This window comes from Tenrec ecaudatus, chromosome 17 (genome assembly GCF_050624435.1).
Source record: "Tenrec ecaudatus isolate mTenEca1 chromosome 17, mTenEca1.hap1, whole genome shotgun sequence".
NCBI lineage: Eukaryota > Metazoa > Chordata > Mammalia > Afrosoricida > Tenrecidae > Tenrec > Tenrec ecaudatus.
The window spans coordinates 63,948,441-64,377,224 of record NC_134546.1 but is presented as its reverse complement, the minus strand read 5'-3'; the positions used below and the strand labels follow the sequence as shown (position 1 = coordinate 64,377,224).

Genomic DNA, 428,784 nt, shown 5'->3' with positions numbered 1-428,784 from the left:
AAATTATTTTCCATTACACTTAGAGTTCCATTCTTGGAAACATTTTTCAAACCCATCTGTTTGGATGGTTGACAGCACCTCGCTTATCTTAGACTCTTCTACATCCATCAAATCACTGTCTTTTCATGTCCCTCTTGATTTTTGGAAACATGTCCCACTTGATTTTCATGTCCCTCACAGAGCAAGGTCAGGTAATAAGGTGAGTGGGGCATGCTGGTTTGGGACAAAAACTGGCACATTGAGATGGTTCCATGAGCAGGTGCACTGCGTGGTGGCAAAACCAGTTCCCCATCTGCCACAAATCAGGTTTTTTTTGTCACTCACTGTTATGCAATCTTTTCAGAACCTCTAAATAGATAGCTTGATTAACAGTCTGACCTGGTGGAACAAACTCCAAGTGCATTATCCCCCTCACACCAACAAAACAAATGAGCATTGTCTTGATCTTTTATTTCACTTGACAAGCTTTTTAAAAAAATTTTTTTGGCGAGGTGATGATGGCGTCTTTGATTGATGTTTGGTTTCGGGTCACAAGAACAGCACCTTGTCTTGTCACCAGTAATGACCTTGGGGAAAAGTCTGGTTGCTTCAGAGCCGTTCTTTCAAAACATCACATGTTTCCACTGGAAGTTCTTTTTACTGGTCAGTCAGAACCCAGGGCACAAATCTCTCAGCAACCCTTCCCATTCCCAAATCTTTTGCTAAAATTCGCTGGCCAAACTCCAAGCGATAACTGGGTCAAGTCCAGACAACTTCCCCATCTCTTCGACGGTCGGTCGTTGGTCTTTGAGCAGAAGTGCATGAATTTTGTCGACATTTTGTCCATTCAGGAAGTTGATGGACGGAATCCAGAATGAGGTTTATCATCAATCGACATTTCACCTTTCTTGAAACAAGAAAACCGCTCGTACACGAGTTTTTCCCATAGCACTGACCTTGTAAGCTGTGTTCAATATCACGACAGTTTATGCAGCATTTTTCCCAAGCAGGAAACAAAATTTCATAGCCGCATGCTGTTCTCTTAAATTGCCATCACAAAAAATGAGGTGTGAGCAAAACTGTTTTTATGAAAAAATTAGCTATGGCCACAGAGAAACTTCCCATGTGACGCCACTGGGTACATTAACTCAGAGCAAGTTGCTCAATGCTTGGCCTAGTGGGTAAAATGCACACTATGAAAGCTCCACCCAGCGGAGCTTTTTTCTGTGTTTTTCTGGGGTGTACCCCCTCTTATAGTCCCCCAAGAAACTGGACTATTTGTAGAAGAATGTATCATCAGGATCGGAGGAAGACTCATTACCAAACATGCAATACGCAGATGGTACGACCTCGCTTGCTGAAGTGGGGAGGGCTTGAAGCACTTACAGATGAAACGAGAGACTGCGTTCTTTGATATGGACTACAGTTCCACATTAAAAAAAAAACACCCAAATCCTCACAACTGGACCAATAAGCAACATCATGATAAAGAGAGAAGAGATTAAAATTGTCAAGGATATAATTTTACTTTGATTCACTATTAATCCCTATGAAAGCAATAGTTAACAAATTAAATGATACATTGCATTGGGCAATTTTCTGTAAAATTCTTTTAAGTATTAAAAAGCACCCTCGCAGTTCAAGGCATTTATTTCTGAGAAATTCCAAGTTTTTAATATTAAATTTTTAAAATGACAATGTTTTGTAATAAATCATTTTATTGGGGGCTCGTACTACTCATCACAATTCATACATCCATCCATTGGGCCAAGCACACTTGTACATTTGTTGCCATCATCATTTTCAAACCATTTTTTTTCTACTTGAGCCCTTGGTATCATCAGCTCACTTTTCTCCTCCTTCCACCACCCTTCCTCCCTCATGAACCCTTGATAAAAATTTATAAATTATTATTTTTTCATGTCTTACACTGACCAATATCTCCCTTCACCAACTTTTTTGTTGTCCATTCCCCCGGAAGGGGCTTATATGAAGATCATTGTGATCGGTTTCCCCTTTCTCCCCACCTCCACTTTCCCCTTCCCCTCCTGGTATGGCTACTCTCAATATTGGTCCCTAGGGGTTTATCTCTCCTGGATTCCCTGTGTTTGCAGTTCTTATCTGTACCTGTGTACATCCTCTGGTCTAGCCAGATTTGTAAGGTAGAATTGGGATCATGATAGTGTCGGGGAGGAAGCATTAAAGAACTAGAGGAAAGTTGTATGTTTCATCAGTGCTATGCTGCACCCTGACTGGTTCGTCTCCTCCGCGTGACCTTTCTGTAAGGGATGTCCAGTTGCCTATAGATGGGCTTTGGGTCTCCACATCACACTCCCCCCTATTCACAAAAAAATGACAATATTTAATATAAAAATAATTAAAGTATTTTACTGTTATTTTCTCAAACTTGCCAATAAAAATGGCAGAGCAAACAGTTTGCTCTCTTTGAAGATCCTAGTTCATCCATGAACATAAAGAGGTGCCCTTCATGGAAAGGACCCCTTCTAAATGTTCCATTGTAATTTCTTTGGATCTTCCCCATTCTTCTTCTTAATTAGTCCTTTTCTTGCCCCTTTGCTCCCAATGTGAAGGCTAACTTGTTAACTTCCTTCTCCACTTGCCACGTCTTGGCTCTTCCTTGATTTCTTGGGTTTTTATTTTAAATCTTCTTTGCTTTCATTTTTGGACACGTTGGGTTGATGCCTTGGCACAGCACTGCCATTAATCATCTGCATTCATTCGATTTACTTTGCTGTGAGTCCTTTCTTAGGTAAGACAGGGAAGGATTTCTGTTTTAGAAGATATTTGGATTTCGTTGGGCTTTGGCTGATGCTCACTAAGCTGCAGATGGTTGTATAAATTTGAATATGTCCTACAAATGGATCCACAACCTCACTTCTTTTTGACTTCTTCCAAAACTGCAGTGAAAGTTTCCCTTCCTCAGACTTACTGAGATAATTCATTCGCAGACGATAGTTTTCAAAGGATTCAAGGCTACTCAATTTTGGTCTTCATTGTAGTCATTAAAATTTTCCTGTAATTAATTGCTGTCTATTTGAATTCAAAAAGTAAATCAAACTTACTTCCAGTGGGTTGATGCTAACTCATAGCAACCTTATAGGACAGAGTAGAACTGCCCCGGTGAGTTTCCAAGACTGTAACTCTTTACAGGAGTAGAAACCCCTGTCTTTCTCCCACGGAACAGCCAATGGTTTTGAACTGCGGACCTTGCAGGTAGCAGTTCACCAAGTAACCCCTACACCTCCAGGGCTCCTGTCTATTTGAATGGAACCTTCTAATTCAGCGTTATCAAGGGCTCCAAGTGCATCTTCATCACATTGCTCATAGAACTTCTCAAAACTCTCATGGTGCCAGGCCAGCTGTTCTTTTCTTCTCATGAATGAGGAAGTCATCAAATATTCTTTTACTCGACTTTTGTTTCCTCTTCCCAGAACAAGTGGATTTCTGTAGCTCCATGAAGTTTTCTAGGGCAGGCATATTATCTTCATCTGATAGCGGCCTTTTGAGAGCTCGTCACCCCTGTCACATCTACTTCTCATCGTCCACATGTTCCCATTCACTGCCATCTTTAGCCTTAGACTTATGTGTGATGGTGTTTTCAAAATATACCAAATGATAAAACTTGTATGAAAAGGAATCAAAATTTGAGGCTATTATTTCTCAGCATCCCTCCAACTAGGTCTATACACTTCTAAAGGAGATGTTACCATGTCTCAAACCCAGTCCTGAAGTGTCCTGTGCTATTCCACATCCAATGTTTTGACACCTTTGAGGGACCCAAAGTATGTTCCTTTGAGTTTGGGGAACAAAGAGAAATCTGAAGAGGTTATAGAGTGTATGGGGTAAAGTTTTCCAACAAAATTCTCATGGGACAGCCTTTCTGTTCTTGAGGAATGAGCAGATGCGATGGGGAAAAATTCCATGACCTTTTTCTCACCAATGCAGATTTCCGTTTTCTTAAAACTCCCTCACAATAAGCCCTATAATGGTGGTCCTGTACCTTGGAGAAAATCTCTCAAGATTATCCCTTTTGGGGTCCCCCCAAAGGGCCACCATAACCTTCTGAGCTGACCTAGGTGCCTTGAATTTAACTGGCTTTAGCAGATCCCTTTGAAGCCACTGTTCGATAAGACTTTTGTTTCAAAGACACCTTAACAAGAATACGTATGACTGAGAGAATGTGTCTTCAGCCATCCACTGACCACAGATACATCTTTAAACATGTTTTAGTTGGAATAAATGCATGCATGTATGAAACCATAGTAGCAGTCATTTTTAACATACACCTCCTCTATCCACCCCCCATGCCCCTCCCTTTCCTTCCCGTTTGGGGTATCAGCCTGAAGAATGAAACCATCTTCATGCAGAAGCTGTCATGGTCAAAATCACGATCAAGAGCTGCAACATTATCAGGATGAAAATCCATCCTAGGAACTGAAACCGGCACCGTGCAATCTACCAACCCAACTTCTTCCTTAATGTCAGATACAAACCCTGAAGAGAGCAGTGTGGATTCTAGGGCTTTGAATTACTAGAGTCTCTTCTTTTTTCTCTCTCAGATTGGGTCCACTGACGCTACATGAGGAAATCGGCTCTGGGGGCCCCAACGGTTCACTCGTGTTCTGCAGTTAGTCATCCCCAAAGATCACGCTGTACTTCCTCTGTTCTGTTTGCTTTTCTTCGTCATAAACTTTCTGTGTGGGCAACAGAACTCCCTGAGAGCCCAATCTCTTCTGCTGCTTTGGCTCTGACGGACCAAGTGAAATGGCAGTTTTCTTCCCTATAAAGGAGTTTTCTTCTTGCAAGGCATACTGTGACCCTCCAGAGTTCAATCCAAGAGCCCCAGTGATGCTCTCCATGTCCCAGGCATGGACAAAGCCCTGGTTTGCAGCATTTTGTAATCCAGCCACAGGTGAAATTCCAAGTCAGGTTACATTACCTGGACTTATTTGTAAATGTAAGTATACCTCAGAGATTGAGTTCGCTTCCAGACCACCACAGTGAAGGGAATATTGCAACCAAACAGATTACCCAAGTTTTTTTTTTGGTTTCCAAGTACATATCAAAGTTTCATTTACACTGTACTGTAAATGTATCGGAGCCCTGGGATCTCTGGTGGGGTAGTGTGTTATAAGTTGAGCTGCTAACTCAGCAGCTCAAACCCGCCAGGCGTCCTGTGGGAGGAAAATCAAGCTTTCTGCTCCTGTAGAGAGTTATAGCCTTAAAAACCATTGAGTCACTATGAGTTGGAATCAACTCAATGGCAGTGAGTTTTTGTTTGCCTGCTTGCTTGATTACTTTTGGTGGTATGTGCTGTCAAGTAAAGGTTGGACTGCTAACAGCAGAGCCGGTGTTTCAAATCTCACCACTGGCTCCATGGCAGGAGGACGAGGCTGTCTGCTCCTGTAAAGATTTACAGCCCTGGAAACCCTATATAACGTTGCTATGGGTCAAAAGCAACTCAGTGGCAGTGGATGGGTTTGAGATATTAAGTGTGCAATTTCAATATGAAAATGTTTAAAATATTGGGAGAATGACCAAAATATGACACAGACATGAAGTCAGCTCATGATTTGGGGGAAATGAGTCGATAGACTTGCTGGACACAGGTTACCACAAACTTTCCATTTGTTAAAAATACAGTATCCACTAAATGAAATAAAATTAGGTATGCCTGTATATATTGTCCCAGTTCTTAATTACACAACTTATTACTACTGATGCATTTGGACAGAATGATTGCTCATTTTCATTATTATAAAAAAAAACCCAATTAGGTGTCTGTATAGAAGTATCAGCTAAGTAGATACTTCTGAAGAAAACTCCACAGACACATTTCTTTACAGATTCCCAATACTAACCTTTACACAGGATTACTATGTTATATGATACATTTCCCATCTCCCATTTTCATTCCTAAAACCCCATCTAAAACCCTGGAACACCCAAAGGAAGCTCACAGGACAACATACCTGGCAGACACTGTGTAAGTGCCGATCTGCTGATGTTAATTCATTGGCCTCCATAATCTTCCTACTGTAAGGATGGCGGTCATCGATTTAGATGATTAGTTCTCTTGATCCAGGAGTGCCTTTCACTTGAGAGTTTCTTCAGGAAACACACTAATCTATAGTAAAAACGGGAGCCATTCAGGGTAGACGCTTGGTGAACTTAATTTTTAAAAACATCAGCTTTCTGCTGTAAGATCACCATTTGAAAAGCGATGTACAGAACTCAGTCCTCAATCTCTTCTTCAAAATAAAATTGCTATCTTTTCTGGTTTATAACAGACACAACTGTGTTACAACCAACAGCAAAGTTTTGCAACAGAATGGCCTTGAAATAGGGTTACTGCTCAGTTGAAAATTTAGGCAATCAAACTGCCTGCTAGGCTTCGTGTGTTACTTCCTATAGGGAAAGCTATTGCGTTTTTAAACACTGCTGTTCTCTGCATGGTCTTGCCCTCGATCGGGTCCTGCATTGCTTTAACATTGAATCATTGCGCCGAGACGAAGAAGACACATCCCTATTATGTGTAAGTCTTGCTCTGTGCAGTAAAAAGCACCTTCTGAAAGTAAGGAAATGTTTTCACTTGGAAACTACCACAAGAAGCCCTGGTGGCACAGCGGTTAAGCACTAACCAAAGATTGGCAGTTTGAACCCCTAGAGCTTCACATGTGAAAGGTGATAGTCCTGGGAACCTTTATGGGGCGGCGCTGTTGTCCAATAAGGTGGCTGTGCATAGGAACCCGCTCGATGACAGTGGGCAGCTCTTGGGTAACTACCATAAAACCCCAGTGCTGTCAAGTCAATTCTGACCTTAGAGGACAGAGCAGAACGGCACCTTCAGCGTTTCTGAGACTATAAATATTTCTGGGAGCAAATCACTCCTAAGGAGCTGCTGGTGGGTTTGAAAGTCAGCCTTGTGATGCGCAGTCCATTGCTTAACCCACTGTGCCACAAGGTTCCTTGTGTCTACCATCGTGTTTCCCATTTCCCTTAAAAATGGCTTACAACAGGGTAGAACTTTCTGGAAGCACAGAAATCCCTTAACGGTTGACTGTACACTTCTCCATACTCAACCTCATCAGCACGTGAGTTAAACAACTGCAACAGTTCTCTGAAACCATAGCCTGGTTCTCAAAAATGTGTTAATCTCTGGTTTTTGCAAGAGGCCACCTTGCTTAGGCCACAGAGGACTTGCTTCAGTTTCAAAGTTGGTTGGGTTTTCACATTTCTTTTCCTCCGCTTTTGATTCTGATACAAACCAGAAATGATAAATAGCAACATGTGGGCGCTGCTGATAGACTGAACACTCTCCGCCGGGGACACATGGCTGATGATAAGTGGGCAACACGCTGCTTTGAGAACTGCTTATCTGGACATCTCAAAAACTTGGTAAACATGGTGTTTCCACTTGAAGCTTGCTTACTGAAAGTAGCTCTCCCCAATCTTAATCACATAGACCATTTTTTATTTGTATTTTTCAGTAGTTGCGGCTAGATTGCTGGAGTTCTTAGAAATGTCACAAGCCCGGGGCTTGCTCAGTAATATGGTTGTCCTAACCACACAAAACATGCTCAGCCGATCCTCAGACTCATGATTGAGCAAGCCGCTGCGTGACTGGGGACGAATTGGTGGTGGATATGAAGTCAGCGAAGACTGTGCCTCCAGAGCTGTACAGGATAGCAGTTCTTTTTGTCTTTTTCTTCTTTCCCTCTAAAAATTTCTGGAGTCGTGGCTGGTTGGAATGACTTCCTTTACCCAATTCTCTGGTTGGTTGAGTTTTCCCCATTAATCAGGATGGGGGTGGGCGGCACAGCTTTATTGAAATATAGTTGACATACCACTCATCTATTTAAAGTTCTCATATATTCACTAGTATTTCATGCATTCACAGAGAAAAACCCAAACCAAAGTCAATTCTAGAGCATTTTCATCCACCTCCCACAGCCCCGCCCAAAGAAACCCAAAATCCAGTCACACCCCATTCTCCTCTCTCCTCAGTCTCTGGCAACTACAAGTGTGATTATGTTTATTTTCCATTGCATTCCAATGGTTTGTGTGTTCTTGTCATTATATTTTGTAGCTTCTTTCACTTAACATAATGTTTTCAAGATTCATCAATTCTCGATCAGAACTCTTTCCATGTGGTTAAGTAATATCCTATTGTGTGAAGACATATTTTGCTTATCTGTATGTCAGCTGATGAACATTTGAGTTGCTTCCACCTTTCGACTCTCATTAATAATGCTGTTACAAACATTTGTGTTGTAAGTTTTATTTCAAAATTAAAACTTTTACTCCATAGCTCAATGGCAACTGAAGAAGCTGCTAGCAATGCAGTTAACTCGTTTCTAGCATAGCACTTGAACCTGCCGGAAGTTGCATAAAAGGGTTTTCATACATTTTGTTTCCTACTTGGTGTAAAGTCACTGCTCACTTGTGGAACAGGATGAAAAGAAGGGTCCGATTTTGGCCTCCATCAAGGCAGTGTCTACATGGCACAAAGAAAAGTAGACATTTTGGGTTCCAGTTATTTTGAGAAAAGAAAAAAACTAGGCCGGTCTTTGTGGTCTACATTTCTGGTTTGGGTTAGTTGCTTTGGTTTGATTCCTCACATTAAAAAAAGAAAAAGTGCCACAGCTCAACAAATGTTGTGGCATTACGTTCCACGTTGCTGACGGTTCCCACCAGAAAGCAGAGAGCAAGCGTAAGGGCCGCTCGCAGACTCCAGCTGTGGTAGCCAAGGGCGGTCTGCTTCAAAGCACTGCAAGGCACATACAATCATGCAGTTTGCAGGGAGGACACATCACACGCTCCTCAGGGTCTCCAGACTGTTTTGAATGGATTGAGGGAAAACTTAATTTTCAATTTAAAATCCATGGATAAAAAGAAAATGGGGTTCTGAATTTCAACTCCTGAAGAAAGTTAGCGATGGTTCTTTAGGTCAAAGTTGTTCAGTTTAGATGTATGGTTTTTATTATTCTCAGGCTACTGGTTTTGTTCAGAAAAGGAAACGCCCTGAGCAACACTGAACTAGAAGTCTGAAGAGAACAAACAAACAAAATACAGCATCCTACTTTTCTTAACTCCACTGCACTGTATAAGATGACGCTTTCTAGAATTCGCTCTGCTATAGCAACACAGCTGGGTAAAAAGAGAAAAATTCAGTAACTCTTGCTGTTGGTGACATACAATTTCAACCAACTCTTTGATTCTTAATCTCCATATGAGTTACAGTTGTATGAGATACACAGGATTGTTATAGCTCGAAAATCTCCTGATACAAGGTAGCAATCCAAACCTGGAAGTGCTGTTCACTTTTAACTGACCAGTTGGGGAGCATCATTGTATAGTACTTCTCAGAATGAATGCGGTATCTGTGCCCAATCTGACCATCAGTCAAATTAGTTTGGGTCATGCACAGAGGTGTGACATGATCCGTCTAGTCATGACACACAATCGTCCATGGCCCCACAAATCCCCTGTTCTACTTACTCCCTTATAATCCAAACCTCTCTCTGCATTTTAACTCTTGGAAACAACTGTTCTCTGTCCCCATAGTTTTCTTTGCTAAAATGTTATGTAAATAGAATCATACACTATCTAATCTTTTGGGTCTGACTTCTTTCCCTTAGCATGATTCATCCAAAAGCTCATTTCTTGGCCTTGCCGAGCATACCATTGTACGAGTTCACTGCGGTTCACCGGTCCATTCTTTCATTGTCAGACGTACTGGTCATTTATAACTTTTTGTTATTACAGGTAAATCTGTAATAGCCATGTGTGTACAGGCTTTTTTGAGTGAACATGGTTTTAATCTGACCTGTACAAAGTGTGACATGGGGGTGACATCTGCCCTCCTAACTTCACAAAGTTGGGGGAGGAAAATCGGCCCCCCAAAGCTGCCCCATGGAGATAAGGTCAGACATACCTTCACCCTCCAACCTTCTTCCCAATCCTGACCCAAAGTGTCTCTCCCACAACACTATTTCTCAGCCAGCCTACACAGCATTTATGGAACATATAGTAATGGGGTTTACTAGGGAAGTGAACAGGTCAAAAATTCTTAGGATACCTTTATTCCAATAGGACAGCTTCTTCTTCACTATGCCTCTTACTGGTCTTTGGCCCCTCAGCCAAATCGCCCCTTGGCCTCAGCCTTCCTCAGGCAATGTTACAAAGTTTTTAGAGCTGCCAATAAATGTCCAAAGTGCATACCACTCTGCCATAAGCCTCAGCCCGAAGACCCTCAGCTCTAGTTCCATGGGTCAGCAAATTGCGTAGTTCCCCCAATTGAATGGCTGGGGGCACCCCACTTCACAGCCAACCTCCTTCCTGAAAGCTCTCAAAACTGCATTTGTTCTGTGTGCTGGGAAGTGTGCCGCTCTGTCTCATGCTGTGGCTCTTGTGGTGACATCTCCGTTGTTCCTCTGATATCACAGCTGTCTCCTGGATCAAGAAGTTCCGTTTCAAGGATCCTAGGGCTACTGCTCCACTCCTGGCTCTTCTCTCTTGCTGGTAATGGGGTTCCCCGCCCCCCTCCACTTTGTGTTTCTGAAATGGCTCATTTTATAGCCAGTAGAATGGCAATTATAACTAGCCCTGTTCACAGACGAATCTCAATCATCCACAGGTGGATGGTTTTGGGGGTACCCCCCAAAAAGGGAAAAAGCTCCGCTAGGTGGAGCTTTCATGGTACGCATTTTTCCTGCTAGGTGAGCATCCAGCAATTCTCTTTGAGTTATGGTACTCAATGGTGTCACGTGGGAAGGGTTTCTCTTGTCACAGTGAATTTTTTTGTAAAAGCGTTTGGTTTGAACCTCATTTTTTGTGATGGACGATTTAAAAGAACAGTGTGTGGCTATGAAATTTTGTTTCCTGCTCGGGAAAAATGCTGCAGAAACTGTTGGGATTTTGAATACAGCTTACAAGGACAGCGCTATGGGAAAAACTCAAGTGTATGAGTGGTTTTCTCATTTCAAAAAAAGGTGAAATGTCGATTGATGGCAAACCTCATTTTAGAAGTCCATCTGTCAACTTCCTGAATGGATGAAAATGTCAACAAAATTCATGTCCGTGTGCTCCAAGACGGACAATGGACCAGTGAAGAGACGGGGAAGTTGACTGGACTATGTTGGAACTCGGTGCAGTGACTTTTCACAGAAGAGTTGGGAAGGAGAAGGGTTGATGTGAAATTTGTGTCTTCGGTTCCGACTGACCAGGAAAAAGAGCTTCGAGTGGCAACAGGCTGCGCTTTGAAAGAACGGCTCTGAAGCAACCAGACTTCTTTTCCCAAGGTCATTACTGGTGACAAGACAAGGTGCTATTCTTACAACCCCGAAACCAAACACCACTCAAACCAGTGGAGGACGCTATTGTCACCTCACCCAAAAGAAGCTCGTCAAGTGAAATCAAAGATCAAGATGATGATCATTTGTTTTTGTTTTTTTATGTGGCGGGGATAGTGCATTTGGAGTTCGTTCCACCAGGTCAGACTGTTAATCAAGCTTTCTAATAGAGATTCTGAAAAGATTGTGTAACAGTATGCAACAACAACAAGAGCCTGATTTGTGGCAGATGGAGGACTGGTTTTGCCACCACGACAATGTACCTGTTCATGCAGCTATCTCAGTGTGCCAGTTTGGGGGCAAAAGCAGCATGTCTCTCTTGCCCCACACCCCTTACTCACCTGACCTCGCTCCTTGAGACTTCTTTTTGTTTTTGCAAATGAAGAGGGGCATGAAAGGATAGTGATTTGATGAAGTAGAAGAGGTGAAAAAACCCCAAAACACGAGGGAGGTGCTGTCAGCCATCCAAACAGATGAGTTTGAAAAATGTTTCAAAAAATGGAATTGCAAATTTGACAAATGTATGAAATGTAATGTAGAGTACTTTGATAAGGTTGTTTTGTAAAGAAATTTTAAATACATAGCTTTTGGGGGAGGGAAATCTGGTTTTGTTTGGGTACCCTCTTGTATAATCCTATCAGTACCCCCCACCTGTGCTTACTTAGAACCATCAGGGGAAAATCTGATGGGATTTACAATGACCATGACTAAAGAGCCGTATTAAACAAGTCACTGCACTGCGATGCCTATCAGTGAGATCAGTGGGTTTCTTGGTACATGTGTATTGAACTGTTTTAGAAAATGCGAAGCTACTTTCCACAGTGGCTATACCTTCATGCATTTCCACCAGCAATGTACACAAATTGCAGTTGTTTGCTATCCTCGCTAGCACTGGGTATTTCCAGCTTGTTTTAATGTTAGCTATTTCAACAGATAATGCCTTACGGTAGTTTTAATTTGTATTCTCCTAGTGATTAACGAAGGAACCCCGGGTTACATATTGGGTTGCCGACCTATCTGCAGGAGAAAGACGGGGCTTTCTGGTCCTACAAAGATGGACAGCCGGGAAACCGCAAAGGAGCAGCCCTGTAGGGTATGATGAGTCAGAATCCCTGGATGGCCCAGGAAAGACGAACGATGTTATGAACTTTGCATGTGCCTATTTGCCATTCTTTGATGACACGTCTCTTCAGATCTTTTGCCCATTATTTTATTGGAGTTTTGAGACTACCTTATAAATTCCATATAAATATATACTATAAATATATTTTGTGAAGTCATTTGTCAGTTATGTGATTTGCAAATATTTTCTCCCTACCCGTGGCCTGCTTTTTTAATTGTTTTCCATGGGTGGGGCATTCTGAAGGCCTAGCCTGCCATACACTGGGTCTTTAAAGTGCATGTGGGAAAATTCCACAGTCTTTTAAATCCATTTTCTACAAACTTTTTGAAGCCCCTCATATTCCTGGAAACAGAATTCTCAAGATTCAACTTTATATGTGCTACAATTTAAAAAAATATCTCATAGCCTATTTATTTAAAATGTGTTTTGCTTTTTGCTGATACCAAAAAATTTAGGAAGAGTTAATGATGTTGGAAAGAATACATATGTTAGACTTATAATGAATTGCCAAAGGAGACAAAAAGTCCAGTAGTGACCACAGTTTTTTTTAAGATTTCTCAGAAAATGAATACATTAAGCCAGAATTATGTGTGCCTGTTGCCTAGAATATTATGTGTCTCCATAGTTACACTAAACATAACAAGTACAAAAGGGAAGTGTCTTTCGGTGGTTGATAAGCTAAAAGGAAGTGAGTCTTGTTGTACTAGAATATTAGGAATGTTTTTTAAATGAAGGCTTCAGGTCCTCTTACAGCACCCCATGGTCAAACATAAGTAAAAGTCATTAGAGAAGAAACATGGGTGTCATCAAAACTAAGGGGCAGCATATTGACGTCAAGGAGAAAAATAGGATGTAGAGAACTTTCTGTGGCATGTTTAATTCTCTCTGTTCTTTGTGATATTTGTTCTGAAGTTTAACTCCAAAGTTCTAGCTACTGGACCTGAAAAAGGAAATCTGTTTTAGGCCAACTCCCCACCTGGAAATAATTGTGTTATAGAACATACCAAGTTATATTTGGAGACTGAAGTGTTCGATTGTGCCCAGAGTATCTTAGATATTCACGAAATGTTTGTGGAATCCATTTGTTCGGGGACAATATATACTAAACTATTGTAAAATAAAATAAAAGTGACTACGAGCTCCAAAGGAAGATGTCAGGGAGCCAGTCTCCATTCAAGGGTTCCCTAACCCACATTCACCCTGAGCCCCAGTTTCTTCATTCTCTGCCTTAGTCTTAGGTCAAACTGCATTGCTGCTCCCTGAACACACTGGGATACCTAGCCTTCACCTCCTACTTCTTACAGTGCTCCTAGTACAAATGCTTCCTCTTTCTTCCCAACTTCCACATCCCAATTGCCAATAATTGTCAATGCATCTTGATGGCATGTTTGATATATTTCCAACTGAAATTGTTGGTAGAATTTTTCAGTCTCCTTATTACTAGCTTTTGTGGTTGGTGCATAAATTTGAATGATAATATTGATTGGCTTTCCTTGAAGGCAGATAAATATAATCCTATCATAGACCAATTTGTACTTCACGATTGATTTTGAAAATCCTTTTTGACAATGAATGTCATGCCATTCCTCTTGATTGTGTTATTCCCAGCATAGTCAATCATATGATTTTCTGATTCAAAATGGCCAGTTCCAGTTCATTTCAGCACACGAATACCTAGGATATGGATCTTTATGCATTCCATTTCATTTTTGACAACTTCCAGTTTTCCTAGATTCATACTTCCACACATTCCAAGTTCTGATCATTAGCAGATTTTTGCAGTTGTTTTTCCTCCCCGTGTGTCATGGCCCATCAGCCAATGAAGACCCGACAGTTGTGCTCTGTTCACGCCACGATAGTTGACTCTACTCTGAAAAAGCAGATCCTCCTCAGTCATATTTCGAGGTATCTAACAGTGTTTTGAAGCTATGCATAAGATTTTCTGTCTTTCCCCCCCAATTGTTTTATTGCAATGAAATTCATGATTCACACAGTTCCATGGTTCAGTTGTATTTAAAAATAGTTATATATACATCACCACAGTCAGTTCCACTGCATCTTCCATTCTCCACTATTCATCATTTGCTCTCCAATTCCCCTTAACCTCCCCTCACTCCCATTATCCCCAGCAACCTTTACATCAATTATCGTCTCTACATCTGCCCCGTAGCGCTTTATATACTGTAAAACATACCAAAGACAAAAAAAAAAAGGAAAGAAGACTCCTGGCAATATTAAAGTAAGCCAGAATGAAAACCTCTGTAGGGAAACAAACAAGAAATATTTAAACCTAAAACAAATCCAGAATGGGTCAAGAGGGAGATCAACTGACCAGGTATCCTATTATCCCATAGTTCCACCCACCATAATCAAATTTACTCTAATCTCTGTCTTATAGTAGGGCTATGTACCTGTCTGCCAGAGGCATAATCTGAATAGGTACTCTGCGGATGGATTTGGGGCTCCCATGTCCATAGCCTTCTAAAAGTTGGCTGTTCACACAGTTTGAGCTCTTGACACCTTTCCCTCCATCACACTGACTTTATCAGGGCATTCTCCTGTATGGGTCATAACCACCTATGGGTAACCTTGAGAAGAGTGGGACTTCCAGAACACTTCATTGTGCTCATGAGGAACACTAACGTGAATCAAGAGGCAGTTGTGTGAACAGAACAAGGACATACTGCATGATTTAAAGTCAGGAACCGTGTTTGTCAGGGTTGGATCCTCTCACCATACTTATTCAATCTGTATGCTGTGCAAATCATCAGAGAAGCAGGGTTACTTGCCGAAAGTAAGGAGGACCTGCAGCATTTGTTGATGAAGATCAAGGACTATAGGTTTCAGCGTGGAAGACCCCAATCCTCACAAGTGGACCAATGGGCAACAACATGATGCGTGGAGAAAAGGTTGTAATTGTCAAGGATTTTGTCTTGCGTGGTTTCATAATCAGTGCTCACGGAAGCAGCAATAACGAGATCAAAAGATGAGTTGCATTGGGTAAATCAGCTGCACAAGACCTCTTTAGAGTCTTGAAAAGCAAGGCTGTGACTGAGGACTGTGGTGCGCCTGAGCCAACCCAAGGTGTTTTGAAGCTCATGTGCATGTGAAAATGACTCTGAATTGATGCACTTGGATTGTGGTGCCGCAGAAAGTACTGCGGGCTGCTGAAAGGACAAACCACTCTGTTTTGGAAGAAGGAAGGTCAGAGTGCTCCTTAGAGGTCAGGGTGACAAGGCTTTGTCTGATGTACTTTGGACACATTGTCAGGAGAGACCAGAGCCCCTTGTCCGCCTGGAAAAAGACCTCATGTTTGGTAAAGTAGAGGGTCAGAAAAAGAGAGGCAGGCCTCCAGTGAAATGGATTGACATAGTGGCTACAACTATAGGCTTACACATAGAAACAATTGTGAGGATGGTGCAGGGCTGTGCAGTGTTTTGTTCTATTGTGCCTTGAGTTGCCATGCATCAGAACTGACTTAATAGTGCCTAACAACAACAGTATAAAAACACCACCACCAAGCCCCCTTGATGCCATTCCAGCTAGAAATTGCGCCTCCCTCTGAGCTCACACGGCATCTTTCATCTTGTAACTTAGTGTTATCGCTTCACGCTTCATAGCTGATTGTGAGTTTTTATACATTAAAGAGAATCCCTGGCAGCTCATCTTGAAGAATGAACAGGTACATAATTGTGACGTGAAAAAATTCCCAGTAACACTTTTCTTGGCATTTTTCTCACCAGTGCCGTTTTCCATTTTCTTAGAACTTTATCCTAATAAGCCTCCATGATCATCCCGTGTCCATTGAGAAAATCTATCAGATTACCTTTTTGGAATTCCCCAAACCAGTCACCATAACCTTCTGAGCTAACCTCTCTGCTTTGAATTTAACTAGCCCATCAAATTCCCTCCGAAGCTACAGTTTTGATGGGACTTGTTTTTATAAGTCATCCTAATAAGACAACGGTGTTACTGAGAGAATTTGTTTGCAGCCGTCCATTGATCACAGAGACAGGTTTTGTTTGGAATAAACCATGTATGTATGAACTAGCACCCTAGTAGCAAGACTCTTTGACTTAATCTGGCATTTGTAGCCTATCTCCTGCCTTCCCTCTACCCTGAAACTAGAATCACACACTATAAATGTACAAATACATTTATACTCAGTAAACATTTGTGGACTCTGAATAAAATGCATGAATAAGTTTTATTATTCAAAAACCTGATGGTTTTAGAGGGCTGCGCCAGGCCATTTCCAACTTTCAGGTCGGTGATTATGGAGCACAATTCACTGTTCAGGAACATTGTGTCTAATAGGGAAGGGATAAAAGAAGACATTGTATAAGCTATGTATCCAATAGAGGAAAAGGAGAATGCCCGCGTGCATCTGAAAGCAGGACGAGGGGGCTGATGAGGCACGAGTGGAAAGGAGCTAGAACTGCGCAGCTTGTTCTATTTCAGTCATTCTCTAAGTTAGGTTTTCAACTGCACTCTTTAAACAGATTATACAAACCTCAGTACAGCTGGCATATTATATATCCGATTTTGAGAGAGTCCCTGAGGACTTGAGCCAGAAGGTGAGTTTCATTTTTAGAATGCAGGTAAACGGTCTCAAAAACATGATGTTGAGTGACCGAAAAGAATGCATACGGCATGATTCCATAAACATGAAGTTCAAAAAGAGACAAAACAAGTTTCGGGTCAAAGAAGTCAAATTAATCATTCTTTTGGAGAGAGGTGCTGAAAATGTTCTATATATTGACCTAGGTTCTGGTTACATGGTGTATTCAAAGATAGAAAATTATTGTGTTGTGCATATAAGATATGCACACTTTACTGTAAGTTATATCTAAGAACATTTTAAATTGAATTAACAAAATGCATTTCTCCTATGTAACTGATAAGCAAGTTACATGGTATGTCTCCTGGAAGAGATGGAGCATACTTTTTAAAATTCCAGGGTTTTCTCCAGGAATCTGTGACCAGATGGCTCTCATAAATAATGCATCAAAATATGGTAAGAACCAAGGGAACTTGAGATGTGTGATAAAAAAGAAAACACCCAATGTGCACGGGGCTTAGTCTTTTTTTGTTATTATTAAATACTTTTATTGGGGGCTCTTACATCTCCCATCACAATCCATACACTCATCTATTGTGTCAAGCACATTTGTACATATGCTGCCACCATCATTTTCAAAGCATTTTCTTTCTACTTGAGTCCTTGATATCAGCTCCTCATTTTCCCCCTCCCTCCCCTCCCCTCCCTCCCTCCCTCTGAACCCTTAATAAGTTATGGATTATTATTTTCATATCTTACATCATCCTCTATCGCCCTTCACCCACTTTTCTATTGTTTGTCCCCCTGGGAGGGGGTTATATGTTGATCCTTGTGATCAATTCCCCCTTTCTTCCCCCACCTTCCCCTTATCCTCCTGGTATCCCTATTCTCATTGTTGGACCTGAGGGGTTTATATATCTTGGATTTCCTGTGTTTCCGGCTCTTATCTGTAGCAGTGTGCATATTCTGGTCTAATCCGATTTGTAAGCTAGAATTGAGGTCATGATAGTGGCAGGGGCGGGGGGTGGGGAGGAAGCATTAAAGAACTAGAGGAAAATTGTGTGTTTCATTGGTGCTATACTGCACCCTGACTGGCTCCTCTCTTCCTGTGACCCTTCTGTGAGGGGATGTCCAATTGTCTACAGATGGGCTTTGGGTCTCCATTCCATGGCCCCCACTCACCCACCCAATATACACATTGGGTATGACTTTGTTCTGGGTCTTAGATGCCTGATACCTGATCCCATCCACACCTCATGATCACACAGGCTGATGTGCTTCTTCCATGTGGGCTTTGTTGCTTCTCAGCTAGATAGCTGCTTGTTTATCTTCAAACCTTTAAGACCCCAGACGCTATATCTTCACCACATTTGTTTATGCACCCATTTTGTCTTCAGCGATCATGTCGGTAAGGTGAACATCACAGAATGCTGGATTATTAGAACAAAATGTTCTTGTGTTGAGGGAGTACTTGAATTGAGGCCCAATGTCCATCTTCTACCTTAATACTAAACCTATAAATATATGCACATAGATCTATTCCCTTCTCGTTATATATAAATATATTTACATATGTACATGTCTGTATTTAGACCTCTATAAATGTTCTTTGACTCCTGATTCTTTCCTCTATTTCCTTTTACTTCCCTCTTGTCCCACCTTCATGTTCGGCCTTCATTCAGGTTTAGTAAATCCTTGCTGTTACATTGCCCTTGATTGAGCCCCACTAGACAGCCTAAGTGAACTAAAATCAATGCAGAGAAGGGCATTGATTTTAGTTCACTTGGTATTCCCTTGTCCCTGGGTTGGTTTCCCCCCACCTTCCTTTCTCCCACCTCCTCTTCTCCCATATCTCCCCGGAACCATCGGTCTTGTTTTTTTCATCTCCTAATTGTTTATCGCGCCTGTCTTATCTAGATAGACATTAGGAAACATTAATAGGCTCAAAAATCAGGCAAAGCCAAACAAAACAACAACGGAAGTCAAAACCAACAAAATAATAACAAGAACAACAAAATAACAACAACAAAAAGAAAGTCACTGACAAAATTGGAAAAGCCTATAAATAGTTTAAGTTCTGTTTGTTGGCCTTTACGAGTGTTTTCCAGTCTAGTCTGATGAGGTGCCACACTCGGTCTCCCAAGTCTATTTTTGGTACTCCCTGGGGATTTCTTCACTTTACTCCCCTTGCTGCTCTGTTGCATGTCCTTTGTGTTTTACCCCAGTGTGATGGGGTCAGATTTTGCACAATTCCCACACTGTGGCTCCAATGTTGTCCCCTGTAGTGCTATGGGTCAGTGAGGGATGTCGTGTCTCACGGTGGGGCCGGCCCTATGGGTCCTCTCTGTGCATTGTCTGCTCTGAGCAGGAATATCATCCTCAGGGCTTGGTGGGCCAGGATATATTCCCTTCCCTCTCCATCCCTCTTCATTTCTCCCAGCTTATTCTTTTTTACTTGCATTTTACTTTGTGTTAACTTTAAGTATTATTAGGGAACCCCCTCACTGGCAGATGGAGAAATCCCCAAACAACATTAGCAAATCGTTTCAGCTCGCTCACGGTGTCTGAAAAGATGTTTTCTGCCTGCATCTCTTACTCTTTGACACGACCCCCAGTGCCATCCACATTGTTGCCAATTATTAAAGTGAACAAACAAACTTACTTTCCCATCTTGCTTCAATAGTATGAGAGTTCACATCAGGTTGCACTTTATAGCTTCCAAAGAGTACAGATTTTAAGAGCTGGAAAAAGTCTTAGGAGATCACTCAATCTTCTCCTCACTTTTGAACAAAGTATCTTTGCATTCACCAGGTGAAGTCTGAGAAACTCAATGTCCAAAAACTCCTAAGCAAATTTTCACAGCTACCAAGGCTCCTTTATGTCATACTCACTCTATTGTAATGCCAGCGATGTTTGGTCATCCTAACACTGCCCTTTACTTGACAGGCAACTGAGACGCTGAGAAGCAAACAGAATGGAGAGAGTCGGAAGATTTGAGTGCTTCCCCTTGTAACTTAGTGAAAATTTACAGAGCAGATCATGAGCTTTGCATTCAACCATTTACACACATTTTGTTTCGCTTAATCCATGTCAATCCTCTCATTATAAGATTGCTTAGCCTACTTCCTCCTAATGTTTCCTGTTTCGTTTCCACTCCTTTCTTTCCTCACTCTCCATCCTTGGGCAAATGCTGCCTTTCTGAACCGAAAAGAGATCAGAACCAAACACACTGCCATGGAGTCAGTGCTGACTCATAGGGACCTGTGTGGGTGGCAGATGTTGACTGGTTAAGCAAGTTGAAAGTCCAATCTTTCCCCTCCCCCCTCGAGATGCTCGCGGTGTCAAACTGGGCATCATGCCCAACTTATAACCATGCACCACCCGGACCCCTTCAGATCTTTTTTTTTTAATCAAAAAAAGCTATTTATCATTTTACTGGCCGCTCTTACAAATCGATGACAATCCGTCATTTAATTGGACTAAGCACACTTGTACATATGTTGCCATCAACAGTTTGAAAACATTTTCTTTCTACGCAAGCCCTTGGTATCGGCTTCCCCTTCCCCCAGCCTCTCACCCTCCGGAATCCTTGATCAATTCTAGATGATTGTTGTTATTTCACCCCTTCTGATCTTAAGTAGTTGATTATTCTAACATGAGGATGGATTGCATTACAAATCATGCGGGTGGCTAATGGCCATATTCTAGTACTCCCACCAATCTCTGTGTGACCAATGAGCCTGGTCTTTCAAACATAGTGTGATCACTCTTAATAGAATAATAGAGAATATTCGGAAGAACACCCCCTAATGGGTAGATGCTGCCTGTAGAAATAACCTATATGTGAGTACCCCTTTCTCTAGTCCCTGTTCACACTTTGTACTATCAGTATTAAAGTGTGTGCCCTAACATGGGGTTTTGTTGTGATTTTATTGTTATTATTAGTGAAGTTGGGCATTTTTTAGTAGGAGTGTAAATGGATGAAGCTTAGTGGAGAGTTGTTGGCCAAGATTAAGTAAAAGTTTAAGTGTATACCTTTCAAGCCCAAACTTCTATTTTTTGATTGCTCCCTTGGAGAAACATCCACACAGATGTACACAGAGCCATGTACAAGGGTTGTTATTGTAATGTTTTCTAAACAGTAGACAACTAGAATCAACCTGAATAGCCATCAGTAAAAGGAGTGGTCAGATAAATATCCAAACCATAGGAAAATGTGTAATTGCTGAAAAAGTGGAACTTGGGATGGGAGGGTACACAAAACACAGGTTCTAGAACAATATGTACCACACAGCATCATTCACTTAACACAAAGCTATAGATTTCAATATTCAAGTCATGACTAATGGTAGTCCTGAGGGGTACCTGGTATTGTCAGGCACCGGGGTCAGCCACACTGTCACACAGCACAGCACACTTCCAGATCCTGCGCCATCTCTCTCCCAGTTGTGCAGTTTGAGTGCATTGCTGCAGCTGCGGTGTCAGGTCATCTCATTGAGGGGTTCCTCTTTCCCACCGACCTTCAACTTCACCAAGCATGATGCTTTTCTTCCAGGGACTGGTCTTCCTGATAATATATTCAAAGTATGTGGGACAAAGTCTCCCCACTCTCACTTCTAAGGAGCATGCTGGCTGTACATTTTTTATTGTTTTCATCTCAGTGCAGTTTCCTTAAAATGTTGCTTTCATTACACAGAAGTCATTTAAAAAGTAAATGCTAATTGGGAAAAAGGGCAAATTCCTTATATGCAAAGAGAAAAACACCAAGAAATATTTACAGTATTTCTTTTTGATGATGGGATGATCTCTCTCTCTCTCTCTCTCTCTCTCTCTCTCTCTCTCTCTCTCTCTCTCTTTCTCTCTCTCTCTCGCTCTCTCTCTCTCGGGAGGGGCAGGTGAGGGGGGATAGAATCTTGAAGCACGTAGGATTAAATTGTATAACTTAAAACATATTGATAATTTAGGTAAATAGTATTGCAGAAAGGCCATCGCTGTTTATGCCCTCGTTTGTGGATTATGGACGCCTGATGAGCTGGGCTCTGGAAGTTGCCCTGGATTTGGAAAGGCACGCAGTCTCTTGTTTCTTACCTTTCACTCATGGGCAAGGGGTCTCTGCCTCAGCCCATCTAAAAAAACAACAACAAACCTCCTCGATGACAAGAGTGAAAAATACTGAGCTAGTATTTTACAAACCTAGAATGTTCACTGCCAAAGAGACCCTGGGTTGTATTCTGAAAACAGTCCCTTTGGTTGACACTTTTGAATTAGGAAGAACCTTTAGCAGGGGTTCACAGGCAGCATGGGATGGTTTGGGCGTGTTGGCTTAACTGTTGACCACAGTAGCTGCCACGCTGCTGCACTTGGTCCTAGTCTCCCTCTGTGGGAGAATCCCTACTTCGTCTTCATCGCCATGGTTTCTTGAGGGTGGTTTGGAAACAACTGGAGACAGGAGAAAGACTGCCCAAAGACATCATCCCTAGCTTTTTCTCACATGAGAAAAAAGGGATTAAGAGTGTAGCTAAGCGGGTGGGATGTTTACACCACTGCTAAATAATGCCACAAATGGAAATGTTCATTTCCTTTTCTTTCAAAATAAGGAGACACCTAGTGGGCACAATCTGAAAGTATCCTTAAAAATAATAATATAATAATAATTACACTAATAACAAGGAAGAATACAACATTTTAAAATTGACCCAAAAAAGTATCTTTATGGGAGGCAATGGCGAGTTAAGTCAATAACCAGGTAAATTATTTTCAATCATTTCAATAACTGCCTCCCTGCCAGGAGCCCTGGTGGTGTAGGAGTTACACACTGGGCTGCTAATTGCATGGTCAGCAGTTTGAAGTCTCCAGCTGGGACTTGCTACTGCTGTAAAGAGTTAAGTCATGGAAATCCATGGGGACATGTCGCTATGAGTTGGGCTCATCTCAATGGCAGTGAGTTTTTTGGGCTTCCATGCCTAATTCTACAAAAAAAATTTTTATTAGGGAAATATTGAAACCAAGTGTCAGATACGTTATTGAGTAATTGTGGGTAATTAAAATACATTACTATATAGTTTCTAGCTCTCAGTAGTTTTCAATGTCCTTTCAGTATGAAACTTCTTGCCATACAAATACATATTCTATACAGTAGTCTCCCCTAAGTTTTGAACGCCCTGAGATCAGGAGCCACACTGGTTTTCTCAAGAGTACTTAGCTAAGTGAAAGCTAAGCCAAACTCACTGCCTTCAAGTCAATTCATACTGATAGTGACCTCCTAGCACAGAGTAGAACTGTCCCTGTAATTTTCTGAGACTGTTAACTCTTTATGGAGTAGAAAGTTTAATTTTTCTCCCAAGGAGTGACTGATTTTGTTATCAGCAACCTAGTCCCATGAGGGCTCCCTTACTTATCTCAGAATCTGGTACATATAGAATACATGCTTGATGAACTGATCTGATAAGAGCAACCACTCCATGGGTTGGGGTAGTTTTTGTGTCCCCCACCCCACCCAGGAGAAGAAATGAAAAGTCAAGAGTAAAGAGAGTTGCCCTCCAGCTGAATAGGTAGAAGAGATCGCTTCAAACCTTTCCCTGTTCTCCTGGACCTTGGCCTACGCACCTCGGAATTATGTGGGAAAGACCTTTTGCCCACAGGAGTTCCCACTGGCCAGGCGCTGCCCTCCTTTGAGTAATGGTGTTCATGTTGATTGCACTGCTAGGGACCATTGGAAGGTCAGAGTGCTTAAATCAGGGTACCCATGACACAAGTGGTGCCTTAGCCGAAGATAGGCCTCTGACTCCATGCTAGATTTCCTGGTATCGTAATCAAGTTTCAGGATGTCGATTTTGTAATGTAGCCTCATCGATCATATGCTTACTCAACTGCCTGCTGCATAGATGTAGTCATTTACTTATGCCACCATGGGCTGGTCAAGGGCCATATAAATCCTAAGGTATCTCTGGCCAGTCGATGTCTTTGGAAAGCCCCCATTGCCTAGCATGTCAAAGGGTAACAAATGCCGGGAGATTTATCTGAATCGTTATTTCACAAACTAGAGTTTGTAGACATGTGGAGATTAGACTGGCGAGTTCTCAATGTATACGAGTTGTTTGTGACTATTTGTAACTTTAGATTTCCATTTCCATGATCCTCTAGAGTTAACACAAACACCTGCTGGAGTGCCTGACATAAGGTTTCACTACCCCATACAAATTATTTAATCAGTTCCTATACATAATACCATGTGACATTTTTATTGCCTATAGTTCATGTGCCATAAAACTTATCATTTTAAAGAGTATATTTCAATCACTTTTAGTACATTCATAAAGATTTTCAGGCACCCAACCCCCCCTCCCATTGCCATCTAGTCAATTCTGACTTACAGCAACCCCACACAGTTTCTGAGACAGTAAATCTGTATAGGAACAGCCAGCCTTGTCTTTCTGGGAGCAGCTGGTAGGTAGGTTCGAACCAATGACCTTACAGTTAGCCATCCTATACTTACCACCAGGGTTCCTGGTGCAACCACCACCGCTATAAATCCCAGCACATATTCATCACCACCCTCAAAAACAACCCCACGCCCATTAGCAGCTGGACCCTGCCCTCACCCCAGGCACTGGCAACGATGGGTCTCCTTTCTATCTCTATGGAACGTGTCTGTGCAGATAAACGACATCATATGATATGTAACCTTGGACGACTGTTTCTTTCACTTAGTACAGTGTTTCCAGAGTCCACCCGTGTCGCAGCAGATGCCAGTGCTTCCCATGTTTTTATGACTGAACATGTCCCCATTGTATTCCACTGTTTATCTAGCCATCCATAGGAGCACATTTGCTTTGCTTCCGCTCTTTGGCTATCATGAATAATGCTGCTATGAATTGTGAAAGCCGGCTATCCACAGGCCTTCGGGTATGTTCTTGGGGATCTGTCACTACTGAGATATGAGAACTATTAGCCCAAGGGACTTCAGTGCTAAGTTAACAGGTCGGACTCGTAGAATTCATGGCAGCCTCTCTGACTAGATCCTCAGCTCAAGCTTGTCGACTTTCCCATTAATAGAGAGTGGCCAGCATGGTTCAGAGCCCTTCCAAGTCCTCTGCTGGTTCCACAATGGAGCGAGCCCCCATTGGTGGGGTGCTTAACACCCAACTGGTACATTGGGGACGGTGGGTGCAGCCCAGAGGCTGAGCAGCTTTTCAATCCTCTGGGCCTGAATACTGGTAATAATTTATACTGGCCAAAAGCCAGCCAAAAAGAATCACCTGGCCAAACATCCCCATTCACTCTGCTTTCCTTAGAGTGTTTTCCCAGAGGAGCTCTCTGGACAAACAAAGCATGTTGACCCAGTTTGAAGGCCTGGAAAAATATCGTGTGAGTCACTGGGACAACAGAGCAAAGTGCCAAGCCCCTGGGAAACCCTACACTCAGATCCCCAGTGTCATTTGTCTCCGGTTGAGTAGGACCCAGAGTCCCAGGGAGGCCTGCCACTCCTCACGCAGCTGCTCCTGCACGTGTTTCAAAGCCCCTTGGCCCTGCTCCTGGTGCCACAGAGCCCCATCTGTCCGCCTCGCAGCAGGCCCTATGCACAGCAGTTCAGAGCCACAGCTGAGTTGTAGGAAACCAAACAAGTGCAGCTACTCAGAGGAGGATGCACAGCGTCCTTTGGAGCCAGGCCACAGGCTCTCCCTGGGACGGATATGCTGAAGCAGTGGCAAAGAAGAACGCCAAACTGAACACCAGGAACCCAACGCTGTATTTTCACAGTGCTGTTTGTACTTATGAGAGAGGTAGGTCCTTGTAAAAAGAGTCCCTGCACCTAGGGCTCCTAGCCCGAAGGTCAGTATTCAAACCCACCAGCCATTCTGTAGGAGAAAGACGAGGCTTGGGGCTCCCATAAAGACTTAGCACCTTGGCAATCCCTAGAGAGCAGTTCGCCTTTGTCCTATGATGTTACTGAGGCAGGCTCAATGACAATGGGTTTTGTTTTGTTGTTGTTGTTGAGCATAAAGGGTCTCTGAAGAAGATCGAATAACAAAGGGGGGGGGGTGGTTTGGGTGCTTCTAAATATCCAGGACAGCGGAGGACAAAGGAATAGGGCTGAAGGTGCTGCCTCCACTAGGGGAGCAGGACAGTCTCCCAGAGCAAATGTGTCCACTTGCTTGGTTAGAAGCACCAGATCCCAACACTCACTCTCTGGTCCTCTAAGGGAGGAGTCAATCTGAAGACATAACAGGATCCAGGCTTATATCAATTCATATTTGGTGGGTGATTATTAAATTCCTCCCACTGCAGTAGTAGCAAAGGAAGTTTCTCTGCCTCATGGTTTTTGGGGATACATTTTTTAATCACTTTATTGTGGGCGCTTACAGCTCTTTTCACATCACATACATCCATTGTGTCAAGCACATGTGTGCGTTTGTTGACATCATCATTTGAAAAATATTTTCTTTCTACTTGAGCTCTTGATATCAGCTCAATTCCCCCCTGCCCCAACCTCCCTCCCTCATGAATCCTTTATCATTTATAAATTACTCCCCCATGTCTTACACCAACTGCTGTCTCCCTTCTCCCCGTTTTCTGTTGTCCATTCCTCTAGGAAGGGGTTATATGAAGATCGTTATAATTGGTTCTCCCTTTCTCCCCCACCTTCCCTTCCCCTCCTGGTATCTCTACTCTCATTATTGGTCCTGAGGGGTTTATCTCTCCTGGATTCCCTGTGTTGTGAGCTCTTTTCTGTAGCAGTGTACATGCTCTGGTCTAGCCAGGTTTGTAGGTAGAATGGGGTCGTGATAGTGGGGGGACGGGGGATGGGAAGAAGTATGAAAGAACTAGAGGAACATTGTGTGTTTCATCAGTGCTCTACTGCACCCTGACTGGCTGGTCAGGATAAACTTTTGTGCCCTAAAAAATATTAGCATGGCTACTTACAGGAAGACAGTAGTGTTGCATATTTTCCTTGGCATACTTAAGTTTTTGGTGTCTCTAGCGGCTAGCCCCATTTCTCCCTCCCTCCCCATTGTGCTTTCTCCCTCATCCTTTTCCGTCTCTACTTCTCATAGATCTCGGAGAGAAACAACCTCCTGAAGATTTGCAGTCACAGGCCATTCCCACCTAACCCTGGTACTGTGACGGCAGATCGTGTCAGACCTACTGCTGTCCCCTGGGTTCTGTCTTCATCCTCAAAAGCCTGCCGTGTGCTCAGGGTGCTGGGGGCTTTGCCAGAGCCAGGGGTCAGCCAGAGCCTGCCCTCTGGGCACTCGGGTGGAAAGAATACTCAGAAATACAAGATGAAAATAAAAGAAGGTGAAGAACACAGCTTTCCCCCGGATCCTGGATGCTTCCTCCCCCCAACTGCCATGATCCGAATTCTACCTTGCAGGGCTGGATAGGGCAGAGGCTGTACACTGGTGCATATGAGGGCTGGAGGCACAGGGAATCCAGGGTGGATGATACCTTCAGGACCAAGGGTGTGAGGGGCGATGCTGGGAGAGTGGAGGGTGAGTGGGTTGGAAAGGGGGAACTGATTACAGAGACCCACATGTGACCTCTTCCCTGGGAGAGGGACAGCAGAGAAGGGGGGAAGGGAGACTCCGGATAGGGCAAGATATGACAAAATAACGATGTATAAATTACCAAGGGCACATGAGGGAGGGGGGAAAGGGGAGGGAGGGGAAAAAAAAAAGAGGACCTGATGCAAGGGGCTTAAGTGGAGAGCAAATGCCTTGAGAATGATTGGGGCAGGGAATGTATGGATGTGCTTTATACAATTGATGTATGTATATGTATGGATGGTGATAAGAGTTGTATGGGTCCCTAATAAAATGTAAAAAAAGAAAAGAGGAGAAAAAAATGATTAGGGCAAAGACCGTACAGATGTGCTTTATACAATTGATGTATGTATATGTATGGACTGTGATAAGAATTGTATGAGCCCCTAATAAATTGTTTAAATTTAAAAAAAAATAAATAAAAGAAGGACAGCATCAAGTAAGGGTAAAGAGCCCACCTCTCTCATTGTATCTTCCTGGAACGTGATAGCAACGCACCGGCAACCCTGTCCATTTGAACTCTCTACGGTGGCGGAAATGTTTCAATCTGCGCTGTCCAGTCCAGTATCAATTCGCAACAAGCACCGTGGAACACTTGAACTGTGGCTAGTGCAAACCGCAGAGCTGACATGTCTGTTTTGCTTCACTGATTCACATAGCTACATGTGACTCGTGGCCGTGGATGGCACTGGACACTAGTGTTTTAAAGGAAAGTAGGAGGCCAGACTGTTGATCACACTGAAGCTCCTCTATTTCACTGGCCGGTAACCCCGACTAGGGAAGACACAACGCACAGACCATTGTAAGACGGAGTCAATGCCGTCGGTGATGGTGGTGGGCTAAGTCAGGTGGGTGGAACTTGAGGTAGGAGGAAGGAGTCCTTGGCCGGTGTGCTCAGTCAACAAAACTGACCACAGCGTCCGCAAGAGGCGGCCAATCAGGGTGAGCCCGCTGTGCTGCCAAATGACCGCAGTCTCGCCAAGGCCTCCCTCTCACTGCTCCATCTACTTCGCACGGTTTTCATAGGGGTCTTCATTTTATTCTGTGAAGCAGTGAGAAAACAGTGGTGGGGGTGGGGGGCAGATGAGAGAATTGGCAGGCACAGCCTTCCTGCAAATCCTCCTCCAGGGAGCCTCTCTCAGTCCCTGTCCTCTCACGGCTCCTCTTGTGATGCTGGGCCTCTCACCGGCTGAGTCACAAAAATGCTTGGCGGAACCCTTTTCTCTGGAAGATGGCAGCTGCGATTTGCCCAGATGTGGCTCCCACCTCGGTGAAGAAACGATTTCTCTCTATATATCTCACCCTGTCTCTCTCTCACTGGCTGAGTCTCTCAGTTAATGCTTGCTACTCAGATATGTCAGCAACTCTGTTTTAATCTAGATCTGTGTACATCCATTTGCCTGTATTTTCCTGCCTATACTTATTTAATTGTTTTCTTTTAATGCCCACAAATGAGAACCCTGTGTGCTGAAAAGAGTTCTGGGAAAACAGAATGACTTGATTTAAAACTCAAGCAGGAAAACCAAATCCTTATCTTATGGGGCACAACAACTCCCCCTGTTGATCAAGGTGAGTAAATTTACAAGGGAATTAAAAAAAAAAACACAAAAAAACAGCTCTATTGAGGTATGACGCACGTCGTTAAAGTGTATAATCTGCTGTGCGTTACCTGTGAAGCCTCCACAGTCGGACAGGGGTCGTTTCTATCGCAGTCAGCTTTTCCGTTTCAGGGTTAAACAGAGCAGCGGTTCCGTACTGTTTGGTAGCAGAAGTGCTGCTGTCAGTTGCCATGGAATTGGTGCTGACTCAGGGTCACCTAATGGATGCGTAGAGAGTGAACCACTAGCTAGTCCTGCGTCATCCTCATGATTGAGTCACGTGTTGCAGCCTGTCCATCACTGAGAGCTTCCCCCATCTTTATTGACCCTTCCACTTTATCAATGGTGATGTTTTTCTCTAGCAATCAGTCTGTCCTGGTGACATGTCAAAGTGAATACCGGTAGGTTGAAGTCTTTCACAATATTCTGTGCTCCATATAATTTTCATTGACTAGATTTGGCCACAACAATGGTGCTGTGGGACAAGTATTGGGTTACTAACCCCAAGGTCAGTGACTCAAACCCACCAACTGCTTCTTGGAAGGAGGATGAGGCTTCCTACTCCCGTAAAGATTTATAGTTTCAGAAACCTTATATTGAATGGTAAGATGTTGAATTGACTCAATGGCTGAGGGTAAGAGTTATTTTGCAAGTACATATGCCTTTCTCATAGTCTGTTGCAGTCAGGAAAGTCCCCTAAAGCCTGCCCATGATGTATGACTCTTCTGATACGTGACATACAAGGACATACGGTGACTTCCCACATCCTAGCAATACACAAGTTACCATGGCATCCTTGTAAATATGCACCCCCAACCCTGGAGGGCCATCTTTATTCCAATCTCTGGGCTCATTGGAGAGGCAGTTGTCTACTTGGCCCTGGTGGCATAGTGGACTACCCATTGAACTGCTAACCGTTAAGGTCAGTGATTCAAATTCACCAGCTGCTCCTCTGGAGAGAGATGAGGCTCTCTGTCCTCATGAAGATCAAAAGCCTCAAAAACCCAAAGGGAAAGTTCAGCGCTGTCCTACAGGATCACTGTGAGTCGGAATCGACTGGACAGTGGGTTTGGCTTTTTCACCTACCCTCCCGTGACAATATTACTCATTCTGTTTAGTGCTAACTCCTTCCATGGAATTTTGGTCCCTATTCCATTCTTTCTTTCCAGAAACTTCCCTTGATGATCATCCCCTCTCTCTGCTGAAATGTTCTCATCTACTGATTCCTTTTCAACCTTAAAAACCGACAATTACAACCAAGTGAAAAACAAAATACTTCTTTTTTTTAAATCATTTTATTAGGGGCTCATACAACTCTTATCACAATCCATACATACATCAATTGTATAAAGCACATCTGTACATTCATTGCCCTCATCATTTTCAAAACATTTGCTTTCCATCTAAGCCTCTGGCATCAGCTCCTCATTTTTCCTCCTCCCTCCTCGCTCCCCCTTTTTCATGAACCCTTGATAATTTATAAATTATTATTTTGTCATATCTTGCCCTGTCCGACGTCTCCCTTCACCCACTTTTTTGTTGTCCGCCCCCCAGGGAGGAGGTCACATGTAGATCTTTGTAATCACTTCCCCCCGTTCGAACCCACCCTCCCTCTACCCTCCCAGTATTGCCACTCTCACCACTGGTCCATAGGGGTTTATCTTTCCTGGATTCCCTGTGTTTCCAGTTCCTATCTGTACCAGTGTACATCTTCTGGTCTAGCCAGATTTGTAAGGTAGAATTGGTATCATGATAGTGGGGGAGGAGGAAGCGTTTAGGAACTAGAGGAAAGTTGTATGTTTCATCGTTGCTACATCACACCAGATGACTGGCTCATCTCCTCCCTGAGACCATTCTGTACGGGGATGTCCGGTGGCCTACAAATGGGCTTTGGGTCTCTACTCCGCACTCCCCCCTCATTCACTATGGTAAGATTTTTTGTTCTGATGAGGCCTCATACCTGATCCCTTTGACACCTCATGATCGCACAGGCTGGTGTGCTTCTTCCATGTGGGCTTTGTTGCTTCTGAGCTAGATGGCCACTTGTTTACCTTCAAGCCTTTAAGACCCCAGACACTATATCTTTTGATAGCTGGGCACCATCAGCTTTCTTCACCACATTTGCTTGTTCATCCACTTTGTCTTTCTCAGTTGTTTCCGGAAGGTGAGCATCATAGAATGCCAATTAAATAGAAGAAAGTATTCTTGCATTGAGGGAGTACTTGAGTGGAGGCCCAATGTCCATCTGCTACCTTAATACTAAACCTATAAATATATGCACATAGATCTACTTCCACATCTTCATATATAAATATATTTACATATGTACATACCTTTATTTAGACCTCTATAAATGCCCTTTGCCTCATAGCTCTTTCCTCCTTCTCCTTGGTCTTTTCTCTTGTCCCACTATCATGCTCAGTCTTCATTTTGGTTTCAGTAATTCCTCTTGGTTACATTACCCTTGATCCCGCCCTACCAGGCCTCCCACATCCTCCTCACCACTGATTTGGAACACTTGTTGTTCCCTTGTCCCTGGGTTTGTTAACACCACTACCTTTCCCCCGCTTCCCCCTCTCCCATGTCCCTGCGGGATTGTTGGTCCCATTGTTTTCTCCTCCAGATTGTTCATCCAGCCTATCTTATTTAGACAGACCTGTGGAGATAATAACATGCACAAAACCAAAACAGAGCAAAACCAAGCAACAATATGCAACAAAACAACAATAACCCAATGACAAAAACAAAAAACCCACAACAAGAAAGAAAAGCTTGTAGTTAGTTCAGGGACTGTTTCTTTGGCCTTTAGAGGTGTTTTCCAGTCCAGTCTGTTGGGGCACCACACCCTGGCCCCAAAATTCATTTTCAGCATTCCCTAGGGACCTCACCGCTCCATTCCCTTGCTGTTCTGTGGCACCCCCTTAGTGTTTTGCCTCGGTGTGGTGGGATCAGATTGGTGCAATTCCCACACTGTGTCTCTGGTTTTGTCCCCTGTAGGGCTATGGGTCAGTGAGGGACGTCATGTCTCATAGTGGACCAGCCATGTGGTCTTCTCTGTGGATACTCTGTTCTAATTGGGAACATCGTCCTCAAGGCCTGGTGGGCCAGGATGTGCTCCACTCTCTCCTCCTCCCCCTTCATCTGCTCCTGTGAGCTCCGATCAGATATGTCCCTCTCCCGGAGCTGCAGATTCAATGCCGTCCTTTGAAATAAATTCTTCCGGGGGGAGGGGCAAGTATCCATGTATTAGTTGGGATTGGGACTGGCCCCCAAAATACTTCTTCTGTCTCCCTATTTCCCCTCTGAGTCACTCACTGCTCTATCTCATGTCTTCTCTTCATTGCTAAATTCCCCAAAATAGATATCCAAACTCACCCTCCCATTCCCCCACTTCCCCTTGTCTCAGAAAGCCGCTACCCGCATCGTCAGCCACTGACACTGTTCTTGACTGTGTCACTCATTACCTCCCTGTAGCCACACTCAATGGGCCCTTATCATACCCAGACACTCCCAACTGCTCCATCCTTTGAAAAAGAGCTTTGTTGTTTTTGAAAAAAATAATTGTTGCCATATTGGAAAAAAAGCAACAACAGTCAAATAAGATAAAAGTATCAGGAGACTCCTCCTAGGCTGTCACCCTGTCACCGGTCTGCCCACTGCTACAAAGCCACTGCTGCGAAGAAATAGTGCTGTCAGGCAGCCATCTGTGCAGTTCCAGTTCCAGAAATTAGACACGATTCTCGCTTTGGGAAAATCCCATACTTTCTCTATTACAGACTTCATACCCCAAGCCAAACTCATGACTAGCAAGTTGATTCCAACTCTGAACCCCCCCATCCCGGGTTTTTATGAATGTCAACCTTTGCTGGAGCAGAGACTCATCTTCACCCTGTAAAGTGACTGGTGGGTTTGAATAGCTGACCTTGAGGTTGGCAGGTCAACACTTCTCCCACAGAAACTATAAAAACAAAACAAAAACAACTCACTGCCATCGAGTCAGTTCACCTCAGAGGGACAAAGTAGAGCTGCCGTGTGAGTTTCTGAGGCTGTACGTCTGTACAGAAGCTGGAAGTTTCGTCTTTCTCCTAGGGAGTGACCGGGAGTTATGTCTGCTGACCAGAGCTCCTGCCCAGCAACTATCCTCACAAACTCCAGACTCATATCTGAGTCATAGCAAGTGGACAGTGCCGGGTAGAAAGCCTCCTTTTTCTCCTACGGAGTGGGTGGTGGTTGTGAACTGACAACCATATGGTTTCCAGGCCTACGTGTAAACTGTAATACGTGCTGACAGCAATCATAGAAGCCAAGGAGAAACGCAACAGCAACAACATGCATTGGCCTGCATTGATCAACTCTTGCTTTAAAGCCTCCCCTTGAGAGGAACTGCTGGCCGTGTCTACAAATAGGTCCCTGGCTGGTCTCTCTAAGCAGGAAGCCAGTCTGGGCTTGACTTTCCTGATAGCCACCAGTTGTTTTCCCATTCCCAAAGCTTATCTTTGGGTGACTGATAAGAATGAAATACGCAGGCATCTAGGATCTCCTGAGGCTGACCATGTGACTTTAAAGGGGTCTGGGTTTCCAGACACATATACAAAAGGAGATTTTGTAAAACTAATATTTTACTCAAGGTAAAGTACAAAGGAGGAAATAAAAATCACCCCCAAATCCTATCATCACCCAGAGTAACAGCCATAATAATTTGGGTGACATCCTTCAGACCTCATTCTATATAGCAGTGGTGGGATTCAGGTAATTGAACAACCAGTTGGTTGCCCAAATGATCAAGGTAAGTCTAGAAAAAAGAGCTACCAAAAGATAGTTTACTAGTTTAGATGGTTCAGACTTAAATAAGAACAATGAAAGAAGAACATAAAACTAGATTATAGGAGTTTTAAAATATTAATAATACCTGACATAAGCAGTAACATTGTTATTTCCGATATTTCCACATCGCCTCTTGGTTGGAGTCCTCACTTGCAATATCCTGGGCTTTTGTCCGAGCAGCATCGACTGTGCGATTTCTACTTCACCATCGTTTCACTGGAGGAGGAGAATCCCACTCCTTTAGAGGAAGGCCAAGTAGACAATAGTCATTGGGGTGGAGAGGTTAAAACAGTGAGTCAACTTCACTTCTACGAACATCTGATGTTCACCTTTGAAAAGCCCCTTTCCGCTTCTGCTGGACGCATGGCAATTGTCCTGACAGAAATTGCACAATTCACGCAAAACAGCTCATGGGAATTCTGGGAATACACAAAGCTGAAATGAGGACAGCACACCCGCCTCTGGTTGTCTGGCACTTCCCTCCTGGTATTAGGTGCTTGTTTACTGCATTCACACATGCAAGGGAATACAAATGTAGTATTTCATCAAAAGTATAATGAATTTTATGAAAATAAGAAATCAATATTACAAACATAGTTCCATATAATTGTACCGATGGGTGAATGAAGTATGGGGCACTTAGAATACACTGTTGCACAGGTTAAAAAGGGAAGGTACATTTGGGATTTCCACATTGGTGGCTGCCCCGCTTTTGAGAGAACTCTGATGGCAAGTGCCACGTGAACTACGGGTTTGCTGTACGTGAACTACGGGTTTGCTGTGCTTGCCGGTTCTGGTGAACCGCTGTGAATTGGCGGCACCCCACCACTGCTTTACAGAAGTTACAGAATTTTACATTCACGGGATCACAATTTACGTGCCATTCTGCAATGCTGATGTAATTATATAGTTATAACTGCATAATAGAGTTATTTCAAGTCCGTAAGGATAGACTAGAACTACCTCCCCACACTCTGGAAAAGTTACCGTGACTCCATTGTATTTATGAATCACCACCAGTTTCCTACGGTTGAGATTGTGGGTTGTTTGCATCTTTTGACGCCATAAAAAGCACGATGGGCAACATCAACTGTGCAGATTTCTGTATTTGCTCAGCCTCTCTTTAGGGCACATACATTGTACAGTTGGATGCAATGAGCCTGCTCCCCTTGCAGGAAAGTTTAACCACCACCGGGTTTCAGGACATTATTTCTACCCTCTGATTAGCACTGAGTTTCATCAGATCATGGTTTTAGATTTGGCTTTGTAGATGGATTTAAATCTTTGATAAAATTAAGTACTTTTTCTCCAATTAGTTAGCATTGCTGTTCACGCTTATTGTTTAATTACTCAGGGTAAGCTAAGCTTTGCCATCGTACTTCCTTTCAATTTTTGTGCTTCTGTGGTTTATCATTGTTTTCCATCATCTCGTAAGTTCTCTGCTTTCTTTGGAACTTTTTTCCCTTGATGGTAAGTTGGAACGTATTTCCCTGTTTTCGTTGTATAAGTAGTTATTTTTGCCTTTTTGTCATATACTTTAGATGTGTCTTCCTCAAACCAAACCGTAGTGACCTCTCTGGTAATAATAATAGCTAGCATTTATTATCTAGTTACTTTGCCTTCAAACAGCCCTGGAAGGTCAGTCCTGGTGTGTTCTTTCCTATCACTTTCGCTGATCTCCAGACCCAGCACATCTAATCTGCGTTGTAGACTCTTCAAATTCCTATGGAAAGTCACATCAGACCTGGTTTTGATTAGGTTCAGATAACAACCCTGTGTCCCACTAATGGAGCAGCCGTGATGATTTCTGTTTAGTCTTTCTGAATGTCTTCCACCCTACAAATCAATAGCAGTCCAGGGAAAGTACTCTAGTACAAGCTGCCCTTCCAAAACCACACCCAACTCACTGCCATCGAGTCCGTGCCGACTCCATGCCACCCTATAGGACAGGGGAGAAGTGCCCGTGGGTTTGTGAGACCGCACCTCTACAGGAGTAGAAAGCCTTTCTCTTGCAGGGCAGCTGTTGTTTTCGAGCTGCTGACCTTGCGATTAGCAGCCCGACATGTAACCCCTTGGCCACTAGGGCTCCTTCCACATAGGTAATTTCATCCAATCTTCACAGCAAAACCATATGGATGTCTCTATCTCCCACATAAGGAGTCCTGGGAGTACTGTGGCTTAGGGATTAGGCTGCAGACTTCGAGGTTGGCAGTTGAAACCCACCAGTTGATTCTTGGGGGAAAGGATGAGGTTGTTCACTCCTTTATTTACAGTCTCAGAAACCCTACATAGGGTTGCTATGAGTCAGAACCGTTTCAATGGCTGTGTTTAACCTCCCACATCAAACACACACACACACACACACACACACACACACTTCACTGTCATCCAGTCTGTACAACTCACAGTTACCCTGTAGGAAAGGTAGAACTTCTCCTGTAAGCTTCTGAGACTCTAACTCTTAACAGGAGTAGAAATCCCTGTCTTGCTCCACAGAGTGGCTGGTGGTTTTGAACTGCCAACCTTGCAGTTTGCAGCCCAACTCATAACCGCTATGCCAACAGGAAACTGTACTTTGAAGAGAAAGCCTGAATATAGAGCAAAGTTAAAAAGCATTTAAAAAAAAAGACGAGACTTACTGGTCTTATAGAGAATGATGGACAACCCCTCTGCCCACTGAGATAATCGGCCCTAATCACACCAAAACCAAGCTAAACCTGGGACTGATCCCCTCCTCAGGATCACATTTCAGCCAAACATTAGTAAAGTGAAAACGAATGTGCACCCTAGATCAATCAACAGTAAGACCAAAAGAGGAGCATGCGCCCCAAAGCAAAGTCGAGAAGGCAGGGAGGGGCAGAAAAGAAGGTCAAATGGAAACCAGGAACTCAGAGAGTTCTGTCACACCGAGGGGCCTGCAACTAGTGTCATAAAACACTGTGTGTCTAAAGGCTTGACTGGGCAATTCGCCCTGAGAGCTGTCACCTGCACCACAATTACATGTTCGAAAAAGAAAGCCCGTGTGATTTGTTCTTGTGCTCAGTGCTCAGTGGGTGTTGTTTGGCTAATGCTATTGGACTGGTCACTACATTTTAAAATAAGAAATGCAATAATGAGAACAAGACAATCCAAGGCATGAAATTAAAATGATTCAGGCCCTTCTCAAAAAGCAGCCTTCTAATTGGAAGCTATTTAACGCTTTTCAAAATAGCTATTTTTAAAAAGTCGTAATAGTGGGGAATTACTTGAAATGCTTAACATTTATCTATTTCTCTAGAAGGTTGTTGATGGAGATCATGGATTTGGTTCTGACACCAACAGTGACAGTATGAACGACAGAATGAAACTACCCAGCTCTGCACCACCCTCACCGTGATTGCCGTGCTTAAGCCAGTTGGGAGAAAGAAGAGGCTTTCTTCTCCCAGAAAGAACGCGTCTCAGAACCCCCCAGGGGCAGTTCTACCCTGTCCTATAGTGTCACCGTGACTCAGAACTGACTCAATGGCAGTGAGTTTGTTTTTTGGGTTGCTTTTGTTTCTGTTTTGAGCCTAATGTATCCACTATCTTATTGGGGGACTTCACATTTTCACCAAACTTCTCCTTGCGGCATCAGAATTGGGCAGCCAATCACAAGGTCAGCAGTTTAAAACCACCACCACCTGCTCCATTGGAGAAAGATGAGACGTTCTACTCCCGTAATGAGTTACAGTCTTGCTAACAGGTGTGCCCTCTGAAGGCCTCCAGCAAGCACCCGCCCCATAGCCATGATGCCCCAGAGGAAGGTCACCTTGGCCACAGGGCGGTGAAAGAGGCGCCCACAAGGAGCTAAACCTGTGCTTGCGAAAGTGGAGACCACACCAGAAAAGGCAGCAGGAAAGGACAAATCTTCAGACAAAAATGTGCAAGCAAACAGAAAACAGGCTGAAGTAACTAACCAAGAAACTAAAGAAGATTTGCCTGCCAAAAATAGAGAAATGAAAAACAAAGCCAGTCCAGCCTCTGATGAAATGGGGAAAAAAGCCAAGTCTGATTAATGTTTATCTACCACGTCTTATCAGTGGGTCCTGTTATCTCCCCTCTTGTACAACCCAGGACAATATTTTCATCAACTATTTTGCAAATGCAAGTTATTTAGTAGTTCTAGAAACATTTTTATAAAGGAGGAAATCCCACTTCATCTCATTTTTACCTGAATGTAAATGCTTTATTTTTTGAGATGTGAAATAATTTACTGGTTGTGTATTTTTGGGGAAAAACAGAAAATAGTAGGATGTTGAACTGTGGGAAGATTTAACTGTGTAGGGTGTCAAGGTAAAATTCCATGTTACATGGGGGGTGGGGGGTGGGGGACGGAGTTTTTGTGTCCCTAATACAAAATATACTTAATGGCAGTTGGAGGCACTGTCATGCAGTTGTATGGCTTGAACATTTAATATTTTATTTCCATGTGTTGCTTTCAGTGGAATTGTGTCTGAAAACCATTCCGTCACCATAGCTTTCTTGTCAGAACCGTGTGTTTTCAGTAACACCTTTAGTCATGGTAGTCCAATTTTTCTGATAACTTTGTTATGTGCTGTGAAGGGTTGAACATTTGAGTGTAGTGTGTGTGACGTTAAATTGTGAATTAGTGAGACTTAAAATGTAGCGGCTTATCAACATTTGAAGATAATGGTACTCAATAAATCTCTTTTTAAAAATGTTGCTTCCAAATATAAAGCTGGAAAGTCACTGGAATTTAGAAACAAATTATATCTACATGCCATTGTAGGATTTTGATATGTTCATTAAGAATTGTGTACAAATTGCTCATAATCTCTGTACTGATCTCAAAACAACCAACGGGGAGAGGCGGGGAGGAAGGAGGAACCGATCAGGATGATCGACACATAACTACCCCCCCACCACCCATGGAGACGAACAACAGAAACCATGGGGGAAGGGAGACAGCAGTCGGTGTAAGGTATGGAAATAATAATAATGTATAATTTATCAAGGGGCCATGAGGGAGTGGGTGGGAGGGAGGGGTTGGAAAACAGAGACGCTGACACCAAGGGCTCAACAGAAAAGAAATGTCTAGAAAACTGATGGCAACAAATGTACAAATGTGCTTGATACAAGTGATGTGTGGATTGTTACAAGACCTGTAGGAGCCCTTAATAAAATGTTATAAATAAATGAATAAAATGCCAGTTACCCCCCAAACAAATCATCATTCAATGGAGGCTTAGTAATTTATTTGGGGGCCCAGCAAATGGATTTTGGGTTGCCATTGGCCTTTTGAAAATCAGGGTGCTCAGACAGTGGTCAGTGTAAGACAGGGAAAAAAATAATAGTTTATAAATTAGCCAGGGTTCATGAGGGAGGGTGGGGAAGGGGGGAAATAAGCTGATACCAAGGTCTCAAATAGAAAGAAAATGGTTTGAAAATGATGATGGCAATATAAGTATAAATGTGCTTGACACAATAGATGTATGTATGGATTGTCCTAAGTGCTATAAGCGCCCACAATAAAATGATTAAAAATAATCATTTAAGCTCTAATGCATTGTTAAAAACAAACAAACAAAAAAAGAGTTACAGTCTTGGAAATGCACAAGGGCAGTTCTCCCCCGTCCTATAGGGTCACTATGTGTCAGAGTAGACTCAGTGGCAATGAGTGTGGTTTTATATGACAAAATAATAACTTAAAAATTATCAAGGGATCATGAGGGAGGGGGGAACGGGGAGGGAGGGGAAAAGAAGAGGACCTGATGCAGAGGGCTTAAGTGGAGAGCAAATGCTTTGGAAATGATGAAGGCAAAGAATGTACGGATGTGCTTTATACAATTGATGTATGTATATGTATGAATTGTGATAAGAGTTGTATGAGCCCCTAATAAAATGTTTAAAAATTGAGTTTGGTTTTAATAACATGTGCAAAGTATGTGAGACAAAGTCTTGCCTTCTTTCTTTTTAAAAAATTTTTGTAATCATTTTATTAGGGGTTCACACAACTCTTATCACAATCATACATACATCAATTGTGTAAAGCACATCTGTACATTCATTGCCCTCATCAGTCTCAAAACATTTGCTCTTCACTTAAGCCCCTGGCATCAGCTCATTTTCCCCTCCCTCCCTCTGTGCTCCCCTCTCCCTCATGAGCCCTTAATAATTTATAAATTATTATTTTATCATATCTTACCCTGTCCGACGTCTCCCTTCACCCACTTTTCTGTTGTCCATCCCCCAGGGAGGAGGTCACCTGTAGATCCTTGTAATCAGTTCCCTCTTTCCAACCCACCCTCCCTCTACATTCCCAGTATCGCCACTCACACCACTGGTCCTGAAGGGATCATCCACCCTGGATTCCTGTGTTTCCAGTTCCTATCTGTACCAGTGTACATCCTCTGGTCTAGCCAGACTTTCAAGGGAGAATTCGGATCATGATAATGGAAGGGTGGGGGGGAGGAAGCATTTAGGAGCTAGAGGAAAGTTGCATTTTTCATCGTTGCTACATCACACCTTGACTGGCTTGTCTCCTCCCCTAGACCCCTCTGCAAGGGGATCTCCAGTGGCCAACAAATGGGTTTGGGGTCTCCATTCTGCACTCTCCCCCTCATTCCTATGGTAAGATTTTTTTGTTCTGATGATGCCTTATACCTGATCCCTTCAACACCTGGTGATCTCACAGGCTGGTGTGTGCTTCTTCCATGTGGGCTTTGTTGCTTCTGAGCTAGATGGCCGTTTGTTTACCTTCAAACTTTTAAGACCCCAGACGTTATGCCTTTTGATAGCCTGGCACCATCAGCTTTCTTCACCACATTTGCTTGTTCACCCCTTTGTCTTCAGCAATCGTATCATGGAGGAGTGCACCCAATGGTATGATTTTTTGTTCCTTGATGCCTGATAACTGATCACTTCCACACCTCGTGATCACACAAGCTGGAGTGTTTTTCCATGTGGGCTTTGTTGCTTCTGAGCTAGATGGTCACTTGTTTACCCTCAAGCTTTTAAGACCCCAGACACTATATCTTTTGATAGCTGGGCACCATCAGCTTTCTTCACCACATTTGCTTGTTCACCCCTTTGTCTTCAGTGGTTGTGTCAGGAATGTGAGCATCATAGAATGCCATTTTAATAGAAGTATTCTTGCATTGATGGAGTACTTAGGTGGAGGCCCAATGTCCTGCTGCCTTAACACTAAACCTATAAATATAGGCACATAGATCTATTTTCCCATCCTCATATATAAATATATTTGCATATGTACATGTCTTTATCTAGCCCTTTATAAATGCCCTTTGCCTTCCAGCTCTTTCCTCTCTTTCCCTTGGCTTTCCTCCTGTCCCACTATCATGCTCAGTCCCCATTTGGGTTTCAGCAGTTCCTCTTGGTTACATTACCCTTGATCATGCCCTACCAGGCCTTCCACACCCACCTCACCACCAATTTGGATCACTTGTTGTTCCCTTGTCCCTTCCTTGTGTCTAAGTGGTATGCTGACTCTATTTCTACTAAGACCGATGTGTTAGGCTGGGCTTTCTTAAGAAACCAAATCAGTGACGTTCATATGTATATCAATAAATTTACATAAAGAGATACTGAAGAGTGGGCAAGCCCCAGTCCAGCTCAAGTCCAAGGGTCAGATGCTAGCTAATATTGGAGACCCTTCCTGACTCATGAAGCTGCTGGCCTACAAAGCAGGAGCCAAGCTGATGGAGACTAGGTCAAGCAGATCCAAGGTCAGCAAGCTACCAACAGCTCCCAGGGTCCCCAGGCCACATAGCAAGCCACTGGCCCATGTCTCAGATGCAGAATCCAAGCCAGCAGGAATATGAGAAGCCATCTCTCCACAGTGTCTCCCTTATAGATAGGAGCTAATCCACACGGAATAGTGTACATTATGTTAGATTCAAACTATTGAGGATTCTGGCTCAGCTATGTGGACACAAAATCTAACTATCACAATAGATAGTTCTTCAGGCAGTCTATGGCATATTCAATATTCTTCATAAAAATCATAATTCAAAGATACCACATTTTCTCTGATTTTCCTTATTCATTGTCCAGCTTCGCACCCACATGAGGTGAGGGTAACAATACCCTGGTTTCGGCCAGGCATACCTTTCGGCAAAGCAATATCTTTGAACACTGTAAAGAGTTTGTTTGCAGCAGGTTGTCTAATATAATACACTGTTTGATTTCTTCACTGTTGTTTCCATGGGCTTTCATTGTGGATCCAAGCAAAATAAAATTCTTGACAATGTCAATATTTTCTCTGATGATCATGATGTTGGTTCTTGGTCCAGTGGTGTGTGTTTTGCTTTCGTTATGTTGATGTGTGATTCAGACCAAAGGCTGTCATCTTTGACCTTCATCTGATGCTTCCAGCCCTCCTCCTTTCAGGAAGCCAGGTGGGGTCATTTGCATGCTGCAGGTTGTTACTGACTCACATTTTCCAAAGAGGGTTGCTTGTGTGGGGGCTCTGCATATTTAGGGGTACCAAGAAAAATGAGTACCATGGGCAACTAATGATGGTGAACACTGGGTGTGTTAGTCTGGGTACTTTAGAGAAACAAATCCACAGAAACTCATGTATAAGAGAGAGTTTTACATAAAGGGTAAGTGTGCATCAAGAAAACATTCCCCCCCCCCAAAAAAAAAGAAAGAAAACATCCCGACCCAGTGCTGCCCAACCCCACAAATCCAACATTAACCCATATGTCCGACACCAATCCACAAAGTCCTCCTCCATCTCACAAAACACACAACCATGCTGACTACAGGAGGAAAGCTGAATCAGTGAATGTGTAAACCTCTCAGTGCTGGCAGGGGTCTCCACATAGCTGCTCCAGCACCCAGGGTAGGTCCATGTGGCTTCTCCTCAGGGATGTCTTGCAGGAAGTGAGCCTTGCTAGCTGAAGCAGGGAACTGGCTAAGGCAGCTCCACCCTGGTCCGACCATCAGAAAGCAAGAGACCCGAGAACTAGAAAGGCGAGACTCACTGAGCCATTTAGTCCTCTGCCCTTCAATTAACGCCACATGTGTTTATCGGCCAGGTTGGCACAATCAACTAACTACCTCACTGGGTTTTTAAAAACGTATCCAGGGATATTGCTGGAGGAGTTGTCCAACACTTTGATAGACAAGAAGATAATGTCACAGCATTACCAAGCGTATTTGACTTCCATCATTTTGTTCATAGGACGCCTATCAATATCTAGAAGATACCAGTGTTCTGTGGCTCAAAATGTGGAAAACATTGATAGGAGTGAAATGAATTCCTGTCAAAGAACCCACTAATTCTAGAGGGAAATTTTCAGGCCTGCTAACTGGAAAGATATATACAGAATCATTTTATTGGGAGCTCTTACAGATTGAATATTCCATAGTTCAATCAGTTTCAAAACATTTTCTTTTTTGTTGTTAATTTTAAAAAATCATTTTATTGGGGGCTCTTACAAAAATTTACAAAAATTCATACATCCATTATATCAATCACATTTGTCCATATGTTGCCATCATCATTTTATTTTTTCTTTTTAATCGTTTTATTAGGGCTCATACAACTCTTATCACAATCCGTACATGCATCAATTGTGCAAAGCACCTTTGTACACTCATTTCCCTCAGTTTCAAAACATTTTCTTTCTTCTCAAACGCCTTGATATCAGCTCCCCTTTGTCCTCTCCTTCCCTCACCCCACCCTCCAGGACCTCTTCTTCTTCTTTTCTATAATAGGTTTTTTTTGGGGGGGGTGCCTCTTACATAATCGAATATATCCATTCACATACAGTTTGTTGTTTGATCCCATCCAGTGAGGTTATACATTCATCAATGCTATCAGTTCCCCATTCGACCCACCTTTCTCTGCCCCACCCTCCTCCCATACCCGCAGGGAACCATTACTCCTGTTACTGTTTCTGAAGGGTTACCTATCTTGACTTTTATGTACCGAATGATCTTAATATACAAATGAACATACATAAATCTGACATGATTAATGAGGTAAAACAAATAAAAACCGTAACAGTAAGGGGCGGAAATATTAAAGAACTAGAGGATAGTTATGTAACTCATCAATGCCATTCCACACCCTGGATTCATCATCCCGTCCATGTGGGACTGTCCAATTACCTTACAGGTGGCTTTTGGGTCTCCAATACATCCATACCCCTTCACATTGATTTGGTTGTTTGTTATTGATCTTCTAATACCTCTTTTCATTGACATATTAATGATCACACAGGTTGGTGTGCTTCTTCCATGTGGGCTTTGTTGCTTCCCTGCTAGATGGCTACTTGTTTAACTATAAGCCTTTAAGACCCCAGATGCCAGCTCTTTGATTAGCCTGGCATCATCCGTTTCCTTCACCATATTTGCTTAGGCACCCATTTTGTTCTCAGTGATCATGTCAGGAAGGTGAGTGTTATACAATGGCACATTGTTAGAACAAACCCTTCTTGTACTGAGGTAAGATTTAAGTAGAGACCCAAAGTCCATCTACGTCCTCGCTGCATTTGCATATGTATACGCATATAAACACACGCACACACATATATATTATTTCCTTTTTTTCCTACCCCTATGACATCGTTCACCTTGGAAAGCAATATTTTAAGAGAAATAGATGGTATTTCCCCCTTTTTGCTTTTCTAATTAAGAGCAAACTCATGGCACTCAGCTCAAGTGAACCAGAACGTCTTGGGTTCTCACACTGTGCTGCGTATTCCACATACTTTATCTCAAGGGATGCGGACAGCCGAGCTGGCGTAGCCAGCCTTTCTTCACTTCACAGAGGGGCGCGCTGAAGCTGAGAGGGGTCCCTACTGCCTGTGAGGAACTCAGACTTAATACCTGTCTATCTGATCTGAACACTGTGGTCTTCCAGCTATCTCACTTCCCAAACAAATGCTTTTAAAATATTGTTCAATATGTGTCAGTGAAAGGAAAGAAAGGAGTCCCTGCGGGGGTGTAAATGGTAACTGGTGTTTGATGCTAAATGAGACTATGGAGGTTGACCCCACCCAGAGGCCCCTCAGAAGAAAGGCCTGGCAATCAACTTTCCAAAAACTCAGCCCCTGTCAACACCCGGCACAGTTTATTGTGACACACTCGCTGGAGCCAAAAGACAGAGAGAAAAAGGAGAAGAAAAAATAAGAAATCAAAACACAATTCCTGGAGTTTGGGACACAGAAACAGAAGCTCAAAGTCAATATTCACACAAAGATAAAGTTCCTTTTGAAAATGCAGCTCTTTATGTTAGTACTGTAGCTGGCTTCATCAGTGAAAGATATTTTTATTCCTACTTTGAGTTTGGAGGTATAGTTCTTTTGTAAAGCGTATTTTCCTGAAATTTGGTGAATAATTCCTGCTGTTGTTCATGAAACACCAAGAATGCCACATTCCGTAGGAGAAAATGGTCCTAGAAAAATCATTCCCATGGGGAGTGCAGAGTGGGCACCCAAAGCCAATCTGTAGGCAACTGGACATCCCCTCACGGAAGGATCTCGGGGAGGAGCCGAGTCAGGCAGGGTGCGATGTAGCACCGATGAAACATACAGCTTTCCTCGAGTTCCTAAATGCTTCCCACCCCCACCACTATCACGATCCCAATTCTACCTTACAAGCCCAGCTAGACCAAAGGATGTACACTGGTACAGATAGGAACTGGACACACAGGGAGTCCAGGACAGATGAACACCTCAGGACCAGTGGTGAGAGTGGTGATACCGGGAGGGTGGAGGCGAGGTGGGGTAGAAACGGGCAAGGGATCACAGTGATCTACATAACTCCCTCCCTGAGGGATGGACAACAGAAAAGTGGGTGAAGGGAGATGTTGGACAGTGCAAGACATGACTAAATAATAGTAATTTATCAATTATCAAGGGTTCATGAGGGAGGAGAGGGCGGGGAGGGAGGGGGAAAAATGAGGATCTGATACCAAGGGCTCAGGTAGAAAGCAAATGTTTGAGAATGATGATGGCAACAAATGTACAAATGTGCTTGACACAATGGATGGATGGATGGCTTGTGAGAAGAGTGGTACGAGCCCTCAATAAAATGACTTTTTTAGAAAGAAAAATCATTCCGCCTTGAGGATGTCACGTGGCCAGTAAAGTTCCCTGAAAGCAGATGGTGTGTCTTTGAGGTCATTAGCAGTGCTAGCCGATCTGCTACTGGCCTGAGAGTAAGGCAAGGTTCTTTTCCCTTTTCCCAAAATGCTGGGCTGCGTCGAGAATTTGCTTTGCACGGCACCCGGAATCATGCTTAAAAGTTAAGCCTTTGTGGTAGGATTACAGATTCTGATGCTGCTTTATAATTAAAAGTCATTGGAGAGAAAGGTGAAGAAAGGCTAGCTAGTGAGTTGACTAAAGACAATGTGTTAAAAAACAACAACATTAAGTGGAGAGCAAATGCCTTGAGAATGATTGGGGCAGGGAATGTGTGGATGTGCTTTTTACAATTGATGTATGTATATGTATGGATAGTGATAAGAGTTGTATGACTCCCTAATAAAATGTAAAAAAAGAAAAGAGGAGAAAAAAATGATTAGGGCAAAGACTGTACAGATGTGCTTTATACAATTGATGTATGTATATGTATGAACTGTGATAAGAATTGTTGAGCCCCTAATAAATTGTTAAAATTAAAAAAAAACAACAATTTGGTAGAAAGTAATTTTATTAAAATGAAATAATGAAAAAAATTTAAGTATTAAAAATATTTTAGGTATTTGACACTTTCTGCATTATAGGGTTTGTGTTATATAACCTGCGTGCAGTTGTCAGGCCATTTGTCAGAACATGGATGTGCATTTTATTCGTCATAAAGTGTACGCCCGGTGCCATAATGTGTTAGTCTTCATGTGATAGTCTGGTACTTTAGAGAAACAAATCCACAGAACTCATGGATAAGAGAGAGTTTTATATGAAGGTTAAGTGCTCATCCAGAAAACATCCCAACCCAGTGCTGCCCAAGCCCACAAGTCCAACATTAATCCATATGTCCAACACCAATCCACAAAGTCCTCCTCCATCTCTCAAAACAGATGCAATGATGCTGACTGCAGGAAGAAAGCCGAGTCAGTGAATGTGTAAGCATCTCAGCGCTGGCAGGGGTCTCCACACACTGCCCCAGCACCCAGGCTGCATCGGGGTAGATCCATGTGGCTTCTCCTTGGGGATGTCTTGCAGGAAGTAAGCCTTGCAAGATGAAGCAGGGAACTGGCTAAGGCAGCTGCACCCTGGTCTGACCATCAGAAAGCAAGAGACCCAAGAACTAGAAAGGTGAGGCTCACCGAGCCATTTATCCCTCTGCCCTTCAATTAATCCCACATGTGTTTATCAGTCAGGTTGGCACAATAAACTAATTAACTCATGAAGTATGCGTGCATTTTATTTCCTAGATTATCAGCTAGTTAGTCTACCTGGGTGGCACAAAGGGTTCAGCACTTGCCTACTAGCTGAAAGATTGGCAGTTCAAGCCCAGTCCGACCAGCAGTTACCCCAAGGTCATAGCCAGGAAACGCCAGCCAGCAGTGTTCACTCTGCCTGTGTGGGTTGCCATGAGTTGGATGCAACTCCACAGCAACTGGGGGTGTTCGTGCTTGAAGCTAGTGGGGTGCACATCTATACACTTATTAGCACCTTTACCCAAAATGGCTTTTGGCATCCTTCTCCTGCTTCAAAGTTCCGTTTCTTTCTTCCCAAGTGTATCCTAATGTGTAGTAGATCTTTCAGCAAGACCTGCAGCCAAGTGAACTCTCAGCTTTGTATCACTGGAAAGGGCTTGAAGGAGAGTCCTAGGTGGGTTAGCACTTAGAAAGTAAAAACACTGCAATAGACATTTCTTTCTAAGGTAAACTTTATTATCTAATAGTTGGGTTTGGTTTGTTTTGCTGTTTTCCATCATTGGCATTCCGGGTCTACAGTTTCACTCCAGTGTGTCCAGGTGAGAGTTTGCTTTCGTTTATCCCTGCTTGATGGATGGACAGCTTCCATTTGAAAAGTCCAAACTCTAAACTCATGCCTTAATATATTGCCTCTTCCCCATTTTCCTTATTCTCGCTTTTTATAAATCCTGAGAGTATTTTTTCTTCATATTTTAAAATCTTTCTCTTTTTGCGTGCTTCAGTTTGATTTCTCTTTATTTAGCTTCCAGTTTACTAATTTAGTTTCAGCTGTGTCCAATCCACTGTAGAATCTCTCATTAAGCTTCCCCAGCCCCATGATTGTTGCTTATTTCTACTTGGTTCTTATATTATATTATATAATATATCATATCATATTATATTTATAAATAATTATAATCACTGTTATTGAGTCAATGCTGACTCATAGCAACCCTATAGGGCAGGGTAGAAGGGCCCCTGGGAGTTTTCGAAGTCAGTTAACTCTTTATGGGGGTAGAAAGTGCCAGTTTTCTCCCTCAGAGAAGCTGGTGGTTTCGAATTGCTTACCTTTCAGTTAGCAGCCCAATCAATAACCACAAATCCACCAGGGCTCCTTTTTCATCAACGATCCTGTTTTTGTGTTACAGCAAACATTTCTCATGATGTTTTAAATAAATTCGTTTTAAGATATTTTTCAGATTGATCTATCATCTTGAATGTGGTAAGTACACACTGTCTGTTGTTTCTGCCTTTGGTGCTTTGAATTGATCTGATGCAGAGATGATTCCCATGGACTTCTGTGTGGGATGGATTTTGATAGTGTTTCTGGTTAGCAGCCAAACGCGTAACCCACTATGCTACCAGGGCTCCTATTGATAGTGTTTCTAACGGGGCACCTCCACAATCTGCCGCAAGGCCCTGGAGGGTTCGCTAATTGTAGAATAGCTTTATGTTTAATTCTTAGGCCAACATTTCTGCATCAGGTAAAAGTGTGTGTCTTCATACAGGTATCTGAATGAATTCGTTCTTTATTTCATTTGTTATTATGTAGGCACCAAACTAGTTGAATGGAGTTCATGATTTTAAAATCTGTCTTATTTTCCTCAACAGTATTTTCAGCTTCATCTTTCAATTTTGTTTCAAAGTAGTAAAATTTGAGCTCTCCTTTACATTCTTTATGTTGCTGTAAACAGCAAGGTTTGTTGTTAGGGTCTCGTCCAGCGAGACCCTCACACGGTGACCCGGAGGGGCAACGAACCTGGATGGGAAAAAGAAAGAGAGATATGGGGCAAGACAAGTGCTGATCAAGCCCGTTTATTTTGCCAAAACTCTGGGTCTATATTCACAACAGAGAAGGAAGTGGGAGGCACATATTCCAAAGAAGCACACTGTGTAACAACCGCACACTGTACAACAACCAATCAGCCACATGTTCCCAATAAGGTACAAAGGGTGCGCAACAGTACTCAAAGAGGTCGTGGTGACGTACGGGTGAACTTATCACTATGTTCCTAATATGGTATATCTGCAGTTCAATGGGTGCTCAGTACTTTGACTAATGGCAACAAGGTCAGTTATCGGAACTGCCCATGCTACAGTAGCTTGGAATGTGGGGGCGAAGTTGGGCAGGAAACAAAGCCTTGCTGTTACAAAGCTGCCAAGTTTCTGCTACGTGTCTGAAGCCAGGGTCTTAATGGCTATCGGCTCCCAACAGTTTGTTGTTTTAAATTGAATCAACAGTTCAATACTGTGGCACTCCCCACCCCCCACAACGCCTTCTCTATTAGCTCTTGCTGACTTTTCCTCCGGGATGGAAGGCAGTGAGGCTCGAAGAATAGACTTCTTGTCTATAATTTACAGACTTGATTGTAATGCACTGTGAATTATCCTTGTGAAACCATAATGATTCACTGCTTGTTTGGGGAATTGGAAACTATTGATTCGCGTTCCGCCCCAGGAGATAGATGTAGCTTCTCTTGGGTGCAGTCTAGGGTTGGTTTGGGTTTCCGCTCCCTGCCAACAGGCAAACTATTGCTCACTTTTTCATCTGGGACACATGGGCGTCTTCCTTTACTCTGGCAGAGTTTGATAGAGAGCTACCTGCACTTGCATATTCTTCATTCTGTGTTACCTATGACACCAGACTTTTCAGAATAGTGACATGAGATTCCTCTGCCACTGGAAAGGATGCTGAAGACCTGAGTTGTCCCATTAGAAAGTCATATGCGGCCCTTGAGCACGTGAAGTGGAAGCGAAGCACTTGAAGAAAGCACTTGAACTCTAAGCTAAGTGGTATCTTAAGTGAAAACCCAAAGTAAAATCTGTCATTCATTTTTTAAATGTGGGTTACATGGTGAAATGATCATGTTTTGCATATATGGTGTGGTAAATGAAATGTAATGTTAATGTTGTTTTTTAAAGTTTGAATAGAAATGTTTAAATTGTATTCCTATGTGGTTTGCTTTCTATTTCTACTGCACAGCCTTGTGTATATATCCCTACAAAGAGGAAACCCGACAAATACCTCACAAGAATTTATTTCTTTCAGCCTGCTGCTCTCTGCATGGTTTGGTTGGTTTGTTTTGAAGGTGTTGTGATTTGGGTATGAGTTAATGTTTTGCTCCTAGAATACAGGCAAATGCAAAGGGGATACAACACACCACCTTTAAGTTAGTTTCCCATTTAACATTCAAACACAATTTGCTCCAAGACTTTGGTGGCTAGGCCTGCAGTGTGTCAGCACTCTCCCCATTTCAGCCTGCTTCCCCTCCCCTCCATCCCTTCTCATCTCTGCTTGTGGACAAATGTCGCCCCTCTGTTCTCAGAGGGTCAGTTGCTCTTAGACTTAGGAGCACGTTCCTCACGGGGAGTAATTGTTGATTTTATAGGCCAGTCTATTATCGTACTGAAAGGTTACCTCTGGTTCCTTCAGTCTTTATCAGACTCGTAAGTGGTTTTCTTTTAGAAATTTGATTTTTGTTCTACATTTACTTCTGTTCTATTGCACCAGTGCCTGGAGTGTTCTGAAGTGGTAGCCACGTACAATCGAGCTCTTCCCGGTACTAGCGAGGAGCCTGGGGTTCCTGGAGGCCATTCATCCTGCGGGATAACCGCTTCCTCAAGTCCTTACTCTCCTTTGCTCCAGACGGGAGACTCCAGCGGTTGTAACTTGGACGGCTGCTTGCAAGCTTGCTGCTAGAGCACGTTTCCAACTGCTCGGGAAGCATGATGAAGCAGGAAACTAAACTTACCTCAAAGCCAAAGAGATTTCTTAGACAGAAAAGCACCTGGCAAGGGGAGACATGAAAATGCTGCCCTTGGATAGAGAAGCATTTTGCCGCGGGAGACATGGAGGGGCCGAAGGCAACACAGACCCCATCTTTCTGAACCGGGGACAAGGAGAGGTTGTTAAGGGAGATTGGGCAGGGAGGACATTGCGTTTATTCATCAAAGGAGATGGAACCCCCCCCCCCATGGGTGGGGTCATGGAAACTGAGTGTGCAGGCAACAGGTGTGCTCAAATGGGGAAAGCAGCAAAGACGTTGGGGTGTAGTATCATAACTTATTATGGGATGGTGTGCCTGTCCCAGGTTCTTCAGATTCCAGTGCTCTGCTCACGTGTTCTTTGCTTTGGGGGTTCAGCATGAGGTTACCGGTGGCTGGTCTACTCCTGCTCCTGTGTCTGAGTGGCCAGCTACTGAATGCTATCGATCAGGGACGGGGACTGAAACACATTGTTCTTACAGGAAAGCAAAACACATTATCTGTACAGGGGGATGGAAAACGCTACAGGCTACTGCAGTATACCACAAGTTTAAAGTCAGCTGGTTGTGGGGTATGGTTGGGCCCAGATATGTGTGGGCCTATGGAAGTTCCCCATATTATCACAACGTGAAATATGGGGTGCTTTGAACTCGTTCCTAACCTGTCTCAAGCTTTTAAGACCCTAGGCACTACTCACCAAGCTAGGATGTGTAACATTATCTTTACGAGCTGTTTTGCCAATTGACCAAAATGGCGCCCAAGACTATGGTCCTTAGCCTTCATTCCCATCTAGTTATTCAGCTCCGTAAGGAGTTCAGGTATATAACAGACCGTATTTTACTAAGTGCCACTCCAGTTAGTCCCTAGTGTTAGAGTGCATCATTGTTACGTCATCAAGACCAGGTGAAATAGTAGGTTTGCATTTGGTGTTGTGTTACAACACATGTGTTACAACAAATCCAAATCCTTGACTCACAGTCCCGAGATAGCCCCACTATGTGAAAAGTAGAAGGGAACTGGATCCTGGCAGGGAGATTTGTAGCCCTTGTTCGCTCAGAGGGGTTTACCCACCTCGTGCTATACGAGGTAGACTTGCCTGCACTGCTTGTTTCTCTTCCTCTTTCTATTTGTTAAGATCTAGTAGTTGGATTTGCATACTTTAGCATGAAGACATGTCTGTTCTCCAACTTGAATACTTTGTGAATCTATTATTCTAAAGGGGTTATAAAAACTCGTAAGGAGCCCTGGTAGCCCTGTGGGTTAGGTGTTGGGCCCACCTAACCATAAGGTTTGCAGTTCAAATCCACCAACTATCCCTAAGAAGAAAGATGAGGCTGTCTGCTCTTGTAAACATTAACAGTCTCAGAAACCTTATATAGGACTGCTATGAGTAGGAATTGACTCAATAGCATTTAAAAAAATAATGATGAGGCATCATCACATTTTTTAGGAGATATAAAGCTTATTAATAATAATATAGCATAAAATATAAAGTGTGGTTTGTTGAAGTGTTATAGAACTGTGTCCCACCAAAACTGTGTTTCCCCTAGCCTCTAGCCCTGTGGGAAGGGAGTCTTGGTGGTACTGTATGTTAGGCATTTCAGTGCTAAATGAGAGGTCAATGGTTCAACCCTCCCAGCCAGCCACTCAGCCACTCCTCGGGAGAAAGATGAGATTCTCTGCTCCATAAAGAGCTACAATCTCAGAAACCCTGAGTAGGATCCCTATGAATCAAAATGGACTTGATGGCAGTGAGTCTGGGTTGCATCAGTGGTAAACACTCTGGTGGTGCAGTGGGTTAAGCGGCTAACTTAAAAGTTGTCGGTTCAAATTCACAAGCTGCTCCAAGGGGGAAAGATGAGGCTGCCTGCTTTGATAACAGACATACAGTCTCTCAACCCCACGGGGCAGTTCTCCTCTGTTCTACAGGTTAATGCGTGAGAATTTACTCCACGGCAGTAGCAGTGTGTTTTACTGCTGTAATCTCATTTAGGAATAAGGTTTTCTTCATGTTAATGAGGTCATGTCAATGTAGGGTGTGTCTTCAACCAATTACTCTGAGATACAAAAAGAGCAGATACAGCCCCCAAGCAAGGAAGCACAAAGTGGGGGATAGATGCCACCTGAGACCTCCAAGTTGCCGAGAGGAATTCCCACCTGAGCAGCGAGAGTTTTCCCTTAGAGCCAGCACCTCGAACCCAGGCCTCCAACCTCCTAACCCGTGAGAAAATAAATGTCTGTCCATTAAAGTCACCCACCTGCGTTACTTTCTGTTACAGCAGCGCTAGAAACTACAAGAGGCAGCACAGGGTAGCAGAATGATCAAAGACTTGGGAGTAGTAATTGGTAAGTGGAAATACCAAGAGTTGGGTTCTCCAAGAAGCAGATTCTGAAATTGAATTTAGCATTCAGGATGGTAATTTAAAAATGCCCCTAGGATAACCATCTATGGAAGGCAGAATTAGGGAGGAGTGAGAGGAACATGCTCAGCTGTGTCACAGGCTCAGCATAGTGGTGTTCAACTCGCAGAGAACTCTGGGGCTAAAATGGCCCTTCAGAGGTGTCCTGGCACTGAGCTGAAACAGCCAGGTCTTTATTGCTCACTTCAGTGAATCTTGGGTACGGGCTGCCTCTGTCACCAGCATCCAGTCACCCTTTCAAAATCGAATTCCTTTGAGGAATTACCTCCTCCGCAGCATGAGGGTTCTTCACAGGAGGGTTACATGCCAAATATCCATAAGGATCTATTTCCATGAGCTTTCAATCTTGAGCAACATGACAGAAGGATGAGAGGGGGAAAGTTGATAGCCATTCTTTCTAGAGTAAAGGATTGAGTTGCAGGGGCAGTGAATTATTTAACGTGGCTCATCTAGCCAGAGTCTCTACATCCCACCAAAGTCCTTTTCCTGCTTGAGTCTGGTAAGAATGTGGGGGGATATACTGATAGGATTCGCCTGTGAATAATTGTGAACAGGAATCCCTGAGGTGCTATCCTGCTGCCTATAAAATGAGCCCTCTGAGAAGCCAGAGGAAGGCTCTCATTACCAACAAGAGTCAGGAGTGGAGCTGGAGTCATCTGGATTTGAGATCCTTGAATAGTGAAGCTCTTGGATCCAGATGGTGAGCAGAACCAGGAGCCAGAGCATGGAACAACCTGCCGAGCAAGTAGAGCAGAGTGCTTGCTGGCACTCAGGTTATGCAGGCAGTTGGTTTGCAGAGTGGGGTGCCTCTGGGCACTTAATTGGGAAAGTTGAGCTTGCTGATTCATGGAAGTGGAGTTGAGTGTCTTCAGGCTGAAGCTTATTGGAGTGGGTTGTCTCTGGACACTTAATTCAGGGAGCTGGGTTTGCTGACCTGAGAAGTTTGAGCTGAATGCTGAATGGGTTGAGGTTTAGAGTTGAGTGGTATGCCCCTATGGGCACTTACTAGCAGACTGGAAAGAACTTTGTATTGTGTTTGGTAAACAATTCAACCTTGAGCATTTCTCACCGGCACTACAACCTGTTAACCTCCTTATATAACCTGCTTATAAAACCATGAATGTTATGTGCGAGTTCTGTGTAGCCATTATAAGGTATATTCGAACCCAGCATTCAAGTAAAGAATATTCATTGAGACAACACATGGATCATCCTGGATGCTCCGATTCTAGCATCATCTCCTGCCGCTTCCCGTTGATTCTGTGAACTGTAACTAGCCCTTCACATAATGCCCCCACTGTTTGGCTGAAGTTAGCTTGTATCCGTTGCTTGCAACCAAATAAATCTAATTGATACACTAGGGTTGAGATCCTGGCGCCACTACATTTAAAGGTTTGGTCTTGAGTAAGTCTCCCTGACCCTGCTTTCTTAAAAGGAAATAAAGTTTAATTTGCAAGGTACTGCCAGGGTAAGAGTTAGTGTATGTAAACTCGCTCACCGCTATCAAGTTGATCTCGACTCATAGTGACCATTGTACAAAGTAGAACTGACCCCTGGGGGTTTCTGAGACCTGACGGGAGTAGAAAGCCTCATCCTTCTCTCACAGTGCAGCTTGCAGCTTCGAACTGTTGGCCTTATGGTTATCAGCTGAAGTGTAAGCCACTACCACCAAGGTTCAATAATTGCAACTCAAAGTTCAATGGTGTTGCAAGCTGAATACATCCTCGGCTCTCTAGCTTACACTGAGTCACACCATTAGAATATCAAATGCTGTGTGCATACGTGATAAATGTGGGATAATAACTGTTTCCTGTGCAGCATATGGTGTCGAGGCCTCCCCGACTCCTGGGTTCTCTTGCTACGAGGTCAGATATGCCCCCGTGTTCCGTGTTCCATCCTTCGTTACTTATTCTGACCCTCTACCATTCCCCCCATGTCATTCTACATCTCTGCTGGTCAATAACACAGAACTCACAGACAATTCTCAGGGTTAAGGGGTTTCTTAGGGGAGTTACCAGGTTACCAAAAGTCAGGATCAGTAACACAGACTTTGATTCGCAGCAACATCGCTCCTCAACCAGCAGCCAAGTCTCTCTGTGATCTGCAGTTTCTCAGCCACATGGTCCCTCAGCCTCTGCCTGTGACTCTGTCTCACAGGCACATGATCTGGATGCTGCTCCTCTTGCCCTGCCCCATAGTCCCTGCGCCTCTGGTCTCAGCTGCGGCCACTTCAGACAGTCCTGCTTTTCTGATGGCCCTCGGCTTTCCTCCGTTACTCCTACTCCAAAGATGGCTCACCCTTAGAGCCAGGGAGGCGGGGTGGAGCAGGGTGGTAACTAAAATTGGCCAATATGCTACAGTAGAGTCACACACACCCTATTTAAGCAGGAGAAGTCAGCTTGTTTGCACTGGTTTGGCATAACGGTAACACGGTTTTTGTTGAGTTCAGCAAACTGGTTGTTAAAACGGCCCTTGCAATTGGGGCAATGCGGAAACCACAAGTTCATATCCCTGACTCTTTCATGCTCACCTGTGCAGCAGCATATTCTGAGTGCTCCTAATAATGTTCCTTGTACCCAAAGGTATAGAAAATGAGACCGAAGTCTGTTTATAATACGTATTTACTCATTTCATAAAACTTGTTATACTTCTGATGAAATACTACATTTTTATTCCCTTCCATGTGTTACTTCAGTAAAAATATATATTTAACATAAAGAGTGCCGAACAGTCAGAGGGCAACATGCTGTCATTCATTTCAGCTTTGTCTTATGCTCCAAATTCATTGAGCTATTATGACTGAGTCATGCAATTCCTGAAAGGGTTCAAGAGCTAAAAATATTGTCAGAAGAATTGTATAAGCTCAGCAGAAGTGGAAAGGGGTTTTTCCAAGATGAATATAATATGATCATAGAAGAGAAGTTGCCTAGCTGATAATATATATCAAACCCAATGACTATTGTCTAATTGGCCTAGCTCTAAAAGAATGGGATCCTAAAAAAAAAGAAGAAGGAATCCTACTCCTACAGTGAAAAAAAATGGTTAAGGAGAAATCACACAGCCAATGTCGTTCAGATAAAAGTGAAGAATATTGCAAGTGAGTACTCCAATCAATCAATCAATCAATAACTATATGTTAAGTACTAAGGTAGCAGACAGACATTGGATTTCTACTCAAGTCCTCCCTCAATGCAAGAACACTTTGTTCTAATAACCCAGCATTCTGTGATGCTCACCCCTCCAACAAGATCTTTGAAGACAAAATGGGTACATAAGCAAATGTGGTGAAGAAAGCTGATGGGTGCACGGCTATCTTGGGTCTTAAAGACTTGAAGATAAACAAGCAGTCATCTAGCTGAGAAGCAACAAAGCTGATATGGAAGAAGTACATCAGCCTGTGTGAGATATCAATGGGATCAGGTATCAGGCATCAAAGACCCAGGATAAAAAAATCCTATCAATGTGAATGAGGGGGAGCAGAGAGTAGAGATCCAAAGCCCAGCTGTAGACAATTGGATATCCCCTTACGGAAGGGTCACAAGGAAGAGATGAGCCAGTCAGGGTACAGTAATAGCACCGATTAAACATACAACTTTACTTTAGTTCTTTTAAAAAAATCATTTTATTGGGGGTTCACAATCCATACAGACATCAATTGTGTAAAGCATATTTGTACATTCATTGCCCTCATCATTCTCAAAACATTTGCTCTCATCATTCTCAAAACATTTGTTTTTCACTTAAGCCCTTGGCTCCTTAATTTTCCCCCTCCTCCCCACTCCCTACTCCATGAACCCTTAATAATTTATAAATTATTATTTTATCATATCATATCTTACACTGTCTCTAGTTCTTTAAGGCTTCTTCCTCCCCACTATCATGACCCCAATTCTACCTTACAAATCTGGCCAGACCAGAGCATGTACACTGGTACAGGTAAGAGCTGGAAACACAGGGAATCCAGGACAGATAAACCTCTCAGGACCAATATTGAGAGTAGTCATACCAGGAGAGGAAAGGGAAGGTGGGAGAAGATAGAGGGAACCAATCACAATGATCTACATATAACCCCTTCCCTGGGGTATGGACAACAAAAAAGTGGGTGAAGGGAGACATTTATCAGTGTAAGACACGAAAAAATAATTTATAAATCATCAAGGGCTCTCGAGGGAGGAAGGGTGGGAAAGGTGGGAAAAATGAACTGATACCAAGGACTCCAGTAGAAAGAAATGTTTTGAGAATGATGATGGCAACATATGTTCAAATGTGCTTGACACAATGGATGTATGGATGGATTGTGATAAGAGCTGTATGACTTTTAAATGACAATACAATGACTTTAAAAAAAACCAATATAGGAATATCAACAGTTTTATTGGCTTTTGTCAGGTATCATTCAATAGTTTCATTAATATTTAAGACTTATAGTTTGTGTACCTCTTTTATTGTTCTTATTTAAGTATTGACTATTTGAAATAATAAACTGCCTTTTGTTATATCTTTTCCTTTTCATTAAAACAGTCATTAGGCCAGTGAGCCAACTATTAAATTATTTGAATCCCACCACTGCCCTATTTGCATAATGCCATCCAATCATTCGGTGGGCGTTCCAGAGACATGGGTGGAAGACCCGTTTTGAGAAATTTCCCTCCACCATGCCCATTTGCCAAATTCTGTTTGGGGACTGGGTTTCAATGACTCCTCTATGTTGATCCCTCTCAAGGGGCAGCACCTAAATGACGCTGCAAAGTAAAGCCATGGAGTGACGGAAGAGAAAAGAACCTGTCTCCCAAGACAGGCCTGCCTCGTAGATACTCAGAGAGTTTAAAACAGAATACGTCCAAGGGGTTTATCGTGAAACCTTTGAAAATTGCTGACATTGGAGAAGATGACTAGTAACTGCCTTGTAATTCAGTTGTAGTATATAAATTTTGTCCAGGTGTCTGTCACGATGACTTAGTCGCTGTTAGCATGGTGCACAGGGAACCTGGCGAGGCAGTGGGTAGCGGCTGGCTGCTAACAGAGAGGGATTCAAAGGCACCGCTGTTCTGAGGTGACAGCTGTGGAAACCCTCTGCGGCGGTTCTTCCCGTCCTACAGGCTTGATCTGAACCAGAACTGACTCGATAACGCTCAACAAAAACATGCTGCTGGTGTCTAAGGCCCATCAAACGGATTTTAATTACGTTCCCACTGAACGTCACCACACAGAGGAGGGTGGAAAAGTGAAAATCCTCCGTCTAAGGCCCTTTAGATGCTGTAGCTTTAGACACTCCTCTCAAATCGCCCCCAATCCACCCTCACAGCAAACACCAGAACACTTAGATCTTTTCGTGAGTTGAATTATTTATGTCGTTGTCTTCCTGAGATCGTAAGTGAAAAGGGCTGAATGAAAAGTGGAATGATTGCTACTGAAATATTTACATGTGGGATATGGCGTCTGAGATTTGTTTCAAAAAAACATGTTCAGGTGGGAGTGATTACATATGAATGGGCCTGCATTGGCCACAGGTAATGTTTTGTGGGGACTGGGTAATTCATTAACTGTATGCTTTTTATGTGTTTAAACATTACCATAATAAGACATTTGTAAAAATCGAATGTCAACTAGTTAAAATAAGCATGCATGAAAAAAGACGGGAAAGAAACACAGAAAACCAACCAGTGGCCATTGAGCCAGTGCTGAGTGATGGCAGCTCGTGTGTCGGAGTAGGACTGCTCCTCGGAGGCTTTTCAAAGGCTGCTGACTGCCCTCAAATCTTTAATGAGATCCTGCTGGAGGCAGGAGGCAGGAGGCAGGGCTAGGCCCTGCGGGGAAACACAGAATTATTTAAAGAAGGATGGACCTCTGGAGTTTTGTGAGGCTATCTGCGTAAAGGAAAGACTGGGAGCCCTGAAAGTGCTGTGGGGTAAGTCTTAGATTGCTAACCAGAAGGTTAAAAGTTCAAGCCCATAAGCTGCTCTGTGGGAGCAAGTTGAGGTTATCTGCTTCCTTAAAGATCTACGGCCTTGGAAACCCTAGCCAGGCTGGTTATGGATCAGAATCAATCTTGGTTTGGTAAATAATGGGTTATAATATAAACATGCAACCCTGGAGGTACATTGTTCAAATCTGCCATATTTTTTTAAAGCTCAACATGCAGTGGCAAGGAGAGCGGTTAGCTGACAGCTTCTGGCTCTTGGTGTTTCAGGATCCACTTTAGCTACTGATCCCAGCCACAGTCTTCCCAGATAGCCCACCGCTGAGCCTGAATGCGAGACAAGGGCTTGGCTGGGTCTGCTCAAAGGAAGACTCTTATAATGGGCAGTCTTTGCTCCAGAGGTCCCTGTAGGGGAGGATGGAGATTCCACTTGGTCAAATCTGCATCCTAGTTGGTTCTGCTTTTATCTCTTCACAGGTGTGACCCCTTGACAAACCCATTGTACTTCTAATTCCTTAGAGGATCCAACAGACACCACAAAGCAGTATGTTCACATCCGTCAAAGCAGTTGCTGCCAAGTGCATCCTAACTCGTGCTGACCTGTGTATAGCCCAGTAGAACTGGGTCCCGTCGGGTTCTCTTGGCTGTGATCTTTATAGAAACAGCTTTCTAGGCCTTTCTTGGAGTTGCTGGGAGGGTTTAAAACCCCAACCTTTCAGTCAGCAGCCAATCACAAACTGCTTGCATCACACCAGTGCCTACATTAAACAATAAACGCAATTGGTTATTTGCTGTTTGATTAGGAGTACAGTGTGCTAAGAGTACACAGAACAGAGGACTTGGCCCAGGATGTCACAGAGAAGGTAACCTTTCCCAGTAGGATTGGACAGAGAAGACCAAATGAAGGAGGTGAGCAAGATTGTATGTTAGTCTTGAGATTTGGGTGGGTTGTATCTTTTTCTCTGAAGTTATTATTTTTCATTTTTTTCTAATTGAAAATGTAATACTATTAATTATAGAACTTTGTGGGGAAATTATAAGACATTTTATATGTGTTCTAGGATACACATTCAAAGAATAGACGCACCACACCACACCCCCCTTTTTTTTGGTAACAGTCTTGTCGTTGGGTTGGCCTCTCATCACTTCCAACCCTCAATGACCCTATGTTCAACAGCCTGACCTGGAGCCATTCTCCTAATGGTTGTTGAGTCCCTGGTCATGGCCACTGGGTCGAGTCATCTCATTGAGGGTCTTTCTCTTTCCCCTGGTCTTTATGAAACATGCTGTTTTTCACAGAGAGGGATCCCTTCTGATAGCATGTTCAAAGTACATGAAACACAATTTTGCTACATTGTAGCTACACTTCTTCTAAGACGGGTGTGTTTGTTCTTCTGGGAGCCCATGGTCCATTCAGCATTCTTCTCAACATAATGATTTAAAGATGTTGCGGATGAGCTTTCACAGATATGGGAGGTAAGGGAAAGTACACAGTTTCTATCAGGCATATCTTAATCCTCAAAGCGACACCATTGCTTGTTAACACTTCCAAGAGGTATTTTGGAGCCGCTTTGGCCAGTGCAGCACATCATTTGATTTCCTGACTGCTGCTGCTGTGGGTATTGATTGTTGATCTAAGTAAAATGAAATTCTCGACAACTTTGATCGTTTTTCCATTTATAAGGATGTTATTTATGGGCCCAGTTATGGCAATTTTTATTTTCTTTATGTTGATATATAATCCATACTGAAAGCTGTAGTCCTTGATCTTCATAAGTAAATGCTTTATGTCCTCTTCATTGTGAGCCAGTAAGGTTGTGTGTGTCATCTGCATACTGCATATCGTTAGTGAGTCTTCCTCCGATCTTGATGCTGAGCTCTTCTTCATATTAATTCTTCTTCACATTCTTCATATAAACCCAGCTTCTTGGATTATTTGGTTAGCACATAAGTATGGTAAAGGACATAACCTTGACACGTCCTTCTTGATGTTAAAGCACTCAGTACTCTCTTATTCTGTTCAAATGACTGCTTCGTTGTCTATGTACAGGTTCCACACGAGCACAGTTAAGTGTTTTGACATTCCTATTTTTCACAATGTTATGATCTGTACAGTCCAATGCCTTTTCAGAGTCAACAAATCTCAAGTAAACAGTTGTCTGTCTGTTTTGTTGTTGTGCCGTGGTGGCTTGTGTGTTGTGATGCTGGAAGCTAGGTCACAGGTATTTTTAATACCAGCAGCGTCACCTAAATTGAACAGGTGTCAGCAGAGCTTCCAGACTAACAACAGTCTACAAAGAAGGAATAGCCTGCCCGCTTCAGAGGGATTAGCCACTGAAAACCTTATGGACAGCAGGGGAAATGATTAGATAAGGAAAGCTTTATGAATAGCAGCAAATCATTGTCAAAGATAGTGCCAGAGGTGAGCCTTTGAGGTCAGAAGGCGCTCAGCATAGGGCTGAGGGAGAGCTGCCTTATGAAGAGGGAATTGACCAGAAGGATGTGGGTGGAGCAAAGCCTTTGAGACCTTCATTTGCTGATGGAGCATGACTCGAAATGAGGAGGAACAGATGTAAATATCTATTAATTGGAACTTGGAAGGTGTGAAGTATTAACCTAGAAAAATTGGAAGTCGTCAACAATGAAATGGAACACCTAAAAACCATTATCCTAGGCACTAGGGAGCTGAAAGAGATGGGTGTTGGCTATTTGGAATCATATGGTTTACTATGCTGGGAATGACAGATTTAAGAAAAAGAACTTTGCATTCTTCATCCGAAAGCACATTTCAAGATCGATCTTGAAGTCCATTGTTGTTTGTGATAGGATAACAACTATCTGCCTACAAGGAAAGTCAGTATAACTATTACTCAAATTTATGCTCCAACCATGAAAGCTAGTCATGCAGAAATTGAAGAACTTTACCAATATCTGAAATTGATCAAACATGTAATCAAGATACATTGATAATTATTGGCAATTGGAATGCAAAAGTTGGAAACAAGGAGGAAAGAACAGTAGTTGTAAAATATGACTTTGGTGATAGAAAGGAAGCTGAAAATCATACACTAGAATTCTGGAAGACCAATGACTTCTCATCACAAATACCTTTTTCCCACAACATAAAAGGTGGCTCTACATGTGGACATCTCCAGGTGGAATACACAGAAATAAAATCGACTGCATCTGTGGGAAGAGATGCTGTAGAAGTTCACTACCAGCTAAACCAAGGCCAGTGGCTGACTGTGGAACAGACTCTCAATGGTCCATATGGTAAATTCAGTATGAACCTGAAGAAGGTTTAATCGAGTCAATGAGAAACAAAATAAAACTTGGGTGTATCTTACCTGAATTTTGAAAACATCTCAAGAACAGGTTTGGCGCATTGAACACTAATGACAGAAGACCTGATGAGCTGTAGGATGACATCAGAGCATGTTACATGAAGAAAACAAAAGGCCATTCAAAAGACGGGGGGGGGGGGGGGCGGGCAGAAAGGAAGAGATGATCAAAGGTGATTTCAGAGAGACTCTTACACTTACACTTACTCTTAATCCTAGAATAGCTAAGGCACATGGAAGAAATGATGAAGTCAAAGAAATGAACAGAACATTTCAAAAGGCAGCTTGAGAAGATAATGAAATACGCAAAGACCTAGAGTTAGAAAACCAAAGAGAATATGCTCAACTTATCTCAAATGGAGAGATAATAAGAGAAAATTTAATAAGAGAAAATTCAAGCTTCAAGTTGCATTATGGAGAGATTCTATGGAGAAAATATTGAATGATGCAGGCACCATCAAAAGATGTGAAGAATACAAGGAGTCACTATACCAAACAGAACTAATTGACATTCAACCATTGCAAGAGGCACATATGATGGAGAACCAGTGGTACTGAAGGAAGAAGACCAGCTGCAATGAAGGCATTAGGCCAAAGCAAGGCTCCGGGTACTGATGGAATACCAATCACAATGTCTCAACAACCTGTTAAAGCACTGGAAGCACTCCTCTATGCTAAGAAACTTGGAAGACAGCTACTTAATCAATTGACTGGAAGAATCTGTATCCATTGTAAAGAAAGGTGATCCAATAGAATGTGCAAATCATAGAATAGAATCGTTGATATCACATGCAAGTAAAATTTTGCTGAAGCTCAACCGTGGTTGCAGCAGTACATTGATAGGGAGCTGCCAGAAATTCAGGCTGCATTCAGGCCATGGGATAAGGACATCATTGTTGATGTCAGAAGGACCTTGTCCGAAAGAGAATACCAGAAAGCTGTTTCCTTGTGTTTTGTTGACTGTGCAGAGGCATTAGACTGTGTGGACCATAACAAACGATAGATAGTCTTGAGAATTCCAGAACACTGTACTATGCTCATGTGCAATCTGTACCTGATTAAGAGGCAGTGTGCAAACAGATCAAGGGAATACTGCATTGTTTAAAATAAAGAAAGGTATGTGTTATGGATTTATCATCTAGTTCATCTGCTCGGACCATAGACCAGGGATGTGAACAGCATTGTTATCATGCAGAGTGCACTGGGAAATGGACTACTGCAGATGCAGTTAGGTTAAAATTTAACGCCTTATTATTTGACCTCCTTTGGATCCACTTTTAATTTGTTTTTGTTTTTAATATTTTATTTAAGTTCTTTTTAAAAAAACATTTTAGTAGGGGCTCTTTAAGTTCTTATCTGTTTTACTTTATTACTGTTGTTCTTGTTTTTTTGTTTGTTTTTTGGTATCCTATTCTGTATAGGAAATCCAAGATTGGTACATCTATAGATAGTAACTGAATTAAGGGTTTCTTAAGGGCATGGCAGGGGAGGTTGGGGGAAAATTGGAAGATAAAAATGAGTGCAAGAAGGAAATGTTCTAAAATTGATTGTGGTGGTAATCATACAACTTTTTAATATGATTAAGTATGAATTGTATATGTAATTATATGCCAATAAAACTTTTTTTTAAAGGTGTGTGTCAGAAAACCAACCCAGGGACAAGGGGACAAGTGAACAAGTGAACTAAAATCAATGGAGAGAAGGGCGTAGGATCCCTAGTGGGGCTTAATCAAGGAAATGTAGCAGCAAGAAATTATTAAACCCAAATGAAGGCCGAACATGGTGGTGTGACAAGAGGAAACTAAAAGGAAATAGAGGAAAGAACCAGGAGACAAAGGTCATTTATAGAGGTCTAATTACAGCATATATATATATATTCCCCAGAGGGGAATAGAACTATGCACTCATATCTACATGTTAAGAAGTAAGGTTACAGATGGACATTGGGCCTTGACTCAAGAACTCCCTCAACACAAGAACACTTTGTTCTTATAATCTGGTATTCTGTGATGCTCACCTTTCCGACAAGATCACTGAAGACAAAATGGGTGCATAAGCAAATGTGGTGAAGAAAGCTGATGGTGCCCGGCTATCAAAAGATACAGCATTTGGGGTCTTAAAGGCTTGAAGATAAACAAGCAGACATCTAGCTGAGAAGCAACAAAGCCTATATGGAAGAGACACACCAGCCTGTGTAATAATGAGGTGTCAATGGGATCAGGTATCAGGCATGCCCATCTGTAGACAATTGGACATCCCCCTACAGAGGGGTCACAGGGAAGAGATGAGCTAGTCAGGGTGTAGTATAGCACCAATGAAACACACAACTTTCCTCTAGTTCTTTGGTGCTTCCTTCCCCCGTTATGACCTCAATTCTACTCTACAAATCAGATTAGACCAGAACATGTACACTGCTACAGATAAGAGCCCCTCAACACAGGGAATCCAGGATAGATAATCCCCTCAGGGCCAGTAAGGAGAGTAGAGATATTAGGAGGATTAGGGAAGAGTAGAGGGAGGAAGGGGAAATCAATCACAAGGATAAACCTGTAACACCCCCCCATGGGAATGAACAACAGAAAAGTGAGGGGCAACTGAGGAGGATGTAAGATATATAAGTTAATTATAACTTATCAAAAGTTCATGATGGAGGGTGGAAGGGGGAGGGAGGGGAAAATGGGGAGCTGAAATCAGGGGCTCAAATGGGAAGAGAATGCTTTGAAAATGATGATGGCAGCATATGTGCAAATGTGTTTGACACACTGGACGAATGTATGGATTGTGATAAGAATTATATGAGCCCCCAATAAAATGATTTCAAAACAAAAAAGAGAATGATGATGGCAACAAATGTACACATGTGCTTGACACATGGATGTATGTATGGATTGTGATAAGAGCTGTATGAGCCCCCAATAAAATGATGAAAAATTAAAACAAACAAAAAGTATTTAATTAAAAAATGTGTGTGTCAGGGTTGTATCCTTTCACTATATTAATTTAATCTGTATGCTGAGCAATTAGAGAAGCTAGGTTATATGAAAAAGAATGTGGTATTAGAATTTGTGGAAAGCTTATTAACAGTGTGTGATATGCAGATGACACAGCCTTGCTTGCTGAAAGTGAGGAAGACTTGAAGCACTTGCAGATGAAGGGTGGTAGCTTTCAGGATGTATTACACTGAAGAAAACGAAAATCCTCACAACTGGATCAAGAGGTAACATCATGATAAATCGAGAAACAATTGAAGTTGTCAAAGATTTCATCTTGCTTGAATCCACAATTAATGCTCATGGAAGCATCGGTCAAGAGAGCAAATGACACATTGCATTGGATAAATCTGCTGCACAAGTCCTCTTTAATGTGTTGAAAAACACGGATGTTACTTTGAGGACTAAGGTGCATTTGAGCTTAGCCATATTATTTTCAATTGCCTCACAGGCATGTGAAAGTTGGACATCGACTAAGGAAGACCTAAGAAGCATTGATGCGTTTGAATGGTGGTGCCAATGAGAAATATTGAAGGCGCCATGGACTGCCAAAAGAACAAACACATCTGTTTGGGAAGAAGTACAACCAGAATGCTTCTTAGAAGCAAGGATGTTGAGACACCTCACATACTTTGGCTATGTTATCAGGAGAGACCAGTCTCTGGAGTAGGACATCGTGCTTGGTAAAGTAGATGGGGAGTGAAGAAGAGGAAGGTTCTCGACAAGATGGATTGGAACACTGACTGCAACCATAGGCTCAAACATAAGAACGTTTGTGAGGAAGGCACAGGACCGCGCAGTGTTTTGTTCTGTTGTACATAGGGTCCCTCTGAGTAACAACAGCCTTAATAACACCTAACAACACCAACAACAAACATCTCCCTAGTATTCTTTGCTTTCTGCCAAGATCCATCTGACATCTCTCATTCCACATCCCTTTTTCAATTTGGCTTGAGTTTCTGAAGCTCCCTGTCAATGCACTGCTGTTAACTGTTTTTTTTTTTAATTGCCTTATACAAAAGTTTGCATGTGGTATTATGTGATATGTTAAATTCTGCATTCTGTTGGATTGCCTTTCTTTGGAATGGGCACAGATATACAAGGGGGTACGCCCCCAAAAAACCCAGAAAAAAGTTCTGCTGGGCAGAGCTTTTGTAGTACCAATTTTTCTCAAGAGGTGAGCATCCAGCAACTTTCTCTGAGTTAGTGCACCCAGTGGCATTGCCTGGGAATGTTTGTTCTCTCTGCTCACAGTGATTTTTTTCATAAAAGCAGTCTCACTCAAACCTCGTTTTTTGGGATGGCCAATTTAAGAGAACAGTGTGTGGCTGTGAAATGCTTGGGAAAATGCTGCAGAAGCTGTTGTGATGTTGAACACAGTTTACAAGGACAGTACTATGGGAAAAACTCAAGTGTATGAGTGGTTTTCATGGTTTCAAAAAAGGTGAAATGTCAATTGATGACAAACCTAGTTCTGGATGTCCATCAACTTCCCCAACATATGAAAATGCAAACTCATAGTGCATTTGGATTATGTTCCACCAGGTCAAAATGCTAATCAAGCTTTCAATTTGGAAAGGTTCTGAAGGGGTAGCATAACAGTGTGCGACAAAAAAAAAACGAAGGACTTATTTGGGGCATATGGGAGACTGCTTTTGTCACCTCAACCATGCATCTGCTCACGCAGCCATCTCAGTGCACCAGTTTTTGGCAAAAAACAGCATGCCTTTCTTGCCCCACACACCTTATCACTTGACCTCGCTCCATGTGATTTCTTTTTGTTTCCATGAATAAAGAGGGACATGAAAGGACAGCAATTTGATGACATAGAAGAGGTGAAGAAAAAAATGAGGGAGGTGATGTTAACCATTCAAACAGAAGAGTTTGAAAAATGTTTCTAAGAATGAATCACAGATTTGACAAATTTATGAAGCGTAATGGAGAGTACTTTGAGGTGATAAGGTTGTTTAGTTAAAAAAATTAAATACATAGCTTTGAAAACAATTTTGGTTTTTTGGGTGTATCCCCTCCTACATCTCTTCTGGTTGGTTGGTCACATAGCTGTCTTCCAAAAAAAATTGTTTTACATAGTTGAGTCAGCATTTCAGTGTTATATCCATTTGTTGAATCATTTCAATGTGGTGCCATCAATTCTTGGGATCTTGTTTTTATCCAATGCCTTCAGTGAAGTTTGTACTTATTCCTTCAAAACATTGGTTCTTGATTATATGTTCCCTCCTGAATCGGTTGAACCAGTTCTTTCGGTCGTGTCAATCTGTGTAGTCATTATTTTTTGATACTTCCTACATAGTTCCAACATTTTTTGCATCGCGGCCACACAAGCCCCCACAGCACAACAAACGATCCAGTAACTGATGAGTGATAGCCTTATTGGGCTATACTTCACATACTGTAGAGTTCACCTATTTAAAGCATCCAACTCAATGGGTTTTAATGTATTGGGATTTGTACCCATCCTCACAAGAATTTTTAGGACATTTTAATCACCCGAAAAAGAAACCCTTTAGTAGTAAGCGCCTTCTCACCTCCTCGCCACCATTCTCCCAGCCACCTCCCAGCCCTAGACCACCCATTCTCCCAGCCCTAGACCACTGTCAACCCACTTTCTGTCTCTATAAGGTCACCAAGTGTGGACATATGCTAAAACCACTCAATTGGACACTGTAAAAGGGTAAAGTTTATGGGATGTGATTGTTTTTCTCCCTTTTGAATTTTTCTCAAACAGAAAATTTTTAACTCCAAATAATGATTTTAGAAAATCCTTCAAAAGTCATAGTGTTCATTTCTTTCCCTTGTCCTATTGCATTAGCTAGGCTGTCTGGGAAAGCATTTCACAAGAGAGCCGGAGTTGACAGCTTCGTCTTGTTTCTTTTCTTTTTAATAGGCGTATTGAGATGTAATTCGGTCTGTATGAGAAAAATAATGCTAAGTTAAATCTCACTATGGAAAAGTTCCCTAAAATATTTCATTAAAAGTTAAAACACAAATAAAAATCTTGGGAAAAGATCTGCAACATAGGTTATTGTCAAAGGATTAATAGTCTTAATTCTATGAAGAACTTTAATCAATGATTAAGCAAATGATAAATTCCTGGTAAAAAAATGGTTAAGGATTTGAAAGAATATGTATAAGAAATAAAAAGAGGCAATAGACATTTAAAAAATTTTAATTCCACTTGCAAAGGAGCTATAACTTTTATTTAATAAATATAAATGATCGAAGGTGAAATGATACATCCTTAGGAAGGCATTTTATTTTCTTTATATTTTATCTTGTTGAGGATAAAACAGCAACAGGAAAGCATTTTGTCTAAAAAATGTATCTAAAGGAAATAATTTTGCTACTGTATGCTTATAGTATCAGAACATTGGGAAGATCCTAAATTGCTGAGTCCTCTATTTGTTAATATAGAAAGTTACTAGTGGAAAGTTGGGTTGCTCAACAATTTGTCTAAAATTTCACTTACGCAAAATGAACTAACATCTTTATTTTACAAGTTTTTTACTTAAACAGTGAAAAAATGTGTCTCAAAGTATTAGTACTATTTGAAGAAAGAGGGAGAGACTATTAGTATATTTCAATTTCTAGTAATAGAAAGTGGTAGTTACATAATCTGTTGTCGATTTGAGACTTTTGAGTGAAGGGGTGGGGTTTAACCTGTCAATCAGGTCGCAGCTTGATGACCTCATTTGGAGGCGCTAAGGAGATAAATAGCTCGCTGTAGACGGAACACACAGCTCTCTCCCTGAGAGACATTACTGACAATGAGCCCGATTGAGCTATGCTGATGCAGCCAGAGTTCTGGAGCCAAAGGAGCCACGGAGAGACCGCTGCCAGAGCTGAGATGCTTATACCGCTACTGGATCCACAAGACTTCCCACCCACAGACCTGTGATTTTCCTGAATTTGGCAGCATTGCATGGGTTTCGAGTCTGAAGAGGAATTTAGAGGCTGGTATCAGATATACAGGCTAATATCAGACTTACAGACTTGATCTGGACTGGTCTGGGATGTTTTCTGATTATACAATTGCTCTTGTATATAAAGCTCTTTCTTATACACATATGAGGTGCCTATGAATTTGTTTCTCTAGTCAACCCGGACTAACACAGAAAATTAGGAATAGTTTATTATTCACAATAAGTAAAATATATTAGCCAACTAACCAAAATATTCAAAGGTAGAATGTCCTTGGTAGGGGCCAATTCAGGAGTTCACTAGTATCATTCAACTACCAGTTATTTTGTCTTGCCTCCTGCCTCCCAATGGAAAGGCCCCATTCCCAGGCTGGCTCCCCTTGGTGGTTGGAGGACTGCTATTGCAGTCAGGGTCTGGGGTTTTTCATTCAGGCTCCAAAGAGTAAGAAGTTTATATTCACATTCATTGTATAGCAGTGTGGGGAGTTCCTATGATTGGACCATATTAGGTTATGTGCCTATTCCAGAATCATGAGTAATGTTGACAGAATCATGTACTATGTTGACATCCAAAGAAAACAGCAAAAGTATAAAGAAAATACAATATGGAAGCAACTTTGTCATAATGGCTGAGCATTTAGAGAACATGGGCAAGGGTATTATATTTATGGTAATATATGGGCCATAACCTCCTCACAACTTGCAAAACTTTTCATTGTCCAGTTGATTTTAATGTAGATTAAAACAAAAAAACCCTGTTCGTAATAACTGGAACCTAGTCTCTAACTTCATTTTATATACGAACTATTTCACATGGATTTAGTGTAAACTGTATTTCCAGATAGGCGATTAATGAGTAAGTACAGATAACACTTTGTTTCACTTGGGACTTTACTGAGAGTTGCTCACTCCATATTTCAGAAAGGTCATGTTTTCAGCAGTTGGTGCTACTTGTGGTGCTTGACTCACCAATTCAGCCCCGAATCTTGCAATTCACACTGCATATTTTAACATCTCAGAAAATCAGGATGTCTCCTACAACCAATGGCATCTTAGAGTCTTTGAAATGTGGTACTGAGTGCTAGTATGCATTTGTAGCTGTTTGGGTATGTGTGACCGCCTCCCTACTGGTCTCCCTATTCCCAACCTTGTTGTTGGGCGCTCTCCAGTTGGGGAAAGCACTGGCTTGCTAACTGCAATGTTGGCTGTTGAAACCCAGCAGCCACTCCGTGGGAGAAAGATAAATCTATCTCCTCTGGTAAATATTTGCAGCTTCAGAAACCCTCTAGAGGACAGCTATCGGTATAGATTTGATGGCAATGGTGGGGTCTTGTCACTGACTCACAAGCCCATGTGACAAGAGTTACAATTGTTCCAAGGGGGGTTCTTGGCTATAATCTTCACAGAAGCAGATTGGTGGGTGTTTCCCCTCAAACTCCATCCCAAGTCTGGGCAGGTTCAAACTACCAACTTTTCAGTTAGCAGCTGAACTCTGCTGGCCTGTTTGTGCCACCTAGGTTCCTTGCTTCCCCCTCCGTTAATGCCCTAGAATCTAAATAAGGGAGCCTGGCTTTTCCTTTTAAAGTGTATGCCAGATCATGTTATTCCTCTGAGCACAACCATCTAAAGACTTCCCGGTATGCTGATTCCTCACTTAAGAACACAGTTAGGTTCCCAAGACCAGGTCATTATGGGAAAATTGAAATTATGCAAAATGGAGGATGACCATATCATTACATAACATCCAAATAACATATCTAACTGTTAAACCACTGAGAAGGATGGCTCAGCACGGTGACACCTAACTTCAACCATCACATCCGATGTTAATACTGTTGCCTAGCAAGTTGGTGATCGTTAATGCCAGATGTGTAGATTTTTCACTACTGTAAACGACTGCCTACGGAAAATAGTTGGCCAATAAGTTCTAAGTGTATAAACCAGTTTCCTTGTACCATGACCCAGAAGGTCATCTATGACCCCCCCCCCCTTTGTGTGTCATTTCTGCTTCTACTTATACTACCCTCTACTTCACTGGCCCCATTGAAGTCAACACACTAGACAGACCAGGTTCTACCTCAGGGCCTTTGTGCTAGCTGTTTGTGCTGCCTGGGCTCTGTCCCCCGAGATAGAGGCCTGATTCATTCTCTCACCTCCTTCCAATCTTTGCTCAAATGTTACTTTCTCAGTGAGGCCTGTCTTGACCACTGTGTTTTAAACTGCCACCTGCTGCCCACTTTCTTAGCCCCTGCAATTCGGTTTCCCTCTAGCCAAGCACCACATTTCTTTTTATGCCATAATGCTTACCACATTCCAATGTAATATACAGATTACCTATGTATGATGTGGATTGTTGTCTATCGCACACCAGCCTACTAGAATATAGGCTCCACGAGGCAAGGATTCCTGTCTATATTCCCAGTACACTTTGAGCAGTGTTCAACACAGAGTAGGTGCCCAATATTTTTTTTAATTTGAATTTTTGCAAGCATCTCATGACTTCATTACATATTCTAGTATACTTGTGCCTAAGTGTTTATATGTGAAATATATATATTTTAAAATGAATTACTTTCCTAACATTTCTCCTTTATGCCAGTTACAGCCTTATATCAATGTTTAAAAATAATTTGCCTAAGAAATTATATCGCACTGGTTCCACCCATAGCCATCTTACTTTCCCTAAGGCTCCTCCTGTGACACAAATACTATTCAGTCACCCTCTGTTCACGTTTGTGACTTCAGGCCAGAGCATCCCAGGTGTCACCTGGGAAAGAAGTTCTGTGGCGTGGTGAAGCTGTGAAAGGCTATGTTCAATACTATTTTTTAAAAAAAGATCTCTCAAATGTGCTTGATATAATTAGTGTATGGATTGTTATAAGAGCTGTAGGAGCCCCCAATAAAATGACTTATTAATTTAAAAAAAATCTCACTACAGCAGAATTTCTAGAGACTGTAAATTGCACTGTGCTAAGGGAGTTGCTAAGGGGAGTGACAATGGGTGGTGTTTCTCGATGCATCTGACAGGGACTCTTCAACCTCAGGACACACACCCACCACAATGACCTACAGGGACAGTCTCCTGGCAGCAATGACCTTGCTCAATCAGGATGCCCTTATCCTTACCATCTAACTTCCCTTACTTCCCCAAATGGGGTCCCTTCCTTTTCCTCCTCCAGGGAGTTCTTCCTGATTACACCAGTCTTTCTCAACTGTGGCACTAATCACCAGAATTCTCATTAGTTACTCCTACTGAATGGTCTAGTTATTAATATTCCCCCTCTAATAGGCCTATCTTGTTAGGCCAACCCAAGTAGTGACTTAAAAATAATCTCCAGTAGCATATAATTAGGTACCCTATAAATACTTGACTGCTGGTATAGTATCTTGCCTCTCCCTAAATAAGAATGCTTACTCTGCATAAAGCAGTATCTAGGGCCTTTGAGAAAACTTTTTTTTTTAAATCACTTTATACTTTCAGAGAAAGCATTGAAAATGGGACTGCCACAAGTCATCACAAAGTAGGTGAATTAAAACAACACATTCTAAAATCTAGTTCTTTAGGTCAGGAGTTTGACACAGGTCTCCCTGGGCTAAAATCAGGGTGTCAAAAGAGATGTGTTTCTGATGGGGCTTTTAGTAGAGGGTTTCTTTTCCAGCTTTTGAGGCTTCCTCATTCCTAGACGCCTGGTCCCCTTCCTCCATATCAGAGCCAGCCAAGACTGAGGCCAGTCTTCCTTGGATAGCATCACTCTGCCTTCTCTTCTGCCTCTTTCTCCCATTTTAAAGGGCTGTTTAAGGTCATTGGAGCCCTGATGGTATAGTGGTTACAGGTTGGGTGCTAACTGCAGTTTGAAACCACCCTTGGGGAGAAAGAAGAGCTTCCTAGTCCCGTGAGGAGGCAGAGTCTCGGAAATGCACAGCGACAGTTCAGCCCTGTCCTATAGGGTCACTGTGAGTTGGCATCAGCTCGGTGGCATTGAGTTTGGTTTTTGGTTTAAAGGCTACATTGGAAAGAAAAAAAAAAAAGGCTACATTGGACCCATCTAGGGAAACCTGAATCATCCATCTGTTTTAGGTCAGTTCATTAGTAAACCTGAATTCCTCTTTACCAGGTAACCGATCATATTCGTTTCTGAGGATCAGGACATGGATATCTTTGGAGGGGCAACTTTGCCCAAAAGTCTAAATTGAGAGTTTGCAATCGGCAGTAAGGGGTGTGATAATAAAGGGGAAACACGTCTTTGAAATGACAAAACTCTCTTCAAATATGGGGAGGGAAATCACTTGATTCTAAGTACCCTCGAAAATGGAAAGTAAGACAATAAAATGAAAATGACCATCTTTCGTTCCTCATGGTGAGTAATTACGTAAACGTTTTAGTGTAGAAGCTGACAAAAAGTAACAGGCCCAGGGAAGTTCTTGATGAAGCCTGATGAGGAGGGTGGTGAAGTTCTCTGAATGACATCTGGAGATGGTTTGAGATTTCCCGGAGAAAGTGAATGAGAAGAACCTGTTCTTTAATGGAGCTGGAGATAGAAAATTCCAGAAAAAGGAATCAAGTTTCATTAAAGAAGCTTTTAAATTCAGGTTTGAGGCAACAGCACCTAACTGAAGATGCTCCTTGTGAGATACTGAGTTGAGGGTATAACACACAGTAGGAAACTTGGGAGGTTTTTGAAGTCACAAATTTCGAGATGCACTCAAACGCCTGGCGTCCCATGGTTCTACAACCATCACTTCATGAATAAATGAATTATAAAAGGGAGCAGGAAAACAGGTTCCACCGAGATTTGAACTCGGATCGCTGGATTCAGAGTCCAGAGTGCTAACCATTACACCATGGAACCGGCACGCTCACGTCTCCGACTTCAGCCTTGTAAACCTCAGGAAGCCCCGCCCCCGCCCCCAACCAACCACACAGAGGACCTGGCGGCCTCGAGGGCCGGGTCCCGGGATTGAGCGAGGCCTTGAAGAGCGTAACCAACTGGGAAGCCGAGATTCATTGTCCCACTAGATCCTCCTTAAGCCCCGACTGCTACTCCGTGCGAGCACGGACTCCTCTCCCGAGCGCGGAGGCCGGGCGCCGCCTCCCCGGAAGTACTTCCCCTTCGGGGCTGGGCCTGCCGGAAGTGGCGCAGCGGCAGGGAGGGGCCCTTCACCGCTCGGGCAGCTGAGGCTCGGCGCTCGGGTTACCCCTGCAGCGACGCCCCCTGGTCCCACCGACACCACAGCTGCTCCCGCCCCTTCGCTCCCCGGCCGCGCCATGGGCACCCGCGACGACGAGTACGACTACCTCTTCAAAGGTGAGGCTGCGGGCTGCCCCACTCGCCCCTCGGTCGCCTTTCGGGGGGCCCGGGACACCCCCGGGGGACTCGCGCGCGGGCCGCCCTGCACCGAAATGGGCCTGCCTCAGCCCTTCCTTCGAGGGGGGGCTTTCTCCCGGTGTCCCCGCGCTGCCGCTTCTGCCCGGTTGACGAGGCGCCCCCGCGTAGGCCCTCGCTGGCCTCCGCACGGCGGCCGCCCTCTCCCGCATCGCCTTCCTCCGCCTTTTCCGGGGCTCCGAGGCCCCTCAGGGGCGCTCCCGCCGTCGACCTTCCCTGTCAGCCCTCTCTCCCTCCGTAGACGCGCATCCCTTCGGCGAGCCCGTCCCGCCCGCGTCCCCTCCGCGTCCCCTTCCGCCGGGGCCCCTCTGCTCGGGCGCCGGGTCCCTGTGCTCCCCGCTCCTGACAGCCCCTCTCCTCGGGCGGGCGCCCCGCCCCACCCGCCGGCCTCCTTGCACCGGGGCCCGGCCTCGCAAAATCTGGGCGGCCCGGTGGCCCCCACCCGCACCCACACCCCGCTGCCCCCGCGGCTCCCGCGGCCGGGGACCTAGGGCCACCCCGCCGACTGGCAGCCTTCGCCCTCCCTGCCCAAATCGTATTTCTAGCTTCCGCGTCGCCCGTGCGACCCCGGAGCGGGGGGAGGGGGCGGCCGGAGGATGCCTGTCACCCACGCGCGCCCGACGCCCTGCCTGCTAGACTTCCCGCTCGGGCCGCGACCCCCGGCGAGGAGGCTGCGGATGGGTGGCGGCTGCCGCGCTCGCCGGACCCGCGGGCCCGGTTCCTGAGCAGGAAAGGCGGTGCGCTGCACAAATACCCGGCTTGCTTTATCACCTCGCTCGGCTGGCTTCCTGCTGCTCCACTGGGAGGATCCAGGGGGCCGGTGTTTCCCGAACAGGAAGGGAAGAGACCGCGTTGGCCTCCACACCTTTCCCAAAAGGTCGGGGTGGTGGGGGTGGTGGGGGTGCTGGCGATGTTCCTTTGGCCCTGTGAAACAGGCAGACGAGCTAGAGCAGCGCGCCGTGCCCTGGAAGCAGTTTGGAGGGTACGACGGAGGGAGTGCATGGAAGGACTTGCTCGTGAGTTAGCCCGGCACAGTCGAAACAGGTTGTGTGTGTGTGTGTGTGTGTGTGTGTGTGTTTAATCCACAAAGACACAGGGTACCGTTTTCGATGAGAAGAGTACAGGAAATGCTCTGTTGTTGTTCAGTGAGTGCTCTCGCATGCTGATGAGCTTTCTCCGCTTCTGAATGAGGAGGGCAGCCATCAGAAATGTGCGGAACAAAGATCCTTAGCAGGGAGGAAGAAGCCATTGCTGTTGGAGCTGTACAGAGGAGGGTGGAGTTTAGAAAGAGTGTTAGGCACGGGCACGGTGCCTGCTTCAAACTTTGCCATTGGGTGCTGGGAGTGATTGACTGCACCAGGCAGGACGCCGTCCTCTGCTCTGCCAGTACCTTGAAAATCTTGTTTGACTAGCTCATCATCACTTAGTCCTCTGAGCCCAAATTAGCTATTATAGGTGTGAGACTAACCATCAGTATCCACCCTTGCCCCACACTGGACAGGCATTCCCAGAGACCAGGGTACTTAATGCGTTTGTCAGAGATAAAGGGGAAACTGAGATTAGTTTTGTACTGTAGACTGAAGGCATCTGAGATGATGTAAGATTACTTTTGAGTCCTTGGAGACTTTGGGGCTTAGTCATTCAAGGGAGGTTTGTTGGTGTGTTTTTTAAAGAAGACACTAAATTACCTTGAAGTAATTTGGGACGAGATAGACTGGCCAGAGTATTTCTCCTGTTTGGCTTGTAACTTGAATGTTGGTTTCAGAAATCCATCTCTTTTAAATTAGTAATAATAATTATACTGAGTTGGTTTAAGGCATTTAAACTTATACCAAAAAAATTAGACCACTTGTCAGTGATTGAGGTGTTTGGAATCACACAGACGTTGATCCAAATCGTCACTCAGGCCTTGTATTTGCTCTGTGACCTTGGGAAAATTCACCCATGAAAAGGAAATCAGACCCCGGACCTGCTGTCAGGATCAAAGGAGATCGGAATTTTAGCTTCTCTAAAGACTCAGTAAATATTAGTAATACGTTACTGGGGTTCTTGTCGCTTTTCTAAACCTGAAGTTATAAATACTTGAGTGTTTAAATGATTTAAGAAAAACCCTAAAAACTAGGAACTTGTAAATTATTTAATGTTTCATGGCTAAGTTTCATTTTGTTGTACATTTTGCTGTTTAAAGTTAGGATGGTTAAGGAAATCTGCTGATACAGCCTTTTCTTTTTAAAAGCTCTTACAGGATATGAACTTAAAAAAAACTTTTGTGCTTATTTAGCCAGTTATTTATGCCCTACTCATATCTTGACGTGAGGAAGAAAAATGTCACTTTTAAGTGGTTTCATTCTACAGAGACAAACTATCTTGGTAAGAAGGTTTATGTAGCAAACTAAATAGTTGAATTGGAAGCTGGTTTGTAAATTTAATCAGTTGGCAATGAAAAGGTATTTCCATTAAGATAGAGTGCAGTGGTTGCGATGGGAATTTAATGTGAGAATAGGACAATTTTAAATTATGAATTTGTTTTTGAACTTCAATTTTAGTTAATATCATCAGGAGACTTTTTGGTGGCGGGGGCGTTTTATTTATTTATTTATAAGTCATTTTATTGGGGCTCATATAACTCTTATCACAATCCATACATATGTCAATATGTATGTAAAGCACACTTACACATTCGTTGCCCTCATCATTCTCAGAATTCGCTTTCCGCTTGGGTTCCTGGAATCAGCTCCTCATTTTCCTTTTTTCCCACTCTCCTTCCCCAAATGTTTTATTTTTTTTAAACTTGATTTTTAAAATTTAAAAACATTCACTCTACAAGTGGTTACACACCCTGTGTTTAGGCCATGTGGGCAACGTAAGTGAAGTCCAGCAAGTGAAGTCCAGCGGCCTCAGTTAAGAGTTCCTGTTTACAAATAAACGTGGGAGATACCAGGCTAATTGATGCCACATTTGGATATTATGTAAGCTATTGCTTCCAGCATTTTGTTTTCAGTTTTATTGAAGGTCAGTAGAAAGGATCATAGAAACTTGACTGTCTTGCATCTGGGTAGCATTTCTTTCACAACTTATGATTGAGCAACTGGAATTCTGCTGGATCTGAAAAAAACCTGTCTAGACTTTAGCCTTATTGAATACATTTTATTTTAAAGACTTGTTGAAGCTGGACTAATGGATAACATATGTATATTTTGCTTTTGTGGCATGATAGGATGTTTCACATATTAATGAATGAAATTGAGTATTCAGTATTAGAAGTGATACTTAAAATCCATCAGATGAAGTGAATCAAGTGATGATAATACTGGCAAGTTATTTTAGAAATGCTATTTGATTTAGTTTGGATTATAGAGGTTTAATATCCAGATACCATGATTTAGTTTGGTTATATTATTTAGTGTTTGCTATTGGATGTAGGTATGAACTATTTAAAATATAAATTCTTTTAACTGAAGATATTAGTTATGTAAAACATTAGACCCAGCCAGTTGCCATGGAGTTGACTGACTCACGGTGACCTCGAGAGTTGTCCTAGTAGAACTGTGCTCCGTGGGGTTTTCATTGGCCTCCTTCTGAGCTCTGCCTCCAACCCTGAGGTTGTCCAGGGTGCCCAGGGACTGACTTCTAAGGAGGAAAGCCCCTGCACATTCCTCGCATTTTAAACCCTTTGGATATCATGTAAATCAGATAAACTACTTTGATTAGAAATTTTTCAAATAGACAAAAGTCCTTGAAGTTTTGGGTTGTTTTCATGATCCTGAGTACAACTCTGCATGTTTTGATTTCTCACTTGGTAACCTGATGTGTGCCTCTTTTTGGCAACATGGCTCTTAGAAAACTACTATATTTTGTTTGTCTTTTAATTCATAACCCTTTCATGAGTTGCTACATTTAATTTTGTAAATATTGTTCATGTCTAGTTAACTATTTTGTGTTGTAAAGCATTCTGTGCTAGTATAAATTATGAGTTTTGAGTTATTTTTAGGTAAGGTTTAATAATGATATGCTAAGGGGAAAATTCTATTACTATTTGGTGACAAAGACTTGAGGATGTCTATAACGAACAGAATCGTTTGAAACTCCTGGAGCTTGTGTGTGGGCATGTGTGTGGAGGTCATCTTTGAGTTTGTTCATTTATAATTTTCCAAAGGCATTGTCGTTTTTTATACGTTAGGCACTTTTTTGTTTAAACTAAGTGGTTGTCCCCTGAATCACTACTTGATATCAAAGTGCTCCCTGCCTTTCGTCAGTTTGGCTCACTCTGGGTGCCTTGTGTGTCACTGTGATCCTGGAAGCGGTGCCGGTGGTATTTCAAATGCCAGCGGAGAAGACAGGTTTTCGAGGAGCTTCTGGAACAGCGATTCTCAACTTGTGGGTCGCTCCCCTTGCGGGGAGGGGGTTGTCGAACAGCCCTTTCACAGGGGTCCCCTAAGACCATGGGAAAACTCATGTTTCCGATGGTCTTAGAAACCAAGACACCGCTCCTCTATCCGTCTCCAGGCAGGTCCGCCCACATGTAGATAAGCCCACATACCAGTACCCAGTGTGAAGACTGTTACCCGTGCCACACCATGCTGCAAAACAAAATTTCATTTGTCATTAGAAATAAATAGTTCAGTATATATAATTACATATTGTTTTTGTGATTGATCACTATGCTTCATGTTCACTTTCTAACAATGAAAATACATCCTGCATATCAGATATTTGCATGACGATTCATAACAGTAGCGAAATTAAGGTGATGAAGTAGCAACGAAAATAATGTTATGGTTGGGAATCACCACAACATGAGGAGCTGTATTAAAGGGTCGCCGCATTGGGAAGGTTGAGAACCACTGCTCTAGAATAAGACAGACTAACTAGCCAGTGAGAACTCGAGCGATTGCAATAGAATGGTGCCTGCTGGATGTAGTGTTGGAATTCACTATCCTCAGATGTTCATGCAGATGTTCTCAGTCCTGCTGTATCAGGAGATTGCTGTGAATTGGAGCGGACTCAGTAGCAACTAACAACATTTGACGTGAAGTAGAAGTGTGACTTCTGGTTCTACCTTTCCCTGTGCATCCTTCTCAATTCAAAGTTGGTTTCCTAAACACAGCATCCATCCTCTTCCTGTCTTAAGAAACACAATCAGTAGACTATTAAAAAATAAAATAAAGTAAGACTATTACTGAAATTAGAATTTGACCTTGAAAACCTATTTGAAAGTGCCGCATTGTCTTTGTCTACTAGTCCCTGATTTTGACATCTCCGGGATCCCCCCAAAAGCATTTAATATTATATATGCCACAAGACCTTTGCTAACCATCTAGTCGACTGGATAGTTAGAAATAACTATCCGTGCTGCATGGAGTCACTGCGGCCTTGTGCTTTCTTGCTGAATCAGTTGACAGAGGGAACCAGGAAGATAGGCATTTGATAGCACACTCTGCAAGACTGTTCAGAGGCCACCTTCCATCTGATCCTGTGGCAAGGAAGTAAGGCTTAGTGGACTCTCTGTGCCCTCTGGCCGGAGGGAGTACTTTGAGCTCTCAATTTTTACCTCCCTCTCCAGCCTTCCCACTAAATTTCTGGTCTTTTCACGAAAGTAAACTTGGTGTTACTGCATACTGGATTTTTCTGTTCCTGGTGGCTAAATCAATTTCACGTGTTAAGATAGGTTTAGGAATCATGTCTTCCCAGTAATGCTGGTAAAATTTGTACAAAGGGAAAGCTGTTGCTTGCCTTAAATTCTATAAGCCTATGAATTTATTTACTTCTTTAAATTCAGGTGGAAAAGGCTTTAAAGCAACTTGTCTTACCTATTTCCCTATTGTTTTTGAAATGCTAAGAATAATAATGCTTTGGGTAAAAAACAATCTGTTTTAGTTAGTAATTAAGCTTTCTGTGGTAACTATAAGAAATGATTTAATCTAATTAAAGCTTATTTTTAAAAAGATTCCTTAAAAATTAAGTGAAAGTATATGTATGCCTTGCTTGAACATTGACTGAGAATACACAGAATTAGTAGCTTTCCAGGCTCAGTGTTTATTGTTAGTGTCTTTTGACTGTTTGATTTTTGTCTCTAGTCTCCTGTGCCAGTCTGATAAATGCAATTATTAAAGGGTCATAGTCGATTCTGTGATCTGGGTGCTTCATGCTTCATGTGTTTTATTTTGCCTGAGGTCACGCCCATGTCCTTTATGTGACGAGGAAGGAAACACTCATTCCCTTCTGACACATAGGAATGTCATATATTGCCCACTTGCTTGAGAGTTTTTTAAAGTTACTTTAAGATAATAAAGTTGGTATAGCACCAATGGTAATTAAAACTTTAAACCCTGTCATCAGATTCTGTGGGACCTTACGGATTGATACCGGGTCAAGAACGGGCCACTGAACTTCCTCTCTCTCTTGGCCCTTTCTCTTTTTCCTTATGTACTCTGAAGCCAAACTTCATTCTGTTGAAAGCATCTCAGTATCCTGAATATGTTTGCTTTCTTCATTTTACATTAAGTTCTTTGTCTTTTCAGTTGTCCTTATTGGAGATTCTGGTGTTGGAAAGAGTAATCTCCTGTCTCGATTCACTCGAAATGAGTTTAATCTGGAGAGCAAGAGCACCATTGGAGTAGAGTTTGCAACAAGAAGCATTCAGGTTGATGGAAAAACAATAAAGGCACAGATATGGGACACAGCAGGGCAAGAGCGATACCGAGCTATAACATCAGCGTAAGTCTCATGAGTCAATGTGTTTCAAGTTCTGCAAAGTAGGTTGCCATCAAGTGATTTAGCCCATTAATTCTGGCAACTGCAAAGCTTGGTGCTTCATGTTTTGTGCGTGGGGTGGTAGTGGTGGTGGTGGTGGTAGGGAGGAGGAAATTCCTTTGAATTCTAGGATTTAAGACTTTGACATTTACTTATAAATATATTTTTTAAATCACTGATCCATATTCTGAGTTTTCCTTGGTGTGTGTTCATGTCTATCTTGTGATGGTTAACGGTTTTCTTTTTCTGTTTCCAGATACTATCGTGGAGCTGTAGGCGCCTTATTGGTTTATGACATTGCTAAACATCTCACGTATGAAAATGTAGAACGGTGGCTGAAAGAGCTGAGGGATCACGCTGACAGTAACATTGTGATCATGCTTGTGGGCAATAAGAGTGATTTACGCCATCTCAGGGCTGTCCCTACAGATGAAGCAAGAGCTTTTGCAGGTTAGTGATACATATCCCTAACATAACCCAAGACATTAAGGGGATTTTGTATTTTCAAAATATTTAGTCTTGCAATTTGATATAACCCCTTTAGCTAGGGTAGTAAGTTACAATACTTTCAGGAAAAAAAATGGATATTAAAAACTTAGCAAGAATTATGTGTTTCTTTTTTTTTAAAGAATTGTTTTGAAAATTTGATATGACTCTGATTCTTTGCTTATTGCTGACTCATTAAAGCATTGAACACTTGTTGCCAGGAAGTTGAATGTAAATGGTAGATGCACATCTGTCATTTTAGTCTAATACTGCCAGTCTATTTTTGCAATATGCCTGTTTTTTTTCATACATGGCACTCTGTGTGAGTTGAAAAAGCAATGGCTATAGAGGATTAGCCAGTCCCTGGCCCAGTCCTGTGCCAGAACGCAACATTATGCATTCTTGGCGAGTAAAATTTGTGACTTTGCTCTAGTGATGGTGTTATGAGTAAAGTTTTCTATAAGTTTTTCAGTATCTCGTAAAAGAAGCAGTTTTATTTCAAATAATATAATGATAGAATTTATCATACCATAGCTATGTTGTTAACAAGGAAGATAGTAAATAATAGGGGATAATCAATACATTTTGAATTTTTAGAAGTATCTCACTGCCATAGAGTCAATTCTGAATCATAGTGATCCTGAAGGACATGGCAGAACCACCCCTGGAGGTCTCTGAGACAGAAACTTGATGTGACTGGAGTTTTTGTGTCTCCTTACAGAAAAGAATGGTTTGTCATTCATTGAGACTTCTGCCCTAGACTCAACAAATGTAGAAGCTGCTTTTCAAACAATCCTGACAGGTAAGATTTGCATTTGCGATTACATTGCTGGGACTTAAAAGTTTTAGGGGGAAAAAAAGTTTTAGGAAGGTAATTTAAACAAATCATCAGAAAATGGGAACTATATATGAAACCATTTGACTATAACTGTCACTTACCAACTACTATAGCAAGGCCTGTTGAGAATACAGGTTAATTACAATCCTGGTTTGCCGAGTTTCAGTCATTCTAGTTCAACTGGTTTTCATAGGGAAAAAAACTTTGAAAATTTGTGATTTGCTTACTTCAGTGAATGCGTCCCATATTTATGGTCAAAAGCACCGAGTTATGCCCAAGTGTACTTTCAGTGGAGAAACACTAAGATCAAGGCTATGAGAAGATATAAATGTCGTTTTGAAATTCAGTCAGGAAAGGCATTGCTTAGGTCTGAAGTGTTGCAGAAAAGGCTTCGGGGAAATGTACACCTAAAAGTTTAAATTAAAAAGTGAAATGCTCTTGTTATGGACCCTGGTGTCATCTGTTCAATAAGACAAGTCAATGATTTCACTTAGAATGGTTCACAAAAATAGTGGGGAAGGAGCAATGTACCTGCTGTCTTGGAATGTGGTTGTGCAGACCAGGCCAAGTTCAGGGATAAGAAAAATTTTTTTCATGTGTTGACCCTCCTTAATCTGACATCTTATTAGAATGATCAGGTTATCAGTAAATGTAATCTTAATCTTATTACTGAATACTTTTATGGTTTTTTTAAGTACTTTAAAATTGTATATTATTTTTAAAACTCGATTTGGGATGCAATGTTAACATATAGTAGTCATGTGTTGGCTTGTTTTAAAAAGTCTGTATAGACAAGTGGCTGAAAAAAGTCTCCCATGATAATGTAGCAAGACATTGAATTTACTCTTTGCATACTGTACTTGAAGGAAACAGGCTGTTAGCGGTAAATATCATCATACTTTACTGTCGAAGATGTAAGGGCTGAAGCTTAGAGTGTAGATGAGTGAGCAAGATTTGGGTTATAGCCTGGCTTCTCCACTTGATAATCTTGAGCACATTAGTAACCTTTCTAGACCTTAAAAATAAGTCCAGGGGAGTAGTGGGGGAGGGAAGGGAAAAAAAGAGGAGCTGATCCCAAGGGCTGAAAGGAAAGTAAATGTCTAGAAAAGAACGATGGAATAGATGTACGAATATGTTGGACCACACTTGATGTGTGGTTTGTAACAAGGGTTGTAAGAGCCCCCAATAAAATTATTTTAAAAAATAATAAGTCCTTCACCGGTGGAATTAATTGTTTGAGTAGGCATTCTAGTCTTTGTTTTTATAAATACCTTGTGATATGCTTTCACTTGACTGCTCTATTGTAACTTAAGGATTTTTTTTCTTTTGGTGTCTGTAATCTATAGGAAAATAAGTTTGTAATAAAAACCATATTTGAGGACCAACAGCCAACCTCATGCTCAGTGGGGAAAAGCTAGAACCATTCCCACTGAAGACAGGGAGCAGACAAGGATGTCCCCTGTCACCACTCTTACTCAGCATCGTGCTGGAAGTCTTAGCTAGAGCCCTCAGACAACAAAGAGAAATCCAGGGAATCCAAATAGGCAAAGAAGACGTGGACTTCTTTCTATTTGTAGATGTTACGATACTATATCTAGAAAACCCAAAAGTCTCCACAAAAAGGCTGCTGTTGGCAATTACATCTTACTCTGATTTCTCTTTGGTAGCTATCATTTGTATCAACGATTGAATCCACAATCACATTTTAAAGTAAAAAAAATCAGCAGTTTCCCAGCAGACGTCAAAATGAGTACATGAGGTGTAGTGCATGTGTAACAGTTGGCTAGTTCCTGGTAAACAGTGAATGAGCAACTTCAGGAGCGGAATGACGAGTTAAGGCATGCAGAAAACAACCCCCAAACTCCTTACAAAGAAAATACTTTAAGAAAAAAAGAAAGTAATTATTAGTGATTTACATACCTATTTATTTTATGAGATTTCTATTATCAGGAGAAAGGCAAGTAGAACTAGTTCTGGGGTTGAATTAACTCGTCTTGGAACTCTATAGCTTTTCTGTAGAATCGTCTCTGTGTTAAGTTTCATTGCAGGTTATTTAAAGCAGGTAAATTTGATTTAATGTGCAGTGCCTTTGCAAATCCTACTTTTTCCCTTTTCTCATTTGGACTCTCTTGAGTTAACATGTACAGTACTCAATTGAAATCCTGGAGTTTCAGGCTTTTCCTATTGCCACTTTGTCCCTAATCCCTGTGTAGCTAAAGTCATTGAGAACCTTCACAGCTTTTAGCTTCTTTTGCGTTTATGATGAATAAACAGCTTGGATGGCTGTGAGTCTTTTAAACCTCTGAAAAATCTTATTTGAAAAAAATTTACTAGTCATTCTTCATTGTTGATAACTTTTTTATGTCCTGTCAGATCTCTGTCTAGCTCATTTTTGTTTAAATCTAGTTTAACTGTTATACATATCATTTTGTAACAGTAAATATCCAATACATTCAAATGTAAACTAATTAATAGTGATATATGTATTTAGAATCAAGTTGTTTTGTCCCTAAAGATTATGACACAGCTGATTATTTTCCTTAAAATTCATTCTAGTTAGAACTAATTTTGCTTAATAAATGTCACTATAAAGCAAAGATGATTTTCATGTAATTTACTACCACTTGTCTGTATTCACTACTGCCTCAGCTTCTTGAGTCAATCTCAGTATTGATCTCGGGTTAGAGACCACTGCGTGCATTAGGCAGGGTTGACTAGAGAATCAAACCAGTGACATTCATATGTGTAAGAATGAGCTTTATATCAAGAAGTAAATATATATTGAGAAAAGGCCCCAGCCCAGTCCAACTCAAGTCCATAAGTCCGGTACAAGCCCTTAAGTCCCTCTTCAGACTCACGCAGCCACCTGCAATAATGCAAAATGCAGAAATCTCAAAGGCCGGTGGGTGTGGGTGCACAGTTTTGTGGATCCAAGGGTGGTGGACACATCGTCAGGGCCCTGGCAGGTCCCACAGTGGCTCGCCAAGAGGAAGGTGAAGGTAGAGAGTGAGGGGGAGGGAGGTTTCTAGGCCCTTCTTAGGAGCAGGCCATGCCCTAAGGAGAGGCACCCTCAGTGACCTGATTGGTTGCAATGATGTAACTACCACACTCGATGTAGCATGAGACACCTGTATTGTTTTACAAGTGTTATCTTGTTCTTAACTTCTGTAGACCAGTGGAAGTATTAATATGTAGCATAGACTCACTCACTCACTCACTCTCCCACTAACTTACTCACTCTCACTCACTCACTCTCCCACTAACTTACTCACTCACTCACTCTCCCACTAACTTACTCACTCACTCACTCTCCCACTAACTTACTCACTCTCACTCACTCACTCACTCACTCACTCTCCCACTTAAAAAAATATGTAGCATAAAAAATGTATTTCATTAGAGTTTAATTTTGTTTTAATGCTAAAATAATATTAAGGAAACATTTATATTTTGATGTTGGAAGGAAAATTGGTGTTAATTTTTAAGATGCGAATTGGAAGATGCAGTTATGAGTCCAAAGTTAATGTGATTTTAATTTAAAATATAGATTTAAGGCATTCGTGATATTACATTTGACACAACTTCATGACATAATTTTTCAGAAGATACCTTGTAGAGACCTTAGTTTTATTGCAGTAATATCTTTTAATTGGCGTGGCTGTTTTGTTCTAAGTGTATGAAAACTCTTTAAATATGTGCCAGCATATCAAATTTCAGCTTTTTTTTTTACTTTCAAAATTTATATGCTGAGCAGTGGGATTGAAGATCTATCAAAAGCTTCTGACTCAAGTAATACTGGAAATTGTTTTATGTTATTCTCTGTTGCCATGTGAATCTAGATATTTTTGCTGTAAATTTCTACATGTCACACTAAGCTCTCTTTTCCTGTGCCATATATAACTTGATACAACTCTTAGAGTTGTGCTTATTTGTGAATCACTTTTGACTCAAAATTACATTGCAGCTAAGCAATACTATATGTATAATATTGATAAAAGTTTCCATTTTGCCTTTATAATTGAACCTGATGCACCTAAAGAAATAACCCATTAATAAGAGTTTGAGACTAAAAATTTTACATAGGTAGGTAAACTTCTTAGTCATTGTCATTCACTATGGGATTGATTTGCAGTTGCAAACTACAGATTTACCATTAGATTTGAGATGGATCATTTAGATATATACTAACTTCTAAACCTCAACTCTGAGATTTTGTTACTTCTCAGCAGCATAGTCTCTTCCTAGTCCTTTGATACCTTGTTAAACATAGAGAGTAAGTATTTTAGCGGGATACTACCCAGAATTCCTGATTACAATGGGAAGTGTAGGCTGGAGGAATACCTCAAGCCTTTGCTGTTATTTTTAGAGCAATTGAAGAATTTTAACTCTGCTTGTTCACCAATTTGAAACAGATTCATTTGAATTATTTTGCAACTAAGTCTGCTATTAAGAGTACAAATAGGTATATGCTCTTTATTTTGCCTTAACTATTATGTAGTAATATCTTAATTGATATTTAGATCTTGTCTGTAACAGATCCTGCTATAATAATAAGGTAGAATTTCTTTTTCTTCCCCACCCCCCCCCCACCCTTACCTACCCTTTAGACAGGTATTGGTTTATCACATTCCTTTAGTTCTGAAGGAGAAGGTGCCCTTGGGAGAAAGTTTCTCAGATCTAATTTAGCAAGTAACTAGCCCCGCCCCTTCCCCCGCCTAAATAACCTGCTCTAATCTGATAATAGCTAGAAGGTAACCTGCTTCCTACTTTCTTATCAAAGGTCTCGCGCTCTCTCAAATAACACACTCAGCCATAAGTGACGTTAAATAGATAATTTATGAAGCCTTGTAGTGCTCCCTGGTTAATAAAATAATAGAGTCCAGGTAAGAAGAGTCTACCTGGAAAAAGATTTTCTCCATCATAATTTTTTGACCAACACTTTCCTTTTTATTTATGGTGTTGTGGGTATTTTTATGAACAGCATCATTGTGGTGACCAGAGAAAGTGCTACAACAATTCATTTCTAAACAATAGTATGCAGCATTTGCAAGCAGTTATACAACACTGCTCAAATTTCTTGCTTTGTAAGGAGATCGCTTTAATTATTTACCTCCTTATGGTTTCTGAGAAGTCTGCCCTTGCCTCTCTTCCAGTATTACGCATTCTTGCTTTTTATGTAAGAACCTACAATTGGGGGTGAGAGAGGGAGGAGTCTCTCTGAACAATTTGTAAAGAAGTTAACACTTGTGTTCCTGACATTTAATTATTTGACTGAAAAGGAAAAGCAACTCTATTCAGTGTTGGAATATATAAAGAATGGATAGTCCAGTTAAGCAGTCAAGTTGATGATTATCTTCTTCCCTTACCCACTAGCCTGATTGAATTACTCTCCTCCTCTTCACCCTGACACTCTCTTCTCCTATCACTTTAAAAAAATAAGATTTTTTATCATTTGCATTAGAAAATGCAAACTCACAATGGAAAATTTGAGTGTAACTTGACTTCCCCCCAATTTAACTACTAATCTACTCTTGATAACACATTTTACATGTTATATGTATACTATATTCACATAAAAGCTGCATTTTTAATACAAGATAAAATGTGGTTCATAAAAATCCACTACCCCCCTTGTCCCATCACCCATTGTCCCTCCCCCTGAAAAAAACACACTGCCATCAAGTCAATTTTGACTCATCACGACCCTATATAGGACAGAGTACAATTGCTCCTAAGGGTCCCTGGTGGATTCAGTGTTAAGTCAGCAGTTCAAACCCACCAGCTGCTCCTTGAAAGAAAGGTAAGGCTCTTTTTCCCCATAAAGATTTACAGCTACAAATGTGGTGAAGAAAGCTGATGGCGCCCGGCTATTAAAAGATATAGCGTCTGGGGTCTTAAAGGCTTGAAGGTAAACAAGCGGCCATCTAGCTCAGAAGCAACAAAGCCCACATGGAAGAAGTACACCAGCCTGTGCGATCATGAGGTGTCGAAGGGATCCAGGTATAAGGCATCATCAGAGCAAAAAAAAAATAAAAATCTTACCATTGTGAATGAAGCAGGGAAGTGCAGAGTGGAGATCCAAAGGCCATTTGTCGGCCACTGGAGATCCCCTTGCAGAGGGCTCTAGGGGAGGAGAGGAGCCAGTCAAGGTGTGATGTTGCACCGATGAAAAATACAACTTTCCTCTAGTTTCTAAATGCCTCCTCTCCCCCGACCTCCCACACTATCACGATTCGAATTCTACCTTGCAAGTCTGGCTAGATCAGAGGAGGTACACTGGTGCAGATAGGAACTGGAAACACAGGGAATCCAGGGTGGATGATCCCTTCAGGACCAGCAGTGTGAGTGGCGATACTGGGAGGGCAGAGGGAGAGTGGGTTGGAAAGAGGGAACTGATTACAAGGATCTACATGTGACCTCCTCCCTGGGGGACGGACAACAGAAAAGTGGGTGAAGGGAGACATTGGGCAGGGCAAGATAAGACAAAATAATAAATTATCAAGGGCTCATGAGGGAGAGGGGAGCGGGGAGGGAGGGGAAAAAATGAGGACCTGATGCCAAGGGCTTAAGTGGAGAGCAAATGTTTTGAGAATGATGAGGGTAATTAATGTACAAATGTGCTTGACACAATTGATGTATGTATAGATTGTGATAAGAGTTGTATGAGCCACTAATAAAACGATTGAAACAAAACAAAGATGACTGTCTAGAAAAGAATGATGGCATCATATGTACAAATATGCCTGATACAATTGATGTATGGATTGTAATAAGCATGGTAAGAGCCCTCAAAATGATTTTTAAAAAAAGATTTACAGCTTCACAAACCCAATATGTTGTTGCAGTGGGTGTGAATCAACTCAGCAGACATGGTTTGGTTTGGGGTTCGAGCTAGTTTCTAAGACTCAGTCTTCATGGGAACCGAGTCTGGCTGGTCAGTTTAAACTGCTGGCACTGTGGTTGGTTAGTGTAGTTGCCTGATGTTTCATCTGCTGTGCCACCAGGGCTCCTCTCGTGTCCGGTATGGCTCCAGGTTTTTGATCCTGCTGACATACTTCAATAGTGAACCTTCCCTGAGACTCATTTATCCTGGAATGGCGGATAGCTGCAGCAGCGGGTCTCAACCTACAGTACTCACCAAGCAGTTCAACTTTTTTTGGTATTAGAACTTTTCTCTGCTGTGGGGGAATGGTTCCACCATCACTAATGTATGGATCACCTTGTGTTATTCAAGGGTTATGGCATTATTACTAAACATGATGGAAGATACATGAGAACAAGGAGTGATCACTTTTTACTGTAATACCCTATTTACTGGAGAGATGAACTGCTTAAGTGGAGATGATTACTGTCATGCGTTTAAAAAAATTCATGTGTACGTTGACCTGTGCAGTTTAAACCCTGTGCTGTTCAAGGGTCAACTGTAGTTAGTAATAACCTAGCTTTTTATCCTCGAGGTTTCTACACATTTGAACCATTACCAACCTTTTCAAACAGATACTCTAAAGTTACTCCTCTCAAAAAACACTTAAGAAAAGATTACATTCACTGTTACGTGTTTTTGTTAGTTTATATATTTGACTTCAACTGGAGGGGTATTGTTTCCTAGAGATATGTGTTAATGACATTTTCCCTTTTACTTTTGTTATGAAAACTACCATATCAAAAGTAGAACAGTGCCATGAACTCCCACATCGCCATCAGCAGCCATTAATCAACTTATAGCCTATCTTCTTACTCCCTCACTCATTATTTTGAAGCAAATTGCAGATAGTTCATTATTTTACTTGTAAACATTTCAGTATGCATACCTGATTAGCACTTAAGGCAAAAATAACAAAACACCTTTGAAAAGGGCAGTGAAGAGGGAAAAAAGTCAGTGACTCTTTTTTTATCATCCGTTATCCAAGTAATATTGATATTTCCTGCACAACTCTTACCACAATCCATCCATCTATTGTGTCAATTTGCTGTACATTGGTTGCCATCATCATTCTCAAAATAATTGCTTTCTATTTGAGCCTTTGGAATCAGCTCCTCATTTTTCCCCTCCCTTCCCCCTTCCTCCCTTCCCCATGAACACTTGATAATTTCTAAATTATTTTTTGTCATATCTTACACTGTCTGATGTCTGCCTTCACCAACTTCTTTGCTGTCCGTCCCGTAGGGAGGGGGTTATATGTAGATCCTTGTAATCTGTTCCACATTTCTACCTCACCTTCCCTCCACCTCCCAGTATTGCCACTCTCATCACTGGTCCTGAGGGGTTCATCCGTCCTGAATTCCCTGTGTTTCCAGTTCCTATCTGTACCAGTGTACATCCTGTGGTCCAGCTGGATTTGTAAGGTAGAATTGGGATCATGGTAGTGGGGGAAAGAAGCATTCAAGAACTGGAGGAAAATTGTATGTTTCATCATTGCTACACTGCACCCTGAATGGCTCCTCTCCTCCCCGTAGCCCTTCTGTAGGGGATGTCCAATTTCCTACAGATGGGCCCTGGGTCCCCATTCCACACTCCCCCTCATTCACAATGCTATGATTTTTTTTTTTTGGTCTTTGATGCCTGATACTTGATCCCTTTGACGCCTTGTGATCTCACAGGCTTGTGTACTTCCTCCATGTGGGCTTTGTTGTTTCTTAGTTAGATGGCCACTTGGTTATCTTCCAGCCTATAGGACCCCAGACTATATCTTTTGATAGCCAGGCACCATCAGCTTTCTTCACCACATTTGCTTATGCACCCGCTTTGTCTTCAGCGATCGTGACTGGGTAGGCTGGTGTGCTTCCATGTGGGCTTTGTTGTTTCTCAACTGTTTTAAACAGTATAAAGATGTTGTTTACCCATCAAGTTGATTCCCACTCATGGCAAAGAAATCCCTGGGTGGTACAAAGGGCAAAGTGCTCAATGACTAGCTGAAAAGCTGGTAGTTCAAGCCCATCCAGAGGCGCCTCAGAAGACAGGCCTACTGATCTGCTGCACAAATGTCACCGCCTCCAAAGCCCTTTGGAGCAGGTCTACTTTGTGCACGGGAGGTTGCCAGTGCCGTTTAGAGTAAGCTCCAAATAATGTCCGTGTACTGCAGAACATTTTGAAGACACTATTCTGTTTTCTCCTTTTATCCTTATAACTTTAAAAAGGTTTTGTTTTATTTTCACAGAAAGAATACAACAGATATTCATATACTCTTGATCTAGAAGTATTAACATTTTGCTGCATTTGGTTTATTTCTCCTTGTATGTATGTGTGTGTATTTTTAATACTGTTTGCTGAATATTGGAAAGCAGATCATAGATGTATTTTATTGCTAAGTACTTGAGCCTGTCTTCTGTGAGCAAGGCATTCTCCAGATGACCTCACAGTGCTGTACCGCATCCCAGAAATCGCATGTTCGTGCAGTGTGACCTGATATATAATCCATATTCAGATTTACCTAACTTTACTGATACCCTTCAGTTTAAAATGTTGTAAATGCATGATTTAGTCAAAGATAGCACATTGGTTTGATGGAACTGTTTTATATCTACACTATCATTACAGAAGCCAGTAGCCATTTGTAATGCGTCTAGTAGAATGGGAAGCTTAATTTGTTTTTTGTTAATTTAAATAGGTAGCTACATCTAGAATACTTACTTATCTCGATATTTTAAATAGATTTAATGCTAATAACATTTTTGAAGCATCTATGCTAATTAGCTTACAGAATGTCCTTTAATCTGCGTTTATCTATTTCTTCAATAATAAATTCAGTATAAATATGTTTGATGAGAATGCATATATTATTGACAAGAGTATATAGAAATGATATTGTGTCCATAATGTCCCACATGAAATGTAGATTGTGTTAATGTCTCTTAAGAGAATTTCCTTATCGAGTTTGTTGTTGTTGTTGTTGTTTTGGTTTGAGGGGAATGGTAGGAGCGAAGGTGGCAAAGGTACACTCTTTGCTTTTTAAAGGAATTTGTAATGCAATCAGAGGGAACTGTTTTTAAGCCGTACATTAAGAGAACAAATAAAGGATTAAATAAATATACTTTCTGTGGAGAAATTTAGTAAGGTTTTTGTAAACAAAACAGTTATGCTTGACTAGTAGCCAAAAGTTTGATTGCTCAAACCACCCAGCGGCATCTTGGAAGAAGCTTGGCAATCTGCTTCTGAAAGTTCACAGTCTTGAAAACCCAGTGCAAGCAAGTCTGTATACATATGGGGTGCCGCCATGACTCAGAAACAGTGCCATCGCAATGAAAGACAGTAGCACTCATGACATCCTTGATCTTTTCAAAACAAAAACAAGTGGAACCTACTGAATCATAATGACCCTACAAATATTTATAGGAACCGACAGCCTCAGTTTTCTCCTTTGGAATAGCTGGCGGGTTTGAACTGTTGCCTTTAAGGTTAACAGCCCCAGTGCCTAACCCAGAGCACCACCAGGGATCCTTATTAAACCTCTACTGTGTGCATGCTGTGTGTTAGAGACACTTCAGTGAGCAAGGCAGCTGTAGTGTTCCGTGTATGAGGGAGAGGCCTATACTAAGCAATTCATCTTGATTGTAATGAAAGAAAAAAGAGAGTATACGTACAAAATCTTAAGTTGCTCGTTTGGGTAATTAATTTTTAGTTCAGAAGAGTCGTTGATGATCACATTGTTTATCCTTCCCTTCTAAGAGTTCTCTATGGTCTGAGCATGCTTATGAAGCTGTGCTCAGTACTTCATATCCTTGAACAATACTTTATCTTAGAACAAAATCTGATCTGGTTGATGTCCCTTTTCTTTTTGCTTGAACAGTTTGATATACGTGTGTGCATGTGTATATATAGTGGTGGTGGTGAGATCTGCTTTTTAACAATTTTTTAAAATTTTATTAAAAAAAAATTTTTATTAGGGGCTCATACAACTCTTATCACAGTCCATACATACATCAATTGTGTCAAGCATATTTGTGCATTCATTGCCCTCATCATTCTCAAAACATTTGCTGTCCACTTAAGCCCCTGGCATCAGGTCCTTGTTTTTTCCCCCTCCCTCTACACTCTCCCCTCCCTCATGAACCCTTGATAATTTATAAATTATTATTTTGTCATATCTTGCCCTGTCCAGCATCTCCCTTTACCCACTTTTCTGTTGTCCGTCTCCCAGGGAGGAGGTCACATGTAGATCCATGCAATCGGTTCCCCCGAGATCTGATTCTGTAAGCTATGTAAGACCCTTACACCAAGATATATTTAATTGCCTTTGGTGGTGAACTTTTCCTCCTAAAATGGAAAAAAGCCTTCCTACTCCTGCTGCCGCTGCTGGGTGCTGTGTATTGGTGCCTACTCGTAGAGACCATAAATGTTGCTTGGTCCTCTAATTAGTAGCTGTTTGAAAGTAAAACTTAAAAATTGATAGGTCGTCCAGATGGTTTTATGTTCTCAAAATCAGTCATTATTGCAAATGTACTTACATGTTTCTGTTTACCACTTATTGATGGGTTTATTCACGCTCAACATCGCTGCTTCTTTTCTTCATTCAGAGATATACCGCATTGTTTCTCAGAAGCAAATGTCAGACCGACGCGAAAATGACATGTCTCCAAGCAACAATGTGGTCCCCATTCATGTTCCACCAACCACTGACAACAAGCCAAAGGTGCAGTGCTGCCAGAGCATATAAGGCATTCTCTTCTCCCTAGAAGGCTGTGTACAGTCCATGTCCCAGGTCTGAGATTTAAATATATTTGTAATTCTTGTGGTCACTTTGTGTTTTATTACTTCCTCACACTTATGAATTTTCCCATGTCTTAAGTCTTTGATTTTAGCTTTATAAAATCATTTGTCCAAATGACTGCAGCTCTTTTTCATGCTATGGCCTCACTAGCCTTAGTTTAATAAACTGAATGTTTGGATTCCTCAGTTATTGTTTACTTCTCATCATGGTAGCCTGTCACTGTAGGACAAAGTAGAACTTGATCACTTGAAGGGCAGACCTATTGATCTTGCTCACATCAAACTATGAAGACATTAAAAATGGGTTGTTATTTTGCCACCGAGCGACTTATAATTAATACACATCTCTCTCAGTGCAGTATGTATTCCCCAAATCCAAGATTTGCCCTATAAGCATGGCAGGATTGTGAGAACTGGAAATGTTGCCTGTACTCTAGAAGTTACTTTCTAAAATGCCTTAATAGGTTTGTGCAAATTCATAAAACTTGTTTTTTGATTGTTCTAAGCATAGAAGTTGGCTGGAGAGAGGGGCACTTTTTTTCTGGAACAAGAATGATACTCATAAACATCCAAGAATGATGGCTTGGGTAGTAGAATGGTGACGGGCTGCCTGGCAGGTTGGGAACTAAAGAGACTGGTGGCATTCCGTCTGAGGTACCACTGTGAACCAATGGTCAGGCAGTCCTTTAACTCAATCTAATCTCCCAGCAGCAGATCATGCAGCATATTATTGCTCAGGCAATAACTGGTTTAATGCTGATAGTATTAAACTTTTAAATGTACATTGTTTCTTAAAAAACCTTCAAGTAAATAAAGTGCAATTTAGTTTTATCCCATATCCATCACAGGCATGGATGATAATTTTGACAATGCTGATACTTGAGTTTTGCAGTCTGTTCTAGAATATAGTCCAGATAAGTTCTTGGGTTCAGTTTGTCCAAGGAATACAGTGAGAAGTTAATTTCTACTCAAGTGGTGTCACTTAAAGGCATGTACTTTTTTAGTATGGAAGATGAAATAATACCTTGAGTTTAAATAGAATGCATTTAGGCATTATAAAAACTTAAAACTAGCTTTCTTCCACTATATTATTGAAACCAATGGAGCAACTAGTTTCTCATTCTGAAATGTGCACACTAATATTTAGTTTTACTTCTTGTGGGTAATAGTAAGCACTTTACTCTGCAGTGATCTGCAAAGTGTGTCAAGTGCACAGATCCTATTCGGGATGGTGGGGCACCCCAAACCGTGTGTGTATGGGCTTGCACAGACGACGATGCTGGGCAGTTCGTCTGTCTCTCGCGGTGCTCATGACGTGTGGAGTGCACGGAAGGCATTGCTGTAGTCAGTCAGTTTGGTTTGCTTCTCTAGTCATAGGACCATTTTCCTGTATTGGTTATGAAGAGACTATTATCTGTTTGTAAATGGCTACTTTGTATTTTATGCATGCTCTGTAACTTTTTTTTTAGTTGTTGATTTGGAATATATCTACCTTCTAATAAACATTTACAGGGGGACTCCTTCTTTATGTTGTCATATTACATTTTTCCTTTGAGTGCTCTGGATGCAGCTATGGAATATTTCATTCCGATGAGTAAGAGTATAAGGCCTTGGTCATCAGTAGAGTAACTTGAAGCATTAGTGTATGAATTCAGCTTTAATTTTAGACATGCAATTCAGTTATACTTTTATAGACAAAAGTATTACCAAAAATATCAGGGATCTTATCTTTGTGCTTTTATGTATAACAGTGTCTTCTAGTCCAGGAAAAAGCTTCATTTCATGTTTATTTTACTCAAAGTTGGTAGTGATTTTTGTTTCACAAAATTATTTAAGAAACGTGGACGAGTCTAGTAGTAAATCAAATGTGAATAAGATAACGCTGGCTTTTTACTAACTGTTGCTGAGTGCTGTCTTGGGGAGAAAGCCAAGGAACATGAGGTCTGAGGGACATTGCTTTGGTTGCATTTGTAACGCGTGTCTTATTCTGAGCAGTACCTTGGAAGACAAACTGTCTTAACTAAGGAGACATTGGGTTTTTAAATCTTAGGAGAATTCAAGACTCAATGCCGTTTGGAAGTATTTTGCTGTTTTACTCTGCTTTATTTAACTTGAATGACTACTTCTTGTAGTCTCCTGAAAATCCTTAGCCATGTGTCTTGGTTTAAATTTTTATGTCACTATTTTCTAGTGCTGTCAGTGATTCCTTCTAATAGTAGTTGTCAATGTGTAAGGGTAAGCTTTATTTAGCCATTACATTGATTATGCTAAATAGAAATTCTTATAGCTCATAAGAGGTGCCAGCCCGTGAGTTATGTCAGGTCTTTTAAGTTCCAAAGGGTTCTGCAGCAAAGCTAGATTTCCTACGTGCTTGCAATGCTTGTCAGAGCCAGCCACACTGACCATTGGGCCAATGAGTGCCACCATTTTTGTTCTCCGTGGGTTACCACAAAGAGATGAAACGTTGGCCTATACATGAAGTACTTAGTAAGGGAGAGTAGGTGATTAAGAACTACTCCAACTTGTTAGATTTCAGTTGATGGACATTTTAAGGTACAAAAAATAGATATTGGTCATTTGACTTCTTACAAACATCATAACCCCCCCCACACAAAAAATAATAATATTGGGAAAATAAGAACTTCACATGGACTGTGCATGGCATTCATTTCCTGTGTTAAGAAAAGTGAAAACTGGAAGTTGCTCTTTGTTCCACACCGTTTATGGGCAGCATAAACTTAGAGTAGGCATTCTGACACCAAAGCCTAGAAGGGCCTGCTTTTCTTCTGGTTGAGGCGGGGCCGCTCCCCCCTGTGCGACTTGACAGGGTTCTTTCCCACCCACCTAGACTGTAGAAGACTGGTGGTAGCAATAAAATAATATAAAAGGCTAATTACCTTACAGCTTAGGTAAGAGACCATTAATTAGGCTGAGGTAATTTTAATGGAGGACACTTTGAGTAAAACCATTTATTTTCCTGAAAATGGAATTGGAGGATGGAAAAAGAATGTTTGGAAAGACACTTTATACTGGGCATATATTAGAAAGTAAACAAAGTAATTTATGTAATCATGCGAGTTACAAGATTAGAAACTGCTCGCTGGCATTCTAGGGCACTGGACTGGGTAGGAAGATGTGGGTTCTGTCCATAGCTCTCTCCCAGCCCTTTCATCTCCGAGCCCCAACTTTCAGTTAATGAGAGGTATGGATTAGATCATTTCTGGGGTTCATGCCAGCTTTAACTCTTGTCATTCTGTGAATGAACTCTTTCTGCAGCTACTGGTAGCCAAACATTTGAACTTGAATTTAAAGTTCAGGTGCACACTTTGAAGGATGTCTTTGGTCTGATCACATTAACTTGATTGAAATGCCATCTTTATTTCCATGTGAATGCCATTAAAGAGGCTGAAAGCTTTCAGAACGTTTGCAAAATGGCTGTCAATTTCCATAATGATGCATCAAAGTGCCATATGGGCTAAGTGGGGAAAGTGTTTGACAGGTTGCTATGTCAACTGTAAATTGGGAACTACTGATTTTTTTTCAACTTTTGCTGTTTAAAAAAAAAACCACGGGATATTAATGTATACACCACACTTTAAAATATATACAGTATGTTAGAACTGAAATTTTAAAATCATTTGAGCTTATTTTTTTCATTGCCTCTTCTAGGAATTAACAAGGCAGATCAATGCACAGAACCAGCTCTCCAGTAGAAAGATAAAATTAAATCCAAGTGTGTAGGTTTATATATACATTCACATGATAAGAATGGTATTTAGCTGTTACTAATAGAATAAACATTATTTGGATTCAGTTCTTTAACATTTATTAAGCATAGAATTGAGCACAAGATGACACAGATTGGCCATCTGTGTAACCAATGATGGTAGTGAAAATTAGCAGCCAACAGGATTCCTTTCTTCCTATGGGTCATTGGGAACATAAACCTTTTCCTAAAACCCAAAAAATCTCAGATCCTGTTATCCCCATCGCCTTGAATAAGAACATGGCTTTTAGGCCTCCTTCCCTTATTGACAACCTCCAGTCGTATCACAATTTCTCTACCTGGTTTCCAGATGTCTCTGGGAAAGTGGCACAGCTTGCTGACTGTTGTCTAGGGGGTCCACCAAAACCTTTCATTAATTTCATGGGCCCAAGAATATTACGGAAGGTCACACCTTAAAGAGACAATCTGGGAAGTCCAGGGCCTACTCTTCTTGTAGGTTTTCTTTATTGTGGACCCAAGTGGGAGTGGGGGCCGGTTCTTAGGGTCTTTAGTGCTTGACTGTGAATTGCAAGCTGGCTTCCCAGCATCTCCTAGGGAAAAAGCTCGGGCGATCTGGTCCCATAAAAGTTACAGCTTAGAAACCCCACGGACAGTTCTGTTCTGCCCTATAGGGTCACTGGGAGTTGGAATTGACTCAGCAACTGGCGTTGGTGTGTAGGTCCTTAACATTTTCTCTCACCAAAGGATCTGGTGGGTCATGCAGTACTAGATTTGGACTCCAGAGGCAGAAATTGGAAGGAGAAGGAACTTTGCAAATCAAGAAAATAAATACGTATACACGTATTAGACTTCCACTGATAGATAACTAGCACCTTGTTTATCCCTGCCCTTTGGTGATTACTAGGTACTAAGATTCAAAAGACCAGCAAATATACTTTTTTATATTCCTAATATCTAGTCTCTCCATCTCCATATCAGAGCTTTGTACTGTACTCTAGTTAAATATATTCTTTATTGCCCATGATGTTCATTTAGTGTAAAGAAGGACCGTCTTCAAAAAAACTTTTTTATTAAAAGATCGTTTCATTGGGAGCTCTTACAACTTTTACCACAATCCATACATTAATTGTATCTGGCATATTTGTACATATGTTGCCATCATTCTTTTCTAGACATTTACTTTCTATTTGGCCCTTTGTATCAGCTCCTTTTATCCCTCCTCCCACACCCTCTTGACCCTTTGATTATAAATCATTATTTTCATATCTCACACTGACCGCTGTCTCCCTTCCCCCATGGTTTCTGTTCTTCCCCCTGGAGGTGTGTGTGTGTGTGGTTATTTGTCAATCATTGTGATCAGTTTCCCTTCCTCCAGTCCTCTCCCCACCTTACCTCTACCCTTCTGGTATCGCTATTCCTGTACCTGTTTCTGGATTCCGTGTATCGTAAGCTCATATCTCTTATCTGTATCTGTGTACATGCTCCAGTCTAGTCCAAAGTCAGAGGCAGCACTGGGGATATGATAGTGGGGTGTGAGGAAACCTCAAGGAACCAAAGGAATATAGTGTGTTTAATCAGTGCTTTACTGCGCCCTGATTGACTAATCCCTTCCCTGAGACCCCTCTGTGGAGGGATGTCCCATTGTCTACAGATAGGCTTTGGGCCTCTGCCCTGATCCCCTTTTGTTCGCAACAATATGGTTTTGTTTGTTTCTTTGTTATGGGTCTTCTGATGCCTATTACCCGGTCCCAGTGACACCTCATGATCACAGCAGTTGGTGTGCTTCTTCCATGTGGGCTCCTTGCTTCACTGCTGACCAGCGGCTTGTGTCACGGCAAGTCTTTAAGACCCCCGATGCTGTATCTTTTGATAGCCAGGCACCATCTGCTTTCTTCACCACATTTGCTTATGCACTCATTTTGTCTTCAGCAATTGTGCCAGGAGGGTGAGCATCCCAGAATGCCAGTATATTAGTACTAAGTGTGCTTGCATAGAGGGAGGGTATGAGTAGAGGCCCGAAGTCCATCCACTACCTCAGTGTATTGCCATATAAATATATGTACATAGGCCAATACCTCTATTTTTTAAGGATTAATGTACTTACCTATATATACACACCTATGTTTATACCTCTGTCCATAGCTTTATTTCCTAGATCATTCCTCTGTTTCCTTTTACCTTCCTCCTGCCCCACCATCATGCTCGCCCTACTTCCACCTCTTAGTACTTCCTCTCAGCTAGATTGCTGTTGTTACACAACCCCACAATCTCTACATCCTAAAGAAGGGCCATCTTAAAGTAAGGGGCTAAACCTAGGATTTATCTAGTTCATCTGGGGTAGTGATAGTCAAGGAATTACCATTCTATTTTTTTTTATTATAGGAAATGTGAAAGATTAAGAGTTTAAAGCATAGGTTCCCAAATCTGTTTGCCTTCCTACCCCCTTTTAAGGGAATAACAAACAAACAAAAAACCAAACTCAGTGCCCCTTGGCAATTAAAAACTTCTGTACTGTATAGCCCACAATCTATGATAAAGGGTTACAAAGCAAACTCGCTGCCACTGAATCAATTCTGACTCCTAGCAGCGATGAGTCAGAGTATGCTCTGTCGATTCTGACACAGCAAGTAGGTATCTGCTTTTGCAATCTCCTCACTCCCAACCCCTCCCGGATTGTTCCAGCAGAGGGTATTGCCTACTTTGGGAAACACTGGTATAAACCGTAGTATAACAAAGCTCTATGTATTCATCACCATTTACTTTTAAGTGGAGAGATTCTCTTTTCTAAGATTTTTTTTTTTTTTTTGCTGTGACATACTGATTCAATGGGCCTCTTCTTTGCACTGGTCGGATGAATGGCTAATACAATGCACTGTTTTCTGTTGAGTGCATAGCCTGAAGTGATTGGTCTATGATTATCATTTATAATACACCTACTTCTCACTTATTACCTAACATCTATATGTCTTAGATCTGACATTTTACATTTATAATATTTTAAAAATCAGATTATTTTGTGCAAAGACGATGTGTGCATGGCAGTAATGTACACCAAGACGAGAGGCTGTGGGAGTGAAGATCTTATGTGTCAGCTTGATTTTCAGTGGGTTGGCAGCTATGTAATGATACAGACATCTAGTTTGTGATTTGATGTGATCATCCTCCATTTTCACAAAATACAGAGTTTTGCATAATGAGCTGGTCTTTGGAACTTAACTATGGGTGAGGAGTGGGTATATAGGGTAATAGTCTCAGTCTTATACCTCAAAAATCATATTCAATACTGTTATTCTCAGTAACTCTTGTTTTCGGCCTCAAAGCTCTTTTAATTATACATGTTTGTCTTTTACTGAGTTGTTAAACCCCAGCCCTTGAGAATGATCTAACACTGTTAGTAAGATTTGTCTTTTCTGCATGAGTCTTAATCTTTAACCATCAAAGGCAATTTAGGTTAAACATTTTACTAAATTGGAAGAAGTTTGAAGTATTACATAAACCCTTGAAGTATTACATAAAGTTGAAAGTTTTACTTATAAGGATTATGTACAAACCTTTGAACATATAGAAGATAAACTTGAACTTTGTACCATTGAATGCACTTTTAAGCCCCTTTGCAACATCTACGTTTCATTGCAGAATGAATCTTGCTGGTGCTTTACCAGTTAGGTCATAAGATGATGTGCCCAGAGTAACCACCCTTACTTACTACAGGAGAACTTCTACGAATGGGAAGCCATTCATTGCGTTTACGCAAACGAGGTGGCCACCACACTTGCCTTTATTTCTACCCCATAGAAGTTCCTTTGTGCCTCTGGAGCTGAGCACAAGCCGCCATCTTTGTCTTTGAGGCCAAATCTTGTGGAGACAGAGAAACCCTCTCACTTTCATACCCTGATGTGTTCGAGGGTGGTTTTTTCCCAGGACTCTTTGTGGATGTGCATAGAAGCACATCGATTCCTATAATGATAGGAAGAGGCTTCCTTATTATACATTTATTATAGCCTTTTAACCTTATTTTCAAGCATTGATTGGTAGAATTTTTATTCTCCTAGCCAGTGACCACACGAAATATAGTTCTACCTTTAAGCTTAAATAAGGTACAGATTACAGATAAATTTTCACTTTGTAAGATGACAGTAGGCAATTTTGTTAGTTTGAGAAACTCATTTTATTGTTGTCAAGGTACAATACCTCTGCACGGTGAACAAATAAATTACAAATCTGTATTGTTTAAAAAAGTATTGCCATTTTCATAGTTTCCATATACTACTGTACAAGAATCGTGTTTTCCTTTACTTATGTGAACTGTAATCATATCCATTTATTTCATTGAAAACTTTAGCTTTTGTGAAATAATTGAGCAGAACTTCCCGAGTCACCAGTAAAATGAACTCGAAACCCAGTGGTGCTTAGGCTGACCACGAACCTACTCGTGCCACTGTGAATGCGCAGTTCCCAACAGGTGCTCTGTAGGATTGACACCTTGCTTCTAGGTGACTCTTCGGTGTGTGAAAGCAGCTGTTGTCTCACACCCTCTACCTCTCCCAAATCCTCCGTGTTTGCCTGATTTGATTGCTACTATAGTTCTTTAGAAATCACAGAATGCTAGAGCTGAAGACTGGTTAGCACAACCCCCTCCTGTGTGGTTCTCCCTTTTACACGTGGGGGGCGGGGCACGGGGCGGGGGTGGGGGGGAGAACCAAGAGGGCCAGTAACTTGCCCAGGGTAACACCTACATCTCTTGACCCAGTGCTCTAGCCATTCCATCACAGGACAGTCGACAAGAGAGGTGAGTGATGCTGCCTGTTTGTAGGCTGCCAGGTGGCACTTACTGTACATACAGAATAAGGGGAGAAGATAAACCCTGGGGTGGAAGTGAAGTTTCTCCTTGCTGTTCTCTGAGAGCACTGGCAGCCCTGAAGTACGAAGGTAAGTCCTCCTTTAACTATATTTCTTCCTACACACGTATGCAAAACATTGACTTGCATCTACAAAGTAATTGGCTAGTATTTGTACTTTGAAAGTAAAGTGTGCTATTGCTGATCATTTGCTCCCATGCAGCATGCAGCATTCGTGTATCATATTTTCTCCTAACAGTAAAACTTGCTCAAGCCTTAGGTAAAGTGGGCCGGAGGGAGGGTTCCTTCATGTATTTACAACCCAAACTACAAGGAGCCCTGGTGGTTACAGCACTTAGCTGCAAACCACGAGGCTGGCATTTCCAACCCACCAAATGTGCTGTGTGAGAAAGATGTGGTGGGCCCTGGCTGTCTGCTATAAGGACCTAGCACCTTGGGAACCCAGTGGGGGCAATTCTACTCTGTCTACAGGTTCATTATGAGTCAGATTCGACCTGATGGCTGGAGATTTAGTTTCACCCACATTAATAGGTTTCATGCCCATTAGGAAAAGAGTTGGGTTGCTAACAACACGGTCAGCAGTTCAAATCCACTAACTGCTCTGGAGGAGAAAAACAAAGATGTCTGCTCCCATTAAGATTTACCATCTCAGAAACCATATACAGGGTCACTGTGAGTCAAAAGTGGACCCAGTGGCAATGGGAACAGGTTTCACAGGAAATTCCAGTTTGTCTCAAGGGCTGCAGAACGCCTAGACCAGGTCTGCAGTTGTTCAGTTCCTCTTCTGTACACCTTGTCTGAAGTGCTCTCTCCTGGCTGAACGGGTAGCAGGATGGAGCTGTATAGGGGATCCAGTAGCTTCCTTGTCTTGGCGTTGTTTTGGTCTTTAGTGTTTGGTAGAGGTTCAGGGCTCGCTCCTTTTCAGCCCATTTGAGCCTCAGTTTACCAATTACGTTTATCAGTAGCGGCAGGTATAAGCAAATCTAAATTCTGGGATCTGGAGCATTAACTCATTTTAATACATTGTTTTATCATAGTAGACGGTAGAAGCACTTGATTTCCTTCACCGCTGTTCACTAGTCAGAGCTTTTACCTCGTCTCACCACACTCTTTGATACTGTCATTTCATTCTACGGGAAAGCATAACTTACTTTAAACAACTTAAACTCCCCTCCACACTTCTAAGTTCCATACAACATCAAGCTCCAGATGTTTGAAAAACTGCTTGAAATCAAGCAAGTACTCTCCTAAGTTGGGAAATGCAAACCAAATAAATCGGGGTGGCCAAGTAGCTGTCTGCTATTTAATTCTTCTCAATCTGAGACTGCTTCCTTTAAAGCATCATCTCAGAGCTTTATTTCACATGGAATGACCCAGGAGTTGGATAGACTAAAGAGATCTGACAAGACCAGCACGGATTTAGGATGTTGTCGATCTTTGAATTGGCAAGATTTAGTAAAGCTGGCCTAGAAAGTATTATTGTAGATGGAAAGAGGCTGCCGCTGTGGAAACTCCCATCCCACCCCCCAGCCTAGTACTAAATTGGGAAAGGGGAGGAAAATGTTCATGTATGAACGTATTTATTCTTTAAAATCGAAATTGTCAGTGTCAGACTACATACCGAACACTGATATTGGCCATTATAATTTGATGGCCTGAACATGTATGTAAAGGCTCTTTAAGTATTGGTCTGTGTAGTAATTATTTTAGGTGATTAAATAGGTGTTGATGGTAACAGCGACCAGAAGTACATACACATTTCAGATGCTTTAAAGCAATTCTCCCCCCCCACCCCCCCGTGTGGATGGATGGATGTATAGTTCACTGCTGTGGCTGAGTAGCTGCATCGTCAACGTTTTAGAGATCGTATAATCCTGGGCATCTGGAGTTTGGGGTTTGCCTTTGCAAACAGACTTCGCTGAGCAGTCACCCCAGTCCGTCCCACTCGGGAATTCGTCTGTAGTTCCAGGTGAAAGTAATGCCCAACATGCTGCTGGAGCCTCCCGTTACTCATCGCAAAGGAGTGTCTTCTTTCAGAGTCGGAATCATCCGCAGAGTACATTGCAAACGGAAGGTTTCTCTCTCTTAAGACTGCTTGTCCTGGGAAGGCCCATTGTCAGGGCTCTGTCTTACTGGGAGAAGGTCATAATGACCAGGAATATGGCTGTTCTTAGGTAGGCTGTATGGAGTCTGGATATAGCTGGAGTTACGACCACGGCTTTCCTGGACCACATTGACTGTGGGCTCTAAGGAATATAGTGAAAAATGAGTTCAAAGAACAGATTAGCTTTGGTTGCCTCATTGAGGGGAAGGAAGCTTTAGTTAAACTAGCTGGGGAGATAAGTTAGGGGTTGACAAATGTATGACAAATACTGAGGTTGAGACTGAGGGTCAGTAGATCACACAGCTAAGTGACTGTGCTGGTTAAATCCCAACCTCTTGCCACTACCATGAGATTCAGAAATCCTGTGCTTGGGGTCTATTCAGTGAGCCCAGTAACAGAAGATAAACCAGGAAGAGATGGAAGGGGGTGAGTTAGAAACTTGCACATGTCTGTTCTGATTGTGTTCCTGGCTAACCTGGGATTTGTGCCAACAATCAGTTGAAATTGTGTGTGTGTGTGTGTGTGTGTGTGTGTGTGTACTAACCACCCCCCCCCGCCACCCCCAGGGTTTCTGGGCATCTGAGTTTTGAAAGAAGAGCTGCTCTCAGAATCTGATGTCCTGCATGAGAGGAGAGGGCAGTCTTGGGAAAGACCATTCACCTTGCATTGTTTGGAGGACAGCAAAAGAAGGGAGAGTGTGTTTTCCAGACAGGGTGATTGGAAAGGGTCAGGTTTTACTTCAGACGCTGCACTACTGCCCTGATTGTCACTAAGGTACTTATTTGAGACACCTACCAACTTCATATATATTTTTATTAGCTGGCGACAAGGATGGCACATCTGTGTATGGAGACACCCTGTGCACAGGCGACTTCATTTCTACATAGCTGCTTTCTGGAAGCTTGCAGGTGAGGATGGGCGGGTCCTTAATTGTAGCGTAAGGATTTTCGCTGCTATTCAAGGAACAAGTGCTAGAACTGCACACGGATTCTTTCATGTAATCTGCAAAGCAAGAAAGATTTCTTAGGACTAGCAAGGGCATAGGTCTTCATTTAAGCACTAACGTGGGAGACTGCTCTCAGGGTCTTGGAGCAGTAAAAGCCTACGATCATCCCAAGAAGTACTAGATAAATGCATTCACAATTGTTTTCCAAATAGGCAGGGTTTTGGTTTTGGTTTTCCCCCAAAGAAACATCTTTTGGACAGAGTTGGGGGTTGGGGTTGGAAATGGGAATATTTTTGTTTGAGTAGTCAGGTCTAGCACCAGTAAGGCACTAATTCAGGATATTCATAACATGTTTTCATCCCTATTCTTTAATTTGTACAAAATGCCATAAGGATAGTTGATTGCATCCGTGTTATGGGATGAGACCGGACAGATGAAGTGACTTGACTAAGGTCACGCAGCTAGGAAGCGGCAGTGTCAAGACTTGAATCCATGACTGGGGACACCTTTTTCTGTAAGTCTTTTTCAGAGTTATTTTTGATGACCAGACTTCTCTCAGGCTTAGAAACAGGCTGGTGTGTTTTTGTGTAGATGTCAGCAATGTGACTGCCTTTAAGTGGCAAATGCAGGGGGTACCCCTGCCCTCCAGGAGCTAGTGATTGGGGTGGTGCAGCAGGAAGTGCCCGAGGCTCGCACAAAGCCTTGGGAAAGCCCATTTCCTAGTTGTGAGCCTGTGGTGCATCCCCTGGTGTGGCTTACCTCGGTTAGACCTGTAACAGCTGTGTACTCTGTTTAAACCATGAAAACCGTGAAATGTGAATGAGTGGAAGTGATGATGTAACTCGGGCTGTGAGCGGAACATTCAGTGTGGCTGGAGTGGCTGCCACCCCAGAGAGCCCCCTCCCCTACAGTAGGTTGCTGATTGGAAGGACATTTACTCTTCTGGTAATGTAGGCCATTGATGGTTGCTTTAGGTTATTAAGGTAATAGCTCCTCAATCTTAAACCAAAGTATGTTTACCTCATAGTTCCTTTGAATGTTTACAACGCCTGTGATGTAGGGTTCACTTTTCCTCACCTCTTTTAGCCCCACCCCTCGCCCTATATTGCTTATTAGGAAATTGAGCCATAGAGTAAGGAAAAAACTTCCCAGAGCAAGTTCTACAACTTACATGTCCCACTGCTCCCCTTTCAAATAACAGAACATTACTCAGAGTTATCCCCTGACATAAAGTGTAGGTATCTGCTTTTAGAGCCCCCCCCCATTGGTCCAGTACCCCCTGGGGGCAGTATCATCCACTTTTGGAAACACTGATTTTAGAATCAGGCACAGAGCACTTTCTATCACGGTTTTGCCCACAAATAGGTAGAGATGTTGGCCTTTGTCTCAATATGGCTTCTTCAAAGTATATGGCCTTAGTTGGGAGGGAAGAAAAGTCATGCTAGTGAATGAACAGTCCCGACCAGCCCCGGCAAGAGCTAAAGGGAGGCTAGATTGGCCGAGCCGCTCACTGAGGCTCACAGGGGGACAGCGCTGGACCATGACCTGCCCCATACCACAGAAAGTGGCCTCAGTGGGTAGGCTGTTTCTTAGTACAAAAGAGTGGTGGGTAAGCCAAGGAACCCCCAACATGGCCCACCTGCCCCACTTTGTACTGCTTGGAGCTTCTTGTCTGGAAGCGAAGGGCTGGCATTGCTTACATGGGGAGAAACCCTCCTCACACTCCTGCCCTCTGCTTCCAGACACAGCCTTTTCTTGTCGCACTTGGCTTGCTTTGTGTTCGGACTTTTCAGCATCTGGGGAGCGGGCTGGGCAGGAAGGACTGCTACTACTTTAGAAATGAGGAAACCGACACTCTGAAAATTCATGTCAACTCTGCGTTCTCTGATACCCTATTAGACTGCCCAACTCTGCTGCCCAGGGGTCCCTCCTCCCGAGTACCTCTAAATGCAGCTACAGCAGCTACAGCAGCTACAGCAGCAACCCCTTTCCCTCACTTTCCACAGGGAGTACCTTTGAGCTATGGGGCCAAGCCCTCCTGAGAGTGAGAGGGGACAGGCTAAGGCCAGTCAGGGGAGCCTCTCTTCTCCTTTTTATCAGAAATGGCAGGGATACTTTCTTGGGAATATTTTGACTATTTTGCTCTATAGCAGGGGAGAAGTTGAGGGTGGGTGGGATTAGGCAAATGGATGAGGGGGTTGAATTATGGTATCATATGGTGGTTCCTTTCAGTGCTGGGAACTGAAGGGTGGGGAATGGCAACGAGAACCACCACCTTAGGAAGCCCCACTTTCCACCCCCACCCCCCACTCGCTCATGGCCTATACTGAGGGAGCACGGGGCGGGGCAAGAATAACCAGCTGCTCAGACACTTCCTCATCCTTCACTGCCCCACCCTCACCCAGTCCCTGCCCTTGAGAGCATTCTGCCGAGAAAGGGGAAGCAAAAAACCGATACCTAAGCTCTCCAGCAAGTCACTCTTCCAGGAGCCCAGCCCTGTCATTAGCATTAGGGCTGAGTCTAGCTTTTGCTTGGACTGGGTCTTACGTACCAAAGAGCACACACAGCCATGGCTGTCAGAGACTGCCCCATCGCCATGAGGCCAGTTCCAGTTCACTGACTCTGTAGGACAGACGTAACAGGCCTGCCCCCTTTCCCCAGGGAAAAACAGTTGGTGAGTTCAGACGGCAGACCTGTCATTTAGTATCCAAGTGCTTAACCACTGGTCACCAGGGCCCCACTTCAGAGATGGAGGAGACCTCTCTAATCGAAACATTTTCATTTTCTAAAAGAAGCAGTGAGTTCAGAGAAGGGAATTGACTTTCCAAGGCACTCGGAGAGCTGCACCCACTCAGACCTGTAGGCTCACTCGAGCATCTTGTTAGAACCAGCTATTCACTGCTCGGAAAGCCCGCCCATCCAGCCACCAGAACATTCACCTCTTGCTTCCCAGCCATCTCGCTGTTCTCTCTCAGAGACACATGGTAACCTTCTCTTGACAGGGATCAAGGATATGAGGAGGGGGAAGGTTAGAGCTCAGGCTCAGACAGAGCATTTCAGGATGCCAGTGGGCTCTGAACTGCCAGAGAACCCAAGGTTGACAGGAAGGAGAGACTTCGGATATCAAGTATACTGGTGGCAGCAGCAGTGGAATCATTCCAGGCTTCCAGGGGATGGGGATGGTGGGAGACTCCTGTAGCACTTTGAACTGCTTAACACGGAACTGGTAGGGCTTTGTGTTGCAGAATCAATGCGGGAAAGGGGACTGGGGGTGGTAGGTGCCATGGGGGAAACAGTGGTTGTTGCCAGGCAGAGTGGAGTTGGCAAAGCCTAGTAAATGGTTCATTCACCTCCAGCATGACAGTGTAGGGGGAACTGGGTAGGAAGGGACAGTCACTCAATTAAGACTTTTCGAGTGTCAGAGTTGGAAAAGGTCTTAGAGATGTGCGGATGCAGCTGTCTTTTTAGAGGAAGAAACCACGACCCAGCCAGGTTTCTTTCCCACCGAGGTCAGAGCACACGGAGACTCTCAAATCATCTTCTGATTTGGTTTTGGCCCAGAAGGCTAAGGAATTAGTTTCCTTCTTGGTACTAACTAGTTTATAAAATGTATCTTTGGTGGGGTAATTCCATGCCTTGGATTGGTAATTTTGGACTGTGACATAACCATTTTCCTCTCTTGTTCTGATATATTGGTCCCCAACCCCTGCTGGGACATTGCCTGCACATCTTCTCCTTGCTCCCAGATTTAAAGGGTGCTTACAGACACAGTGGAGAGAGAAGCTGGCTGCAGCCTGCAAAGGCGCTCCCTGTGCTCAGGGATCCCACCCAACAGGAAGTAAACGACACTGAAGCCAAGACGCTGCTTCCCTTAGCTCTGCCTTAACACCGAAGGTTGCAAGTCTGAAAGTAGCTTCCCTAATCGTGGTGCACAGGACAACAAAGTACATAGGAAAGTGATGTGCTCATTTATTGAGGTGTCTGGGCCTGTCTCAGTCTCTTCACACTGAGTCATGCACATTTGCAGCTGACAGGGCCCTTGAAGAACTTCCTGTCCAGTCGCCTCACATCTTCAATAAGGAAACTGATGTCTCAGGTCACAGTGATGATGTAACAGCCATCCTTCCTGGTTTTAGCTTTACCCACTGTACCAATTTTTGCTTGTACCCCATTGTTCATGTGGATGGTTCATGAGAAAACTCACAACAAATCAGAATGGTGCTCCCGAGAGAGCCGAGAACTTAGAGGTGGCATCTCTTGTCTTCACAGACAGCTCTCCTGGACCTCGCACAGCCTAACACCTGCTGGTGGAGACTTCTCGTTCCTGCTTTCTGGTATTGAACACCACACTTAACAACCACCCCACCCCTCACTCACCCACTTCCCCAAGGATGGCAGACAGCTAGCTCATGTGGAAACGCTGTGTCAGTGACCTGGTGCACTCATCACAAATGCAGACACCAGGACCCGGCTCTAGGTCTGCTGCAGAGTCCCGGGAAGATGGGATCTGAAGCCTCTCTATTTGTACTAAGCTTCCCAGCTGATTCTGGTGCACGGCCAAGTTTAGGATATCCATTTGGGACCTTTGCTTTTGGTCATATTTCTTTCAGCTTGCCTGAGACTGTTTTAAATAGACCCTAGAGACAAAAAGACAACCCCATTACATTTGTACAACCCTTTACAATACGTAAAACACACCCCCTATGTGGTTTAGTGGACAAGCAAAAGAAACTTGGGCTAGCCACCAGTATGCCATTTACAGATGAGGAAGATCGAGCCCTGGAGAGCTCACAGTCTTGGGTCCAGTAAGTGATGGAGTTGGAATATAAACCCAGGTTTGTGTGGTTCCAAAGCTGTCTATGTAGTCTGTCATTGAGTCTCAGGGCCTAAGCCCAAGGATAAGGCCTGACCTTCACCTGTCGACTCATTAGAGGGATGCCGGTGGGCACCCTCCATATACATGGCTTCCTTGAGACAGTATCAACACTATACATAATCTCGTTTTTTTGGCCTCAGAAAGCCAGCAGGTGGCACAAAGACACCCCAGCACAATGACAGGAGGCCTCGGGGCCGGGTAGACTAACTTTATTTCAGATTTTATAATCAATTTAACTTGTGCTAATTGGTTGGGTAATAATGTTCTACATTTCCAAAGACATTTAGTTGGCATCTATTAAAAAAAAAAGCCCCATAAGCTACAACTTCATCACTGTTACGATGTGCCCAGCTCTTGGGGATAGCTCCCAACAGCTCCAGGTGATCTTTCATCCTTTTTATTTTCATTTTGGGGGTGGGGAAGACTATGGAGGGAGATGGCAGGATCCCACTCTGTACCTTAATAAACCCTCTCTAATGGGATTTCAGGATCGGATACTCTACCTTTGAATCCTTTGTCCATAATGTATGTGTTCTGACGTCTGTCCATTCCACAAGCCCCTGCAGAGAAACGATACAAGGAAAGAATAATAGGGGCTGAACGAAGTTCACATAGACAGCCTGTGTCCTTGATTTTCTTTTTCCACTACCCTGAAAGGAACGTTATTTATTGCTACAGTGTTGTGCTGATTCTAGTCTACTCTAGATCTAGAGTCAGCTTGAAGAGGGATTCTTAAAGGGCCCCTAAACATTCACAGCGAACCCAGCACCATGGCAGATTTGACTCCTGCTATTCACCTGGAAGTCCTGAGGGCAGTGTCTTCCAGGAGGATGCATATGACACATCTGATGCCACCTGCAGTCACTGTAGGAGAAGTTCTAGGCTCCAAAGGCATAGACTGAGAAGTCAGAACTAGTCTGTAGCTTGGGGCAGGGGGAGGGATTGAGGAGGGGCGTGGAGACACGGATTTGCTCACTTCTCAAAGCTCCGGCCTTGCCTCGCCTCTCCTCTCCTCTCCCCGGTCGGGCTCAGCTGAAGGAGGGCAGCCTGCTATGGCTGTCAGTCATTTCTATAGGGTGTAGACTCACTCCCATCCACAGGCTGCTTTCAGTCTCCCCACTGTATGAATGAACCATTTGCACATACTTGAGACTTAATTGTTGACAAGTGTTCTTAATGTCCTTTAGCCCCCAGTTTTATTCTCCCTTTGGCTGTCAGTTTATGCTATGATCCTCTGTGCATAGCTAGAGGCGGGTCACAAAGCTTCGAGAAGCAAACTCGGGCTCTGCTGCTGGTGATCCTGCGAAAGACATCGCCTGGCATTTCTAGAATGGGGCAGGACTCAAGAGTCAGAGCCATTGTGATTCAGCTTTTCAGAGGGGACACATTCCAGGATAGGTGTGCAGAGTGCTCATGAAAATACAGTGGGTTCCACTGACTTGCCCCAAGGTTTCTGACACTGAAGGCCAAAGCCAGTGCTGTTGAAGTACCCCGCACACCCCAGCGCATTGGGCCCAAGTTGAAGTCTGGCAAATTGAATTAGTCTGGCCTTTCCTCCGCATGTCACTGAGGGATATAGCTGAATCAGGTCCAAGTTCCCAGCTCTGACATTTTTAAAGGCCTGTGGGTACCTGTGGCCTTCAGAAACCATAGCTGCAACAAACCATACCCCTGGTACCTGTTCAGCACTTTCTACCAGACAGGGCTCCCTGAGGGAGGGAGGGAGGGAGGGAGGCAGGCAACATGGTTAACTTCTCTCCATTTTTACAGAACAGGAAACGGAGGCCCAAAGAGGGTCCCAGACCACATTAGCTAATGAGAAGTTGAACTGTGACCAGAGCCCAGAGCTCTCCAAGTATTCACACTGGTCACTAGCCTACCTGCATGTAAGCCAAAAAATGACAGTATGTGGTGACTCCAGCTACCAAGGTTGAAGAATTAGAGGATCGTCCATGTGGGAAGAGATACAGAGTAGTGTTCCTGTGGTTGGGGGTGGGGGTGGGGGGCTGTTAATCGATTCTGCCCAGGGGATCCAGAGCCAACAAGATAGCTTCCTGGGCAGAGGATCCGAATCCTTATAGCCTCTGCCTGCTCAAAGGGCAGATGAGTTCAGAACCTTACCTTTCCTAGTGCTCCTGGACCCAGGAACCTGCAAGGGCCGACAGAACTGCATTTCCCTTGAGCCCTGGAGACCAACTAGAGGCTGAGCTTAGGCCAAGAGCTACCCAGTTACGCTAAGGCTCTACCCCACAGTGCCCTAGGGACCACCTACAGGGATGCCACAACCCTGTTCATTGCTTGTAGTCACTCTGGCACCACCTCTGTAGCTGCTACCCACATCCTCCACTGACTGCCAGTCTTCCAGTCGCCAGGTTGGAGTCGGACACAGGAGCAGGGGATGCTGACCAGGAAGCCACATGTGGAGCTCTAGCCTCTCCACATCCCTGCTGGACAGCCCCCACTCCATCCCCAAGCTGGAAGAGCTGGACCTGGGCCCTGGGGGATCTGGAGTCTCTCTTTAGTCAAAGAGCCAACTCACCAAAGGGGCCAAAGTCCAGAGAACCCCCCAAGTGTTCCCATCCCCAGGTGGTTTCTCAGTGGTTTGGGGTAGTGGCCTGGGAAGAGTGTGACTTAAGCGTCCCTTCTCTCTCATCCGGACACAGTGTGTCTGTGCACACTAACCACAGGGCAGCAGGAGTATTGGGAGGACCCAGGCCATCTTCCTTCAGGGAGGTGACTGGGCTTAGAGACTAAGCATGTGGGGAGGGGCTCAAGAGGAAGAGCTCTGGAAACCCACGCCCGGTGCTGAATGGTTCAGTGTGAGCCTCAGGGCCCCGGGGGGGAAGGGTAGGACTGGGGGTCTGACCTGGTGAGTGTGGCTCAGCGGGACGACTGAGGTGTCTAAGTTCAATGTAGAAGTCCTCGGGCGGGTACCTGGCCTCCAGGGCACTGATCTGGAAATGGGAGTCTAGTGAGAGGAATGACAGGAGGAGCCATTATTCCCAGGGCCCTGATGTGGCAGGGAAGGGGGTGGGCAGGACACAAGGAAATGAGGGTCAAGGCGGGATCACAGCACCCGAAGAGCCGAGGGGATCTGCTAGAACAGAGGGGCCTTTTGCCTGGTTTCTCCACCTCCCGCCCAGAGAGCCTTGGTCAGGAAGGAAGAGGTCCCTTTCCCAGATGGCCAGTGCCTCTTTACCTACACCCAGAATCCCCAGACCCACTCCAGCTACCTCCTTGGGTCATAGCCACCCTTCCCTAATGTAGGATGAAGGGGGCCTTGGGCTGTACTATTAAGAGTTGAAATGGGGAGATACTGCTATGAACCCGAAGCCCTCTCATTATGGGAGAAGGGGCCCGGGGTGGGGCATGAGATCACTACTGACCTAACACGTTCACAAAGCTGTAGGGGGTCCAGCCTGCTGTGTCTCTGTCAAGGGACTTGTTACTGAGCTGTTTGGAAAGCAGGAGAGGGTTAATACTTGGTGCCCCTGGCTACCCCTCCCCAGCTTCGGTGTCCCCTCCCCATAATGATCCTTGCTCACCTAGATGCTAGACCACTGAGGGAAAGGCCAGGTGCTTCGTGATAAGCCACCATGGTATGGCTGAAGCCAGTGGGAACAGAGGATCCCCCCTCCAAGCTGACTGGCTGTAGTTGTAGGGTTCTCAGGGCTTGGTAAGGGGTGGAGGTGGGACAGGCCTCCCAAGAGCCATTAAGTGCCCTGAGCCCAGCTGAGGGACTGAGCAGCAGGAGTGGGGCTCTGGCATCTCAGCTGCAGCCTGTCACCTCTGCAACCTGACCTATGTGGAATGTGCATGTGATCCTGGGAGAGCGATAGGTCTGGGTGTGCCTTTGGGCCTAAGGTGAAGTCCTCTTCCTCAATCCTCACAGCTGCCCTTCATCAGAGGCGAGGCTGGCTCTCATTTCACAGATGGGGATGGGTCCTGCCTTCTAGGTTTTGCTCGTTGTCACACAAGGAGTCAGTGGCAGAGCTGGGTCTTGAACTCATCTTGGCTCCCAGACCTGTCTTTATCTGTCCTAACAGCTGCCTCTGCCTGCCTTTGCTAAATGCCCTGACCGCCAGACTGAGCGGCCCCCACTACACTACACTACACCGCAGTCGCTCAGACCCCCACTGAAAGAGGCCCTGGGCAGCGGAGCATGGACTCTTTGCCTCCTCTCTGGCACCCGGGCCTCTGGCCTGCTGCAGCTCCGAGAATGGGACGCCAGTGCAAGAGCCACCTGCTGGGGAACTCCAGACTTCCTGGCTTCTGCTTCCACTGCCACTCTTTGGATGAGCGGGAATGGGCCTACACTGGAAAGCTAGCCTCAAGGGGCCTTGCAGAAAACGTGCCCCGTTAGACAGGGAGGCTGCAGGAGTGACCTGACGGGACCCATGCCGTTGTGGGGCTCAGGCTGCCGTGTCACCGTGTGTGGCTGACTGCATGGCCTGCGGGCTGGTGGACAGCTGGAGTCCCAGAGCTCTGGAACAGAGGCGTATGCTACAGGAAGCTGGGAGCCCTGGGTGGCCCGTCCAGTGTGTGGACCGGTGCACAGATGGCTGCGGAGGGGTGTGGCAGGAGCCCACATGGGCGTGGCTTCCTGGAGGCTTCTCTTCATTTCTGCGTCTCCCACTGTGCCCAGCAGGAGTTCTGGCACATAGAGGTGGCCTACACGTGTGCCGAGCCATCCTTGTGTGAGGGCATGTCCTACGACGATGTCTTGGCCATCAGTCAGGGTTGCGCTGGGGGCTGTCGGGGGACACCCTCCTGCCATAGAACTTGCGTGCCTTGCTGCCAATGAGAGCATTGTGACAGCTGGTGTTTGGGTTTTGTGTCCCTTGTATTGGATTATAACACATGGTGATGGGCGTGTACGAGTCTATAAGTGGTGTCCTTGGGTAGTTACTCTGTCATGTGACTGTTGCCGTGACTAGGGACAGGTGGGACAGCACTTTGAATACATATGATGTGTTTGCAGTTCATGGCCAGAGTGGCTATTTGGTGTACATGGTTAAATGCAACAAAAAAACCTACGTGTGACTATTACATGACTCAGTGACCAGTTGGATATATACAGGCTGCGGGCGGGGCGTGGGGGCCAGGGGGAGGAGGGCATAGATTATACTGAGCAACATTACAGGCTGTCTCTGGGATGCTGACTGGTTCCATGACACACGGGGTCTCTATGTGATGGTCTGACCTCCCAGCATGTCTTCATGGCCGTGGACCGCAGGACTGTTTCATCTATTGGCATTTAGTTCTACGTCAATCTTCCTTGTTCGTTCCCAGGCAGAGGTGGGGGCTGAATAGGGGGACAGTGAGCGGGGCTGAAGAGTCAGGGGCCCGGTACCTTGGTGGGGCTGTTCCTGTCCAGAGTGCTGGCCTGGCTGGTGGCAGGCCCCCCGCACGCCAGTGCGTGGTAGCTGGAATTGGAAAAGCACTGGGCGTGGCTGCTACTTTGAGACAAATCTGGGAAGAGAACAAGGTGCCACATACCATCACCCCCTGCCCCTGGCATGAAATAACCCAGTGCTAACGCTTGGGCTGGGCAGCTGTAGTGTGCCCTGACCCTAAGCCCCTGGTCCCTATGCTCCACAGACCCCTGTGGAGCTGACCTGTTCCTTCCGTCAGGATGTCGTCCTGCAGCATGCAGAGTGCAGATGAGACATGCCCATGTGGAGGTCGGGCCCGGCAGCTGGAGCATGCCCAGGAAGTGTTGCCTAGACTGGCCCTCACCAGTTCCCCAGGTTCAGATCCCAGCTGTGAGTCCATAAAGAGAACCCCCACTCCTCTTGGCCCTGGGACACAGAGCCTGTCCTCTCCCAGGATTTCAGTCTCCCCACAGAGCCGGGAAATTCTGGAGGACTGGCATGGGAAACGCTCGCCACCTTGGCATTATGTGTTGCCCAGTCAGAAGATAACCCCCAAATCTGTGTGGGCTGGGGATCTCCTCAGAGGATCTCTGCTTCCACTGTAGCCCCAAGGGGCTCTCTGAAGGCAGGGGCTTCAGCAGGTTACCCCTTGATCCTGCAGGAGTCCACACTGAGCAGGGCTGGGCCAAATTGACCTGGGATTTCTAAGCACAACGTGCAGGAGCCAGCTAGAGAGGCGCCATCCCTCAGCTTCACCCAGCCAGGCCCAACTGTCCAGGAAGGGTCTCAGCTCGGAGGGGCTGGAAGGGAGTCACTCTGCAGGCACCTTCAGAGTGCGTGGGTCCTCCTAGTCAGGTAATAGTCAAGCAAAAATCCTTACTTACATCCAAGGCAGTAGTCCAGTTGCAGGGGAAGGGGGTTTCCAGCCCAGCAGCCCCACCCCAACTCTACTCAGATTTGCAGGTACAATGCCCACTACAGTTGTTACCACACCTATGGACAGACAGGGCATCAGTGGGCCTAGCCAGAGGGGCAGGGACCACACTTTCAAGTCCCACCACTCCCTGGCACTGTGCAAACGTGTCCGGAAATGGGGGCAGAGAAAGCTTCCCTGAGACCTTCAGCAGGAAGACAGAGTTGGAACAGGGCTTGGACACTGGTCCCCAAGGCCTGGCTTATCCCTGAATGAAGGTGCCACTGTGGCCAAAACCCGGTGGGAAATGGAAGGGGGCTCCCAACCAGAGCTGCCCAGAGCTGGGGAACCAGGGGCCCAGGCGATGACCCTCATGGATTCTGTCTGTCTCTACAAGCCGACCTCTACTCTTCATACCATTGGCGTCCAGGGCAATCTGGGCACCAGCCCCACGGGCATGACCACCCACAGGTCAGCCACAAACCCGTGTCCCCAGGGATGTTGTGTGGCCCTTCCTAGGCTGTGGGGTCAGGGAGAGGATCGTGCTGGGGCACCAGCCCTTACCTGAGAGGGAGTAGTCGGTGGTGGTCATCCTCATGGCTGGGGTGTAGGAGACACGTGGGGCCAGGTCTCGGCCCTTCTCCTTCTGCCGCTGCCGGCGCCAAGCAAAGAGGCCCAGCAGCACCATGATGAGGAAGAGCAGGAGGAGGATGCCTGTGACAGCACCCACTGAGTGCCGCTCGGCCCCCAGCGCTGGGCTGATCTTGGTGTAGGGATTCAGCTCCTCCATCATGAGTGCAGCTGTGGGCAGAGGGAGGGGGCTGAGCTTGCGCCAGAGCCCCTCCAGCCCAGCACACGTGAAGGGGCCTAATCCCATCCCTTTGCACCCCTGGGCACTACTGTGCCTTGGCTTCCTCAACTGCCTAGAGGGGAGGGAGCCCCAGCCTCACAGGGAGGGGGAAATGCAATTGTGGGTACCAAGCAAAGGAATGCCTAATGTTGATGGAGTGTTCTATACTAGGGAGCCCTGGTGGCACAGTGTTTATACATTTGGCTGCTAACCATAAGGTCGGTGGTTCAAACCCACCAGTGGCTCTATAGGAGAAAGATGAGACTTTCTAGTCCCATAAACAGTTAACCGTCTCAGAGACCCACAGGGGCAGTTTCTGTCCTGGGTTATAGATGAGAATAGATTTAATAGCAAAGAGGCTTTTTTGTTTTGTTTCTTCTAGGATTGAGTTACAGGTAATAAATAACTCATTTAATCTGCCCCGAAACCCTCTGAAGTCGAGACGGTTTCATTATTTTCCCATTCACAGGTGAAGCAACAGTCGACGAAAGGTTAGATACCTTGCCTGACATCGCACAACCAGTTGGGTCTCTGGAGAGTTAGGAAAACGCTGACTCAGCCGCTCCCCTTGTTTACCAGCTGTGTGACTCAGAGGCCGGGACATGAGGACAGTAAGTCTACCGGGCCTGGGCGTTATTAAAGGGCGATGGCAGCCCTGAAAGCTGAGCACTGTGCCAGTGCAGCCCCCTCAACCCCTCTCCGTTACAGGCAAGGGAACCCATCTCCGGGCAGGTGCCATGCCCAGGAGCGCTTGGCCTCTCCTGGGCTGTGGCTCTGGCTGCCGGGTAAACAACCCTGCCGTATCACCAGAAGCTGGAAGTGCTGCCTCATTGCTGACCATGCAGCCACGGGAATGTCTCGGCTCCTGCTCTGTAAGGAGGGTCATTGAGAAGCCATGTTCATCCTGTATCTCCGAGAACGTGATCCCTCACACATTTGCGGCTCTGTCAGGGCTTTTATGGACACAAAACTACCATTGACTGCCAAGTCCTCTCCTCACCTCATTGTCCGACTGCAAAGCTGGAGCCAAACTTGGCCCCAGAGGGGCCCCGTTACATGTGAAAGTGCCCATCTCCTCTGCCCATTCTGCATGGGGAACGACAGACCCAGCACAGGAAATGGCCTGTCCAAGGATGACCTTGGCAGGTGATGGCTGAACCGGAAGCTGCCAGATCCATGCACTTGGTCAGCTGCTTGCTGCGTGGCTCTGCTGACCCCTGCAAACCACCCAGATGTTTCCAACTGGAATCTTCTCTGGTGTCTTCATTGGGGTCCCTCCCTTCTTCCAGGCAGCCCATCCATAACCTGGGGATGCTGCCACCTGGGCCGTACCTTGGTCACACCTGATGCCTTTGAATCCAGGGCTGCAATAACAGGTGCCCGTGACGTGGTCGCAGGTGGCATTGTTCATACACTCGCATAGTTGCTGACACCCATAGCCAAAGGTTCCGGGGGCACATCCTGTGGAGCGCCAAAGGGAAGGGAGACAGTGGGGCCCCCCTAGCCATGACAGGGGACCCACCACCCCTCCATTCCTTCTGGGCAGAGCGGAGGGACCATTAGCCAGCTCTCCTGCACTCTGAGGGAAGCCTGTTTCCTGTAGTTGCCCCTGTGCTTGGGTCCCATGTTGGGGGCAGGACAGAGGGGTCCAGAGGGGAAGGGCCAGGACCCACCCACTACTGCTTCCTCAAAGCACAGCCCTCTACCCAGTCCTTTGTGCTGGGCCGAGTTGGGGGCCACTGGACCTTCGAAGAAACAGCAAGCACAGCCCCACCCCTCCCTGCCCCTCAGCCCTCGACTCACCCTCCCCCACCTCACCCCAAAGGAGGAAGAAAGAAACTTTGCAACCCCAAGGTAGACATCCTCCCCTGCCCACAGGGGTGAAGCCCAGCCCAAGCCGCCAGCAGGCTTGGGCAACTCACTCTGCTCGCAATGGCGCCCGGTGAAGCCCGTGCGGCAGGTGCACTTGCCGCTGATGTGGTCGCAGCTGGCGCCGTTCTGGCAGTGGCACACGTGCCCACAGTCCTTCCCATAGAACGCTGCTGGGCAGCCTGCGGGCAGAATGCGAGTGGGGACAGTGCAGGGTGGAGGCGGCCGCGGAGGGGCAGCCAGGACTCAATCTGCCTGGGCACCATCCAGGGCACGGGGCGTTCTGCAGGCAAAGGGGGTCTGGGGACCAGAGGCCCCGGCTGTACGGCCACACGCTGCTCCTCCCCACTCAGGGCCCACTGTCCAGGGAGGGTCTGCGCTCGGCCATCACCGGGGTACTCTGAGGCCCTGAGATTCCAGGACTCGGCCCCTCAGCGCCCTGAGACCAGGCAGGCCCCCCGGGCTGCCCTGGAGGTGGGGCTCACTGTCCTACCCTCCCTCGGTTGCAGCCGGGTCGATGCCCGCGGCGGCCAGCAGGCCGCAGCACGGGACTGAGTCGCGTGCGGCCGGAGGCGGGCTTACGCTGCGTGCAGAAGAGTCCGGTCCAGCCAGGGGTGCAGTGGCAGGCCCCGTCCTCTGCGCCGCAGCGCGCCCCGTTGTGGCAGCCGCAGGTGTGGAAGCAGGCGGGGCCCCAGAACCCGGTGGGACAGGCTAGGGGAGAGGGAGTGCCCATCAGACCCAGGATGCCAGAGGCCCCGCGGGGTCTTTCCTAACTTTCAGGGCTTTGCCACACTGTTCCCCGACTTTTTTGGGCCACCCCTTTTCCCAGGTCACCGGGGTTGCATTAAGGCCCAGATACTGACTGCCCTCCACATCTTTGGTGACCAACTACCCTGCCTGGGTGACTGGTTCTGGGCCGTGGTGTGCATGTGATGTGTGTGTGTGTACATGAGGATGGGGATTGGTGTGTGTGTGTACATGAGGATGGGGACTGGGGTGTGTGTGTGTACATGAAGATGGGGATTGGTGTGTGTGTACATGAGGATGGGGACAGGGGTGTGTGTACATGAGGATGGGGATTGGTGTGTGTGTGTGTGTACATGAGGATGGGGATTGGTGTGTGTGTGTGTGTACATGAGGATGGGGATTGGTGTGTGTGTGTGTACATGAGGATGGGGATTGGTGTGTGTGTGTGCATGAGGATGGGGATTGGGGTGTGTGTGTGCATGCATACATGAGGATGGGGACTGGGGTGTGTGTGTGTGTGTGTATGTATGTATACGTGTGCACTGACTGCCGGTGAGGATGGGGATTGGCCCAAGGCTGGGGCTATCCTTGTTCAGCTAGTGAGCTCCTTGGAGATTCGTCAGCCCAGGCCACTGAACTGGGACCATGCTTGGGGTATGACTGGGTCTCACCCAATAGACAAGGTGTTCCACAGGGCAGAGGCTGGTCCCTCTCCCTCAGGTTGGGTGCGTCTTACCTGAACGCTCACTGCCACGCCCTGTCCAAGCTCAGAGTGCCCAGGTCATTCACACGAGCGACTCAGGTGGTGCCCACGCCCTTCCTGAGGCCACTGCCCTGGCCTCACTCAGCTTATACCCCAAACTGCAGCAGGCTAGTCCCCAGTCCTCTCCTCACCCGCACTGAGGGATTGCTCCTCAGTCATCCTACCCGACTATTAATTCCCGGTATTAATAACATTAATGATACAATCAACGATGTCAATATCTTTAATACCAGCAGTTAATAATGCTAATGGTCAACCCTAATAATAATATTAGTCAAAGAGCTAAGTGGGACTCCTACAGACACCCCACCTATAGAGGATTTCAGTCCTAAAGTTTGGGGGCACCAGGGATAGAGGGTTCTGGGCAAGAAAGGGGGTATTTCCAGTGGGTAGCAGCTTACTCTGTGAGCAGTCCATGCCGATCCATCCTGGGAGGCACTGGCAGGAGCCGTCAATGGGGCTGCAGGTCCCGTTGTTGGCACAGGAGCAGAGCTGGGCACAGTCCTGCCCAAAGTGCCCTCCAGCACACACTGTGGACACAGGGAGCCTGGCACTTGCCCTCCCACCTGTGCTCCCCAGGTCCCCCCCCCGTGTACTCCAGCCACAGCCATGCCCACCCTGAGAACCCCATCACCCTTCTCAATTGTCCATCTTGTGCCCACGCTTGGTGGGAGTTCTAGAATGATCCCTTTGGGCAGAGGTGCAGACTGAGACCATCGAGGTAGGCTGACTGGACTTGGGTCTCAGGGACCAGATGTGGTGCAGCAGGAAAGCACACCTCTGGGCTCTCCATCCAGTGCTTCCCGTACCACTTTGCAGCCCTGCCTTGGCTAGCATCTCTGATTGTACGGTGTTTGCGCAACCAGAGGAGAGCGGCAGCCACAGCGTGCTGCTTCTGGGGCTAGACAGAGGATCGGCAATGAACGTCTGCCCCGGCCACCTCTCTCTTCTGTCTCTTCAAATACTGCCTGTTCCTACTTTCCTGGTCCATGTGACCCTCTCCTCTACAGCTTCCCTGGGTCACTGGGATTCCAGTTACGGCCTCTTCTGGAGAAATCCCTCCTTGGTCCCAGGGAGGAATGGTTTTGCACCCATGCTGGGAGCTCCTTCAGGACTAGAGCTGAATGTTAACACCATTCAGAACTGCTCCAGGACTGTCGTGTGCCATTGAGTTGATGCCAAGTCGTGCATCCCTGCCCCCATTGCAGTTCCTAGGCTGTGGCATTAGCCAGAGCAGACTACGGGCCCTTTTGCCTGGGGAGTGTGTGTCATCAGCCTTTCGGTTAGCAGCCAGCCCCTAACCACTGCACCACAAGGGCGCCTTTCTTGAGGACCACACTGAGTCATAGCTGGGCGCCTCCCTCTCACGTGGCCCTAGATTTCATCCTTCACCTGCTTCCCACGGCTAAGCCTCTAGAGCCCAGCTTCTTCCTGCCACGCTTGTGCCCTCTCAGGCCACGCCAGGGGCTCCCCGTTGGCCCAGAATAAAGTCTGGAGCTTTCTTCCCCGGCTTTTTCTCCACTGCCCTTGTCCGGCAGACCACTCGCCACCTTCCACACATAGTGGGGGTCCCATTGCTTTTCCTCATCTCTGGAATTGTTCCAGCTGTCCCCTTCCAGAATTTCTCTCACACTCATGTGCCCCCGAGGAAGTCCTGTCCAGCCCAAAACTCATCTTCAAAGCCGCCTCCCCTGTGAGCCTTCTGTAGAAGACTCCGAGTGGTTTGTTAATACCAAGGCTCTTCTTTCTTTGACACAGTCTCCCTTGTTAGGATCCACACTGGCTGCTAACTACAAGGTCAGCAGTTTGAAACCACCTGCCGCCATTCTGTGGGAGAATGGGCCCTTTTACTCCCGTAAAGAGTTACAGTCTCAGAAACTCACCGGGGGCAGTTCCACCCTGTCCTATAGGTCAGCACTGACTTGATGGCATTGCGTTTGGTTGGCTATGGCTGCTTAGGATACAGGCTTAATGTTCTGGCTGTAGCACACCTGGCTACGGCTCACCTCTGATCCATGGAAAGTGAAAAAAAGTCTGCTCCTTTCTCCTTGCTGGCTGAACTGTGGGTAAGGGGGCCATCGTTCACCAGAGGTCAAAGCCATGTGCCTCAGAGCCCAGCGCAGTGCCTGATGTTCTGTACACACTCAGGAATTATCCCAAAGAGGCCAAAATAGGTCGTAGGAGCTGTGACCTTCCAAAGTGATGCCGATCCGTTTGAGGTGCTCCTAGTGCGACACACTTCCCTCAAAGGCATCCCGGTTCCAGCCAGCCCAAGAAAGGCCTTCCTGCAGGCCTGCTACGGGGAGAGCCCCTGGGATCTCTGAGGCCCTTGGTGGAAGCCCTTGAGAGATCGCGGGAAGGTGTTAATTCTTAAAAAGCATCCAGTTGCCCAGGGCGCTCACGCTTGGGCTGGCACCCTGCCCTTTATGGCGCACTGCCATATCATATCTCTACCCAGAGGATGGGCACTCTTAGGCTCTGCCATGGTCAGGGGTTGGGCAAATAAGAACGACAGGCCCTGCAGTCCAAAGCCTTCCGTTTAGGTCTTAGTTTTGTGTGCTCCATACCTCATATGACACTTACATGTACAGGTACTGCTCAAGCTGCTTCACAAGTGTTAGTTCTTAACCATCTATCTCTCTCTCCGCAATATTGCTCCGTTATTAGCGCTAGAGATGAGAAACGGAGGCACTGAGAGATGCAGTCATTTGCCCAAGGCCACACAGCTTGGAGAGCCTGCCACTTCCCAGCCAAGTCCTTCTGAGTCAACACCCCCCATGGGGCTCAGTCTGTCCTGCTTCCACTTTGAACCCAGATTGATAGCCGGCTTCCCCAACCCCTCCCCCCCACCCCCCTGGCTCCTGACTGCAGGCTGATGAGAAGCAGGAGCAAAACTTTAGCCCCTTCCCTGTTGCTGTCAGGAGGGCCACACAGATCTTGCAGCCTGGGTGTCAGCAGGTGGGCCAGGTGGGGAGCTAGGTTTGGGGACTCATTGCTGGCCCTCTGTGGGATGCCTGGTCTGCTCCACTTACCCACCGCCCTATAGTCAACCCTGCCTTGCTCTACCCATCTTGCCTTTAAAGCCTTTCACACAGGAGCCAAGGCCTTGGCCTTTAAAGCCAAGCCAGATGCACCTACGGAGCTGATAGGATCTACCTCACACATCCCTTGATTGACTTCCAGGCTGAATCAAGCTTGAGGCAAAGAAAAGGGGTGGTGGAGCAGTAGGAGGGTGGGGGAATGGGTGGGGAGTGGTGAAAAGAAAATATCTGGCTATATTTCATCTATGTTTAATGATTCTGCATAAGCAGTGCCTGTGATTTGTAACTCGCTAGAAAGCCGGTCATTAGAAAGTGTCAGTTTAATTTTTTACAAGGTTTGAGACTTAACCAGGGCAGTTGCCATTAATAGCAAACTGTATTAGATCTATCTGTGGAAAATACTCATTAGGCCCGCAGGCAATAAATCCAACCTCACAGACTCAGAGAGGCCCCCCTCGGCCGCGGAGGTCCTAATTTCGGCCTGGCCTATCTGTGTTGATGGCTGGGTCTCCGGTGTTTAATAAGTAAACCTCGGCGAGTCAGGTTATGATTAAACGGTCCTGGGAGGGCTGCCAGCAACCGAACTGTCACATGCTTCCCTTGGGCCCAAACTTCTCATGACCTCAAAGCATCTCAGAAGCAAACTTTCCACTCATTCATATTAACAGACCACATGTGGGGGAAATGGCCTGGCTCCGGGGTGATTATTCATTAACAGGATGGGGTCCCCAGGGAAGGGGGGAGCACTCAATGGAAGTATTTAAGCAGAGGCCAGGTCATTCTGGCGGAGATGACCTTGGAGCCACTTCCACCGTGTCTCTACAGAGCTGCGGGGAGGGGGCTTAGCACAGCCATTCTCCACCTTCCTCCTGCTGCGACCCTTTCATACACGTCCTCATGTGGTGGGGACTCCACCCATAACATTGTTTTCATTGCTACTTCATCACTGTCATGTTACTACTGTTATGAATCGGGCAACCCCTGTGAAAGAGTCGTGACCCACAGGGTGAGAACCGCTGCCTTAGATTCTGGGTGGCACTGTGCCCTGTAGGGTTTCAGTGGCTGATTATTTAGAAACAAATTGCCAGGCTCTTTCTCCCCAGGTCCTTCTGGCTCCACTCATTGGCCCCAGCCCCGCCCCTGCCACCTGACCCGGAGCTCCTCTTTGGGACAATAGGACCGCTCCTGTGTTTTCCAAGACCGGGGATCCTGCTGGGAGCGGACAGCCTCATCCTGGTCACAGCTGCTGCCTCGCCCTTCGCTTAACCCACGGCACCACTAGGGCCCTTCTCTTCTGAGACCCTATAGCCTTTGCTCCTTACAGGATGTGAAGGCTCTGGGACACTGTTGGAGCTCCTTTCCCATGCCCAGCTGCCCCACTCCTTCAGCATGCCCATCTCCGGGCCTCTGCTCCCCACCCCAGTGCCTTGCTCCTCCTCCTCTTCCTCTCAGAGGAAGGCCCAGCTGGGGACCTGCACCATCCGCTGAGCCTCGCCCTCACTCAACATTGTCTTGGCTTAAGAAGTCGAGGACGGCAAACTGGCCGGTGGCATGCCAGAGCCAGCTCCCACCGTCGCGATGAGTCACTGATGGTTGACTTGTCTGGAATTTGGCCCAGGGTTAAACCACTGGTTAGTTGAGGTCGGCCAGGCTGGCGATCTTTATGCCGGGGAATCCGCAGATGCCACCAGTCGGCAGGTTCAGGCGGAGGAATTTGATGTCTCTTTTCCACTCCCACTGAGCGCTGGGTGGCAGCAGCGCCTGGGGCTGGCTTTGAGAAGGATTCTGAGGCTGAGAGCGGAAAGGGGGCTGGGAGGGCAGTGAGGTTGGCCTGAACTTCAGGGCAGAAGGAAGTTGCCATTGCCAGCCCCAACCAGAAGAGTCTCCTCTCAACTCACACGGTGTGGTGTCTTTTGTCTGCACCACCCGGCACTCGGCACAAACCACTTTGGGGCTGTCCCTTACACAGGTCTCTTCTCTGTGTCTCACATTGCGGCCACTTGGCAAGGACTTTGGGGCCAGGAGCTGTTTCCCAGCTCTGCACTGGCTTAGCGGTGAGACCATGGACAAGCCATGTAGCTTCTATGAGCTGGTGTTTCAGCTCCGCAGTAGCTGTGTCTCACCGCACAGGATTCCCATTTCCCGGAAAAGCAGACAGGAGCCCAAAGCAGCGAGGGACTCCTCCGCAAACAGTGGGCTGGGAGCCCCAAGCTTTTCCCTCCAGGGAGACCTGGCCCTTGCCCTCGCACCTTACCTTGGTTGCAGAGGGCTCCGAAGAATCCGGGGAGGCACTCACAGACGCCGCTGACGTGGTGGCAGGGCCCGCTGCTGTGCACGCAGAGGGGGCAAGGCTGGGCACAGGCCTGGCCGTAGGACCCAGGGGGACAGACTGGGGGGAGGAAGGGGAGATGTGGTCAGTGGCCTCAGGGCTCCCAAAAAGGTGTGGTGGAGACATTTGGCCCTTTCTCCAGAGCAGAGCTGTGGTCTGGGTGTCTTGGTGCTGGGCGCTGACCTGGGCCTTCCCTTTGAAGACAGGACAGGGAGGGGCAGAGAGGGCACTGAAGATCGGGAAGAACTGGGGCTGCCAGGGAGTCTCTTGGGGGCCCTCAGGGCTAGTTCCAAAGAGGCTGGGGTGGGTTGGGGTCTGTAGGGTGGGGCTACAGCCTTACTTCTCTGACAGAGGGGTCCCCGGAAGCCAGGGGCGCACTCGCAGCTCCCATCCTCTGGGGCGCAGGAACCGCCGTTCTCACAGCTGCAGGCGATGGAGCAGTTGGGGCCCCAGAGGCCTGGTGGACATGTGCTGTCACAGCGGATGCCTGGGGCCAGAGACAGGGTTCAGTGAGTGGGCTGGGAGATGAGGGTGGAGGGAAGGCGGATGGGAAGGGGTCACCATGCGGGGTGATGAGGCGGAGGCAAGCACAGAGCAGATGGAGTGCAGAGGAGAAACCTTTCACGGCCCGGCAGCTCCGGGAGGCTTCCAGGAAGCGGTGCGGTCCAAAGAACCAAAGATGTGGTGCCCGCGGACGATGAGGGCCTGACCAGGCAAAGAGCAGGAGGCAGGAGAGAGAACCATGCCTTGGAAGAGGGTTTTGTAAGTTCCCAGTGGTTGAACCATGAAGTTCAGAGTAAGGAGTGGGAAAGAGATGAGCCTGTGGGGCTAAGAAGGGGTCACATCATGAAGGCCTTCCTTCACCCACAACATCATACCTGAGAGTCCCTAACTACAGGGTACCTCGGTGCCTTCGTGGAGGGGGATGCAAGCTGGGGGTGACCTCTGCCCGCCCTTGATAGCCAAGGAGCCCCAGGTCTCAGCTGGGTGCCAGCCAACCAGAGCAGGGCAGGGAAGAACATTTTCAGGGGCAGAAGAGTGGGTGAGACTCCCACCCTGGTGCATTTCAGGCGGCCCAGATGTCTCGCAAAGCAGGCCTCTGTCCGACGCACACACGGGGTCACAGGAGCCAGCATGCTGCAAAATGACTTGTGACTTGCGTGTGTGTGAGGCACCCAGACATTTCCCATGGACCGATAGTCTGTCTTGGTGTTTTTTAAAAATGCTGGTTGTAACCCAACAAATTGATTTCATGACCCTCAGTTTGACCAAGAGGCCTTTGGGGAAATGAGTGGACTCTCGTCTTTTTGCGCTGTGTAGAGGAACTATCGTTGGGAGGATGACAGCTCAAAGGCTAAGTGGGAGTTTAAAGAGGCTAAGGCTGGAGGCGCAGCTCTGGGGTTGGGTTTGCTCCCTGCCAGAAAGGCTTCTGGTCTGATCTGCACTTGGTGGATGGGCCCCGTGAGCCCCGGAGACCAGCTCAGCTTTGCAGCTCAGAGAGGGGCTGCCATCATTTAGGAATTGTGCCCGCCTTGTTCTAAGGACAGCGACTGAGAAACAGAAAGACAGGGGAGGAAGACCCTCGGAGCCAGGGACAAGGACCAGCCCCACCAGCAGAAGGGGTGCAGTGGGACCAATTTAGAAGCAGGCTAGAATCTTACAAGCCCACCTGGTCATAGAGAGGGGGAGGGGTGCAGCAGGTGGAGGGAAGCAGAGAGAATGAGGGGGCAACAGGCTTACCATCCCCCAATCCTGCGAGGCAGGTTCCATCTCTCCCCGCCCGTTCCCCCCACCCCAGGGGGCATCTCAAATGTGCTACAGGGTGGGGGCTTCAGTGCTGCTCTCTGGGAGACCCTACTCCCGGTGTGGAAAAGGGGGGTTGCCAAGCATGTGGGATCCTTCCCCACGAGAACCGGCCCCCACACTTTACCCCCGGACAGAGAGCTCTCCCAGCGGATTTCTGGCCTTGGATGCTGGAAGTGGCCCCGGGGACAGGCAGGCCATGTGACAATCCTTAGTCTGACGACAGGCTCAGGGGTCTTTTGCCGTGGTTGTTGATGACTTCAGGCTGCAGCCCCTTAGCAGAGCTCCGCTGACTGAGGGGGGGGCTCCAAGCGCCCCTGCGCAGCAAGCACGCCATGTCCCACGTCACCCAGCACATTGCTCTTTTCTACTAACTGTGCTCAATCACATACCCATAAATGCCAGGCCCAAGTGGCACTGCTCCCTGGGGTCTCTAGAGCTGCGTGTCTTTACCAGAGCCTCGTCTTTCTCCTGCGGCATGACGCTGCGTTTGAACCGCTGCCTTTTGATCAGTTCAGCTCTTAGCCCCTGTACCAGCAGGACTCCTCATGGACAGGGAAACTTACTGCCGTCAAGTGGACTCTGACTCATAGGGGCCTAGAGGACAGGGCAGAACTGTCCCTGTGGGTTTCTGAGACTGGAACTCTTTACGGGAGTAGAAAGTCTCATCTTTCTCCATTGGAGGAGCCTGGCAGCTTCAAACTGCTGACCTTGTGGTTAGCAGCCCAATGTGCAACCCCCTACACCACCAGGGCTGCCCCTATGCATGGGGAAGCATGTGCGTGTTCATGGCAGTGTGTTGCAGCTGCAGGGAGCTGGCTTAGCCAGCCCCAGACCTCCCTCTTGTTGGTGAACGCAGCATTTTGGCCACCAGTGGCTCATGTTCCCCAGGGATCCTGGCGTCACTGGCCAAAATGGGTGGGGGCTCCCTCGGATCCAGGTTGTCTTATGTCTGAGTCCCTAAGTACAGCTCCGGCCATGAATGGCACACTGTCAATGGAGCGTGAGAACCTTGGAGTGAGGCCCAGAGCGTGGTGCCTGCTGGGCAATTATCAACTGCAGGAGGAGGCTCCCGTCTGGGGTTCTGACATGCCCTCAGAGCTCCCAGGAAGGACAGACCCTCAGACTGTGAGGAGAAGGAATGGGGCTTGTGCTGGGCTAGAGGGTCTCTGTTTTCCAGGGGCCTGGGGACAGGCTCTTCCAGAAGCAGCACAGTTCCGTCAGCTGACTTTTCTGAGCCCCGGTTTCCCCCTTTGTCAAACGGGGGCAAAAGGTCCCTCCTCTGTTTTATTTTTAGGGCCACCCTCCTCCCCCACAACTCTCCTGGAAGACAGGGGGGCTAGGAGTTCATATACTGTGACCAAGTTCACACCTTTTCTGCAAGACCCGATCCAGCTGGAGGTGGGAGTGGGGGCGGGAACGAAGGAAGGCCCGGAGGGAGACAGGAGGGGAAGATGACAAGGAGAGGCAGAAGGGGGAAATCAACAGGAACAGGGGCAGATGTAAGGCTATAGGAAGGTTTTCTGTAAAGCTCACTTTAAAGTTAGACACCATGATTTCCTCGCACTGGACCTGATTGACCTTGACTGATGCTGTTAGGGCCTGAGCTTTGAGTGAATGAAGCTGTGGGAAACCGCATCCTGACAGTCCGAATGTGCTGGAAGCCTGCCATAGGACCCATCTAGGACCCATCCCTTGATCACGACGGGGGCGGGGCGGGGCTGGAGGGAGGCCTGTTTTGAGAAAAGGCCTCTGCTGGAGGTCTGGAAGGAGGAAGTGGTGGAGTGCAAATAGATCCCAACTGGCGGGTCCTGTGAGTGCAAAGTAGAACCCAGCTCTACGGGCTCCTTAGGACTGTGAGCTCTCAGGGCCAGGGAGCCAGGTCTTTCTTCTGCGGAGCCTCTGGGTGGGCTCAAACCACCAACCTTTCGGTCCAAAGCTGAGAACTTAACTGTTTGCATGACCCAGAGCAAGGGGCCTCCCACATCAGCCCCCAGCCCCAAGTTTCCCCTCCACGCAGCTGAACCACATCCCCAAGTCCTGGCTTCCGTGCTCCTGCTGGACAAGGGGCCAGCAGGATCTCAGCACAGCTTCCAGGCCTTTTGGGACCCTCCTCCTACAGGTAGCTTTCCTGGGTGTCTGCCCAGGGATTCACACATCTAACTGATAGGCAGTGGCCTACAGCCTTGCCCCCACCAGTGTCGGGCAGATAAGTGCTCTCAGCAATGAAATGGTTTGAACACAAGGACCATGCCTCGTGGACACTTGCTTTCCGGGGTGCTCCTTAGGACAAGGGTGCTATCTTGGTCACCCATGCATCTCCAGGACCCAGCATTGTGCTTGGCACACCAGAGGTGCTCAGAAGCTGTGACTCTTGTTGAATTTTGCCATTCACTTCTGGGCCCAGTACACCCCTGGCTGTCAAGCCGATTCTTACTCATAGAGACTGCACTGCAGGGTTTCCCAGGATACAAATCTTTTTTGTTGTTGTCAAGTATTTATTTAAATCTAGTTTTCAATACAAATCTTTATGGAAGCAGACGGCCTTGTCATTCCCCTGTGCAGAGGCTGGGAGGTTTGAACCGCTGACCTTTAAGGTTAGCAGCTCAGCACCTAACCACCGTGGCACCCAAGCTCCTTGGCTCAGTATCTGCCAAATAAAGATCTGGTGATTGCTTGAGTCAATAGCCCTCACACTCAAGACTCACTGTCACTACATCAGTGCCGACTCATAGCGACCTCACAGGACAGGGCAGAACTGCCCCTGTGGGTTTCCCAGACTGTAACTCTTCAGGGGAGTAGAAAGCCTTGTCTTTCTCCCTTCGAGCAGCTTGTGGTTTCAAACTGCTGACCTTGTGGTGAACAGGCTATTTGGGTGTATATATGTCACCCCCTTAAAACACACTCCTGCCTCTTCTATCATTTTAGTGAGCACCGACTATGCGCAGGGCAAGATGAGTGAGCTATGAGCTGTAGTCTGGACAAGGGGTGATAATAGAGGCCCACAGTTTAGGGCAGAGCAAACCCCGTGATGAAGCCAGGCCTGAGCAACTCATCAGTGACCAGGGAATCGGGTCAGTGGGGAGACCTGGCTCAGTCCTGTACCCGGTTCTCCTTCCTCGCCCCTCCTTGGTCCCCTTCTGTAGGACAAACGTCAGGGCATCAATCACTTCTTTGAAATGACTTCAGAACCACGTTTGGGGAAATTAGCTTTAGAACAGCAGAGACCTGGCTGAAAGGTTGTCGATCAAAGACAGAATTGTTAAGCACCAGGATGTCATTAAAATCTTACCGGTTTGCTCGAAATCAAGGCAATAAAAAATTAAAGTGGATTTCCATTTGGGCTCCAGCTGGGACTCCAGAGGACAGGTGACCAGGGCAGAGCCTTGGTTGGCACCGAAGGTCAGGACCAAGCGGGCAGGGGAAATGGGTCAGAGATGCTGCAGGGAATCTGTGCCCCTGGCTCAGCCACTAAAAATGTCCTGCTTGTGGAGAACAGGGACTGGATACCAACCTGCTGTGAATTGTTTATCCTGGAGCCTGCACTGCTGATGCCCGTGCTGCTGAAACGGCTGCATGCCCTGCTCCTGGCTGTCTCCCGCCTTGTGGCTGGCCAGTAGGCCCGTTCACGCATAAAATTACTCAGCACTTGCTGTCTTCATAGGAAGGAGCCTGGTAGTACATTGGTTAAGCATTCAGTAGTTACCTGAAAGGTCAGTTGTTCAAGCCCACCAGCTGCTCAGTGAGAGAGAGATGTACAGCTTTGCAGCCTTGGCAATTCGGCGGGGGCATTTCTCCTCTGCCCTCGCTGGTCGTTATGGGTTGGGGCTTACCTTTAGTGAGCGCTTCCCCCTGCCACTGAGTTGATCACGACTCACACCAAAGCCACGGAGGGTTTCCAGGGCTGGAAATCTTTACAGGAATAGAAAGCCATATCTGGGTCTTTGGGAGAAGCAAGTGGGTTCAAACTGCTGACCTTGCGGTCAGTAACCCAATACATAACCCTCTGTGCCCAGGGCTCCTTAATGAGTGCTTCCCCTGTGCTAAAAGAGCTCTGGTGGCACTGAGGGATAACGCTTGGGCTGTGAACCTCAAGATCGGCACTTCAAACCCACCAGCTGCTCTGTGGGAGAGACCCGGCTTCCTGCTCTTGTAAAGATTGTTGTTGTTGTTTTGTTGCTTTGTTTTGCTCTGTCTTGTTTTTTGTGTGCATATTGTTATCTCTGCAGGTCTATCTAGATAAGATAGGCGGGATAATCAATCTGGAGAAGAAAACAATGGGACCAACCGTTCTGAGGGGACATGGGTAAAGGCAGTGGGTGGTGACAAACTCAGGGACAAGGGAACAACAAGTGATCCAAAATCGATAGTGAGGAGGGTGTAGGAGGCCTGGTATGGCTTGATCAAGGGCAATGTAACCGAGAGAAATTACTGAAACCCAACTGAAGACTGAGCATGATAGTGGGACAAGAGGAAAGTAAATGGAAATAGAGGAAGGAACTAGGAGGCAAAGGGAATTTATAGAGGTCTACATACAGGTATGTACATATGTAAATATATTTACATATGATGATGTGGAAATAGATCTATGTGCATATATTTATAGGTTTAGTATTAAGGTTGCAGAAGGATATTGGGCCTTCATTTAAGTACTCCCTCAGTGCAAGAACACTTTGTTCTATTAAACTGGCACTCCATGATGCTCACCTTCTTGACACGATCGCTGAAGACAAAGTGGGTGAATAAGCAAATGTGGTGAAGAAAGCTGATGGAGCCCAGCTATCAAAGATATAGCATCTAGGGTCTTCAAGGATTGAAGACAAATAAGCAGCCATCTAGCTCAGAAGCAACAAAGCCCACATGGAAGAAGCACATCAGCCTGTGTGATCACGAGGTGTCGACGGGATCAGGGATCAGGCATCAAAGAACAAAAAATCAAGTCATTGTGAATGATGGGAAGTGTGGAGTGGGGACCCAAAGCCCATCTGTAGGCAACTGGACATCCCCTTATAGAAGGGTTGCGGGGAGGAGATGAGCCAGTCAGGGTGCAGAATGGCACCCATGAAACATACAACTTTCCTCTAGTTCTTTAATGCTTCCTCCCTCCCACTATCATGATCCCAACTCTACCTTACAAATCTGGCTAGACCAGAGCATGTACACTGGTACAGATCAGAGGTGGAAACACAGGGAATCCAGAACAGATAAACCCCTCAGGACCAATAATGAGAGTAGTGATAACAGGAGGGGAAGGGGAAGGTGGAGGAGAAAGGGGGAACCAATCACAAGGATCTACGCATAGATCCTCCCTGGGGTACAGACAACAGAAAAGTGGGTGAAGGGGGACATCGAACAGTGTAAGACATGAAAACGTAATACTAATTTATAAATTATCAAGGGTTTGTGAGGGAGGGAAGGTAGGGGAAGGAGGGAGGGGGGAAATGAGCTGATACCAAGGGCTTAAGTAGAAAAAAAATGTTTGAGAACAATGATGGCAACAAATCTATATATACAAATGTGCAAGTGTGCTTGACACAATGGATTATCATAAGAGTTGCATGAGCCCCCAATAAAATGAAGAAATAAAAAAATAAAAAGATTTATAGTCTCCACCACCCTATGTGGGGCCACTGTGCACTGGAATCGACTGGAGGTCCCTGACTTGGCGGGGTGTTTCTGGTGCCTTGTGCCAGGCACTGCCAGTCTGTCATAGGCATGAACTCATTTAAACTTTAAATGACCCTGCAGTTGTGAGGCTTTTAATTCTCCACTGAGCCCTGAAAAGGTAAGGGGTTTGCCCAAAGCCATAAGCCTAGACAGCCTGGCTCCGTTCCTGGCCTCCTAACCACTGTGCTGTCCCCATCACAGTACATCGGGGCAGTGAACTCCGCAGATGAGCCTGCCTGCAGGGAGCAGATGGTGACGTTGGAAGTCAGAATGCAGTGACAGTTGTGGCAAGGGCTACAGCGGGAGGAGTGCAGGGGGCCTGGGGACTCCATCAAAGGGAGCTAGCTCTCACTGGTGTCCTGGTGGAGTGTGGAGGGAGGGGCAGTGGAAGGGAGAAGAGCCAGGCCCAAAGGATGCCCCAGTCAAGCTGAGAGCTGCAGGCCGGGAAGGAGAAACCAGGTGACAGAGGTCCCAGTGTCCCAGGCAGAGGGATGGTGCACGCAAAGGCTGGAAGCTGGTCACTCCCAGAAGAAGGATTGGCCGAGATGTAGGGAGCAGCAGGGAGGGGTTCTGGGTGAGGAGGCAGAGTTGAACGGTCAGGGCGACTCGCTGGCAGTGAGCCTGTTTTGTTCTGTTTCCACTGGCGGTGTTTCTGAGCAGCGGCACTGAGGACTGAGGTTTGCTTGGTTGAATGGAGTGAAGAAACCAAGCTCAGAGGGCATGAAGGGAAAAGTTTGGGGAGAAAAGCCGGAGAAGGAGGAAGAGAAAGAGAAGTTGAGAGAGAGGGGAGGCCCACCGGGCACCCAGTTTCACAGCGGCCTGGGTGGGGGGTGTGGGAGAGCTGAGGGGGTTGGTACCTGTCCATCCGGCCAGGCAGCAGCAGTGGCCAGTGATGGGGTCACAGCCATCGGCGTGGCTGCAGTCACAGTGCTCACTGCAGTTCAGCCCAAAGGTGCCGTCCTGTGGAGAAGAAGACAAGAGGACTCCTCAGACCTGGACGCCCGAGATGCACACACCCCTGTGACCTGGGTGCCCACGCTGAGGCCCAGCCCCGCTGAGGCCCAGCCCCGCAGCACAGGTGGAGGCCAGGACTAGCGCGGAGAGGGGATCAACACTGTTGTGGATCCTTTGGTTGCATCACCAGGAGTATGAACCTCGAAGGAAGGAGGTGATGGTTTTGCTCTACTTCTGGGCGGTCAAGATCGGAGGGCTCCAGTGACTTTCAGCTAAAATTGCAAATGAGAAACTTGGCAAGTTGTCACATGTCATTTGTATGCACAGAATGACTATGTTTTCTTTTATTTACTGGGGAGGAGGACGTGGTGTCCACCAACAAGTGGTACACGCCAGTAGGTGTCAAGAGCCATCGTGTGACATCACAACACAGCCACATGCTGTTCTCACGTGACTGGTGAGAACCGAGGGGAGAGAGGTGAAGGGCCATGCCCAAGCCACCACGGTTAGGCTGTAGCAAAGATTGGATTTGAACTCAGGACGGTGGGACTCCAATGCTCAGACTATTCAAAGACTATCAGCTGCTCTGCCTATGAAGTCTGGGTGGTCACTGCCCCACTGTGGGAACCCATAGGAGATGCAGCCATTATCTGTGGAAGAATGGCTGGGGCAAGCTGCCCGGGAGCACTGTGCACAGCCAAGGGCCAGATGCAATGAGTTAGGGGGACGATACTGCCCCCCCAAGGGTTTTAGAAAGGAGGAGGCCGAGGCCCAAAGGAGGAAGGTGCCCTCTGAGTGATTAGAGCTGCCGTGAGGCCTGAATTCCACCATGTAGTCTTCTCTGCCCACCACCAGGGACCAAATCACCACAATTCAGGACAGGTGAAAAGGTGCCAGACCCACCCGGTGCCTCCCATTCTGCCACGGTTTGCCCTGGCACTCACCGGGCAGGAAAGCTCACAGGTGGCCCCCAGCCAGCCGGGGGTGCAGGAGCAGGAGCCGTCCGTGGGGCTGCAGGATGCCCCGTTGGCACAGGTGCAGCTCTCATTGCAGTTGAGCCCCCACGTCCCACTGGGACATGGCAGGGTGCAGTCCAGGCCCTGCCACCCTGGGGAGTGGGAAGGGCATCGTCAGCTCGCCGTCTGGGAGCAGGGCAGCTTTCTGTCTACTCCCCCAGCGCCTCTGCCTGAGCAGCGCCTCGTGGGCAGGGACTCCAGCACAGCCACAGGCAGGCAGTCTCCCTCCCTGGGCAGCTTGGACCCCAGCCCCCGGGAGCTCCCTCCTCCCTTTACCCTCCTGCCCTAGGAGTAGCAGGGGCGTCTCCACTCTGTGAGCTCATCTCCCTATGAGCTCCCTCATCTCTTGATACCACTGTACCCAGCCCTCCTCATTCCAGGCTGGCCTTTGGGTGGGCCCTGATGAATACAGCCGGGATGCTCTGTGGGTGGGAAGCAGCAGAGGGAGGCTGGGGCAGTGGGCACACCTGTGGAGCACGGGGAGCGGGCAGAGGGCTCGTTACCTTCCTTGCAGGTGCAGGAGCCATCCACGGGGGAGCAGGTGCCACCGTTGCTGCAGCTGCAGACGGAGGAGCAGTTGGGGCCGTAGGTCCCTGCCGCACAGGACACCTCGCAGACCTCTCCCTGGAAGGGGGGGGGGTGCGCACTGAGTCAGAGCTTGTCCCGTGGCGAGTGGCCGGGGTAGGTGCAATCATGATCCCCAAAGATGCCCTGTGGAGGCCCTGTTGCCTTACGTGGCAAAGGGCCTTGGGGACATGACCGAGGCCTCTGGGATGGGAGACTCTGGACCTTCTCAGAGAGACGCAGAAGGCAGGCCAGACAGCTGCGCTGCAGACTCCACATACTGGCTGACACTGAGGGGCCACCGGCCACAAAATGCACGAGCTTCTAGACGCTTGCCCACCGCCCGAAAACAGGACGGGCCTTGGCCTACAACCACGGGAACGGAATTCTGCCCAAACGCAAACGTGCCAGGCAAAGATCCGCCCTGCCCCGAACTTGCCAGATTTAAGACCACAGTGACCAAACCTCACTGCCATCCAGCCCATGTCCCACTCACAGCGACTGTAGGACAAGGTGGGACGGCCCCTGTGGTGAATGCTATGGGAGCAGAAAGCCTCTTCGTTCTCCTGGGAATGACCGGCCTTCTGGCTCGCAGCCCCACATGCAACCCCCGGCAGCACCAAGGCCCTAGTGTCGAAGGCTCAGACAGACATCTGATGTGCCGCCTGCCCAGAGCCCGGTCACACTTCTAAGCCACAGAACTGCACCATCATCGATTTCGGTTGCTGTAAGTCACCACACTCATGGGCATTTGTTAAGCCAAATGACTAATACAGCGGCCCTCACCAGGTGAGACAAATGGATGCATGGGGAAGTTAGGTGACCCACCCAAGGTCACAGAGCTGAAAATGATTCCTCTCTACCTGAACCCAGGCTGGCTACTGAATCATTATGTCACCAGGCGCCATAAACCTGCTCTCCTGCACAGCTGAGAGGGCGATTAGCGAGGTGGGTGAGAATCCCTGGGAGGGGTGAGGGAAGCAAGGCAGGACAGGGGGAGGTGCAGACCTGAGGTACAGTTATGGCCAGTCCTCCGCAGATGTACCAGGAGCCCTCGGAGCTGGACTGGCCCTTACAGCAGTCCACTTGGAGTGAAGGGAGTACCGGGCCTTCAGACGCCCCACCAATCCCGTCCGGCCAAAGCGTGGCCGTCTCTCTCAGAAGGGGACCTTTCTGATGAGGCTCTCAGCCGGGAGCCACCAACCTTCCCGCAGCTGGAGCGATGGAGACTCGGTGCTGGGTGAGCTAGCACACCGTCTGCTACACCAGGCCAGGCTGGCTGTGGCTACTGGCTGCAGTAGGACTTGAAGGAGGTCCTTAGGAGGGCATGGGGTGGGGACTTCAGAAGTCTTGGGGGTGGGAGCGTTCAGTTAATCCGAGAAGGCAGGGATGGGTCCAGGGTGGCAAGAGTGGCATGGAGGAAGGCGGAGGCAAGCGTGGGAACGTGCCGGGGTGGGAGGGAGGAATTTGTGTGGGGAAAGGCTGAAGGAGGTGTTTAAAGGGGAGCTCAGGTGTTCTTCCCTAAGCCCCCCAGGAGCCCGTGGTGGGGCGTCTGCTCTGCTGCATGCGGTCGCTGGCTGCGAACTCCTACCACGTGGTCTGCAGGGTCCCCAGCAGCTCCTGGCTCTTACTGCGGGTGGGGATTCTGAGACTGAGGAGGGCTTGGTATGCGCTGGGCCTGTCTAGACTCCGCATGGTAGCTCACCCTGGATAAATACCTCAAGGGCAAAGGGCTCACAAAGGGGCCTAAAGCTGCTGTGGTTGAGCCCAGCTTCCTCTTCCTCGTGGCCCCCCGCTGGGCTGACCCCCAGCCCACCTGTTGGGCTCACCCTCCTCAGAAAGCACATAGCCTGTCGGATCCAGCGCTCTCACTTCTGGACCATCAGGCCTGGTCCAGTGACGAGCCAGTCAGGGTGCAGAATGGCACCCATGAAACATACAACCTTCCTCTAGTTCTTTAATGCTTCCTCCCCACCACGATCATGATCCCAACTCTACCTTACAAATCTGGCCAGACCAGAGCATGTACACTGGTACAGATCAGAGGTGGGAACACAGGGAATCCAGGACAGATAAACCAGGACCAATAATGAGAGTAGTGATACCAGGAGGGGAAGGGGAAGGTGGAGGAGAAAGGGGGAACCCATCACAAGGATCTACACATAGATCCTCCCTGGGGTACAGACAACAGAAAAGTGGGTGAAGGGAGACATTGGATGGTGTAAGACATGAAAAAATAATAATTTGTAAATTATCAAGAGGGAGGAAGGGGGAAAATGAGGAGCTGATACCAAGGGCTCAAGGAGAAAAAAATGTTTGGAGAACAATGATGGCAACAAATGTACAGATGTGCTTGACACAGTGGATGGATGGATGGATTGTGATGAGAGTTGTAGGAGCCCCAATAAAATGATTCAAAACAAAGACAAAGACCCGCTGCATTGAGCGGAGGCTGCCTTGAGAACCCGCCTGTGTCCACATAGAACGGCGCTCCTGTGGGGTAGGGACTCCTGTTCACCAGGCCTTTCTTCTGAGGGGCCTCTGGGTGGACTGGAACCCCCAGCCTTTGGGTTATCAACTGGATGTGGTCACTGTCTGCACTACCTAGATCAGTGCCAATGTTAGGTAACACACAAGTCCTGGTTTCCCGCTGAAATCAATTCACCCCAACTTTCCGTCACAAGGACCTCTGGATTTGAAAGACACTGCTGCCACCCCAGTCACGTACTGAACAGGGGCAGTTTGGTGAGTGGCCACCTGCCACGTGACTCTGGTGGCATCTCTCAGGGCCAACAACCGTGACGTGGCAATTCCTGTGATGTCACCTACAGCCAATTGGAGCCTCTGATCGGCGCCTGTTGACCTGGGTTACCACCTGGAGTTAATTTAAATCTAATTAAAAGCAAAAGAAAAACCTTGATGTTTTAGTTAACCTCAGCTGAGGCAATGCAAAGATTTGCTGCAGGTTTTGGAAATGTCAGAACGGCTCTTGGGAACCTACTGCAGCCTCGATGTGGTGAAACCCCGGGTTAGCTGGGACTACCCCTCCTGCCCCCCACCACCCCCAACTCATCACCTAGGCATATATGAGAGGGCGTGGCCTCTGACCCGGAGGGCCACTGCCTTAGGCCTCCTCCTGCAGCCTCCTCAGTCCCTGCAAGTTGCTGCCTGGGTGTTTTTAAATCCTGATCTGTCCCCATCTCGGAGTCCTCAGATGGTACCAATGATTCATGAGCTCAGCTGCTAACTGAAAGGCTGGGGATCTCCCGGGGCACCTAGGAAGAAAGGCCTGGGAAACGTGCTGGTGAGAACCTTGCGCTCCCTGGGCACAGTGCTCCTCTGACACACATGGGGTCGCCACGACACGATGAGAACCAGCTCCCTTCTCATCTCCCTAACCGACACCCCCAACCTTCCACCTCCTACATGGGCAGGCCCCAAGCTTCCCCTGGGAGAGCCTGCCAGTCACCGTAGCATCTTTATTCTGGGTGAGGAGAGCGGAGGTGAGCTCTTTCTCCCGTCCGAAGGTCTGCTCATTCATTATAGATGCAGCAATGGCTATTAACATCTTGAACTTGATTTGAAAGAGCTACTGGCCTGATGGAACCCCCCGGAGCTGGTCCCGCTAAAGAGATGCAAATCTCTGCGCCACCCTGCACCTGCCTCCCTGAACAGTGCGGCTGTGTGGGCCGAACCCCAGTGGGTGATGAGTTATATGTTCTATTAAATTTTTTCAAATGCTGTTTATTGAATTTTTCTTTCCTTGCAATATGCTGCTTTGTAGTCTGGCCCTGTTTGGGAAAATTAATCAACAGCTGGGCTTCTCATGTTGATCATCTGTTTTCCGGGTGATGGGCAGGAGGTTAATGAGCATTTTGGGAGTGGAGCAGGCAGAGGCAGGAAGGGGCCGACTTTGCCTTACGTAATATTTCAAGTTGGTCTTGGGTCCCCTTCGATGTGCTCCGTGGGCAGAGGGAAGCATGCTGGGTTCTCTGGCGTCTGTGGGTGGCATCAAAGGGTGAGCTTAGGTTCGGACCCACCCAGAGGAACCTCAGAAGAAAGGTCTGGAGAGCTACACCCACAAGGTCACAGCTCTGGGAGCCTCTATGAAGCAGTTCTACTCCGCACGCGTGGGGGTGCCTGAATCAAAACAGACTCCATAGCAACTCACAGCACCAACAGATCTAGACCTGGGTGTCGAGTGCCTGCCAGCGTGTGGCCGGTCAGTGGAGGATGCTGAGACGGGTAGCAGGGAGAAGTGCTCCAGCCACAGGTGGAGAGGATGGTTTAGGCAAGAAAGGACTCTGAACCTGGGAAGCATGGGTCTAAGCGAGGCGGAGGCACTGGCACGAGGTGGCTTGGCCTCATTCATTCACCCAATCATTCCACAACGTTTGCTGAGCAGCGACCATAACCAGGACCTGGGAGAGGCCCTGGGCCTCCGTCACTAGGGAATGGGATGCCTCCTGAAGGTCCTTCCCTCAGAGGCGCACTTCCGGAGCAGGTCCCCTGTTAATAGTCTCCCCCTCCAACCTTGGCACTGTGCCTAGCCCACAGCAGACATTCACTGCACGGGGTGGAATGGCTTCAGCTATTTAGGAAATAAGCTTTTTAAAAAAGCACTCTTATCTGTTAGCAAAAGGATCATTGGTGGCCTAATGGGTTACAAGTTGGGCTGCGTTAACCACAAGGTCTGAAGTTCAAAACCACCAGCTGTCCCACAGGAAATAGATGAGGCGTTCTACTCCTGCAAAGAGGCACTGCCTCGAAGCCACAGGGCAGTTCTGCCCTGTCCTGCAGAGTAGCCACGAGTCCCAATCACCTTAAGGGCAGTGAGTTTCTGCGTTAGCAGAGGAGCCCTGGTGGCCCAGTGGGTTACGTGTGGGCTGCTAATTGCAAGGCCGCTGCTTCAAGCCCACCAGCTGCTCCACAGGAGAAAGACAGTCTGTTCCCATGAAGATGACAGGTTGGGAACTACAAGAGCAGTTAGTTCTACGCTGTCCTCTAGGGGCGCTGTGAGTGGCAGTGGGCTTAATGGCAGGCAGCACAGGGCTATGCCAGGGCACCCTGGACTGGAGCAGAGCTTGTCCCCACCCTTCTGGAGCACGCCCTCTAGGGGCTGCAGGGGGCAGTCCCTCCCACTTCCAGATGCCCTGTGGCAGCCAGTGGTGGCCTTCCATATCCCTTGGTTGGTCCTGTTCCCCTCTCCCCCTGGAGTCTGTTAGCAACCAGTAGAGGTTGCTTTGGGTGCCCACCGGGTGCCCAAGGCCACTACCCAGTCAACAGGCCCTGTGCAGAGTGGAGCAGCTCCAGGCTGCTGCCCTCTGCCTGCCCACCCATCTCAGCCACCTCCCACTCCCAGCTCTGAGGCTTGGGCGATGGGACTCCCAGTGGGGAGCCTCATTTGTGATTTTCTGGGGAGAAAAGGATTGTGGTCCGCAGGGCAAAGAGAGAACAGCTCGGACTGATGCCAGACATAGCAGCCTCTCCAGTGTGGAGCAAACCTCCGAGGACCCAATTAGCATGGCACTGATAGAGCAGCGAGGGCCAGAGAGGGGAAAGGACCAGGCACCAAGTGGGATGGGAGGGAGAAGGGGATAGAGGCTGTGTGCCATGCCCATCTCCATCCCTGTCTCCCTCTGCCAACTGGGGAATGCCCAGGGCCTCATGAATGAGTCATTCTGTTTGGCTCCCATGGCGATGGGCTGTGGTAGGGTTTGAAGGTTAGGCCTGGAAAGTCCTGGAACATTTCCTCTCATGTATGACTTCCCAAAATGAAATCAGCTGCTAATGACGTTTAGCTCTTCAGGCTGCACCCTGCACACTTCCAGGTGTGCCACGCCCATGAGAATCATGGTAGGTTTGTGCACCCATCATATCCATTTTCTGGCAGGTGTCAGTAGTATGTCTTGAGACAGGGGTACCTGGGTGCAAAGTTCTTGACATGAGGTGCTGTGTGACTTGGCCTCCCTAGCGCGCCTTCTAACAGATCCCAACTAGGGGCTAAAAGAGGCAGACCTTGAGTTTGGCCAACCGAGCAGCTAATTTGGAAGAAGAACCAAACCCCAAACCCAAATTCATTGCCATCCAATCTATTCCAACTCAGAGCGACCCTACAGGAGAGGCTAGCACGGCCCCAGTATGTTCCTGAGACTGTAACTCTTATGGGAGTAGAGAGTGGGAGAATTGGGGTGAAGTTCAGGATGAGTCACTTACTGACTCTGTTACCCGAGTCCTTAGAGACTCCACCACTGGCCTGGTAAAGCCAGGGTGACTTTTCTGCATCCATGCTCTTGTCCACCGCAGTCCATGCCCTTCCCAAGAATCTCTCCTCACTCTGGAGAAGGCACTGCTGGCTGATGAGTGCTTATTGAGCAAACCCTTGGGAGGGATGTGTTACTTTATCAGGAGCTTCCCAAAGTCTAGAACCCCTGGAGACACTGTGCGGGGTTCATGCAGTTGGTTGGTGGGGGGGGGCACAGGATGTTGGCCGTTATTACTAGTCACAACCCCTCCAAACAGAGCTGATTCCTTGGGTTGGCTTGTCCTGTCCCTACCACTGGGGCAGGAGGAAGGACACTCAGACGTTTCCCCCTCCTCGCTCATTCTGTTGGACATGGGTGCGGAAGACCAAGGCGGGATCCATGCATTGGAATCAGGGAGCTGGTGAAGAATATTAGCTGCTACAAGGCTCAACGGATGCGTCTTGGAGAAGTGCAGCCGGAACGCTTCTCAGAGGCAAGGACGGCGAGACCTCGCTGCCACGCTTTGGACATGTTGTCAGTCCCTGGAGAAGGGCATCATGCTTGGGAAGCAGAGGGGCAGGGAGAAAGAGCAAGACCTCGACCAGATGGATTGACGCAGTGGCCGCAGCACCGGCTCGGACAGCAGAACTGGTGTGAGCCCGTCACTCTGGGGTACAAAAGGCCGCGGTGAGTCCGAACTGACCCGATGGAACCCAGCAACACCTCCTCCTATGCCAGTCCCGTGCCAGGCACTTTTTGTCCTGTCTGCAGAGCCGCTCTTTAGGGAAGGCACTACTTTCCCTTTCCTAGGGCGGGGTCAAAGGAAGCTAGGGGAGTGAATGGGCCCCAAGCCACTTGGGAAAGGAGCCAGCTTTCTCCACTGCCCACGTTCCCTCCCCTAGACCAGGCTGCCTTGGCTGCAGACAGGTCAGAAGCAGGAGGATCCTGGTGTTGTGAGCACCTGCGCGTGGTGCTCTTCACACCCCTCCTTACTGCGTGTAGATTGGCAGTGAGGTGGGCAGGGTCAATGGAAACGCACAGGAGGAAGCACTCTGGGATGTGCACATTGTCTGCGAGGAACTCTGGAAGTCCACGTGGCTTCAAGACCTGCAGGAGGAAGGCTAAGCTGGGGGGTAGCGAGTGGGCAGGGAGAGGGCGGTTCGAACAGGGGGATGAAGACGGTGATGATGGTGCGATTGGCATCAGCAGTCAGGCAGGCCCTGGAAGGCACGTCCTTGTCACTGCGGCCTTGGTGCCCCCCCGGACTCCTTGCCCGCTCCTGCTCCTAGGGCTGAGCCCCATGCACATGGCTTTTGTTCCCCGTGTGGGCTGGAGGGGAATGATCCCAGGCCAGAGAAGCAGGGTCTCTCTCACAGGGGCCTGGTCTGCTCCCACTGAGGTCAGATTGGGGTCCCGGCAAAGGCTGGGCCTGCCTCTTGCGGGGTTTCTGGATGGACCCAACAGCAGCTGGTGCCGTCACGCAGCTGTAGGCTTAGAGATCTCCTTTGTGGGGTCTGTAAGTGCCCCAGACATTGCCTCTGAACTGCTGGGGGAATTGGTGTGGAGTATGGGGGAAGGTTTTCTGAGCCTTTGAGAGTCCTGGTGGCATAGTGGTTAGGCGTTGGGCTGCTAGCTTCAAAGTCAGCAGTTCTAAACCCCCAGCCACTCCAAGAAGATTGATGAGGTACTCTACCCCCATGAAGAGCATGGTCTTGGAAACCCACGCAAACAGTTCTACCTTGTTCCCCAGCAGCGGTTCTCGACCTTCCTCACGCTGCGACCCTTTCATACAGTTCCTCACGTGGTAGGGACCCCTTAGCCATAACCTTAGTTTTGTTGCTACGGCTTAGCTGTCATTTTGCTACTGTTCAGAATCGGACGGCCCCTGTGTTCTCCATGGTCGTGGGGAGTTGGCATCGACTCAATAGCAGTGAGTCTGGGCTTTCTTGGTTCTGAACCTTCTGGGGAGTCGGAAATGAGTGGCAAGGGGCACGGGATGAGCTGGAGGCGGGCAGTGGGGGCTGCTTCCAGATGCCCCATCATTTGTTTGGGTGAGCCTGTGTGTGCGCCCGGGTGCGTACTTGAGCGTGCCCACAGTGTCACACGTCCACATACAGGGCACATGTGTGTTGCGTTTGGGGCATAGCAGCCCAGGCTCGGGCGGGGGTCTGTGCTCCGCAGTGTCGGGGCACAGTAGGCAGCAGAAGCCTGTCCCGGCCCATCCCGGGCCTGGCTCGCGCAGTGTGGGCGTGGGAGTGTGGGAGCGTGTTTGGCCATGGCCGTGGGGGGTAGGGGGGGCTGCTCTGTATGGGTTTCACAATTACGAGGGAAGCTTTGCCTCTTCGTGTTGGACATCTGAGCCCATCCTAGTCGTAAACCCCAGGAGGAGTCTGCTCATGTGGCTTTGCGTGTGGTGTGGTGTGGTGTGGAGGACAGGCACTGTGGGCTCATGGTGTGGGGGCAGTGCTCCAAGGTGTGTATAAGCTTCCTGCCCCTGAGTCCCGCTCCCTGGGGCAGGGACCGGGCAGTGGCATCAGGGCAACGCCAACAAGGCTAGGGTTGCACTAGATCAACAGTGACAGTGTCTGGGCGGGAAACAGAGCATGGGGAGACAGATGGGCCAGTGGAAGCTGAGTGGGAGCTTTCTGTCGGGCCCAGCCAATTGTGGCACATTGGGGATTTAGGAGGTTGTGATGAATTCAACTGCATCCTTCCAAAAAGACTCGGTGCCACCCTAACCCCTGGACCGAAGTGAGTGTGACCTTGTTTGGGACCAGCTGCGGCTCTGGAGGAAAGACCTGGAGATCTGGCACCCTGGAGAGGCCACCCAGGAGACCCTATGGCACAGTCCGCCTCCGTCAGCAGAGCTAAGGCCAGCGCCACCAGGCAGGGCTCACAACAACAAGAAGACGCGATTAGCGACCCGGTGGTCACAACAGCGTGAAGTGGTGCCATCGAGCACGTTCCAGCTGGTATTGATCCCGCCTGAGCACAGCAGGACAAAACACCTGCGAGTCCCCTGACCTTCTCCCAGTTGTTACCCACTGTTTGAGGGAGCCGGCCTCTCACGCGCTGCCCTCTCCTTTACCAAGCATGACGTCCACAGTACGTGAGACCCATCCTTGTCTCTAAGGGGCATTCCATTGTACTTTGGCCCAGACTGCGGTGTGTGTTCTTTTGGCAGCCCACGGTACTTTCAGTATTCCTCCCCAGCACCATCATTCAGCACATTGACTGTCTTCACTCTTCCTTATTCAGTGTCCACCTTTCACACGTGTAGGAGGTGGTTGAGGATACCATGGCTTGGGCCACGCACACCTCAGTCCTCAAAGGAACCTCCTTGCCTCTCTACACTTTATTGAGGTCTGTCCGGCAGATTTACCAAGTGTAATACATATACCAGTGTATAGTGGGCCCTAGTCCGATCTGAGCGGTGTGCTTATACACAACGAGAAGAAACACAAAGCAGGGGCCAAGGAGAGCCCATGGCCTTGTGAAGATGCAGCTGCAGGACTCAGAGAAGCCAGAAGACAGGGGGGACTTTCCCCGAGGGCTCTCAGGGAAAGCGTGGCCCTGCGGGTCCCCTGAATTTGGAGTTCTAGCTTCCAGAACGATAAGACTGTGAATTTCTGATTTTAGAAGCCACCTACTTAAAGCCATTTGTTACGACCGCCCTGGGAGAGCCATATAGAGATGTTTCTCAACTGTTGGCGCATTCACCCAATGCACATCCACTGAACACTGCAGAGACTGTGCCAGGTGTGGGAGGAGGCTGGGGGGTTGGCAGGGGAGGCAGGGTTGGGAAAAGTGTAGAGAGAGAGATTTGCCAGGAAGACCTGCCTCCCAGAGACTGTTGTCTAGCAGAAGGGGCAGCGGAAGTGGCAGAGAACTATGGATGGGGCTGGACTCTATGTCCCCATGGGAAGGAGGCAGGCAGCCGTTCTGAGTTAAGTCTGGGAAGGGTGTAGACAAGGTTTAGCAGGGGGATGGTGGGCAAGGGCATTCCAGGGGAAGGGGCAGATTGAGCAAAGATGGGCCGAGGGGGACAGCATGTGGGTAGATAAAGCCATCTGAATTCTCAGGAGACCAAGGTTCAGTTCCTGGCCGATGCATCTGTGATGCCCTGTCACTAGCCCTCTCTTAGTGGAGGCTTGTGCGTGGCTATGATGCTGAATGGTCTCAGTGGTATTTCTATACTGAGAGAGGAGCCTGGGGGCATAGTGGTCACACAGTGTGCTGTGATCTTCAAGGTCGGCAGTTCGAAATCACCAGTTGCTCCTCAGGAGAAAAATGGGACTTTCAATAGTTACTCCCATCAATAGTTACAGTCTTAGAAACTCATAAAGGACAGTTCTCCCCTGGACTAGAGGGTCACTATGAGTTGCATGGACTCGATGGCAGTGTCTTTGTTTTTTGTTTGTTTTCTAGACTAAGATGGACTAAGAAGAAAGGCCTGGTGATCTACTTCCAACAATTAGCCATTGACAGTCCTGGTGGCCACAATGACCTAGACCCATGCTCAACACTCTGTTCAGCTGTACAGGGGTCACTGTGAGTCAGGGGCCAACTGGAGAGTAGCTAACAGCAACAATACGAAGACAAAGGAGTCTGGAGGTCAGGCCAGGCCCAGCCAAGAAGGCCTTCGATGCCAGGTCTCTAGTTCTGCCCGAGGACAAGGGCAGGTCCCAGAGAGCAGACTAGGGAATCAGGATTCCAGCCCTCCCTAAAGGTCAGGGACATTCTTTCCTGGCTGAGAGACCAAGCTCATGCAAATCTGATTGTCTAACAGGAGACGAGCCAGTCAGGGTGCAGTGTAGCAACGATGAAGCATACAACTTTCCTTTAATTCCTAAATGCTTCTCCCCACCCCACCCCACCCCGAATCACGATCCCAATTCTACCTTACAAATCTGGCTAGACCAGAGGATGTACACTGGTACAGATCAGAGGTGGAAACACAGGGAATCCAGGACAGATAAACCAGGACCAATAATGAGAGCAGTGATACCAGGAGGAGAAGGGGAAGGTGGAGGAGAAAGGGGGAACCGATTACAGGGATCTAGATATAACCTCCTCCCTGGGTGATAGACAACAGAAAATTAAGTGAAGGGAGACATTGGACAGTGTAAGATATGAAAAAATAATTTATAAATGATCAAGGGTTCAAGAGGGAGCCGGGAGCGGGGTGGGGAAAAATGAGAAGTTGATACCAAGGGCTCAAGTAGCAAGCAAATGTTTTGAGAATGATGAGGGAAACAAATGTACAAACGTGTTTGACACAATGGATGTATATATGGATTATGATAAGAGATGTATGAAGCCTGAATAAAATGATTAAATTAAAAAAATTTTTACAAAGAGTGTCTAAAAGTCAAAACCAGGGAAGCTTATACATCTGAGAAACAAAAGGAAAGAGGGCGGGAAGGCAGTCTGTCTGCCGTCCCCCGCTCCCCCCAACAGACACACACCTGTAAATTATCCAAGTCTTGACAAGCTGGTTACCTTGGGGTTTTCTGGCTTCCTGAGGTTTCTCAGCTAGATTCTCATGGCGTGCTTCACCAGGTGTAATCTGGGCCTGGAGCAAGTCCTAGGGCCTATGTTGGGTGGGTGCCATGGGAGGGGCTGCCTACAGATCAGGTGCAGAGCCAGTCTTGAGCAGCAGGTCTGCAGGAAGGGAGGGGGCAGAGTCTCTGAGAGCGGAGGGTCGAAAGGGTGCAACACGGCCATGAGGCTGGTGGGTGAGCTCGGCCCTGGCCAAGCGGGTCTGAGGAGACTGGGGAGGGCTCCTTACTTGTAAAGTGGAGACAGCGACACTTTGCCTCAGAGACAGGTGGGAAAGATGTGCGGTGACAGACAGGAGAGCACTTGGTAGAGGAAGGGCCGGGCTGCAGTGGGCGTCACGGTGGTGTCTGGCTGCCGTAGCCACGCTCCCCCCGGGGCTGTTAAACTGACAGCTCCCCTGAGCTCCCTGAGGGATGCCCAATCTCAGCTCCCCTGGCCGAAGCAGAGCACCCCCGTGACCTTGGATTGAGACTGTTGGGAGTAGGCATGGGGGTTACTATGGGTCTGCTCACAGGGACAGGAGCCCAGGGACACGGGGCTGCAAGCCTCCATCCGAAAGATCAACCGACCTTCTATCCTGTAAAGAGTTACAGTCTTGGAAACTCACGGGGTTCGCACTGACTCAATGGCAGCCTGTTTGGTTAGGATTGGTTCACAGGAGAGGGGTGGTGTCCACTCTTAAAAGCTAGAGCCTGACTGCTGGGTTCAAGTGCTGGCTGCAGCACTGACGGGAACCGTGGGCCAGGTCTTGAAGCTCTGCCTCAGTTTTCCCCATCCGGGACATGGGCGCATACAAGCACCATCCTCCAAGAGAGGCGGTCAAAATGAAGTCAGTTCATATATGTACAGTGACCGGAGCAGTGCCTTGCCCCGGGTAATCAGGCAGTTTGATTATTGCATGTGACAGAGCAAGAGCCTCCATCTGTTGCCGGTTATGTAGGAAAAAGGCTGAGGTTTGCCCGGGCACTTCTATAACGCCTGCCTTGGTGCACTCACGAGGGCCAAAGTGAGTCGCAGGGGCATCCTTGCCTCAAGTCACTGGGATTTCTCTGGCTCCCAGTCCAAGCTCCCCACTCGGGCAGGCAGCGTCCACTGAAGACTGCGTGGCCCTGCACTTGTTGCGTGCCTGCTGTGTGCAGGGTTCTCTGATGGCCTCCAGCAAATGTCCTTGCCCCAGTCTGCAAGGCTCCCCCTGCGGGCCGCAGCCCAGGCTCCCATCCTGGAGTCAGGCCTTGGCCGGTCGGTGTTACTTGTAAGTGGGATTTTGGGGTGGGGGGTGGTTTACTTTACTTCTCACACTTAGCTCATTGTTCATTTTCTTCCTGGACCCGCGGGAAGTCAGTCGTTGATTCACGGCCTGTGCCTGCACCGTCTTTCATTCTCGAGACAGAATCACACGCGCTGCAGAATTTCCTTCCCCGTCTGGGGTCAGTCATTCATCATGCTGGGGATGATGGTGCTAATGGCGAGTGGGAAAGGCCAGCTGGGAGGCAGGTGGTGGGCGGCGCAGAGGGGAGAGGGTTGGGGATGGAGGGTGGGGGTGTCTTAGAGCTGGGAGGCAGGGGTTGCAGGATGTGGCCTTGGTTCGGGCCCAGTGCTCCGCCTCACACCTCTGGGTGCGCATGCCCTAGTACTTCTCCCAGTCCTTCACAAGCAACCTGCTTCAGCAGCGTTTCAGGTCGGCCCCGAGTCATGGCGGGGGGGGGAGGGGGGTGGCTGGGTTTGCAGAGGATGAAGTGAAGGACCTGGTGGTGCAGTGATTGGGATAAAGCCAGACAGACAGCTAGGAGGTTGGGGCTGTGGGTGGCTTCCTCAGGGACACCGCTCCCTGCCTGGATCTGGAACCATCTGCTCTAACTTTTAGTCGTGTCCGCTTGGGCCAAACGCTGAACCGTTTCTTTTTCTGGGAAATAATACCCACTCTGCCTACCTCACTGGAGCGTCGTGGGAACTGATGGGCTCAGGGCGGGGAGGGCAGGGAAACTGTGGAGGGCTGCCCCCAAGCAAGAACCTCAAAGACAACCAGCAAAGACGTTGCCCCTGTTCCCAGGAAGGTTGGAGGGGATCTCACACCACAGGGTTCCATGACTCAGATCTTTAGGGGGCGGACCATAGGGTTAATGAGCCTGGCCAGGAGGAGGCCCGGTGACTGCCGCCATGAGAACACGGATCAACGGAGGACAGTGAGCAGGAGCAGCTGGTCCTCTGCCCTGGGGCTCCTCATCCTCAGAATCAATAGTATGGACATGCAGCACGCACATCCCTGGGGTGGCACCTGGCTGTAATGCCCAGCCTTGCCTCCTCTGGCCACACAGCGGCCCTCGCTGTCCACTCCCAGCATCAGGGACATGCCAGGGTCGACCCGCCCTTTGTCCAGCTAGCGGGGAGCCGGGGAGGACGAGGCCTCTACTGGGAACCGTACCCTCCTGGTGGGCCGGGGGTTTCAGAATGCCGCTCACCCCCTCCCCGGCCGAGGCTGGGCACAGGACGGGCGGGGAGAAAAGTGGGGTAAGGAGTTTGTTCCTGGGTGATGGAGTGCCCGCTCCCCGAGTCCGCATGCAGGACTCAATAAGGCAGACAGGCCTTCAAAAAACCGCAGCATAAATAGATGAGCCCTTTAAGGTAATAGACAAGCTGTCATCCTGGGGAGAAATACAGGCTCTGACCCCTCGGGAGTTGACCCTGGCCCCATTCCTCTGCCTCCCCCACACGCGACTCCCATCACATCCCATCACAGTGGGAATAGGGAGGAAGCATCTGGACTGAGGGATGGCCAGAGGGCCCTTATCTCTCTGCCACAGGGCTCCTGGCGGGGCGAGGGGGGCTGAGAAACCACAGCCTGGCAGCCCTGCCCGTTCCTGGCAGGCATGACGGTGGCAGCAAGTAGTCTCAGAAGGCCACCATCGAGGTAAGGCCTTGATGAAGGAATGGCAAGTGAGGTGAGGCGAGAAACTGGTTTCTCTGCCCTCCTGCCCATTACGAGGCTGCCCTTGGGCACACAGGTGTCTCTGTCCTCAGAGAGGAGACCTTGCTCCCCTAGCTGCACAGCTTCTTTGGAAATGGACCCCCGAGGACCCCGCCGCACGTCCATCTGTCCCCAGAGAAGGCACACACAACCAAGAGTAGGCAAGGCCGGGGCCACTGGTCCCATCGTACAGGTGAGAAAACAGAGGCAAGGGGTCCCACATGCCCAAGGTGATCACGTCTGGGGTCAAGGGCTCCAGACACCAGGAAAGGCCTTTAACTCACTGCCCAAGCTTTACTAAAAGCGGGGCATGGGGGATGGGGGCCAGGGGACAAGGCAGATACAGGAATCCACAAACCCACTTCGTCATTACCAACTCCAGCACATTCGGCAGTGGTCTGAGCTGAGTCTGCTCTGCCAACTGCCCCGTCTCGACCCCGGCTGGCGGAGACGCTCATTGCAGACCGTGCATGGCTTTGGACGCTGTGGTGAAGACAATTCCCTGGGCCGCCATCATCTCAAGCACCCCACCGGGTCCCAGAAGAGTCTTTCTAGGGTTAATGAGCCTGGCCAGGAGGAGATGGATGGGAATCCGAAGGGTGTCACCAGGGCAGCCTGGCTCCAGTCTGTCTTAGGCCTGAGCGCCAGGTGAGTGGGAATTATGAGATAACTTCAACAAGCACCAAGTCACCCAGAGTTCAAGGACAGGGGGTAGTTTGCATTCCGGATGGAAGGAAGAGAGGTAGTGGCCGGGCCTCCAGACTGCTGGAGCTCTGACCTGGGGCAGTGTGCACGCCGCCCCCTCCCAGGGCCCCGGTTCCCCTTCCTCTGGGGAGCAGTGACTGGGTGAGGCAGCCGAGGGTGAAGGAGGTGAGACCGTGCTTGGTGATGAAAGAACCCATGGACACATGTAGATGACCAGGTCAGAACAGCCTCTGCCCCCCTTGGGCAGAGTCCTCTTAGCTCCCGCCTCCCTTCATTCCCCTCAATCCCTCCAAAGGGTGTGTTTGCTGAGGACAAACCAAAAAAACAACCAAGAAACCCACCACCAAACTCAGCACCACGGAGTCGGTTCCGACTCCCAGCCATCCTACCGCGCGGGGTACAGCTGCCCCTGTGAGCTTCCCAGGCTGTAACTTTATTGGAGTTGACAGCCCAGCCTTTCATCCTGCCTAAGGCCCCTTCACCCAGCCTTGTCTGCATGGGGAAGGTGGACAGGGCTTTGCTTGTGACCTTCACTGCAGGCCAAGGGCAACCTGCCCTCTAAGTACATGGCTCTTTAGAAGACCTCTTTTCCACACGCATGCCCAGGGCTTCCCGTAGGTGAGTTCTCCCCGACTTCAGCAGCACGTTGGCCACCGTGAGATCACACCCCTGACAACACGCTGGCAGCTCAGCGGCAGGGCCCAGACCCCCAGGTTGGCAAGCTCTGCAGGAATTCCAATTCCTCCTCCTGGAGGCCTGCGCGGCTGGTTAACCGGCCGACCTAGAAGACTCTTGGAAGCAAGGCCTGAAGGCTGCCATCTGGACACCAGCGCTGGACTCGCCGGAGTGGGAATGGGCTTGATGACAGCGAACAACAGCAGCCTCGACTGCCTCTCAACGTGGGGCATCACCTGGGGCCTTCTCAGAGACGCAGAGTCCCAGGCCCACCCCAGGGGTTTGAACGTTGACTTACGTCAGAAACACGTGGCTACAGGATGCTTTCCGTAGCCCCTACCTCACACCCTTGCAAGGCAGGCACTCTGCTCACAGAGGACCACAGGGAGGGCATGCCTCTGGCCCAAGGTCACACAGTGGGCAGGACGGTCAGGATGGGGCCCCAGGTCTGTCTGGGTCCAAAGGTCATGCTTTTTCGGCATAACCCCGACTTTGGTAAAGTCACAAATGTGGCCATGGCTGACCTCTGACTCCTGACCCTTGAGTGTGTAGGCCCTTGGGCCCACTTGGCATGACCGGCCTTTGAGCAGGAGTCCACTGCCAGTGTCAAGTCCCCCAGAGTCACACTTCATCAAGACCAGCATGATTCATGAGGAAATACAAATAGTACACAAGCACATGGGGGTAGGGGCGGAGATTCGCTCTCCTTAGTAATCAGAGGAATGCAAATTAAAGCAACACCCAGGAGCCATTTTCTACCTATATAATTAGCCAAACTTGAAAAAATAATCACGTTGGCCAAGTTGTTCTGAAATAGGTACCTTCCCACACGGTTGCTGGCAGTACGGATTTAGCTAACCTGGGGGAAAGGAATAGGGCAACAGGCATCAAGAGCCATCAACACCTCCTGCACACCGACCCTGAGAATTCAACCGTAAGGAACGAAGTCCACAGGAGGGCTGGCAGTGCGGTGGGCTGTACGGAGATGCCCGTTGGCTCCTGGCTGGGGAACCACGGCCAAAGCTTACTCTCAGGGGTGGTGGTGATGGTGGTGGTGGTGGTGGTGGTGGTGGTGGTGGTGGTGGTGGTGGTGGTGTGTGTGTGACTGAACACAGTGGGGGTGGGCGGGCAGCATTCCAAATGGAATTTCGGAAGCCCAAGCAGCAGGTGCGTGGAAGAAGTCCAAATGCAGAGGTGCGGGTGTGCGCTGGTTAGGAGGCTGTGGGAATGCCGTGTGCAGAAGGGGGCAGACAGGCGCTGGCCACACACAGCAAAGACAGTGGGCATCTCCGGGTGGAGAGGCAGTGATGCAGAGACCCCTCCTTCTGTTGCCTTTCCAATCCCATGTCCCAGCAGAACAGCCTTAGGGGCTCTCTGAGGGGCACACAAGGAGACACACTCATTCTTTTACCCCTGGGTGCAGAGCCACACCCCTCCCCTCCAAGCCGGGCAGTGGTCCCCCTGCCTCTCTGGTGGTGGGGCCGGGGAGGCGTCCGAGAAAATGGCCCTCCTGTCTTACCATGAAGCCTGGGGCACAAATGCAGCCCCCGGTGATGCTGTGGCAGTCGGCGCCATTCTGACAGGTACAGGGCAGCTGGCAGCCGTCACCATAGAAGCCAGCAGGGCAGGTCTCATTGCAGTGGTGACCAGCCCAGCCAGGCTGGCAGGTGCAAGCTCCCGAGACCGGGTGGCAGCTGAGCAGGAGAGAGATGGGCGAAGGGAGAGTCAGTCAGGGATGTAGGCAGGCCTTCCCCATCTCTCTGCCCCCACCAAGTCAGGTGCCCATGGGGCAGAATCAAAGAAACCCCGAGGGTCCTTTGCTCAATGGCTTGTTTGTTACCAGAAGATGCCAGGGCCACATGGTCCTGCTGATGCTCAGGACATCTGTATAACTGCCTTAAAGTCACACAGCAAAACTAAAACAAAACTCACTGCCATCAAGTCGATTCTGACTCATAGTGACCCCGTGGGACAGGGCAGAGCTGTCCTTGTGGGTTTCTGAGACTAACCCGATGGGAGCAGACAGCTCAACGTCTCCTCTCAGAATGGCAGGTAGTCTCGAACTGCTGACCTTGAGGTTAACAGCCCAACACTTAAACCAGAAAGCTACTCTCCTGAGTCCTTAACAAATGCTCGTTGTGATACAAGTACACAAAGACCCAAGGTCCAGGGCTTCCCCCTTTTCCTTCACCCAAGGCGGACCCTGGTGCGGGGCCCCGCACGAGACCACACCAGGGGTTCAGTACACCTCTGCAGAGTTAGATGGAGACCTTGGGGCACATGTGGCTTCCCCTTCCCAGGCAATGCGATGCTGGGAACACAGTCCACCCACGCTTCCCAGGCACTCTGACAAAGACAGATTCCCTCTCCGTCCCAGGTCCATCTGGGCCAGAGAAAGGACCACTTGGCTGGAGCCAGGGGCATGACCTCTAGGTAGCGGGAGCAACTCCTGGCTGGCAGAGGACTGCACAAGCACCCATTGTCCGTTCATGCCCACAGGGGAAGCCAGGCGATGTGGTCATCAACATCTCCTATGGGAAGTGGGCTTCTTGGTGACCCCAGGTGCTGGGTTCTCATCCAACACTCCATTCACCCAACCACACTTGTGACTGCTCCCAGGCACCCGCTGAGCACAGAGAAGGTGCTCACGGAGGCGATCCCGTGCAGACACAGACTCGCCATCAGTCTTGTGGACGTTCCTGATGTGCACTGTGAGCTAGCATATGTCCACCCAACCACCTGTCCGTCCCTCTTTCCTTCCTATGGACCTGGCCTTCATTGAGCTCTGGCAGCTCTCCCAGGCTCCCCTGCTCCCTCCCCGTGCTTTCCCCGTAAATCACATGCCCTTGGAGGCTGCTTCTACACAAGGGAAGCTACTGGATGGTGGAGACAAGCAGGAGGACAGGGGCGGGTTTGCTCCGGTTTCCCTGTGCCAGGCTCGGAATCAGGGTCCGGGGGCATGGCAAATACCTTCAGTGTGTACAATTCGTCTGAGCGGCTGTCGGTTGTTGCAGCTCTGTGAGGGGAGCCCGTTGCTCACCTCTGTGCTGGACCCTAGGGCCCACCAGAGTCCCGGCCACTGTGGACGTGTGCAGCACATAGTGCAGGATGGAGGGCTAACTGTGTGCAGCCCCGTCACGTCGTTTCTCCCATGGGGGGACGGGGGCTGGCTTTCTCATGGAAAAACAAGGGGCTGGGCAGAGCTGACAATTCCCAAAGATGACGTGCGAATTGCTAATCACCATTTGGGAAACTATTTCGCCTCATTACTCATCACACCAAGCAGCAACTGGGCGTCACTGTCCCTCGGCCCCAAACAGTAAGATTTCAAAGAGGGGCGCGGACTGCATGCTGGGAGCGGTGTCCCCAAGGTGACAGGGATTATGATGTATCAGGAGTCTGGAGAGCACGCAGGCCCTTTGGCCTTGTTATTCCACTTCTAAGAATGTGTCCGAGGGAAATGATCGTTGTCCTGGGGAAAGATTTATGCTCAGAGATGCTCCAGAAGCATTATTTATGACACTGGAAAATGAAAGCAATTTAACTAATAATAAACACTATGAGGCCGGGCTATGAAAGCACCAGGCATTTCGCACATAGATTTCGAGTCTTCAAGTAAGTCTGGGCTTTAGGCATTGAACTCTTTATTTTCCAGACGGACCCTGGAGGGTCTATTACTTGCCCAAGGTCACACCGTGCAGCCAGTGGTGGGGGCTGGACTGCAAATCCAGGTGCGCCTGGTACTGTGTCTAACAACAAAATGCTTCCTGATTAGATGAATTATGGAAATCCGCATGAAGGAACATTAGAAGTACATAGATGCTTTCCAAAATCCTCAATGACGTGCTATGAAGTTGAGTGAAGACAATTGTATTTATAATGCTAACTATGATAACAAGTGATACAGATCAATAGATACAGACTCCGCTGGACAAGAATGAACACACAGCAAAACCGTGTTTGTGTTTCTCCCTGGCTTGAGCTTTCCCTTTCCTCTGCTGTCTCTAATGTTCCGGAATGGAGCATCTATTACACTTTCCGACAGAGTGAAACAGGAAAGCGGGGAACTGTACCCCAGAGAGCTTGAATGGATGAGTGCTAGACGCCTGACTGCGAGAACACAGGCTTGTTTCTTCCCTGAGACCCCAGCCCTGTGAGGGGTAGTGACCAGTCTGGGCATCATAGAACAGGGGCCTCCTTGGTGGTCCTGGTTTTGGGGGCACTAATCTCCTCCCCAATACTCTGAGCAAAGCCCTTAGCCTCTGCAGTACTCCGTTTCCCAGAGGCCTCCTCTGACATTCTGGGTTAGGGTTGAGAGGAGAAGGCAGACCTGGCTCGGCCCAGCCCTGGAGATTCTAAAGGGTCTCAGGCACCTGTCTGCCCTTCCCATAAAGAGATCCTTCTGCTGTTTCTGTCCTTCAAGGACCCACCACCTGAAGGTCACACTTTGTCCACAGAACAACCCTGTGATGAGGATGCTAGGCCCAGGGTAACATGTTCACTGCTTGGCCTTGAGCCCACTCCCCCAGGTCCCACATTTGGTCTCTGCTCAGGAATTGCTTCGGCTTCTTTTCAGCCCGTGTGGGATGTCTCAGGTCTAAACAGATCTTTTTTTGGGGTACTGGGAACCAGGAAACTTAAAACCAAATCTAAAGCCCTTCCTTTCTTAAAGACATTTCTCCTTTTCATGCTCTCAAAATGCTTTTTGAAATGGGGTTATCTATTTTCTTAACTTGATTATTTGTCTTTTATTATATGAACACCAAAAATGCCTTTGAAAGAGGATGGGGAGTAGGCAGGGACTGAGTGCACAGTGACCAGCAGGCTTGGGGCTGGGATCTGCCAGCACAGGCCTTACAGAACCCCTCTCCCACTGCCCCCATGGTCCCCACTCCTGGTCCCCTCCTCCAGGCACTGGCATGAGTCATTCCCCGGGGTCACATGGTGACCAGTGATTACTGGTTAGACTCGGGCAAAATTCACAGTCCCTGGTCTTTCCCTCGGGTTGCATTCTCTTTGTATTTCTTTCATCTCGCTCTTCCTTTGTTCCATTTTCCCCAGACATAGATTAATCACAAGCTAATAGGAGCGGAAAGCTGAACATTACAGGAATCTTTTCAGGGTGGATTTGTCTGCCTTTCTTTCGGCTTCTATGAGATTTCTATCGATGCTGCATCTGCTGGCCAAATCAAATCCTTCAAAGGTAATGCATGATCGTGGCTGCTGGAATTCGTCTATGGCAATCCAATTGTGCAGGCCTGGCGCACCGGCCCTTTCTGTCTCAGGGCTGTGCCTTTCTGAAGGAGGATGGCCCCTTTGTGTGCGTGCTACGAAGACTTTTATAAAGTGAGAGGTGCGCGGGGATCTCACCAGCCACCACTTCTGTCCTGGGCCATGTGAACGCTACCTCTGGGAGGCATCTGCCCAGAGGGGCACACAGCTGGGAGGCAGTGCACTGAGGCTCTCGGGGACCACCTCAGCCGTCTCAGGCAGGAGGCCTGGCTTGGTGGAAGCTTCCCTTTCAAAGACCCCAAGAGAACTCTGGCCCACTGGGCTCAGGAAAGGTGATGGACAGATTGAGAAATGGAGGCACAGAGAAAAGAAGTGCATGACGGCAAGTCAAATAGCATTGCTACAGAGTCACAGACATCTTTATGGACTATTGTTTCTCCACCCTCCATCTGGGTCTGTACACCCGTGAGGGGGCGTCTCCATCTCTAACCCTGCGCTGAAACATCCTGTGACCTTCAATTACACCACGTCCATAGGGTTCTTTGGGTGACATCAAGAGACCCAATTGTGTTTCAGTATTTTTTGAGCGTTGTGAACAAGACGTCTCAAGGAGTCAGATCATGGCTGTAGGGTGGATGGGGTAAGATTTCCCAATCAAACGTGTATTCGGACAATCCTTGCTGCCTTTGAAGAAGAAGCACGTGGACTGTTGTGATGGGGGAAAATCAAGAGCAAAGCACCTTGGCTCAACTGTCCTGATCTTTTTCTCCCCAGTGCTGTGTCCCATCTTCTTGAAGCTTCTTCATAATAAGCTCCCTTGACCATCCTGTGTCCTTTGGAAAAATACGTCAAGATGACCCCTCTGGGATCCCAACAATCAACATAGCCTTCTGAGTTGACCCTAATGAGATAAGAGCTATATTATTGAGAGAACTTGCCTGCAGTTGTCCAGCGTGGCAGAGATGTGTGCAAACACATTTCCTTGGAAATGAACCTGTCCGCGAGTGAACTGGACCCTACTGAAAACACTTCTGGACTTGCCCTCGTATACTGGGACGTTCACTCAGAAAGGTAAATTCTGAGGCCAAGACTTGGGGGGGGGGGACGGTGTCTAAGCCCTCAGTACCTGAGAGGAGAAGTAAGGTCATTCCTCTGCGTTCCTCGAGTCCCCAGAGGAGCCGGCCTGTACAGAGGGGAGAGCTGGTTTCCGTGTCCAGTGAGCTAAGTGCAGCACAGAGCGTTCAATCAGCAGAGCCATTTGGGGGCAACTGAGCACGTCTGGAGACATTTGTGGTCGCCACAACTGCACACCGGGTAGCGGTCAGGCCTGCACTGCGCAGGGCACTCCGACCACCAAGACCTACTGGGCCTGCATGACACAGTAACACTGCCGAGCAATCCCGAGTCCAACTACACAAAGATCTCCGTGAGAGCGGGGCTCTGCACACACTGGGGCTAGTGGGCCAAGAGAATGGGAGCAAGTGTTCAGTTCAGAAACAGAACAGGCTAGCCAGATGGGCTATATAAGATTAATTCAGTGATTCTGTTCACCAAAGGCCAGGCACCGAGTGATGGGAGGCGACAGAGATGGGCCAGCCAGCCAGAACTGGGCCTGGAGGGGCCCAGCCTTGTAGGGAATCCCCCCTGAAGAAATGGTGATGCAGACCCGGAGAGGCCAGCTGGGGGTGGGCTGGCAAGCAGGCTCCCAGCCCTCACTAAGCCTAAGAACTGAGACTGCCTGCCTCCAAGTCCCTGAAACCTGACACGCGTTAGAGACAGTAAAGCAAATAATCATTAATATTGAATGGGCTGAGATTAGTGTCGGGGAAGAGGGAGTCCTTCCCGATTAATAATGCATTGAGGACTCCTTCAGAGGCAGGAAAAATTATGCGGGGCACAGTTGCCCGGGCAAACAATAGCTCTTTAATTTGGGGGCTGCTGAGAGCTCTGTGGCGGGACCTCTCCCTGGCTTGGGCTCCAGCAGCAGCCTTGCTTCCTGTCTCTGAAAGGCCCCACCCCACGCTCCCACAGGGTGCGCGATCCTGGTGCTGCCCTCGCCAGCGGCAAAGTGCAGCGCACCCCTGAGTTTAGAGCCTTAGAACTTCTTCCATCCTGACCTCTAGAACAAGCTGTGATGCCACCCCCTCCCCGCCCCCAGGAAGCCAGCTGATGCCCTTTGCTGGGGTGTTTTCTGCATGCAGCCCTGGGTCACAGTGACCTGGGCACCCCGTGGCACCCAGCAGGCCAGCCACATACCATATTCCGGGACTTCTCAGATGCACTAGGAGCCCAGTCTGACTGCATCATGCCGCTACAGTGCGGTTCCCCTGTGATCGAGGGTGGAACCCAGGGCCAGGTCTCCCTGCAGTCTGGCAGGAGGAGCCAGGAAAAGCCCACAAACCCACTGAAGCCCCTCCGACTTGAAGCAGCAGTGTGGAAGGGGCTCAGTGGCCAGGCCTGAGTTCCAGTTCGCCTGAGCTGACCCGGAGCCCAGGGCGCCTCTGCTCTCTTCTCCTGGAAAGCCCTGCACGCATCCAAGTGTGTTGAGTGACTGTGCTCAGGTCCTCTACCGGCCAGGCCTGGTGTCTCCAGGGCACCCTCCACCCAGCAAGAGGTCTGCTTACTCTCTGCCTGCAGGGGCCAGAGGCACGTTGCAATTCAAAGGCCGGATAATCACAAGCTGGAGGTGCCGTGGGGCCGGGCTAAGTCCCAGCTGTGTTAGCACCAGGGCTGCAGACCGTGAGTGGTGGCTGCGCCCACTGCCCCAAGAGCCACTCTGCCCGGAACGGTGCTGCAGGCCGGATGACAGCGGTGGCACCCCTTCCCTCCGCTGATAAAGGCTGCTGCGACAGGGGCAGTGGAGGCATTTCTCCGGGGCCGACAGGCTCATTATGACCAGCTGGTGCGTGTGGCAGGGAGAGGGGGCTGTGAGGCAGGCCTCAGGCAGCGCCGTTTCTGGAAGCAGAAGCGGGAGGCAGTTTTTGTTCCCAACCCTCAAAGCACTGCTGAGTACTGGAGAACGGGCCCTCAGCTGAGGCCTGAGGAAGGGCCTGTCCTGTGTCCCTCCTGCTCCTCCGCCTTGGCCACCATCACCTCCTCCTAACAAACAGAATTGTGTTCACACTCTGTCAGCCGCAGGGGCAAAACCACCTGAGATTGCAAACCGCATGTCTAACCCGACTTTCTTGTCTCAGCGATAAACATACTGTCCCTTCCAGTAATTTCTACCCGTGACTCCACTCCCTGCTTCTGTATCTCTGGACCCCTTGGAATCGGGGGGGCAGCTGGGTTAGATGCAGGATTTTTCTCCAAGACGATACCCTCCAGAGTCTGTGTATATCACGCCCACCCTCCCAGGCACCTCAGCTCCGCTTGGAGGCCCTGGGCTCCCCCTGGAGTAGTGGGCAGAAGCAGGTCTGGCCCTAGTCCCAGCTCTGGCTGTGTGGCCTCAGCTTCCCCATTCTGTTGATCCAAGTGGTTCGCTGAGCTGATGGCCTCTCCTCTCTGCCTGGGTGGCCATGCTGCTGGGCTGGCTGGAGGTGGGGGAAGTGGCCTGAGAAGGCCCCTCTCCGTCAGTCAGTGCCCACTCTGTGCTGTCCGCATCTCCTACCTGATGGTGTTGTCAGCATCGCAGAGGCAAGGCAGGGTGCAGCCTGTGCCGTGCAGGCCTTCCGGGCACAGCCGCTCTTGGCAGCGGGGGCCCTTGTAGCCAGCCTCACACTCGCAGGCCCCCGAGGTGGGGGCGCACTGCCCGCCGTTGTGGCAGTCACAGTGCTGTGAGCACTGGAAGCCGAAGGTCCCGAAGGGGCATTCCTCTTGGCACCTGCAGGGACAGCAGAGAGGGACAGAGCCTGTGGTGGGGCTGCCACCTGCCCTTGTACACCCAACCAGCATGGCCCCGACCTTGCTTCCAGGCTTGGGCCTTATCCACTCCCCCCAACCCTCCTCTGCTCCTCCAGGAAGTATTCCATGATTGGGCTCATCCCTCCCACTCCTCCTTCATACCAGTCTCCTCAGCTTTTCAACAATGCGTGCGTACAATCAGAGTTCATTGACTCTAAGCCTTGTGTATTAGGAAGGCGTGCTGGCCTCTCTGAAATCAGCGAAGTCTTACGGCTGACAGCCTGTGCCTGTCTGTCCTTCCTAACCTGTTGGACTCCAGTCGATTCCGACTCTGAGTGACCTTGTAGGTTCCCCAGGCTGTCACCTTTGTGGAAGTGGACTGCCACATCCTGCTCCCTCGCAGTGGCTGCTGGGTTCCCTTAGCAGTTGAGCACTTTAACCACCGCACCACCAGCACTCCTTTGCTTCTCCTTGATCCGTGGTGTGATGTGGTGTCGCGTTGGAGCCGACTCGCAGTGATTTGAAGCACAGCGGAACGAAGCCCGGCCCGGCCCGCACCACCCTCACACCTGTGCGTATGGGGGAGACCGCTGTCACAGCCAGTCATCTCGCCAATGGCAACCGCTTTTCCTCTCGGGGGTATATAAAGCGATGCATCTTACAGTTGGTGGCAGCGTGGATTTGATGGAATGGAGCACGTTCATTTCTACTCGAGAGCTGGTCTTCGGTCTCTGGGCAGTCTCCCATGTCACTGGGAACCATGTCCCTTCTGTCAGTGTGGAATGTCCCCCAAGCAGAAGGCTGGGCAATCCCCCATTTCAGGGGCCATTCCCTGGACCTTGGATTAGAAGTCCCCTCCGGGCACGGGCTGAGTGTATCCCCCAGTCTACAAGTCCCCAAGGATAAGAGCTCCTGCCTCCTGGGGCCCCACGCACAATGGCCACCTTCCGCCGTTGTGCTAACCACTCTGGACCATTGGTTGTGGGGGCACTAGCCCTCTGAGTGCCCCAGCTGCCTCTCCCCAGCCTGGTCTAACCCCCACCAGTCTGTAGCTGTTTCTACAAAATCGCCCGAACCAAACCCACTGAGCTGCTTCATTGGGTTCCCAAGGCTCAATCGGTTTTCCTTCTCCTTCTTCACGTGTGCTGGCTTAAATGGAAGTTGGGTACGAGTCTCACTCTTGCATCTTCTCAAGGGAATCTTCCTTCTGTTTGACCTTGTCCTTTCCGTTCGAGGATCTGTCTGCGGTCTCTGTCCAGTTGGAGCCTCGCAGACCACCTTGCAGGGGTGAAGGCCCACACGGGCAGTCGTGCCGTTAGCTTGAGCTTGCTGCACCATTCAAGGTAGGGGATGGATTTCTTCATGTAAACCCGCACCCCTTTGCCAATTGGCTGGCCTTTGCAGGGTCCTCGCACAAGCTGGACTTGGGCATCCCCCCGAACACGATTTCTGTCTCAGTTCCCTCGAAAGACAGGAAGAAGTAATCTTCCTGCGGACGTGGGAAGGTGCTTTCAACTGCCTTTTCCGGTTTCTCCTCTGCTCCGAAGCCACCAAAGGAGGAAAGTTCCTTTTGGCTGCTGCTCCTTCTGCAAAGGCCCCCAGAGGGAAAAGGAGTTATAAGCTGCTTCCGGTTCTGCATATTTTATCGGCCAAACATCTCTTTTTTTTCCCTTTCATGTTTTATTGTGCATTCGGTGAAGGATGACGGCACAGACAAGCAGTTTCATGAGCAGCAAACCAGACACGGTTTGCTCCAGCTCACCCACGGCAGCCCCTTAGGGTGCCGTCGCTCACCCTGCTTCTCCTCTAAGCTCTGCACTTGGGGAAAAGGGGCCTACCTGGTTGATCATTCTAACACAGGGTGAGTTCGGGGCCAGACCTGAAGGGTGACTAAGAACCACAGTTTGGCTGTCTTGGGGTGGGAAGGGGTGTCTCACCAGTCTCTCCCCAGCCAGCTGGTCTCCTTCATGATTTGGAGTTTTGTGGCACATTTTCTCTCACTCTTTCCAGGACCTGCCAATAGGAACCTATCCAGAGACACTGACCACCTGGCTCTGGTCTTCGCGTGGTGGAGACTATTGTCCAGGGGACTCGATGTTTCTGTGTCTGCGATGTTCCTTGGTCTTTATCCCCCAGATGGAGAGATGGATCAATGTACCTTCCAAGACTCTTCTCCAGCGTTTCTGGCTCCAGGTGCTGCTCACGAACGTAGACATGCAACATTGTCTTTGTGAACATGCTGTGCCAGTTGACCTTGCTGTTCGCTGGGAAGCTTTCATTTTTCACTGATGATAAAAACGAGCTTTTATCGATTTTGTGTGAGGTGCCCAGTCTGGTGCCAAGTCATCAGATCTCCCACTTAATCTTTTTTTTATTGCAACTCAGGTGAGAATGTACATTTCAGACCACCAACGCTATGCTCTGCAGCCTAAACTACCGATTCACCACCCACACAGCTCACTCCTCCCCGGCTCCTGGACTTCCCCTCTCTCCAAACTGTCCGGGAGCACACAGCCTCCTCTTTCTTCTGTAGAGCGGCTGGTGGGTTCAAACTGCTGGCCTTTTGGTTAGCGATCCGGCACCACCAGGACCCCTCAGAGTTGTTCCAGGAGATGTAGATCCATGCCACACCATCATGAAGGTGTTCAACATGGTGAAGCGGTTCTCCAGAGCCAGAGCCAGGCAGCTCCTGCGTCCTGAGGACAGTAAACACTGCCTCTGACTGCCGCTCTGTGTGGCCTGTGTCTTGGCACTGCTTCCATGATGCAGGGAATCGAGACCTTACCTCACAACTCTCTAACATCCCTTTTTCTGGTGCAAAGTGGGATGATAACGAAACCTCATTAACGTCTCTGAGGATTAAATGCATAACACCTTCATAAAGCGTCTGGCACTTAGGATGAGGTCACGCCCAAACTCTCTGAGACTGCCCACCATATGGGAGCAGGCAGCCTTGTCTTCCTCCTGGGGCGTGACTGGTGGCTTCGACTGTTGACCTGGAATTAGCCGCCAAGGCTTTCCCCACAGCCCCACCAGCGCCCCTTTCAATAAGCAATGCTCGTTATTTAAATGACTATTGTTAATCCCATCTTTACAGTTCTTCGAACAGAACTCATCTGATCTTCAGAATCTACACTCTGGCAAAAATGAACCCCGAAGGGAAACGCTGCAGTATGTGATCATCAGAATCCGTAACCCGAGGGTTATAGTGCCTTTGTTTTTGTGTTTTCCCACTTTCTAGGTTTTCTGTGTCTTCTAGAATAATCAGAGGGAAAAGGCAAAGGAAAGCTGCTTCAAACACATATGACCCTGGCTTTTTGTTAAGTCTTGGAGGGTCCTGGGTTCTCTACAGAGGCGGCAGGGAGACCTGGTGTGAGGTCACTGTGAGTCGGCATCGATGCGAGGGCAGTGGGTCTGAGGGTCTGTGATGCGGTTGAAGGGCCAGGCTCCAGAAGTCAACAGGGGCAGTTAGGGAGTAGGCTGAGGGTAGGGGCGGGAATCAGAGCTGCATGGCACCAACCTTGACCATTTTGGATTAGAATGTCCCTCTCTCCTTGTCCCTGTCTTTGCTGCCCTTTGCCCACAATGGCAGGGAGAGGAGGCAGACCTGGCAGCCCTTCATGGAAAGCACTGCCAGCTTGCTTCTTAGAGCCACTGTGGCAAAGAGATGAAGCTGACAGGAAGGAGACCCAGCAGGATAATGGTCGCCACACCTCAAGTACCATCAGGCATCGGGGCTCCCTGCTGCTCAGACCCAGACAGCTGCCCCCTGAACCCCCCCCCAGCCCCCCACCAACAGCGGGTATTCTCAGTGCCCTAATGTAGAAGCTGAGGAGGCTGAGTAGGAAGGCAAAGTGACTGTTCCAAGTGCACACAGCCCATGAGTGCGGAGATGACCCACCCCAGCTATCTGCTACAAAACGTGCTACATCTTAACCACTGCAGAGAGAGGAGGGAGGGAGGAGAGGGAAGAAGAGGGGGGGGGGATATCTGGAGGATGGGGAAGGAGGGCCACAGGAAGGAGGAGGAACAGGAGAAGGGGGACAAGGAGTGAAACTGAGTCCAAGAGCAGTAGAAGACCTAGGTCAACAGGAACTGAATTACCCATCTCCGTAGCAAGGTCAGCAGCTTGAAACCACCAGCCACTCTGCGGGGGAAAGATGAGGCTTTCTACTCACATAAAGAGTTACAGTCCTGGCAACCCACAGGGGAGTTCCACCCTGTCCTCCAGGGTCATTATGAGTTAGAATGGGCTCGACGGCAGTCTGTGTGGAGAGTTTCTTGGGGTGGGGTGGGGGGCACGGCATGCTCAACAGCAATGGGTTATTTATGTAGCTTATCCTGTCTCAGAATGGATTTCCCAGAAGCCACTGGGTTAACTGGCTTCTGATGTCCCAGATGTTGGGGAGAAACCCAGACTAGGTATGGTACCTCAGGAGACCCTTTCCCGCTTTCCCGGGGGACGTGCCTGCACCCTCTCACCCCCCTGAGTCAGAGCTGGGACTGCTCGCTCACACCCTGCAGCACGGAGGGGGACTGACACCGTCACCACAGAGAAAGAATCTGGAGATGGAATATTGACAGCCCAATCCATTTACATAATCAGCCCTCCCTCCTTTTTTTTTGCCTCCTCACAATTTAAACAACTTATTTATTTAGAGATCAAGCAATGACTGCTAATGAATTTTACACAAAGCAAGCTAATAACGGGCCTCGGGAACAGAGGGGTGATCACAGCAGGAATTAGCTTCCTGCTTAAACATCCTGCCTTTGCAGCCCATCCATCTAATGTGTCCGATCTCGCCATTAACAACCCCATACACTGCTCAATTAAGTCACAAAACGAGCTGCAGAGCCCTCGTTACGTGTTTCCTTTACACTGCCTATCGGGGGAGGCCGCATTATCACACCGCTCAACTTTCATGTTTGGCGAGGATTTGGGGCGGATGACTGCAGCTGTCACCTTTGAGATTAATGGAGGCTGTTTGACAAAAAATTCATCGCCAGGCCGCCCGTCAGGTGTGAACCCAAACCAGGCCACCCGCCTGCCTTTTGTCCTCTCCTGGGGTTGATGGCTCAAGCTTCCTGTGGGGCCCGAGGCTTTGGGGGTCTCTCTTCTGCCATGGCCTCATGGCAGGACTCCAGCCCAAAGCACTCAGGGCCACTTGGCGGTGAGAACCACGAGCCGATGGGCGAGTCTGGTTGAGCCCAGGGCCTGCTCCCCACCCCTCCCCCCCAATAGCTGTGCTCTGCCGCTTCTGTGAGAGGGAGCCAAACATCACTGTCCCATCTGCCTCGGAGGCCATCCAGGGCCCTGCCTCTAAAAGAAGGGGTTCCCACTTTAGGGGGACTCTTGAGGATGTTGTTGTTCAGTGCCACTGAGTCAGCTCCCACCCATCGGGACCCTGTGCAGAACGAAACCCTGCCCAGACCTGTGCCATCCTCACAATCGTTCTTATGTCTGAGCCCTTGCTGTAGCCGCCGTGTCAGTCCATCTCACAGAGGGCCGGCCTCTTTGGCACACTCCTTCCCCTTTACCAAGTGTGAGAGTCAAGGTTTATTGTGCCAACCTGGCCAATGAACACGTGGGATTAACTGAAGGGTAGTTTAGATGAAGGGCAGAGAGATCAATGGCTCAGAGAGCCTCGCCTGTCTTGTCTCTTGCTCTCTGATGGTCGGACCAGTCACGGCTGCCTTAGCCAGTTCTCTGCCTCAGCTGGCAAGGCTCACTTCCTGTGAGACATCCCTGAGGAGAAGTCACATGGATCTAGCCCGATGCAGCCCTGGGTGCTGGAGCAGTCGCGTGGAAACCCCTGCCAGTGCTGAGATGCTTACATATTCACTGATTCAGCTTTCCTCCTGTAGTCGACATCATTGCCTGTGTTTTGTGAGTCTGAGAAGGACTCTATAGATAGATGTCGGACATATGGACCAATGTCGGACTTATGGGCTTGGACTGGACTGGGTTAGGATACTTAATGTATCCATTACATAAAACTCTCTCTTATAAAACATGAGTGTTTATGAATTTTGTTTCTCTAGTCTACCCAGACTAACACACCAAGCATGATGTCCTTCTCCAGGGACTGGCTTCTCCAAAGTAGTAGGATGAAGTCTTACCATCTTTGCTTCTAAGGAGCACTCTGACCTTACTTCTATGTGGAGGGTGGTTAGGTGACATATTTCAGGACTCCATCAGACGTCAGGGACGGGTGGAGTCTACGGGTCACCACATGCTCTGTGCCTGGGCAGCTTTTGACCGCCCCCCTAGGGGGGCTGCCCTCTCTGGAACTAAGCCCCAGGATAAATGTGGAGAATCTCTCTCTGGACATCACTAAGGATTGGGAGCAGATTCCCAGGGGAGTCGTGGTGATGTTGGTCAGAGCTGGAAGGCCTCATCGGTTGGCTGAATCTCTATCCCGGCTTCTGGCCAGGACTAACAGCATACAGGGGCGGAGCGGAAACCTAGACCGAAAGGAACCAGGTGCTCAGGGTGCGAAAGCCCCTTCTCACTGCCTTCTCCCCGTGCAAGACGTCTGTAGGGAGGATGAGAGGGGAGGGGCTTGAGCTGGGTCCTGTGGGCACCTGTCCTCCTCCCACTCTGAACTCACTCACTGCCGGACCACTGCTTGCTGTGCCCTGCTCCTCCAGGGCACCCGCCCCACCCACCTGCCATATGTCTTCCAGGTGTGAATGTGCCCCTACACACATTGCACAGTGTTCTGTTGGGTGGGTTATCCACTCTGCTGGGCGCCTCACGGCGTCTGCTCTCAGACGGCAGGCCTTCAGAGATGCAAGCTGCTGTCAGGCGCCTCGGGGCAGAACTCACATCAGGAACGAAAGCCCTCGGCCTGAAGGAATGGCGCACACCGCAGGAACTGGTTTGGTACTCTCAGCCGCTCAGGGTGATGCGCGCCAAGGTCTCCCTGCCTTGAAAGTCCTCTGGAGGGGGAATGTTCACCCCCACCCCACCCCATAAGTCCAGGCATATCCAGAGCTGGGTACCTGGCCTGAGCTGCAGACTGAGGGCCAGGATGTACACCCCCTGCCGGTTCCCTCTCACAGCAGCCTCAGGGCAGGGGAGAGCTGCCTGCTCCCAAGGGTTCCCAGCACCGCCAGGCTTCCCAGAAGCAGACAGACTCATCGGTCTTCATAGGGTTGAGCCACCAACCTGTGCTTATCCCAACATTTAACCCACTGCACCATCAGGGCTCCTGAGCTCCAGGAAGGAGGGGTGGGCAAGGCGCCCTGGCAGGAGGCCTCAGAGGGCCTTCTGAGGAAGGAGCTGGGAAGCGTGCCAGAGAGACTGCTGTGAGCTGTCCCATGCAGGGCTGTGGCGAGCGTCGCAAAGTGAACAGCAAGGACAGTAGTTGGCCCTCACCCTTACCTGTCTCCCATGTATCCAGCGGTGCAGTGGCACTGCCCTGTCACGTGATCACATTGCCCTCCATGGTGGCAAGGACAGTCCTGGCTGCAGTTCTGGCCAAACGTGCCTGGTGGGCAGGGCTGGGCACACACTGCCCCCTGAAACAGAGGAGGGACACACATGCATGGGCAATGCTGCTGAGGCCTCTCTCTTAGGAGGGCATGGAGGCCACAGCCCCAGGAACCACCCTACCCCCCCCAGTGGACTCATACGAGGCAGGACACCGTGGCATGCTGGTCCACGTCCCCCATTTACAGATGGAATGACTGAGGCAGTACACACTTAGTGAGGGCCTACCACAGACCAGGCCCTGTATTAGATACTAAAGATAGATATTAGACTTGACTCCTGTCCTCTCAGCCTGCGGGGAAATAAACAAGGAAACAATAAAGTCTCAGCCACCACGTACTCTCCCATGGCTATAAAATAAAGCATAAGGAGAAACAGAGAAGAAGATTCTGATTAAATATGTGCGAACTTAATGAACTTAAATCTATCCCACAACTTTCTGCCTCACCCCGCTCCCCTGGCCCTATAAATTGATCTCCACTTCTTTCCCAAACATGGCTACAAAGAGCGAGGGTGACAAGAGCCACTAAGGGCGGAAAGAAAAGCAGATGAGACCGTAGCAGAGAGGGGCCGTCAGCGTGTGGCAGATGGAAAAGCAGAGAGCACAGTCATCCTTCAGGGCGGTTTCCGCTTTCTCAGCACTGCCAGGGGCCCGCAACTTGACCGTGGGAAGGCATCCAGCTTCAGGCTGATTTGCAACCTCAGAAAAGCCCAGAGATGTGAGGAACCTCTAACAGGCAGGGTGCAGGTGGGGTGAGAACCAGAGGGCTCTTGGAATGCATATGAAAGAGGCAATTAGCTCCTTCCCCACTCCACAGGCTGGCCTTCAAATCGCCCTCCCCAAGCCTGGCAGGAGACTGGCAGTTGACGTTTGAAGAAGCTGACCCTCTGAGGCTTTGGATGATATAGGGGCACCAGGCAAAGCTCAGAGTTGGGGTGCTGTGCTGAAAATAGAGGTCATAACAGCGGAAGGATCAGAGATCTTTGCTTTCTTCCCCGGCTCAGCTCCCAGAGTGCTGCCTGCTGGGCAGATGTCCCTCTGCCAAGGGTCCTTTCTGGGGAGCCGTGATGCGCTCAGGCGAACAGATCTACTGACACGCAAGGGCTCCATCCGCAGACCCGCCTGGTCTGGAATCCCGACCCCCATTAGTTTCTGAGTCTCATCCCGCTGATTGCCACTGACTAACCCCTTGAGCTTCTGAGGCTGTACGTGGCTATGAGAGCTGAAAGGGGCGTCTTCCTCCCGTGGAGTGTCTAGTGGATTCGAAGTGCTGATCTTGAGGCCAGCAGTCTAACGAGCAACCAGAATGCCACACAGGCTCCAACGAGGCTCATCAGACACGCGGAATAAAGCTCCGGCCTGAGAGATGAACAGAGAGGGAAACAAATAGAGAAAGGGATGCAGTGGCAACAGGAAACCAAGGAAAGTGAAAAAGAAAAACGAACCCCCACTCAAATGTGTGTCTGCAGGTGGTTATAAGAAAGATAGTCGGTGAACCTCCACCTGCAGGCGAGATGCCCATGAAGACCATCAGCTCTGCCAAAGGGGTGGGGAAGGAGGAATCCAAAGATTTCAGCGAGGTTGTCAGCGGAATTGGCTCCTGCAAAAGTGGAAACGAAGCCAAAAAAATAGAAAAGAAAGGCAGCAGGAAAGGATAAATCTTCAGAGAAAAAAGTGCAAGCCAAGGGGAAAAGAGGCACAAAGGGAAAACAGATTGAAGTGGTGAACCAGGACACTAAAATAAAAATGTACCTGCCGAAAACGGAGAAGCTACAGAGGAGGGGCGTCCAGCCTCCAATGATGCAGACCAGAAAGAAGCCCAGTCTGATGATGTTTGTCCATGCGTCTGATCAGTGGGCCCTGCATCTTCCTTCTCTGAGAATCCAGAGGAGTATTTTTTTATCAGCTATTTTATAAATGCGAGTTTTTTTAGGAGCACTAGAGATATTTCTAAGAAGGCAGTCTTATTTCATCCCATGTTTAAAAAGTGTAAATACATTTTTAAAATACATGCAACCAAAAAATAGTGGACATTGAATTGTGGGAAAGTTTGCCTATCTTGGGTGTCAATGTAACTTTTTGTTGGATGTGTGTGGTGTCTGTATCCCATAACACAAAACATACTTTACGGCAATTGGGTGCCACTGACATTTAAAATTGTTTCCATGTTATTTTCCAGTAGAATTATTTCTTAAAGGCCCTCCCATGGCTCTCTTTGTCAGAACCGTGTGCATTCCCTAACATGTTGGTCCTGGTGGCCCAGTTTTCCTGATAACTTTGGGTGTGTAGTGTGTGTGGCATTAAACTGTGGATTGGTGGAACTTCTGATGTAACAGCTTATCGACATTTGAAGATACTGGTACTGGCTGTCCTTCTAAGGAAAATATGCCTCCACATATAAAGCTGGAAAGTCACTGACATTTAGGGGAAAAAATAGTAACCACGTCTTTTTAGACGGTTGGTATGTGTATTAAAAAAAAGTACAAATTGTTTATGATATCTCTGTTCTCATCCTCAAACTAATAAATGAAATACCAATTACAAAAGAAAAAACAGAGAATATATTCAAGAAAAAATGGAATGTGATAAAAGGGAATATCCAGACCATCCTGAAAACTAAATGAAAAAATATTTGAAAAATAAAATAGAAGGGCTGAGAGATAAAGTCGAAGAAACCTCTCACAAAACAGTAAAACAGAGAGTGAACATGAAACCAGTGGAGAAACACAAGGGAATTAAGAAGATGATCTCTCCTGGCGGTCCGACATTAATTAGCAAGCGTTCCAGATAGTGGAATGAAGAAAATTGAGGAGCATGAATTAACCAAAAAACATAATACAAGAAAACTTCCAAAGTGAAAGGAAGAAACATTTGTATTTCCAAATGGAAAGGATCTACCAAGCCTAGAAATGAAGATGGTGAAACATCAATGCACATGCTTTGGACAGTTTACCAGGAAGGGCCAGTCGCTAGAGCGCAACCTCACAATGGGAAATGCAGGGCCGTGAAGGAGAGGATGGGCTCATGGCTGTAGCAATGGCTGTGCGCCTGGTGCAGGTCTGGGCAATCTTTATGGTACTCAGAGTCTTGATGCTCACTACCAAGCACCTAACAGCAACAACACCCAGCACAAGTGAAAAGATCCCAGTAAAGGTGTATCATGGTAAATTTATGTATCTGTATGAGTAAGTAAATAGTCCTCAAGGCCTTTAGAAGGAGGGTAATGGTCACATATAAAAGAAGGGGTGGGGTGTGTGAGAATTAGGCCTCTTAGCCAGAAGTTAAAGGACACTAGAATAATTCCTTTAAAGTCGGAAGAAACGGCCTTTCCTCAGCTATAATTCTATACCCAGCTAAACTAATACTCAAATGGGGTATCAACAAATATAGTTTTAGGCTTTACTAGCTTCAAAAAGTCAACCTTCTGAGAATACATTCTCAGGAAATGCCAGAACATTTATTCCATCAAAAAGGAAGAGTCAATCAATGTCGCTGAACATTATGTGTAGAAATTGTTGAACCGGAGTGGGTTTTGTTGTACACATCATCACCAAAAATACAATACAATATTTTTTAAAGAGCAATTGTCCTACAAAGACACAAATGCCGGAAAGCAGGGAAACTCTCAGAGGAGAGAGGTGAATGGGTGCCCCAGGTTGGCAGCTGCGTGGCAGGCCTAGCGCAGAACTCACATGGGAACAGAAGAGTAGACTGGCCCCACTCAACAGAAAGCGGCTTGTTCCCATGGAAGAAAAACATAAATCCAAATCGAGAGATTTCCTGATGTAGCTGAACTTATTCTGAACATGTTAAAAGTTGTGCCAGAATTTTGCAATAACTTCTGACAGAGCTAAGAATGCATGTGAGAACATATTAACATAAAGACCGATTTAATAAAAATTTGTAACGTAGCTGTATTGGGAGGATGTGGAACAGCATAGTGCGCGTGCGTGGGTGCGCGGGCGTGGGTGCGCGGGCGTGGGTGCGCGGGCGTGGGTGCGCGGGCGTGGGTGCGCGGGCGTGGGTGCGCGGGCGTGGGTGCGCGGGCGCGGGCGTGAGCAAGCTGATTCCTTTACTTCTACAGTGAGAAGGCAGCAAGAGCTGCAGGTTTAAGATGGAAAAGCCGGGAGACGGTGGTAAGTCGTGCTGTGTGCAGGTACGAAGGAACACTTAAAAGACGGGAAAGTGGCTGCCTTCTGAGAGTGGGGCTGAGTTTCAACTACCTGCCTACTTTAGATTATATGTGCTACTATATAACTTAAAGTGATATACAAACCGGATCCATTCCCCTGGTGTCTTTCAGAATTCGTAGGTAAGTGGAACCAGGTTGTACACGGTGACTTTCACTTTATTTTAGAGCAAGAAAAAGCCCAAGCTTTTCCGATGATTTAAAAGCTGCATGTTCAGCAAATGCAAGCGATTGTGATGAAGAATGGGTTTGAAGTACGGGCAGGTGAGTGAGGGTTGGTCCAGCCATTTCAAACGAGGGGAAGTTTACAGCACATTAAAGGGGCAAATAGAAATTGCTTATCACTCGGGGGATTGCCTGGAAACACATGAATCTCTCACCAAACAGACATCGGAGCATGTTCTTGTGGCCCTTGCACCCACTCACACTAGAGCGAATCACTTCTCTTAAGGAGGCTGAAGATAATTCCATCATGAATCAATCCATTAGCGCAACACACAGTTATTAGGCACCAATAATTGCCAACCTTGAAGAAGCTAATTCAGTCAGGAAAATACAGCCAGACCAGAGTCATCTTTTAAGATCATCAAAGTTACTTGTAATTAATGAATTCAGCCCAGGCTTCCCCTCTCAGCCAGGGTCTGAGCAAAGAGGATTAAAGGGGGTCATAGAAGCAAGGATTGAGGGGGACAGAGCCAGGAGACGGATGGTAAGATGAGAGTACACGTGAGGGCCAAGTTCACTGCCACTGAAGCCGTACGACTCATAATGACCTTAGTGTCTCTGAGGCTGAAAGTCTTCATGGGAACAGGGAGCTGCATCTTACCCTCTCGAAGCAGCTGGTGCCAGTTGAACCGCCCATCTTGTGGTTGGCAGCCTGACACCAAGCTCGCCGCATCACCAGGGCTCCTTTGATCTGTACAAGGGGACAGTAAGCCCCTGTCTCCTAGGTGTTTGGGAACGTTAGCAATGTGAAGGAACTCGGGTGGTACCTTAAAGAGCGAGGACTTAATAGTCATGACATCCAAGCTGACACAGCCCAGCATAACGCAGGACTGCGGCACTCTGGGGAGAAGCACACGGCTAATGCTGGCTGGAAGAGCAGGGAGGGGAGGATCAGAGCGGCCCGTGGGGGGGGGGGGGACAGGCAGGGAAGTGTCAGCTTCCGAGAGGCCATGGCCTGATGGTTTCTCCCTGGCCCTCTGGTCAATTGAGTCCACATCTCCAAGAGTAATGAGATATTGGCTTTGTGACATGTGGACCGTTGGAGAGGAAGATGAGGAGATAGTCCTTGTTCCAGAATTAGTGAAACCCAATGATTTTGTCAAAATCTGGACATCAGCCACCCTTCAGAGGACCATGGCCAATTGGAGGACAAAAAAGGAGAAAGCCAAGTAGTGGAAGGCCCTGGAGTCAGGTGGATTTGCCTGGAGAAGAGCCTGCTCAACCTTCCCAAAGGCGTTTCTAACTGGCGTGTCCCATGACAGCCTTCCGCACAACAACGTGAACCCACCCGGCTCCTAGGGAAGCTGCCGAGGTAGCAGGCCACAGGCTGAGGATCCTAGCGGGTCACCTGGTTGGACACAATGCTCGTCCTGCGCTGTCCTGATAATGAGGCCTCCTCCCCACCCCATCAGCCCCTTCTCACTTCTGTCCTGGGGCTCCTCTTTGGTGTGCGTGCGTGCATGCACGCACACACACACACACACACACACACACACACACACACACAGTCTCCAACCTCCGCCACCAGCCTGGGAACTTCTAAGGGGATGGGCCATCATATCCCCTACCTCCCTACCTGACAGTACCCACTGTCATCCAACAACTCACATCAGATTTCTCTCTTCTGAAAGGTCTCCGTGGGAACAAAAAAAGGAATTAAGTCCCCAGGCGCTTTGTAAAGGCCCCTCCTGGAAGAGCTCACCCGTGCTGGGCAAGAATGGTGTCCTGTGGGCATATTGGGGGCCTTACACTCAAGGATCCCTGAGGAAGGACTTTGGGTGGGTGGGTGTGGGGAGCAGAGGTCCTGCTGGCTCCTCTCCAGCTCTGCACAGCCAGCCAGCCCGTCAGGAGCTGAGAGGTGTGTATCCAGCAGATGCTTTGGATCTGAGAGGGGAAATGCCCGCGGAAACCACATGGAGTCACATGAGAGTGAGGCCATTGAGGACCATAACGGAGTGACCTTGCTCCCAAGCATCCTCTCCTTGGCCTCAGTGGGCCTTGGGAGGAGCCTCAGGCTTGAATGGCAGCTTCATTCTACGGCGGCTGTGTGTGCACGAGGGGTATTAATAATTCATATAAATCTGCAAGTTAAATGCTGTGTCAAAAATAGAAATGCAATTGTCTGCAGTAAAATTAAAAACATAAAGTCTCCACATCCAAAGGCATCTATAGACACAATTTCCCGTCATTGGAAGAACGAACCTTTCACCAGGTGGGGGGAGAAGAAACGGGTGCTTCCCTGTGCTGGCTTGGCCCTTCCCTCCCATGGACCACCAGCCTCCCGCAGTCTCTCCAGAGAGTCCTTCATGCTCACAGCCTTCCTCTTCCCTCACCCCCCTACCCCTTGCCCCATTTCTCTTCCTGACTGCTTGGGTGGATCTGGAAGCTGGCTCCAGAAGTCAGGGCTTTCCCCCGAGCAGTTCAGGTAGGAAGTTGTGGCAGTAGTCAGTCTGTCTTCCTCTGAGAAGTCAGACACCAAGCTGGGGTCCCGGGTCAGGAGACCTGGCGTCTAATTCTGCCTCTGCCTGACCTTGGGCAGTATGGCCTTGGGCAGATCACTCCCCCTCCCTGGGTCTCAGTTCCTCTCTGAGAGAGAAAGACTGAGACCTCTTGAAGATGGGGGGCCCTGTTTTTATGGGGAATCTTATTAGACTCCCAATAAACCCCAAACCCTATAGGACAAGGTAGCGCTGCCCTTGTGGGTTTCTGAGGCTCTAACTCTTTCTGAGTGGAAGAAAGCCTCCTCTTTCGTCCATAGGGTGGCTGGTCCAGTGCATAGCCCAACAGGGTTCCCAGAACTCTCAGCAGAGAGAATAAACTCAACCAGAGAGACAGCATGGGGCGGGGACCCCGATCCCGAAGCTCCTGAGGCCTTGATCCATTACACTCAAATGGAGACATACAGTCCATGTTATCCAGGAGCTATTGCAAACAGAGATCCCCGGGCCCCAGACGGGCTCAGGGCCAGGAGCCTGGGAGTCTGTATTGAGCTGATCCACGCTGGCATGCAGCCAGGCTTGGGAACTGCAGGGCTACCACGTCCCAAGGCCCTGTCCTGTTCCATAGAGTGGGTGCTGCTCCTACCTAGCCCCTGTGACCCAGCACTCACAGCCTCCTGAAACACTCTGTCCTGCTTAGCAGCCTGTTCCTGCTGGCTTTGTGCAGCCTCAGGCCTCGGGCCAGTGGTGTCCCTGGGCTTCCTGACAGGGTGTGTCGCTGGAGAGTCAGCGGCAGGGATGTGCCTGGAAAGCCAGCCTCAGCCTCCACGCTGTGCTTGGGGAGCATGGCTCTGCAGAAGTGCTGGCCGGCAGAGCAGGGGCGCCGGGAGCAGACGCAAGCACTGCCCGGCACTTCTGAAGTTGCAATAGGTGCTGCACCAGGGAGCGGCACCGGGCAGAAGAGTAGATGCCCAGAGTGGCTGAGGGCCTGCAGCAGGGTCGGCAGCGATGGAAGACTTGGGTAGGTCTGTGAGGTTATAAATCCTACCCCTGGACCAAACAAGACCCAGGCTGAGTGAGGCTACATCCGAACCACTCGGGACACTTATAAAGTCTGCACCTGCCCCCACCCTGCTGCCCCAGTAGGAGCCCTGGGACACCAAGGTCAGCACTTTAAAACCACCAGCTAGTCCATGGGAGAAGAGGAGGCACTCTGCTTCCGGCAAGAGCTACCAGTTCAGAAACCCACTGGGGCAGTTCTGCTCGCTCCTAGATGCTGGCTAGGAATGTGGATTGATTTGATGGCTTTTTTTTTTTTTCAACTTTCTATTCCCCATCAGCCCCCTACCCCGGCCTCAGACCCACAGAAACAAGCGGGCGTGTATGTGTGAGAATTTGAAGTTCTATCTATCAGGGTCCCACCTCTGCCATCTCCCCTCCTCCAATCACACCAGGCCCAGAGTCCACAGCATCCCACACGGGTACCCATGCCCAAGGATAGAGCCCGTCTTATGAGAGGGACAGACCGCAAGCTCAGAGAGGTTAAGTAACTTGCCTCAGGCAACACAGCATTTAGCTGGCAGACCTGGGATGCTAAGGGGTTCCCATGGTACCATTCACAGTGTCTAAGACCATAGAGAGGGGAGATAGTATTCAAGATGGGAGAGGAGATTTGCCCTCCAAGAGCCTTGTGAGTGAGGGACGTGCAGACGTTCCACTGGCCGTCCCCAGCGTCTTTGGGGTCCACCTACCGTCCAGCCTGGGTGGCAGGCACATTCACCGGTGATGTGGTGGCAGGTACCCCCATTCTGGCAGGGGCAGCGCAGCTCACAGTGAGCCCCATGGCTCCCAGGCGGACATAGCTCCTCGCAGCTGGATGGGGAAACAAAGGTATAAGATACAGCAGGATGCAGACAAGGCAGACGTCAGGTCCTGGGAGGCCAATCCCACCACTGCAAGGCTCCTGGAAATTCTGCTTGCAGACAGGAGGGTTTCACTGGGCGGGTACTGGTGGAAGGACTTTCATGATCTCAGGATGTTCTTCTGGGGTGCGGGATGTGCAGTGGGGGTCTGAGGAAGGACTGCCTAGTGGCCCTGGCAGGTGAAGTCAGTGTTAAAATGAAAGGGCATGTCATGCAGAGGGGGCAGTGGGAACACGATTCTGCCTGGATTCAGAGATGGGGACAATCTGCAGTACACTCTCTGGGCTCTGGATTCAGAGATGGGGACAATCTGCAGTGCACTCTCTGGGCTCTGGATTCAGAGATGGGGACAATTTGAAGTGCACTCTATCTATCTGGAAGGCTCCCAGAACCCATGCTAGGCTGGAGCTAGGGAAGGGTTCCCATGGGGTTTGGGACAGAGACCTTAACCTGTCTACGGCTTTGGTCTCTGGCTCACTGGGGGCTGGGAGCCGGCCGGGCATCAGGGGAGGGAATGTCCAATCAAGGATGTCTCTGGGTCCTGTCCTCGGGCCCCCACAGGACTGGGAGGAGACATCCCTCCCAAGTGTTGCCTCTGAGGGGTCTCACTAAGCAGCCATGGAGGCCCAGTCAAGTGGACTCTCCAAGGAAACGGAGTGAAAGTCTGGGCTCTGCTGGGAGAAGGCTGAGGAGAAGAAAACACTGTGTATCACCAAGTTCTGCTTGGGAGGCCTGCCAGGCCCCTGCTGGGAAGGGAAGCTCCCTGTGAGGATGTACATTTGAGTTACAGCCAGAGGAGACTTCTATGCTAAGAAACAGCTTTCCAAGTAGTGGGCGTGGAGTTCTTCTCGGGAAGGCATGGTTTCCTGTGGGGGGTTTGACTGCTGCCTGGCCCTGTGGCATCTCAGGTTGGCCCTGGGGCCGCTGGCCTGGATGGTGAATGTCTGAGGGCCCTGAACTAGGGGTCAGAGTGGGCGAGGCTCTGCAACTCGGTTTGTCCGGGCTCGCCTTCCCTTCCCACCTGTCCTATTTACAAGGAGCTTTGGGCCAGGCCGCTTTGCAGGGAGCAGGCGCACCCTCCGGGCCCTGCCCCTCCTCTCGGGCACCCCACCCCTTTCTTCCCCCTCTTGCCCTGGCCAGCCTGGCCAGCCCATGGCTGCTTTACTCACTAGACGCCGCTGTAGCCGGGCGCGCAGAGACACTCGCCGGTGCGGGGGTCGCAGCTGGCACCGTGGTGGCACTGGCACGGCAGCTGGCAGCCCTTGCCATGGGTGCCAGGCGCGCAGAGCTCCTCGCAGCGCCAGCCACGGAAGCCGGCAGCGCAGACGCAGGCTCCAGTGATGGGATTACACAGGGCGCCGTTCCGGCACTGGCACCGGTTGCTGCAGTGGGGGCCCCAGTGGTCGCTGTCGCAGCCTGCAACAAAGGGGACAGTCACGCCTGAAGGGCCTCTGCTGGCACTCCTTAGGACGGGAATCAAAACCAGTGCCAGCAGGCCTTCCCGCCTTCGCACTGCTCTTAACCTGGATTGGAGGGAAAGCTCTGGATCTCGGAGCCTCCATCAGTCTTCCGCCGAACATGTGCAAGCCAAGGCATGGGGGTGAGACATTGGGTCCCCAGTGCAGATTCAAGTCCTAGATAGAAAATTCTGGCGCCCCAGCTGTCTATCTCCCTTTATCTTTGCTAAAAAAAAAAAATCTCTTCTCAGATGATCGGGTTTGTTCAACCTGGCCATACCTTCTCTGTCCAAGCCTGCCACCCTTCTTGGTGCCTCTCAGCACAGCCCACCTCCCAGCCTCGCTTCTCTCTGCAGCTTGCTACTCCACATGCAATGGCTTGCTCACAACGCTGGTGCTCTAGCTCCCTGTCATTCATTCTCTCTCTCTCTCTCTCTCTCTCTCTCTCTCTCTCTCTCTCTCTCTCTCTCTCTCTCTCTCTCTCTCTCTCTCTCTCTCTCTCTCTCTCTCTCTCCCTCTCTCCGGCCTCCTCTGCCAGGTGGCTTCCTTTCCAAGCAGGCAGCTTCAGAAGGAGCAGAAGAAATGGTTCTCTAGGAGGCGACAGACAGCCTTCAGTCTTTACATGGGATGAAGTGCTTCAATGAGTGACAGCTGAGCCTGACGTGCAGCACATCACATTCTACAGCTGCAGAAAGGGGCTGCATGGCCCACCCAGAGCGCCAGGAAGGTCACCCAGCCCTTCCACCACCCACTCTGGCCCTACCTGCCCAGTGCCTACACGACACACAAGAAGAGCCTAGCCTGGCCTACAGCAGCCTCACTCACGTATTTGGGGTAGGGAGGGATGGTCAGGCACGGACAGGCACAGCCGATGTGCAGGCAAAGGAAGTGTGTTCCCAGCTAATCAGGCAAGCACTGCTAGACGAGAAGGCATCTGCATTGGGCTTTGAGAGAGATTTTACTTGTCTATGTGGCAGGGTGGGTTGGTGGAGAGCTCACCCCTACAGGGCCACGAGGTGCCCCGAGGGCCGGCCAGGGTCAGGAGCTCCGTGGAGGCGGCTCAGTACCCTTCAGTACACACAACAGCCCTGGAACGGGAATCCCAGCCCCTCTGTCTTCATCATCTCCTCGGTACCTCAAAGGGTCACACACAGAACTTGAGCTGCCAAGCAATCCATGATGCTCCACTCTGCCCCCTCACTCAGAATCTCCATCCTGCCACCGCTCCGAAGACACCCACAGGACTGAGACTGACTCCGGACCCAACAGCCAGCTTCTCCCACCCCATTCTGTGCAGGGGTGTTGTGAGGGGAAAGGCAAGCACAACCACCTCCAATGCTGTCTCTCTCACAGCAGTTTACAGTGTGCGTGTGCAGCCTCAGGGTAACAATAACAAAAGTCACATTTAAATGTTTACTATGTGCCAGGCACCCTCCTGGATGTTTCATATACATTGTTAAAACTGAATCCTCTTAACAACACTGCCAGCTAAGCTGATAGGATTTCCCCATTTTACAGATGGGGAAGTAAAGGATAGGAAAGGGTACGTGATGGCCCAAGGTCAAAGTCAAGGGCAAACCCAGACCTACTGACTCCAGCTTGTTCCTGCCCATACTGGGCTGGTTGTAAGGAGAGAAATGGAAAGCTGTGGAGACTGGGCACTTCTGCTCGACAACCTCAAGGGCCTACAGTTACTGCCCTGACACCTTGCACCCAGACTGAACTCTGGGAGTCCACATGCGCTTTGCCCCTGGCTCATGCTAAGGCTGTAGCGACACTTCCCTCATCAGCAGTGACTTCTATCCCATGCTTCTGACGAGGAAGCTGACCACCACCCTGATTCTCAGGCACTCGCGCTTTATGACCAGCGACCTGGCTGCTGTCCCTGCCCCACCATTCACGCAACAAACCTCTGAACATGCTCAGTGTGCTCGGCTGCTCATGGAGGGCCGGGGTCTGCTCAGAGGGGCATGGAAGAAAGGTCTGGTGATCTGACTTTAAAGCAAAAACACGGCGGCTGAAAATCCCATGGGGTCGAGTTCTCCTCTGACACCCACAGAGTGGTGGGTGCCACAGGCTGAAATTGACCCGGAGGGTCCTGCCCTCCTGGAGTGTCCAGCTGGATGGGAACAGAGGTCGGAGCAGCATTTACGGTGGAATGGGGGTTGTTCAGGGCGTCATGAGAACACGCTAGTGGTTCTGCACCAGACTTAGCAGACGTCACCCAAGGGCGACGGCGGGCACTCGGGATGTGCTGGAAGCGAGACCTGATGAAAGTGGTCTGGCAGGCGGGGTGGGGTGGGGGGAGTGCAGTCAGAGTGGAAAGGAGGTGGGGGTGGCAGGTCAAACAGAGGAGGGCAGGGTCCGGCTATAATAGAGAAGCGATGGTAATGGCCCTGGCTAAGGGAGTGGCATGGAGGGCAGAGAAGCAGGCAGGTTCCCGCTGTGCGATGAGTCAGCAAGGACTTGGCGTGTGATGGGTGCAGGGAGCAGAGAGGAGAGCGCTGTGCCCTGGTTTGGGCAGGCAGGTGGGCACTGTGCCACACTCTTTACCAGAAACACAGGGGAAGACGAGCAGAGTTTGGGGAGAAGAGAATGAGGTTAGTTTCGAATGGTGAGCCTAGGTGTCTAAGGAGCCCGGTGGGGCTGATGAATAAGCGTTGTACTGCTAACTACAAGGTCAGTGGTTCAAACCCTCTAGACATTCAGTGGGAGCAAAAAGAAGCTGTCTACTCCCATAAACAGTGGCAGCCTTTCAAATGGTATAGACGGTCTGAGGTAGTTACACAAGTTCATGTCAACTCGATAAATAAGAATAAAGGGTGGAGTCTTGTCTGTCAATTAGCTGATGCCTCCTTGTGGGCGTGGCCTTCTCATGAGGATTCTGAGACTTCTTCTCTTCCTCCCTGGAGACGGGACACACTCTCTCTCTGCTACACCTTCCTGTTGACAAGTCACATGGAGCCATGCTGATGGCAGCCAGAGCCCTGGAGATGCCTCCACCGCCACCAGATCCACAAGATTCCCCACCCACTGGCCTGTGATCTTCCTGTATTCAGCATTGTTGCGTGTGCTAAGGGAGTCTGAAGAGGAATTTATGGACTAGTATTGGACATAGGGGCTAATATTGGATTTATGGACTTAATTTGGACTGGGCTGGGCTGGTTTCTTAACACAATTGCCCTTTGATAAAAAGCTCTCTCTCACACACATGTGAGTGTCTCTGGATTTGTTTCTCTGGTCCACCTGGACTAACACAGGGTCCATATGAGTCCGAATCGACTCGATGACAACTGTTTTTTTTTTAATGATTTGAGGAACATCTAGAAAGCCATTCAAAACCCACTCACTCAATGTAACTATCGTTCTAGTCAGCCCGACCATCTGACTTCTCAGACCACTGCTCAGTTATGTGCACGCATCCAACACGTGTACATTGTGTCTGCATGTGCTTGGGGGAAGGCTACTAAAATATGAAGCAAAAGTTCTATGCCGCAGTAAGAAAGTACGGAAATAAACATTAAATAAATGCGTAAAGCAAACACCAAAGCAGTGTGCAGTCATTAATTTAGGGGCCACTAGCCCCTCATCCCCAGACTGAATGGAAGAGTTTATATTCAATTTAGGATGTTCTGATTAACTAGGGAAGTGTGTAACCCCCCCCCCCATTGTGATTAAATGGGAAAAAAAGTGAAGGTTCTCAGGGATGAGCTTCAGTTATTTAGAAAATCCACTTAAAACCCCTCATTCCCCAGCAGTGACAGAGAAATGAGGCAGAGCTGCCGTGTGTCAATTATCCACTCTGCTGAAGGTGAACAAAACCCATCATTATGATCATTATAACAGGACCCCACATTCTTCCATGGATAGTCTTAAACATGCTCCAATTTAGTCTTGGAATGTCTCTCCTCCCACCCCCACCTCCCAACCCAAAGATGCTCCTTCCTAATTACTTTGGTCTTTGGTGAGTTTTTCGAGGAGGCTATCTCTGCTGGACAGCTAGTGAGGGCTGAAGGGCCCCCAGAATCATGTGGCTTGGCTGGGTTTGATCTTGGAAGGCGGGCTACTCACTTTTGCCTCCTCTCTGCTGACCTCATCTGACTTCGGACCCACGAGGAGCGTGTTTCTGGCCCCCCTATTGGCCCCACCTTAGCCTGGGAGCCAGCCGTGGCTGGTCTTCAGCCCTTGCCCAACATGCTTCTGGTTGTAACTCTGGGTGACTGAGCAGTTACTGTGGACCCGGCACCGCGGTCCAGCTACAGAGCTTCTCATTTCAGTCTCAAAAGAGCCCATGTGCGAGGAGAGCTATTCCTATCCCATTTCGCAGATGAAGAAGCAGAGGTCTGAGCGGTTGAGGAACTCGAACAAGCTCACACGGCTGGGCCACAGTTGGGTATCTACACTCCTGCATCCTGGTGGATCTGTGAGGTGTGGCCTAGAATCAAAAACCCCAAACCAGCCTCCCTGCCACAGAGGCCATTCCAACTCACAGCGACCCTAAAGAGCAGGGGACCGCCGCCCCTGGGGGTCCCGAGAGCGTGACTCTTTACAGGAGCTGGTGGTTTCCAACCACTGATGCCTTTAGGTCAGCAGTCCCACAATGCCGCGAGAACCGAAGGATGAGGGAAATATGGGATACTGGCAGCCAGCCTTGGCTTTAGAAGCCACTCTGGAGAACCCACAAGGAGAGGAGAGAGCAGAGGCTCTTTTCCCACCAACACCTTTGTGTTAGGTCGGTTGACTAGAGAAACAAATCCAGAGACACTCACATATGTGGAAGAAAGAACTTTCTCTCAAGAAGTGAGGTAGTTAGTTTATTGTGCCAACCTGGCTAATAAACACATGCGGGGTTAATTGAAGGGCAGAGGGATAAATGGCTCAGGGAGCCTCACCTTTCTAGTTCTCGGGTCTCTTGCTTTCTGATGGTCGAACCAGGGTGCAGCTGCCTTAGCTAGTTCCCTGCTTCAGCTGGCAAGGCTCACTTCCTGCAAGACATCCCTGAGGAGAAGCCAAATGGACCTACCCCGATGCAGCCTGGGTGCTGGAGCACCCGTGTGGAGACCCCTGCCAGTGCTGAGATGTTTACACATTCACTGACTTGGCTTTCCTCCTGCAGTCGGCATCATTGCGTGTATTTTGTGAGATGGAGGAGGACTTTGTGGATTGGTGTCGGACATATGGGTTAATGTTGGACTTGTGGGCTTGGGCAGCGCTGGGTTGGGATATCTTCTTGATGCACACTTAACCTTTATATAAAGCTCTCTCTTATACATGAGTTTCTGTGGATTTGTTTCTCTAAAGTACCCAGACTAACACAAGAAGTAATTGTATATCAGGAAAACATCCCAGTCCAGTCCAACTCAAGTCCATCAGTCTGATACTAGCCCATCAGTCCCTCTTCAGAGCCATGAAGCCACATGCAATGATGCAGAATCCAGGACGATCAGGCTGGTGGGTGCACAGTCATGTGGATCCCCTAGTAGTGGATCTATCTCCAGCTCTCTGGCAGCAACCAGGGTCAGCCAGCAAGAAGAAGAAGGCAGAGAGAGGCGGGGAGGTTCCCAGGGTTTCCTCATGAAAAGGCCACGCCCACAAAGAGTCAGGCTGTGACCCGATTGACAGGCTAACCTCCACTCCTGCACTTTTATGCATCTTCAAGTTGACATGAAAGTTTGCAGCTACCCCGGCCCTTTTCAAGGATTACTTTTCGTGTGTCTGGTGGTCTTGGTCCCAGGTTTTCTACCACTGGCCCTATTTCCATCATGATACTCTTTCCCTTAAGATAATTTATTAAAGGCACAACTGACCATGCTTGCGGACTTTCTCCTCTATTGGAAGAATAATTCAGCCAACTGCTGGCTTTTGGAGTCCCCACTGCTGTACAAGCAGGCACGGGTCCCTTGTTTGCAGTCCGCTCCGTTAATGCTGCAGCTGCCCCAGCTTGGAGGAGGTGCCGATGGAGCGTGTCCTGTCCCCCACGGACACAGTGGCACCCAGCCCCCCAGCCAGGAGCTGACAAGAGCAGTTCCCACAAGTGCCAGGAAGACCTCCTCCCAGCTCGCCAGAGCCCCTCCCGGCTGCACGTGAAGATTCCTTTCCTGGTGGCCCTGAACAGACCCTGGGAGCTACTTAAACAACTCCGACTTAAAACGTACCAGCCTGGGGCTTCCGCTCAGGGTGTTCTGGCCTGGAGCGCAGGGCCTTTTAGAAAGCTCCTCTCCTACCAGGAAACAGGAGCAGGGAAGAGGGTGCTAGGCCAGAGTGGGATGGAAGAGCTGGGCAGATCTTCCCGCTCCTCAGAGATGAGCCTTCAGGCTCAGAGAAGCGAGAGTGACCCACTGAAGGGAGTCGAGAGGGGCCTGAAAGTCACTGACCTTGAGCCATTCCGGCCAGTACCATGGGCCAAGACAGCCTCCCCACCCCCACCGGTTCTCAGCAATCGAAAAGTTGGGCACAGCCTCGGCATTTCCCCCCAAAAGAATCCCTGGCTCCCGACACCCCCTGCCCCACCCCCTGAAGAAGCAGAGGTGCCCTGGGTCAGGGATTACTCTTGGGCACGGAGGCAGAAGCAGTTGCCGAGACCCTCCCTCTGACAAACAGAGTGAGTTCACAGCGAGCAGGGTCATTTGTCAAGGGACTTGCTCTAGGAAAGCACAGGCGGTGCTGGAGCCAGGGCCCTCCCTGGGCGGAGGAGGAGCCTCAACGGGCAACTCGGAGCCGGGCTGTGCAATCGCGGGCAGCCCCTGCCCTCGCTGGCCTCCGCTCTCACCTCTGTAGAAGCAGGCTGGCGCCCGCTGTTCTTCCCAAGAGCATGGGGACATGGGGCCAGGCTGAGGGTGGGCCGAGCTTGTCACAGCGACCCAAGGCAGCTCTGCACGGGAAGACGCATGCCGTCCAAGTGCCAATGGCGCCCCCGCTTCTGAATCAGGAGCGGGGACGGGCTGGGGTCACCCCAGCTCTGCTGTTGGCTGACTCTGTGTCCTGTGGCTAAAAGTCCCAGATGAAAAACAGGCCAGAGGGGACAGGAGTGGGGGGTGGGGGTGGGGGATGCTTCTTTGTCCCACGTGGACAAGAACAATTTGAGGTGGTTAGTCAGCTCAGAGCGCATCCATCCCTCAACCCCTATCTCCCCACCACTGAGATTGCTGGAATTAATTATTAATAGAGCAAGGTGCCGTCGCTTAAACCCAAGTCTCCTGATACAGTCCCTAAGCGCCTGCAGGATGCTGACAGCAGCGGATTATAATGATGTATCATTAGCTCGTAGTGATCTATTTATTACACTTGTTACTTACTCTGTGTTATTTAACCACACGATCTAGATCGCCCTCAAACCGCGGAAGGGAGGCTGGGCTTCACTGCAGCCCTCTCTCCTGTCTCGGAAGTCACCAAACCAAAACACCAAATGCGGGTTCCAGCTCAGACAGGCCCGACAGGACAGAGAGAACGTCCCCGGAGTCTCTGACACTGCCAGCCTCCGTGCAAGCAGACCGCCACGCCTGGCTTCTTGGGGGCCCTTCATGGGTTCCGACCACTGCCCTGCCTGCCTGTTGGCAGCTGAGTGGTTACCCGCTGGGCACCACTGGGGCTCCCCTAGGGTGGCAGAGTGCAGGAAACGCACACCCTGCGTGCCCGAGGGGACCGCCTGCTTTCATCCAGGCACTTGGCTTAATCACCTTAGTCACTTGTTGCAACGCCCTTGCATTTGGTCACATACTGCCTGGTTCCAAAGCAAGCCGAGGCAAACCTTGGGAGCTGGGGCTGTTCCCCAGCCCTTCCCCCCCCCCCCCCTGTTACTCAGGTGAGGAAACCGAGATTTAGAGACATTAAATAACCAGATTAGGGGTTTCCAATCTCAACACTGCTGACACTTTGAGGCAGAGAAGTCTTTGTTAGGGGGCTGTGTCTTGGGGAGTTTCACAGCACCCTTGGCCTCTGTCCACCAGATCCCAGAGCAGACCCCCCCACCCCCAGCTGTGACCTTCAAAAACACCTTACCCATTGAATGTCCCTGATTACAAAAGGGCGTTGAGAGTCCAATATTAGCTCTCTTAATCCTAGCCCTTCAAGGTCATCTTGTGTCGCCCCTACTCCTGACCCCCAAAGTTCACCGTCAGGAAACCCAGGCCTAGAGAAGCGGAATGGCTTCTCCTGTGGCCACACGGCTCATGACCACCAGAGCAGGATTCGGAGCTAGATGGCCACCTTTGTCTGGGTGGGGTCCTCCAGGTGCCATTTGTTCGTTTGACAAACAACCACTGAGCACCGATGTGCCTGGTGGTGCTGTGGGTTGGCAGTTCAAATCCATCAACCACTCCGAGGGAGGAAGACGAGGCTGTCCTCTGGGACACCCCAGGAGCAGTTTTGCTCCATCTTGTAGGGTTGCCGTGAGTCAGAATCGGCGTGCCGGTGGTGGGTTTGTTTCTATTGTTTTGTATTGTGTGCCAGGGACTGCGAAGCCCACCGTCACTTGACACTTAGGCAAGCGCATGGGAATGCTGAGCCGTCAGAAGGTGGGGAAGCTGGAGGAGTCTGGGTAAGCTGCTGCCAGGGCAGCTGTGACTGAATGGCTGAGCGAGCAGGATCTCAGAGCCGCAGGGTGGGAAGGGGCAGCTAAGCCAGTGGCGTGTCTGCGGCCGGGTGGATGTCCCGGGCTTCCCCATGATGGGCGGCCCAGCGCTGTGGCTCTGCCACTTTACAGTGCACATCAAGTGCACGTGCCCCTGGCCACCTGAAAACCTCTGTCCAGGACTGCACCCCTTTCTGGGTAAATGCACCTCAATGGCCTTGGCGCTTTTGACTTGAGCCCTCCATCAATGGGGTCAGTGAGAAGCAAGCAGGGGTGGGGGGCACTCCAGTAGACCCCAGAGCCAGCTGGTCCTAGCCTGTCCTTAGCTCTACTGGACCCACTCCCCCAAGCCCTGCCGCCCCACACAGGCCTTTGATGAGGACCCAGCTCCGGCTGATCCGCCTGCATCACCGCCCCAGCCCCAAAGACCATTTATCTCCACAATTTGCTTAGAGAGCCTCATAAATCATGTCTGTGCACAAAGGAATTACCTCTTTAGAAGAGTCCTTCAAAGGCGGCAGGCAAAGGCACCCGCGCCCTCAGCTTCCTCACACCTCACCGGGGTGGGCTGTGCCGGGTGGGATCGAGGGGGATTTGGTGAGGCTTCCCAGTGTGAAGTGAGACCCCCCAGTTGTGGGCTCTGAGTGAAAGGAACCCACAGTTGGAGTGGGAATGGACGTGAGAGAGTCGCTGGGCCCACGCTGGCTCCCTGGGACGAGTCAGCATGTGTGACTCGGTCTCCCAGCTTTGCAGACACTGGTCTCCCCCAGCTCCCATTCCAGGGCCTGAGGGCTCCCCGGGGCAGGTGCTCCCTGCCCTCTGCCTCTCTCGTCAGCCTTGTGCCTTAAACCACCCTGCAGGCCCGCTTCTCCCCTGCCAAGAGACAGCATTAGACCGGCTCGGCGCTGTGACCTGACCCATGGAGGTCCTGTGCCTACTGTAGGGGCTAGGCCATGACGAGTCTCTGGCTTAGGGGTTACATGTCCAGCTGCCATCTGCAAGGTCTGAAGGTCGAAACCACCAGTCACTCCAGTAGACAGACGGGGCTACCTAACTCCTGGAGAGTTACCGTCTCGGAAACTCACAGGGGCCGTTCTGCTCTGTCCTGTGTAGCTGCTGTCATCGCCTTGGAGGCAGTGAGTTTTTGAGTGAGATGATAGTGTGTTCACTGAGTTTCTGTTCATAGGTGCCAGTCACCATATAGGCATACGGTTGGGTTTCCGAAAGTTCACGGGTGTGTTGGAGGAAGACCATCAGTGCAGCCCAAAGGATTTATAGAAAATGGGATGAGAAGGTCATGCATTTTCTCCGTGAACTTTTGGAAGCCTCCTCTTACACGTTGCTGCTGCTGGGTACCATTGAGTCAGTTCTGACTCACGATGACCTGCGTACAACAGCACGGAACACCGCCCAGGCGTCCGTGTGCCACCGTCACAAGTGTCCCTCTGTCTGAGCCCATGGCTGCAGCAACTGTGTCAGGCCGTCGTGGGGAGGCCATCCTCCTTGTCGCTGCCCTTCGACTTTATCAAGCAGGATGCCTCCTCCAGGGATGGGTGTCTCCCGAAAATACGTCAAAAGTACATGAGATGACGTCTAGTCATTTTTTAAATTAAAAAATTGCAAATACAACGAGAAGCATTCAGAATGGCAACAAAAAGTTGCAACTTTTGCGTTTCCAATGACAGAGTGGTCTGCAGTTAACCGAATGGCCATTACTTTGTATAAGTTGCATCAGAAACAACTACAGAGCAGAAAGAAAACGACCATCCCATATATACCTCGCTTGTGCTGTGTACCAACCAGGGCCTGCTTTACTTTTCCACATCGATTTACACACACACACACACACACACACACACACACACACACACACACACACACACACCCCGGCACCAGGCAGGCTCCGTGGCTATCGGGAAGGCCGCCAGGAGAGGGCTCTCTAAGAACACACTCAGTAGTGTGTTATCTAGGCCAGAAAAGTCGCTGTGCAAACAAAGCCAGAAGCTCAAGGACCCCAACTTCTCCTTCTACGTCGCTTTTCTCAGCCTTGACGGTTCCCTTTTTGCCGGCACCGACTCTCCAGCAGCCCGGTGCTCTGCGATAGCCTTGTCGCGGTTCTCCCTCACCCGGGCAGCCTTCTTCTCTTGTCAGGGGCCATGGTGTGAGTCCATGTTCCTCTCACCTTCTTCGCAGCGTCCCCGATGGACAGACTGGGGTGCTCAGAACCAAACAAGGAAAACAACAGAACAAGGACATCTCTTGGGTGCGCTGGGGTCCTTGAGCTTCTTCTCTGGCCCCCCTTCAGGAGAGACACACGTCTTCGAGCTCTTTCATAACGGGTCTTGTCTGCCTCAGCCATGTCTTCAAGTTCCCTTTCTCTTGAGCACACATGGTCTTCTGAGAACACGCGGGGACATTGGCAGAAGCATCGGGTGCTGCCGCTTGTGCTGCTCCCGGCAAGTTTGCACAAACAGTGCGCACGACGAGGTTCTGCCCCTCGGCTTCTCCGGCTCAGCCTTGTCCAGGTGGAGTGATGCTTCATTTTGTGCACGAAGCACAGAGTCCACCAGGACTGTCCAGCTCTGCCTGGCCCGGTGCTGTCTCTATGGCGCTCAATGGACCGCGGGCTCAGGTCTCACCATTCTTGCCTCTAAGGACCATTCTGACTCTCCTTCTGCCAAGGCGGAGTTTTCTTCGCTCTTTCGGCAGTCCCTGGTGATTTCCATATTCCTCCCCAGACCGTCATTCAAACACATCGATTCTTCCGCACTCTTCCTGATTCGGTGTCCAGCTTTCACAGGCATATGAGGCAAAGGCAAATGCCATGGCGTGGGTTCTCATCTATACAACTTTCCATAACAAATAGTAGGGGTTTGCCTCGCTTTATGCAACTACTCTCCCAGTCCTTATGCAAGTAACTACAGGAAACTTACTATTTGGAATACACTGTTTATACTCATACACAGAGCACTTTAGACCTTTATGCTTATAGGCCACGAGAGCAAAGCTTGGCATTCCCATTGCTCAGGTGGAGAGACTGAGGCTCAGGAAAGCAAAGCAGCCTGTTCAAGGTCCCTGGTCTGCTGAATAGGAGAGCTGAGGCTGTCTTCTGGCTTGACCGCACCCACCACTACTCAGGGCTCATCTATCTGCCATTTGACCGAGAGATCACCAGAGCCTCTCACTCAGCTGTCTTCTCATTTATGTCATGGTCTGTTTGTCCCAGAGCCAGGGAGGGTCACTCTTGAGAGCAGCTCCTAGCGGGGCCTGCCAGTCAGAGGATACTCTATCCATCACTGCTGGACCAGGACCTTTGGTTTCTCCAGAGACAGGAGGCCGCAAGGCAAGCGACACATGGCCCTTCCGTCTTTTGAGAGTTATTATCAAAAGATGGGGACTGGCTGCTCCTGGGATCTGTCAGGAAGATGCTTCTGCTGCTGAAGCTGGAGGTCTTTTTGCTTTTTGTTTGCTCATTCACTCAATAAAACTTTATCAACTACCTACTCTGTTCCATACCCTGGGCACCCAAAGAGAACATGGCACCTTTCTGGAGTTATCAGCATAGGGAGATAAGAACTCAACAAACAGCCAGTTGATGTCAAATGGACTGATTCAGGGCAACGCGTGTGTGTTAGGGACTTTAATGGCTGATCTTCCAGTAGGAGATCACCAGGCTTTCCTACCAAGGCATCTCTGGGTGGACTGGCAGCTTCAAGCTTCCGGTTGGCAACTGAGCGTGTTACTGTTTGCACCACCCGCGGGCCCTTGCATGCAAATAAAGGCCTTTACGCTGACCTTGGCTTAAAAATGCCAGTTTCTCCTTGGACCACTCTTTCCAAAATCTAGCCCCTAGCCCCTGGTTTTAGGTGTTTCTTTATAGCACGTACTCTATCCACTATGATGTAATACCAGACCCACCCTGCATTGTGTATTTATTCTCATCTGGGTGAGGCTCCCCCTGGAAGGGCAGCTCCATGAGGGCAGGGGCTTCATTTGACTCACAGACTTATTCCCAGCACTGAGAACGGGACCTGTCATAGAGCAGAGGCTCAAGGGAAAAAATAGCTGATGAACCAACGAATAAACACATGAGTGCACAAAGAATTATGGTGCCTCCAAACGAGTGCAGAGAAGATGGAAGGACCACACAGAGGCACTGTGCCCAAAAGAACTGGCTGACACGGAACCTTTCAAGAGGTACCAGATGAACAAGAACCAGGATACTAAAGGATGAATTCCAAGTTGCACTGAAAGCATTAGCAAAAAACCGAGAGATCGATGGGATACCAATCGAAATGTTTCAGCAAACCACTGCAGGGTTGGAAGTGCTCACGCTTCAATGCCAAGAAACTTGGAAGACCAACTGCCTGGACAACCAGTTGGAAGATTTCCATATTTGTGCCCATTCCAAAGATAAGTAACCCAACAAAAAGTGGAAATTATCACACAATATCATTATTATCACATGCAAGTTAACATTTTGCTGGTAAATCAGAAGTGGTTTCAGCAAAACATCGATAGGGAGCTGCCAGAGGTGCAGGCTGGATTCAGAAGAGGATGTGGAACGAAAGACAACCTTGCTGATGTCAGATGGTTCTTGGCTGCAAGCAGAGAAGGCCAGAAACATGTTTACTTGTGTTTTATTGGCTATGCAAAGGCATGGGACTGTGTGGACCAGAAAAAGCTACAGATAACATTTCGAAGAATGGGAATTCCAAAACTGTGCTCATGCAGAGCCTGACCACGGGCCCGAAGGGGGTTCTTTTAGTCGGATAAGGGGATACTGCGTGGTTTCCAATCAGGAGGAGTGTGTGGGAGCGGTATCCTTTCACAGTACTTACTCAATCTGTATACTGGGCAACTTACGGTGAGGGGCTAGGCTATCGGAGGAAAAGCCTGGCATCAATATTGGACAAAGGCCTGTCAACAAACTGCGATATGCAAATGATACAATTTTACTTGCTGAGAGTAAGAAGGACTTTAGGCACTTCCTGATGAAGATCAAAGGCTACAGCATTCAGAGTAGGTCACAACTCAAGGTCAAGAAAACCCAAATCCTCACAACTGGACCAATAGACAACTTCATGAGAAAGGAAGAAAAGTTCTAACTTGTCAAGATTTAATTTTACTTGGATCCACAATTCAATGATCACGGAAGTAGCTACCAAGAAATCAAATGATGCACTGCGTTGGTTGGACAAATCGGCTACACATTCACTGCCATTGAGTCAATTCTGACTCATACACACACCCACTTTAAAGCATTGAATGGGAAAGATGTCACTTTGCGGACGAAGGTGCCTCTGACCCAAGCCAGTGTATTTTCAATTGCTTCGTGTACACGTGGAAGCTGGACAATGAATAAGGAAGACCAGAGAGGAATGGGGACATTTGAATTTTGGTCTTGATAAAGGATATCGCAAGCACCGTGGACTGTCAGAAGAACAACGCATCTGGCTTGGAAGAAGCACAGCCAGATGCTCCTTAGATGTGAGAATGCCCATCAGAACAAGGGAATGAGGGGGAGTGCAGAGTGGGGACCCAAAGCCCATGTGTAGGCCACTGGACATTCCCTTACAGAAGGGTCTCGGGGAGGAGACGAGCCAGTCAGGGTGTGATGTAGCAACGATGAAACATGCCACTTTCCTCTAGTTCCTAAATGCTTCCTCCTCCCCCACTATCATGATCCCAATTCTACCTTGTAAGTCTGGGTGGACCAGAGGATGTACACTGGTACAGATAGGAACTGGAAACACAGGGAATCCAGGGTGGATGATCCCTTCAGGACCAGTGGTGTGAGTGGCGGGCGATACTGGGAGGGTGGATTGGAAAGGGGGAACCGATTACAAGGATGTACATGTGACCTCCTCCCTGGGGGGTGGACAACAGAGAAGTGGGTGAAGGGAGACGCCGGACAGGGCAAGATATGACAAAATAATAATTTATAAATTATCAAGGGTTCATGAGAGAGGGGGGAGCAGGGGGGGGGAGGGAATGAGGCGCTGATGCCAGGGGCTTAGGTGGAAAGCAAACGTTTTGAGAATGATGAGGCAATGAATGTACAAAGGTGCTTTACACAATTGATGTATGTATGGATCGTGGTAAGAGTTGTATGAGCCCCTAATAAAACGATTAAATAAAAGAAAAAAGAAGTGTGGATGCCGAGGCTTTGTCTCACGTACTTTGGACCAGTTGTCAGACCAGTCTCTGGCCAGGGACGCTATCCTGGTAAATTAGAGGGTCCATGAAAAAGAGGAAGACCCGCAAGGAGATGAACTGATCCCGTGATTGCAGCACTGGGCTCAAACAGCAATTGGGAGGACGGCCCAGGACGGGCCCCGTTTCGTTCTGCTGTAGTTGGACCCGCTAAGAAGCGGAGTCAGCTCTAGAAGACCTACCAAGATGAAAGTGCACATAAGCGTGTGACAGAGGGGAGCGTGGGGGTGTGTACTACATCAGGTGACACCGTAGGAGGGGATGACATCAAATGATGGCCTGTACAAGGTGTACACGCTTCAGCAGAAATTCCTTATTTTTAATGGACATCGTGCAGTTAGGTATGTCTCAACAACAAAGCACTTTCCAGAAGCCCAGTTTACAAGCATCAATATGCCTACAAGGCTAACCCTCTATCGCCATGTACTTTTTGGACCTTCCAATAGCGGCCAGAGCTGCCGTGATTGCGCAATGGCAGTGATGCTTCCAGTCCCTCGGCTTCGTTCGCAAGCTCGCCGACCACTGTTCCCATCGCTGCCGCTACTTCCCAGTCGCTGGTTTTGTCAAGGTTTGGGTGCATCTGGTAAGAAGTATGTGTGAACGTGTATCAATCTTGTTTTTGAGATTGCAGTAGTAATTAAAGGACAAGGAGAAGAATTTAATAAAGCTTCTGCTCAGAGACCAATAATGCTGTAACTAATCATGCAATTCAATGCAGAAAGACTTCACCAAACAATGTTGTTGCTGCTATTCACATAGTGTAAGAAACTGCACGTGTAAGCAATTTACAATTATATTGATCACATGTATTCTTTTCTTAAAATGGACAGCAAGCATACATGTACAACAGTTTATTACATGTCTCTTTAATAATTCCACAGAGAAGCTAACAGTTTAAAGATGTGGGAATGGGGAGCGAGCAACAATGAGTATAACTAAACTGTATGACATGTGACGTGTATGCCAATCAAACCATTAAAAAATAAGCAAGGCAACAGAAAAGTGGGTGAAGGGAGACATCAGACAGGGAAAGATATGTCAAAATAATAATTTATAAATTATCAAGGGTTAATGAGGGAGGGGGGAGCAGAGGGGAGGGGGGAAATGAGGAGCTGATGCCAGGGGCTTAAGCGGAGAACAAATGTTTTGAGAATGATGAGGGCAATGAATGTACAGATGTGCTTTACACAATTGATATATGTATGGATTGTGATAAGAGTTATATGAGCCCCTAATAAAATGATTATAAATAAATAAAAAAATAAGTGAGGAACTCTCTTTCTTGGCATATATTCAGAGATATAACAAATTTTAAATTAGCTTTAAAAAAGTTTAGTCTTCAAAATCACTGCTTTGTGTACACTCGATTTTAATGAAAATGTCACCATTTAAGTTTAAATTATAGTCTAAAAAGAGTGACACATTAACTTACCCGTGACAGAACTAACATGTAACTAACATGTAATAGATTGATGGATTACATTTTTTCTTTGTCAAATATTGCTAATTGATCTGTGTCTGTGTGTTCAGGGAAATTCTAGCATGCCATGTGGAGTGCATCAATCAGAGAGACCAAATGGGTACCAGCAAAGGTAAACAAAAGAGATCCGAGTGAAATCCCTCAGAGAACTTGCTGGATCCACGCTGCATTGTGTCTAGAGACTCGGTCAAGACCAAGGTTCATCACAAGACACTGCTCATGAGGAAAAGACGTTAAGGAGAAACACTTGAAGACTCTTTATGATGTTTCTGAGGCACGCTAAGCTCCAGGTCACTTGGGGTCAAAATCATCGGAAGGGAAGTGCTTCTTTCTAGAACAAAGCTGAGTGAGCTTTCCTTGCCCCAAGCCAAGAACCAAAGCAAAGGGAGGTGTGCACCAGCTTTCGAAGGAGCGGCGTGACCAGCTGAAGCCCAATGGTGAGGCAATTGTGTGGTCAGAGGATTTACTTCACACTGTGTTCTGCTGCCGGTTGTTTGCTATTTGTGCTGCAGACACGACATCCGTATTTGTGCCAGTGCTTCCGGAGTGGTGGACGCTGATCCTGAAGGGACCCAGCCACGGGGCGCCTGGAGAGCGCCTGCTTCATCCCGGGAAGGCGGCAGCTCGCAGACAGAAAGCACTGCCTTGGTGGGCACGGAGGACCACGTGCGGGGCATGGGCATGGATTGCTTGATGTCACACTGTCCCTTGTCAAGCAGAATCGGGTCTTCTGGGGCCAGCAGGAAGACACCTCTTCCTCGAATAAAAGGAATTCCCTTGAGATGCTTTGAACATGTGATCTAGTGCTCCGAGAGCACCCAAGGAGATCAAAGCGGAGCGCATGTAATCCTGACGCACCTGCCTCTTCTCTTGGTCCCAAACCCCTGAATGCGTTTACCAACGCCCCAGCAAACCCTGCGAAGGAAGTGTGTCTCGGACACGAAGTCTGTGGAGTTCTTGGGGACTCTGCTCAATAGCACTCCTAACATCTGATATGCTGATCCGCCGTCTGAAGTGATCCGAGAGCTAAGCATCCATAGCAGGAACACTGGCGTGAAAGACGGCTGTTTGAGTATTGTCCGCTCAGTGAAGGGAAGTAGCAGGAAGGTATTTTAAATATGTGTGGACCATTCAGTTAACCTGTGTGGTCGGTACTCTTTTGCTGGAAATGCACCGTGGGTGACAATTTGGGGAACTCTGGAGACAATGTTTTCTTCCTGGACTGCTTTGACCCACGGATGAGCTCTGCTAATTGACCACATGGGTACATCTGCGAACAGGCCATCAACTCCATGCCGCAGTGCTGCCCCTCACGCCCCTCATGTTACAGGGCAACAAGTTTGGGGTAGCCATTGGAGCTCTTTGTAACCCACACGAAATGTAGACAGTCATTTCACTTTGCTCTGCTTGCTGCACTTCTGCTGTGCTGTCCTGCAGGGAGGTGACTGCGGTGAAACTCCTGACCAGGCGGCCCCAAAGCTCGAGATGCTACGACTTTTTCTGCAGGAGGAGCGCAGTCGCTTAGTGGGGCGTGCACATGGACAGGGGCTTTTAAAATCAGGTGCGTGTGGAATGGCCGTGGAGAGACGAGCCAGGTTCAGGGAGAGGACGGCAAGAGATGGAAATTGGCAAGCACAGCTGGACTCGCTTGAGAAGAGGAAACTAAGGTGGTGCTGGAGTGCACTTGAACTCCACCTCAGACCAAGAGCCAGGAGCATCGCTGTTATTGGTGTACCCTGCTTTCCTCCCCGACGTGGATCCCCTCCCAGACGAGACCACATCGAATCCTTGCGGTTGTTCTTGTCAGGGGTCGTCCAGTCCGTGCTGCCTCACAGTGGCCCGGTCCTGTGTCATCCTCACAATTGCTGAGCCCATTGTTGCAGCCACCGTGTCAATGCATCTCATTCAGGATCTTCCTCTTTTTCACCGCCCTTCCTCCTTAGCAAGCATGAAGCTCCTTTCCAGGGGCTGGCCTCTCCGGATAACACATCTAGAGAATGTGAGATGAAGTCTTGCCATCCTTGCTTCTAAGGATCATTCTGGCATCCTGCTCTCAAGACTTGTTTATCCTTTAGCAGTCGTGGTATTTGCCATCTTCTTCGCCAGCACCATAATCCAAATGCACCGATTCTCCTTTGGTCTTCCTTATTCACTGTCCGACTCACACACGGTCGTGGCTTAGGATCTCAAAGCAGCATCCTTGGTTCTTCGGCGCCTGAAAGAGGACTCGGGCAGATTTACCCAATGCAATGCGTTGTTCAATCTCTTGATTGTTGCTTCCCTAAGTATTGACTGTGGCCCCAAGCAAGATGGAATCCTTGACAACGTCACTTTTCTCCATTTATCATGATGTCAGTCATTGGTCCAATTGTGGGGATTTTGGTTTTCTTTACATTAAGTTGTAATCCATGTTGAAGGCTACAGTCCTTGATCTTTTTTTAATTTAAATTTTTTATTTAGTCATTTTCTTGGGTGCTCTTACAGCTCTTATAACAATCCATGCATGCATCCATCCATCCATCCATCCAGCCCTTGATCTTCATCAGCAAGTGTTTTAAGTCCTCCACTTCAGCAAGCAAGGTTGCATCATTTGCACATTGCAGGTTGTTAATAAACCCTCCTCCAATCCTGCTGCCTCATTCTTCTTCATCAAGCCCAGCTTCTCTGTTGCTCAGCACACAGAATGATTGACTGGAGGGAGAGAACACAAGCCGGATGCAAATCCTTCTTGATTTTAAACTAAGCAGCATTCCCTTGTTCCATTTGCACAACGGCCTCTTGCTCCAGGTTCAAGTTCTGCACAAGCATTATGAAGTGTTCTGGAATTCCCATTCTTCTGAAGGCCTTGTGCTTACTTATGCCTTCTGTGAAGCTTAAGACTTCTTCCTTGAGTACCATCGGCTCTTGGTCATATGCTACCTCTTAAAATGGTTGAATTTCTATTAGTTCTTTTTGGCATAGTGAGTCTGTGTATTCCTTCTATCCTATTTTGATACTTCCTGAATCATTAGGTATTTTGCCCGTGGAGTCTTTCAGTATTGCAACCTAAGGCTTGAATTTTTCTTCAGTTCATTCACCTTAAGATCTGCAGAGTGTGATTCCTTCTTGGTGTCCTTAGGTCTTTGCATTTTTCATGGTAATATTTTGCTTTGTCTTCTTGATCTGACCTTTGGAGATCTTTGTTCAGATCTTTGCCCCCATCGTTTCTTCCATGTGCCTTAGCTACTCCATGATTAAGAGTATGTGTGAGTCTCTTTAGACATCCACTTTAATCTTTCTCTCTTTTTGAATGGCCTCTTGCTTTCTTCACATTGGATGTTCTTAATGCCATTCCGTAGCTCACCAGGTCATCATGGCTCAGTGGGTCACATTTGTTCTTAGTGATGTTCTCAAAATTCAAGTGGGATACATGCAAAGCTGTATCTTGGCACTGAATCCTTAGTGATGTTTATCAATTTCAATCACAGAAGAATGTGTCCTTTATATAGCTATAAGTTTCTTAAATTGTTTTGTAAAATCTTTCTACATTGAATTACATCATTATTAGTTACAACATTTTTATGTTCTAATTTTATTTTTTTAAATAAATCATCTTATTGGGGGCTCTTATAGCTCTTATAGTAATCCATACATCTATTGTATCAAGCGCATTTGAACATATGTTGTCATTCTCATTTTCAAAATATTTTCTTTCTACTTAAGCCCAGTTACAACATCTTAACAACTGATCAGAAGTATTAAAATATTTTTCTCTCCTTCTGTTCCTTTACTGTGTCATTCTTGTAAGAGTTATGGATATAGGTTTATAAATACTATTTCCCACAATAGTGTAGCTAAAACGCCAGAAAATTTGACAAAATCAGCAGCTGAGCACCAAGCAGCTAAAGCAATCGTACTTGCTTGAAGTGCCTGCCGATGAAGTGCGGTGACTTGATGTACCATTGTGCTTGATAATAATAACATCCACGACTGCGTTAGACATTTCAAAAAGGTGTATTGATACATGGAAACTAGGCTTACGGAAAATGTTTCTGATGTTAGAAGTAACTACAAGATTCTTTATTTGATAAAAAAAATTGCTGGTGAAACGCTGCCTAAGAATTTCACAGACCGTGGCTGCCACGTGGGAGGCTGTGGCCGAAAAGGGAAAGGTGCTCATTCCAGGGCAGACCACTGTCAAGAGGAGGCGTCCCGAGAGGAGGCACTTCCGAGAAATACAAGGCTGAGAAGGCACCTGAAAGCAGCAGAGGCTGAGCTACAAGCAGCAAAGACTGGGCAACATTAGACTGGTCAGCCTTTAGAGCTGAGTGGGATTTGGTAGAATCTCTGCTAACCCTTTCATTAAGCTTAAAATGATACCTGACGATCCCTGTGTGTGTGGCTTCATGTGAGAGGCGCTTTTCAAAGTGGGAATTTATCCAGAGTTATTTGTGGTCTATCACGGGGCAGTCCAAGTTTTCTGACCTCGAGATATTATCAATGGAAAGTGAGTTGGCAAACGGCATTGATTTCGGAGAAGTGAGCCACAAGTTCACCGCTTCGAAGGCCAGGAAAGGACCATTCTGATTCAGTCAGGATGGATACTAGGTGCTGGGATGCTTGCGCAAACTGGTTAGTGGTTATTTTTATGGTATAGTTGCATTTACGAATATAGTTTCCCTGTGCCTTTGTTTGTAAGTTCTACATTATGTGACTGTGTAAACCTAACTCGTAAATGGATCTAGTTTGCAGGGAGATGGCCAAATGCACCAAGAAGATGGGGATCGGGAACAGGGGACCCGTTACGGTGCCGCCGTCAGGAAAAAAGTGAAAAGATTGTAAGCAGCCAGTGTGCCATGTCCACTTGCTCCTTCTTCGGCAAAACCAAAATGCAGAGCGCGCGTGGGGACCTGACCCTGTGGTTCCTGCGGGAAACAGCAGCTGGTGGCCTGGCCCCACACCCCCACCTCTGCTGCCGCCATGCAGCTGCCAGCGGAGGCCCACGGGACTGAAATGTCTCTTTGAAATGTCTCTGGCCTATAACAAATGAGTTAATCGATATTTTAAAAGTGATGTTGTTCTTAGATGTTTCTACCTCGAGTTCTATTTTTTTCTCAACAAGTTTTCACTTTAAGCGAAACTATGCAAGTGTAAGTACATTTTGGGCTGCGCCTATGACGTTCTCATTCAAAGGTGCCATCCAGATTCTGGCTAGTTGCTCTTGCCACTGCTACTTGCATTACATGGCATTCAGGAACATCCAGGAACTGTGATTCACGAGTAGCATTAGTACCCAAAACCTTATTAACGGTTCGTTCTGCGTGCTCTGCCGCGGAGGAGGAGGGGGCGGCACTGCGAATGACTGCGCTGGGCGACATCACCCTTAGGGTTGTCGCCAGGTGACTTGGTCTGGATTGGGAGGCGAGGGAGAGGTGATGTTTTCACAGAGAAGCAAAGGACGAGAAGGAGGCAGCTGCAGAAAGCGCAGGGGGTTAAGAAGCAGCTTCCAGTTGGAAAGAAACGGCTGGGCAAATGCCTGGTGGAGGGAAGAGGCTTGGCAGAGCCAAGGGCCCTCGGGGGACGGTACAGGAGGGATGGGACCATGCGACAGAAACAGGAGAAGGAAACGGGGCTCTCGCTGAGGTAGCTAGACCAGATGGCAAGACTCTGATTCACGCACGCTGGGCATGTTCTCAGAAGAGACTGGTCCCTGGGAAAGGCATTCAGCTTGGTAAAGAAGAGGGACAGAGCGAAAGAGGGGGCTCTCAATGAGCTGGACCAGCATGGCGACTGTGTCCACGCACTAAAGCCTACTGCTGATTGTGAGGCTGGCGCCGGACTGGCAATACTTGGTTCTGCTGGACCTGGGGTCGCCAGGAGTCAGCGCCATCTCCTGGCACTAGCCACCGCAACATGACCGGGAACGGGGACTGCAGCTGGTGACGGAATGAACACAGCAGGACTTTCCTGTGGGCAAGAGTTTGGGGCCTGGACCAGGATGGAGAGGTCACCTCTCTGCAGCCCACCATCAACCATGGGAAACCAGGGCCTCCCAGTCTGGAGGCAGGTGGGCACGGGAGCCCTTTCAGCCCTGAGACTGGCTCACACCACTGCCTGTGCCAGGGAGACACTTCCTTTTTCTGCAGTGCTGGGCAGGAGAAGTTGGGCGTGGGGAGGCACTTCCAGGGGAGGGCTCAGCACGTGTCAGCAGCCAGGTGACACAGGCTTCAGATACACAACCTCAGGTACAAAACCTGAGGTCTTGTCAATTACTCCCACCCCGGGAGAGGCGGAGACTTCAGTCAGCACAATTCCTCTTGCTGTGCTTTATATCTTGGGGTGCCAGGTGACGACTCCTGAAACTTGTCTCCCCCCACCCGCCCCCTGCCTGAGGGTGCTGCTTTGCCCGAGGTGGAGAGGGTGGGCTCCCTTGTGCAGCTGAGAGCTGTGAAGGGGAGGCCGAGCAGTGGCAGAAAGACCAGGGCCACTCCGGGGTAATTGCCCAGCCACTGAGCCAGAGAGGAATGGGAGCAAATGGGATGTCATTCATGACCCCTGGGGTTCCCCGTGGGATGGCACTCATGACCCCTGGGGTCCCCCATGGGATGGCATTCATGACCCCTGGGGTTCCCCGTGGGATGGCACTCATGACCCCTGGGATTCCCCGTGGGATGACTTCTTGACCCCTGGGATTCCCTGTGAAATGGCATTCATGACCCCTGGGGTTCCCCGTGGGATGGCACTCATGACCCCTGGGATTCCCCGTGGGATGACTTCTTGACCCCTGGGATTTTCTGTGAAATGGCATTCATGACCCCTGGGATTCCCTGTGAAATGGCATTCATGACCCCTGGGGTTCCCTGTGGTCTGCAGCAGCAGGCGGCTTCCATAAGGGAAATCGTTTGCATGCTCAGGGGCCTTGGGTGCAGAGGGGAATTAATGATCTCTGTTAGCATACGCAGTTCTGTCTGAGGAAGTCTGGGCCCCTCCAAAGTGCCTATCTGATCTTCAGTGGGAGTCCCTCCTTCAAGCCCCACACAACGGCCTTCTCATCTCCTGAAGACCCCTCCCTTCTGACCCAGGAGGGTTCCGATTTCATTCCTTCTTAAGCTTCCAGGTCCCTTCCACCTCATTATCAATAAGTCGTGACTGCAGCTTTCTGGCTTGTATTGAGGCGTCTACTTCTCCATCGGGCGCCAAGCTTTGGAATTACACACACCTGGCTTCAAATTCCTTCTCTGCCTTTTACCACCTGCATAAGCTTGACCCTCAGCCTCTGCATCTCACCTAGTAATTCAATGCCTTATAGGTGTTTTCGACCCCTGGTTTGTCAGTGGGTCCTACTCGCATGCTGCCGTGATGCTGGAAACCAGTATTTCCAATAGCAGCAGGGCCACCCCTGGTGCACGGGTGTTGGCAGAGCTTCAGGACAAAGACAGACCGGGGAAAGGAAGAGGCAGTCCATGTCTGAAAAGAATTACCAGTGCCAGCTTTATGCAGAGCAGGGGGACATTGTCTGGTGCAGTGTTGCAAGAGGAGCCCTGCAATGAACCCCTCAAAATAGGACTGCGAGAGAGCTGGTTCGGGACTTTCAGCTGCTGGCTGGGCACCACTCAACCGAGAACAAAGAGCTGCAAACATCCCGAATAATCCGAACGTGGAATACAGGAAATGGGAGCCCAGGAAAATGGGACGCATCAAAACAAGATGGAATGCATAAAGAGCACTACTTAAACATGGCTGAGCTGAACGGGACTGGCATTGCCGCTCCGAGTGGGCCAGTCCTGTGGGGCACTATGTCAGCACCGAAAACCGGCACGGAGAGCGCTTCAAGACCTACGCAGGACAGTGTGGCCGTGACACACCCACGGGCCTACAAGGAAAGCCCGTTCCTATGACTGTGATTCAAATGTATGCACAGCTGCCAGTTAACTCCAATGATGAGTTAACTGGAGAATGAAACCACCTTCTCAAACGCGCACACGATGCACCGAGAGCTGCTGGACAGCGGACGCCAAACGCTGGGAAATGAAAGAGCAGCTGTCGGAAGGCATGGCTTTGAGGCTAGAAACCGGGACGGAGAGAACATGGTGGGATTTTGTAAGACCTACGACTTCGTTGCAAATATAGATTTTTAATTTAATTTTAAAAATCATTTTATTGGGGGCTCGTACAACTCTTATCACAATCCACACAATCCATCCATTGTGTCAAGCACAGCAAATGTGTGTGTATGTGTGTGTGTATATAACAACATAATTGATGACTGACTTCCTTAGTGGAAGACCCAGGACTCCTACGCAGTACCATAATGTCGTCAGCCTAGACAGGCCCGGGCCGTCTGTAAAACAGACATCAATTGCTCATCTGAAAGTTCAGGTTGAAGCTGAAGCAAATGAAAACAAGTCCACAAGTAAGATAGGATCCTGAGTATATCCCACCGGGACTTAGAGGCCATTTCAAGATCAAGTTTTAGGTGTCGCACATCAGTGATTGAAGACGAGGCCCGATATGAGATGACATTAAGAACATCATACGTGAAGAAATCAAAGGTCACTAAAAAGACAAGAAATACAAGACCAAAGTGGATGTCAGAAGAGACTCTGAACACACCTGAACACAGAGAAGCCAAAGAAAGGGGGAAATGAACGGAAAATTTCAAAGGGCAGCGCATGGAGCCATATTACAATGAAATTATAATTTATAAATTATAACGAAATGTGCAAAGACCTGGAGTTATGAAATCAAAAAGTAAGAACTGGCTCACCCTTCCTGAAGCTGAGAGGACTGAAGACAGAAATTCAAGCTTTGATTTACAATACAGAAGGAGCCTCTGGGCAAAATGCTGAATGTCACAGGAAGCATTAAAAAAATGATAATGGGATGCACAGAATCACTGTCCTAAAAAGAACTGATCGACATTCAGCCATTTCAAGAGGTAGCATATGGCCAATAATTGATGGTATTGAAGGAAGAAGTCCAAGCTGTACTAAAAGTATTGACAAAACACAAGGCCCCAGATACTGACAGAAGACCAAGCAAGCTTTCGACAGACTGGTGCGGCGCTGGCAGTGCCACTCCCCCCTCTGCCAAGAGGATGCAAGAGTTCCTAAACACGTGGCCACTGACGCCACATGCAGGTCGACGTCTGCCGAACACAGGTCATAAACTGGTGTGGCAGTGCAGCGCCAGGAAGCTGCCTGGTAGTCAAATTAGGCTCAGAAGGGATGTGGAATGACGGATGTCATTGCTGGCATTAGCTAGATCTTGGCTGAAAGAGGAGAATGCCAGAAAGATGTTGATTGTGTTTTACTGACGATGTGAAGGCTTTGGACGGCGTGGCATTGGGCAACACTGCAAAGAATGAGAATTCTAGAACACGTACGTGTGCTCATGCGGCACCTGTGCTAGACAGCAAGGGAGTCACTTCAACAGAAGAAGGGGACACTGCCTGGTTTAACGTCAGAAAGGTGTGCCTCCGCGGTGCATGTGTCTGTCATACCTAATCAAGCTGGATGCTGGGCAAATCATCAGAGAAACTGGAGTGAATAAAGCGGAACGTGGCATCAGATTGGAGGAAGGCTCTTTAGCAATTACAATATGCAGATGGTACAACCTTATTTGCTGAACGTGAATAGGACTAGAAACACTTAGTGACGGAGATAAAAGATCTTTCTGGATGGATTACAACTTAATGTAATGAAAACAAAACTCCTCACAACCAGCTCAATTGGCAACACCACGACAAAGGGAGATCAGATGGAAGTTGTCAGCAGTTCATTTTACAGTACTTGTATCCACAACAAATGCTCAAGGAAGCAGTAGTCAAGACATTAAGCAACGAATGGCATTGGGCACACCGGCTCCACAAGGTCGCTTTTAAGTTTGAGCAGGAACACCACTCTGAGGACACAGAGCATCGTGGTGTTTTCAATGGCTCATGTGCCGGACCGGCTGGACAGTGGGAAGGAAGCCTTACATGGGGTGCTGGTGGAGGGTACTGAGCGCACCGCAGGACTTCCTGAGGGACAAATCGATGTGGCAAATTATCTGATGTGTCATCCTCTGACTTCCCGTTCTTGGGACATGAGCCGGTAGTAGCCTGCCGTCTCACCTGCCAATTTGGGGTTTATTCAATACTACACTCAGGTGAGTCAGAAGAACCCTCCAGTGTGGTACCTGATCCATACATTTAGGACTTGCCCGTCTCCATAGCCTCAGGAGCCATTTCCTTGTTTTGTTTGGGATACACAGGGGCTTTGAAAAGTTGGTGGGAAAATTGAATTAAAAGACAATGGAATTGTCCACACATTTTGGGGGAAACTTCTGGCATGCGTGTGTGTGCGTGCGTGCGTGTGTGTGAGATTGGGTTTGCTCTCCTACAGAATCCAGTGGAAGACATAGAGAGATTAGGCATGCTTGGAAATTGCGGAAATTTCCCCAGGCTGCAATGTTTAGGGCGCCCCCAGTGCTCATGAACCCATCGCACATGCTGTTACTACCAAGGGCCAGAGTCCCTGGAAGCTGAGGTCCAGCAAGGGTGTCCTCATTCTGTTGCTCAGCCTCGGTCTGGGAGGAGAGGCGGCTCAGAAGCTGCTTCTTTCCTTGTCTCTCTCTACTCATCTCCATCTTGGCTGCCTCCCCCACCCCCCCCCTCCTCCCACCCCTCTCCTTCCCCCTTCTTTCTTTCTCTCTCATCTCTCTCCTATCAGTGGCTGGGTCTCAGAAGGGTTAGGGTGGGAGGAGTAGGCCAGGCTGTCGCTGGGAATGTGGAGGAGGAGGCTGGGAGGCTGTCTGAAGTGGATGTTTGAACCAGAGGGGGTCCCAGTGGACCTCCCCAACATGTGGGGTTTTCTTTTAAAGCCTTTCACTTTCAAAGGCAGCCAGGCCCTCGTGGAGGGAGTGAGGTAAACTCAGGCGTACAATCAAACGCCTTTGAACCTCAGCTAAGGGCTCTGGGTCCTCCACGGTTGGGGTGGGGGGGGCTGGGGACCCTGGATTTCTAATTGGCAGCTAATGCGATATGGAGTGGGGGCTGGTGAACGCAGCTTACAGGCAGTTGTTCCTGATTGGGTTCCTGCAGCTCTTTTCAACTCAATGCAAAGTGGGGTTTCCCTGCCTGCACAGTGTGGTGGGGAGGCAGGCTTCTGTGGCTTAATAAGCCATGGCTCAAATTGTCTCCAGCTGGGGATCTCGGGGAGGATTTCAAGGCAAAGTTAACATTGTAGTTAGTGCCTAGCTGGCTACCTGTCCTCAGACAGGCCGCAGAGAGAGAATGATCTTATTAAAAGGAGCAAACTGGAGGTTTCTGCCTGGCTGGCTGCTCGGGGGTGGGGGTGGGGGTGATGTCTGGTCACTCACCAAGCCCAGGAGAGCCACAAAAAAATTGTTCCTTCATAAATTTGTGGCAGATCAGGGAGACGTTTGGAAGGTCTTTCAAGGTCCTGTCCCGGACCTCGGGATCATAAGGGACAGATTTAGCACATGGGCTGGGGACACTCACAGGCGTGGGCTTGATTGAGTCCTAGTCCAGACCTGGGACAGATGATCAAAACTGTCTGTGCCTCAGGTGCTCCCGTGGGTAAGTGAGAACAATAAAAGCACCTTAGTAAGGAGCCCTGGTAGCGTGCTGGATTACCTGTTGAGCTTCTAGTCTCAAGGTCACCAGTTCAAACCCATGAACTACTCCACAGGAGGAAGATGAGGCTCTCGTGGAGAGAATCTTTATGCTCTCATCAAGATCCACCCTCTCTGAATCCACAGAGACTGTTCTACTCTGTCTTAGAGGGTCACCAAGAGTCAGCCTCGATGCCATGGCAGTGAGCTTGGTTTGGATTTTGGACCTTGTAATCGTCTCATGACATCACACAGTGCCAAGCTCATGAGAAGTGCACATGGGTCAGAGCCATTACGATCGTGAAGGGCCGGGGCTGAGGAGCTAATGTGCAGTCCTCAAACTTCAGACTCTCACAGGGAGATCAGGAGGACCCAGACTCCAACGATCACACAGGTTGGCATCCAGTAAGCCCAGTTCTCGTGCAGAGGAAACATAACTTCTGCACAAGGAACTAGGCACGAGGCACGTCTCTGAGGCTGCGGGCTGTGTCTCTCTCAGCATCTGAGTTGAGTCACAGATGCAAGGTTGGGAGTTGAAGCATGGCTTTTCCTGGCCATGTGAGAGGAGTTATGGTGATTGGCCTTCTCTGCCATGTTCTTCTGATGTCCCCTCCAACAAAATCTCCCTTCCTGGGAGTGACTGAGGACCCCTGGTGGCACGGTACTTAAAATGCTCCACTGCTCAACTTGAATGTATGAAGTTAAGTTCACAAATATTTAGTCATTTTTGTGTGCCTTTTCTTAGCAGTAACCATCTCCCTGGCCCCCTCTAGCACCGGCCCCAAGAGCGAACCACCCATCAGTGAAGAGGACTGACGTTTGGGGTAGTAAGCTCCCCATTGCAGGAGGTATTCAAGGTCATTGAGATGGACTACTGTGGGGGAAGGCTGGACTCCGGCCTCGAAGGACCCTTCTAATTCTCGAGTCTCTGAATCAAGGCTGCCACTCTGTGGAGGCGCTGCAGCCGGAAGCGCTGTCCGTGGTGGGGAACTTTACACCAATGGCTTGCCAAGCCACAGACAACCCCTTTCGTTCTTGTCCACAATACAAATTAACACAAAGATGCCACAAGGCACAAATTAATGGCAATCAAAATGACAGGAAGAGGTCCTTCTCAGAGGGCGTTCTGATATTTGCTCTCCTGACATCTATCCTCTTCTCAACCTCATGTGGAAAAACCACAGAAATGTGACTGAGGGGGAGTGTGGCGTGGAGACCCATCTGTTGGCAACTGGACATCCCTTCACAGGAGGGTCGTGGGGAGGAGACGAGCCAGTCAGGGTGCAGTGTAGCAACGATGACACATACAACTTTCCTCTAGTTCCTAAATGCTTCCTCCCCACCCACTATCATGATCCCAATTCTACCTTACAAATCCAGCTAGACCAGAGCATGTACACGGGTATAGATAAGAGCTGGAAACAAAGGGAATCCAGGACAGATAAACTCCTCAGGATCAATAATGAGAGTAGCGATACCAGGAGGGGAAGGGGAAGATGGAGGCAGAAAAGGGGAAACTATCATGATGATCTACATATAACCCCCTCCCTGGGGGATGGACAACAGAAAAGTGGATGAAGGGAGACAGCAGTGTAAGACATGAAAAAAATAATAATTCATAAATTATCAAGGGTTCATGAGGGAGGGGTAAAATGAGGAACTGATACCAAGGGCTCAAGTAGAAAGAAAATGTGTTGAGCATGATGATGGCAACAAATGTATAAATATGCTTGACACAATGGATGGATGAATGGATTGTGATAAGAGCTGTATGAGTCCCAAATAAAATGATTTAAAAAAAAAGAACAAAGAAAAATACAGAAATGGAAACTGACAAACCTTGCGCCTGAGCCCCACCTTTTTATTGTTTTATTAGGGGCTCATACAACTCATATCACAGTCCATATATACATTAATTGTGTAAAGCACATCTGTACATTCATTGCCCTCATCATTCTCATAATATTTGCTCTCCATCTAAGCCCCTGGCATTAGCTCCTCATTTCCCCCCTCCCCCTTCCCACATGAACCCTTGATAATTTATAAATTATTATTCTGTCATGTCTTGCCCTGACCGACATCTCCCTTCACCCACTTTTCTGTTGTCCGTCCCCCAGGGAGGAGGTCACATGTAGATCCTTGTAATCAGTTCCCCCTTTCCAACCCACCCTTCCTCCATCCTCCCAGTATCGCCCATCTCACCACTGCGATCATCCGTCCTGGATTCCCTGTGTTTCCAGTTCCTATCTGTACCAGCGTACATCCTCCGGTCCAGCCGGATTTGTCAGGTAGAGTTGGGATCATGATAGTGGGGGAGAGGAAGCATTTGAGAACTGGAGGAAAGTTGTATGTTTCATCATTGCTACATTGCACCCTGACTGTGAGCCCCACCTTATCTACGGACAGGCTCCCTGGCCCAGAGGGAACCCCGTCACTATGGGGAGCCTCTGACTCTTGCTCTGCCAAGTGGAGATAATTACACCAGGTGATAGAATGCTTGAAAACATGACTGGGAAAACCCTTAAGGGCAGTATCATTAGTCATTGTTCGTGCCAATAAGTATGAAGTGGAACTCTCTCTCAGGGTGAGAGCAAAGAGAGAAGGCGATGAGCGTGTGTGTGTGTGTGTGTGTGTGTGTGTGTGTGTGTGTGTGTGTTGTGCCGATAAGTATGAAGTGGAACTCTCTCTCAGGGTGAGAGCAAAGAGAGAAGGTGATGAGTGTGTGTGTGTGTGTGTGTGTGTGTGTGTGTGTGTGTAAGTTGAGTTAAGCTAAAAGAACTCTTGAGAAAGTTTTAAGAAAAATTGTCCAGTTGGCTTCCCTGAGGGTAAACGAAAGCCTTTCCAGATGGTGCCCAGTGACATTTGCAAGCATTACCGAGTTTCCAGGAGGAGGAGGAGGAGGAGGAGGGCGCCAAGGCATTCCTGAGTGGAACGAACGACGGGACAGTGCCACTCAGATTCCCTCAGCTGGGGGCCAGCCTCATCAACTCAGGGGCTGGCGTTCTCAGTGGAGCACGGGTTCAGGCCCTGGCTTTGCCAAGGCTCTTTCGGGGGGCAGAGGGGCTGGGCTAACGTCCAACTCACCCACTGCTTAGCTGTGAGACCGTGGGAACCTCACTTCCCTTCCCCAACCGCCCATTTTCCCTGGTGTGAAATGGGTATATGAAGATCATAGGCGAATGAAAGCCCCCCTGTGGTGCTGTGTGCTGGCTAGTTTGTCGCCCCAGAGCTCATTACCGGGCAGTAGAGGCCGGCAGGCCTGGCCTCATAGGGATGGAGTAAGGTGTAGATGCGCATCACTGTGAGGGATGAAAGGAAGCAGGCTAGGGCAGCGGAGAGGCTGGACCAGGAGTCAGGAAATGATGCTTCCAGCCTCTGCTCTTGCACCGCCCAACCTCGGTTTACACCGGTTCCACATTTCCAACATGGAGGAGGAGGTGTGGTCCCTGCTGGCTCAAGGACCTGTACACTCACGCACCGGGCTTCTCCCTGAGGTCTCCGAGCCTTGGCTCCCCTTGGCCCCTTTTGGGGAGGGCCTAGAGCTCCCTGAGAGAGTCCCACAACTCACTGCTACGGAGTCAATGCTGATACACAGCTGCCCTACGGGACAGGGCACAACTGCCTGTGAGTTTCAGAGACTATAACTGTTTGTGGGAGCACACTGCCCCTCCGTCTCTCATGGAGCAATTGGTGGGAAGAACCACCTGCCTTGCTCATAACCACCAAGGTACCAGGGCTCCTCTACGGAGAGGCTAGGAGGGACCAAACGGATGCCACTCATTGCTACTTCATCCCTGATTGGAAGGACCATCAGGGCCCAGAGAGTAGACAGGCCTCGCTCCTCCTCTCCCCTCCATGCGTGGCTGAGTGCCAAAGTGGGCATGATCTATGGTGGGCCCCAGGGACCTCAGACAGAGACTCCAGGCCTGGGAATTCAAAGCCCTTGGTGCTCCACAGAGCTGTCGGGCTCTCTCTGTTGCTGGCACCCTCGACAGGAAAATTAATTGCTGTTGTCACTCTGCTTTTTGTTCCAGTCTACATCCTAGGAATAAGATATCCGAACGGCATTAAATAACCCGGATAGGAAAGCCCTTTCTAGAGGCCAAAGCAGCGAGGGCAGAGAGGTGGGTTCTCGGGCTGGGAGAGAGCCAAGGCCAGCACCGCTGGTCACCTCTCCATCCCTCCAGGAAAGGGGGGCCCTGCAGAGGTGGACACTCAGCAAGAGAGCCCTCCCCAGGAGGGAGAGGGATGGAGCCTGCTGGGCCAGGCTTGAAGGCAAACAGAAGCTCGCTCACTCTCTCTCTCTCACCTGCCCACACGCCTTGAGATACAAGAGGCAATGGCTATCAGCAAGTTCACCCAGGCTCTGACCAGCAGCTGCACACTGACCAGTCTGGGGATGAGGGCTGCATGGTGCTAGCCTAAGGTGGCCAGACGTCCCGCTGTTGGTGGGACAGTCCTGATTTTTAACATTTTTTCCTGTGTCCCGCAGGGCATTTTACAAGAGTCCCAAATTTTGGAAAGAAAGCACGACAAGCTAGGGTATACGGTTTTCGGCTGCCATGTGGCTATTTACCAGGATCTGGGTTTTATCAATGGTGGTCCGCTGGTGTCCCGCTTTACCAATGTTAAAATCTGGTCACCTTATGCTAGCCATGAGTGTGTTGACTTAGGAAGGCTTGTGGGTCGGCGCAGGGCAGGTAGGGAAGTGCTGGAGGGCTTGCAAGCCAAGCTCCCAGGGCAGGAAGTACATCTTTGCGACACCTTCAACCGCATCAGCTGCTATTTCTGGAGCACCTACAAGATGCTCGGGGCTTGGTCCAGGCACTGAGGGAGCTGGCAAAGCGGGAGGACAGAGGCTGCGTGTTTGGGAGGGGCACCCCTGCAACATAAATCAGGGGGCCCTGGCCGCAGGAGGCGTGGGATGTGCCTGTCAAGGTCTCCAGCCCTTTCAGTGGCACTTCTTCCTACCACTTCTCGAGGCTGTGTGGAGAGGGACCGGTTCATCACGCAGAGCAAGACCCAGGGGACACCTCGGGTCATCACCTCAGAAGCCACTGAGGTGTCAGGGGACACACACCTAGCGGAAGACAGTGGCTTTCACGGATTATTAACTTGAAATCAGAGGACTCTCTTTTTCCCAAATGAAATGCTATGCAGAAGCCCAGCAGGGAGATGTTCTGGCTGCGGCAGAGGTAAGGAGCAGAGAGGGACCCCGAGTCCTGCCTGCCTGGCCCTTCCTCTCAAACCTGCACATGCACACACACACGGTCCCTCTCCTGTAGGGCTGAGAGATTAGTCTTACCTCCTTCTACTGATGCGAGTCTGAGAGGGGACAGTGATGTGGCTGAGATAAAAGAGTTACAGGGGCTAGAAACTAGATCACTGGGCACCCATTTCAACGCTCTCCCCAGTTCCTATATCACCCCACCGCTAACTAACAATATCCCCTGTTCTAGAATCCATGAAATTGTGAGACCTGGACTTCGGGCCCAACCTGGTCCGGCGGGTGAGCTGGGCAGCTGGTGGCAAGGACAGCAGCTTACCCTGAAGTCCATGAGAGCTTGCTCGGCTCTGACGTTCGGGGGGAAAACGCCTGGTTCTTGGGAGTCTGTCTACTTATGGTCTTAATTACTTGCATGTATGAGATCTTGCAATCTGTGCCTGGGGACTCTTTGAATTGCAGATTAATATCCAACTAGCTAGAACGATCTTCAGAAGGAGGCTCGTGGTAATTAAGTTGGTTAGAGAACACTTCAAACTAACTTTTCTTACGGCACACAGTGCCGTAAATTACGCGTGGACAGAAGACCGGTCCCTTAACGGTGCTTACTGGGAGCTGTGCGGGGCTCTGCACCTTGTTCTGAGAAGAGAAAGGAGAGAGAAAGAGTGAGGGGGAGGATGAAGCAGTCAGACTGGGCCTGTGATTCAAGACTCAAGACTACTTCTTCCAAGACCCAGGGACCCTTTCCTGGGAAGAGGCGTGCCTTGCCGAGGAGTGGGAGCCAGGGAGGCATTCCAAAAGCAGAGGCCGGGGTAACTGGAGTCAGTGGATGGACACGTTGGGCTGTACTTGGCCTGCCCAGCAGAGGAGGAGTGGTGTAAGCACTGAGGCCCTCAGCTACTATTGGCCAAGGCCAGAGGTTCGCGTCAACCCAGAGGTACCTCGAAAGAAAGGCCTGGTGAGCTGCTTCCCCACATGAGCCCCCGGAACCCCTATGGAGCCCACGTCTACACGGACCCCCACGGGGAAACCAGGACCCCATCAGGACTGACTCACCTGCAAGGGGTTTTAAAACGAAGCACAGGAAAACACAGTCACAATTGAGGAGCCCTTAGTGATGCAGCCCTACTCAGTAGACAGGGCAGAGGCGCAGGGTTGAGAGCAGTGTGGGACAAACAGCCGGCGCTGTTCAGTGGGCCACGCTTCCTGCCGGGGTGGCTCGTGCACGACAAACTCCACCGGCTCAAGGGTGCAGTTCGTCCTAATGGATGTGCTGCTCCCGTAGTGCAAAGCTGGCATGTGACTCACTTTTCTTACTCCACAGGGAAGTGGCAAGGCTACAGGCACACAGCTTCCCTCTCCATTGCTAGCAATCCTGGTGGTTTGCTAAGGTCGGGAAGAAAAGGTGGGATGCTGCCAACCTGGTGTCACCGAGGTGGCCCAGAGCACACAGCCAACTTATCGGACCACAGGTCACACGGACAGCCCATGTCCCTGTCTCAGTGGATAAAGATCGAGAGCCCACCCGCAAGGCCATGGTCATATGCCCCCTATTTAACAGAGGGAGAGGTCTTAGGGGTGGCATGGAAGTGGGGGAAGCAGAGTCCCGATGGCAGCCACCCTCACAGCCAGAGGTGGAGGTCTGCTTAAGGGGCTAGAGGGACAGGGAGCCGAATTAACAGCCTGGAATATGATCGACACAACCGTGCAGGCTGAGCCTAAGGGAATCTGAAGCAGCTGATGAGGCTCAAAGCCTACAGTCTTCAGAACGGGTCCCACCCAACGAGAAGAAACCCTAATCCTCACAACTAGACCAGGAGGACACATCCTGGCCCTCGAAGAACAGGCTGGCGTCGTCAAGGGTTGAATTTGCCTCAGATTCACAATCAACACTCATGGAAGAAAATGAGACAATGTATTGCATTGGGCAGATCAGCCACACAAGACTCTATATAGTGTTAAAAAAAAAAATCAATGCTATCACTTTGAGGTTGAAAGTGTGCCCGACCCAACCCGTGATCTTTTCAACCACCTCCTGTGCATGTGAGGTGGAAGCAAATCACACGCAAAGACCAACGAAGCATCGGCCCCTTTGAATTAACCGCTGGTGAGGATTACTGATTGTCCCACAATCTGCCAGAAGAACAAGAAGCTCTGCTCAGAAGAAAGCCGGCTAGACTGCTCCATGGTAGCAGATGGGCCTTTCCCCGCCGTGTCGGAGCCCATGGAGGCCTGCTGGGAACAGGACTTCCAAACGGCAAATATGTCCCGAAGGCTGTGGGCCCCGGCCCTTTTGCTGGCTATCAACGGGGTATGGGAACCAGAGGGAGCGCACGGGTCTTCTTAAAACTGAAGGTGTTTACGCCCGAGATGAAACGGAATTTTATTTAGGCAAGAGATGTGCTTATGTGCACAAAGCAGGGAACAACACAGTGACTCCTGGCGGCGGAGCTAACAAAAGCAGAGTCACCTGGGGAAAGGTACCTCGTGCCCATGGAAACAGTGGCGGGGTTCGGGCCACGTTCCGGAGCAATCTGCCCACTAAGGCTATTGGACACAGAATTTGTGTGATGCTGTACCCCTCAGGATTTAAGCTTAAAAGTAAATAAATAAAATTGTGCATTTGTAAAAAAAACAAAAACATTAAAAAAGAAGACGCAAGGGTGGTGAGACTTCGTCTCCTGCATGGTGGACACATTCCCAGGAGGGGCCAGTCCAGGAATAGGACATCATGCTTGGCAGCGTCGAAGGGCAGCGACAAATAGGAAGCTCCTTCAGGAGATGAACTGACAAAGTGGCTGCACGATGGGTTCAGACACCGAGATAATTGCGAGGTGAGGTAGCATTCTGGGTCTGCTGTACGCAAGGTCGCTCTGAGTGGCAAGACTCAGAATCAACCCAATAGCATCCAACAACCACAACAGAGAGGGCAGTCTCAGGGAGGATCGGCCCATTGGTATGGAAATGCCCAGGGGAGGCCACAGCTCCGGGGGCTCCTGTCTCAGCCCTCAATGGGCCATGACTGCTCTTAGGGTCTGCTCTGTTCAGATATGGCACCGAGAGAATCCAGAGGACCCCCGCGCTTCATTAGGAGGGAGGGGACAAAGGAGGAGGATGGCATGGTGGGGGTGGGTGGGTACAAAGAGGCTTGAGCTGGCAGGAGGGGGAGGGGAGGCAGTGTCGGAAGCCCCATTTCTCTTCCTGGATAGGCCATCCCTCGGGTGTAGAACTTGGCCCAAATCACTGCAGATTTTGGTTTCCTTATCTATAACATAGCTTTCGGTGAATTACAAGACCCAGGTGAAATATAAGAAGTTGTTCATGACCACCCTCTCAATAAAGAAACCAGGGACAGAACAGTATTGGTCTTATAAGCTCCACCTTCTACAAGCCTCATGTGACCACAGACTTGGGCGAGTGAGTCGTTGAGCTTCATTTTCCCATCTGGGAAATGGGAAGAAGGATGTCACTCGCTTGGTAGGATGGTTGTGAGCAGGAGACAAACCACTGCACAGAGAGCCTCTTGTCTGAACGCACCGTATTGGCCGTTGGCACCCGGTGGATTTAGCTGGCATGGTTACTACACAACCTACTTGGCCAACAATGGGAACTGGGCAGGGAAATCACAGGATGTCCATGGAATAAGATGCAGTCATTTAAAATGGTCATTATTGGCAACACCAAGGGGTGGTTATTCCTGGTGTGGACCAGGAAGATGAGAAAAGGGTGCGTGTGTGCAAACAGAGTAGTGGGATCCTGGTTTCTCTCCCTAAAGTCTGGTGTTTTTCCCATCTTAAAAACTAGGGGCATGGAAAGAGGTGCTCCTGGGCTCTCCTCCTGCTCCCCTGTGAGCAGGGAGGCTGGAGGTTGGAGACCCCGGTCGGCAGGGTCTGGGTCTCCCAGGGTGCTGACTCTAAAGCTGAGTTGAGCAGGAGGAGGAATTCTCCAGTGTCTGCACAAGCAATGCCAACGCAGCCCTGCTGACTCTTCCTCTGCTTAATTTGTGTCAATCGATTTCCTATTTTTAATTAATAATTCTAATTATGATGCAGCAAATTTACCCAATGGCCACGACTGAATTAATCAGAGTCTATTGATTGGATCTGCAGTGTTAGGCCACAGTTTCTGACACCATCGATTTCCTGTTGGGAACAAAAAAGAAAACACACGCCAGGCAGACACAGCTGTCATCCGGGTTGAGCCCTAACCTGGGTCCAGAAGCACCTGGTCAGCTCACTCCACCCCTGCCCAGCAGTCACAGCCACTCCGGCTCCTCCAGTCACTGGGTGGCAGTCCCTGCAGCCCTTGGCTTTCCTAAGAAGGCAGATAAGGGGGCTGATACTGGGCCAGCCTATGGCAGGGGGCTCTGGGGCAGATGCTTCACTCACTAGCAGCTGACACAAAGGTTGGTGACAGGAGCTCACCAGAATGATCTCCAATGAGAAGCCTCACAAACCACTTCTTTAAAAAAGGCCGCCACTGAGGAGACCACCAAAGTCAATCGGCACACAGAGATCCTGTTCTGACACCCTACTTTGAAGAGTAGCAGTTGGGGTCTTAAAAGTTGATGAGAAACAATGATCTTTCTCATCCAAGTTCACAGCAATGAAGAATGAAGAAAATCAGACATAAGAGGAAAGTTAGGCCAGAGGAATAATGAACCATGAGAACCTCAGCCTCTGTGACTCTCAAGACCAGAAGAACTAGATAGTACTTGGCTACCACCAACAACTACTTACAAGGGATCACAATAGAAAGTCCTAGGTAGAGTAAGAGGAAAATGCAGAACAAAACACAAAAATAGTAATGCAGGCTCATAGCAACCCTATGGGACAGGGTAGAACTGCCCCCATTGGATCAGCTGGTGGTTTCAAACTGCTGACCTTGCAGTTAGCAGCCCAACACATAACCACTATGCCACCAGGGCTCCTGACTTGCTAGATAAAAAAATAGCAAATTAAGATTTAAGAGTAGATGCACAACCCTTTTGAACATATTTCAACTATTGAACTGTATGATATGTAAATTGTACGTCAATAAAAGTGTTAGAATTTAAACAAATAAACTAATTTAGGGGCCAACATGCAGGAAGGGTCTAGCTCCTGTGGCACTGTTGACGGCGTTTCTGCCCTGCCTCCCTCCTGAAGTCTTGTATCTTGAGAATGTCTTTATTAAGTGCGTTTATTGCTCCGGCCACTGTGAATTGGCATTACAGCTGAAAGTTATGCCTGACACAGAGAAAGCATTCTAGGTATGGCAGATGGCAGGTGTCAAGTTGCTATGTCTACGTCACTACTAAGAGGAACTGTGGAATGTGGATGGGGGACCTTATTTCTAAAAGCCCAGCAAGATAATCAGAGGGAACCCGGCACGGAGCTGGGTCAGAGGGTCAGGCTGGCTCACCGAGACCACACTGGTCACTCCCACGGTTTCCTGCAAGCTGCAGGCCCCCGGGAGGGAGATCAGCATAGGATGGAGTCAGACTTGACTTGCTGGCATGAGTTTGGGTTGGTTTGACAGAAGTGATCAGGCCACTAGTGTGAGCTCAGAAGTTGTCAAGTTGTTGCTTGAGGAGGCTGAGTGACCTTGGGCAGTGGTGTTGGGAAGGGCGCTCTGGGATGGAGTCTAATCTAGTTCTGGACACGCCATGTGGCATCTTGTTGGATGGCAATCGTTCATTCATCAGCTGTTGATTACTCATTGTTATACAGTGATGGGACAATTAAAATGACAGACAAAACACAGTCCCACAATCTGGTGAGGAAGAATCATAAAAATGATCATCTAATGGAGTAGAGCTGATCCTTCATAAGATGGGAACAAGGATTCCGCCCTAGGAGAGCACACACAGGACGCTCCTCACAGAGGGCAAGCAGTGCCCAGGTTGCCAACAAGATCAGCGCCGTGTGTGTCATTAGATGGCATTTGTAGATAAGTCGGAACGGAGCATAAAGTGCTCAGCCTGACTTTCTTGCAAGAGATGGCTCAAGGCCTTTCCCACTTCCTGTGCAGCAAGTGAAACTGATTTTGATTCGGAATCTGTTTCCAGCAGGGGTAGGTTCAATTCTTTGAAAGTGAAGGCACTGTCCGTCAGTCCCTGGAACAGGGCAGGGGCTCAGCAAATGCTGGTTCAATCGAGGGAAGCAATGAGGTCTTCATCAAGAGGGAAGCAGACACCTGCTCTCGGAGGGGTTGGGGGCCCTGGGGACTGCTGGGATGGAGGGAAGATCCTGCTTTCCCCTGGGCCTGGATCTCTGCCCATCAGGACCGTCTTCTTCCCCTCTTCTGTTGTGCATGTGGGGCTGTAGGTTTGTGGGAACTGGCCCACAGGTGGTGGGGGGGGGGTGGAGCTGGGCAGGAGACCCTTTTCCTTTGGTAGGAGGCAGTTACTGGGATGTGGACCTTCAAGGTGGACCTTTTCCTGGCTTCACAGAATAGAAAAAAAGCATTTACTATTTACTTATAGACGTATCTTCTCCTTTTTAACAACAAACCCCAAACCAATTTTACTCAGCTTCAACAATAAAGCAGCACGGGGCCAATCTTGACACTGCCGCACATTTTCCCCCCACCCCCACCTTGTTCTTGTCATCTTCATAATCGGTGGGGTTGTTTGCTGCTAACCCTCATCCTGTTGAGTGTTTTCCCTGCAAAATCTGTTCACTGCCAGCAGACAGCAGTCAATGCCTCATTTACCTGGTTCAAAAGTATTTTATCTGAGATCTGAATCCCAACCCTGAATTTTCCAATAGAAAAACAAACAACAAAAAAACTCCTACCCAACTTCTGGGAAGATGGTGACAGAGTGACAAATACCAGAGGGACTCCACAGAATTCAGCCCAGGAGAGTTGCTTAGAGGGAAATTCCACACTGCTAGAATGCAGGAGGAGCATCATAAAGATAAGTAGGCACAGACCCACCGGGTTTTGAGGGGCTGGGGGCTTTTGGCTTACCTCAGTGGAGGCCAGTTGGGGCTTGACCTTGGCTCCACTACTGTCTCTGCTGGAGCCAGGACCATTTGGAGCCTGAAGGGCGGCTTGGTCTCAACACAGCCAGTTTGCCACCACCCTCCTCAGGGCAGGGACTGGGCCCGACCAGCTCCACAGGCAGGGATCGGGGTTCAGCTACATTGTTGCTCTTGTTTCCATCTCTTCTCTCTGTCCCGCCCCCCCCCCCTCCCCACCCCTCAGTCTTGGAGGGCTACAGAGGAGCTTTTTCTCAACACAGCCACAGCTTGCCACTGCTGCCTCAGGGCAGGGACTAAACCTTTCAGCTCCACTGGCAGTGATCAAGACTCAGCTACATTGTTGCGTTTGTTTCCATCTCTACACTGTATCCCCTCCGGCCTTTCTCCCCGCCATGCCACAGGCTCAGCAGGCTTGCTTTCTAATATTTTTCCCTCCTCTTTGTCTCTTTCTGGGTTTCTCACACACTACTGCTCATCTCCAGACCACTCCCCTTAACCTAGGGCATTTAGGTCTGCACTACACCCAGCTAGATGAGCCCTAGCCTGTATAGCTAGCCCAAGGCTGAGAAAGCCCTGCTGACCTCCACCAGGGGATACTCTGCTCAATTTCTTACAGAGGAATTTCTACCTGTGTGCCTGGGGTCCTAAGGTAGCTTGGCCAATACTTCTCAACCTTCCAAGTTGCTGCAGGAACCTCTACCCAACCTCCGCAACACCAAAGCAGGCAACCAACTAGCCTTTTGGGTCACTCCCCTGAGAGGGAAGCCACAGGAGGAGAAAGTGGTAGGTTAGTTTCATAGTGAAGTTAGCTGTAGGCAGTTCGAAGAAGCATTCCTACAAATCTCCCAGAGAGAGCCAGTGCTCTTTGACTATCTGGAAAATGGCACCTGGATCCACTAAAACATCGCAAGGCAAACAGCCATCAGCCCCAATGACCTCAACAAAAAACCGGGAGAAACAAAAGGCAATGGCAGAAGATGTCCTGAATATAGCGACATGCATAGAAGAAGCAGATATTGAGCTGCCACAGAAAGAAATTTTCAGAATGCTATTTGGAGTCATACAGGATATGAGGGAACAATACAGAAAAAAGATGAAATGATAGAGGAGATAAAAGCCATAAACAAAAGGGAAATACAGGAGCTTAGGGAGGAGATAACAAAAACCAGTAGCAGAAACATGGACCTCGAGAATCAGCTGGAGGAAGCAGAGAACCACATTAATGACTTGGAGGACAGCCAAGCAGACTTTAACAAACGCAAACAAAAATCTAATAAGATCATCAGCGAAGCTGAAGAAAACTTAAGAGCTATGTCTGATGCTATGAAGCAGAACAGCATTAAAATTATTGGCTTACTGGAGGAAGACACAACAAAGAAGTTATCTGCAACAATAGTGAGAGAATTTTTGGAGGAAAACTTCCCCAACTTAATGAGTGAAAATCAGGCAACTATTCAGGAGGCTGAAAGAACACGAACTAGACTGAATCCCAAGAAGTCACCAAGGCACATAATAGTTAAATTATCCAACTTTGAGGAAAAGGAGAAAGTCATGAGAGCAGCTAGGGAAAAACAACCATTCACATATAAAGGTTCCCAAATAAGAATATGCTCAGACCTATCAGCAGAAACTATGAAGAAGAGGAGAGAGTGGAGTGACATATTTCAAAAATTGAAGGAAAATAATGCAAACACAAGAACACTTTACCTAGCCATATTATCGATCAAGATAGATGGAGAAGTAAGAGTCTTCCCAGACAAGGGAAAACTCAAAGAATACGTTAGAAGAAACCCAGCCCTACAAAAAATCCTTGCCGACCCAATATGGGCAGGATAACAACCCTCACCAAGCATAAATAAGAGACCGCCACATAGAACAACCTCACCCAGAGGGCAAAAAAGAGAAAACAGACCTCAAGATACCATTGGCTTAAAGTTGGAAAGAATTCAAAGTCTGCTGAGGTAAGCTTTAAAAAAAATGCAAAAGGGGCACAGGGAAAAAAACTATGGTATACAAACATTCTTGGGGTGAGGACCAGGTAATATGGCAGGGACCAGACCAAATACAGGGATACACATGGAGGTGGGGAAAGGAAAAAAATAATAATAAAGAAATGGGTAGCAGGGGTACAGGGCACTAACCCACCCAAGGGGAGGGTACTGTTTATATCTCCACAGGGAAAGAGGGACCAGACTTCAACCCAGTGCTCCAAGATGTGCATGCAACATGCCAGCGTGGAGTAGGGAACCAGTGGAGAGGACTGGGGGGCCGGTCCCAACCCCCAACTACTAAGTGGACACCTGCACCTCCCTCAGAAGAATTTATTTCAAAGGATGGCACTGAATCTGCAGCTCCAGGAGAGGGACATATCTGATCAGAGCACATGGGAGCAGATGAAGGGGGAGGAGGAGAGAGTGGAGCACATCATGGCCCACCAGGCCATGAGGACGATGTTCCCAATTACAGCAGCCAGTCGACAGAGAGGACCACATGGTTGGCCCCACTATGAGACATGGCGCCCCTCACTGATCCATAGCCCTATAGGGGACAACACCAGAGACACAGTGTGGGAATTGCACCCGATCTGATCCCGCCACACCGAGGCAAAACATTAAGGGGGTGCAACAGAACAGCAAGGGAATGGAGTGGCACGGTCCCCAGGGAATGCTGAAGGTAGACTTTGGGGCCAGGGCGTGGTGCCCCAACAGACTGGACCGGAAAAACTCCTAAAGGCCAACAAACAATCCTTGAACTAACTACAAGCTTCTCTTTCTTGTGGGTTGTTTTTTGTTTTTTTTTGTCATTGGTTTGTTGCTGTTGTTTTGTTGTATATTGTTGCTTGGTTTTGCTGTCCTGTTTTTGTGCATGTTATTATCTCCGCAGGTCTGTCTAAATAAGATAGGCTGGATGAACAATTGGAAGAGAAAACAACAGGACCGACAGTTCCATGGGGACAGGGGAGAGGGGGAGGTGGGGGGAAAGGTAGTGGTTTTAATAAACCCAGGGACAAGGGAACAACAAGTGATCCAAATCGGTGATAAGGAGGGTGTAGGAGGCCTGGTTGGACATGATCAAGGGTAACGTAACCAAGAGGAATTGCTGAAACCCTGGTGGGGACTGAGCATGATAGTGGGACATAAGGAAAGTCAAAGGAAATGGAGGAAAGAGCTCAGAGGCAAAGGGCATTTATAGAGGTCTAGATAAAGACATGTACATATGCAAATATATTTATATATGAGGATGGGGAAATACATTTATGTGCATATATTTATAAGGTTAGTATTAAGGTAGCGGAAGGACATTGGGCCGCCATCCAAGCACTCCCTCAATGCAAGAATACTTTATTCTACTAAATTGGCATTCTATGATGCTCACCTTCCTGACACAACTGCTGAAGACAAAGAGGATGAACAACCAAAGGTGGTGAAGAAAGCTGATGGTGCCTGGCTATCAAAAGATAGAGCATCTGGGGTCTTAAAGCTTGAAGGTAAATAAGCGGCCATCTGGCTCAGAAGCAATAAAGCCCACATAGAAGAAGCACACCATCCTGTATGAACACGAGGTCCCTAAGGGATCAGTTATCAGGCATCAAAGAACAAAAAACCATACCATTGTGTGCTCACCTCCCTGATACAACCGCTGAAGACAAATGGGTGCATAAGCAAATGTGGCCAAAAAAGCTGATGGTGTCCAGCTATCAAAAGATATAGCAGCTGGAGTCTTAAAGGCTTGAAGGTAAACAAGCAGCCATCTAGCTGAGAAGCAATAAAGCCCACATGGAAGAAGCACACCAGCCTGTGCAATCACAAGGTATTGAAGGGATCAGGTATCAGGCATCATCAGAACAAAAAATCTTACCATAGTGAATGTCGGGGGGAATGCAGAGTGGAGACCCAAAGCCCATTTGTAGGCCACTGGAGATCCCCTTGCAGAAGGGTCTTGGGGAGGAGACGAGCCAGTCAGGGTACAATGTAGCAATGATGAAAAACACAACTTTCCTCTAGTTCCTAAATGCTTCCTCCCTGCCTCCCCCCCCCCCCACTATCATGATTCAAATTCTACCTGGCAAATCTGGCTAGACCAGAGGATGTACACTGGTACAGATAGGAACTGGAAACCATCCAGGGCGGATGGTGTGAGTGGCGATACTGGGAGGGCATAGGGAGGGTGGGTTTGAAAGGGGGAACCGATTTTATGGATCTACATGTTACCACCTCCCTGGAGGGCAGACAACAGAAAAGTGGGTGAAGGGAGACGTCAGACAGGGCAAGATATGACAAAATAATAATTTATAAATTATCAAGGGTTCATGAGGGAGGGGGTGAGGGGAGGGAGGGGGAAATGAGGACCTGATGCCAGGGGCTTAAGTGGACAGCAAATGTTTTGAGAATGATGAGGGCAATGAATGTACAAATGTGCTTTACACAATTGATGTATGTATGGATTATGATAAGAGTTGTAAGAGCCCCTAATAAAATGATTAAAAAATAAAGCTCCTACCCACCCATGCCGGGAGCCCTGCTGGCACTGCGGGTTGGGTGTTGGTCTGCTAACTGCAAGGTTGGCAGTTCAAACCTACCACCCGCTCTGCAAGAGAAAGATGAGGCTGTCTGCTCCCTGATAGATGAACAGCCTCAGAAACTCTGGAGACAGGGGCTATGAGTCGGAATCAACTCAATGCGGTGGGTGAGGCTTTTCGGTTTCCCAGCCATCTCATTTCCCCCTGAAAGCACAGAGTTCGGCAAAATTTACACACAGTGACTCCTCTCGGCAACCCCCTGACAACCCGTAACCTTGACAAATTGTCTCTGATCCAAACTGCCTTCTTTCACAAAGCTTCCAGCTACAAATTCAAGCTGACAGCGAGGTATCACCTTCAAAATGACAAGTTTTAAATGAGTTATTATTTGTAAAGGGCTGACAAGCATGTCCAGGACATAGTAGGTGCTGCACAAGTATTTGAAGTTTATTTACTTTTAAGCCTTTTTATTTTTTTAATCCCTCACTCCTTTGTGAGGGAGTGTAGAGTCATTTCAACACCTTGGGCAGTGAATGAGCCCTGTATACCCTGGTTCAATTATCTGCTCCCTCTGACCGGGGCAGGCTTGCCCGTGGAGAGAGAAGTTTCCCCAAAGGTGTCTCACTGGGGCCGGGGCTGATCTCGCTCCTCCCCGGGCACTTCCAGTCGCCTCTCTCTGCCTCATTCCTGGTCACTGACGCTGGCCTGAGTCAAACTCCCCGTGATCAGGTTGCTGGTCAGTGCTGCTTTTCCTTTCCACGTGAAGCCGGGGAGAGCTTCGGGGTGCTGGGAGCCCCATCCACTGAGTGACCAGCAGCAGCAGGGGGCTGGCCTGGGAGGGCTCGCCAGCCAGGCCTGTTATTACTGAGATGAAGCTGTCCTCATCATCATCATCGTCATCGTTGGCTGACAGCCCCATGTCAGGCCTGGCAGCGGTGCCTGGAGTGACGGTGGCCTCAGTGCCCAAGAACCCTGAAGATGCAGCTGCTCCTAATGCTGCATCATCAGAACAAAAAATCTTACCATAGTGAATGTCGGGGGGAAATGCAGAGTGGAGACCCAAAGCCCATTTGTAGGCCACTGGAGATCCCCTTGCAGAAGGGTCTTGGGGAGGAGACGAGCCAGTCAGGGTGCAATGTAGCAACGATGAAAAACACAACTTTCCTCTAGTTCCTAAATGCTTCCTCCCTGCCTCCCCCCCCCCACCCCCACTATCATGCTTCAAATTCTACCTGGCAAATCTGGCTAGACCAGAGGATGTACACTGGTACAGATAGGAACTGGAAACCATCCAGGGCGGATGGTTTCATAGGTTAGCATGGCTCTTGTTGGCGTTACCTGCTGTCGAGTCAGCAGACCCCAGGCACGGTGACCCCATGTGGAGAGAGAGGATACAAAGCACAAGCCTGACTAGGGGTTGCTCGGCCCAATGTCTCTAGGAGAGAGATGAGGAGTCACTGGACAGAAGATCAGAGAGGGTTGGGGAAAGGAGAAGCGGTCTGGGCGGACAAAAGAGCCGGACGTTCAAACTTCTCTGGGTGAGGAGCTGGGAGCGGGGAGACAAGCAGTCAGGCTGGGGAAGGTGGGAGGAAGGGGGGCCGGGCTGGGTGTGCTGAGATGAGAAAGCAAGCATCCACAGAGCCTCAGAAGATGCAGCCCCCATGTCAACAGGCCAATAGGCTTGACTGGGCTCTCCGAGGCCTCAGGGAAGCAAGGTGGCCCGAGGGGGCAGCTGGCCAGGAGGGGGAATGCCTCCGCGGGCGCGCATGGCTGCACAGGACTCTCTGCCCCCTCAGGTGCTTGGCAGTCTCAGGGGTCCCACAAGTCCCCAGCACAATTCATGGGCCACCCCTTCCATCTCATCAGGGACTATCCAGGGGGCACTGCCCAGTCTAGAGGGTCAGTTCCATGTCTTTGGTTCAACGCTGGTCCCACCTAAAACTAGAGGGTGGGCACCAGGCAGCCCTGGCCCAGGTGGCCACAGGCTGGCCCATGGTGTGGGTGGGGTGGGCACAGGGTGGTGGGGGAGCCCAGGGGCAGGACGCACACAGGGTGCCCAGTCTCCATCTGCGGAGGCAGACGGTGTGAGAGATGGAGGAGTACGCGAGTGTTCGTCAGACAGTGCGAGCAGAATCTGTGTGCGCGTGCAGCGTGTGTGGGTACATGTGTGTCAGAATGTGTGTGAGTGCGGCTGGGGGTAAAGAGCACGGGAGGGCTTCAAAAAGTTCATGGAAAACTCAGAATGAAAAGAGAGTGGCATTTTCCCACACCTTTTTTGAAGGCCCCTGGTGTGTGTGAAAGTAGTGTGTCCGTGTGGGTGCAGTCAAGCATTCCTGACTGTCGGCGAGAGAGGAAAAGGGGCATTTCACACAGAGCCAGGAAAAAGCACACGCTGAAGGGATAAGCAGTACAAGAGAAGCGTCCAGAAGGTTGGGGATCTGCTAGAGGCCTCTGAGGGTGATCAAGAGATGGAGATGTGTGAAGAGGGAGAGAGGAGAGGCAGACCGAGGGAGAAGGACAAGGATGTTATGGGGTCCATAGCAGACCCAAAGGGCAGCCAGTCAGAGGCCTGAGGGGCCCCAGATGGAGCCCCACCAGCTGAGGGCAGAGGATGGGCACACAGGAGCCTCCTTGGTCTGAGGGTATCTAGATGTGGCCACCTAGTGAACCAGGAGAAGGGAGGGGGAGGAGGGAGAGGGGGCAGCTCTGTGTATATGAAGGTGTGAATGGCCTGAGGGGGGCAGGGCACATGAGTGTGAACTGAGGAGGGGCACTCACCACTTTCTCCCTGTGCCCCTCACCTCCCCAGCCCACCACGGCACAGCCCTGGGCCGCATCAATCCGGACATGACATCCTCATTCTGCTGAGCGCAGTCTAATTTCCGTGGGGGGGAAACTTCCCTGGCTTCCAAATCAAATCACTCAGGGAGGGAAGGGGTGTGTGTGAAAGGAACCAGGGGAAATAAATGTATTCAGCAAGTGTATTTTTATTCCAATAAAACTTGATTCAATCACCACCATGAATATTTCATTTACGGGAGGTAGCCCCCCGACCCCCTCCTGAGTGAGCTGGTCTCAGGCCAATTTGGCCCTCCCCCTAGGGGGAAGCACGGCACCTGTCCAAGTCCTCGTGCAGTGCTGAGAGGGGGGGACTGCCAGCCCCCCAGCCTCAGAGCTTCCCCCAAACGGTGTGAGTTGAGAGCCACTGGCTGACTGGGTGACCTCGGTTGGGCTTGCTACCTCTCCCTCCCTCATGAGAAGGACTGAGGATAAGGCGGATGTGGACAAACCCTTTCTATACATCGGTTCTTATCCTTGTGGGGGTTGAGACACCAGGCATGAGCCACCCCGACACCTTGATCCCCCAAAAAATGACCTCTCTGGCCTCATGGCTTTGAGACATTTCCTCTGCTGTCCTAATCTCTTACCTGCCCGCTGTGTCCCGGGAGGCAGAGTTGTGAGGACATACAATAGGGAGGAGACGGCAGACGGCTGTGGTCTGGTCGGCACCTGGCTTCGCTGAGGGGTCCTTCCAGGTGGAATGGGTGAGATTGATGGCGTCTCTGGTTTCATAAGGGAGAGTGCATGGCCAAAGCCTGGCCAATGAGGAAAGCCCTATCCCCTGGTCACAGTGACTGGTTCTGGGATGAGCATGTGACCCACCACGCCAATGAGACACGATTCCAGGGTTGGGGTTGGAATAATTATCTAGAATGGTGCACTTTCCCCCACGGGGGCTGCCAGACTGCAGGACTGTGATCCTGAAGTTGCCCGTGCCCAGTTCTGCTCTGACCTGGGAAGAGAACACTCCCAAATGAGCCAGAACAAACCAATGTGGTGGTGCCCCAAACAATACCCCCCCCCCGTTCCTCTTTGTTAGAAGAGCCACTAAGTCCCCCTGTGAACTCAGACCACCTTAGGTGGGGTTTCTGCCTGTTGCAATCAAACATGAGATTCAAAGCCTGGGAACTGGAGCATGTCTACCTGATGCCTTCTTCCTCCCTAAGACATGTCTAGGGCAGCGTGGCATCTGGTTAGAAGGCTCCCTCACTTCTGGGTCACCTCTGAATTCAAGAACTGTCAGAAGACCCTGGAGGGCTGGGAACTTCGCAGCAGCCCACAGGAAGCTGGTGCAGGATCCTTGCGCTCCCCTCCCCTACCTCTCCTGCCACTCTCTGCATTATTGTCACCAGTCCACCAAGCAATGCCCAGGGGGCAGTGGAAAGATGGACCTGGGAAGCCGGGCGGTGCAGCTGTCCCTGTTTCCCTCTGTGAGATGAGGGGATTTGGACAAGATGGAACTTGTATCCAAGACAAACGACATTCACGAGCCTTTTTAATGTACCCCGCTCGGGACATTTAGAGTAGGGACAACAGGTCACAGCTCCTCATCCGAATAGGCCTGGTGGCAGAATGGTTAGGACCTGGATGCTAACGAGACACGGCCGTTCCGTGGGAGCAAGAGGCTTCAAGAGTTTCCAAGACCGCAGCCTTGGGAACCCTGCGGGACACACCTGGCAGGCCTTACAGGATCATTAAAAGTCAGAATCGATGCCAGGTCAGAGGGCTTCATTTTGTTTTCCGCTCACAACCTCTTTGGGAATAGATCACACGCATGGAAAGTAAGCGCATGCACGCACGCAAGATGCCGCCCTTAAGGCAAAATTGAAAGTAGGGCCGATGGGCCTGCAGGCTCCTTCCTGGCCTGGAGTGGGCAGAGGGTGAGAAGGGCAGAGGCCGCAACCCAGGGAGACACTGCCTGGCCTGGAGCACACAGTGGTTCTCTTGGAGAGATTCAGGGTCTCTGGTTTGCGGGGGCTCCCTCCCCCCAGAGCTGGCACGCGAGGAGAAGTGTGGAACTAAGACCCGGGTGAGCTGGTACCTGGAGGGAGCAGAGAGGGTGGGGGGACAGGGCCTGTGAGGCCCTCCTTTCTGCTCTCCATTCACCACTTCTTTCACTTGGGAGACTGCACAGTTCAACGTGGCTTCTGGGACGTCTCTCCAGAGTCAGGGGAGGCCATGAGGCTGGAGTACGGAAGGGGACCATCCAGGAAAGGGCAGAGATCTGGGGCCAATGAGGAGGCTGGGTGTGGTGAGGCAGGCAGGCAGGTTTGGAGGCCTGGGCAGGTTTAGGGTCAGGAACAAGTGTGGAATCAGATATAAAGAGTCCTGAACTAGAACAGAGTGCTACAACCCTGGCCCTGGGTCACGGCTAGTTGAACTCAAGACTCCTTCCTACAAGCCAGGTGTGGACACACTGGAGTAGCCTGGACGGTGCAGGACCTTCAGGCCCATTGACTCGCCTCTCTAGGGCCACCAAGCAAGGCACTGCGAGATATTCATTGCACAAGGGGGTCCATCGGGTGTCGGGAGTTGTAGCAGCAGATCCCAGCCTGTACCTTAGTCACCGTGCCCTGCCCTGGGCTTGGCCCACCTCGGGGAAGAGTTGCCGCAGCAGGGTTTGCAGTGATTGGAGCGTGCTTTCTCAAGGCCCAGGGGCTCCGAGGGGAAGTGCGGGAAGGGGGGTCGACAGTTATATCATCTGATGCCAACTTGAGACTATTAAGAGTGAAGGGGGGAGTTTAGCCTGTCAATCAGGTTGTTGCTTGATGACCTCATTTGGATGCGCTACGGAGATAAATAGCTCACTGGAGATGGGACATATATATTCTCTGCTTGGTCTTCCTGATGACAAGACACATGGAGCTATGCTAGAGTCCTGGAGCTAGAAGGAGCCATGTGGAGACCCATGCCAATGCTGAGATGCTTACACTGCCACTAGATCCACAAGACTTCCCACCCACTGACCTGTGATCTTCCTGCAGTCAGCGTCATTGCATGTGATTCATGAGTCTGAAGAGAAATTTATAGATTCCTCTTGGTATGGTATTAGACATATGGGCTAATATCAGACTTGTCGGACTTATGGACTTGATCTGGACTGGGCTGGGATGTTTTCTCAATATTCAATTGCTCTTGTAAATAAATCTCTTTCTTATACACATATTGAGTGTCTATGCATTTGTTTCTCTAGTCTACCTGACTAACTGGGACACAGAGGCTCTGCCCTGCCGTGGGTGTAGGTTCTGGCAGGGTCCTCCCCTATGACTCTGTCCAGGGCTGGGCTGGGCTGGGCTGTGGTCCCTTTCCCAACCACGCCTCCTGAGGAGCATCCTGCCTGTCCAGATTTAGGGATCCGCTTTTCTGGAAGCAGGCTAGGAGCCAGTTCTCCTGGCTTTCACTATTCCCATAAATACTTTCCCTCCTGGACTCAATGCAGCACTGGCCGCACCTACAGGATGAGAAAGGCCTGTGGCCCCGTTTCCATCCCCCAGGGGCTGAGGCCCATTGTCCATGCTGCTAACTCCAACTTGCCCTTGCTCCTGGTGCAGGCAAGATTCAAAAGAATGAACCAAAGGGCCAAGCTGACTGAGGAGACTTGGGATGTGTATTTGCTTTGGCTGTGATTTTACTCATGATGTGGTAGAGCTTAGGGGAAAGTGAGGAAAATGTCTTCAACATAAACAAACACCTTGAGGCAATGAGTTGCTGGGGCTGGGGATTCGGGCCACGGCCTCGGGGGACGCCAAGGTCAACTGGCCCCACACCGTTCACAGAGACAACGAACGTTCTCCATCCTCCTTTGGGGAGTGGTGGCTGAAGTTTAAAAGCTGCTATAGTGCCACTGGTACCCTCTCCTCACCCAGAGGAAAGAAGAAAACAACAAGGAAAACAGAAATAGACAGCTGGAACCATTCAGACACACGGACTACTAGACTATACAGACATCCATCTCCACAGTCCCAAGTCCAGACGAGATCAGTGTCTCTCCAAGTGGGCAGTATCGCCCCCTAGGGGTGCTGGAAGGATCTAGGGGGCTGCAAAAACAGGAAGGCTGTGTCCTAGACTATGGGATCCAGTACAAAGTTTTCATTGTCAGGGAGGCACCGGGTAATTTTCTGTTTTGAGCCAGACAGTGCCCAGCTACCGCTCCCGGCTGCTCTGGAAGGATCGCCTCAGAAGGTCCCCGACGGAGCAGGCGAAAAATGTGGAACAAAATTCACAATCCTAGAAGAGACTCCACGGCCACGGTCCTTAGTCTTCCCTCAGATCTGGAATTGAACAGCACTCCCCACCCCCGCCCCTTGATAGACTAGTCAACCACTGAAGGTCAAAGAGCAGCATTTCCTCAAGGTCAAAGCCAGAGGGCTCGGGAAGAGGAAGGATGGACACGGGAAACACAGGGCGGATGGGGGAGAAGGGATGGGAAAGGCCAAGTTGAAACCAAATGTTTGTGAACTGTTGAATGCAAAACGGATGATCTACTCTGTAAACGTCTACCTACCTCACAGTAAAAAGTTGTTTTCTTTTGTGTCTCCTCCTTATTCTCCCTCCCCTCTCCTCTATCCCTCCCTCCCTCCTTCCTCCCCACTTCTGTCTTCCTCTTCCTTCACCTCCTCCTATACTGCCCTTACCCCAGTACCATGGTGGCTCAAGGGTAGCCCCTAACCTTCCCTTTGGGTGACCTGATTCCAAGCCCAGCCAAGGCACCGCCCACACCCACCACTGCCCACCTACCGGTGGAGGCTTTCGTGTTGCTGTGATGCTGACCAGGTTTCAGGGGCGCTCCCAGACTAATTTAGAACAGGAAGCAAGGCCTGGCAACCTACTTCCCCAAACCAGTCCATACCAACACTATGGGCCACAACAGTCTGACCCACCACTGGCCATGGGGTGGACACAGGACCAGGCACTAGGGGTCACCATGCGCTGGGGATGGATAGGGCAGCAGCTAATGTCCACAGCCATCTCAGTAGCTCTGGGGTAGCCCCTAGATACCCAAATCCCGGTTAGAAATGGAAACCATTCTAGAGGCCTGCTTCTTCTGCACCCTCTCTAACGAATCGGTCACCCAACTCCATCGAGCCCACTTTTCACACTCCTTAGTTTCCCCGCACTCACCTTTGTTCAGGCCTCATCATTGCACAACTAGATCCTTACCCCCGCCCCTCTCAGTGTTCCCTGACTTGACCCCCACCCACTTGGCTAACCTGTAAAGTGAGACTGCTCACCTGGGTGGGTCACTGGATGGTACATGCCTAACTAACCTAACAGATGAACCTGCTGAGATGGATCTACGAAGACACCCCCCCACACACATGCACACCCATCCTCAGAGTCTTGCTGCTCTCTAATGAAGGGGGTTGAGCTGGGGCCCACTGGGTGGCAGAGGGTGTGGGTGTGACCTGGGTGACTGCTGCTGCTTAGGGCCATGAGCCACAGGTACCCAAGCTGTGACCAGAGTGTTAGGTCTCAGACTCTCCTCAAACCCGAAGGCTGCTGAGCACCCTCTCACCAAGATGCTCGTGCACACGTGCATGCAAGCTCACGCCTTGACAAGAGGACAGTTTTGCCTGCACTTTGAAGGAGCTCCTGGTCTCAGGCCCAGGGACGCAAGGTTAGGAAGTTTGTTTGCCCTTCCAGGTCTGGAGTGAGGGGAGGTAGCTGTGCCCGGGCCCGTGCCCGTGCCGGTGCCCGTGCCGGTGCCTGAAGAAGGAGGTCTACATCCAGGACTCGTGGCCCCACAGGGTGACCCATTTGCAGGAGGCCCAGCTGGGGCTGGAGACTGTGGCCGCGTGGCCCCGCCACATGCAGGCACACTTAAAAGGCAGATGAATGGGTGGTCAGGTGTGAGGAAGCCGGCCAAGGCACCATGTTGGGCAAACACAAGGCATTTGTTCGAATTTGTAAGGCGCTTTATGAATCCCTCGAGCTGGTTTTTCTGGGCAGAGAAGCTTCCCAGAGACGCACAGCTCCAGCTCCAAAAGGCTCCTCTGTCTGCGCTTGCTGTAGACTTGACACAAACCCAAGGGGGGTCGGTGTGCCCGAGCGTGTGGTGTTCGCAAGAAGAATGGGGGCCGGATCAATGGGCTGGATTAGGAGCCTGCCACCAGGGGAGATAACAGCAGTGGTGCAGCCAGAGGCTCCCACCAAATGCCCTTACTCTGCACAGGGCCAGCGTGTCAATCACAGGGGATTAAAACCAGCTGGGGGCACAGGCCTGAAGAGAAAGGCCTGAGGCTGGGTGAGCAGCCAAGAAGGGGGCTGGGGTGGGTGGGGTCCAGACTGCAGGCCTGGGGGTACCTAGAGTGCTGCCAGGGCTGGGGGGAGGCTGGGCTGGAGCCAGGGCAGGAAAGGGCTGGGTCAGAGGGGATGCCTTCACCTGCAAGTAGAGTCGGGAGACAGTGAGGTTCAGGTGGGGCTGGGCAGTGGGGTGGGAGCCAACTTGGAATCTCACTGACTCAGTGGTGTTGGCACTCCTGATGCCCACGCCAAATGCTGGATGGATTTTCAAAGCCAGTCTCTGGAAGCCACACACCTCCATTGATAGGCCAGGTGCTGGGGGCACTTCTGAGGCTGCTCAGAAGAAGCCCCAGTGGAGTGGTGGGTTAGGAGCTGGGTTGCTAACTGCAAGGTCAGTGGTTCAAATCCACCAGCAGCTCCTCAGGACAATGATGGGAAAGCCTTGGGAACCCCATGTGAGGTCATTACATCAGTCTGAATGGACTCGATGCCAGTGGGTTTGGGGTCTGTCCAGAAGAAGCCCACCTTGCTGCCAGCTCCAGAGGTCTGTACATGAGGTCACCCCCTGTGGCTAATGGGGAAGGTACTTTTCCTAAGTCACAAAGCAGGTCAGGGCCACCTGCAGCTGTGAAACAAATGTCTTCATGCCTGCCTCAGAGGGGAGGGGTCTCTGGGGGTTACACTGTGCTAGGCCCCGCCTCCCCCCTCCTGGGCCTTACATCATAGGCTCCTTTTAGGATGCTGCTCAGCTACTGATGGTGGGGTCAGAGGAGGGAACTGTGGCCAAGGCAGGATTTGAACCTGGCTTTGGAGTAGGTGGTATAGTGGGTTACTCATTGGGCTGCTCACTCAAGGTCAGTAGTTCAAAACCACCCGCTGCTTCCTGCGAAACAGATGAGGCTTTCTACTCCCATAGAGTTACAGTTTCATAAGCCCACAGACACAGCTCCACCCTGCCCTAGGGGGGTCTCTAGAAGGCCACTTGCTGGCAGTGAGTTTTGAGTCTGGGGAGTTTATAAGAGTCGCCTGTGCAGGGTTTAGCCTGTCTAGGCTGAATGGAATGTGTGTGGTGGGGGACGGGTTGGGGGGGCGGGTTGTTGCAGGCCCCTCCTGGGAATCCAGCCTCCCACTGCCACGTTAATGGCCTGAAGGGAAATCATCTGCTGGAAGGGATTTTCCCCGCAGCTCCGAGATCAAAGCCTGGCCGGGAGAGAGCCCCTCACTGGATAATGAAGATGAATCCCAGCCAGGTCTGCCCAGAAAGAACGTTAGCTAAATGAAGATGGCCGTTCAGTGACTGTGGAGTTTGTATCAGGGCCAAATTGAACTCTCGCTTCCAGCGAGTAGATGCAGAACTTGGGCTAGTGCCCAAGAAAGAAGGAAATGCGCGCTCTCTCTCTCTTTCCCCCCACTTGACAGCTCAGGGAGGGGCTGGTTTCAGGGGCTGATGGGTGGCCAAGTTTGTTGAACCTCCCACTGAGCAGACCCAGAGCCCTGTACCTCTAAGTCAGGACTCTGGGCAGAAGATTGAGGAGGGGAGAGGTGGAGAAAGCTCAAATGGGAGGAGCTTGATGGGATGGGGGTCCCCAGGGTCGCTGGTCTTTGAGCTTCTATGTGATCTTGAGTAAAACTTAACCCTCTCCAGACCCCAACTCTTAGTGAGAAAATGGGAACAGTAATTAAACACCCAGGATCCTACACCCAGGCAGTGCCGTGGGAGCGGTTAAGGGCTGAATCTCAGTGTATCAGCCTTTCATGGCTTCCCCTACCCCCTCTTCCCCGAGGTGCCCAGAGACACAGTCTCGTGAGCTTCCAACCCAAGCCCACCACCTCTCCAAACCCCAGAGTAGTGGAACATCCCCAAGCCACCTCGTAACCTGGAACCCTAATAATAGCACCACCTCCCAACTGCATGGCACTGAGCGCCTGGCCAAATGGATGGCCAGTCAGCAGATAGGCCTGGCGCCATGGTTAGGACGTCTGGACGGCCAGTCAGCGATAGGCCTGGCGCCATGGTTAGGACGTCTGTACGGCCAGTCAGCAGATAGGCCTGGTGCCATGGTTAGGACGTCAGGACGGCCAGTCAGCAGATAGGCCTGGCGCCATGGTTAGGAGGTCCAGAAGCATAGAACTTTGGTTGTCAGTTAGTCTGCTATGCCGGCCCCATCCAGCCAACAGCTCTCTAGTTCAGGGGTCCTCAAACTTTTTAAACAGGGGGCCAGTTCACTGTCCCTCAGACCTGTTGGAGGGCCGGACTATAGTTAAAAATCAAAACAAAAACAAACTATGACCAAATTCCTATGCACATATCTTATTTTGAAGTAAAAAAACAAATGCGGCAAAAACACCTTGGGGGCAGATAAATGTCCTTGGCGGGTGGCATGTGGCCCGTGGCCCGCGGGCTGTAGTTTGAGGACCCCTGCTCTAGCTGAATCTATCCCCCCCCTCTACCAAGCCCCCTACCCCAGGCGATCTGCTGTATGGCCAGGGCAGAACATCCGCATCTGAAGATGTTCCTTTGCCCCTGCTATGCAAGAGAATCCCCTGGTGGGGGTGGGGGTGGGGCAGGAGCTCCAGGGCAGAGGTCTGGGTGGAGCCTGAAAGTCTGCATTACTAGAGAGCTCCAATGCTGCTGCTGCTGCTGCTGCCGCTCAGGCCAGTGGCTTTGTCAGTGCCGCCCTCTGGAATCACCTGTGGACCCCAACTCAGGGCGACAGGGAACTTGGCTCCATTGGGTTTTCATGGCCGTGGCCTCTTGGGAGCAGATCAACAGGCCTTTCTCCTGAGGTGCCTCTGGGTGGGTTCAAGTTGTCTATCTCTCAACTAGCCAGGGATGCAGCTTAACGGCTGCCTGTGCCACCTAGGTACTTAACAGGGGGCCTGCCATGGCATCAAGGACAAGACAGGGCAAGTGGGCCTCTGATAGACCGGGCCGGGTGGAACCCATCCTCCTCTGCCACTGTGGACAGGAACGCTTTACCAACACTCCAGGGTGCACTCACTCTATCCCACTCACCGCTGAGGGCCCTGCCTCCACCCACTATTCCACAGGGGAGGCGGGCACTTCCCATTCCATTCCACCCCATCACAGTGGGTCACAACCTCAGACCCCGCTTCAGAACCACAGGGGGTGGGTGCGCCTTGGGGGGGGTTCACACGCCTGGGTCCCTCTCTGAAGATTCAGCGCAAACAGGCGGAGGGAGGGAGAGGGCAAGAAGCTCATTGGTGATGCCCCGGACGCTGCTCTGCAGGAGAAAGATGTGGCAGGCTGCTTGTGGAAAGGCTACAGCCTTGGAAACCCCGAGGGGCAGTTCTACGCTGTTCTGTGGGGTTGCCCTGAGTGAGGATCCACTCAATGGGCACAGGTTTGGTTGGTGTGATGGTTAGGGATGGATTGTGTCAACTGGACACTCCTGGGTAAGGGTAAGGGCAGAGCTCCATCTATCAGTTGCATTGCAGCCTTGGCGTCATACTGCCTTTTATATAAGAGTGAGAGGCGGTGCAGAATCTAATCCTCTTTGGCGTTCGAATTGCCTGCCAATCCCAGGAGCCGTCAGCAGACTACTGACAGTGAGTTCATTCAGCCAACTTCAGACTTCTGTATCCACCAGCCTGTGCCCCCTGCTGTCTCTGCTTCAACATCCTGCGTCTGTGAGTCAGGGGAAGCCTGACTTGAACGGAGTTGGACTTATCTATTTCTACAACTGTGTAAGCCATTTCTTTATATATAGAGAAGCCAACCTAACAAAGTTGCCTACCCTAACTGTGAGCTCCCTTGGCAGAGGGACCTCGTCTTCTTCATCTCTGTAGCCCCCAATGCACTGAGCACAGACACTGCACATTGTAAGTGCCCAACGAATGTCTCTTGTAACTCAGAAAATGTTTGTCCCTGCTAGCAAGCCAAGAAATACAAATTAATATAACCCAGAGGCCCAATTTTACATCCTAAATTAGCAATTTAGGGGCAGAAATGGTAACAAGCACCATTGACGATGTTGTGTTAACACGGGTACACACATTACTGATAATACTGAACATTGGAATGGCCATTTTGGAAACCAATATGGCAATATATATCAAGGGTTATAAAAATGCTCATTCACGCTGACCCAGTAAGCCCGCTCTTAATGCTGCATCCAAAGGAAATCTTTCAATGGAATAATAGGTATTATATATGCAGGAAGGAAGATATTCATCGCAGCACAATCTGTAAGAGCCCCAAATGGAAAACCACCTAAATGTTGAGCACTAGGGGAATTGTTAAGCAAATTATGGTATATAAACCAAACAAACTATTATGCAGCCAGTTAAAATATTTAGAACGATGTAACATGGAAAAATGCTTATGATAAAATGTGAGACGTAAAAAATCAGAATGCAAAATTACAGGCGCATTATAACGAGGTAGTAAGAACGTAGGCGGGCTGATAAGGATCAGAAGGGACTATGCAGAAAGGAAATTAATTACTGTGTCAAAAGTGGCAAGACCAGAGGTGATTTATTTTTATTTTTAAACATTTCCTTTAATATTGTTCCAATGCCATTTTCACAATGTAAACGTTAAGCAGCCAAATAAGAAATGCTTGCCAAATGAATCCAAGGAGAGAGAAAGAGGAAGAAGGGAGTGTTATTTGGAGCTCCAGGATCCAGAGGGTGGGGGGGCAAGAGTCCTTCAGGCCCAGATAAGCAGTGGGGCTCTCAATAGGACCGAGCCTCCCAGAAGTGTGGCTGCCAAAACACAGCACTGCCCTGCTTTTTAGGGGTGTTCTCAAATGATCTGGGGTACTTTGGTTCAGAAGGCTAGATTTTCCCAGAAGCCCATGCTTCCTAGCAGAACACCAATGGGAGTTAAGTCCACAGTCCAGTTCAATGTTCAAGTTCAAGGGGGTGGTGGGAATGAGGTCTTCCTTCCATACTAGACGAAGCCCTTCTCTCTACACTCACCTGTCCTTGCTCCCACGCCCAGAGTGAACACTGGTTCCCATGTCCTGGGAGAGTCCCAGTTTTGCCTGCGACCCTGACTTCATGAGTAATGGCCTTCCTTTTTGCTTCTGAAAAACATACACTGGAACCCCTAGGGAGCAGACTCTACTTGGGTACCCAGGGTTAGCCTGCAGTGGGAATCAACTCAAAGGCAACTGGGTTTCAACTCTCTGTTTTGCTTTTGTCTCAAAATGCCCCACTCGGGCTATGGGCACCTTACCTCACCTCTGCAGAGCTTGAAAGGAGAAGGAAATGTGCCGCCGGGATGAGTGGAGCCATGGACTGTGCTCCGGGGCCCAGACCCAGAGTTGTCAGGAAGCATTCTAGTTCAGTCTTGGCTCCCTACCCCCTCCCATTCCCTAGCTCCCATGAGTTGTGGCCATCCTGGGCCCATATGAGGACTATTCCCAGATCTCGGCACCACTCCTGGGCCTTCCTGCTTCAATGACTGTGTGTCTTCTGCCCTGCGTCCTCTGGACCTCTCTCTCCTGGTTCCGGAGACTTTCAGTTTTAATCAGCTCTTCTTCCCTGGCCCTCCCGCCCCAGCTCTTCTGCTTCCAAGCCAGTCGAATTCCCTTCTCTATTTCCGGGGACATTTTTCACCTGTCCTTCTCCAACCAATGTTATCTCAGTGCTAAGCGGGCTCATAATTCTGCCCAATGTCACGGGAATTCTTGGCAATCTATTGCTCCTGACAGTGACAAAGTCCTCCAGCCTCAGCTACCTGAGCCTAAACTTACTGATGGAGGCAGGTGCTAGCTATTTCTCACACGCCTGCGGTACACACATGGCAGACACGCCGTGTGCAAAATGGCGGGCTTCATAGTCTCTGTCCAGCAAACACCAGCTTCATCACACGTGCTGCACACAGATCAAGCTGAGAACATGGAAGGCCCACTCCGAATGCACCATCACAGTGTCCAGCACATAGTCCATACCTGGTGCATACGTGCCTCAGATACCCCCCCCCCCCCAACACACACACACACACGCCGCTTTGGGCCTCCTGCCCGAGTGGGGCATTTCCCACTCAGGGAAAACTCCTCAAATCTTGCCACAGAGGCTGCGCGTCGCCCACAGCACTGAACAAGGCCTACGGTGCTGAGAATTCATTACTGCTAACGAGCATGCCATGCCTAATTACTCTAATTCCCAGAGCTGGCTCTCAGGGGCAGACCCCGGGCCTGGTTTCCATTCAGGAGAGAAAGGATAAATGGACGTTCCGAGGCAGTGGGGCTCGGGGGCCACTGCAGAGAGGCTTGGCCCTCCCTGTGCCCGAATCAAAGCCACGGCAGTTATCCACCTGCCCTGCTGTCTCCTCCACGTAAGGGAAGCCGCACTTCCTTCGGAAGGAGCAGGACCCAGGGTCCAGGGCTCTGCCCCAGCACAGGGCAGAGGCTCCGGCACGCTCGAGAAGCGCTCGTTATTGGGGATGTTCTCCTGCTCTGGCTTAACCCACAGGAATGAATTTTCTCTCAGTGTGCTCACACAACCCAAGGGGCTGACGTTCCCAAGTCAGGGTGCAGCCTCGCCGGGAGACTTTCTGTCAGCTGTGGAGGAAGTCTTGCATTGGGTGAAGGCTTACAAAGCTGATCATCTGGTTTGCATTCAATAATTCATACGCATTTTAGTTCATCTCCTCCATTGCCGTTCCTCCACGTCACCTCACCCACCACACCTCCTCCTCCCTGCCCCCACTCCTCCTCCTTCCCTAGCCCATTGGAACTTGTCCTCGAGTTAATGCTGGCCCTGGTGACCAGGTGACCAGGGAATGTGCTGGACGTGTGCAGTGATTTGCCCATTTGCAGCGTCAGGGCCCACCGAGCCTCGGCTGGCGTCCCTCGGTGGGTGGGGTGTGTCTGCAGAGAGGGTGCTGTGCGCAGGGTTAGCAAACACAAGGCGGACTCAGCACACACTGTGTCGCTCCTTCTCTATGGTAGGTTGTTTCTTTTTAACAGCTCCATTTTAAAAAATATTTTTTCATATATTATAACTTGTTTTTTCCATTTTATTGGGGGCTCTTACAACTCTTGTTGCAAACCATACATCAATTGTATCCAACATATTCGTACATATATTCCATGGTTCTTCTCTAGACATTTACTGTCCATTGAGCCCTTTTCCATTCAACAATTTATATGCATTTTGTTTTGTGATGTGGACTGCATTCTCCTGAATGGAATAGCATGCTTCCCACGTCCTCCCTGGCTTCCCAGCTCCATGAGTCCTCTCCGGCCCCTGCCTGCCTTTTAAGCTTTGCTTTTGGGTAAATGCTGGACCTTTGGTCACCTCTGTTGGATTGACCCCAGAAGTGCATTCCCCATGATGCTGTTCACATCACAGCTCCTCTATTCTTGGATGATAATCCGTCACCAGAGGTGGGTTCAGTTCCGGGCCTGGGGGTGTCTGGGGGTTAGAGTCTCCAGAGCTTCGGCAATCTCCATCAGTACAGCTGGCCTTCCGATGACTTGAATTTCCCCTACATTTTGTTCTCCTTCTGTGTCTGGGACCTTCGGTCACAATCCAGATCTGAGTAGAGAAGTGGTGGTCGCTGGGTACCATCTAGTTCTTCTGGTCTCAGACTTTTGGAGCCTGAGATTCTGGTGGTCCATTAGTCCTTCAGCCTGATTACTTAAGACTTTGATTTTTCCCGCTCTTCTTTGCTCCAGAAGCGACCAACAGTTGCATCTGAGATGGCCACTTGGAAGCTTCCAGGACTCCAGCCACTATCTACCATGGGAGGCTGAAGAGGACTGTCTTTGAAACGCTACCTTTTGATCAATGTATTTTCTTTCCCTTCCAGATCCAGGCTCGGGTTCTAGCCGCTTCAGCACTCCAGCAACGTATCAAAACAGAACGATCTGCCCTCCCGAGAGGAGTGCTGGCACCACATTCAGGACCTAGCGTGGTGGGGGGAGAGCAGGGGCCACGTCGCCTAGAAAAGGTAATAAGGAAGCGCATTGGAGAGCGCGAACTTCTCACAGGGCAGTCCCGGACTCGAATATCCACTCGGACGCCCACTAAGCTCCTAGGAGACCCGTGCGCTTGGGCACGCGACTTATCTTTGACACGCTTGACGGGGGCTGATCCTCGAGCAGGCCTCGCAGGCTGCTGTGAGTTTAAATGAGCCGATGTGCACAGACAGGCAGCCAAGTGCCTGGCACCGAGGGAAAGGGAAATGGCGGGAGGTGCCCGAGTGGTTTTCTTAGATGCGTGGCAGTAGCAGCACAGTTGCCGCGGGCACTGTGGCTGCATCGAAACATCTCCTCCTGGCATCTGATGTGTTTCACACTGTGGCTTCAGCCTGCACGGCCCACCTCCGGCTCCTGCAGTGGGCGGAACTGTCCCCTTAAAAAAGATGTCCCCACATCCTGATGCCCCCCACTGCCTGTGACTATTTGGAAAAGGTCTATTTCTCTCTCTCTCTTTTTTTCAACCCTCCCCACCCAGCAATTTATTGGTATTTCATTTAAGTTACACTGCCACATACGTGTTTCTATGACTTCTTTTTAAAAAGCACAAAATGAGTTTTAATTCTTCTCGAAAGGGAACTCTTCTCGGCACACCCGGTGGGTGAGAGAACAGTGATTGTAGAGATCTCAGACTGCATTTTGAGTTCCAAGGCCGGGCAAGGCCACGCACATTCTGGGGAGAGAAAACAAGCCAGTCTTTCCTTTTCAAGCACATGCAGTAAGGGGTTAACCCCTCATCCAAAATATAATTAAGGGTGAATCAGCCAGGATTCGCTGGCTGGCCTCTAAGGCCAATGACCAAGGTCCTTATAAGGAAGGGGGCACAGGGACACAGGGGCAGCAGTGATGGAGTGATGCTGTCACAGCCAAAGGAACCCCCCCTCCCCGGGACGACCGCACAAACCGAGGAACTAGCTTTCCCTAGAAATGCCCTCCGAGGGACCTCACTCTGCTTTGGGTCTCCTCTGCTCTCCCAAACTAGCAGGAGGACATGGAATGGTTTTGCCAGCCCCCCAATTGGTGGCAATTCCCTATCGTGACCACAGGAAAATGAAAACAGTCCCCCTCACACACACACAGGGTTCACCTGACCTAGGCAGGTCTTCTCTGCTTGTCCCCACCTCCATGCCTTTGCTCCTGGGGTCCCCTGGCTTGGAAGAGCCCCCTTTTTCCTTCCTTATTAGCAGCCATGGAGCTGGTGACCCCCTGCGCCGTGGGATAAAAGTGCTGCCCAGTTCCGCACGCTCCTCCTGAGAAGGTGGGGATCAGCCTGCTGTGCTGCATGGGATTGTCACAGGCTGATTTGGGGAAGTACGTTGTCAGGCCTTTCTTCCTGTTCCATCTTTATCTGGAAACTGCTAACACGTGCTCAGTAGCACAGCAACACACGATGGGCGGGTGGAGGCAATGCAGGCCGGGAAGCAAACCCGGCCTCTCATGCTGCAGAGGCCGACCAGACCACTGAGCCACCCTGCTCCTCCTTTGCTGGCCCAATCGCATTCCTCCGGCATAGCTTCAGCTGTCGTCCAACTTCCACCACGAACCACCTCCCCTCACTATCGTGGCACGTGGTTACGCACTGGGCTGCTAACAGCAAGGTCGGCACTTCGAAACCCCCAGCCGCCCTGTGGGAGAAGAAAGGGCTTTCTACTCCTGTCAAAAGTTACAGTCCTGGAAACACACGGGCAGTGCTGCCCTGTCCTATAAAGGCCACCGAGTTCACATTTAAAAAATGATGATCTAAATACCATGCACCCTTAGCTTGAGAAACAGAAAACAACACAAAAACCGTACAAATTCAGTGGGAGCCTCTCGTCCCTCCTTGGCACTGCTTCTCTGTCCTCCCCGAGGGAACAGACCTCTGCGGCGATGTCTTCATGCCGTTCCCACGTGCCTGCACCTATCCTTACAGGAGTGGGGCACACCTGTAAATGTGGCCCACACGCCTAGACTCTGGGCAGCTGAGATGTGCACCCTGTGCCGCGTGTCTTCGACCCCTGGCTTTCCACACAGCCGTGGGGTCCTCTGGGTCACCTCCCAGGCACTCGCTTGGGTCCCGCGGCCGTGAGTTTGGTTTCTGAGTTTACAGTGTTACTTGTGAGTTACAGTGGTATCATGGCCACTAATGCCCTTTCCTGTCTCAGGGCTTTCTTTCAACCCCTCTGGGTCGGCTCAGCCTCTGTAGGCACAGCCCAGAGAGCCGGGAGTTAACCTGGGGCAGGGTGGGGCAGTGGGCAGTGAGAGGCAATCCTCCACCGATGGGATAGCCCCCAGACTTCTTCCTTCAGAGGGCCACGCCTCATGGGAAAGTTCCACGCTCCTCGGAGGGGACCCCCATGGCCTGAGCCCCAGTTCCCTGAAGCATCAACCTGCCCATGTTGCTGGGGTTGGGGGGGCGGGGTGCCAGGGAGATGGTTCTAATAGGAGCCGGCTCTACAATCAAAACTCACCTGATTACACATCCTGTAATTACATAATATTTCCATCTCGTACTTACTGATCCAGTGAATCAGGAAGCATTTACTGAGTATCTACTATAATCACGAGAGGAATCAACCCATGGTCTCGCTAAATGGGTCTGTGGGTTTTCCGATCTGAGCCCTGCTATTTCCTGGGAGGATGGCTTCAGGCAGCTTACACACCTCGCTCGCCATGCCTGCTTTCCTGAGGTGGGACCGGGGTAGGGAGGGTCTACATCGCAGAGTGGTGAGGGCAGCTTCTAGAGGGGTCTGTGTGAGAGACTCGAAATTCCTCCACCCTCTCAAACTCAGCCAGGGTCTCCTTCACCTGAGAAGACCATTCCTATCTGTCTGGAAGCTTCTCTGAAAGCAGGGACCAACATTCTCCTTCCAGACGAGATGGTCCCCAAGGGAAGGAAATTCGACTCTCCTACTAGATTAAGGGTCTCCAGAGGTAGGGACAATGTTCCCTTATGCCTGGCCACTTCCTGCCAGGGGCTAGTTCTGTGTCTTTTGTTGGGAGCTGTCGAGTCTGTTCTGACGCCTAGCGACCCAATGAAGAAAAAGGAAAGGCTGCTCAGCCCTGCACCAGCCTCACTGTGGTGATGTGTGATGGACAAGCCCATTGTCTTCTCCCCACCCCCCACCCCACCCCCAGTGAGCTAGAACTCTTGAGTTCAGGGTAGGTGACCAGGACACGGGCAACAGGTCCCCTCAACCCTGACAGCCCCTTGATCACGCCAGACCTGGAAGGTGGAGGAATTAACCGGAGATGCAAAACCCACTGGTTGCAACATTCAACAATAAATAAATTAATTAAAACCCCCAAACTTTCCTTACCAGCTAATGGCAGCACTTACCAAAGCAGTTTTATATGTAATAAAACTTTTTTATTGTTCCAGTCTTGGCTTGGCGAGGCAGAACAGAAAGACAAGGCCAGTGCCAAGGAGAAGGAGGCAAAAAGTAATTAACAAGATTAATAATAAAACCTTCCTAAGAGGGTCAGGGACAATAAATTCAGGCACGCCCCTGGCTTCTCGTCAAAGGTGGGGTGACAGGGAGGGGGGGAATTTCTGAGCCCGGGTTTGGGGATGTTTACACTCTGTTACAAGGGAAAAAACAGGCTCAGGACAGAGCTAGATTCTTCTCTTGCTTTTGCAATGTGGCTAATAGGTCTCAGCTCCTGCTTAGCCAAATGGAGGCGGTTTAAGGGAATGATCCCCAAAGTCTCTTCCCCGGCTAACGCTCTGTGCCTTGTTCAAATCTATTGTGCATGCCCTCTTCTTTTTTTCACAGCGGGCACAATAAGAGTGTGGCAAGTTTCTTGTTTGGTCAAGCTGTCCCAGGCACATCCTCTACAAACCCAGGACGTCTGCCAGGACAGCATTAGTGACGGTCTCCGTTGTACATGGGGAAATGGAGGTCCCAGCAAGCGAGCTCACAGTTGCTTCGATGACAACTCCGAGCAGCCCAAGGTCATGCCTGTTAAGGAACTGGTACCAGGCTGAACCCAGAGTCTGCCTTCAAGTTCTGCGGAAGTTCCTCCCACTATATGATGTGGTTTTTCAGAGCAAGGAGGGGGACGGAGCCAAGAGCATTCATCCAATCACCCAGGCCCCATTGGCACCTGTGCTGAGGCAGGGAGGAGAAGGAAGCAGAAGCGGGGTGCAGGCTTGGCTCCACCCTCCGCAGCATCTGCAGGGATGTGCGGCTCATTCTCAGCACACCGCCGGCTGGGGCAGTCTGGGGCTGAAGTTCTCCGAGTGTGGTCTCCGGACCAAGAGCACTAGCTGCAGAGTCTCCTGAGAGTGGGCTACAAGGCTCAGTCTTGGGCCCCACCTTGGACCGAGTGGGCTAGAAACAGACGATAAAGTATCCATTTGATGCAAGGTACTGAGTGGATACCTAGGAGGTGGCATTTTAAGGATGGTGGGAGTTGCGGCTCGGCTCGAAAGTGCCTCCTTTGGGCAGGATAAGAGGAGAAGGGAGAAACCTGCAATCCACCCAGAAGAGACCGACATGTATAACTGTCCCCGGGAAAAGGGAACACGGTGACCCACCACGCCTGGGTACAGAGAGCAGGTACAGAGAGCGGGGGAGGGTTCATTGTCCTCGTACCCAGACCAACTCTGGACTGAACATCAGATCCTTAAAATTTTGTTTTGATTTGTATGTGGAGAACATATACAGCAAAGCACACATCGCGCCGACATGTCTACATGTCTACAATCCAGTGCTGGCGACGGCATTCTTGGAGTTGCTGAGCACCAAAGCTCCTGAGTTTGGGAGGGGGAGAGAGAAAACGGACGTGTGCTCTGACCTGCCCTGTGAGGCTCTAAGCCCTGAGCTAAGCCAACACCTTTTCCTTTCTCCATTTCATTCCATTCTTCCAGATGGAATATCAAGGCACAATTCCCATTTTACAGACGGGAAATGGCCGTGGGAGTCAGAGGAGCTGGCCTAGCCGTTAGCTTGGAATACAGTACGCACTTCCCAAGCCTGGTATCCACAGAGAGGGAGCACCAGGGGCAGAGGCATGGCAGGTATGGCACCTGCCCTGGGTGCCATGGGAGGGGTGTGTGTGCCAATGACAATTTTTATTGGCCATCGCAGTTTCCTTCACAAATCATTTAAAAGTAATTGCCACAGGTCGGCTGCTGCAGGAGACACCTCACAGCAGCCCCTCCCAGGTTTCAGCGAGGGACTGAACTATTGTTTTGCTTCATTGCATGATTTGTAGTTCATATTTAATGCATTATTACTCTATATCTGGCACCGTGCTAAGCATTTCCATGCACTATCTTTCATGCAGAAGCCTGGCAGATTATACATCATGCTGCGGATTGCAAAGTTAGCAGTTCAAAACCACCAACTGCTCTGTGGGAGAAAGATGAGGCTTTCTGCTCCCATAAAGAGTTACGGTCTCAGAATCCCACAAAGGCACTTCTACCCTCTCCTATAGGGTCACTGTGAGTTGCAATGAACTTGACGGCATGAGTTTGGAGGTGGACTCTTTCCTCCATTTACTCTCTACTTCAATAAGGTTTCTAGAGCGCCTCCTCTGACCAGGCGTCATGCTGCTGACATGCCTTGACTCGCATGGAGCTCCCTGGCAGCCTGGCTCTGGAGTTAGTCTGGACTTCCAGCTTCTCAACTCGAGGTTCCCCCAGGGCTCATGGAAGAGTGGTCAGGTGAAATACCCCCTTCTCTAAGGTGCCACTCCTCAACATGCCACCCCCAGATTGGCCAGGAAGGACAGCTTTGGATTCTAGCCATAGTGGTGTCTGCTGCTCATCTTATACTGTGCACTGAGGCTTAACCAAGCCTGGGGCTGCTCACTTCAAGGTCAGTGGTTCAAACCCACCAGCTACTCCATGGAAGAAAGAGGAGGCCGGACAGCCTTGGAAAGCCTTAGAGGGTCATTGCCAATCAGAGGGCTGCAGGGTTTGGGTTCTGGATGCTTAACAGGTGATCATGTATTGTCAGGGGGACTAGGAGCTGGACATTAAGGAAAAGGTTCATGGTTGGGTTAGCGGGAGTTGGCCTGATAATCGACTTTGGAAAGCCTGTCGCTGCTAACGCTACAGAGCAGGGTTCTCCTCTGACTCTGGCGTAGTCCACCTAGGGAGCTAAAGCCCGCCGGAAACAGATGCCCATACAGTCAGCAGCGGGGTAAGTACCAAGGTACCAAGGTGAGCGGCAGAGCGAGTCAGAGATGGGAAGGGATGGGCATGGCCTGGAGCAGCCTGAGAAGGCTCTCTGCGGGGCGAAGGGTGGCGATGGAGGAGGCAGCAGGAGCTGAGATGGGAAGCTGGTGCCCAGGGTGGCAGGTGTCAGAGCTGTGGGTGCCGTGGGGCGGCCATCACAGGGAACGAGGGACGCAGGCAGGGTGGGGCTGTCGGTATTCCAAACGCTATACCTTGCTCTGCTCATCACAGGTTCACTGGGGAATTGTTTAACCCGGGGAGAAATAAACAAAAGAAAACAACATCTCGGAATTGGAGGGAGGGAACAGAGAGGTCTTAATGGGTGCGACAGAGATGCGTGCCTTCTCAGACGCGCTCGTTCAACTCGCGCTTTCCACAAAGCCTTGAAGGGCCAGGCGGCTGCGTGGCCGGCGGGGCGCGGGGCGGGCTGGGGGCTATGGTGAGGAAACTCCAGATGCTTTGAGGATGCACCACAGCCTCTTTTCCTACGCGATAATCATCTTTTAATGAGGCACATTAATGTAAATTGGGCGCACCAGGAAGTGTCGTTCAGAGAATGTGCACTCAGTCCTCCAGGTAGGGCGCCCTCCAGGCCCCTCAGGATGAGGCAGACCCTGTGTGGGGGTGGGGACGCAGGCCCAGGCTGAGGACTAACTTTGTGGGCACAGAGCTGGTGGCTTGGGACGGAGGCAGAGGGCAGAGGGTCTGAAGGGTTAGAGCATTCTGTTGCCCCTTTGGGGGGCAGTCACCACGATGTCTTCAGCCGAAGCTCCATGGACTGAGGGACAGGAACGGCAGGTATGGGTGCGCAGGCGTACACTGCCCAGGGGGCACGGCCAAAGGGAACAGGGGCTGAAAGCCAGCCTGACCCCAACTTGCCAACCTGGAGGCTAGCACCAGACTGTGAACCTGCCACCTGTTTGCCCTGCAGGGAGCAGCCCAATGCATGGCTGCTAGGCCACCAGGGCTCCTTCTGGCACCCAGTAGGAGTTCAAGCACCCAGTAGGAGCTCAAGCAACCTGAAAAGTGGGCCAAACTGCTCCTAACGCCCCCACTTGAAGAGTCGCTGGACTGAAGGGCCAAAGTCAGATGCAAGTGAGCTGGGCATGCCAGGGGTCCTGGGAGCAGGCCTGGCTTGACCCCATCTGCTAGCCTGGCAGGGCTTCTGAGGGACGGCTGGGCAGAGGCCATCGGAATGCCAGGCGACACAGCCCAGCAGCCCTCGGTCTGCATGTTTGCACAGCTAATGTAATTGTGCCCCCGGGATGTTGACACAAGAGAAACCATGTTTGAGGAGGCTTTATCAGGCAGCCCGCGGACTGCAGAGGAGAGGCTTATACACTGACCCCGTCCAGGGAGCCTCCCAGGCCACCGGGCTCAAGCTACAGGCTGCGAAATCAATTTCCCAGAGGCTGGCTTTCGGGCCCCGGTGGGCCAGTACTAAGTGCTTGGCTGATAACTGTAAGTTTGCTGGTTCGAATCTACCAGCCACTCTCGGAGGAAAGACTTGATCTGCTCCTATAATGATTATAGCTAGGGAATTTCTATGGGACAGTTTTCCAGCACTGAGCCAAAATCAACTCATCATCACACTCCCGCCCCCACTGCCACACCACCATCACGCCACCACCACCACCATCACCACCATTGCTACACCACCACCGCCATCACCACCCCACTATCATCACACCACCACCATCACACCACTGCCACCACCACTAGCACTACCACAACCAGCACCACCTCCACCACCACCACCACCACCACCACCACCCCACTATCATCATACCACCACCATCACGCCACCACCACTATCACCACCATTGCTACACCACCATCCCACCACCACCACACCACCACCACCATCACTAACCAAGCCAAACAGTTGCCATAGATCCCTTTGGACCCACGGTAACCCTGTGTGTGTCAGAGCAAACTGTCCTCCACGGAGTTTCCAAGACAGTGACTTTTATCCTGAGGCCTCCTGAGTGGGTTCAAACCACCAAGCTTCTGACTACTAGCCAAGAGCTTAGCCATCTCTGCCACCCAAGACTCACCAGGAGCCAACTATCGTCCCACACAGGGCTCAGTCACTCAATCACGGCAGCAGAGAGCCACGTCTTTCTCCTTCTGAGCAGCTGGTGGTTTCAATGGAGAGGCTAATCCACAAGTCCTGGACCCTCTGGACAAGGGAGCTGGAGGGCAACTACCGAGTAGGAAGAAGTGCTGGCTCACACTCATCTCGTCACCTGGAGAGATGACGGGGGCTGGAGCAGGAGATGGGGTCAGGGCAGGCTCAGGCCAACTTCAGGGAGCTAACTGCAATTCAAAGACCCAACCCCAACCCCAGAGAAGAAAGAGACATGGGAACAAACAAACGTGCTGAAACATTCACAGGGAGAATCATCTGAGACCTGGGGCTTGCTTTAAAATAATCCAGGGAAAGGGGCAAAGGGGAGGGGGCCAGATGAGTGGGCGTGGCCATGAGTTGGTACCTGTTGAAGCTGGTGATGGACCTATCCCCAGGGGTTACCTTCCCATTCCATGATCTGAGCTCCCCTCTGCTTCCTCCAGTTCTGGGCTGCCGGGCTTGGCATCCTGGCTTGGCCATCTGTAGCATGGTGATGAATGCCCACCCGACAGTCCATGTGCCCTACCACCTCTCTCAGCCCTCTTGCAGCCAGCCAGAGGCAGGGCACTCATCCCCCACATCGGCTCTGAGCACAGCCACCTCTGACGGAAGCTGAGAAGCATGCGCCTGGTTCCTGGCATATTCTGACTGCCCTGTTCTCTGATAGCAATTGTGCTCCAAGTGGGCACTGCCTTTGATCGTTTGCAAGGCGCTCCCTCTGCCACTCATCTCATTTGAGCCTCGCCACAAGCCGGTGAAAGGGGGAACCGGCCACGATGATCAACATATAACCCCCTCCCAGGGGCACAGACAGCAGAAAAGTGGGTGAAGGGAGACAGTGGTTGGCATAAAACATGAAAAAAAATTATAAATTATCAGAGGTTCATGGTGGAGGGAAGGTGGAGGAGGAGGGTAAATGAGCTGATACCAAGGGCTCAAGTAGAAAGAAAATGTTTTGAGAATGATGATGGAAACGAATGTATAAATGTGCTCGACACAATGGATGGATGGATGGATTGTGATGACAGCTGTATGAACCCCCAATAAAATGATTTTTTTAAAAACTGTCATTGCAGTTATTTTTAGCATGGCAAAGTGAAAAGATATGTTTATTTTGTCTTGTTTTGTGTCCCAACAGAGGTGATTTAACCCCCTGCTCTGCATCTCATTTCCCGTGTGACCTTGGGCCGGAGACTGGATATCTGTGAAGCTGTTTATTCTCCACTCGCTCAGTGGACAAGCTATCTATCTTGGTTTCCAGACCTGCCAATGCGACTGGTTTCATCTACTCCATGGATTTGTTTTGGAGATCACGTGAAATATGAAGGGCCTTCAAAAGGTTCATGGGAAAATGAAATGAAAAGATACCTTTCTGCTAGAACTTTCTGAAGCCCTCTTGCATGCATATGCTTGTACACACACACACACACACACACACACACTAACAAATGCTGGCTCCCCTTTTGTCATCACCATGACCTACAATGACTGGCTTCTTTATGTGCAAGATAATATTAGGCATCTAGAATAGACACTTTCTTGGCCTCCTTTCATGGCCTCTGTTTGGGACCCTCCAAACCACCAGCAAACCTGCTGGAAAAGACCAGGACAACAGCACTGGTCTCAGCTGGGACCCAGTGTACCCAGAAGAATCCATGCAGAGCAGCCCGCGTCTGATGCCAACTGCGGTGGCTGCCTACTCGGCCGAGTGGCCCCTCCGCTGCAGGCCAATAGATGGCTCCTTGGCCCGCCTGGCCTATGTGGGCAGCATTGTAACCTGAAGTCCAGCGGCCATGCTTCCCCAGGTGACTACAGGCTGAGGAGGCAAGACATAATCTCCTGGGGGCAGTATTTGTTTTCATGAGCTGCCTGCTCATGGGGGTACTGGCCAGAGGGATTAGGGGGCCCAAGGAGCTGTATGTGGCTCCTCTAGCGTCCAGACCTGCACAGTGCAGGCCAGCCCGGGAGAGACTTGGCTGTGCTCCGTGTAGTAGCTGGGAGCAAGTCTGCTTCTGGGCCTCAAGTCCCTGCTCTCCACCCAACTGCCTGCCTCACAGTTCATTGTGACCGCAAGAAATGATGCACAGGGGCACATCTGGTTCTGCTGACACCGTGCCTGACGTGCCCACCGGATCACACTGCTGAATGGCTGCTTTGCAAGGGACAGGAAGGCCGGGGCATCCTGGAGTCCCAGGTGGGCAGTTGAGTTCAAAGGTGGCTAACATGCCCCACAAGTGAGATTGTAAATTCCAGGCAGCACCCCGATGAACCGTTGCGATCTAAGTTGCTATCAGAATAGAATCTTCTGGAGCCCTGAGCTGCACCATCTCCAGGGAAACTCCCTGTCTGCCCACCCAGCAGCCTGAGGAATATGCTCTCTCATCATCCCATTTCCCAGTGGGGTTCACTGGCCCACACGGGGCTTTTCCGGTGTCAGGAGATCAGGGCTACGCCATGGTCCCGGGTGGGGCGGGGACACTGCAGGTGGCTGCCACAGAGCCTGAGCAGCTCCACCAGCCCAAGCCAGCAGTGGCCATGGAGCGCCTGCTATTTTCTGGGCGGGCTGCAAACCCTGCCTGGCTGGGTGGATGTACCACCCCGCCCCTTGGGCTCATCACGGGAAGTGATGAGAGGGCTCCAGCTCCACATTTTTCACCTGTGTGGCTCTTGGGGGCCTCAGGCCAGGGAAAGGGCTGGGGTAGGAGGAGAGGTGACAAGGCGACGGGACGGTGTGTTCACAGTTCTAATTTACCCATGGCAATTAGCTTCCTCAAACTGCTAACCCTTCAACCTCTGCCCGCCTTCACTCGGGGAACTATTGACATTTAGAATCAGCAAGCCAAGTGTCGCAGGCGGGGAGGGAGGCAATGTTTTTTTCATGGGGATGTGCTCTGCCGTTTGCATACTTCCCTGGGTGCAGCCAGGGCTGCGCGTTAACAGGGCTGTTGGCTTTCTGGCACAGGGAGTGACAGTGACCAGGGGAATTGCTATCCATGTGCAGGGGGAGACTGCCCACTAGGCAAGGGAAGCACGGCCTTACTTGTGCTTTCTTAACTATCCTGTAGTGACCAATATCATGTGGGGCTTACCACATCCTTGAAACTGGACCGAGAGTGGGGTTTTTTTCGGGGGGTGGGGTGGGGATGTGGGGAGGAGGGGGTCCGAGACTGGGGCAGTAATCCAGGTGAGAGTTATGAAGGGTCCAGTCTACATACTCTCCCTGACCAGCAGCAAGTTCTCAGAACTGTCTCTGCCAGCTTCTCTGTGGGCTTGCTGGAAGATGGCCCAGGGATTGCCAGGCCACTTCAGAGGCCGGCACTGCCCTCTGGGGGCTTAAAGCCTAGCCAGGGCGAGAAGATGGCTGCGTTAGAAGACACTCAGCCCCTCTCTCCCCAGGGAAGTCACTGAGGGCTCTGTCTGGTTCAGGGGAGCAGGGCACCCAAAGGACAATCATTACAACAAGCCCACTTTTAAACTCACTGTGTACATTCGCCCATCTTATCTCCCGTCTCACAACAATCCAACGAGGCAGGTGCCAGTACTGCTATCTTCGCTCCCATTCTGCAGATGAGGAAACAGAGGCCTGGGCACAGAGGGAGCACAGGCAGGGTGCTGAGTGTGGGGTGTGGAGGGGAGGCTAGAGACGGAAAGGTCCCGAGTCTCAAGCCCCTCCATTCCAATAAAGGGCCTTTTCTCTGACGGTTCAGGGATGTGGAAGTGCCGCGGGAGGGGTGGGAGTGGGGCAGCAGGCAGAGGAGCCCATTCTCCCTCCAGCCATGAGCCCTAAGACTTTCAGGAGGTGATGCTGAGACCTGGTCCATCGCAGACCTGTGTGGTCCAGCATCCCTTTCCCCCAGAGGAAGCCATGCCAGCAATGTCCTGGGAGAAATGGCACGGAAAGATGAGGCTGGCCTCATGCCAAGCCAGCCTCTCTCGTAGCTCCTTTCACCGGTTGAGAAGGGTTGACCTGGCCCCAGAGGTGCAGCAGGCAGCCGATGGGCCTACAGGGCTGGAGTTTTGGGGGCTGGGCTGTGTGTCCTGTTCTCTCCTGGCTGACTAGGGCTTAGAACTCGGAAAGGAGGCAGGCAGCATCATGGGATGGACCAACAGTCATTCCGACCATCTGTGGCTCTCTGTGGCACCTGGCCACTCAGCCTCTCCAGGACAAGCGAGCGAACCAGCCAAGGGGAACTTCCTCAGAAGCTCGGGTCCACTTTATAATAGATTTACAAGGACTGTGCAGACATGTTTGCCTTCGTTTTAGCCCCTCATAAGCGATGCCATTACGTCAGCCATAACTCTTATTTACTCCATCAGCAGGCTGCTGGCAACGGCACAAAAATAGATTTGGAAAATTGATCTCATACATGCATCACGAGGAGGCCACAAAGGTGCGCAGGTGAGATTTATGCGGGTGGGGCCGCATCCATCAGCCCCAGGTGCGCATGACCGCCGCTCCTCCGGCTGAGGCATCGCCCTGCTGAATCAGAGCAAAGGAACTGTTTCGACGTCCCCCCTGCCACAGGGCCACCCCTCCTGCAGTGGCGTCGGGACCAGCAGCAGTGGTAAAGGATGAAGAGGGAGGGGCGTGGGCCCGGCACCATTATTTCCCCCACAAATGGAGGCAGGGGTCAGTCCAGCTGTTCCAGGAGAGATGTTTGGGAAGAAGTTTGTGTGCTTTTGTTGCATTAAAAAAAACCAAAGCAAACCAAGCCAGTTACCTCTGCTGCGTGGATTCTGGTTCGCAGCCACCCGTGCGTCTTGCTGAATGCTTGATCAGATTGCGCCGTGGGGTTTTCAGTGACGGGTTTCTCTGAAGTGAGTTGACAAGCCTTTCTTCTGAGGTGCTTCTGGGTGGACTTGAACATGCACTTGGCTGATGCTGCGTGAAAGGAGGCCCTCGGCAGCCCAGACAGATCCCACGGACAACACGCCAGCCTCATTTCTGAGCCCACATCCTTGGCCAGGCTGGCACTTCCCATGAAGTGTCTTTACTCCCTTCCGTTTACCCCAGGCCTCCGCCCTCTGCCAAGCCCAGCTCCTGTCATCCCTCCTTCGGCATGCGTGCCAGTGCGAGGAGCAGGGGAAGGGACCCTGAGTCCAGAGGAGAAGAGGAGCCGGGTCCTGACTCCACCACTCACCAGCATTCCCTTCAGTGGCCCCGCCTCCTTAGCAACACTCACCCGGGAGGCTGCACTAGAGATCAGCCAGGGCCCTCCGGCTCTGACGTTCACTGACTGCTCCACTCCTCACCGATTCCCAGATGCTGAGCTCCTACAAGGTCTGGGGAGGGGACGGTTCTCTGCCCTGGCTGCATACTGGAATCCCCAGAGTCCCTAAGAAACAAGGACCAAAGCACAGACATATGCACGCCCATGCTCATCGCGGCACTGTTCACAATAACCAAGAGGTGGAAACAACCTAAATGCCCATTGGCGCAAGTGGATACACGACCGTGGGTACATGCACAGAATAGGAAACGACGTAACGCCGAAGAATAGTGATGGAGCCCTGGGACCCCTCGTGGCATAGATGGATGTGAAGGGCATCCTGCTAGCTGGAGCTAGCCAATCCCTGTTATTAAAGAAAAGAAATCAAGATAAAGGCTGGCATACCCAAAGAAACCATGCCGATGGCTGCCCGGGGTGGGAGGGAAGGGGCACAATCAACTACAGGGTGGAATGATGTCAGTGTGGGTGAAGGGGAAGACATGAACTCCCCCGCAAAGAGGGAGAAGGGGAAACGGAGGGGAGGGACAAGGCAAGCTATAGGGATATTATTGAGGTTGTTGGATACAAAAATGATGATCTGAAATGAAACCTCCCACCTAATTCACAGTAAAAATATATTTCTAAGAAAATAAAACACCAAAGGCCAGCCCCACGCCCATTCAACTAAACCAGAACGCCTGGGCTAGAGCCTCGGGGTCAGTATCTTTTAATGCTCAGAGGCATCAAGATTCTAATAAGCAGTTGGAATCAGGAAAGCCTACTTAGAAGATCTCAAAATTTCTCCCCACTGTGGCACGGATGCCAACTCATTACTGTCTGCAGGAGGAGAAACCTCGTCCCTCTCCCACAGTGGCGTCCAACTGTTGACCTTTTAGATCGAAGCCCAATTTATAAAAATTATAACTACTAAATGAATAGATGGCTGGCTGGATGAAGAGGGTCAGTGGGTGGGGACACAGGTAGGTTGGGTAAGCGATAAATGGATCTTCTTCACTGCCGTCAAACTGTTACCAACTCAGTGTCCTGATCGGGCAGGGTAGAACGTCTCCTGTGGGTTTCCAGGACCATGACTCTTTACAGGAGCAGAAAGTCTCACTATTCTCCTTTGATGTGGCTGGTGGTTTCGAACTGCCGACCTTGCCTGTAACCCGAGACTGTAACCCACTGCGCCACCAGGGCTGAAGATCAAGGAATACTTTCTTGCAACTATGTGCTACTTTCATTGGATTAATCTCTTTCCCTTATCAAGAATCTGAGGTCCTTAGGGAAAGGATTTCCCACACCCTCTGTTCCCCAACGATGCTCACTCCGCACATTGTCACATTGTCGAGTGCATGCTCAAAGGGAGAACTACCTACCCCTGTGCGTTACAAGCACTACTCCAGAAGATGAGAGCTTACGGCATTCCTCAGTTATTAGGACTAGCTAAGTCAATTAGCCTGCTTTTGATTTCTCATGGGGGTATTAATAATAATATGTAAAGAAGGCGTGTGCAGGGTAGCATCTGACCTCTGACTTCCAGAGGCGAATCAAACTGAGCATCAGCTCAAGGCTGACTCCAGACAGTGCAGGTCAGACACGTCTCCATCCTCCAACCTTCCTACCAATTTTGATACCAGGCACTCCGTCTGCTCCCTGACTCACCATTGTGTCCATGTGGACTCGTCGTGGCCCTAGAAGACAGAGTAGCACTGACCCTGCAGGCTTCCGAGACCACAACTCTCACGAGACTAGAAAGCCCTGTCTTTCTCCTGGGGATCGGCTGGGGTTTCAAACCGCTCACCTTGTGGATCGCAGCCCAACATGTAACCACTCTGCTAGGTGCTCTAATTCATTGCAGCGGCCACACAGAACTCACAGACAATGCTCACAAGTATGGGGCTGATTAGGAATCTCAAGAGGTTACAATTCAGGGGGGGGGGGGAAATGCTTGGGACACAGTTGTTTCGTCAGGACAGCCCAAGCCATGCCACAGACAGGCCTCTGTGGTCCTCAGCCTCCCAGGCGTAAGATCCCCTGCCCTGGGCATTGTTACAAATCTTTTTTTAATGCTGCCAATAAATGCCTAGATGGCAGGCCACTCTGCCACTCAGCTCTAGCTCCAGTCAGTAAGCCTAGCTTCCCGATGAAGTGCCTGGAGGCACCCCACTCACAAGCAAGCCTCCTGCCCCAAGGCACAGAGCTCTATTAGCGCTGTGTGCCTAGAAGCCCACTGCTCTGCCTCATGCTCCGGTTCCTGGTTCTGCTGCTGCAGCAACTCTGCCACTCCTCTGGTGTCACAGCTTTCTCTCCCCGGTTCAAGGAGGTCCCATGTGCAGGGATCCCAGCTCTTTCTGGATGGTAGCAAGATCTCCACCTCAATTGTTGAGATGGGGCATTCCTTTGTATCCAGCTGGATGTCAAAATCCACTAATCCCCACGTTAGAATTCCAAATTCTAATGATCACAATTAGCCCTGTTAACAATCACTTACCACCAAATCATATGATCTGATCATCACCCTCCCCCACCTTCTCTTACCCAGACCCATCTGGACAAAGTCCTCCGGCGGGAGTTACGACGACTGGGGCAAGAAGGGTCATTTCAAGTAATTCACTGCACTGCGTCATAATGGTAACAATAAAACAGTAAAATCACCAACCTGCCAGGGTCCAGTGGCCTGAGAAAGTTTAAAGTGTAGTACACATTGACAAATGATGTGATTATCATCAGCATTATTCACCTCCCAACTTGACAACCGTGGTTCCAACCCCTCTTGGGTTGCTGGGAGCCAGGGGCCATTCTGCCTTGGGCGATGTTAGTTGCCACCCTAAGAAACCCCCCACTGACTGGCATTTGGGTCTGGGTCTTCTGGGGACCCAGGAGACAGAACCCTGACCCTTCTCCATCAGCTCCTCCAGCACTGGCATCTGACCTCCACCCATGGCCTGAGCCCTTACTTGGCCCTGTCTTACAGAAAGTCCCTCCTGGCAAGTGGCCCTCAGCTCCCAGCAGGCTTCCTGGCGGTGCCACCAGCTCCATCATGCTTGCCTGTGGACTGAAGGGGCGGCCCCTGACCAGTTCCTCGCCACCAGCCGGGGTCCATCCTGCCCTCTAGCCATCGTGATCTTTAAGCCCAGAGCTGACCTCTTGGTTGAAGATCTGAGAGCTTCTTGCAGCCTGACCTGAACAGGTCCCTCCAGCTTCCACACCCAGCCATCAACCCTCACCGTGGGGACCCTCCCCTGCTCTTCTGGACTGACCCAGCAGAAGGAAGGGCCTGCAAATGTCGAATGCCCCATGGTCTCCAAGTGAGCTCGCCAGTCAGAAAGCATTTAAATGTGTTAATTGGGTCTTCACTCTACCTTAGAAGTCTTGGTTTCAAGAACACAGTCACGGGCCGAAAACCAAAACCAAACTCACCGGCCTAGAGTCAGGGCTGGCTGAGTGACCCTCCAGGACACAGGAGAACAAGAGTCTGCCCAGAAGCAGACCACCACGTCTTTCTGCAGCAATGCAACTGGTGGGTTTAAACCAACAAGCTTTCGAGCGGGACAGCCCAGGTTTAACCACCGAGCCGCCCAAACCCAAACCAACCCTACTTACATCGAGTCAGGCCTGACTCAGAGTGTCCAACATAGAGGGAGTCTCTGAGCCGGTACATGTTCACGAGAGCAGGTAGTCTCACCCTGCTCCTGCAGGCCACTGCAGGTCTGAGCCACTGACCGGTCAGTTCGAGCCCAATGCCAACCCCTCAGCGGCAGCACAATCTCATTGCCCTCCAGGCGATCTGACTCAGCAACCTATAGGACAGAGGAGCACTGCCTCTCTGGGGGACGAGACTTTGAATCTTTATGGGAGCTTCAGCTGTCCGTCTGTGGAGGACTGATGGGTTTCGGCCTCTGATCCTCTGACTCGCAGCTCGCCACTGCACTATCAGGGTTTCTTAAATAGGAGCAGTCTCCATGAGATCTGATGAGGGTCTCCAACTGGAGGCACAGCCAGCTTACGTGGGTAGTGATTGGAATATTAAAGGAGGGAAGGAAGGAAGGAAGAAAGGCAGACTCGGGCAGGTGAGAAAGGAGGAAGAAAGTTAAATATAGAATTACCATACGACTCAGCAATTCCACTCCTCTGTGTAGCCCCAAAGGAATTGAAGACAGGATTCACACGGATACTTGCATATGAATGTTCATGGCAGCATTTCCCAAAATACCCAAAAGGTGAAAACAACCCAAATGTCCATCAACTGATTAAAAGAATTGTGAATACTAACTTTTTTTTTAATCGTGGTACAAGACTGCAATGGGATGTTATCCAATCACAACAGAACGCGGTGCTGAAACTGGAGCTATGTAACCCAGGTGAGCCTAGGAAACGGGCTCATGGAAAGGGGCCAATTCCTATGAGTCCCACAGTAGAGAGTGTCCGGAATAGGCAAGTCGACAGAGACAGAAAGCAGATCTCGGGCTGGGGGGTTGGGGGGTGCGAGGGGCTCCTTGGTGGACACAGGGTCTCGTTCAAGGGGGATGGAGATATTCTGGAACAAGATGAAAGCGAAGGTTGTAAGACTCCATGAAAGTGCCACTGAATCGTCCACTCTAGGTGGTTAGTTTTATGAAAAGGTCATCTAAATTTAAAAACACAGGCAGCAGGAGGAAACAGTCCAGAAGGGATATGCCTATATCCCGAGGTTATAAAAGGAGCGATTCTCTAGGAGCAGATGATTCCAGCAGGTGCGACTGCGGAGGTCACTGCAGACTCTGAATAAGTGCAGGGGGACGGGGAGGACGCAGCGAATCAGAGTAACTGAGGAGAGTCCCCCCACCTCCACCCCCAGATCGAACCACACAAGAAGGAGTCCATTTCCCTCGCTCAGTCATGATAAAATACACCCCAAATTCCCACACCAATTGCTCATTGCACGTGGACAAGATTCATGCTCACACCGTACCAATTTTCCCCTGGAAAAACTCCCAAACTTTCAGATTATTTCATGAAACGTGATATATAAATACCCTGGGCCATAGGCACTAAGGATTCCATAAAACAGGTGAGATTCACAGGCCCGGGATGAAGCTCATATAAAGTTCATGTTCCTTAGCTAATGTGGCTTTCAATTACACTCACCCATTTTAAACTGTAAAAGGTGTAATGTTAATCAAACATTTAATTCGCAAGTGTTTTTCTTCGTAAATGTCATGTACGAGACGTGAGCCACAACACAATGGGCCTGCGTCCCCCTCTGGGCTGTGGTGTTTGCATGGGGCATGGGCATGTGGGGGCAGGAGACCGCCTCTTGCTTGGCAGTGTGGGGGTTGGAAAATAAACCCAGTGCTATTTATAGTGTTTGGAAACATTGGGGCCTCAGCTCAATTCCCACAACAAATGCACTGGCCCTGTAGGAAGCCCTGCGATTGAGGGATGGGGCAAATGCATGGTCAACTCCAAATGCAGCGACCCTATAGGACAGAGTAGAACTGCCCGATAGGGTTTCCAGGGCTGTGAATCTTTTTTTGTATCATTTTCTTGGGGGCTCATTCAATTCTTATCACAATCCAGACATACATCAATTGTGTAAAGCACATTTGTACATTCATTGCCCTCATCATTCTCAAAACATTTGCTCTCTACTTAAGCCCCTGGCATCAGCTCCTCATTTTCTCCCTTCTCTCCCCACTCACCTCTCCCTCATGAACCCTTGATAATCTATAAATTATTATTTCATCATATCTTACACTGTCCGACATCTCCCTTCACCCACTTTTCTGTTGCCCGCCCCCGAAGGAGGAGGTTATGTAGATTCCTGTAATTGGTTCCCCCTTTCCACCCCACCCTCCTGGTATTGCCACTTCTCATCACTGGTCCTGAAGGGATCACATGACCTGGATTCCCTGTGTTTCCAGTTGCTACCTGTACCAGCGTACATCCTCTGGTCTAGCCAGATTTGTAAGGTAGAATTGGGATCAGGCTAGTGGGTGGGAACTAGAGGCAAGTTGTATGTTTCATCATTGCTACACTGCACCCTGACTGGCTCATCTCCTCCCCACAACCCTTCCGTAAGGGGGTGTCCAGTTGCCTACAGATGGGCTTTATAGAAGCAGACTGTCACACCTTAGTCACCCAGACCACCTGGTGGGCTCCAAGTGCCCACCTCACGGTTAACATCCGAGCGCTTTAACCACTGCACCACCAGGGATCCTTTTTAGAAAGGTTATGAAAGGTAGTGTGTGGGAGCTTTGAAAGTTTTGTGAAAAGGGGGAACTAAAATATACTGGGGTTTTCGGTGAACTTTGTGAAACCCCCTTATACAGAGGAAATGAGTTTGAAGGATGCAAGATATCTGACGGAAATCCAAAACAAAAACTCGAACTCACTGTTACCAAGTTGTCGCTGATCACAGTGACCTATAGGACAGAGGAGAACTGCGCCGGTGGGTTTCCGAGACTGGAACTCTGTACGGGAGTAGAAAGCTGCATCTTTCTCCAGAGGAAGAGCAGCCAGTGGGTACAAACTGCTCACCTTATGGTTAGCAGCCCCATGTATGACCACTATGACACCAGGGTCCCCAAGGCATGTCGTAGGGATGCCAGAAAGCACTTCTCTCGGGGGCTGGTGCAGTTGCTGTCAAAGAGGCCCAGGGACCACCTGCAGAAGAGCCCCGAGGCACCAAAGGCAGACTACTGGCCAGCAAAACAGAGCCCCTGGCTGGGGCTTGGCAGAGCAGTGAGGCAGGTCTCTGCAGGACCATGCCAGGCTCTTTCACAGAGCACCATGGCAGGGGAGGGCCAGGCTAGGGGCCATCTAGTGGGTACCTCCCATGCTGAAAACTGTATGGAATGTCCTAAAGGCACGTCCCTGCCTTTTGCAGGGGTGGAAGATGGAGAGGAGGTTGGAGCATGTTCTGGAAACAGAGCATGGCCCAGATGTACTTAGCGTGTGGCCCAGTTCTGGGTGTGCACGCTCCTTCCCCCTCCTCTCTGCTGCTGTGCCGCCGGGACCGTCTCTACCTGCCTGCCTCCGGTCAGCCCTGTCTTCCAAGGACCCCTGAGTTACCACGTCAGGAGAGCAGTAAGAGCGCCAAAGGCAGGGCTGGGTCTGACTCACTTTGTGTTCCCACCTGAGTCCCTCATCGAGCTCTGAGCGTCTGAGGTCCCAGGAACTGCCTGCCCTGTTAGGTGACCACAGCACGGCATAGAGAACACTCAGGGGATCGGATTGACCACATGTCAGGTGTTGGCCCTTAATTTTCTGAGCCACATTTTTCCATGTGCAAAATGGGGAAATGAAAACACCTCCTCCCTCAGGGGTGTGTGGTTTTTAGGTGAGATGTGTTAGAGGTGCCCGACCCTGTGTCTGAGACAGAACAGGGCCTCAGTGCATATCGGCTCCCTGTCCACAGAACACCCGACATCCCCACATGGGCCAGTATGCAAGCAAGCGCCACCCCCAGCCCACCCACCCCCAGTATTTCCCACACCTGCTTCTACACAAAAAGTCTTTGTCTCTTGACAAGAAATAAAGGCAGAGAAGTCAGCAGGGGACCTCAGTGGTGTGTGCTTAGCAAGGGAAGTTCCAATCAGAAGACAGAGAGAGACAAAGAGCGAGGACCACAACTGGGGCTTCAGACCGGACTTGACCTTGGGCCTCAGTTTCCCTACTTGTGCCATGGTGGAGGTAGCCTTCCTCACTTCCAAGGTCCCTGCTAACCCATCACCCTCTGACTCTGTCGGAGATGCAGGAGGAGCTCTCCCGAAGCCGTGTGCACTCTTCTCCCCGGTAAATTAATTCAGCCCTCCATGTTGCAGTCTATAAATTACTGGCCAATCTGTTTCAGAAATATTAAGGGAACATTTATAAATTGCACCTTCCATTCAATGCTGAGAAATAAAGATCTTGGGGCCTTCAGATGTTTATCTTACTTAAAGCCGCAGCAAGAATCAATCTCCTCCAGCCTTCACCGGCGAGAACATCATTTCAGGGGGGACCATGTGTCACGCTGACTCTCCCCTCTCCCTCCCCAAGTTCCTGCTCTGGAGAATCTGCTTTCCAAAATCCCAACCAGGGACTTTTTCTAAGAAAGACGGTCAAGTGAGGGTTCGGAACTGGGGTGGGAGGTTGGTGGGTGACAAGGTCTGGGTGGGTTCCCTGGACTCCCTTTCACTGGGCAGCGGGTAAACAGTGCTGGGTCAGAGACCCTGAGAACGGACCCAGAAAGTTAAGCTGTCTTCTCCCGTAATTGACTTTGACAGCGTAACAAGTTAATTCGTCACTGTTTTGCAACTTACTTGAGAATTCATCGGTAAGCAGAGTCCCAGAGGACGGCTTGTAATGACTTGTAAACTCAAATTAGGGCTCCCCGTTAAATACTGTGGGTAACAGGTAGAGCGGGCTCCTCCCCGAGACTACAAATGCCTGGCTGTCACCTTTTCTGTTCCGTCAAGGGCACCCGCAGGCTAGACGGGGTGGAAACTGACGAGGGCCAAGTTATAGGTGCCATAATTACGGCGCGATCGTGCTAATTGGACATGCATTTATGGGAGGGATGAGACCCGTGCCAGGCCCTGCGCCCCGGTAAACGCGCACTTCTCCCCCTCTGCTCTGACGGCGAGTTCAGGCCGCTGAAGGATCATCACATAAAGTGGGATTGACGCGGATAAGCAGACTGGTGCAGGCCCAGCTCCTTGAGTAGAAGTAATACCCGAATGGAAACCCCTTTCGGCAGGGTCTTCCCAATACTTTATTACAATAGTTTATCAGGAGCAGTTATGTTAATACCAGGCCATAAAGACGATATCAGGTGGCAGCTTTATTTCCCCGGAGTTACATATTAATTGCCACACAAAAGGAAGATAAAAATGACAGGGGGACAAATAATCCACCTTCCTGCAAAGTGAAAAGAATCCTTTAATATGAGCGTGAGAGGGAGGGGCCGGCTGAGGCTTAATTAAAACGCACCCTCTTCCCCGACGCTAGTTTTGCTCGGTGCCATCCGGGAGAGATGGGGCGGTACCGCCGCCCTCGGAGAAGATCAGAGAACATAGGCTGACGCTAGGCAGATGCAACGTTACCTAAAGCCTTAAAATGTTTTAACGGCCATTTCAATCAAGCCTGGAAGTTTGAAATGTGGCACTAAACATACTTCTTCAAGGAGCTGTTTTCTTTCCTTCCCCAGAACTAATAAATCCAAAGGCCTGCTTCGGCTGAGACAAGCCAGAAGCGGAGAAGGCAGCTCCAGATTGGGTGGAGACGTCCCTCCATGGGTCCCAGGGGGAACTTGGGCAGGGGTCTTGAGGCCCCAAGGCAGCCAGGCAGAGGCGAGTTTGGGGCCATGGCTGTAAGGCTGGCACGCCTCTCTGGGTGGCACAGACAGTTAAGCACTTGACTTCTAGGTTGGCAGTTCAAATCTACCCAGAGGCTCCATGACTTGGGGAGCAGCCTTCCTCTGCACCAACGAGTGGCCTTCCCTGGGAACCCCCAGGAACAAAGTCCCATCGCCCAGAACCCCAGAGGCCCTGCCACAAACCTTCTCTCTGCATCTGGGCCCCTCCCCTGGGAGTGGGCCTATTTCAGCCCGGCTCCCACAGCACAAGTACTGCCGCTAGTTTTGATGACACGCAGAGCTGCCCCTTGGCTGGCCCACGCTGGAAATCTGCTGCAGTGATTCAAACAGGGGACTCATCTTTCCATAGGTTGGTCACTAGCCATTTCTCTGAGCCCCCACGCCCCAGTCTATGGGCACCCCCGCTCCTGGAACTGCAACCCTTCTCTCTGCAATTAAACGGTTCATCCCTGCCTCAGCAGGGGACCTCTGGAAGTAGGGGTGGGTGGGTCCGCCACCCCTCGTCACAACCCTGGCTACCTGCGAGGAGCCTGCTTTGGGACCTGGACCCATCTGGATTCACCGGTCTATGGCCTTACTTCACTTGGCAGAAAAGTGGGAGGGTAGGATTTACTAGCATGAGCCTGGCGGATCCAGGCCAGTACTGGTCATGCCTCCTACCCCCACCCCCCTCCCACCCCGACCCCATCTCCCCCCATGCCCAGCATGGGAAGTCCTCCCCTAGCTTTATCTCAAGTTTTTGCTGCTGCCTGGCAGGGTTCTGCTTTCTCTCACTCAGTCCTGGCAGCCTCATTAGAACCCCGCTGCCCATCTCTCAGCCCCTGGCATTCCTGTAGAGGAGGAGGCTGTCCCTGTTCAGCAGGTCTTCAAGCTGCTAATTAGGTTTTAATGGTCTTGGGCAGAGGGGACAGGACTCACTGGCGGCCACTGTGCCCCCCAGTCCAGGTAGGGACGGCAGGAGAAGGGGGGAGTACAGCTTAATGAGCAGCAGCTGCAGCCCTCATCACTACCCCTCCCCCACCCAGCTCATGCCCCGCCCCCTGCCCAGTCCCAGCACCCGTGCAGGATGGGCAGACCACTTGATCACTCCAGGTTCTTAAAGCAGGAGCAGGCAAGGTGCAGGCTTGGGGGAGAGGGGAAAGACACCTGAATTCCCATTGGTCAGGTCTGGGAGAGGCTCCTCAGTCCTGCCAGTCTTGGGGGAACATGTCCCAGCCCCTCAGAGAGGCACTATAACTCTGGGTAGATGACAAAGCGAGAAGAAACTGGGCTCCTGAGGAAGCTAACTGCTGATTTATTTACCTAATTATAGTAAAACAAGCACGCTGGAAACTAAGGCCTATCTGCTCTCTGCTCACAAGGCAACCACGCCCCCCGACTCAGTAGCGTGGAGGTTGTGCTGGGCAGGAAGGCACAGGCGGATGTGCGAGAGAGAACCAGGAAGGGGCAAACGCTGAAACCGGGCACAAAGGACAGAGTAAAGGCCGCAGGGCCGCAGGACAGGGATGGGGCAGGGAGCAGGAGGCTGTGGGGCAGAGAGATGCAGCCTGGGTACAAAGAGAAGGATGGGGAGCAGGGATGCTGAGACAGGGAGTCGAGAGATGAAGGCAGAGGACGGGTAAGGGTGAACAGGGGGTCCTGCTTATCGGTGCTGCTATAAGAGAAATACCACAGGTATTTAATAAGTAGGCAGTATAGGAGATTGGCAGTCAGAAATTCTAGGGGGCAGCTTTCTCTCAACGTGTACCCCTTACATCACCAGAACTCCTTAACCACCAGGCAGAGAGGCTAGCCTTTACAACACTTATTTGGCTGGGGGTGGGGGGGACGGTTCAACCTTTATCAGTGGCAGAGAGATGGGGACAGGCCACAAAGAAGGGGCACACAGGAAACGGGGAGAACGGTGGCACAAAGGTTGGGGAACAGAAAGATGGACTCAGAGGTGGCAGGACAAGGTATAGGGATGAGCGAGACGAGGAAACAGGGCAGGGAGACAGAGCAACGAAGCAGTGGTTATAGGGACAGGGAGACACAAGGGACAGGGGATTGAGGAACCAGGGACAGAGAGGTAGGAAGATAAAAACACAAAGGACAGAACAGAGACATGAGGGGATACAGATGTGGCAGAACCCGGGAGATGGAGGGCAGCGAGACATAAAGAGAGAAGCGACTTGGGAGTTAGAAAGAAGAGAAGTGTCCAATTGAGGGATCGGGAGACTGACAATGAAATCCAGGGCCTGTGTGCCCCTCGGCCTGACACACCACAGCCTCTCCCGGCAGCCACCTCCGTGGCCAGTGGCCTCCTGCTCCCCAGTGCTCTCTGCCCCCGCAGGTGCACCAGGTAGGCCCTGTCCTTTGAAATCGGCTCCCCCCGCACCCATTTCAGGTGTCACACACTCTGTGAAGCGTGTCTGTGCAGACAAGTGACACTAGTTGAGCTCTGCCGCCCCCCCCCCCCCCGAACTTGACCTTGGGTTTCGGTGATCTGGGCAGGTGTGTGTCCCTGCCTCCCTGAGGATGGATAGGAGGCAGCTGGCTTGGATCCTCTGGGGTAAGACTGCTCTCCCCCAGTACCATGCACGTATGGCACTGGCTCCCAGCTCTCCTAGAGGATAGGGGTTGGCTGGGGGGTGGGGGTGAGGGGGTGGAGCAGAAGAACATAGGCCAGACCAGGTAGCAGTGAAGATAGGAGACCCAAGAAGTGCAGGGAGCTGGCACCTGGGACGCAGGACCTAGGGAGGTATAACAGATGTGATTCACAAGTGCTCTACCCAAACCTGGGAGCCAAAGACTACTTGCCCAGTCTCAGCCCCTCAAATCCAGGGTCCTTCTGGGGCAGGCACAAAGGACTAAGTCTGCTCAGACATACCAGGAAAATCAGCACCCTGGGTAGTGCGAACAGTGACATGCTTGGATGCTAACTAAAAGGTTGGAGCTTTTAGCACCGATGAAACACACAACTTTCCTCTATCTCTTTGGTGCTTCCTTCCCCCCACTACCATGACCTCAATTCTACCCTACAAATCGGATTAGACCAGAGCATGCACACTGCTACAGATAAGAGTCTACCACACAGGGAATCCAGGATAGATAAACCCCTCAGGGCCAACAATGAGAGTAGAGATACCAGGAGGATTAGGGGAAGGTGATGGGAGAAATGGGGAATCGATCACAAGGATCAACCTATAGCCCCTTCCCAGGGGGATGAACAATGGAAAAGTAGGTGAGGGGTGACGGAGGATGATGTAAGATATGGAAATAATAGTCTATAACTTATCAAGGGTTCGTTGGGGTGGGAGGAGGAAGAAATGGGGAGCTGATATAAGGGCTCAAGTGGGAAGAGAAGGCTTTGAAAATGATGATGGCGGCATATGTGCAAATGTGCTTGACACACTGGATGAATGTATGGATTGTGATAAGACATGTCAGAGCCGCCAATAAAAGTGTTTTAAAAAAATGGTTGGAGTTTCAAGTCCTCCCAGAGGTGTCTCAGCAGAAAGGCCTAGCAATCTACCAGGGTTCCAGGTCATATATGCATGAATTTGTTACAAAGAAAACCAGTTTAAGCACGTCCCTGCAAGTGGTGGATAGCTATGGACCAGTCCTCTTGATAGTACACATCTTCGTTTCATTAAAAGGCCTTAACAACAAAGGCTGAGCAAATAGTAGCTTATGCAGGGCCTTGCCGGGTTGGTTGAATTTAAGGCAGAAAGGTCAGCTCAGGAGGTTATGGCCACTGTTTGGGGTGAGGGGACCCTTGAAGATTTTCTCGAAGGGCACGGGCCACTCCCGGGAGCTTGGTGCACCTGATCCTTCTTCCCGGGCAGGAAGGGTTGCCCGACGGGAATTTCACGGGGAAATCGCCACACCCCAGACAGCTCTGATCCTGCCCCCTCAGACTTCCTTTTGTTCCCCAAACTCGGAGAACATTGAAAAGCTCACAACGTCAACCCCTCCAGGGCGCTAAAACTGCCGTCGCCGGTCCGTGCAGAGCGGAGAATGCGTGTTTCATCTGGGAGCTGGAAAGGCCGTGTTCAGATGGAGGCTCCGTGGGAAAACAGCAGCCTCGTGCTTTGAATCTCTTTGTGCTTCACCAAGTTGCTCTGATTGCCACCGAGAACCCCGGGCGCACTCCCCATCGGACGACCCTGTTCCACGGGCAGGATGTGGAGGCCCCAGACCTAGGAGGGTTTGACGACCCACAGCTCAGCCTCACACTCCTTCATTCGTTCATCCTCAGTATCAGCATTGGGGACATTGTTCCCAGGGATCAACTAGTGAAGCCTAGTAGTCAGACAGCACCATGTAGCCAGGCCAACAAAACGATTACAGGGTGCCAGCCATGGCCGGGTGGGAAGTGCAGGGCACAGCAGTGTCCGGTGTCAGGGACAGCCTCTCTGGGAAGGAGGGCCATGGGAACCATCCCAAGCAGTAGGAACAGCAAAGGCAACATCCCAAGAGGGAAAAGGCAGCTTCTGGGGACCCCAGTGTGACTGCAAGTGCAATGGGCGGATGGAGAGTATCCTGAAGGGGCAGGCCAGGTCTTTCAGCAAGGCCAAGATTGTTTTCTAAGGAAAACAGAAAACCGGGGGGGGGGGGGGGGAGGGTTCAGCAGAGCGACAAGGTGGAATTCATTTGTTAACCAATATTTTCTGTGCAACTACTATGTGCCAGACACTATTCAAAGTGCTGGGGACACGTCCATGTACAAATCTGAATCAAATGCCTGCCCTCGCAGAGCTTACTGTCCAGTAAGAGGAAGTTTGAAATGCTAAGTCTAAGAAACAAATGGAGTGAAGAAGGGGTTGGAGATACTGGTGGGGTGGGGGACAGCACGAGAACAGAGTTGTCAGTCTACAGTTACAGTGACAAGACGGGCCTCGCTGCGAGTGTCATGTGTGAGGAGACATGCAGAAGGTGAGGTGACGGGCCCTAAGGGCTGCTTGTGTTGTCCAGGATTCCTGGCTAATGGACGCAAAGACAAGTGCATGTGATTCAAGTTGAAAGGGATTTGGAGGAAGACCACCCAGGAAGAAGGTCCAGCCAGCACCCTGGCTCCGGGCAGGTTACAAGGCAGCCTGAAGCAGGCATACAAGGTGACTGTAGGAGCCGAGCTCTGAAGGCCAGGGGAGCTTCCTTCCTGCTCCCCCCCCCCCGCCCCCGCTTTCTCCCTCACTTTTTCTTTGGAGAGTGGAAGGCATGTTTATTAAACCAACCCTTTAAATTATGGAAGCTGATATTTTTACATCTATTTTTTAAGAATACACTGTAGCAAACACAATTAGGCCAGGCATACGAGTTGAGAGCAATTAGAACGTCCCCCGAACCACGCTTAAAAGTGGTACCGAGGTGTGCACATAGATATTTACAGTCCTAAAGGGTCGCTTTGACTTGAATGCAGACCACTGGCGCTGACGCCGCCTGGCCTGTCCCCTCCCCTCGGTCGCGACTTGTTCTAGTTAAACCTTGAGCCTCCAGGAAGGTTTCAATGCCTCAGGATTGCTTGAGCATCTACTATGTCCCAGGTCCAGGACCCTTGTACCTAGGTGAGCCCCCGCTCCCTCATTTGGAGTCTCTCTGCCTGGAGGACCCTGGCTGGGTGTGGGGAGGACATGAGCGTTCTTAAGAGAGCCTGTTTCCAACTGTGGGTCGGAGTAAAATCCACAGGAGAGAAGCATCCAAGGGATCGAACAAACACCGTAAAGAACTCCCTCTTTGCCTTGTCAGGCACTGACCCGGGAACACCAGCGGACCCTGGTGGCACCGGGTCTGAGCGCCGAGCTGCTAACTGAAAGGTCCAAGCCCACCGGGCCCTTGGGGGAGGAGGGTGCGGTGGTCTGTTTCCAGGGCGCCGACAGCCTCGGACACCAGTGGGACGGATCCAGCCTGCCCCCCAAGGACTCCTGCGAATCATCCCGACGCAAGCAACAGCACCAAGCTTGATGTGGTTTTGTTTGGGGTACCGGGAACTCTGATTTGAAGGAAAACACATGATTGACCCAATTGTTTTCTAATGAGGAAAATGGAAGCTCACAAAAGTCCAATAGCGAGTCCAACATTGCAGAGACCCCAAGCTTCACGAGGGGGATTTTAACCCAGTCCGTCCAGTGCTCAGCCAACGTTCAGAACCCACCGGTGTATCATCTCTAGAGCCTACTGCCGCAAGGAAATTGTAGACAGACAAAACCAAGCTCTAAACCCCATCAAGTAACTCATTTTCCCCAAGCAGTAAGCAACACCACACAATTCAGGGCCTCCTAATTAGCTAGTGCTATGCCCACACAACACCACAAGTGGGGGGCTTCAACAAACAGAAACTTATTGTGTTCATCTGGGTACTTTAGAGAAACAAATCCACAGAAACTTGTGTATAAGAGAGAGTTTTACATAAAGGGTAGTGCACCTCAAGAAAACATCCCAATCTAGTGCTGCCCAAGCCCACAAGTCCAAAATGAACCTATTAACCCATATGTCCACACCAATCCACAAAGTCCTCCTCTATCTCACAAAACAGATGCAATGATGCTGACTGCAGGAGGAAAGCCAAATCAGTGAGTGTGTAAACATCTCAGTGCTGACAGGGGTCTTCATGTGGCTGCTCCAGCACCCAGGGCTGTATCAGGGTAAGTCCATGTGGCTTCTCCTCAGGGATGTCTTGCAGGAAGTGAGCCTTGCCAGCTGAAGCAGGGAACTGTCTAAGGTAGTTCCACCCTGGTCCGACCATTACTAAGTAAGAGACCCAACAACTAGAAAGGCGAGGCTCACTGAGCCATTTATCTCTCTCAATTAAACCCACATGTGTTTATCAGCCAGGTTGGCACAATAAACTAAATAACTCACTTATTCTCTCAATGTTTGGGAACAAGAAGTTCAAATTCAGGGGCCAGCTCTACAGGAAGGCCTTCTCTCTGTTTCACTGAGGTAAGGCCCTTGACGCTCTTCAACATCTGCCAACATGGTGTCCCTCGGAGATCACCAGATGTCTCAGCATTCATCTTCGCCTGGGCCCCGGAGGTCCGCAGGTCCAAAGGATGGGCTTATTTCCAGCTGTCCTTCCTTGATGACGCCAAGGTCCTCCCTCCCTGCGCATTTCTCCCTCCTTTAATCTCCCTCAGTAGTGCTGGTGGCATCGTGGTCACGTGCCGGGCTGCTCACCTCAAGGTCAGCCGTTTCAAAGCACCAGCTGCTCTGCAGGAGAAAAGTGAGGCTTCTACGCCCACACACACAGAGTTAGAGTCTCAGAAACCCACAGGGGCAGGTCTACGCCGCCCTGTAGAGTCACTATGAGTCGGAATCAACTCAGCGGGAGAGAGTTTAAGTTAGAGTGTTTTAATAGCCTTTCAAATAAAAGAAGATGCAGGGCACATGCTAGGCAAACTCCTCTTACACCTGATTGAAGATGGGACCCTAGTAGGGGCGGTGACTTAAGTCGGCTGATGCACCCTACCCTGTTCCTTCCTCACTGACCCACCAAACATAACCTCATCCTCTTCAGCACAACGCAACCCTGGCTCCATAAGCGCAGGCAGAGGTGAGGGCTGACAAAATGGAACATGGTCACACCAGACTGGGACTCGCGTCCTCGTCCACCTGACAGATCTTGTTCAGAGGAGGCTACCGCCTGATCCGGGACCCAGGATAACTCACGCATGAGAAACGCCGGGGGAGGGTGTGTGAGGGAATAGATTTATTTAATGTTTGAGCACCACCACTCCCCCGTCTTCTGGGCAATGTCCAGTCTCTCCAGTCAGCTCTGAGTCAGGCCAGCACCAAACTAAGACCTGTTAGAGGTGCCAGGTCCTCTCTTTCTACGACTCCTCCCTGCCAGGGACCTAGTGTCCCTTTAAAAGCCCCCAAGCTCCTATGCACTGGGACCCTGGAACCATGGAAGGGTAGTTAAGGCTGGTAGAGGCAGGAGGGGGGACCATGCCCTCAGGGAGAGAGAGGGGGAAATGCCCACACCCTAGCATCGCATCACAGCACTGGAAAATTTTTGGCAGGTCATTGTTAGAAAGGAGGTTTCAAAAGTTTGCAGTGTATCAAAAAAAAAGAAGAAGAAGAAGAAGGAGAAGGGGAAGGGGAAGGGGAAGGAAAAGGAGAAAGAAGGCAGTAAATTATGGAACAAAATCCATGAATCGATTTCATCTATGCTGGTGGGGGAAACGGCAAAGTTACCCTCCACACCGAGCTGCGAAACTGAGGGGAATGACAAGGGTTGTCTGCTGGGGAAACCTGCGCCCATCCAGGCGGATCAGATCCCCCGGCCCCGATTCTGACTGTACTCAGCTTCTGTAGAACAACCGCTCTGGACGGGAAGACCCCTGCTCTGGAGCCCACCCTGCGGTTGGGGGATCAGTAAACTCACTTCCAAGTGGCTCTTCTGCTAGAAGACGCCCTAAGAGGCCCTGGGGGCTGCAGCAGGTGCGGTGCTGAGCTGGGAGGCACCCTTGCAGGCAGGTCTCCAGCAAGCATTTCCCGGGGCGGGAGGACACTGCCACGTGCACTTTCATAGCCTCCTGCAGCTCTTTGCATTATTGATTGCAATGCCTGCTCCGAAGCTTGGAAATAAGATTTTTTTTCCCTCCTATTGATTTTCCTGTCTTTTCCACTTGGCAAACACTGAGGCCTCGCCTGCCCTTTCCATGCTGAGGGCACGGTAAGGTGGGGGAGCAATAGAGGTCCCCCACATCTGGGCACTCCCTATCCCAGATCTCAAGCTGCAAGGGGGCTGGGACCCAAGGGAGCTGGACTCTGGCCTGAAGGTCAGAGGGCAGTTCATTCTCACATCTCAAGAGGGATCACCTCCAGCGTTGACTGCAATAGTCATTGTGTCGTCGCCCCTCCCCGGCAGCTGTGATGAGGGAGTCAAGTGGATGGAGAGACGGGAGGAAGGCACGGAGGAGGCCTGGGGAGGCTTGGGGGTTAGCCGCTGCCGGAGAAATTCCTAGCTCCTGAGTAAGAAAGTACAGTGAGAGGAGCATGCAGATGGAGGTTTCCGACAGCTCAGGAAACCGCTCAGGAAAGGGGGGCTGAGGGTACTTCCTGAAGAACGGATGCAAAGGAGGGGTGAGCATGGATGGCAAACTCATCATGCCTGCCTGGCCATCCCCTCTACAAACCCCAAATGCTCAACCCACCCAGGCCAGTGTGTCTCTGTCTTGTCCAATGCCCAGGAGACATCTGCAGGTCTTTAATCTTTTATGTGTCTGTTTCAATGACCGTTTTTAAAACAAAAGCATGTTGACAATACCAGGCTGAGCACCACCCCTCTCTGAGGCGAGGCCCTGCTCTGGCCCACTCCCTGCCCCATGTGGCTCATCCCTGAACGCCCCAAAATGTCCTCATACCAAGCTCGAGCTTCAGAAGGCACCCGGACTCCGAGATGCCCACAAGTCCAGGGTCTGGCCATGCCCAGGTCAGGATGCCAACCAGGTTGAGACCCCAGCTGAGTGCAACTTTCCCAGGTCAGCCTGGACTCTTCAAGGATGAAGCTTGGAGTCAGCTCAGTTCCCAGAAAATACCAAGCCCCACAAGGACAAACTAGGATGCCAGTTGCCCCTGCAGGGGGGCAGATGGCGGCGACTGTCTGAGGCCCCAGCCACTAGCACCAGTGGAACACCTCCAAAGGGGGCTCCATCTGTCTGTCCCTCTCAGGAGACACCAGTTCCAGCCACTGTGGGTACGTGGGGCTGTGACCACAGGCACCCAGCTCCCACGAGTATCTGAGTACAATGTGGTACTCCCAGGGGTCCAGTCCCCCCTGTATCTGAGTGTGGTGTAGGGCTCCCAGGGGTCCAGTCCCCCCTGTATCTGAGTGTGGTGTAGGGCTCCCAGGGGTCCAGTCCCCTCTGTATCTGAGTGTGGTGTAGGGCTCCCAGGGCTCCAGTCCCCCCTGTATCTGAGTGTGGTATAGGGCTCCCAGGGGTCCAGTCCCCCCTGTATCTGAATGTGGTGTAGGGCTCCCAGGGGTCCAGTCCCCCCTGTATCTGAGTGTGGTGTAGGGCTCCCAGGGGTCCAGTCCCCCCTGTATCTGAGTGTGGTATAGGGCTTCCAGGGGTCCAGTCCCCCCTGTATCTGAGTGTGGTGTAAGGCTCCCAGGGGTCCAGTCCCCCCTGTATCTGAGTGTGGTGTAGGGCTCCCAGGGGTCCAGTCCCCCCTGTATCTGAGTGTGGTGTAGGGCTCCCAGGGCGCCAGTCCCCCCTATATCTGAGTGTGGTGTAGGGCTCCCAGGGCTCCAGTGCCCCCTGTATCTGAGTGTGGTGTAGGGCTCCCAGGGCGCCAGTCCCCCCTGTATCTGAGTGTGGGGTTGTGGCCACAGGTGCTCACTTCTCACCTGTGTCTGAGTGTGGTACAGTGGTGACAAGTACAGCCAACATGCCTGTGACCAGCTCTGTCCTCCAGTTTTCTCATCCAAAAAATGGCAGACTATTGATCCCTAACTCACAGATGACGGGAGGATGCAGTAAATTAATGCAGCAACGTGCTGAGAGCGGTGTCTGGCACGTAACAAGTGCCCAGTGAATGGAAGCAATTACACAATGGAGAAGAAGGGCTACATGGATCTCCAAAGCTCTGCTCAGGTCTAAAGTCTGATGAGGTCACAGAGACCCACCCATACATTGCTCCGGCAGCTCCTGAGCCCCATGACCCCTGGCAGCAAGAACTATGGTGGTAAGACGGCTGGCGCGTTGCCTGCTACTGGGAAGACTAGTGATCCCGGGAGAAAGGCGAGGTTGCTTGCTTCCATAAAGAACTACAGCCTCGGCAACCTTGGGGAACAATTCCACTCTGGCCTCAGAGGTCAACAGACAGCAGTGAGTTTGGGTCAGAATCTCTTGAGGTACAAAATAATCCTGTGAGATGACTGCCCCTATTTTACAGAAGGAGAAACTGAAGCCCCAGGCAGTAACAGGACTCACTGGAGGTCTGTTTTAGGATCACAGAAGGGGCTGGAATCTCGCTCTCCCGCTGCAGCCTCTGGTGTTGTCCACCTCACTCCTGTTGCACCCACCTGTGGCAGGTGGACGCACCTGCCCCGGCCCACCGTGCTGGCAAACACCTGAGCCTCCAGCCGGCCCTTAACCACACACTCTAGCGTCCCAGGAACGTTGCCGCCAAATTGCCTTTTATGGCTCCCATAACCCCTCTAACAAATGTCTTTCCAGCAGCAGGGGCTGGAAGCAGATTAATGTCTCCGGGGCCCGAACACTTCTCCGGCCCCTTTACCTGTCGGGTCATTACCGGCTGGTTTATGGTCAGGAGGTCCCTTTCCAGTTCGTTCGCTAAGTGGCTCGCATGATAAAGGGACCACAGGGCCGAAGTAATCTGAGCTGCCTACCTTCCTGGTGCTGCTGCTGGCAGGGATGCCCTGGGCAGCAAGGACGCGTCCACGTCCATCGCGTTTCGGGACGGTCCAGGGCAATCGTGCCAACTCCACCACTTCCTAAGCTGTGCCCTGAGGCAAAATGTTCTACTCCGCTGAACCGGTTTCCTGTCCTGCCACGGGGGCTGACCGCATGCACACACACCGTGAGGCACGTGAGGAGTGAGTGAGTCGGTTTGTGTAAAGACCCTGCTTCCAGGGGAAACGGAATATTCTCACTTGGACCAGGAGGACGTTCAGGCTCAGAGAAGGAAATTCGAACCAGGTGTCCTGAGTTTAAGCCCAGCGTTCCTCCTTGTTTCTAGAGGCTCACTGGCTGGGACTCTCCCATCAGGCCATGGCTTCCAACCCAGGAAAGACCAGTCACTGCTATTTTGCTGTGCGGATACAGATTGTTCATGGCATGTAGGGAGGGCATCCTGGCCCGGGGGAGCTGATCCTGAGGGGGATTGGGTAGACAGCTGGGTAAGACCCTCCACCCTGGTGGCAACACCTGGTACATCCCCAGTAAAGAACAGTGACAGACAGCATTCAGTGCGCCTCGCGTTCCACAGGAGCACCCATTGTGCATCGTCAGGGAGCAGCAATGCTTAGTTACCAGAGATGCCTGGACCGAGGCCTGCTTGTCGTGACCCCTTGCCCTCTCCCAACCTCCCCATCTGTCAAATGGGAACAATGAGGGAACCTAATCAGAGCTAACCATAATACAGGGATTCCTTGCATTCCACATTTATCTGGCCTTGCACAGAGAAGAAACCAATGTACGTACACGAGCCATACCCTCATGCGTCTGGAGATCAGAATTATTAGATGGTGTCCAGCTACCACGCAGACCGTTTGGACCAGAGTCACAAAGGTTGGTTCCCGAAAGAATGAGAAAAAAAGAATATGGAGTAGAACTGAAATTCTTATTTTTTTAAAAAAGCAGACAAATTAGAACAACAGTGAAATGTTTGCCCTGAGATCCCTTTTAAACCTAGAACAAAGCCTCTCCTCAGAGATGGCCTTTCAGGGAGAGAGAAGGTTGGCACACAAAAGAGAAGCCACCATTACCGCTCAGAAGGGCACCCAACTTAAACACTACCAGCATGAGAGCCCAGGGTCAACAAGTACTCAAAAGCAAAGTGGAAAATTCAGGGCGCAGGGGCACTAGGGAACTGGAAAGGGAACACATGGAATATAGTTAAGGAGAATGGTGACCCATTGTGATCATTTTGACAAATGTCACCCCGCTGTTTTGTGTGGAAATTGTCAAATGGGCGCCAAACTTGGTGTAAACTTTCACCAAACACTCAGCGTAATATTGCTAAAAACAAACAGCAAATGTATCCTGCGTTAAGTGCAGCCAGAATGCGTCTAGAAAGTTGTTCTCATGGGAGGTTAACCCTTTGGAGGAGCTGCTGGATTTGAACAGCAAGGGTTTGGGTGGCGGGTGCTGTACAGGTACTGCTGTGACTGAGCACTTTGTGAGGAGAGAGCAACACCTGGCTGGGCCACGGCTCAGGTATACACCAGGGAGTACCCCCCTACACACACACAAAAAAAAAACCCAGAATTTTTTTTGAAAGCTATGTATTGAAAATTTTTTTTTACAAAACAACCTTAGCACCTTCAAAGTAGTCTCCATTACACTTAATACGTTTGTCAAATCTGCTATTTCATTCTTAGAAACATTTTTCAAACTCATCTGTTTGGATGCCTGACTGCACCTTCCTCATTTTTTTCTGCACCTCATCTACATCCCCAAATCACTGTCCTTTCATGTCCCTCTGCATTTCCAGAAACAACAAGCAGCCACATGGAGCAAGGTCAGCAGAGGAAGGTGTGTGGGACAAGAGCGCATGCTGTTTTTTGCCAAAATCTGGCGCACTGAGATAGCTGCATGAGCAGGTGCATTGTCGTGGTGGCAACACCAGTCCCCCGTCTACCACAAATCAGATTTTTTCATCACACACTGCTTTGCAACTTTTCAGAACCTCTAAATAGAAAGCTTGATGAACAGTCTGACCTGGGGAAATGAAATCCAAATGCATTAAAAAGTCGGCATTTTCGTCCATTTGGCAAGTTGACTGACATCCAGAACAAGGTTTGTCATCAATCAACATTTCACCTTGTTTGAAACAAGACAACCACGCGTACACTTCGGTTTTTCCCAGAGCACTGTCCTTGTAAGCTGTATTCAACATCACATCAGTTTCTGTGGCATTTCCTGAACAGGAAACAAAATTTCACAGCCTCCCATTGTTCGCTTAAATCAACCATCACAAGAAAACAAGGTTTGAGCAAAACTGCTTTTGCAAAAAATTCACTGTGACCAGAGAGAACCTTCCCAGGCGACATCGCTGGGTGCACTAACTCAGAGCAAGTTGCTGGTTGTTTGCCTAGTGGGAAAAATGTGTACTACAAAAGCTCCACCCAAGAGGAAAGAACTAGGAGGCAAAGGCCTAAACACAGAGGTCTAAATACAGGCATGGACATATGTAAATATGCTTATATATAACGATAGTGAAATAGATCTATGTACATGTATTTGTTAAGAATTAAGGTAGCAGATGGGACACTGGGTCTCTACTCAAGTACTCCCTCAAGGCAAGAACACTTTGTTCTAATAACCCAGCATTCTGTGATGCTCACCTTCCCTGACACAATCACTGAAGACAAAGTGGGTGCATAAGCAAATGTGGTGAAGAAAGCTGATGGTGCCCGGCCATCAAAAAATATAGCATCTGGGGTCTTAAAGGCTTGAAGGTAAACAAGTGGCCATCTAGCTGAGAAGCAACAAAGTTCACGTGGAAGAAGCACACCAGCCTGTGTGATTATGAGGTGTCGATGGCATCAGTTATCAGGCATCAATGACCCTAGAACAAAAAAAATCTTTTCATTGTGAATGAGTGGAGACCCAAATCCCATCTGTAGACATTTGGACATTCCCTTATAGATGGATCACACCAAAGAGATGAGACAGTTAGGGTGCAGTACAGCACCGATGAAACATACAACTTTCCTCTAGTTCTTTAGTGCTTCCTCCCCCCCACTATCATGACTCCAGTTCTACCTTACAAATCTGGCTAGACCAGGGCATGTACGCTAATACAGATAAGAGCTGGAAACACAGGGAATCCGGGTCAGATAAACCCCTCAGGACCAATAATGAGAGCAATACCATGAGGGAAAGGGGAAAGTTGGGGGAGATAGGGGGAAGACAATGATCTACATATAACCCCCTCCCTGGGGGATGGGCAACAGAAAAGTGGGTGAAAGGAGACATGAAAAAAATATTTATATATAAAAATTATCAAGGGTTCCTGAGGGAGGGGGTGCTGGGGAGGGGGTGGAAAATGAGCTGATACCAAGGGTTCCAGTAGAAAGAAAATGTTCTGAAAATGTGCTTGAGACAATGGATGGATGGCTATAAGAGCCTCCAGTAAAATGATATTTAAAAAAGAAAGCTCCACCCAGCAGAGCTTTTTTCCATTTGGGGCGAGGGGTGTACCCCCACATAATGCAAACACAAACTTGAACTCAAACTCTCGTTCCAACTCTGTAGGACGGAGCTGAACGGCCTGAGGGTTTCTGAGACTGCTCCGTCCCGGGCGTAGAAAGCCCCCTTTCGGCCGTCGAGAAGCTGGCGGTTTTGCACTGCGGAGCTTGTGTGTGCCCAGTATGGCCCTGTGGTCGAGTCTGGCAGGCCCGTAAGGATGTCATCACCCTCCACTTTGCTATCTGATGGTCCTCTTCCATTTTGCTAACTGCTGACTTTTGCATAACGACCTGGTCTTTGGAACCTAGCCAGGTCCATAAAGTGAGGGATGGAGGTATCGTTCCTTAGGGCGCCCTACGCTATGATTGTCAGAGCCCATCAGAGGCTCAGGGGGTTGGGGAGAGACCAGGTGGTCGGTTTCTAGACAGACAACAGTCTGGGAGACTCTGGGCGCAGTTCTCCACGGTCTAAACAGGGCTGCAATGGGTTGAAGTAAATGTGAAAGCACACAACAATGATTGTGTGCTCCCATTTACAGAAGAGAAAATTGAGGCACCAAGAGGTCATATCACTTTTCCAAAGTCCCATAGCTGGGCCAATGGAGAAGCCAGGATGTGAAGCAGTCTGCCTTCAGGACCTGTGTCCCTAACTAACCCGGGAAAGCATTTAACATAGTGTTACTACTGCTGCTATTGTTCTTATATTATCACCCCATGCTTAAGGCATTTCATATTTTCAGGGAAGAAAAACACAAGATAAATCCCAATCTTCTGAGATAGGAATCATGGTGATGTTTCTATAAAAGGCCAGAAAATAAGTAGTTTTAGGCCACAGCCGGTCTCCGCAGCAACTACTGATGAACTCTGCCACTGAATGGAATAATCGGCCATAAGCAATTAAAAAATGCATAAGGACGGCTGTGTTCCAAAAAACGTTTATTTACAAAAGCGGTGGTGGAATGGCCTCGGGCTGAGTGCTGTAGTGTGCCAGCCCCTGCTCTAAGAGAGATACCTTAATTAGGAAGAGGGGAAACGGCCCTGCAGTCAGGCAAAGGCCTATCTAGGGCCCTCTGTGGTCAGGAGCCCCTGCTGGAGCGTGGAGCCATGGGCCCCACGTCCGATCCTGCCACCCAGTCTGTCAGGAGCAGTCCTCCGAGAGCAGCCCTCTAAGCCTCCACGGCCCGCTCGATCAGGATGTCTGTGACCTGTCTCACGCCGAGGTGTTGGGGACTCAACCACGACTCTCTAAACCCAGCCCGGCTGCAGTGTGGGTGTCTAAGGTGCCGGGAAGGGCCACTTTGGAGATGTTGTAGTGAGCTGGTATTACTGTTAGGTGTTGTTGAGTGTAGCCTATCCCATCTGTTCTGACCCACAGCACTTGTGTGCACACCAGAATGGAACACTGCTCAGTCCTGCTCCGTCCTCACAATCGCTACCCTGCTTGAGCTCGTTGGTGCAGCCACGGTGTCAGCCCATCTCCTCGGGAGCTCTCCTGGTTCGCTCGGCCAGGAGCTACTTGACTCAGCATGGTGTCCTTTGCCAGGGACTGGTCTCTCTGACAACGTATCCAAAGGGGGCGAGACAAAGTCTTACTCTTCTTGCCTCTAAGCTCCACAGGCTCCGCTTGGCCCACGGTAGATTTGTTCATCCTTTTGGATGCCCAGTTTTGAATATTCTTTGCTGGCATCTTACTTCAAATGTATCGATTCTTCTTCAGTCTTCCTTATTCAATGCCCAACTATGGCTTGGGCCAGGCACACCTTCATCCTCAAACTAATATCCTTACCTTTCCAACGTCCTTAAGAGGGCTTGTACCCAGTGCAATACGGCGTTTGGTCTCTTGACTGCTGCTCCCACGAGCACTGATTGTGGAGGCAGAAAACACAAAATCCTTGACAGTGTCCATCTCTTCTCCTGTTGTCATGATGTTGCCTGTTGGTCCAGGTGGGAGGCCTTTGGTCCTCTACAAAGTTGAGTCGTCCTCCACACTGAAGGCCGCAATCCCGGCTCATCATTAGCAAGCGCTTCAAGTCCTCCTCATTGTCAGCAAGCAAGCTGTGTCATTTGCACATCACAAGGTGGGGAAGGCTTCCTCCAATCCTGAGGTAGCGTTCTCCTTCATATAATCCAGTTTCTCATTTTACTTAGCGCACAGATTGACCATGTGTGGCGAGAGGATGCAACCCCGACAAACACCTTTTCTGATTTTTAAACTCGGCGGCATAGTGTTCTCTCGGTCTGTTCCCACCACTGTCTCTTGATCCATGTATGAGTTCCACACGAGCCCATGAAGTGTTCTAGAATTCCGATTCTTCTCAAGGTTATCCATCGTCTGTTATGATTCACATAGTCCAATGCTTTGGCGCAATCAATAAAACACAAGTAAACATCTCTCTGGTATACCCCGCTTTCAGCCAAGATCCACCCAACATCAGCAATGATGTGCCTGTTCTACATCCTTTTGGGGATCTGGCCTAAATCTCTGGAGCTCCCTGTCAATGCACTGTTGCAATTGTTGTTAGAGGGTCGTCAGCAACATTTTATCCACGTGATATCAACGATATTGCTCTAGAATGTGAACATTCGGGTGGGTCCCCTTTCCTTGGCATGAGTACTCAATCCTCGATCAGCAGCAGCAAGTACTTCACATATGGATCCAAATTTCCTGACGCAGACAGGGAGTGCTGTCAGTGCTCCATCAGCTGGCGGGCACATTTCAATGGGAATTCCATCGATTCCTGGCATCTTGGGTTTGGCTGATGCTTTCGGTGCAGCGTGAATTTCGTCCGTCAGTACCACTGATACTTGATCATACCTCCTGAACTGACGGAACGCCGACTAGTTGTTTTTGGTCCAGTGACTGTGTATTCTTCCTATTTTCTTTGGCTGATGCCTCCTGTATCGTTCAATATTTTGCCCATAGAATTTTTCAATACTGCAACTTGAGGCTGGAGTTTTTCTTGAGTTCTTTCCGTTGAAGACATGCTGAGCATGTTTCCCTTTTTGGTTTTCTAAGCCTTCGCACATTTCATTATAATACTCTACTTTGCTTATCAGAGCAGTCCTTTGAAATGTCCTGTTCAGCAATTTGACTTTATCATGTCTTCCATTTGCCTTAGCGATGATTATGACTAAGAGCAAATTCCAGAGTCTCTTCTGATATCCACTTTGACGTGTTCTTTCCGTCCTGCCTCTTTAGTGCTCGTTTGCTTTCATCATGAATGATATTCTTTTTTGATGTCATCCTGTAGCTCCTCTGGTTTCTGTCATTAGTGTTCAAGCATCCACTTTGCTCTGGGGGTACTTTTGAAATTCAGATCAGATACAGTCAAGGTGATGCTTTGGCTATCCTGGACTGCTTTCCATTGTCTTCCGTGTCAACCTGAACTTACACATGAAAATCGGTGCTCTGTTCCAGTCTGCCTGTAACCTGGTTTCAGCTGCTGATATTGAGCTTCTCCGTCATCTCTTCCCATAGATGGAGTCAATTTGACTTCCGTGAATCTCCTCTGGAGAAGTTCATGTGTACAGTCACCATTCATGTTATTGAAAAAAAATGCATTTGCTATGAACAAGTTATTGCTCTTGCCTAATTCTATCCAGCGTCCCCAGCTTCGTACACTGTCATCAAGACCGTGTTTTCTAACTACTGTTCTTTCCTCTTTCTTTTGCATTCCAGCCACCAATAATTATTAATGCACTTTGGTTGCTTGTTTGATCAATTTCAGACTGAAGACATTGATAGAATTCTTCAATTTCTTCATCACTACCTCTGGTGGTTGGTGCATAAATCTGAATAATACTTGTATTGATTGGAGTTCCTTGAATTCAGATAGATATAACCCTATCACAGACTGCACTGTGCTACAAAAATTAATCTTGAAACGTCCTTTTTGACTGTGAATGCAACGCAGTTCATCTTGGTTATGTTGTTATTCAAAACAGCAAAACCTTATGATTTCCTGATTCAGAATGGACAAACCTGTCCATCTCAGCTCACTAGCGCCTAGGATATCACTCTCTAGGCACTCAATTTTATCTTCGACAACTTCAAACTTTCCTAGATCCATACTTGGTACATTCCAAGTTCGGGTTGTTAGATTTTGCGTCTCGCTGTTGCGTCTCGCTTTGGGTTGCACCCCACTAGCAAGTGAAAGCCCTGAAGGCGCCCCTCCCACAGGTTTTTCTATTCAAGCCACGGAGCTGGATCTACTTTGAGAACGCAGCTCCTCCCCCGTCACATTTTGAGTGCCCCTGACCCACGGCCAGCCTCCGGCACCACCTCCAAGACGGTCTTGCTCCCCTTCACTGGGCCCTCAAGATCGGGCAGTGTTTCAAGGCCATGCGTTCGGTGTTCAGTGGCTACTCCCTGTGGAATGGGCAGCCAAGTCTGTTCTTAGTCTGCAAACTCTGCTGAAGCCTCTTCACGTTGGGCGACGTGACCCTGCTGGCAGCGGCATAGCGTTCAGTGTCACAACACACAAGCTACCACAGTGCAACAAAGTGACAAACAAGAGCTGCCGTCACAGAATTTCATTTAACAGAAAGTTATTCTCTCAGGTTAGGAAGCCAGGCATCTAAATCCAAAGTGCTGGGTCCAGGGAAGGCTTTCTCTCTCGGGTGCCTCTTAATTTAGAAGGAAGGCCCTTACTTCTTCTCAGCATCCATGGGCCCACTAGTCCTTGGCCTTCCATCTGGCCTGTGTGACCCTTCCCCTGGGTCTAGGAGGTTCTCAGCACAAGGACACTGGATCCAAAGGACACTCTCTGCCCCCAGTTCTTCTTGACTGTTAGATTAAAGGTGATGCAGGTCGCACTCTAGGGAAACTCCAGTTACATCAGATTGAGGATGTGCGCCCATCCCAATCCCTTTATAACTGATCACATCAAGGGGGGCGGGGTGGAGGGTGTCGCGCCATTGCATAGCTGCCAAACCACTGAGAATCAGGACCCATCCAAGAGAACACATATTTTGGAGGCACACAATTCAATCCAAACCGTCTAGAAAGAAAAGGAGCTAAATAAGCAGTATGGGATTACCGCTGAGCAAGCCAATGGTGTTGGGCAGGCTCTCTGCTCCAAAGGGTGTGTTACCCTGTGCTCTACAGAAGTTGGCTCCAAAGGTGGGGTGTCTGTGGGACACCATTTGCTAAGCTCCTACATCGCTCTACAGAGATTCCTATCTTGGGGCGGCCCCGCGTATATCAGAGTAGTACGGTGCTCCATAAGGTTTTCAATGGCTGCTTTGGGGAAGGAGACCATCAAGTGTTAACTGCAAGGCCTGCTGGGTAGACTCAAACCTCCAAGCTTTGAGGTAGCAGCCGAGGGTTTGTACCTCCCGTGTCCTCCAGATGTGCCCTTTCACACCAGCCTGCCCCTGCGGCTAGCCACGGTGCAGCCTTGGGAAGCATCACCTCCCAGCTCCGCATCCACAGCGCGGGACTCTCCTGCAAGGCTGTAAGAATGGTTTCATGCAACCCAGCCCAGAACCTGGCACCCAGATGCTTGATCATGTCCTATCCCTTTCCTTGGAACTTAGGATAGTCAAGCTGTAGTCGTAACCAAGGGTACACAGAAGGTTGCACGAGGACAAACATACACTTGAGAGACGGCTTGATTCCTCCCCACCATGAAGTTGAAACGCCCTTTCTGCTGCGGTTTAGCTCAGTACATCTAACTCAGGACCACTTGGTCCCATGGTCCTCATCCATCCGATTGGCTGCCTGTTCTGTGCCAAGGGTGAGCTGGGTATAGAGTAGGGATAAAACTTCACCCAAGGATCACCTAGTAGAATTGCCCCTTCCCTATCCCCCACCTCCACTCTGCCTCCTGCCCTGTACACAGGTCTAGCAGAGCCCCTTCAATATCTGCAAGCTCTGGTCTACCAGTGCGTCGCCCTCAACCAGTCTCTGGTTTCCTTGAGGTCAGGAACTGCAGCTTACTAGTCTGGTCCGCTCGGTGTCTGCTCTCCCATCATCTGCACAGCCCACCGGGAGTGTAGCATCCACCTCTGAGGGCCTCCGCCTATCAGCTTCCAGGCTGCACGCTAAGCCATCTAGTCTGTCCTCTGGACCAGCTGGCTATGACCGACGCCAAGAGAAGTTTAGTGCAAAAAAAAAAAAAAGCCCACCCTGCTAATCTTTATTTGCTAAGCAAATTGTATTGACTTATGAAAGAGAACTGCTTGTCTCGACAGCAGACTGCATCGGGGATCTGTCCCTTCCTGTGATGTGTGCCAGCAGGGCCCCGGTCAGGCTGTGACTCGGAGCGGAGAGACCTGCAATGCAGAAACGAAGGGAGACGCAGCAGCAGCAAAAGGGAAAGGAAAAAAAAAAATCCCATGCCGCTTCTCTGGCTGCCAATATTCAGAGAAAGCTGGATCCAACTCCTCCGTCCTCCACACCGGTCTCTTTTGCTGACGAGGCAGCATGCGGCATGTGCATTTTGCACACTCCAAGGACCAACTCCATTCACTTCCCTAAGTAATAGAACACACTCACCCAACGAGGACTGGCATCTACTGGATAAATGAGCACTGCTGGGCCCAGGTGCCCTCGCAGAGTGGGCGAGTGCTGCCAGCCAACTGCCCCCAGGGCCCTGTGGGAGCCCTTCCCTGCTCAGCCCAGCTGGGAGGGCCCTGCGTCTTCTCTAGCCTTCCAGCATGAAGCCTTGCACCAGAAGCACCCTGCCTTACAGCTCCGCAGGTCCTGTGAGATCACCCCTTCCACAGGCCAAGGCCTGCCTGAGTAGCAGGGCCTAGCTGATCCGTTTGAGGTGAGTTTGCTGACATCCCTTGGCTTGTGGATGCATCTCCTGGTCTTGGCCTCTGCCTTCACATGGCCTCTTGTCTCTGTCTCTGCCCCTCATTTATAAGTTAACCATATGCACACTGGAAGAGGATGCACTGTAGTCCAACCTCCTGCCAGCGCAACCCCCCCTTCCACAACCCTATTCCAAAAAGGTCACAGTTACAAAGGCTAGGGCATCGACATATCCTTTTAGGGGAGCAGGGAAGTTCAATTCAACCCACAACACCATTCGGCACAGCCTGGCTTAGCAATTGTCCCCCTATGCATAAAAGAACATTTGTTTTGTTCAGTCAAAATCAGACCAGGTAAACAGTTATCCAGCAAGTTACCTGTAGAACCCTCTCCATCCTGGGCAGACCCCGCCCCACACAAAGGAGGCACCTGCACGGAAGCTCGGGGACCAAAGTTCTGCAGAGCACTGTTCACCAGAGGCAAGGGGGGGACTAGTCTAAATGCTCACCAACAGGTACATACATCAACAAACGGCCGCGCGCATCTACTGGCCACAAAGAGAAGTGTCACACTGCGGTGTGGATGAATGTCACACTGAAGTGAGATAAGGCAATCACAAAGGGACAACCATTGCACGATCCCAGTTGGTGGTGGCCTTGTGGGGCTTTGTTTTCGTCAGGATACAACCTCGAAAGCAAACCAGAGCCGTTCACAACCCGTGGGCAAGCAGATGGGTTCTGGTCTCCCACATAATTCTAGCCCCAATCCCAGAACAGGTCTGGGGTCTTAAAGGCTTAGATTCAAACAAGCAGCCATCTAAGTGAGGTGCAGCTAAGTAAGTCCCCATGGAAGGAGCACACCAGCCTGTGCGATCCAAAGACAACAATAACAAAATCCAAATATGATGAAGGAAAATGTATCCGAGGTTAAGTTGTAGAGGCCCGTGGGAACCCAAAGTCCACCCGCAGGGTATCTAGTCAGATTACTTCTCTGGCAGACCACAGGCAAGGGACCCCAAAAGCTTGACTATCTGACAGTTTATTGTAAGCGTGGTGATTGTGGACTAAACCGTGGTATAAAAGGACACTTGGTCAGCTGACCTCCCTCTAGACCCAAGCTGAGTTTGCTCTCGGTTCTCCCTCCAACTCCAGCTCCCTGCCAATAGGCTCAACTATTTCTCACTTGTTCCAGAGCAGAAATTTCTCCTCTGGCTTTTTAAATATTGATGGTGGTCTTTTCTTTCTGACTCTTTAGTTTGATCTCTATATTATTAGTTTCCTCTTGCTGTTTTGTTTTCTATTTGTTTTATTGAGTTTCCGGTGGATGCATGCATGCAATAACTGATGCAATGGTTTATAGGGGGCATGGGGGCGATTTGGGGAGCAAATAATAAATGCAGAAGTGAGGAGGGAGCATCAGAATGGTTGTGATGTTGTATACACAACTCTTTTCACAATCTGTTTAACTATGGAAATGTATGAGATGTGAATATTGTATCACTAAAACTACTAAAAAAATTTTAAATACAAAAAAAATTTTTTAAATAAACTTGACCTCTGGTGACCATGAGTGAGAGAGGAGGAGTTGTTGTTTGAGGAACTGAGCTTATGTTGACGGCAATAGCACAACCTGGAGAGAGATAAAAATGACGGTACAACACAAAAATCACCATCAGTGATACCGAATGATGCAAGTAGAAGTTGATGAATCAGAAAACATTTTGTTGTGTATAGTTTGGCCAAAATTGAATATAAAAATGTACACGATGAAAAAAATTTTTAAAAATTTACACAGATAACAATGAATGCAAGGAAGAAGAAAATGTCCTAAAATTGATTGTGGTAAATATTGTACAGCTCTTCCTGATATGATCGAACTATTGAGTTGTAATGATGTGTAGAAGTGCCAATAAAACTGTTAAAAATTAATTAATTAAAAATATAATAAAACCATTTTTTAAATTGACCAGGAATGATGGCTGGGAAACCCTGGGAGGTACGAAGAGTTAACATAGTCAGCTGTTAACCAGAAGGCTGGTGGCTGGAGTCGCACTCGCAAGCACTTTGGAAGCAAGGCCTGGTGATCACCTTCTACGGAGCCAGCCTCTGGGGCAGCTCTGGGGCATTTATCCTGGCACACATGGGGCCATCGTGAGTCCGCTTCAACTCACCGGTGGCTGGTGACTGGGTATTAGCATGTACCACACATGGGCCTTCAAATCATTCAGGACCCGGTCATGTGTCTTTCTCTCAGGGAGATCTTCTCTGACCACGGGCCTCACTCTACCCCACTACTCTGATGTAGTTTCTCCACAGCACTGTCACTGCAATGGCCACCTTTATTTGCATGCTTATTAACCGTCTTTGTTCTTCACTAAAAAGGTAAGGTCCATGAAGACAGGCACCTTCTCTTCACTGCTTACTCCTTGTCCCCCAAAGAAATGCTGAAACCCTAGCCCCTGTATCTGTGAAGTAGGAGCCCTGGTGGCATAGTGCTTATGCATTGGGCTGTTAACTGCAAGGCCAGCAGTTCGAAACCACCAACCACTGCGAAGGAGAAAGACGAGGCCTTCTATTCTCATAAAGAGTCACAGTCTTGGAAGCCCACTGGGCCAGTTCTAGCCTGTCCTACAGGGAAGTTATGTGTCAGAATTGACTCGATGACAGTGAATGTGGACCTGTTTGAGGACAGGGTTCTTCTTTGGTTTGTGGTAATACAGTTGTACCAGACTAGGGTGGTCCTAAACCTAACCCTTTCTGCGTGGTGTCCTATAAAGATACAAAGGCATACAAAGACAGTTAGGAGAGGTCTCTCCCAGCCTAGGGCCACCAAGAGACGTCTAGGGCTACCACTGAGAAAACAACCCCCTAAAACCAACGCCTTGCTTTGCATGTGGGAACCTCAAAACTACAAGACAGTCAATTTCTATAAAGCCACTCGGTTGTGGTCATCTTTGTTATGCCAGCACCACGCAACTAAGGCGCTGTCCCCGTTTCCCCAGCTCCGAGAACAGACACCCCACAGGCACGCAACACGAGTTTACGAAGTGCGTGAACTGGGTTCCTAAGTGAGGGGTGAGTGAGGGAATGGATGAAAGCCAAGGAGTCTTCTCCTGCCGGCTTCCAGGAGAGCCTCAGGAAGGCGCTCCCTCCCCAGCCTCTCCCTGCGCAGCCTCCCAAGCTTGCTGAGCACAGTTTACTATCCTTAGGCCCGCAAGCAAGCTGCAAGACCAGGGCTCAGGAGGGTCTCCCTGGCTCCATCCCAGTCATGGCACCAGACCCCCATCTTCCTGTCTTGCTATTGCCCACTGTCTCCAGATGCTCTGCCTCTTTCTGCCCTCTCAGCCTTGTGATTTAAGGTGGTGACTTTTTCCGAGGGAACAGCGAAACCTTAATAAGAAACCGGCCAGAGCTGATGGATGGCAGGACGTTGGCACCAGCCTCAAGGCTGTGAGGAGTTATTTTAAACGATTCAGATTTAGTAGGAGAGGAGCAAGCCAGCGGGGGATTTAGAGGCTCCCCTCGTAGCAAGACATGTGGCTGTGTCCCAATGCTCTGGCGAAGACAGCCACATCCGCATAGTCCACCCCACCTCTGTCCCTGCCCTGCCACCCTGAGATGGATGACACGGCCTCTGGGATGAGGGATTTACTGGGAGCTGGTCAAATAAACTAGCCGTCTGGATCTCAGCAGAGCCCTGTCCCCACTTTCTGTGCTGGGGCCCTTGCCCAAGGATGGGTGGCAAAGGGCCTTGGTGTGGGTGGCCCCTGAGAAGTGGCAGGCTGCCTCCTACCTCCTACAGCCTCTGGGACCCCAGCTTTGCTCAGCTCCTGTGATTGATTATACCCACCTCTCCACTCTGTTTATCATCTCTCCTCCAGGGCTCCAACGGACAGGCCGGATCTTCCATATCTCTTCTTCAGCTTTCTGGAGCCTCTAGCTAATCAATGTCTGTCCAGCCTGCTGGGCCCATCTCAGCCCTCACCTCCTCCAGGAAGGCTTCCCAGATTCTCTGGGAACTTTGGCTCTCTCCTTGGAGACATGAATGTTCACTTGTTCTGTTATTTAATGGGGGAGATGAGTGGGCAGCCTGAGCCCTGGCTAAGCTTCCTTACCCATCCTGGTATTGTAAGACCCAGAGTGGATAGTCAATAAATTTTGTTGAATGAGATGAGATCAAACAAACGACTGAGGTTTGCAGCAAGGAATGGTATGTGTGTGTGTGTGTGTGTGTGGTGTGTTATGTGTGCAAGTGTGCACCAAAGTTTAACAGCTGGCCAGGCCTTTCCTTTAGCATGTGTGATATTTCAAGCAGACTGAAAGTTTTAGAGAAAATTAAAATACACAGTACGAATGCAGAGTACCCATCAAGCAACTTGGTGGAATTCCGATACTGCCCCACAGGGTTTTCTAAGAGGTCATCTTCGGAGGAACATATCCAGAGGGATTCGAACTTGCCGGCCTTTCAGTTCAAAACCAAATGCTTAACCACTGCACTGGTCTTCCTTTTGGATACAGCCGTTCTCTTTTAGAAGTAAAACATTGCCTGATGGACAGTGGCATCATCAGGATGGGTGTCACCAGTGCAGTAACCCATGTGTCACTTCTTCCCTCCCTGGACCAACCTTACAAAGGTCTTAGCTGTTGTCCACTGGCACCATGTCCATCCCCACTCAGCTTGAGCCTGCAGGACCGAGGGAAGCGCCCCAGCATATCTCCGAGGCGGTACAAAGTCACAGCTTCCTGCCCGGAGGCCGGCCGAGCTGCCTTAAGCACGGGCCTCCGGGGCTCCTTCCGGAACCCTTCGTGGTGGCTGCCTTTACTCTTCCGAGAAGATGAGACCGATACCGCTGTAAGTTCCTTAAACGTGGTATTTCTGCGGTGACACGAACGCTGACAATGAAACCATTCTGCAAACCTTTCCACATGTCAGTAAAAAATGAATTGCGACCTTACCATAACTGAGAGGAACCCTTTGTTGCTCGTAGCTTTCCCTTCTTTTCCTTTAATTACTCCTCCGTTCTCCACAGGACTCGGGGCACACAGGACTGATTGCAGCTCAGACCCCGAACACCCGGCAAAGTCCGCCAGCGTGAGCAAAACAGCAGCGCGAGCTGGTGCCCCTGCCGACGAGCCACGTGATCCCAAGGGCATCGCACTTTTGATAAAGAACAGAATGAATTGCTCCCGCGGTTTGGGGGCACACATTCTTTTGGGGTCACCCTCTCTAGCAGGGTCATGTGAAGTGGATGGTGCACAAACCGCGTCCCCTGCCCCCGCTGTCATGAGGGGCCTGGTCAGGGCACGTCCCTCTCTGCAGTCTGGCCCCAGTCCCTAAGGTGCTTCCGTTGCCTTTGGGTCAGTGGGCACGTGGCATTGGACCCTCCTGCGCTCTGTGAGGTGGAGCTCTTGGTCTGTGTTGTTGTCGAGGAAGCTGGGACTAGGGGAGGGTTAGTCATTTGGCAAATTCACACAGCAGCGCCAGAGGAGGGCTCTTCTTACCTGGGCCTCTTTCTCCCAGGACCTGGGACTGCGTGCATGCGTGCGTGCGTGTGTGCGTGCGTGGGGAGGTGGTGTTTGAGGCTGAAAGGGAGGGAGGAACCTTGCTCCTGCTTCTACTATGTATCCAGCCCTTACTACATGCCCTGTCCTATGCACATGATAACTGATTTAATGCCATGGTGATGTAGTGGGCTATGTGCTGGCTTGCTAACCACAAGGTCGGCAGTTCAAAACCACCAGCTAGCTCTGAGGGAGAAATTCGAGGCTTTCTACTCCAGTAAAGAGTTACCATCTCAGAAACCCCCAGAAGCACTGCTACCTTGTCTTTTTAGGGTGGCTAGGAGTCAGAATTGACTCGATAGCCGGGAGTTTGGGTTTTCTTAGGTGAGAAAACTGAGGTTCAGGGAAGGTTAAGTGATTGCCCCAGGGGCACACACTAGTAAGTGACCAAATCAGGATTTGAACCCAGGACCCTGTCTCTGAAGACTACACTCAGAGCCCTGTTGGTGTAGCAGTTATGCATTCGGCTGCCACCCGGAAGGTCAGCAGTTCAAAACCACTGGCTACTCCGAGGGAGAAAGACAAGGCTTTTGACTCCTGTAAACAGTTCCAGTCTCGGAATCTCATGGGGGCATTTCCACCTTGTCCTGTAGGGTCACTACGAGTCAGCATTGGCTCAGTGACACACAGAGAGCGTAACAGGCCCCTCTGCCTTCCCTCCCAAGCCCCGCTCACACGCAGAGTGGTGGGGAGGCTGCTGAAATGCACACCGGGGCATGTCCTTCCTCTGCCCACAGAATCGCTGTGAGTCAAAGTGCAGTGCATTGGACTGCTGCCTGCTGGCAAGCACCCGGCTCTAGTGCCCCGCCCCGTCTTCATTATCCCCGCGCCCGCCACTCCCATTGCCCTTCACATCCACTTGTGTCCACAGAAACAATGCTCGTGAACCTTCAGAGCCCAGCTCAGATGCCACCTCTGCCGTAAAGCCCTCTGGTCCCCACAGACTCCTGTATGAACATGGCTAGTGGTGTCCTCCCCGCCTGGGTGTTTATCTGCTCACTCCAAGGCCTTCCTCGTGAAGAGCCCAGGTCTTGCCTGTCACTGTGATCCCCGGGCCCAGCAAGCACCCCGCCCCCCACCATCTTGTCACGTCCCTTGTGCCTCCTGGATGATACCGGGTGTCCCAAGGAGTGCTGTGCTCTGCATGCACGTGGGACTCTTGATGGACCCATTAAGGAATTCAAAGCCACGCTCCTCGATCTTCCCAAGCTGCTTTGAACCTCTCAGGGCGGTCACATGCAGGCCCCGGGATTGCTGGTGAGGTCCCCTGGCCAGGAGTCAGGTTTGTCCTTCATAGGAAGCATGACCATGGCCTCCTGGGGTGGCAGGACAGGTGGAGGGCGTGAAGGCAGCAGAAGCAGAGCTTAAAGAAGGATCAAATGAGAGGGTTCTGTGGTCAGGATGGAAAGGGAGGGCATTCCAGGTGGGCAGGCCATATAAGCCAAGACACCAAGCCATGGGTGGAGCAGCAGCGGGGGATGAGTGGGAGGCAGATGGTGTGGTGCTCTGGCACCAAGGGCCGGCTGAGGTTGGACAGGAGTCCGTGGCCCGTAGGAGACCCTGAAGGCTCATTTGGGTCAAACCAGGTTGTACTGTTTCCTGGTAGGACAACCCTCTAATGTTTTCCCTTCTCCCAAATAACCTGGGACCCCATGTGAGCCTCGTGTGAGAAGAGTGGGATGCTGCCAACTCACCTGCCTCCCTGCGTGGCCAGGCCCCAGCTGGGCCATGCTTCCTTCCCCTGCTCCTGACTGGAGGGGACCAGAGAACATATGGCAGGCTATATTGGCACCGAGTGAGAAGCAGACTGGATGGGGGAGTGAGGTGCACACTGTTTCCATTAAGAGCTGGTGAATGGGTCTGGGAGTGGGGTGACAGGGCCAGATGGGACATGTCCCAGCCTGACACCCTTCTGCCCCCTGGATGGACCAGGGAATGCAGGCCTGGTGGCTGGTGGAGGCACTCACCACCTGGTAGCTGTTGATGCCCATGGCACCTGACTCCTAGTCCACCTGTTCCAGGCCAGCCCTGCCTTGAACGTGGAGTCCTCAGATACCAGTGGGGCTGGGGAGCCACTTCTCAGTGCAACAGCACCAGGAGCAGCAGCACAACTGGGCCTCTGTCGCCCTCTAATAAGGGAAGCGCGTCCTGGCAGGCTGGGTAATAGCCCTCAAATTGAATAATTAATAAAGTTATAAAAATATGTCGACTATATGGCCAGAATAATTCAACCCAATTAGAAGCAATTATTCCTTGCAGTTATGCCACTTGGTATTTTTTTTACAAACAGCTCTAGCAACAAGACACGCTTCCCAGATTTGGCTGCCTGCTTAAGAGATGTTGTTGAGGCCAACCCTTCCCCAGGTGGGGCTTTTTCCAAATGATAAGCATCCATCTTTCCACCATCCATCCATGCATGCTCCTGTCAGTTCAACTCTTCAACCCTCCATCCCTCTGCCCAACTATGCACACATCTCTCCATGCACCCATGCTCCCATCCTGCCTGTGTTCAGTCCTCTCTTGGTCCAGCTATGCACCGATCTAGCCATCCAATTGTCCATCTGTCTAACTGTTCATCTATTCATCACTTAACTCATTTTATCAACCCACCCAACCATCCACCCATTCCTCTGCCCACCCATGCATTTGTTCATCTATGCCTTCACTCATCCATCCATTCACCCAGCTGTTTGTCCATCTGTCCAGCCAAGCATCTGCTCATCCATTTACCCATCCATCCACTGCTTCGGGAAGCGTTTATTTATTGAGGCCCTTTTATGGGTGCGACCTCAGGTTCGTTTCTGGGGGAATGGCTATAAGGGAGGCCCTGTCTTTGCCACGAGGCTCTCCCAGCCTAGACAAAGCAGACCTTCAAGTCATAAATAATCTCATTCATGTTCCTCCCTTCATTTCTTTCCCATATATTTCAAGGCTGTATGTATAGCTAGTTGGACTTAAATCTGGCCTTGAGTGACTTAAAAGACCCCTTCCTGAGTGATCCGGCTTGGTCCCCTACATTGGAAAGCTTAGAGATCTGCTGGCTTCATGAGAGGCTTTCCTAAAAGACCCCTGTAAGGTGTAAGTTGACTTGGCATAGGAGTTTATATGAACTTCTTGCCCTGATGCCATCCCTGTAAGATCACAGGGAATGATGGTTCCGTATGTTTTACAGATGCCATCCCATAAAGTCATGGTTCTTCCCCAATGAAAATAGTCTCCCTCTTATTTTCTTTGAGACTTTCTTATAATGAGGCAAAACCATGACTCGATTCACTAAGTCTCTACCGAGCCCTGTGCTGTGCTCACCTGATAGAATGACCTCATGAACTATATTATGGCCACCAAACCAGGGTGGTCATGCTTACACACGAGTGCTTCAAAGCCACCAGCCACTCCATGGGAGAAGGATGAGGTTTCTATTCCCAAGAAGAGCTCCAGTGTCGGGAACACCCAGCGGCAGTTCTACCCTGTCCTACAGGGTCCCTCTGAGTCATCATTGATTCCATGGCAGTACATTTGAGGATTTTTTTTTGTTTTTTTAACATTTGTGAGTAACCTTCTAGATCGGGGGCTCTGGGGGTGCCGAATGACCTAAACTGTGGCCTTGCCCCTGAGTTGGCTTTGCTGACAAAAGCCCCCCTTTGCCCCATTATGAGCCAGGATGCTGGAGCTGGCAAAGGCCCTCTGATGCCTTAAATGAAATGTAAAACTCAGCCACAGATGGGGAGAAAGTACCTGCAAATGTATAATTCACAGAGGGTTAGTATCCAGAATATATTTTCTAAAAAAATCAATAAGGTCTATGAAGTTCCGATACAGGCAAAAGATATAAGCCTTCACAGAAATAGACAGGCATTTCTTCAGGAAATAGCTCGTGAAAAGATGTTCACCTGCTGATAGTCAAGGGAACATCGGTCGAAACGACGGGAAGCCACCAGGATCATATCCATCAGTTTGGGAAAAAGTAATTTCAGATAACGCCAAGGGTTGTAAGCATGAAGGCAAATGGATCCTCTTGTGTTAAGTGGCTTTCAGCAAGGCACCCAGACTAAGACAGACTAGAAGGAAGGGCTGGCGTGCCACCTCCCAAGACCAGCCAGTGAAAACCCTTTGCACAGGTCGCCATGAGTGGGAGGCGGATGCCATGACTGTTAACAGCCACCCACAGCACGTGCTGGCAAGACAGGTAGGAACTAGCAGTACCATTTTCGGAAGCAATTTTACATAGAGTTGACAACACCAACCAATATAATACCAATGTTGTATAAACATTTTTGGTACCTCATCCCCCATGGAGAGAAATATATTTCATATTGTGCACGCAGATAAGCGCACACTGATAATTTGAAACTCTACTGCATTTCCCGTTTTCAAAGGGGAGCCATGACCCATTGGATTGGTTTCATGGTTCTCTCTGGGTCATCGCCCGCAATCTGAAAGCTCTGCTCTGGAGGAACCCTGCCTCGTGGACTGTAATGGGGAAACACTGGCAGCAACTGAAAGGCCCCTCAAGAGGGAAACAGGAGAACTGCAATAGAGTCTGACAGTAGGATTTGCACAGCAGCTCAAATGAATGAGTTCGAGCTTTACCCGTCTACGCGGATGAATCTCAAGCGCACGGCACTGAGTGAAAAGGACAAGTTGCAGATGGCTACGTACATCCCATGCAATGCCACTTCCATCTGGTCTAAAAGCATGCAGAATAATCAATGTGTTATTATTCATGGATCCATTCGTATGTCCCAAGAGTAGGAAAACAGACGTGGAAACAACAGACACAGAATTGAGGCTTGGGGGAGGGAAGGAGGAGGATGGGATAGGGAGGCTGTGCACAGCGTCTTGACTGGCAATGGCGTTCCTAAGGGGATTCGGATGGAGGGAGGCGGGGGGCTGGACAGCATGGGTCGCACTGTTAGGAGTGACTCTCAAATGGCTGTAAGATTTCAGCAGCAATTTATTTTAAATTAAAATCTCCCTGCAGTTAGTTAAAACAAGAACATTGTTCATAAGCCCAGCTTACATGTGTCTCACCTGTTATTTAAGGTGCTGTGGAGTTCGTTCTGACTCATAGCAGCCTGATGTACAACACAGCCTGGTCCTGCATCGTCCTCACAACTGTTCTCCTATCTGAGCCCGTTGCTGCAACCACTGTGCTGATCCATGTCCTTGAGGGCCTTCCTTTTTGCTGACCCTCTACCTCACCAAGCATAATGTCCTTTTCCAGGGACGGTCTCTCCTGATGACATCCAAAGTACACAATATGAAGTGCTCCTATCTTTGCTTCTAAGGACCAGTCTGGCTGTCCTTCCTCTAAGATAGATCCATACACCGATAAGACTTAGCAAGCCCAAGACCAAAACCCACTGCCTTCAAGTCGACTCTGACTCACAGCAACCTTAGAGGGCACAATAGAAACACTCCTAGCCAAATGACCAAACTCAAGGCCATCGAGTCCATGCTGACTCGTATCAACCCTGTAGGACCGAGTGGGTTTCTGAGACTGCAGCCCTCTATGGCAGTAGAAAGCTCCATCGTTCTCCTCTGGGGCACCTGATGGTTTGGATTGCTCACCTCCTGGCTAGCACTCAATGCTGATCGTCCTGCCACCGCAGCGCCTTAGAACTGCGCCCGGGAGTTTCAAACGCAGTCAGCTTTACGGAAGCAGGTGGCCTCCTCTTTCTCCAGTTGAGAACCTGGTGGGCTTTGAACTAGCCATCTTTGGTTAACGACAGAGTGCTGAACCTTCTAATCCACTCCGACCCGAGTTCTCGTTAATACGTGATAACAATGATGCTTCGGAGCACGGGGTTCTGTCCCCACGAGGGACAGGCCGATGCAGTTATTTGCCCCGCTGCCAGTGTCTGTCTGTCTGTCTGTCTTTCTTAATCATAGTATTGGGGCTCACACAACTCTGACCACAATCCATGCGTCCACCCAGTGTGTCAAGCACATGTGTACATTTGTTACTGCCACTGTTTTCAGTCACGCACCGTGTCAGATGTTCTGGGAGTTCGCTTCCATACTGTTTTTAAGGAGACTTTGTGAACCGACACCAATAAGGAGCCTTGGTGTCACTGTGGGTTGTTAACTGCAAGGTCCTCGGGGGAGAGACGAGGCTCTCTACCCACATAAAGAGTCACAGTCTCAGAAATTCACAGGGGCAGTTCTACCCTGTCCTGAAGGGCCGCCGTGAGTCAGACTCAAGTCTATGACAGTGAGTTTTGAGTATATAGCAGTAATTGTTTTGAAAATTAAGTACCAATTAAAGGAAAAAGAGAAAAGTTTTTTTTTAAGTTTCCATTCAGTTATTAATAATGTAATCAACCATGTTGTGATTCAACATGGCAAGATTTTACATAGCAATTTTGTTGTTAGCATTCACATCAGCTCAGAAGTACTGTACGTAAGCAAGTTAGAACTATATTTATCACGGACTATTCTATGTTTAGAGTTGGTCATACACATTACTAAGGAGTCTGTTTGGTTTGGGCATGGGGTGGGCGTGAGACCATGAGTAGTTACTGCGCTGGGTGACGCCAACCTTCCTGATGCCACTACACATGGTGAGTTCACTGCCTGTCTCCTCCCTCTGGGTATGAGGTCCCCGGCTGCTCCATCAGCCCTGTGTGGGCAGGGACTGCTCGAGTGGGAGTGGTCGTGACCGTGATTCCCGTCTCTCCTGAGCATTGCTTCCCACCAAGATGCTGCCCACAGGGCCGCCCCTGGAAGCACAGCGCACATGGTGTCTTTTTCATGCCTGCGTGGGGCTGGGAAGGGTGACAACACCGGCTGCCAGCCCCACACGCTGCTGCTGCCACCAGCTCAGCTCCTGCCACTCTGATTGGCTTCTGTCACATTCCAGGCGGGTCCTCCTGCCCACCTCCCTCTACCCAGGACCTGCTTGCCATTTCTGTGTTCATTCTGTTCCTAGGGCGCAGGTGGCCCAGCGTGTGCCAGGCAGACTGACTCCCTGCCCACCCCTCCACACAGACAGCTCACACACAGACTCCAGGCCATCCAATGTTGTACCTGAGACCCAACTCATGGCCACTGTGTCAATGCTGAAGCATAAGAACTGCCCCTTCTGAGTTTCTGAGACTAACTCTTTTAAAATTTTTTTATAAATCAATTTATTGGAGGCTCTTACAGCTCTTATAACAACACATACATCAATAGTATCAAACACATTTGTACATTGTTGCCATCATCGTTTTCAAAATATTTTCTTTCTTCTTGAGCCCTTGGCATCAGCTCCTTTTTTCTCCCTCCCCCTCCACCCTTGTGAACCCTTGATAAATTATTATTTTCATATCTTACACCATTCATTGTCTCCCTTCACCCATGTTTCTGCTGTTCGGTAGGGATAGGGGTAGGGTTTTATATGTTGATCATTGAACTCAGTTCTCCATTTTTCCCCCTCCTCCCCCCACCTTTCCCTACCGTCATGGTATCACTACTCCCATTACTGTTCCTGAGGGGTTTATCTGTCCTGGATTCCATATGTCAAGAGCTCTTATCTGCACCAGTGTGCATGCTCCGGTCTAGTTGGGTTTGTAAGGTAGAACTGGGGTCATGATAGTGGGAGTAGGAAGCAGGACAGAACTAGAGGAATGGTGTGTGTCTTGTCAGTGCTGTGCTGCATCCTGCCTGACTCTTTCCTTCCCTGTGACCCTTCTGGGAGGGGATTTCCAATTGTCTACAGATGGACTTTGGGTCTCTACTCCGAATCCCATCATTTGCATCAATATAATTCTTTGTTTTGAGTCTTCTGAAGCCTGATATCTGATCCCATCGACACCTCATGATCACACAGGTTTATGTACTTCTTCCATGTGGACTTGGTTGCTTTCTCTTTTTGGTTGTTGTTGCTTTCTTGCTAGATGGCCACTTGTTTACCTTCAAGCCTTTAAGACCCCAGATGCTATTTCTTTTGATAGCCAGGCACCATCGGCTTTCTTCACCACATTTGCTTATGCACCCATTTTGTCTTCAGCGATCATATCAGGAAGGTGAGCATCACAGAATGCCAGGTTATTAGAACAAAGTGTTCTTGCCTTGAGGGAGTACTTGAGAAGAGACCAATGTCTGTCTGCTACTTTAATAATTAACTTAAGTATATGTACATAGACCTATATCCCTATCATTATATTAATATATTTACATATGTGCATGCCTATATTTATACCTCTATAAATGTCTTTTGACTCCTAGTTCTTTCCTCTGTTTCATTTTATTTTACTTCCGTCCCACTGTCATGTTCAACCTTCATTTGATTCTCAGTAGTTCCTCTCGGCTACATTGCACTTGATCGAACCCCACCAGGAACATTATGCCTTCCTCACCATCGATTTTAGATCTCTTGTTGTTCCCTTGTCCCGGAGTTTGTTGGCTCCCCGCTTTCCCCACCTTTTCTCCTGTGTCCAGCCAGAACCATCAGCCCTATTTTTTTCTCCTCAGAATTATGTATCTGCCTATCTTATATAGACAGACATGAGGAGAAAAAGAAGAAAAAGGAGGAGGAGGAGAAGGAGGAGGTTCTGGTCTGTTCCAGGTCTGTCTGCTGACCCTTATGAATCTTTTCCAGTTGGGTCTGGTGACTCTTTGCAGAAGTAGGAAACTGTGTCTTACTCCCTTGAAGCCGCTGGTGGTTTTGAACTGTTGACCTTGTGGTTAGCAGCCCAATTCATAACCACTACATCACCAAGGATCCTGGTTGGGTACAAAAACTGCCTTTCAGGATCAACCCCAAGTGCCAGGCCTCCCCTTCACCCTGCCCGGGGGGCACTGATGGCAGTACAAGTCCAGTCCGAGAGGAGGACAGGAGGATGATCAGGGGCCCCCACCCCTCAGACTGCCTCCTTAGAGTCTGTGAAGGATAAGACCAGGGAAGGAGATGGCGCTGGGTGTTCCTGGGGTGGGGCAGCTGAGAGCTCTGGAAAGACCCCCTTCTCCCCCCTCCTTTCCTGGTGACCCTGTCTAGTTGCCTTCTGGAGTGCCCATGAGCTATCCTCGCAGTCCCCAGCCTCATCCTCAACTGGACAATGGTCTGGGCCCCCACAAAGGAGGGCATCTTCTCCCAGCGTCTCCTGTTAGGGGTCACTGGGTTGATTTTTTTCATAGGGACCCCGTGGGACAGACAAGTGCCTCACAGGGTTTTCTAGGCTCACGTCTTTACAGGAGCAGGTGGGTTTGAACAGCCAACCTTTCCCTTCACAGTCTGGCATTGACCTGATGCTCCACCACCGGGGTTCCTTCCCCAGCATCCACTCCCTCCTGTTCCCCAGAGCTCTGGAGAAACTCCGGAGAAGGGAGGAAGCAGCTCCCAGGACACCGCTGCAGCTCAGGGCTGTCGACAGAGAGGGAGGGGCAACAGCAAGGGCCAAGAGAAGGACAGAGAGGTCACTGGACCTGCTTCCCTGCTGACCCCATGTCATTCCCAATAGCCCTCAGCCACAGGGGGCTCTTAAGCACCCCCCTTAACCCATCACCTTTGCCCTGATCACAGGCTGCCTACCGCTGAGTTCTGCTGCCCATGGGGAGAGAGCCAGGGTCACACAGTCCACTGTGATGCCAACACTGAGGCCCGAGTCCTTGGTTCACTGCTCTCTGCATGCCTCAGTTTCTCCATCCAAAATGGGGTCACAGCGTGCACCTCCCACTCCTCATCCCCACATGTGCCCTCTCTCCCCTCGCTCTCCCTGCCCCTTCCTCTCTGCACTGGTGTTCTAGGTCTGACCTTATCCCAGAATCCCTCCCTTCATCCCTGAACACCGGAGCAGTGCTCATTTCAGTGTGCATTAAGTGGGACCCATGGGATGGGAACGGGGCCCGCTTGGCCTATGGGACCAGTGGGCCAAGCTATTGAATTCTTTTGTTCAGAATTAGAATTCTGGGTGGATTGCGGCAGCTCCTCTTCTGCACGGACTTTTGGAAACACATTTGCTGCCGAGGCTACAGCTCTCCGTTCCCTTCTGTCCCCGTCACGGTGGCTGCGCTCTTGCACGGCAGTCACTCGGAGTCCACTGTCCCGGGGAGGCCCACGGGCAGAGCAGATGCTGGCAGAAGGCAGCCCAGGCGGCCGTGAGGGGCCTTGGGCTGGGCAGAGCGGCAGGCGGGAACGGTGAGTGTAATTGCTTTGTGGTGATTCACCTGAAGCTACTGTAACCTTGACAGCCATGCGCTACAGGGGAGACACAGCCCCAGACAGAGCTGCCTCTCTGAGCCCCTCTTGGATGAGCACCGGCCTGTTTGGGGGACATCAGTGGTGCCCCAGGAGACCCACCTTGGGGAGAGGGAGACCAGGCAGGTGTCTGGAGGCTGCACCCACCGTGGTTGCTCCCTCCTCAGTCTACCCAGCTGGGACTGCAGAGAGATTGGGGCAGGGAGGGGCCTCGACCCCCTCCACCACCGGCAGAGGAGAAGGGAACTGACCCCCCACGGCCCCGAGCACCAGAGCTGGTGAGAGCCCCATGCACCATGGAGTCGTGACCCAGTGGAACTGTTCCATAAGGTTTTCTAGGCAGTAATCTTTTCATTAAAAAGAAAAAACCCCAAATCACTTTTTATTGTGATTTGGGTGAAAGTTTACTGAGCAAACTGGTCTTCAATCAACAATTCATGCACATCTTTCTCACGATATAGACTGCAGGCCCCGCAAGGTAACAGCGCTCTCCCCACTTCCACCCCAGGCTTCCCGTTCCCATTCATCTTTCTTCCCATCTCTCCCGGCCTCCTGAGCTGTCTCCCTGGGCAAACGCTGCTCTTTTGATCTTGTTCGGCCGATTATTCTAAGACGTGCGTGCTCCCCGGTGTTACTGCACACTTGATACATCATCCGTCTATGGTTTGACAGAAAGTTGAGCCATGAGGACAAGTTCAATTCCAGCCCTGAGGAGGAACTAAGAGCCAGCAAGGGGGTGGGGGAGGTGGCCCACTAGTCTCTATCAGAATAGTAAACCTGGTCTGAATTATTGAGTTTTGGTCTAGATTTTTCTCCTACTCGGTTCAGTATTGCGGTCCTTTCAGAGTGGTTGGTGTGGTAGCTAGGTACCATCTAGTTCTGGTCTAGGGTCGTGGAGGCTGGGATTTATGCGTCCCTGCTTTTCTCTGGCGTTCTTTGCTGTGGAGGGGGGACCAATACCTGCAACTTAGAAGGTCATGTAGAACTCACTGGACCCCATTGTCTTTGGGGCTATGTTCTGCCAACTGGCCTTGATGTCCACTGAGATTAGACTCCTGAGGCCCAGCCCTGGCAACGCATTCCTTCACGGTGTTTGGTTATTGCTGAGAAGGTTTCATAACTCTGCCGACTGTGGACATAGTTGCAGCACATATAAAGGTACGCATGTAAAAGTAGTCTCTGTCAACTCCTGTAGACTCATGAGTGTAGTCTAATTCACTAGACCAGCAGTTCTCAACCTGGGGGTCGCGACCCCTTTGTAGGGTCAACCAACACTTTCACAGGGGTCGCCTAAGACCATCAACAAACATATATTTCTGGGAGGGAGGAGGAAAAATGAGGAGCTGATGCCAGGGGCTTAGGTGGAGAGCAAATGTTTTGAGAATGATGAGGGCAATGAATGTACAAATGTGCTTTATATAACTGATGTATGTATAAGATGCATGAGCCCCTAATAAAATGAATTTAAAAATACCATATTTCTGATGGTCTTAGTTAACCAAGACACTGCTCCCATATCTGTCTCCAGAGGGGTCCGCCCACATGCAGATACGCCCATATGCATAGCCCCTGCGAAGACTGTTACCCAGGCGACACCATGCTTCAAGACAAAATTTCATTGATTGGTCATTAGAAATAAATATTTCACAATATATAATTACATATTGTTTTTGTGATGAATCACGATGCTTTAATGATGTTCAGTTTGTAACCATGAAAATACATCCTGCGTATCAGATATTTACATGACAATTCATAAAGTAGCAAAATGACAGTTATGAAATAGCAACGAAAATATTATGGTTGAGGAACTGTATGAAAGGGTCGCAGCATGAGGAAGGTGGAGAACCCCTGCCCTAGCCAGCGCAGATGTAGACTGTCAGGTCCTTTCCCCCGGGAGCGGCTGCTAGGTTCAAACTGCCAACCTTTCCGTTAGCAGCAGGCAAGCGCTTCACAAGGAGCCACTGGGGCTCCTCTCTACTCATCTTGCAGCTGAGAAAACGGAGGCACAGAGAGAGGACAGAACTTATCCTGAATCACCAAGGCGGAGGTGGGAGCCATTAGGGCAAAGCACTTCCACCCTCTGCAGGCATCATGGAGCTGAGGGAAGAGCAGGAGACCCAGGTTCTAAACCCGGATCGGCCACGTGCTAGTTGGGTGAATCTAATCAATTACACTCGTTCCTGGAACCTCAGTGTCCTCATTTTAAAAGGAGGCGCGGACACAGCCAGCCCCTGCGGGTCTGAGAGACTGCCGGTGATGCTGTGCATGCAGCATCTACACAAGGGGAACCGAGGGCGCGATCCCACACGTCTTCCTCATGGCCTGTGGACCCCTCCTGCTCCTTCCTCACCCCTCCACTCTCTTCCCCCTCTACTTCCCAGCAGACACTGACTCCCCGTCTGGCCTACCCACTGTGGGCTGCCCTCGTCTGTTCCAGGCCAGAGCCAGGGACCTCGCCTACATCCTAGACCTGTGCTTTGCCCCCGTCTTGTGTTGCAGCCTGTAACGCAGCTGCAACTGCTAGCAAAAAGTACAGCTAGGGGCCCTGTGACAGAGACCTGAAGTCAGTATTGCTGCCTCTGGGAATCTCCAATCCCAGGACCCTAGGTCATTGTACGATTAAATTACTGCATTTTAACTTGTCTTTAAAAAAATATCCCAATTCTGCATTTTATTCCATAATAAATCCAGGTTTGTTTTCATATAGAGATCAATGTGGAAGCTCATTATCAGGTAACTAATGTGCTGTTAAGGAGCCCTGGAGGTGTGAATGGCTAAACACTGCTAAGTGAAAGGGGCAGGAGTCCTGGTGGTGTAGTGATTATGAGTTGAGCTGCAATCCGAAAGGTCAGCAGTTCGAAACCACCGGCCTCTCACTGGGAGAAAGACAGGGCTTGCTGCTCTTGTAATCAGAGACAGGCTCAGACACACCCAGAGGCAGTTCTTCCCTGCCCGTTAGGGTCCCTATGACTCGCTATGAGTCAGTGCCGACTCAGTAGCAGTGAGTAACCGCAAAGCGAGCAGTTGGATTCTCGGAGACAGACTTGGTGATCTCCTTCCAGAGGATGAGGGCCGGGAAATCCCTCTGGGGCAGTCATGCTCTGTCACGTGGGTGCCCGAGTGCTAACCACAACAGCAACTGTGCCATGAACAAACCTGCCGCCACGGCGTTGATGGTGACTCATGACACGTCCCTGTGCGTCTGAGTAGAACTGGGCCCACAGGGTTTTCAGTGGCTGGCTTTTAGCAAAGTAGATGGCCAAGCCAGGCTTCCAAAACACCTCTGGGTGGACTTGAACCCTCAACCTTTCAACTAACAGCAGAGTATATTAGCCTTCAAGGTACCATCGCATGGTGAGAAATTCAAATGCTGTGACTTCAAGCCTCTCCAACAAACACAATCCTTGGTTTGAGAAGCACCAGCCTAAAAGGCTATGTGCTAGTTAGGAGTCTGGGCACGTTGGGAGGGGGGGGGGAGGCATTCTATCCCAATGGGCAAGATTATCTACCTTAAAGCCAAGTCGGTCAGGGGTCCCACACAACAGTCAAGATAAGAACTTGGCGGAAGCCACTGTTGGCGGTGGCCCTAAGAGGTCCCTCGGGCTTCCGTCGCTCAGGCCTGCTTTGCAGTCCTGCCTGGTGCCCCTGGCCTGAGCTTTCTCCAGTGACACAAGTCTAATGGTGTCGAAGAACATGGAGACCATGTGGTGATAGAGCGGCAGGCTTCTCTCCCGGCTCTTCCTCTGGCCATGGAGTCCCCTTGAGCCCACAGAGGCCCTGTGGGTGTCAGCTCCATGGGGTTTTCTGTGGCTGAGTTTGGGGGGGGGGGTGCAGGTAGTAGCCAGGCCTTTCTTCTGAGGCACCTCTGCGTGGACTCAACCCTCCAACCTTTAGGTTAGCAACTGAATGCATGAACCATTTGCATCTCCCAAAGACTCCTCTCATCTCTGCCCTGCCCATCTGAGGGAGCCAGAAGCAACAAACAAGACGCTCCTGTGCAGTGTCTGTCCTACAGCACAGCACTGTGGGACGGGAGCCAGAGACTCGGGCCCCAGAGCTGCTACAATTAAATAATACTGTGAACACTTAAATTTCCAAGTTAATTCTTGGATATCATTTATAAAAGTTAACAGGGCATATTTAATTTAAGAATTGGCTCACGTCCTTCTCTTACAGACGAAACCTCATAAATGAAATATACTGGATCATTGCCCAGTGCGGAAATAAAAGTTATGAATAATGTTTCTATCTCAATCATTGTCAGGGTTTTAATATTCCTAATTACTTTAAAAAGCTAGATATTCAATATAGGAAAACTTTTTTTCTTTTTATCTCCACTTGTGAGATTAGTGCAATTTAATAAGAGTCACTCTGTCGTCTTTATGCAGTGTAAACTGACATTTCATCCTTTTACTCTTTGTTATTATAGGCGATGGAGGGTTATGGCCAAGCATGCAGCCTCTCATTTTCCCGGAGAGCCCCGGCCCCTTCACATTTAAACACCTGACTTACCTCCAACCGGCAGTTACAGCCCGCCCTGTCCACGCCCCTGGCAAGGCTATCACGCCGACACACACAGTGGTTCATAATAACAAAAGAGACCGGCATCGAAACCTTGTTGCTACTGTACTGCGGGTTTTCTGGCCAAAGATGTTCGCGCATGCCTAGAAGGGCTTCTGTCGTGCTTCTTACACGCTGAAAGGTGCCGTATATACTATCTAATAAGACAGACGTCTGATTGGCAGGGCCTCACTGTTGAGACTTACACTCACACGCGACTCACAGACAAACTGAAGAACAGACCGTGTGCGTGTAGGGGGACTGCCTGCAGATGCCTCCTCACATCCACAATAGCTCATGCGTCTGCCCACCAGGCGCATCAGCACCAGCCCTTCCTTCATGGAGCAGAGAAACTCACCCAAGCCTCAAACAAAGGAGGCCGTGGAGCAATGGGTCTGTGAAGGGCTGAGAAGGCTCCCCTGCACCCCCCCGCACCCCTTCTAGGCTTGGGAACTGGTTTCCTCCCTGTGGGGGCTGACTGAGCCATACATTTCCAGGAAGTCACAAAGGGCAAGGCAGGCAGTAGGATGATGGATCATTAGTCCCTCCCTGCCACTTCCAGGAATTTATCCTAAGGAGAAATTAGGACACGTGGGCACAGACGTATATGCACAAGGAGAATCGCCAGACCAGTTTGACACGCGACCGCTGTCCCCCCCGGCACTGGCACAATCCAAATAGCTCTACAAGTCGGGTGTTTTGTGTTTGCTTCTCAGTCTGGCACCAAAATACATGTCATGGCCAAAGCTGCGTGGAGGTGATCTGAGGTTACAGGTTCTCACGATGTCTTCTGTCACTACAGAAACGCCACGGTGAGGTTGGCAAAAGTCAGAACCCGTGTGAGACAGAACCCTATCAAGGAAGAGAAGCTCAGCTATTCTCCACTGAAGGGAGCGAGACTTCAGCCTGTCAAAGGCGGAAACCTTGTGAGGGCCAGAAACACAAGGCAGCCCTGCCTGGTTCCGCTCTCAGAGGTCTCACTGCCCGGGCTGGGGCTGGAACCACTGCCCTGTCCCCAGGGTCCCCTGTTCTCCATGAGAGAGTTACATACACTTTTCTCATCGCTGGAAAATTCTTCCTGCTGGAGCCTCTCAGGCCCCAAGGGTCGTGGATGTTGGGTCCATAAGAGGGGAAAATGAGAAACCACCTAAATGCCCATCAACCAAGACCTGGTATGCACATTTGCTAATCCATAAAATGAAATTCTATTAAGGTCATTAAAAATAAAAATGAAGATTGGGCTTGTTGCTATAAAATTGAATTTAAGAAGCAAGCCACCAGATAACACGGGCAGTTTGATGTAAATGGTGAGGTGTGTGGGATGTAACCCTGCATTCAGATGTGTAGAGAAACCGCCGGGACAGACAAACACCCGGTTTTCATACCAAAGGCTAAGGCTGAAGGCTGCAAGGACAGTGGGGGGTGTGGTGGGGGGGAGGGAAGGAGAGTGAGGGGCGGAGGCAGGGTGAGAGAGGACCAAACACAAGTCCGTTTATGCTCTGATGAGCTACTGCTACTGCTTCCATCGGACGAGGCAGGCTGCGCCACCACATAGACTGTTTTTCTTAAAATGTCTAAATGAATACATAGAGTTAAATGTTGCTAACGAGAAGAGGGAAGGGTCACAGCTATAGCCCCCCACCCTCACCCAGCTCAGATGGGAACACGGGCCTGAGTGGCTCCGAAAGTAGGGAAGCTCATCTGAAGTGCACCTGGCTTCTCGACAGACACGCGAGCTCGCTTCCAAGAAAAGGAAAAAACATTAAGAATGATGTTTTCCATGTAAATGAAAATTAAAGCTTGCGGTGAAGTTTCCTTGTTGTTAACATGTCAACTTCAAAGACAACTCTATGGACAAAAGCCATTCTGTCACCTCAGAAACACGTTGGGCTGGTATGCCTGTCCCCTACACCACATAGACAGACAGATGGTCCTACACACACCCTAAAGTTCTAGCAAGTTTCCCATTCCCCTGTGAATAGCTGTGTTTTCTGATCAAAGCCATATTTAAATCTTGGGTCATATTAGCAGAGGCGAACATAATAATTAGAATTCAGCTTTAAGACCCATGTTTTCGCCTGAGTGATAATTTCATATTAAGCTTTGACTATATACGAGCTGTGTGTCTGTAGGAAAATTTAAAAATAATCATTTTATTGGAGGCTCTTACACCTCTTAAAGCATTCCGTACATCAATTTTCTTTTGCTTAATCTGTTTTTATTTCTTTTTAAAATCATTTTATTAGGGGCTCATACAACTCTTATGACAATCTATACATACATCAATTGTGTAAAGCACATTTGTACATTCACTGTCCTCATCATTCTCAAAACATTTGCTCTCCACTTAAGCCCCTGGCATCAGGTCCTCATTTTTCCCCTCCCTCATGAACCCTTGAAAATTTATCAATTATTATTTTGTCATATCTTGCCATGTCTGACGTCTCCCTTCACCCGCTTTTCTGTTGTCCGTCTGCCAGGGTGGAGGTCACATGTAGATCCTTGTAATCAGTTCTCCCTTTCCAACCCACTCTCTTTCTACCCTCCCAGTATTGCCACTCACACCACTGGTCCTGAAGGGATCATCCACCCTGGATTCCCGCGTTTCCAGTTCCTATCTATACCAGTGTACATCCTCTGGTCTAGCCAAACTTGTAAGGTAGAATTGGGATCATGACAGTGGGGGAGAAGGAAGCATTTAGGAAGTAGAGGAAAGTTGTATGTTTCATTGTTGCTACATCACACCCTGACTGGCTCATCTCCTCCCCAATACCCTTCTTTAAGGGGATGTCCAATGACCTACAAATGGGCTTTGGGTCTCCACTTGACACTACTCCCCTCATTCACTATGATATGATTTTTTGCTCTCATGATGCCTGATACCTGATCCCTTCGACACCTCGTGATCGTACAGGCTGGTGTGCTTCTTCCATGTGGGCTTTGTTGCTTCTGCGCTAGATGGTCGCTTTTTTACCTTCAAGCCTTTAAGACCTCAGATGCTATATCTTTTGATAGCCAGACACCATCGGCTTTCTTCACCACATTTGCTTATTCACCAATTTTGTCTTCAGCAGTTGTGTTGGGAAGGTGAGCATCATAGAATACCAATTTAATAGAAGAAAGTATTCTTGCATTGAGGGAATGCTTGAGTGGAGGTCCAATGTCCTTCTGCTACCTTAATACCAGACCTATAAATATATGCACATAGATCTACTTCCCAGTAGGAAAAATTTTATATAAAGGTCAGTACGTATCAAGAAACCATCCCAACCCAGTGCTGCCCAAACCCACACATCCAACATTAACCCATATGTCTGACACCAATCCACAAAGTCCTCCTCCATCTCACAAAACAGACACAATGATGCCGACTGCAGGAGGAAAGCTGAGTCGGTGAATGTGTAAACATCTCAGTGCTGGCAGGGGTCTCCACATGGCTGCTCCAGCACCCAGAGCTGCATCGGGGTAGGTCCATGTGACTTCTCCTCAGGGATGTCTAAGGCAGCTGCACCCTGGTCCAACCATCGGAAAGCAAGAAACCCGAGAACTCGCAAGGCAAGGCTCACTGAGCCATTTACCCTTCCACCCTTCAATTAACGCCACATGTGTTATCAGTCAGGTTGGCACAATAAACTAACTACCTCAAGAACCGTACAACTTATAATAGAATACTGTCTAGTAATACACCAGAAGATGAGCCCTTAGATGGGAAGACCTTTGACACTCACAGTGAGTGCAACTACAAACACATCAGTGATCACAGCATACCAGCGATCAACAATGGCGTACAATGATCACGAAGAGGGAGTGACCTAGGCCGCATTTCATTCTGCTGCGCGAGGGGTCACCAGGAGTCAGAGCCAACTCCATAATCACGAGCAATGACAACAATAATCACTCATATCATAGGGTGGTTGTGGAGATTAAATGAGACGGCATAAACACAGAGCCTGGTGCCTAGTCAGTTCACTTCCATTATTGGATTTCCACACGGTCAGACCAAGCCTGCAGTGGTGTGGTCAGATCCGGGAGTGACAAGCATAAGAGGAGTAAGAAGCAGCTCTGAGGGGAAGAAGCCAGAGAAGAACGGTGGCTGGCAGCCTAGCACAAGTCGTGTGAGACCCGGAGGTGCTCAGAGAAGCAAACCGTGGGGAGGGAGGCAAGCACTGTCTTGGAATACGTGAGAGACTGAGCTGTAGGAGGAAGGCTGGCTTGTTCTGCATGGCCCCAGTAGCTCATATCACCTGCTCCGAGATGACCATCTTCAAACAAACTCGCTGCCCTTAGCCAGTGAGTTCCTGGGGAGAAACTGCAGACACGGCAAGGAGGGATGTGGTGATTGAAATTGCCACCCCAGCCTTGAGCATGGGTGAGAACCAGCCAGTGGAATGCAAAGATGGAGCTTCAGTTTCCAGAAGGGTGAGTGTCCTACCAATTAAAAATAGTCAACTATAAGCTGTGTGTGCGCTTCCACAGGGGCAGCGAGTGAGCTGTAGTTCAACTCCAACAGGCTGCCCTTGGCATTACAAAGACCAGCGAATAGACCTGCCCCAGCCAATCCCTCATCCTTGAGAGTTCCTCATCCCTGTAGCTGCAAACAACAGATGCCAGCAAGGCTGTGGAGAAGTTGGAACCCTTACAGATTGGAGGCGAGATTGTAAGATGGTAGAGCCATGATAGAGACTGGCACAGCACGTCCATCAAAAGCTAGGAATTCCATCTGATCCAGCACCTCCACTCCCCCCACCCCACTCCTGAGCACAAATCCTGGAGAAAGAGCAGTGATAAAAACAGGCTCGCACATCCATGTTCATTGCAACATTGCTCACAATCGCAAAAAGGGGGAACCAACCCAAGTGTCTTCAATGGATTAATTGATATACATGAACTGTGGTGCGCGTCCATACAGTGGAGTGCTACACAGTGAAGAATAATGGCGAGGTTGTGAACCATAACATGGATGAATCTGAAGGACATTGCTCCTAGTGAAATAAGTTCATCCCAAGAAGGTCACTTGATGATACCACTTTTCAAAGAAAGTCAAGGTTTATACACAGAAAGCAATATCCTTTGACGGACAGTCACCAGGGAAAGGGGTGGGGAGGGAGGAAGAATCACTTACTAGATGGTACCAAACCATCTTCCATTGAGGTAATTCTGAGCCTGTACAACAGAGTGAGATTTCTTCCCTAGGGTTTCTGAGGCTGTAAATCTTCACAGAGCAGAAAACCTCATCTTTCTCCCTCTGAGTGGCTAATGGGCTTGAACTGCTGACCCTGTGGCTAGCAGTCTAATGAGTAAACCCAATATGCAGCAGGGGGTGCTAATGAAGGAAAAGGCATCTTAAGACATAGGCGAAGCCAGCACAACGTGTCCGAGGTAAAATGAAAACTGAAGCCCATTAAACAATAAAGGACAGCAACGGCTATAACACTGACAGTTCTGCAGCATTAACACTCATAACCACCACCAATATTCATGTTATTATATAGGTGTGGACATGCATCTACAAGGGAGCTTCAGAAAACTCATGGGAAAATTGAATTATCTTTAAATTATCTTTAAGTTCCATTTTCCCATGAGCTTTTTAAATCCCCTTCCTATAGATCTACCTGTGGGCTTATTTGTATATGCTGCATATATATCCAAGGAGACTTGGTGGTTTGGTTGGTTAAGTGTTGGGCTGTTAACCACAAAGTCAGTAGTTCAAGCCCACAGGATACAGATGGGTGTGTCTGCTCCTATGAAGATCAATAGCCTCATGGACCCAAAGGAGAAGTTCTACTTTGTCCAGTAGGACCACTATAAGTCAGGATCCATTTGATATCAGTGAAGTTAAAGGGCATAAATATTCACCTATGATGTCATAAGCCAGAAAGCACAGTTATGGAGAAAGCTTAGACAGATCCAAATACTCGGTGGGGCTGAGTTAGTAGGATTGAAGGTGAAGGACTATAGCCTTGGGGAACATCTAGGTCAATTGTCATAACATAGTTTTACATCCTAGTTTGGTGAATAGCATCTGAGCACTTACAGGCTTATGAGCAGCCGTCCAAGGTGCAACTCTTGGTCCCTTCCCATCAGAAGTAAAGAAGAATGAAGGGACCCAGAGACTCAAAGAAGCAGTCAGGACTAATGGCCCACAGGAACCACAGCCTCCTCTAGCCTGAGACCAGAAGAACTAGATGGTGTCCAGCTACCACTACAGAAGGCTCTGACACAATAGTAGGTGCTGGTTAAAGTACAAGAAAAACAGACCAAAATTTGAAATCATTAAAAAAAAGTCACAATTACTGGACTGAAAGTACCAGGGAAACTCCCAACCACATCATTCCAAGACACACCCATTTAACCTGAAACTGATGCCACTCACAGAAGTCACCTTTAAGCCAAATAACAGATTGGCCTATAAAATAAACAACAGCATCTGCGAGGACTGTGTTCAACAAAAGGAGACCAAACAGGCAACATTTACCCCCAAAGCAAAGATGAGAAGGTACGGGGGCCCGGGGAAACCAGAGGGCTGAGAATGGGGAAGGCAGGGTGGAAATGGAAGAGTGCTCACACATTGTGGGGATAGCAGCCCATACCAGGAACAAGCTGTGTGTGAATTGTTGGGTGGGAAACTAATTTGGTATCAACTTTCCCCTAAAACACAAGAGGATGGTCAGAATATAATTGTGACCAAAGTCACACAACAAAATCACCAATCAGGAAGAGAAGCCCTCAGACATCCCACCCACCATGCGGCATGGAGTGCAAGTCCACAGAGAGATGGATTTGCACATTCTTTGCTTGGCATGGTGACCCTCTTGTTGCCTGGAAGAGTCCCTACAGAGATTGCCAGTCGCACTCTGCCGCAAAGGGGTGTGACAAGTGGAGGCAGGAGGACACTGTGCTTACTGCTGTCTCGGTGCCTTGGAGAGAGTCCCATCCACCCACCCACCCCCACTCAGGCTTAAAACAAAACCACACACTCACTGGCCTGGCTTGGCCAGCACAGTCTCAGGCTCTGGTAGGCTGGCACTAGGCATTTTCAGCCCAGCAGAGACACTGGGTGGGGGAGAGAGCTGCATGGAGCCAATGTGGACCCAACACACCCTCCTCTTCAATGTCAATTTTTACATTGAAGTCTGTATGGGCTGGGGGGCTGGCCATGCATATAATAGACCAGTCAGCCACTCAAGTCACCACAGAAAGGCAGGCTATATCCCATCTCTAAGTGGAAGAAATGTGGGCTTCAACTAATGTGGGTGAATCAAGGCCTCTCAGAAACTCCCAAGAGACTGCGCTGGTACCCATGCAGGGACTGTAGACTGGCAGTGGAAAGGAGGTGAGTGATCTGAGGGGACTCGGGGACAGGGAGCCGGAGAAGAAGCCGTGCCTTCAGCGGGGCTACCTGCAGGGAGGCCCCCAAGAGCAGCCACGAGCACCCTGCCCTCAGTGGATCCCACTGCTCATGAAGATGATGGTCCACGCTGGCATGGGCCACTGAGTCAGCCCAGGAGTGCCCACCTGATGGGGCAGGCTGGCATTCTGTGCTCAGCAGGCAAAAGTGAACTGGCTACCCACAGAGCTGTAGGCACACAGTGACCTGCCTCAACAGACGATCCAGGGCTCAGTAATCTCACAAAGGAGCCAGCACTCGGCCTCCCCTGGCAACTCAACCTTTGACCTTTGACCAGGAAGCAGGCCTAGGTCTTAGTGTCCTGCGCCCATGGGCAGCAGCCCCATCCCCTCCCCCCTGCAGACACCACATGTACAGGTGTTTCATCAGAAGTCAGAGTCGTCTAGATAGACCCATGATCCCCCTAGACACACACCACATCACTGGCCCCACAGGGCTCCAGGCTCCATTCTGCCCCCACCATCTGCAAACCTCCACCTCCTGAGGGGCAGATAAGCCTCCTCCGCTGGGGTAGCCATCCTGAGGCACCCAGCCGGCACCCAGGAACTCAGCATGCACGTTTCACAGTACCCCCAACCCCCCTCCACCATGAGAATTATGGGTCCCTGACCCCACAGACCCCAGACTCACCGCTGGAGCAGTCGGGTCCTCCCCAGCCGGGCTCGCAGTGGCAGGTGTCCGGGGACACGCAGCGGCCGTGCATGCACTCTTCCGTACACAGGGCTGCAGGGAACAGGAGGGAGAGAGGAAGGAGCGAACAGTGAAAACCCACCATCGAGTCAGGGGCGCTGCATGCCCTGCCCTGTGGTCGCCCCGGGGCCCAGGCTGCTCGGTTTAGGTCGGAAATCAGGCTACTTCTGACTGTTGTCCTTCACGGGACTCCTGAGTGACTCTGGGAAAGGGACACTCAATCCCGCCCCCCTCTGTTCTACAAGGTGGCCCAAGCCCAAGAAGGCTACCACCTGGAGACGCTCCCCAAACCCGAAACCTGAGCCCCATCGGCTCAGGCAATGGCCTGATGTCTTTCTGATGAGGCCCTAACACGCATCAGCTTGCCTGGAAGGGCCAGGTTCCCCAACCTTCCCCCACCTGTCTTCCCTCCTCCCCAAATGTCCCTATTTTGGGGGCTCTCAAATGTCAGCAAATCTGCAAAGTACACAAACGCTGGGGGGTGGGGGAAGGGGAAGCAATAGCTAATTATAAGAAAGTAATTAAGAAAGACATCCACGATGATGATAATTGTAATTAGAAAGTGCCTGGCAATTTCTTATCAGCCTCCCAGGTTGGGAGGCGACGGCAGCGATGGTTCTGCCACTGCTCCAGCGTCGGGGAGGCTTCCCTGGCAGCAATTGGAGGCAGGAGCTGATTTCTCTCTTCCTTTGACAGAACCTACCTTTCATCAAGGTCACCCTGGCTCCTGTGAGATCTGCCCACCATCTAATCCATCAGGACGATCGCAGAACCCCCACCCCACCCTGCCCTGAGTCACCGCCGCCAATGTCAAAAGTTCGGAAAATCAGCAACTACCACCAACCCTGTCCGTTTCTCAGAAGGGATCCAGAGGTGACACCTCTCTCTGAAGGCAGCAACGGCCGTCTTGCAGTGCCATCCGGGTTGCCAAGTAGGTGGTCCCTATAGTAAGTTTTAAAGGGCTGCCATCATGCCACAAACACCCACCCCACGACCACACTGTCTGGGCACCCCCTGAATTCCCACCATGAGGCACTGTTGAACTAATGACCACAACCATCAGGCTGATTCCAACCCATAGCGACCAGTGTGCTCCGGAGCTGAGCTGCTCCGGGGGGTGGGGGGTGGGGGGCTGGCTGTAATCTCAACGGAGACGGGTTGGCAGGCCTTTCTTCTGTGGCACTGCTTGGAGAGTTAGAATGGTTGATGGGGCCCTCCAAATACAGGCAGGGATCCTGAAATTGTTGGCTCAGCTTTGCCCAGGCCAGCAGCCAGTGCCATGCGAGGTGGACCCCCAGGAGAGCCATTTCAGGGCCACCATCCTCCCAACTTCCCTGCCAAGGGTCTGAAGCCACCTTGCCCTCTGCAAGCTTGTGATGAGGTAGGGGCGGGAGGGGGTGCCCTGGTTTCTGAGCTCTTCTCATTTGTACAGGGGCTCTCAAGAGGGTTGGGCTCGTGCAGAGACTTGGGCAGCACCCCGCTTAGCACCCCATCAGCTAACCCAGCTTTCCACTTAAAGCTCACCTGGCTGTAGGCAAGGCCTCAGCTGGCCATTCCTGCTCCCCTTTTCCTACTGGACCTTCCAAACACACTCCACATCTCCCAATACACACCAGATGCAAGGGTTCCTCCCCGAGCCCCCACCCCAAGCCAGCTCCTTAGTCCAGCCCTTGCCTCAGCCTCTCCTTCCCGTGTCCACTCCCTGAGGCTGGGGTCCCAACCCCTCTCCCCACCTGATCAGAGATTGGCTTGCTCCCCCCGCTGTGCCTGGCTGCAGGGAGCAAGACCTTGATCCCCAGGATTCCTGCCGAGGGCAGTGACTCATGACCGTGACAGATATCAGGACTAGAAGAGAGCGCAGGGAAACTCTCTGACAACCCCTTCCTCATATACACCTGGACACAGGGCCTCTCGGGCGGCGGGTGACTGGGCAGCCAGGCAGGAAGGAGTGTCAGGAGGGTGATTCCAGAGTCAGAGGTGGCTGAAAGTGGGAGAAGTGAGAGGTCCCCACAACAGTGAGGCCTGCTCACTTCACCCCAGGCTGGACCTCCTCCCCTGCCCAGACAGGGCGGGGGGAGGGGGGGCGGGCAGTCTGGAGGGGGCAGCATCGCAGTGACTCAGCCAACTTCCAGGAGGCTGCTGAGAGCCAGAGAAGTTGTGTCTACACTGAGTGCCCAGCAGTGTTGGGTAGGGGGCTGTGACAGCTCCAGGAAGGAGAGAGGGCAGTCTGGGGTGGGATGCCCCTCCTCTCTCCAGCTCTCTGACTCTGGAGCCATTGGCCTCCGTCCTGCTGGAAGGAAGGGGCCTACAGCTCCTCCTGGGTCTCAGTTAAACCCCAGGGAGGGTCAGCCATGGGGAGGCTCATCTCCCGCCGACCCTTCACAACTGCCCCTGGTCCCCTCCCCACCAGGTACATGAAACATGTGATCCCATTACCATATAGGGCTCTCCTCTTGGTTGCTCCCCAAAGTCCCAAGAACTTGAAGAACAGTCTATGAGGCACACCACCCCAGCCTGCAGACACAGACTCCCAGACTTCAGACACAGACCCCAGCCTACAGACACCAACCCCAGACTACAGATACAGTCCCCAGAATACACAGTCCCCAGACTACAGACACAAACCCCAGACTACAGACACAGACCCCAGACTATAGACACAGACCCCAGACTACAGACACAAACCCCAGACTACAGACACAGACCCCAGACTACAGACACAGATCCCAGACTACAGACACAGACCCCAGACCACAGTCCCCAGGCTCCAGACACAGACCCTGACTCAGTACTCTCCCTGGCACAATAGCCCTGGCCTACAGAGGACAGCTATTCCACTAACCCCACGCCTTAATCTCAGGTGAGGTGGGTGTCCTTCCTCATTGCCTCCCTCCTACCCTCATCCTCTGGTATTATGCCTAAACTATTTACATGCCAAAGCTTCAGCCCATTCATATTTCATAGATGTTGTTTAGATAATATTGTTTAAGGCATCAAATATTGATATCAATACCTGAGGCTTAGATTGCCATATCTGACAATTGGATCACTGGGTGTTTATGTACCTGCGGGGAATGCTCCTAAGAAGGGATGGGGGAGATGAGCCACACAATGGTTGACCGACCCTCCCTGGCAACTGGCTCCTTCCCCAGGCTCTCGTGGGGTCCAGCACTGGGCAGCCCCTCTCTGAAGGCTAGGGCTCCTACTGTGTCTGGTAGGACCCCTACTTCTCTGTCCTGCCCTGGAGTGGCTGGGCCCGAACTCTGACCCAGGCCTGATGCCTGCTGACCCGGGGGGGGGGGGAGGATAGAGTTACTGCACCGTTACTGCCCTCTTCTCTGCCTCCTATACCAAATGTGGGCATTCTATCCAGCCCTCTCTCCACCTGCTGCCTGGCCATCTGTTGTTGTGGACAGGGGTCAGAGCTGTGACCACAGACTTGCCTTCTCTAGGTCTCCCTGGGACATTAGAATGGTGGTTTCCTCAGCTGCGTCTGTATCCACGGACTGTCCTGCCTCATCTTTTAACTAGAAGTGGTGTGAGCAAGGACTTTTGAGATCTCCTCATTCAGAGCAAAGAAGAGTCAGGAAGAGCAAAGACTGAAGGACACCTCTAGTCCGGAGGTCTAATAGACCGCATGAGCCACAGCCTGAGACCAGAAGACCTAGATGGTGCCCGGCTACCACTACTGACCTCTCAGATCAGGATCACAATAGAAGGTCCTGAGCAGAGAGAAGGGGGGAGAGAGGACAATGTAGAACACACATCACCAAAAGGATCACATTCATTGTCTGCTACAGACCTGGTGGAACGCCTGCGCCTGTGCTCTAAGTCACCTTTTAAAACTGGAACAGGGTGCATTCCCAGAGATCCGCTGTCAACATGACAACAGGCCGACCATGTGAACATTAACCCCCATGAGGAGTGACTCCTCAGTGCAGTCACCCACAGGAGACTGGCACAGCAGGCCTGCCCCACAAGCAAAGCTCAGAAGGCCGGAAAGGGCAGGAGAGAAGGCTGAATGGGAACGGAAAACCCAGGGAGGACGTGAAAGAACGCTGGTACACAGAGGAGACTGCAGCCAATGGCATCAAACTCAGTGTGTGTGAGTTGTTGAGTGGAAAATTAATTTCCGCTGGAAATGTCCACCCAAGCTATAACAGAAAAGCAGCAGCAGGGCCCAAAGCACAGCCTGTGACAGGGGAACAACTAGGGAATTAACATCAACAACGAGGAGGATGGAGAGCTCCTGAGGGTTTTGGAGCGACAGCCATCTAGCTGAGAGGAGTGGCTGAGAGGCAGAAGAAGGGAGAGTGTGATGGTGGGGCAGGAGGAAGGTCAAAGGAAACAGAGGAAAGATCTAGGAAGCAAAGCTATGGATAGAGGCATAAACATAGGTGTGGATATATGTAAATGGATTAATTCATAAAAATAGAGGTATTGGCCCATGTACATATAGTTACATGGCAATACACTGAGGGAGTGGACGGACTCTGGGCTTCTGATCAAGTCCTCCCTCAATGCAAAAACACTTTGTTCAAACAGCCTGGCATTCCGTTTTGCTCACCCTCCCGACATGACCTCTGGACAAAATGGGTGCATAAGCAAATGTGGTGAAGAAAGTTAATGGTGCCACCCGGCTATCAAAAGATACAGCCTCTGGGGTCGTAAAGACTTGAAGGTAAACAAGCGGCCATCTAGCAGAGAAGCAACAAGCCCACATGGAAGAAGTACACCAGCCTGTGCGATCACGAGGTGTCGAAGGGATCAGGTAACAGGCATCAAAGACCCCAAACATACAAACATATTGCTGAGAACAAGGGGGATCAGAGCACAGCCCCCAAAGCCCATCTGTTGACAGTGGGACATCCCCTCACAGAAAGGTCACAAGGAAAGGATGCGTCAACCAGGGCTCAGGATAGCACCGATGAAACACACAATATTTCTCTGGTTCTTTGAGGCTTCCTCACCCCCCACTATCATGATCCCAGTCCTGCCTTTCAGTTCTGCCTAGACCGGAGCATGTACACTCCAATCTCCGGAGAGGAGATAAGAACTCATGACACACGAATCCAGGTCAGGTAAACCCCTCGGGAACAGGAATGGGAGTAGCGATACCAGGAAAGTAAAGGGAAGGTGGGAGAGGAGAAAATGAAGAGGAAACCAATAGCAACGATCAATGTATAACTACCCCCTCCCCCAACCCGGGAGATGTAAAACCGAAACAAGGGTGAGGAGAGACAGCGGTCATTGTAAGATATCAAAATAATAATGATTTATAATTGATCCAGGGGTGGGAGGGAAAAAAAGAGGAGCTGAAACCAAGGGCTCAAATAGAAAGTAAATGTTTAGAAAATGATGGTGGCAACATTTGTACAAATATGCTTGATACAATTGATGTATGGATTGCTATAAGAGACCCCAATAAAATGATCTTTAAAAAACAAAACAACAACAACAACAAAGCACACAGCCTGCGCCCAGAGAGCCAGGCTGGGTCCAACAGAGGCACTCTGGAGCTCTGGACCTTGGACCTGCCACTTGCAGGTCTGTGTGTCCTCCCCGATCTGGTGCAGAGGGAAAGGTGACAGGACAGGCCTCGTGGGTGGCCTGCAAGGGCTCAGTGAGTTCACTAGCTGTCAAAGCAGAGCCTGCGTGCAGTGGGTGCGAGCAGAGCTTTGCGGGGTTGGCAGTAGAGGTCGAAGCGGTCCCGAGTGTGGGCAGACAGTCTGCTCATTGAAAGGGGGAGTCTAGCGTCTACGCAGAGGCTTCTCCGGCGGCCTTGCCATCTACTTCTGCAAAATCTACCACGGAAAGCCTTCCTGGAGATGCCGCCAGGTACGTGTTGGGCTGCGAACCACAAGCTCAGCGGTTCGAAAGCACCAGCCGCTCTCCAGAGAAAGACCAGGCTTTCTACTCCTGTCGAGCAGCCTCGGAGACTCGCAGGGCAGCCCTGCCCTGTCCGAGAGGGGTCCCTGTGAGTCCGAATGGACTGGAGTTTGGCTAGAAGCCTTACGGAGCACAGGTCCACTCTGACACGCATGGTCGCCAAGGAGGCACAGTGACACTCGGTCCTAGAAGGGTGTTTGTGGCGGACTCTTCGCAAAGGGCCCAGATTTAGGTTAGCGTTTTCATTGTTATCAGGGGAGGAACCAGGGCTCCGGCCACCCTAGAGCCTGTTACACGCCCTCCTCGCTTCACCCTCCACTGAGGTCAGAGGCTCGCGACAGGTGATCTGGAGGGACCTGCTGGCAGGCTCTTCAGCCCGGATGGGAGGCGCCTGCGCAGTCAAGAACATGATGACTAGGTTTGAAACCAGGTCTGCCCATGAATGCAGGGCTTTGGGCACATCAGCTCATCTTCTGTGCTCCAGCGTCTTCATAAACAAAGCGAGGTAAGCGTCCTCATTGCACAGGGTTGCTGAAACAGTCAGTGAAATGACGCATCTGAGTGCGCAGACCAGTGCCGGGCCCGTAGTAAGTGCTTAATAAGCAGGAGCTCCGGTTGCTATTTCATAAGCACGAGCATGCTGCGGGCCTGGACTTCACTTCTGAGTAGACAGCTGACAGTGTGGTCACTTCTAACCACTTCTGAGTGCCTACTATGTGCCACGTCTGCCACTAGGGGCTCATGCATGCTGCTGGCCCTTTGTCGTACACAGTCTGTGCCCCCCACACTGTAAGGAGTGAGCTGCTGACACCTGTCTCTCGTTTGAAGCTCTCCAGCCCCGAGTGGGGGAAGCAGGGACAGATCCTGTCCCCTAATTGGCTACGTGAAGCCCTCTCGGTGCCTGGTGCACAGTGCTCCGTGCTGGTGGGTCTCATGACCACCGGCCCCGGGACAGAGCATCAAAGCAGCATGGGAGGATGTGGCTGTCCTTAAGCTCGGCTTCGGCTGTCACAGGTGCATCGGCAAATCTCGGGACCCTGTGCCTTGGCTCCGGCTGTTTGTTTCCATGGGGGACCAGGGTGGTGGAGAGCCAGGTGGTGTTGGGGAATAGTAGTGCAGGGTTGCAGACTGAGCCCAGCCACGGGGGTCAGAGACCTGGGTTTGTGCATCTGTCTCAGGGGTGGCAGCCTCTTCTCGCAGGCCCACAACCTCATCCACAAAGCCAGATGAATTGGGGGACAGTGGTTAATGCTCAGCAAGGAGCCACAGGTTGGCGGCTCAAGCCTTGACTTGTGTCACCAAACACACATGCTATTTGCCTGGGGCACGCTCTTCCTGGCTTGGCAGCCATCCGTGACGCAGTGGTCTCTCACGCGGGACCTGGTGCGACCAGCCAGTCGATCATAAAGGGAGTAAGGTGGGCTGCGCCATCCTTCCTCGGGTCACTGCTCGTGTCCAATGAAAGGGCCGTTCCCAGGGTGTGGCCCGCGTTACCTTTCATCTTACAAGAGCTAAACTGAGGGGCACGTGAGCAGAGGGAGAGCGGGGCCTACCGCCACCATTCAAGAACAGCCAAGAGCATGTCCTTGGGAGCCTCTGGACCCAAGACATATGGAACTCTCCAACAGATGCCACGCTCACGCATGTTGCAAAGGACATGCCAAGAAGAAAGAGGTCCTCGGACACTGATGGTAGTAGCAATTACACAACTATGCTTGATCTAATTGAAATATGGATTGTTATAATATTTGTAGAGCTCCCAATAAAATAGTTAATAACTTTTCTTCATTCAAGAAAATAAAAAGAAGGAGAGAAAGGTGCTAAGAACCCTCCCTAGGGTGAGCCGAGAGCAACCGCCTTTCCCTGGGCCTGTGTCCTGAATTCGGGTTCCCAGCCGCCTAAGCTGGGAAAGGACACATTTGTTTGCCAAGGCCGCCCATTTGAGGTGTTTCTGCTGTAGCCCCATGAGATACCGCAGAAGACCCCGGCCTGGCAATCTGCCTCCTGGGGAACACTTCTACTGTACACGTGGGGCTACCAGGAGACAGAAGCCACTTGCTTACTGTACACGTGGGGCTACCAGGAGACGGAAGCCACTTGCTTACTGTACATGTGGGGTTACCAGGAGACAGAAGCCACTTGCTTACTGTACACGTGGGGCTACCAGGAGACAGAAGCCACTTGCTTACTGTACACGTGGGGTTACCAGGAGACAGAAGCCACTTGCTTACTGTACACGTGGGGTTACCAGGAGACAGAAGCCACTTGCTTACTGTACACGTGGGGTCACCAGGAGACAGAAGCCACTTGCTTACTGTACATGTGGGGTTACCAGGAGACAGAAGCCACTTGCTTACTGTACACATGGGGCTACCAGGAGACAGAAGCCACTTGCTTACTGTACAATTGGGGTTACCAGGAGACAGAAGCCACTTGCTTACTGTACACGTGGGGTTACCAGGAGACAGAAGCCACTTGCTTACTATACACGTGGGGCTACCAGGAGACAGAAGCCACTTGCTTACTGTACACGTGGGGCTACCAGGAGACGGAAGCCACTTGCTTACTGTACACGTGGGGCTACCAGGAGACAGAAGCCACTTGCTTACTGTACACGTGGGGCTACCAGGAGACAGAAGCGACTTGCTGGGAACTCACAGCAATAACAGACCAGAGGAGGTTTAAGCACTGACCAGAGCAGCAATGGAGCCCAACCCCCACAGGACACCCTAGATCGCCGCCATTGCTCCGGCCTCCTTTCCCACCCCACACCTACCCTCTTTCTCCAGCCTGGGAAGTCTACTCCCGACATCATAAGGAACTGTCTCCTCTCCTCCATTGCGTTGGAAGCATGGCTGGATTGGGAGTTAGGAGCCCCGAGTGTGAGGGGCATAGGACTCGGGCAGGTTGGTTCCTCCCTCGGGGCTGCGGCCTTCACGTCGGTAGCATGCTGTCATTGGAGGGCCTCCCTCTTAAGGGTCTTGGTACCCCTGGCAACCCGGGATTCTTATCTTCTGAACTTGGCCTGCATTTGCTCCCCCACACCACCTGACAGCAGTGCAGCACCTGAAACTCTCCCACCGGGATCCCCAGCACCAGCTCCCCCAGGCCAGGCCCGGCTTCCACCAGCCGGCTGCAGGAGGGCAATGCCTCCAACCACCCATGTTGTTAGGTGTCCGAGTCAGTCCCAACTCGTGGAGACCCTCTGTACAGCAGACCTGAACACTGCCCGCCCCGCGCCATGCTCACAATCGCGCGTATGCCTCAGCCCACTGGTGCAGTCACCATGTCAGTCCATCTTAGGGAGGGTCTTCCTCCTTTTGCCCCCCTCCACGTCACCAAGCATGATGTCCTTCTCCAGGGACTGGTCTCCCCTGACAGCACGGCCAGAGAAGGTGAGGGGAAGTCGCGCCGTCCTATAGATTATGGATCCTCATGACTGACCTGGTCCTCAGAGGCCGTATCTCCCTCAGAATGTCTCGCCTAGTGTCCCTAGTGTCACACACTACTGGCACGTAGCACATGTGGCCTCCTCTCATTTTCTCCCCCAGTGTGAGTCCATCTGGCCTCCTTGGCTAGACAGTGAGCTCCTGGGAGGAGGTCAACAGATGTCCCTGGCTCTCCCATGGGCTGTGAGTGACAGGTGCTCAGCACATTGCTGGTGACCCTTCTGGAAGCCCTGCTTGGAGGAGGTGTTGACAAAGCGGGGGAGAGATGGTGACACAAGACCCATGAGGCCATGTGAAAGGCCAGCGGTTAAGTCTGGGGAAGGAAGGACTAGGGAGAGGAAGGCACAGTCGCTGACAGGCTGAAGCAAGACAGAATAGCGACCAAGGAGTGTGAGTGACAGGGGCAGACGCGGGCCTAACCCAAGGCAAGGCTTCCTCATGGGCTCCTTGTGAAGAAGAAAGGACGTGCCCATGCTGCAGAGTGGGTGTGGGCAAACTGACGCACAGTTTAAATCCAGCCACCCGCTGCCTGCTCTGTAAGCAAGGGTCTGTTAGAACAGCTGCGCCGATCGGTTGAAAACCTGTCTGCGGCTGCTTTCTCACTCACACGGCAGAATGGGGCGGTGACAACCGAGAGTAGTGGTCAGCAAGCCTACAATAAAGAGCCTTGCTGGTGCAACGGCTAAGCGCTCGGCTGCAAACCAAGAAGTCGGCAGTTCAAACCCACGCAGCTGCTCTGTTGGGGAAGGTCCGGCAAGATCTGCTCGCACAAAGGTGACATTTAAGGAAACTCCATGAGGCTGTTCTACCTTGCGAGCCGAGGGGTCAAAATGGACTTGCAGACACCCACCGGCACTAGCTAAAGTATTTCCTCCCTGGGCTTCCAAGTCCCCGCCCCCCAACCCCACCAGTCTGTTGTAGAGCAGGTGCCTGCCTTGGTAGGAAACCAGGCTATGGGACTTTTAGGGTCCCTTCCTCCCCCTCGCACTCCCTCCACAGTATGCCCAGACCATAAAGCAAGGCCAAGAAGGTCCAGGACATAGTTCACGACACCATCCAGCTCTCCAAACTGGCACCGAGGGTCCATCCAGAGAACACACATCATTAAGCTGGGAAGCATCACCTTGCAGCAGGTGTGCGCGCTGACCCAGCACTTTACTTTCCTCTCTGCTTCCTCCCAGGAGCTGGAGACAAGGACTACAGACAACGGAACCAGCACTCGTGCTGCAGTGGACACTGTTAACTGGGCGGTGACTGGACAAGAGGAAAGGAGACCAACCCATATGTCCTTTTTCTCCTGGGCAGGTCCCGTGCACAGTGGGTCAGGCTGCTGACCAAAAGATCAGCGGTTGGCACCCCCAAGTCACCCCACGGGAAAGATGCTTCTATAAAGATCTCCATGGGGGACTTCTCTTCTGTTCTGTGGGGTTTCCCATTCTGTGGGAGACTAGTTTAACCCCGCTAGGGTCATGTGCTGGATGGTCTCCATGGACACCTCCGGGAGGGTTCTCGCTCCATCTCCACACAGTCTCTGCTGTGAGACACTGACCTCTACCACTGGGTTTCCTTGCCCTCTGGCTTCTGGATGAGTCCAGCCACTGGGACACACCGCCACAGCAGGCGATGGGGAGGCAGGATGTGCTTGGCAGTGGTTCCCCCCCCCACGCCCCCAGGCCACAAGTACACTGGGCGGCCCAGCCTACAGTTAAAGGTCCTAGCAGGTTTCTTCAGGTCTTGGGGCAAGAGTGGCTCTCTGTTGCTAGTCAGAGGAGAAAGATCTCGTACTGGTTTCTCTGATCTCTTCTCATGCCTCTATAAGCCTTTTCAACCTGCTATCTGTTTCTTGCTGAGACCAAGTAGCCAAGCCAAATCAAGACCTGTTCCCTCCCCTCCCCCACACACTTCAGACAGTGGTTTATTTTGGAACTAGGTGCACCTGCTCCTAAAGCACATGCTACACACCACCAGACCACACGTTAAGACAAGGTCCAGCCCCAAATCTTTCATGGACTTGCTGTGAGAACTTAAGGAAGCCCCTTTCCATCTCTGACCCCAGTCTCTCTATCCATAAAATATAGGGGCTGGATGGCCTGACCCGGAGGCTTCTTCTGGTTCTGGCTCTCTTGGCTTTCTGGCTGACTGATTCAAGCCCAGTTGGGGAGAAATCCAGTCTGCAAATGCAGGCGCAGCGATGGGCCCGGGAGCAAACTTGTTAGGAGGAGCAGGTGGAAGGCCAGGGCAGCGGGCCCAGTGTGAGCTTACATCAGCAGCTCAGGGCCCAGGACCGTGACCTTGGCCGGAGGGGTCGGGCTGGAGTCAGTCTCAGGGTCCTCTCGGCAGACCAGCTGCTGAGACACATGGCCCGGCTCCTGCCCCGCCCAGCCTGCTGTCCCTCTCCCAAGGCTTGACTTTTGAATCGATTCTCCTTTCTATTAGCATTCCACCCAAGCCGACCCAGAAGTCCCAGAGGTGTTTGCGGTAATATATTTTGCCTGGCGGTTTGTAAATGGTCTTACTAGTTAATGAAACCATAAAAATTACTTACATGAAAAGGTCACGATAAATAAAGACAAATCCCCTGCTCCCTGGCCCACGAGGCCAGTGTCTCGCTAGGACACGGGATGGCATGGGGTCAGGGAGAGGAGGCAGTGGGCTTCCACAACACACTGGCATCTGGCGTCCAGAGCTTCCCCTGAACCCAGTCTCCCCAGAGTCTGGGGCACATTGATCAAGCCCACCATTAGCATTCTTGGCGGGAGCCTCAGATCAGGTTGCTATTTGATTTGATTTCAGCCTGGAAAGAAAATGACCTATATCCATGTGGACCCAAGTGCCAGTCTGAGGTGACATGCTTAGCATGAACAATCCTGCCAGGCCCAGGGTCACAGCAAGCGGTGTGGGTGTGTGTGAGAGAGAGAGTGTGTGTGTGTGAGGGGTTCAGGGAGCCACCCTGGGAGTTCTAAAACAATTAATCAGATGTGCATCCCTTTCCTCTATCGTCACCAGCCCTGCATGCCCTCCACGGGCAGCAAGAGTCAAGGCAGCCGGCCCTGCCTCTCAGCACGCCTAGCATTTGCTTTTGGTTACCGACACCGCATCTGGTTCCAAGACCTGAAACGGTCAATTAAAAAAAAAAGAAGCCCCTCTTCACCTGTAAGCCCGATAAGCTGAAAGGACATTAAGGAGAAAGTGCACCCTTGTCTGGGGCTCACCCACATGCAGGCCCTGCTTCTTCCACATGAAGAATCCTGAGGAGGCACCGGGAAGGGAGCCAGGACGGACCCCCCCCCCCCTCGGGCCATCAAGCTGGCGCAGGGTCACTGTCAATCACTAGTACAGAGCCACTCACTGCCACGAGCCAACGGCAACTCACGGCCGCCCTAGAGAACAGGGTGGAACGGACCCCTGTGTGTTTCAGAGGCTGGTACTCTTTACAGGAGCAGAAAACCCCACCATTCTCCCGAGGAACACCTGGCGGTTTTGAACTGTTGACCTTGCAGTCCCAGGCGTAACCATATGCCACCAGGGCTCAGTATTTAAAAGGTGGGTCTCTGCTTTCCCACGTATTAGCTATGGCCCCGCCCTCAGTGTGCTCATCTGTAAAAGCGAAATCCAGGGCTGAGCTGGCCCTGTCCTGCATTCCCCCCCAGGACCACCAAGTCGTGCCAACCCCCGTGCCAACCCTTGGCCTCGTCGTCCCCCTCCATGGAGTCCTTCTATCCCACCAGAGCCTCGGGCCCCAGAGGGCATACGCCCACTCAGGAGCCCTCGGAGAACGGTGCATGGCGGCACAAGGGCTGTCCCCTGACTCCCGACGGACAGGACGGTGAGGAGGTGAGAGAAACGAGCGTGGGAGCCAGGCTGCCTGCATTCAGGTCTGGGCTCTCTCCATTTCCTGGCTGTGTGGCACCAGGCAAGTGATTTAACTTTTCTGGGCCTCAGTTGCAGGTCTGTTGCCAGATTAAATCATTAGCATTTGCAGACTGCTTAGATGAGTGTGTGGTACATGGGGGCACCTGGCTACATGTATTATGTTTCCAAATTCATCCATCCCATCCTTCTGCCGCTGACTAGCCACTCACTCACTCCAAAACAATCACTCCAAAAGCGGTTTTTGTTTGTTTGCTTGCTTATTTTTTAAGCGCCTACTGTGTGCTGGGAATGCCAAAAAGCCAATGAGTCGCAGTGCCTGCCTTCATGGGACTGTGAACCCGGGAAGGGCCAGGGAGCCACAGGGCTGAATGAGTAAGTACCATCTCACAGATTCCCACTCCCGGGACCCAGCCAGGGTGGGCAGGGGCACAGGGGGAGATGCAGGAAAGGCCTCACAGACAAGGTCATGCTCTGAACACAAGAACTGGGCCTGAGTGTGGATCACTGAGAGAGGCAGACCCTCAGCAGGATAGCTTGATACCGCCCCTGCAATGGCTTAAACAATGGCTGCTCGAGCGATGACCGAGAATGGTGCAGGGCCGGGAGCGTTGGCTTGTGTTGTACCTTGGGGTCATGCTGAGGTAGAATGGGCTCGAAGGCACCGAGCGACAACCAGGTGCCAACAATGCACAAGCCCTTTCTTCACCCAAAGTCCTTCAGAGCAGAGAACTTTGCCTCATCGAAGCGGATGTCTTCACCGTACTTCACCCAGCCCGCTCATGGCTCGCACCTGCTCCCTTCCTTTGGCACGTGGACCTCCTCCCCGTTGAGAATAAGCCGGGCCCTGTCCAGTCAGCAGGCCAGACACCCCACCACTGACTTCTGGTTACCTTCACAAGAACTCGCCTTCACTGGCCACTCCTGCCCCAGGCTGTGTGAGGTCTCCTCTCTGCTCCCACACTCCAGTCTACACCCTGGGCCGATACTTGTCTGCCCTCCCCAGGCTCCATAAAGGCTCGGTCTCATGTCCCAGCACCTAGCAGGTGCTAATAATGTATGTTGACTGGGTGGGTATCTGAATTCATCAGGGCTTTCTCCCCCAGCCCCTCACTCAGAGCCTCGCCTGTCACTACTTCTGTGGGGCCTTGCCTGTCAAGGTGGGAGACAATAAATAACTCCACTGTCAGCCAGGGCAGATCCAAGCTCCCTGACAGCCCACAGCAAGATAGTGTGGGAGATATATAACCGTTTGTCAACTTGAGGATTAAGAGTGTTGGGGTGGAGTCTAGCTTGTCAATCAGATCCTAGCCAATGAGGGCTCTGTGTGGGCATGGCCTTCTGAGAATTCTGGGAAATCCAGTACTTTTTTCTTGGAGGTGGGAGACACTCTGCTCACACCCTGGGAGACACAGCAGCTGATAAGACACATGGACCCACCCTGATGCAGAGACCCCTGCCAGACCTGAGATGTTTCCAATGACACTGGATCCAAAAACGTTCTACCCACTGGCCTGTGATCTTCTACATTCAGCATCATTGCATGTGTTTCATGAGTCTGCTATTGGACATATGAGCTAATATGGGACTTATGGGCTTGATCTGGACTGGGCTGGGATATTGTCTCAATGTTCAATTGCTCTTGTATATAAAGCTCTTTCTTCTACACATATGTCTGTCCATGGATTTGTTTCTCTAGTCTACCAGACTAACACAGATAGGAAATGCTCTTTAGAAAAAGTTCATGAAATCATGAATGTGGTAGCACATAGATGGTACAGTTATGATAACTTCCTGGATCTAACCAAACACCCTGAAGGAATGGAACAAGTCATTGAATCTGGGGGCTCAGGACCATAACCAAAGGGGACATACAAAGGGGCCCCACCCCCCAAGAAACCCTGAATTTTCTTCTCAAAGCTATATATTTAAATACTCTTACAAAACAACCTTATCACCTTCAAAGTACTCTCCATTATACCTAATACATGTGTCAAATCTGAGATTCCATTCTTGGAAACATTTTTCAAACTCATCTGATTGGACGGCTGACAGCACCTCCTTCGTTTTTTCCTTCACTCCTCTACATCCTCAAATCGCTGTCCTTTCATGTCCCTCTGCATTCAAGGAAATGAAAAGAAGTTCCACAGAGCAAGGTCAGGTGAGTAAAGTGTGGGAGGGCATGAAAGGCATGCTGGTGTTTGCCCCAAACTGGTGCACTGAGATGGCTGCGTTAGCAGGTATATTGTCATGGTGGCAAACCAGCCCCCATCTGCCACAAATCAGGCCTTTTTTTTGTCCCATGCATTTATGCAAACCTCTAAATAGAAAGCCTGGTGAAAAGTCTGACCTGGTGGAACAAACTCCAAATGCACTAAGATTTGGGAAGTTAATGGATGTCCAGAACGAGGTTTGTCATCAATTGCTATTTCACCTTTTTTGAAACGAGAAAACCACTCATACACTTGAGTTTTTCCCATAGCACTGTCCTTGTAAGCTGTGTTCAACATGACAACAATTTCTGCAGCATTTTTCCTGAGCAGGAAACAAAATGGCACAGCCAACACTTTCCTTTTAAATAGGCCATCACAAAAAATGAGGTTCACGGGAAACTGCTTTTATGAAAAAATTCACTGTGACCTGAGAGAACTTTCCCAGGCAATGCCACTGGGTGCACTAACTCAGAGTGAGTTGCTGAATACTAGCCTAGCAGGAAAAATGTGTACCTTTTCCCCATTTTAGCGGGGGTACCCCCTCGTAACAGTTCACAAAGATCATGTTCTACATCCTTCTTTGGCAAGGAGCAACTAGGGTCTTAAAAGCTCATGTTGCAACTATTCATCTCGCCCAGCCCAGAAGAGAGAAGAGTGAGGAAAATCTAATGAGATGGAAACACAGTCCAGTGGACCAATGGACCACATGAGTGAGTATCTGTCTCCACAACCCTGAGACCAGAAGAGCCAGACAGTGGCTGGGTACCCCACCGACTGTTCTGAAAGGGATTCCATTAGAAGGTCCTGAGGTGGGGGGTGGGGAGGAGGGAGGGAGGGAGAGAGAGAGAGAGAGAGAGAGAGAGAGAGAGTAACATCATAAAAGAAGTCATATTTGCTGGTCAGCTAGACTCACAGAACCCTCAGAATGGTGGCCCTTGGAACCGATCACAATGATTGACATTTAACTCCCGCCCAGGGGGATGGACAACAGAAAAGTGGGTGAAGGGAGACAGTTGTTAGTGTAAGATATGGAAAAATAATAATTTATAAATTATCGAGGGTTTATGAGGGAGGATAGAAATGAGCTGATACTAAGGGTTCAAGTAGAAAGAAAATGGGGGCGGGGAGAGAAATAAGGAGCTGATTCCAGGAGCCCAAGCGGAGAGTGAGAGTTTTGAGAATGATGAAAACTAGGAATGTGTAAGTGTGTGTTACACAATTGATGTGTGGATTATGATGAGTTGTATGAACCCCAATAAAATGATTTTTTTAAAGTGAAGAATGTTGCAAGTGAGGAAATGGATCAAGAAGCAGTTTGGAGCTATCTTAAATAACTTTATTTTAAAAATAATTTTTTAAAAATAATGTTTTGAAAATGATAATAAGAACATATGTACAAATGTGCTTGACACGATGGATGGATGGATTGTGGTAAGAGCTGTAAGAGTCCGCAATACAATGATTTAAGAAAAAAAAGATAGTGGCCTTAGTCATCCTTCGGGTCTGGAAGTGAAATGAGCTCTGTATTTGAATAATCCACCATTTAAGATCAACAGGGCAGCATTTATCCAGGGATAGAGGGTTAGAAAAGAAGAGGGTGGGGGTGGAAACAGGGAATGCTGGGAGGGAGGAAGCGCAGTGCATTGAGATGGCAATGGATGAGCTGACACAAAATGAGTATAAAGCCTTGAAGGGAAAACTGAGACTGCTTTGTCAACATTCATCTACATCACAAGGAAAAACTTTAAATACAAAACCAACCGCAAGAAGAACCATGGCAACAAAAGAGTACATAGCGGGAGCCTTCCCAGTCCCGCCCAGTGAATAGGCAAAAACTGTCCCAGCAAATCCCAAGGGGAACCACTTCCACGGGGGACCATGCCTCTCCCTGCAAGTCTGGAGCCCCGAGAGCCAACCATCAGCAAAAGCCAGCATCAGATTGCAAACCCCAGGGGAGTGGGGGTGGGGGCTCACTTGTATCTCTAACAATAACACCTCAAAATATAAGCCTAGATGTTAGCCTGCCTTGCAACGTGGTTTAACTTTTAATAACTGGTTATCAATTAAAATCACCAGTTTGTCAGCACATTGACCTTGGGTTCCTGTGGAAAGCAATCACAGCCCACTGCTGGGCCTGATAAAAGTCCCAGGGGGGCTGCCTGTGGGTTCCCTTCCTCCAGGCTCCTTCCTTCCCCTGCTCCTGGGCCGCTCCCGGTACCCTGGTTCTCAGTTCTTTGTAGAGGATTTTCCCAGCTGAGCCTTTCAAACCACCGGGCCTGCGTCCTGCAAGGAAGGAGCGACAGCAGCATTCACCTTGTTAATGATGCTGAGCAGACGGCCTGAGTCAGCAGCCCCCCACCCCCACCCCGCACAGAACCCAAGGAAAGCTTTTTCTGGGTCTTTTTTTTCCCTATTTGACAGATGTCAGGCTTTCTCCAGAAAGACACATTCCAACTGATTGATTTTTTTTCTTTGGGAAATTGATCCCCACCACCTATGAGGAAAGCAAAACATGAAGCTTCCGAGTTTTTCTTTTAATGCCTTGATTTAAAAAAAAAAAAAACACAAAAAAACAGTCCCCTGGTTCTGCCTTGCACTTGCTTGTCCTGAAAGAGCTGTTCTCAAGGCCATAGGCAACAGAGCCCCAGAGGATGGGGGTGGGTGGAGTTTGCTGGGAGGATGGGCAGGTGGATGGAGAGGTGTCCACACCAGGTGCCCTCTGGCTGTGAGGCACCGGGCAGAGGGCAGTGGTTAAAGCTTTTAAGTCGGATGGACCAGAGTTCGAAATGCCCGTTCTTCTGTTAGTGAAGCCCTTCCATAGTCTGACCTTGAGCTAATGAAAATGATCTGGTACTGGGAAGTCTCTGCTTCTTCAACTAATTAATATTACTGGGCCAATAATATTACATAAATAAAGGACTGTTGGAATTGCTAATAAAATGAAGTGTTTAGCACAGTGAACTCCCAGGTTGTCATCATGAGTTTTGGTAGAGAGACACGCAACCCACCTGGGGAGATGCTGGCCCAAAGACTTCCAGTCTGTGCACCCAACGTCCCTTGCAGTGCCCACACTGCCCCCACACCTTGCACGGCTCCAGATGCACTTCACTGCATGCTCAGCCCCAAGTGAGACTGCCTCTCCCCCCTCCGGGCCTCCTCCCTCCCAGAGACACTCTTCTCGATACAGCCCCTCCGCCTAACTCGGCTCTTGGCTCACACCGTGCACGGGGCCATCCTTGGCTGTTTTCAATGGGCCCCCAGCACCTGGCCCTCCCCACTGCAGCACAGGCCACTGGGATTGCGGGTGAGACAGTCTCTAAGGTTGGACCAGGGGCTCTCTGAGAGGAAGCGGGCTCTCTACCTGCCTGGATCCCTGTCACACCCACAGGGTCTAGGCCAGGATTGGCACAGGGCGGAAGCCAACAAGCACCTGCTGGATGTATGAATGGATCAACCAGGGATGAGTGACCCTGAGGGCCAGAGAGCCCTCGGCTTCAGGGTGCTGCAGCCCACCTCCCGGGAGCCTGCACCCAGCCCATGTCCATCGCTAGGTGCACCGGATAAGCCCCGAGGGGACTGGTACCAGGCACTGAGGCCAGGGGGCAGGCAGGGTGGCAGAAATCCACCACCTTGAGAAGGGGATGGCTCCTGGGAGTCTTTGGCCCCGGTCAGCAGCGAGAAGGCCACGCCATGCGTCAGGAATGCCATCCCTGCCATATCTCCCAGCAGCCGCAGGCTGCCATCCTGCTGCTTCCAAATCTCGCTCCTGTTGAGAAGCTAAATCAGGAGCTCTTTAGCACTGATGACTTAGGGCTTCAATAAAATAATGCAAAGCAGGGGCGAGGCTTCGGGAAGGTCACTGATGAACCTCTCCTCGCACCCCCTCCCTCCCTGCCCTCCCAGCATCCTTGCCCAGCCCAGGGACCCCCAAATCCCCTGCAATTCCTGGGGCCTTAGGCTTTTCTGAATCAGCCTTATCAAGACCACATCTCTTGTCCATCCCCGTCTGTTTCTGGCTGAGCTGTGTTTGAGGATTTCCTACCGGCGCTAGAACGTACTGTTTCTCTCATTTTAAAAGACCCATCTCCTTCCTGGACGGAGTCCAGGCCCCAGCTCTGTGGCTCCTTCTCCACTCAGACCGGTCCCCTCCTTAACAGTCTTGGGGAGCTCGGAGGAGATAAGCCCTCAGGGCCCTCCAGCCTGGGTTTCTAGGCCCTGGGCATTCTCAGAGACACTGATGGCCCTGCCCCTCACCCGATCGAGCCCTTGGCCCAGGGCCAAGAGCCACTCGTCTACTTACACTTCACATGACTCCGTTTGAATAGTCGGTGCTTTAGAAATTGGGGAAGGGGGATTATTCTTAAAACACAGTTATTAATCACCATCCTCAAGCCATCTAACTGCCTGTCTCACGGCTTCTAGGACTTAGAGGCAAGATTCAAACCCAGGCTGTCTCAGCCCAGAGCCTTCCCTCCCTCCCTCTTTCTAGAAGACCCAATCTGCAAGGAGCCCTGTTGGCTCTAGTGGCACCGAGGTTTAGGCACCGGGCTGCTAACCACAAGGCTGGCGGTTCAAACCCACCAACCACTGCATGCTCTGGGCCGCCTGCTCCTGTAAAGTGGAGCAGCCTCAGAAACCTGACAGAGGTCTCTGTGAGTAGAGATGGCAGCGGGAAGGGTTCTCAGTGCAGGAAGAGATCCCGGCGAGGCTGCATGAAGCCCCTATGTGGGAAATAGAGTCCCAACCAGCCAGCTCCTCTGATCTTCAGCGCTCAGGGCTGAAACGCCTTCTTCTTATTCAAGGGCAAAGCAAGGGCACACCACCCTCCTCGCCCTGGAGACTTGGTGCTGGGCCCAGGATCTACTTGGTGCTGGGCCCAGGATCTACTTGGTGCTGGGCCCAGGATCTACTTGGTGCTGGGCCCAGGATCTACTTGAGCCCCTCCCTGCTCCACCCTACAGGAAGCCCCTGCTCCTCACTGTTCTTTCTGCTTGCCCCTCATGCCACCCGGCCTGGGCGCAGCCCTCCAGCGAGGCAGAGGCGCAGCTGAGAGGAGAACAGGGGTCCCACCCCTGTGGGTTTCTGAGACTGTAATACTCCCTGTCTTTGCGGGAATAGAAAGGTCCATATTTCTCTCTCTAGGCTTTAGAATACACTCCCTTTTGTGCAAGCAGCCAACTGTCTGGGGGAAGAATACTTATTTCTGTTTAAATGCATAAAGTGTCTTGGGAAAGATATCCAAGAACTGGTAACATTAGATTCTCCTGGGAAAGGGAGGCTGGGAGAAAGATGGTTTTATTTTTTTTTGGAACTTTTACATTTTGAACCAGGGGGATGTGAAAAATACAATTCAGAAAATAAATACCATTAAATCTTGAAATAAATAAGAAAGGCACACTCTCTGGAAGACTTCTGTTAACATACAAACGAATCCTCTGGAAGGAAATGGACATTACACACACACACACACACACACACACACACACACGCACACACACACACACACGCTGATGAGTCCATTCTGATTCCTAGTAACCTTAGAGGACAGAGTAGAACTGCCCCCATAGTCTTCAGGGCTGAAATCTTCATGGGAGCAGGCAGCCTCACCTGTCTTCTGCAGAGCAGCAGGTGGGTTTGAACCACCGACCTTTCGGCTATCAGCCACCAGGGATCCTAGAAAACATATTGCCCACTCCGACCCGCTGCTATCAAGTTGAAGGTGACTCCTAGCTACCCTATAGGACAGTACAGGGTTTCTGAAACTGAGTCTTTACCAAAACAGGCAGTCTCAGCGTTCTTCCCCAGAGCAACTGGTGGGTATGAACTGCTGACCTTGTGGTTAGCAGCCGAATACGTGGCCCCCAGCACCATCAGGGCCACACACTTATCAGTCCCCAGTGAGATCATGTGGGTGACAGGAGGAAAGTAAATTCTGCTCGTGAGGTGGGCTCCTGAAACATCAGCTCCCAGCACAAACCTCACTCCTCACAGGGTGCAGGAAAGGAAGCTGGTGGGGACCCTGACTGGTCCCAGAGCAGCTGGTGTAGACAGTGCAAACAGCTGAGACCCTGCTCCCCACCCCACAGGCCATGCCGGGGGTCCAGCCCAGGACAACAATGGGGTCCTGGGGCCTCCCCAGTGACTGGGAGGGGAGAAGTGACCTCGCAGGGGCAGTGGCTGTACACGACTTCCCAGCAGGGCTGGTCTCTGCACCCTCCTCCTTCGGGAGACCCAAACAAACGTAACTGCCCAGCAATGACACGTGTGCTCCCATATCACACTGCGCGCACTGCTGATTCTTTGAATAAGCCCTGTACCCTCGCCCTTTCCAATGTGAGTCTGCCTGATCTTGTGAGAGGCCTTCCTTCCTCCTGCCTCTTCTCTCCCCGCCTTCCTCCCACCACCCCCCTTTTCCTGTGTGGCTTCGTCCCTCCTCTTCCTCGTTGCTCCTTCACCGATAATGCCACTGCCTCCCTCAAAGCACCAAGGCCACACGGCTTCCTGCCCATCTGGGTGCCGCTCTTGCCTGTCACCCAAGTCGGGTCACGCTGGTGGGTTGGAGGAGGAGGGGGGTGGGCAGGCAGAGGCTGTGGGGAAGGAGGTGCTGGGTCCTGGCTGGCCGGGCGTCAGCCAGAAAAGGACACCACATCGGCTGAGCAAGCGGCTTGCAGAGACTGAGCATCTTGTGGGGGTTCCTGGACCCCTTCCTCTCCCCAGCCCACAGTGGAGCACACACCCTCTGGGGGTGCGGGCTGCCTTCCCCCACACACTGCCCACCCCCTTCCACCTTCTCTTCCGGGGCCAACCAGCCCGCATCCCTGCTTTGGACAGCCTACCTGGGACCCTGCTGACAGAGAAGTGTACCAATCTACTTTGCACCTCCATTCTAAGGCCATGTGACACCCTAACCACACAAGCGCCTGAAGTGAGGGCTGGGCCTGCTGTCTCTGGGCCCTGCCTGCCTTCCACCGCCCCAGTCTGTTTGCGGACATCACTTACCTGGTAACCAGTGTTTGTGGAAAGGAGGGCGGGAGGGAGGGGCAGGAGGAAGGGCAGGCGGGAAGCAAGACTGATGGGAAATTGGCAGGAGGGTTGCCAGGAGTAGAATCGACTGGATAGTGGTGAGTTTAAGGGCCTCTAGGTTTGCAATCCCAGTTGCTTGGCCAATTCCCGAGAAAAGAAGCAGGTGAGGCTGCTTGTCCCCATTATCCCCGCTACACAGATGGGGCAGTGAGGCCCAAAGATGATGTCCACGGCATCGCCTACTCCAGACCCTTGGACTCCACACCTCTAGCACTTGGCACTCCCTCCCAACCCAGGAACAGCTGGTGCCATGTACACACACCACACACACACACACACACACACACACACACACACACCACCACCACCACCACCACCACCACCACCACCACCACCACCACCACCACCACCACCCTGGTTTTACAGGCAGGAGGAGAAGGATCCCTGCCTGCTGCTCCTTCCAGGCCCTGGTCCTTCCCAAAGATGAGATCCATGCCTGCAGAAAGCTGAGTACTCTCTTGCCCCACAGGCCCGAGACACAGCACTACCCTGGACTGGGGACTGGGGAGCCTGTGGCAGGTCCCCAGGCTGCCAGGAGTGAGTCTGGAGCCCTGCTGGCTCCCCTGCGACTGGAGAATGCCAGCTTCAGGAGACCAGCAAGCTTATTTCCAGGAAGAGTGACAAGTCATGCAGGCCTTTAACCCAGAAATGATGCTGCTGCTTCCACCCAACGCGCGGGAACGCCTCCAGAGCTCCTACTGTGCGCATGCCACACAGTGCTCTAGCAAAGTAACGGAGACGGGAGAGGCGGCCTGCGAGTAGCCATGGAGTCTGACAGACGAATCCTTGGGAGACAGCAACCATGCTGCCTAAGCGGCTTCCTTCACACTCACATGGAAACAGGGTCCCCTGCTCCTCATTCCTCCCTGACCCAGAACTGAGGCCTCCCCCGCACAGCATCAGCCGACAGAACGCTGGGAGGCCTGGCTCGGTGACCTTGGCTGAACCTCACTTCTCAGAGTGGGTGTTCGCATCCGGACACTGCAGGTGTGGACACCTCCCTGGCCACAGTTACACCGCTAGAGCAAACGCAAGTGTTCCGCAGGAAAGGCACCGCGTGGCGGCACGGAGCAGGGTGAGATTGCGGGCTCTGGAGCTGGGGCTCCAAAGCTGGGGCTCCAACTCCACCATCCACTAGCCGGGCACAAACTAGTCCCTAGCAAGTTCTGAGGGCCACTCATGTAGCTGCTGGGTGCCTCCATTTCTCCACACGCGTGTCAAAACAAGCAGCTGGCAGCCACTGCAGGTGAAGGCAGCCACCTGCCTTGGCCAAGAAAGGAGACGGGAGGGGGTGCAAGACGATCTGGGGACAGGGCTCAGCCACCAGAGCCACCTTCCCTTCCCCAGCTCCTGACAGTTTGGCAAAAGCCCCGCGTTCCCCTTCTCTCGCTGGTTTCCTGCTCCTCTCCCCACTTGGAGCTCACAGGTCAGCGTTCTTTGTCAAGCGGACACAGGCAAGAATCCCCCGCCTCAGAGAGGGAGATGACATGACCCCTCCTTTGATCGGGCACTATGCTGGGCACACGGGGTACCAGAATGTGCCAGGGTCTTGGAAGAGCCACCTCTAGAGAGAGCCAAAGGTCAGTAGGGCACTGCCTGTAGCGTGAATGAGCTGGCAGGGGTACAAGGGGCAGTGGCTGCCACTCCCTGGGTGTCTCAGGACCGAGTGTTTCTATCCGCAGCAGGAAGGGCACATCATGTCCCCAAGGTCTGCCCAAGGGCTCTTCCTATATTGGCCCTGGCCCAGCCAGCGCATTGCCTGGGATTGCCAAGGCCATAGGTTCAATTCTAAGGAGCCCAGTGAGATCTGGCCCCACGCACTGTGTCCCTCCAAGTCCACATCTCCTCCCCTTGCTCAGGCCTCGAGTTTCTTTGGGGCACAGAGCTTGCTCCCATCCCAGGGGCCTCACCCGTCAGTTCCCTCTGTCAGGAGCATCCATCCCTACCCCAGGCATCCCCTGGCTGGTCTCAGCTCCCTGTGCCTCCCATCTGCCGGAAGGCTTCCTGGCAGCCTCTCTCATTGCCCACTTCTTTCCTCATAGGCCCCATGAGAAAGATCATTCTAGACTCGTGCAGCACATGATTGTTGAAAGTCCATCTCTCTCAATATGCTGCCAGGTTCGTGAGGGGTAACACCCACCTCATCTGTTCACCCCTGGACATCCACCACCCCCAAACCCCGACACCAACCATTGAACCCAGAGCACAAGAAGTGGTCCGTCCATATCTGCTGCCTGAGTGCGATGTAAATGAAGGCACTGCTCAGTTATCTAAGTGGGCGTGCAATAGCTATTTGTTGAATGGCTGATGTTGTGTCCAAAGAGTTGCAGCAATTGTCATAGGATACACCCCCTACCAAAGCACCTTTCTCTTCCTGCCCTCCTCCCTCTGTGGACTGGGTATCAATGACACCTTGTATTTGTGTGTTAACAGAAGAAAAATCCCAGTTGTACTGGACCCCACCTATTAATCTTGTCATTCTCAGGATGGAGGCTAAGTGACTTACTCTGCTTCACACTGAAATGAATGAAAGTATGGAGATTGAGCAAACCGGACCTGAAGTCCTTCCTATGTTCATTCAAGAGGGTGGTAGGGAGAGCCTGAGGATAATACCGCCCTGAGCTGTGAGCTCCCTAAGTACAGGGCCTTATCTGTTCCTTTTTTCCTTTTTGTTTTTAATTAACCATTTTATTGGGTGGCTCATACAGATTTTTAAAAATCATTTTATTGGGGGCTCGTACAACTCTTATCATAATCCATCCATTCATCGTGTCAAGCAATGGTACATTTGTTGCCCTCATCATTCTCAAAACATTTGCTTTCTACTTGGGCCCTTGGTATCAGCTCCTCATTTTCTCCCTCCCTCCCCGCCCCCAAGGGCCTTATCTGTTTCAGTAATTTCCTTTCTCCTCAAATTCAGCGATGGGAATACAAGAAGTATTCAAAAAGTAATGGTTGGGTCAAGGAATGATATGTATCCCTGAACAAAAAATATTGGGGTGACAGGGAAAGAAGAGGCTGGTTTTTCCAACCTCAGAAGGACTGTTGCGTGTAACAGAGGGGCTTGTACTGGGCCCAAAATAAGTACTTTGCTCCCATTGCGAGCAGTCCAAACCCACCTGGGCTCTCTTCTGAGAAGGCGAGCTCCTCCCTGTCGACAAAGGTAATCAAGTTGAGCCTGCACAGCCATGTCTTGAGGTGGTGACAGGGTAATAGTAGAAGGACCTCCAACGTTGCCCGGTTAGAGCGAGTAGTGGCCTGGAGGCCTGTGTTGTGCCCAGGGCCAGGGGCTCACAGGGCTGCGCCTAGCCCTGAGAATATGATTCTCTGAACCGGGGTCCAAGAAGGAGCCACCCTGGTCTCCTGGCTGGCAGCCACTGGCTCCTCGGGACATGGGGTCTCGGTCTGGACCAGAGGCTCACAACTCAGGTCAGAGCTCAGGTGACTCCACTGCACTTTTGACCTTTGCTCCCCCAATATGTCTCAGGAAAGTGGGGGACCACTGGGGTCTGTGGGGAGCCTGTGATCCTCATCCCCTAGTGGGTCTCCCCACCACCTCCATCCTGCCCACAGTCTCTTCACACACATGACCGCTGAAGTCTGAACTGGAGCGGCGGGGGCAGCTACCTCCCGGGGCCATAGCCAGGTGCCTGTACCTCAGCACAAGAGGAGCCCGCCTTGGGAGGATGAGGGTGTGGCTGGACCCAGAGACAAAGGAGCAGCGTGGGGAACCAGGTGGCAGGGCCCTCCCCTGGCGGCCACTTAATGCAGCTGTGCCTCCTCACCTCCCTCTCGGAGAGAGTGACAAGACAAGAGCTCTCTAGTGGTCTCGCCCACAGGCCAGGGAACTCAAAGATGAAAGTGGGTGACGAGGGGGACAGCCAGGAAGGAACTTCCACTTGGGGCCTTCTCGGTTTTATTGCTCAGAGGCTACTGACACCCCAGCACAGCACAAGGGGCCCAGTGGGCTTGAGTCAACATGGCTGATGACCCTGTGGGACCTTGCCAACTCCCTGGGCTAGGTGGGGCAACCAGGAGAAAGAGAGTTCCCCGCCGAAGCCCCACTCCCCACCCTGCCACAAGGCCAGACTCGGCCTTCTGCTGCCCCAGACAAAGGAACAATGTCCCCAGTCTTTTCTGGGAGGAGCTATTTTAACACCTTGAAACAGTGGACAAACCCTTGCCTGCCAGCTGCACAGACACATGCAGACCTCAGCCTCCTACGTACCTTGCAGGCTCTGCAGGGGAAAGTCCCCTCAGAGCCAGGCAAAGACAATGACATCACGCCACACAGAGCCTGCGCCCAGCCGCTGGGGAGAGCGGTTTCTTCAGGCTGGAGGTGGGCGCTAGAGAGTGAGGGGCATGGGATGCCCAGGGGCTGCACTCCCTCCCTGCTGGGATGCCCTGGCAATGGACTTGGGCAATCAACTCAAGGTCAACCTGCTTAGATTGGCTCATGCTATGTGAGATGTGGAGACTCCAGTGGAGGTCCCCCATCAAGGCCTTCACGGGGAGTGGGCTAATCAGGGTCAGGGTAAAGCTGGCTTGAGATCCGGCTGGGAAGGCAGAGAACAGCACACCAGTACAGTCCCCTCCACCCCCCTTGCCCACCGCCCACCGCCTCCTTCTCCTGTAGTGCCTGTATCCATCCTAGAAAGCATGGAGGTTGACAGGTTGTCTCGGCAGCCTGCAGAGCTACATTGTAGCAGGAACCTTCCACCAGTAGTCTGTTGAGTCCATCTGAATTCATCCATGTAACAGGGACCCGGTGCGTGTCAGAGTAGCTTGTGCTACATGATGTTTTCAATGGATGGCTTTCCAGAGTTAGGAAGCGAGCCCTTTCTCCAAGGTCCCTCTGGTTGGACTCCAACCCCCAACCTTTCAGCCAGTAGCCCAGCGCACGATGCGCTTGCCCCACCTGAACTAGTTGCTGTCCAGTTGATTCCGAATGGGGCGGGCCCAGTGTGCCGAGGAGGACTGCCCTCCATCAGGCGTTTAAGGCTGTGACTTTGGGGAAACAGATCCCCAGGCCTTTCTTCCTAGGTACCCGTGAGCGAATTCAAGCTGCTAACCTTTCTGACAGTGAGTAGTAGTTTGTGTTTGTGCCTCCCGGGACCAGAAGAATCCCTGACTTGTCAAGTAGGGGGACTGAGAGATCCTGAGTATAGCAATCTCCCAAACCCACTGCTACCGAGTCGATTCCCGCTCATAGCGACATTATAGGATAGAGCAGAATGGTTTCCGAGGGTTTCCGAGACTGTATCTCTTTACGGGAGTAGAAAGCCTCCCCTTTCTCCCCAGAGCACAAGCTGGTGATGCTTTTGCTCCTGGAAGGGATCCCCTCAGATAGCAGCACATTGGGGGACCAAGGAGACCCACGTTTGCATCTTCTGACTTCCAAACACATGCTGGAGGGCGCAGGGTCACAGCCAGCACTGAGCTCACCTCCAGCCTCTCCCTCTCGGCTCCCCTGCTTGCTCTGTGAGACCACCAATAACCACAGGGAAAGAACCATCATTAAGACGTAGCGCCCTCTGGGATAGCTTCATCACCCAGCCAGCTGGGGAAGGCGGGGTGTGGCGAGGGCCGCTTTGGGGAAGGGTATTAATCGTTCCAGCCAACCAGAAGCTGCTCATCAGCTCTAATCTCCCGGAGGGAGCCTGTCCGGGTTGAAATATGTTCTGTGGGAATGAAACGCAGCTCTGGCCCTTTTAACCTAACACGGATCGTAGAGCAGAGAAAATATAACAGGCCCAGACCACTAAGAAGGCTTCAACGAGGGTTTCCCAGCCCCACCACAGGAGGCTGCAGTTAAAGAATGACGTGTATCTTTGCTGAGATGGAAGGCCGACTGGGCCTGGCAGAGGCAATGAGACCCTCCGGGCAGGGGGGAGGGGGGAGGAGGGAGGGTATCAGAAGGCCCAGCGTGGACAGCAAAGCCCAGCTCAGGAGACGACTGCCCAGTCAGGGCTTCCAGGAATAGGTGGCCCCGTGGCAGGGCCGGACGCAGAGCACTGGGGACAGCCCACCTCTCTCCGCCATCCCTCCACTTGACTGCTGTGTTGGGTGGGCTGAAAACTGCAGATCTCATAACCCACCCAGATGGTGGCAATGCCTTCTCGAGAGACAGCTGTGTCACCGCTGGGCCATCTGGTTCCCCTTGCTCCACAGCCCGCTCTGGGAAACAAACCACTTTCCACGGCCAGACGCACAGATCTTAGCTGCCTCTTGTTCTCAGCGGGTAATTAAGGCCTCCAGCGGAGAAGGCCGCGAGGCACCAGGTGTGGCTTGTACACATGTCAGGAGCCTTGTTTTAACGCTCATCAAGGTGAGTCCGGCGAGCCAGTGAGGGAGTCAGTCTGGCTCTGCCATCACCAATCACAGCCCCGGGGCCCGCCTCAAGTCAGCTTGTGATTACATAGTCCTGGGCAGACCCAGCCTCGCCTGCCCAGGGGGCGCAGGATCCAGGATGGGCAGTGACCTTGAGAGGCCCTCCTGCCCCACCCTTTGAGCTGGGCTCGTTTTACTGCACACAGATGGACACAGGCAGACCTGACACACACCCCTTACACCGCCTGAATTGTCAAGTTTATCAGCCAATAGGCCGCAGACTGGTTTGTTTTAGTTAAAGAGTTACAGCCTGGGAAATGCAAAGGGGCCATTCTGCCCTGCCCTGGAGGGTCGATGGCATTGACGGCAGTGAGTTTGGTTTTTCTGGGGCTCCTCAGGGGTGTCCCTGGATGGTGCAGACAGCTAACACTCAGTTACCACCAGCGAGGTTACAGATTGTATTTCACACAGAGGTGCCTTGGAAGAAAGGCCTGGCAAACTGCTTCTGGAAAAAAAATCAGCCTCTGAAGGCCCTCAGGAGCACACAGTTCTCCCCTGACACCTGGATAAGCCACGGGCAGGTTGGCTCACGGGCATTTGGTCTTTGCTGGGCTCCTCAGTGGGAAAAAGGACACTGGTTGCCACAACCATGCTCCGCCACAGGCAGGCAGCCTCCTGGGACACCTCTCTGGGGTCCTGAGTCATCAATTCCCTCCAGGATGGCAAGGCGGCTGGACCTCAGGGTATGGGTGATCAGGTCTAACTCCCAGTCTGCTCACCACAATGGAATGCAGCAATAAGCAAGTCACGACAGTGCGTGCCCGGCTTCAAAGCTGGTTTCCTGGGCACTGGAGAGCGCCAGCAACATCCCTGTGACATGCATGAGGACCACAAGCTAAAGCTGTGCTTCCCAAAGATTTGGAAAGTTTCAACGATTTTCTTTAGGAAGCTCGGGAAGGGGGCTGTGTCTGTGCACCCAGGAGGCCCACCCAGGGCTGGAAGCTGAGATTCCTCTTAGCCTCAGCATCGTGGGCAGCGGCCCTGCATTGCCCTGCCCTGCTGGCTGTCCAGAGCGGAAGTTTCTCAAGCCTTGACTCCGTGAGCAGTCCCCAGAAGAGAGCATGCTGGGAAAGTGGGAGGAAAGAGAGGGCACAGCGCCCGGCTGGGCAGGGCGTCAAGCTGTGTGTATCCAGTGGGTTTTTGTGCACTTGACACGAGCTACTCACCTAATCTTCATAAATCTATATGGACAGTGAGTAATATTATCCATTACACAGATGAAGAAACAGAGGCAAAGAGAAGTTAACCATGAGCATTCGTCAGGCCAGGAATCCTCCGAGCTAGAGTAGCAATTGAGCAGACCAGACAAACAGGTTGGGGTGCGGGGCAGGGCGAGGTTGCCCTCACACAATAGGGACTGAACAGGCAGTTGTAGCCAATATCCCGGCTAAATGCTGCCCACTGTCCCTCCCCGCCCCCTGAGATGCCAAGCACAGAAGCTTCCAGATGTGAGTAGCTGACCTGTAGGCCCCCGGGCTGAAAGGGAGGGAATCATGCTTCCGAGCACAGGGCAGGTTGGATGGCCGGGTTTGACCTTGTCTCCTCGCTGTGGGACGGTGAGACAGTGGGACAAGCTTTGTAACCTCTCCGTGCCTCGTTTCCTCATCTATAAAGTGAGCACCAGAACCACATCTACGTCATCGGGTGTGTGCGTGGATTACATGAGAGACGCGGAAAGGAGGCCTCGCGTGGCCGGTGTGCCATGTAAGCATGCGATGGGATGAAGATGATGATGCTGATGAAGGAAAAAGAGGAGATCCTTATTTCTACTGCCAGTTGCGCACAGCAGGGATTGGCCATGGCTGGTGCTTATGAAGCCCCACCACTTTCTCTCAGCCCTGTCATCTCTCAGGGACAGGGCTGCTGGTCCCCTTCGGTGGACAGGAAAGTGGCTGAGTCATTGCACTAAAGTGCTTGCGAGGCCTGCAGGGCACCTTTCGGCAGAACAGCAGAGTGGCCATAAAATAAGCCACCACACTGAGGACGATGGAGTGGTGGCCTTTAGGCAATCAAAGGAGATCCAATAGTGTCCACATTTACCCCAAAGCAGAGAGAGAGAGAGAGAGAGAGAGAGAGAGAGCCCTCTGAGGGGCAGGGAGCCTGCAGGGTGAGGGGTGGGGGTGGGGGCAGGTGAGGTAGAATGGAGTGACTGCTGACACATATGCCAGAAGGGGAGGATTGTAACCAAGGTTATAAAAAAATTTGCCTACCATTGTTGGATAGGAACCTAATTTGCTGGGTAAACTTACACCTGAAACACAAGGAAACATGTTTTTAAATACAATGAAGTGCAACCTTCTGGCCCTGAGCCAGAGGTGGACCTTCGGCAAGGGGCTGTCCTATCCCGGGAGACCCCAGCTAGGGGGAGAGGGGGCGACTATCGTACTTGGCCCCAGGTTCCTCCACACCTGTGCACTTGGCCTTTCTCAGGCGCTTCCTCGGAATCATTTCATTAAACACAAACCGGCACACTTCCATTGTAAAACAACCCTGTTGGTCTTGGGCCTCACAGTCACTTCGCCTGTTGCCGAAGGAGCACCGTCTCTGGTTCGCAGTCTCCATCCTCGGAACTCAGCTGCTGTAGGACCTCGGAGCTGATGGATCAGAGGAGGAAGCCAAGGCCCAGGGAGGTGAAGTCACTGCCCCCAGTCACACAGCAAGATCTTGGCTGCTGGACAAAGAAGCTGCATCTCTGAAAGCCAGGGCTGAACTCACACTTGGCAGCCCCCCAGGAGGCCACTTGCTGCAAGAGGGAGCCAGAGGCAGTGTGGGGAGCACCCAGCAACAAATGCTGCCTCCTGCCCCGCGCTGCGGTGGCTCCTCTGCCCCAACTAGCCCAGCAGGCAGCAGATGGCACTGGACTTGGGGGCTGATGGCCTCAGCTAGATTCCAACCTGGCAATGGCACAAGATGTAGTCCCAACCCTGGGTCTTCCTCCTGAAGTTTCCCCGCAGAGAGGCAATTTCAAGAAGAAGAAAATGCGCTCCGATTGGGCCAGGGATGAGTGTGTGTGTGTGTGTATGTGTACACGCGTGCTACTCCAAGAATGATGGGCTAAGTTCCAGAGTCCATGCCTACCCAGGGCTCTAGAACGCAGGCCGAGGAAGGAGCCCGGAAGAGCACAGAGCAAGAAGGTAGAGGGGGACCCATTCCCTCAGGGAATCTAATCGCTGGGTAGTGCTTTCTGTAAATGCATTGTGGAAAAACAAGATTAAAAGGGACAGGCAGAACAATGCCCTGGCCTTTCCAACAAAGGCCCCTCCACTTAGTAAATTAGGAGCTCTTTCCACCTGACACACTTTTAAAAGGAGATCTTCAGTTATGGGGTGCTGGCGGGGCAGCGCCATAAAGGGCCTTGTCCAGGCAGCGAGCAGGCCGTAGGTAGACACTAACCTAGTCCATATGATTTGGGGAATCCTTAAGGAGGGCTGAAGGGCCTTTGAGCCCTGTGGCTGTTGCAAAGGGCCTTTCTGCAGCTCATGCATTTGCCTCGCCAAGAGCTGAGCTGAGCAAACACGCAGGGCCCTCTAAATCACAGAGCCGCTGATTTACAATCAGGCCTGCGCCATTTGTTTTGCGGATGGAACCTTGTGGACAAACAGAGGCCCAGACCTTGATCCCTCTGCCCGGCCACCCCAAAGGGAGAGGGGCTTCTCCTAAGTCAGGGTCACCCTGGCTATCGGGGCCTGCTTCCAACGCAGCCCAGGAGCAGGTGGGAGGGGTGACTGCCATGGCCTTGCCCTTGCGTCTGGGTCTGGCTGCATCGTGGGGGATGAGACTGATGGTGTCATTGACTCCCCCGTTCCACCCCAACTGGAGCAAAGCAGCAGTTTGGGTCCCTTGGTGACAATTCCGCATCCGTGGCTGCTTGAAAAGGGGACGCGGGGCCGGATGATGGGGAAGGTGACTCTCACAAGAACTAGAGGGACGTGAGCACACAGACTCTCAAAGCTCTCATGCACAAAGCCGTGCGCATGGCACGTGGGCTGTGGGGGGCTGTTTGCACAGGCAGACAGGTCTTACACATACCCAGCAAGTGCGTGCATTTCGACCATCAATGCGCACACATGACAGGTAAGGGTGGACGTCCTTCACATGCTGTGAAGCCTGATACTCATGTATGTACATGCGCTTAACATCACAGACCTAAAACGTCCATAACACCTACCATGTGCCTGGCGCTGTCTGCGCTCTTTCCATGTCCTCACCTGTGTAGCCTCACAGCAAACCTATGGCGGAGGTGCTCTTGCTGCCCCATTTTACAGTTGAGTACCTTGAGGTACACAACCCTAGGTTACACAGACAGTAGGCGGCAGTCTGCCTCCAGGGCCCACCTGCAGCCAGCTGGTTCCATGACCCCCAGGCCGTGCCCGCCCCGTTGGAAGTTAGTGGAGGTAATTCAGGCACTACGTCAAAGCTGTTTAAAGACAGGAGCAGGACTGAGGTACACCTGTTGGCCTCTCCAACTGGAGGGAAGAAGAGTGATGGGGATCAAAGACACCTGGAAACAATTCGTTCCACCAACTAACGGGCCATGTGAACATCAGCCTCCACAACCCTGAGGCCAGAGGAATTAGGTGGGGCCAAAGACCGGCTACCCCTACCAACTTCCCTGGAAGGCATCCCATCAGAAGGTCAAGAATAGAGTGGGAGAAACTATGGAACAAAACTCAAAATCATTAAAAAAAAAAAAAAAAGGCCAGACTTACTGGTCAGATGAGACTGACAGAACCCCCAAGACTATGGACTTTAGTCTGGAAATAAATCCATCCCCATGCCAGGATTTACAGCCAAACAGTAGACAGGTACATGGCCCAGGCAGATCTGCACATCTTAGAATCATCAATCATTTGCGGTTCAAAGGGGCAGCTTTTACTCAAGGACCCGTTCAGAAGGGTCAGGAGCGAAGGAAGAAGGAGAGAGGAGAGAGAGGAAGTGGGGTCAGTGAGGTGACACCGAGGAGACAGCAGTGAATGAGATGAAACAAAATATATGTGAACTCTTGAAAGGAACACCACTCTGCTATCTACCTCCCGATTCACAATACAAGGTCTAAAGGAACAAGATGGTAGCACTGATGTGCCCTCAGGACGCAGAGGGGGGCCCCGGGCCGTTATTGTCACCCACTGACCCACTGGGCATCCCTTTATCAACTGGTGATCCTTAGAGGAGATGCGGCATCTCCATCCTTCACAAGACCCTGGAAAGGCCGCTCTTTCAAAATGCTGGAGCCAGAGAAAGCATTAGTGGGGGGCTGCCTCTGCCCCACGTCCCGGGAGCTCAGCTCCAACCCAGAGGATCCGCATCTGGGGCTCAGGGACAGTGGGCAGAGCAGGTCCCTGGACTTCTTACCCGGGTGTGACACTAAATTCTGGGTGGGACTCAGGAACCCGAGGGGATAGGGGTAGGGGGCTTGTGAGAGCCCTGTTTGCAGCAGGTCACTCACCACTCTGGGGGCTCAGGGGTCTGCTTAGATACCACCGCTCAGAGACAGCATCCAAGGCTCAGGCACTGTCTCCTAAGAGCCTCTGGGGCAGGACAACCCACGAGTTCTCTGAGTCAGCAAACTGCCCAGAGTGCTGACCCTCAGGAGCTGTGCCCAGTGAGGGAGACAGCAATTAGCCGGAGTGAAAGGAGCTTCAATCAGGACAGGGGAGGGTGACTAGCCCAGGCTGGGGAGAGTGCGGGGGAAGGGGTGGGGTTCCCTGAGAGCATGGTGACTAAGCATGAACTTGCACCAGCAGGACTGGGGTCCTCAGAAGTAGGCCTAACCCCTGGGTCAGGTATGGAGGCCAGAAGTTGGAAAGAGGAACCTGAGGGAGAAAGACACAGAATGACAAAGTCAGAGGGAGAGAGGCCACAGTGACAGCAGGGCAGGGGCAGGGCCAGGGCCATGTCAAACAGTAGGGGGCAAAGCAGGCGGGAATGAATGGGCGGTGCCTGTGCACCCCGTCTGTGTGCTGACGCCTGGACAGCTTCTCCATCATAGGTTATCAAAGGTGCCCTTGCCCGCCCACCCTCCACGCACCCCTCCAACATGCACTGAACATTGCGGTAGTAGTATCCCTGCGTACACACCAGGCACTGGAGGCACTGGAGCATAAGCATCCACTGCTACCCGCAAGAAGCCATAAAACCGGCGGGGCTCAGGAACCCTTCAGAGAGCCCTGGGCTCCAGGGTCACCCCCCGGCCAGTGCACCTCTGAGCGGTCACCTGTCAGTGGACTTTCACGTTGCTACAACGCTGGACAAGTTTCAGTGAAGCTTCCCAACTAAGAGAGATGAGGAAGAAAGGCCTGAGGTAGAGGTGTCTGCAGTGACCAAATCAAAGTCCCGGTGAAATGGATGGATGGATGGACGGACGGACGTACAGATAGCTAAATGTAGCCTGTGTCAGACGGCGATAGCTGCTAGAGAGGCGCTGGGAAGGCGCCTATGGGCTCAGAAGAGGCTGGGGGAGAGCGGGGTGCATTGTGGGAGGGCCTGGGGAAGACTTATGCGTGTTCTGTGTGCTGAGCCTTGGGAGGCAGCGTGGCCAGGGGGAGCGGGGACCAGACATCAGAAAGCACGCTGGGGTCAGGCCACGTGAGACCAAGGGGGAAGCGGCAAACACCCCAGGAGGGCCAGAAATCAGGGTGGAACTCCATACACACGGGGGCGGGGGACAGATCATAGGCGGGGCATCTGGAGTTTCTTATTCCAGGGAATAATTTAGCTACTTCCCATTCTTTCCCTGGCCCAGGACATCCAGGAATGGGGATTTCCATAGATGCCTTGCTGCTTCTAACATTAATAAAGGGTTCTTTCCCTCAGAGGCCACCCAGCTTGGAGAGTAGAGGTTTAATTACAGCTGCAGGTGCAATTAAGGAGCAGTGTCTTGGTCCTTCGTCAGCACAGGGGACCTGCTGGCACTCGCAGAAGTGGGGGAGAGGCCTGACAGGAAGGAGCATGGCCAGCAAAATCCAGCTGGCTGGCCCGCGATTGCCCGTGTTCCCATCACCAAGGTAGCCTGGCCTAGCCTCTGCAGCTCACCCATCCCTGCACACTGCAATGCCTTCGACGGCTCTCGGTGCTGCAGCCCCCCCGAGGTCCTGTTCCCGACACCACTGCAACCGGTGACTGAAAGATCCCTTCTGGGATCTTGCGAGGTTGTCGGGGCTCTTCAGATCCAGCCCCAGTCCTCTCTCATTGCCCACCCTTCCCACTGTTCTTGTGGCCCGGACCCACCCGATGACCTGCCTGCAGTGCTCTCTTCGTCCCCATCCCTGTCTTTGCACACACTTCCCCCTCTGCCAGAGGTGCCCACATCCTTGGAAATAACGAAGCTAACAGCCTTTAGGGAACTCTTCCCATGTGACAGGAAACCAACAAGCCCCACCCACTGCCATAGAGCCCAGCCTGCCTGCTCTGTGCCCCCCCCTCCGCCCTACCCCCGTAAGGAATGCTCTCTAATCTGCATGGTGGCCCTCAAGACAGCCCTCCGGCAAAGATGAGAAAACTGCGCTCCAGCACCCCACAGGATCACCCGTCAGGTGGGTGAGACTCAGTCTCTGGATAGCTGGCCTTCAGAGCGCAAGCTGTCTGGACCACAGCTCATCTCTGTCCGCTGCCAACTTTCTACACATCTCTCACACTCAACTCAAACCTAAGCTCCTTGACCCTCCTGCCCTGCAGTCTGCTTCTCCCTCAGAGGGCCTCTGGGTGTTTGGGCCCTGAGTCTATCTCACCCACTCACCCAGTACGCATTTTCCTGGCACTGTGCTTGGCCCTATGCAGACAAGACCCCTGGGGTGGGAGCGCTCCTCGGAGTGGGACAAAGGGCGCGTAGACCCCATTGCCGTGCAGCTCCCAAGCCGGCGGGGCTTCCAGGGGTGCTGAACCATGAATTCATTCACTTGGCAATTCTTGATTGAGGGCCTGGAAAGCACTGACAAGTGGACAGCAGTGTCTCTCTGGTGGTTCCGTTTTTCACTGTAAAGGAACTGACTGACATCAGATTGACACATCAGTGCCTTGTGGGTTGGGTCCTTGTGAATCATCACCTGGAGCTTGGCTACTCTGGACATTCAAAGTCCATGCTCTAAACCCACAAGACTGAAGACTGGGTCGTGGTGGCTGCAGCAACTTTGGACAGTCAAGGGGACTGCCTGGCCTTCTCAGCCTGGTGACCCCTTTGATTCTTTGCTTGCTTCTTCAAATAAGAGCACTTTGCTTACACACACACACACACACACACACACACACATATATGTATCTGTGAAACCATCTCTCCCACTAGACCGTGCACTTCTTATTAAATTATCTACCCCAGGGCTTGGCAGTGCCTGGCAGGGCATGAAGCTTCAAAGAATTAGTGGAAACATTCTATTATACTTTGATTCCATTTTCCACAGACAAGCCCTCTCACATGGGCAGACAGATGGAAGGATGGATGGCTATTGTACTTCTATGCAGCAAATCTCAGCACACAGGTGCCAGTGGCCCAAGGTAGGGGCGTCAGCACTGTTTTTGGTGGCGGCAGCAGGCAGGTCTCCCTAGGGAGTCTCCTGAGGTGAGCAAGGAGATGCTGTACCTGTATTAGGAGAGCCTAAGCTCCAAGCAGGTCGTGAGTGCTACTTACACATAACACTTCCCCCACCACCACCACCACACGGGTGCGCGCACACGGACGTGCGCACACACACACACACACACACACTCGCCCACGCCCACACCTTGGCACCTGGCAGGACCTAACCTAGCAAACATTTTGAAATCAAACTAATTTGTCTCAGTCCTCTCCTCTCTCTATAAATCCCTTTACCTGCCACCCCTGAGAAGACCCCACTGCTCTCCTCTGGTCACGGGACCCGCCTTCTGACAGGGGGCGAGCACAGGATCTGCCCCTGGCGTGACCCTCGATGATGTGGACCGGTCCCTTAGCAGAGCCGCATCTCCACATCCTCTTCTGTAACTGGGCAGGAATGGGCTTCTCTTCTGCGGGCCATGGGAGGTAAGCGAGCAAGTGAGCATTGGGATGCGTCCTTCCTGTTCCTTTACTACTGTTGGGGGTTCGAGTCAGGTCAGCAAAGCTCTGACTTGAATGTCACCGGTTCTCCTTTCAAAGTGCCCCACCCCCTCCGAGCCCACCACCCCACCCCACCCCACCCCAGCCCCAACTAGGAACAAGGGCAGTCTTGTGGCCTGTCGGGAAAAACTAGTACCGTTCCTTCGTGTCAGAAAATGTCCCCGTTACAAACACACAGCTGGACTCAAATAGAAGAGAAGCAAACCCCTAAGCAGGGGGCGGGGTGGTCGGAAGAGCCTATGGTCAGGAGCTGAGGCCAAGGTCACCCAGGGGACCATTGAACCTGGCTACTCCTCCCCGGAAACTGCCCAACTGGGAGCCCGGGAAGAAACACCCACCCAGAGGCAGCCCTGGTCTCAGGCACTGCCAGCCCCTCATAGAAGGGAACTTGAAAATGCTGCCTACCAACCTGGGGGTAAAACCAGAAGGGCCAGCTTCTCACAAGGAAAGACAGCCAGGAGCATGACCTACTGAGCACAGGGTCTCCTTATTGGGCCATTATATGCTGAATAATACATTAGAGTGAATTATGAATTCTAATTCTGGGGGCATCTGTAAAGAGCCCCGGTGGTCCAGTGGTTAAGCGCTCAGCTGCTCACCCGAGATCAGCATTAGAACTCACCAGCATCTCCACTGGAGACAGGTGAGGCCGGTGGCTTCCAAAAGCCACAGCGATGCCCCAGGCAGTTCTGCTCTGTTCCCCAGGGCTGCTACAAGTTGGAAGGGACCCAACGACCGCAGCTGTTGGGTCGCTGACACCTGTAGGTGGCCTGTGCTAATAGGTGTTCGTCATGTCCACTAGATGTTTATAGCCCTCAACCTTCGAGGCCTGCCTGAGTGAACTTCTCTCTGCCCCAGCAAGCAGCAACATTCCAGAAAGCTGCCGCTCCGTCGGTCTGGATCCTGAAGGGAGGCTGACCAGGAGCAGGCCCGGCCAGCCCAGGGTGGACATGTAATATGGTCAAGGCAGAACGCTCTGCTGCTGTCAGCCACTCGGTGGGTGTGGGTGTGTTTGCTGCTGCAGCAGAGCCTCGCTCACCTGCTCTGATACCCAGTCACCATCAGGGCCAGTCCCCGTGTGTGCTCTCGGGGGTTAATGACTGCTTTTTCAGAAGCAGACCAGCAAACTAAGAAGAGCCAGCCCTGGAAAAGGGAATGGACCCAGTGCCCGAGTCCTAAATACCCACGTGTGGAAAACGACAGAGGATAGTGACAGTGCAAATGCCATTTACAGCGTCGCTGCACAGGTGGCCTCCAGTGAATTCCTAATGCACACTGGCTAGAAACCTTGAGAGACCCAAATCGGGTGAGCAGCTATAAACGGAATTTGGGCAACTGTCCTCAGGCCGGAATGTAACATCTTGCAGTTAGATCTCCCTATGGTCCCAATGTAAACTTATTATAAACTTCTAACATGCTCTGCTTTCGATTAGAGGGCGGCCTCGGTCAGTTTTCTATGGCCACAGTTGATGGCCCTTACTTGGTGGCTGCCCTGGTCTTGTAGAGTGAGCTGTGCAGGTGAACTTGGAAGATCGTAACAGGATTGATGGATACCTGGGGACAGGAGAGGGGAGGGAGAAGGGAATGGGGAAGTAACATTCACAGCCCTTGATGCAACGGAACCACTGAATTGTATGTGAATCATAACTCAATGGGGAAAAAAAAGTAGACCAACCAGACCTTTCTCACAAGGTGTCCAGGTGGGCTCAAACCACCAATCTCTCATCTGCACCACCCAGGAAGACAGTAAATCTAGACTGAATGCAGACACACGGGCACATGGCTCAGGTGATTTGTCATGGGCCCATCACCTAGGGACCCACGGGGTCTGCGAGTCCCTGAGATTGTGTGCAAAGGCCTGTGTACTTAGACACTTACTCCTCATCTGAGCGCCGAAGTGCAGAGGAAGCACTGGCTTGTGCACCAAAGTGCAACACTAGCTTGTGGTAGTAAAAGTCATGTGTCACCTTGACTGGACCCCGAGGCCCACAGGGGGGCACGTAGGCAACGACACCATCAACTCTGCTTCATGACCAGAGGAGGTCACCCTCTTTGTTTCCTAACTCACATCCTCACATCAGGACCTGGTCTTCGAAATCTCGCCGCGCTGATAAATGAGGAGTGGGGCCATCAGAGAAAGGGGGCCGTCTAGTCCTTTGAGAAGTTAAAATAAAACCCAAGACTGAAAAGATGCTAAGAACCAGTGCCAGGGAGGAGAGAACTGACTCTTGGGACATCTCTACCCGTGCCTTGTGGGGCAGGTATCGTGGGTGCCGTACATGAAAGGAAGCCAGGACTCAGACAGCTGAAATCTTCCCCAGGCTCAAGAGACAGGAGCAGCCTGCCCAGGGGGTTAAGAGCCCAGACTGTGAACCCAGGCAGCCTGGGTTCCGATTTTAGTTCCACCACTTTCCAGCCACGTGGTCCTGGGCAAGTTATATGGTTGCTCCACGACTCAGTTTTCCTACCTGTGAAATGGGAGGGAACTCAGGATCCACTAGGATCCCCTGGGGAAAAAGGTCCGGTGAGCCACTTCTGAACATCAGTTCACCGATCACAATGGTCTCATCTGACACCAAGCCTGGGGAATGGCTCAGGGCCGGCAGCATTTTGTCCTGCCATGTGTGAAGTCAGCGCAAGGAAGGGTGAACCACCGCCACTACCACCACTCACGGGCTGCTGCGGAGTTCCCGTATGTCAAGCGACTAAAGCAGTGCTTGGCGTGGCGTGGCGTGGCGTGGCATGGCGTGGCGTGAGTTCTGAAGACAAGGAACGAGGAAGGTTAAACGGCACAGCTAAGATTCAAACCCAGACCTACAGGATGCCTGCCCCTCAGGTCATGCCTACCAGCATGGCGGGGGTGGGGGGAATGGGAGGGGGGCGCAATGCCCCTCTCACTGCTCAAACTCTCCTGCTGCCTCCTGGGAAAAACCTTCAGTCCTGAAAGTGTCCCCTGTGGGCCAGCCTGTGGCCTCCGGCTGGGCGGGTAGGCAGTGCCTGGTGGTTGCATAAGGAGTAGGTCAGAGGGTTATAAATGGCCTTTCCTGGTCAGCAAGACCGAGCCTGTGCAATCAGGCCACTTGGCACTTCTACCCTGCTCTGTACAGTCCCCGAGCCTGACCACTGCCTGCCAGTGAGAATTAGAGAGGGATGTGCGCATCCAGTCCTGAAGCCCTGTGCTGACGTCCGAGCTCCCTTTCCAACGTCCCTGAGACTGCCCCTCTGTCCCGAGCGAGAAAGCCACTCACGTCGTCCTGCTCCCGTTTTGTGAGTCCCAAGTCCCACTTCTGCCGGGTTCCTGCTCCACTCTGAGCACACAGGGTTGAGCAGCCATGCCTGGTCCTAAAAACCCACTGCCGTCGAGCCAATTCCAACTTAATAGCAACTCTAAGGCAGAGTAGAACCGCTTTGTGGATTGCTCAGGCTATGAATCTTTACAAGGGCAGACTGCCTCATCTTTCTCTCTCAGAGAGGCTGGTGGGCTTGAACCACCAAGCTTGTAGTTAGCAGCCCAACAAGTAGCCCTCTATACCCGAGAGACCTTAATCTATTTGCCGGCCAGTGCCTGGCCCCAGCCGGTGCTCTGCCCTGCTGCTTAGAAACAGCCGTTAGGGCTTGCTGTGGGCTACATTTCTTAGTGTTTTTGCTGTAAATCCATTGCTATTGAACTCGTATGCAGGAGCATTTTTCATTCATTCCTGTAATGGAATTAGGATCGAGTTTCTCCAGCATTAGGGGAGATGTAACAACAGTCAGGGAAAATTGTCATTTCGTTCCCAACGTCAACACGCCCACTCTGCCCAAACGCTCTCTCTGGAGCTCACTCACTCTTCCCACCTGAGTGGCAGGGGGAATGCTAACGAGGAACAGTCTCCAGAAGATGAGGCCGGCGCATCGCATCGGGGTGGGCTCTCCTGTCAGTCATTAAACGAGTGCCCCAGCTTCTCTCCCGCTCTCCTGGAGGCAGAACCCTTTTCCAATGGACAGAGGGAACAAGGAAAGTGACCCCGAGCACTAAGTGGCCGGGAAGCTGGGACCACATCCCAGAGCTGCAGGCTGCTCCTGGGTCTCTGCAGTGTACCACACCCCCTCCCCACTCCCGAGTCTCTGGGGACATGGGGCTTCTGCTTCCCCAGTGTTGGAGGCAAACGGGGAGAGAGAGGCAACATTTGTCCTTCATGTTTTTGTCCCCAGTCATTTTTGGAAGTCCCCCACCTTCTGGAATCTGTCCCTTATGATGTCTTCCACTGTGGTTCTCTTCCCAGGTTCCATGGCCTTGATCTCTAATGAGTCGTCCGCCCTTCCTTCCTCATTCCTGCTCACCCCTCTCTTCAAGGCTACACCCCTTTCTCTATCTCGCCTCCTCTCCCACCAACAAAGCCTTCTTGAGCACCTACCATGGCTCAGTTCAGTGTCAGAGCCTAGGTGCTGCCCCCTCTTGCCCCTCAGAGCATCTGGTCCACAAGTGGCCCTTTTTCCCTGCCCCCATCAAAGTCCAGAACTGAGCTGTCTCCGTCCATCCTGAGAGGAGCTGGCCTGATAAATGGATCTGTGTCAGCGCACTTGCACCTGACCCTCTGAGCATGGGCTACAGGCAGGGAGGGATGTTGGGGCCCTGAGGTTGGCTGAGGCCTGCTCCTCAGGGGTCATGAGACAGCACAGCCTCCTCTCTCCCACTCCCCTGCCCCCCTGCCCCGACCCCACTGCAGCCAGAGCAGCGGCAGCCCCTACTTACGGATGCAGAAGTCTCCGCTCTCGTAGTAGCCGGGGCAGCACTGGGACCTGCGTCGGTACATGGTGCGCAGGCCTCGCCGGTACGCTGTCTTGTAACTGATCCTACGGCACAAGGGAGAAAGCCACTTGAAAATATTGAAAATCAATCCGCCCCCTTAGAATGATATTTGTGTTACGCTATATAGAGGATGCCACTCAATAATTACTTTAAAATGCATGGCGGCTTCAAATATGAGGGACACAATAAGGAAAAATCAATGACGGGATCTCGGCTGTCGGGATGCAGACAGTATTACCAGCTCGGCGTTTTCTAAGCCAACCCCCTTCTGAGAACTGTGCAGAAGCACCCCTGACTCAGCGTTGGGGGGAGGGGGGCGGCTAGGAGGGGGGGCTTTGTGCAGAGTCACCGTGGGGTTCCCTGGGTTCCTTGGAGCCTCAGATTCCCGGCAGGAGAAGCCCGTGGAGCGACCCTGGGCAGCAGCTGGCACCGAGGAGGGCGTCGGTGCTCACTGCCAGCACCCAACCCAGCCAGACTACACCCGCCCCCTTGGGCAAGGCTCTGCCCACCTGGAGAAGAGAAGCAGAGTCAGCAGGGGCGCTCGGAGTCTGACTCTGCCCCAGACAGTCCCTCCACCTCCCGCGCACAGCAACCTTTTACTGGAGAAGAGTCTGGAAGGCCGGCCCCAGGAGGGCCCAGGAGCAAGCCCCCCTCCACAGAAGAGGCAGCTGGACCCCCAGCAGACAGCACTCCTTGCTGAGGGCCAGAGAGGCCTGGCTCTCGGCCTGACTCAGTCTCCAGTGCTGAGACCTCACTCTGCCCCGGAAGGATGGCAGCCCTTTCTGGCAGCAACCCACTGATGCAGAAGCCCCGGTTAGGCCACTTTCAATTTTCTCTCCTTGTGCTTCCTTTCTTAGTCTTTTTGTTCTAATTTTATTTTCTGTTATGTATCTTGCACTGTGGGCTAAGCTGGTTGGTAGATTGGTAGTGCGAACCCACCAGCCACTCCTCAGGAAAGAGATGAGGCTGTTTGCTTGTTCCTGGAAAGATTCACAGTCCTTGGAAACCCTGAGTTTGAATCTGCTTAAAGACAGTGGGTCTGGATTTTCAGGGATCCCCTTGTCTTATAGATGAGGAAACCGAAAAGTGAATGACATGCTGGAGATCACACAGGAAGGGTCCGCCACACCAGGTTTCAAATCCAGGTCACTCTAAGCTCAAAGCCACTAGGCTTAGCCTAAGGATCCCCGGTGGCCCAATGGTTAAGCACTAAATTACTAACCACAGGCCAGGTGGTTCGAAACCGCCCATAGCTCTGCAGAAGAGAGGCCTGGTGACCTGCTCCCATGAAGGTTGCAGCCTGGTTAGCCTCGGCAGACAGCAGTTCCACGTGACATGTCAGGTCACAATGAGCCATCCCGGACTCGGAGGCTCCCAAGGGCCGATCCTGATGCTCTGCACCTGCTCCTACAGGGGGCTTTGCTGGCAGCAAAGCGAGAGGACTCAATCTTTAGGAAGAAGCCAAAGCAGGAGGTGGGGATAATGCCTCTCCTTCCAGGTAGAATCAGATTGGAAGAATGGTGTGGGGCTGAATGTTAGCGATCAGAGGCAGGGGTAACGTGGCCAAGACTGTGGGGTGTCACTAGAGCTCATTGCCAAGGCCTAGGGCTTTGATGCCCAAGCTCGCCCTGCTCCCCCACCAGCACACTGGGGTGCCTGCTTTCTGTCCCCCTTCTCGGGGGGGCAGAGCAACACGCTCCTGAGAGATGCCTCCCGCATTCTGCCCCTGGAAGGTCAGGCCAGGGGGAGAAGGGAGACCTACAGCCCTTGCTGGGCCAGCCCTCCCTGTCCTTAAGGCCCTTGTTTTATGACAAATGACAGCATGTGACTCCAGGGAAATCTGTGATATTTCAGTATGTCGTCAGCTAAGGTCACTCTACTTTGTCAAAAGCCCATAATGGAAGGTAAGCTGGCCTCGAAGTGAAGGGACTTCCCCAGCACAGGAGAGTGGCTCCGGGCACCTTCAGGGTGATGTGAGCCTCTCATAAAGAACAACTCGGAGCTGACTCGGAGCCGCCCAGTCCCTTCCCAACCATCAAGTAAGGTACTCCCAAGTCCCCCAAGTAGGGAAGCGGTCTCAGCAATACTAAAACCACTCAATGGTGCTGTGACATTGCTTCGGCTGGCCCCTCCTCGCTTGCACTCAGCGCTGGGGTGGAAAGTCGGCGAGGTGGGGCCAGGTGCTCAGGCTGCTCTATGGAGAAGGATGCTGAGCTGAAACAAGCCATCCAGACGGAAGCAGACTGATGGGACAGCTGTCAGCGGGCACTGCCTGGGTTATCAAGAAAGCTGCAAGGCAACTCAATAATTTAGAAAAATAATTCAGCTTATTTTAATCAGCAGCCACTCTGCCACTGGCCACACTGGTGAGTCTCCAAGTTCCCAACAGGGATGCAAGGTGGGGTCCAGAGAGGGTTTGAATTTGTACTTCTGCTTTTTACCAGGCCCACAGGGCAGCTGGTTCTGTAAAAGCACCACGCGGAGGGATTGGAAGCTAACATTTGGTCCTAGCAGCTATCCCACAGGTAGAATCAAATGTTACATCACACCACCACCGCTGTCAGTTTGTCACACGGTGGTGACTCGAGTGATTCTGTGAAGTTCGATGCTACATCTCTGATATTTCAAAGGCCAGCAGGGTCACCCACAGTGACCAGGCTTCTGCGGAGCTCACAGGCTGAGCACAGACTATGGATAAGGGCTCAGTCTCCCACTTCAGAGGAAGCTGATGCTGAAAACCTTATTCACAGCTTCAAAACCTTGTCAGATGCTGAAGGACTAATGAATGGAAGCTGAACACTGTTGGAGATCAAGCCACGGAATGGACCCCTCGGGCCTGGGGTCTGAAGGCCCTGTAAGTGTGACTAAGTGGACCGTGGTGATGTGAATTGGATAGAGCCTGTGGGGTGGAGCCTCCAGGATCTTCATTTGCTGGTGGGGCACACTCGAGGTAAAAAAAAAAAAAAGGCTGCAAAAATCGAATAATCGGAAATCAAAATATACAAAGTATGAATCTAGGAAAGTTGGAAGTCGTCACAAATGAAATGAACCCCACAAAGATCGCATACAAGGCATTCGTGTGCTGAAATGGACTGACATTGGCCATGCTGACTCAGAAAATCAAACGGTTTACTATGCCGGGCACGACACATTCACACTCAGAGTCAAAAAGGACATTTCAAGATTCATTTTAAATACAATACAGTCTGTGATAAGGCGATATCTATTCACCTTCAAGGTAAGCTGATCAACACAACTATTATTCAAATGTATGCACCAACCACCAAAGCTAGAGATGAAGAAATTGAAGAATTCTACCAATGTCTTTGGTCTGAACTAGATCAAACATGCAATCTAGATGCATTGATAATTATTCCCAATTGGAATGCAAAAGTTGGAAACAAAAAGGAAGGAGAAAATACGGTGTGGTGGTTATATAACTGTCAATTTGAGGATTAAGAGTGTAGGGATGAAGTCTAGCTTGTCAATCAGATCATAGGCAATGAGGCCTCAGTGCGGGCATGGCCTTCTCCCGAGAATTCTGGAAACTTCTGTATTTTCCTCTTTGGAGACAGGAGACACATCTCTCTCTCTGCTCACTTTCTGGGAGACATTGCAGCTGACAAGACACATGGAACTACACTAGTGCCCTGAGCTGGAGAAGCCACATGGACCTACCCTGATGCAACCAGACCTCTGAAGCTGGAGAAGCCTTGTAGAGACCTCTGCCAGTGCTGAGATGCTTACAACACCACTAGATCCAAAGGCTCTCTACCCACTGGCCTGTGATTGACCTGCATTTGGCATCACTGCATGTGTTTCAAGAGTCTGAAGAGGACTTTATAGATTGGAATCAGACATAGGTTGCTAACATCGGACTTATGGGCTCAGACTGGATTGGATTGGGATGCTTTCTTAATGTGCAATTACCCTTTATATAAACTCTCTCTTATATACATATGAGAGTGTCCGTGGATTTGTTTCTCTAGTCTACCCAGACCAACCCATATGGTCTTGGTGATAGAAATGAAGCTGGAGATCGAATGATAAAATTTTTAAAGACTAATGATTTATTCATAGCAAATACCTTAAAAAAAATTTTTTTCGACAGCAACCATATACATGGACTTCTCCAGATGGAAGACACAGAAATCAAAGTGACTGCATCTGTGAGAAGAGATGACAGAGAAAAACTCAGTGTCAGCAGCAAAAACCAGGCCGGGGATCAAGTGTGGAACAGACCATCAATTGTTCATGTGTAAGTTCAGGTTGAAGCTGAAGAACATTAAAACAAGTCTGCAAGAGCCAGACTATGACCTTGAGACTATCCCACCTGAACTTGAAGGACATCTCAAGACCAGATGCATTGAACACTGAGGACAGAAGACCTGATGAACGGGGGAGGACATCAAGAACACCATTCACGAAGAAAGCATAAGGTCATTCAAAAGACAAGAAAGAAAAGACCACAGACTCTGAAACTTGCTCTTAATCATAAGGTAGCAAAGCACATGGAAGAAATGAGGACGTCAAAGAGTTGAACAGAAAATTTCAAAGGACAGCTCGAGAAGACCAAGTCAAATATTATAATGAAATATGCACAGGCCTAGAGTTAGAAAAACAAAAGGGAAGGTCGCACACAGCATATCTTAAACGAAAAGGATCCAAGAAAAACCCAAGCCTCCAGCTGCCATAGTGGAAGATTCAATAAGCAAAATATTGAACGATGCGGGAAGCATGTAACAAAGGTGGACAGAATACACAGTGACTATCCTCGAAAGAATGAGTCAACCATTTCAGGGGGTAGCAGATGAGCGAGAACCAATGGTACTGAAGGAAGAAGGCCAAGCTGCACTGAAAGCATCCGCCAAAAACAAGGCTCTAGGAAATGGTGGGATACCCACTGAAGGCACCAGTAAGAGAGCAACCTCAGGCAGTGACTGGAGGGAAGTGGGCCCTTGGAAGAAGGAACTGCCACTAGATGGGTTTAACCTGAAGCTAGACCCCAGCCAACGAGATTCTGAGTAGCTAAATGGGTTGTGCATAGGCTACTACCTTCAAGGTCAGCAGTTTGAAACCATTAACCACTCCCAGAGAGAACCATGAGGTTTCCTGCTGCCATACAGATTTACGGCCTCAGAAACCTACTGGCACACTCTTTCCTAGAGTCACTACGAGCCAGAACCAACTCCATAGCAGTGAGCTGGGTTTGGCTTGACTTCAATTGCAGAACCAATCTAAGAAGAACCACAGGCAAGTCCCAGGTGGCCCCAGCAGCTATAAAATAAAGAAGAAGCCCTTGGAAAGGGAAGAGCCACAAAGGAGTCCCAATTTCCCACGGGGGGCAAACGCCACACAGCCAGCTAAGGCTGAAAGTACCGGACATGCAGGCTTTGTCACTTGAATGCACCAAGGTCGGTGGTGACTAAATCAAACAACCTCAGCAAAAACAAAACACCAGTGCTTTCCAAACAACGCAGACAAATCCTAGCTCTGTGACATGTCACTGCTAATGGCGAAGATATAATTAAAAATGAATAGGCATTTGAAGAAATGGGAAATGGAATCTACACGCAAGAGAAAATGTGACCAATGAAGACCAATCCAATGCTGGAATTAGTAGACAAAGATTTTATTTATTTATTCTGTGCTGTTCAAGGGTTGTTGTTTTAATCATTATTGGGGGCTCATACAACGCTTATCACAATCCATACATACATCCATTGTGTCCAGCACATTTGTACATTTACTGCCATCGTCATTCTCAAAACATTTGCTTTCTCCTTGAGCCCTTGGTATCAGCTCCTCATTTTTCCCCTCCTTCCCCATCCTCCTCCCTCACAAACCCTTGATAATTTATAAGTTATTATTATTTTGTCAAGTCTTACACTGTTCGGCATCTTCCTTCACCCACTTTTCTGTTGTCCGTCCCCTGGGAGGGGGCTATATGTACATCCTCGTAAAAGGTTCCCTCTTTTCACCCCACCTTCCCTTCACCCTCCCAGTACCGCCACTCTCACCGCTGGTCCTAAAGGGATCATCTGTCCTGGATTCCCTGTGTTTCCAGGTCTATCTGTACTGGTGTACCTCCTCCGGTCTAGCCGGATTTGTAAGGTAGAATTGGGATCATGATAGTGGGGGGAAGGAAGCATTTAGGAACTAGAGGAAAGTTGTATGTTTCATCATTGCTACACTGCACCCTGACTGGCTCGTCTCCTCCCAGAGACCCTTCCATAAGGGGGTGAGTAGAAGCGATTTTAAAGAAGCTGCTATCAACATGCTCAAATAGAAGGGCCGCCAAGAAAGCGGACAATGACCCTCTACAAGACGGAGCGACACAGTGCCGGCAACAATGGGTTCAACCTAACAGTTGTGAGGCTGCTGCAGGACTGAGCGGCGCTGTCCTGTGATGTGGCACCAACTTGATGGCACCTGACATCCACGGGGACACTGATGACATTCTTCAAGCTGTGTGGCTGTTTTCACTGCCGGCCGGTCCATTCTGACGCAGGGCGATCCTCCGAGCAGAGACGCACTGCTCCTGTGGTTTGCTGGGACTATCAACCCTGATGAGAGCAGAAAGCCTCCTCGTCCTCCGGAAGACCCCATCTAAGTCGTTTTTTTCTGGAAAGAGCCTAATGCTCACGGCAAGCACCTTTTACCAGTTACGTTGGGTTGGGCTTGAAGAGGACAATTTTGGCTTGAGGTTGAAATCCTTGCAGTGGTTTATTTACCCTTTGTGGCTCCGGGATACTATTGCTACCTCTAACGTGTACAGCTTCCACAGTTTTGCCTCTGAGAGCATGTTGCTAGAAGCATTTCCATGAACACCAGTACGTGGCCTTTCCAGTCCACACCAGTCCTCCCGTTCACATCGCCCACCATGATTCTTGTCAAAGCCCTGGGCTCACAAGGGGAAAGAGAATTCTGAAAGCAGAGCTGCCCAGCAACTAGGAAAGGGGCCCACCAGGTGGTGTCTCCCCCTGCTTTATCCCCATCTGCTCAAATATACCAACAGTCATCTGATACGTCGTTCTACCCCCACCCCAAACTCCGTAACACTTTCCCTGCTCCCTGGCTTCACGGGCCCGCAAAGGCTGTAGTAGCTGCTTGAGGAGTGCCAGTAAAATGACTTCCAAGGTCATTCAGCAAAGCCAAGTTCTCTTCCTCCCTCTCTTCTCTCGGGGCCATGAGAGAAGCCCTTCCCAGAACAGGAAGACTGGGGCTCGGCTGGGGAGCATGACAATGGTTGGCAGGGCAGGAGCCCGCAGGACAGGGCCCGGGAGGAGCGTGCACACAGTTCACCTTGAGCACAAGCAATGCTCATGGCCCAGGTGTTTGCAGCTTGCTGAAAGTGAATCTGTATTGTGCTTCCCAAACCAGGTGCCTCCTCAGAGGGCTGCCCTCCTCCCCTCAGTGGGGGAGGAGTTATCTAGGGTTGGCTTTGCCTCCTAAGCAGATTCTGAGGTCCATCCCAGGAAGCGCTACTGGGGCGGTGAGGATGTGAGACAGGAGAGCGAAGGGTGTGTTTGAGCACCGGTGATCCAGCCCCCCGCAAAGTGCTGTAGATAGTGTGACCCATACTCTGAGCAGCCCCCTTCTGTCCTCAAGGTGAGGAGGCTGGCGTGCTTACCATCAACTCCCCACCTGTCACTGGCTGGAGGACGCCTCCCAGAGCGTTGGCGCTCCAGCCTGACATGACCCACAGCCTCCTGCAGCCAGAAAGAAAGCTTTCACGAGATGCACTGGAGATCTGTGAGCTCAGTGAGTACCAAGGAGTAGTATAATCTACTGTAGGACCTTTTCTCAATTATGGAGATGCACCAGGTGAGCCGTTTGCAGCCTTGGGGTCCCGCTGCCGCCTGGGGGAAGAAGTACTCACCGGTGCCGGGTACACTTGAACCAGTTGAGGATGTCCGTGCACCGCGTGTAGTAGATCTGGTCAAAGGGGTGTGCATACGACTCCTGGACAGTCACCGCATAGCTGCGACAGCAGGGAAGAACCAGGAGAACATCAGCCCTTGGAAAGTGTAACTGACATTGAGATGGGGTCACCCTCCCTCAGGGAGCCAGTCTCCACAGTCAAGGGACTAGGGACTCCAGCCACCCCTACTGTCCTCCTCCTGCCCCCAGAAGGGGGGCAAGCGAGGCAATCAGGTCTCCCTGGCCCCAAGTGGGACTCAGGACACACCTCTGCCTGCCCTCTGTCCCAGCTCACTTCTGAAATTCAAGTTCATCTGTTCATGAATAGAGAATGAGTAAAGGAGAGTGTAGGTTTGCTCTTCGTGGCTCTGGAAGACAGAGTCAAGTTTGACAAGACTTGGTTTATTCAGATCTTTATGGTTTGTAAAGCCCATGCAAAGAACTGATCCTCGCAGCAACTGTGGGGAATCGATGGTCCATTGTTCAGATGAAGAAGCCAAGGCCCAGGTCACTCAGCTGGCATGGCACTGTCCCTATTTATTCAGGGTGCCCTGAGCTGAGTGCTTCAGAAACATCATCCCTTTTCATCCTAACATGGGCACATCTGGTAGCTGGAGTTGCCACCTCGGTTTACAGAAAGCTGAGCATCATGCAGAGCAGAGTGACTCCCCATGGTCACCCAGTTGCCTTCAATCCCATTCTGCCTGTAGGGATTATGGGGGGAGGGGGTGTCCCCAGAGGCTATATAAAGTGGTACCTTTCTATCCTGCCTGCTAGTGGTAAACCTGGGGTGGCGTATGGATGCTTTAGAAAACCACAAGCCTTTCTACCTGCCTGCCCCTGGCAGGGGCTGCAAGAAACAGCAGCAGAGTATCGCTGCTGACGGTGGGGCCAGGACACCGACGCCAGGGTCCCTGCTTCCTGCTCTGGCTGCAGTGAGGACCTCAGCTGGGGTCCCAGAAATTAATTTGTATGTAGGTTGGCAGCTTGCTGGCCTGGGCCAGATGGCTGAGTCCAGGCTATAAAAACCCGTCTGCTTTGCCTGAGGAAACTCTGCTTATTTCTTGGTAGGGGAGGAGGGTCCTCATCAATCTCTCAGATACCTACAGAGTCAAAGGTATGAAGTCCAGAAAGAGGAGGCTGGTCACAGAGTACAGGGTTTCTTTGAAGCGCCCAGGATGTAAGGAAGGAGGGGCCCTCGGTGAGCACCCATTATTAGCTGGCAGATAGCCCATGAGCATGGCCCAGACCCTTGCTTTGTCTCTTGGGGAACAGAGGCAGCTCAAGACCCACCCCCTGCCTCCCAAGGGCCTCGTCCCACTCTGGAATTCTAGGACTCTTCCAAGTGCCTTAAGGCCCACCCTCCGCTTCTCCATGGGCCCCTGATTCTGCCTAGTACCTGCAGTGTCTCTTGGGTGGCTCTGGTGGTCTGCACTTGACTACTGACCTAAAGGTTGGTGGTTTGGGCATGGTCCGCAGTGCCTCAGAGGAAAGGCCTGGCAACCTGCTTCTATAAAGACAACAGCCAAGAAAACCCTTTGGGGCAGTTCTGCTCTGGCACACGTGGGTCTCCGTGAATCGGAATCGACTCCACAGCCACCGGTTTGCTGTTCTTTTATGAACAACTCTACTAAGCACCCCCTAGAAGCAAGGACCCCTGGTGGCACTGCGGGTTAGGCACCAGGCTGCTAACTGCAGGGGTTGCTGTTCAAACCCCTTCCTCAGGAAGAAGAGGAGGCTGGGTGCTCAGTTAGGACCGCCAGTCTCAGAACCCGGGCACAGGCTCGCTGTGAGTCAGAATCAGTAAGGGCAGTAGGGCTGGGCCTGGGTTTGGTTTGGTTTTTCATCTAGAGGCAGGATCATAAAGAAGTAACTGGACTGGACCGGCTCTGCAGTCCAAATACTCGCGAGCAAGGATGGGCCCAGGACCTGTTAGCTTTCGAACGTACCAGCCTGTTTCCCTGCCTATGAGTCTGTCATAAATATCACCAGACTTCTTCTAATTATGACCTGACAACAGTATCAATCTCTCAGAGGCGGTGGAAGAATAAAGCAAAACAAGACAAACCAAATGCTCCACATAGTGCCCAGTGCCCAGTGCGTGCTTATGAGCCGTCACCCCAGCATTAGATGGAGCCCCGCCCGGGTAGGACAAATCAGAGTGCCAGCTGAAAGGTTGGAGTTTTGAGCCCACCCAGAGGCAGTTTAGACCTCAGGGCCTCTGGAAAAATGGGTAACTGGAAACCCTAAGGAGTCCAGTGACATCTGATGCACGCGGGGTCCCCAGTTTCATGACACAGGTGGGTCCCCCAGGATTCAGAGTCCCTTCAAATGCAACCCATTCTCAATGCCGCCGAGTCAATGCCCACTCAGAGCAACCCGAAGAACAGAGTAGACCTGCCCCTGTGGGTTTCTGGGAGCAGAGAGCCTCATGCTCCTCCCACCGAGTGGCTTAGTCCTGAAGTACTGCCCTTTCCGTTAGCAACCCGCTATGCCACTAAATGTAACAGAAAGCAAATAACTCCAAACTCGCCATCACCAAGTCAACTCTGACTCAAAGTGACCCCTAGAACAGGAGAGAAGCCCCCCGTGGGTTCCCAAGACTAACTCTTTACAGGAGTAGAAAGCCTCATCTTTCTCCCATGGAGTGGCTGATGGTTTTGAACTGCTAACCTTGCAGTTAACAGCCCAACACATAACCACTGCAGAGGGCCCGGGGCTGAGTAAGACTGGCAAGCAGACATTGTCCCAGCTCCCAGTCTCCGACCTGAAGTCTGTGTCCCTGGTTTCATAGCTAGGTAGGTTAATGCTGCTCATTTGCCAACATGCAATTGAGGGGCCAGATGAATCTTGTAGAGCCGGGAGTTACGATCCAGGGGAGGTCTTCACACAGGTTTTATGGTGGAAGGGCATGAATCAGCCCAGCTGGGAGGTCTCCCTAAAAGGACTCTGGAGTGGGGAAGGGGGGCTGTTTCTGGAAGGCCTCAGATGAGCTCAATTCCAGGGGCTCCTCTGGGGTGAGCTATGGGGGGAGAGGGTCCAGGTGCCACAGAACATCCACCACAGGGCCTCCAGACCTGTTGAGTTCCCTCCCTGAGCCCCCATCCCAGCTGTCATGGTGGCTGGGATAGCGGCACAGGGTAGCTCAGGCTCCATTCAGAGTGTTTCCAGAGTTCCAGAACATTCCAGAGTTCCTCACACTGGCCGGGCTGGAAGGCCTAATGAGCATGGTTTGGGTTTGGATTGGCCCATTGGTGCACAGGAGGTTTAGAGAAGAGGGAAGTCACGGTGGGTCCTGAAATCAGGGAAGGCTTCCTTCAGGAGAGAGACCCACTAGAGACCCTGGGGGAGGCTGGTGGTGAGCAGGCATACCAGGGTGAGGCACGGCTCAGACTGTGAGATGGGGAGCCACCATGTCTCAGCTGGGCCAGGCTACGAAGAGGGGCTTGTCGGCTGAGGCTGGAGTCAGTGACCCAAAGCCACTAGTGTGGGCTTCTCCCTGAAGTCTTTTGGACCCACTGAGAAGTGAAGGTTAAAAGTCACCAAAACCCAAGGTGGCAAGAGGCCCGAGGAACTTCAAATCATGAGAAAGGGGTTATGGAAAAATCCGTTTCCTGGCCTGTGCCTAGGAGCTAGGACCCAGGGACTCCGGTCTTTATACTCCACTCCCATGGGGTGTGATGTGGTCCCACATCTGTAGTGGCCAGCTCCTGCAAGGCCAGTCCTCAGCAGTAACAGAGGGGCCGGACACCACAGTCCTCAGAGCTCCCCCCTGCAATCGCTCTCTTGGACTTCCAGCAAACCTCGTGGATGCCTTTCCTCACTTTTCAGAGGTGGAAATAGGCATGGAGACTTCCCAAAGTCGCAGGCTAGCCAGTGGGGACATGGGATTAGGATGACCCCAAGCCTTCTCGCCACAGATTCTACATGCTTCCCTTCACCAGAAAGGGGCATGTGACAGCACAGGCTTAACTGTGTAGGGACACCAAACAGAGATGGCATGGACACTAGTGGTCACAGCAGTGTGGCCACCATCCCTCTGCCACCTCAGCTCTCCCCTGCTGGGCCCCCAGGTGCCCAGGCTTTCCCAAAGCCAAGTCCCACCTGGTCAGGGGCTGGGACCCTGCCCTCACTCCTCTGCCATCTGCTTCCCCTGTCCGGTCCTCATCCTAATTTTATTCATTTGATTTATTAGCATCTAAGTGGCAGAGTCGCCCTGGTCAGCTCGGCCAATCAATTCCAGGGTTTAATTCGTTTTTTCCTGATTGGGTCTCTGGTCACTGTCTCCCTGCTCACCAAAATCAATACTTTAACCTTGCGCTTCAAAGTCAGGCCGTCTGCAGGGGCCCGGCCCATTCCCCAGGATGAGTGCCGCACTCTTCTGCAGTGACTCTTCTGCAGCCGTGCCTCCACTACCCTGCCCAGGGCAGCGCCACCCCGTCCCCCCTCCCGCACCACCCCCTGCCCCAACACAGAGCGGAAGCATCTCCAGCCTCCTCACACCCAAGCTGCCACCCTCGTCACCTGCCCTGGGAGCCCAGCAAAGCCATCTGTACACCACCACCCACTGCACCCCTCCTAGCCTGCCCAGGCTATGAATAATCCACCCCAGCCCCTCTGGGCCTCTGCTTCTCATCCGTAAAACGGCCAGGCCATCCAAATGCATTGAGGGGCATGACGGCACACTGACCACTGCCAGGATGCACTTGTTGGTCATTCAGCCCTCCATGCTGAGCACCCGCAGTGCCATTCGGAGGCTGCAGGGTCGGACCCCCTCCCCGAGTGTGTGAGGTCCCTGCAGCTGGAGCACAGGGCCTGGTGGGCAGGCGCCTCGTCCCCAGACTCCACTCGTGTCCCAACAGTGTCCCAACAGCATCCAAGCAGGGGAAACCCAAGGAGCACGCCCGGCCATCCGAGCCCCGCCTCTTACCTCTCCCAGTGGCTGCACACGTTGGGGTCCTCGGGGTTCAGGGAGATGGCCATCTGCAGGAGGGCGGAGAACACCAGCAAGGTGACAGGGAGCGCCATCCTGGCCCTGGGGCGGGGAGGTGGGGGGAGAAAAGGAGACGCCTTCGTTAATCAGAGCATCTGCCTGGGCGTCTGCTGGAGCTGAGACGCCCGAGGCGAAGCGGGCGGCAGAACAGACCAAGCTCCGGAGCACTGCGGAGTGATGAGCTTTTGATAGGCGGCACGTGCTGCCTTTGACTAACACGGCCGCGGTCCACCGGGTCTGAATAACTGGAGACGTGGGAGGGCTGAGTCAGGGGAAAAACCAAATTCCAGCCAGGATGTCGTCGAGTTTCGTGGCTCAGGGACAGTTGCTGGGAAAGTTACAGAGCCCCTTCCCAGCAAAACAAATTGCATAAAATTTGACTATCATTTCAGGGCACCCTCAGATCTCCGCGTCCAACCCAAGAGGCCAGCAAGGCCACGCTGGACAACTGCCAAGACAGCACCCTCCCCCCCACCCCCACCCCCACCTGTGCTTCCTCATCTCGGATGGCACTCCTTCATCCACCCGAAGTGGCACTCCTCTGGAGTGAACTGTGTCCATCCAAATTAAGCCTTGTGTGTGATGGAGGTGGTGTGGATTAGACATTGAGCTACGAACCCCAGTGGTTCGAACCCAACAGCCACTCCTCAGGAGAGAGACGAGGCTCCCTGCGACCATGAACACGGACAGCCTGGAGACTCTCTGCAGCGCCTCTGTGAGTGGGACCCACGTAGAGCCGCGAGCGCATGGAGGTGATGGTCTTATTTAGGTGTGGGATGTCTTCGTTCTTTAATGAGGTTAAGCATTCGTGTAAGGTGTCTGGAGTCAATCTCTTGGGGGCAGAGAGATGCCACACCCAGTGAAGTTCATCACCAAGGAACCCAGGCCAAGGAGCATCCCTGTGTTAAAAACAAGAGAGCCTTTCCATGGAGCCAGCAGGCTGGATTTGCATGCCCAGCCTCCTACGCCGTGAGAAAATGAATGTGGTACCTCTGTTATAGCAACTGCAGATAACGAAGACAGACTCAGTCTCCACCAGGCCTCCCGTCTCAAAGACGCAGGGAACAGATGTGGGCAGTCAGCTCAGCTGAGAACCCCCCCGCCACCCCCATTCTGCCAGCCAGGGCCTTCTGACTCAAAGTCACCCTAAATAGAGTTTCTGAGGCTGTAAGTGTCTATGGGAGCAGAGAGCCTCCTCTGTCATCCACAGAGCAGCTGGTGGGTTTGACCTGAGAACACTGAGGTTAGCAATCCAACCCTTATCCAACCAATGGCACCACCCGCGCTCCCTGCACTGAGAAAGCCCTTCTGGAAAGCTGTGGAGCAAACCTGCGGAAAGGCGGTCCTTTCCCTCACCTGCCAGCCACGGATGCCTGCCACTCTACCCGGGGCAAGTGGAAGTCCCTGCATGTCATCATGCCCCCCGAATGACGTGAGAGAGAGAGAGAGAGAGAGAGAGAGAATATGTAGGAAGAACATCAGGGAAGAACATCAGGGACGCGGTCCGGGGCAAGTGGAAGTCCCTGCACGTCATCATGCCCCCCAAGTGACGTGTGTGTGTGTGTGTGTGTGTGAGAGAGAGAGAGAGAGAGAAAGAGAGAGAGAGAGAGAGAGAGAGAGAGAGAGAGAGAGAGAGAGAGAGAGAGAGAGAGAGAGAGAGAATATGTAGGAAGAACATCAGGGACGCGGCTCGTAGAACTCGATCCTGAAATTACAACTGGGAAATGTCTACGCAAACCCAGACCCACCCCGCCCCTTGATGCCCTAGAGCACTGGTTCTCAGCCTTCCTAAGGCTGAGACCCTTTCATACAGTTCCTCATGTTGTGGGGACCACCCTGCCCCACCATGAGATTATGTTCGTTACTACTTCATAATTTCAATTTTGCTACTGTTATTTAATCGGGCGACCCCTGTGAAAGGGTCATTCAACCCCCAAAGGGGTGGGAACCCAAAGGTTGAGAGCCGCTGCCCAAGAAGAAAACACCGACAGGGCAGAATCACAGAGGTGAAGGTGGCGAACAAGATGCTGAGGTACTTCCTGACTTCCAGAGCCCCTGGCCCTATGACCTTGACCTTAGGTCCCCTACGGGTGGGCCTTTGGAGGATGGGGATGGGGAGGGCTGGAAATCATCCACCCTACTTCCCCTTCTTACACGCCCACCATCGCGCCTTGTTTGAAAACCTTAGTGAATTCAGAGTCGTTTTCCCTCCCCAGTAGTGAGACTAAAAGGGGCAATTTCTAAGAAGGGGGGAGGCACGGAGGTACAGATAAAATATTTTGACATTAGAAAGAGGTCCCAGGCTTGAAATGGTTTGGACCCCATCCCTCACTTGACTTGGCAGACGAGGAAGGGCTCCCCTTCTTCTTGGGGGGACCAGTGGTACACATCTGTGCACACCCCCATGTGTACCCAAAGGGAAGCAGATCGGAGAGCCTTTCTTCATGAAAGGTTAAGCTCCCTCCCTCCCAGCCCATCATTTCCTTGTTAAACCTTTTCTTAGCAGCCTCTCCAAAGAGAAACAAATTGTCACAAATCCTGTATGACCATGGGGGGTCAAATTAATGATTAATTTGGGTTTTTTCCCCTGTCTACCTGCGATCCGGGAGGAATCTGGTTATGTGTAGCCTGGCAATCAGTTAGGAAAGGGAAGAGCAATTCTGGTGTCTGCTCAATTTGCAGGGTGGGAGCAGCCTGGCAGCCCCAATCACACCACTCATCCCTCACCCACTCGCCCCCTCTCCCCTGCCCCCAAGGACAGGAAACCGAATTGGCACCAGAATCGTGAACCCAGCAGGGATTGAAATCCAGCCATCACTAGGGCTGAAGAGGACCAGGCAGCCCCGTCCACTCAGAGGAGAAAGGGCTCTCCCAAGCCCCAATATCAAGTTTAGTTTCTGGGAGAGTGGAGGACAGGGCCATTATCTTCTTCCAAGGGGAGCTTGGGCTGCCCGGCTTGACAGGGCTCTGTGGTGCTCTCCCTGGTCCTGACACGCCGCTGCGACTGGTCCAGTTCTCAGCAGCCTTCTCCCGAGAGGAGCTGGCCAGCATCTTCAAACGTACTAAGTTTAGAATAGCAGAGGTGAGCCCAGCTGGACAAGAGAAGATCTGAAACCGCTGTTCTGGCTCCTTTTGCTCCCTGGGGACAGGAGAGGGGTGGGGACAGGGAGGTAACTCCAATGGGTTTACAAGTCTCAGAGAGTGCTGGTGGTACCATCGGTTCAGTGATGAGGTGCCCCGTGGGAGAAAGGGGAGACAGTCTACTCCGCCAAGCTGCACAGTCCCAGACACCCTCAGGTGTACAGCTGCCATGAGATGGAAGAAACGCAAGGGCAGCGCTGTTTTGTTTTTCCAATAAACCTCTCTGAGTCAGGTATGGACAGGACTATTCGCCTGGCTCCACTGCCAAAGACATACATTGAAACCAACGCCTGGAGAGAGTGGTGTTTGGATGGACACATAGGCAGTAGAGATGCTTGGGGAGTGTAAGGATGTAGCCAGTGGAGATTATCTACCCGATTGAATTATGTCTCCCAAAGAAAGCATGTTGATGTCCTGGCCCCCTGAACTTAGACTTGACTTTGTTTGGAAATAAGGTACTTGAAGATGCTATCAGTTAACGTAAGAGTCTTAATCCAATCTGGTTGATGCCCTGCAAAAGAGGAGGAGAGAAACAGATGCAGACAGTCCCTGACTTGCAGCATACGTGAGTCACAATGACCCACGCTTACAGACAAGCAGAGCCTCGTCGTAAGTCACGGAGTCCCAACATACAGTACTGCAGCTCATATGCAATGTTCGTACGTGATACCTCCAACCCTCTACAACAAATGAAGACCAGATTTACAAAAATACTGGTAACAAAAGGCAATGATAACAATGGGGAGCAAAACAAAGACACATTTGACTTAGGGCGTAGCTGGTTTACCAGGATGGGATGGAACGCTGTCCAAAGTAGGAGACTGCTCATGTACACAGAGAGGAGAGAGCCGCATGGCAGGGGAGGCAGCGAATAGAATCTGTTGTGGCAGCAAGCTAAGGAGCGCCAGCGATGACTGACCACAGCCAGGAGCTAGGGCAGAGGCCCAGGACACGCTCCTCCTCGGCACCCTCAGAAAGATTCCACGCACCCTCACTTTGGATTCCTCGGCCCTGGAAACAACACGGAAGGTTCCCGGTGGCTGCCTCCTCGGAAGTAGAGAACTGACCTGCCCAGGCCTGGCCGTGCTTGGGGGACACAAAGAAGTAATGATGCCATGCCATGTTCAGGAGACCCCAAGCAGCAAGGGGCTGCCTCACGTGGAGGGCGGGGCTGAGGAAGACTGTGGAGCAGTAGGGCTTAGGACAGATAGGATACGGAGGTGGTGTCGGAAGAACACGTCAGGGGTGGGCATGGCATGAATCAAAAAGCGCCGGGGGCAGCAGTGCTCGCGGGGTCTGAGGGTCTGCGGGACAAGGCAGCAGAGGGCCCGCACCGCAGAGACGTGGAGGCCTCCTTTGCAGTCTGTTCTAAGTCAGGAAGCTCCGCTGAGGCATATTCACTTTGAGTGACCCTGCTGGCAGTTGAAATGCCAGTGACATAGTCAGGAGAGAGCGGCCTCGAAGAAGGGCCTCATGCTTGGCGAAGTAGAGAGGCAGAGCCAAAGAGGAAGCCCTTCAGCAAGGTGGGCCGACACAGTGGCTGCGTCGATCAGAATAACTGAACAGGGCCGGACAGCGCTTCATTGTGCTGTGCACGGGGCGCTATGAGGCGGAATAAACTTGTCTGCACCTGACAGCGACAACAGGCCCCAGAATGATCAGTCAGTTAAGCTCTTAGAAGCCACCTGCTTTGTGGCCCTTTGAACTGGTGGCCTGAAGGAGCCAACGCAGGAGGCATTTAGCCTGGCCATTTGGAGCCCTGGGTCCACATGCCCCTCATCCACCACCGTGACTGTGTTCGGGTCCAGAGAGAGGTGGTGTCCTCAACCAGCACGGGCCCTGTGGGTTCACTGCCCCATCACCATGCTCATGAAGTCCCCTCTCTGAGGCTGACCGAATCTCTGTCCATTGCAGTGAGCAAGGCAGGGTAGAGGTGATGCTCCTCTAAGATGTTTTTTATCCTGGTCCAATCTAAATCATGTCCTCACCACTGCCCCGCCCACACACATACACCTCCCCCCCCTCAGAACAGGCTGTTCTTCTCGCTTGCTCTCCCCCCCACACACCCCTCCCCCTGCTCACCTGCCCCTTCCCCAGCGTGTGCTTCCTTGGCTCCATCAAGTTTAACTCCTCAGAGCCTCCTGGGGGCTTGAAGAAGGGCGTCAACATGTGGACTACCTTCTGTGTGCCAGGCACTGCACCCGCATGCAGCTCACAGCCCGAGTCGCACAGTCCAGCACCCTCACTGTCCATCTGGCATTGAGCTCTTGCCAGGAAGGTTCACGGGGAGCACCCAGGAGTGTAGTCCCATCCCTGACTGCCCTTCCAGGAGCAGATCGTGTAAACCTGCTTCTCCTTGTGGCAAACTCATCACTGGGGTTGGGTGAAGGGCAGCGAGGGAAGGCAGAAGGAGCTGTCCATGCAGAGGGCAAGTCATGCCCAATATCTCTGAAGGGATTTCCCTGGTGGCCCTCTCAGCTCGCTCTGGAGAATAGAAACCCCAGAAACATATGCTTATGAGATGACTGAGGGAAAATCAATCTTCCCGCAGCGGAGATTAGACCGACTCCATTCGGCGTGACAGAGGTTAACCTACTGGGCACCAGCTGGCTCAGGTCATTAATAATTAAATAAGGAAATGCCCCTGGTTTCACATCCCAGGAAGAGAACGCATACACAGAACGGCTGGTTCCCATCCCCTCTAGTCTGTGCTCCCTGCATATTAAGGAGCAGAAGGGAACAAAGATCCAGCGGAGAGATTTCCATCTTGAAAGGAGAGCATGGATGTCCTTATGCCTGAGATGGATGGGGAAGAGGGTGTCCAGGAGGCAACCTCACTCACACCTGTCTACTCAGGTGTGTCTGGGCACCTGCCATGGCCGACCCGGGCCCACTGAGTATGTCTGCGTGGAGAGCTGATGTGGCCAGCCCCGGACTGAGCTTGGAGGGTACAAAGAAAGAGGGCCCACACTGCCGAGCAGGAAACTCCGGAGTAGCTTCTCCAAAGCGGATGATATGATGGAATTGTGGCCTCTTAACTGTGTGTCAGTCAGGGCCAGGCCCCAGCCGAGCTATGCTGACCCCTCCCCAGAGGACAGCACTGAAGATATAGCCCAGGGAGGGTGGTGGCTCTGTCCAGACTACACGGGGGCAAACTGAGAGAGAGGGAGAGAGAACCTCATATAGCCCACCTGCTCGGAGCAGCCAGTGCACAGAGAGGACCATAGGGCCAGCACACCACGAGGCACAACGTCCCTCACTGCCCCATAGCACTATGGGGGACAGCACTGGAGACACTGCAGAAAGTGTGCACAATGGGGCGAAACACAGAGGGAGGGCCACAGGGCAGCAAGGGGAGCAGAGTAAGCAAGTCCGGGAGGAATCCTGAAAGTAGACTTCTGACTTGGGGACAGGGCTTGGCACCTCCTCAGACCCGACTGAAAAACACTCATAAGGCTCAGCAGACAGAGCTGGAACGATCTATCATTTTTTGTTTGTTTGTTCTCTTTCACCCCGTGTCTATCTATATGACAGGCAAAACAACGCCAAAGAGAACACAACAGGACCGCAGTCCCAGCGGACATGGGAGAGGACGGGTTATGGAGGGGAGCGGGGACCAATAATCTCAGGGATGAGGGAATAAGAGATATAAACATGTAGGCGAGGAGGCCTGGTGGGGTCTGATCAAGTGCAATGTATCCAAGAGGAATTACTGATAGCCCAGTGGAGAGTGAGCACGATAGTGGGGCAGGAGGAGGTGAAAGGAAATAGAGGAAAGAAGTAGGAAGTAAAAGCTATTTATAGAGGTATAGCTATAGGCATATATATGTAAATATATTAATCTATAATGAAAGGTATAGAGACCAATGTACACATATTTATATGTTAAGTAATAAGATAGCAGACGGACTTCAGGCCTCTACTCAAGAGCTCCCTAAACACAAGAACACTTTGTTCTAACAACCTGGGACTCTTTGATACTCAACTTCCCAACAGGATCACTATGATCACTACGACATAAACAAATGTGGTTGAAGACATTGGATGGTGCCCGGCTGTCAAAAGATACAGCATCTGGGGTCTTAAAGGCATGAAGGTAAACAGGCAGCCATCTATCAGGGAAGCAAGTAAGCCCACAAGGAAGAAGCACACCAGCCTGTATGATCACCAGGTGTCGATGGGATCAGGTATAAAGATCTAAAACAAACAATTATATTGATGTGAACGAGGGGGTTGGAGTAGAGACCCAAAGCCCATCTGTAGACAACTGGACATCCCTACACAGAAGGGTTATAAGGAAGGGACCATTCAACCAGGGTGCAATATAGCCCCGATGAAACACACCTCATTCCTCTAGTTCCTGAATGCTTCCCCACCCCGCTACCATGACCCAGGTCCACCTTACAAATCCGGCTAGTCTGGAGTACACACATTGGTACAGATCAGAGCTCTCAACACATGGAATTCAGGACAGCTAACACCCTCAGGAACAGTAGTGGAAATAGCGCTGTCGGGAGGAGAGGGGGAGGGGGAGAAAGGGGTTGGATATATAGTCCCCCCCCCAGGAGGTCAGGTAACAGAAATGTGGATGAAGGGAGACAGCTCAGAGTGTAAGACATAACCACAATAATATATAATTGATCAAGGATTCACGAACGTGGGAGGGTGGGAGAGGGAGGGGAAAAAAGAGGAGCTGATTGATACCAAGGTCTCAAGTAGAAAGAAAATGTTTTGAAAATGATGATGGCAACATATGTACAAGTGTGCTCCATACAATTAAATGACGGATTGTCATAAGATTTGTAAGAGCCCCCCAATAAAATTGTTAATAAATACATGTGTGTGTGTCAGTGCTTTACATTATGATGTAAGCATCTTCCATGATTTCATCTAAAGGCCACAGCCTAGATGGAGGTAAGGGGAATTCCCCTGGGGTGTGACCCGCAGCATCTTTAAATTATAAGAGACGAGAGAAAAGATACGCAAGGAAAAAAGGAGGTGTCTGACTACCACCAGGAAAGAAGAGCTGGGAGCAGAGAGGAGAGCGTTTTTTTTGGACCCAGGTTCCCTGCACTGAGAACCTTCTAGACCAGTGGTTCTCAGCCTTCCTCATGCTGCAACCCTTTCATGCAGCTCCTCACGTAGTGGTGACCTCCCAACCATGAAATGATTTTTGTTGCTACTTCATCATTGTCATTTTGATACTGTTATGAATCGGGCCACCCCTGTGAAAGGGTCGCGACCCCCAGGTTGAGAACCATGTCCTAGACCCAGCAGAAGACGAATGAGATGGTCCAGGAACAAGGGGCCCACAGACTGACAGAGAAAGGTTTCCGCTAGAGCTGGCACCTGACCTTCTAGACTCCCAGGGTCTGAGATCATGCGGAATTTCTACCACGGCAGCACCAGGTCACCGACACAGCGGAGGTTCCATGGGCTCGAGGCCCGTAAGGTCGGGTGGAGGTCTCTCAGACTAAGGGTTTCACGGGCGAGGGCGCTCAGGGAGGGCTCACGCCAGGTCCCGGATGGACTACGCACAGCACACACCGGCCTCCTCGGGGATTAGAGACACCGCACTCTGTATCCTCCGGGGTTCCCCAGCGGGTTTGTAGCGGGGCTCTTTCTGGTGATGCCGCTCTGGGAGCAGCCCCTCGGATATCAGTGTGGGAGGGCTACATCAAGACCAAGCCTCTGGGAAGCCAGCGGTGTGTCCATCTGTGTCCTTTCGGTGCTTATTCATATGTCAGTTCCGACACTTGAGGGCCTAATTTGGACCAGGCACCAAGCCTGAAAGGGAACCTGCTCAAGGGTCATTTCCAGGGCACTGAGGTCACAAAAGAAGAACCCCGAGCCTAGCCGGAGCTTCTGCTCGGGCCTGAGCAGCCCTGCAAGCCGGGCAGAACTCGGAGATGGGAGCACCTTCTGGAGGGCCCTGCCTTCTACCCCCGCCCCGTGGAGTCCAGCCTCTCAGGCAGCCACAAACAGCTGGCCAGACACCTGTTGCCCACATTAGCCAAGATGCAGAAAATGGACAGAGGTCAGACAGACAACCAGATGGCCTGGTATCCGCTGTGCTGACCTCCACCTGCTTGGCTTCCGCCCCCTGCCTAGCCATCCTGATTGTGACTACATCTTGGAACCTGGAGCCTGCTCTCTGCCCGCGCGGTCTCTCCAGGTGAGCCCTCCCTTCCAACAGCCTTGCACTGGCGCAGGGTGGTAGCAGCCAGTCACTATTTTGCAGGCCCTGGGACGTCAAGCAGCGGGGATCAGTCGGCAGAGGCTGGTTAGAATGCTGTTGAGAAGCAAGGCGGGTCATGCTGCTTTGGGGCTCTGGCTGAGCGAGGGCATGTATTGGTCATCCCTGTCCCGGGTTGCCATTAACAGGTACCATTAGCTCTAGAAAGTGCTTCCTCATCTATGAACCTTCTAGATGTGGCCTGCGTGCTCCCTCTAAGCTATAGAATTGGCACATTCTGGACCTCACCAAAGGAACCCTAGCGGCATCGTGGGCTACAAGTCGGCCTGCTAACTTCAAGGTCAGCAGCTCAAAACCACCAGCCGTCCCCTGGGAGAAATCTGAGGCTTTCTGCTCCTGTGAAGATCCACATGCTTGGGAACCCCCAGGGGCAGTTCTACAGTCTTATAGGGTTATTATGAGTCAGAATGGATTCCAGGGCACTGAGGTTTGGGGGTTGGATCTCCCCAAGAGAATGTACAATTCACAAGGGCGGGGTTTTTTCCACTGCTCTATCGCCTGCATGTGGTGGTGGAGGCTCAAGGCACGTTTGTGGACTGATTATTGACTCTTCATCCATCCTCCCTCGCTGCACGGACCAAGCCTCTTGCCCAGCAACATGGCTTGTGTCAGGCGGGACATGGCCCACCAAGAGCCCCTCCCAACAGCAGATCACATCAAAGAGGGCTTCCGTGCTGGACTAATTCGACACTGTGGAGATGCCTGCCAGTCTGCTGGTGTCTGATATAGGGTGTGCCCGTGACATCCTGAGAGCGATTCAAAGCCTTTGCCAGGACACCCCACCCACCCCCCCGCCCCCTCAGCACCAGGCTCTGCCTACTCCAGGAAGCGGCACAAGGCAGGCATTGAAGGCCAGTCAATAGCTAAAGCTGCCACTGGGGACTGAGTGGCATGCCAAGAGTCCCATGCAAAGGCGCGTTCAGGCAGGGGAGGCTGCAGAAGCAAAGCCCAAGCTGGGCTGACAAAGCAAATGTCTCACTTGCCTCCCAGCAGGCGGGTGTACAGAGAGATTTCTATCTTCTATTTATAGAAGATATACACACACAGAGACACATACACCCATATTTTTTTCTGAATAAAGCAAGCAAAAAGGGAGGAGCAGGTTTGCATTCAGTGGCGGAACCCCCAAGGTTGGCATCCAGGGGGCCTGTCTTCTCCCTTCCTCCCCCCTTTGCTCTCCTGGGCCCCCGGCCTCACAGAGGTCTGCTTAGGGTGAGCTGAAAGGTCTTGTCACTAAGAGGCTCAGTCCTGAAGGTTGATGAAGCCTCCGAACTTCCAGCAATCCCAACAGGGCCCCGGCTTATGTTGCTTTCTAATCTCCCTGCACTTAAAAGAAGAAAAAGGTTTGGGAGAAAACAAATAAATCCACCTCTCCTAATCGCTATGGAAGCGGATCTCAGCCTGCGAGCACCCCACAGAGACTCCCAGAGGCAGCGTGGGGGCCCGGCCACCTACCTGCCCAGGACGGATAAATCAGGGCTGGAGTCACCTCCCAAGATGTGTTAAAGATTCTCCTCCCGATCCTGGATCCACCACCCTGATAAATCCTGCTTCCTCCGGCCCCGGCAGCCTCGGGCTGCAAATCCTGAAAATGGCACCATGAGGCCTGAAGAGCCCATTAATCAGGGTCAGCAGACTGCCCTGTCCCAGTGCCCTTGTGTCGTGCAGAGAGCAAGTGGTCCTGACATAAGTCGGGCACAGAGAGAAATCACGGGCCATTCCGTAGGGCGGGGAGAAACTGCTAGTACTTGTGGCCGGCCCCCATCTCAGGTCCTATTAGATTCAGCCTCTGGACTCAGAGCCCTCGGGTTCTCTCCCCACCTCACCCCTACCCGCAAAGAGGAAGTGAACTTATCTGTGTGCTCAGGCCACCCATTTCTCAACAGCAGTTATCTCCATCTTTCCATTTCTTTGCAAATCTGGCCACCCTGAGCGGGCCTGGCAGACCCACCCCTGCCCACTCCAGACCTGCAGTGCCTCCTTCTCCTTGCTCTCAGGGCTGCAGGCTTCTGGGGACAGTGGGTATCCTTGAGTAGCACAAAGAGCTTCCACTAGTCCACCAACTTAAAGGTGAGTGGCTCAAATGCCCTTGGTGGCTGTGGGCGAAAGGCCTGGCGATCTCCTAAAGCCGAGAGCCAGGAAAGCCCAGGAGCGGTCCCCACCCCCGGTCCCACTCAGGGTTGCAGCCGTCGGAACGGACCACCAGCTCAGCGGCTGGGTTCACGTGTTTGCTTTACAGACACAAATCCTCGGTCAGTCACTCCGCGCCAGAGAGTCCCACAGGGGCTGCTCCTCGTCTCTGCCCACTGAACGAAAATTGCTTCCTAAACCATTGGTATCTGTAACCACAAGTATCCGGTTTAAAAAACAAAACAAAAAACAGGCACTTCGGAATGGCGCCCGTGCTGTCGGCACAAGGCACTCTCGCCAATAAAACAAAACCACCCGGTCCCGTGCCCCCCACGACTGCTTGCACAGTCATTGGGATCTGCACATCATTGGGATCTGCAGGTTCCCCTAAGTCCACGGCAGGCCATTGTTCCCTGTTCACATTAGTCCAGGCAGGGCTCAGCAAACTCTTGAGACGCAAGAGCCAATCCTGCCCCTCGCAACAATTTAAAAGGTATTTGTAAGCCATTAATACGTTTTCACAAACAATTGAAACCGCTAATATCCGGAAACTGTCCTTTAAATGAGACTATGGCAGTTTTATTTTCATTTCCAATTTTCCTTCAAAGCCACATGTACACCCCAAAAGAGCCCCATCTGGCTCTTGAACCACAGTGTGCACACCTCTGGTCTAGAACATAGGCTCCCAAACGTATGTGGTCCGCTGCCTTTCCAGAAGAAAGATGACTCAGTGGTCCCTGGCCATTAAAAACCTCTATACTCTAGCCCAGAACCTGGGGTCAAGTGTAGCTAACTGGCTCTGGCAGCTCCCTGGATCCTCCCAGCATCCCCCCAGGCAGTATTGCCCACTTTGGGAAACACCGGTCTAGAAGCTGGGCTGAAAGCCAGTCAACATCACAGCAACAAACACACTCTGCTGACAGATGGTCTCCCGGCAGCCAGTAATGATACCAGTACTCAATTCACATAGGGAGTGCTCTGAGAGCTGTAAGAGCCCCCAATAAAGTGATTTTAAAAGTAAAAACCAGGCTGAAGAGTAATAATAATAATTCTACAAGTGAGCCACCACTGCCACCCCACCAGCTCTGGCCGCATGACCGGATGAAACTCATTGACCCGCTGTGGGCCTGGGAAGCTCCACGTCTAAGCCGCCAGGGAGGCCCAGCTGCACAGGCTGTGCGGAAATGCAGTGAGAGAGCAGATGGGCCCACCGTCTGGGAATTAAAAGGGGCTCAGTAAAATGGCAGCTTCTCCTGACCCATATCCCATCCCCCACCTCACAATCCTTCCATCTCTGATTAGTCTGACTTCTGGAATGTCTAAGGAGCTGCAGGGGAAAAAGCCCACTCTTAGAAAAACTTCCCACTGGGAAATCTAGACGTGGCTGTCTAACTCACGACTTGAGGTCGGTGTGAATACAGTCATCAAGATGAGTCTTCCTTCTTCCCAACTCAAAAAGCTCGCCATCACCACGTCAGTACTGACGCATAGTGACCTAGAGGTCCTAGACCGGCCACTGTGGGTTTCTGAGACTCTTTACAAGAGTAGAAAGCCTCATCTTTTTCCCTCGGACCTGTTTGTGGTTTCAAACTGGTAACCTTGTACTTAGCAGCCCACTGGGTAAACACTATACCATTAGGGCTCCTTATCATTCATCTGCCCACTCTATCAAAAATCCCACTGTCACTGACTTGGTTCCAACTCACTGTGACCCAGTAGGAGGGGGTGGAACTGCCCCACAGGGTTTCTGAGGCCTTCAACTACGGGAGCAGATCGCCACAGCTGTTTCCCCTGGGGCAGCTGACAGGTCAGAAGCCCTGACCTTTACCTTATCCATGGAGTGCTTTATAATCATGTGTGACACCAAAGTCACCGTTAGTCCAGAGGTGACAAAGAGACACCACACACACACACACACACCTCTGCTGGTGATGTGTGACAGGCCAAGAAAGAGCAGTGAGCTTGGGCCTAGTTCAAAGCCAGGGCCAGTCCCCAGCAGGAAGCCTCAGCCAAGGGGAAGGGAAATCCGAGACCTGGGTGAGATCCATGCTGATCCGTAGATGCCCCCAACTTGGATCTTCGAATCCATCAGCACTGCCTGCCCTGACCCAAGAGAGGATCTTTCTCCATCTTGTCCAGCCTCACGCCTCTAGTGTCACCTTGTCTGAGCCTTTGTGTGGGTTTCCTGAGGTGACTCAAAAAGAATCCCACTTGAAAGAGATTCTGCAGGCTGGAAGTCCAGGTGAACCGCTCAGCCTGGCCCTGCTTCCACTGAGTCTCCAGGTGTCCGGAAGCCCTGGGTCTGCCCTGGATGGCCAGTGCGTCCTGACGTGGCCGTCCTTCCATTCACGTGGGTCTGTCCTTTTCTATAGGACACCACTCCAGTGGGATCAAGACTCCCTATAACATTCTGATGCAACCTCATGTTAACTGATAACACCTTCAAAGACCCCACTTCCCAACAAGGTCACAGTCAGAGGTACCAGCGATGAGGACTTAGACCTGGTTAACAGGCACAGAGTGGCCGGACTTCTCCTCTCTCCTGGGTCCCCGCCGAGTTCCAGGTCCCATCACCACCCTGCTGTGTGACCCAGGAAAGGTGGTTCCCCTCTCTGAGACTCACGCTCTTTGTCTCAAGGCTGAGGTCATGACTCCTCTCTAGGCCCCTTTCACTTCCAAGAGGTCGCCCCTCACCTGTCCCCTTCCTCTCCCCAGAGCAAGGAGATAAAGCAGAGCAGGCCTAAGAATGGGGTTCCAGTCTACAAAATGGGAACGGTAAGAGAATGACGGCTTGCTGTGAAGGTGAACAGAGAACACAGGGGGGGCTTTGCAGACTGCAGCCCAGGACTAGAAACGTAGTCAGCAGCCTTGTTGCCAGGGGGTTGCCCCGAGTCCCCCCATCCCCCCATCCACCCCTCTGTACCATTCTTTATCTTGTGCCCTATCCCAGCCCAGTGCCCACAGCTGGGCGAAGCCGAAGGTCTGGTTATCAGGCCACAGACAGGTCATCAAGACCAGGGCAACCTCATCTCCTAAATCTAGAAACTTCCCGATGAGGTCAAGGGAATCTGAAGCCAAGCCTCAACCGTCTCAGGCCTGCAAGGTCCCATCGTGCATCAGTGCGTTCTGGAAAGCAGCTTGGCAAGACGCAGCTACAGGTGACACATACCCCTTAACCCAGTGTTCCACTCCTGCATGCACGACATCCCTTTTCTCTTCGTGGCCCAAAAGCCAAAGATGGGTTCCAGGATGTTGTTCACAACAGGGAGACACGGAAGCCCCCTGAATGCCCATCCAGGGGCCATGCTACATAAATCCTACCATGTCCACCTAGTAAAATATCACTCAACTAGTAAAACTACTGGTGTGTATGGTCAGACCAGGATTCTGAAGCGCCTTGCTCTCATGCAGAGTGCTTTGGAGAGTGATCGCTACAGATGCAGGCAGGCTATTTAACACCTTGTCATTTGACTTCCCATCTGGTCCATGCTCTAGTTTTTGATATCTTCTACTTTCTTTTTGAATGAGGTTTCTATTAATTTTTGTTACCGTTGTTCGTTTTTTTTACCTTTTGAAACTTTTGTCCTGTATGTTTTTCTCTATGTGAAGTCCGAGATGGGGCGATCTATAGGGACAGTAGCTGGAGTAATGGTTCCTGGGGGAACTGCAGGGAGGCTGGGGGAAAATACAGAGCTCATAACAATGAGTCCAAGAGAGAAGAAAATGTTCTAAAATTGATTGTGGTGATGATTACACAACTCTTCGTGATATGACTGATCTACTGAATTGTATGACAAGTGAATTAAATGCCTTTAAAACTACTAATGTGCAGGAAAAGGCATAAAGCCACCCCACCAGACCGCTAATCCTGATCGTTGATCCTGGGCACTGATGATTTCTGGGTGTCTCTAGGTGGGCGCCTAGGGCTAATCACTCCGCAGCGAACCACACGAGGGGCACTTCAAGCCTACCCAGAGGCAACTTGGAAGAAAGGCCTGGCGATCGTCTTCTGCAAAGCCCGTGGCGCACACACAGCTCCTGACGCTGACACACCACGTGGGGGTCCCCACGAGGCAGTAACTTTCTCCTTTCAGCGTTCCCCGGCACAAACGTGTGGAGCTGGATCAGAGGAGCCAAGCTATTTCAGGATTCGATATGCAAGTGCAGTGGCATGGAGAGAGATAGGCCTGATGTGTGAGTAGGAGGGAAGCCAATAACGGGATGAGTGCAATGATATAAAATGCCGGGGTGGGGGGTGATACAGAGCAAGTAACCCGAGGACAAACACTGAGCCAAGACATCGAGGTGATGACATTTTGGGCAAATTCGCTTTCTTTGTAGGTGACTCAGCTGAAGGTACAGACAGAACGCTCCTTAGAATGGACCCTCCTGACACAACTGCTGAAGCCAAAGCGGGTGAACAAGTAAATGTGGTGAAGAAAGCTGATGGTGCCCGGCTATCAAAAGAGATAGTGACTGGGGTCTTAAAGGCTTGAAGATAAACAAGCAGCCATCTAGCTCAGAAGCAACAAAGCCCACATGGAAGAACACACTAGCCTGTGTGATCACGTGGTCCTGAAGGAATCAGTTATCAGGCATCAAAGAACAAAAAATCATATCATTGGCTGCACACCTCCATGATACGATCACTGAAGACAAACGGGTGCATAAACAAATGTGGCAAAGAAGGCTGATGGTGCCCGGCTATCAAAAGAGATAGTGTCTGGGGTCTTAAAGGCCTGAAGGTGAACAAGTGGCCATCTTGCTCAGAAACAACAAAGCCCACATGGAAGAAGCCTGTGCGATCACGAGGTGCCAAAGGGATCAGGGATAAGGCATCATCAAAAAAAAAAAATCTTACCATAGTGAATGAAGGGGGAAGTGCAGAGTGGAGACCCAAAGCCCATTTGTTGGCCACTGGAGACCCCCTCACAGAAGGGTCTAGGGGAGGAGATGAGTCAATCAGGGTGTGAGGTAGTACCGATGAAGAACACAGCTTTTCCCCAGATCCTGGATGCTTCCTCTCCACCAACTACCATGATCCGAATTCTACCTTGAAAGTCTGGATAGATCAGAGGTTGTACACTGGTGCATATAAGAGCTGGAGGCACAGGGAATCCAGAGTGGATGATACCTTCAGGACCAGGAGGTAAGGGGTGATACTGGGAGAGTGGAGGGTGAGTGGGTTGGAAAGGGGGAACTGATTACAAGGATCCACATGTGACTTCCTCCCTGGGAGAGGGACGGCAGAGAAGGGGGGGAAGGGAGACTCCGGATAGGGCAAGATATGACAAAATAACGATGTATAAATTACCAAGGGCACATGAGGGAGGGGGGAGCGGGGAGGGAGGGGAAAAAAAGAGGACCTGATGCAAAGGGCTTAAGTGGAGAGCAAATGCTTTGAAAATGATTAGGGCAAAGAATGTACAGATGTGCTTTATACAATTGATGTATGTATATGTGTGGATTGTGATAAGAGTTGTATGAGCCCCTAATAAAATGTTGTTTTAAAAAAAAAAGAAGGGAGGATGGACAGACTTTTTCTCACATCCTTTGGACATGTTTTCAGGAGAGATCGGTCCCTGGAGAAGACTCCGTGCTTGGCACAGAGGCAGAGCAGCGAGAAAGACCCTGGAGGAGATGGATCAGCGCAGCGGCTACAGAACAATCTCGAGCGAGCAGCACAGGGCCAGGCAGGGCTTCATGCTACAGTGACTTCCCTGCTGGTGTGACTCTGCTGTCATCTGCACTTTGGAAACAAAACGTCATGGCCATTGGGGAGGGGGTACCTGCCCCACAATTCATCCTCCTCCACCACTCCTTAGGGTGTACTTTCCCCAAAGAGCAGAGACTCCATGGGGTCTACAGCCCCCAGCCTGCACCCTGGGGGCGAAGATCACTTTCCCAGAGCTTCCCAGCCAGCCCTTGAAGCCATCCAGCTGAGGGGAAATCATCGTTACAAAATGTACCCGTGCTGTGATTAAAAACATTATGCTATTTCAAAGACCACAAATGATCGGACGATGGAGAAAAATGGATGGATAATGTATGATTTTGTCAGCTCTATTCAGTATAATAAATGAATCAGGTATTTGGATTTTAAAAGAAATTTATCGCGCAGTCCTTTGTCCATGGCACTGATGGATTCTGGCTCGAGGCCCGGTCGGGTCAGCCTGGGGCTCCCTCCACCCCCTGCACCCCCAGAAGGGTAATGATGTAGCTGCAGCCTGCAATCTCAGTTCCTGGGTTGGAATGCCACTTCCCTCAGGTAGCCAACTGTGTGGCCTTGGCCAGGTCAGTTAGCCCCTGGGATCTCAGCTTTCTCTCTGTGCGGTGAGGAGAGTATTACATGCGGACTTGCAGGATTGCAAGAAGCCAAAGAGTAACAGAAACACCACACGTGGGTGGCTCCGCCAAGCAGACTGTCCCCACCCACCACCCACCCCCCTATCCCCTACCCCCCCACCCCCTGGTCCTGCAGGAGGCTACCAGGTGGCACCCAGAGGAAGGGACAGGCTCTGGGGGAAGGGCTAGGCCTCTTTTTAGCTTGTTCCTGGATTCCCTGGCAATCATCTTGTGGCCTGGCATCTACGGTCCCCTTCACTGCTTGCTCTTTAGTGCCTAATCCAGTTCTTTTATATCTTGAAGGCGATGGACTTAAACAGACCCTACAAGCTATAGCCTTATTAACATAATAAAGAACATCCACCAGTATGTTGCTATTGTGGGCTCTGACTGACAGTGGCCAAGGAGACCCGCCCCCGCCAGGTCTTGCTCCTTCGCACCCCTGGTCGGTTTGAAACCCAACCTTTTGATTAACCATTGTGGATAAGGGTTTACAACACGGATTTTGGGGTGGGCCAAATTCAATCATCACAGGGTCCACAAACAGCAAATTACAGAGTAAAGCATCATCGTCATTCTTGGTTCCACCCAGCCCTCTGGATAGGGCAAGGAGAGGGTTGGGTGACAGCTTTGAGGGGGAGGAGGTCTTGCGCAGCGAGAATGAGTTTCTTAGGGTGCTGGGCAGGCCAAGGCTGAGGTTTCTGCCAGCAAGGGCAGCAGTGGCAGCAGGAAAGTCCGTGCACTCACACGAGGGCCCGGGCTGGCCCTGCCAACCCAGTCTAAGCTGGGGAGGTTTCCACGTCTGGAACCAGAGGCCAATTTGGCTGCGTTTCTGGCCTGCGCTATGCCTGACAATGATCTCCCTGCCACCTGAGTTTTTGGTAAAACAGGCCCCAGGCCCCTGGACGCCTAGAGGAACAAAGAGCCCTGTCACCTTCCAGACGCCAGCTTCAGCCCCGTCTGCTCTCCCAAGGGTAGGAAAGTCGGAGCCGCGGTGGGGAAGAGGAGGACCCACGCCCTGCTCCCAGGTTTAATTTTGCAGAGTGGTTCCCAGCTCCCAGATTCATTGTGCTCCTGGCCTGATTATTCGTTGTTGATTTCAGTATTTTCCAGGAAATTGTTCATTAAGGATAAAAGCACCTGCTTACTGTAAGAAAGCATTACACAAAGGCTCTGCCACGGGGGCCGGGGAAGAACATTAATTAATAAAGTGAACCGAACAAACAGGCCATACATTAAAGGTCTATCAAGAGACGTCTGATGTTTAGTGGATTACGATGGAAGGCTGAAATGAAACATCATATACATGTGTATATATATTTATTGGGGAACCACAGTGGGGCTAACAAAAAAAGAAAAACTAGGAGAGAGAGAAAAATTACCAAAGGTGGCAAAGGTAACGATCTATTTCTGGAGCAACTAAAACCTGTGCTTCCATTAAGAGAATTATAAATCAATTCTGTTTTGTCTGGGGGCATCTACGCACGGTGTGTGCTAAATTAAAAAGCTTAATATGTCGCCGCAGCTCCTTCGGAGGCTTTCACGGAGCAATGCCAACTGCGACAGTCCAGCCTGGGAGATGCAGCAGGTCGGGAGGAGGCTATGAGGAAGAGCTGGCTGGCTCGCCAAAATTAGACTCAGCGGGGCACTGACCAGCCTGGGAAAGCGTCGCCAGACCTCAGTTACCTGGAGCCTCCAGATCATTGGAATGTCACCAAAGTGGTTGGCCACGTCCAGCTGGGCTGTTAGGTCCAGTTCTCAAGAATACACGCACCCCAGAGCCAGAGTGCCTCTCTCTTTCTCTCTCAGCTTCTGAGCAGGTAATTTAGTCAGCCTCATTTCCCTTACCTCACACCTCAACAGAGAAAGGGCCTTTAGAAGGGTGACCCTGAAGTCATGTAAAATCCCAATAAATCCAGAGCTATTTGGCCCTAGTCACCATAATCCACTTACCAAGGCAGGACAGAACAGGGGCGCAGAGCACCTGGGTTTTGTTAATGGGTGTTAGGACCATGGAGAAGGTCTTTTCTGCTTAACATCCAACTCAACAGGAAACTCAGATGCGGACAGCCTTCTCCTCGGTGCACTGTGCAGGCAGGGGTAGGCTCCTTCCCTCTGGGAGCCAGCTTCTCCCCGTCACGTTCCGCCCTCCTCCCAGGCAGGCCTGGCCCGTGCCGCACTAACCCTCACTGGGCTGAATCAACACTCTGCAGGTGCCAAGTCTAAACCAGGCTTCCCCAACATTCTCGCTCTGCGACATGCCCACAGACGTTTACATTTCCCAGGACACCCATGGGCTGAATGGGTCGCAAAGGCGAGGAGGGCAGGAGCTGGTGAAGCCATGGTCTGTGTGGCGTTGACACACGGAGGCTTGGCGGTGCCAAGAGGTTGGGGAAAGAGGTGAAGGAAGAGAGAGGAGGCGGAGACAGAGCTGTGCGCACTGGCAGCCAGGACACAGGAGCACAAGTGGCCATCAGGTACAAATGCCACATACAGAGCTTGAGGGCCCTCGGCCATTGAGTTGACTCTGACTCATCAAGGCCATTTCAGGGTCTCTGAGGCTGCGACTCTTTACTGGGGCAGACAGTCTCATCTTTCTCTCTCAGAGCAGCTGGTGGGTTTGAACTGATGACTTTGCAGTCAGAAGCCCAATGCCTAACTCACAACCCCACCAGGGCGACTCCAATGGCTTGAGGGTACCTAAGAAGAGCCTGGGGTCTCCCTTGTTGGATCAGGACCTGGATGCAGACTGTGGGATAGAGAGCTGAGCATCTTACTGAGCACCAGTGAAGGGAAAAAATGACTGGCTCCCAAGAGCTGCCCCATGTGGGGCACTATGCTGGACCCTGGTCAACCTCATTCCGTTCTCATAGTTACCCTGTGTCCTCAAAACCCTGGGGAGCAGCGGGGGGGAACAAACCTACTGCCGTTAAGTTGGCGCTGACCCATATTGACCCTATCTAGAGTTTCTGAGGCGGCAGACAGCCTCATCTTTCTCCCACAGGACAGCTCATAGGTTCAAACTGCTGACCTTGCAGTTAGCAACCCAACTAGTAACCCACTCCGCCACCAGGGCTAATTCTGTGGAGTGGAGACATCAGCTTCGTTTGGATGCTCACAGCGTGGCGTGAACGATCTGGCTTGTCCGTCACCCTATTCCCAGGGATGGCTCTGCCCTTCAGGTTTAGGATCCCGTGGTGCTGTGCACATGCATGCATGCGTGTGCATGCTCGTTGTGTGCTGGCGTAAGGACGGGGCCATGTCTCGGCCTCAGATCTTCCTCCATGCCCACAGGATCAGAGCGGAAGAGGAGAGAGTGCTGTGCACGCGTGAGGAGGGGCTGGTTTGGAGCTCAGGGCTGAGCCTCGCTTGGCTGGCTGTGTTTCTTGAACCGAGTGGCTTGTCTTCTAGATGAAATGAGAGACCACCTTTCTGAACCAGAGTTCCTTATCTGAACTACAGAGCACAGAAAATGGGTTGAACAACTCTCTTCTCCGTTCTTCCAGTACCAGCCAGACACACCAGGCAATATGTGGTCCAACTAGGACATGGGGCTTCCTGTTCTTGCCCTGGAAAAAGTACCAGGTGGTCTGTACCTCTGTTTTGGTTGGCGCATTGGAGCTCAGTGGGGAGGCTGGTGCCGGGGGACGTTCCTGAGCACACAGAGGCTGCAGATGGGAAAAGGGGCCGTCGTGACGTACAGTGTCTAGTACGCTTACTTCCCTTGTGTTGTTCTCTGAATGCGCCAACCTTGCCTCAGCTGTGATAAGTCCCACCCTTTCCTCCCCACCCAGAGGGGTACCATGGGAGGTGGGCAGCAATAATGCCAAGAGATTTGAGTGGGAAGGGTGAAGCTGGGGATAAAAAATGAGGCGCATGCTGCCCTGCCCCCCCCCAGGAAACGTGGGACTGGTGGGGGCCAGTTTGCAACAAGGCAGTGCAGTGTGGGATTCGTGCCGTGACAGTGAACAGGAGGTCCCCCCTCATGCTCACATGCTACACACACCACATGCACACGCCCGTGCCTTATACACGGGGCCCTTCCTAATGGCAAGCCCTGATGCTCCGGGAGTCTCTGGGGTGTTGGCCGGGGTCCCTGGGCAGCCAGGAGGGGCAGGATTGTGCGGGATCTCTTCCTCTGGCTCTCTGGAAGCATCTGGCTCAGCAGTCGCCTGGGCAACATCTTTGCATCAAAAAGGACCTATCTAGACCGAACAGGCTCGCCGGCTCTGCTCTGCTCTGCTCACTGCTCCACGTGGAGATGAGGATAAAATTGCCCCGAGGGAGGCAGGCAGAGGAGACATTTATTTCAAACCAATTTCACCCACTGTGGAGCAATCACTAAAGTCAAATGGTGGAGCGTGCTTATATGTGCCTCGGCGTATCGATGTGGGAAGAGCGAGCGAGCGAGAACGGCCACCAGCCGGCGCGGCTGCTGAGGTGAGGGCCTTTGAGGGTACAGAATCTGCTGACGAGGCAGCCCAGGGGCTCTGAGGACAGTCTCAGCTGAGCATCCAGCCACGGCAGGGATAGAGACACCTGGACCTGAGGCTCTTGTCAAAGGTCTGCCAAAAATCAGCTGTGTAGCCCAGGTGAGTCCCTGCGTCCCTCTGGGATGTTTCCTGAAAAAAGCAAAATCGATCCTCACTTCTTGTGTGGGTGGTCTCTGCCCAAGAAGAGGACAGGACTTTATGGGCTGAATTTTCCAGCACCAGATGGGACCCCAGGAAGAACCAACTATTGCTCCAGATGGTGTGCCCGTGTTCATGTATGAGGATGCCTGACAGTCCAATGTGAAGCCCGTGTTCATGTATGAGGTTGCCTGACAGTCCAATGTGAAGCCCGTGTTCATGTATGAGGTTGCCTGACAATCCAATGTGAAGCCCAGCTCAGTCCCCTTGCAGCCCTAGAAGGTGAGTCACTGCAGCAGGATCTGACAGGAAGGAAGAAGGCTCAGCTCCCATCACCTGCAGCACCTGGCACAGTGAGTGACATGTGTCAAGAACATTTGTTAGATACCCTGTGATTGGATCAAGGAATTACTGAACACCCTCCCCAAGGGAGCTGAGGTTGAAAAGAGACTTATCCAAGGTCACACAGTTAATAACAGATAGGACCCTAAACAAAATAAAAATATATACGGTTCTTGAATCCATTTTGACCCACAGAGACCCACCAGGACAGAGCAGAACTCTCCCACAGGGTGTGGAAGCTGTGAATCTTTACAGAAGCCAACTGCCACATCTTTCTCCCACGGAGTGGCTGGCAGGCTAGAACTGCCAACCTTTCAGTTAGTAGTCCTACACTTAACCCACTGCGCCACCAGGGATCCTTAAAACAGAGCCTATCCCCAATTGTGGACATCAACCCTCAATCCAGAGCGCATCACCATCTACTATGCTACCCAGGTAAAGAGGCCGTGCCCTCCAGCCGACTCCTCTTGGGGGTAGGGCATGCCAAGGCAGACAGGGGCAAAGGGACAGTGAGCTCCCCCTGGGGCACATCGGGTCCTGAGAACCCTGGCTCTACATGCCCTCAGTCAATCCCGGTGCTCTGCCTCTCCAGCCTGTCTGCCAAGGGAGGCCTTCCACGGTACTGACCTGACTGCTCAGTGACTGGTCAGGGTGTCTCCCCGCCATCCTGTCCTTATTGCTTTCTCAGCTCTCACCTGAAAACACAGGTCCCCAGGAGAGTAAGTACCTCCCAACGACCACTGCCTTGACCAGTGTCCAGGGTCTGCCCGAGGACACCACCCATCCAAGTGCCATCAGGACCACAAAAGCAGGAGCCTGGAAAGTCTTGGGTGATGCTGGGTGTCTGCCCCAGGTGAAAGCAGACAATAGATTGTTCCCTCAGCCCCTGTTTCACGTGGTTAGAATTGAACTGTGTCCCACAGAAGTACATGTTGCAATTCCCAGCCCCCATGCCACAGGTTTAAGCTCACTGCGGACAGTCTTCTTTGTTAACGGAGCCATTTCAGTGTAGGGTATGCTTTCAGCCCATTGTCTTTGAGGTGTAAAAGAAGCAGATTAGTCCCAGAGACAAGAAATCCAGAATGAGGAGGAGGTAGAGGCAGGTGGACATCTCCAAGGAGCCTTGAGATGGATACGGAAAAGTCTGAGGCCAGGATTCCCTCTGAGAGCCTGGCCCTGCCTGGACCAGCACCCTGAGTTGGGACTTCTGGTCTCCTAAACTGTGGGAGCACCACCTGTCTGTCAGCTGGTCATGCTGTGGTGGCTTGTGTGCTGCTGGAAACTATGTCATTGGTATTTCCGATGCCAGTGGGGTCACCCCAGGTGAAGAGGCTTAAGCTGGCTTCCAGGCTAAGGACCGACGATGAAGAAAGAAGCAGTTGTCCACTTTAGAGGAATTAGCTGCTGCAAACATACGGACAGCATGAAAACATGAGCAGATACTGGAAGGCCTGAGGAAAAGAAGCAGGACACTGTCAGAGGAGACGGTACCAGAAGATGAGCCCCTCAGGTCAGAAGGCCCTCAAAATACGCCTGAGGAAGAGCTGCCTTCTCCAAGGCCAGCCATCTACAGTGACATGAATGGAGCCAAGTCTATGGAAGTGGTCTTCAGGACCTTTGTGGTAGTCCGGGTAGACTAGAGACCCAAATCCAGGGACACACATATGTGTATAAGAAAGATATTTATAAGTTTAATAAAAAAAGAAAGATATTTATATACAAGAGCAATTGAACATTGAGACAACAGCCCAGCCCAGTCCAGATCAAGTCCCTAAGTCCAATGTTAGCCCATATGTCCAATATCGATCTATAAAGTCCTCTTCAGACTCACGAAACACATGCAATGATGCTGCCGAATGCAGAAGATCACAGGCCAGCGGGTAGAAAGTGTTTGAATCCAGTGACATGGGAAACATCTCAGTGTTGGCAGGGGTCTCTCGGTGGATGCTCCAGCTTCTGAGGTCTAGTTGAGTCCATGTGGCTTGCCTTCTGCAATGTCTCCCAGGGAATGAAGTAGTGAGTAAGAGTCTCTCCAGCCTCCAAGGAGGTAAATATCAGATTTCCCAGAATTCTCAGAAGGTCATGCCCACACAGAGGCCTCACTGGCTATGATCTTGATTGACAGGCTAGACTCCACCCCTACATTCTTAATCCTTAAATTGACAAATGATTACATGCACTACCACAGCCTTCATTTGCTAATGGGGCATGACACAAAATGTGAGGAAACAGCTGCTAATAGCAATTAATAATTGGAACTTGGAATGTATGAAGTATGAATGTGGGAAACTTGGAAGCCATCAAAAATGAACTGGAATGCATAAAGATTGATATCCTGGGCTTCAGGGAGCTGAATGGACTGGCATCGACCCATTTTGAATCGGAAAAGCAGATGGTTTACTATGCCGGAGTGACACACTAAGAAGAAATGTCATCATATTCAGTGTCAACAGGGCCATCTCAAGATCTAGGATGCAGTCTGTGATACGATTATATCTATCCGCACTCAAATAAATCCAATCAATACAACGATCATTCACATTTATGCCCAAGCACTAAAGCTAGTAATGAAGAAATTGAAGAATTCTACCCATGCCTTTGATCTGAAACTGATCAAACATACCACTTCAGAATTACCTATCAAGATGCATCGATAATTATCAGTGATTGGGATGCAAAAGTTGGGAACAAAAAGGAAGGAACAGTAGTTGGAAAAGATAGTCTCGGTGTTAGAAATTAATCTGGAGATCACATGATAGAATATTGCAAGACCAATGACTGGTTCAGAGCGAATCTTTTTCAACAACACAAACGGCAACTATACACATGGAGTTCTCCAGATGGAATACAGAGAAATCAAACTGACTACATCTGTGGGGAGAAACGGTGGAGAAGTTCAATATCAGCAGGTAAAACCAGGCCAGAGGCTGACTATGAAGCCACCACATGCTCACATGTTGAAGCTGAGGAAAATGAAAACAAATCCATGAGAACTTCAGGAACATCTCGGGAACAGATTTGCTGCACTGCACACGCGTGACCGGATGAGCTTGTGGGTGCACAGCACGGGCATCCTGCATGAAGGAAACACAAGCTGGGTACGAGGGTGAAAGGAAAGATCCAAGAGGATGCCAGAAGAGACTCGGAGACTGGCTCTTCATCACAGACAGCTAGACAAATGTTAGAAATGACGAGACCAGAGAACTGAAGAGACATTTTCAAAGAGTAGTTTAAGAAGAGGAAGTAAAAGATTATAACAAAATATGCAAAAACCCAGAACTAGAAGACTACAAAGGAAGCATATCTTAAACTGGAAGAACTCAAGGTAAAATTCAGGCCTCCAGTCGTAATCCAGAGAGGCTCTCAGGAATATCGAATGATGACGAGGCAGCCAAAGAAGATGGAAAGAAGAGAGAGCCATTGTATCGAAAAGGACTCGTGTCGACATCCCACCATTTCAGGAGGTGGCTCTGAGCGAGAACCAACGGTGCTGAAGGAAGAAGCCTGAGCTGCGCTGAAAGCATGAGTCAAAAACTAGGCTCCAGGCGCTGAAGGAACACCGACTGAAGTGTTTCGGCAAGCCGATGAAGCGCTGGAAGCACTCACTGTCTGTGCCAGTAGACTTGGAAGACAGCGACCTGGCCAACTGACTGGAAGGGATCCCTCTTTGTAACCATTCCAAAGAAAGTGATTCAACAGAAAGCTCAAGTTATCAAACACTATCAGTAATAGTACATGCACGTCAAAGGTTGCTGAAGATCATCTGACAATGGTCCAGTGGTATATTGATAGGATGCTGCTGGAGGTTCTGGCTGGATTCCAGAGAGGACGTGAAACAAGGGATATCGTTGCTGACGTCAGATGGATCTCGGCTGAAAGCAGAGAACACCAGACAGATGTTCACTTGTGTCTCATTGACTGTGCCAAGGCATTCGAGTGTGTGGATGCTAACAAACTATGGAGAGCCTTGAGAAGAGGAATCCCAGAGCACATCATTGTACCCATGACAAACCTGTACAGGCACCACGAGGCAGTTGTGGGAACAAGGAAATGCTGCATGGTTTAAAACGAGGAGAGGGATGTGTCGGGGTTGTATCCCCTCACCACGCTCATTCAATCTGTCCACTGAGCAAATAATTAGAGAAGCCAACGTGTTTGGGGAAAACTGCAGCATCGGGATTGGAGAAAAGCTTATTAACAACATTCAATATGCGGTGACACAGTCTTGCTTGCTAGCAAAGGAGGAGGATTTGAAGGGCTTGCTGACGAAGACAAGGATTGCCGCCTTCAGCAGGGATGACAAGTCAATGTAAAGAAGACTAAAATCTTCATGATTGGACAACAGGTAACATGGCGATCAATGGAGAAAAGATGGACCTTGTCAAGGATCTAGCTTGCTTGGATCCACATTAATAGTCATGGACGTTTCAGCCAAGAGATCAAAGGGTGGCTTGCACTGGGCAAATCTGCGGCACAAAATCCCTTTAAAGTGTTGAAAAGCAGGGAGTTTACTAGGAGGACTGAGATGCACCTGTATTTCCAGTCTTCTTAAAATGGACACTGACACGTTTGAATGGATACATTTGAAGGAGGTGCTGGTGAAGAATACTGAAAGTCCATAGACCACCAATAGGACAAACAAATCTGTCTTGGAAAAATTACAGCCAGAATGCTCCTTAGAGGCAAGGCTGGGGAAACTCTGGATGTGTGGTACGGAGAGACCCGTCCCTGGAGAAGGACATCGTGCTTGGTAAAGAAGAAGGGTCGCAAACAGGAGGAAGGCCCTCAACAAGCTGAACTGGCGCAGCGGCTGCAGCAAGGGGCTCAAGCACAAGAGCAATTGTGAGGATGGAGCAGGACTGGGCTCTGGTCTGCTCTGTTGTGCCAACTCAGTGGCATCTAACTTACAAACAAGCCTCAAAAATAAATTTCTTTGGGATAAAGCCGCTCACTCCGGCGACTTCTGTTGTGTCCGCACTAACAAACAAGGATCTGCGTCTGTGTGGCCACAGAGTTAGGGCAGAGGGGCTGGTAACTCCCCTACTCAGCCAAGGCCGGCGCCCACCAACCACCGCCCGAGCCCAACCATCGATTGTCAAGGAGCAATCCTTTACTGACACCCACCACAGCAGGGGTCCTAGCACCCATGGGCCATCCCACTGTGGGGCTAACCCCAATGCTGCTTGCCTCCGCCATCTGTCTACCAACTGCCGGGCAGTCGATGCTGAACTTGTGCGTGTCAGAGTAAAATGCGGCTCCAGAGGGATTTTCCTTTATTATTTTCCATTCTGGATCAACTTTTATTTTCCATAGAATTTTCAATGGCTCACTTTTCCAAAGGAAACCACTAGGTCTTTCTTCCTTCCAAGGAAGTCCTGGGGAGGACTTGAACTGTCAGCCTCTGGATTGGCAGTCATTGCATTACATGTCTGCAACACTCAGTGACAGCGCCAATCTACTCCACCACTGTATACCACATGACTGTGATGTTCCCACCCCCCTTCATTCCCCAGCATGACGTCCTCCTCCATGGACTGGCCTCTCCTGACCACACTGAGACCACAGCGGTGAGCAATGCTTCTCCACGCAGGAGCCTGATACGCCCCGGGGTGCAGGTGAGGGGCTAAGGCTGAACCAGAGTTCAAGGGCCAGTCTTGGAGCACCGTGTCCTCCTGCATAAGTACTCCAGCCCTGGATGTGGACCCACAGGGACGCTCAGTGGGAACCCTCCTTCACGGGCAGGGCAGCAGGGCTCACGCAGAGGGGATGGAGCAGTAAGCCCAGGGCCCAGGGCCCCAAGGTCTCCCACATCAGACAGCGACGTCCCTCCCTCCCACTCCCTGCTCTAATGAAAACGGAGAGTTACAATGAAACTCGCCTTAATAAGTGCTCGTTAGAGATATGCTAATGGAGAGGAAGCTGATATCATTTGCCCTGAAACCCCAAAGGGAAAACGAGACTAGAAAAAAATCCAATATTGAGATTTGTCTCATTTCAAAGCCACTTTCAAAGTGGCCATAAATCTTCCGTGTGACGTGACATCACGAGCAGCCGCTGGGCGTTAATGATTAGCAGTTGCCAGGTACTGAGTGGGGTAGGCTTGCCTTTCAAGCCCCTCCCCCGTGCAGAGGGGTACAGAGCACAGCCCCTCACACCGGGCCCATCAGGGGACAACGGGAAGAGTTGGTGGCTTTGAGAGTTTGTAGAATGTGCTAGAACAGGGGTGTCAAACTGGTGGGCCACGGGCCGCATGTGGCCCCCGAGGTAATTTTTTGTGGCCCGTGATGCTCTGAAATAAAATGAAAATAGAAAAATATTGAAGATCGAGGCAATACCGTACACACAATTCCCTCGTGAACCCTTTAACTGCTGAAGATGAGTGCACACGTGGCTGAGTGCCTTTCCTGGGGCCTGTGGACGGGTATGAACGCGCTCAGTGCCGGCGACGTTTGGAAGCGCTGTGTCTGCCACTCTCGGTGTCACGTCATGTAAACAGATGCCAATAGCGGAAAGGTTAGAAAGAGCACTCTGGGCTGTGCTGTTATGAATCATCCCTAGCGGCAGCGCTAGCTCACAGTGTTAGAGGGAGGCCATTGCGATGGTGCATCACGTTGGTCAGCTGTCCAACACGTTGTGGTTTCTATTAGTTACTTTGTTACATAACGTAAGAGGTACGTGAAAACTAGTAGGAGGAAAGCGCTGGCAAGTTTCGGGTAAAAAAGAATAATTTTAGTTTTATAAATACACTAAATAAATGTTTACATAAAAGCAATTATATAGTGTTTTAATGACCCTATCCATATTCCTGAAGCCTCACTTCAAAGTATAAAGTTAACAACACTTGTAAATGTGACGTGGCCCCCATGAATCTTGCCTGCTGCACCAAATGCCCCACATTTCATGGAGTGTGACCCCCCAGAGCCAGAAGAATGTGCCTGGAACCAGGTCCAAGGCAGCCTGTGTAGTTCTGGGACAAGACCCCTAAGGCGACACAGTCATGGCTTGCTATTGGAGCATGGAACGAGCAAGTCTGCCGCACGGGGTTCCAGGGAGAACCAGGTATAGGAAGCATCAGTCCAAGAAAAGACTCAGGAGTCGGGGCTCTGCTAATTACCAGCTGAGTGACTTTGGACAAATGACTAAATCTCACAGTGGCTCTGTTTCCTCATACACAAATGGACATGGTAATTGTATCGACTGTGGAAGTGAAACGAGACCATTACACAGGGTATGTGGCACACACAATCCAGCTGCGGCCACTATTGCGGGCGCCCTGGTGTTGCAGTGGTCAAGTGCTCCGCTTTAAACTGAGAGGTCCGTGGTTCAAAGCCACAGGTAGTCCACAGGAGAAAACGTGGTGGTCTGCTTGCATGACAGTGTACAGCCTTGGGAACCCTCTGAGGCAGTTCTCCGCGGAATCAGAATCAGCTCACCACTACACTAATTGGGGGGCGCTCAGAAACCAGGAGCTACTGCCTGTGCAGTTGGCTCTTTTGCTGACCCAAACCCCCTTTCCTCGCCACCAAGTTACTATAAATTAGACCCCTGGGACAGAAATGCGGCAGTGACGTAATCTCATGCAACTTGCAAAGCGGTGGAGGTTAGCCTGTCAATCAGGTCACAGCTTGATGACCTCATTTGGAGGCATGAAGGAGATAAATAGCTCACTGGAGGCTAGACCCACGCTCTCTGCTTCCTCTCACTGTGGGACATTCCTGTTGGCAGGCCACATGGAGCTACACTGATGGAGCCAGAGTCCTAGAGGAGCCACGTGGAGACGCCTGCCAGGGCTGATATGCTTCCACCACCACTGGATCCACAAGACTTCCCACCCACTGTCCTGTGATCTTCCACATTCAGCAGCATCATTTCATGTGTTACACGAGTCTGAAGAGGAATTTATAGATTGGTATCCGACATATGGGGACTTATGGACTTGATCTGGACTGGGCTGGGGTGCTTTCTCAATAATACAATTGCTCTTTGATATAAAGTTCTCTATTACATACACACACACACACACACACACACAGTTAGACTCCTGGGCTTTGTGAGCCCCGGTGGTGTTCTCAACCTGCTGTGTGTCTTTGGGAAACGGGCTCTGAGTCTGATTCTTACTTGTCTGTCCTACAAACTGAGAATGGTAATTCCTGCTTTGATCTGCCTCCAGGGTCCTTGTAAAGATCAAAAAGATAACGCATGTGGAAGTACTTTGAAATGTGTAGGAAGCGACAGATGTGCAGGAATGAGGATCCCTGACTAGGTGCAGCCTCTCCTAAGACCTCAAAGCTAAGGAGCCCACATCCTTCCCTCCCAGGCCCTTTCCCAAGCTGCAGTGGTCAAAGGTCTGCCCAACCCCCTGCAGATGCCTGCCACTCCCAAGCCCTTCCTTCTCTGCCCGTGGGAGAGGTGGGGCCTAGCCAAGGATCACCACTGGGGTGGGAGAGCCTCATTGTTTAGAACACTCGCTTTTTAAATAATTAATTAAATCATTTTGTTGGGGGCTTGTACAACTCTCTTTTTTTTAACATTTTATTAGGGGCTCATACAACTCTTATCACAATCCACACATATACATACATCAATTGTATAAAGCACATCTGTACTTTCTTTGCCCTAATCATTTTCAAAGCATTTGCTCTCCACTTAAGCCCTTTGCATCAGGTCCTCTTTTTGTTTTCCCCTCCCTCCCTGCTCCCCCCTCCCTCACGAGCCCTTGATAATCCACAGATTGTTATTTTGTCATATCTTGCCCTATCCGGAGTCTCCCTTCCCCCCCTTCCCTGCCGTCCATCTCCCAGGGAGGAGGTCACATGTGGATCCCTGTAATCAGTTCCCCCTTTCCAACCCACTCACCTTCCACTCTCCCAACATCGCCCCTCACACCCCTGGTCCTGAAGGTATCATCCACCCTGGATTCCCTGTGCCTCCAGCTCCCATATGCACCAGTGGCTTGTACAACTCTTATCACAAAATTTTTATTGTTGGTGGTCCTACTGTGTGCCTGACTCCACACAGCTCACGTCCCAGGCGATTTATCACCACCCGCATTGGTCTCTGTTTGGCTAGAGGGATTGTTTGGTCACATGCATGCATGTATGCTATATCCATGTTTAGTTGCTCTCGCACTCCTGAAAGTTTTCTCTCAGCACCTAGACTGATTTCACTGTAGCCCCAACAGTTGGCAGGTCCAGCAGCACACCAGGGTACCTGGCTTCTGGTCCTACAGGGGCGGGCATCCTGCTCAGCTTTTTGCCCACCTCACCCACTGCCTCTGCCTCTGCTTCTTCAAATAACTTCCCTTGGTCAGACCAGGGTAGTGCTACAAAATCACAGACAACTTTATTCAACAAGAAATATCAACACGGGAAGATGACGCTTCTCAGCATCTCCTCCCTCTAGGCCCAAGCACTCCTGAAGGGGGTGATGTCACATTCCGAGCCCTCCCCTGATTATTGACATCAGTCCAAATCGTCCCTGTTGAATCCTCTAGGGACTCTAATTGAGCTCCTTTGGAGTGTTCTCTGGGTTTGAGAAATGAATAAAAAAAGGTCGGAACCGGCCGAGAGCAGGCCTGCAGGGTGAATGGGTAAGCCCTCCCAATGAGACCTTCACAGGACAGGCTGCGCTGGCCTCAGGGACGAGCAGGTACATTGTTGGGATGGAGAACATCCTTGCTACAACTGTCCTGGCCTTTTCCTCAGCAGTGCAGCTTTCAATTTTCGGAAAACGTTTTCCTAAGAAGTCCTGTGAGGAATTCTCTCAAGGTGGCCCTTTGGAGTTCCAGAAAAACAGTCACCACGACCTTCTGAGCTGGCCTCTGCCGTGAATTCAACTGCTCGGATCTCTGCTTGAAGAGGCCTGACGGTGACTCAGACAGCAGGACTGGGAGAACGCGTCTGTGCCGTCCACTGACTGCAGAGGGGCGGCGCTTAAGAACCTTTCATTTGGGATGAACCTGTGCAGGTGTGAACAGGAGCCCTCAGAGCAGTCCACCTGAAAATGGGGCTCCCTCCACTGCCTGCGGCTAGGCTTTCCAAGGCAGGTATAGTACAGACTCCCCTCCTGCATGGGGACCAGGGGTGCACCACACGGCACTTCACACGCCCCAAAGCCGCAGCTAGACTTTACCTTCCCAGCCCTACATCTCCCACCGGCCCAGGTCTGACCACGCTGCTTCCACCCTGGTTCCCGCTTCTGAGTTCTTTCCCCTTCTCCCTCTCTAACTGGAGCCTCACATGACAGCCCAGCCTAGAGTCCTTGCCAACCGGCTCCCAGGGGCAGAAGCGTTCCCCTTCTTCTCACGACCCCTGCCACACAGAAGCACCCACTCTGTACCAGACATGAGTTCAACCCCGGATACAAAGTGTGTCGAGTCGCACACTGATGGGGCAGGAAGCAGCCTGTGACCAGAAAACCTACGCTGTGCAGCCGTGACCGAGGGGGCCTGGGGAGGGCCCTGGCCAGAGGAAGGGACAGATGGTCGAGACCTGAAGGAGGCAGAAGGGTGAGTCATGTGTGGGGAAGGGTGGGAGCATGCCAGACTCAGGGCTCAGTGGGCACAGAGATGTGGCGTGAGAATGAGCAGGTCCATCTGCGGACGTGCATTCAGCCCGGCTGGGGCAGTGCACACAGCGGACGGTGCTGGCTGACCTGAGAGGGGCCAACTGTCAGCCAGGACTCCGGCCCGAGATCAACTGGCCACCACTGAACAGCTTCAAGTGGGGACTAAGTTGGCCAGAATTGTGCTTTCAAGAAATCCCTTTCTGATGGTTTCTGAAAAGAATAAGAAGTGGGCGGGGGGTGGGGGTGGTGGGGAGATGGGATGATGCTCATGAATGTGGAATTCACTGCCATTGAGCTAATTCCAACTCATCGCAACCATGTAAGACAAAGTAGAACTGGCCCTGTGGCTTTCCGAGACTAACTCCCTACGGAAGTAGAAAACCTCATCTGTCACCCATGATTCTGCTGGCGGTTTCGAACTGCTGACCTTGCAGTTGGCAGCCCGACACATAACCACTCTGCTACCAAGATTCCCATGGAATACTTAGCAGCCATTACAAAGAACGAATGAGAGCAACATTGGCTGACTTGCAGGGCAGGCCAGAGCCATTGTAGAAGGAAGTCAGTTCCAGTCTGCACAGTACATGATAAACACTCCGCTTATACTGATGTACTTATAGAGGCGGATGCCCACGAGTTGATATATGGTTACAGTTAAAGGAATGTGGGGAGAATGTGGAGGGCTGCAGAGCGGGATGCTGGCAGGGATTTCCTGAGTGAGTAAGGGATGAGGGGGTTGCGAGCGCATTAAAAAGGATGAAGTAAGTAAAGAAAAAATTATTTTAAGTGACAACTGAACAAAAAATACGTGTGATCCCCTTTGTGGGAAATTGTTTCTGAGGAGACCTGTCAGTTCTCAGCTATCTGTCGCTTCCTCTGGTCCATGCCCCCTCCCAGGCTCCCAGGATACAGAAAGGAACTCCAAAACCCAAACGCACTGCTACGGAGTCAATTCCGACTCACAGCCATTCTGGAGGACAGGTGGAACTGCCCCTGTGAATGTCTGAGACTGTCACTCTTTACAGGAGTAGAAAGATGTCTCCCATGGAGCGGCTGGTGGAGTCGAACTACAGACCTTGCAGTTAGCAGCCCAATGCGCAACCACTATGCCACTGGGAAATAAGCAGCAAGCTACCTCCCCTGGCTGAGAAATGGGGTGAACCTGGGGGCCAGAAGAACAGTGAACATGCTACCAGTGGCCTGGCACACACTATCTCTTTGGCCAAACTCCCAGACCACATCAGCTGACCCCACACCCACCCCGGGCTGGCCTGCCCTCCTGCCACTGTCCCGTGGTCCAGCCTGTCTAGCATCCTGGGCAGTCTCTCCACCCCCTACCCTATGCCAGCTGCTGACGAGGTGGGTAAGTCTGGTGCGAGGCTCCTCTGGCTTCCTCTCCGGCTGCGGGCCTGGGATCTGACGTCCTGTCAGAACAGAAGCTGCGTCTCTCTATTGCTGCACTGCCTGGCACTCGGTCAAGGAGGGTTGCTACTGAGCTGGAAGGTCAAGTCGCCTCACCTTCCCAGGCCCTGCAGCCAGGGCTACAGGGAGGAGCCGTGAGGGCCAGGCAAGCAGCCCAGACCAGACAGAATCAAGCATCTGTGCCCAGAGGGACAAGTCCCCTCAACCTCCTGCTTCTCCTGCCTCCTCCTCTCCCTTTCCCACATGACCAAAACCACAACCACAACCACAGGCAGCCTGAGCTCTATTGACGGGACCTTGTTTGGAAACGCCCTCAAGCCTTTGGCAAAACACCACTACGCATGGCAGCGTATAAGGCCACAGTCCATACACGCCCGATCCCCGGTCCCGCCACTTGTGAGCTTGTAAAGGGGCTTCCAAAAGCACTCTGGGAAACGGAATTGAAAGACAGCGGGCTTTCCCGCATGAACGCTCTGAAGCCCCCTTGCGCAACGTTGACAATTAACTTTCTCTCTTTTTCAAAGCCATCTTACTGGGAGCTGATACAGATATGCCACCATTCCGTAGTTCAATCCCCTCAAGCAGCACTGGACAACTGCTACCACAGTCAGTTTCCAAACATTCGCTTCCTTCTTGAGCGCCTCCACATCAGCTCCCCTGTGCCCCGCCCCCCACTAGAACCTGCAGGAACCTCATTCCACTTGCTGTCTCTATAGGTTCAACAATCCTGGGTTTGAATACTGAAAAACAGAAAAATATGTAACAAAAATTCAAAAGGCTACCCCTAGTGACAAAATACATCTGAGATGCACCCCAATATGAAACACACACACAGAATATGTTGAAAACCAGGCCCAGTGTGCATCCGACGGGGATCAACCAGCGGGGTCCTAACCGGTCAAGTTTGTCATTTTTATTTTCTATACTCATCTCTCTGATGCACTCTGTTTGGTCACCGGTTTCTTCCCATCCCTCTCTCATGGATGGAGGGAAATCACCGGAGGCTTATTTCCTGTGTGGGTCTCACACATGTGTCTTGGCCTTCCACTGTCATCCAGAGCCTTCTGCAAAGCAGAATCTCGCGGTTTAAACTCTAATATCATTCTCTCCTTCGACTATTGACTTTCTCTCTGGATTCTCCCTTTCCCCATCTGGAAAACTGAGCTCTCCGCAGGACCCACTTCCAGGGAGTTCTGAAAGGGCTGGAGGAGTGGACGCATAGAACTGGCCCTGCCCGGGAGGGGTGGGGGAAGGGTTCCTCATTATTGTTGGCAGTGAATTTACATCTTTCCAGACTAAATCTGCCTTCTCGGCCCCACCTCCCTGTCCCACCCCCAGCCACCTTCCTAAGTGGGACACACCTCATCTCCCCACTCCCGACACACAGAATGCAGCCCACTGGTGTTGAGACCAGTGCACTGAGCGGGAAGCTGGCTGTCATGTAATTAGAAGTTAATTGCAGGATTCCACAGCAAGAGGGAGAGAGCTTGGCCCACCTATAAATCCGGCTGATTAGAAACAAGCACCATTTTGTAATTCTATGCCACTGACAGAAACGTACCACCGGCTCTGCAGTTTTAGAGTACATCAGGGAGCTCCCCCCGCCACTCCCCCACCAGCACCCCTGATGATAGTCCCCTGGGCCTTCCATGCCTCCCAGGCCTCGCCAGGCCCTCACCCAGTACTGCCTTCCTCAGAAGCAGCAAGTGACCTCGGGCTTACAAGAAGGCCCATCCCGCTGCTCCCCGGAAGCAGCGCCTGCTGGAGCCCCCCCAGAGAATCAATTAACAGCATCTGGCTAATTAAAGTGAGATGTTACACTTCACTCAGCCGGAGCTGCCAAGGGAGTTGGGGGGAGCCACCCTCCATTCCAGCCGGCTCCCCCTTTCCTGTGGCTCTGGGGAGACAGAGCTGCTCCGATCCCTTCAGTCCCAGAGCAGGGGGCCGGGCCACCCGGGGGGAGGACAGCAGTTCAAAGTCAGCCTGGCGGGCACAGCAGAACCCAGTTAGAATAGGAATAATGAGGGCGTTCACAGAATAAGAATCAATCACATAATTAACAAACAGTGTGCCGTTCCTCGGAATCTTGCTACGAATTATGCTCTCTTTGATCGTACCGTGTTTCCCGACTGTTAATGACGTGTACTATGACCCACCAGGGAAAGGAACTACCCAGTTGAAGGCTTCCTTGGAGTGGCAGAGCCTGAAGGCTCGCCCGACTGCCAGGCAATGACTTGGGAATCCTGGGAAGTCCACTCTCGGCCCACTGGGAGCCATGCCTGCTTCATAGAGTGGGGCTAACACATAGTCAGCAAGCTCCAAAGACTTGTTGCATGGAAGAGTGGAGATGATGGGTGGGTGGGTGGGAATCTGTTAGCATCTTAGACTAAGAGGGCGAGGACCATCTAGTTCAATCACTTCTTTTCTCCAGAAGACAGAGCAAAGAGGAGCCCCCCCCCCCACACACACACACACACACCCCTCTTCCACACCCACAGACATTGCTGTCTTCTCCCTACGCCATCTGGGCCAAGGTCCCTGGCAGAGTCAGACCCTCCTTGTCCAGACTGCAACACCGGGGGAAGGTGAGGACGTGGAGCCCTGGGCTGGGGTTAGGGCACCATCCCTACGTCCTGCTCTGCCGTTAGTCATGGACAGTCATGGACTCTGGGCACAGGGGTCCTAAGCTGCCGAAGGAGCCTACCACCCTAGATAACCACTCCCTTTCTTTCGAGGGGATACCCACGGCAAAGCCTCTGAGCGGGTCCTCTGGCTCTCCAGGCCCTTCTTCTCCGCAACAGTGGCTCTCCCAAAGTCAAGTCCTCAGCTCAGTTCCTGGTCTCCAACAGAAAGGAGGTATCCCTGCTCAGCCGCCATCACCTCCTTCTCCATCAGAGAGCAGACTCTGGGAGGGGGGAGGGGCGGGGCACAGAGGTCAGCCTTCTGTCCATTCTACTGCCAGCCAGGTGTTCTTCTGTCAGAGCCTGGCCCCCCACCAAACAGCAATCACGGGCATTAACAGGCACAGCAGCCTAGCACAGAGGTGAGGCGAGGAGGGTGCCAGTGGATGCTGCTGCCTGTCACCCCTCACCGCTCCTTCCTGCCAGCTCCAGGCTCCAAGGTCCCAGGTTCGGCAGTCGCTGGATTCCTGCTCCTGAGACTAAGGTCTGCCTCACCACCTTACCCACCCTCCTCCACTGCCAGGGCAGCGGGGAAGCACGGGACTGTCACCAGGCAGGTGGGAGAGCGAGTGACTCAGGATCCCCACCTGCTCAGGACAAACTCACTCTGGTCTCAGCTCACACCTTCATCTTCCCTGTGTCCTGCGCTTGGTGTTCTCCTGGAGTGCACAGGGCAGGGCAGGCTGTCCCTACCTTGCAGAGTAGAAGTTAAGGCATAGAAGGTGAGACTTAGTCAAAGGGGATGCTAGGAATGTGTGTACACACACACACACACACACCACCCCCATTTGGTGTTTTGGTCTCGGTGTCACCTTCCAACCCAAACCCAAACAACCTGCTGTCTTGGAGCGGGCTCTGACTCAGAGGCCCTCGGTAGGGTTTCCAGCGGCAAATCTGTCCCAGAGCAGAGAGCCTCCCCTGTCCCCGAGGAGCAGCGGGTGGGTTTGAACCATTGACCTGATTATCAGTCTCTCTCAGTGCCACCTTCTAGGCTCAGGAAACAGAAATGTGTCTGTGGCTTGGGGATAGGAGGCTGGGCTGACCCTGCCAGCGAAGGGTGGTGTGTGTGTCTGGGTGGGAGGGGGGTCTGTAGGTAGGCAGGGCTCTGCCTCCCACACCCTGGGGCGTCACCCCAGAGGGGCTTCTCTGGCTGTTCCCGTGTGAAGCCTCCACAAAGGGAGCTCCTGGTTTTCAGAAGCCTCCCCTCTGTAGCAGGAGGATGCAACCACATCCCTGTCTCCTGTCACCCTGTCGCCCATCCACCGCCGTACCCTCATGGTGGCCATGCACATCTCATGGACACAGGGCACCTGGTGGGCGCAGCCTGGGCAGTTAGCAGTGACCCAGGGCCATAGCATGGGGGACCCATCCTCAGAGACAGCTGGTCCTCGCCAGTCAAGCCCCAACTCTGGTCACACTTGGCCTCTTTGGGCTTACCCACACCAACCACATAGGCTTTGCCTACACCAGCCTCCCCTGCTTTCTGGAGTGTTCCCGCCCCTCTCTTCTCCCCATGGGCCCCCCCAGCTCCCTTGCCCTCATCTGCCCAGTTCTCTGTGCAGAATCCCTAACACCCCCAGCTGCACACATGTGACTTCCCACCCCCTCAGGAATGCCCCCGGGGACAGGGCCTGGCTCTCCATGACAGTGAGCCGCACTTTGACCTCAGCTGGTGGTCAAAAGAGCGCTGCAGCCGATGGGCTGTCGAGAGAATACAGCTCGGTCTCCTTGGGCACCCAACCCTCAATCTCTGGTGCTCGCCAAGGAAAGTCAGCCTGCTCTCTGTCTCCTGGCTCACCCCTTGGAATGCCCGCGTGTGCCCAGCTATGCCCAGGCACAGAGGAGCAACTTCTTGCCATGCCCCCAGGAGACACCTGGGCACAGAGAAGTGACAGGGCAGTAGGATCGAATTACGAGACTCAAGTTCTGGATCTCTGCTCTCCTGCCATGCCCCTGTGCAGTCTGCCTCCCTTGCTAAGTCTCAGTCTCCGGTAGTCACCCCGTTCCCATCTTCCCACATCTAATGGCACTGCCAGTCAAGGCAAGGGACCCACTGGTCCCTTGTTCCAGGCTCCAGGTAGGGCACTCAGGTCAGACATTGATGCTACCATCACATTCCAGCTACCTCCTCTGAGGCCAGGGCCCCCTGCTGGGGCCTAGCCTGGGCGGGAGGGAGTGTGTGGCAGCACACCTGGGCCTCTGGGTCCCTGCTTCCAAGTAGGCAAGTTGGTCACCCACTGCCATCTGGTATCTGGTGCAGGAGCAGGCAGCCTGGGTGACCCAGGGCTTGAACCACAGTGGGTGCACGATAAATGTCACCTCTACTTCATCCTCCCCTGTGCCCCCCACAGGCTCACTGCTTCCCCACACAGTACCCTGTGGCCTGCTTCCCCAAAGACGGGCGGGAACCCCTGGCCCAACAGCCAGCAATGAGCAGCTTTGTGGCTACAGTAAATGATAGTGTAGCCCTTGCTACCCGAGACAACAACATCATAACTGTCAGAGCAATTTTCCGCATCAGTAGTTTAACACCTGAACTGTTGCTGCCTCTTCTCCCCACCCTCCACGCTCACTCACAAGGCCGCCTGGCTCCCAGCCATCTCTGTGGGATCGGTGACAAACAGTACCTGCTCCCAGGAGCCTCCGTCAGCGGGAGGAGAGGGCCAGGGGCTCAAATACGCATCTGTGAACATCCGGGTTATAAATAAGTCAGGGCATTCATCGAGATCCGAGCACGAATGGCCTCTGAGCCCACTTGAGAGAGATGCAGTTATTAATTTTCACTTACTGGGATCACAGTTCTTTTCCTTGAAGGAGAAGCACAGCACTGGAAGAAGGTAGCCATGAGACAGAAAACCCCAGAACCAAACCCACTGCTGCTGAGCGCATTCTGACTCCGACCAACCCGCCACTACAGACCAGAACTGTCCCTGTGGGTCTCGGAGACTGTAGATCTTTACTGGAGCTGACAGGCTCTTCTTTCTCCTAGGGAGCAGCTGGTAGGTTTGAACCACTGACCCTGAGGTCACCACCACCCCTGCTTAACCCTCTGAGCCACCAGGGCTCCTGATTACAAGGCCGAAGCAGCTCTAAAGTGCCACCACCACCACCCCTTTTTTTTTTGAGAGCCCGCCAAAAAAGAAAAGACAATGCAACAAGGCGACAGTCAACATCTTTGACAGCCTCTAGGCACTGGAGCTAATGACCTTCCTGCTCAGCCAGGAAGTAGCCTTTTAAGTTAGTGTGGCATCAGTGAGAGGTGGACTGCAGGGGAGGGCCAGGTGATAGGGAGGCTTTCAGGAGCCTTGGGGAAGCAGCTATTTAGTGATCAGTGTGAAAGTAATTGAGTATTTTAACAGCCATTACACACACACACACACACGCACACACATGCACACACACCACACACCCCTCCCTGGGTTACTCCAGGAGAAAGTCTTTCCCCAGGGACTCGTCCAGCTCTCTGACAGCCGTCAAGACACCCTCTGGAGAAACTGAGGAGCAGTTTAGAATCACAGTCAGACTGTCACAGCGGGAAGGGGTCACTAGAGGGTCTGCCCAGCCCCTCAGTCGTCACAGTTGTATATGCGCCACGTTCACAGTGTCCATTAAGGGCAGGGCCTGGATGTGGCTGTGGTCCCTGACTGCCCACTCAGTGCTGAGTTGGCTCGGCCACCAGAGCTGACCGTGAGGGCCACGAGGTCACCCTGACCTACTATAGTCAGGAGGGTGGGCTATCTAAGAGGGACACCTACCATTCCGGAGTAGAAAGTCATAGGAAGGCCCTCGATGGGAGAGCCCTTTGGCTGGAGAATCTGCTCGTGTCTGTCCCAAGTCAGAGGAGCCGTGGTGGCTCTGCAGGCTAAACATGGGGCTCCTCCCCGAGAGGTTGGTGGTTCAAACCCAGCAGCTCCTTCTTACAGTCTCAGAACCTTGTCTAGGGGTAGCTATGGGTCAGAATCCACGGGCAGAAAAGAAACTGGGTAGACCCTAAGAGCCAGGCTCTGGAGTTGGGCAGGAACCCTAACCAGAACCCTTGGCGTGGCATCCACACCCACTCTGACAGAGCCGCTCTGGGCCCCACAGGACTTTCAGCAGCTGGGTTTTCAGAAGTAAATCGCCAGCCCCTCTTCCAGGGTGCCTCTTGATTGACTTGAAAACACACACACCCGAACTCAGGATGCAAACACCAGAGGGCAAAGCCAGACAGTCACTCCCCTGCCGATTCCCTGGTGGTGCAGTGGGGGATGGCTAACAGAACAGCCTGCAGGAGAAAGGCCTGACGCTTTTGAATCCGAAGATTTGTAGCGTCCGCCACCCTCAGGGCCGGTGTCCTAGCCTGTCCTATGGGGTGGCTGAGTCAGAACTGACTCCCAGGCCCTGCGTTCGGTTTCAGTGTTGAGACACTACATGGGAAAAGGGGGCCTGGTTGTGCAGCCATGAAGCACTCAGCTGCTAACCAGGCCGTTCAACCCCTCACCCAGTCACTCTGCAGAAACACCTTGACTACGTGGCTCCCATGAAGACTGTAACCACGAGCCCCTCTGACGGAGGGCTGCTTTGTCACAGGGGGTCACTGGGCCCACGCCAACTGGATGGCCCCGAACAACAACCTGGGTGGACAGTTCCCAAAATGGTCATTCCCAAGGGGCTCGGCCTGAAGGCCAGGCTTACACTTTCTCCTTCCACTCCAGCCCTCCACTCAGACGCCCAGCAGAAGCTTCAGAATGAACGTGTCTCCCCAAAGCCTGATTTCCGGCCACGAATGTCTCTCACCCCCTCATTCCGTCCCTTAAGTCTCTGACAGATACATTCCGCTATCTTTTCATCCCATTTCCCCTCTCTCCCACCTCCCGGGCCCCCACCTGGACCAACCTCAGCTCTCGGAGACCATGCCCCACAGCTGCTGCCCAGGCCGCCCAGGCCTCGGCCTCTACCCTTGCCGCTCACTCTGGAGCTCACGTTCAGGGTGCTCATGGCAATTCCGAACAAGGTGACAGGTGGGAATGTGCCCAGAGCAGCCCCTGCCAAGATCAGGGTGTGCTCCTTCCTATCGTGGACACTGGCGCTGGAGCAGTATTGGTGGATCGGGGGGTCTTGATGCCAATGGCTGCATTTGGGGGTGCATCTGTTCCCTTCAGCCCCTGCAGCCTGCACTCCCAGAACCTCCACTCTTCAAGGGAGCTGAGACGAGCTTCTTTCTGCCCAGCATGTGGGTCCCCTCACTGCGGTCCCGAAGAGACACTCAGGCCCCCGCTCAGCTGCCTCCCCTGTCTGTGCTGATGGCACCAACCCGCTCCCCCATCAGTTCCCCTGCACACCAGGGGCCGGGCGTGGTTACACAGCAGTCCCCTTCCCACAAGCCAGGCCACTGCAGACAGTTCCAAGCTGCAGCATGAGAGCTGCCAGCAGCCTCTCCCCAGCACCTGGTGAGGCCAAGTCCCATTGTCCCGTCCATGGGGGCCTTGCCTCCCATGTCCCAGACCTTCTCTGGGAGGCAGTCAGGGCCAGGCTGGTGTACCTGTGCTCTGCCACCTCTCCCCATGTCAGGCCAGGGCAGCCTACCCCCAGCCTCACCCCCTGCCCAGGTGAAGAAGAAGGTGCCACTCCGTGTCAAGGCCCTGCCAGCCCCTCTGCTTGTGCTGCACCCCACCGTTCCTCTGCTTTCCTTAAGCTGGCTATTGATTCAACCGGGAAATGCAGTCCTCCACAGGCCAGTGAGCTCACACTGGGCCCCACACCAGCCCCCAGTGACTGGAGCCCGAGCTGGCCTTCCGTGAGAGTCAGGGCATTCCAGCTGGTGCTGGAGTCCCAGCCGGGGCGACCTGACCTTCCCATCTAGATCCTGTCCATACCGAGAGAACAGAGATTGACAGGGGGACATGACCAGCCCAAGGTCACAGGGTCTGGGCTAGGTTACCTGCACCCCAGCCCTTGTCCTTCTCCAAGGCCCTTCCAGAGTCTCCAGCAATGGCCCCAACAGTCCAAGGTGTCCCCCCCTTCCTCATGCCACACTGGGGGGAGTAGTGCTGGCGCTGAGCCAGACCCCGCGACTTCACTGCGCCGAGACTCATGACTGCGGAGGGACCAACACCTCACTCACAGATGCAGTCGTCACTACTGCCCACGACTCCTGACTCTGGCAACCAGCGGGCAGTGGAACCACACCCTGCCCAGTCCCATGCCATCCCCACAGCTGGCCACTGCGATCCTCAGGGCTTGTGTTGACTGACTCTTGGAAGGATATTGCCAGGCCTTTTACTTCCTCTTTGTCCAGAACCCCTGCCTGCTGCAAGCTCTTCAGCACTGCAGCTGCAGGCGAGCCCTGATTGAGCACAGGCAGGTGAGCTCACAGCAGCTCTGGACACGGGCGCACGTGGCATCCCCGTGGCAGCCCAGGCTGCAGAACGGCATCTTCATGAGCAAAGGCTGCCATCCTCCCTCCCTTCCCTCCCAGGGGAACCGTCCCATCTACTCTCCACTTTCCTGATCAAAACTGGCAGGATGGATGAGTCCTTTAATTAGCAAAAAAGGAAATCAACCTCCAGTTTTCTTTTAATTAGTCAAAGTGAGTGAGGTAGCACACGTGTCCTAGTTAGCCAGCGTCATCACACACAGCCTCGTCATGGCAGCTTCAAGGACCCCCGCTGGCTCACACCCACCGGGCCACCATCAGTCCACACCAGGGGCAGGGGCACCTCGTCCGTGCAGGGCTCTGTGCCAGGGATGCTCTTTAGCCTCGCCAGCCTCACTCACCCCAATCTCTTGTCATCTTGGTCCCAAACTCCTGCCCGAGCCACCGGGGAAGGCATTGTTGGAAGCACTTAAGCAGAAATCCCAGCCCCCTAGCACCTGTCTCTCGGCCGCCTGACAGAGGAAGATAAATATATTTATAACACACAGCAAAGTGAATAACAAAGAGTTTATATAGTTGTCCCTGACAAGCCAGGGCTGGCAGCCTGAATCAGCTCCCAGCTGAGCCAGGAAATCGACAGGCGCACACGTCTGACCTTTGGGGCAGATTTCAACGCAAAGGTTAAAGTTTTGCTGTAAAGCCTTTTTAAAAAAACTTTTCCCCCATCCTGGTTTAATTTTAAAAGAAAGGGGACAGGGGTACAACGTTGTCTCTGCACGCCATCCGCCGAGGTGGTAATGGAAACAGGGGACTTGAATTTGATTTTGGATTAATCCGCGCGCCGGGAGTCTCTGCTGTTGCCCCTGAAACGTCTTGTTCGGCTGCGGGAACGCTGGGCTAGCAAACAGGAGGGAAATGCATGTGGCTGCAGATGCCGAAGAGGCGTCCTTGATAAACACACGTTGCCGGAAACGGGAGGGATGATTTAAAGCGTCACTTTGAACCCCCTGCTCAGAAGAACTGTTGGGGACATCCGTAAGGCCCAGGGGGTGGCAGGCTCAGATGTAGGGGTTCATCCTCGGCGCGCAGTCAGAAGCTTTCGAGTGGAAAGTGCATGCCGTCCGGTTTCACTCGCACCATGGGCAGTCTCCAGACACACACGACCCCTCTCCCTGGCAGATGGGACCACTTGGGTCCCCGCTTCCACAGAGGCTGCTGGTTCTGCCCCTCAGGCTGGGGGAACTAGGTCTGGGGGACTAAGTCTGGGGGCACCAGGTCTGGTGACAGCTGCTTGCCTCAGACACAGGGTACCACCCTCTGCACCTTGGGACCACTACAATCACCTGGGGGAACTGGGGGAGAATACAAATTTAAAAGATGCAGGCTCCCTTGCCCCAGCCCATGCCTGGTAGCAGGTATCTCCAGAGATGGGACCCAGGAAGCCCTATTGTTACATCCTCCAAGATGCTACGTGAGCAGCCAGGCTCGGCAGCCAGGCTCGGGCACAGCCAGTGGAAACATCCACGCAGCCCAGTTGCCATTGTGTGGACTCGAGCGCCCAGCAGCCCCACGCGTTTCAGATGCAGCTGCGTCCTAGGCTGCTGGCTCCGTGAGCATCATCAAGCCCAGCTTCCCAGGCATCTTTCTCTGGGTGGGTTTGAACCACTAACCTTTCCATTAGCAGCTGAGTGCATCGACCATTTGTACTAAACAGGGATGCTGGGAGGGAGGGAAAAAAATCACTGCCCCTCCTAAATGTCCTCTGCCTTATTACCTAAAATTTCTCCTTTTGAGAAAGACCCTAGCATCCAATTTCAAGTTAACTCTAAGCCTTCCACTCAGTGGCTTAGAACTCTGTTTTCAGAGCCTCCTAGATTGCACTTCTTTTAAAATCCCCCTACTCTTGTAAAGGCCACCTTGTAAGCCATTGTTTACACCTCAGTCTGAGAGGGGGACCAGCTGGCGCCCTGAGAGACGATCTTCTGGTAGACCTTCCAAGAGTTTGAAGTTGGTTTGAGCAATAATGAGTCTTCTCTCTGTCGGGTTTCCTGGGTTTAATGGCCGCGGCCCAATCTGAGGCCCTCTTTATGGGTGATTAAACAGGCTCGGAGCGCCTGTGAGGTTTGCTTCAAGTCCCGCAGCCACCCAGGGATGCACGTAGCTGGGAGTAGAAAGGAGATTTGGGAGCAGTGACTGGGCGCTCTTTCTACTGCAAGAAACATTGTCTCTCGGTGGCGCAGGAGCCCAGCCCATAGTGCCGTGGCCCATTGCTGAGGAGTGTCTGGCGTTGAGGCCTTCACTGCTTCCGCAGTGCTCCAACTTCACACTCCCCTGTGCCAGCAACAGCAAGGAGCCCAGGAAAGCACTGCTGGGGGGGGGGGGGAGTGGCTTAGTGACTCCCCATAATACCCCAGATCCTGTCTCCCACTGTGCCCACTCTGAAGCATTTCTCTTCCCACCTTGCACCCTAGAGCTGTGGCCAGACGTCCCAGGGCCCAGGGAAAGGCCAAGATTCTCAGGAAAGGGTGACTGGCCCACTCTCACCCTCGGGTCTGGTGTCACTGAAGCCTCTTTGACTCCATCATCTTTGACTTTGGAAGAAAAACCGATTCACGGGTTTTCAGCACCCTGACTCAGCCCACAGCCATCCCACCACAGCTGGACACCCCGCGACTTCAGGGCCCATGGGGAGGTGAGGCCAGAGGAGACAAGACAACTCTTCCTCCGGACCATGGCACAGACCTGGGGACAGGGGTCTTGGTGTGATGGGGCTTCCTGGGATCGTCTTTGGAAGTGAGGTGCTGGGGAGATGGGGAAAGTCTTGAGGAGGACCTTCTACCTGGACTGGTGTACAGAAGGCTAAGAGAAAGAAGACCACTACATCTCTAGAAGGATGTATGGTGGTCACCAGGATCTGACTGGGGCTCACTAAGAACAATACAAGTCAGATAACATAGCAGCAAATCTTCCAGTGTAAGACAATGCCCGAAACTGCCTAACTAACTTTCTGGAAGACTTCTGACATCTCTCACACTAGTCATTCCTTCCCCCGCTTTCTCTGTGCTAATAGATTCCTGATTTGTTCAGGTAACAGATGAGCCCTCTTAGCCTCAGCAGGAGCACCCACCCGAAGGATGAGCTAAGTTTGGTGATCTCATTCCCCCTGGCTAATGATGGACACGTGTCCCTGTCCCGGGAATGAGGTGGTGCAGACATCAGCTAGGAGAGGCCTTACTTTGCTGGGTAAGCACAGGCTCCTGAGGAAGCCCTCCCTCTCCCTCCACTGCCTTTCTGGAACACAGGCTTGCTCGAGGAGGAGACAGCAGCTACTTTGGAAGGGACAAGTCAACAGGCAAAGGCGAGTAGAGCAGAGGAGCTAATGAGCCTGGGTCTTCTCTGAGATCATGGAGCTCCTGTGCCAACGCCACTCACTCGCTCTCCAGAAACCTGGCTATGTGGGGGGACCAATACACCTATTCATTTAAGATTGGCTCACAGGGACTCTGTAGAACAGAGACTGGCCCTTTGAGTGTCAAGGCTACAGATCTTTAAAGGAGCAGACAGCCTCGGTTTTCTCCCGTGGAGCGACCAGTGGGTTCAAACTGCTGGCCTTGAGGCTAGCAGCCCAATGGATAGCCCACCACCCCACCAGGGTTTGTTGAGTCGAAAGCAACTCAATGGCAATGAGTGTTGTAAGTTTTAAGTTGTTTAAAATGCTCTAGTTAGGTTTTTGTTGCCCCCCACTTCTTTACTTGCTAACTGACCTAGAATAGCCTGACTGATCTAGCATCCATGTGGGCAAGGTAGAAAGATAATTTCCAATGTCATCCATTCATTCATTTTTTTAAGAATCATTTTATTGGGGGCTCTTACAGCTCTTATAGCAATCCAAACATCAATTGTATCAAGCATATTTGTACATATGTTGCCATCATTTCCAACACATTTTCTACTTGATCCCTTGGTTTCATCCATTCACTTAACAAGTACTTGATGAATGCCTTCTAAATGGCAGGCACAGTCCCGGGCACCAAGAGGGCGTGCACAACTTTCCCAGCCCAGAGACACTTACATCCCAAAGACGAAGGAGAAACAATTGAGAAAATAAGTAAATGACATGTGGGGGGGCGGGGGGAGCTTCAAAGGGTTCGTGGAATGGTGGATTCAAAAGATAATGGAATGTTTCCACATCTTTTTGGAAGCTCCCTTGGATGCTACAAAATGCACGGCAAAAGCTACAGCATGGAAGGGGGTACAGAATGCCCTATCTGGGAGAGGGAGTGTCTGGGAGTCATCCTGAGAAAACGGCATTGGAGCACAGCCTTGAAGAAGGCAAGGGGTGTTCCATGTAGGTCTTGGGAGCAAGAGTGTTCCACACAGAGGGGAAAGTCGCAAGGAGTCCTGGTTGCACTGTAGATTAGACATGGGCTGTGAACCAAAAGGTTGGTAGTTCGAGCCTACCAGATGCCCCACGGGAGGAAGATGAGGCTGCCTGCTCCTACAAAGACTGGCCATCTTGGAAGCCCTGTGGGTTGCAGTGAGCCAGGTGAGGAGGACGGCAATACCATCCCAGAGGTGACCTGTGACACTAGGGTCACGGGCTTGTCTCTCGGCCTGGGTTCTCCTACTTATTTCTCAATGACTTGGACGAGCATCTAGAATGCAGACTCACAAGAAGTTTGAAGAACGTGAAGTCAGAAAGGATGCCATGTGGCTCTCAAAATATCAGGACTGGCCTTGAATGGAAAGGGGTGGGAAAAGGAGGAAAGGGAAAGAAAACAGTACAATCACTTCTTAGGCAAAGATTGAATTCAAAAGGGAAAGCTCTCTATAGTCAAAACCACCCTTGTAGATCCCCTAAATCGCCCGCAAAGGCCAGTGTCTGTGGGTGTCTACACCCAATAGCAAGTGGTTATGGACTGTACAGTTTGAGAACCACTGGTTGCCCACAAAGTCCCTGGACAGTCCAGTTCACTCATTGGTCTGCGAACCAAAAGCCCACCCAGGGGGAGCTCAGAAGAAAGGCTGGAGAATCTCCTTATGAGAAACCGGCCACTCAAAACCCCATAGAGCGCAGACACGCAGAGGCCACGTGCATTGGAACGCAAGCCTCGGGGATTGAACAAAGAGTGTGTTCAAGTGCAGATGCTCCATCGACCTGTCACATCTGTGTTGGTGGCAAGGAGTGAAGGGAGAATTCTATTTGGCAGTGTGTCGGGCTATAAGATCAACATACAAAATCAATAGGGTTCCTGCATACTAGGAAAGAGAGCTCTTAAAAGGAAATCAAGTAAACAATACCTTTTGTTATATTTTAGGTCTATATATTTTTTCCTTTTTTAATAAATCATTTTATCTCATATAACAATCCATACATAAATCGTGTCAAAGACATCTGTACTTATGTTGACATCATCATTTTAAAAACATTTTAGCTCCTCTTTTGTCCCTCCCTCCCCTCCTTCCCACCCTTATGAACCCTTGATAAATGATTATTATTATTTTCATATCTTATACCATTTGCTGTCTTCCTTCACCCACGTTTCTGTTGTTCCCACCCCTCCGAGGGGGATGGGATTAAAGTCAATCATTGCAATCAGTTCCCTGTTTCTCCCCCTTCTCCCCATCGTCCCCCTACTCTCGTATCACTACTCCCATTACTGTTCCTGAGGGGCTTAGCTGTCCTAGATTCATGAGTCGAGAGCTCTTATCTGTACCAGTGTACGTGCTCCAGTCAAACTGTATTTGTAAGGTAGACATGGGGTCATGATAGTGGGGTGAGTGGGAAGCATTAAGAACTAGAGGAAGGTTATGTGTTTCGTTGGTGCTACACTGCACCCTGGCTGACTCGTTCCTACCATATGACCCTTCTGTCAGGGATGCCCAATTGTCTCCAGATGGGCTTTGGTTCACCACTCTGACCCCCATCATTCTCATTTATATAATTGCTTTTTTGGGGTCTTCTGATGCCTGATACCTGATCCCGTTGACACCTCATGATCACATAGGCTGGAAGGCTTTGTTGCTTCCCTGCTAGATAGCCCCTATATCTTTTAATAGCCGGGCACCATCAGCTTTCTTCACCCCATTTGCTTATGCATCCATTTTTGCTTCAGTGATTGTGTTGGGAATGTGAGAATCACAGAATGCCAGGCTAACAATACCATTATAGTACAAAAGACAACAATAAGAAACTACAAGACATCTACATGAGTGGAAGAATGTTCCATGTTCATGGTTAGCAAGACTTAACAGTGAGAAAATGTCAGTACTACCCAAAGCAATCTATTCCTAAAATGCAAGTCCGATCCAGATCTAAACACCATTCTTTAAAGAAATGGGAAAACTAATCGCCAACATTAAATGGAAAGGAAAGAAACCCAGGACAAGCAAGCACCACTAACGAAGAACAATCAAGAAAAAGGTCTCTCATTTCGCGATCTCTAAAGTTAATGCACAGTCACAGTAATCAAAACAGCCTGGTACTGGACCAATGGAACAGAGAACCCAAACATAAACCCCTGCTCCTACAGGCAGTATGTTTTTAAAGGGCTGAAATACATTAAATGGGGAAGACAATCTCTTCAACAAATGGTGCTGGCAAAATCGGATTTCCATTTTCAGAAGAATGAAACATGATCCATACCTCACACCATATACAACAATGAACTCAAGATGGATTAAAGACCTTGATGTAAACCCTAGAAGTATAAATATCTTCAATGGAAAAAAATAAGGACAAACTACATGGTATAAACACTATCAAACGTAATGGAAAACACTCACAAAACCAAAGGCAAAATAGACAACTGGGACCTTCTACTAAAAAGACATTTCTGCACATCAAAAGAGTAAAAAAGGAAATCAAGAAAACAACATTATTTATTTCACCACCAGATGAAATACTTAGGACTGGGGGTTGGGGTGGAGAATGGGCTACGATATATCAGATAAGGGACTAATCTCCAAACTCTACAGAAAACTGCAACATCTCAAATGGGCAGTTCACCAAGGATGACACCCTAGGGGCGTCAGGAAACACATGAAGAACTGCTCGCAATCACTAGCTAGTCAAAAGATGCAAATCAAAACAATAATGAGATTCCACCTCATAGTGGGAGCAAAGGTTGATTTTTGGTTGGTTGGTTGGTTGGTTGGTTGCTGTTTTTGAAAAAAGGCGAAGAGCCCCCAACTGCTAGAGAAGGGGTGAGAGACGAACTCTCCCACACAGCTGCTGGGGCTGTGAAACTACACAGCCACTGGGGAAAGTGGTATTAGAAATATCACATGGCCCCGCAAGCTCTCTACTTGGGCTACCACCTAAAGAAACAAGGCGCAAACGTGAGCAGAAACACGCATGTTCATGTGCATCACAGCACTATTCGCACCAGCAAGAGGACGGATGCCACAGACATGCCCACCGGCGGAGGAATGCATAAACAAGGGCGGGCACACACGCACCAGGGAATACTAAGCAGAGTGAAAGAACAACGATAAACTCCCAAATACTGCATGACGTGGGTGGATTTGGACGCTATTCTGCTGGGTGAAGTTAGCTAACCACACAAGTGCTCAAAATACTCAAGAGAACGCTCCGGGCACCGCCAGGCTTGCTCCATTGTGGGTCAACTGTAAACTGCTAGCACGGGTTTGTAATCTAAATAGATTTGTTTGTTGTAATGAGGATTAAGTGAGCTGGATTGGAAAGCTAGAGGAGACAACAAACACACCCGTTACTCCTTTAGGCTCACTCTGTTGGGTCTCAAAGAATGAAAATAAGATGGACACGCCAAGAAAGACATTCCAGATGGATGGACAAGCTTACGAGCTGAAGCAAGGGCTCTCCAGAGAAGCTGGGTGGGTAGATAGTGAGTTCTCCGTCAATAGAAGTAGAACACAGGATGAGCGCAGGTTGGACCAGGTGACCTTCATCAGTCCCTTCCAGGATGGAGGCTCTGAGCTGGCCACATGTCCTGCTCCCGGTCCGGGGCACGTCCCCTCAGCTCACAGAGCTGACGGAAGGGACCTGCCAGTAATTCCAGGTGGCTGTCCTAACAGAGGATAGCTCCGCTGTCCCTGAGGATTTATGGCCTCCCTCCTGAGTTATGGGAAGGCAGGCAGAGCCCATAAAAAAGGGGCCGTCGTCCCAGCTGCATGGGCACAGGACATCAATCAGCAGCACCTGACCACTGGAGCAGAGAGAGGATCAGGTTGCCGAAGCTCACCTATAAATCCTCCCGCCCTGCACAGAAGGAGCCGGATGTGTCAGATCTGAGAAGAGCCCACGCCACGGTTTTAATTCCAGGGACATATACGGGGTGGGGGTGGGCATGAGGAGGAAGGAAGCAGCCCTCATCCAAGCCCTCACACCCACACCCCTGTAGTCTCATCCCTAATGAACTGGTGCCAAGTGAATGGGTGAGAAAGAGCTGTCCATCTGAGGGCTGTCGGGGTGTGGGGCCAGGCACCATCACACTACTACTGGAGGCGGGCAGTGGGCCCCCTTCCTATGAAGTATGGCCCTTCTCCTGCAGGGCCAAACAGTCCTGGTGGTCGGAGAGCATGGGAGGGACCATAAAGGGCAGACTGTCCTGGACCCAGAGTTTGGGGGTCTTGCATTGCCCGGCCTGTGTGATTGCACACGGCAGCCCCGTTGTGTCTCTCACCAAGAGGTCTTTCCTCTCTAGGAAACGGTAGTGGACACCAAGCCAAGAGTTAGGAGACCTGAACCCTGGGCGAGTTTTGTGCCTGGCTGGCCAGCGACCCAGTGTAAGTCCACCGCTCCTCTGGGCCTTTTTTCCCCTCAGTTGTCAAAGGGGGAGGATCATTCCGGCCCAGCTGAACTCTCCTCACCGGGTCTGACATGCACCTGGTAGGCCTGGTGGGGCTTTCCACAGAGAGCAGCTTCTTCTATGAATGACTCTTCTCCAGAGTTCTCTCAGACCCCAGTCCCAGCCTAAACCAGCTTGGAAAAATTAGCATCTTACCTCGTCAGGGATCACACACCTTTCTGGGACAGAACCTAGACGAGCAGACAGGATTTATAGCCAGGCATGATGCTCCATACTTTCTTAGTTAAATCTCAGTGCATTTGTCTGACAACCGGCGAGCACATGTAAAATTGGAACTGTCCCAGAAACCGAAGGCCATCAGTTTGCCAGCCTAGGACAGGTGACTACAGCTGCCTCCAGATGTGCCCACCAGGAGAGGGGTCTGTACCCTCACCCCAATGGACGGGGGAACTGGCTGAGGGACTGCAAGGCAGCTGGTCACCTGCTCTGAGTGCGCTCAGGTTCCATCTCTCACACTAGGACAACACACTCACAGATTTTACACATGTAAAAAATAAGTTCTAATGGTTCAAGAACTTGGGTCTTGCTACTGAAGTGATCCTACTTCCTCGTGAGGTGGATGTGGCACCGAGAGAGTGAATGCCAAGCCTCTGATGGAAGGTCGGTGTTCGTAAGGCTGCTGACCTTGCCCAACGGCATCTCTTCCCTCCTCTTCTCTTTCCTCTCCCCCACTGGAGAAGGGAGAAAAGACGTAAGGGCCAAGTCCCAGCCTGGCAGCTGGACTCTGGACTCCTGGGTCTCAAGATGCAAGAGAGGGTGACATGAAGTTCTTCTGGCTCGACCTCTGACCTCTGGTGCTGGGTGAGCACATCCACCCCAAGCTTTAAGCACCAGCTCCACACCTGACAAGACTCAGATTTATAAGCCCTCTCCCCTGAGCTCGAGATTCACATTGACAACTGGCCCCTGGACATCTGCCCTTGGAGGGAAAGAGGCTTCTCAAACTCAGTGTGGACGGGACAGGAGCCAGCCTCACCTCTCTTAGCCCCGGGGTTCACAGGACTCACTTTGCTGTCCAGCACACGTATGCAGACACTCGGGGCCAAAGCTGCCAGTAATACTCATTACTCCCTCTCCCATACACCCCACCACCCCTCAGTCCATCAGCAAATCCAGATGCCTCTGCCTCCAAAGTGCCTTCAGCATCTCCACCTGAGCTGTACCCCAGCTTCCCCCGGCTGCAGAATGCCCCGTGACTGCCCCATGTCGTTGGGCAGAGCGTGTGTTGTTTGATTTTAATATGAATCAGATCACCTTCATTCTTTACAACCTTCTGGTGTTACCAGAGTAAAATCCAAATTCCTTACCGGGACTATCAGGCCCTCCATGATCTGGTTCCTGTCCACCTCTCTGACTTCATCTCCCATCATCCCCTCTTTGTTCTCGTCACTCCAGCCTGATGGGCCTTCCACGTGGTTCTCCAGGAAGTCAAGCTCACATCCACCCCAGGACCTTTGCATGTGCCGTCCCTTCTGACTGGAAAGCTCTGTCTCCAGAGCTGTTTCCTCTTAGCTTCTCTGAGGTAGCTTCCCGAACCTTTCCCACACTCACGCCGGTAGCTCCAGTACCTGGAGTCCTGCCTGCTACAAAGCAATGCAGGATGAATAGCTCCTAAGTGGATTGTGCGTCAAGGAAGTGCCCAGAGAAGTCACAGGGAGAGGACAGCAAGGGCAGGCAAACGCTCCTCGAGATGAGACGTTCCAGTTTGGCCGTGCTCTGTCCCCTCCCCTGGACACACTGAACTTGGGTGGAGTCCCTGATGTTGCAGCCAAAGCAGGTCCAGTGGGCGGGTGGGCGGTTGGGTGCGGGCATCCTCTCTCTTTGCGGCCCATCCCTGCCTTGCGTAGCCACATGGCCCTGTGAGCTGAGCTGCAGCAGCTGGGCACCCTGACAGAAGCAAACGGCTGTGGATGATGGACTACAGCCCCCACCCTGGGAGGAGAGACAGACACTATCTGAGGCTAAAGCCAAACAGCACAAAGGGACTGCACCCAACGCAATGCAGCGGGAGTCCCTAGCTTCACCTGCTCCCACCTCACAGCTTTTATTGTCTATTTTAGCCATTTTAAGGGTACAATTCAGGGACCTGAGTTAAACTCACCACAATGTGCAATTCTATTTCCAGAGCTTTTTCATCACCACAAACAGAAACTCAGTACCCCGTTCCGCCCTTCCCTAGCCCCACTTGTCCACTCTCGGTCTCTATAGAATTCTAGACATTTCTAGACATTCCATACAAGTGAGGTAAGCTCATGGTTGTCCTTCATGGTCATCGCAGGCATTGGAACGCCTTTTCTTCTTTACGCAGAAGTAGTATTCCGTGTAGGTCCGCGCCCTATTTTCTTTATGCACACACCTGTCAGCGGGCACTTCAGGTGTCTCCCCCTTTGGGGTATGGGGAGCAGAGACAGAAATGAACGTTGAGTACAAGCATCTATTTGCTTTCCTGCTGTCAACTCCTCCTGGCCTGCTGCAGACACACCTGGAAGTGGAATTGCTGGGCCAGGGGGCAATTCTGTGCTTAACTTCTTGAAGAAGCATCAGACTACCCGCCACCGTGACAGCATCCAAGTGCTCACCAACACTCATTCTTGTCTTTTCTGACACTCACCACCCGGGTAGCTGTGAAGTGGTCTCGCACAGTCTCCTCAATGACGAACGATGCTGAGCCGCATCACCCTGTGTGCCAGTTACATGTCTGTTGTCAGTTTGAGAGGAGTAAGAGTGAAGGGGTGTTGAGCCTATCAATCAGGTCGCAGCTTGATGACCTCATTTGGAGGCGCTAAGGAGATAAATAGCTCGCTGGAGGTGGGACACAGGCAGACTCCCTGGGAGACATTCCAGCTGAGAAGACACGTGGAGCTGTGCTAGTGCCCGGCGCTGAAGGAGCCACGTGGAGACCCCTATCAGCGCTGAGATGCTTACAATGCCACTGGATCCATAAGATTTCCCACCTACTGGCCTGTGATCTTCCTGCATTCGGCGTCATTGCATGTGCTTTGTGAGTCTGAAGAGGACTTTATAGACATATGGGCTAATATTGGAATTATGGACTTGATGTGGGTTGGGATGTTTGCTCAATATACAATTGCTCTTGTATATCAACTTTATACAGTATGTCTATGAATTTGTTTCTCTAGTCAACCCAGACTAACACACCCTGTCTCATTTCCACAGCTACCCAAGGCCCAGGAGGGAGAGGGAACTGGCTGAGGTTGCACAGCCAGGAGGGAGCAGGCGCTGAAAGATCCACCAGGAGCCATAACTTCCAGGCCGGGCAGTGCAGTGATCTACTCCACACAGGGGCAGTCTCTGACTCTTTCTAGAAGGAAAAGGGCAGCAGCCATTACCCCCCGGACATCACTCTAGGATGGCCACCCTCAATCCCTGAATCTAGGCCCCTCCATTCCTCCCAGGTTCCCCTCTGCCCCGAGACCCAGACCCTCACGGTCGCCCACAGGCCCTGCAAGCCCTGCTCACAGCTCTTGTTCCTCCCTCGCCCCACATTCAGCCTCTTCCCACCACCAGTGGGTCTTGACAGTCTTTCTGGGGTACTTTCCCCCTAACCTCTGCATGTCCTTCACCGCAGCACAAATGGTTATATCCCTGAACCCCCCAGCCTGTGCCCACTTGTTAGGCCCACCTGCTAACTGTTCTGGGGAATGCTTTGCCATACACACTGTGTGTGTGTGTGTGTGTGTGTGTGTGTGTGTGAGAGAGAGAGAGAGAGAGAGAGAGAGAGAGAGAAGCGTGAAGGTCTGATCCCGCACCCCCAATACAGTAGTCACTGGCCACGCACAGCTAAGGAATTTGGCTAGGTCAATCTGAGACGTGCTGCGTGCGTTAAGTGTCTCATCCATTTTTTCGTACTGAGTACACCTTGAAATTACAATACTTTGAATACACCGGGGTAAATGACTGAAAGGCATGCTACCTGTCCTCTTCATCGTTTTTAACGTGGCGTCGTGGCATATAAGGGACTGAGTGGTGCTTAGGTGCTCCAGCCGCTGTCAGGCTCCAATGCAAACCCAGCCACTGCCCAGCATGTGTGCAGCCTGCTCCCGGCAATCCTGGTGCCTGGGACACCCTGGGGGGCAGTTCCTCTCTGGCTCACAAGGTCGCTATGAGTCAGAATTGGCTCGACAGCCACAGGCTGCTTGTGTAATTGGAAAATGGAAATTCCACCCGCGTCTCTCCTGTGCGTCTGGCGTGAAATCCGTGCCAGGCTGGTGGGGCCGGCAGTGGCCCCCATCATTCCACACCTCTTCTGTTCACACCAGCCAGTCCCGTGGAGGTGCAGAGACCAGCACCCTGATTTGACACTGGCTCATCCTGGGCATGCCGTAAATATTCGTAGATATTAGATGCCAGAATTCCCGTCCTGAACTCAAGTGGGCAAAGGGGTGAAAACAACCACTTGACCTCTCTAGCTTCCACGTCCCCCCTCCCCCACCAATCACCGCCTCCTTACCACCCCTCTCTCCTGGCCAACAGTGACCCAGGCCCACATGTGCAGACTCCAGAGGCTCGGGCAGCAGGACTGGATGAATGTGCAGGGCAAGGCCTGGCCGCTGGCCTCCTCAGTGAGGAAGAGCGGCCACTGGCTCGCTCTCTCGCGCTCACTCTTTCTCTCTGAAATATCATTTCTCACGGTTTGGAATGAAACCCATTATTCCCAATTAACCTGCCGTGAACCCACAGTACTTGCTGGCCTGCCCATAATTATTCATCCATAGTAATAGCTAAAGTAAATTCTGGCCGTCTCAGTGAGCACTGACATCTCCTTTGGGAAAACTTGCAAAGATGCCACGTCCTTGGTTCCTTATCTAAAGCTGCCCTGCTCCGTTTGGTTTCAGTTCATTTTATTTCTTGTACAGTTAATTCTTGAGAAGGAGGCAAGCTGGACCAGAATAGCTCCTTTCCCAAGAGTGGGTCCATTGGTGAGACTCCCCCAACCCTGCCCCCGAGAAACTGGAGGCAGCCTTCAGAGACAATCACAAGATGTCACATGCAGAGAACTTCCACAGTCCTTCTCAAAGCTCCCTTTGCCCCGTCACGCCATCTTGTGAGCTGGGTTCTTCCAGTCCACAGAAACATGAATCTTGGGTACACTTTATTTGAGGTTGTCAGATGTAATTTACTAAGAGATCGTCTGCCCCCCGCCCCCCCCCAAAAAAATAATCCAGCTGGAAAGCTAACTTGTCATCTTAAATTAAGTGTGTCTCTTTTTGTTCATCTTTGTCAGAAGCGCTGCATCAGAGACGCAGGGGCCCCGCCTCCATCACCACAGTCCTCCCAAGAGCAGCGAAGAGAACTGGGGCGAGGAAGATGGGGACACAGAGCCAGGGGGGAAACCGGGGGCAAGAGAGAGAGAGTCCTTCTCCACCACCTCTCAGCCTCGGAGGAGTCTGGTCCTGCAGAGAAATGCCCTCTGCACTTCTGGCGAAGAAGAGGGTGGGCGAGGGAAGAACCAGTCTGGGGTCACCCATTCTCCCGTGAGGAGAACTGAGGTGGGGCAATCCAAACTGAACCAAGACGGTGGCTCTGCGGCATGTGGGTTCCAGCCATCTCCCCCAGGAGCTGAGAGATCTTTGGATGCACCCTGTAGCTTCTTTGGGCTTCCCTGTCCTG

General features: G+C 50.2%; 2 protein-coding genes, 1 non-coding gene and 1 pseudogene across 4 annotated transcripts; 1 reads left to right on the top strand and 3 right to left on the bottom strand.

Moving 5' to 3' along the window:
- Window positions 1-2,533: 2,533 nt before the first annotated feature.
- On the bottom strand, window positions 2,534-4,859 carry LOC142430469 (protein LTV1 homolog pseudogene; annotated as a pseudogene).
- Window positions 4,860-74,531: 69,672 nt separating this feature from the next.
- Window positions 74,532-74,603, bottom strand: TRNAQ-CUG (transfer RNA glutamine (anticodon CUG)). The gene has a single exon. It is a non-coding gene; the product is annotated as a tRNA-Gln (tRNA).
- Window positions 74,604-74,900: 297 nt separating this feature from the next.
- RAB11A (RAB11A, member RAS oncogene family) lies at window positions 74,901-96,438 on the top strand. Its single transcript, XM_075535408.1, has 5 exons — window positions 74,901-75,059; window positions 81,659-81,854; window positions 82,147-82,340; window positions 83,098-83,178; window positions 94,729-96,438. The coding sequence occupies exons 1-5, from the start codon at window positions 75,020-75,022 to the stop codon at window positions 94,866-94,868; spliced, it is 651 nt and encodes a 216-aa protein (XP_075391523.1). The 5' UTR covers window positions 74,901-75,019; the 3' UTR covers window positions 94,869-96,438.
- Window positions 96,439-105,592: 9,154 nt separating this feature from the next.
- On the bottom strand, window positions 105,593-370,467 carry MEGF11 (multiple EGF like domains 11). 2 transcript variants are annotated; one of them, XM_075535527.1, is made up of 25 exons: window positions 370,370-370,467; window positions 365,399-365,500; window positions 357,460-357,560; window positions 314,704-314,796; window positions 179,991-180,237; window positions 178,651-178,771; window positions 169,939-170,075; window positions 162,319-162,531; window positions 154,996-155,170; window positions 137,264-137,384; window positions 136,689-136,852; window positions 135,648-135,750; window positions 127,661-127,807; window positions 127,246-127,380; window positions 122,352-122,480; window positions 121,023-121,151; window positions 120,494-120,622; window positions 119,904-120,032; window positions 118,286-118,522; window positions 116,787-116,905; window positions 114,820-114,886; window positions 114,300-114,401; window positions 111,937-111,993; window positions 106,407-106,613; window positions 105,593-105,753 (listed from the first exon to the last, which is right to left on the bottom strand). In XM_075535527.1, exons 1-25 carry the CDS (start codon window positions 370,465-370,467, stop codon window positions 105,593-105,595), a joined length of 3,423 nt encoding a protein of 1,140 aa, XP_075391642.1. The 2 variants fall into 2 exon arrangements, with proteins under 2 accessions (XP_075391642.1, XP_075391643.1); XM_075535528.1 differs by lacking the exons at window positions 114,300-114,401; window positions 114,820-114,886; window positions 116,787-116,905.
- Window positions 370,468-428,784: the final 58,317 nt, after the last annotated feature.

What these genes read in the sequence shown, in the direction of transcription:
- RAB11A (XM_075535408.1), top strand. Translation starts at nt 75,020, where the DNA reads ATGGGCACCCGCGACGACGAGTACGACTACCTCTTCAAAG. An exon ending in TACCGAGCTATAACATCAGC is followed by an intron (nt 81,855 to 82,146) that starts GTAAGTCTCATG and finishes TTCTGTTTCCAG; the next exon opens with ATACTATCGTGGAGCTGTAG. An exon ending in TTTTCAAACAATCCTGACAG is followed by an intron (nt 83,179 to 94,728) that starts GTAAGATTTGCA and finishes TTCTTCATTCAG; the next exon opens with AGATATACCGCATTGTTTCT.
- MEGF11 (XM_075535527.1), bottom strand. Translation starts at nt 370,467, where the DNA reads ATGGCGCTCCCTGTCACCTTGCTGGTGTTCTCCGCCCTCCTGCAGATG. An exon ending in GGGACCCCTCTGTCAGAGAA is followed by an intron (nt 127,381 to 127,660) that starts GTAAGGCTGTAG and finishes TCCTCCCCCCAG; the next exon opens with TCTGTCCCCCTGGGTCCTAC. An exon ending in CGGAGCCCTCTGCAACCAAG is followed by an intron (nt 122,481 to 127,245) that starts GTAAGGTGCGAG and finishes CTGTGTCCACAG; the next exon opens with TGTGTGCTGGAGGGCACTTT.